The sequence below is a fragment of the Bipolaris maydis genome (assembly GCF_028858645.1).
Source record: "Bipolaris maydis strain C4 unplaced genomic scaffold PSV08scaffold_13, whole genome shotgun sequence".
NCBI lineage: Eukaryota > Fungi > Ascomycota > Dothideomycetes > Pleosporales > Pleosporaceae > Bipolaris > Bipolaris maydis.
In genome coordinates, this window is record NW_027093869.1 from 944,378 (window position 1) to 1,453,824 (window position 509,447).

A 509,447-nucleotide genomic window follows, 5' to 3' on the forward strand; every position below is an offset into this window, starting at 1 on the left:
TAGTTACCCAAGATGGCCGAGACGACCCCCCACAGCACCACGAACGAGGGAACAGGCAATCGCCTACCTAAAGACGCTGCACGAGGACCCGGCGGACTTCAACGAATACCTGACGGTTATTAAAAACCACCATAACCTCCGCACTTCGACCCACTCGCCGTAACACTAAGTCTTGGCATTTCTTAGAAGAGAACCGCGCAGGCCCTCAAGCCCGCGCAGACTACTTCTTTCTCTACTACTCTCATTTGTACTACTCGTTTCATATTTCTTTTTAGGGACATGTTGCCCTGGGCGTTATCAGGCAGGGACCGCGTAATATCTGTGTACTTAATTCGTGTTTAGCTTTGAAGTTTCCTCCATTATAGCCACAACGATGGCACAGAACAGACGGGCACTCCCCACCGACACCACTCAGAATCACCCAAATGGCGGGGCGAGGAGGAGAAGAACCCAACTATATAGTTTCGTAGAATAGGTGTAACTGGGCAGTATGTAAACACTGTAAGCCCCAGGCTTCGCCCGTCCCTATGCTCCCTGGGAGGCTTCGTTAGGACGTAAAACCAATACTACTACTACTACTACTACTACTACTACTACTTAGGTTCACCAAGTGATGGCAAAGGACCACAGAAGAGTGATCGTAAAACATGATAGTCTCTAATGAGCTAAATGCGGTTAGGGCAATTCATAGAAGTTTGTATGAGTTTATCTTACAGGTCGCCCAAACATTCCTTTTTTGGGCGGCCGCTATGATGGCATCTTTGCCAAAAAGAAAGACCCCAAAGCAGCTAAAAAGCAAAATGGGTATCCAGGTGCGTAGTCTGACCATGATGCCCGGATTGCAAAATAAGCGTGTAGTAAGTAGTCAGCACCGTCAGAGCTAGTAGCGACCATTTCCGGCGCCATTTACAAGCTGCCAGTATAATATTTTGCTATATTTCGTCCTCCCAGGCTTCAAGGCTTCAATCCTAAGAGTCTAGGGCTTGGTAGGGGTCATTCAAAGGACGCGCGGCTTGGGAGCTGCAGCACGGTGGCCCCACTTACCGACACGATGCTCAATGAGTGCGGAGTCACTGGATGATCGTTCGCCGCCATTAGACTAGCGAACGAAGGCTGCTTGCAAGAGTAAGATGAAACTGGAGAAATATCACTTGTCACGATGTTGCCGAGGTGCTGACAACCTGAAAGTGTTTGTGGTGGTTGGTGAGATGTGATTGTGGCCGTTAATGTATTGTGGTTTTGACCGTTCACAGGAAAGTAGAAATAGCCGTGATATGTCTGAGGACTACATATTTAGAGCCTCGAGTATGTTCGCAGTAATTGATTAAATCAGTAGAGGCACAGCCTTTTCAGAAGTCCTGTTAGCTGGTAAGATGTGACCAATGGGACAGGGTAAACTGGTATTGAGAGAGACGATATAAGTAGATGTAATCAGATAGTTGCATGTAAGTGCAAGTAGCCAAGGTAAGCTACAGCGAAGACATAGTATGGGTGGTTGCAGGAATCCAAGAGCAAAAACAAAAAGACATGCTGTCTACAAAGTGTGCTGTAGCCATCAGCCTTTACTGCGCACGGCGTGTAGGCGTCAATGATGGCGTAATTTTTGTATCTTATAGTATAGAAGTAGGCTAGAGTAGTAGGCTAAGAAGCTATTAACAGAACATTGTAATTAGATTATTCACGCGCGCCTGGAAGATTATGATTGTTTGGTCTCAAAGTTTTTGGTGTCCCTTATGAACAATAGTCGGATACTACTAGCGCGTTTTACCCCTGCCCATCCACCCGCCACTTCGCCGTAGCAAATACCGTTATAACAATGTTCAAAACAGATGCAACTTTCACGTTAAACGTAGAAATCTCGTACGCGTTTAATGCACCAAATCTTTTTATTGTGCGACTTATGCAGCGTGGGTTATCAGACAGAATAGGGGGGAGAGTTGATGTTCGTGGGCATGGCCCGTACTAACTTGGGGTTGCGTTGACAGTTGCGCTGACAGTTGCGCTGACAGTTGCGCTTGGGATATCCTTACTCTAGTGTAGTAGTAAGTAACTAGCACATGGGCAATATCCCGAACATCAAAACGATATTTTGCGCCTCGTAGTTGACCCCCTGAACTCCGCGCTCCCACCAACCTACCCTACAGGATTTTATGCAAAAAGCCCTGTATAGGTCAACGTGTCCCACCAGCATTTGTTTCGCTACCACTCTCTGAGGCCAACATCACGTCTGATTTAGACTGCGTTGCGTTCGACTCAGACAAGACCATGGGCACGTACAGATCCCAATGCGAATGCTCATCGCGCAGTATGCTGCATTCATCAGCGAACCTGTTTGCGCGCATACTCACTTGAATTCTTTTCGGTGTCATTTCTATATATGTAAGGTTGTCGTCATTCCGTGTCAGCACCACAGCCATGCGCTGCTGCACAGCCATGAGGCCTAGCTTGTTGGCTAAGAGTAAATTACTACGCACTGGAGCAAGGCACGCGGGGTAAAATGCCAAGAGCTTACGACTACCATGTTCTATTGCAAGAAGCGAACACCGATTTCGAATGAATATGAATATCGAAAATGATTATCACACCGCACTGGTGTTTGTATATCAAGAGCGCGAACTTTACAGGAAATAAGCAGTAGTTGGGACTAGGATTAGTTTAGAAAACGAAAGAGTGGAAATATTTGCCAGCTTCAACGGTCCACTTGTGTGTGCTTGAGTTAGAAGCTATTGTTCAGCTTGTGAGATGTTTATTTTGTATACTACTACCTTTTTAAGGTAGGCTTCGTAAACGTCCAGTACTATTTATAAGCATCCCGTGCGTTACAACAACTAACTCTAACACGCACTTAACAACGAACATTGCAGTCCAGCCATGCTCATTCATATGCTGTGGGATTGAGCTTTCTTACATCCCGAACGGTCCAATCAAAGATGAGGCTCAGCATACTCATTCTTACTGGGGTCGCGATATCCGTTGGAGTTCTAATTCAATATATATTTGAACGGAAGAAGCGAGCGGTATGACTTTCACTATGTTGCAGTCTTGAAGCTCTCCTGACAGCAGAGTAGGAAGATGAAGCTATTAGTCAACGCCATGGTTGCCAGCCGGCTCCTAGGCTTCAGAATCAGAGACCTTTCGGAGTCGATCGACTTTAGCAGATTTTCCGTGCAGACGTAGAGTCACGATTGATGGAACTCTTCCTCTTTCATTTCCGACAAACTGGCAATACGCTTGAACAGAAGTTTCTGGGTACCAGAGCGTACGGCACGATAGAGCCAGCAAATCTTGAGGCAATCTTTTCGACTAATTTCAAAGGTGCGCATAGTTATATATAGCATGTAGTCTTGCTAATGGTGTCTAGATTTCGGAATGGGGCCTCGTCGAGACATCACCTTCCCAATGTTCGGTGATGGCATCTTCACCCAAGAGGAGGCTGAGTGGAAACACTCTCGCGATATCCTCCGACCGCAATTGAAACATCAGCAATATGAGAGTCTCGAGGTATTCCGTCCTGCGGTAGACGATTTAATACACCTTCTTCAAGGAAGCAATGGAACGGTCGACTTGCAACCACTTTTCTTCCGCTTAACGCTCGACACGACTACTGCTTTCTTGTTTGGTGAATCGGTTCGTAGCTTAGTCAAGCCGGAAGCGATCGAAGAGAACACATTCGCGAATGCCTTCAACACTGCTCAACAGTGGGTGACGAAAAGATTTCGACTCCTGGATCTCTATTGGCTCGTTGACGGGAGAGAATTTCGACAGGCCTGTCACAACGTTCACAAGTTTGCCGATCAGATCATTGATCTTAATCTTTCCTCTGAGCGCACTGCAAATGAAGATTCAGAACGATATGTCTTTTTAGATACTGTAGCAAAGAAGACATCGGATCGACATGCACTCAGAGGCCAGATAGTCAACCTCCTAGCTGCTGGTAGAGATACAACAGCATGTCTTCTGTCCTGGACGTTGTGAGTCATGATTCAACGCATTCTATATAGTGTACTACTGATATTTGAGTTGCAACAGCTTTCTACTCATACGCCACCCAAAAGTTATGAAAAAGCTACGTGCAGAAATTGCTTCATTATGCACAACAGACACTCCGCTAAACCGAGATAATCTGAGAAGAATGCCATATCTTAATAATGTGCTCAAAGAGAGTAAGAGATATATTTGTTAAAGTGGGTTTCCTCACAATGCTAAATTACTCAGCTTTAAGGCTCTACCCATCCGTTCCCGTAAATACACGTACTGCAACGAGAACTACGGTCCTGCCAAAAGGCGGAGGGTCAGATAGGAAATCACCAGTCCTTATACCCAAAGGAAGCACTGTGGCATTTAGCGTATATTCTATGCATCGACGGCCGGATCTCTACGGAATGGATGCCGAGCTGTTCCGACCTGAGAGATGGGATGAAGAAATGCCAATGAACAACAACCCGACTAATGCAAGATGGGGTTATCTGCCATTCCACGGAGGTCCTCGAGCCTGTCTTGGGCGTGAGTTGTCTGAACTAGAAAGCGATATTGGAACTTAATAACGCTGACAGTTTATTTCAGTTGACTTCGCGCTCAGCGAAGCTGCATATGTGACTGTGCGCTTATTACAGGGTTTTGGATCTATCAAGCTCCCTGAGGGAGAGCAAGTTGGACTGGTAGGCTTGGAAGAACAAACAATGACACTCGTGATTTCTATCAAGAATGGATGCAAAGTTTGTATAGGCTAGTTTCACATCTACCATCAATGGGGTGTTGGTTTGCGTAATCAGCTTCAACATGGTGCACAAGGAAGGACCATACTGTGTTTCCAAACCATGCTTCACTCCTGCATCATCACTGCAGCTTCACTCCATCACTTAGCCTTGAGCATCTCCTGTGCATCAACCCATGGGCTCCTTTACCTGCGGTGTACAACTCTTACTTTTTTTATTGTTGAGACAGTGCTTCCGTTGGCTTGCCAACATAGAGCTGTAGTCTGCGACAGTTTGGATACCTTCTTTGCTATCGTAGTCCTGCTCAAATCCTTGTCGCCCAGGATGGCGCATGGTAATGGCGCTGTCTAAATACCGTCATGTGATGATACTGGCATGTGTGGAAAAATGTCGAGAGAACTTTTTTTAGCTAAAGCCACTCCCTGTATCACGTAAAACCCTGTGTGTCGGAAATGACCAATGACAGGGGAAGGATACCGCCTTTCTCGACATGGTTCTCATTGGTTTCATGGGCGGAGATGCCTGTCGAACGAGTATGCATTCACTTGTCGTACAGAAGAAGAAACATAAGAAATAATTAGAACTAGTTATCGTGGCCACAACGTTTATCTTTGTGCCACTGCCATAATCGGCAATGCCTTTCTCCTCGTCCTGCGATTACATGAAAACGAAGGCCAGAGGTACGACAAAGATATTAAATTGCTTTTTGCGGGTAAGCTTTATGAAAATGCTTTTCGTCTCGTCCAGCTGATCATGTGTAGCCTCCGGTGATCTAAGGAATTTGATCAAGACTATCCGTAGTTTACCGGATTCTTTCAGTCGCCAAATGGACGTCACAGTCAACGACTGGGAGTTTGATGTCGTGGCGCGCAACGCGGTGATACTTCTTTTGATTTTCGCTTCTTTCAACGACAAAACTTCGAGTCAACCTTCATTTGACTCTACAGTCGAGGCACTAATCCATGTGTGGTCCTCCCCTCTTATATCAACCGGGATCAAGGTAGCCTTGGCAGCGGACCTCTGATTAGCGGTATACAAGATCCGGTGGATCCGAATTACATCTGAAAACTGCTGCTTCTGCTGCTTCAATCTGACAGAAGGTATCAGAATTCGAGCTTTCTTAAGTTGAACACAATGAATCATATAAGTTCATTATCTATTGCTATATACCAGTGCTTCATGCAATCTGCTCAGCATTGCTAGGGTTTACTGACTACTTAGCGTCTTGTGGTTTGATATTCGGAGTGCTCAGTCGCGCAGGAGTTCTAGGATGTAGTACAGATCACCTGATTGGCCACCTGATTGCGGCACGGTTGGAAGGATTGCAGCGCAGCGTATCAGACCGCATCCTTCAAACTGCTCATTGGTTGGGAACAATGAGTCATAAGGGCTTACTGCCAATCACTATATACTGTGCCGTGCTACAGTCTGCTGAGCTCCTCGGTACCGCCAAGAAATAATGATGGCTGAGCACGCATCATGAGAGGCACGAAGAGGCAGAACGGCTGTACAGTGTGGTTTTGGTGAGCAGGGTAGAGGTAATTAGCCTGCGGAATCTATCTACAATAGTGATTCTGTCTAACTTGTCAGGAGTGCTGTGCGAACTAGGAATTTAACTATGTAGGAGCAGTGGAAATGCTAAGACCGGCGCTGACTCAGTGGGTGCTGAAATGTGAAATGGATAACCCTGACCTGGTGGCAACCGGGAGAAATTTGATTAAAATGCCCAAGATCTTGGGCAAGCACAATGTAGCTGAGGGGTTGCAGAGGTAGGCGCTGGCTAGATGGGAGAAGGTGGCCAGACACCAGCATCGAGATACGTCGGCAGGCTGACACTTATTTTCAGACAACCCGAACATAATAAAATAACCAAAATAGGGGTAACCGGCGAGAAGAGGGTGACACATTAAACAGCAATAGCGTAGAAAACTAGGCTTATGAATTTAAGGCTCATTAAAATGGACAACAAAGATAGAAACGAGCACCTCACAGCTGTACAGCCTGATTTAGAAGAACCTCTGTCGATCCAATAGCTTGCGTGTAATCTAAAATAGGATTGCAACGGGCAATGCATATACGGTCTCGTTGTATCTGCACTACCCCCAGTGGATTAACTACACAACAAGCCACATCAATCACCGCTCACCTCGACCTTGCAGCCCTCTGCTATCGTCAGAACCACGTTTGATCGCTGCTTCTCAACACCGACTAGCTCAAGACGCTCCCCTTGCGGAAGCCTTATGTCTGAAAATCTCTGGAGGAGGCGCACAATGGTGTAACTAGCTACTGTGAGCGCAAAGTCGGCTGGTAGCACACTCGTTAGCCCAAAATATACGCTTCAAGCTAAGCATGCTCACCTCCAGGGCATCTCCTCGGCCCTCCTTGGAAAGGAATGTAGCCCCACTTGGGATTTTTGAGGTTATGCTTCAAAGGCATATCTTCGTCCCATCTCTCGGGGCGGAACAGCTCCGCATCCATGCCGTACAGATCCGGTCGTCTATGCATAGAGTACACACTGAACGCAACTATGCTCCCTTCTGGAACGAGAACTGGGTCGGTTCTATTCGGTCCGCCTCCCGTGGGAAGTACAGTTGTCTTTAAAGCTGTTCGAACATTGACAGGAATAGGCGGGTAGAGTCGCAACGCTGTGCAGGCTGAGCTCTAGTGCTATGTAGTATTGGAATTGGAGAACATACTTTCTTTGAGCACGTTTGTTAAGTATGGCATCTTCCTAAGATCTTCCCGTGTAGGGTTTGAGCCTGCGACACACATCGCCGCGATTTCTGTGCGCAACTTATCCATAACTTGCTGGTGGCGAACGAGCAAGAAGCTGTGGAAGTCAGCGAAGCACTAGTAAAAGCGCAAGTCGTATTGATTTACAATGCCCAAGAGAGAAGACTGGCTGTTGTGTCTCTTCCCGCCGCTAAAATGCTGATTGCCTGGGCTCGAAGAGTGGTTCGGTTGGATGTGGTCTTTGTGATAGAGCACATGAAACTGTGTGTTTCCGGATATTCAACTTCGGCCGATACCTTCTGCACATGGCCATCGATGCTACGATCTACAAAAGCATGAATGTCCTGGCAGGCCTGGCGGAATTCCTTACTGTCTATCAGCCAGTAAAACCTAGCGAACCTTAGCCTCTTGATAATCCACCGTTGTGCTGTATCAAATGCATCCGAAAAGCGATACTCTTTGGACCCGCGTGCGCCCCTTAGGCTACTATCACACTTGCCAAAAAGGAAGCTTGTGGTGGTGTCGAATGTCATACGGAAGAATAAGGGCTGAAGGTCGACCGTGCCTCCGCACTCTCTGACTGCCTGGACCAACTCATCCACCGAGTCACGGAACATCTCAAGATCGCTGTAATACTTGTGGTGCAGTTGTGGGCGCAACAGGTCCCGGGAGTGTTTCCAGTCAGGACCCTCTTGGGTGAAAATGCCATCACCAAGCATTGGCAATGCAACGTCCCGGCGTGCGCCAATCCCAAAGTCTGTTGGCCATGTCATCTCTTGGCCACTGCCCTACCCTATTCAGCAGGGTAACGCCTACCTTTGGACTGAGTGGACAGAATGGCTTCTAGATTAGCCGGCTCCATTGTGCCAAACACCTTGGTTCCAAGGAACTTTTGTTCCAGCGTGCTTCCAATTTGCCGGAAGTGAAACAAGAACAGTTCCATCAATCGCAACTCTGCATCTGCCTGAACCATCTGCTTAAGGCGATCAAGACCGAAAGGCCAATGAACGTGCAGAGTTGGAGGCGGACGGCACCCGTGACGGATGCTAGTAGTCCTATCTCTCTTGTACAACTTAGCAACGCCGACACCGGATATGTCCCTACTTACAACTCGCTGCCCTTTATAAGCTATATACACGCTGATCGCTCTTGCCATCACCACAGGGACGACTAGAAATAGTACCGCCAACATTGTATGTATCTTCCAGGATGAAATCTGTATCAGGAAGGCAGTGGAGACTTGGTCGAAGCATAATATAAGATGTCTGATGTATCTTGGCATGACTGTCTGTCGTCAGTTTGCTGGTGTTTCATGCTACACTCTTAGGCACTTACGGCTTCCTATTTCCATAAGCAGGTGACCTTTGATTCCACACCAAGGCTCTGTTGCTTAGTCGCAATCTTGCCCAAATAGTACAAATGTCTATCAGTGATGCCATGGGTTGATTTTCTTTCTGACGAGCTGAGAATAATGAATTGATGATATCTATCTAGTGTAACCTCTTTTTTACAGTCGTGTACCAGGTGGATTTATATCCCGCTTACTGATGAGTATGTTCTGGAAGCTGTAAAAGCGCGTGGCGCAATAGTATGGCAGGCCGGCGAACTAGTCAGCTGATGCTTGGCTGTCGCACAGGCTTACCCCAAAATCTCGCAAAGGCGCTGAGATTGATCCTAGGATTGCGCTTATATTGTTTGATTAACCTGCGTTTAGATGGACAAGTCCACTGCCTAAGTCCATATACGAGCCCGGATAAAGATTTCTCTTTCTTCAAACCATTTCAACGGGGGGCTGTGGCAACCTACAGGGTCGTTTCTGTTGGATAATGGATTTATTTGCTAACTATCGCAGTGGGAGCGCGAGTATATATAGGTGAAATATTTGGTGGCTGGGCCCAGCCACCCAAAACCTTTTACCTTCACCTTTTACATTTAACAGTTTCGCCCGGCGTTGATGTTGACGCCAAAAGAACGTACCACTACAATGTACGCAAGCGCCGGTGCCCGTTATCACACCACCAGAGTAAGACCGCGCAGCGCAATCGGCAACACATGTACAAATATTAGTACCGTCTTTCATGACACTTTTGCACAAGGATTGTAGGCTTTCAATCCAACCTCTTATCTAGGCCTGCTATGTATTACATGCCCTCCAAGGTCTGACTCTGGCTACCATTGACACATTGATCCCCAAGCGTAAGGAACTCGCATTAGTGATCCATCAGGCTGCAGTTGCAGAACTCAATGGCGAATCAATGTCATGTCGGTGAGAAATAATGCATGGTTTCTAAAAAAAACAAAGCACATTCTGCGAGGTTGCGTAGCCACAGAACGGTCGGCTGATCATGTAGCCAATCGGTATGCATTTTGAGATACTTATAAACAAAATAGAACGACTAACTTCCCCAGTCCGCTTAATAAGGAAATACGAGAATCTTGGCCATCTCGTGGACGGTCTGCATGAAGACGGGATTTTTTCTTCGCCCGATTCGCAAGGTTCTGCTTGGTTAGCGATTCTCGAGGAAGGGAGCCAGGCGTAAGGGGCAAGTCGTGGTGTGAGGAAGTAGGGTTTGCGTAAGGGAGACTGCCCTGTGTAAGCGAATCTAATTGCACAGTGTCCCACATAATCTATGTTCAATATTTCGTGGTGTGGTGTGAGAGAGAGGGCCTGGCGTAAGGCGTCTAGTGTGAAGTCCAAGGTCTGGCTTGACGTAAACGGCCTGTTCTAAGGGAGAACAGAGGATGCATCTTCTCTGTTGAACTCTTGCTGTCCTCGGTTTTGATAGAGTAGATTGCATCAATCTTCCATTGCATTCATGTGCATAGACCTTGTTTACTAGATGAAATCAGGTAAGAAGGTCGAGAGATAGAAGCCTTATCTGCGCGTCCTGGTTTTTCGTCACACCTAACCATATAAAAAGGATCGCCCAGGAAACAACCTACATGTCAGGCCAGAATCAAAGAAAAGGAACAATGCAGACGGCTTCCTGGAAGGGACAAATGGGTTCTCGCATAGATTTCGCATAGTCAACTTCGCTCTTGTGCCCTGTATTGCGAGATTGCTTATCGAAGTGTTGATTACTAGCCCTATCCCTAGTAAGCTCCACTTCTTTTCCAAACAGACACATTTGAATCAACTTACAGTAATTAGTTAGCTTACGCGAGTAGTAGATTTGCAGACACAAGTCAGAGCTACGAAGAGAGCTCGTGTACTGATATATGATGCTTTGGCTTGAGTAGTGCTTCTGAATCCTATTCCACACCTTGTACGAAACCTAGCCGTGAGATTTTGGCGTTTGGTGTTGTCTAAACGATAACCTATTGCGACAAGGCAGGCGGAAAGATTCTATGGAGGGGGCTTTGAGCGAGTTAGCAAGCAGCACTTGGGTTCTCTCCGTAAAACTGCCTAGGGAAAGTCAACAACCAAGAGAAATACTACACACATCCAGATATTACTGTCCCGAAAACGCCGAGATCATTTCCGAAGGATTTGACATCGACGACGTGGGGCCTTGCCCTCTAACGAGTGTACCCCAATCCCCTACCACACCGATTACGCGAGTGACATCACAGAGCGCTGAATCTTCATACGGGAAAATCGAGCAAGACACTTTCACTACCGCGAGAATGGCAAAACAGCTCCGTAGGTCTGCTAGATTAGTCGTTCTGGGAAAGGGAACGGTCACGAGCGATGAGCAATTACGAGAGACGCGCGCTGATTGTGACGGAGAGGGGACAGCGTCAGTCGAAAAGGGCCAAGGAAAATTCAATTGCAAACGAAAAACCAAGGCAGCTGAAGCGGCAATGGCACTGGTCACACCAACGAAAGAGGTTTTGATAGAAACGGCGATTCCCTCAGACACAGACGAAGATTCGATTGACGCTTCGACGCTTATGGGCCGTATGCCTTGGTTGTTCCAGCTAGAGCCAGGACCAACCTGGGTAGCCCCTATGGCTAGAATGTACTAATCTCTTAAGATGGCGAATGACAAGAGCAATTTATGCTCAGACAAGACTTGGGCGCAAACACACTTTACAAGACAAACAAACCGAGCACCTTTATTTGAATTTGCTGCAAATTGCAGAAGCGTGCACAGGCCAGTCGAGTCCCTTTTCTTAAAAACTTTGGTGTTGATTTGTTTGGTCTTAACGTGCTTAAAAGTGGATGCAACTCAACCTAAACGTGCATTAGCTATAACTATGTTAATTGCGTGTAGCAATTTAAACTGGTTAGTTGTCGCAATAGAATTAGGTAAGTAGTTAATAGCTAGTTAACGCTGACTCCAGAAGAATTATGTGACGGTCATTACTGGCGCCTAGCCAATAATAGACGACTCCGCTTCTTGTGATACTGACGTGAACATGTCTTATCTCTCGAGCTGCCCAAACTGTTCGGTATCATTCCGGCTATTCTCTTGGTCCTCGCACAAGTTGACGATCCTTAGTTTCTGCTCCTCACCTCTTCTAGACCACTTCAAGTTAAGTGGCTTTACCCCAATTTGCATGAGCGTTTTCCGACGTTTCCCATGTTTATCGTGTCAGTACCTGCTCTAGAACTGAACCACAGTACTGTGGCATTCGAATAAGCGGCTTGTGAACGGAGCATAACTACCCCGATCTCTAGTCTTTCTATCCCAACTGAACTTGATGGTGAGGTTGACAATAATGATGCCCTTTCGATCCAGCATCCATATAGACGGAAATATCACAAAAAGATTGTACGTTCGCACAGGTATGCTGATGTACATAACAGTAAGGGTGACTCGTTATCTATCTGAATTACTTTCCTCCATTAGGAAGGCTGCAGCTCAGGACAGACTCTAGGGTATGAGTTCTATTACAAGAAAGACAGGAGAACAAATTATTCAGCCTAGCTGCGTATGTGTGTCGTTTAGAAGTCACCCCACCCCGCCCCCCGCAATTCGGGCAAGTCTTTCCATAACCGAGTCCATTTCGCGATGTCACGTACGCGCACTCTTCCGGTCTCGCATGGGCATACATCAACCTTTTCAAGGAGGGAAGTGCCATCGTCAACAAGATCGCTGTTGATAACAAATGTTCTTTTCTTTTCAATGTTCAATCTGAGCGCCCAGACACTCACTTATGAACCACGGCACCCAAACCTCTTTCACCCAGATCCCCACTGCACGTAGGCCTGCAAGGACTTGGTAGCATCCGTCCAGCGTTGCACAGTCCCCAAATGCTGTCTCGCCGCCTGCGATAGTGATACCTTCCGTGATCGTGCCGTCGATAGCGAAGAACAAACTGTACCGTCCGCCAACTGCCATAATCAGTGGTAACGGCATAGAAACTACGTCGCGTTTGGTGGGTCGTAGCAAGGTGCGCAGGCGGTTGAAATGCGTCGCTGCCCAAAGCGAAAGTTGTGCTAGTGCGGTTGATTCGCTGCCGTTTGGGGTTTTTGTTTCGATGGAAACCGCGATGGGGTCTTGTCTCAAGCTTTGTACGCTCGCGCTCGTGTGGTTGATACTATCAATCTCGTTGCGTGAATCCGCAAGCACCTGCTGGACAAGATGTGATGGGATCAAACTATCATCGCAGACCAACGCGTAATCGACTAGCTTAGATTCCGTGTTACTGAACCCGGTCTTTGGGACGAGGTGTGGATTTGGTCGGGCTGATGTAATGTTCTGTTGTTGAATACCCGGCAGGTGCATGCACACCTGGCGCAGCATCATGAAGTGCACGTCGCTATTCCAGCGCGGCTCGGCAGCATCCGAATCCTGCAACTTGTGAGTTTTATCTCTTATCTCTTCCATGATCTCCAGCTCCATCAAGATCTTCCCGTTTGACGGCAGCGCGCTAGGTGTTTGGCTCCACCACCAATCCTCTGCTTCCACACGTCCCTCAACATCAGACCTGATCTCATGCGGTATCACACCTTTTCCCCTTCTTATGTTTTCCACCTCGCGCACCAGCTGTTGTATTGTGTCTGGATAATTCTTCTCTTCCAAATGCATCCTCTTTACCCTGCGATCCAGCAAGCTGAGATCCACCATGCTCTTTACTGGGCTCTTGGACCTGCTCATCGCTCTCCTACTCGAGCTGGATGTGACTGTCGTCTCGGTAATGACGCTCTCAGTATCTACTGGCGTACGGAAAGACCGGGAGCTTTGTGATTGAGTATCGGCGGATATCCAGTGGTGTGCGGATGTGGTAGACGGTAGACTGGTGAGGCCAGGTTGCCTGAGCATCCGTAGCTCTGAGGGAAGATGTTTTGCAGTGCAATTGTTGCCTATGTCTTCCATGTTTTGCTCTCCCTCACTTCCTTCCGCGATATGGAACGCCGCAACGTTTACCTCCACCGACACAATCTCGTCTCTAATGGACTGTTGACGACTCTTCGATCTCGTTACCCGCGCATTGGGTTTTTTGTTGTCTCGTATCATTTTTGTCTGTATCCTAGCGGCCGAACACGATTTTGCTGTGTGGCAGGTAGCTCGCAGCGCATCATCGGCGCGGCCTTTCTCCGATCGGTTATGCGCCACGAAGACGGCCTCCAACCAGTCGTGGATGCTGCGCGAGTCTGAATAACGCGATGAGTCTGGTTGTTGTGAAGGAATATCAGAGTATGAAGATTTTGTGCCGCGCAAGGCGTGAGTATTCATTGCGGATGTATGTGTGATGATACACTGCACGCGGATAGAGAGTGTGGAGCTGTTAGTGGTTGACAAGGGTTGGGCTAATACGCTGGTTGTCGGGGCAGCGAGCGACTCGCTTGGGGTCTACCGTGCTCATGCACCCGAGCCACCCGAACACAAACAGGGTTCTAGAAAGACTTGTCTCGCTGCCGTCTCCGGGTGGCGCCTTTCGAAGGCCTTTGCCCGGTTTTCACCTCGTGGTTTCAGGAGTCTGTCTGTTGCCTTGCCTTAGTATCCATATACTTACTGGGCACGGTCCACAGCGTAAAGGCCGCCTAATCACCTGAGGGCGTCGTGAGGCATTGCGGCAACAAAGGACACTTTGAGCTAGACGCGCACAATGATCTAATCTGATTTGATTTGATTTCATCGAGTCCCACATAATTGCAGCCGCGAAGTGCAGCCATGCCCGGTAGGCTGGCCTGGCAAACAGCCGACACGGTGCGGACGTTGATCCGCGCCGGCCCACTTCATCCCAGAGGGACCATCTCTCCCCAGAGGCCTGTCGTTTTCCTCTCATCACTATCTAAACTATGGCGCCTACCTTATCTAGACCGCGATTCTACTAATAAGATGTTGTGTTTCTAGGCTCGTAGAGGCGCGCTGCCTCATCTGTCGCGTCCGTTGTACCTACAGTCTCCCCCCAGCGCTCGGCTATCGTCCACGCGCGTACGACCCCATCTCGCCTACTAAGGATCTGCGTCTGCTCTAAATACTGGATAACTTTTATGGCTAGCTGTCGCGTGCTTAGGATGGCCTGGAGGTTGTCTCCTCTGGACAGGTTGGTGAAGACACGGTTCCGGACATTCCTGCGCTTGCTGTAATTGAGAAGGATGTGCGCGACGGTCTGTCGACTTGCTCCGCAGTCGCAGCGCGGGCTGGTGACATCTAGTATTCTTCGGCCGAAGAGGGAGTCGTTGAATCCGATTTTCTCAGTCCGTAGCTGTACTAGCAGTGCGCTCTCTCGTTTAGTGAACCCCTCGTGGAGCCGGAGTACCTTTCTAGTGGGCGTCGGTGTATGTCTGTAGATTGCTCAACCCTTTGTGTCTGTACACCACTTTGCTATCCATTCCCTTTCTGCTTGTGTCTTGCACCAGCTTTTCACTGTCGACCTTATGGCATATGAGTTAGCAGGCGCATTTGCTGATAAGCTTCTACGGCCGTCTTCCCTGCATCGGGTGGCCTCCTTGGCCGCTTTGTCTATGGCCTTGTTTCCGGGCATGCCCAAGTGGGCTGGTATCCAATGGACAGTCGCTGTTTGTCCTCTATCCTGGAGCTGCTGAATCTGTTGCGCGATATCCGCGAGAATATAGGTGCCTGGTCGTCCTTCCGCCTTCGCGATGGACCAGATGGCAGCTTGATTGTCTGTATATATGGCGACGTCTCATCGCACACCGTTTCGGCTCGCCCGCTCTTGGACGATCTGCAGTGCTAAGCTGATGCTTTGTGGCTCTGCTGCGTATACCAGCGACGCTGTATCTGGTCCCATATGCACGGATCGTGTCTGTTGTGTGAGTGGACACAATGCTGCAGAGCCTATTTCGCCTTCTATACCGTAGACGCGCACAAAGCGTCACGTTTGTTTTCAGACATTGAAGATAGGGATATGGTGGGAATTCAATACAACATTGTGTCAACAGCCTGAAACGATTGGAGCATCGGTGAAAGCAGAAGAGTTCTCTGCGTTCGCCTTTTCTGTCCAACGAACCTCTCGGCATCCACGCTCCTAAGATCAAAACAGCTTCCAACGCTGAGAAAACTATCCTTGTTCTTTTTACCTCCCCTCTGGACCTCCAAATGTCCGATAGAGATGAAAGTTCGCGAATGGACAGGAGTGAACTGGAAAGGGAGCGCCTAACGGGCTCAGGGAGAAGATCGCCAACATGAGCAACATTGCGAGGATTTTATTCGGAGGCTGTCCACCTAGAGCAACAGTAGGAATAGATCTGTGCGTAAGAATCACGGCTTTATAAAAATCGTGAAAGCGACAATCCGAAGGTCCGAAGTGCAAGTTCGTCCCGTCTCGGGGAGCGTCCCGTAACCCAGGGATGGACATTACTGTACACCGTCAATGCAACAACTGGACAGCCTCGTGCACGTCCCGGGTCTAGTTTGCAGCTTCTGTGGCTTATCGTACCCCGCACTTGTTAGGGACAGATTCCTCCTATTAGAAGATCGTTGTACTTACCCCGCTCCCTCCCTCAATGCCAGGGTTCAACTAATCGGAAACCCCAGAATAATCATAGTTACAGATCTGGGATCGCACGTGACAAGTGGTATGGAGTAAAGCACTGTGCAGTCTGGTTTATTTTCTACGTACTGATTAAAGCTAGGCCGAGCGACCCAAATATCAAGCTAAGGCCTACGAAACGTGGCGATGAAACAGAAGCCCACTCAGACGTTCGATTGCTGATAGCATCGCATGTCGTTTCTACGATGATTCGGAAGAAAAGGTTGGCTGGATGGTTTACTTCGATGAATACCCTAGAGAAGCCTTGGTGGATGGAATGAAGGCCACAGTAAAGGCGCGCTCAAAGCCTAGAAGCGAAACATATCCTTGTATCGATTCGTACCTTGAAGGAGAAGAAGAGGGATCGGATAACCACGTAGCCTTATGAAACATATCCACAGTCGAGACCTGCAGCCTCTTCCACGTGCATATAGAAATGCCCCGCACTTGTCTGCAACGCTGGCAAACCATTCTTGCTTCTACTAGCAAACACACCCACGCCACCGTTCTGTTAATTCTTCTCTGATCATCTTACACCCAGCATGTGCTCTATCCAAATCACTACATATCTTAACTGTCGCCGAAACCCTCAACATCAAGTGAGAGGGGATTATCTCCGGTGTGATACAGCACGACAACGTCAAGATCAGACGCTGTGCATGCCCCCAACTTTACAACTCAGAGACTTGCCTCTCTCTCTTGACGCTCAGGATACGAATGTAGGTGGGAGATGCCCTACATGCGATGCAAGGACGCCGTCCAATTCATCGGACTGAGTTCGGTGAGTACCCCAACCAACCCTCTTACAACGCTCACGAGCAAGGTTGCATGCTTTACCATGAAGTTGTTCAAATTCACTATTTTGTTACTTTATTAGCTAGCTCACTTTCAGTTGCAGCATGACATACAATTTACCGTCCTTTTTAGAGACTTTGTATACTTCGTAGGGTATCTTAGCCTTGTCGATGGTCGGATTTGTGTTACAATGTAGATCAAGGACGATGTGCATCTTAGAGGAGTTGTTAGCGGCCATTAAATGAGAGTAGTAGTCATTTCCCAGCTCGTAGCTGATTTGAGAAAAGAAACTCTTATTAATCGCGCTTTCCTCGAGCTCGTATGTGACTTGGAAGCGGAGCACAACTCGCTTCGGTATGGTGCGCTCCTCCATCACGTCGGTACGGTCTTGCGAGTAGGCTGCACAGCACTTTGGCATGAGCCAGCCTGGCCCGTAGAGAGTCCAAGCAATAGGAGCTTCCGCTATAGTATTCCCTTGTGTATAATAGTAATGTAGTTGGAAAGCGGACGCGTTGTGTAAATGATGCTTGCGCGGTCAGGGGCGGTGTGGAGAGGCGTCAACGTGCGATCGTTTGAAGTACAAAGTATCGTCGTTAGTTGTTGCAGATCTATGACGAGTTAGCAAATATTCCCTAGTAAAAGCGCAGAAAAACTTGCTCTATAATGTTGGTTGCATGTGGTTGTAACGATGGTGCATGGGAAGATGCCAATGCCGGCATGTTCTTGGCATAGGGTACTGACCTTCGCCACGCCTAGTGCGATGTGTTAAGGTACCTGAACAAAATTAGGTATTTTGACTTCCAAATTTCACGAGGCGCTGTCATGTTCTTCAGCTTGAACTATTGTGTTCGGATTTAAGACTAGGCTTCTTGGTTGTCTCTTGCACTGCACCTATGTAATTACGTGGATGTTGACACCTTGCCACCAAAGTTACGACAGCTCTTCTTTGTAGCAGAAGCGAGCCCGAACTCTCACAGAGCTACCACAATACACAAACTGCCATTGCAACCTCTTGCTCATATCTAGCTAAGTCCTAGACTTATTAAGTTATCTCACTAGGCATACGATCTGCTGGAGCCACGTGATAGCATAGCCACGTGATAGCATAGCCACGTGACAGTTTACGAGTAGGAGTTACGGCGCAGCGTCTGAGGAAAAATGACTCCAGCTTTGGTGAGAGTAGTAGAACGAAAAAATCGATTTCTCACTAAAACAGTGTCTCACTACTCCACCACCCTGAAGTATGGCGAGCTGGGGCAAACTTATATAATAGAATCCAAGAAAAATAACTACCTCCGCGTATTTTTAAGAATGCGCATTGCATGCAAAGTATCCTCTAGACAAACAGGGGCACCTACTCTTTTTTAAGCGTTTTCACGCCAAGATCGCCCTTTTTGACAGAGAAATGCAAAAAAAATCTACCACAATATATCCGTTATATAGCAAATATCCACCTCCTACATCGCGCTGTCCAATATCTAATGGTGGTGGAAATGTAATGTGAGGTAGGAAAAAACCAGCTGTCACCAAAATCTTGCGCGGCTCCCACCAAAGCACGAATCATTTCTCCTCAAACGCTCTGCGGAGCCAGCTACTCGTAAGCTGGCACGTGCTTATGCTATCACGTGCTTGACTTATCACGTGGGTAAGGCGCAGCGTCTGACTAGTGAGATAAAGACTTTTAGATAGCATCGCCTTAAGTGTAGTCGGCCGCAGGGCTGCGAGTGGCGATCAACTCATGCGGAGTGTCAACATCTGTCGGTACTTTTAAGCGAATTCGTCCAGTTACGGCTATCGCTGCTGCTCGCCGACACGACTCTACACGTCCCTGAAACGCGCTTGAACTACGGAGTCAGCAGCCAGCTGTGCATAGCGTGGCTTTATCTCACTAGTCAGACGCTGCGCCGTATCCACGTGATAAGTCAAGCACGTGACAGCATAAGCACGTGCCAGCTTACGAGTAGGAGTACGGCCACCGCCCACGCAATCCAGCCAGGTGGTTCGTGCACGGCGTCTGATTAATGAGATAAGCGTAGCTACGTGATGGAGCGGCGTGGCGCGGCTCCCGCAAGCAAGCTTGAGGACAGGCGCTGCCACGTACTGTCAGCGCGCTTACTGAAGGAGCTGGCCAGTACCCTTGGACCTTGGAAGGACTAGTAACTCATCTCTTTGAATTATTGCCACGAAAATACGCTGACAGATAAGTAGTGGCAAACGAGGCCGCGCTCCCATGCAACCGACAAAACCGGAAAATCAAAACAACCGGGCTCATCCCACCAAAACCTACCATCCGCAACGCGAAATATCTCTACAACTACGTAACGTGCATCCCTTCGTACCGGAACAACCGGTGTGGCGGAACACTATTTCTTGGGCAGGTAAACAAGAGGCAGAAACGCTTTTAGATACATGCTCCAAATCTCTTATCGATTTTCCTTGCCTATATCCTACACACAGCTAACGTTCAGATAGAAAAATACACAGCGGTGTGGGTATATGTCGTCAATACGCCGGCGGCAACATTTCGTGTCTCAACTAGCACGTCAGCCTACGCAACTATTCTACTCTGAACTCTGTTGTCGGTGATCTTCGGCGATCATCTGAGTATCGAAGTTTCAGATCGTTGTCTCCAAATACTAGATAATGATCTGTGGTGGTGACCAGAAAGTTTCTCCGTCGCTAGAGCGATTGGCAAAATCCGCGATGAGAAGTTAGCGCAACGAGCCCAGCTTTGTCATCTGTAATCTATATTCACGTGACTCTTTTCTTAGCCAGTCATCTATTGTCAGCACAACATGAAGAACATCTACTATTGGGACATGTACACAGTAGAGGAAGCTGTGAAGTATACAACAGCAACCATGGACCCCGCCAGTCGGGCACTTGCCCATGAATTGCCTCCTAAGTTGCGCAAGAACATCTCTGCTCGAGCTAGACATGGTTGATTGATTGATTGATTTATTAGTCCTAATGTCCATCCCTAAGACCCGGGACGCACCCCGAGACGAGACGGTTTTGCACTTCGGACCTTCGGAACATCGAACGCGCAACTTAATAAAACTGTGATGAATGTACATAGATCTATACTATTACTGCTTCAGCAGGACAGCCTTCGAGCAAGATCTCTGCAAAATTGAACATGTCGCTGATCTTTTCCTCAAGACGGTTCGTCCCCTCTTTACTATTCGACCCCTGTCCAAACACGACGTTACATCTCCATTATATATTCGGATATCTACAAAAGAAGCACAGGTATTAGAAATAGTTGTCTCAGAGTTTAGCACTGCTAAATGGTCAAGATTGTGAATGCCGGCAGTTTCGCCGTGCGGAGAAGGAAACGAACAGAAGCCTCCCTAGGTAGCGAGATACATGTAACCATGTTGAAATGATGACATAATGCCGTAATATATTCGTGCTCTATTCCCAATTGATCAGTGTATCTAAAAATAGGTGTGGCGCTTGTTGTGGGTCTTCAAACGAGAACGAGTGCGGAGTCGCTCGCAGTACTCTCCATCACCGCGCCCATGGCCGACCTTCGATGCAGAACAAGGCCCAAAGCCAGCAATACCTGACACTGTGCGAAGAGAGTGCCCTCGTCAAGTTCATCTTACACATGTCAGATCTCGAACGGCCCGTGTGAATCAAACACACTCCCTCGCTCGCCTTCATCGCTACCCACGGCCGACCCGCGACGAACAGACCCTCCAAACCCCCAGGCAAAAACTGGACAAAGGCCTTCGAGAAACGCCGCCCAAAGACGGCAGCGAGACGCGCCACGGCGCTAGACTGGAACCGCCACGAGAATAACATCGCCGATAAGATGACACATGGGTTCGAGGTGATAGCGAAGGTACTGCGCGCTCCAGCTATCGTAGCAGAGAATGTCTATAACATGTAGGAGATCGGGATCATGCTATCTATGATTGGCTCAGTAAAGGTGCTCGTAGGTAAGGGTGATAATAAATATACATAGGCGCGCGTGTGAAGTGGACCACCCATCGCTGTAACTGGACTGCCTTTCCTACTCCTTGATGGGTTAGTTACAGTGAAACTATTTCCTTGCATGCCTAACTACTACTAACTACGTCGGCCGAATGGCGCCCAGCGCTCTGGATATTACTTAATTCACTTTGTCAATCTGTAGTAAAACAACTGTATTAATTTACGGTAGAGCTGCACGCTTAAAGAGATTGGCAAACTTGGCGGGGTGCGGCGCTCGCTTGTAAACTATTCAAAGTGAAACATAGGCACTGGAAGCACGAATAGACCCATTGTTACTCTTTTATTGCTGTCGAAAGTAGTGGTGTTGAAATGGGGGTCCCGCTTATGGTATATCTCCCGTAGTGCCTAAGTTTAATGACTTATACACGTCTTCAGTACTACCCATAATGCAGGTTTTGCCACGATATGATTCTTCATGGTAAAGCTTCAAAAACGACATCTCTTCCTCCTGGTCCGGTTTGGCTAGTGACAGGCCGTACTTATTCTTCGCATCATTCACGTGCATTAAACCCAATATGTTTGCCCGGATGTCTCTCCATCGCGTGAGGGAGAGGCTAACAGCACTAGCTATGAGCATGTGCCATACATGAACCGATTCGGAACGATCACAGGATACCCAGAACCCACATTCGTTTGGCATGACTTCACGAAGCTCTTCAATAGTCCACGGTACACGTGCACAATTGTCATTGCTACGCCTGTCAATAATCATAATTGCCACTAATCGTGCATCTTGGGTCGTTTCGTAAATAGCCCCAGGCTCACCCTCTGTTGCACAGTTAGCTGGAAATTCAGACTACGAGAGTGAGTCTGCACAGAGAGAACTTATCGCGACCTACCCAAAATCTCAGACACCGTAGAGACCAGATGTTCAACGCTCATGGTACTCTATGCTGACTTGCATGTGCTGCTCGAATGTTATTGAAGAAAGATTGGTGCTTCGCTAACGATCAAGAGAACCCCTCCCTATATACCTATCCATGTGTGCGCTTTGTACATTACTCAGCCTGACGTGCCCCACTCTCATTTATCTCCACGAGCCAATGAAAAACCTGCGGCTAGCGCAATGGTGGGCGTGGGCTTATGCCGCTAGGTAGCATCTTCTCCGCGGCGCAGTACCAGCTATTAATTCCCTTCAAGAATAGCGCGGCTTGACTGCTCATAAATCACCGCTAATACTTCGTATACTTGCGGCTTTTCTATGCAATGTATAGTCGCAGATTATTGAGGAGTTGCTTGGTCGGTTCCGGCACACCAGGATGCCTTTCACGAAGGGATGGACGCTAGAGCGTAAAGATACAATTATCTATTTTAAGTAATGCTTCAACATCCACTTCGTAAACTGCACACAGCCACAATAGTCACCTTTGGCAGCCTAGAGTAAATTACACGCTAGCTGGCTAGTCACATGAATCGTAAGTGCGGGTTCAGTTACGCACCAACCGCATTGGGAAGCTGCATGGGAGGCCGCGGCGCAACAACCACAGTTCCCCCGAAAGCTCCTCCTACAACCCACGCTGTTCAACATCTACCTATGGGTCCAGAATCAGAGCGACGTATTGCCAACGACTCTGCGTCCGGTATGCGGCATTGAGGCTCTTTCGTTGTTCTACGCCTAAAGTCAGCGACAATGCGATTGTCGATAACGACTCCGATGACGCCAACGACAACGGAATCACCATCAAGTATGACTATGCGGCAATGCATACAATGGAGACAGGCATGCCGGATAAGACAGAGTATAGCAAACGATAGCTAACTACCTCTAAAACTAATCCAACGTTCAGATTGATGCCTGATCGCTAATTAGCTCGGTACTTCTTCAGGGAGCGCCCTCTATGTATAGCGATTAAGTTATCACCAAAGTTACCAAAGCAGAGTTGCTCTTGAATGTTAGACCTTTGTTCATGTTTAGGATACGTACATATGCTCTGTAACCAGCACCGATACGTTCATCTGTTATGACCACATCCATGACAAACGTGCTCTCTAAGTTTCAAGCGTCGGATCGGTAAGCACTTTGTTTGTTTGTGCTGCTTCAGTCAATAGTCCCGACGCGTCTAACTACTTCTTGCTCATCTGGAACACTCTCATCAACCGTAATTTCTATGTACGCTTAAGCTTACTGGCCTTGTGTGGACTTATGTATCTAACTAACCAACTAAGTAGTTAACTATACCTCGATTTAGCTTATGTCAAAGCAATGACACGCTGACGCATAAGCAATTCACGAGCAAAGTCCCATTTGATGTAAGCGATCATGAATATCGTTTGATCTCAAGATGTCTCATTAGTAGTTTGAAGGAGAGCCCGCAGTATGTACAACGCATACGGGAATGTGCTATCAAAGTCTGTTCACATGGGAATAATGATTTACCACCATTTGACGAACAGGTGTATCGCGGCTGCCGCTTGCTCACACCACGTAATGATTGGGCGAAACACATCAACGGTCAGAGTGCCCAATTTTCCCAGATTGGCGCGATAAGCTAATTGGACAATGTGAATCAGGCAGACTGCATGGAAAGAAGCGGTGCATACAGCTAGGTTGTGAAGGCAGAGCGCACAGGCCATCGCTAAGGCAATACACACGTAGGTTGCAGCTTTGAGGCTGAACTAAGGTGGTGAGCTGGTCAAGTAGTGGGTTTTTGGATGGAACGGAGGACAAAGTTGGGCCGAGGAGAGGGCGCGCTCGTGGCTGGGTGGTCTTACTGTGCGCCCGCCCGAGTGATGGGTGAGTGTGTTGTAGCTTTACGCCCTGTGATAGACGGAGAACGGGTGAGTGGTAGAAACGGGTAGTGTGTACGTATATGTATGATGGCTGCTCTCGCTCTTGTTAAAGAAGAGGATAGGCAGCACTTGGTATATTCTTTTCGACGGCTTCTTGTGTTTCTCTCCTCTAGCCTTTGAGGATATCGTGCATAGTCTATACGTATAACTCGGATTACTTCTTCTCTATTCACACCAAGGCTCAAAGACGAGAGTCATGACGAGTAAGTCGGTACAGCCGCCCGAGGACGTGGTTAAGCCTGCGCTGCCTGTCTCAGAACCCGTGAGCGAGGCGGCATCCGAGCAGGTGGATGCAGTAGAAGCGGAAAAGTTCCAGCCGGGATGGCGCTTTATAGCTGCTTTTGGTAGTCTGTGTATCATAACGCTAATGGCTGCGTTGGATGCTACCTCCATCTCTGTTGCTCTTCCAGTAAGTTTTGTACAATCTAGAAAGATGCAGAGTATCGGATAACTGAAAATCTCTAGATTATGGCCAGGGCATTGGGCGGGTCTGCTATTGAGGCGTTCTGGAGCGGCACTTCATTCCTATTGACATCGACCGTCTTCCAGCCAGTAATCGGATCGTTTTCGCACATTTTCGGGAGAAAGGCATTGATCTACATCAGTCTTGCATTCTTTCTGGTTGGTTCCATTGTCCCCGCTGTGGCTGACAACTTCACCCTCATCCTGGTCGGGCGGTCTATCCAGGGTATCGGAGGCGGAGGTATCATTTGCCTCACAGAAATGGTGGTTGTAGATACTGTGCCTCTGCGGGAGCGAGGAAAGTGGCTTAGCTTCTTTGGTGCCATGTGGTCGATTGGCACCGTAGCTGGACCGCTTCTCGGTAAGCAATATGCAATGTAGATGCAAAAGGACAGTAGCTAACGACACTAGGCGGTGGCTTTTCACAGAACGTTAGTTGGCGATGGATCTTCTGGATCAACCTCCCATTCATTGGCATTGGCGCTGTAATGATCACCATCTTCCTCAAGCTCAACCAGAAGCATGGGGCTTTCCTAACCAAACTCCGCGAGGTGGACTGGATCGGCATGATACTCTTCCTCGCCTCGACCACTGGCTTCTCAATTCCCGTTACCTGGGGCGGGGTGCAGTATCCGTGGGATTCGTGGCGCACGCTTGTACCGCTTATTGTATGCGGTGCTGGCATGGTTGGCTTTGTCTTGTACATTGAATTTGTGGCTGCCAACCCGCTCATTCGCACATCTGTCTTCAAGAACCGGTCTGCTGCCATTCTCTATACTGCCACGGTAATCCACGGCATTATCTTGTGGGCTATCTTATACTACCTACCGCTGTACTTTGAAGCGGTCAAGGGATTTGGGCCGATTCTTACCGGGGTTGCTCTGTTTCCGTGGACGTTTACGGTGGCTCCAGCTTCGATTGCGACGGGTATTGCTATTGCCATCCTGGGCACGTACCGATGGGCCAACCGGGCAGGGTGGCTCCTTGCTACTGTGGGCATGGGTGTGCTAATAGTAATCAAAGTCGATACGTCGACTCCAGCGTGGATCTTTATCAGTCTCGTTGGTGGGATAGGAACAGGTATCCTGTAAGTGAGATTTTGTGATGAAGAAGAACAAGGGGCCCTAACGATTGCCTAGTTTCCCTGCCATGGCATTGGCCGTGCAAGCCAGCGCGACGGCAGCGGACCAGGCGTATGCTGCCAACATGTTTTCCTTTTTCCGCGCATTCGGCCAGACACTGGGAGTGGCTATTGGCGGAGTCGTGTTCCAGAACCAGATGAAGAAGAAGATGCTGACATTTTCACTGCTGGCCGAATTTGCGGATGAGTATTCTCAGGACGCGGCTGGGCTAGTCCGCATCACCAAGGAGATGCCCGGTGGAGAGATGAAGGACCAACTAAAGGAAAGCTACACGGACGCATTAAAGTACATCTGGATAGTGATGCTGGTGTTCAGTGCGGTGGCCATGATTGGCAGCTGGTTCATCGAGGCTTATGATATGAATGGGGCCATGGACCAAGAGAGGGCGTTTGTCGACAAAGACAAGGTCAAGGATATGGAAAAGAGCGGTAGCCCGTAATGCAGGGGTATAGAACTTGTTTTGGGAGAAGCATCGACAAAGCATCTAGACTTTGATGGGGAACATTTAGAATTAGACGGATATGATATGAAGCGAAGCAGACGCGAAGATTATGAAAAACAAGAGTTTAAATGGATCCAAAATGACAGCAGGGAATGGTTCACGGAGACGCACGGCGTAGAGTTCTGCTACATAAACATGTTCTCCAAAAATGCTCCTGAACGAAGCAGGTTTTATAAGTAAAATGAGACGTAAAGAGTTGTCTGTTCACATCTTAGGTTTCGAACGCACCAGGTAATGAAACCATACTAATTAGTTAATCCAATCATCCACAAAGAGTCGGAAAGCTCTAGCCGGCGTTGACCTAACCATTTTCCGTTTAGTGTCGCATTGCATGGCATATAGAGACAAGAATCTCAAAATACGATACTTAGAGCATCGTTCAATAAACCGGACGACGAAATATAGGGTAAGGTAGTTGCGTAAGCCGAGGTGCCAGTTGAGGCACAAAACATCGTTGCTAGTGTATTAAAGTTATGTAACTTATATAACTAGCCAGATAATCGCCTGTTTTTCTATGTAAGCATCACTTCTATGTGAGATATATAGAAACAAAAATAATAAGGGGTTTTAAGTATGTTTCTATACTAAAGTTTTCAGCCTCGTATTTACTCAACTTAAGGCATAGTGTAAGCCCAGAAGTAGCATGTATAGTCACGTGGTTACTCGCTAATTAATAACATTGTATTTAAACTTGCTCCTATCATGAGACACACAAGAATACACAATACTTTCTACATCCAAAACTGCTTACAAAATATGTATTCCACCTCCTATCACCACATCGGGCCTCGGGCGCTCTCTATGATTCCAGCATTGGATCGACTGGTGTCTGGCCTTCTGGCGCATCCCATTCTGCATAATCTGTGCTGTGCACTTCTATCCCTGTAGGTTTACGCTTCCGGCTATGCCTCCCCGTATCTGCTTGGCCTTCACCTGCAACTGCAACTGCCTTTGGTCGACCGCGCTTTCCTTTGCCTTGAGTAGGAGTTTTGCTTATGATGAGAGTTCAAGTAGTTACCTATATTAAGATAGCTATCTGTTCTACTAGTTACCGTATTTTCATAACATAGTGTCTTGGCAAAGCAAAGTATGCTCATAGCCTATTGTTGAGACATCGATTACAGGCTCTCGTCATGCATCTCGTACAACTATTTACAAACTTGAGGTGATGATGGCATATTCCACACGTTTCACGTTCACCATGCCTGCCATATGTTCGTTCCCATTTATGGTCACATTTGCCGGCGAACCGACTAGTATCCTCGTCTGCGTCTTCGTCGTTAGCAATTGCATACCCTCCGGCTACGGTTGCGAGTCGCATGCGCATATCTTCTAAGATGTCAATGTTAGGATCTAACTCAGGTATTTCACCCTCTTCAGGCATCGCGATTCGGTTGCGTGGGCCATTCCCAGCTTTTCCGTTGGTGAGGAGGCGCCTTTCATCCCACTGAGGGCAGGTGCAGGTCTTCCATAGCGTTGCGCATAGGTAACAAAACTGCGTGCCGCATCGACATCTATCCCACTGTCAGCGATGATTGGATTCATGATCTCTTTCGGTCTTACCGCATATGGTAGCAGCCTGTGGTTAGCTCAACCAATGTTCTACAGTTAGGACATCGCTGCCACTCCTCTTTGTTAGCTACTTCTATCAGTCGCTGTATTGATGGATCTCTTGGGCACACCCCATTGTGTCTTGGATTTTGACAAAGAGCGCAGGTTTCGTTCTGGCAAGCTTGGCATACTGCAGTATCAGCAGTGACATTATCAGGCTTGATAAATTTGGCACAATGTCGGTTACTGCAGTATACAGGATTCGGCGTCGCTAGCTCCATCTGTTTGTCCTCGTATTGTGCTAGCAGTGATGGTGGGCACAGTTGCTTGCAACGAGATATCGGCAAGATTTTGCCGCAGCACCGAGGCGGAAAAAGAGTGGTGTCTGCGAGACTAGTGTGAATTAAGTCATTCAGGCACGTCCTGCAGTAAGCATGAGTGGAGTCGTCTGTCTGACGCTTGCAGCAAAGCTCAAGTGCATCAAAGCGCGGATACGGCTCCATGCAGGCAGAACACAAGATGTGGGTTGCATGCTCGTCGTGATCTGATGAAACTTTTGCCCTTTCTTTGCCTTTTGCCTTGGATTTGGAAGGGCCAGCTTTGCCGTAGAGATTATGGTCCGACGCGGTAGCTAATTCGGTATTGTGTTCAGTGGGCTTGTAAGCATTGATTACTGCCAAAGTCTCCGTCAGCAGGTCCAAATTCTGCGTCGAATTTAGATTCTGGTGATCATCATTGGCCCTCAGTGGTCGCTTCATGTCGTCTCTCTTCGATGAAAGCGATCGCGTAACGTGTTCATCAGCAATACCGCTCAGTCTACACGCGAGATTGTGATCCTCTTCCGCCTGCCTCTCTTCTCGAAGAGATTCAGCAAACACAGCTCGATTGTCTTGATCTTGTCTGAGGAGGTTCATAGCGAAGGCCTGGTCTTGCAGGAGTAACAAGGCGCGTTCCAGTTCATCCTGTAATGTCTTCCAAGCCGTCCACTGATCCCCCTCATCCGACTCTTGCAGTGCCGACTCGACGTCGGCGAGCTGCAACTGAATCGCCAGTTGTGCTGTCTTCGGATGGATGCCTACTATTTCCATGGTTTTTCGTAAAGTTGTATGCTATGATAATTGACGACTGATGAACGTATTTTTTGTTGAGGCGAGACCATGATAGCACTATAGCCGACCTTATCCATGCCCCGCACTTAGTATGTGCACGGACTCAAATGTATGTACTGGATGTGGTCAGTGCATGCAACAGTTCAGCCGATGCAACACCATCAGCCCCACCAAAATTTCAACCCATTACTTTCAACGCGTAATATCTCAACCACCATGACAGCTCTCACCAAAGCGATTGCAGCGATCGATTCGCAAGATGCGGAAGGTCAACTTTCATACCGCGCAGCTGCAAAAAAGTTTGGTGTTGAGCTTACAACATTGACGCGCCGGCACCAAAACAAAACACAGTCACCAGCTGCAGCTGCAGCAAAACGTCAATTACTCACTCCACCACAAGAATCTGAGCTAGTAAAATATATAGAAAAACTCTCAGATCGTGGTCTACCACCTACGCGAGCAATAATAAAAAATTATGTGGCGGTTATTGCAGAATGGGAGCCCTCCAACAGCTGGGTTACTCGGTTTTTGAAGCGCCACAACGATGTAATATGCATCAGAAAAGCCACGGGTATCGACCGCGACCGTCATCGGGCTGACAATCCAGCTAACTACCAATCGTATTTCGATCTCATCTACGCTAAGCTCGATCAGTATTCAATTGAGCCGCATAATATCTACAATATGGATGAGAAGGGCTTCTTACTTGGGCGTATTATGCCATCGAAAAGAATCTTTTCAAAGGAGCTTTGGGAGCAAAAGAAGATCCGCAAGGCCCTCCAAGATGGGAGTAGGGATTGGATCACGATTATTGGGTGTATCTGCGCAGATGGGAGCTCGGTGGATCCTACGATAATCTATGAGGGCACAGATGGCCTTCGCAATGAGTGGCTGCGCGACCTTGAAGCTGGAAAACACCAGGTTTTTTGCTGTAACAGCCCATCGGGCTGGAGTAACAATGACCTCGCGCTGGCTTGGGTTGAACAGGTGTTCGATCGGCTCACAAAGGAGAAAGCAAAACGCGACTACAGGATGCTGCTCGTCGATGGGCATGGTAGTCACCTCACGCCGTCGTTCATCGATTACTGCGATACCCATCGAATACTCCTCGCAGTATATCCACCTCACGCCACCCACAGCCTCCAGCCACTCGACGTTGGCGTGTACTCACCTCTGGCGCTGGCGTACAGCTCCGAGCTCACCAATCTGCTCCACAGCGATCAAGGATTACTCAATATGCAGAAAAGTGATTTCCTCCGCATATTTTGGGCGGCATATACATCTACTTTCACAGCTGACAATATATTGAGTAGTTTTCGAGCCACTGGGATCCATCCGCGCGATCGCGACGTTGTAATAAAACGCTTCAAAACACCACCACCACGAGCCGATATAGATACAGAAATTGGAGAGGCAGGTGATGGAGATAGCTGGAGGCATCTGTCAAAATTATTTGACGCTGCTATGCCGGATACATCAAAAAATGCAGCCAAACAGCTCAAACAGGCGTTCCATTCATTGCAGATCCAAAACGAGCTTTTGCACCATGAAAACGAGGAACTGCGGGGTAGTATTACTACCAGAAAACAGCGCAAATCTGAACGAAAGCTTCTCAACCTGCAGCAGCACGAAGAGTATCACAGTACTGCGGTGGTATGGAGCCCTCGGTCGGTGAGGGAGGCCAGAGCCCGCGAGGCAGCAGAACAACAGCAACACCATGAAAAAAAACTCCAAAAAAACAGCAGAGGGAGGAGCGAGCTGCCGCAGCTGCTTACAAAAAACAGATGGCTCAAGCTGCGCGGGAGCATCGCGCAGCTGCTAGAATGGTGCAGCAGCAGGAGCGTGCCGCGAGGGCTGCACAACTAGCTGCTGCGCGAGCCCAAAAAGCAGAAGATCGCGCTGCTGCAACCGCACAAAAATCTCGCGATAAGCAGAAAATAGCTAAGCGAAAAGCTTCATCAACTCAGAATCAAAAAGTATCAAAGCGGCGTCGTGTTGTGGAGGCTGAAAGTGGTGGTGGTGATGCATCACCACCCGCCAAGCCTCCCACCAAAACCACCACGCGCGGCCGCAGTGTGCGGTTGCCCAGTAAATATTTATAGATATATATCAAATATACGATCATGGCACTACTCCACCAAAAAATCTCGCGATAATACCGTTTTGGTGGTGGTCAAAAGCTTCGTTTTTTGGTGGGCGCCCATTTTGGTGGGGTGTTGCATCGGCTGAACTGTTGCATGCACTGACCACATCCAGTATGGTACATCGCAGCTTGGCTAGCGAGATTTGTCCCCCACCAAAGCACCGAACTGCTTCACCTTCACACAGCTTGACATCAACAAGATTGTAAGTGAATTTTTGAATTTTATATAACAATTCAGGGTCTCATAAACTTCCTCCACGGGTTTGAGGCTTAATTTTGGTCCGTGTTGTGATTCAATTGCATGTTAAAGTTAGTGATATCTTAGAAGAAATCGCCAACTTCAACTCGATTTAACTTGTTCTTCTCACTTTAGCAATTCACAAAACTTAGAGGAGAATTGCTTCGGTGTATGCGAAATGTGTTTCCAGCTTTAATTTACACGTTGTGTTGAGATAAAATTGCATTGCGCAGCGCAAGAGGTCGCATTTTCGGTACTTCGGTGAGGGACAAATCTCGCTAGCCTCCTCATGATTGTATTAATAGGACAAAGACTGATAGAAAGTGCCAGAAGAAAAAGTCACATGATCGACTGGAAAGAAAGTCACGTGAACATTTATCACAAATGACAAAGCTAGGCTTGTTGCGCTGAACTCCCGTTGCGAATCTTGCCAATCGCTTCGGCGACGGAGAAACTTTCTGATCACCATCACAGAGCATCATCTAGTACTTCAAGACAAGGATCTAAAACTACGATACCCGGAGCATCGTTCAGTATCCCCGATGACTGAATTCAGGACAAAATAGTTGCGTAGGCTGAGATGCCAGTTGAGGCACGAAGTGTCGCCGCCAGCGTATTGACCTCCCACAGCCGGACTACTGTGTGTTTCTTTACCTAAGAATTAGTTATGTGTAGGATATATGCAAGTGAAGACAATAAGAGATCATTAATATATTTCCATAAGTTTTTCTCCCTCTTGTCTACTTGCTTAAGAAATAGTGTTCCACTACACCGGTTGTTTCGGTACGAAGGGATGCATGTTAATTAAGAAGAGCCTCTTTTATTATTATAGAGAGTGTGAGGGCGTTATAATATATAACTATATAAGAAGTTAAACAAGAAAGAAGTAGGTACGTTTTTTGGTGTAGTAAAACAAGTTATTTTGGTGGGGGAAATTCTAGCGAGGCCAGACTTATGAACTAGTACTGTAAGTAGTTACTTAAACTGTGAAGCAAGGTTTGGGAATCACTGTGCCATAGCCTTTGCTGATAGCGCGGGGTCGCTTGTTGTTACTCACGTTGTTATTGGAGCCAAGAGCCGCAGGCTTGAACTGAGGCCGAACTGACACCAAATCACCAGACTCCACACCCGATTCAGCCGATCATCATGTGGTATCTTGGTGTGCATGATCGGCCTCAAAGTGTGCATCACTGCGATCAAAGGCATGCATTCGCTGAGGTCTGGCTCGCTCGTTGCAGAACAGGAAAGCGGCGGACACGATACAGCAGGCTACGTACTTTAGGTTGCTGATTGTCCACCCATATAGCAAGATACTATTCTCCTCTTTCACCTTTGCCACTTCTTTGTGGCGCTGTACTGCTACGTCACGACCATATGCTGACACTCTTGGTCACTCTTACAGCAAGTAAGTGGGACAAAGGATGCGACTTAAAACGCAGCCCCGCAATCCTTCCACCCTCGCCGTAATCGCGTGCCAGGAGATCACTACCTCTTGGCATTACTGAGCAATTGAGTAAACTAGAGCACGGCAGCATACACAGCAATCGGCAGCGAGCCCTTATGGCTCATTTTTTTTAACCGAATAGCTAAGGCAATAGTAAATTCCACCCAGTAACTTACCTGCAAAGTACTCTGTTCACAGCACAGTGCCTCTTATCTATGTATAAGAGTGACATTACAGGGGAATCTCAGCCGTTCTGAACGAAGTATGTACGTAAAGAGTTTAGGTTATGTGTTGGGTTGCGATTTACGACGCTGAACAGCGCTCTGCCTGTGAATGGAGTCTATGCCAGCCTTCCCACCATCGCATCCAGTAAGGTGCTTTTTCAAATAAAATACGAAGGGAGTATTATGCTTGCAGGGTGGTGGGCTGTTACTGCACCTACATCTTGCTGTGGGTTCAAATGCTCGCTCAGAACACTGAGGAAAGCGTGGAAGATTCGTAGAAACCACAGGAAGATCTGAGAAGGAACTTCCGCTTAATTTAAAGCCTAGCATTGGAGCTGTTGCATGGTGGTGTGATTTTCTTTTGTGGCGCCTGGTACGCGCCGTAGAGTGGGGCACCGCCAAGATTGCTGATCGACGGGCGCGTTGTTCGCGTCGCTAGCATCGTCAATGGTGGGATAGCAGCGTACGGCACTTTGGACACCAACATTGGACATGAACATTAGATACGAACACGCAATCGGGGATCCATACTAAGTCAGGATTAATAGAGAAAGTTTCTTCCAAGATCATAACTCATACGGCATTCACCTATACTCCAGGGCTAGATGGATGCCCAAGCGCCTGCTGCTCGTCGACAGGTATTCTTAAAGTATCGTGAGCTTTTCACTGGTAAGAATGTACGAAAAAGAAAGGCTATACGCAAAATTCTCCTCAAAAACTTGCCTGAACTAGAAGCGTCTGCCGGTGACGCGCATATTAACAACATCATCTCAATCCTCAAGTCTCTTCTTGAGGATGGCGTTTTCCAATCTGAGGAGATAGCAAGCAAACACTTTCCAGACCTCATCATAGGACCACCCTCGGAAATAGCAGCCGGAAACATCTCAAAAAAACGTAAGGCGTCGCCTACAAGGTCAATCAATGTTAAACGAATGGTGCAAATCGAGGCTATCGACAAATCAAGTCCTGAGGTTACAGCCGGTATGTACTTTACTTAGCCATTTTCTTGTCCGATAGGTGAAATCTCACATGCTTCCATGCAGGAATTTCTACTACCAACAGCTCAGGAAACAGGCCCTCTTACGTAACTCCGCGACCATCTGCATTTCCCTACAACGTTCAACATTATATCCTATCGCTATCTCAGCAGATCCTTGAAGAAGCATGCTTCCGATTCGTGAAGAGGTGGCTTCCTTCCTTGCTTGAAAAGTGTGGCTGGGTTTGTGCAGCTGCGGTCGAGCTTACAAAGTGGGTGCGTGTCATCAAGAAGCATCTAGACATTCTGCCTAGCGGTTGCATGAATACCGAACAACAAAAGCGTTTCAAAGAAACCTTACCATGCATTAATCGATTACGCCACACCGCGGTTCATCGCCTGCATCTTACCTCCGTTCAGTTGCTAAAGCAAGTTCACTCCGCGCATATACTAGCTGAAGTTTTGCAAGACAGCGAGTGCAGAAATAAATTGCAAACCATACATTTCAGGATGGATATGTGTGTCAAGAATATGGACCATGATATGGAAGCAATGGAGCAAGAAGCAGAACGTAGAGCCCGTCAGCTGGAGCAAATGCTGCGGACAACTTTCGCACAACAGCAGAAGAAACTATCTTCAGCCGCAGGCCAAGGCCTGATTGATTCCATCACCACAGAATTTGGACTCCCCCGCCCGAATGCGGCAGCAGAGATCAAGGCCACATTCACATGGGACGAGCATACTGGAAATACTGGAGGCACAATACTCATTGATGAGGACGACATCGAGAGTGACGAGAACCGGTTGCAAACGGAATTGTAATAGTTATAAAATTATGAAGTATTGTCTAGATGTAGGATTTTCTGCTAGATATTCAAGAAATAGGGGTTTCTATGAATGATGAGGGATATGCATCATGTTGGAACTTTACGTGGTAAGATTTTAGTAGATTTTGCATTGATGCCCTACAGGAAACGAGGTACACAGTCGGTGTGTCAAGAGGTTGCTGCAAAGAACCTCCGACAAATGCAGACACTCGGTAATTATTATTGCTTTCCCGCATGAGTTCCATATCCGAAGACTACCGTGAGTGCCTTGATAGAACAACGGGTCAGTACACAGTTTTGTGGAGCATCCGCCAAAATCCCGCCGCCTCGGCATCCTGCCAAGGCAAACATGTTGCACCTGTGTCACAAGGCATACCTCCACCCACGATATCCTCTTCAGTCACGACTCGGCACTCCTATTTACACAATTCAAATCAGCAACGTGCCATTCCTACGACACACTCTTGCGCATAGTGGCCGTATACGCGAACTCGACCGGCGCTCCTGGTCACCCTGACACCCGCTTTAGGATGCGGCCTTGCTGTGGTGATCTTGCCGTAGCTGCTAAGCATACAATACACACCAATGTGGCAGCAACGGGTTGAAGAGGGACTCACCACTCTCTTCGACATGATGAAGTAGTCTGCAAAGTTCCTTGACATTGCTACTCAATGGTCTTGTTCGTGGTCGGAAACCATCTCACCTACCATTGTACCAAACAGTCGCGCATTCAAGCTGGGAACTTGCGCATCGTACGTAGGGCGGATCGCCGAACATCGAGGCTCAAGCCCGCAGTCCGTTCGATCATCGCACGCCCCTCAGGACGCAAGCGGTGACAACGCGCATCATCCTTGTCAGAGCTTCACATTTATATGTAAATTTCGTCGAAAACCTCGGTGAACACTAGCGAGAGACAACACATAGTAGAAAAAGCGTTGACGGGGTCGCTGAGAGAAGTTATTCTCGGAAGTAACTAGGCGTAAGTAGATGTACTTCGATGTCTTGCATCCCTGTAGCGTCACGTTCGCGTCCTGATCTGCTGGACTGCATAGGCACGTGTCAACGTCCTTATGGTGACGGGAAGCCGCTAGCGTCCAGCTCAAAGCATCACAACACGACGCAACACACCAAGTTGCCAACATGCCAAAGCGCGCACACTCTGAAAGCAGCACTGCCTCGACGGATGAGAGTGACTGCAACGCCGATTCCTACGTATTTCGCCCTACCAAGCACCGCGCGCACTCGGCCCTGTCCTGCAATTTGTCGCTATTCTCCGTCAACACCGACCTCGATGCCCAGGGGGGCACACTGCCCCTCACGCGCGAAAACCTCAGAGTGCATACTCTCAGCACATCCTCACAGTACTCGCAGCCATCAGAGCTCGCCTCGGATACCCACCTGTCCATGTCGGCGCGCTCTGGGTCGCCAACGCGGAGCGCCTGGGACACGCGTGTCACGCTTCAAGCTTACCGCATTGAGGTCGATACACAACGTGAATTGCCGGCCGATCTTAAGCATCACTTCGACACAGTACTGTCATGTAAGAGAGATGGACCTCGCTCGCCCAACGCTCGCCGCGTCGTGCAGCATCACCTTGCAGCCTCGAGCCATTATTACTCTTTGCCGGCGAAGATGACCCGAGCGCGATCCATCCTGTGCCTATGATCTTTAGCAAACTCGACCTCAACCTGTCCCGCGACTTCCTTCCCCCGCCACCTCCCGGTAAGACGCTGTCCCAGTTGTCGCAACCTCAGGCCGGTATCATCATCGGATATCTGTCCACTTCGCAGGCCTATGAGTCTACACTCCGGACAGCCTTTACGCCTGACGAAGAGGCTGCGCTTGCCGACTTTACACTCAACCCTGCTCTTGTCTTCCCTTTTCTTAGTTCCCAATGGAAACCCGCTACCGGCGAATCGCACATGATTACACACTATCAGAGCGCCCGCGATGGCGCTGCGATCGTTCGCTACCTCGACGAGTTCTACAGCATCGCCCACGGTCGACCTGCGACAGCGCTCGAATGCGCACACGTCTCTTTCACCTGCGATATCCAGGTACTCAACATCTGGTTACATTGGCGTGAGCTGGACGCTAGTGGTGGTGCGACATACTACATGAAGAGCATCTTCGACTGCACCTTGCGTAATGAGAATCACCTTCTCGCCGCGCGGGGGCTGCTGTGGAACCATATCGATTATGCGCTAGACAGCCGGCTGCGCTCGCTGAAAGACGCACTTCCTGCTTTCTATACTGAGTTTCCTAAGCGGAAGTTCAAGACCACCAAGGCCGTCGGCTCCTCCCGAGCTTCTGTTCAATCAGATTCTATCGCCCACGCCCCGATTTCCTTGCCGCCCACTCCCTCGTCGAATCACAGTGGACTCGATCCAGTCAAACGGCACAACAAGCGACCGCGGACGGGAGCGAATGCTGATGGGTGAAGTAGGCAAATGGAGTATTGTGTTTTTGTGTACTTTGCATCTTTGATATGCAGAGATCAGCGAGTCTCATTAGACGGACTGCGAGAAGCCTGCGCAGCCAAGGCGGCTATTCATTAATGAGGTAAGGCGATAGGACCGACAGTCCAGATCAAAGGGAATATCACTGTCGAATAAAACCTGTTTCAGACTATGACGTTTTTTTTTTGACGAAACATAAAGATGGAGCAAACTCTGGGAATTTCACATGACAAGCTGATCAGGTGGGGCCATCCCTTTCGATGTGGCATGGGAAGGTTTTTGCCTACAAGATCAAAAGCAGGCCTGGAAGTTCCGCTGCATTGAACCAGTCTGGATCGGCGAGGCAGAACGCGCCATCGTTGGGCACGGCTCGAGCTTGGGTGGGCGGATACGGCCATCGGTCGGGGACGGTTGAGCGAGGTCGATACATGTTCTTCCCTCCGCAATGATCGGGCATGGCTGTTGCAGACAAAAAGCTCCCAGTTGCCTATTGCTACAATGATATTGTTACGTGACGTATGTGGTTGGCACATGGCCCGTCATCCTGAGCCGGACCATTGCGCTAGAGGCTTCTTTGCCTTGCACAGCCACTTTGCAAGCTATAAAGCGCATGTCCTGAATCGCAGCTAACAGACAGAACATTCAGGAACGCACTCGGCAATGCGTTCGATCAGCGCCACTGGTCTTATGTCCACTATCAAGTACTGGCCATTTTTATCTTGTGGTCGAGCTTGGTTTGACAACAAGATGAAGCCGCATGGCAGCTTCACTGGAAAGATCTTAGTTTGTAGTAGCGCTAAAATGCTAGTGGTATCCATTTTCTTTGTTTTCGTGACATACGGAGCTGTTTTGTTGCTTGGTATACTCCTTGGTCCGGAGATGCTGCATGCGGTTCTTTCGTATGTCGGGAAAGCTCGCGTTCCAAAAAGGAGGCCCAGGTATCTTTTGCTACATCATTTGACCTCGGGCCTACTTGTGTAAGCTGAGGGAAAGATTCCACGCATGATGATTTCTCTAATCGTCTTGCCGTCTGAGGAACTGGACAACCATTCCCAGTATGAGGCATCAAGCTCGGATCAGCATTGGAGGAGTCAATAACTAGTATCATGGCCCAAAACTCCCTAGCGGCGCCCTGCGCATCAGTTCAAGGACAGGCAAGCTGGGGAAAAGAGCATTTGGTGCTTAGTTCTAGTGGGTGAAAATCCAGGCTCTTCTTCGGCTTGCAGTTTTCGCGGCGTACCATCTCAGCGATGTCTGAAGCATTCAACGGGATCTCACCCTTTGTTCGTCTTCATACAAACTCACCGACATCCATTGAAGCCATCCCCATCGATTTGAGTCTCTTCAAAGCCCTCAGCAAGTCAGCAGAAGAACTACTAGCCGAGAGTAGTACATGTGACTGCGACGTAAAGGATGTGGGAGTTTCGGTTCCTGAAGATGCCATCCAAAGCCGCCCCACAACTGGGCGGATATTCACCAATGCTTTCGCGGGCGTCTTCGCTGAAAGAAGATTTCTTATACGCGGATCTGGATGCCTGGAGGCAATGACGCGGGCAGTAATGACGGGCGATGATTGAGTTTGGATGCGGATATCTGGACTGGCGCCTTGCTGCAACAGCATGAACACGATCTGGTACGCATCATCATCTAGCTTCCTTTTGAGCAGGTCTTCATCGCTGACGTCTACCAAAAGGACGCGCACTAAAGCATTGCTGAGATTGTGTACATGCTTGCCGTCCAATTTTCGTTGAAGCTGCGCGTCTCTGTCGTTGAGATAGTGCTTCACCAAGCGTGGCAGTTTGGCTTCCGAAGCTATCTGTAACACCGTGCCTGCATTTTTTCCTAAAGGTTCGACAGACGCGTACAGCTATTGAGAAAGTAGCAGAGCCACAGATTCGTGTCGGGCGAAAATGACAACAGGGAGCGGAACCCTTAATCTGTTAATAAATTGGCTAGCTCCAGCTTCCAAAAGCATCTTGACTATCTCTAGATACCCATGAAAAGCGGCTGTTGCAAGAGGAGTCAAGTGCATGTCGTTGGCGGTCCATGGAATTGTAAGTCGAGTTTCTATATCTCCGCCCACCTGTAGAATCCGTTGAGTCATCGCCTTGAGGTTTCTTTTGGCTGCATAGTTTAGCAGGCTGCTTTTGTTGTACCGCACATTGTGACGAGATATGTAGTCTGCGATGACCGGATAGAACCTCCGACTTGATTGCGCAAAACAGATTTGATCTTTTTGGCAATCTAAGCGCTGTACCACCTCGAATAATATCTCGTTCGGCATAGTCCAAATTGCTGCGTTGTATCGGTAAAGCTTGAAGTAATCTTGAACAAAGTAATAAAGCCTTCTGCTAACCTTACTCAATACCCGAAGATCCAGGATGTTGAGAAAAGACGCAATTTCAACGAGGTTTTCACTCGGTAGTATGTAAAATCCTGTAGACAATATGTCATGGTTGAGTGCATGTTCACACATCATGGCGCGTGTTGTGTGTGAGAAAGTTGAATGACTTTGGTTTGTTTTGAGTCGCGATCACATTTCAGCCAAAGCTCTTCAACAGACGTAAGAGAATACCGCAGATCACGTGTTCGCGCATAAGTGGCTCCCTGCACGTCTCAGAGAACGTAGATATGGCTTTGTGAGCTTAGTCGCTTTGTTGCACACAACATGTCCAACCCAGTACGGCGTGATTAGAGCTAAAACTACAGATACTAAACGCGCTCGCATGTACGCAGATGCGATGACGGCCATCTACTTTGCAATTTTTCACGGCAAGAACCAGCCAGACGTGGGACGAGCACCTCGCGATAGTACACTCTCATGCACCTGCAGCTTCCAGCTTCTGTAAGCAGGCGATTCTTGATCTCATGCTAAACCTCTCTCGTTTAATGATGGCCTTATTACCTGGATAGTGCTAGCTCTTATCAGCAATGCCATGAGTCAATCTTCTCCCCAATACTCGGGCCAATCAAAGTGAGATATCTATGGAGTCTAACCCTCTTCCGAGCAAGCGTATACTGGGCAAATCGATGACCTGTGCGAGATGACAACTAAGCCGCGTGTGCAAAGCGGAAGCTGCAAATGCATGGGGGTATATCAGAATCATGACTGGCTAACTACTATGAGTGCATGTAGGCATGACAGGGCCACTGCCAATTCAAAGCTGTACAGTCGTTAGCGATTGCGGCTTCACCCCTAAACACAGTTACGCGACAGATTTGAACAGCCCCACCTTCCGCACACAGCTTAGTAGCGGCTGTCTGCTGCAAAACAGATGACGCGGTTGGTCAATTGTCGAACTACCAATGACAGATTTTATGGATGCTGCACGCAGGGGTGAAGCTACAATCGCTAGCGACTGTAACAAGACGAGGAAAGCCTGCCTGCAGTTTGTGCATGTCGCCCTTTCCAGGGCTATTAATCTCTATCTGGAAGATGACACATGGTAGCACTTAAACTCTGATGACAATCATATGTTGCGAGCGCTACATAGGATAGGGAACATGTCAGGTCCTTGGTCACCACTTCCTCTCAACATTCTCACTTGCGTTCAACAAGAGTCTTTAGAAGGGGCACCAGCGCCTCAATCCGAAATATGGCACTATGTGATGCTAACCTAATGTGGGTATTGCGACAGCCTATGTTCGCAAATAGTCCAATACAGATAAGCTCGCTGCCTGACAGATAAGGCTTAGCATCAGCGCTGATCCGCCAGCGTACGCGCACGCTGGGAGGATAATGCACTCGCATAAGCCATCTTCGAGAGTGGCTGTAACTTTTTTCTCCTATGCTCGCCTGCTACATATGGAAACGGCCAGTGGTATGAATGCAATGGCTGATAACAGCGATTGCGGTGCAGAAGTGGCCGAACCCGGGTCGTATGGCTGCTGCGGCCGTCCTGCGCTACAAGCGAGGTTGACCGCGATACGACTCGATCCTGACCGTAAGCATTTTAAAGGATCTGCCGGCTCAGCACACGACATGAACTGTGCCGCATTGGCGCGACTGCTTGCCAATAAGCAACTTATGCTCTCCAACCGACGGATCGTAAGCGAACTTCCCAATACGCCGTAGTGCAAACAAGGGTAGGCCAGTTTACTGCAGGCAGCTGCGTCGCGCATCCTACGGGAAAAAGTATGGTATGGTAAAGTGGTCCTTACCGATATGTGGTACATACAGCTAGTTACAGGTTTCTCGCAAACTCAACAACATCTATGCTTAGCTCATATGCCAGAGGTCTAGCAAAGGCTTGATTATCAGGGGAGGTCTCTTGTTAAACACCACGTGCACATATCTTATCAATAAGCAATTTCCGTGCACAGAGATTCATCCCGCATAGACCAAAGCCGGCAATTCTAGGCGCTTCTTGCACTTACTATGTATCACAGAAGTCAATTTACTGTAGCTCGGCGGCTGGATGGACCTTGCGTGGGAGTAGCGCCTTTTTCCTTTCCCACAGAACTATTAGATGACCCTAGGGGCAAGCATAGTCTCTGACTGACCATCTTTCACGGCTAACAATACGCTTTTTATTATAAGTCGAGAGCTGCTACGAGAATACAGTATCAGACCCTTCATGGCAGAACAGCAGCTAAGGGCGAGTTGCACTGCAACCAACGCAAGTTTAGATATTTCCACAGAATCAGGGCTTCACGCTTGGATCTATTCGAACTATTGTGAGAAGGGCTTTCGATACAATGGGACATCCAAAAGTTTGGCAGGGTTGCGAGCGCATTTGTTTGCCCTGAACACCGGGCTTTCGCGAACAAGCATCCGCCAGGCGATTCATCAGTGAGTACACCCCGCAACTGATCCTTGCTCGGTAGTGTTCTGTGTCAATTTGATTCAGCTCTAAATACGGGTCGACTTGGATGTTGTCTTGCAGTGAAGTTCTGAACCTTGATATCTAACGATATGCATGCTACACACTTATACATAAATTGACGCCAAACAGGCTTCTTTCACCAGAGCATCCGTACAGCCTGATGGGAGCAAAAACGAAGGGTATCCCAACGAACGACACAAGAAAAAAAGATACGGATATCCTGCCTTCGCAACTGAGTGCTAACACAACCAACACGGAACCACTGAAGCCACAATCGACTCCAGGCATACCGTGCATGTCGCAGCTCGGTCTTACCCAAGTTGCAATGGCGGGAGAACATGATTCCTTCATCCCAAGTAGCAAGAGTTACGGTTCTTCCAGTACCGTCGTGTCTGAGGACCTTGCAGCTGATACAGGTGGGTGCGTTCGCAAAGGTAGTCTAACATTCAAATATGGCATTTTGAACGATACAGACCTTCTCATATCAGACGACGGCGAACAAAATGAAACGGGAGATATTCAACTCCACGAAAGGGCTACCCAAATTCGGCATGCACCATTGTTGGGCGTGGATGTCATCTTGCAGAACGATCAACACCTTCTCCCACAATATGGGCTCATAGGTTTATATGGCAAAGCGAAGGATATCAGATCTAAGCTTTTCATGAATACTAATGTTCCGTTTTCTATGTTCCTTTGCGGAGTTCAAGGAAGCGGCAAGTCCCACACAACATCCTGCATCCTTGAAAATTCTCTAATACCTTCTAAACATCTTGGAAGGCTCCAAAACCCACTATCTGCGCTAGTATTTAGCTATGGTCACTTTAGTGGTGACAGCATTGGGTCCAGCATCAGCGAATCCGCATTCTTGGCTTCTAGCAGAGCCAAAATACCTGGTGCGGCCCATGTCAAAAAGGTGCATGTCTTGGTCTCACCGTCGAACTATGTGCGAATATCGAAGCTATACCTACAGCTTCCCAACGTTTCGGTCACGCCGTTTAAGATAAAACCTCGGAACCTCAACATCACTACAATCCTTACGTTGATGAATGTGAATGAGTCGGAAGAAACACCTCTTTACATGGCACAAGTCACGCAAATACTTCGGGAGATGTCGACAACAGGAGGACCATTCGACTACAAGGCGTTTAAGCTACATCTAAAGAAGCAGAAGTTCAACCCTGCACAAACCAACATGCTCCAGATGCGTCTCAGCTTACTCGAGTCATTCTTGGACATGACAGATACCTCACCCGAAATGTCGTTCCTGCCTGGTGAAATAACAATCATGGATATGTCTTGTCCCTTTGTTGATGCCAACACAGCGTGTGTCCTCTTTGAGATTGGGCTTCAGCAATATCTGCATTCTCAAGGTACCGGTAAGATGATCGTCTTAGACGAAGCACACAAGGTATGAATCATAAAACCGCTCCATTCCCGGTTTTGTCATTGATCCTGACTAGTACATGCTTAAAATACCGGGAGCGAAGTCGCTGAACGAGGCACTTCTCCAGACCATCCGCCTACAGCGGCACCACGGTGCTAGGGTTATCGTCTCAACACAAGAACCTACCCTTTTGACTGACCTGATCGCTCTTTGCTCCGTTACGGTAATTCATCGCTTCTCAAGTCCAGAGTGGTTCTCGGCTATCAGACGCCATGTTCCCATCACAGATGAGAACCGCGATGATCTCATGCGAAGAATTGAGAGCCTGAAGACGGGCCAGGCGATCGTATACTCACCTAACACAGTTCTCGGTTCTGATGACTATGGAAGTTTAATGATGGGTACAAGTGGGATGATCGATGTTCGAATCAGGAGGAGACTTACAAGCGATGGAGGACAATCTGTACTAGCAGTGTAGGAAAGTTACTTGCGGAACAGCCCATTTTATTTCTACTCGGTGAGGAGGGTACCGTGTCTGCTTCCATGATTTTCATTTCAAAAGCCTTTTTTTGCAATCGTGACAATCAATCTAGATTTAAAACCCTGCTTGTGCATGAAGCAATGTAGCTCATTGCTGCGTGGGTTAGTTCATAAGCCGTAGTTATCGGTTGCAATATATGAGGAGGTCTCTTGGAGTAAGTGCAGTCCCAGAGATGGGTGTATTGCATCAGGAATACTCGTATAATGCCGGTAGAAGTGGCCATATGCGAAAAATCAAGTGACACAGTTTCCCAGATGTACATATGAGCTGCCTAAGCCGAGTGTTTAGCCCTGAATATCTCGCCTAGAAACTAGAGAGCATTTCATAAGCTATGGCTCTTGGAAGACCTACGGATTTTACTTTAAGCAGGGGCTGAATGCTTAGCTGAAGGCGGTGGCACCGACAGGGAGATATATCACATTTTCAAGCACGCTGTAAGTAGACACTGCAGAAACTTCGGTTTGGTTTGCAAGAAACTATTCTCGAGATACGATAGTGTTTTCAATAGTTTCCTGGAATCCCTACGTCTCGAGGCGTCGAATGTGTTAATGCATGTAAAATCTCATGCTGCCCAGCAAGGGGAGAGACGTTATTTTCCTGACAAGTATCGGCTTTGACCATTCCCAGAGTTATAGTATATTGAGCCCTGCTTTCATTAGCTAAACAAGCGTCGTTAAATCGAAGTTGAAAAGCCGTATATATTCGGGTTGCTATAGTAGTATGATTCATTGCTCTAGGTATGTGGGGTGGGATAATGACGCCGCATCAGAGCACCATAGCTTATGGTCAGCTGTTGTTGTTCGCATCAGGTAATCACCTTAACCTGCGTCACAAATATCACTTTTTACACAGCTATTCTGATCGAATCTATTCTTCATTTTGGTTTGTACACATATGTACACCACAGCGCAGGCAGGAGTAGGCTAGGGTATGTACTACAAGCAGCTGTACGGGCGAGCATCAAAGGGCTACTATTATACACTCTAAACAGCGTACGTTTTACGTTTTCGCTAAGCTTCTCATTCTCTAGACAATAGTTAATATTACGCTTAAGCGTCCGGATTGTTAGAGGCGTGTTTAGCTCTAGTGGCAGTGGTGTTCCATCTGTAGTAGCGTTGCTACTACTATCACTACTATCACTGCCAGCATCTTGGCAATCAGTGTCCCAATCAGCAAAATCTCTCTGTATATTATTCTTAACGCGCTTAACATCTAATGAATATAATCCTGAGTCCCGCCATCATTTTTGTATCGTACGGGGCTTGAATGTATAGGCGCGGATTGACTCGATAGCAGCCAAGAACTTAATCTTATTGAAAGCTGTACAGCCTGTTCGGGTTGCATGATCAACAGCTTGCGCGTGCCAGTGCTTGTACGGCTGGAAACAGCCCACATCAAGTGGTTGGAGAAAGTGAGATGTATTTGGAGGCAGACGATAGGCAATAACCTTGTGATCCTCAAGGACTTCTAGAAACTCTTGGGTGCAGTGTGAATCAAATCCATCGAACAGAAGCAGCCGATATACCCCTTGAATATGCTTCTGGCTCTGTTGTACGAAGTGCTTTACCCACTCATAGCTTAATTGATCGTTTGTATAGCCACTATCGCTATACGCGATCAGATGGTTATCGGGCAAATCAGTGAAGTAGCGCTCAAGGAGCGCGTCGCCTTCAGTAATAACCATCGGTGGGATAGCGTGACCTGCAGCGTTGACGCACTCAGTTACAGTCAATGATGTACGATCATCAGGCGTTGGTAAATAGACACGGCGGCGAGGGTCGAAAGTAACAACCCACTGGTCTTTTCCGATTCCAATGCGAAAGCTAGTCTCGTCAAAGTTCCAGATATCTGATGGTGGGATGCCATGCGTCTGAATCAAGCTTGTGAAGGTGTCAAACCACTCTATAATAGAGTCTGAGTCATGCGCAAGTGCGCGATTAAGATTAAGAGATCTCTGTCGCCGTACGTGAAGCTCGGGTTGCCGTTTAAGCCATTGTTTTGCCCATCGCGAGCTTGCAGTTGGTGGAGGACCAGGACTATCATGAGCTTGTTGAAGAAGATAATTGGCACATGATACAATCATAGGCAATCGTACACAAACGCCAAGTTAATTAAGACGTGCGATATAATCGTACAGCGCTTGGTCTTGCGCCTTAGCAAGCTTGTAGGTACCAGAAGGACGTTGAGGATGTGTTAGGCGGCCCTTTGATCGGGCGAGTAATCGCTGGTATGGAACACCGTATTCACGCGCAAGCTGCTTAAAATTAGGCCTCGAGATATCTTTGATAGACTCTAAGATCTTTGTAATGCGATCATTAATTAAAGCTTGAGATTGAGCCATTGTGGGGGCTATAAGTGGAGATCAAAGTAATTGAGTTGCGAAAAATATCGTATTGAGCGTCCGCACTCGCCTGCGGCGAGTGTCAGCGCAGCTGACTTAGCTAAATAAGCTAAGCCTTGGCACGGATAGTTAGTTAGTTAACGTGTTCTATCAGTAAGCTGAAAAAAACACGACAACAGCGAGTATTGCAATTTTTGGAATTAACGCAGTATATCGCACGTAAAAGCTAGCCTGACACGCCCTACGACCCGTCAGCTCTTCAGAAGCAGCGCCCACTGCCACTGAAGCGTTATGGCGACGCCGTGGCCGCGAAGGGCGACATGGCCTACCCCGCTACGCGAGCATGCTACTTCTCTCGGCACCTTTCTTCACGACGTCCTGGAGGCTATCGAGCCCAACGGCAGCCAGACCGTGCCAGCAGACCTCGCCGGAGATGTGATTCGCGGCGCGTTAACGCTCGTCTTAAAGACGCAACATACGCCTGACCTGGACACAGTCCGCGACGCCCTCGCAGTCGCACAAACTGAAGCCAAGACCAACGCAGAGCAGACCGCGCAAGCCCTCGACCAGATCAAGGGCGAACTTAAGAACACCGTAGATATCGTGCAACTAGTAGCTGCCAACATGCAACAGAATGCTAGTACAGTAGAAGAGACGAGAGCGGCAGCCAAAGAGGCGACACAAGTGGGCAAGGCTACCCTGGAAATGGTAAGAGAGATCAAGAACAAAGCACCACAGCAGCAGCGAACGAACGGGCCAACATCGTACGCTGCGGCGGCAGCAAGAGGCCTTCCACTAGCAGGTACATACAATACACAGAGTCGTATAGCACCTACCGTGCAAACTCAACGTGAGGTCATCGTAAACATTAGAGATCCGCTCACTATGCAGGCCCTGCGGGCAATGAACCCACGTAATCTTAAAGCACACGTCGAGCGTGCAATTGAGCAGAGCGCCAATGAGAACATTGTAGACGTGAAGATCGTTTCCTCTAACCAGCTCAAGAGCGGCGACCTCAGCGTCAAGGCAGCCACCAGCACCGAGGTCGAAGCACTGCGGCAGTTCGAAGACTACTGGGCCGCGCGCATCGGCCACGGCGCCAGCATACAGATCCCGACGTACGGCGTGCTCGCCCACGGCATACGCACCAGCACAATGAACATGGACAGGTTCGAAGACAACAGAAGCCAGATCCTGCAGGACAACAGACCATTCATCCCGCAGGCTGAGATCCGCCACATAGGACGGTTAACTAGAGACGCTACCGCTAAGACCGCGTCGACTATCACGATTGAGTTTACTCGACCAGAAGACGCTAACAAGATCATCGACGAGGGCCTTGTCTGGCAGTGCGAACGATACGAGCGACAGTGCCGCGTGAAGCAGTGCTTCAAGTGCCAAAAATACGGCCACATAGGAACCCAGTGCAAGGCAGCAACAGCATGTGGCTTCTGTGCGCAGGAGCACGACATCCGAGACTGTCCAGCCAAGTCAGACCGGACCATAGCCAGGAAGTGCACACTGTGCCGCGGCGAGCACGAAGCGTGGAGCCGACAATGCCCTACTAGGAAGGACGAGATGGCCAAAGCGAAGATGGCCTATGACACGCGGCCGCAGTATCATTTCGTACCGGAGATGAGGGGAAGAAATGTACAGCCCGAAATACCTACTACTATCCTTAGAAGCAGGTCTAGCCAAAACACAGCGCCGACACAGCCTACGCAGCCCACAAGGAGCCGGTCGCAGGCCCAACGAGGACGTTTGTCATGGTATGCTCTCCTGCTAGTTGGTTAGCGGGTTAAAACTACATTTTGGGGATAGAACCAACCGGAATGGCTATAGCCAACGACAGCGTGAGGGGGTAGAGGGGAGAGGATAGGAGAAGAGAAGACACGAAATATATTGGGTGGGATTGTGTTTACTGTTTCTGTGTGAAAGTGAACCGTCAAAGGCGCGTACCCCTCGTAGAGCGGGCGCGGCGCTTGGCGAGTAATGAGAGTGAAAGGGTTAAGGGTTTGGTAAGGCGGTGCTGTATTAGCTAGAAATACAGTCAAATAAAAGTGTTTTTCAAAAGTACAAACTACCAGTTGCTACCCTCAGGTGCGATACAAGTCCTATACAACTATTATACTTGTAAAGCAACGGTAGTAGTTTACTGTGCATGACTACTATGCTGCGCGCAGTCGAACGCGGTATCTGACTTGGGGGACCGCGCGCTCCCAAGTCAGAATCTGTGCGCACAGAAGCGGACCAACACAGGAACTGCAATCGATACGACAGACCAGGAGAACGCGTTGCCGGCAGGGATGAGCAGTCAGCGACCACAGAAAACGATTATGCCGAGCCGCAGAGCATTAGAGGCGATCAGCGCCAACGTGCGGCTGACCCAAAGCAACACCCAGCACATGGAGATCGACTGCGAGACAGAAGCATGAATCAGTACAACACACTAAGCATACTACAGTACAACGTACGCAAATCGAGAGACATGGTAATGGCGACGCTGCTGCGAGACCCCCGGATACACGAGTACGACATTCTGGCCATCCAGGAACCATGGAGGAACCCGTACATGGCGACCACTCAAGGACGTTTTCCACCTCTGCTATCCGGCGGCAGCAGATGAAGAAGGCCCAGCGAGGGTCTGTTTCTTCGTCAACAAGAGAATTGACCACAACAGATGGCGCTTCAAGGAACACTCGAGAGACGTCTGTTCTCTCGTCATTGAGCCTAGCAGAGACCAACAAGAGCAGCAGAGTGTAGCGATTCACAACATCTACAACGCAGTATGAGGCGGAGGTCCTATAGGCTCTACGCTTGTAGACGTCCGCGCAGTCCTCGAGAAGCACAGCAGCAATGAGCAGATCCTGCTAGGCGATTTCAATCTACATCACCCTTTGTGGGGAGGCCAGAACGTTAGACACATTGACCCACAGGCAGAAGACTTGATAGCAATCATAGAAGACTTTGACCTTAGCAATATGCTAGCGGCCGGGAAGATCACATACGAAGAAGCGGCACGGCAGACCACCATCGGTCGATGCCTCGTCACTGTCGGCCTCGTCAACAGGATGATCAGAAGTGAGGTAGACCGCGACCTCGACCACGACTCTGACCACCTGCCGATAAGCACAGTGCTCGATATGGCGGTGCAATCTATACAAGAGACGACAAAGAGGAACTGGAAGTGCATGAACGAGAAGACGTACCTAGAAGACCTAAAAGCGACTCTGCCGCCACTACGCAGGCCAACGACTAAGCTAGCACTCGACAACTACGTCCGCGACGTGACTACTGCCATCAAGACAGCAGCAGAGAAGGCGACTCCGCAGGTATGCATCTCAGCTCGGGCAAGAGAAGGATGGACGGCGGAATGCAAGGCAGTACTAGCGAAGGCGAAGAGGCTTAAAAGGCGGCACAGCCAACACGGCACAGAAGAGACGTGGCAAGCGTATCGAGAAGCGAGAAACCACAAAGCTAGAGTGATTCGCAAAGCAATGACTCAAAGGCATAGAGACCGAGTGGAAGAAGCAGTGCAGTCACCAGAGAAGCTGTGGAAGCTCGCAACCTGGGCCAAGACAAGAGGCAGTGTGGCCCCTAGGGTCACGCCTGCCATACGACACCCAACGACAGAACACGAAGTCATAGAGCCGGCTAGTAAAGCAACTCTGTTCCGAGATGTCTTCTTCCCCGCCCTGCCAGCAGCAGACCTGACAGACATACAGGACGCCGAGTACAGCGGCCAGATCGAGTTCCCCGCAGTAACGGAAAAGGAAGTGAGAGACGCGATCCGTGCAGCAGCACCTTTCAAGGCCCCTGGGCCAGACAGTATAGCAAATCGAGCGCTACAGGTAGGAGAGAGGCTGATTACCGAGCACCTTACAAGAATAGTCAACTGCAGCCTGCGCCTAGGATACTGCCCTTCTCACTTTCGTGAGTCGACCACGGTCGTCCTGCGCAAGCCAGGCAAAGACAACTACACCGTACCCAAAGCATACCGGCCGATCGCGCTACTTAACACAGTCGGCAAAGTCATGGATGCTGTTATTGCCCGGCGAATTAGCCACCTAGTTGAAACACAGCACGTGCTGCCCGACACGCATATGGGCGGCAGAAGGATGCGCTCTACTGAACACGCACTGCACGCCGTTACAGGCAGGATCTACCAGGCATGGAACAAAGGTGATGGCCAAGTAGCTAGCCTTCTGCTGCTTGATGTCTCGGGCGCCTTCGACAACGTTTCACACCCACGACTGCTTCACAACCTGCAGAAGCGAAGAGTGGATAAGAAGACAGTTAAGTGGATTGCAAGCTTTCTCAGCAACAGACACACCAAGATCGCAGTAGATGGCTTCACATTACAAGAGTACGCAATCAACACGGGCCTTGCTTGCCACAGCCACAACAAGGTTGATAAGAGCTCTTGAACGCCATGATTAGATTCCGCACTTGGAATTATACGTACATATGAGTCCTAGAGTCTCAATGTGCTAAAATGTAGAGCTTTTGAGTTGACAGCGTTCAAAAAGCCGAGAATGGCCTCTATTTTGATCAACTGTAAAGTCAGTAGTAGGAGGGTAATCTTAGATATCCAATAGCAAGATTTGTTCTTGAGAAGGTACAAAACATCATTCTCATGAAATGTTCGGAGAAGCTAATGCTTTTAGGCTATGAATATGTTATTGATCCCGCTGCTCGGCTTAGAAGTGGGTTATCAATTCTCCATGTAGCTGCCGAAATGGACTACCATTGCACTCCGGACCCGTACAAGAGAGGAACCAGATATTACATCGACCACTACGTTTTTCTATGGGAAGTGACCGAGGAGGAGTTTGTTGGCCATTACCAGTGGAAAGACTTGGCCAAAATTGCGAACTGGTATAATGGGGTCATTATGCCAGCATTCAGTAGATTCAGTGGAAGAAGGAGACCTGAGTCCGCTCTTACCTGTGTATCGGCATTCGACATGCCAACGATGATGGAGGATCTTCCTGGTAAGTCTTCAAACTACGTAGGTATCTACACAGCTAACATACTTGGGAACAAGCAAGCACGCTTGGTTGCTTGCCTATTCAGGCAAGCCAAGCGCCTCTCTATAAACCTTCACAAATTAAGTACAAACCAAGCGGGTTCCTCTAAATTAGCAATCAAGCGTAACAAGCAAGCATGCAAGCACGCTTGCTTGTTCCCAAGTATGTATACAACACCTTAATTGAGTTTTTGATTACGAGAGACCGGGTGTTTGGTTTCCTTTCATCTTAACTTAGGCTCAAGCAAGCTTCCGGGATCGGGAATATCATGTAGCCCATAGATACAGTACACTCTCATGCACTTGCAGCTTCCGGTTTCTGTAAGCAAACGACCTTTAATCCCACGCTAAGCCTCTATCGCATAGTGGTAATCTTACCCAATTAGTACTAGTTTCTACCAGTAATGCCATGGGTCGATCAGCTTTCAGACACTCAGGCTAATCAATGTGTCGTATCTATAGAGTCTAAGACTTTTCCAGATAAGCGTATGCCAGGCGGATCTATGTCCCGCGTGGGATGACAACTGGACGGCATGCAAAAAGCGGAAGCTGCAAGTGCATGTGAGTGTAGCGAAGGTGAAGGAGGGGAAACATCGACTTCCTCCATATAATCCAGCATCTTGGAGAAGCTGCAGATATGCCCAACAGCGTTTTGCATTCGTATCTTGGGTTAGGACAGTGTCGCACGCGTAGGTGCGGTCAATTGATCTGTATTGTTTCTGGTATCTACCATTTCCATTTACTCGTGGCGTACTTACCTAGTACTAGAGCTCCGTTGCCATAGATTTTTCGATTTAGTTTTCCTCTTACGCAGTAGCACCCTACTCTACTATGCCCGCCAATATATCATTAATTCTTACCCTGTCATCTAGATGACCCTCCGCCGCTACAAGAGCCTCGTGTATACACCCTATGTTTCTCTTAGAGGACTTAAAAGCGCTTGCTACAGTAAAACTGCAGCAAAATTTACAGGATCTCTGGGCAAGCGAATCCTTTCCAGAATGCGTTCGAGAGGTATATGCAACTACTCTAGAGAACGATTGTGCAATGCGGTCTGCTGTAATTGAGGTTGCCACAGAGCACGTAAGCGAACTAGGCAGGAAGATCCTGTTCAAGGATCTCATTCGCGAGGGTGGCGATTTTCCTGTCGACTATTTTACAAATGTTGTTTTTCCACAGCGTCCTGCAGGCTCGACCCATTCCCAACCGAGCGGTCTCTTTGGTAGTACGCTCGGTGGTACAAACAGGACTCATCCTACGTGGAGGTAATATGGCAGTCTGAACGCAATGCTGTCTTGCCAAACCTTGCCTCGAGCTAAATATGCCTTGAACTAGGAAGGGTACTAGATCGTTAGCTTGACGACTGAATAGCATTGTGACGGGGAAGCGAGACTGCAACAATGCAGTAGCCGCTGTTGTGTGGAAATATATTGAACAACATGTGTATACGGCATGTCGGTACTTGGATAGAACATGTATTAACGATAGAACAAGTCCGCAACGCCTGCGTGACGTAATGTGGCCGAGCTGTGGCTGTGGTCGCGCATTATTGTGTTAGAAGGATGGCTCGCAGGCGTTGCAGCAACTGCGAGGTGCTGTCAGACCGCCAAGTGGGGGACACAAAGCCTACGTGGTCGGTAAATTACTGCGAATGAAAGCTGCACGTCGGCGCCGGGTTACTAACTAAATCATCTATCGCAAGAAAAGACTGCCATTATCATGTCTTGACAAGGGCCACTGCCGTTGTGCATGTTGGAGCTGGAGCTTAGGTTTCTGTTAGTTTCTATGAACATGCTTACCTATACTATAGCCTTGCTAAGTTGCTAGTACGCGAGAGATCGCGTCGCATCACGTCTCACCCTTCCTTTCTCGATGCCGAGATGGCGAGAGCAATCAAAATGCAGCTGTATGCAAGATGATGGGCTTTACTCACGACCAGCAAAGAAGTTGAATTGATGAGATAGAATGAAGCTACTGGATATTAGCTTAACCAGATCGTCAGTGAATATGGAACCCACCTCGCGAAGGTTGTCATCGTTTGTGCACATAATCTTGGATATACGTAGTAGCGAGTAACTTGACTCTTGAGTAAGCCGTTGAGAAACGTAGGAAGTTAGAGACGAGACAGGAGAATGCGGGGTTGCACAGCGGTTTGGCTGTATGTGGCTTAGCATTACCATCCCGTGATGTTCGTCTACCTCTTCCCCGCTTGCCTTCAGAAATCAAGTCATTGTCTCTCTGCTTCATTCAAATACCTTGCTCGACGGAACAATCTATCAATTCAGGACTCTGGACAGCCAACCCGCTTATATGGCAGATACCAGCAGCAACTACAACCCACGGGGTCACCGCAATGTAGGCCGCGGCCGTGGTAATGCAACAAACGAAAGCCCTGGCCGTGGTACTCGTCGAGGTCGGTGGCCTAAATCAAGTGCCCCCGGTCGTGGAAATTCCAATGATGCAAATTTCGGCCCAAGGAATGATGGTGGGAGAGGACGGGGAAGTGGATCTAGGTCAACGATCTCCGTTGGCGGATTGCCACACCGTCATAACCACACTACCAAGAGAGGGGGCGACAGGAACTGGACATCCAGGTCAGTAGTTGCAAAGTGGATGAGGTATCTGGCCCTAATCAGGAATTTTAAGCAGAAACTCTAGTCAGCCTGCTACCACGAACGGCTTCGACAGCTTCAACTCTAATCGACAGCCATCTTCAGGGCTATCAAGCGATCAAATGCAAGAGTTCCTTCAAACAGGCCTCTCAGCGATCACCACGTCCGCAGAATCAAGGCAAATCTTTATTGACAATCTTGCCACTGAGCACGGCCTCGCCCGAGTCCGACAAATTGTCGAAACAAACTTCTCCATGCCATATAGCGTTCTCAACCCTATGTTCGACCCTCACTGCATCCTATTTCTTCACATCATTTCAAACGAGGAGATTAGACATTCGCTGGTATTGGAAAAAGCAGTGGGAACCATATACAATGTCATCTATGGATATGATGGCAATCGGGGCATTGGTTTCTTTAGAAACGTTACAGATTGTTTAGCTCAGATGACATCTGAAGTGAATGGCAGGAGAAAGGTTGAAGATGCGCTGTTCCTGGCAACAGCGGCGCTACTCACTACTCTAACGCTCAATCAGGGGGCTGCGATCAAGACTGAATTCAAGAAGGTCGTCGAACAGCTCTGCATCTGTTACGACGCCAAGGAAATCAACTATGGCAGTTCAAGTCTTAACGTACGTTCAGCGCATGAGAATATTCTCAAGATTAAAGACATACTCCATATGGGGGATACCATCTCTGCCTCCAACGCAGCTAACAGTCATGCCACAACTACTTCTCGAAAGAAGCAGCCAGAATTGCCCCATCGTGAGCCTCATCTCGACCTTCCTGGCGAACTGTCCCAATGGGGTCCCCGCCATGACAATGACCACGCACTCATCTCAGATATCAAAATCTTACCCACGCTCTCTGAAATCCTCTGTAATCAGCGAGCAGATTTCCTCCCCCAGCGACATAACCCCGGTTCACCATCCATACATCACGAAACAGGTGTTCTTCAACTCCTTGACTCCCAATTTCGCCTTCTACGAGAGGATACTTCTGGTTTACTCCGTGATTCCATCCGATTGATTTTAGAGAATTGGACTACTTTTGTTCATAACTCTGATTGGCGGATCAAACGTAAAATTCTGCGCGATGGCAGTCCAACTCCTGTTCGGATCTACTCCGATGTTGAGATTCAGCGAATCAAGTCGAACACGATAAAGGGGGTGGAGATTGAGGTACAGTTCGAACAGGCCCGCAGGGCAAGGCATCCTAACTTGATGAGAAGAAAACAATGGTGGTATGAGTCCCGGGGATTGAGGGAAGGGGGGGCAATATTGGCCGTCATCGATGGGGAACCAGATGATATCACTGTCATTTTCTTGCAAGTATCGAAAAGGGAGATTTGCACCTCGGACCATGATGACGAATCTGGAATTCATGATCTAGCAAGCGACGCTAAAAGAGCGATGATCACACTGCGCCTAGCAGGTCCGAACTGCAAGGCCGACCTGTCCAGTCTTGTCTACCTCGCTAGCGATACTAGACGCTCATTTCCCTCACCCAGGCCATTAATGCTAGTCGAGTTTCCGGCTGTGCTGTATAATTCCTTTGAAGGAATTCTAAGATGCCTCCAATCGTTACACACTAACCCAACTAACATTCCATTTACTACCTGGCTGGCTCCTCGTGCGCATGACAAAGTATCCATTCGAGAATCAGCGACAGACTACAGTCACAGAGGAGCTTTTGTCCCCCCACCTGCATACCTTGGAAGCGCCATTCTCGACCTCTCCTGTATTTCCACAGCTACAGGCAATGACAGCAATAGCGCCACCACACCACTAACCATGTCAATCTCCCACGATCCACACATGTTATCTACAAGGCTCTCTGAAGTGACGACTTTAGATACTGGTCAAGCAACTGCGATGATTTCAGCATTGAGACATGAAATAGCACTTATCCAGGGTCCTCCAGGGACTGGGAAGTCATATGTAGGAATACAAATCGCAAGGGTCCTATTGAACAACAGAGATCTATTAGGTTTAGGACCGATCCTATGTGTGTAAGTCAATCCATTGTGCTTTTTTTTTTGACTATTTAGTCAACTACAATTTTCTCCACCCTTATTAGTATCTAATCACAGAAAGAAAACTTGCTGAAACTGCGTAGCTGCTACACCAATCATGCGCTCGATCAGTTTCTCCATGAACTTCTCGATTCCGGTGTGACCAACATCTTACGAGCTGGCTCCCGTAGTCCATCCCCCCGTCTAGAAGCCTTATCCCTCGAAAACTACAAGAGAAATGGACAAATCCCACGTATTCCAGGTTTGGGGAAAAGAATAAGTGACTGCAGGGCCAGTATGGAGAAGTTGAGTATGGAGATTCAGAGAGTATGCAGACAGATCCAAGAGAGCAATGTGAGGATGGTGAAGGGGTTTTTGAAGAAGAGATTTGCAGTGCAGGCGGTAGGCATATTTGGCGGCATATCGGAAGAGTTAGATGCTGGCCTTGATTCTGAGACAAGAGATGATGCTGCAATAGAAACTTGGGTTTCCGGTGATGCACCCGGTGACTTGAGCGGTAGTGACACTGAACGCTCTATTGACCAGCTGCTCCTTGCGGAGGTCTGGACGTTGAAGAACTCGGAGCGCGCTCGTCTATATCAATACTGGCACGACTCGGCTTTAGCTGAACTTTCGCAACACTTTCACGACTTAGTTCAACGACACATATCGGCGAAGCAACAATATACCTCTCTATTCAACCAATCATACATGCAGTCTCTCGACAGATTTCATATCATTGGAGTAACAACCACCGGTCTGGCAAATAATTCTGATCTTTTGCGTGGTCTTCGGGCTAAAGTCCTTATTTGTGAGGAGGCTGGAGAGGTACTAGAAGCACATGTTCTTACTGTGCTTTTACCGTCTATCCAGCACGCCATATTGATTGGGGATCATCTTCAACTGCGTCCACGAATTTTGAACCTCAAACTTTCGATGGAATATGACCGCGCAGGGCCCAAATATAACCTCGATGAATCGCTATTCGAGAGACTAGCCAACTCGCGATTTGAAGACCGGACTATGAATGGGGAAGAGAAGAGAGGGGAGGAAGACCAATTTCCGATCGCACAACTGGATCACCAGCGGCGAATGCATCCTATGATCTCCTCCCTCGTTCGCAAGACGCTTTATCCTAAACTCCGTGACCACCCTGACACAACCTCTTACCCTGAAGTTTCCGGTATGAGACGCAGGTTATTCTGGCTTGACCACCGCAATGTGGAAGATGCTGGTGATCCTGAGGACATTATGCAAAGTAAGACAAACATATGGGAGGCAAAAATGGTTACAGCGTTGGTGAGGCATCTATGCAGACAAGGAAAGTACAGGCCTGGTGAAATTGCGGTGTTGACACCTTATATGGGACAATTGAGGGTATTGAAAGACATGTTGGCTGAGATCGTAGAACTCATTATTGGAGAGAAAGATTCAGAGGAATTGTGTGCCTCAGATGCCGGGGCGGATACGAGAGATAGCGGTATGACGAAGGAGCGGTCGATGCAAAGGCGACAGTGGAAGCAGCAGCAGCACCAAATGGTTGGAAAAGGGAAATTGTTGGATGAGTTGAGAGTAGCCAGCGTGGACAATTTTCAGGTAAGAGATATCAATTCTGGCTAAATTGTTCTGGACAGCTAATAACTCTCACTGCTGGTTCACTAGGGCGAGGAGGCAACCGTCATTATAGTCTCCCTGGTACGAAGCAACGTATACCAGAATTGCGGATTTCTCAAGACGCCCAACCGAATCAACGTTCTCCTGAGGTAAATACGAGAGTTTCCTATTCTACACCTGTTTATCCAATAATAAGTCACTAACTTTGCCTCTCATTTGCAGTCGCGCGAAACACGGCATGTACATAATTGGCGATGCCAAAACCTCATCCCACGTCTCAATGTGGTCATCTGTCATTGAACTACTAGAGAAAGGTGGCAATATCGGTTCGAAACTCGAACTTCAGTGCTCTCGTCACCCCGATAACAAAATCTATGTCTCCTCCCCCGACGACTTCGCCATCCATGCCCCAGAGGGTGGATGTGCAGAGAAATGCGGACTAAGATTAAGCTGCGGGCATAGTTGCGCAGTGAAGTGCCACTCGACAACACTGCATGAAGCGGTTAAATGCATGGAGTTGTGCACGAGGGTAAGGGAGTGTAGACATCCGTGTTCGAAGAAGTGCAATACTCCGTGCGGTGAATGCTACGAAAAGATCCTAAACGTCCTGCTTCCATGCGGACATGTGGCCAAAGAGGTGGAATGCCGAAATATGGAAAATCTTGCTGGCGTAAAATGCGAACATCCTGTGGAGCGAGAGATGCCCGGATGTGGCCACCATCTCACGGTACCGTGTCACGAAAACACGACCGATTTCAAATGCTTGCATTCATGCGACAGCTTACTCTCTTGCGGGCACAATTGCCGAAAGCCATGTTGGAACTGTATGCAGACTAATGATCACGGTTCTTGCAATATTCCATGCGGACGATTATTTACAATTTGTTCGCACCGCTGCGATCATCCATGTCACGACGGCGTTCCCTGTTCTCCCTGCAATCTGCCCTGTGAGACACGTTGCAAACATAGCAGATGCCCCAAGAAGTGCAGCGATCCGTGTGCTCCTTGCGCGGAGCAATGTGGATGGAGCTGCGATCATCGACGCGATCGCTGCAGTATGCCGTGTGCGGTCCCATGTGATATCATTCCTTGCGATCGCCGCTGCGAAAAGAACTTGGTATCTTGTGGACATCAATGCCCTGGGGTTTGTGGCGAGGTCTGTCCGGATTCCAAGTTTTGCCGAATCTGCTGTGCGCCGGACATTCTTGAGCAATATGTCGATTTTGTTATGTTTAGAAGATACGGCGAAATTGAGATTGATAAGGATCCATTAATCTTCCTCTCTTGTGGACACTTTCATACAGTCTCCACCCTCGATGGCATTATGGAGTTGACTCAGCACTATGTCACCGACTCCCAAACTGGCAAGATTGTGAGCCCGAAATCATCGCAACGGGTAGTAAAATCTGGGAGCGCGCCTAAAGGATGCCCAGTCTGCCGCAAGCCACTTAGAGATATCGACCGCTACAATCAGATTATCAAGAAAGCATTTCTGGATGAAGCAACGAGAAGGTTTGTTGCACAAGCGAATTCAAGATGTGCGGAGCTGGCGGAGAAGATTCAAAATCGAGAGATGAAGATAGAGAGGGAAAGAAGCGAGTTCGTGCTGCAATGGTTGAAGGAACTTGGTGAGTTAAGAGGGTTGGATCAAGTTGAGCGTGCCCTGGAGGCATACCAAATAGAGGGAATCAGGCTCCAAAAGGACATCAAAAAATTCACGAAATCTGTGGAAAAGACAGAGCAGCCTTTCGGGAGGGTCAACGATTTGCTTTCCGCTGCACTCGTCAGACAGTGCGATATAACAACAGAAGCCCTCAAGTTTGATGAATCAGTCATCCAAACCGGATTCCAGTTTCGCGGGCAATGTTTGAGTCTTCGCCTCAGCTGGGCGATTCTTTGGGATTTTGACGCAATCTATAGTAATGACTCAGTCGACCCACGTATTCGTTCGGCATTGCGCAATAAGGTAGCATCCCAGATTAGAGGGTTCTTGGACAGATGTCTCTCGCTCGTAAATGCGAGTCAGAATGCCAAATTTCCACAACAAGAAGCAGAAGCGTGGATCTATCGCGCATTATTCTCTATGCTCTTACGCAGCAATTCCCGAGCGCAAGGCCAACCTGTTGACAAAGCTACCGAGGTGTCGACGCGCCAGGTGTCGGAGGAAAGCTTGGAGGAATTTGAAAGACTCTTTTCGCGGCATCCCGGCAGTTTGGCATATCTCAAGGACGATGCTGAAAAGGCCAGAAGGCTGGTGAATGGTGGGACGTTTTATACAATGGTAACGGCAGAAGAAAAGCGAGAGGTCTATATGGCTATGGCCAGGCAGTTTTCAGGGACAGGCCATTGGTATTACTGTCGGAATAATCACCCTGTAAGACGCTTTCAGTTTATACGCTCTGAAAAACCCGGATGTGAATTACTAACTACCATTTGAATCATAGTTCACGGTAGGGGAATGTGGAATGCCAATGGAAGAAGCTCGATGTCCACAATGCGAAGAGCCCATTGGAGGCCATGATCATACTCCTGTGCAAGGGGTTCAGAGAGCAGAGGACATAGAGATTGAGTTTTCTTAGTTAGGTTGGTTATAGATTGTAGAAAGTGTTTGCTGCGTTCACGAAAGTACATACTATACCCTCTCGTTTACCCCTTGCTGCCCTCCCCTTTAGCCCTTCCGCTTCTTACGCCCGCTACCTACCACCTGCCCAAATATCCAACCTGATCGAGAGGACAATAAAAATCAGTTCAGGCACGTAGTAATAGCCAGACTCAGCAGTGACCACCCCAACTACTCCGCCAACACCAACTATTTTTGACTTTTGAAGCTGCCCACTATCATCACAATCTGCTCAACATAGCTAAATCTAGAGCTGCTATCTATTCCCCTATTCGAGATTATCGTGCTTGTGCTTATTCATTGCAGAAAGCTTCTGCTACTGCGTACAGCATTCCACAATTACCACTACGCCATTGCCTTGCCGGGCGCATTCAACGCGCACTAGCTCACCACTATGAGCAGTGATTGTCGCTGAACAAGAAGAGAAGCCCGTCGATTGAGTCCTTTGTGAAGGCAGCTGCGCGCGCCCACCTAGTCATGCGCTTCCTCGGCAAATGGCAATCCATGTCCTCAAGCAGAACAGTGACACTGCCCCTTTATGCCAGCATTAGATAACTATCTTCTTACACCGCAACCCGCGCGTCTGCTCGGCTACTTGCAGGAATAATGATACAGACAGAGCCAAGACAGCCACACTAAAGGCTATCATGGATTTCTTTGGGCTATTCGAGCGTACCAAATCACGTTTGAATTTTGAGATATCGATATCTACAGTATAGATAAGATTAGCGTTACTGTAGGGGTCTATCATAACTCTTGAGTAGTTGCTTCAACTACTAAACGTAAAGGCTACGTGCAAGCACCAGAGATTCAAGGGTGGATTTCGATCATCAATTGCGTATCTGCTATTAGCGCCAAGCTATCGCCAGTAATCATCGTCAAGGACCAGAACCTCCAGTCAAGATAGTTTCCAACCGGGACTGGTACTGCACCATTTCGATCAATGGCTGAGCCTCAAATGGTAATAATGTTAAGTAGCTAAATCGCGTCTTTATACCGGAAACTACTACTACAATTAGTTGTCTTTAATGCAACCCTATCTTTCTCTTTCTTACAGTTGGAGACTTGTTCATCCACACTAGTTATAGTATAATACCATCCTTTCTTACAGCTAAGCTAGATTTAGATGATTCAGGACTAGAGTTACACGGCATCATCTACTAGGAAGCTTTAGCAGGCGCTTGAAGCAAGTAAAATTAGCAAAGGGTTGCTAGAATTGGCATAACAGGCAGAAGCTCTGACTATATTAGCATATATGCTCAATTTTCCCTTAGTTACCCTAAAACTAAAACGGCATCCTGTGTACGCTCCTTGATTGATTGAAATTGATTTGAATTTGCGAAAATTATCAGCTATCTATAAATCCTGCATACTTCCGCCGTCAGATAAAATGAGAAGACGTCCCTATAATATTAGATAGCGCGTGATTTCTTATAATTCTGCTATATCGTCCATTGGGAGACTCGTCTCTAACATCAAAAGCAAATCCAAATCTTTGCGAGGTGATATTGTTGATAGCCTTCACGAAAGGCTGACACACGCTACAGATCTCCTGGCTAACGAGGATCAATACCATGCGGGGGCTGGTTTGATACGGGTAGGGGAAAAAACAATGCTCTGTTATTCTGTCCCACGGAATTCCAAGCTGAGACAGATACCAATGGATATACCCCGCTATGGCCTGTAGTTCCGCGTGACACGCCCAACCTCGGGGATTAGATCCAAAATCGTGTCCTATGTGACTCGCGATACGCATAACTTCTGTAGTCCAATTTTTATTAGTTATAACCCCGGCCCCCAAAGTCGAGTGTGAAGCTCCGCTCATAGTGTACTGAGTCGGGTGCCCATCAAGCTTGATGCAAGCTATAGCTTTCGTCGATTTTGGTAGTAGGAATTCCTTGACATATGCAGTAAGTCTTAAGATGTTCCTATCTACCGGGCAGATCGACAATATTGCATTATCGAAGTGATGACATGATGCTCCTGAAAGGGTTGGATCCAGTAAACTTTTCAATGTTCTAATATGAGCTGGTAGGGTAATATCTTTCCAAATCATATGGCTCATCACGTTATCCCATCCCCTTGTAGGAATCTCGAATACCATCTCGGCCAGATGATTGCATTCAATTTCGGGTTGCGTAGGTATCGACCAGGCCTGAGCTTTGTTGAATACTAATGCATTGGCGCAGATTTTTGCAACTTCGATTTGTGTAGAAAAGTCTTTTAGTCGCTCCGGCTCCCCAGGCTCCAACAAATCGGCTATTTGCTGTCGGCAGTTCTTGGATACATATGGTCGTTGGATGTCCTCATTTTGAAGGCGTTCCCATCTTTATCGTTCGTTCCCTCCATTCATTTTGGATAAGTCAACAGCACTGTTTCCATCATTGTCCTCTAGCCAGCCAGCACCTTTGTCTAGGATATAGTTGACGCTTGCCAGGTGACCCCACAAAACAGCCTCCATAAGAGCCGTTCTTCCATGGCGGTTTTGGGCGTCGATGTCTGCGCCAAATTCTAGAAGCAATTCAACCATTTTGGGTATTCCTCTCGATGCAGCACAAATAAGGGCCGTGTTCCCGTTCTTGTCAACCCAATTAAGGAGGAGTTCTGGATTTTTTGTTTCCTGGAGGTATTTTTTTACATGGTGGTATTCTCCCTTCATGCATGAATCCAGGAGTCCGTATGGATATTCGGCTTCAACCGGGATTTGACTCCAGAAGCCAGAAGTGTCCTTCGCATTTTCAATTTGTCCGTCAAGCTTCAAGTTTTGCAAGCTTTTCGAGAGATCCTCGCACAAGATTTCATGCTTAGGGTTTCCTGTAGTCGGGGGGGCTGACATCGCCGAGTTGAATAGTAGGGTATCTTCAAAGCGGCTTTGGACTCGAAGTGTACTAATAAGGATATACTAAACGAGGTATTGTATTGTAATGAATAGTTAAGGTAGTTAGACTCGATATTAAAGAGTGCAAAAGGCAATCGACACCTGTCTCTTATCAGGGCGGGGTAAGTCGTGGCTTGACCAGAAACGTCACTGCGTTAACTAAGCGATGCTGTAGCCAGCCAGTCACAATCTAACGTGCTTCACCAGTCGAGAAGGGCGCCGAGGTCAACATGCAGGATGGAGAGTACAGCAACGCACTCCAGGCAGCTTCGTACAGAGGTTACGAGGCGATTGTGAAGCTGCTGCTCGATAAGGGCGCCGACGTCAACGCGCAGGGTGGATGCTTCGACAACGCACTCCACACGGCTTCACGGATGGGCAGAGAAGCGGTGGTGAAAATGCTAAGAGAAAGGGATGTAATTAAAGTCATTCTGACGAGCAAACGTCGAGCGAGGTTGGTCTGCAACAGGCAGCACATCTAAGGTGCTCCATCAGTGAGCTGCGCACCCCACCAAACTTGACGCGACGCTCTACACCACCACCACTATGCCGCGACAACAACGCTCTATACAGACTTCTCGTGAAGGCAGAATAAGCCTTGCTATCGCCTCCTATTATAATAATAAAAAACAATCTCTCCGCGCTCTTGCGAAAGATTACAATGTGCTAGAATTAACTCTTCGAACGCGTCTCTACGGCGTCCAGCCACGATAAGAGACAGTCTCTACTAAGCGAAAGCTATCGCCTATTGAAGAGCAGTATCTCGTATATTAGATTCTAGACCTTAATTAACAAGGCTTTCCGCCTTATATTATTAACGTATGACGTATGGCAGACACTCTTCTCACTACGCGTGGCTAAAATCCACCTCCAGCACCTATTAGTGAGAACTAGGTGTCGCGCTTTATCCAGAGCTAGCTAGAGCTTCGGACGAAGTAGAGTAGAAGGCTTAATAGCTAGCGCGCTAACTCTAAGGATCCTATCGTAATTATAGCGTAGTTTAAGCTAGTAGAAGAGACGTGTAACGGCGCAAGCAAGACTACTCGGATCAGTACCGGCGGCAGCGTCACTCAGAGGCATATGGGAGTGCGTGGGACATCAAACGAGCCTTGATTCGAATAGCCACCTATAGGCCTTGTACGAAAGGATATTAAAAGTCTACAGAGCTAGCTACAGGGAGTGTCTCAAATATAGACCTATCCTAGTCGGGTCCGAATCGGATCCGACTAAGAACGAATAGCTGATGAAGGGGCGGCCGATACCTCCTCCGATCCGGCTCTGGGATTGGCTCAATACTCGGCGGAGTTGTAACATCGTTACAGTTTCGAAGTAAGCATTCTGAGCCAAGGGCTAAGCTTTAAGTAACCAACGCTATATCCTAGGAGTTGCAGAGTGGATTGATCACTTTGAATCATGATACTGAATTCGCCAATGCCATCGAATGCATGGTGTCGTATTTCTACAATGCCAACTACAACGCCTCTCAATACGACATGTCTGAATCTCTCCTTCATGCACAAGTCGCTACCATTGCTGATAAGTACGACTGCGCATCGCTCTGCAAGCTTGCAAGAACTTCATTCGCAAATGCGGTGAACGCGATCGAGAAGGATGACTGGATTACCGTTGCTGCCTTTGTCTACCATCATACAATAATAGAATGGCTACCTCATCAGAATTTGCGAGATTTGGTCATCGCTACCGTTGCAGATCGTCCCAGTGTGTTAAAGTCGATTCTTGAAATAGAAAGTACATCAGGACTCTTCCGTTCAACTTTGGATCTAGCAACTAACCTTCTACTCAATGGACCGTATGCTTCTAAGACAGAAGGCGCTGCTAAGCACACTCTCCAATGTGGCAAATGTCAGTATGCTCATGTGGGATCGAACGAGTACACGTACGTGGCGTCTCGAAACAGGTTCGCTGATGGAAGGGCTTGCCCATATTGCGGAGATTGGGGTGGGGTGACTTCTAAACGAGGCACATACGCAGAATATTTGACTTACAAATCTTCCATTAGTTAGTTATAAACAGTTGCCAGAGATTAATACATATTAAGCAGAATATGATGCGTATACATAGACGTACCCCAGAACTAATGCAACAGGGATCTCCATTTACGGATAGCGATGCTAACTTAATGTAGGTATTGCGACAGCCCATGTTCGCAAATAGTCGAATACAGATAAGCTCGCTACTACCTGGCAGATAAGGCTTAGCGTCAGCGCTGATCTGTCAGCGCACACGCACGCTAGGAGGATAATCCACTTGCGTGAGCCATCTTGGAGAGTGGCTGTAACTTTCTTCTCCCACACTCGCCAGCTATGTATGTAAACGGCCAGTAGTATGTATGTACATATGGCCAATAGCAGCGATGGCAGTTCAGAAGCGGCCAAACCCGGGCCATAAGGCTGCTGCAACCATCCTGCGCTGCAAGCGAGGCTGACCGTGACATAACTCTATCGCAACCGTAAGCACTTTGAACGGTACGTCGGCTCGGCGCATGATGCGAACTGGGCCGTATTGGCGCGACTGCTTACCAGTAAGCAGCTTATGCTTTCTAACCGACGGATCCTAAGCGGACTCCCCAATACGTTGTACATATGCTTAATAACGCGATTGACAAGCACATCGGGCCGTGAGCGACTAAGCATCATCAGTTACCAGTCAAAGGATTGTTGTGCCACAACCCCTGGCCTGTCGCGCTACTGGTAAGCTGTTTTCGACATCCAGGTGCATGATGTCAGGGCTCAACACATGTCCATCTGCAGCTCGCCAGACGTCGTTTCGTGGCAGCGAATTGAAAGCTTCGACATGCAAAGGATGAGAGGTGGCAGATTGCAGTTCGTAGTGATTAGGTACAGCTTCACCCCGCACACTGATACAAACGCCATTGTTTTCAGCCCCCATCTTTCGTACGTAATTAAGCGCTCACTGTCATAGGTCAAACAACGATTTAACTTGTTGATCGTCAACAAAAGATAATCTGAAGCCCTGCTAGTGGATCACCCTCCACCGATTTGCGGCCTGCAAGGGTGAAAATGCATTCGCTAACGACTGTATCAGGTAGGATCTACCTTCCCCTCTTTGATTGGGAAGGACGAGCAAAACAAACTCCAAGCTCACTGTTGGGAATGGATAAACTCGGGGCTGCATCCCTTGCTACTATGCGCAAGGGATCGACTGCGGTGGCAATAGATCAGCGTCGCAACGTTCATTTTGGAGGGGTCGTACTGGACGTACATCATTCAGTTACAAACCTCTATCACTGAATACGAACGTATAAAAATCATGACAGCATCCATGATAGATAGTTCACAGCATACCTCTAAAGACCTTTGCAACCTGAGACAAACTTCTGCTTCACAATGCCTTCCTCAAACTCCAAGAGCGGCCCACGCACGGCTCTACTGCTTTGCGCATCTACGTCTAATAATGCCACTCAAAGCGCTAACCCTCCACAAAATGCATAAGACACTAATGAACTTCAAGTTGTACACAAAGCGCGTTGGAGATATCATTGAGCTTGCAAGATATGCGTACTCGAACCCGGATCTGCCAGATAGAAGCGACGACGGAACTATCGACGAATTGAGGAAACTCGTGGTTGAGTATATTGTGTGCGAGATTGACATAATTGGAAAATGCGATGAATTCGTCAAGTATATGGAAGAAGGCGGTGAATTTGTAGGAGATTTTTGGAGGATGGTAAAGGACTATGTGGCTTGATGTAGGTGTACAGTGATGTAATTTTTAGAAAATAGGGGCGTAGCCACAGCCCATGACTTGTGCAGGAATATGCTAAATATCCACGTGGTTTTGGTCGGTTTAAGTCGAAGTACCCCTCACATCCCTTGGCATCGTAACTCTCTCAGCATGTAGGGATGGACGTGATGTAATTGTATTACGAGCCGCGCAACGCGCTAACACACCCTGATCGCCCCCAATTGGGATGGGGCCTGTATTACGAGGAGAACTGAAATGTTGGCTTGATGATTGTGGTGTTCGTTGAGATGACGATTTGTGCGAGTTTGGTATTTGGTGTCTGGTGGACGCTGGCGAAGACGGACATACAGGGGGTATGGGGAGTTAGTTCGTATATAGTAACGGCGTGTGCGCTTGTTGTGGGGTTAGTTAGTTAACTAATTAACTAGTGTAGTTGGGCGTACATCCGAGTAGTACCATCTCTCTCTGGCTGAACAAACAACAATCTTGGATTTCAGTGGCTCAAGCAGGTGTTTGATTGCTAGACTCGAGGTGAAAGCTCAATCTTCTTACTGTCCATGGATGGGCATGAATTTTATCTTACTATGAGTCTTTTAGACTGTTACCTATAATCAGAACAAGATTTCATTATGTAGCAGTATTTATATTGAAAAGGATGTGGAGTTGCCATTCGAAGTTCTCTCGCGTGCATGAGATCGATGCCTCGCATCTCGAGCCTACACACTGGCCTCATCACCATAGTTGGCAGCCGCTTTCGCAATTCGATCAGCAAGTTTGTTGTGCCCCCTTGGGATGTGCCAGAACCTAATCTACGCGATCTTAGCCTTGCATGCAGTCAACATATATTCCTGCGTGATAACTAACAATTACATTCTTCGCCTCGAGCGTCATCACCACGTCGTCAAGAGCGATGAACAGATCTAAATTTGCTGGTTTAGTGCCTTTGGATGTGCGCCAGCCGTTCCTCTAAGAGCTCAGTCAGCAGTGTCTTTGGAAGCCCTTGCCAGACTAGTTCAAACATACCTTCCATGTTGGCAGCCATTCGGTCATCCTCTTAACAACATACTCGGAGTCGGTCGCGATAATCCAAGCTACAGCTTCATCCTCTGAATGCTGGGTGTTGGCCTTACTAAGAAACTCCACGCCCGACCTTGCTGCACAGAGTTCCGCTCGCTGATTCGACCGCAGTGGGAACTCGTCCACCACGTCTGTAATAGGTAGGAACAGTTGGCTTTTATCATCATTGCCGTATGCTACACCGATGCCTGCTTTTGCTTCAGGCCGTCCGTTGTTCGTACACGCCCCATCAGTGAAGATGATCCGAAAGTTGTGGCAGTAGCAATACAACAAGAAGTCGTTGCACCCAGGACATTCTCAGAGGAGTTCTGGTACGACCAAGTTGCGATCGTAGGACAGAGGATGAGCTTCCTATTGTAGATTATGTTCTTGGGGTGGTCCATCTTTGTAGGAATACTCAGAAGGAAACAAGGTCATGGTCCAGATGTTAAGTCATGGGTTAGAGCGGGGCTCTGCTGAGATTACTTAGGCGCCGGCGTTCGGCAGATCTCGAGCTGTTTGAGACGACCAGCATTAGGCACTCCGGCTAAGCCCTTGATACAGGCGGGGTAATTTAGTAGTCGAACATTGTGTTGGGAGATTGAAACTCTACGAGGTAGCAGTGATTTTGGAATCCCGTCATCATCGGTGCTGCAGTTTTATCCTCTTCAATCTACACTTCGCCAATTCGCGTTGCACATGCCAAGTCTCAGAGCCGGATCTCACCGAAATCAGACCTGATTGCCACTCTACAACTACTCTGCCGGCTGAGTTCTTGCATTTTCGATATCATCAAAGCTCTTGAGTTAAACTTCTTGCTATCACACCCGAATCAAAATGCAGACGAACCAGCCCTTTGGAAATTTACTGCTCAATCTTCCAGAGTGAGTGCCTTCTTGTTTCGATTATCAAAGCAGTTACGCGTCCCTTAACGTCTCAAGGTATTATGATTCTCCAACGCTATCCGATGGCACCATAACATGTGATGGAAAAGAATTTCGAATCCACAAGATCGTGCTTTCCGCTCAATCTAAGTTTTTCTCGAACGCTTTCGAAGGGAAATGGAAGGTACGTGTTATGACTACTGCAAAGCCGTTTCTGACGATGCGACCGTAGGAGTCAGTGGAGGGTACTATCCCTCTAAACGATGACGATGTCTCTGCTGTCGAGGCAATGCTTCGATTCCTGTACTCTTTTGACTATGATGCCAGTGGGAGCGTGGCTGATGTTGCTTCGCCGATGGTGTTCAACGTCAAAGTGTACAGCATAGCAGACAAGTATGATGTTCCAGCGTTGAAGTCGATCGCTAGAGAGAAATTCAAGGAATCGGTCAAAACCTGCTGGAACATGGACGACTTTCCGCACGCTATTGCGGAAGTATATAGCTCCACGCCGCCAAACGACCAAGGGCTTCGAGACTTGATAGTTGAAGTCGCATGCGAACGTATTACAGAGCTCTTGCAGAAGCAGGGATTTCGCGACGTTTTGGGAGAGGCTGTTGGCTTCGCTTCAGATTTAGTCAAGCTCCAGGCGAGCAAAAAGAGACCGAATGAAAAGCAGGACAGAACTAAGTACAGATGTCCAAATTGCTCTAAATATTGGGAGGCTGCATCTTCTGAATCTAGGTACTATTGCCTTTATTGTGGGGTTCATTACTCGAACTGGAGTTCATATGTTGTAGAGTAATCGACACGAAGGTTTCTTAAAGCAACGGGCTCCTGTATCTTCAATTTGAACTTTCTGTCACAAACACAGTGTTGTTCAATCATTGCTGGGGTGGTTTATCTTCCTTAGGAGTGAAGCAAACGTTGGCTCCATTCAGCTCTATCGGCAGACTATATGCATTACCCATCTTCCATCGATTGTTACTGGTTGCCACAATTCGATACCTATCAAGCATTATATACCAATGCGTGCCCATCCGGTATCCAGCGGCTAAGTTCGTGTTTAACGTCGCGAGATGGCTGGCGAAAGAAAGCTGGCATAGCCTTTGGAGCTGCGGTAGTAATCTTGATCGGTCGTTGGTGTCGTAAATTCAGCTCGTCGCGGGGAAATACTCGCGACAGTGGCCACGAAACGAAGCTCGACATGGTAGTGATGATTGGGTTGTGATGGATTTGTGTGTTTGATGAGATGCGATATGGCGAATATATGGGCACAGGAGCGCTTTGCGCAATGTGTTCTTATTACAACCATAGTTCGTTGTCTCATCGCAACCGTAGTTCGCTGTTCTGCTGCCTTCGTCGCAACCGCAGTTCGCTGGGCTGCTGCCTTCGTCGTAACCGCATTTTGGTTATCGTACCCAATGGAGATTTGTCTATTTGACATATACCCGTTGAGAGGCGTATTTTGGTAGTAATACCAACCCGTTTTTCAGGGTTCAACAGGGTCTCGCAGAGGTCCACCCGAATCCTTTTATTACGTACTTTGACTGTAAAGTCAATTTTTTTGATACCCGATTCTGGCAGGTTGGGGTGTGGCCTGCCATTCTTTTCTGAGATAATTGATCTGATACGCTATATAGCAAACAGAGGGAAAAAAGTCAAGCGATATACCAATGCGTATATGTACATGACTGTGCCCTAGAACTAACACAACAGGAACCTCCGTTGATGAATAGCGATGCTAACTTAATGTGGGTATTGCGATAGCTCATGTTCGTAAATGGTCGAATACAGATAAGCTCAATGCCTATTATTATTATTATTATTCAAGTTTAACGTCCTGTCTCAGCTGGTAGGCTGTATAAGACGTGCAGGCTAGGCCTGCAGGTAACTACTTAGTGCTATCAATTTGGTGTAGTTACAAGAGGGGGGTCATCTAAATGCAGGTGAGGCTAAGCTCAATGCCTAAGCAGTAGATAAAGCTTAGCGTCAGCGCTGATCCGTCGGCACACACTAGGCCAGTTCACTGAATAAACAAAAAACGGCAATTTTATGTATAGGCTTCTTGCACTTATTACTGATGGTAGAAAAAGTCAAAATGCTATAACTCGGTAGCTGTAACTCGGTAGCTGGATGGACCTTGCGCGAGAGTGGCGTTTTTCCTTTTTCCTTACGACAGTTATATGACCCCGCAGGCAAGCATAGTCTTTTCACAGATTATCTTTAACGGTCAAAAGAACACTTTTTACATACTACCAGTTGAGGGCTGCACTGCATCGCCTCCCGATTACACTGTAACCAACAAAAATCTCGAAATTTCCAGAAAAGCAGTGTGCTAGGTCTGGATCTACTGACAATATTCTCAAAAGATGGATACGCACTCCAGTACCACACCCGTTGGCGGGTTTGTAAGCTCAACACTTCTCGAGAAGATTGACAAACTCTTCGCCTGCAATGCCGGAGAATATGTGGATCTACCCCAATTAGTAGTGATAGGGGATCAATCCAGTGGCAAGAGTTCAGTGCTCGAAGGGCTCACAGGTTTGCCCTTCCCTCGAGATAGTGGGCTATGTACTCGCTTCGCAACACAAATCACGTTCCGCCGGTCAAGTGAAGAAAACATAGTAGTAGTACATATAACATCAAATGGAACCTACTACGATCGGGGTTCGAGAGCCGTCGTCTCGAGTCTGTTTAGACATCGCAATCGATCACAGAATTCCTGCAACATTGAAGCCACTACATGCACCAAGAAAATGTTCAAGTAGCAGACATTTACGAATGATACAAGAGTTAGGTTATAGCTTACGACGTGGCGGACAGGCTATCCCTCGTGATGAGATAGCCACAGCAGCGTACTTGGCAAGACCTGACACGAAAGGTGGTATCTGCTTCATCCTGCAACAGCCAGCCGACCACCATCCGTACAACCTAGGTGCGGACTCAGTCATAGAGTCATCACCTACACTTCGAGCCCTTCTCATAGAAATCTGGCCAATCGTCTCATGTGGCGCACCCAGCCCTACTGTCTTGGATAGATTACCGTTTGTCAGATCTTACGAGGAGCCTGATCTTGATGTCAGGCATTACATCCAAGAGCGAACCTTTGCGATGATTGAGGCGAAATGCCCGGATGTTGTTGTATGCATGTGGCGCTACAAGCGGGGAAACGGTATAGCGCAAGAGGACAGAACGGGGAATGTAGCTGCTGTAGAAGGTCTTGGGGTCGGTCAAGTGTTTGGACGCCCCACTCATGTAATGGCATCAGGCCATAGAATCGTGCGCGTTAACGCCTTCCATCCAAGTTTCGCTATGAATTATAACCCCGATCTAAGCTGCCTGAGGCAGTTACTTATCCTGGAAGTAGCGCAAGCGTGCGGTCTGTATCGTGGAGACTGGCTGAACAAGAGGTGGATGGATGAGTTGCGAGAGCGTTGCAAAAGCATCACCCGAGAAAGATCAAGAGCTCAAGAGATGTAAGCATATCACCACTGTATATTGTGCGCTACTGAGATACCGCTTAGGGACGTGCCTCAGCTCGCCATTGAGTACAAACGAAATTTGGAGTCGACCGCAGCTTTTGTTGAACCACAGATCGAAACCTCACACGACCATGACCCTGCGATTCGATATCGGTACCTTGTTGGAAAGAACATTACAGAATCATTGAACAATGCAAGTCTCTGCATAAGGGCCATACATTGTATGGGGGAAAGTATTGATCCTGATGACATAGACAAGACCAGTTCGGAAGCCATTGAAAATTCAAGTAGATACACTATAGGCTTCGTTCATCGGCTGGTTAAAGTTCTCCTAATTGGTTCAGAACCGGATCGAAACACCAGTATAGGTTGTATCGGTCTGTATGATGCATCCGTTATCGATGCTGGCCTTAGAGCGAGACGACAAAATTACGATGTTACAGCTGCGAAAATACACAAAATTTTAGGCGAGCTGTGTCGGCGAATGAACTCCTCTTTTACTGTAGGGGAAGTATACCCTAAACGAACTTTTCGTTTTACGTTATACGAATGGAGCAAGATTTTGCTTTCGACAGCTATTGATTTCGAAAAGCTACTGAGCGAACTTGCGCCTCTTTCCAAGAATGGATTTCAAAGCGATATGGATGGGATTACAAATTTTTTCGATACACTGTGTCTAGATACAACATAGTTAACTAGTTTTTTAGTTTATCTGGATGCGCAGCCCATCTATAGTGTATGGTAGAGCAAGGGTCGATCTTGGTTTTTGTTTTGCAATTGACTGTGGTTCATGAGATAGAGTTCTAGAACATGTTGTGATTTTGTGTGACACAACGGTTGAATCGTCATGATGGCCAATTGGTTCGATGCAGCTGTGCCTACCAAAATACTGGCAGCGTTGACGCTAACCCTTGTTTACTACTTAGACAGGAAGCTTATCTGCAGGTATTCGACTATTTGCAAATATGGGCTGTCGCAATACCCACATCAGGTTAGCGTCGTTGTTCATGAACGAAGGCTCCTAATTAATACGCTAGCTCTGGGCACGATTGTGTGTAGGTATCGATATATTCTGGTTGATATGTATCAATTTCTGGCAACTAGTCATGACTAGTAGAGGATGAGTGAGTCATAGTCTGCGAATAGAGCTGAGTGGAGCCAACGCTCGCTTCTCTCCCTAAGAAAGCCGAACCAACCTAACAATCTTCTGCAATATGCCTTCCTAAACCTGAACCATTTGGCAACTGTTCACCAGCCGCTGCCAGACTTTCTTACTCTCTTCCAGGTCGCCTCCCACTCCTATATCTCCTGTAAGTGTTTCCTTGTTCCCAATAATTATAACGCCACACTTTGCTCTAGTCATAACAACGTTCAGCCGGCGCATATCGGCAAGAAAACCAATGCTGTGTGATACATTACACCGCACAGTAACGAAGATCACAACATCTGCTTCTCGGCCTTGGAAACCGTCAATAGAAGATACTTCGGCCGTAGTGACAGCACCGCTAAGTGCTTCTTTCTGCCGAGTATATGGAGTCAAGATAGCCAATGATCGTTGCTGGAATTCTGCGGGCTGTGAATTAGCATCTGAGATGGGACTAGTAAGGAGTTGCACGACACGCTTGCAAACCTCGGTCTGGCCGGGGTTGGCTTTTGATCGCTGAGCCAAGTCTTCTGGGCTGCTAATCTCAATCCACACCAACCGATTGTCTTTCGGCCAAGGAAATTGTGACACTGGAAGTGGTCGACTGTCGTCCGCGACTGCAGTGTCCAATCTGCTATCATAAAACTCTGTAGAGCTAAAGTGGCAGATAGTACGATGCATACGGTACTGAATGCTGAGCATAACCTTCGCTACACCTTTACATTCTTGCATGCTGTAGTTACGTTCGAATAACGAGATGTCATAGCCCACAAGCAACGAGTTTTGTTGTACTGTAGCGCGTAATTGGACATGATCACCTACCAAGATCGCGCGCGAACATCCTTTAACAAGTGGTACAAGTGTCGCAGGCTCTGTCAGCTGGGAGGCTTCATCGACGAGAACAATATCGAACTGCTCGTCACGTAGCAAACCAAGACTTGCGCCGGTACATGTAGTGAAGATCAAGCGGGCCTCTTTGATTCGCTGCTGGGCTTTACGGCGTTTGGACGGATTGCCCGTAAGATCTTGGCCTAGCATTGCATCGCAGGTAAAGGACCGAAGGTCTGGTGATACTTTGGAGAGCTGGGGAGATATCAGAAGCGGAACCTTAGAGAAGTATTCATGATGATTTAGCTTACCTGAGTTGATACTCTCACAGCAGTCGTACCGATTTTCTCTGCACTATTGGTGTTTGTGAATCTTCTTAAAATGTTATCAACTGCGTTGTGCGTCGGCGCTGTAATAAGGAACCTGGACTTCGGCAATTGTCGGAGCAACTGACACAGAATGACGATGATGGTGTGAGTCTTGCCTGTTCCAGGAGGTCCCCATATGTACGTTAGTGAGTGTTTCATTGCCGCCGCGAGTGCGTCATTTTGGCTTGCGTTGAGACCTGGATCCCTGGCAACCGGTAGCTCGACCTTTGAAAGCTCAGTCTGATCTATGGCTGGTAATCCCAAGAGGGACGCATATATCTTGCAGCGAGATTCACGTTCAGTATAAAACATTGTCACAGCATCGAATGCGGCCTTGCTTGTAACGAACGAGCCACACAACGTGATATGCCATGCGCATTGTGTAAGATACGGAGGCGGATCATGCAAGCATCTGAGAATGACGGTGCATAGCTCTGTGCTCAATACTAGAGCATCCATCGAAAAGAGCTTCATGAGGGAATCGTTTTTTGGGCTGTTGGTTACGGTAAGACGAACATGGTCACCGGATTTCAGGGAGCCAGCCACGGACGAGTCTACACGTAATATGCTTTTGACGATGGTATGGCCATCCTTGTATTCATGGAAAGCCAGTTTGGTAGACTCCAGCTCGGGGTTTGAAGAAGTTGCGGCCTCGTCAATGTGGTCCAAAGCGATTCCAAAAAGCGAAGAAGTAAATTGACGGACAGCCATCGGACGGCCAACGAGTAGTCGAGATGTTTCTGGTTCAAAGACCTCCAGAAGCAGGTCCAATGCAGTTTCAGGTGAGCGAACAGTAAGTGCAATGAGCTCCACCAGTTTGGCGAAACTTTGCATTGGCAACTCCTTCAACTCGTGTAGTAAAAGCACCAAATGTTGGCGAACAAGGCTGCCGAACTCGTTGGACATCAAGATGAGTCTCTTTGCAATGTCAGGAGCCAAAGCAATCAGTTCATCTTCCATGTCTCGTTTGTGTCTGCCCCATGATTGTGACTGCAGGAGCGTCGAGGTTAGATAGGCTGCATCTTTCAAGTACCACAGTAAGGTTGAAACGATAGTCTTGCCATGGATAGCAAAAGTCGGATCTTCGGTCAGCAGTAGAGTTTGTGAAAACACATCGCGAAGGCGCTTTTTCTCGTCATAATCCTTGAGGAGATCCAAGATCACCTGCAGCTCTGCTATGGAACTCAGTTGACGAAGTGACGAGAGATTGTTCTCTCGGCAGACAGCTCGCACAAGCTCTGTGTATTCATCCCAGTTGAGCATAGCCAGTTTTGCCGTCGTATATTCTGGTTCGAGTTTCTCAAAAAGCGGGAGAATTTCTTGGGTATCAACGTAATGTAGCCACTGATCGAGAACGCGTATTGAATCAACATCGCGGTTGCTGATCACATACACCTCCTACTTCCTGTCAGCGTAATTTGCCAAGCAGCTACACAAAGATACTCACGCCACCCAGGACACCTTCGCTCTGAATTTTCCCAATATGGGTTTTCATATCTCGGCCAATCTTATCTAAAGCAATACTGGCTTTGCATTCGAAGTTGATCTGCTGCCGCATGGTATGTTCCCTCACCCTCCTCTTGTCTCCAACACTGGGCAACGCACGGTACAATGCATCATCACCTTTTGGGCTTCTCAGAAATATCCAGGTGTTTCGTCTTTTCTGGTGATAAAGTTGGAACACTTGTTCATCGCAATAAAGGCGATAGGTAGCCTTGGTGGGCACCGCGCGATAATTGGATGATTGCAGCCCTTGGGTGTGTGGAAAGGCGAATACTCGCACGCCATCATCTACCGCTACCTCGCTAGCACGGGCAACCTTTTCTGGTACATAGATGGCTACGCTAAGACGATCATTGATGCGCAGTACGATCAGTTTTTTGTGAAACACATCTAGTGAGCGACACACGACCGGAAGGAACCTCCCCATGCGATCAATTCCAGAGCGGAAAATTGGTTTCCAGTGCAAATTTGGATGTTCCAGCCCAAATAGACGGAATTCTTGTGGAGAAATAAGCTCGGACTGAAGGAGCCCATTGCGAACCAAGCTTGTCACTGTGTTTGATGGCGGCAATCGAGCGAGGAACCATATCTGTTGTTCGTCCGTCAGAGCACTGAAGTTGATGGCGTGACAGTACCCCATTATGTCCACATCATGTCGATCACACCATTGCACCAGAAGTTGCAGTAGCTCAAACTCCGAAATCGCCATCCTTTCGCGCGTCAGTAGTAAGTCTACAATGCTTGCGTTGTCCTGAATCTCCATCTCTAGTGTAGCTGTCTGTTGAATGTGCGTCATACATGCCTCATGAAGGCTATCTAATATGAAAGGCGCCACTGTTCGCTTAGGTTCGGGTGGATCCTCAAGCTCTTTGAAGGCCTCCAGATTTTCAGGTATTCTGATATGGTTGCCATCCACACACTGAGAAAACAGGCGATTGAGCTGTTGGCATTGTGGGCTCATGGCATTCCCGAGCCGAGCCCACTTAAGGTAAAGATTCTTAACTTTGCCTAGAGATCCATTGGTATAGCGAGCAAAATATTCGGCACGACTATCGCCAGTCACTTCCCCAAAAGTGATGAGCTCTTTGCCACCAGGGTATTGGGCAGGCTCAGCCATTGTACGAGGGATTATATCGCTATCCCATGAGACGAAAACTGTTGTGCATAAGCTTGGAATAGCAATAGTTGCAGATGGTGAGTATCGAACTTACACTTGTCTCCGTCCAAATCGCCTCCAGACATTAGATCGGCGCTTGGTCGTTTCCCTTGTGTTGTAAACACAATGCAATCCACCAGATGCGAAAACTCGGGAACATCAACAGCCCTGAATTTCTGAAGATCACCTGGATGCAGGCACGGGTTTCTCGTAACTAAGACTTCGGTGTTGATGATAGTGTGTGGCCTGCCGTCGCCATCCTTTGTGATGCGGATGAAACACTCGCCTTCTTTAAGTCGACCCGTGAAGCCATCTTTTGCGGTTAGATCACAAACACCAAAGAGTAAACGAGACTTTGGAATTGAGATTCGACATCTCTGTTCGTTGCGCTTATTGACCATTCGATCGTATTCTTGCTTTACTAAACTCTTCAGTGTGGTGCGCACTGAGTCTATACCATCCAATAGGAGCTGTTCTGCCACATCTGTGCGGCCGATGTATGATAGGAATTGGAAGGCAGCCTGAAGATTACCTTTTTGAGCGTCTTGGAGAAAGTTGAGATGCCGTGTCTGTTTGGCAAGGAGCGTTTCTTGCGAGATTCCAAGTGTATGTAAGAGAACAACGATCTCATCGTTAAGACTACCAAAAGCGTAAGGCTGTCCAGTTTTAGCTTACTATCTACGAAATTAACTTGGATACAAGACCTTGGAATAATCCACAATAGCGAGACTGTAGTCTGGCGAATCTTTAAATTTTTGCATTGATGCTCGGAATTGGACCTGGATCTGCCCACGCAACGTCGGATCCAATGTTAAGACGCCTTTATAACCACGATACCGGATCTGGTAAACTGAAGGAAGATACCTTCGATTCCGAAAAAGAATGTTCCGTTTTTGTGCCAGGTGGTTTGCCAGCTGAACAGAGATGAGGCCGCAACCATCGGTAAAGATGTACTGTTTGGTTGCAACATCATTAATGTCTTGACAACGATCGGGAGGCAGATCAAGTGCGACCTCGGCGCTAGAGAAGAGGAGTCCAATGCGCTTCGCTTTCTTGCCAACAGACTTTAATTTTGAGAAATCTCCCATTGCCTCGACTTTGATAGATATCTCCTCTTTCGATGCAGCGTACAAAAAACAAGATCTTGACTTGAGCTGGCTGTTAGAATGGCCGAAGAAGTTATAGGTAACGCCATTGATGGTAAGGCCTGAAACAAGCATTCTGGTGATCCAGTCCCCATTCTCCCGACCTGTGGCCGGTCTCGAAGCCTCACCTGCAATAAGAGCAGGCCATTGCAGCTTGAAATCTGCGAAAGAGAGGAGAATGAACCTGTCGAGAACGTCGTTCCTGATGACTTGGTTTGAGGGTGCAGCTGTAAAACAGAGGGTGATCTGTTGCTGGTAGATTGAGGAGATTATCGATACACATTTGATGAGCCCCGCCTTATTGGTCAGATGAGATACGGGAATATCTGGTACCGTATACTCCCATTTGACGTCTTCTGGAGACACACGGTGCTGCAGGGTTTTGACGAACGATCTGAATTCGCTCATCTTTGTGAATTTTTCAAGATTGGTTGATAGGAAAGAGGGAAATGGGGGGAATATACGGATCGCAGCGGATACGATTCTTGAGTTTTGCATCCCGTGTCAGACTGCGAAAAGGCCGATGACGTATCGCACCAAACCGTCACGAGCTATTGTAAACTTTGCTTCACAAATTCATTACCCCTCTTTCGAAGTTTCTTTCTCAGCTTCCTTTGCTTATAGTTTCACAGACTCAGCTGATAGTAAAATCCCTGAATCAGGTCCCCAGAGATTATTGCAATAGCAGGAAGAAATAATGCTCAGTCATATGTATAGGATGGCTTCTGATCATAAGCTTAAGATGCCATTTCATTGGGTCGTTAGAGAAGACTTGGAAGGGCAGATATCAAGAGACCATAAAGTACGAGTTGCACAAAGTCAACTGATCTTCAGGTCCTTCTTTCTGATCACGATAACTGATGGAGTTGATTGTGAGATGAGATTTGGGCCCCTCGAGAATTAGTGGTCGGGAGAGATGGATCCGTTTCTCCAATACTGTGATTAAACACATGTTTGAACCATCTAAAAATAAGCTTATCACTTGACTAACCAGTGAAATAGAGATTGAGATAGATGAACGCGAACTCCAAACATGTAACACTTTCGTCGCTGTGTGAAACGATCAAATCAGTTAGTCCCAGTCTTCTCTTTGCAATTTCCGAGCTAGGAACTTGCACCATAGTCTGTTCATGTGCTAGGACTTGTTTTTTGAACTATTGAAAAACTTAGGGCCTCCTGACCCCGTCAAGGACAAATCTTTTTCTTGGTTTTGAAAGCCAGTGCCAAGTCCCGGTTCTAATTGATTATATGCCCAGCCGTTGGTATCAAGCCAATGCTAGCTGTAGTGATAAGATAGGTTCGGAAATAGTAAGTGTAGCCCCAGTTGAGCTTATATTGATGATATTACGCGTCATTGAGGCTTTGATGTTACATACATAGATTGGGCGTTTCGCCGTGGCGAACAATGCGGGGTGAATCCCGGCAGGTAGTTATCTGGTGCAATGCAGCGAACGCCACGATCTATGCATGTTAATAAAGGTAAACACTCATTCTCATGTAAGGGCGGGCAGTATAACCAAACATCTCCTCACTTCAACATAACTCATCTATATCAATATGAAAAACATCTACATCATTGGAGCGCAATCTACAGGCAAGAGCACCCTAGTCAACGCTCTAGAGGGTTGCTTCGAAGAGAGCGGGAATGGGATTAACACCAAGCGTCCGCTAATCATACGCGAGGTGGCGCGGAAAGTTCTGAAGAAGTATAATTTTAAGCGCGAGGACATCGCGACACTACCAATACGCGCGCTTCAACTCCAGCAAAGAATTCTCGCTGCTCAGTATGATGCTGAAACTACGGCATGCCCTGCGGGTGCATCTACTTGGTACATATGCGATCGATCCGGACTGGACCCTATTGTGTATGCGAAATGCCTCGTTGGAGAGCATGCGGCAGCGGAAATGCTGGCCTCTGAGTCTTGGCGAGAGCTCGAAGACCGAATGAAAAAGAGCATTGTAATATTATGTGAAGCGGGCTGTCAATGGCTAAAGGATGATGGAGTACGGCTAATGCCAAAGGACGAAGTGGAGTGGATGCGCATCGACGCTGCATTTCGTGACCTGCTAAGAATACGCGGTATCGGTTTTTCTGTCATACCTAAGGACATTGCAAATCTCGAGGAGCGTGTAGGGTATGTAATTACAAGGAAATGCAGTGAATTCTCGAAAGTGGACGTAATGACGACCCGTCGCATGAGTACCTATGCAAGCCAGAGAGAGTAGCATTTGCGATTGGCAACAACAGATCTCTATACATGATTTCTTTGAATTATTTAGTTTTAATTCTGGCATTATATTTCTAATTGCTTCTTGTACGACCGAGAAAATGGGATACTTATCCGCATAAGTGGGTTAGCCCACCAAAACTGGTCATTACCAGTATTACAGAATTTTTCATAACTATCAAAATAGCCTGGTCGAATACGCTGGCTTTAGTTTAGCTATATCTGGATGTATCCGAATCACGATGTCGTCAATATAGTTGCAGCCGTATGACAAGTAAGCGGGTGGATCGCATTGCCCGAGCTCCAAAATTCCCAATTATCTGCTACATTTGTAGTGTTCTGATACTAAGACACAACCTCCGCACAAATCGATTTGGATAAGGTGGCTTATTTTGTGGTAACGTGGTTTACCATGGGAACTTTAATAGTAGAGCACTACTTTAACTCGGAAGGCAGTTCGTCAGGCTTTGTGGGAGATGAGTGAGTGAGTGCACCAGGAATCGAAAGAACACTGTAACATATCGAATGATGCGCCAGCTTGTGATCAATTTCTTACAAGCTAATTAGTTAAACAAGAAAGTCTTGATGTAACACGTGATGCGGGTGTCTCGGGTTAACTCCCTCGGTATCCCATATTGCCCTACAATATGTCGTGTCATATTTGCAATTAAAGATGCGCAAACGGTCTAGTTTCCCGGTTTAGATTTGCCCACATATGAGCTGCAAGAATGCTGGGGACCCTTTCTGATAGTTTGTGATGTCATCTGCCGTCATATTCTCAATGGCGAAAGTTCTCTGCTCGCTGATATCTCCAGCAGTAAGAGCTTGCACAACAGGCAAAACAGCCATACTGAGACTGCGAAGCAAAACTCCCTGAGAGTTGTCCAGTATTTCGACAAACGCAGCATACTCAGCATCAGTGGGGGTCATTATCCTGCACATTAGTCATTACTATCTCGAGGCTAATTATCACTTTACTCACATCGTATCGGTGATGCCAACATCAGTTCCACTGAAGCCTCGATCTAGCATGATACCCAGGACGCCTTTACCGAATTTTGTCTCCAGAAGATGTAAGCGTTTGCCAAGTCGTCGCAGGTATGATATCCGCCGGTACTTTGTTTCGTACTCACTCGTATTGCATTCAACACTTGGGTACGTTTCTTGTATCATCCTTGCTGTCAAGTCGGCGACAGATCTATTGACCGGGTTTCCGGGTCTACCCAGCGAACTTGAGAAATCAGAGGAAGTCAACAGCACCCCAAGAGTGGATATTCCAGGGCCGCTGCAGTCCTCAAATAGCTCAACAATGTGGTGTCTTTGAAGCAGTTTAAAGTAAGAAGTGGTATGATCTAGATTATCAATCAGACGAACTCTTTCCGCTCTCGAGACTGTCATTGTTGTTTCAAAGGGAAGACGGCTTTCCTGTGCCCTCCACAATTTGAGGATGTCTTGTAGTCCGCCTATCAAACAGGGACTTCCAATATTTATTAGGATCTTTTCGAACAATTCTATCTTGCCTTTGCACAACCGTTGGATCTCTTGCTGTATAACAGGCGTAAGGAAGACGTCTTGCGGGGTTATCGGCCTAAGAGATTGACGTGGTCGTTCTTCTTCACAGGCATATGTCCCAAATCTGTGGATGTTTGAATCAGCATTGGGTCTTTGGAGCTTCCTTCTCCGTCGAAGCTCAGCCTGGTGTACGTTGGTTCGTTTTTTTGTAGTTTTTCGAGAATCACATGTAGCACTGACGTTGTCGCGCCTCGACGTTTCCTCTCCATAGATTAATGAAGAATTTACAATCTGTGAGCTTTGACCGGGGGATCCATCGATTGGTATTTCTATATTGGGTTCGTCTGTCTGGGAAAATTGGCTTGGCTGAGTTGGTGCGTTCAGCCCACCATCTCCGAACTCTATCGAAACATTTATCTCCGCCGGTGGTTGCTGAAGATTTGACACTCCATGCTGTATTCTCCAAGAGCATGTCCAAGGAGCCTGGCCACTGCTATCCGCAAACAATGACGAATAGTTACCAGCATCGACATTGAACAGCAATCGCGCAAGGGAGCCCACATCGACCGATCCCGGAAGTTCATTCAGAGAAAGTAAAGAAGGATCTACAGTTTGGCTAGCAGTATTAAATAGACTAGATAGTATGCAATGTTAGCGCGCTGTAGTAAGGAGGGCTGGTCTAACTGACCCAAGATGAAGCATCGTCCTAGCCACGATACCAATATCTCTTCCAGAATCAAAGAAGACAGCCGCTATAATTGCATTAATCGCTTTCGCGTGAACACTTGGTGACTGTGCGCCGTCTTTGTCGGCGAATCTAATGTAGCCGCTGATGCCTGTCCGTCTTGCGATAGACGCACAGTGTTCATTGTTAGCCACACTTTTCTTAAAGTCATTGACGTTAGCTAAGTAGGGGTCAGCCTTATTTCGTGGCACATGTTCGCAGAGTTCTACCTCTTGTGGCCTCTGCTTCAAAGGCTAAGTAACTTAATATGAATTCGCTAAGTGCAGTGCCAAACTGCGCCAATTTTCGGTTTCCATCCCAATCTTCTTCTTGAACTCCGGCTGCTGTGAGCGCTCTACACAACGGCTCATATCCATATTGGAAATTGTAACTAATAATATTTTCAACAGCCTGTGCGCTTGAAATTGAAGCCATAGCTATCGGGTTTACAAGACAATCCTTTCGATAAACAACCGCAACAGAGGAAAGGGGGGAAGTGCATGTAGTGTATTGCGTAGCCGAGCGAAGCGGAGAGTTTGTGTTATCATACAGAAGTCTCCAATGCACATTCGTACGATCACATACGTCATATGGCATGCATCTGGCATCCTAGTGCAATTGCCAAGAAACGGTACAAGGAATCACAAAACTCAAAATGATATGAGTTTAAAGCACGTTGGAGTATGTTGGGGTATTTCTATATACAGTTAATGTCTATTGGCTAATGATACTGTCAATCAAGAAAGCGTGTGCATGGTTGGGAGAAGCAGCTAACCGGTTAGAGTAAGTGGGATTTTCATTGAATGTCTGATGACGTAGACAAGTTCCTTGTGCAAGGATTTGAGCAATTACGTACCATTCCTAATACAGTCATTACAACAAACAACTCTGCAAATTCCTATTTTCGACTAAAGTCAGCCTTTGTGTGAACAGAATTCGTCCGACCTTTCAGCCTCCATCTACGTCTTTCACAACGAAAATCAAGTGCAAAACAGTTATAGAGAAATTGACTGTTTCTTCCATCGAACACGTTTAAGGAAAGACCTCTCTTGCTGAACGGATTCGGTCAAAGCACATTGTAGTGCGCGGAGATGCGGAGACTTCGTGAGCTTCTGCACAACTTGATCTTCGACCTGAGCATCACTAGTTCACAACATACTCCGTATGAGCGAACCTGCCGCTAGGATAGCCTGGACGGTCGAGTGCGCATCTCCATTTGCTCGGCTTCTTCCGGTCCTAGAGATCCAGAATTCTCCGAAGCACAAGGTTTCTCACGCATATCGAAAGCGCCGGTTGGCCAGCGGCCTTCTCTAGCACATTGGAGCCTTCTCAGTGGGTTCGAAACGTACTATTTTGAAGAGAGATAGGGTTGAGAGGTGGTTCAAGCGTTTGCAAAGACATCGGAAGATTCTTCAAGGCACGTGCGTCGACAAGGCGTAGCATCGCATCCCAAGTCTGGATGAAGACAAGGATGAAGGCTTATACTGTGATGTTTTAGGGGTGTATCATCCATACGCAAAAACCAACGTATATGTGAGGAGGTGCGAATAATCATTGCGGATCCGCGCTTCTCTGGCGACAGATGAATGGTTAAGTGCGCAACGCGCCGAGGTTATGCCGGCCAACGAGGCTTACACACGTACTTGTAAATCCTCTAACGTGCGAGATCAGCGAGCTAGCCACCCCACCCCACCTCACCTGACTCTCTACACTACCACCACTATGCCGCAACAACAACGCTCTATGCAGACTTCTCGTGAAGGCAGAATAAGTCTTGCTATCGCTTTCTATCGTAATAATCTAAAACAGTCTCTCCGCGCCCTTGTAATGGCTTTTGATGTACCAAGATCTACACTTTAGACGCGCGTTGGTGGTACCTAGCGTGGCCAAGATCCACCTCCACAACCTACTGTATGTGGTCAGTGCATGCAACAGTTCACCCGATGCAACACCCCGCTTAAGATCAAAAATGAGGCTATAGAGCCACACAGAAGAGCTATTATCGCGAGAAAACTTAGTAAATTAGTATATATAATCTAAATAACTAATTATTGTATGTAATTAGATTTTATATATAGCTTAGTATTGTGGCTGCGTATAGAGTTTTAGTAGCAGGCTGCGCACACGGTAGGTCGCCACTTTAACTGCCTACATTACCACTACTACATTATATTTTAACTTATAACTTAGTAAAGCTTTTCTTCTAATATTAATCTATCTATCGCGAGATTTTAGAAGAAATACGTTTTACTCCTATATTATCCGCTTATTTTGCTTATTTTTTGCGATAATATCGTCCGTTGTAACGGGCTGAACGCCCTTTGGTTGAGATCCTCGATGGAATCTCGGTTGACTTGAGGTAACCGACAAGGCCACGCCTTATCGGCCCGATAGTTGCTCAGGCAACTACTTGTGGATAGATAGCCACGTAGCTTAGAAGCTTAGCTCTCTATCGAATACAACCTCTTGTATACCAAGCGATTGCTCCCCGGAGCGCAGCCCCTTACATCCGTTTTGCCGCTTTTAACACTTAAACTTATATTTTACGATATTCTAAAGAAGGAATCGTATAAAAATCTCGTAATAGATAGGTTACTACTAGAAGAAGAGTTTTACTAAGTTACAAGTTAGAATGTACTATAGTAGTAGTGATGCAGGTAGTCAAAGTAGTGGTGTATTAGCACTACCGGATACTGCCAAAATTACCCTACGTAACCACAATACTAAGCTATAACTATATAAAATCTACTTAGATATAATAATTATTTAGACTATGTAGACTAATCCACTAAGTTTTCTCGCGATAATAGCTCTTTTGTGGGCGTCTACAGCCTCATTTGTGGTGGGCTGCCACGGTTGGTGCGGGTGTTGCATCGGGTGAACTGTTGCATGCACTGACCACATACAGTATAGGCAAGAAATGGGTGTCGCGCTTTATCCAGAGCCAGCCAGAGCTTCAGATGAAGTGGAGTAGAAGGCTTAATAGCCAGCGCGCCCAGTACGAAGATCCTGCTATAATCGCAGCGTGGTTTAAGCTAGTAGAGGAGACGCGCCAGACGTACGGCGTGCTAGACCAGGATATCTAGTATAACTTTGACGAGACTGGGTTCGCGATGGGCGTCGCTAGCACGTCAAAAGTCGTGACTGGCTCTGATAGAGTTGGTCGGGCAGTCGTCGTACAGCCAGGTAATCGTGAGTGGGTTACAGCGATCGAATGCGTCAACGCGTCTGGCTGGTCTCTGCCACCGTTCGTGATACTGGCTGGTAAGGTCCACCAGAGTAGCTGGTACCGCAATCTCCCACCAGACTGGGCTATTGGCGTCTCAGAGAATGGCTGGACGACAGATGAGCTTGGTGTAGAGTGGGTAAAGCATTTCAACCAGCATACAGCGACTCGTACAGCTGGAGTCTACCGTCTTCTTATTCTAGACGGCCCTAGTAGCCACGCTACACCAGAGTTTGACCAGTTCTGTACAGAGAACAAGATAATTACTCTCTGTATGCCATCTCATACCTCTCACCTCCTCCAGCCACTAGATGCAAGCTGCTACTCTCCTCTTAAGCGCGCGTACGGACGCGAGGTTGAGGAGCTCGCCCGCCATAGGGTCTACCACGTCGACAAGATAGACTTCCTTACAGCCTATACACGAATCCGGCCGACAGTTTTCACGCAGCAGAACATCCAGGCAGGCTTTCGGGCGACAGGCCTTGTCCCTCCTTGTCCAGATCGTGCTCTATCGTCGCTCACAGTAGTCAGAACACAGTCTCCATCGCAGACAACCACAGATAATAACGCTACAGCGCAGGCAGCAACGCAGACAGAAACACCACATACAGTAGCAGAGCTTCAGCAGCAGGTGCACTATCTCCAAGGGCGACTGCGTCGGCAGCCAGAGAGTCCAACAAGCGTTGCGATACGCCAGCTCGCGAAAAGCGCTCAGCTTGCGATGCAATCAGCAACGATACTTGTAGAGGAGAACAAGAAGCTATGTGCAGAAGTCCAGCGTCAACGACAAAAGCAGAGTCAGCAGCGTCAGTGTATTGCTTCTGGTGGAGTGCTCCGGGTCCAACAGGCTTAGCAGATGGCTGCAGAGGCAGAAAGGGTGGTAATAGAGGCTGGCCAGAGCCAGGCTGGTGAGCGACGTCAGCGCGCGCCGCCGACGTGTACGAAGTGTCACGTTCAAGGGCACACTCGGACCTCATGCAAATCTATATAAAGAATAATATCTCTTAATTTTGTTTTATGATATTACGTTATTATAGAGCAATTGCGCAGAGCGTTGGGTCAAGTTGGGTGGGGTGGCCGGATGACTGATCCTTGACGTGAACTAAAGTAAGCTCAAGGGGGGATGGCGCAGTGGTGAAGCGCCTGGAAAGCCTCTGCTGTCTCACGTCAGCAGAGCTCGAAGGTTCGATTCCTTCTCTCCTCGAAACCATATTAGTATGGTCCACCCACATGAGAGAGTGACTCATTGAAAACTACCCATTCGACCTGAGAGGAAGACTCATTAAAAGTGAAAGACCTGAGAGAGCTACTCACTAAAACTACTAGGCTACGAGTCTCACCTCGATTTAGATGACCCCCTCCCCCACCTACTCAATTTGTATCTAGATTAAATCTAGCCTACTTAGATACTTGCAGGCTCAACCTGCACGTCTTATATAGCCTACCGGCTGAGAAAGGACGTTAATCTACAATAATAATAATAATAATAAAGTAAGCTTAACCCAGGAATTTATATAGTTAGTTAATAGTTACGTACATACTCCAATCGCTACCGTCATCGTGGCTCATTGTCGATTTTTTTAGGCAGAAACAAGCTTGAAGTAACTAACTATATCAAAGACACCGCAGAAAATCCGCTTCGGGTCACCAGGTGAAACAGAGTCAAACGCGATTGCGGCGGCAATCGGCACAGACATCCAGTTGGCAGCTCTTGCATCGAAGGATGAAGTTCCGATGTCTGGCATTGCACATCTCACAACGAAACCCCCGCCTGGGGGCGCCTTCAGTAATCATCGAGAACTTCTTCCGTCCATAATGATTACATTCATCATTGTCGCGAAGTTCTTCTTGTACTTCGTTAAGACGTTGTTGACGTAGATGTGGTGGAATGTATCCACCCGCTGCTCTGTCCACAACTTGTTCTGCACGGCGATATAAATTTTGCTCTTCCCAAAGAGTACATTGACAACCACGCCATTCTATACCGCATTGATAACAGAACTGTGCGCCGCAACGACACCTGGTATAGAGTCAGTTTTTGTACATGACACAAGAAGGGGTTTTGTTCACGTCATGTGATTACAGCCCCAATCTATCTCTACGAGAGCTCGACATGAGAAGCACCTTTGCCAGCGCTTTTTTTGTCCTAGGTCCAAGGTCGCTCGGAGGTCGAGATCTGCAGGGCAGTCGTCTTTGTGGTAATTGTTCTTGCATGTGCTGCAAGTCTTATGCTTACAGCGAGGACACGTCGCTTGTCCCGATATGATATGTGTAGGCGCAACGAACCTTCTACAATCGCTATTGGCGCAGTATGTTTTTTCTCTCGTGTCTTTTTCTTTTTCTGTGAGTTCAAATTCTTCTAGCTCTTCGGCCGTCACGCTGCTGACGATGAGAGATCGAGTGATTGGGGTACCACAGCACCTTGGTGGCATGTACACAAGATCATGCTCGACCGTCGCGCGCATAACAACTCGCTTGATACAGTCCAAACAGTATAGATGACCACATTTGAGTTTTTTGACCGAGGCCAAACGAAAGTCACCTCGGCAAGCACAACACTCAAATTGCTCGCGCGACAGGTGGCTGAGCGCCTTCGCCTGACATTGGGTAGAAGAAACCGAAGGATTAGCCTCGGAGGTAGTGTCCTCATGAAGTGAATCATCTGCTGTCAACATTGCTGCCAAACGGGACGTAATTTCGTCGTCTATGAAGTCCTGACGTAGCTTCTCTGTATAAGGTGGAGGCGCTTCATATTCAAGAGGATGATCTGTGCTGATTTGTCTGGCATAGATTCTGTCATCTTGCGCTTGGGCCTCCTGCTGGGCCATCTGAGTAATAAGTTCAGCATCTGTATAGACATCATTAGCAATGCTGTAGGCGAGTTTGGTATCTTCCAGGAGCTGCAAATGGTCTCTGATTTCCGATAAGTAACTAGCACAGGCGACGTTGTGGTCTGGAACCTTGTCGGCAGGGTATTTGCCTTTATTCGACGTCTCACTGTGGTATGTTATTTCTTCGAGTTGAAAGGTTAGAGCGGTAATGCAGTCATCGACTAGCTTGGACAGCTGGGTTCGTCGGTGGGACTGAAAGTACTCATTTCGGATATAAATCTGTGCCGATAGCTCAGTAAGAGCACAAGTTGCAGTTCTTAATATATGTAAGAGAAGTCGATATCCCTATCTGTACGTCACTATGCCTCTCTTAATCTCTGGGCAAGGACAGCGCTTAGTATCACTCACAGTTCGACACTCGGCACAGTCAGTTTCAAATTTAGCAGTAGAGCAACCAGTACTCAAGGAATTTACCCTGAAATCTTGCAGATTGATTGTGTCAAGCACACATATTGGCGAAACTGTCTGAAGTGATGCAGTGATGGTCTGCGATACTAATAGATGCTGAGTGCACTAACGCAATCTCAGAGATTCATTGGCTAAGCCAGCCGTGCGGCGAAAATGTGAACGAATATCAGTTAACGTTACCCCTCATTTGCCCCAGCCCGTACTGTAGGATCCCAGCACTTACTGGATGGAGGGACTTTAGTACTGTTCTATTGGCACGATCATGTCGGCGGCTCACAAGATAAGGTTCAAAAAGCCAAGAGAGACAGCCAAGAGGCCGCGCGGCCCCAAAAACTAGTAGGCCATACGACTAACGAATGAAGCGGAGATTTGTAGTATGATCAGACAGCGTAACAATCTGTGTTCAGATCTCACGAGAGGAAGTATCGTGGCGAAGTCTAAATGGGAGCCTCGAACCTTCATGGTACTTATCTTCTACTGTATCCTCGTTCATCATAATGATTTTCATGCAATTTTATAGAAGAGCTGCCTTGTTTTATATGTCACTAGTACGCAATTTGCTAATGTCGTTCGAGACTTCGTAATGTATTGCCAAGTGATGGGCGGCTACATGGCCATTCTAATCGGTAATTCCACCTAATGCGGGCCAGTAGAATGTCTAGGCCAAGTGTTATGCACTCCTACGTCATGAGCATGACGGCAAAAACTAGAGTATGATCGATGCGACCATCCGACTCATTCCACCTTTGCGGCGTATAGTCATGAACAATTACGGCTTCACCCTGACGCGTAGCTGCGTAACAAGTTTGAACAGTCCCACCTTCTGTATAACTATAGCTTAGTACAAGAAATCATCTACAGAAAAACCCAATGTAGTTGATCAATCCTAAGGTTTGCAAGCTTAATAAGCCCCCTTCGTTGGAAGGCAGGAGCGACTTCATTCATTCGGGGTTACGGAGGCGGTCCGGTGGGGTTACGGCGGGCACTGGAATTGAAAACACTTCATTGCATTAGTGCAAAATGCAGACCCTGAACAGGCCGGTGGTAGATTGAGGGCTATGCAATAGCGTATGCCATCATTTGTGCCCGCTTGATCAAGATTTACCTACTTTTGGGGTATTTGTTCACCGAAAGTGATAATTTAAGGAGTCCACTACCTTCTCAACTCACTCTCACATCTGTTTACATTCAGGCGTTTACCACAGCCTTCACGTCTGCCCCATGGAATTATCTCTCTTCATTGCTATAATCACTCTTGCTCTCGCTAGTCCGGCTTCAGCAGGTCCAGCCGCCTACGGAGTGTGTCAGGCGGGTTGTTCTGCAATAGTCATGGCATGTTACTCTGCAGCTGGTTTTACTTGGGGAGCTACCCTCGGTGCTTCCGCACCTGCTAGTATCATTGCCTGCAATACCGCCTTTGGTACTTGCCAGGCTGCCTGCGCCGCTGTGATTCTGACTCCAACGCCGTAGAAGGTACGACAAGACGCCAGCTATTTTTTGTGTATCTATTGCAGGAGCCCTCCCCATCGCCACTAACAATGAGTGCTAATTCCTCAATCTTTCAAAGGAGATATTCAACGTTCATGTACAGATCTTATACGACGAAATGACAAAAAAAAGATGAGTATGAAAAGCAAGATAAAAGAATCTCAATGTGCGTTCAAGAGGTCGCCTAGATCATATCAGGGATTAACAAATCCGACAGGCAATCTGAACATTTATCATCTTGATTAGATAGTTACGTCTTTTTTTTCAGATGCAATTATTGATTACACCACAGTATGAATATTTGGTGCACCTTATCCAAGTTGGCACTAGAGCAATTCGCTCATACTGTCTACTAACTAACAGTGAAAGACGACAAGACTGGAGTATTGCAAATCTGATTCATTGCAGACAGCCAGACTGATTTTCGAGTTTGAGTCTTTTGAGATGGGCGATCGGTTGTAGAGAACAATCTCAGCTAAATACTACTCGCTGCGTTTGTTCAGGCAGAGTTACAATAGGAAGCTATACCGAAGTAGGACTTCACAAATTTCAGTCGCCGTAGCGATCCGACTTGTACTAGCATTATAAGCGTTCCCAAAAGCTGGTCATAGTTTTAGCAAGCTGAACCAGTCGGTAGAAAGAGATTGCTCAGCACCACATGCAAAGTTTATAATAATAACCCTTTGCACGTGCCAAGACATTCGCCATTCTTGCACGCATAAGAATGCCAAAGCGGGCTTCAAAACACTACCCATGCTACTTCACCAGTCCACTTCTCACGCGATCTCCCACCAATCAAAACGTCATGGCTGTGATTTCTTCTAAAGTAATTATAGTGCACCATATTGCAACCCCGAACGCACTTGATACGCTTCTTCAAAGCTTCGATGGACTGCCAAACAACCCCGCGTCCCTCTACCTCTCTACAACTGCTCAGAATCTGATCGTTTACGCTGTCCCAACGCGTACAGTCAGCGCAATCAGCCTTCCATATCTCGTTGAGGCCTTACGCCAAAAGGAGAGAAGTGCGTCTGCCTTAAAAACCTTCTCGAGGCTGGTGCAATGACAAAGGTTTTTTCGATGCACGTAAGACAGCAAAGATTCTCTTCAGCAAATGCGCTTTCAGATTGTCTAATCCGGTTTGCTTTACTTGATACAGCGCTTAAATAAGTACTAAAAGTGGACTGTAGACTTGCACCGTACGTAATCACATTCACGAGGTGCAGATGATGGAGCTTGCACTGCGCCGAAGAGATATCGACCGCATGTGGCTTGCAGGGTTTGACCGGTGCATTTCCCGGGACTCAAATCTTGACATGAGCATGCTCGTGTTTGAAGGCTTGGGCAGAATCAATGAGTTCGACGAGCGGATTCTGCATTTGCCAGTTTTGTGGAAGAAATACCACGATCGGTTGCTTGCAAACCGCAATGGAGTTGGCGGACCGTTTTGGGTAGCAAGAATTCGTGATGCAACACAAAAGCGACTGGCAGTATCCTGTGGTGAAACTCATCGAGGATACAGCGTCGACAGCGCCAAGGGTACTTGGGACAGAGAAAGCATAGAAGAGCAGACTGATTCCTGGAACGACGATGTTATGATGGATGCCATCACCGGTGGCGAGTGGCTGGGCGGTGCAGAACACTGGGCAAAGTTCGACATGCTGTAAACTTAATTGTTCACACAACACCGTAATAAGAAGCTGTTAGCGTGTTATGCGGATTCATCAGGGTGAGAAAAGATTGATTAGGATCAAATGTTAACTTTTTATTTCACCCGTTTATCAAGAATTTTGCCATTGTTGTACTGTTGTGGAGTTACTCATGCCATCGATTGCTCTCATTCTTTGGACATCTTTTTTGGTAACTCTGCGTTTGCTATAGCATGGACAGCAATTACTTCGTGAACTTTGTCGCAGAAAACCCCTGCAGCGCTAACGCAAAGCGGGTATTGCGACATGTCATGTTCGCAAATAACCAAACACAGCTCAGCGCATCAACGGTGATTCAGTACTCCGTACTATGCAGCCTTGCTTCATATCTACAGCCTGCCTGCAACCTGGCGTTCAAAGTATGCTATCAGCTTTCCTATTGGCACACCGGCAGCAAACGCCCACCGATAACGTTCCATGAAAGCGACAATCTCTTCGTCCATCTGCTGCATCACCCTCTGCTTGTGGTTCTCCAGCTCTTGGCCCGCATGAGCGATATAATAACCCCACCTTACTAGAGATCCTCTATTGCCTTGATTATATCGTCGTTCGGATACGCCTCCTCGGCATCGTCATCGGAGTCCGTACAGTTGTCATCTAGATAGTGATGCTCGGAAGAGTCATCTGAATCTTCAAGATGCTCGATGCGTGTGTCAATGGATATGCGCGCGGCTTTGATGGTTAGCTGTGTGCATACCCCCAGAAGGGTGAAGACTGACCAGAAAGACTTTCCATAATCGTGGACATATCAAATGCTGATGGACGAGTAGAAGCGGACTCGGATTTCTTTTCTCTCTTAAACTTACGAAATTCTGGTGCGATGATATCATCAAACCAGTCCTTATTGTTTGCGAGCACTTCCCACTCGTAGTGACCAACAATTTCTTCTGTGGTAACTTCCCATAAACAAACGTAATGGTCGGTGTAGTATTCCATTCCCTTATTATAAGGATCCGGGATTTCATAATGCTTCATTTCAGCAGCGATGTCGAGGATTGGTAAACCGTTTTTAAGTCGAGTGGCGGGGTCAATGACAGTGAGTGTCTGATTTCCTCGTTTTATGCTTCTCCATTTTGCGAGATTCTCAATTGCGCTGGCTGATTTTGTAAAGGAGATGTATGGTGTTGGCCTCCAGATCCTATGATTGAGATGAATGGCGAGGGATGTTTTACGAGCTTGCTCTGTAGTAAGAGGTAACCTAGGTGATCTCGATAGCATATGGTTATCCTTATCGGGATGGCTCCCTGATTTGACATCCCAAATTCGGAGAAGCGGAAAGTCAAGCTTCTGGGTTTCACTGACTTGCCATGGGTGGCGTTCCTCCTCGGATTGAATGAAAGGGTTGACGATATTGGCTCTTAGAAGCCACGACACTTTTTGACGTGTCAAATTATCCAAATTATCATCGTGAGCTTGCGAATGGGAATTCATAGTGATGGAACCGTATTAGGTTACAGCATATCCTTTTGGTAAAGATGTTGGCGTGCATTTATTGAAGTGCGAGCACAAAATGACGATCAGATCGCGCGCCCCACACTGGCCTGCTTCCAGGAAGTCTTATCAATATTAGGCTCCAATGATGATTGCATGCTGCGAGCCTGGAATTAAAAACACGCCACTTATTTAATCGCCACTTTTTCCGCATAATCTACTGATGTTTTAAAGAAATATTTGGGAGGGACATCAGCGCTCCGATTGGAAACGTGTAGTGATGTGACTGGAGGGCTGGCGAGTCACAGTTACACGACAGAATCTCACATGCATACATATGTTGATGCATAGCTTGATCATCGCTGATAATACAGCATGTGTGTTGTTTAGACAATGTGCAAGCCCGCAAAGCATCATATAAGTTAGCTACTGCTCGAAAATGCAGTACTTATGTTGTGGATGATGCGATTATGTACTGCGACAGTCCAACCATCAGTAGTAATACAACTAAGCACCGTGCCGCAGTGGCTGGTGCGGATATCCAGACTTTGCATCAAACATCACGCCTCCAAACATGAGTCTTTTGTGCATCGCTATTCAGTATCAATGACGTGGACGTGCAGTCCTCTGTCATCTCTAAGCTCAATTAGTCAGTGATCTTGACGGTTCATTTATAGATAATAACGAAGGCTAGGAGTTACGAACCTTACGTCTCGCAAGTCTCCCTAAATGGAGCAGCGTGTTAGCTGTTATGACTCACAAGATTGCAGATGACAACTGCGCACGGCCGCTCAATTCGCATCGCATCGGCTAGTATATTTGCCCAGCTGCGAGCTGCGATATGGGTTCATCTTCTGCTCTGCGTCGACTTTGGTTGGCAAACCTTTCGAACTAATTAATTAGCAAGTCTTCTTGCGTAACTCGTCTAGCATATCTCGATTGCCACAATAAGAAAATGGATCTATAGGAGCAAAAGCCAATGCGTAAAGACCGTAGGATGTGGTTGCCTGAATAGTCAAAGTCTTCAAAGTTCAGCGTTGATGATTAAGTTTAATATAACCAGCACCTTTAGGCACGACTTCACCTACAAAAGCATCATATAATACTCATCAATTAGTTTACTTCTATGTTGCGCTACAAGCAATATAGACCCCTCTCATCTACTGTCAGATGCTTAAATACATCATTGGAAGTTTTGTATAGATCATATTGCACGTGCAAGCCTATTCCGTAGGTTTTTCAGGAGCCAAAATCCTACTGCTCTTGTTCCCAATCAATTTCCACCTCAGCCTTGCGATATGTCTCCATAGTGGCAACAGCATCTTCTATATTCGACACAGGGCCCTGCTTGATTGAGCGGCCTAGAACCCTTAGCGCTAGATTCTTGAGATTAGGGCCTTGGTGGGCACCGGGGTTGGCGTATTTGCGGTACCCACTATACTTTTGTGTATCGCGGACTGACATGTCGAACTTGAGACAGGTGGCTGAACGAGCAACGCCTTGAAGCTGCAAGACGCGAGCAGCCAAATCCAAAGTGAGGACCCTCAAATCTTTTTCAATATCGTGGCCGATCACAACCCTATCACGAAGAAGCTCACCAAGTTTAGCCTGAACTTCGGAAAAAGGACTAACGCCATTCTGCGGATTGATATCGGCCCAGCGAATTCCAGAAAACCTCTCGTCGGTGTCTATGATATGGACGGGCTCGGGGTAGTATACAAAACTGTCAAGTATAGTTTTGCCGTCATAGTTGACGACAGAAACACGGCCGAGGACCTAACCGATGTTGGAACGCATCATCTCGCAGTCAATAGCAATCTTTTTGGTGAGAAGGTTAAGGTGCGGCTCTGTTTTCTCAGTGGATTCAGACTTTGACATTGTATTTATCTTGTCCATTGATGAGTAGTGGAATTGGAAATAAATCGATCCTTCGATATGGACCGCAAGGCGCGATGAAAATTTACTAGAACTGTGTTGAGAAGTCTCAGTCTCTTATTTGGAGCGGCACGCAACAATGCTCAGGTTTGATCTTTGAGGGTAACGATAAGTTTAGACTGTTGATAGACCGTTGGTGCCAGCCGCACTAATTGCCAAGCTTTGGCCTTTTTGCATCTGAAAATATATGATGGTGGCCACGTGCATAAACCTCTTAGGTCAAATGGTCAAGGATCTGAGCAGTCAAGGTAGCGTTAGCTTATCTCGATCCCCGCAAACCGGTGAAACACGTTTGTCCAATCGTGGTCAAGATCCCGGAATGATGACATTTCCTGCTGCAAGCCACCTACCAAGGCGTAGAATAAGCAGCCGAGCTGCTCCGGGAGTGCGCCAACGCACAGCCTGATTAGATGCCATACAACATATACCTACATGTCATGCACACTATCACATCAACTAATCACTGTCATGTCATTGATTACACATGAGGTTGATCCGTTTGCAGATACAATTATTATCCTTAAAAATCCTTGCAAAAACTTCGCCCCGTGGGACGAGACGCTTGTATCCTCTCAAATTGAGTTTCCTGAGTCGGAAGAGAAACATCCCATACATACTCAGACGTTCGAGGATGATCAGACGGGCAAGAAGCTGTCAAAGAAAGAGAAGAAAGCCCGGATGCGCGGTAGAGCTTCCCACAATAGCACTGTCTCAAACGTTCCAGAGGGCAGTGGCGAGCACGCTGAGCTTTCCAGTGAAGCATCGTCTGAAGAGCAAGGTCTTGTTCACGATCGGGAATTAGCAACAAGAGTGGTGGGTGGGGTAGACAACCCAAGCGTCGAACTAGCCGAGCCCGCCTCAGGGCCGACCCAGTCGGAAGATGATGAGATTCACTATCTCGTCTCATCCCGCCACTTGATGCTAGCTTCACCATGGTTTAGGCGCACATTAACAAGGGAAGAGTTCGTTGAATCTTTGAAAAATCCATCAGACGGACGGTACCACATCCAAGCCAACGATTGGGACGAAGAAGCTCTCCTCATTCTTCTCAACATTTTCCACGTCCGAACACGCCAAGTTCCGGCTACTGTAAGCTTGGAGATGCTCGCAAAGATCGCAGTTCTTGTCGATTACTACGAGCTCGAAAATGCAGAGGCTATCGAGCGTGATACCCAGAACTGGATTGCTAGTGTGAGGCGTAATGTCGCGATTCCATCTTCTTATTGCCGCAACCTTATGTTGTGGATCTGCATCTCTCGAGTCTTCTGCATGAGCGAAGAATTCGAGAAAGCGACAGCTGTGGCGATCAAAGAGAGTAAGGGCTGGATTCAAGCCCTAGATTTGCCGATTCACCAGGGGATTACATGTATAGTCTTGACCCGCCTCGATCCAGGTTCCAATTGCTAACTCGGATCAGCTAGTATTGACCGCAGTCGATGCAATGCCCTTGAGCACGTTATCTCTGAGCTGCACCGTTTACTTGGGGTCTATCGAGACTTCAACTATTCCTGCCCCCATAATCCGTCTTACTCTTTTCAATGTGGAGCTTTTCTCTTTGGCGCGTTAATGAAATATATGGAAAGATGGGGTTGTCTCTCGCCCCGGCCAGAGAATCCTTTTATGGGAATCAGCCTCAATGAAATTTGCAATAGGAGTGGAATGGCAAAGAATACGAAATGGTGGGTCAAAAGCGACTGTTACGACTACTACAGAAGACACGAACACGATAGGGCTGAGGTTCACTTGTGCAGTCTAAATGCCAAGATTGATGAAGTGGTCCAGGCTACCATGGCTAAAGTGAGAGGATTAAAATTGCAAGACTTCAGGGATAACAGCGAAGTTTCGTTTCAAAACTAATCCAAATATTCAGCTTTAACGTTCGACATTATACGGCTTCGGACGGTCTTCATACATATAATTTGTTGTTCTTATTGTATCTAACCACTAGAGGGGCTTGGTGACAATATGGGTATAAAACATAACTATTAATCTCACCCAGGTATTCTGTTCTGGAGTGGGTTCCCAATTCCAAAACTAAACTCTGACAGTTATTCCATAGAAAACAAGCCTTTGTTCCATTTTTGTGGCCCGCGCTCTTGGTTCGCAGGGGGGTTATTCCCTAAGATTTGGAACAAACTCCTCTCCTTAGTCCTCAGTCATAGAAAGTAGCCGCAACTTGAGTATATGTTACAGGTAATTCGCGCGCATCTAACGCACTAACTTTCACGATGCTACAAGAGATGTAGCGTAAGTTATTAGATAAAGTCTAGCAGAGAGTTGGTGTTCGTGGGTGTGGCTTGTGCCCACTAAGAGTTGCGCCTAGGGCTTAACATAGTCTACTTGTAGTGTGGCACCACCCTCTACTCTACGTGCTTTGGGTCTAGCGTGAATCCACACAATATTGCATACTCCTGGCAGCAGGATGCGCAGTAAAGCCAACTCTACTGACAAGCACTATTCTTGTCTTGCATTAGTAGTTGCGTTTGGAGCGTAGAAATGGGGAAAAAAGGAAACATTGAAGCCTACTTCTGTCTGGTAGGATGAGGATACGAGGAGGCTAGAAAAGACAGTTAGGCAGAGGGGGGTTGACGCGTGACGCGTGCACGGCCGATTTTCTGAAATTTGAACAAGTTTCAGGTAGCGATACCGTACGTCATCGTTCAAGAATATGGCGCGTTGCGAGCGGGGTCTGAACCGCTCGTAAACCTTATTTATTGATAAGCTGGCAGTCACAAACTTGGGCAGCTATGGCTTATGAAAATTATGTTCGCGACCTCTCGTATTTGACATCTGGTGATCTATCGGATCTGACCCTGAACTTTAGCGACAAGAGCTGGCGGATTCACAAAGCTCTTGTGGTCTGTCACTCCAAATGGTTTCAAAAGGCTCTCACCGGCGGCTTGGTGGTAGGACATTGTGAACGAAGTATTTTCAAGGCCTAATCTGTGTAATAGGAGACAAGCAGTGAAGCAATTACTTTGCAAGACGATCCAGTATACACGAATGCAATTGACTGCATGGTGTCATACATCTACGAGGCAGGCTACAATGTCTCTAAATTCGACACTCTAGAACCTCTCCTTCATGCACAAGTTACTATAATCGCCGACAAATACGACTGTGCATCTCTTTGCAAGCTTGCAAAAACGTCATTTGCAAACACGGTCATGACTGTCAATCCCAGCGACTGGGCCGTAATTGCTGCCTTTGTCTACGACTATACGACAACTGTACCACCAGCTCATGTGGAGCTAAGGAACTCGGTCATCTCTGCCGTTGCGGGTCGCCATTGGATGTTAAAAGCAACCCTACGAGAGGAGAGGGTACTCGATGTCCTACGTTCAAACGCAGACCTGGCAACAGACCTTCTGCTAGGTGGGCGACATGGACCTAAGGTAGAAGGGGTCTCCGAGCATCATTTCGTTTGTGATCATTGCCATTACAGTCATACCGGATCGCGCGATTGCCCGAATATAACATCTGTCAGTAAAACGGGCAAGCCGGTGTGTCCTAAGTGTAGGAAGAAAACCGGGAACCCGATACATCACACACCAGTGGTCAATATATACCCGGCTTTCTCTTGCGTATCATGCGACGGATTTCACACGACAGATCCCAATGATGAGGATTTGACATGAACGGCAACCATTCGTAGAACATGCACTACAACACGAATACTTAACATTTTATTAGAGAACTTAACCCTCACTCTATAATACGAACGAAAGGAGTCCCTTTGTCTGAATTTACTGCGAATCTTGTCGACTCCACTAAAAACCGCTCTTGCTCTAGAGTTAATCTTTACTGGTTTCGGTGAGTTATCGTGTGTGGTCATCAGTCTGCTGGACAGCCTAACCAATATGATGCTACGTGAATCTGAGCCCCTTTACTCTATATTACATGCACGTGCGCACCTACACGCGTACGCGTGTCGCGTTTACTCTCCTTTACTCTAGAGTACTTCACCAAGGAATCAGATTTTGGAGAGATGAGAATGTCAATGTGAGGTATTCTGTGTTACGAATAAGCGAAACTGCTTACGCCGACAGGCACAGCAGCGCCATGACCGCACTGATCGTCCAGATCAAACTCCTCGCCAATCAGGACAGTTACTCATACTGATCGTTCACGATCAACTCAATTATCGTCTAAGCCTTTGTAGTGGAGAGAGTCAGTGCGCGCTACGTGTATTAGAACAAAAGCCACGTACTAGGCTGACATAGGATAATGCTGCCCTATTCGCACGCTTTGCGTAGCAAGAAGCAATCGAATTTATCAAGCACCTGTTCGTATTGAAAAAGGCTGATATTACTGCTAGTTCGGCTAGTAAAGTCGAGAAACAAGTTTTATAGTTTGCTCATTTAAACTACTAAATGTTCTCTCTAATAGTAGCGTTGGAACAACCACATGTTAGCTGGTTTCGCTGCGATGAGTATTAACTCTAACTAATAACTGTTTAGGATGTTATGGCTCGAATGTATCGTAATCTGCCGATGCGGACTAGTTTGCCATGCGCAATAGTTACTACCCTACTAATACTGACTAATTGTGGAAGTATACATCTAAGCGGCACTGTAGGAGAATCTCAGCCTTTTATAAGGAAGTTCGTGCGATAAGTATATACGTAACGATTTTGCGTTACGTGTTGGGTGGCAACAGACGACGCTAAACAGCTCTCTACGTGTAGACTAGGTTTATTTAGGCCTTCCCGTCATCGTATTTGGTAAAGAAGGTGCTTTTTTCAAGTATAATATAAAGGTAGCATTGTGCGTGCAAGTTAGTGGGCTGTTACTGCACCTACATCCGCGCCTCCACGTCATACATATATGCGCCAGGACTGTGGCGAAGGCCTCCCCCGCATGACAAGGCATATGCGATGCTCTTTAACCTGGCATGCAAGCAGCACTTCGACTCTATTGCAGGTTAGTATTTACAGCGAAATTCTCACAGTTCCATACACCTTGTTACATAGCCAGATAGCCAATGACTTTCGACCACTAGCGATAAAAACGGTCTCTAACGACAACCGAACCCACATTTGAGTTTAGAGTACAGGAGCTCTACCGTACCCTGTTTGACAATTGCAAAACAAGAATCATGGTCGACCCTTGCTCTGTCATACACTATAGATAGGCTACGCATCCAAATACACTGGAAAACTAGCTAGTTATGTCCTATCTAGACACAATGTATCGAAAAAATTTGTAATCCCATCCATATCGCTTTGAAATCCATTCTTGGAAAGAGGCGCAAGTTCGCTCAGTAGCTTTTCGAAATCAATAGCTGTCGAAAGCAAAATCTTGCTCCATTCGTATAACGTAAAACGAAAAGTTCGTTTAGGGTATACTTCCCCTACAGTAAAAGAGGAGTTCATTCGCCGACACAGCTCGCCTAAAATTTTGTGTATTTTCGCAGCTGTAACATCGTAATTTTGTCGTCTCGCTCTAAGGCCAGCATCGATAACGGATGCATCATACAGACCGATACAACCTATACTGGTGTTTCGATCCGGTTCTGAACCAATTAGGAGAACTTTAACCAGCCGATGAACGAAGCCTATAGTGTATCTACTTGAATTTTCAATGGCTTCCGAACTGGTCTTGTCTATGTCATCAGGATCAATACTTTCCCCCATACAATGTATGGCCCTTATGCAGAGACTTGCATTGTTCAATGATTCTGTAATGTTCTTTCCAACAAGGTACCGATATCGAATCGCAGGGTCATGGTCGTGTGAGGTTTCGATCTGTGGTTCAACAAAAGCTGCGGTCGACTCCAAATTTCGTTTGTACTCAATGGCGAGCTGAGGCACGTCCCTAAGCGGTATCTCAGTAGCGCACAATATACAGTGGTGATATGCTTACATCTCTTGAGCTCTTGATCTTTCTCGGGTGATGCTTTTGCAACGCTCTCGCAACTCATCCATCCACCTCTTGTTCAGCCAGTCTCCACGATACAGACCGCACGCTTGCGCTACTTCCAGGATAAGTAACTGCCTCAGGCAGCTTAGATCGGGGTTATAATTCATAGCGAAACTTGGATGGAAGGCGTTAACGCGCACGATTCTATGGCCTGATGCCATTACATGAGTGGGGCGTCCAAACACTTGACCGACCCCAAGACCTTCTACAGCAGCTACATTCCCCGTTCTGTCCTCTTGCGCTATACCGTTTCCCCGCTTGTAGCGCCACATGCATACAACAACATCCGGGCATTTCGCCTCAATCATCGCAAAGGTTCGCTCTTGGATGTAATGCCTGACATCAAGATCAGGCTCCTCGTAAGATCTGACAAACGGTAATCTATCCAAGACAGTAGGGCTGGGTGCGCCACATGAGACGATTGGCCAGATTTCTATGAGAAGGGCTCGAAGTGTAGGTGATGACTCTATGACTGAGTCCGCACCTAGGTTGTACGGATGGTGGTCGGCTGGCTGTTGCAGGATGAAGCAGATACCACCTTTCGTGTCAGGTCTTGCCAAGTACGCTGCTGTGGCTATCTCATCACGAGGGATAGCCTGTCCGCCACGTCGTAAGCTATAACCTAACTCTTGTATCATTCGTAAATGTCTGCTACTTGAACATTTTCTTGGTGCATGTAGTGGCTTCAATGTTGCAAGAATTCTGTGATCAATCGCGATGTCTAAACAGACCTGTGGCGACGGCTCTCGAGCTCCGGTCGTAGTAGGCCCCATTTGATGATATTATGTTTGCAAAAAATTGACGTTAGCTTTTTTCTACAAGTTCCAGCTCTTTCATTTAGAACTTCGTGTTGAGGCGCATTGACCAGGTGCGAGCAGGGATAAGGGCATACCCCACTTTTCCCCGCACAACTTCAGCAGAATTATGTGGTGGTCATACTACCTAGTGCGTAGCCAAGAATAGGCAACCCCGCTTCCTGCGATACAGTAATCACCTTCCATAATCACAATCAGGCTCACCTAAAGATCAGGTCAGCTTTTATAAGCGATATGATAGGCAATTACGGAGAGCAGTACATATGTAACGAATGTGTCACACACACAGTTTATTTACGTCCAGCGGCCGAGCCGAATGGGCTACTAATGCTAGTATAATTTTACACTTCCTATGCTAGTTATAGATATTAGGACAGTTAATTCCCACTGGGGATTAAACGTGCTGGGAATTAACAGATCAGCTGGGAATTAGCAGATCAGCTGGGAATTAACAAATATGCTAGGGATTCAATCGCAGTAACTAAGAGTTACTTGATAGGGTAAGTGCTATGAAAGCGTGTAGGCCGTGAGCCCTCACTTTATAATACGAACGAAGGGAGTCCCTTCGTTTGAATTTAACTACTGCAAATTGCGGAGGAGCGCACAGACCAGTCGAGTCCCTTCGTTTGCTCTTAACAAAGTCGAAGGTTGATGCAATTGATACCAGACGTGTATAGGGTATAAATGTATTGCATATTCAAATTTCAACCCTTTTGCAGTAGGATTGAGTCAGTAATAGCTAACCAACTATGACTTTGGTGTTGATGTTCTTAGCTCGCTTAGGGTTGCAGGGGTAGCTAACCCTAACTTACTCAGGTATTCCGTTCTGGAATGCTCCCCCATTCCAAAACTAAACTCTATTAGGTTTAGCGTTAGTGCTCAGCAGAATTCTAGGAGCGTTGAGAAGAACCAGAATCATGCTAGAAACTCGTGCAACTTGTGTCACTAATGCAAGAAAGTCATGCGCATCGAACAAGCTGCTTCTTGCCGTGCTCCGATATAGATGGCGCAAGTTATTCGATACAGCGTATGCTGGAGGGTTGGTGTTCGTAGCTGTGGCCCATGCTGACTTAGGGTTACGTCTAGGGTTGCGCTTAGGGTTGCGCTGCGGGCTTAACCCCAACTTAACCCCAAGTTAGGGTTACGTCTACTGCGTGCACTTCTTAGGAAAGCACTATAACTACAGATATCTACAACAAAACCCAGAATGATATATACAAGTCTAAGAAGTGTATAGAATAGAAATGTAGTTCAACTTGCTATCTATATCGAGATTAAGTGGGTAAGGGAAGGCGGCTTTCAAACGAAGGCAACTGTTGCCCTCTTCCAGTGAGCTCCCATTCCTGGCTGTTACTCTCTCGAGGTAACTATCGGGTTTAGAACATCCTCCTGTTCTAAAGCTAAACCCTGTCAGGAAATCTGACACTGCTCGGGCCACCCCCTGAGGTAATCTCACGCATTGATATCCTCAACGCAGATAAACGACCGCATAGTTTAACAGCGCATACATCATCCCAAACCACTTGTCGCTAAAGATTATACTGCCTGTGTGTCTGCCTTCACGCCGAGCTACAATGGCTGATCACGCAACCTTCCCTGCGCCATCCGTAAGAGATCTCCTTGAGCGGCTGAACCTCCATGTCAATGAGCCAGAGCCCACCATTATCTGTCGTACATGCCAATTTGCTCTAAATGGGATCAATTCTTTAGCGGACCATGTGGTAGAGAAACACAAACTCCCAAAGGCTTTGGCAAAAGAGGCGTCCCGACAGCTGAGACCATATACCATTCTGGGGCCGAAGGAGCTGAGGCTGCGACCGGATCATTCTCCCCCTCACCCTCATCTCTCCAAGCATCTCGGGGTCAAGCGCAAGCACTGCGAACTCAAAACAACAAGCACTGAAGTTCTAAGCCGCCACCTCTCGAAGGAACATGGCATAAAGCGGAAGACAACGACATGGCGTGGCGAGCATGTAGTTAATAGTCTTATGCTCCAAAGCTGGGACCGAAACGGAGCGTACGGATACTGGATCGTAACAGAAGAGGATCGCTCAGTGCCGATTAGCAGCTCTTTTGATAATAGCCTGCTACAGCAATCTGTGCCACGCATGCAGCGCCTCGAACAGCTACATCGTGACGAGCTCGTACGCAGCAGGGGTCAGTTAAAAGGATCAAGCATCGATACCAGCAGCCCTGACATGGCTCTCAACACAAACTGGATGCGGCGCACTCAGTGGGCCGAGACCTTTGTTGGCGCCGATCGGAAACTTCTTGTGCAGCTTGCCCAGATCCCGTGTGGTACCGGGGAGAACCTGGAAATTGAAATCCATGACGGAACGGCCATATCTAGCAGCAAAGAAGATGAACTCAAACTTCGCCATATAGTCACTACTCTGGATCGCGTCTTTGATCGCTGTGAAGACACTGTCCGCCACACTGACGTCTCCATTCGCTGTTTGCTCCGCAGCTCGTACCCGGACCGTACCTATAAAGCGCCTTTTGAGCTAGTCGGTCGCAAGGCAACCACTCAAGGATACAGAAGGCTCTTCAAGAAGGCTGTGTGCTTTTGCGTGCGCTTCTGGAGATTAGGTGAGCCTGTAAGACAAAATCTCCTACGGAGATCTTTGACAGATGCACAAGATCAGGCACTGAAGCAGCTGTGGCATGATGAGATATGGGTAAGGATGCCCGAAGTCCAAGGAAAAGAGTCGCAACTCTATCCACCCGAGTCAGAGCCCGCTACTCCAGGCGACCTTGGATGGTTGTCGGACGATGACTTTGACGAGATTGCATCAACCATCACAGATGACAGTGTTGAAGAGTTGGACGGGGATGATATTGAAAGAGCCGTTCAGGCTCCGCTAGAATGCGTGGATTCAAACCAGAAAGGCGAAGGGCGCCTGCTTCGTTCGAGGCGCACAAAGCAACCTGCAGTCGAAGACACAGCCTCCATCCCAGTTGATTCTGATAACGAAGGCAATCCTAGAGCTCAAGAAGATACGACAAAAGAAGAGTGGACTATCGTGCTAGAACATGTGATTTTCTGCTTTGTGAAGTTCCTGTCGACCGAGGAATATGAAGACGGGAAGCCATCCTCTACCTTGCTAATCTATGCTAGCGGCGTTCTAGGGATTAGCCACGATGGATCCACTTTTGAACGCGCGAAAAGCTATACATCAAAGTTGTCAGCCATGATATACTGTGTGAGAATGATCATTCTTAAAGCTACTCTTCCTCGAGTCGCTCATGTCCGCTTGGGGTGGACAGCCAGGCCACGACACGGGCAGACTGATCTCCTTAACGAGGTTCGCAAAAAGACTTTGTGCCTAGGATCGCCAGCACCAATGAACGAGCTCCTCAGCCTACGCGATTATGGGCGTGTCATTAGTCGTTCTGACGGTCCGTCGTTTCTTGTGACCTGGAGCGAGGATGGGCAAGTCGTTTCCTGGGACAACGCGCAGCTGTCTATGGCACAATCCCGGCAGATTAGCCACGATACCCTGCTAGCCGCGTCGCTTTTGTGCAAACAACTAATGTATGGCTGGAGTCCGCTATTCGATTTGAGTTGCATACACGATAATCTCGCTTGCACTACTGCCGGCTATTCATTCGTGACTGATACGGCAAACGGCCTTGCGGAGTCGTACCTTGACTTATCTCGCAGGGCTTCTCTTGACACTGTTAGCGGCTTGATGACAGACAACGACTGGAATCGCCAAGCCGTTGGTCAGTACTTGGACCAATACTCCGCAATGACTGAGTTGGTGATGTTATTGGTCTATCTCGTAGGGGGGCAAGCCTCACGAGTTACCGAGCTGTCGGCTCTTGAGCACTGCAATGGTCCTTCTACCTCTCGTGGTATATGTGTGTACTCGCGTAAGATGGCTCTCATCTTTAGGCACGGTAAATCCCGCCGGGCAACCAACCACGAATTTATCGTCGTTAGATTTCTTCCAGAAGAGGCGAGCAGACTTATGTACTATTACCTTGTGTTCATACGGCCCTTTGCGTGCATGCTCTATCGAGCTTGTCTAGGGATGGATATAAACAGCACCTTGCTCTTTTCTTCGCCAAGTTCCCCAAGCAGACCATTAAAGACCAACTCACTCACGAAAATACTCATGCGCCAAACTACGCTTACGCTAGGTCACCCACTAAGTGTCAAGATATATCGGCAGGTATCGATCGCTATTACAGAGAAACACGTTCGACAAATCTCGAAACCTTTTAATCAGCATGACGATCGGAGCACAGAAGCTGATATCAATGTGGTGTTTGCATGGCAAAGTGGGCATCGACCGTTACAAAGAGGCACAACATATGGCATAGATGGAGCATTTCCAGACTCGCTTCAACCTGCGCTACTGCGAGTTTGTGAATGGGCGTCAAACGAGTGGCATAAGTTCTTGCAGCTGCAACCTGCAACTGACAACACCCGTCCTGAGATAACAAAAGCTCAGAAGAGAGCATTGCCGTCATCTATTGACCAAGGGACTCCGAAACGGCCCCATACTACTTCTATCACTCAAGGTGAAATGGAATGTCCGCTCGTGGGGGACAGCCATGTTACACTTATGCATGAAAGTCGTAGAGTAGGCAACGGTCCATGGGCAACAGGTATTGAATCTGCCTTTTATAACAGTGCCCCCAAGAACCTCTGGCCAGGGTCCTTGCCCATCTTTGGGCGCCCAAGTCCATTTGAGCGTGACAGTGTCATTGAGGAGAGAAAATTGATCTCGGCACATGTCAATAGCGGCGAAATAGACTTTGACCACGAGTGGAATTCACGTCGCCAGCTACAGGCTCTGAGTGAAAAATTCCAGCGATGGAAGAATGTTGGTTGTCAGCTGTGCTATGTGAAGAGTGGGAAACCAGAACCAGATCACAAACTGGAATGTTGTGATCGATGGGATGATTCTGAAAAGGCTCGACGAATCTTCAACTGGCTCCAAGGCCTGAAGCTTCCACGGTTCACAGCTAGCTCTGGAGATTGCACTATGTGCTCCCAGACAGATTCTATATGTGGAGACATCAAAGCAATGATGAGAATGCATGAGACAGAGCACGAGGAAGTTCAACGTTTTTGGAGAAACCGTCTGAACACATCGCCATATGGGGATGGTGAATGTGAAAATAAGCCTTTGGTGAAAAGGACCATAGCAGCACTTTGCGCGTATGACGACCAGATCCTCGGAAAATTTATATCGCAGCGGCTTCGCGATAAGGAAAGAGTCGAAATTATGGCGGAAAACCATATGGCATATTGGTTTGAGCGAATTATTGATTTCGATGGTACAAAGATTTACAGACTTCTTTTTGTGTTTGAACTCCTTATACGTGCTTTTGAGTATAGAAAGTCGAATTCCTTAGTGGAAAAGAATTTCTATGTAGCTGAAGAATTCCCATCTCTATGCGAAAACGGCTGGGATGACGAGGAGGAGTTGCAGGGCTGGCGAAATGCACTAGATTGGTGGGTTAGAAAATGTGGGTTTTGTGCAGGACGTGGGCTCGATGGAACGCAGATCAAGCATAGCTTACGTGACTGCAAACGAGGTGGAGCGAGGCAGCGATCAATCCGCATGGGCGAGGCAATCTTTGCAGAGGGGTTTAAAGCGCAGGGTGGTTGTGCGGGATGTGGTGTCCCTCGAGAGTTCTGTGATCAGTGGACAAAATCGAGTGACGGCCACTGGCAGATGCGACCGTCACAAAAGTGTCAATATGGACGCTTAGTATACAACACTGTCGTTGGACTCTTCCAATGCAGCGACAACATATACGCGCTAGATCTGTATACCACGATCGAAGAAGAGGGCGACGAAGAGTATAGAGAGATGCACGACGAGGATGTGACAATGTGGCTTTGTAGGAAGCTAGTTGTGTCAGGAATCGAGTGTGCTGAGATCACACGGCAGTTATGGGTATGGACACGGATGGTACAAAAAGCGCAAATATCATTGAGAAACTAGCTACTGGCCGAACATAGAGCAGTTTTTGTAGCTAGAACCCTAACTAGTGCTTAATTTTTATGCATTAGTTAGAAGAAATCCAATGAATCAATATAGCCAGACTGTTGCTTTTGGCCTTGAGCACTTAGCCCCTATACCAAACTTTGTCGAATACACTTGTTGAGCCGACCCTCACAGTCTGGGTATATGACAGGCTGATTTAAGTTGTACTCTAGCCTCTTATCTTAGTGGGAGGTTTGGGAGGACAATGGCCTTCCCTCGCTCTACTGGCCTCTTGAAGGCCCCCTCTTGGCGGGATGTCACTAGTCACGTGATCGCTACCCCGCAGAGATACCTTCTGACGTTGACTTTAGTTAGCCTCCAACCCTCATCCCCACATCAATGAGAGAATCCTTCTTGCTACTCATAACATCATCCTACCTCTTAGACGTATTGTCTCAATACCCTAGAATATCGTTTTCCGATACCAGATTGTAAGGCGTCGGCTGTATGTAAGGTTTCAGTATGCCCGTTGTGTTGTAGCCTCTTTTCCCTTCAGGCCTTCCTAATCATGCCCAAGGCTCCAAATTCTCGCCGTGTTCATACCCAGAATTTGACTGAGCACCGTTAAGCTCGTGCTCACTGTATCCGACAGCAGGGGAACGAGATGACTTTTCGCTGTAAGCGTTGTGAGGGGAAGAATCTTCGTTGTTTCGTAGATACTGCAACTGGCTGTTGTGCCGTTTGTATTTCTGTGAAAGCTGAGTGTAGTTTGCTGGAGGAGCGGGACAAACTTTCAGCGTATATGCGCGAGAGACGCTTAGCTCTTCTGCGAGCTGAGGCTGAAGTTGCTCGTCGTCAATTAGAAGTGGCTAAAATTGAGGCTCTCAAGCATGTGGACGCTGAAAAAGATGATTCCACCTCATCTATTCAAGAGTGTGCAAAAGAGCAGGCTGAGGAGCGTCAAGCTCGTGCGAAAAAGGTAGAGTACGCTGGTCTAGAGATGGTCACCAAGTGTGACTATTGTAAAGAGAAGGGCCTTCGCTGTTTTCTTGATGAAGCGACTGGACAGTGCGCTAGTTGTATTACTATGGACGCGGAGTGTAGTATTTTTGTTTCCGAAGAAGAGTGGGAGAAAGTTGAGCAGAAGAAGCGCCGCAAGCGTCTAGAGATCGCTCATCTGAAGGCGCGGCTTGCGCAGAGCAATGTAGAACTTCTAGAGGCTGAGATACAAGAGCAATCCTATGCTCATCACGATCTTGTTGTGGCGAAGGAGTTGGATAGGGTAAAAGAGCAGGCTGAGAGGAGCTCCGCCTCTGGTACGGACCCTCCTGTCGAACCACCGCTATGTAGACCTTTAGCTGATTTGGGCTAGTTACAGACTAACGCTTTGTTATAAACAAGAGATGTCTTTCAATAAGGGGTGGAAGGGTGCAGAAAGCGAAAGAGCTAGACCCTACACAATATGCCAAACCGAACTATGGTCCCTTGTGAACAATGGTCGGATAGCGCGTTTTACCCCTGCCCACCTACCCACCAGCTCGCAGTAGCAAATACCGTCCGAACAATATTCAGAATAGATGCAACTTCCGTCTTAGATGCGGGAGACTCGCGCACGTTCAATGCACTATGTTTTATCATCGTACGATCCATGTAGCGTGAGTTATCAGATAGCATAGAGGAGGGAGTTGGTGTTCGTGGACATGGCCCGTGCTAACTTGGGGTTGCGCTGACAGTTGCGCTTGGGATATGCTTACCCTAAGTACGGTTCACTCACGGACACCGAACGGAACCTTCGTAAATTTAGTCTTGGTGCGCGCTGTTACATACGATCTCAGGAAAAGACGCACATAGAAGAATACCTCGATGGCATCCAAGGTGATCACGCCCAGCGACTGTCAGCAGTTTGGAGGATTAAACCTAAAACGCCGTGCCGCAATCCTTCCAACCACGCCGCAGTCACGTGACTGCTCAGTGATGAGCAAGCGCTCAGCATCGAGCAGGACCCACAGTGCTCAGTACCGAGCAAGGACAGCCAATCACGACAAAGAAGGAAAACCAATCAGCGATGCTCAGTATTGAGCAGTATAGTGCTCAATGATGAGCAAGCCACACTCCTTAGTATATAGTAATAGGCATCGAGCCCTTATGGTTCGATGTGTTCAACCTAAGTTACGAGTACAATACATTAGTTGTTGAGAACCCTCTTGTTCATACCTTTGTTGTCTCTTCCGCGAAAACCAACCTTCTAGAGCCCTTGACAAGTTACAGCTGTATCCCACTCTCGTTTAGGATCTTACTCTCAACACGCGCACGGACTAGTACCCCGCACTTCTACTTCCAAAGCGCTGGTTCGCGCTCTTATTTCCCACAACACGCTGCAGCGCAATGTTACTTCTTGATCTTCCAACGGAGCTTTTATTCGCAGTTCTAGAATACGTCAATGTGTGGGAATGGAAGCAGGTCAGGCAGACCTGCAGAAGCCTGAGCGAGCTTGCAACGCCTCTTCTTTTTGAGGAGATCAACTTTGAGCTCTGCGAGCACGGTTGCGAGTCCCTATATAACATTTCCCAGGACTCTGTGCTCCACCGTTTTGTCAAGACCATCGCGCTCCGCAGAATTCGTGGATACCGGAAGTTTGCGGACTTCGACGCCTGGGTGGAGGGCATACACCAGCCAGGCACTCCAGATCACATCCCATGGAAGGCCTGCCATACAACTTACTACGAAGATGAAGAACTACGTAGTCAGCTCATGCCATATGAAGAGTGGGCCAGATTGTCCAAGGAAGAGAAAAATGCGCTCTACGAAGCATACAATGCAGACCGCAAGCTGCAAAACAAAGACATTCGGTCTATCGCAAACGCAGAAGCAGGAAATGTATCCGTTACTCAATTTTCCAAGGCCCTCCAAACACTGCCGAATTTAAGTGCCCTTGAGGCACGAACCTAGATTTCTTGGCACTGACGCATGGGCTCTTCGATGGCGAGACCTTTATTTCCACCCCGACTATATTGTTGGGTTTACAGACAACGATGAAGACGAAGATATTGATGCCTTACAGTTGTCTGTCGTGCTCGAAAGACTTGCATACTTTAGAGGAGAAGGGCAGAGGCTACAGAAGATGAGCATGTATATTGGTGGCCCTGCCTTCGCAACACCAGCGCGCTTGAAACTTCTAAGGCTCAGCGGCCATCATGAGATTACACGTCTCTGTCGATCCATTCATGCGTCTTCGCCAGAAGCAGACGCAGACGCCAGTACTGGCCTCGTAGGATCCGACGAGAGTAAGCTGCTCCGTAGGCGGCTGCAAGTGATGGCGTGCGCGTTATCTGATCTGACTTGTCTTGTCTGCAGTGTGTCTGATAATGACGAAATGCCAGGCTGCATGGAGACCGCAGCGAAGCTCGTCTTTTTCTTTCTCACTGGTGCTACCAAACTCCAACGATTGAGCCTAGCATTCGGAAGACTTGTTGATGGCTATCTTCAACCAACGTACGGGAGCCGAGAGAGAGCAGGCGAAAGGCTCCATGGCGCTACTTTCACATCTTATTCGTCACTCGCGTCGGAATCAGATCTGCAACATCGAACTGGAGATAGCGACCGATCGGAATACATTGATGGGTTTTCTGCTTGTGCACAAGGATACGCTTCGCCGTCTCACACTCGTACGCACGTCTCTCGTACGACTGGGAGACTATCAAAACACGTGGGAGCCAACTCTTACAGAAATTGGGCAACGCCTTTGCCTAGAGTTCCTCAGTCTCTCGACCCTCTGTGACACTATACAAGACTGGGCGCCAGGTGTTTGTAGACGCATGCTGTTCGATATAAAGGATGACGTATGGCAAAGCAAAGAAAGCGAGTTTGAAGCATACCACAGCGCAGTAGTCGCGCGCGTACTTCGAGGGGAAGTAATCGATTCGCTCTAGACGCATACTGCGGAGGCATGATTACAAAGTTAGTTAATATAGTTCTATGGCGATCCTCGCGCCTAAAGAAGGTACTTCCACACAATATGCTAAACCGAACTATGGTCCCGTGTGAACAATGGTCGGATAGCGCGTTTTACCTCAGCCCATCTATCTACCACTTCACCGTAGTAAATACCGCTAGTCACATCAAGGAGGCGTTCTTCATGCATGCGCTGTACACTGTCTGTTGGGGATCCTCATGTCGTATAGCCTCCTGCGTACCCCGCAGCTGGACATAAGCTCCTACATATGAAGACGGGGCCCTTACGACAACGTTGTTCGAAGCACAACACCCTAGATACTGTGGAATTGCTGGAGAAGTAGGCGCTTCCATCCTTTTGGCATCTTTCAATAACCTTCCTCTGGCCTCGGACGCTAGATATTTCCCATTTAGTTTCCCAAAATTCAATCCAGTAACACTCTAGCCATGAACCCAGACCTAGAGGAGATGATGCGCAGCACCTTGCCACCTGAGGAAATCTCGGTGTCGGCGATCATCGCACAGTATCTGACAGAGAACAGTCAGATTTTCAAAGCACTGGCTAGTCTCCGATTGAAGGTATCTAGGGGCAAAAAATTATCAAATCCTTTACTTACGTGCCATTAGGGTTGGAATACCTCCGAGGGCGATCTGTTTTTCCAAGCTCGTCGTGCACAATCCGACAACGCCAATAGAACACAGAAGCGATTGCAAAGCTTCTTCAAAATGACATGTGAGATCGGACAAGAAATGGATGAGAATACATCAGTCATTACACTCGCAGCAGATGGGAATCAGTCCCCAAGAGTCCTGGATATCGGTATGGCCCCGGGTGGGTTCACCCAAACTGTGCTCCGTAAACATCGCGACGCCAGGATACGGGGCATCACATTGCCATCAGAGATGGGAGGTCTGCGAATTATGCTGCCAGGATGGAGGGACGATTTGAAGGTTCTTATAGAATTTGCCGATATCACGATGCTAGCAAACGAGATGGGACGGCCAGCAACATCCATACCGACTCAACACCCGGACATCGCAAAGTTCTCGTCAAAAAGACCGTTTCAGAACGAGACATTTGACCTTGTGTCCTGTGGCACGACAGGTGCAACGACTCGACGTGCGCATGCTGATGCCGAACATCATGAGTCGCATAAGAGGCTACGGTTAGCCACGAGCCAGTTAGTCCTCGCACTTCAGCGTCTACGCAATCAAGGGTCACTGGTCCTAGTCATGCACAAGCCAGAGTCATTCGATACCGCTGAGATCATCCACACCTTCACAAAGTGCTCAAGTGTGCGCCTTTTCAAGTCAAAAACGAAGCATGCAATCACTTCTTCCTTCTATATGGTGGCAATGGGGGTGGATACGCAGAGTGAAGAGATGCAATCAGCTGTTGTTAAATGGAAGAAACAATGGGAGGATGCAACGTTCCAGTCGGATGGAGCGCTCTCGACTTGTCCCCGCGCATCTGAAGATCAAGTTCGCGAGATGCTAGCAGACTTCGGACCACAGCTTATCGATCTTGCCACGCCACTTTGGAAGATCCAAGCTGATGCTCTCCGAGCTTCTCCGTTTCTCAAAGAGTCAAACAGCACGAGCGAAGCGAGGTCTGCAGCCGCCTCAACAATGCGCAATGGCACTCTTTAAGTCCGTCGTTCTTAGCCGGAAGTTGATGATGTGGGAGTGTAATGGAAAGGCACGAAGACTCGTGCTGCGTCTGTTAGGCGAACAGTGATGCTACGGCCGCAAAGGTTTCTTTTGCAACATCCGCCAACTGCTACATACCTTCTATCTTTGGTATCGCTGTTGTAAAAGCGTGATGTAATCTGAATGTGGTATGGAGGTCAAAGACCAGTCAGTCATCAGCTATCTTCGGCTGTCCGACATTTAGCATGCACGCCCCGCTTTCCCCCCGCTCCCGTGCTCACCTAATCCCCTGTCACAGGCCTGCTTTTCTTGTGAGAGCACTCACGACACGTTAAGAGAACCTTGGAACACATGCTAGTTATTGGCTTCGTGCAGCGCGATCATCCTCCGAGTCGCCTGTTAGAAACCCTAATAGGTTTAGGCAAAGGTCTTGTCCTGTTGGTGGACCGGCCCTGGTTCCGCGCTACGCCAGTCCTTAGGCGCCCGTTCTCCTCTTTGAGTGAGCCGTTCCTACTCCACTCACCGTTCGCGGTTATACGAGTAGTGGTTGCATATAGCGCTATATCCTGGCAAGCTCGGACTGCTGCATTGCAAGAGGTAGAATGAGGATGAGATATGAAACGCGGAGCCGTGAAGTCCTTCATTACTACATTGGTCACGACGAGTTGTAGACACCTGCTTGAATCCTGGACCGGAACTCCTGTTGTAGCCCATGCTTCTGTGAATGCTTCGGTGCTGATGTTTCGTGGAGTGGGAAGTATCAAAAGTTGGATTTTGCAGCCTTGTTCGAGCACACGCTAGAGATATATGCCCAACTGGACTCAACCCTAAATCCAGTTTGTGACGTTTTAGTTGGCTCGAATGCCTCTTAGTAGCTCGTGCCACTGAGGAGATCCCTATGCCTATTGACTCTTAGTACTAACGGTATCTTTCAGTATATGGTATAGTCCATCTAGAGTAAACGCCCCTTCGAACGATAATGTTATGGGTGTACTAGTGCTTGGCACGATCCACATAGCAATATAGCCCCGCTGGACGGGCACGAACAACCCACGCTTCAGCTGACTTCGTCGGCCTGCACGAGGCAGACCAATGACACACTGTATCGTGATGTGTCGTTGGCCCCCCAACAGGTGATTGGGTCGCACAGACACGGTCAACAGTCAGATGTCCGTTACCACGACTACCCCGCAGTTAACGTTATCTTCGCTAACCCATCGTCACCTTTGTTCAGACGATGTGTTCGCGCCCTCAAGAGTACGACCTTGTGTCTTGCTGGAACGGACACTGACATTGTCATTAGTGTTCTAAGCATCATCCTATCACCTGAAATGGCTGAAGTCGCTACGCCTCACAAGACTCCTGAATGGGCGATAAGAAAACGCAGAACGCAAGCACCAGCGATAGTTTTCAAGTGGAATGACTTGAAAGCCTTTACAGTTTGTCCCTTTCCTACTTGCCAAAGCGTGCACACTCATGGGTCTAACCGGGCGCCCGAAGGATATCCCAATAGCCGGCTTTCACATTGCGACAAGCTACAGCAAGAGTACCAACTAGTCTGGCCATTTGAAGCAAACAGTATTGCCGAAGAGCTTGAGTTGGGATTTGAATTGGATAGAGAGGCTGGTATGTGGAGAACAATTGGGGCCGATATCGAAGACCTTGAAACAGAAGAGGTCCTTGAGGAATCAGCGAAAGGACCTATTCAAGGTCATCCCAGTGAAGAGCATCTTCTGGAGCCACTGAATCGCTTGGCACTTGGCGAGGAAGCATACACGTGGTTTATATCCCACTGTGTCACTGGTGATATCGAACAAGCTGCACTTTGCTTAGAGAGCACGGATTCAGCCGAGATGTTTCTTCACAGAAAGGACTCTGACGGAAACACTGCGCTAGCTCTAGTCTGCATGGACGGTCACTATGATGTGGTCAAATTTCTAGTGGAACAAGGATCGCTGATTGACTCCAAGAACAAGAGTGGAGAGACCCCATTGATCATTTCACTGCGATACGGTCGGACTGAGGTCGCAACGTACCTCGCCTCGCATGGTGCCTCAATCTCGAGTTGTGACGGAGGTGGAGCTAGCGTACTCTCTCACGCCAAAGAACTTCTAGAGAAGCTAGAAGCTACCAGGATATACTGTCATACGCCATCCTTTCCAAACTGTAGCTTGCCTGCAAAACCAGAAGTTATCAAGGACACCGATGGAAACGTCCTGCTAAGATATCACGAAGATCCGAACACTTCTGTCGGTATAAAGTATCGGGAGCATCAGGAGAAAATCGATCGCGTACAGATCATAATTAATGCTTGCATCGTACACGAAGCTACACAGAAACGCATAAGGAAACATAAGCAGAACCGTGCGCGAAAATTCAATGCATCAGAGGTCTCCATTTCCCGATCTGTAGTCCAGACAATGGTGACTGTATTCCGTGATGCATACCAAATCCCAATGGCAGACAAGAGAAAATCTTTTGGATATCTTGAGCGTGGAAAAACATACAACCTTGTATTTGCAGTCAGCGGTTGGAGTGGAGGGGAGTTTGCAGATATCGATGGGTGTGTTGATCGAGAACTCTGGACGAAGAGAGTATTTGAATTCAGCAGAATCGTGGGCCACAACCTCAAACGACATGAATACGATCATCTTGGTCGGAAGGGTAGCTTTTATGCATGTCATGCTGAGAAGCAGCTAATGGCGTTCATTTTGTGGCACTATACTTCTTTGCAAGAAAAGCCAGCACGGCAAGCTCCCGAAGCAGAGTACGCAAGGTATGAGAGGATGACCAGACTGCACCAATGCATTCGTAACAGTACAAACTCTAGGGTCAAGTGCGCAGAGGATTGTCGGAGCTACTGTGGCCCGCCCGTGGAGGTTATTAGACCGGTCATACATGTTACGAATGCTGTCTGCCATGATTGTGCGAATTTTCAGATGCGGATTTTGGAATATACAGGTATCGATATAACTTTGGAAACGATGGGTTGAACTAGTACCTCTGATTCTGTCTATGCTGCTGTACATAAAGGTTGCGCCTTTTGCTTTTGATGACCGCTTTCTTGTTTTGCGATGAAGGGGCTAAGCCTCTCAGCGGATGCATGCCTTCAGCCATGGTGACGTGCACTATGGGACCCAAGTTACCCTCACAAATGACATGAATATATTTTGCATGCTTACGTTTCACTGTCGTACAGAAGTCAGGCGGTCCAGTCAGATACAAAAGACTTTTCTGGCTGGCCAAACCCCATTAGCGGGGTAAGCTGCCCGAGCCGTCTCACCAGGCTTCCATCTTTCACACACTAAATTCCATCATCAATTTAATGTACATAACATATCCAGAATGTCTTCATCATTCGGTTGTCGGCTCAAGACTAAGGATTATTGGCCGCATTTTCAGGATGCCGGAGCTCTCAACGCCTGGGTGATCGACTCAGATGGGGATGTCGAACGAGCTCGATCTCAAGGTGAGCGTTCCGGAATAATATTCCACTCCTTGAGCTTGCAACAATAACCTTAGCAGCGTTTCAGTTGCGGCGGGGAAAATACCCAAGCATCGAACTTCCGGAAATAATAGATGAGCAGCACGTGCAGGGCATGAGCAGCTTTCTCCAAGCCATTGGATATAGTAGTCACATCAATGCGGCTGATGCTGCCGGAGCACTGTAAATGTACCTACTAATTATTCGAGAGCGAGAGATTGCGTACCTAGAAGAGAGGACAAGGTTGGAATATGAGAAAGCAGGAATGCGGGTGAATATTGCTATATGGAATATGCATGTTCCTATAGATGGGAATCATTATTTTGAGCAGATTCTTGAGTCTGGATTACAGCCCATGGGGCGTGGAGGCGGCTTCAGAATTGTTGTGTTTCGTGGAAACGGACTCATAAAAAATAATGGGGCCTGCGGTTTTGACAATTGGCGTTGCAGTGGCAACCAAACAAAGGATGGCAACACTATTACTTTTCAGCCTATGTGAATTGATGATTCTTTTTATTCTTTTGGAATTCCATCATTAAGGAAAGTATAGAGGGTTCTCTTACCATCCTCGTTACCTAAATGATGTTGACTAGACCATACAATGTATTTAAGTCACTCTAGTGATTGATCCCCCTAACAAATAAACACAGTATAAGCCTCTATGGCAAATTCACCTCTGCTTATCCCCCATATTTATGCTAACCTGTCAAGGGCAATGACGGGACATGTACTATTAATACATTGATCTATTCATGATTCTTCTTTCACCAGCAACTTGAAATCTGTGATAATCCATGATGAAGAAATAGCGTGAGTCTTGGTGCCACACATGATTTAGATGAAAGCTCACATTATGACTGGTAATATCGGTAACGGGGGCCTAGATAAGTTTGTATTAGTTATTAGCAAACTTAGTATAAATCCATAGAACAAGAAAAAAAAGCCTGAAATTTACGTCTAGGAGGGACTGTGACTACGCATAAACCCTAGTTGTATTATAAAATGAGATCGTTATTACACCATTGGTATATAAAAAGTAGCCTATACTTAACTATGCCAATTATCAGGGCTGGCAAGTCTCAGCCTGCTGCGGATCGATCATGCATTTTTATCAATCAACTGTTGCCTATTACAATCGAAATATACCAAGAGGTACGATCAATCATCTCTTATCAATGATTATGCGTCTCAAATTATAGTTGGCGCATGCATCCTGCACAGCTAATTCGCATCTTCGCTTAGTTCAGGTATGGCTGTGGCGTGGTACGGACCTACGTGTCCTGCTCTTAACCAATCGAAGCCCCTCGCACAGCGGCGAATCTTAGCGATAGAGCTGTCAAAAATCAAGCCAGTCCAACTGGCCTGACCTATTGCAGTAGTCGTCAAGTTTGATCTTTGCCAACCCTACTTCACAGAACATCAAAAATGGATATTCAATGAGCAAAAGACCATTAACTTTTAGTAGCCACTATCTCACGTGCAAACAGTCTATTGTACTTGTTGATCTGTAAGCAAGCACAGTCTCAGTTTATGCCTATAGATGCGGAAAGCTCGTCACTTAGACTATCGGTTTCGTCTCATATCTGGCCACGTAGCATTGGTTCAACAGAACGAGAACAACAGCATATTCAGATACTCAAAACTCATCCTTCCGCTTCACCGAATCGATCAAAACAGTTTTCGCAGCAATGGACGTCTGCAAAGATCTCGATAACTTCGGCCGTATGTTGAAACAGCAGAAGTGCGTACTGCAGAACGCAAAACAAAAACAGGGACAATGCCCTCGAGACCGCAAGGGAAGAGAAGAGATGCTGTTAGAGTTCATGATGGCTTCGATGGCTACGTCAATGAAGCAAAGCAACCAAACACATATGGTACACTCGTCATTCGTTCGCGGAGCATACCCGCCTTGTACCGTCTCTGTCGACACTTTGAAGTCGTTATCAATTGGAAAACTTAGGCTCGAGACACATCATCGGGGTGCCTCTCTTCTCCTGCGCACTCTCACGGCGCCAAACCGTATGACAGGGATACTAGTGCTGGTAGAAGACCAAAACAGGGACGTCACCGTATTGCAGCTATACCGACAGAGAGATGAGCACAGCCGCGCAGCCTCAGATATTATTGGAGAAGGTTCGATTCTGATCATCAAGGAGCCATTCTTCAAAGTCATGGCATCTGGGGAATACGGTATACGCGTAGATCACGTTTCAGATGTCATGTTTCTTGACAAAGACGATCTAAAAGTACCCCAGACATGGCGACCACAACTATCTGAGATTGGAAAGTCAGCGGACGCTTTGAAGCTTGAGGGGAATACCCTTATGGGAAAAGGAAAGTACTGGAAAGCCATTCAAGTGTAAGCGAGATATGCCACAAAAGAGTGGCTGCGCTAATATACATTGACAGATACTCAAACAGTTTAGCGTCTTCACATAAGCTCAGCGAGATTGAAGTGATCAAGAGAAACAGGGCATTAGCATATCTCAAAACCCAGCAATACGACGCCGCACTTTCTGACACGGGCTTCCCAAACTTTGGCAAAGAGCCATCGGAGAAAACACTATTCCGTGCGGCAGAAGCGCTGTATCATCTCGCTCGATTCGAAGAATGCCGCAGAGTGCTCGAAACGCTTTGCAACAAGTTCCCGCATAATGAACAGGCGGTTGCTGTTCTCCGCCGTGCTCGTGGTCGGTGTACCGAGAGCAGCAGCGGGATTTTCGACTTCAAGCTACTTCAAGCGAAAGCAAAGAAGCATAGACCCCCACACATGGATTATGCTACGTACATGGGACCCGTGGAGGTACGAGAAACAAGGTCAAAGGGCCGCGGAGTATTTGCAACCAAGTCGATGAAAGTCGGGGATTTGATATTATGCGAAAAAGCATTTGCTCATGCTTACATTGATGAAGTATCTCGCAGCAATGCAAGCATCACATTACTGATGAACGTTGAGACAGAAACAGGATTCTTGGGCGGCCAAGCCGATCTCATTCGATTGGTCGTGCAGAAACTTTACAGCAGCCCTTCGACTACCTCTGAATTCACTAACCTATACCACGGCGATTACAAAGCAGTGGATGTATCTCTTGTGGGTGGAAAGCCAGTGGTCGACACGTAAGCGCACCCCTTAGGAACAGTGTAATCAGTGCACAGGCTGACAGTGTTTTTCCTAAGGTTTCTCGTCGAATGGACAATGGCTTTGAATGTTTTTGGCTGTCCTATATCAAGCTTGAACTGGCACAGAGACATCATAGCCAACAGAAATAAGGCAAAATCGGAATTCCATTCATGTGGCATCTGGACTAAAGCTTCATACGTCAATCATAGTTGTATCGGCAATGTTTCTAGGTCGTTCATTGGAGATATGATGATCATACGCGCAGCCAAGGATTTGGAAGCTGATACCGAATTGAAATTTCCCTGTGCAATTTCAGATGAAGCGACGAATATAGAGCAGAAGTTCAAAAATTGGGGATTCGTTTGCAGCTGCGCTCGCTGCGAAGATATCAAAAGCACCAAGGCTTCAGTGTTCGTCAATAGGCGAAACTTACAGGGGCAATTGAGGAATCTATGTGATTCGTTCTCAGACGTGTACGACATCCCAATAACAGAGATGGAACGATTGCTCAAGGCGCTCAGAGAGACCTACACGCTTCCAGCTGAATATGTACCCCGACTGTCGCTTTGGGAACCACAACTGCTACTTACCAGGATCTATATGGGCCGAGCTAATTTCACAAAGGGAATGGATTCTGTTGGTGATATTCTTAATTCATTGGGATTTATATTTGCTGGATTGGATGGCACTTTAATAGATTTCGAGCTTACGAGATGGGGTCAAATGGTGAACCATCTGGTAGAAGTCTTCCTACATGCACGCACGGGGTTTTCAAGGCTGGTATTGGAGAAGAAGTCAAATCAGGCGGAGTATTATGCAAAACTTGGATATCTATGTAGTACTGGTCGGAGAACATGCATCGTTTGATCAGACGTATCCTAGGTCATAGGACAGGTAATTAGCCGAGACTTCTAGGGCAAATGGACCATCATCGCTGCTATCTTGTGTTATTATTGTCATTTCATTACAGTTTATTTGCAGTTAGGGACTACACCTTCTTATATTCCGCCACCGCAGATCGTATGCAATGGCTAGGTTTAACTTTCTAAAATTGTAATTGGTTCAAAGTTGATGCATGCAATTGGTGCCCACCTGAGTTTTATTAATTATTGGATTCGCTGAGAGAAAAGAAACCGAGCCGGTTTCATCGCATGGTAGAATGGGAGTGAGCGGTTAGCCTGTCGCCATCGTTGGCGCACGACGCTGGCGGCACCGTGAGTACAGAAATGGATTAGCAACCTACAGATTATCGAACTGCCCACAACTCGAGACAGCGCCAAATCCTGCAGCTCCGTCGCAGCACAAACGCAAAGACCAATGGTCTCAACGATGAAGTTAAGATTGGGTCAGGTTGAAATTTGCGAGCGGCACAGTAGTCCGGCAATGTCTCGCACGCTGTGACCCTCCACATGTTACGTAGTCGGGAATAATTTGTTGGTGGCTGGTATGGCCTTGGAAATGCACACCTTGGGACACAGAACATGGATTCGAGCTGTTAGTCCACATCTTGATTGGTTGGAATGTGGCACGGTGGGAAGGATTGCGGCACAGCGGCTCAGGCTGAATGCTTCAAACTGCTTACGGGCCCGTGAGACGTTAGCAGTTTGTGGGCGTACTTGGAATCGTATTGCATGATGACACCAACCCCAGTCGTCTTGCACTTAGTGCTGACACTTACGATTCTCTTCCCTTCACTGCTCAATTATGACATACTCATGTTTGGATGCTGTATTGCGGTGAGGAATGGCGTTAAGTGGTGCCAAGTCATTCTGGTCATCGTGTATGTCACGTGACTGCGGCGTGGTTATTTGACGAACGCATACGACTCTACATGATCGTCGCAACAAGAACGCGCAACGCTAACGTAAAGCGTGTATTGGGACATCTCATGTTCGCAAATAATCGAAAATGGCTTAGCGCAACAACAATGACTCAATTTCCCCTAACAACTATGCATTGGCACACCTCGTGACACCTTATGACTGGTCTATAGCCCCGCAGCATGCATGATAGTACTTACCTAAAGTCACGAATCTAGTGACTCCTAATCCTCAGGCAAGGAGACCATGCGAAAAACATGATCAAAAGCTGGATTGGTGGTATCAGTGAGCCGAGAGATACCCTACAAAATATGGGAAAGGACAAAGCTCTTTCAATACATCGACCCATTGGATGATAACACAGCATTCGGACGCAGATGAGATCTGAATTGTGTTTCGCATTCCAGTTTATAGCAAGGACAGCTGAATGCTTCGCTGTATATTACACAACATACTTAATGGATCGCACACTCATTAAGCGCGCTAAGAATAAGTAGTTAACATACTTTCCTTGTTTCATCACTAAGGCTCATGGAACCTCGCCTACCAGCTAAAAGAGTTAGAACACGAAACATCCTACCGTTATCGACGATACCACTAGGGTCGTGCTGACTATAGCACATGGTGTCTTTCGAGTCAGACAACAGTAGCCCTTTGAGCCGTATGTAGGAAGTGTGAGAGATTGCACCTAGGGTTTTGCAACTCTCACTCAAAGAATTTATAGCTGGACGGAAAATCTTTTTGAACCAAAGGGCTGGCTTGCCAAGATGAACGTGTGAATTGTAGAACGAATAGTCAGGTAAGATACGAAAAAGACCATGCCCTTTTGTTACAGATAAACAGCAAACTCCCCGTTGCCAGAAAGATCCATAATTCAAGGGAACAAGTGTGACTCGCCACATAGGAGATCCAAAATGACAACGTTACTATGAGCAGACGCCTTGGCAGATTGGATCGGTTACGGTATCGGAACATCAGCTGCACAACCAATACCCATTCTCAGGCTCATCTTCTGTATAGAGAAAAGATCATTCAGAGTCACATGTCTACATATTTCTTTCCTTTCTTCTTATTCTTCTTCCCATATGAAACATTTGCTGACGAAGAATCCCATGAGTCAGACGTCGACTCACTCATAGGCCCAGCGAGATCCTCATCCTCGGGAGACTCAGATCCTCGTTCTGATTCTGCTTCGTGTTCTGTTGGCAAGGCCCGCTCAACATGGGCTTTGTCATGAGATATGCCAGCTTCTCCTGGTCCATCGTTGGTGACATCTCCATGAAGTTCTGTGCGAAGAAGGTTCAAAGACAGGTCTGACAAAGAATCTCTAGACCTATGTCGGAGGAGCAGTGTATTCGGTGTATCTATACAAGGCCAAAATTTAGTTTATACTTGCTCTAAATATAACATCTGCTGACAACATGGTTTGATGCTTACCTTGTAGCGTTTCTACCATGAATCTTTTACATGTCTCTAACCCCTGGACTAGTACGCCCAGTTGCGTTTCCAACTGGCTGCGCTCAGCTCGGCTCCCCTCGGACTCGCCTGCAATATCTGTCACCACATCAGAGGCAAGAGAGGTAACTCTGATCGGCGAAACGATATTGCTGAGTTTAGCGATGATATCTTTTTCTACAGCTTCAACAGCAATGTCGTCCACGAAGCGTTTAAGGGCGACCTAAGGGAACAACATATATGTTAACATACGGTTTTCTGAAGGGAATTCACCGAAATTTTGTGGTTAACGACATACTTTGTAGTAGGCCTGCATGCAGTCCAGCGCCTCGGAGCACGCATACTGATTCAAATCAGGGTTTCTATGCGCTACGAGTGCATCTAGCAACGGCCGATAGTCCATCTCTACGCATCGAGATTTTCCAGACGGGTAAAGTGAGCTAACGCCGAAGACGTCTTGGATGATGCGCGTGAGTTCTGCTGTGATTCTTTTCTCTCTGACTTGCTGCACCATCTCTGTGAAGTAGTGGTTGTAGGTGATGGGGTGCCCGCGCTGATGTGAAGCAAGCAGTTCTGTTGTCTTGCTTTTCACATCTTCCGAAATCCTCTCGAGTGCAGGTTCTACTAGGGTTTGAAATAATGCACCGCATGTAGAAATATCTGAAACATGGGAGGTGAGGTGTCTGAGAAAAGCCCGAACCGCACTTACAATTTGTACAATGTGAGCTTTCGCAAGCTCTTCCCAGGGTGATGACTGCTCGAAGAAGAGGTCTGATACTACCATGGGGTTGAAGGTGCCGGGGAGTTCGCGGCCGCGGGTACGGTTCATGAGGAACTCGATACGCTTAAGGAACTCTGACCGGCTAAGGATATTTTCCTTCGGTCTACTAGCTTGTAGAAGACTTGCGTCCGAAGAGTCGGTGATGACAAAGCGGTGTCCCTCGCGCGCCATTGTCTCTGAAAAAGACTGATTGAGGTTCTGTACCACAGCACGAATGCGTTTCTGATAGCCAACGTCAGTTTTCGCGTTACCGAAGAAGTCGTCGTTGTAGGTCCCGTCGACAGCGGCTTTGGTGAGGGCTTGGCATGCTTGGCTGAGGGTGATTAGATATTGGCGTTGTTCTTCGATACTAGCCCGAGGCTGGCCTAGCTTTTCGAGTCCAGTGCGACAAGCGGCAGACTTGAGTTCGATCTCATCCACAAGACTCGGGAGTTCCGCTGCGATCTGGACAAGAAGGAGTTTGCTCAGTCGCTCTCTCAATGGCACGATACCCAGGATAGATCCAGGCAGCGTGGGCCATATGCCGTTGGAAAAGAAATGACTTTCCTCCTCATCACGATTTGAACGTGTCCCGGATCCAGATTCCGAATCCATGTTCTTGAGAACGTGCCATCCAAGACGGAACTCCACATCAAGGTTTTTAGCGAGCGAGATGTACATGGCTTCACTGTCAGATCCTGGAACCAGAGTGTCAGGTTTGGTGATCACACCAAGCGTGCGAGTTCCGGTTCTGTCGGCAGCTCGGGCGAGCTTCAGCACAACCTGGTTGGCATAATCGTTCTTTGCAGATACAACCGCGAGGATGATGCTCCTGGGCTCTTTCATGTACGACTTGACGACATCTTGTACGAGTTCGATATCAGCTGCAGATTGCTGCTTTGTCTCTGAATGGATAAGGCCCGGCAAGTCTACAATCGTAAGATGCGGTCGGTCAGGACCCGACACTTCAACCCGTAAGAGATCTTTCGAAAAAGCTCGACCAAGACTTCCAATGGCCATGGCTGTTTTGGCATTCTCGATCAATGTTGGGAGTGCAGCGAAGCTGTCGAGCGTCTCGCGAAAACTGCTAAGAGATTCGCGCTCTACTTCACTACGCGAGCGATCTGGGACGATGGAGACGCTGACGCCGATCTTTGATGTCTTTCGTAAGACTAATTCGGTTGGGAAACGAGTACATAGGCTGCTCTTGACCGGAAAAGAGACACCGGAGATAGCTTCAAGGACAGAGCTTTTGCCGGAAGACTGATCGCCGCAAACGATGATCTGTGGCAGAGAGACATAATGGTCGATTCCCTGAGAGCGTAGACGATCTACAGAGTCGAGCAGGTCTAGTTGATCTTTTGAGCAGAGTTCACGAACGATACGGATGTCGAATGATTTGGTAACCATTGTGGATGTGAATGAAGATCTCGTACGATGCGCGCTTTATGTGTATGGTGGGTGAACTGAGGAAATGATTATTTCAAAGGTTTGGTCTCAGGGCCCAGCCCAACACAGAAAACTATTGAACCTCGAAGGTCGAAATGATAGGTGGAAACTAACAGTCATCAGATCTACCTTCTTAGCACAGAGTTAGAGCTAAACTCCCGCCTCTCATGTCTCAAAAAAAGCATAGGTTAGCCTTCGCCATCATGGGTAGGTCTGCTACCTCGTTGTATGCGGCATGCGAAGACATTGCCCCCTAGCCTATGGCCAACTCTCTGCATGGTTGATTGACGTGCATCAGTCTGGTAAGGGAGCTGCAAGCTGAACGTCGCACAAGCAAACTGTAGTCTGGTACTGGTGCACTGTGGACACCCGAACACAGCTAGGTGGGGACTGGGATCGGGTGCTAAGCAGTACACTTCGATCAACATCCGCATGTGCACAGTACCAATTGATAGTGCTGTCTTATTTGTGCTCTAATACTGCATGTTGCATTAATCCTAATCTTTTATTTGCTTTACGTACATCTTTTCTACGCCAGGTTGTGGAGCTCAACCATAAAGACGGCTGATGATAGATCAGATATGAGCCTATCCGCATTCCAGAGACTTTGATTGCGCTATATACGAGCCTTCCTTGTATGTAATTTACTTGAGAATGTGCGATAGGTGGAGCAAGCCACGTAGCTGGAAAGTGTCAGAGCAGCAGCGAATGGTAGGGGAAAGCCGAAGCGCTTACTATCTTTCTTTCTTTTTATGCAGCAGCTCCGGTATCCAGTTACTACAGTTCAGGGAATTGGAGGGATGAATTGTCCAAATGTTGCTGCCCTAGGCACTAGATATGAGTGGTTCGATCATGGCTTGATCGGTGAAGACTGTATGTAACTAGGTAGAAGTACTGCAGGAGTGAAGATGTGGAAATTGAGATGCAGCAAGGTATCAAGAGCAAGTAAAAAGCAAACTATAATCTCTTTGGTTTTTCTCAAAATTAAAATGTTGGCTAGGCTGCTGTTATAGAACAGTTTCATTGCCAGTGATCAATAGTCATCGGCTATCTGGCTATACTTGTGCTCAGTTGTACCGAACCACGAGAAGCTCGCTATGAAAACTGACTCGGAAGAAAATCGAAGTGCTCCTTGTATGCCTTGTCATGTGGGGAGAGCCTTTACACCAGTCTCGGCGCATATATGCATGACGTGGAGGCGCTGATGTAGTTGCATCACAATGCTGCCTTCCCATCACACTCAAAAAAGCGCCCTCATTACCTACTAAATACGAGGGTGGGAAGGCCCAAATAAACCCCGTCTACATGCAAAGAGCTGCTTAGTGTCGTGTATTTCCAACCCAACCTGTAGTTAACCCAAACTCATTATGTGCATACCTATCGCACGAGCGACTTCGTTTTAAATGGCTGAGATTCTCCTGCAGTGTCGCTTAGATGTAACTATGCTTCCGCGATTGGTCAGTATTAGTGGGGTAATGACCATTGTGCACTGCAAGCTAGCCCGCATCGGTAGATTACGATAGATGTGAACGATAACATTCCAAACAGTCATTAGCGTCACTCATCGCAGCGCAGCAAGCTGGCATGTAGTTCGTCTAACGTCACTATCAGCGAGATCTATTCGTCTCCAGCTGCTAATCTTTCCAATACAGGCTTCAGAAATCTGCCCCAGAAACCATCGAGGCCCTCGTCAAGGCCGTATTCTATGACGTTCCGCCACATCCTAAGCTGTTTAAAAGCACCTGACATACTACTAGTTGCGGCATTACCAAACTCTAGGATACGCACCGCTTCGCCTTGTCTAGAATCCATGTACGCGATATAGAAATACATCTCGTGTCCTACAATAGTAAAGCCTGGCTCTATAAGGTAGGTCGTGTCGGGCAGCCCCACACGTCGCCCTAGTTTCGCTTTCTTACGCAGATTCGCCGCCATCCATATACTAAGCTGATATTCGGCCTCAAGCTTGTCGCCGTCAGAGGGCTTGACCTCTACCCCAGAAAAGACAGCTGTAGTTTTGGTAAAGGCGTCAGTCGTATGGCTGATACACTGGTTTCTGTGCTGCAGAAGGCGTGCATATAGAGCTTCGAAAGGTGACGTGTCATGCGAGTAGGAGAGGGTATAATCAGCCTTTCGATCAAGGATGCGCTGCTTGCCAGATGCATCAGTAGCGCGCGATAGGAACTCAATATCAATGCTCTGAGACTGCCTACAATATCAAACACGTCAGCCTACTAGCACTTTTAAGCGGATTGGCTAAGGTCAAAATACACATTCTGCAAAGAGAGCTTGCCCTTTGCGTACAACCGGAGTGCCAGCTTCACCATCGGCCTAATTACGTTGTCGCACCATGCGTTTTCATCTCGGCCTCTTGTTTGGCAATGTAATGCTTTCTTATATATCTGTTTTACTTTCCTTAAGGTGTATTCTAACTCAGCACGGGCAGCAGAGTCAAGGCTAGGGTCAGAGAGATCGCGGGTGGCAGTGTTGCTAAATGCGATAGGCTTAAATCTTTGGAAACCGATATCTGTATCAGCTCTAACTAGTTCCTGAGATAAGTTAGCCAGATTTAGCAGTGACACAAGGCGGGTACGCACTTCCAGCCACCCCGGTATCCAGCCCTGATCCAGTCCGTTCTCGAGCCGCGCTACTACGGCCATGACCTGCGCAGGAGGTTCCGACTCCACCCCGTCCAGCGGTTCCGTCGTTATCGAAGGGGTTGCTACCCTCAGAGCAGCAATTGTCTCGCGCGATGGGCTATTACTGCGTCGTGGCGTCGAGGCGCCTACACGACTGCCGGGCGGGCTAAAAGTGGTTGAACTGCCCAAGATGAGCGGGCGGGCATTTGACCCAACAGCCGATACGCTCTGCTCCGGTCGCAAGTCGTCCGAGTCCCGTCGCTGACGTTTGCTAGGGCTGACGCCCCGATGTGTGGACATGGTGGTGAACTGGCGTACGCTTGTCGGCTCTGAAATGGCACGCTTGCGCTTCAGTAGCCCGCATTCTTCGTCTGCTGGGGGCGTCGGGGGTAGTTCTTCGAGCCAGGAGGAGATTTGCGTGCTCTTGTCGTTGATAGTAGAGAATGATGTCGGCGGCGACATGGCCATGGTAACGTGTGCAGCGATGAGAGTGGTGGGTTTCGTGAAAACAGTGTTGATTTGTTGTTGCTTGGCAGTTCTTGGCAAATAGGAGATCTTCCGCTGAGAGTGTTGCCGGGTCGGACGTAGCGTTCTTACGACTAGTTAATTCCGCCGCCACTGAAACACTACGAAGGAGCTCATTTTCAGTGATGCATCAGGCCCGTGCGCGAACTTCCAAGATTTGGTTACACACCTACAGAGAATATCGAAGTATCAACACTATCGCGATAGAAAAAATTGCTGAAATTCGTGAGGCTATTTACTTAGATATGAAACTGTATATTAATTAGTTTTTCAGTGTTACTACGACCCGTGGAAGTTGTTTTTTCTTTTATGCGCGATAATCCACCGCACCACCTCGCACCCAACACCGTCTAGCTATCTTTGACGTCAAATAGCGGGCCAATGAGCTGATTTGAATCAGTCAACTGCAGTTATGTGGGACACACCCACCTAGTTCATCTGAAAGTGCGAATCAGTACTGTACTATTGTCCCAAGCGCTAATGCGATTTGATACGTCATACCAAGTTGGTCCTTTCTTTAACTCACAGCAACACAAGAACCAAATGCTGGTCCGCCAGCTCCTTCATAAGCTAAGAATAGCTGCTCCACACTCGCCAGGGCTACGTAGGTGCTTCGGCCGGGTCATTTGTCATCATAAAACGGTAGAAAAGATCTTTTTATCTTGCAGAGAGGAAGATGACATAAGTGATAGCAAAAGCTTAGCCGGCTTCTAACACAGCAAGGCGCAGGTATCGTTATCAGGCTCAAGCTTTGCAGGCTGAATATAGCCCCTTATTTAGAAAGTGAGAGCGACTTGAACTACTTAGGATTCCGCGAGTGGTATGCCGAGAGTACAGCGGGTGGCGGGACCCACGATAACAGGTTTGAGATTGGGTCGGCAAGCTTGGTGTTCCGAACGCTGTCATCAACAGTACTTTAAACATAACTAGCGATCCTGTTAGGTAGAGAAGCGGCGGTAAACGAAATGCGCAGAATCGTCAGTAGTGTCACAAAGATTCCAGAAAGAATGAGCTATGGTGTCGCAAATCTGTGGAGCCCCCGATCATGGTTCAACCCCTCCTAGGTTGGAGGTTAGGGCATTGAACAGACTTGATGTATTCGATAATCATAATAGGTAACGATGAGTCATCTAGTTGCTCAGCAGCTCTATCGCCTCCATGGTCGTAATACTGTCCTAATGATAGGTTTGTAACCAGACTCGTAAACATATAGATATATGTTATTGTGTAGTAGCACGTGAATATATCAGTGTTAAATATCAGGATCTCCTTTTGGCATTCATAGGGATCTTCTTCATCCGCTCCAACATTGGCGACTGAAATTCAGTTTGATTTTTGATTGACTACTCGATTGTGGATTGGCCTTGACCTTTTGAGCTAGACCATGTACTATAACACAGTAAATGTAAAGCGTTTTATTTAAATTACTAATGGAAAGAATTCCTGAATATATCTGTTCGCGAAGGATCGATAGCATCATTTTTTGCTGGTGACAGGTGGTGATTCCGGCCAGACAGATCTGATGCTTCGCCGTCCAACGCGGTGGTGCGAGTAGACTTGGTTATGAATGTATTTAGATCGCATGTGAGTCATCAGGCGTCAGAGTAAGTAACGCCTTGGGTGTATCCTTCAAGCTCTCTATGTCTACAAGACTAGGCGGGGGACCCATGTTTTGACCTTGGTAGAAGGCTGCAAGCGCTAACAAGGTTGGCGCGACAGCATTGCTAAGTTTCCTCAAAAGTGGTCCCTGTTCTTTTTCTAACAGCGTAGCAAATTCAGCAAGATCGTGCATGTTGATATCAGAGAGCCTATTTTGGTCAGCCAGGTTTCTGGTGTTGTGAAACATAGCATACTCACATGCGATCTGTCAAAGAGACGCCAGGAAAGGACGGCCCAGAAGGTAGGAGGACTAATACACCGATTCCAAAGCGCTTTGTCAATATCTGCAATCGTTTTCCTAATTGTCGGAAACGTTTGACTTTGTCGTAAACCGCCGGGTACTCGTCAGACGTCTTTTCAACATCAGGGGCAATCTTGGAAGTCAAAAGCTTAATCTCAGCAGCTTCATGCCGCATCTGGGGATTGCCTCTTTGCCGTGTGTTTCCAAACCCAAAAGTCACTGCAGTTTCCACTTGCATGCTTTCGCGTGGCTGAGAAGACTGTTGTCCATCCTCAAGAAATTTTATCGCGTAATATCGTTTCAACAGGATGCACGTAGTCCTCTCATTTTCGAGTCGACATATCATGTTGAATGCCATCGAGGCAGTCGAAGAGAAATGGGACAATGAATCAGAGGAGCGCCGCGCTTCCCTAGCGCTTTGAAGTTGACTAGTAAAGTCGGCAAGCGTATCCCAGCTGCCGATTGCCAGATACAAAAACTTGAGTATATGATATGGGCCCTTGAGCGGAGCGGTCTGGGGATATTCCAGATGTCCTAGTAGTTTGGCGCGCTCTGGTTGTGAACATGGACCGATCTTCTGTCGCTCCGCATCTAGCAATGACTCTAGCGCTGCATCGACCCTACCTCTCTCTGTTTGGGCTCGTTTATTCTTCCTCTCCAACGATCTTGCATCCTGTGCTCCCAATGAGTCTCCAGGCTCTCGGCCGGGCAAAGCTCGTTTTGACGTTGCAGTGGTAGGTGCGCTGCTATCAACTTCCCCAGGCGGTATGGATTCTAAAACTCTTTCCTGCTCAACCGAGAGAATAGGTTGTACACGCATACCATGTATTCCAGCTGATAACGAGCAGGTGGTGTTTCCATGGTCATGATTTTGGTTAGAAGAATTCGCAGTGTCATGCTCTGAAAAAGGCTGTTGCTCTATAATGAACCACCGGGGCGACGATGGTTCAGTAACTAGGTCGTCATGTTCTTCCGAGACCGATAGTGGTGAAAACACAGTAAAGTCTTCGTATGTCTCAGGATTGGCTGAACGTTCTCTTATGTCCAAGTCGCTTACTACATTTCCCTCTGGTGTTTCGTGCGTTACTAGTCCTGGTGAAAAGATTGATGCGCTATTCTTAGCGACAAGAGACACATTTTGATCGCCGTTAGCGGCTGTCGATGCATTGAGGAAGCCATCAATTTGGCCCAAGATTCTTGAAACGGTGCTGCATGACTCGTTGACGCTTCTGTTCTGATCTTGACAGTCGCGCCAGACAGCACCGATCACGGCATTCAATGCGAAATTCAGCACTTCCGCGGAAAGCTCTTGCCCGTTCTGTCGAGCACTCCGGACGATACGGGACTCGATATCCAAAACTTTACATGCCGTCGCTACTTTCTTCTTGTCTTTCCACCAATATCTCCGACGATTGATGTCGGCTGTACGCATTATAGTGTGTTCACATGTTCTTTGGAAAGAGTGCTTACTTAGACGCGCTTTCTCAACTACAACAGCATATGAGGTTTCGGCCATATCAATAGCTATTTGCCCGATCCGAGCCATTCCCCTGTTTCCGTCACTCGCAATGCCGTCCTTTTCACTTCTATGAGCTGCGACAAAAGCACTCTCAAGGTGCTCATGGTGTGCGAAATTGTAGCCTAGCTTGCTTTGAATAGAGTCCATGATCATTCACAGTTGTCGAACGGTAGCCAAACTAAAGAAGTACGAGATCAAGTGGCTGGTAAGCTGCTCTTATATCAGTATTCCCTATGTCTTATAGCTTTCTATCCAAGCATACATGCTACACCATCTTTCGTACAATTGCCACAATGGCGCAGCAACGCCAGCCCAGTGCTAGACTTCCAAGTAGACAATATGCAAGCCATCGCATGATTATCTCTTGTAGCGAATAAATATCGGAAGGATTTTCGATGGTTGGCACATACCCAATAAGGTGGGGTTGCGGCACTACTGTTCGTAAGGGGCTGCATCGAGTTGCGTGCGTAGTCATGACTCATTGATGCTGTAATCGATTCCGTGCTCCATCAACACAGAGTTTTTCTAGTTCGTCGCTGAAACGATTGCTTTTAAGAGTTTTACCTGCTAGCTGCTAGCGTTGTTGATGCAGCAGGTGCAGATCGGGGGGTATCGCAGGAAAAGCAGCACAGCGAAGCGTATCGTGAGGCTGAAATGGACGACTCTAACTCGGGCAACCCAATCGTGTTCAAAGAATCTAGATCATACTTTCTGACCGATACATTCTTCGTGAAGCTCTCCAAAGCATTTACCCTATATAACACATAGTAAGTAGAATAGTAACTACCGCTGCTAACCTCGGCAATTGCGCCAAATGGCAAACGCAAAAACAGGAGTGAGTAGAGATGATTGCTTTTTCTCAACGTCGGAATGCTACTTGACAAATGAAGCTTTTCGCAGTGCAGCGCTCTGTACTTCCCAGATAGGCTGTCCCAACTCTAACAAGTCTGTGCCAAATTCTGACAAGACATGACCTACAATACCGTCGAATCTGGCCTGGTTATCCCTACACTCTGTATCACTTCCAAACGTTGCTATGTACCACTCCTCCTTCCAGGTTGTTATAGACGCTTGAAACAATGGGCTCTGCGTTTGGATTTGTTCAGCAACTACGTAGAATGAGGATCTGATTGCATGCTTTCTTTGCGGTTTGAACAGCTGCAATGACGAAAACTTTCTCAAAGTATACAGTAACAAGACTGTATCCCAAGCTTCGAGCTTATGTAGCAGAATCACAATTTTGCCGCTTTGCTTGACACGCTGAAGCGCCAGTACAAGTTGACTTGTTAGTAGCCGCCATGCCTCCCGTTTCTCGCGATACTCCGCTCTAGAATGCGTTCGCAGAACCTGGCCGTCGCAGAAGACAAGATCAAAAGCTTCGCCACAAAAAGGACGGTCGAACAGAAAGTTGTTAGCATCAGGATGTTCCGCCGGGATATTGGTAACGTCCATCTCGGCCGCCAGCATCGTGATATCGAGGAAGCGGACTCGTATCCTTGGGTCACTTTGCCAGTTAGGAAGTATCATCTCATGGCCACCCCGGGATACGGGAAGACTGATTCCGCATATCCTGGCATAGCAGTTTCTTTTGAAGACAGAGGCTGTGAAGCCGCCAGGCGCCATGCAAAGATCAAGGATGGCGGGGTTTGTGGTAAATGATGGCGTTGATGGCAGAGCTGAAGTCGCCTCGTGAAGCTCGTCGCCAATCTGGCACATCATGTTGTAGAATATGCGTCTTCCAGATTTATCTGCATTGTCTGCTCGATAACGCTGTACTTTAAAATGATCATCCCCTTGGGGATTCTCCCATCCCTGGGTGTGTGATCAGAACAGTACATAAACAACCCTTTAACGACACTTACCCTGCGCCGAAGATTTGTGAGCTCCCTGAATATGGCTGCATGCTTAATGCAGTAGTCTTTGATAGCTGAGTCGGGGCACGGGGTTGATGGCTCAATCGATAAGATTTTGTGACTCGAACCATTAGAAACCTCGCGTTGTAGCTGACTGCTAAACATCGCTTCTCTGAAGAGTGTTCAGTAACATTCGGCCCAAGAGTATGAAGATCGTAGACATCTTTGGCACTGGGAGTTTAAACATGACACGCGTTTGATCGCCGTTTTCTTTCCATACCTCACTTGCAGTTTGCATGATTATTTGGGAAGAAAACCAGCGCTTGGGTCTGATATGTGTTACTATGCTATTGGAGGTCCAGCAAGCCGCGGTTACACAACAGCATTTCGCATGCATCCATGGCGTGATCATCGTCGATGTAATACTCAGGTGATTTGTGAACATTGGTGACGCCAAGATGCAAACTGGAATACATCAAATTAGTGCGTAGATTTTCGGCTTATCTTGCAGTAGCGATGTGACAATAGATGCATGATACATACATATCTTGGTTATTTCTTTATACTGTCACGAAGGGCCAGCAAATGGACAGACTCAACGGTAACATGCTGTACGCCACATGCAAAATGTTCACATCATATGAATCATATCTTCAAATTACAACCGTTCCATGCCGAACAAAAGCTGCTGATCGTCGCCCAAGCTTCTCTTTGAGTGCAAGTCGCACCAGGACATATTTCACAAAAATAATAATTGTTTTATGTGAGGAAAGGTCATTTTTCAAATTCTTGTTGGAAGAAACGAACGGTGGCCTCACAAAGACTGTTATCTAAGATTCGTGCGTTTAGTGTAACAAACTCCATATCTAGTGTGCATAGAACTTTCTGTGATGTTAGCCATTTTCTCAACCTTCCGACCGATGGTCGACCATTCACACTTTGAAACATCAGCTGTGTATAAGGAGTTAAAACCCGTGAAAAGTTTTGCCGAATATCGGTTGTCATCGATAGCTGGATTCATTCAGTACATGCAATTGGGAGGTGATGGTGAGATCTCAATATACGCGGGAGCAGCGACCTCCGAATCAAGTCGGCGCTGAACAGAATACTACTCCAGACGGACTTGTACTAGTCCTTTGACTCTGGCGCATGGGTACTAGAAATAGTTGACGAAACGATCAAATGGATCTGGCACTTCAACCAAACAACAAGCGCGTAATCCAACTAAAAAACAATATAACATGATTCTATGAGACGTTGCCGTAATTGGTCTCGTAATCTACATACGTTCAAAAAGAAACAGGCTCCAAGCATGCGTTACTCGTATCTGTATTCAAAAGACGGCTTACCAGTGCTACCCGCTCCCCCAAGTCTTTGACAGCATTGGGTAGGACGCTGTATGAGATTCCATACTCCCTGAGCATAACAAAGAACGATTCATTCAATGCCTTCCACCCTGCAGTATCTTGATACGCCAACCTGACTTTGTCTGCGCTTAGCCACTCTGTGTTACCAGCCTCACAAACTATCACTGTTGCGTATTGCATTCTTAATCTCGAATTTTCCCACTCCTTCGTGCTCGCTAATGCTTTGAAGGCATCGGTTCCCGTGTATTGTTTCGCGTATACCAGCGTGTCTAGCGCTGATCGATCAGCCAAGAACCACCGGTCCTTCAGTTGTTCTTCAATTTGGTTCTGCCTTAGTAGAATGTGCGTCTGTAACTGAAGGCCTCGAACGCTATCATATAGGTCTCTTGCTTGAAATCCCTTCTCATGCATTATGACTCGAACGACTTCTTCGATGAAAAACGGCTGTTCGATACCGTGAGATGCTGGATCGCGGTCGGAGTAGAATGCCCTCAATGCGTTGAGAAGAGTCGTCTTCCCACTACACTGAGGTCCTATCAGGTAGAGGTTCGATTGTTTTGGAGTTCCGCTTCTATTATTGAGGGTTCCGAAACTTGTAGACATCATGATATCGGTGTTCTGGCAGGGTGGAATCATTAGCTCAGATTCACCATTTTATAACATTCAATCTGCGTAGGAAGCTATAGCATTGATAGTAACTTTACGTAATTGGCTTATTTAGAAGCGTATGACGTACTGCGCGTCTCGCAATATCACCCGACCTCCATTCTACCGGCCACTTGTTGGTCGCACGATCTTACCACTGTAGGTCTTGTTTATCTAGCCCGCATGTACCAGCTGACCTAGCCCAGTCGTATACTCCTCCACGGTCCCTGAAAGCCTTCTCATCCCAGTATACGCTTTGAAGTGCCTTTTCGACCCCAATGTCAAGGATTGATTCAGATGGCTGACGCCCGTCGCGGTCTAGAAATCTCAAGTACTCGTCGAGAATCAAATACGACTTGGCCATCATTTGGTTGGACTCTGGCACGAGTGATGTCTGGTTCGCATGTCGCCTGCAAAAGCTGTCGTATTCTTCATCAGTGATAGTGAACTTGCGGGCGTCTCGAAGTGTCTTCTCAGTGTCGTTTTCCCCTGCGACAATCAAGACTTGGAAACACTTCCAGCGAAAAGGCCGAAGCCGATCAATGTGCTTGTTCATATCTTCATTCCAATTGAGTCGGCATACCACAGAGTTGATCTTGAACTTGATGCCGTACTCCTTGCACCAGGAAGCAATCCGGTATAGCTGCGAGATCTGGTCGCCGGATCCACGGCCGATCTGAATGTTGGTAGACTCGTTGAACGAATCACATGAGACCGCCAATATGTCGATTTTGGAACCGCACTGCCGAAAGAAGCTTTCCTTGACAAGACTTCCATTTGTGACAATAGAAACCGACTCGAGTCGTAATTCGTCTTTGCAGAAGACCACCATCTCTGCCAGGAACTTTGGATAAAGGAACGGCTCCCCGCCAGCAAAGTTCAGTTTTCGCATGCCTGCTTCCTTGAGCAATGCAAGCCCTTTCTTTGCGTGATCAGAACTTTCCATGAAAGAGGAGGTGGCAGTGTGAAAGCAGAATCCACACGTTTTGTTGCAGCGCCTCGTAAAGTGATAGTTGACAGCTATAGGGCATACTGCGCGATGACTGTTGTAACGCAGATACATGGACATGATACCAAGTAGCAGAAGTCCAAAGTAGATTGAAACGGAGTCCATTGTCGGAGCGTGAACGAAGAACTAAAACGGAGGAAGTAAGTGGAATGCTGAAGATGTTCACTTGCTGCCAGAGAATGCAATGATGCCAATTGATGCTATTTAGCGATGACGTGGGTACAACCCCGCTTTTGGGAGGCATAAATGGAGGGCTGCGAACTCTCGTCGCTACACAGGGCTATCTCACCAGGCCGACATCCCTAGAAATTGCCATGGAGGCTACTGCAACAACTGTCGTATTCGTCATTGGTAAGTGTGTGAGATTCTGAGTACACGACTAAGGTTTACAGGAGCTCCTGGTTCTGGCAAAGGCACGCTGTGCCGAAGACTTTCTGACGAACATGGATTCTGTCACTTGTCTATTGGAGATACGTTGAGGAGACTTGTCTCGAACTCGATGACGGACCTAGTTACGGCATCTCAGGTACAAAGAGGCGAGCTCGTTTCCACAGAGGTGTTGGTCAGTATTCTCCAAGATAGCGTAAAGGACAGTGTATACAGCGACCGTCGCGTGATCCTGGTAGATGGTTTACCGAGGCAGTTAGATCAGGCTATGCCTGTGGAAGAGAAAGTTAGTGTGCCCAACTACTAATGCTCTCCCTCAGCATACTTACTTGGGAAGATTGGCTCACCAGCATTGGTCCTGTTCTTCAACTGTCGAGAAGAGGTCGCCAAAAATCGCTTTCTCACGCGAAAACTACTTGGAAGAGAAGCAGATAATGCAGTCGTCTTCCAGAAGAGATACGATGAGTTCACCGCGGAGAACTCCAAGGTTATAAAGATGTACCAGGAACGAAACCTTCTTATTGAGGTAAGGTTTATCGTGCAGTCCTTATTAATGCTAAGCGGCGGTCAGATTGACACCAACGGAGAGACGGATTTCTCGTACACAACCCTATCGAACCGTCTACATGATACTGATTTGGCACAATTTCTCAGAAAGACGACAGTGGGTGTATATCAAATCGATACTGGAAAGATACAATGTATGGAATAGGAGGCATATATGTTGGTCACGTGACGCCTACCAAGGGTTTCCTTTCCATGCAGCTAGAACCGGTTTTCTCAAAAATCAATACCACTAAGTTACCCAGCATTTCATCTACGCTTCAAGTTCTTCTTTTTGAATATTGCAGCCATAGATTCTAGCGTTTTCCATGTTTCGAAAAGCCATATCTCAAGCCTTTCTTCTGGAGGTGGAGCGCAAGTTTTGCCGGCTTGCAGTCCCAGATCTCATCCTTCATGTCGGGAACCCACCATTCCAGAGCATCCAGTCACACGGCCAGCGCATTTTCAAAGATACTTACTTCGACCGAGCTGGACTCCTCACAGCAGCAGGTGTGTGGGTCAGGCTACGCAACGGGCAATGGGAGGCCAAAGTGAGAAAGGGTGGCAGCTTCCAAAACTCAAGGTTCGAGGAGCTGACTGACCCTCGCGAAATCGGGATGCAAGTACGCACCATTACAGGACGAGTATGCAGCGAGCGCGAGTTTTACGGCCTCGATCGCATTGCGACCATGTGCACGACAAGAAGAACGTGGCTGGCGGACGAGAGGTTCTCGATCGTGCTAGACGCGATGGACTTTGGGCACGAGGTCGGCGAGGTCGAGCTGCAGTCCGAAGTGCATCTCACTCATACGGGCCAAGAGCTGGAGGACCACAAGCAAAGGGTAATGCAGCAGATGGACGAAGAGATTGTAGCTTTCATGGAACGATATCGGTGGGCGTTTGCTGCTGGTGTGCCAATAGGAAAGCTGACAGCATACTTTGAACGCCAGGCCGAAGGCAGGCTGTAGATATGAAGCAAGGCTGCATATTGAGTGACCGTTGATGCGCTAAGCTGTATTCGGTTATTTGCAAACATGACGTGTCGCAATACACGCTTTGCGTTAGCGTTGCAGGGTCTTTCTGTAGATGCAAAGAGACTGGCCGTAGCTCGTGTACATATGTACATGCAAGGATGAGATTTCAGATACTAGTTGGCTAAGTAGTGAGTTTCTTATTTTTCACTGTTCGAACTTTGCATGTTGCTATACATTGCAACAGCTGGTGCCAATCTTCTCACCGCGCTGTGCTCTAGTTTCTTTTGTATCCTGCTCAAACATGCACTCCGCTAGAGTTTACATCAACTAACAGCGTGTATCTGTTGTCGTATTTGTTGTGATTTCGTGTGTGAGGTTGTGGAATTCAACAGAGGTCATAATTTAACTCGACAAAGGACTCTCCGTCATTCATCTGCTTTGATTAAGGCATTGTGGACTCTGGGCTACTAAACCCAGGGGCTAGGTGTGTAACTTCTATATAGCTATCGCTTCAGTCCTCCCATCGCTTCTCTGAACGTTTCTAACCCTTTCTCCAGCATACTCTTCCTAGACTCCAGATGAAGACGCTGCTGCGTGATCTCAGGAGGCTCAGCGGCAACGAATTCCACCTCTTTCTCTGTCATCTGTGTCACAACCAGAGGGGAAAGGATGATATCAGGGAGGGGTGCAACCAGGTGGCGCTCAATGACAGCCTTGGTGATGGCGTTGACAAAGTACTTGATCTCGTCTTTGTAGAACGCACGCTCGGTATCGAGGGCTTCCTGGCTTGAGAAGACGTCCATGTCCAGCTCTATCGCTTTGTTCATGGCCTCTGTGAGCTTACCGGGGTCAACATGCTTACATAATTTGCCGTCGAGATTATAAATATTGACTTCTGAGGCTTCTGTGGCTTTCTTCATGATCTCCTGGTGCTTGCATTGACGCATCTTCTGTACAGTGGTGGTAAAGTAGTGGTTATAAGTAGCTGGGTGGCGAGCTTTGTCCACGAGAATCTTGTGCAGTTCTGCTTTCGCGTCAGAAAGGGCTTGAGCTAAAGCACCATCTACGTAGAGGGTAGTAAGCCTGTCCTTGAACTCAGATGGAGCGGCATCCTGGAGAACAGCATCGATGAACTCCTTGCAAGCACTCGCAATTGTGCTAACATGCTGAGAGGCGATCTGCTCCCATGGTTGGGACTGCTCCCAGAAAAGCTGTGATATCAGCATTGGCTGAAACGTTCCAGGAAGCTCATGGCCACGGGAACGCTCTAGGGTCTTCTTGACCCATTCGATGGCTTCTCCGCGTGTAAGTTTTTTGGGCTTAGGAAGGAGCATGAGCTCCGGACGTTCCTCGAGATCATCAAGCTCTTTCTGTGCTCTTACATCCTCTTCAATTTCTTGGTCTTCGTCACCGGGACCGACTCCAAATGTGTATTTGTGACCCCTTAAGCGCATATTGTTGGCGAAATTGATGTTGAGATGTTGAATCACGGCTCGAAAGCGGCGGATGTTCTCAGGCGCATCAACAGCTGCGTCCATATTGATTCGGCCAAAAAACGATGATTCGTAGTAGCCCTTGATAGCAGAATTCAGGATATCGCTGATGCGCATGCTGATCTTCATCAGAACCATACGCTGCTCATGACTAGTGTTGCGACTGTCGCCTAATTTTTCAATCTCTGCAATAGTACCTTGAAGCTTGCTGACCATTTCATCCTTCAAAGAAGGGAGCTCCTTGATCAAGTGATGGAGTAGCACCTTACTAAGACGCTCGCGCAAAGAGCCAATGCCAACGCACTCACGAGGCAGATCAGCATAACGACCCTTGCTAAAGAACAAGTCCTCGTCTGCATTGCGTTCCTCAAAGGAGAACTTCATCTGATTATCACCACGGTTCTTGAGCATGTGCCAACCCCGCTCTAGGTAAATATCCTTGTTCTGAGCCAACTCGATCCAGGTCAGCTCGTTGTCGGTGCCTTCACGGAGGAAGTCAGGCTTGGTGATGATGCCAAGGGTACGACGACCCTGCTCGTCGATCTTGCGGCAGTGGTCGAGGATGATTTGATTAGCGTAATCGTTCTTTGCGCTAACCACTGCCAGAATAATGGTACGAGGATTTCTCATGTACTCCTTAACCAGATTGAGGATCAGCTCTTTGTCGGTCTCGGTTTGTGCTTTGTTGGTAGCATGAATGAGACCTGGAAGATCGACAAGAGTTCTAGCCATTTTTTAGTAAACCTCTAGCATATCGCATGAATGACATACAATTGAGGCCTGGCTGGACCAGTGATCTCGACCGATAGCACATCACGAGAGAATGCCCTTGAATTGATACCACCTACTACTCCCAAACCCATTGCTTGTGTTGCCTCTTCGATCACATCTGGGAGCTGACTGAAATCGTTCATGACCTTACTGAACGACTTGAGCTTGGCTTGCTCCGACTTTGGGCGAAGCTTGTCTGGAGTGATCGTGATCGTGCTGGTCGACGACGCAGAACGACGCAGGATGATCTAAAGCTTGTTAGCATGATCCCTAGGGTAATTGCGATGTTACCCACTTCAGTTGCGAATCTGGTGCACAGGTTTTCCTTGCGAGGAAACGGAATCTCAGTGATAGCCTCAAGTACAGAGCTTTTACCGGATGACTGGTCGCCGCAGACTACAAGCTGGGGTAGTTCCACAATGCTACTGAGACCTGTACGTCGCAGCTTGTCTACGATATCCATAACTTTCCGCTGATCCGCAGACTGTAAAGCGTGCAGAGAGCTTGTAGTGACAGAATCCGGGTCGATAGGCACCGGCGTGATTGGCGTATCGACGCCTTCATATTCAGAATCGCTAGACATAGCGCTGGCCATATTAGTAGGCGAAATTCTTATGGAGTTTGGAGCAGATAATACTCGGATGTTGAAGTGACCTGAGAACGATAGTAGAACGAGTATCAGGGTTGACTAGATATGGATACAAAGGTTTTACGGTAGTGAAGGCTAAAGAAATAGACAAGCAGGCATTATGGGCGGAAGCAAACCTTGGCCTCTTGTAGTGGCCCGAGAATCTGGACGAAACCAATGAGACTCTCAGTTACTCTGCTTGACCCACCATCTGCCTCAAAAAGAAAAGAAAACGGATCAGTAACATCACATCCCAACGATTAGATAGAAGGCTTAAGAAACATGACCATCTTGCGGGATGGACCCCGCCATACCTGCTTCGCAGTTCTTGCATTCTTCTCGATCCATATATCTGCTAGTTTGCATAATGTACATGACCACATTTCATCATCTCGCATTTCTGTGATGAACTGAATCGTGGATCACGAGAAGATAGTTTATAGAATTAGATAATGCGAGCTAGATCACCTGATAAACTGAAGACAATGATCATCCATTCACCACCGCACATCGGGCCATGTGTCTTGACCTGCTGTGCGCCCTCTTGCACGTGACAGTCACACAGGGGACTTAAGGGAATTACGCTGAAGTAGAAAGCTGGGTAACTAAGTAACTAGTTACTCATGTGTGCTGACGCAATCTGACTAACCGTGACCGCTGTTTGATATATCTAGCATTTTCCAAATAGAACTAAGTAGGATTGAGTACATACGGGTGCCAAGCAGTGGATTTTGATCAAAACCTATACGTGTACATACAATACTGAATACTATGTAATGCCGTCTTATCTGTGCCCAACAACTGCATGTTGCATTAGTCCCAATCTTCTGTTCGCTTACGGGCATATTTTTCGCGCTATGTTAGGAATGCAGCTCAGTTATCGAGAAAACTAATGACAGACCAGATATGAGCCTACTTGTATTCTGCACAAGCATCGGCAGATTGTTCGATTTAGTCTAGGAATTGTGCACTTACTAGCTTCCCTACGAACTGTGAGCTGACTCTGGCATCTTTCTCCACTCTCTGCAGGTGCGAAGTTGCTGCCGAGCACTTGGCGATGCATACCACCCAAAGTCATGTAAACTTACCTTTTACTTGGTGAAGAGCCTGGCCATTATTATGTAAGTCAACCTCTCCAGGTGTGTGCATACAGGCATCTTCTGTTAACTTGATAGCTGCCTCACATAGGAACAGTAAAAGAAATAGAGATTGTTTCCCGCACCAGGAAAGTGGACGTATAGATGTTCTCATTTCAATATTGCGCTACCGAGGCGCTTCTCAGATGCCAAAATCAGCCTTGCATGTACGTAGTCACTTCACTTAATAATGCGTGAGGGGAGGAACAAGCCACCTAACTGGAGAGTGGTGGAGTAGCAGCAAGTGCGGGCTGTGAGTGGCCGCAGCTTGCGTTGGTGTCTAGGTCTGTGGCGCAAGGTTGAAAAACTCACCTTCTCCCTTTTTCTTTTTCTTTTTCTTTTTCTTTTTATGCAGCAGCTCTCGGTATCCAGTTACCATGGTCTTGTGGATTCGAGCGGCGAATTGTTCAAACGATGCGGTCTGCAGCTTTAGATAAGACTAGATGAATCGCGATATGAGTGGCGAGTACTGTATGTGATTGGGTAGAGGTGCACATGAGGGGATTAAAGACGTGACTATAAATTGAGATGCATCAAGGTTGGGAGAGGGGAGCAGCACACCGTGGTCGAGTAACTAGTTAGTGTATTTGATGTGCGTCGAGTCCGCATACTGTTGCCCATACTGGAAGCAGGCTGCAATCTCTCTTATCTGGCTATGTTCATGCCCTAGGTTTCCGCTCTGGCACTTCGTAGACCTAGTTCGTAGGGCTCCTAGAGATGACGGCTGGGTGTTTCGCATTCGAACTCTAACCCTAGCCCTACCGACGGTCCTGCGACGAACATGTAGCTGCGTGTGGGGGAAGCCGCAATCGCTAATGACTGTAAGAGCCACGCCACCATGTCGCATCTTGTACATATGTAGGGTGAACGATGCAGCCGCCAGCAGTAAACTTGGAAAACGTAAGTTGGTTGCCGGCAAGCAGTCGTGCTAATGCGGCACAGTTCATATCGTCCGCTGAGCCGACGTAGATACCCTTAGAAGTGCTTACGGTCGCGATCGAGTTACTATGTCGCGGTCAGCCTCGCCTATAGCGCAGGACGGTTGCAGCAGCCTTACGGCCCGGGTTTACCCTCTTCTGCACCGCAATCGCTGCTATTGGCCATTGCATACATACCGCTGGCCGTTCGCATAGCTAGCGAGTGTGGGAGAAGGAAGTTACAGCCACTCCAATATGGTCCACGTGTGAGTGGATTATCCTCCCTGCGTGCGTGTGCGCTGACGAATCAGCGCTGACGCTAGTAACTAGTACTTAGTATGCCTTGTCGACTGCGTAAGCACTGAGCTTATCTGTAGTTATTCGAATATTTGCGAACATGAGCTGTCGCAATACCCACATTAGGTTAGCATCGCTGTCTGTGAATGAATGAAGGTTCCTATTGTGTTAATTATATTCAAAGTATAGAAACGGCCGAAGACTTCGTCAAAACTTTGCGCGTGCCTGGCCCTGCTTTTTATGACTCGGGGTATAGTAAGAACTTTCACATCCAAGCTTATAGCAAATGGTGTCTTCACCACCAATAATAGAGATTTATATTTCAGTTCAACAAAAGACACTAGTAGCAGGTTTATTAAGGTTTATTTTACTCTGTGTAAGCGGCGATTTTAAACTACTCAACGCTATATGACAGGCTTTGAAGCTTCAATCACGACAGACAAATTCACTATTAGCAATAAGCATCTGTAATCGATCAGCAAAAACAGCTAGCAAGATGCATTGTCTTTTCAAATGCGCTGCCTTAGCCGTAATGCTAGCTCTGTATGGGATCCTAAGGCTAGCCGGTCTGTTGCCATCCCTTTTAAATATAGCTTAGAAGCTATTGGTATTAGTGCTAATGAAGACTTGTAATTATATATAGTTATAATCAGACTTACTAATATAATTAACAGAGAGCAGGAAAGTCGAGGTGTAGATCGCGCAGGTAGAGAATGACTGCGTGCATCTGTCCTTGTATACGGCTAGCGTCGAGGCACAACAAGAATTGAGCGACACAGACAATATCCTAGACCACTTGTATAGCATGGAGCTATCTAATTGAGGAGATTCATCAAAGTAGTGGCGTCAGATCGACGATAAGGGTTTCTTACCATTAAGTTCACGCTGTCGTTTCTTCAAGTCGATCCTCATGCATGTACTTCAATCCATTGAACAACTCTTGATAAAGACGACATGTGAATGTAGCCTAACATAAATTCGATCCAAGAAAGTGTGAAGCTTTCAAGTCTTTATGATAGTGCTGCGAGCGAGCTTAGTTCACCTTATCAAGACATAGCAGACTAACTTACTCGATGCCGAAAACAGGCAAGGACCAGCGCAGCTACATCACTCAGCTCGACTGAAGCTTGGGCTGGTGGGCAGTTTTTGTCTGTCACAAGATTCCAAGTTGTTAGAAGTCACGGGACTTAATAACCCGCGTTTGCATTCAGCTGCGGCTGTTGACTGGGCACTTCAACCAGCAAGAAGTGCCAGTGAAGGACCGCCATAGCCCACCGAAAGGACTGAATAAGGCTACTAACTTCAGGCACAGTAGTTGTTTGAGACTCCGCCAAACTGAGCAGTTTGAGCAAAGCAGATAAACTCTCCTATCACACACATGGGATCAAACCATAACTAATATAACAGTAGTAAGAATCAATACGAAAGGTAGACTACCACTGAATGATACGTATTAAGCATCGCTTCAGTCAGAGAACACGAGGACCCATTCTTCTCAGCTCGGGGAAACTGCGATAACAGCTGGGCCGATAAGCCGGAGTGGCTCAATGCAGACTATAGTCTTCAACTACCTCGTTGTTATTATTCCGACGTGCAAACACGCCACTTGGGTCATATAATCTACCTGTAATCGTTGCTAGAGCATGCTGGCGCTAAGGTTTATATGTTTGCCAGAGTCGCTGGACCCTAGTGCTAGGCGCAACAAGCAAGCGATAGACATATTGATTACCTGATTGGGCGTGGTACGAGCCAGAATGTGGTCTTTTTACGCCTGACGCGGTAATCAATCCGTCAATCGTTCGCTTATTGCAGACTGTGCAGGACAGGACCTTGTTACATGACACATTACCCGATACCTTAATGGCATTTTTGATTACGAGAGACTAGGTTTGTGGTTTCCTTTCATTTTGAATTAGGCTCAAGCAAGCTTCCGGGATCAGGAATAGCATGTAGCTCATACATACAGCAGTGTTTTCTTTGCATAACAAGTCTACATTGGCAGCTTCAACGCCTAAGCCCACATCTGCTTGAATTTACCATCAAACTCCCCCTTCAAACACAGAAATGCTTTTAGTACCTTTGGTAGGCGCATGTCTACATCATCCCATCCCTTCGTCTCATCATCCTCATCATCCCAAACTCCAATTGGAGCCCAGACGTTTGTTGAGGTTGAGTCATTGCCTTCCTGTCCTGCATTATCGTCGCTTCCGATTGTCGTGTTATCGTCCTTTGATTCTTCATGAACGTCACCACTGCCTTTCAGATCAGTTGCGTCTGCCTCGGATGGCGAGGAGGGTTTTATGAAGTTGGTCAAAGCTGTTATGATCGTTGCGAGGACGAGAGAGAAGTCTGGTTATTCGTTAGCAAACAATCATCGATGTTTTGGAGGAAACATACCGTTCAGGTGGAACCAGACATCGGACCTGCGGATCTTGTTTGCTTTCTCTAGGGCATTCAGATCGCCATGCTTGTAGAAGTCATACAAGTACGCGTTGAGTGGTACTGTAGATTCCGGATGGATCGGCAAGTATGGCACAACAGCTTCTTCCAGAAAGACACCAGAACGTACAGTACTACAGAGATCGGAGATACTATCAAATTCGTCGCCATGACTCGAAAGTGAGACGAAGTGGGAGCGAAGAACTGTGTGCTGATTCGCACCTGGGGTTATGTTGAATTGCTCGTCCGACTGACCAATTCGTATCCCACTCAGTGGCAACGTGTCATCCGGATCCTTTAGATGCTGATCAGCGAAAGTTTTGGCATAAGTGCGGAAGATTGCTAAGGTTTCGTTATTGTGAGCTCGGAGCGTCTTTTCCGCTTCCTTCGGCAACGGCGGTAGGAAGACGATTGAAGGCGACCGCTTCACGACCTCCTCGATAAACTCTCCATCGACGCGTTTGCATTGTTGCCGACCAAAGATGTGTGATAGTACAAGCATAATTGTTGAACAGGTTTGTTGGGGACTGGAATCGATGTCCTGGCAGAGATCATGGAAGTATCCCGAACTGAGGAGGACGTGAAAAGCCCAGGCGGAGTTCTCGGTGTAGTATAAGTGATTGACACACCCAGCAAAGTTGATCGGCGAACCATCAAGATCCAGCAAGGACTGGCGTCGAAGATATTCGATTGAGAAGCGAAGATGGTGTAGGACAGCCATTTTGGACTTGGGGGAGCCAAGGTAGAGTCGAGGCTGGGAAAGAATAGAGTTGATTGTACGAATTGCGAAGTCGGAGTTGCTTGAGCCATGAAGTAAAGTAGCTAGCCGCAATACGAGCGATGTTGTGATAGGAAAATGTCCGTTCAGATCTGGAAGTCTTGAGCTTATGAGACGGAACACTCTTTCAACAGGGATTCCAAGAAACAGGATATTCCCAAGTAGGTCAAACCCTCTTCGACCAGCTCGACCGGCACACTGGCGGAAGTTGAGCGCAGTAAGGAAAACAGAGTCTCCAGCGAAAACTACAGTTTTACAGGGCATATTGATGCCCAGCGCAAGAGTGCCTGTAGCAATTACAACTTGCAGGTAGCCCCTACGGAAAAGTATCTCCACCACTTGACGATATTTCCGATTCATACCTGCATGGTGGACGCCGATGCCTCGACTCAAAGCACTGATAAGCCATTCTGCGACACCTCGATCACGAAGTTGCTGCTTGTATATATTGAGCTCCGATTGCAACAGTTTATGCATGTTGGCGAAGTGGAAGCCATTGATCGGAGCACAAGGATTGAAACTATCCCACTTGGAATGCTCTGCAGACGCGGCTTCGCGTTCACTGTCCAATCTTGACACTCTCTCTTCGTCGTCCTTCTCTCTCCTGTTGTCGCCTCCGCGCTTAGCTTTCATTCTGGCTGTGCTCTTTCCATCCTTAGACTTGGTCTTGATCACTTCTTGGTCTTTCTTGAACCTTTCGAATGCCGCAAGTTTCTCTTTCCACGAGGTACTCGTGGCTTTCCAAGCTAATTCACTTATCTCCAGTTCTTTCATTACATCTTTCATAAGCTTTTCACACTGATTACGATCGTAATTGAAAACAATCGCCGGAAGGGCGTTCTTAGCATGCAGATCGACAAGCGCTGGGAGAATGATCGAAGAAAGGCTCTCTGTATTGACATTCCTGGCTTCAAAATTACCGCCAAAGATGTGTTTCGTGCTGAGAAGGTTGCGGGTGATGGGTTTGACCAGCGTTTTGCTTAGATCCTGCTGAACTTTCTCAAATGGCGAGCCCTCACAGTTCATCCATTCCAGCAGCTTAGCCTTCAGTTTTTTCTCCCATTCGAATATGTGGATCTTTTTAATCACATCCGGAAGTGCGTCGAGGCTGAGGTCCAGTGGAACAACATACTCCTTTGTTGCGTGCTTTTTCATCGTTTGCCAGAGCCAAAGACAGTCCCGAGCCTCCAGATGGAGATCCTTCGGTATTCCTCGAGATTTGTTATTCAAACTCGAGATAGGATGGACGAAATAAAAGGCTTCCATTCCGTCTAGGCCTGGCGTATGGATAGGAGAGCTTTCCGGTAGGCCTGTAAAGCAAAACTTCTTTGGAGGAGCGTAGATGAATTTACGTAAGTCGGAGTATCGGTGGTGGTGCTCAATTGTGACAAGTTTGTTCCCATTTGCTTTTTGAGTTGACCCAAGCCAGGTACTGAACTCCTCTGGATTTCCAACCGTTGCAGAGAGGGCTATGATAGGACAAGGTGACTGCAACAGCAACTGTTCCCAGATCACTCCATCTTCTGCCTGACCGATGCAATGGACTTCGTCGAATATTATCCGCTTGATACGGCAACTCCAAGAGTTTTCCTTTTCAGCATTCAAGGGAGCTAGCAACATAATCTGGAGGATGTGGGGCACGGTCACCAAGATCTGACATCCAGTAGCGTTGTTGATTCGATAGTCCCGTGTGTGAATTGCCCAAACCGATTTCCCCGGTCGTTTGAATGACTTGGAAAAACGTGCTTGAATTTCAGCGGCAATCTGATTAACAAGAGCTTTGGTCGGTGCAACGTAGACGATGACGCCATCGTCATCATTCGTGAGGACTTGCTTCATCGCATAGAAGGAGATGAACGTCTTGCCGGCACTAGTTGGTGCAACAACGAACAAAGAATGGTTCTCATCAATCGCGTCAAGAACCTTGCGCTGCCATGCATCGGGACGGAACGGAACACGTTCGTCTATAGCTGAGCCAATTTCCCTCTCAAGGTATGGTCCACAATGTTCCAACTGGAACATCTTTGCACCGCCTGGGATAGAGAATTTGTTACGGTCAATGGAGGCAGACACAGAAATTCTGGAGATCTTTGCCTCGTCGAATACGCAAGTGAATTCGAGTGGCCGACTGGTAGCCTCCGCCTCGTATTTGAGCGCAGGGAGTTTCAAGACCTTCAAGATCACCTCTAGGGAAGCCGAAATCTCTGGTGTCATTCCTGACCTCGTCTTCAGCAACTCCAGAAGTGTGTTCCAGATCAAAGCTGCAAAGTTTCCACCAGCTTCTACAGCTGTGCTGTTATAACGTTCCATCCAGATCCGAAGTAGGCAGTCTATTGTGTATAGCTCCACTTCTGGCTTAATCAAACTGTCATAACGTAATCTCATGGAGTAATCCCGGGCTGTGAGGTACCGAAGTTGCAGATTAGATTGACAACCGAGCTCCTTACACTTCACCTTCCAGTAAGCAGCGTCTATTTCTCCTTTGGATTGAGTCTTTGCTCTCTTGATAGCGGCTGCCGCCTCAAGAGCCATTGTCTTCCCACTCTTCTTCATCGGCTTGCTCGTTTTTTTGCCACCTTTAGAACTCCCTCCTTTCTCGAGCTGGTTCGAAAGACGGGATACATCCAGTACAAGAGCCTTTTGTGTTTTGGGTGGCTGTAGTCGCTGGTTCACAACGATAGTTTCAGGCTCCAAGACCTTCCCAGCTGCATTGGTAAGGCTGGCTGCATATGCATGCATTTCAGCCATATACAAATCATTCCGGCGGCGAGCAAAATAACCGAGCTTCTGTGTCGCTGTCTTCAATCCAAGAGCTTTTCTATGATTGTGCCAATGCGATAGTTCTTGGAAAACTTTGGCATTGTCATGTGTTGCCTCGTTTGAGCATCTTTCATCCAGCTTCAGGCTGACAGGAGCAAGGTGCTTATCGAAGATAGCATTCTTGAAAGGGAGAACAGTCTGGTCATTGCTAGGAACTGAGTAGCGATACCGGACCGAGTCTTTGGAAGCCTGATAATCGGTGATCATACTGATAGGTATTATCCCATCAAAACCATTCTTGGAGGCCTCAACGAATGTATCAAGCAGGCTGTTGTATTTCTTCTTGACAGCTTTGTTGGCTAGTAGCGTATGGCGAAAGCAGCCATCGCGGATTAGAGCAGCAAGCAAGAACCCATCGAGGAGATCTGCAAGATTGACTGGGAGATTCAGAACATCGAGCTGCTCAGACAGTTCTTTGTTGCAGAGTAGGGAAGCTGCAGTTTGTGCGAATGAACAAATGAGGGTCTGAGCAGTGTTGTTTGTGGTAGTTGACGGCCTCCGGTTTGCAAGCGGGAAGTACTGAAGTGCAGCAGTATGTAGGAGGAAGGCTGAGGCTTCGTCACCAGATATTGTGCCATGCTGCATCGCTGTACGAAGGACGAGAACAGTAACCACGTCTCTTTCCGACGGCTCAAAAATCCCTCCCAAATTTTCCAATGCAGGGCTCTTGATGGATGGTACATTATGAAAAGCTGCGGCGTAACAAAATCGGTCAAACCCCTTCTGATCCTGTTGTCGTGAGGACTCTAAAATCACAATCATTGCCTAGGACATAGTTAGAACAATACACGACGCGACAATAAAACTGGAAGACTTGCCTTACTGTCTGCGCATTGTAGCTCATTGATCAGGGCAACATTGTACCGATTACTCATGAACCAAAGAATCATAGCTCTAAGGTTAACTTTATGAAGGTGTCCAGCAGATGGAGAAGAAGCTGAGTTTTTCGTTTCACGCAGAAACATTCGATCTCCCTCGCATGCCTTGAGATCTTGGCCGCTATCTGAACGTAGTGCCGCCGAATTTGATTTTGCGGCGTCTGGCATGGCGCCATCGTGACACATGACGAAGTAAGTGCCACTTTCATTGAGGTACTTCACAAACTCATCATCTGTAAATGAATTAAACCGTTTAAACATGATTCTCTTGTCCGAACTCAAGTTGCGTGCCAGATGCCTGAAGATAACCGATCGCGCCAGCGCATACTTAGGCCAATCTGTTCGACCTGCATTTGGCGGGACACAAAGCTCTTCATTCTGGTCAAAGCAGACAACCCGGAACCGACATTTCCTTGAGAGCAAGTCTTGGAGGAACTTCTCTACGATGTATACCGCGTGGAGCAGTTGAAAGCCATCTGGTCAATGCATAAACGCTATGGTCAAATTTTAGTGGAGGCAACTCCTAGTACTTACTACCGAAGTTAAGCTTTGGATTGGAAAAGCATTGAAGTAGGAGCGAATCGAATTCAACAAGGAACATTTCGCTGCCCGCGTAGTCGCCAATAAGATCTACACGACGGGAGGAAATGGATTTGTACCAGGCCAAGACAGCGTCCTTTTCCGAATCACGTCCCATAGTAGCGCAGAAGAGGAGAGGTCGATAGAGGGTTTGGTTCATCTGTAAGTCTCAGAAGTTATGCTTATTGCTTGAGCGCAAGCACACCGCAACTGTTGTGTAACCCAGCGTATCAGAATGTCATGCAAGGCAAACGTCAGGACATGCACGTGGCGATACATCAACAATGGACCGCTTGGGAGGTTCGGCAGGGCCTATCGAACGCCAAAATCAAAGCTACTAGCGCAACATTGCCTCGGGATAATGCAGCCACAATACGTTGCACCTACTCCTTGAATGTTCACGAGCGCTCACTAGCTCCCCCATCAAACTAGGTCCTGAGCTAAGCCTACACTTATCAATGGCTTTCCGCTGGAATCCCACACTCCGAAGCACAAATGCGTGATGCTACACTATTCATGCCTGACACAGCCCTTGTCGTGTTCGCATCGATTCCAACCCACCTACTGACGGAACTTTTGGGAGTTAGCATGCGTGGAGAAGCTAGTATTATATGTTTAACTATTCTTATTTTGCACCGGCGTACCTCGTGAATCACTATCCTAACAAGGTTTAATTCAGAGAGTGAAAGATCTCACATCCGAATCGTATCGGTTCGCTGGACGAATGACAGTGGTATGCGAACGCAAAGCTGAACGCTTAACAATGTAGATTTATGGGAAGCATGCAGACGTACCTTTGGTATCGTGGTACAAGAGCCTTGTCACCCACTGCATTACTCTCTCTATGCACAAGTGCACAAGCTAAGCTCGTATCCACTCCGCAATCCGCCTTCTACAGCACCAATGAAGGATATACCAAGTCTTCTACAGTTACAACCTAGCCGGCATTATCCAAGCTTTCAGCAAAGCCATAACTCTCATTAGAACGAATCACTGGCGGTTGAATATCAGCCAGTTGATGTACATGGCTCTCAACACGCAACTTGCGCTGCATATCGGCCACGTGTTGACATAATTCACCTGGATATGTGCAGTAGGCAGAGCAAGCCTGCTAGCTGGAACATGTCAAAGTACATTGAAATGTGAGCTGTGATTGGTGATAGCTTGCGCTAGGACTCAGGTCAAGGGAAAGGCTAAGATGCATGCCGTACCTCCATTTGCTCTCATGCAGTAGGCTCTTCGTACCAAGTTACTACAGTTCTAGAGATTAGAGCAACGGGCTGATCATATGATGCAATCCTCAGCTCCAGACAAGAGTGGTTTGATCGTGACATGACCAGTGAAAACTGCATGTTGCTGAGTAGAGGTATTGCGGTGGAAATTGGGATGCAGCAAGGTTGGATGAATGGAGCGGCACACCATCAGATGGTGCACTTAATATACACAAGGTTCGCATATTGTTGCAGGCAACAAGGTATCAAGAGCAAGTAAAAGCTAATCCGTAGTCTTACTGGTTACTCTCGATGGAGCTCCGTACCTTGAACTGACAAGTGAGTTGGGCTGCTCCTGCAGAGCATTTTCATTGCCAGTGATATCGGCTATCTAGCTACGCTTGTGTTTGGGCGTCAGTATTGGCCATTGATTGTGGAAGAATAAAGCTACAGCCACCCTCTCAGATGACTCACTGGAGGAAATTATCCTCTTAGCGTATGCACTGACGCTAAGCCTTATCTGTCAGACAGTGAGCTTATCTGTATTCGACTATTTGCGAACATGGGCTGTCGCAATACCCACATTAGGTTAGCATCACATAATGCCACATTTCGGATCAAAGCGCTGCTGTCCCTCCCAAAGGCCCTTGTTAGAAGCGAGTAAGAATGTTGAGAGGAAGTGGCGACCAAAGACCTGACATGTTCCCTATCCTAACGCTCGCAGCATATGATCATCATCAGAGCTTACGTGCTACCATTTATCACCTTCCAGATAGAGACTAGCCCTAGAAAGGACGAACTGTAGGCAGGCTTTCCTCGTCTTGTTACAGCTTTGAATTGGCAGTGGCCCTATCATGCCTACATGCCCTCATAAGTAGTTAGCTAGTCATGATTGTGATAATATCGCAAGGTGCTCGTCCCACGTCTGGCTGGTTCTTGCTGTGAAAAATCGCTAAGTAGATGGCTATCATCGCATCTACGTGCATGTAAGCGCGTCTAGTATCTGTAATTTCAGCTCTAATTAGGCTGTACTGAACTGGACATATTGTGTGTAATATAGCGACTAAGCTTACAAAACCATATCTACGTTCTCTGAGACGTGCAGAAAGCCACTTATGCGCGAACGCGTGATCTGCGGTATTTTCTTACACTTTTTGAAGAGCTTCGGCGCGACTGGCGTAGATGGACTGAGAATGGATGCACTCATATTGAAAAGAGTTGAGTTTAGCTATGTGGCGACAATGTCTTTTGACGATTTGCTCGATGGAGAATTGATGGTGCCCTTTCATGTCGCGGAAGAGCGCATCTTCTGCGTATATATGCACAAATTTCCTGCTCTTACATATGATGGATGGTAATTCACATGGTTAAAACAATGAGTCTTTCGAAAACGTCAACGAAAGTTGTACCTGCCCCACCTCTCCAAGCTTACTTACTAATCTATTCCAGGGCAAGCTTTTCGAAAGACCTATCGAGACCGCGCTCCGTTGATGACAATGCAAGGGTAGAATGTTCGCATGATGCATCTCATCTTTTTGACCGTTTCAGGTTAGCGTGAGCATAATGCTTAACCCTAGTCTTGACTTTATCAACATTCAAAAGCGACCATGCTTGACAACAAAAGCTGGAAAGTTTTGTTTCACATATAACTTATCCAAGTTATTATTTCATGACAGTATCCATAGTCTGCATCATGCTCGATGTCGTATAGTAGTTATTGGAGTACTTATCATCAAGATTTTAAATGCGGGCAGTTTCGCCATGTCGAGAAGAAGACACTGAGAGGCTTCCCATGGCGGCGAGAGGCCGGGGATCGTATCAAGTTGGTGACATAGCACCGTAGTGTATGTCGCCGTATTACACACCGCGCGAAGTCAACTTGAACCCATAATATGTATTGCGAGATTGCTTATCGAAGTGTTGATTACTAGCCCTATCCCTAGTAAGCTGCACTTCTTTTCCAAACAGACACATTTGAATCAACTTACAGTAGTTAGCTTACGCGAGTAGTAGATTTGCACACACAAGTCAGAGCTACGAAGAGAGCCCGTGTACTGATATATGATGCTTTGGCTTGAGTAGTGCTTCTGAATCCTATCCCACACCTTGTACGAAACCTAGCCGTGAACCTTTGGCATTTGGTGTTGTCTAAACGATAACCTATTGCGACAAGGCAGGCGGAAAGATTCTATGGAGGGGGCTTTGAGCGAGTTAGCAAGCAGCACTTGGGTTCTCTCCATAAAACTGCCTAGGGAAAGTCAACAACAAAGAGAAATACTACACACATCCAGACATTACTGTCCCGAAAACGCCGAGATCATTTCCGAAGGGTTTAATATGGACGACGTGGGGCCTTGCCCTCTAACGAGTGTACTCCAATCCCCTACCACACCGATTACGCGAGTGGCATCACAGAGCGCTAAACCTTCATACGGGAAAATCGAGCAAGACACTTTCACTACCGCGAGAATGGCAAAACAGCTCCGTAGGTCGGCTAGATTAGTCGTTCTGGGAAAGGGAACGGTCACGAGCGATGAGCAATTACGAGAGGCGCGCGCTGATCGTGACGGAGAGGGGACAGCGTCAGTCGAAGAAGGCCAAGGAAAATTCAATTGCAAACGAAAAACCAAGGCAGCTGAAGCGGCAATGGCACTGGCTACACCAACGAAAGAGGTTTTGATAGAAACGGTGATTCCCTCAGACACAGACGAAGAAATCCTGGGGGACGTAATATTCTCTATGTTTGGAGCCGATGCGACGAGCGATAGGAGAACTTGTGTAGGGAGTATATACCACAGTCAGTCAAGTATACACGGGGCGCCAGTTGACAGAAACCGTATGCCTGACGATCCCTTGGGCCTCCGAGCCATGTGTTGGGAGCGAGGAGCTGACCCTGTGAAAAACTCATCTAATAGTAGCTTCGGTGAAGGGACTGCGTTCCGGTTCTTGGTCTTCCTGTTATTTGACATCTTCTTAGCCATTGTCAACGTTAATGCAAATGATTATTGATCTTTGTGACAAGTAACTCAAGCGAAGCATTTTCCATGTGAACGCTAGCATACTTCGGTGCAGGTATGGACTAGATAAGCTGCGTCCTATATAGGAGCCTACCCCGCAGGTGGATACCACTTGGCACCAGTCGCGTCAACCAAAGAAACACCTGGTAAATATGTCTTTGAAACTTAGTAATTGATGCTGTTTCCAGTTCGACTCATCCATCCTAGTTACGTCCATTTCGTAGTTATCCGATCTCAGACGTATCTGGTGAAAATCGTGGTAACACAAAGTGGGGTAAGCTTCATCTTCAAGTATCTCACCTTTCTCTTGTTCACCTCTTTTCACGCAAAATTCCCTTTGTCATGGCGAACCAATGTCCTATTTGCTCCAAGCAGTTCGTTTCGAAAATAGCGCTGAGGAATCACACAGGCACCAACGACGCAACCCTCCGCCGTGCTCACATATGCCGCAAATGTGAGCAGAAGTTCTGCAGCGAGAAAGCGATGGTGCAACATCACGACGCACCGTCTCATCGTGTCATGTTTAGCTGCGACGTGTGCAAGAGGCCTTTTGCAAGCAAGCAGGCTATGAAACAGCATAAGAAGTCCCCATTCCATGCGAGAACACTAACTCGGGAAAAACTTGCGGCTGGGTATGCTGCGAGTGCGTCGTTGAATCCAAAGAAGGTAGGTTCATTATCTCGTGATACGACAGGAAGCATCGTACGGACACTAACATGTGTCCGAGGCTTCATCTTACCAAACAGAACCCCGTACCCAAGCGGCGCCCTGCAATTCGATCAAGGAGGGCGCGTCCAGCGGCACTGACCATTGGGACGAGCACTCCAATAAAGAAGACGCTCGGACAGAAGACGATTTTCGGGCGGCTAGGGGCGAGGATCAGAACTGGGCGCTTTGCGATACAGATTGTGGGTGGTGTGGACATTGCGTTGATGCAGTCGACTACTGAGTCCTGGCCAGCATTAGCTCAATAGAGGTCTTCTGGCATAGACTCGATGCTGTTGTGCTCTATGCAGCGCAGTACTCGGTGAAGATAGACTCTGGAGGCATGCAGCGTGCTCACGGATTTGGCCCTTAAGGTCATGACGACTCCACGGCGCCTCGGCAGCAATGAGAGGTGTATAGGAACGTTCACTGGTTAATTGTGTAGTATCTGGAGCGGATGTTGATTCCTGGAATTAGAGTACTGACTATCATCACTGCTACTTTTCAGTTTGCATTGAGTGAAACTGTGCGCCAAGACGGCAGCCCACTTTAGACCTTCGGGTTGCTTGGCCAACCCCATCTTACTAATGTCTTGATCTTTCCGGTCTATAACACAGAGCATCTTGTCACTACCACGCCCATGGTCCAGATCCGCGCACCAGCACCGCCATCCTCCGCCCCCTCCCATCCACAACTGCAGATTCTCTTCCGCCATCCTGGCTATGACGATGGCAACAATATTCTCTTCAAGTTACATGCCTCTGACATGGACGACAATGGGCAGCCTGGCCTCTATGCTCAGCTTGCGCTCGATGCCTGCACCATAATTGCTGGGAACTGCGCCGGCAAGTGCTGGCTGTCATTGCTGCGAGACGGAAGCGCCTCCATCGACCCGGCCAGCACGCTGCGCGGACGTAGCTACTACTTCCACCTCGACGGCGCTGATGATGATCCGTATGCTATTGTCCCAAACTTCCGCCAGTGGAGCTACCCGCACGACCACCTTCCCATACACTGGCAGCAGATGGCGCCCAATGTAAGCATCGCGTCTTCCGGTATCACTTTCGTACCTTCGAACCTTACGGCCGCCCTACTGATGCGCGACGGTTCATGTCGCCTGAGTGGCTGTCGCGAGCAGCTTCAGGTCGCGCACGTCGTGCCTCAGGCCGAGCTAGACTGGTGGAGGACCAACGAAATGTCGCGGTACAACACGGGCTCGACATCTACACTCGACGATACGGCCAACGCGTTACTGCTGCGCGCCGATCTACATATCGCTTTTGACAAGCCCCGTATCGCCTTTGTTCCTAAGCCGACCGGTGACGGCGGCGACATGCGGCTCGTTGCGCACTTGCTAGAGTACTCGCCCGAGCTCGAGCATCTTTACCACAACCGCGAATTGCACCCTACGACGGTGGGCATTGATATGCTGTATGCGCGCTTTGCATGGACCGTCTTCTCGCTACTCGACGCATTTCTCGAGTGCAAAACCGATCGACGTCTCGCCTTGCGCTCTTCTGAGGTCTGCGTGGCAGATGCTCGTGGCTTTGTAACTGCCGCTAACTGTGAGCTCTTCTCTACTGCCGCGACGAAGAAACGCTCGCAGAGCCCCAAGAAGCGCAAGTCTGAGCGTGACACTGTGCTTGAGCATAATGAGCTTCAGGGCTCTATCGATTTGAGCCGCCGAAAACGCGAATCTGCTATCAAAGCTGAGACTTCATCGCCCGATGCCACCCCAATGAAGGGCTCCCAACCCTATCCGATATCTCTCATTCTTCGAAAGCCTGTTCAATCGCCCACAAAATTGCCCCTCTCGCCGCTCGATTCCTGGCCGTCTTCCCACCCTCCGATACCGTCGCTCGCACAAACCTGGCTCAGCGCCGAACGCCAGCGGTCAGACCCTCACAGCATGTGGAATAAGGAGCGTGACTGGGCGCGGGACGTTTGGGACGGCAGGACACTGACGGGTGACGACGTGCGGCGGTGGTTCGAGGTCTGCGGCGTTGAGATTAGAGATGAATGACTGTTACAAGAAGCTATGGGCTTATAGTCGGTAGATCTGCTGCGTACGTTTGACTGTATGCCTCTTGCCATCACCTGAGCTGCTGCTTACATGAACTGCCGGGCGTGGATAACAATAACGGGATATCTTAATGAGTTTCGCGAGAATGGCACACGCCCAAAAAGTCCGCTCAAGCAATATGCAGGTGACCACCGCAACACGACAGCGCATAGAACTCAGTAGTAATAATATAGTAGATGTCATCTGATCAGCCCCAATTTAACACTGCTCAAGAGCAAAGATAAATTGAGTTGAATTACTACGACAGAATGCTACAGCAAGGCCTAATCTACCCTTATGAGAAGTTGATTAAGTGTGTTGTTGTCGCGGCATTGTGGACTGGTGTGGCCAACTCACTTGTGGAACACGTCAAAACGAGGGCTCTGGCTAAGAGAACAAGCTAATAGCCCCTACTGCGTACCGAGAACCACTCCGCGATGAGAAAGAACTATAGGTACTCCAATCTCAAAGCAACAAAATCATTTGCCCGTCCTAGATATTAATACTACATCGCTTGGATCACTTACAAAGAGGGTCGTCTCCTACCACCCGCCACTCAACGTTGAAAGATTATTAGGTTGTTATTGTCTTCGCGCCATGTTTGCAAAATGTCTTGATTTGCGGTAGAGCTGTACTCCTCCATCACAGATTTGTTACTATGCCTATACGATCTGATACAATCCATGATATGGTAGTATCTAGCTTTTCAGCCGTACCAACCCGCTTGTAGGTCATCTTCAGCTCTATGGCAGCGATACGAGAATGTTTTATGCAATGTTGCTACCCTAGCAGATAGATACTTACCAAAGAGCGACCTTAGCGGGGTCAGCTTCGAACTAGTTTACACGTCTCAGTTTGCACGTCTCATGTAATGAAGTCTATCGTAGTCCAAGCCATGTTAAACATTGAGCTAAGGTGTGGCCGGATGCTTCCTAAGAATATATGGACAATGAGCATATGACGCTGTCGTCTAAAGCCCTCCCGCGCGCCCAAAATCGATGTTTCACATTTCAAGTCTACACCCTGGCCTCGTTCCTGGCTTCGTCGCTGAAGACTGCAGCCGCTTTCGCAAGACGATCGGCTATCTTGTTATGCTCCCTGGAATGTGCCAGAACCCAACCTACGTTGTTTTAGTTTCATATGCAGCTAACATGCACTTTGATACCAACCTTCACGTTCTCCGCCTCGTGCTTTGTTAGTATGCCATCAAGGGCGAGGAACAGATCCGAATTCGCTGGTTTAGAACCTTGAGTTGTGCGCCAATCGTTTCTCTATAAGTACAGTCAGGAATGGTTTGAGAAGCCTCCGTCAGAGAAGTCAAGACATACCTTCCATCTTGGTAGCCACTCGGTCATCCCTTTGATGACATACTCGGAATCAGTAGCGATAATCCAAGCTTTAGTATCGCTCTTAGGGTCCTTATCATGAGCTTCAGAGAAGAATTCCAAACCTGACTTTGCTGCATAGAGCTCTACTCGCTGGTTCGACCGCAATGGGAAGCTGCCCACTGTGTTCGTGATTGGCTTTGACATTTGGCTGCTATCATCATTGCCGTATGCTACACCAACTCCTGCTTTAGCCGCAGGCTTTCCGTTATTCGTACATGCACCATCGATGAATATGATGTGGTAATGGTAGCAAGGCTGAGCTGGTCGATGGCTGCGAGGAAGGTCCAGGAGTTGATTGTTGCATGCGCAGCAATGTAAGAGGAAGTCATTGCATTGAGGGCATTCTTGGACGAGTTCTGGTAAAGGTCGATCTATAAGTGCAGGACAGAGGTTGAGCCTTCTGCCAAGGATGAGATCTTCCTCCCTATCTATTGTAGTAGGCATTCTCAGTACGAAATAAAGTTAACTAGTCCAGATGTTGAGCTACTAGTAATCTCTTGGCATTCGTGTGACCGCCGCTTCACTGTTGGCGTTCACGTTCCTCAGTCTTATGTACTTCATCTCTCGTATTGATGCCCCGCTTTGGAGTTGAATGATAGCACTGGTGTTCCTCGCTATCACGCAAGCAACTATTGAACAGAGTATACCTCCTCAACTCTCTAGTAATTCTATTCCCTCCGAAAGCGATGATGAGGTCGATGGTGCTAACACCAATCTTCCTCTCTGAAAGGTAGGGTCTTATCCATGTAGGCTGCCATCGTGCCCCAATTATGGTAAACTCTGGGTCCTCCGAAGCAACTTTCTTCTTGGTCTGAAGGAGGAAGATGCATACAATACAGTAGCAACGACACCAGTTGTACGTCGTATGATCGAGAAAGAGTGGCGTTACACGACCAACCCTAATCTGCCACTCCAGGCGACCCCAGAATTCTGTTCGCGATAGGATTCAGACGAGCACGTATGGATATATGGGTTCAAGGATAACGCTGGAAGGGTGATAAGAGGTCGGGGCACGATGAAGTAAATGGAAATGCATAAGGTGTCACGACGCCAAAAAAACGCAGCAAGGAAAGACAGCATAGCTTCCTCCTCATTGCCGCACTGCTGTGACCGTTACTCCTGCAGATAGGGGGAAACTTCATTTCGAAAGAACCGGAACTCGTCATATCTAGGACAATAAGTCTTTCGTGTATGCATGTTCAGAAGAAAGGTCGAATTTCCAATGTCAACGCCATCATGGGCTTTAGAAGAAACACTTATACTTATACTTAAGCTACGAAAGTTGTAACATTTATGCTTTGCTCATAGATATCATCATGCTGTTAATAGTCCATATTCTCTGAGAAACCCATGCTAGAGTAGCCACGGATCGAACTCAACGCACTGCGGTGTGTAAATAGTCCAGCCATTCGACCACCGGGAATAGTAATCACAGCTGCCTGTCGCGCATGTCCAAAAACCTAACCCAGGTCTTCCCCGCGCAATGCCCTCTCGATCTTGTCGACTAGGGACACCGCAATAACAAGTCGGATTACTGTTACATACGCCACGCTCATCATCCCAAGTAACCCATCCTTCTTCGTTGTTGCTTTTGCATAGCATGCATATATAATATGGTCGACTGGCGTTTCCGTTCGGATTTGACGGCCGTGTGATATGACGATCCAAAGTTGCTGAGCCGCAGACGCGACAATGAGGCCGAAGAAGAGGAAATTGAGGTTGTAAGGGCCGCCTAGTAAGGAACAGCAGGATCTCAGACACTGAGACGTCTAGCCTTCAAGTTAGCGACACGATAAATCAGCGGTTGTGGATACTGGCCAGAATATGTGGGATGTCCTGGCCCCAAAGCCTCAACTTCCCAAGTCTCAGTCATTATTGCACCTTTATTCGTGTTTCCCTGTAAGTATGAAGCCAATATTAGGTGGGCAAATAGAATATTCTCGTACCTGCTCAGAGCAAAAGAGCAGATTATGTGCTGGCGGTAGTCATCGGTCATTTAATTACCCCGCTTGGTTATCGCTCGTGCTTGCCGAACACTGGCGCCTGATCTGGGTACTTGAGACCCACTCGAACCCATGACTTAACATGTGTGGCCCCAATAAGACCATTCATAAGAAAAAGCTCGCCTTTTCCAACGTAACCGTGAGCTATTATATAATAGAACTCTTTAAGAAAGCCTCAAGTGCAATGGCTTTTCGCTCACACAACACTAAACTCTTACTTAGCCGCGGAAGCGGCCTGCTGGCTAGATTGTGCTATTGTTTTGCATGATGTGTACAGATGATACGTATACAAACAACGTTATTTTGTCTCACTATATTTATAGGAACACAACAACTATAACCACAAAGAGTACTCTTGCTGAATGAGCCGAAACTTGGTTATTTGCCTTTGACCTAGACAAGTTACGCAGGAGCCTCCTGAAGTCATTCCCAGCGTCACTGAGAGATTCAAGCAAAGGTGAATTGGCTGGGCCAACTAAGTATCTATTGCACGTTCGGTAGCTCGTATCTCATCGTGTCTGTTAGCGCAATTGCCCTATCGAGCCCTACCTTGACACATAACACCCAACAGCCTTACTGTTCTGAGACTAAACCTGTGTTCTACTAGTATTTAAATTTAGAACGGATGAGGATAAGAACTTATTCCATCATAGTATTTACGTAGGTACAACCTAGGCAATTGTTAGATTGTGTAAATAAGGCGTTATCTTAGTTGAGTAGCTGTAATATGAGAAGATTCTTGGAGATGCTGCTATGCACAGCGCTATCGTAAAAGCATCGCTGATTTCACCAGGACGAAAGTAACCAATATTTAAGCAGTTTGACAATGATCTAAGTTTTACTGTAGCCCATCGAGTTACAATCTGTAGAAGAAATAGTATCTAGCATCCATGCGAAGGTAAAGTTAAGTGTCTTCATAACCGCATCCAAAAGAGACCCAATCCCTTGTGCGAGTAAGAAATTACTTCCGATCTATTACAACACATACTTTATCATCTTTGTCAAAGTAGTGCCCTTCGCTTTTCAAAAAGTCTCGATCTCCAAGCCTGAATCCTTGCAATAGAAGCAACCTCATATCAGCGCATTTTAGGAAAAAACCGTCCCATTCTTCTGCACTTCCATGAATACGGTTCGGGTTATTGAAGTACGTCACAACGAAAGCAACATAAAACTCGCGTAGTTTAGAGTGCATAGCACTGTTATCGCATGCATGTTCTACATCACTTGTTGTGACTGCTGTGTTGAAAGAAGTGGCTGTGTGCTGCGCATATATACGACCCATGGCGTAGTTCTTGAAGCCTATGCACAGGAGCTTACCGCCAAGAACCCAGCATTTAGCGTCAATGCTGGCCTTGCTAGCTATTTTCTGCTGCTTTAAGTGATTGGTACTGACGCGTCTACTTCTTGCTCATCTGGAACACCCTCTTCAAATGTAATCCCGATTCGCCTCCAGCTGCATGCGATGTTGCCTTCGGCCGACCGCGCTTTGCTTTACCTACGGCCTTTTTGGCAGCATCTTGTTTAGCACGTTCTGCACGTTCTGCACGGTCCGCCCGAATAGCTTCGAGTTCTTCCTGTCTCATTACCTGTCCTTCGCCATTCTTCCCAAGCTTTTTCAGGATATCTGATCTTGTGTTTCGGCGAGACTTAGACTCGTTATTGGCAGCTTTAAGAAGTCCAATGTAGTTCTGGTGAAGGGCTTGTCGGGCAATAAACCTTTCAGCGGCATTGGCAAGCTTCTGAACTAACTTGTGACGGCGCATTTCGTTTGGCTCGTTATTATCAGAATCTTGCTTGATGAGATTGACTAGCTGTGCTACAGCTTCTGATGACACGGCTGTCACTGGCGTTTGAATTACTCCATCTTGTGTACTTTTGACTTCATAGGGTAATTGGGTAGTCAGTGGAACTTCTGGCTTTACGATATCACGAAGAACCCTAGAAGGGTTGAATGGAAACAGACCAGTCTTAGCCCACCCAGCAAGTATGTTCTTCTTCGTCATCCCGTTTTTCTCGCACGACTGTATATGGTAGTGAAGTGCTCTTTGATGACATTCGTCAAGCCTCCATGGTAGCACCGCTCGACCGCACCTCGGTACGCTGTTTTCAATGGCCGGAAAACTGATACGCCACAGGGTTGTGTCTTGTGAGACGTGTGAGAGGGCAGTCTACATAGAGTGATGTTATTCTCGAAGTAGAGTTCAAAGATCTCAAGGGTTTCATGTGTTCCAAAGCCATCGCAGATGAGTATCCGTGGCTTTCCATTAGTACGAGCTTTAGTCTGAGGGTCAAAAACTTGCTTAATCCACTCTAGGCCGATAAAAGAGTCGTTGTAACCTATTTTGGAAAGAGCTTAAAACCACCCAGAGCTAGGGTATGTTGTCCAGTTACTCCTATGAGTAAATGCAGGCCAGATAATTATCGGATTGAGACACTCACCGCTTGCTGACACGCATTCGATAGCAGTTACCATCGTCCGCTTTTTGCCAGTTCCTCTATAGTTCTGTCGGTCATTCTTACCTACAAGAACTTTAACGGAACTAAGCATAGAGAGCATAGTGTCTGTCTCGTCCATATTATAGACGTTTTTTGGCAAGACGTCTGATCTACAGAGTTCCTCCTTAATCACATCAAACCAATGTACTACCTTGTCATATATATTGTTATCATAACGCTCCCACGCCATAGGCCTATATTCCTCGATTTGATGTGTGGATGGCGGCGACGAAAGGCTTGAGGCTAATTCTTCTTCGGTGCCTTGGAGGGTCGTTTCGTAGCACGTCAGCTGGGGATACAAAAGGTAAGTGCAGGTATATATACTTGACACGTATAGGAGTTCCAACTGCACTCATTTGTAATGTGAAAGCAACAAGAGCTTTCTCCTCAGGTGGGGTAAGATATTGTTGGCTTTGGGCCTTCTCCTTCGTCAAAGGTCGTCCGCGCTTCCGATAGTATCGAGTATGGTAGGGAATTTCTTCTTCGGCTCCTGCGGAGGAAGCCCCGTTTTCAGGCATATCTCTAGAGGCAGTTTGCAGCAGCACTTGGCTAATCGTCCCCATGTCTGCTATGGTGTTACGAATGCTGGTATTCGGGCCAGCACGATGCACAGCACAGCTTCTAGGCTGAACCAAGGAACCTGCCTGTGCTAAAAATAGAAGCCACGTGACCAATACAAATGCTTCGAGAAGCGGCAAATGACCGTCACACTGCTAGGTGAAACTGTTCCCCAACTATCACCGCATTCGTATACGCTACCATATCATCATCTAATCCTGACTTTAGATTGAGCCACAATGTCACCGCTCTAGACTGGACTGCGACCTTTTTACAAGCTAATTTACCGACGCAAACAATACTAGAAAGTACAGTAGCATCTAGGTTCGTGCGCGTGCCGGATTCGCGTTATTCTCAAGCGCGCCTCATACGCGCCTGGTTACTACCGACCCGCGAAAACCCGCACCACCTGAGAGATGCGCATTACATCAACTGCTGAAACAAAGACAACGATTGCTATGCTTCCGATGTTAGAGCAACATGACCTAAAGCTGCTCGCATATAGCGAAAGAGTAGGTCTAGCCGTCCAAACAATGGATCGTAACCCAAACATGACCAGAAGACGCGCTGCTTCAATCTTCAAAGTTAAACGAAGATCAATTCGTGATCGATCCGTTCACAGCCCTGCTGAGGCAACCACAGCTTCCGCCATCGTCGCCCCAAACAACCAAGAAAACAGCAACTTCCATGCCTTACCTACCGAACTAATCTGCGCAATCCTCGACAATCTCATATCCGCACGAGACGTCGTTGCTGTTGGACAAACAAACGAGACCTTGCGCCACGTTGCGATCGACCATCTTTGCCGGAATGCCTGTCGCTACAGTGCCATCAGCTGGGCTATATATGCAGGACGGAGAACGCTTCTTCAGTTACTGTTGCAAAGAGGCGCCGCTCTTGTATACAAAAAATATCATTTCGATTTGGCTTTACCGATTGCGGCAGCAAAAGGGGATGAGGTCATGATCAAGCTGCTGATTGATGCCACTATCAATATATATGGAACAGTCAGCGACTTTGATGTTGTAATGTCTGAAGGTGTGCTTCGTGGCAATGCGCATATCGTAAAGCTTGCGCTTGATATGTGTACAACCGTGGGATTCGACTACACAAAACTCTATTTTGGAGGACTTGTAGATGCTTCTTACAAAGGACGAGAACAAATAGTGAGAATGCTCCTCGACGAGGGCGTACCCGGCAATGAAACGCGCGGTAGAGTTGATAGAGCTCTTTATTTAGCTGCAGGCGCTGGTCATGAGCAGATTGCAAAGCTACTGCTTGAAGCTGGTGCTAATGTTAATGCAATAGGATGCGGTAACGACAGCGCGCTTCAAAGAGCCTCATCAGCAGGTCATGACACAGTGGTGAGGCTATTGCTGGAATCTGGCGCCAGTACGAGTAGACATCGAGGCTTGTTCTATGGCAGTGCACTCCAGCAGGCTTCGGAATATGGCCACGAGCGGGTGGTAGAGTTGTTGCTCAGAGCCGGTGCTCGTGTCAACACACCCGGTGGGCGTTCTGGGACTGCACTTCAAAGAGCTCGAAGAAATCGACACATGAAAGTGGTCAAGCTGCTTCGAGATGCTGGTGCGAGGGAAAATATGCTAGTGTAGGCTACCAACACAGTGTGCAGATTATTGATGGCCAATAGAGCCGTGAACGATGTTATTACGCTAGGCAGTGCTGTGTCGATTGATTGCCGTGCTAGGAAGTGCGTCACACCTTGACTCCATCGAGCTAGGCAGATACATAACAGTATAGAATAGGGCGTGTCAATAAATGACGTAACCAGAGCTACATAGAAGATCAGCTTCAGCCGCTACACAACGCGGCGTGTAGAAAGGTACTAGGAGTGTTCAAAACAGCTCCAACTATCCCAACAAGTATCGAAGCTAGCTTGCCGTCACCAGCTATACGGCTAAGCCAAACAAATCGAAAATACGCTTTGCGAGCTATACAATTAGCCCAAACCCATCCAACTACAATAGCTATTGCAAGGTTACAAAAAACAACCCTTTAATAATTAAAACAGCAAAACAAGACAAGACAGCTGCGCGCTATTACGAACTCTATCCTATTTACCTAAGAGATAGAAGAGATCATCCTATACAAGTTTAGACTATGGGATACTCGTAACTACAACATCTCTATATTAAAGAAATCTAAAGAAGAGGCGGCCGCCCACAAAGATTATATCCAAAAAAATAGAGGATAACTCTATAGTAATCTACTTAGACGCCTCTAAAACTAGAGACGGGGATGAGATTGGAGTAGGCCTAGCAGTCTATAACCCTAACCAAGAAGAAATCTACACAGAGACAAAGAATATAGGCGAGCACCAACTCGTCTATAATGGAGAGCTTGAGGGCATCACAACAGCTTTTGAATACGCTGCTAAAATAGCTTAAAAAACCAGAATATCTACGTTTACACTGACAACTAAGCTGCCATCTATAGGCTCCAGAGTCTATCAGATAAGCCTAGCCAGCAGTGGGTAATTCGGTGCCAAAGAGCAGCCAAAGCTATCCAGAACAGAAAAGCAAAGATCTTCTTAAAATGGGCTCCCAGCCATACAGATATAGAAGGAAACGAAAAAGCAGATTCCCTAGCAAAAGAAGCTTAGAAACAAACACCAAAAAATCACAAACAAGCCTAGCCTTCCTAGGCACCAAGATCAAGCTCCTCCAACGAGCTAGCCAAGCAGAAGAATGGAGAAAGTACAGGGAAACAGCAAGAGAGAAGAAGACTAGCTATGGAGCTATCTTTAATCTAAAGCTCAAAAACCAACTAGCAATCCCAAGAGGCACAAAAAGAGACATTTTAAGCTCTTTCTACTCTCTTAAAATAGGACACGGATACTTTAACGCCTACTTAAAGAGATTTAAGAAAAGAGAATGCGAACTCTGCAGATGCGGGCGACCGCAAACTGTAGAGCACTTACTTCTATACTGCGGCTTCTACAGCGTAGAAAGAAACCAGCTTAAAAAGACTCTAACCCAGAAAATACTCAGACTCCCACTCTTATTCCATAACACGAGTGGTATAGAAGCTATTCTAGCTTTTATTACGAGCACGAGGATACGAACAAGAAAGTGGCATCTAGGCAAAGAAGGCTAGAAGGAAAAATAAGAAAAACAAAGAAGAAGAATTTGATTTTATTGGCGCTATCTCCTTTCTCCTAAGAGAGCTCGCTGAAAGGTAGCCTAGCTGCCCTACATCTCTCCTTGTTACCAAACTGCTCTTTAGCACTGGGCGTCTAGAAAGCTAATCATAGAGTTAAACTGCGTGCGCAAACTTGGTGGGGTGGACAACTCGCTTATCCAGTACGTTACCTATTTGTTGAATAGGGTTTCCAGATTTCTCACGTCCGTGTCTTTGAGGCATTTGTGTAGTTGGCAGGAAACTTAACTTGAAGAGCTATCGTTTTACCTTGAGCGCTGGAGGTGGTATTCTCGTCGTAAGTCATCATGGCACGAGAGTGAATGTTCGACGCCGACTGCTGCCACGCATAGAGCAATCAATATTATATGTACCTATAATAATTCCAATTCAAATATGAAAACTTTTAACGTATATGAAATTACCTACAGAAAATTGCCTTAATATATATAAAATTAGATGTATAGCCGTAAGATGACGTCTATTTTTCCCCTGCCAGTATTGTTCCGTTTCAATTTGATACACCTTATTTAAATAAGTGTTACTCTCACCATCGCAAGCTTCCGATAGCTAAATCGCTCTCTTAGTCAAGTAAGCTTCAATCCAGAAACTTCTTAGTTTCGTAAAGGAACATCTTCGTGACTAACGTGTGTGGTGCCAGATTCGTTGCTTGCGGTCAGCTGGCCTACTGCAAGCACTCCATTAGATGAGGGACGTAAGCTGCTTACTGGAAAGCAGTCGCACTACTGCGACACAGTTTGTATTGCATGCTGAGCTGACATCCTTCAAAATGCTTACAGTCACGATCGAATCTTATCGCGGTCAGCCTCTCTTGTAGCGTGGGAAGGCCGTAGCAGTCTTGTGGCCCGGGTTCCGGTACACCAGTTGAAGAAATTGGAGTTTGCACCTATTGGGATACAAGGAAAAAACGGCTTATAGCCTAGTGCGGTAACACGTTCTGATAGATACTGGGTGCGCCATTGAGATCTATAGGTGCAAAGAGAGGCCTGTTTTGCTTAAATAGATTACTATGCGTCTGCCTTGATAGAAATAGCACTAACGCTATAATTCCAAACGCCAACTGCTGATAAAAGCCACAGTAATAACTCCCTATTGTAATCGGAATCAATAAATAGCTCGCTATGTCGCGTGCATAATTCAATTTCCGAATATTGATAATGCGAGTAAATTATAGAGATACTACGATGGCTCGCAAGACAACGTACATCACAAGCCAGAAGCGTGAACCAGATGTAAAATCTTGTTACAAATGCTCAAAACCATACAACAAAACCATGCTTTTTTTCCATGAATGGAAATGTGTGCCTAGGTATAACGGGTATACCGATCTAACGAGAAAGCCTCCACCCTGAAAACAACCCATAACACACAGCACTGTCTCGACAAAACTAATTAACTACCACCTTTTCATCGATTACCCTTGGCAAAAAAAGGTTCTCAAACAAGAGAAAACATCTTATCACATGCTGACTCTTCTATCGAAAAACTAAACAGTCGTTTTGGCAAATGGCGTAACCGTGATCCTCAACAGATTTAGCCAAGAGCAGAATTGGCCTTGATTCCCGAGGATTCTCTGATGTTCTTGATCTTTTTTTATTATGCCTTACGAAGTATTTCTTAATTGCTTTGCTAGCCAATGGCTGGTAGTGGTATAGCTTGTGAGTAAACTTGATGCTTCTACGTGATATACTAGTTAGTTAGTTGACGTTGGTTAGACACTTCGCCAACAGTTACTGGTGGTGTAGCTTGTACTGTACATACATCCCTTAGGTCGAACATCCCTATGCGCAGAACCACCAACATTGTTCAAGCACGTCGCACCTAACCTTCGGGAACTCTTGGATCCAAGTAACCAGACCTTTGTATGTTCCTCAACTAGATACAGCTCCATATATTGCAAGCCTTGAATAGCAAAATTACAGCAATCTTAGCTACACAAATGAGTCTTTCGTGTTGAGCATTAGAGCCATAACAATATAACTAATACCCTGATCTGCCTCTCATAGAAGTGTAGCCTAGCTACTCTGAGTTGCTATACAGTTTGCAGTGAACTAAGGAAGCTACAGCGATTTAACTAGTGAAGATATGCATCTTTCGTTTAGGTACACCCCGAGTTTTTCCGGCTCGGTGTATTAGCCCTTCGCGTCTAGCAAGAGGGTTGGAAACTCTAACGCAGCAGGATTGCAAACCTTTAGCGACCTGACTAACTACAATGTATAACTGCGTTATGCTAAAAGATCTGAAAAGGTGGTGTAGATTCTAGAAGCCTCTACTGGGCCCTGCTCAAGCGTACAGTTGCCAGCTATTCTTGGAAGCACATTGGTTGTTAATCCTATTGGATTCTGTTGGCTTCTTGCTCGAGGAGGTATCCCTCAGTCACTGCCACCACGAACATGGACCCAGCCAGCCAGACACTCGCACAACCTCTAACCAACTGTGCGTGACACATGTGCTGCTCTATCAGAGCATGACAATGTCCCTGTCTCAGCTCTGATTCACCGTAGGCTTGGACGACACTCGCGAACAGAGCAGGCTCAGAGTCAGCAGTAGTTACTTGAATTGAGAGAAGAAGGCGCTTTTAAAGCCCTTGCTACTGATTTCTAGCCTCGAGTAACCTGTGCGAGTAAAGTACCTTCGCTCGCTAACGTTCAGCATAAACCGTTAGCGGTCCACGAAAAAGTCTATCAAGCGTCCCAGGAAGAGCTGGCCACGAGCTTTTGAGAAGCACCACACCAGACTCTAGGCGAGAATGGCTGGATCAATAGGTTGGAATTACCACAGGAATAACGTACACAAGAAGATAGAAGAGTTATTAAATATGATTGGCCAGGTACCCCAGGGTCCACGCATGCTGCCAGAAAAAGTGTATAGTATGGACGAAACTAGAGTCATGTTGAAAATGCTTAACGGGGCTAAAGTATTAGTTAGCAAAAACGATCGGTAAGGTAGTAGAGGTGCGGATGTCAAGCGCACTGTGTTAACTAATATTGAGTACATTAGTGCTGACGGAAGGGCCCTTCTGACATTTGTTATATGGCCGGCTTCGAGTTATCGCAGCAACTGGACTACGAAAAAAAAACCCTAGATGGCATTACGCGTACTTAGAAAACGGGTATAAAGACTCTGAGATTAGCTCAGAGTGGTTCAAGCGCGTGTTCGAGCAGACGCATACAGAAGCTGGCAAGCGCCGCTAAAGTATTGTTCGCCGAACAGGCCCTCCTTGAAGATTGTAATCATTTCCTCCTTCGGATCAAACCGAGAGGCCAAAACCCGCTAGCCGATAAAGCCAGTAGTTGTAGAAAAGGCTAAGATAATGAGTTTTGAAGACTTTGAAGGGGCCAAAGCAAGGCGTGGTGCGAAGGAGCAAAGTCCTGGCAAGCAAGCCAAAGCGCGGGCGCGGGCGCAAACGCAAGAGCAACACGCTACTAGTAGAAGCATCGACGGTCCCGCCCTCGCCAAGAGCCAAAGTAATAGCGGAACGGATCGGTGCGCCTGAGCTAGCGCATGCGCCGGTATCTGCATGGAGAGCGCCTGTACGTAGCTAGAATGCGCTAGACCGCTTTCTCTAGCTCTATATGATGGAGTCTCATGGCGTTCGATAGGCTGGACAAAAGGGGAGACTCAAATCGAATTTAAACATATGTGTTGCTCACAAGCGTTGTATTCACGAGACTGGTTTTCCATTTGTCCTGCATCGTAATGGACAGATCTTAAGCGCTTTATGTAGTAGTGCTTGGACCCCTGCCAACAGCGCCAAGGGCCTTACCTCATACGCAGCTTTCTATGCAGTGCACGTCGCATGCATGAAGCCACACTTTACCCCGCCTGGGGTTTTAAACAGATTTCACCACCAAGCCAAAAAATACAACGAAAGCTAGCAGCCTCAACTCGCGATATCTGGACGCATCACAGGGTCCTGCTCGTTACTTTCTTTACATGCAAGTGCCCGCATGACCAGACTATTAATTCTAGCCTTTGAGTCCCGTTCTTATCACGCATACCTGTTGTACACCTACACGAACCTATGCGGCTCTTGCAATATAGCGAAAGCGGAATGCTCAGCACCCATAACTTCGACGATGGCGACATACCCCCTTACGCGATACTCTCACACACCTGGGGCGCAGATAGCGACGAAGTGACGTTTGCAGACCTCCAGACAGGCGGTAGCAAGACAAAGCTGGGCTATGAGAAGATCCTCTTCTGCGGAAGTCAGGCACGACATGACGGTCTACAGTACTTCTGGATTGACACATGCTGCATTGATAAGAACGACAAGGCTGAGCTTGCCTTCTCCATCCGATCGATGTTTCGCTGGTATCGCAACGCGGCCCGATGTTATGTCTACCTATCCGACGTTGCTGGAATCATGATCTATTCTGGTGAAGCAGCCGAGTCGTCATGCGACTACACAGCCTTCCGCCGCAGCAGATGGTTTACTCGTGGTTGGACACTGCAGGAACTCCTTGCGCCACCTATGGTGGATTTCTTCTCCAAAGATGGGCAAAAACTAGGTAGCAAGTCATCACTGTTGTCAGTGTTATGTGAAATTACGCGCATACCTGAAGCAGCACTACAGAGCACGCCTTTGTCCGATTTTAGTGTAAATGAACGGATTTCGTGGAATGAACATCGGATAACAACAATTCCAGCGGACCGCGCGTACTCCCTTATGGGAATTTTGGGAGTCAGCTTATCGCCGTTCGACGGTGAGAGTTTAGCTGAAGCGATGAAACGAGTTACAGATGAGGTCGACAAGCAAAATAAGTGTCTTCAAGATATACGCCGGACAGATCCTCAGGACGATAAGAAGCGCATCGAGGATACTAAGGGCGGTCTTCTCGCAGACTCCTACCGCTGGGTGCTTGACAACCCTACTTTCCAGCAATGGCAACAGCACCTGGATAGCCGACTATTGTGGGTGAAAGGTGACCCTGGTAAAGGAAAAACAATGTTACTGTGTGGCATCATCGATGAACTGCAAGATGTTATACCTTGGACTGCTCTTCTGCTGTACTTCTTCTGCCAAGCGACAGACTCGCGCATTAATAGTGCCACAGCTGTGCTACGAGGCTTGTTGTACATGCTCCTACACCGGCAACCGTCGCTTATGTCGCATGTCAGCAAGAAGTACGACCAAGCAGGCAAAGGCTTGTTCGAGGACACGAATGCCTGGGTCGTCCTGACAGAGATCTTCACCGACGTGTTGCAAGATGTAAGCCTAGGCACAACGTACCTAATTATTGACGCGCTGGACGAATGCGTGACAGACTTACCGAAATTGCTCAGCTTTATTGCGAAGCAGTCGTCGGTGTCCTCTCGCGTCAAGTGGATCGTGTCTAGTCGCAACTGGCCAGACATTGAGGCACAGCTCAAGCACGCAGGACACAAGATGAAACTAAGCCTTGAGCTTAACGCAAAGTCGGTCGCTGCGGCAGTTGATGTCTTTATCGAGCAGAAGGTAGAACAGTTAGCGAAAGAGAATAAGTACGAAGAAAAGCTTCAGCACATCGTGCTCCAGCACTTAAAGTTGAATGCGAACGATACCTTCCTCTGGGTTGCGTTGGTGTGCCAAGACCTCAAAGTAACGCCGAGGTGGAACGTGCACAAGAAGCTGGCCCAGTTCCCGCCTGGACTGGATGCTTTGTACAATCGGATGCTGCAGCAGATAGTAAGCGAGTCTAGCAGCGCGGATATGTGTCTGCGGGTGCTGGCAGTGACTGCTGTCCTGTATCGACCTGTCACAGTTGCTGAGCTAGTTGTACTTACTGAGCAGCTTGCAGAACTTGTTAATGACCTAGAGTCTGTGCGGGAGATCATTGGTCTCTGCGGATCGTTCCTCACGCTGCGTGACGACACAATTTACTTTGTGCATCAGTCAGCGAAAGACTTCCTCGTCACAAAAGCGTCAGACAAGGTCTTTCAAGATGGTATAGAACGTGTACATCAAGACATTTTTGTACAATCACTTTCTATTCTGCAGAAAACATTACACAGAGATATGTATAACCTCCAAGCACCTGGATATCCTGCGGGAGATGTCAAGCCGCCTATTCTTGATCCTCTAGCCGTGTCGCGCTATCCATGTGTGTACTGGGTTGATCACTTCTGCGACTCAAAACACAATTCATTCACACACGGTGTTGCTAATCAAGAAGACACCAGAACAATAGACGCATTCCTTAGGCACAGATATATTTACTGGCTAGAAGCGCTCAGCTTGTGCAGAAGCATGGACAAAGGGGTGGTTTTGATGACAAAGCTGTGGCATTTAGTCCAGGTATAGCCTACGTGGCTGCAAATAGTCTTTACAATGTACATAGTTACTAATGTGGCTAGGAACTCGGAGACACGGACGAATTGAATAAGATTGTGTACGATGCACGACGATTTATCATGTACCACAAAGAGGCAATCGAGAAATATCCTTTACAAGCGTACGCATCTGCTCTGCTATTCAGTCCAGCAGACAGTATAATAAGAAAACTATTCCAGCACGAAAAGCCAAGGAGAGTGGCTGTCAAGCCAGGTACAAGTAACGGCTGGAGTGCGTGCCTGCAGACGCTCGAGGGTCATGGGAATGATGTTACCTCAATAGCTTTCTCGCACGACTCGACCTGGCTAGCGTCAGCATCACGCGACAGCACTGTTAAGATCTGGGATGCGAGTAGCGGAACATGTCTGCAGACGCTCGAAGGCCATGGAAATTGTGTTAACTCGGTGGCCTTCTCACACGACTCAACTTGGCTAGCATCGGCGTCTTTAGACTGGACTGTGAAGATCTGGGACGCGAGTAGCGGAACGTGTGTACAGGCGCTTGAGGGCCATATCGATTGGGTTACCTCAGTAGCCTTCTCGCACGACTCGACCTGGCTAGCGTCAGCATCACGCGACAGCACTGTTAAGATCTGGGATACGAGCAGCGGGACGTGTGTGCAGACGCTTGAGGGCCATATCGATTGTGTTAACTCGGTGGCTTTCTCACACGACTCAACTTGGCTAGCATCGGCATCAGAGGACTCGACTGTCAAGATCTGGGATGCGAGTAGCGGGAAGTGTGTGCAAACGCTTGAGGGCCATAGCGAATGTGTTTTCTCAGTGGCCTTTTCGCGCGACTCGACCCGGCTAGCGTCAGCGTCAAATGACAGAACCGTCAAGATCTGGGACGCGAGCAACGGGATGTGTGTGCAGACGCTTGAGGGCCATATCGATTGTGTTAGCTCAGTAGTCTTCTCGTATGACTCAACTTGGCTAGCATCGGCGTCACACGACAGCACTGTTAAGATCTGGGACGCGAGCAGCGGAAAATGCCTGCAGACGCTTGAGGGTCATAGCGATTATGTTGCCTCAGTGGCCTTCTCGCACGATTCGACCTGGCTAGCGTCAGCGTCTTTTGACTGCACTGCCAAGATATGGGAACCGAGTAGCTGGAGATATGTGCAGGCGCTCGAGAGCCATGGCAATGGTGTTAACTCAGTGACATTCTCACATGACTCAACCTGGCTAGCATCAGCATCACGTGACAGTACTGTTAAGATCTGGGATGCGAGTAGCGGAACATGTCTGCAGACACTCGAGGGCCATAGCAGTGGCGTTATCTCAGTGACCTTCTCACACGACTCAACCTGGCTAGCATCGGCGTCAGAGGACTCGACCGTCAAGATCTGGGATGCGAGTAGCGGGAAGTGTGTGCAGACGCTTGAGGGCCATAGCGAATGTGTTTTCTCAGTGGCCTTTTCGCGCGACTCGACCCGGCTAGCGTCAGCGTCTTTTGACTGCACTGCCAAGATCTGGGACCTAAGTACAGGGATGTGTCTGCATACACTTAATGGCCATAGCGATTATGTTAGGTCAGTAGCCTTTTCGCACGATTCGACCCGGCTAGCGTCAGCGTCAAATGACAGAACCGTCAAGATCTGGGACGCGAGCAACGGGACGTGTGTGCAGACGCTCGAGGGCCATATCGATTGGGTTAGCTCAGTAACCTTCTCGCATGACTCAACCTGGCTAGCATCGGCGTCACACGACAGCACTATCAAGATCTGGGACGCGAGCAGCGGGACGTGTGTGCAGACACTCGAGGGCCATAGTAGTGGCCTTAGCTCAGTGGCCTTCTCGCACGACTCAACCTGGCTAGCCTCGACGTCTGGTGACAGCACTATCAGGATATGGGACGCCAGTAGCGGGAAGTGTCTACATACCCTTGATGTTGGCACATTTTTTCTACGCCTGTCTTTCGATTCTACGAGTACTTTACTCCATACAGAAAAAAGTACTATTTCTATCTCTATCTCTAGCTCACAGACTACAGACCGCATTGACACTACAATATTAAAATTGCAGTACCAGGGTGCTGGTATAAGTTCAGATTGCAAGTGGGTCATGTGCGCTGGTAGTAACATATTGTGGATACCGTCTGAATATCGACCGTCTGAAGATCGACCGTCAAGCTCGGCTGTGAGTGGGACCCGAGTAGGTATAGGAGTAGGATCAGGAAGGGTCTGGTTTTGTCAAGTGACTTAGACAGTTAATGGTAGATCAATAGAGGACCTCTTTAAATCCTCACACCTATGCATTTATTCAAAAGATTTAAGTTTAAACAATACTCGTTATACACAAGAAGGACCACGAGAAGTCCACGCTCAATCGACTAATGATAGGCAGCAAGCAACCGCGTGCTTAAGTGGTGGTTAGGCGAAGCTTCTTAAGTTCTGTATATTACGTACTAAAGGCCACCAATTACTCGAAAGCTGCTAGTATGGCGGCACGCGAAGTCCTCTCGGTAAAGCGAACGAGAGTTGCAGCAAGCTGGAACAACGTAGAGTAAACCTAGACAAAGGTTGCATAAGATGCAAGATGAAGACCGTATCTTTTAGCTTAGTTATATGGTGTCCTAGGAAAGCTGCGAATGATCATTTATCTCTGTCGTTTGCGTTAGTGTAGGGTATGTAGCTCCATGCGCACGTCTAATTTAGGATTCAGCGTACTTGAATGCCATTTTCTCCATGGCACTGCTCTTATGACTCTAACTTCCTGACTTATGCATTGTACGTTGGTGTTGAGATTTCCGGGGGTTTCTACTACTGACGTATTCCGAACGATTGCCCGCTGTGAGTCAGCGAGCCACCTTAATTGTATGGCAGCGCAGTAAGCGAAATTCCCGTCTGGTATACCGGGACCAAAGCAAATGTCCATACTCACTGCCATTTATCATGGGTAGAGCCAACCAGACGTTGGCGAAAGGCGTGCCGAAAGGCCTATGCCATTCGTACGTACCGCGCGATGGTGGGGTTCGAAAATTTCGATTTCGAGCTCTGCAATGCAAACAACGGTGACAATGTTTCGTGAAGATGGTAAGTGAGAAATAGAACAGGTCACCCAGCACATGCGTTGCATAGTCCGCTCCGTAATGTGGTAGATGCGCATACTACTGTTAGAACAAACATCCGTTGACATAAACATCAAACATGATGCCAGAATAGCAATAAATAGCACATAGAACAGGCTCAAATTGAAGCTTTTAGCATTTTGAATGGTAGGAACCTTGCCAATAGATTGTACAACTGCTCCGCGGTGGTTCGACAACTCGCTATATCAAACAGTGTCATATAGGGTTTGATTAACAGTCCTCAATTTATTCACCAGAACCTTGAATGAAAAAGGCATGTAAGCATCGCCCAACAACCCTTCAAAAAACAGGGCAAGGGAGATGGCCCATCTCTGAGGAGGAAATTCCACGTGGGACCTCGACCCAGAATGATGAAACAGAGCTACACGATCTTCAAAGTTCGCCTGATCAGCTAGTTTCTGAATGGGATCCTCAAGAAGCGATCGTACGACATCAGAAGAAGCCGGGCGCCTTTCGAGAAGATTTTCCCAATGGATCAATGCGCGGTTGAAATCGCCAAACTCAATCTCCAAGTCACTGTGGGGTTTGCAATGCTGGCTGATCGCATAAAGCTGCTTCGCAGGTGGTATAACCTCACGTAGTATGCCGGCGTAATCTGGTTCACCGTCCAGGAAGCGAGTAAGGTTAAGTTGTAGCTTTCGTTTCATTGCATCGGCCCCCGATAGGCTGTCTTTATCGATGTCGACGTTGTTGTTCTTACTAGATGCGTCTGATATTACGATATCGGCGGATTCGTCACTGGGCACATGGATATCCACTACAGACGTGGTCTCTGAACTCAGTTGAGGAGATCGAGTGTGCGACCGACCTTGTGGGATGTCTATCCTTCGGCGTTTAGATTGATTAACTGCTGATTGGGGAAAGTCTACTTCTGATCCAGTAACCACGAAGCTTGTGAAAGAGAAGGATTTGTCCGAATCGCTCGATTCGCCCGGGTTTTCTCTACTCCTAGATCGGCTACTGTCTGCTGTTGAACCTCCCCTAACCGTTGGAAGAGAATGATTTCTATGGCGCTTTGACAACGATGTGAGCTTAGGTGCATCTGAAAAGCCTTTTTCTTGAATAAGCTTAGACTGCTGTGAGCGTGATGGTGATGTAAGTTCTGATGATGGCTGTGCGGTATGTTTCACTGTCGCTAAAGGAACGCTTGTTTTCTCTCTGCAAGGTGCGTTTATCTTGGCTTGTATACGAGCAGCCATCCAGTGTCGGAGATTCAGTTGAATACTGAAAAGATCAGCATTTTCCTCGTAGACAGCTGTAAGCTATTGAGTTTTACCTGTCTTCGTCGTTGCTCTTATATCCGGATTTTGTCTGGACACCCCACCGAGGCCGTTGCCCTTGCAGATTGCTCTTTAGTCGTGTCTTAGCCCCGGAGTTCTCGCCCCATATCTCCTGCCCAAATTTCAGGTCTTTGAGTATATGTACAGCTTCTTTCTCGAGAAAAGCGTCGCCACACAACTCTTTATAACGCTTATCCTCCTTCTGCGCGAACTCATTGACCACTTTGTTCACTTGTTCTGCGAATTTGATAACAACTGAGTCCAAGAACTTAGGATGTAAAGTGCGATCGTTCTCCGCGACAAGCCACAGCTTTCGGATGTACTCTTTGGTATGCTCTGCTTGGATGCCTGGGAATCCAAGCAAATCGTATTTGTCTGGTTCAGTTGGCATGTTTTTTATAGGTTGTTTGGTATAAGACTTGATCCAGCTATGAAGGGTACTGTTCAATTCGATTGGCATCCCTCGCGAAGGGCCGTACGTAATCTTCTGGCTTTAGGTTCGGTCGGCGATCTGGTCGCTGCGCTGTTGCTACGTGACGTTTGTGGCGTTCGAGTGGCACTAGAAACTAAAGGGCATATTAGAAGACATGTTTACCAGATGCGAGCGCTCAGGAGGAGGTATCATACGCAACTACTATGGTTTATAAGCGCGTTCTAAGTGTGACACAGCCAAAGGCCCAAGCGGCGCGTCGTTGTTTACTAGTACTACTGGATGTGGTCAGTGCATGCAACAGTTCAGCCGATGCAACACCCCACCAAAATGGGCGCCCACCAAAAAACAAAGCTTTTGACCACCACCAAAACGTTATTATCGCGAGATTTTTTGGTGGAGTAGTGCCATGATCGTATGTTTGGTATATATCTATAAATATTTACTAGGCAACCGCACACTGCGGTCGCGCGTGGTGGTTTTGGTGGGAGACTTGGCGGGTGGTGATGCATCACCACCACCACTTTCAGCCTCCACAACACGACGCTGCTTTGATATTTTTTGATTCTGCGTTGATAAAGCTTTTCGCTTAGCTGTTTTCTGCCTATCGCGAGATTTTTGTACGGTTGCAGTAGCGCGATCTTCTGCTTTTTGGGCGCGCGCAGCAGCTAGTTGTGCAGCCCTCGCGGCACGCTCCTGCTGCTGCACCATTCTAGCAGCTGCGCGATGCTCCCGCGCAGCTTGAGTCATCTGTTTTTTGTAAGCAGCTGCGGTAGCTCGCTCCTCCATCTGCTGTTTTTTGGCGGGGGTTTTTTTTCATGGTGTTGCTGCTGTTCTGCTGCCTCGCGGGCTCTGGCCTCCCTCACTGACCGAGGGCTCCACACCACCGCAGTACTGTGATATTCTTCGTGCTACTGCAGATTAAGAAGCTTTCGTTCAGATTGGCGATGTTTTCTGGTAGTAATACTACCGCGCAGTTCCTCGTTTTCATGGTGCAAAAGCTCGTTTTGGATCTGCAATGAATGGAACGCCTGTTTGAGCTGTTTGGCTGTATTCTTTTGATGTATCCGGCACAGCAGCATCAAATGATTTTGGCAGATGCCTCCAGCTATCTCCATCACATGCCTCTCCAAATCCTGTATCTGTATCGGCTCGTGGTGGTGGTGTTTTGAAGCGTTTCATTACAACGTCGCGATCGCGCGGATGGATCCTAGTGACTTGAAAACTACTCAATATATTGTCAGTTGTAAAAGTAGATGTATATGCCGCCTAAGATATGCGTAGGAAATCACTTTTCCGCATATCAAGTAATCCTTGATCGCTGTGGAGTAGATTGGTGGGCTCGGAGCTGTACGCTAGTGCCAGAGGTGAGTACACGCCAACGTCGAGTGGCTGGAGGCTGTGGGTGGCGTGAGGTGGATATACTGCGAGGAATATTCGATGGGTATCGCAGTAATCGATGAACGATGACGTGAGGTGACTACCATGCCCATCGACGAGAAGCATCCTATAGTCGCGTTTTGCTTTCTCCTTTGTGAGTCGATCGAACACCTGTTCAACCCAAGCTAGCGCGAGGTCATTGTTACTCCAGCCCGATGGGCTGTTGCAGCAAATAACCTGGTGTTTTCCAGCCTCAAGGTCACGCAGCCATTCATTGCGAAGACCATCTATGCCCTCATAGATTATCGAAGGATCCACCAAGCTCCCATCTGCGCAGATACACCCAATAATCGTGATCCAATCTCTACTCCTATTTTAGAGGGTCTTACAGATCTTCTTTTGCTTCCAAAGCTCCTTTAAAAAGATTCTTTTCAATAGTATGATACGCCCAAGTAAGAAGTCCTTCTCATCCATATTGTAGATATTATGCTGTGCAATCAAATACCGATCGAGCCTAGCATAGATAAGATCGAAATACGATTGGTAGTTATCTAGACTGTCAACCCGATGACGGTCGCGGCCGATACTACTGGTGGCTTTTCTAATGCATATCACATCGTTGTGACGCTTTAAAAACCGAGTAACCTAGCTGTTAACGACCTACCTTTACTATGCCCGCAACTATGTTGCAAGGAAGGCCTCGCTATATGCTAACCTTTCCCCCCTAACATCGTCATCAAAGGCTAATACAAAGCAGATTGCGGATAGCGCACGGCTTTTTTGTAGGAAATCGCCGTTTGTCCACAACGTCTTGCTGATCACTCTCTAGGCACGCATTTGCATCCTGCGTTGATCAAAAAAGCACATCTTCATGGTCACTTGCTGTTGACATTCCATGTGATTAGGATCCTAGCTATCTTGTACCTCCCAAGCTCCCACGTGTAGACACAATCCCACGTAAGCACACCCTACTTCCATACCATCTCGGCCTACGCGTAGACAAGACCTTTACTCAAGTCGACCGCTCGTTTACCATATTGGTTTCGATAATGGACTGCTTGTGGACCAGCCAGCGGACTTTGACCACGTCTTGCGTCTGGCCGCCGTGGTACTGACACTTGGCTGCTTGGCGGGCCATATTCTCCAGACTAGGTGGCTCCAACCCGTGGAGGATGTTCCCTTCCGTCAGTGTGGTGGGCGGGCAGATCACACTCAACCCTGCCACCATGATCCACACCTTATCCTTGCGCTCGTAGCTGACTGGATCGTATATGTCCCTCCATCCGTCCATGGTGTCGTTCCGCTCCGAGCGGTTCATGATGTGGGCGACGCACGCCTCGCCCATTTCCTGGACGATCCTGCACCAGAGAAGCGCGCGGCAGACCTGCAGGCTGCTGGTGACAACATACTTTCTCTGGTATGCAAACGTTTCGCCCTTGGCTGCGCGCTGTGGATCGGGGTGGGGAATGGTAGTCTCTTGGCTGGCTATCTCCTTGATCGTCTTGAGGATGTAGTCCATCTTGGCCGAGCCTCGACAAGCCATCTTGGCTATGTCCCACAGGAACGAATTCTTGATTCTAGTCTTGCTCTCAAGTGCGTCGTGCAGACGCAAGTTGGTCGAGCCAAGAGAATCGTCCCAGCTGCATTCTCCACCAATAATGCGAGGCTCGTCGGGGTGCGAGGCTTGCCATTGTTCGATAGCGTTGAAAATGCTGGGGAAGCTGTTTAGGATTCGTGCATTGTGGTAGGCCATGGGATTCGCGGCGGAGAGGGCACGCTGCTGGGGCGGATCGCCATGCTTCCCCTTCTTCTTCCACTCCCGTAGGCTCTCTTTCCATAGTCCCTTCTCGGTCCAGTAGATCGTGTCCTCGGCGTCTTGGGAAATCTCGTCAAACTCGGGGATGTACTCAATCCATTTGTAGCCGACGTCAAGCCTCGAAGGGACCAAGTTGAGCGGTCGTCCCCGTGCATCTCTCGTCTGGTGATGCCGGCCATCTTGTTGCTGCGGTGTCTCGACATCTGGGTCGTCGGCCATGTTGGTGGAGGCGGAGGCGGAGGTGGAAACGTTCGGCTCGTGTGGTTCCATAGTAGAGGTGTATACTTGCAGTAGAGTGTAAGGTTTTTTTTTAACGCGGGCTGCCTAGGCTGCCACCGGGTGAAAGTGAGCGTGAAGCAGGCTCATTGTGAGGTGCGCATCGCGGATCGCGCGCCCACAACTACAGCAGAGCGAGTACGGTGATGGTTGATTATGAGTGTGAAGGGGCTGTGGTATAGGAAGACAAGGATCGTTAGAAAAAAAAGATATGGGGATTACCCAGGTATGACCTAACTCGTGTAGGCCATCACGGAATGTAGGAGAGACGGGAGCTGGTAGTCATGGCGATTGTACAGGGCGCGATGGATAGTATGGATTGGTATTGTTTGCTGTAGTTTGCTACGATTTTCACGCTCGTCTTTCCGCACTAGGCTGGAGACGGCTGTCCAAACAGTAGTTGTATTGTATATGTAGTGGGGAATAGCGAGGTGCTCTTTGTTAAAAGAAAAATAGCCTACCAGGTCAAAGAGCATGCGCGCTTTGTGCATATAGGAGCTGCTCGGCCCCATTGTTGGTCTACAACAATCTCGACGATTAGCTTAGTTGGCAGGATATGGTGTAGTTATTTACTAGGGCTTTGTAGATTGTCATTTTTTCTTTGTTTTTTCTTTTTCGCAATGTACGTAGGTGCAGGTGACGGCGACTTCAAAACGGCTTGCGGATACGGGAGGGCGACAGTTAGGTGCTAGATGCTGTGGGTGCTCTGGTCGGAGTGGAAGGCGTGGTAATCTGTTAATTTTTGGTAACTTATTAGTTAGCTAGATAGTCTAGATCCATAGTTGATACACGGGTATCACGTCGTCGAGAAAGTGGAGTACGTACCGCTCGTGATAGAAGAGTGGTGGCAAGTCGGAAGGTGAGATGGCAATGGGGATTACCCTACAATTGTGCGCCTGCGCAGGCCTGGGTTGTGCGTCTGCGTTGCTATACTGGTTGTATTAGAAAGGATCGCTTGACTTTTTTCTCTCTATTTGCTATGTAGCGTATCAGATCAGTTATCTCAGAAAAGAATGGCAGGCCACTCCCCACCCTGCCAGAATCGGGTATCAAAAAAATTGACTTTACAGTCAAAGTACGTAATAAAAGGATTCGGGTGGACCTCTGCGAGACCTGTTGAACCCTGAATATGGGTTCGTATTACTACTAAAGCCTCTCAACGGGTATATGCCAAATAGACAAATCTCCATTGGGTACGATAACCAAAATGCGGTTGCGACGAAGGCAGCAGAACAGCAAACTACGGTTGCGATGAGACAATGAACTATGGTTGTAATAAGAACAGATTGCTCAAAGCGCTCCTGTGCCTATATATTCACCATATCGTATCTCATCACCGGCACAAATCCATCTGAACTCGATCTCCCATCACCACAATGTCGATCTTCCTCTCGTGACTCCCGTCGTTTTCGATCCATTTGGTGCCAATCAAGCCAACCACGTCTCCCAAACCCATGATGGCTTTCTACAACCTTCCGTCCAACGATATCCACGAAGAGATACACAGGTGGATAAGCGAGAGGTTCTGCAGATTGGAAGCTGGCGCAGACTCTACCGGCAAGATCGAGCTGCGAGGGATCTGGCGGATCGGCGAGCACGCACTCGTGAGCAACGCAGACGCGCGCAGCATCAACTTGGCGGGTTTGGGTATCATGGCTGTCGACCTGGAAGGGCTGGAGGTGGACACTCTGCGGTGGCTGGACGACGACATGTATTAGCAAGGATACAAGGCCAAAAGAGAGTATCGTGGATACGAGCGGAGTGAGGGTACAATGGGAATCCCTTGGCGCAACGCTCTCGTAATCACCCAGATTCTCCGGCTGAGCCTTGCATACAACCTAGATCAGTGCCGTGTCTAAGGAGACAGGTATCGTTCCTGCGGGCAGACTGGCAGTGTTGTAGGCTGGCTCTCTACCTTCGTGGCGAGCGGTCATCTAATCCGATCGAAAATACATTTTCTTGCGCGTGGCTGTGGTAAGCATGTTGTCTTCCGACCTTACGATAAGTGACGCACCTTTTGTCTCTTGCGGGCGCGCGGTTTTGGGTGAGATGATGCATTTCCATTGGTTGCGGTATGAAGGATGACAAGGAACTGTGGGCGGGGTCTGCGGTAGCCTGATAAGAAAACAGTAGATTAGATGGGTCCATAGTAGCGGTGAGGTAGCCGGCAGTGTGTTCGACAGTTGTGCGGGAAGTAGTACAAGATGCAGGGCTTGCTTACTATAGACTAGTGTCCTAGGCAGGGACCGGGACGCCTCCCACCTGGAGAGGTGAATTTGCAACTTACTGCTCTTAGCTACAAATTGCTGTAAACATTATATGAACATTCTTGCAAATCACTTACACTACGTTCCTCGCCTAGTAAGCAAATATGAGAATTGTAGCACTCAACAGCCTCCCTCTCGGGGACCACGAATACCTTCACCCTTCACCTTCGTTGGTGTATGCAATGATTAGGCTAAGGAGCAAGAAGTAGCAACAGAGATACGATGCACCACAGCTTATTGGATTGCATGATTAACTATTGTACATGAGAGTCCCCCCCCCCTAATCGTCGGCCCAGATCATAGCTTCTGTTCAAGAGGTAACCGATAACTGTGTGCACCTGCACACCATCATCAAGAAGGAACTACAACTTCCTGTCACTCCCTGCAACTTTGTGTCATTTACCAGGGGTTAGGGTAGGGAGAGAAGGGCGGTGGTCTCGAATCCAGATTCCTCTTAGGGTAGTAGGATACCAAGGGTACCGAGCTCCCTAGCCAACCAGCAGATAGCGCTATCCTTAGAAGCACGTCATCTGCTAACTTTACTTGGATGTTCTTCTTATCCTTACAAACTGCGAACAAGGTCTGGAGAGCAGCCCATAAACCATCTCTCATGAAGTAAGGGACCTGGTAGTTTGTACACACTTCAACGATGATCTTTGCGTTATCGTGTGCGATGGAGGTGAGGAGGCGAAGTCGATAGGCTTGGGCGCGTGTTACCACCGGATTCGCGTCTGGATAGATGTTCATACGGACTTCAATGTTGCTAATCCACTTTGTTGGAACTACACCATATTGGCATGGATTGCTACCCAGAAACCATGGAACAAATTCTTCGTCCACTTTGAATCTCATTCGGCTATACCAGTTGGCGAGATAGTCGGGGTAAGCGGAGCCAAGTAACTGGCGCTCGTCGCAGCGCCACCGTTCGATTACACCGAGCCTGCTGCTGAGTGCTAGACAGCCGCCGAACGATCGCCGAACACTAGTGTCCCATAGGAGTGCATCTAGTCCTCCATTTATATGCCCCCAGTCTATAAGAAAGTCATCCGTGGGGGTGACGTATTCGTAAATCATGTCCCGAATCTCTTGCGGTAATCTTTGCATCATGTTCTCTGCCGTCACCCGGGCGCGTAAAACTATGTACCGTAGGCGACAGGTTCCTACCAGAGCTTGCATGCATTCCCACTTGGGTGATGTGGTTAGGTCGCGTGCAATGTTGGCTGCTGAGGATTGAGATCCAACGTGAGGTGGATGGGTATAGTCCGCCGGAGTTGTGTTTGCGAATGCATCGTCCCACATCATCTGCATCCGTGCGTGGAGGCCGAGGATCTTTTGTTTGAGGTAGCGGAAATACACATCTGGGTCTGAGGTAGCCGCGTCTTCCAACCAGGTTGACTGGCGTGTTGCCATGGAGTTGATAGGATAGTCGCGAGGGTACATGGCAACATCGATAGGGTCCTGAGGTTTGTGGCACCTTGCTCGAATCTCCTGTTCGAAGTCATCCTCGGTCTCTGAAAATAAGTCGCTGGAGACGATGACATCCTTTGGCGAGTTGTGGTCGGCCATGGTGGTCGGTGTAACTGGAACGCATTTGATCAGTGGGGGCTGAACTAGTTGGTGTGTTGCAGTGACTTACGTGAAGTTGCTTGTGTGGGTAGAAAGTGAAAAGGTAAATGGGGAGTCCCCGCAATAGTTGAAGGTGAAGCGTGCTGGTAATATGGATGGTGGAGAGATGGGTGGTAGAGAGGTGGAGCGAAGTTCCGTATGGGAGAGTGGGAGAAGTGAAACAGATTTTTCTGTTGAGCCAAGGATGAGCAGTGAATGTGAGTTTGCTTGATGCCAAGTCAACAAGCTGTAGCTATACCGCCGTCTTTAGCATTGTTGTTCGCAGAAAAGCGAGAGAACTACCTGTTATACTAGGCATGGTTAGAGGGAGAGTGTAGCATTCAGAGTGGGAATCACCCGCGGCAGTCCAGCACTGTGGAGCTATCTGCGAATTGGGAGAGAGAGGTGAGGGTAGGGATATATTGAGGTCCCAGATTAATAAGGTGAATCTACAACAGATTATACGTAGCGTATGGAACGGAATCAGTTCAAAATAGAGCAACATGGTCCTGAAAAGAACAACAAAAAGATTAACCATTCGAAGCTATAGGGCATTTGAGCCATGTCATTTCCACGCTATATCCATTTTGGCAGGTAAAAGTTATATAAGCGGCAACTTCTCAACATATGAGAACTGGAACTGCCCACAAGGGAGACGTAGTGTCAGACAGATTCTGCGCATCAAATGTCTAATTTTTATCACTTCCAGGAGTGTATTCGAAGTAAGAAGTCTTCACCATAAACATCATCTCATAATATCCCTGCAGACCTTCTGCATTCTCGTCCATATGACTATCGCTCGCTTGACTTTTTTTTCCCTCTGTTTGCTATATAGCGTATCAGATCAATTATCTCAGAAAAGAGTGGCAGGCCATACCCCACCCTGCCAGAATCGGGTATCAAAAAAATGACTTTACAGTCAAAGTACGTAATAAAAGGATTCGGGTGGACCTCTGCGAGACCCTGTTGAACCCTGAAAAATGGGTTCGTATTACTACTAAAGCCTCTCAACGGGTATATGCCAAATAGACAAATCTCCATTGGGTACGATAACCAAAATGCGGTTGCGACGAAGGCAGCAGAACAGCAAACTACGGTTGCGATGAGACAATGAACTATGGTTGCAATAAGAACACATTGCGCAAAGCGCTCTGCCCATCCATTCGCCATATCGTATCTCATCAACGGCACGAATCCATCCAAACTTCCATATGACTATATATGGAGGAAATCGAAGCTGGGCTCTACATAACATGACCATCTTGCAAACAGTTTACAGCTACAAGGGATGCTAGTGTTGCATCGTCCCCCCGATATATTCCCTTGAGAATTTGAATAAAGTTACACTGCCACAGCGACTTGTTTGAGTGAGTGCGAGAAAAAGGTTGATACAGGTGGTTATCGACACTTCTACGACCTACGCGCTACTGCTGCAACACTGCGCACTGAAAGTGGCAGGCTCTATACCCACTGCTGTCCTGGACCCAGTCATTTATCTGTGCAGAAATCGGGAATTCTGGGGGGTAGCTTGAGGAAATTAAATCATATCAAGATCTCGATTTACCTTTTCTACTTTGGTAGCCGTAGCTGCTACCGCAATCACTGCGTGCTTTTACCACCTATTACTGCAAAAGTTTCAATAGCAACATATCTATTACTGAGAGCCTTGTTCGCTGCAGCAACTCACAGTAAGATTCTTGAATTCTCTTCTTGTACACTGTGTACGATGGTAACGGCTATCTACAGGCTTCTCTCACTTTGTTATGTACTACGTACCCCACGCATCCATAGAAAGCGAAGTGCCCAGACAGCGCCCATCCACGCGCCAACTTCTACCTGTGCCTACTCACCTAGTTATCAGTGACGCTGAGCGCTGCATGCCAACCAAAAGTTCTGATTCTCGGCAAACCTCAATCCCAACGCCAACCTAAGACGGAAATAGACCAACTGTATGTTGCGAGCTGCTTGGCGAAGCGGCAAAGTGCCCATCAATCCAGTTCCTGGTCGACACTTCAACAGCACATTGAGTCTCTGTGACAGACAATCTAAACCCATCAATTGAACAGCTGCCTGTTTTGATTGTCGTGCCCATAGCTTTCGATACGGTCCCCCGCTGTTCACCACCATAGAAGAAGGCGACAATTGCAGTAAGGCTGCACAACCACCATTTGTCGCTCGTCATCACTGCGGCTTGCCGGGAAGTATTATCCGGTATAATCGCCTCATCTCGGACGATCCCAGCACGGGTTCATCTTCTTGCCGACAGACAGATGTCAAACACGAGGCCGTTGAAGCTGGCAATTTCACGATTAATTTATAGTCTGCCATGCAAAGCAGTAATAAATACCAAGATAAGGACATTGACAAATACAAAGCTTAGGAAGATAAAAATACCGCAGCTGTCATCCCGTTTGCAAACGTAGGCGAGCCAGACATCCGCTCCTAGATAGAGAAGATAGATGTGTTACGGCTCCCATTCAAACGGATGTATATGGCACCTTGGTACGTCACTGGTATTACTGGCTATCTCTGGATCCCCCCGTACACATGACTAACTTTGTACGATAGTTTTCCTTTACGCTTGCCTAGCGACTTCGGCCACATCAAGATGTCTTTACCAAACATGGGCGAGATTCTCATTATCATGAGTGAAGTAACGCATTTCAGGTCACATTGAGCTAGAAGCTCTGACGTCAGTCGACACGCAGGCCTCGCGTTCACTTCACACCCAGAATGAGCGTGAGGCCCGTACACACCCCAGGCGTACGTAACGCGCTAGTGCAATAACAACTCCCTGCAACAGCACAACACGGTCTTCTGCCATTCAAATCAACTCTAAATATCGCACGCCTGGTCACACATAACGTAGACCGCCCGCAACTCATCGCTGCTTTGAGTCACGAAGACGGAGCGACGACGGCAGGCGGCTGTACGCTGCACAAAGTAACTGCACCTCACTTTCTTAAAAGCTTTATCGCATCATCAATGGTCTTGGCTAACTTAACAAGGATGTCAAACCCTAAAGTAGCGTTCGATACTGTAGCACACGACGTCCCATTCCATCAAGGAACAGTTGATGTTCACCGATACGAAACAGATGCATATATAAGCAGCTTCTCATTAAGAATCATTCTTGGCGATGTTTACTATGAGAAATTGGAGGAAAACTACTCTACGTTCAAACATCAGCTCGACCCGAGGATGTTATCATTTAAGAAGCTGGTAATCGAGATGCAGAAGCCTAAATACAACTTAGGTTACGTCTCCAACCAGCCCAAGTTGTACGACGGATACCGAAAAACTCAAATTTCAGATGACGAGGGCCTCGAGGCAATGGTCAGATTCCAACTCTACGGCAAGAAATATCCAGCTGTTCGCATACTAGTCGATGTAGAGAAGACCGAGGAGCCTTCCAAGCAGGGTATCCGTATGCGCACACTAGAGGACAAAGGCATGGCTTTGCTAACGTTTTCTAGTCGTGCATAGGCAGGAAACTCACAAGCTATCAGCCCGGCCCGTTCCCATAAGTAGTGCAAGCGCAAGACAGGAAGGTAGCTCTGGGCACATATCCCGACCTAAACGAAATCAGTCTGGAAGCTTATCGTGTGATGTGATCGACCTGACCAAGGACGAACATGGACCTACCCCACCATGTAAGCGAAGCCGGTTGGGGGACCCAAGTCGTCAGACCAGCAGTGAGCCTGCTCTCATTTCATCCTTGCAACGAGGCCAGTCCGTGGGTCACCCCAGTGGTCAAATCAGCCTTCTTGACAAGAGTCAACCTAGCCGACCAAATGATACAGCACCTAATCCATCGCCATCCGAGTCTGCAAAACAGCAAAGTCTCTATCAAAGCGCCAAGGCGCAGGAAAGAGACAATGAACTCTCTAGTCAAGCTACTCCGCAGAAGCACAAGAAAGGGGGTGACGACACAGATTCTGAGACAGAGAAAAAGCGCCAGCAACGCGAGGAGAAAGAGGAGCGAGAACAGCAGTCGTATGAGCTGTGGGCACGGTATGTGACATCTTGAGGCAATATGTTCCTATACTTATACGACATGTAGTTCGCGAGATGCGATTATCAAAGCCAAGGGAAAGGCGATGGAACGCTGCACCCTAGATGAGTGGGAGACAGCAGGGGATTTCTTCGGCCTTGAAAAGGGAACACTACGAAAAGGAGAACCAATCAAGCTTCACAGCGGCTGGGATATCTCAGGCTCTTGGTTCCCCTATCAGCTTGTCGAGGTATATCAACTCTACATGATGGAACTCTCCGACCGCAATGGCTTCATCTATGGGAACATGATGGGTCTTGGTAAGACTCGGTCGTCCTTGGGCATCATTCTAGTTGGATATATCCACCTTCTCATGTGGCTTGATAGGATCGACAACCCTAGCCAACACATACGCTTCGACGCATCGGAACTTGGCGCCACCCTCGAATGTCCTTCACAGAGCAAATTCCCCTTCACTTGCTTCTGTAACCCAAACTCACACATCTACAAGAAGGAGCCGCGAATAGCCCCCACGCTAGTCAGTGGTTCAGGCAAGTCATCTGATGCGTGGAAAGATGAAGTTCTGGCAATGGGTCTTCTCAAGTCGAAGTGGTGCAATCCCAATCAGCCCTTTGCACTACGTGTGTGTGCCATGGACAAGAAAGCTATCTTTGGGCTCGATGAATTGTCGAAGAGCGAGTGGGTCGAAATGAGAGTTCGAATCGACGCCCAAAACGCACTTGATACCAGGAACAGCAGAGTGAGGCCTCAAGAGTATGTATACAACAAACAGAAGTATTCAGAGACTGTCTATTGGGATATTCAATCGCCAATTGAGAACCATCCTCGCGCCACTCTCGAGCGACCCTCTCCAACATCAGGTCGTTTTATTCTAATATGCGGAGAGCACTCCCTCAAGACCCGGATTCTGGACATGTGCCGTGTCTTTGTAGAGGTGCAGCGCGACACACATTACAAGAAAGGCATACGTCACGAAACAGAACGAATCCAGGCTGATGCATACTCAGTTATATGGGGCCGGACAATCTTCGATGAGTTTCACAATAGCAAGAGCGAAGATACTCAGTTCGCTCAGCTCTATAAGCGAATGCGCATCACTAACCGTGGCTATCAATGGAAATCGTGGGCAATATCAGGAACACCAATGGAGAATGGTTTGCGCGAAATGCTGATCTTCATCACTTTAGCTCTCAGGGGGGTTGAGAACGATCATGGAGTGTCCAACTGGAAGAAACAGATCAAGCAGAATGGCGATCTGGAGTTAGTGTCGAAGAACTATGTGTACGACCTAATCGAGAAGACTGTTACGGCAAATTCCAAGCAATACCTTAACGGCATACACATGAGCAACCGATGGCGGAAGATTTCGGAAAAGGCGGCCAAGACTAACGCCGAAGAAGCAATGAAAGTGGATGATTATAATCAACTCCTCGATGACGGCGCTCAGGTCATCTCCCATTTCATGCTGCGGCGAACACTTCAGACACGTGACCCATGGGGAAAAAGTATCACCATTCTCCCCGGGATGTTTGAGGTGAAAGTAAGGCCATGTAATAGTGGAAATTGGTCTAGGACTATAGAAGAGATGGTCAACCACTACCTTCCCGGAAAGAAGCCTAGCGATATCTTCTCTCGCTCGGACATGATAGCGATTGGTACATACCCCGGCCTAGCGGCATACAAGGCAGAGCTTGTAGCTGCAGACTATGAGAATAATTATCACTGCCTTCATAGCGAAGCGCTACAGTCTCAATTCTGCAACCTAGAGACTGCACCATTCAAAGACGAGCTCGACAATCTCATCAGAGGCAGCACAAAGCTACAGCAAATCACCGAAATCTGTCAGGAGGTCATGAACTCACAGCGCCCGAACCCCAAGTACAGCCGTAACGCTATAACCTCAAACGAACCACAAAATCTGCCTGCGAAAATTCTCATCATGACGTACAAACCAATAACGAGCTTGGTTACGTATTTTGCACTTAGTAGACAGTTCAAGCAAGATAACGTACTTCTGTTGCCTGGAAGCTTGGACAGAAATACCTTGAAGGAGCGACTAGACAAGTGGAAAGATCCTACCGGTCCGCGAATCATGGTCCTTTCAATGTCTTTCGCAGAGGCAATCACCTTGACTGAAGCGAACTATATTGTCATCATGGAGCCTCAAGACCGACAGGCAAAACAGGAACAAGCGTTGTTTCGCATATACCGCATCGGCCAGCTAGCAAAGGTTTGCTACGGGTTCATCTTGTTCAATCCAGAGTCTGAAATTGAGGTTGGCATACTTAATCGGCAGCGGTTTAAGACGATGTCACGAGACATGATTACGGAGGCTGAAAAACGAAAGATGGTGACGTCGGCACAGATTGACTGGGAAAATACGGTGGATGATGTGCCATATGAGATTGATGGATTGACTTGCTAGAGAAAACAGGAATGTATGATTATGCCGAATAAGAGGAAGACGGTCGTGCGGAGATGAACTACGTCGGGACTCAACCACCCCTGTATCATACCTCTCTTATGAAAGTATAAATCCAAATGTCGCGAAAACTATTCGTTTCTTGAAGTATAATTCAGAGTTAAATAGACAGATACCTATTGCTGAAGGTTGCGTAATAGATGAGGTGGGAGAGAGGCAACATTAGCGGCGGAGGAGATCTCTACTGGGATTGGCAGCTTACACGACAGACTTGGCCTCAGACAAGATGAACCAACGCCAGGAGTGCGACTAGGAGAACACCGCATTGTCGTTCCAGTACCTAATTAGAATGGATTGGCAAGAGTGATGAGATTAGTGAAACTAACGGCTAACCAGATATGGCGGATGTATATCGGATCGCCGCTACGACTCAATACCACTCTAGACGAAACATCGGTGTAAGGAGGCGATTGAATTCTAAGTCTTTGACATGGTGAGTGGCTTCTTAATTGTTATCGCTGAAGTTAGAAAGCAGAGCCAGTAGCGGATCTTTTGTGCAGTCAGCACCCACATCCCACATAATGTCACTGACTATTCCCATTGGCCCACTGGACAGTTGGTTTTCTTCAAAGCCAAATCCCTCGTAGTCACTCGTAGATTATTAGGACCCCAATGAGCGCCCTGTGACTGGGCATCATCGCCCCGATACCGCTTCTACGTATTAAGCGTAATGGAGTCGATCCAACAGGCGGCTCGACGGCTGGCTCATGAGCTGGACTATGTCTACGCTGCGTATATTGTTTTAGAAAAAGAATCGACATACGAGGAACTTTGAACTTTGCTACTTACGAAAGCTCTAATGTGTTGGTAGCAGCACCTCAATCATGACACTAATACTGTGAGCGAGATGGCAATACGGCTAGGGTATGTGGCTTGTGCTACCATTAAGAAACGCGCTAAAGGCAGAAGCAAACTCTTTGCAAATTTGTGTCTTCGGTTCTCCCAAGATGTGGTGGGAAAAGTAGTGGGCCCCGTACCAGCGTGTGATCTCATTTACAAAGAACTTGTTAACAGTGTCGATGTATGCAAGGCCGATGTCGAGCCGAACGCCGACCTCGAGAGACTCGAAGACGAGCATGCTATCGGGCCGCGCGCGTAGCGCCTCAAACACGAAAAGCGCAAACTCAACGACCGCGGATGCCCTTTTCACTCGGTTCAGTCGCGATAAAAACTTGGAACTCGCATTTAGGGAGCGACGGAATGCGTTCTTGGTGGAACCAATGTGCCGAAACATCAGCACTTTCTAGATACTTGCGGCTTTCGCTTTCTTTGTGGTTTCTTTCCCCAGCATTTGACTCTCTGGGATGCGGCTCCCAACGCTTGCGCCTCTCGGTAACAGGTAAGTTGACGTTGCTCTCCACGCTCCCGCACATCGACGTGTGTAGCGCAGCCACTCTTGGTTCTGTTATGTACTGTTTGCTCCTCGTTCTCAAGCAAGCACCGGGAATGACCATAACATGTCTTGGGCCGATAGGAGAACCTACCTGGGGATGACTTGGCTATATCGTCTAAGGCTCGGATGTCTCCTAACTTGTCTCTCTCCTGCCGCGCTTCGTGCTCATTCGGATAAACACGGAAGGACGTTGGATGAATGTGTTTTAGCAGGCGTACTTCACTGTAGATTTCGTCGAGGCTGGGGTTGATAGGCTCGTTGGTGGTCCAGTGCAGAAACAAAACACTGCGCTCATTGTTTTCATCTGTGCAGGAGCTGTAGAGCAGCTGTCCCAGAAGCTGTTGCTCTAGCCAGTCCCATGTATATCTCTCGACAGGAAACGCCTTCTCTGCTTGCACTTCAGTGGCTAGAAACGTGACCAGACCCTGATGTATATAGTGGCCTGCATTGCTCTCTGAGATGACAGTGTTGTTCAAGGTCATATTACGGGCTTTTGTTAGCCAGGGATCGTGACCCAGGATCCCGTGATCATCAAAGAAAACCTGAATGGCGAGACTAGCAGTTTCTCCCAGTGCGTTTTTCGTCCAGGAAAGTAACCCATATCAGCTTCTGATATGGCTCTGGTGCGTCGAGGGAAGACGGGGGCGCTCGTGTTTGCGAAGGTAATGGAAATTGGCCTGTTGCTTCGAGATTGCCACACCGAATCCCAGAAGATTCTACCTCTTTACGCCTCTTGTTTTGTTGAGTTGTCTTTATCGTACGATGTGTGGCACACCATTTCTTGCCTGCTTCAGGTTTCTTGTCACATACGGGATTGGCAGTGCATTCCCCGTTCCGGCCGCGGTCCTGTAGTCGCTTGCGACACTTGTTTTATGGATTCTCTTTCATTTTTCCTTTTAACTGTAGGGAGCGTATGATAGCATGTGAAGCGGGATGCGAGGCGGAACGCGAGGCGGGCCCTGAGGCGGGCTGAGGCGGGCTCTGAGGCGGGCTGAGGCGGGCTGAGGCGGGCTGAGGCGGGGAGGTGATGGAGCTAATACTATTATTGTACTAGTAGAGCGTTGTGAGCCAATCATAGCCGTTGAAATCTTTAGCGGCTCGCTAAACTTGCCTTAACCGAGATAGCTTTTGCAAGGCACTTTTGTTACTCCCGCGTACTACGAGGTGTTTCGCCGATAGGCACAAAATGTATCAGTCAGAATGAATTGAGCCGAATCCTTGAGTTACCCAAGGTTCAGATAGAACTAATTATATAGTCTATGCACGTGACTGTGGATTCATTGGCGCGAGGGTTGGCCTTCCTGAGCCTCCAGTTCAGAGCATCGTGACGGTTACGCCTACTTACTCTATTAACCTAACTGCAAAAGCCATGCAACTACTTACAACCTACCATATTTGCACCTGCGATAATCCTGTCTTGGACTTTCAAATTGCTGTAATCGTGCCAAGTCACTTTATATTGGCTTAACGAGTCCCAAGATTTCGCTCTTGAGCGGTATCTTGATGCTATCGACAATGTTGACTTTGATATTCATCGTGAAACAGTTGAGTAACAGGTGAAACCGCTCCTTAGGGTTACGCATATAGGTATACATGAAGTTGCGCCTAAGGTTGGCAAGCTTTCGACACGACGATGGCTTGCTGGGCCAATAGCGACGATAGCACCTCCCACGACAGCTCAAATTCGATAATCTCTGACTGGAGAGTGCTTTAATGATATTCCATGAGTTCATAAGGCTGTAGGACTTAGTTGCTGTATTTTTTATATCTATTTGGCTCAAATTGACCATTAGAATATGTTGTTACCATTGGAGCGATCATAATTGTTGAGGTGATAAGTACGTAGGCTCTTACAGAGCATGGGCAATCTTATTGAAGTTCTGCTACAGCAGTTGTCGGATCTGAGTAAACTTTTCTTTCTTACACGTCCATGCGATTTCATACAGCCTTTCGCTACACCACGCTCTAACCGCGCTTTTTGCAACGACTAACTCTTTTTATGATCGTTATAATAGCCCCTGTTTTCACCTTTCACTACATGAACGTCCTGCTGTCGCGAGGGGACCGTGGTTAGACTTAATTTATTAGCTTGTACATGTAAAGATTAGTGTATATATACGTACTGTACGCACTTGACCACTGGCTCTCCGATGCGCTCTCCATTCAAAGTTTTTAGTCCTTCCTGCTCTCGATATACACGGTCGAACACTGTTTCCCGGTCTTGAAGGAGATTTCCATACCTGCTGTAGAACTGAAGTCCGCTTGTTCGGAAACTTTCCACGGTCGACCATTCGTCACCCAGCTGTAGATAAAGAGAAGGTTGTTGACAAGAAGCAGTTGTGCAATTCTCCACCACGCCGGTGTCCACGATGATATACAGTGAACGATCCAAGTATACTCCTTGGTTTTCGTCCCAACAAAGACCGTTGAATGGAATAAGTACTGCATCCCTCAGAGAGAGGCAGACTGTAGATGCGAAAACGCCATAGAAACTATACTGGAGACGGCTGGTCAGGGCATCCTTCACATCCTTTACTGGTATTGTTAAGTGTTCCCATTTGAGTCGGTAATAGCGAGGATATCTATGCTTCCTGCAACGGTATTCTTGGTAGAGGCCGTGGGTGGGTAGCCTTATACTCGTGGCGGCCATCTCGGAAAGAAAGTAGATTGAGAAGAGTTAGTACTGGGCTGTGGTGTCCAGACTGCCATGTCTTGGGCGCATGTTCTACTCTTATATATAGCAGTGCAAACCAGAACAGGTTCTTAGCAGCATGCATACAGGTGGAAGGGCACGCTCCTGCACTACTAACTATGGGACGAAATCCTTTGAGCGACGTACGCCGAGACGAAGGGGCACAAGATCTACTTGGCATGCTCTATGATTGGATTATCTAGTAAGTACACAAGGTCTAAACGGCCATGCTTGTCGTTTGGGCCGCTTCATACCAAGGGCTCGCTGTCTCAATAGAATGGTCTACGACAGCCATCGGTGGGCTGAAGCGTGCCCCTTCTGAGCTTGGCACGCTTTCTGGGTTAGTAGCGTGGCACCCGGTGGGCAAAATAATCGATACTGTGGAGTACCTAGTAGTACTAGTTCAGCCGATGCAACACCATCAGCCCCATCAAAATATCCACCCATTCTTTTCAACACGTGGTATCTCCACCACCATGACAGCCCTCGCAAAAGTGATTGCGGCAATCGATTCTCAAAATGCAGAAGGTCAACTTTCGTACCGCGCAGCTGCAAAAAGGTTTGGTGCTGAGCTTACAACATTGACGCGCGGGCACCAAAACAAAACAGTCGCGAGCTGCAGCTGCCAAAAAAACGTCAGCTGCTCACTCCACCACAAAAATCCGAGCTTGTAAAATGTATAGGAAAAAACCATCAGAATGTGGCCTAACACCTTCCCGAGCGATATGTAGCATTCGTAAGGTGTAGGCTAATTGTGTAACTATAACTATTCCTTCCCCTGTGAATTACATGTATAAGTAAGCATTAAACTTGCTGCCCTGATTACTTGATTGAACTGCAATACGTAGTAATCGAGATGAAGTGAATGTAACTGCAGAGCTATGAGCACTGCGTATCGGACGCATCTATGCTTATATTCAAGGTTAACAAATCCGCCTAGATCGAAGATTGCAGCGTGCGATCGCGACTGTCTGCCATGCCAAATCGTGGAGCGTTCCAAAGCTATCGGACAACTACGCGAACCGAAAAGACCCAGTACATACTTATCAGTATTAGCGCCAAGACTGTAGTAGTCTAGCTCCGAGGATCTGCTTGCCCGCCTCCAATGTGTGCAACCAATTCCACCATCTGCAGTTTTGTACAGTCGTTCGCGACTGCGGTCTCGCCTCCGCGTCCCAAAAGTTAGATCATTACTGTACGATTGAAGATTGACCAATCATGTCGATTGTCCTGTGGCTGACATGTTGCGCTAAACTATTGACGGAAGATAAGGCTGTTCAAAACCGCTGCGCAGCTGCGTCGAAGGGCGAGGCTGCAACTGCGAACGGCTGTATTGCAAGCCTTCAGGTTTCATCGTTACTCTGCAGCTTGCTAACAAGGATCAAAACATTATGATAGCCTTGGCGGTGGCGACGGCAGTGATAACGGAGGTGAGCAGCGTGATACTTTCGAGACAGACCAGAGATTGAACCGTGCGGCCGGATTAGGCTGATTTGACGCTTTCATGTTTGCAGTTACGTACTTGCATTAGTGTCAGGTTCTTTTAAGCAAACGCGAAAACGCTCACCTCCCCGCCTCCCTCCCCCCGGCAAAACGCTTATCTCGATGATCCTGCTCACATTGTGTTGGCTCTGATTGTTTGCGTCACGCTAACACGTGTTCGACGAAGCGGCAGGTTGTGTTGGGTGTGATGACGACGAGGCAACGATCAAGGTCTACCGTACCTCCAACTTCCAAGGGCAAGCTCGCCTGTGTTCAGATTGCTTGCGCCAAGGCAAACATCTCACTCGACAAGGGCGGCAAGGCCAGCGACACTTTTGAGTTCAACCTACCAAGGCAGAACATCAGCCGGTATATGATGACCAAAATCTTGGCTGTGGTATATTCCAGCTGTTGGAGCATTGATGTGCCAGGCTGCGAGAGAGGTGCAGAACAGTGCATACGACATGATTTTTTGGCTAAGGAAGAGCTCATGGTCATGACGCCCTCACCACAATCTCCGCTTTGTCAACTGAATATGCGCAACACCACAACGGTGCCGGGTCGAAAAGCTCGACTACAATTGAAGTCGCAATCGCTTCCACGGAAGAGACACAGAGTTTTGCATCACCCGGATGCGCAACATGGACGTCCTTCTACATGGCCGCGGCTGCAAACGGCGTCCGCTACTTCCCACATCACCGATACTTGAGTTGCCTCAACGACATGCTCAGCTCCCGTTGCGACCCGCCCTGCCTCAACAGCAAATTAGCCAACCACCAGTTGTTTTGCCATGCCTGATCTATGATGTGGAGCCAACCAGAAAACAGACAAAGCCGTTGCGAAGAGTTGCCAAAAACGCAACCCTCCGACCCACGGGGTAAACATTGGTAGGTAATGTGAAAAGCACACCACTTCCTCTATTCAGCGGTTCCGTTCCTGCTGACCGTAAGGTGGCCTCTCACTAGTATGAACTATGATGGACGCATGCCATAGTGGATCTTATCCTCAAAGTGCTCTGCTTCCAAAGGATATCGGTCATAGGCCAGGCGAGAATCAAGTTCCCATTTGAACAGAGATGTAGGATATGATGTAAACGCACGACTTGTGTCGACTACATAAATTCTATACGCAACTGGAGTTTCAGACACGAAGCCTTCCGCATCGTAGAAGCTGGTTGGTCACTATTTCCCGACATCTTAACTAAACGTGGATGGCTAGAATATACATCGACTAGTTGTAGCAGTATTTATATAATAACAAGCAACCATGTCGTCTCGGCGAGCCTATGTGTGCGCTCGCCGTACGTTCCAAATCAGCATGTGCGGGGATGGTCAGTCAAATCGCGAGTCAGCCAAGTGTCTAACTATATAGAGCCTAAGTTTTGAGCCTCAGAGAGAGAATGCTTGGTGCACGGTCAAGAAGTTAACATCAAATTGACGAATGAAAATGCGTTAATATGAGACACAAGACAGCTCATGACTGCATTGGACCTGAGACTTGGTCGGTGTATAGTAGATATAGGCACGGTGGAACAGAAAGCTAGCCCAATGAAGTGTAAGCTTGCCAAAAAAGCGATACGAGCTAATTAGTTACTTTTGGGTTTCAGAGCTCCTCCAATGAGTCTTGTTCTTCATCCGTGTATCATCGCGGTCTTTTACGGGTTGTAGACTCAGTTTTGGCCTTAGTCTCAACAGGGCGAAAAGGATGACAACACATGATGACCTTACGGCTTACGATTCTATCCTTTATAAGATGACATGCTTCGCCCTATTCTATTCACGATGTTTATACTATGGAACAATCTCTTTTGTTCCGGCTCCCGCGTGAGCTACGCGATGAGATTTACAAGTACGCGCTGTATCATGCTGGGGGGCTCCTTTACACCATCGGCAAAAACGGTGTGGGGAGGCTTTGTAGAAAGGCAAGGAACAACTCGAGCCGCAAGAGCGTGCTCGCAAAACTTTACGACCGCTCACGTCGCATCGCAAAGGCGCAGGCACAGCGCCATGGTATCGACTACAATCAACTAAAGCATGTGTGCAGACAGCTTCGTGATGAATCGTCTGCGTTGAGTCCCCACGGTAACGTGGTATTTACGAAGGGCTCTTCGACAATGAATGCGTTCGAGCAGTGCCTAATCCTTTTCCAACAATTTCCAAAGGTCCGATCAGTTGCAATTAAGTGTTGTGAATCCTTTGCAAGTGAGTCATCCCAGGGCAAACTCTTTGAGACTATCCAAAAGTGTGCGGGTCACGCTCGTGTCTCCGTTAGGGTCCACATCCCTCACTGGTCTCTCGCAGATCCAGACTTTATCTTCCGCGGACTTTTCTATTTATACTCGCTTCGAAACGATGCTACACTCGTGTCTCGTCTTGCAAGAGTCTCCCCCGTGACGTATCTGTCCAATTCTGCCTCGGAGATACTAACAGTGGACCGGCCGATACCAAAGAATGTCCGATTCTATCCATGGAACGACACGTTCGATCAGCAATTATTCGAGCAAATTCGTCAGAAGCAACTCCTTTTTGAGCACCCCCAAACCCAGGCAGCTATCGGGAACATAGAAGGCCTTGCCCGCGCCTGGATCGAGAACGGGTTGTAGGGACTGTACCACCATCTCTCTGCACTAAAATGATGCTTGGTTGGAGCAGTCTGCATTAGTGTAGTTTTTTATGAAGAGTGCAATTGTCCTTATGGGTGGATTCATGTACTGAAAGCTTCCAACTAACATTAGTCAGTGCAGGCCACTGTGCTTCTGACAAGCGCCTAAACAAGGCACATATCAATGACAGATAGAGCCCCTCACTCAGAAAGTGATTAGTCGGATAAACCAATTCGTATATACCGGCAAAGATTGTGTTGCTTCGTCAACCACAAACTTAGCTTGCTTTCAAAACTGAATATTATACCGCCCTCTAACTAGCAGCAAAGAGAACGGAATGCTGACTTGATTCAAGAATGTGATCGAGAACGACTGGGAAAGACTAACTAAGTAGTTAACATTAGAGCGGTTTCATTTGCTTAGCACTACACGGAACTGTGTAGGCATAGCCCATTTCAGCTTTTTTTTCTTAAGTCTTGCATACTTTGTAGAGTCGAGGATAGAGTAAGTTTGTTGTACTTAGGTCTACTCTCGTATCATATCAAAGTCTTTCTCTTAACGTCCATCCCTGAGACCCGGGACGCACCCCGAGACGAGACGGTTTTGCACTTCGGGTTGGCGGGTGGGGTAAGGCGCTTACAGGCGAGTTGAGTGTGCCACAGTATGTGGGCATGTAACATGAAGCGAGGGTCGATGCCCCGCACCTAGTAGTACGTAACGTTATGCCAGTAATCCACCCACCGAAAGCACACCTGTCTTTGACCCCTGGTATTTCGAGGATTATGACTCAAGTTGCTTCGGCGACTCATATCTGGGCCGCTTGGTGCTATCCGAAAAAATTGATTTGTCGCCACGTCGCTGACGATCTTGGTACTGATCCATCCACGTTGAAGTGAGGTGAAACACGTCCTCAGTCCATCGCCCAGGCTAAGTATCAGAATCTCGACCTAAATCAGGGACAGAAGCTGATCTATGGCATAAGCCAACATCTTTGCAACTAACTACTTACTATCTTGGCACTATCTGGCTAGTAAAAGGACGCAATGGAAGCTATGAACCTGCACAGCCACAATAGTCAACTTCTTATCACACGCTACTCGTATTTTAAGTGCGGGGTCAATCTTGCACTAGACACATTTGAAGACTGCTTCGATCTTAAGTACCGACCAAATGTGGCAATCAGGCATGGGCAAGCGCGCGACAACCGCCACAATGGTGTGGTGACTTCATATACCTATAGGAACATGCAGAAACCCAGATCAGTTGGTTCGTCACCCTAGCAGACTTCTAGGCGTCAAGCGCTATGCTGTATAGCATGGGCTTGGATTTGGACATAATTGAAGGCTTGACTGTGCACGGCGCGTAGGCGTCAACGACGACGTAATTTTTGTATTTTAAAGTATAGAAATAGGCTAAAGAAGGCTAAGAAGCTATGGACAGAAGATTGTAGATTATTCACAGGCGCTTGGAAGATTATAATTCCTTAATCTCAAAGTACCTGGTGTTCGTCTCGCGACGGGGTGCGTCTCGTGACTTAGGGATGGACGTTAGACTATTTCTTGTCCCATGTAGGCCAGGCTGCTGGGGTCAATTCTGTTTGATATTCGGAGATGGAAGATAGATGCCAAATCAACCGTACAACCTGGAAGAGGAATGGCTATCTTACGAAAATAGAACTATCAAAGGCTCACCACCAGGCTTACTACCATGCCAGTTACATAACCGTGAATGTCTCGAAGGGACTTTGAGACGCCAGGTGAGTTCGATCTAACTTAATGTCAAGATTTCCTCTGCAGAACCATCTAGAAACTGTAGGAGACCTACCCAAGTGCGCAATAATACCGCAGCGGACGTTTATAAAGGTCCTAACTATATAGAGATTATCATTCACCGATTTGCATAGAATAACTAGCGGCAAACAGCATGACGTAGGTAGTGCAGTTTGATGATCAACCATGAAAAATCAATTTTGTATAACTATTGTATGTGAGATGGAAGACCATTACAAATGGGAGGGTTCTGAATGAAGTGAATGTAGAAATATCCTACGGTGCATGTATTCAAGGCCATCTCTCTGGACTTCATATTTGATTGGGAACGATTTCGTTTAACCCTAGTCTAGACATATCGACTGAAGGTGGAAGCCCTAACAAAAGATCGCTCGTCATCTTGGCTCTTCCCATAGAATTCACCATTCCATCACCATCATGTCCTGTGTTGAGGAACAGGCTCCTTATAGTCGACAATGCTCGTTTTACTTCTGAATTTTCCGTAGTAGTGTCACCTTCAAAGCCCAGCAGACTCCATTCAATGTTAGTAATGATTGGGTGCACAGATGTAGATAGTGACCTGTAGCACCTTTGGACATCATAGAGTTGATATGGACAGCCCCTTATAAATACGAACGTGCAGATAGTCGAACTGAGCGAGGACTAGGAAAAGACTATTAAGGTTGCTTGCTAATACATAAACAGCGCAATCTACAGCACCATTGTATTCGAGCGCGTAGATGCCGCCAACGCAGTATAGACAATTCGGAAACAAGCTTTCCCTCGCCTTCGTGTACATGCCCAAACTCTATCCTCTTCTCCTAAGTGATATCTGGCACACTAAATCCAGACTCTCTGCCCTAATTAAGCGCACTATGAACCTCGTTGAAGTCGTCGCGCCAAACTTGCCCATCTTGCGCATGGACCTTGAAATCCTTAGGAAGGTTCAGCAGCAGCAGGGTCTTGGGTAAGGTTACAGAGACTCAAAGAGTGGACGCAGCCAGAGGGTAATGTCTCGTGGATTTTGCTGGATTTAGTACAAGTCAAACTTAATTCCTAAAAAATGTCCTCAACTTGTTGCACTATGAAATGGTCGTTCTGTTTGATTGGAACCTTAGACGGAGCCAGTGGGACTTGTGAGCGAACAGTGCATTTTATCTATTCGTTAAATCAATAAAATCTATAGACAATGGTAAAGAAATTGTAGGGTCATAACTCGACACGTCCCTATCTCTTGGAACTATAGACCTCTATGCAACTATGTGCATCGTTAGGGGACTCTAAAAATAAAAACCAAACTCCTTCTGCTCAACTTTTTAGATCCAGGGTAGTAATCTTGCATATTTCCTTGAGGTCATTGATGAGCAGCAGCACGGGGCTCTTCTTCAATCGTTTCAATGAGCTTCATGCCCAGTTCGTAAAAAACCCCTTCTGGACACTAATCGCAGTATGGCGCTAAAGCTCCCATGAATGTCGATGAACGCTACGTAGGGTTATGGAACACTGACTCGCGTTAGTTTGATTCCCCTAGGGATCTCTGGCGGTATTATAGAAAGTGCTCTTGGGCGACTCGGCAATGCGTAGTTCGTCCAGTAGAAGATGATGATATAGCGACTGCCCTCCACGCAGTTTCCAGATGAGCTTCAAGAATTCCAATTGGACGTCTCGAACAAACGGTTCTGTTGAGTAAAATTTGTCAATGTCAGTCAGACAACAGGCTATTTTGACCAATTTTTCGATCTGCAGTTCTATCAGCTAATGATCGAGCTCACAGATAAGGTAAAACGGTGCAAGTGTAGGATGTGCATGAACGACTAGGGGCGAAGCTAGGTGGGGCGTGGACATTAGAGTTAGAAGTTGGCTAGCGCGGGTCTAGTAAGATCATGATATGACAAGGATCTCAGCACGAGAAGGAAGAGCTGGAGCGGGCGTGAACTCCAATGCTATGATAGGAACAAGCAAGCAAAAGAAAATGAATCTACTTACCAAGTCGACGCGATAGACGTCTATGAATTGTTGTGAGAACTGGTTAAATATGGCGAGGAGATCGCGGGCAATCGTGATCGGGTATTCGAATGTAAGCGGCGCGTCTTTGGAGACGCTACTTAGAACCTTGTGACGGAAACTGAGCTCCCAGATCTGTAACCTCAGCCATTGCTGAGTGATACAGATTTGCGCCTCGTAGCGCTCGAAAGATGCAGGAACAGCCTCTGAAAGGCACTTATGCAAATCTAATATGTATACATCGTTCACACTTATCGCTGTCTTGTGCCGCAAGTCGATAACAGTGTTATCAATGATTTGAAACATGTTGATCATGATGTTCAATCTAACTGAAATGAAAGGACCGAAGGTCATTCCAGCTGATTGGGGAAGGTTTATGGTGGGATGTAATGTGACACGTCGGTGTTTGCGTAGAGCGTAGGTTCTGGTAAGTTATCAGAAGATGAAGTAAAATGTAAAAAAGTTCCCAGAGCAGGTGGAAATACCGTTCAGCAATGAACAAAAGCCAGTAGAGGGCACGTGTTTCGGGTGCATCCAAGGAATCGTGTTTATAGGTCTCCTCATTGTGCATACCCAGAATTTGCGCGTATCGTATAGCTTCTTGGAGATACATCCAGGCTTTGTCCTCTTGCTCCAGTCCAAAGTAGCAGCCACTGTAAAACCACGAGGTAAGCACGCTCATGTGCGTGGGGGCCTTCTGGTGGTCGTAGCCTTGTCGCTCGCGGACTGATTCTTCCAAGAGTCTCTGACCGATATCGAAATTTGACATGTGAGCCATCTCTAGAGAGAGCACGTTGGTAGGTGGGTTGTAGTTGGCCTTAACTATGACGTATGCACACAGTGCAGCAATTATACAGTACGATTCAGTGAAGCTTTCCATGTAATAGACTGCTGCCAGCGCCCTTTCGCGGTGCAGGACGGGCTCTGAGAAGTAGACATGGCTGAAGAAGTATTCTATGCAGCTATTGATGAGAGCAAGGGGTAACAACAACCCTTGAGTGTGATCAAGTGTGGCAGGATTTGAGTATCCGCCACAGTTGAGAGCGGTTGAGTGACCGGCAGCGAGCTGATCGTCGGGCTGATTTTTGCGAAGTTCACGGAGGACTTTGCCGCGACTGCCCTTACTAGGGCCTTTCTGTTGCGGGATGGTATTGTATGTGCATGAAAGGCCAGCAGAATTACAATTTTTGCAATCCGTGATTCCTGGGACGCACTTAACTTTTCTGCGGCGGCAGCTGTACAGGTCGACAGTGTGAGTGTGGGAGCATCGATGTTGAGTGTACGGACGGTACGTACCTATCGCATGCTCGCTTAGCCAGAGCCTTCGTGTGGTTTTCAGCCATTGGCTTTACTTTATTCTGTCACAAGAAGAGATGTCAGTAGCTTGAAGGAAGTGAAGGTCTCTAAGTATCGAATATATACCCATTTTACAGGTCGATTGGATGAAGAAAAGAACCGGGATAAGGCAAAAAGGGGGAACGGCAACGTGAGCAAGGAGTCCAAACTGCACAGCTTGGCTAGGATCAACCATCCTTCCACCCGTCTCATCGCATCCTAGACCTCAAGCCGCACAAGCCGCACATGCCACCTGCTCCTGCACATCCTAAAACATCCTAGGTTCTTCATGCTAACCGAGACAACAAGTAGTCCGTCTTCGATGATGACTGGCCATTAATCAACATAGATATTTCCGGAGTGTAGGGGGAAGGAGACAAGCCAAAGTGGGCGGAGTAGGGCAAATATAGCAGGAACCAGGGCTATTCAAAGGATTTCCTGTAGCCGGTGCATTATTTTTCCATCAGAAAAGACAAGGAGTTGAGGTTGAAAAGGAAGCTGCTTGGGTGGAGCTATCTTACCTTTTTCAATGGATTTCATATGATAGATCTAGTCTTTGTTCATCTATTGCTAATTCTGACTGCATTATCCACTCTCTGACTGCTATTTCACAACACGACTCCCATGAGCTCTTTTGTGGTGTGTTGTCTTTTTGTTTCCACCTTGGCCTCATCGAAAGCCGCTAAAACCCACCAAGCATCACATGCTGATTTTTGACTCTATATGTTGTAACATAAACATGCACCAATACGCTAGAGACACCGATTAGATTGCACAGTTGTCCACTGTTTTTCATGTTCGTCACATGCTGAGTCTCTTACCACGATTTGAACCACTAAACCCAACCCAATTTACTCCCTGGCAGTCAGCTAGATCCACATAACAGTAGTGGTGTATCTTTTTCCAATGCATCGCCTAGTAGGGATGTGCCTGAGTCCCAATGCATGCTGGCGGTAGGACTGGGAGCACGGGCACGAGTGGCATCCTCGGGAAGGGAAACGTCTCCGCGGCAGAGCACAGACACCAACGGGTTAGCCCATACAAGTGGTAACTTGCTGCCTTCGACCTCACCTGCCCCCTTGGTATACCGGCAACGTCCCATATCCCCTGTTTAGGCCCCCAAGTTCGTCTGTCTACCTACTCCCACAAGCGCAGGCAACAATCGCCACATGGACTGTGCGGAACTCAACTGCGCATCTGGTCGTCACAGTGCGCTGCTAGTCTCTCAAAGCAGCCCTTGCATACCCTTGGTGTCATGCGATACAAGCTGTGTGATCCTTCAAGCCATGCTTGCGTCTTGTGTCTGTCCAAACTTTTAGCGAGGCGGGCACGCCAACTATATGCGAAGTAGGCATAGAAGAGGCAGAGATGCCAAGCCTTCCAGAACTTCTGACGTGGACTCGGTCCTATCGGCAGCTTTTCTTGGGCTTTACCTGACCCCTGAGCATTGCTGTAACTCGAGCGATGGAAGAGAACAGATTGGGATTGGGTATCAAGACGAGGGCGACAGTGATGGAATAGCCATGATGTATAGGCAGGTGACTTCATCTGGTCACACGACTAGAACCTTGTCACCTTATTTCAGCTGCCATACCCTTTCTGCCTTGTTTGCTTTGTTTGCCTTGTTTGCCTTGTTTGCCTTTTTTGCCTTTTTTGCCTTATCAGCTTTGCTGGCCATGACAAAGCTCATCTTAGCCTCATCCCAATGTAGTGACGTGTGAATGTTTAGATTGTCTAATCTTAAGGCCAGAAGGGCTTGGATGCACATGTGAGAGTCAGGAGGTACATGTACCTTGCATCGGCTCGGGCTCAATGATTGCACTTAAGTGGGTTTGTTATACAGCATTGGTAGTAATGTCTTATTCCTTTATTCTTGATCTATTAGTTCGAGTGAAGAACATCACGACCCCTTCGTACATAAATTCTCAGATATTTGTACACTCGCTCAGTTACCCTAGTCTCTTACACAAGCACGGATACCAAGAAGGTTTACTTTGTTAACTATATTACTTGTTAGCTTCTGTCTCATACTCCTAAACTACTACATGCTTCCCTAAGTTCATCCCCTGTTTCGAGTGTGAGTGCGAACATCTGTCTTGTCCTCCCGCTGTGATTCGATTTTAACATTAGTTAAGCTAAAGGTCCCATCATGGACACCATCAAACGGGTCCGCCCGACAAGCGACGACGAAGAACCATGGAAAGGCCTAGAGTTCAATCAACGATTTGGCTCCGACAGATTATATGACGAGCTCAAAAAAAAATACCCCCAATATACATGTCTACGGCAGAGACAGCATGCAGCTGTAATTGCGTTTCTGCAACAAGAACTCCAAGTCATGGCGAAAAAGGAAGCAGCTTTAGAAGCATCTGCTCCCAAACAAGGTGAAGAGAATTCTATATCCCTTCTTCAGGGTGTAGAAAAGTCACCGCAACCAGCTATGGGTGTCCACTACTCTGGGAGAAAATCTGCGAACGCGATGTTGCCCAAAGAGCCTGCTGCTGTGTCAAGCACGGAGCACGGGCTATACGTTACTTTCAATCTATCAAACCAGCCTATGGAGTTTCCCCATAAAAGAAGGAAGATGAATCCCACAGAGAAAGCTTCATACAAAAGAACTAGGGCGAAGGGGGCCTGTGATAGTTGCAAGCGTCAAAAAGTTAAGGTGGATATTCTCTATTTACCAGACACTGATACAAGTATATATAAGACTCACAAGGTACAGTGTACACACAACAGTGGTGCGGCAACTGAATCGCTGGATTCGGAAGCTCCCAACAGCACAAAGCAAAGGTTAGTTACCTTGACTGTTAAGAGAAAATTCTCATGTCAGATAGTTCACCGATTCCCGATGCGAAAGCATCCAAATCCGATGCAATAGTCTAGCATGAGCCCTAGATTTGACAGGCGCGATCCTCAAGGAACTATAAAAGAAGCATCGTACTTAGCGGCGAGACTTCGCTTAAGTAGTACTATCCCCAGGCTAGTTTGGATTTGTATATTGTCAAGTGCTAGCCGATGACTGCAGACACGCGAAGGACTTTCCCGATTTTTTGATCCTCTTGAAGGATCAAATTCGACCTAGCAATTAGTTCAGTCACGAAAAGTGGCCCATATTGTACGTTGTACATCGCACTAAGAAATGCGCAAAAAGTCCTAATGTGAAATACAAGAATTCGCAGATATGATGAATCGAGGAAAGTAAGAAACACGAGAGGAGATGCAGAACATTGGAAAGGTGGTGAGGAGCTTGAGGCGCAGAAATAACGGAGAAAGCAGTTCCCAACGAAGGGTCAATTCGATAGTACAGATGATGTAGCAATGAATGTTGCTTAAAGCAACAACTTGATAAGTTTTCGAATTGTTCCTCAGCTGTATTCTTATTCCTTGTTTCATCGAGGTAGACGTGAGCAGATCCACTAGCCAAGTCTTTCAGGTTAAGTTCGAGATCAGGCGGGCGTGATATAAAAATCTGCATATTATAGATATTTGGATCCAGATAAGAATTGCATTCATATACTTAGTTGGCTGCTCTCTTGAGGTTAGCCAGATAATACTTGTCATCTAGCGTTATCACGGCACGCTTGTTTAAATGCAAGGTGAACATGTAATCCCAGAACTCGATCTTGGAAAATACATCCTTTTTTTGGAATAATTGTACCAGAAGACTAGGGGAACGCTCTTTCGCAATGATGACAGCCGAGCTAAGTTTGTAGTTCGTTTTTAAACAAGCAGCACTAGTGACTTCTAGTAGAGGCGTGATCGAAATTCTATCAGAGAATCATTGAGAAGGAAGCTTATCAAATAATGCATTATACTGTATCTTGTGCAGTAACCCTGAAAGCAGTACAGTTCCAATGATTTACGCCGCTTTTATTTAATGCCTGCTGTGTTGTTTGCTGGTAGCCAGCCCGACCCACCTTCGGTCAAGATACAAGACTGAATCTGGCCACCAACGGCATAAGCAATGAACTTTCCATTTGCCACACTCATTTTTGAAATAAAAGTAAAAAGTTTCTCATGATCAACGATAGTAATGCCAAAAACGAAGAGGAATGAATGAATACCGTACTATCGAATTGTGCGTACGCGTTGTTCCTTCAATCGTTCTCTATAAAAGCACAAAAACACGGAGGTATGGCTATTTAACACCCTATCTCATGGATTGCGTTGTCGACTTGATATGAAATGCTGTTCAGATTCCCGACTAAAAGTTGATGGAGGGTATGTCCGGTACTCATCCAAATTTGCAAGGCTGTGATTTGTCTTGGAATTTGTTCCTGCGGCTTCTCGTTCGCTATCAAAATTACCCACAGCTACGCCTTGGGTCCCGAAAATTTTGGTCAATTTCATCAGTGATGGAAGTGTCGCAGATATGAGGTTGTAAGTCAGTAAGTTAATTGCCCAAATGAAGGTTGGAACAATATCAATGGCGGATTGACGCTCATTCATGTACTTGGAGTAGAATAGAATGTGCATGACTGAAAGAACAATGTTCCTATTGATACATCAGTCAGTGCATGCGAAACCTTCCTATATTTGTTGTAACATACGGAACTCTCACAAGAACCATCCAGATAAGAGTTTTAATATATTTCCAAGGATTCGAGGTTGAATAGAAGCCATATATCGGTAATGCCATTGCGATCAGTTCAAGAAACCAGTCCAATGCGGCAATAACTCTGAAGCCAGTTGTCTATCATGATAATTAGCGTTTGCCAGATACCGGCACTTCATGGAAACACTGACCGAGTCGACACAATATTCAGCACCAGCGTTTGGCAAAAGAGTAGCTCGTGAACAGCTAAGCAGTACGACAAAACTGCTAGCAATACACCATGCAGTAATAAGACCTATAGTGCTTCCTAAAACTCTGCCTGAAATGGACTCTGTTTGTGCAAAGATCCTCTTGACAAGCAAAAAGAAAGAAATTTTGGATAAGGCGATCGGGATGTTGAGGAAGACATAGCTCAAAAAGAAATACTGTGAGGAATATTAGATCAGATCAGAATTCCGGCAATATGATTAAAGGAACGGTTATACTTACCAATTGGGTGTTGGATATCTCGTTGTCATCAAGAACGCGGAAGGACCGTCCAAGACCATACACCAAAGATATGGCCCAGAAGATCCATACAACAAGAGCTACAACCTATATCCCTGTCAACCTTGCGCAATGTTAGAGATAGAAGTCTTCTGTACATACATGTGCGAGGAAATTGAAAGCATCATCAGCTTTGTATGGTTTTTCCCTTACGGAAATACGCACTATCACTGATAAAGCTACTATTGACAATGACACGAAGATGAACACCCAGGCCCACCCGCTTTTGTTGTCTACAGTTGAAGGCACAAGACTCTCTACCGATGACGTTCTTGAGTGAAAAATCATAGTCGTCGTGAGTGTATTTCTGAGATAAAGGAAGCCCAGAACGAATGATACATAAGACTTGACCAAATTCAACGAGGAAGATACACATTTATAATGCGCGGCCCATGCTGCCCCCCTGCCATGCCCCTGTAAGAAGCGAGAGAGAGGTTGATGTTTCGTAATGACACATATTCTTCAACAAGCACAATATAACAGTATTATGCATGGATTTTATCACTCTGCTATAACGTTATACGGCTAGCTGTGTCAACACGCAGATTAATTAATCAGTGAGCAGGGGACCACAGTATTCAGGTGCTGGCAATTTACTATTTAACGAGAACCATTTCTCGTTCACAGTATGGAACCAAATCCTTCCCAGCACGCGCGACAACCGGGATTTGATTGGCTTCTTTTCGTTCCAAGTATCCTCTAGGATACATGCCACATTGGCACACACACACACCACACACACACACACACACACACACACACTACAGTGCAATCCAGTATAATCATAAAAGACCCGCAATCTTGAGCATAAGTATTGAGGGATTGTGTCAGCTCCACTGAAAAAAGTGACTCCTCTCGCAGAGCCTTTTTTGCAGGGCTGGAATCATCGAGTCGCCTCACATGCCTTGGTCGCAAAATTGGCAGCTAGCTGTTTTTAGACATTTGAGTGTGCCGAAAAGGTGGGTTGTGCAAGCGCCTTGCCATTGGTTCCGTTGCATTCTTCTGCAGATCGGGAACCAATGCGGGATACGTCCGAAAGCCAATGTCAGCCACCAACAAATGAGCATGAATAAAGGCCTAGACCATGATCCCAGGCCATACACTAGCGTACAAAGGACCAGTAAAAATTACATCCGCAGTATCGTGCATGATGCAGCCTCCCGGGCCGGCTTTCCCTCTCCAAACGGGTCCGAGGAGCCCCGTCCCGTCACGGCGGTGGCGGAATGTGGCCGTCACTTTCGTCCGTATCTACCAGGATCCAAGCATCGGTTCGCAAGAATGTACCTGTGGGTGTCCTTGTTATTACACATCGCATGGGTTGGCACACTAATGCCCTGTTTGGGTGATAGTAGTGTTTTGTGGATTCCTTATAAACTATTCACTATCTCGCTCCAGATTCCCAAGCCCTAGAGTACCGTCGATCTAGCACTTTTCTCTACTACTTGTCTCTCCATCGCAACCATGGCTACGGAATCCGGCATGACACAGGACCAGCGCGACATGAGACTAATGGGCATCAAACAGACACTTAAGGTGAGTCATAGTGTCACCATCTTCGCTTGTCCACAAAATAACTATGGGAATAGCGAAACTTTACATTCGAGGCCCTAGTTGGTTTTGGGGTGCTCCTTGGCAATACTTGGATATACTCGCTTATGTATGTATTGCTCAAGACTATAACTTCACTATTGTCGTAATTAAGAAGTACTGTGGCGCTGATTTGCTTCTTTCCAGTGGAATGGCATTGTCTCTCCTGAATGGGGGCCCAGCTGGCGGTATTTGGATGCTCTGTGTTGTTCTTTGCGGAATGCTAGCCGTCACATTATGCATAGCAGAACAGGCGTCCGTGTATCCATCATCGGGCGGCCCCTACGTCTGGACTAGAATTTATTTATCCCAACCTTGGGATAAGCGTATAAGTTACATTGTTGGTATGTTGCTCCCAATACAAACTCTCGATGGACATTACTAACGAAGGCAATCAGGATGGCTGACTTCCCTCGGATGGCAAGCGGGAATGGCCGGTACTTCCTTCTTAACTGGTGAACAGATCCGAGGCCTGATAGCATTGACATCGCCGTCCTATAAACCAGTCCCAATGCATAGCACGCTTTTATCCATAGCGATTGTCACTTTTTCAGCCACATGGAACACATTGTTTGCGAAAAAGCTTCCACATATCGAGGGTTTTCTACTCTTCCTCTACATAATAGGATTTATTGCCTTTATGTCAGTACTTATTGTAATGGGCCCAGAATCCGACCCCGAAGAAGTCTTCTTTGAATTCAAGAATCCGAGTGGATGGGAAAATAAGATTCTCTCAGTCATAGCCGGCATAATTGGGCCTATATCAACAATGGGCAGTGGAGACGCAGCTACTCATCTAGCGGAGGAAGTAATCAATGCATCCAAGGCTCAACCAAATGCTATGATTATCTCCTACCTCATAAGTGGCTTGACAGCGCTGTCCATGACCATTGTTATGTATTTAAGGCAAGGCAACGATTATACAGCCCTTATTGACACTCCATATGGTCAACCGTGGATTCAGATGGTGGTAGACGCAACAGGCTCAAAAAAAATCGCAGCAGCCATGGTAGGACTTGTCTGTGTGCTGCTTCAGGCTGGTTGTATCAATCAAACTACGACTACTTCACGCCAGACATTCGCTTTCGCGCGTGATGGAGGGCTTCCATTTTCAGATCTGCTGTCTTCTGTAAGGCCTGCGCAATACTCTGAATATCTTTTGCTAATTGTTTTGTCAGGTCCGGAACGAAATCCCATTGTGTTCGGTCATCCTCACCTGGTTCTTCACAATACTCATGGGTTGCATTCCTCTCTTTTCGCCAATTGCTTTCAACGTAATCGTCTCTCTTTCTATGATAAGTCTCTATTCCGCTTACCTTACCATTCTCATTTGTTCTGGCTGGTTCATTTTGTCTGGAGGGCACCCGCCCTCTGGCAAATTCTCTCTTGGGCGTGCAAGAGGGCCTGTGTATGTGATCGCTATTGGTTACCTGCTGTTCGCGATTGTATGCTTGTGCTTTCCTAGCGGACCGAAACCATCGTTGCGTGAGATGAACTGGTCCTCCGCTATGTTTCTATCTACTATTTTGTTTTCTTTACTTTACTACTTTTTCAATGGGAGGCATCATTTCAATCCAGGTGGAAAACATAGGAGAGAAAGCATTGCGCTCATAATGAACCCGGGTCAAAAGAAAGAACTGGAATCACCTAATGTGTAGTCTTGCAATATATCGATCTTCCGTTGTACATACAACATACATAATGACTGTTTACATTTACATATTTGAATTGCCAGCTAGATGCAAAGACCTAAACACTACCTTGAATTCTGAACACAACCACATATCTGCCGTTGTGCTCAAACCGAAAAATATTAAGCTTCGCAACTACTGGTTTTCCATATTGTTCAGGTAAGTGGCCGTGCCGCCTCTGTGACTAGGTTGCGTGGGCCTTCCTTGGTGCGCATGCCGAAGGATGGCACACGTCAAAAGCAAGCATAAAGCCAGAAAGGCATAGTTGCCAGGAAGATTACTGGAAGAGGACATGGCTGGAAGTGAAGGCGTGACGCTTCTCACATGCCTAACGCGACATTTCGCTATACTACGCGCAGATGAGCAGATTGTGTCCCTCTCATGGAGCTTTTCGCTTGCAGTGACAACAGGCTTGCCTTGGTTGATGTCGTTAATTTCAATCCCTGCTGCGAGCTGACATGGCGTGGTTGGTCAACGTTTCAGTTTGCTGTCGCTCTCTCACGTTGCATGGAAACTATCCAAGCATGAACCACGGGGGCGGAAGTCAGCAAGCGGCGGAATGTGGGGTGAAGTCGACGGTTCTCACTTGGTTGGGGCCGTTCCGTAGCCGACGAGGGCCGGATGCACAGGCTCGTAGCGGTGGCGCTAAAATGACTAGGTAGGCGCCTTGGGTTCAAGTGTCGTAAACTGGCCTGAGCGTAGCGCGGTGAGCGAGCCGGTCCCGGGAAGTCGTAAGTTGGTCTGAGCAGAAGTGCGTGCAACGCGGCTCGGCGGCGGATTCAGGCCAGGATGCTCCTTGCCACCGCGTCCCAGAAAGGAAGCGACCCGAGGTGACCAAAAGCATTGACGCATTGCCAATAGTGGCCTGGCGACATGGCTGTGCATCGTATCACAGCCATTCTTCCTGTTGTCGCGCCGCGCTGTGCTGCGATCGCGTGATTTAACCTATTCAGCAACGTCACGCAACACCGTGCAGGCGTTTCGCGTCCAACATCAACTTGAAGAACAGCATATACAGTAGGAGCAAGTTATGGGAAAGGCTTAGGAGCCCACAGAGCTCAAGCCACATGACAAAGAGGCGTAGCGGCAAAGTCAGCCGTGCGTGCAGCTGATAGGCTACGTACGTAGTGGTACGCTAGTAGCAGTAGCGACACGCTTTGGCCAACATGCAACGTCAGAGCCATGCGGGGTCTGAGGCGTCTACGGGCATCGAGCAAGAACGCTCGAGCCGCCGAACAAGATGCCGCTTTCAACAGGGAACGAGACTCCTTACGAGGAAAAGCTCATACCCGGTGAAAAACAAACTTACAATGTAAGAGCCTCTGTCAGCCCCCGTAGTTACGATGATTGGTGACCATGAATAGCGTATGATAAACCTAAAGGTGGCCGAGATTCAAAAAGACCACCTCTTCACATGGAAGGAACTGGATAAGGATACGCAGGAAAGAGTGCAGAATGAAATCATCCGTAAGCTCGAGGAACAAAAGTTGCCCGAAGCCAAGCCGGGTGACGTGAAGGCGAGCATAGCAAAGAGGTTGAGGTCACGGAAATACGACGGCACGTAAAGTCGTGCGCTGCTGAATGCCTAGTGCTAACGTTGTCTCAGAAACAACAAGGAAAGAGCCGTGGAGCGCCGCCACCCTAGTGCCGAGCGAATCTCCACCTTATGACCCAGTTCGGGACGCTGCTGCACAGCATCAGATCTTGCTCCTGAATGCGCAGAAACGTGGACCCAACCTGGAGGGCTAACGGGTGAGGCCCCAGGTTATGCAGACGCTATCTCAAATAAAACCGTCATCTCCACGGACATGCCATGATTTTCTACTCCCGATTCTTATCACACTATACCTCAGTGTACTTAGCTCACTACATGCCCAATGATTACGGCTTAATCTATCAATGGCCATTGGCGACTGCATAAAAGGGTGGAGAGACAGCTTGAATGACATGATTCGGGGGTATTCACGGAAAGATGATGCGCAATACCGGCTGACGCCTGTGGCTGGTTCGCTTCGAGGCATTACGTACCCAATGTATCTGCCACGGCTGATCCCTAGAAGAAGACAGTCTAGCCGAATAAAAGGCTCTGAGTTTCATGTGACTGCAAAGGACGGTCCAAGCTCGCGACATCCACATAAAACGAAAGATAAGAATTCATTTGCCGCGAATAGGAAGCATCTGCAAAGGATTGATGCAAGCGCATACCGCTATCATTACGCACTTTAACCAATGCATTGTCTTCTCTCCATAGTACTCGGTAGGTGCATCTAGGCCCATGAAAGTGATTTGAATAAGCAATCTGTTAAGTTGGAGAAGTACAAGGGCATGTAGCGAGGGGCCTTCATATCAACAATGGTCGAGTATAGCCATACGCAAACAAGTTTACAAATGAAAGGATTGCAAGATGTGCACATCATGTACCTTGTTTCAATATGCACAGATGGCGTGTCATAGCCATTTGCAGGTGAGCAGCATTGTCTGCAACACACTGCATGTAATGACACTGCAGCACATGTGCCTAGTATGCGCGTGCTGTTGTCAGTAGTACACACAAGGCTGGTAATATTCCATGTCTAATAACGTCCACTCCAGCACCGGTTGTCTTCGCGTCATTGGCCATCAACTCGCCTCCAGATCATCCCCACTACCCAAATGCAAGGTTTTTCGTTTGTTACTTCACATACGCCGCTGGCTTGCTGAGATCTTAGATCCACTCTCTTTCAAAACGTCATTGGGTCGAGAGTCTCACAGGAAGCTCAAGTCCCTCCTACCGTCGTAAATAAACATATGAAGACCGCCTGTTCCGCCGGCGTTTCCATCACTTCCATGGTCCGCAACCCAGCCGCACTCTTTCCAGGGCAGCTTTGCGATATTGCATAGATATCTCAAGAAAAATAAATCCAAGGAAACATGGCTTCCACCACCATCATGAGTCCTGACACGTCCACGTCTCCTTTCGATGCAACATTAATATCCATGAGTTACATACAAGCTCCTGTAGTTGGCTTTTATTACCTAGGAGCATGCACATTTGGTCTCTGCGTCTTACAAAAGACACGAGTGGTGTCGCAGAAGAGACGGATAAGCATAGTGGTTTTCATGGTCACAATACTGCTGGCGTACATTACAGAGGTCCTCTACTACCTCAGCCGGTCGATAGCCAATTCCGAATACACAGCTCCACAATTCTTCGCCATACGGTGCTTGGGATCGGTGCTTGTCTGGGGCAATCTGTCTTGCATGTTGTGGGCAAGCAAATCGCTGCGCTGGCATGCGTACTTTGGAGCATTTGTTGTACAGTTTGCATTCGAGGCGACGACTTGCTTCATCACGATTTCTACGGTACCAGAACTATTCTCAGAAAAGTCCCCGCCTCTAATTATTAGCTGCGTGAGGGTTTTGGTCTCACTGCTCCTACTACTCGATGCGTTTGTCGTTTTCGTCACCAAACGGACCAAGGTTAGCACAGATGAGGAGCGCCAATTACTTCTGAACAAGTCAACAGATAGTTCCCACATGGACTACGGCGCCATTCCATCCGCAGGTAATTCTAGCGACGATGATCACGCTCTGCTAGACGAAGACGACAAAGACTTGAAAGCGCAACAAGCGAAACGGCTCGAAGAAGAGGGTGGCTGGTTCGGCTACTTGAAAGGCTTCGCCGTCTTCCTACCATATCTGTTTCCAAAAGACAATTGGAAAGTCATGGCTTATCTCGGCATCCGAGTGGTGCACATGTTGCTGGAGCGTACCCTCAACTTGCTTACACCTCGGCAACTCGGTATCATCACTACCGAACTACAGAAAGCATACGACAGAAAGAGTGGTGTCATCCCATGGAAAGACATTGGCCTCTGGGTGCTGTATTCTTGGATCAACAGTTATGCCGGATTTAGAGTCATCGACCACATGGCAGATATCGTCATCTCCAACTCTGCTTATCGCCGCGTCACCTTGCTAGCTTACAAACACGTACTGGGTCTCTCCATGAACTTTCATACCTCAAAAGACTCGGGTGAGGTTTTGAAGGCTGTTGAGCAGGCGTCTTCACTCAACATACTGATTCAAACGGTGCTGTTTGACGTTGTACCAATCCTGTTGGACCTCTTCGTCGCGATGTACTATGTTACCCATCTGTTTGACGCTTATATGGTCTTTATAGTTTTGTTCATGGGCGAAGCATACATTGCGATTGGATTCTACTTCACTACACTGTCGCAACCCAAGAGACGAGATTACGTGGAGAAGCAACGAAGCGAAAGCTCCACGGTCAACGAGACGATCCACAACTGGCAAACAGTCGCTTATTTCAACCGCTTCGCGTATGAGTATGATCGTTATGCTGAAAATCTTACCAACACCATTTCGGCACAATATCAATATTACTTTAGATTCATGGGTGGAAATGCTGCGCAAAATCTTTTTACTACCCTTGGTCTCTCTGGTGCCTGTGTCTTCGGCATGACTCAGATCGTCAGTGGACGGAAGCCAGTTGGTAACTTGGTCACACTGATCATGTACTGGCATACGATAATTTCGCCACTTTACGTTTTATCTCATAGCTTCCGGCAAATTACCAGCTCTCTGATCGATGCCGAACGTCTGCTCCAGCTCCTGAACACCAACCCCACAGTAGCAGACCGGGGAGGAGCCAAGGACATTCTTGTCGAGAAAGGAGAAGTGGAATTCAAGGATGTCCACTTCCACTACGACGAGCGCAAGCCTATCATCAAGAAAGTAAACCTCAAGGCTTCGGGTGGCCAGACCATCGCTTTTGTGGGTGAAACGGGTGGCGGAAAATCAACTATGCTCAAACTTCTCTTCCGCTTCTACGATGTGACGAGTGGTTCGATAATGATTGATGACCAAGACCTGCGCTCAGTGACACAACATAGTCTACGAGATGCCATGGGCGTCGTACCTCAAGATCCTGTTTTGTTTAATCAAAGCATACGACAAAACATCCGCTACCCTAAACTCGATGCCACCGACGCCGAAGTCGAAGATGCATGCCGCGCTGCTGCCATTCACGATGACATCGTCAGCTTCCCAGATGGTTACAACTCCAAAGTGGGTGAGCGCGGGGTACGGTTGTCGGGCGGTCAACTCCAACGCATAGCCATTGCCCGCGTGCTCCTCAAGAACCCTAAAATCGTATTGCTGGACGAAGCAACATCAGCAATTGACTCTTCTACCGAAGCACTCATTCAGGAAGCTTTACGAAAACTAACGCAAGGTCGAACAACGTTTGTAATCGCCCACAGATTGAGCACGATTGTACACGCAGATCAAATCTTGGTGGTGAATAAGGGCGAGATTGTTGAAAGAGGCACACACCAAGAGCTACTACAGAATGAAGGAGGCGAGTATACAAAACTGTGGAATATGCAGACAGCGGGGCATTTGCCAAAGTAGGGAGGGACGAATGATACTAAAGGAAATGAGAGTGAGAATGGGGGCGTGGCCGTTAGTGGAAATGGAATTGAGGGAAAATACAAGGCAACAAGTTCAGCCATGGAGAATGGTGAGGTGGAAGGAGACAGTATCGCACGGCACAAACAAGGATGATGGAGACTGAATAGTGCACGTGTGAGCTTTGGTCACCAGGAATCTGGTCCCATCTTCACAATTTCAAAGATAATACGCAACCATTAGAAAAAATAGATAAAGCTAGCATAAGAAAGCGAAAAACTGCACCAGGTCAGTCTTCTAATGGCTGAAGAAAATGAGAGCCGGCAGAAGTATTATCACCCCCCTTAGTACGATTAGATAGGGTTAAAATGCGAAGACATAGTTACAGGTTACGCGTGGCTAACATGTACTCGAATTGCAATGATAAGAGATGGTTTTGCTATGGATGCGACAATTTTCTTTACTACCTTAAGCATCACCCACTAACTTTGTAGCAAAGCAAGAACTATCCCTGATTAACTGGCGGCTCTTCAAAGAAGTATATTGCAAAGAACTAAATGTAGAGCGACGAAAAAGAAACAACAAATGGAATAATACTTGGATAACTGCACAAAAAATACTAGAATTTGATGCCAAATCGTAGATGGCGAATAGATTGGGAAAAGAGGTGATGATGCTGTACTACCAGCCAGAACTGTTGTAGTTGCAAGATGCAAAGGCGAAATTGTCGTGGTGACCGGTGAGATTGGTTTCCTTGAAGCTACCAGTTCTGGGTTGGTTTGTTTTGTTTTGAAGGCCCTCGAGATCACCCGTAGTCATAGTCCGGTAAAGGATGGGCGGGTTAGCTGCGTTCTGTTGCCGCTTGGCTACTGCAATGGTAGTAACATTCTTCTGCCGCCTCTCCCGCAAAAGGTTCTGCCGAAGGCTTCCGGTGAGCTCAGAATTTAACATGTTGCGTCTCGTCGTCTTGGGCGACATAGGTCGATGGAAGTGATAGGTGGGCATGATAACGGGTTTGGAACGAGAGGCCTGGGTCGGCTTCATCGTGAGGCCACTGTTCTCTTGGGGCGAGCTGTCGGTAGATGGAGTAATGGGCAGCCGTACGCAGGAGCGGTAGATAGCAGGCGAGGAGCGTGATGCAGCGTTCTGGAGAGCTGATGTGGGGCCATACTGGTGCAGGGCGGAGGTGAGGAGCGATTTGCGCGAGGTGAAGTTGGGCTCGGAGTTGACGCGCTGGAATAAAGGGCCGCTCTCTTCTTCTCCTTCAAATTCTTCCCAAATTTCAGGGTCGGAGTCCCCTTCGATAGCGCTCTCGTCTATCTCGTTCTTGTCGGTTTCAATGGTACCCTCTCTCTCCAAAGTGTTTCTCTGGAAGTGATAGGGGCTGCCATTTTTGAATAGAATCCTATTGGTATTGGATGCACATGCCATGGGGTGTTGCAGGCACTTTTCTTGTTCTGCAATGATGTCGCAGTTCTTGCTGTCATCAGTCTTACAGACGGAGCTCAGTCGCCCGCTGAGGGGGAGGGTGGAGTTTGACTTGGTGACTGATGTAAGATTATGGCTAGGCTCAAAACCGTGAATAACGACTCCGGGCTCATGGGAGTTACCGATCGTGGTAGTCGTAGACAGCATCTCGAGCTGTAGTGGATTTGCCGTGAGTTGCACGTTTATGGTGATAGCAATCCTGCAAGTCTTTCTTCTTCTTTCAAAAAAAGAATGGACAAAGAGAGAGTTAGATCATATGATACAATGATCAAGAGGTGTGAAAAGACAATATGAATCCTTTCTCATGAGCAGACATAAGAGTTTAGTCGTTACTGATTTGACTTTGGAAGCAAGGTTGCATGGCAGACATAGTCTTGAGGAACGCACCGGAGATATAAATCCGATGGCACATATGAATCGAATGTATGCACGCATTCTGTTCCAACGCAAGGTGATAGCCACTCGGGTCAGGATGAAGTGCCTGTTTTTGACACCCCTATCTTCCCAGCCCCTGACCTCATACTCATGCAACCACGGCATAATGAAAGCAAACAAGGATCCGACAGACAGTCAGTTGCACCATCTCCCACCTCTTTCTTCCAGGACTGACTTTCTTTAGGAAAGTCGTTCGCGCCATATGGTATGTTGTCGGCTAGATCCCACATATGGCGTATAATGGAGTGGGGTAGATGCAGTAGCTCGAAACATGCAAAGTAATCGAGGGGGTCATCAGGCGGGACGCGGGATGAGATACGGACACAGATGTCTTTGGTCTGCCGCCCTGGCACGGGCCGTGCAGGTCATCAGTTACGACCTTCGCTTTCGATCGCTCCATGGCGCTTCCTATTTAGTTATGTGGCGTTTTGAGTAGCCCCCGTGCGCTGGCTGTTCATGCAAAACGTATTAGCCGCCACGTCGCTCACTCGCGTTACTTTTTCAGCAGGTGCAAGTCACTGTTCAGCGCAATGTCCGTCGTAAAAATATGGCCTGAAGTAGCAAGATCTAGACAGCTGCTACCCTGCAAAGGGTACTGACATGACGTGGGAATGATAGTATACAGATGTATGGGAAAGTGATTCTACTGTAGCTGCAAGTTTTGGGGGTCATTGTGCATCGTCCCAGCCGTTCGGCGTTGTATGACTCGCGCGCATAAGTGGCTGCGAACCGCCAGAGCGTGTGGAGGAACAAGAGGGTTCCAAGTGGGTTGCCGGCTAACTGAGCAATGGCGCGGTCTATGGCACGTGTGTGGAAGCGATTGAGCGAGCGCAGGAACCTCCCAAGCCGAAGCTAAGGACTACTTGGTACATTCACTACGAAACATCATCGCTTATAAAGGAGGCTTATTTGACTATCCAGAGAAAGCCTGGCTTCGTACCAGTAACGATTCTTTTCTCCTTCGATTGTTTCCAATTGTGGCGACGATCCGAAATCAGAAACCCTATATCGTTTTGCGGGCTGGCTTGAATCCAGTCCTTCACCTTCACCATGAAAATCAGCTTCATGATCAATTCGGACCCAGAGCCACCTAGCGGTATGGGAAGCTCTATTCCAAAAGTTAATGAAGCCGCGCAGACTTCCCCGATGCCCTTACCCTACTTTGGCGCATATGGGCCTCCGCCGCCTCGACACTCGCAGTTTACCAATCACTCGCCATGTTCAACGCTTCACAGACAGGCTTTTCAAGCTCCTCAAACTCCGCTACCCGATCAAAGCGTAGCCAATAAACCACTCAAATGGACACAAAAGGATGATGATTTGATTATCAGGTTGCGGAGCGAGAGGAAAAAATGGAGTGAAATTGTAAAAGAATTACCTGGAAGAAGCAGTATTGGCTGCCGACTACGGTACCAAAACTACCTCGAGAAACCACATGTTTATGGCGAGGAGGTAAGAGACAAGTTGGCAAGATTCTACATTAGGTATGTTACACTAGACCATCGCGTTTCTAGACTGCTTCAAGTTCCGTCATTCATTTACTTTGATCCTATGTCTTTGGCTTTCAACGTACCCTAGCACCGCATGCTAGTTTTGTATGGGAAGCATCTCTAAACATGTACTCGAGAACGATACTAACTGTTGTGCTAGTCATAGTCTTGAAATGTGGAAAGAGATTGCTGCAATAATGGGCATACCCGCGAAGGCTGCCGAGGCGTTGCACTGGGAGCTTGGAGAGAAGGGTATAGAAGAGCATGCGAAAAGGCCAGTCCCGTTCGCCTCCACACAGTCGGTCATGCCGTCGCAACAGCAGGTGCATCCAAGACCGTCTCAACGTCAAGTACCCACGAAAGCGTAGAGAGCACCAAAAGAAAAGCGGACGAAATTTAATAGTACCTTATCCTCATCAGAATAGCATCGGCAGACTGTACTACCGGGATGTGAGATGATACGCGCGATTGAGCTGGGTACTATCTTGCGGGGTACGAGTTAGCAGCGGTTCTGTTGGTGACAATGTGCTTCGCGCCTGCATGTACATTATAAAAGCGGAGACCTTCGCCATAGCCTGCTTCCACAAGCTTATAACATGTCCATTTGCCCTCTGAGCGGCTGCAATATCTGCTACCTTTGTTCTGACTGCCTCAACTGCCGCACCACCGAGACTGCTTGTTTTCCTTATCTCACTAGTCAGACACTCTGGCGATGGGCGACGCGCTAACAGGTAGCGCCACGCTAAACTCCTAAGCCAATCAAAGGGGGAGAAAGGCTTCTACCGCCAGAGGGTCTGAGGAAGTTTGGTTCCTCGTTTGGTGGTTCTCAGACGAAGTTTGTTAGCAACCAACTATAGCACCTTTAACCCAGTACTTGTCACCCACAACAACGTGTTCTATTACTAACAATTATTAGATTTAAATCTATAAGCTCTTGCGCATCTTTTCCACCTAGTATCGACATACCTAGCTATCACGAACGCGTCCTCGCAGCCCGCAGCGTCCTCGCCCGTAGCGTCCTCGCAGCCCCCAGCGTCAACCCATCAAGTCTGCTATCTAACTCTTCTACTAAACTAGATATATTAAGTACTATAAGAGGCTAGTGATTGGATTAGGAGTTTATAAGAGTTTTCTAGCACGTAGTGTTAGGGTAAAAGAGATTGAAGGCACTTGTGGCGTAGTTATCGCAAAAAGTAGCAGTGCCCCTACTTTTCGCGAGGACACTTTGCATGCAACGCAGCGAGATGGGTAGATAAGATATATACGACGTAAATAAGAAAGATATGCTCTTCTATGTGAATCTGCACTAAGTCTATAACTAATAGTGGTGTTGAGATCTTAATAGAAACGCAAGGCAACTTTGGGTTTTGGCGTTCGAGTACCACCAAACGAGGAACCATTTTTCCTCAGACGCTCTGCTGTTGGACGCGTACCCTTTTATGTAATCAATCTCTAATTGGTGGAGGAGTTTAAGCGAAACGCTAGTCCAACAGGGGTGCGTCTGATTAATGAGATAATGTTTTCCCACGTACCTGCCTTGGTGAGTCATACGCTGTACCAAGTACACAGCCTATCCGGCGCACTCGGCTGACGGCGGTGTGTCAGGGGCGGGTCCCACTGTTCACGAAGACCACCCGCTCTGGACGGTCTGCAGCAACCCTTCAATGTTGGTGTTACCTTGGCCGGCCACCCTTGGAACAGCCTTGACGCTATTTGCGGTTTGCTGCGGGAGAGTCATCGTAGACGTGCGACGCATCAGCACTGCCAGTACGTAGTGAACGTGCTCCGCCCTGATTGGACTGCCAAAGCCAGCCTAGCGCGGGGCACACACTTCTCCACGGGTGGCTTGCGTTCGCAATATGGAGATGCGGATGACCAGCACTGCGAGTGCTCAGCACGGTACAGCAAGGCCAGGAAAATGCGTGCAGTTGCAATAGTAGGCTAGTGTAGTAGCCTTGCCTTGTTTTATAGTGCCTGACATTCGTGAATTGCGGTCGGTAGTCGCGGGTCAGCAGACCCCACCATCGTCGGAAAACTTTGGTGTGGCACCTTGGTCAAGTGCCCCGCCATCATCAACTCTCGTTCTCCCAAGTGCACCGACTTTTATCATCTCAGGTCTCCATCACTGCGACATAAGCTTAAGTGCCAACTACGATTGCGCATTGAGTAAGATCCTCTTAATCTGCTGCGAGCTGGTCTGAACGGTGCTAATTTGGCTTAGGTCCGTGCAAAACGCGCCACCGAAGAGTCCTCCGACAGGGTTTTTGCAGGCACAGCTCGTACGCCTTGCTACAATCTATACCACTGCTGGGCTGTCCTTTTGTTTCGATATTCCCTTTCACCTTTTACGCTTCCTCTTTTACGAGTTTTTTTTGCACTTGTTTCGCCCCCTACAACATTCCAAATCATCCCGAAAACGCCAAATACACCCAACAGCTTGTGAGTGTATATATGTATTGTGGGGGTCCATTGGCTACAATACTTCGAAACTGAAAGGTAAACCTCTGGAAATAGATATTGGGCCGAGGTGGGCTTCTATTTGTTTATGGATCTTGTATTGACAATGTCTTAGCTGCCTGGAAATCTACGTACTCGCCTTGAGCAACTCCGTCACCCAATCGATCCGGGTGTTTACAACAGCATCAATGCATCCGCAACAACTAGCGTAAAAACAATACACATTCAATCCAACTCAAGGAGCCATTGCAATAGTTTAAGAGGCATGGAGGAAATTTCATTGACCAAGGATGACGTGTGGCAAGCTGATGGCAATTACACGATCAAAGTGGTGAAGGGTATTGTGTATCTGAAGCCTATGACAGGCCCCGAACCCATGCAAGGTTACAGAAAGAACCAGTCGTTTTATGTGCGCCTAGGCGATCGGTTAAGGTCCCTAGAAGACTATACTATTAGCAAACCGAAGACCTAACACACAGCTTTGAACCTGTCATTTCTGAGTACATAAGTCTGCTTACCGCTGCCATGGCTCGACAGCGATTTGTTTGCAATTGTGTTTACGTTAATATACCTTTTTTCTCCAATTTTACAGTGCACCCATTATTGTATTAGACTCTATTGCTTAACGGCTGTTACTAATATTGCGGAAATAATCTTTTTTCCGGAGCGTCTGCCGAGGAAATTGTGCATTTTATGCGGGCAGAAAGAGGGGAGGGTGAGCTTCCACTCAGCTGATATACATGCGACTTTTCCAGTTGAAAATTAAGACATCCTGGCCACTTGTCATCCTGCCGTTGCTCCCAGGTTTTGCTGCGCTTGATGCTGTCTGTGAGGTCCTCGAATGGCAGTCGATCTATCCAATCTGGAAGGATTTTGTAATACCAAGTCACTTCGTCTTCCTCTAGTTCATGTTTCGTGGATTTTATAAAGTCGATAGCCGAATATCCCGACCAAAGGTACTCCACAACACAATCACCCGTCTTACCGCAAGTGGACTGACCACAATACTGGAACATCAAAGATAAACCGCTCGACGCTTCAGTTTGAGCGTTCCATATTAGTTTACAGAACTTGAAACTTGATATTGTGGGAGCAGTAACTTTGGTAATATCGATCTTTTGTCCAGAGCTTGTAGGCATGCATGGCTTTTGGCTAGGTCCGGAAGCTGGTGTGTTCTCTGTCGGTATAATCTCAATCTCGTTGGCATGGGTTGTGTTTGGTCGTTCAGGTCGCAGACAGATTCGTTTCTTCGCTGGACTTTCCCCGTCTTCTGTATGCTTTCCCAAGACATTGCTAACGGGATTGCTGCACACATCGGCTGGTCCCTCACGGGCTGGCTGATCTTCTCTGAGTCTGCTGATGGGAGCATGTCCTTGCTCGGAGCGACCTTTTGTGTCTGGGTCCCACCCTATAACGACCCTAAGTAGGACTGAGTAGTTAGAGGCATGTTTTATGATTCCATCGATTTTTGGAAATCGATGGAACCTCCAAGCCAGCCCTTTATCTTCAAATGCTTCACCCAGTAGAATGGCATCCTTCTCTACGCCCGATAGAGATTCTTTCTTTATAAGATGATCCCACCAGTCATCAAAACTGCCCTTTACAGTCGTTTCCTGCAGGTCGTTCCACGTTATTTCGAAATCGCCTGGATTCTGGTTCCTTTTAGGATCTCTAACTCTGATAGGACGGCTATCAAGAGAAACTATTCGGGCCAAGAGATTTTTCTGTGCGCGATTCTTCTTCGTCTGTTCAGTTACGCTTGTATCTTTAGGTCCTAAGAAATCCATAAACGCCTGTCGATCTCCAAATGCGGAAGCCATAGTGATTGCGCGAGCAGGGAGTGATTGCGCGAGCAGGGAGTATTTGTGCGAGCAGGGAGTGATTGCGCGAGCAGGGAGTATTTGCGCGAGCAGGGAGTATTTGTGCGAGCAGGGAGTGATTGCGCGAGCAGGGAGTATTTGCGCGAGCAGAGAGTATTTGCGCGAGCAGGGAGTATTTGCGCGAGCAGGGAGTATTTGTGCGAGCAGGGAGTGATTGCGCGAGCAGGGAGTATTTGCGCGAGCAGAGAGTATTTGCGCGAGCAGGGAGTATTTGTGCGAGCAGGGAGTATTTGTGCGAGCAGGGAGTGATTGCGCGAGCAGGGAGTATTTGTGCGAGCAGGGAGTATTTGCGCGAGCAGGGAGTATTTGTGCGAGCAGGGAGTATTTGCGCGAGCAGGGAGTATTTGTGCGAGCAGGGAGTGATTGCGCGAGCAGGGAGTGATTGCGCGAGCAGGGAGTATTTGTGCGAGCAGGGAGTATTTGCGCGAGCAGGGAGTATTTGCGCGAGCAGGGAGTGATTGCGCGAGCAGGGGAGTTTGTGGCGTATTCCAAGTAACCCGATTGAACAGATGCCCTTGCTCTCTGTGCGTTAAATATTGGAGGCCTGTTCAGTACACAGATCCGCGGAGGCTGTCCTGTCATCTGACGTCCCGCTCATGCCGCTAAGCAGTCATGCACATCCATGCATCTAGCGTTCGCTAACATATCATAAGCGAGAGTCTACTTCAACGTCTCATGTTGTTCCAGACCACTTACGTGCACATCTCTACTGAGGCTGCGCGGCACGGAACCAACACAAGCGGACCGGGGTAGCACATGCGCCCCCACGCTCGTCATCTATGGACTATCGCTCCCAGCCACTACTAAGTCAAGGGTTTGGACGATTCTGCTAAGTAGAGTGCTCAACTCCGTGATTTGGCCAAAACGGGTCATTTCCGTGCCTTCCTTTGAACCGCCGTCACACCAAGGACATAATTCTTATGCGACGACCGTGTGCTCCAAGCAGATCAGATAATTGCTGTGGCTAACATAAGCAAGCATCTCTATAGATAGACCTGCTTGTACAAAACTAACTATCCCGATAGGTCCGTTTTTTCATGCTGTTTATATGTTTATTACCACCCTGAGGCGTCTGTTTGCCTTCCTGCCTTTCCGTCATCTACTGGTTGCCTTCCTGCACGAAATTTGGCCCTAAATGACCCAATCTTTGTCACCTTCTGTCATGACTACTACGCCGAAGCAATCCAAGCGCAGTTGCTACACAGTGTTTATAAAGCTGTTAAAGCTCGTGTCACGGGAGCCCAGAACTACGGCAGATTGTGAGCCCAAATCTGCCAGCTCCAGTGCCTCGACTTTCACCAACCACGAAAAACCTCCAACACCTATACAGTACAACCAAGATCCTACGAATATCAGTACGAGCGATATTACAAAAGAAGGTCTACAGCAAGAAATACCCAAAGCGGATGGTTGCTGGGGACCACCAATCAATATACCACTCTCCGGAGAGGTAATACATATCCAAACGACCGATTCACGCGCACAAAACAAAGCGATAGGAACGAATCGGTTTCCGTTCTATTTGGAAGGCTCTACCTCTTGTCCATGCATGGATTGCATGGCATATGAGATTAAGTGTCTGCAAATAAAAAATGCTACAGCTGAATATTGGGATGAAAAGGTGAAGTCATGCTTGCGAGCCAAGACGCCTTATTGATAACTCTTAGATGTTGTTGTTCTTTATGGAACAAACTTCTTGTCTTAATTTCATTTCAGTATTAATTAAACAAAGTGGGAGAAAATACATATTACTGCGTGCGTGCCATTACGATAATCCTTCCATCCCGCTACTACATTGGTGTAAAGAGCGAAATTAATCCTCAAACTATTATTGTTTTGTTTTTTCTCTTCTGAATGATGTAACTGTTGCTTTTTCCCTCTTAACCGTTCACTTCTTTCCGGAAATTCACCCCTCATCAGAGAAACACACGCTCACTGCCAAATAGGCGCACATAATGTTCTACCGAGATGTTTATCGAAAGTAAATGGCCACATTTTATATCTACATACATACTGCCCTATGCAAGTCCCACATAGACTATTACAACCACCACCAAAAAACGCGTTAGAAAAATCAATATCTTGACGACGTAGTTTAGCAGAACCAAGCGTAGAATTTGTGGTAGCCTGACACAGGCGCGCTCATTATGTTATCTCAAGGGCTTCTAGGCGGCTAGTAAAGAATGGATTATACAATTTTGAGCCAAAAGATCTAAGAACACAGCTATGGGAGCTAGCACGTAAGATTGCCCGCGGTGATACAAGGCCACAAAAGCATTGCTGCTGCTTCTCCGAGGTCTGCTTACGAGCCCAAGTGTGCTGCTCATATCTGTCAGTCCAGGAGGAAACGGTTCGTCGTAAGTTAGTCGTCTGGCTTTAGACCGAATCCTTGTGACCTCTGCCTGTCGATTCCGTGAAAACTGGCGAAACCGAGTGGAGTAACCATTTACTGATGCAAGGATTCGTGGCAATAAGCAGACGTATCAGTTTGTTGACGGCCCAGGGTCCAGCGTGTTAAAAAGTGGTAAAGGTCGTATAGGAGCGAACTTGGTGGGTGGACTTGGTGGATGGCTGGGCACAGCCATCCAATACTTCAGCTATATACGCCCGCGCCTGCACATTCTTAGTTAGCCAGTGAGTCCATTATCCAACACAACGATAGCTACTGTGTCTCCTTCGAAAATTGTGTTGTTCCTTGGACGTCTCTTCATCATGATTGTTGCAAGACGCTTTTAAGCCTTGATCAGCCGCAAAAGATGACTTCGGTAATGGTGATGGTGATCGGGAAATGAGCCAATATAGACTAGCCCGCTGTAGTGCAGATAGTATGTACATACCTCGTTTCTTTCGTTTCGATAACGGTCTCTATCGCTCTTGCACTCGCCTAACTGAAATTCCAACCTCTTTATCTCCATTTTCATCTCACGATTTCTTTCGTCCCTCTTAGCACGGAAACGCTTTGATGCGTCGGCATTGCGCTTCCTCTTTTTCTGAGCCTCCGTGGAAGCTATCTTTGTATCCGCTGGAATGTTATATTCATTCCCATTCTTGTTCCTCAACCGCACGACCGATGATTCACCGCCTTGGGATGAGGACACACACTCAGTCTTCTTTATCTCTATACGGGCGCGAATAGGGCATTGCATAGTCTGTGCTAACATATCTCCTCCCTTTTTATCAGATGGTGTTTGCGCGATCCCCCGATTGTGAACGGATAGTGGGGGATTGGTACTTGTGTGCCGAAATTCGTTCTTGCATTCAGCAAGAAATGGTGGTGGAATCGGCTGGTTACTCGCTCGTTGAGAGTAAGGTAATTCTGAGGTTATAGAGCCGCCCCCAAGAGGGGTCTGTTCGTCTTGATTTGGGACTAAATTGGCAATCATTTCGCTGAAGGATGGCAGGGAAACAGGAGATTGCGCTTCAGTGTAGGTGACAGGGACTTTAAGCGTTTTATAGTTCCAAGGGAGTTGGCCAGATCTGTGGAGGCAGGCTGGAGTGGTGCGGTCACCATGCTGATTGTCTGTTCTAAAAGCCATACAACAAGATTCCCAATTAATACAGGCTTAAGGAAGGTGGAGAAATTTTGTGTATGAAAGTATGGCGCTAGCGTTGGGGAATATCAAGCGACGATACGATGTAGTGCAAGGTAACTTTGAAAGAACTGGTGAACAGTCCGGGGTCAAGATCTGTTACGGCTGTGACAGCCAACGGTAGCGCTAGCACTGGAACTTAAATAAGAAATTTTAATGCAATAGTCGTGGGATGACCAGTCTGGTAGCCAGGAAAGCATCCCTCGACAGTTTTGATGACGCGCCTTGGACTTGCCGAGAAACGCTAGCGAGCTGATTACGCACGTCTTGCGCCACCCATGTCCTGTGTATCATACCGTGCCGAATGCACGCTTTAGTCATGAGAACCACCCTAGTATTGCAAGATCAGAGTGAATATGGGTATCTTAATAACACAGGGTTCCCCTGTGGCGCATGTCAAAGATGAGCTGGAGCCTAGAACTTCTGAACACATGCATAAAGGCCAATGCGATGAGACCACATGGAGAAAACTACGCGGATCGGTAAAGGGGGGAGGTGAGCACACCAAATGAGATATTGGAGCCACCTAGTGCCCAAGGCCATCTGTTTTCCATAATTTCGGCTCCGCAGTGTCATTTGTGTTCCATCATCTTCTCAACAAGGAATAATTTTTCTTTGGATTTTACAAGGGGTAGACATGGGACTGCAGATGCCTTCTACGACTATCGCCTGCAAGCTTTGAAAAGATCTCATTCGCCTCGATCATTATCTCTTCTTCACCCAATCGCATTCTCTCGTCTTCCTTCCACCCTAATCGCCCAAAATTTTCCAGTCCTAGGCTCCGCTGTAAGGTCTTCCTATCGAATTCCAATTGCCCTAGAGCCAAGCCTTTCCTTGGTTTTTTTTTCGTCTACGCATTTGCCATAAACTATTGAATGTAGTAACATACTGGCTCACACATACCCAAGGCCACTATGCTGATCTCATTACTACCCCCTTCGGCTACAGTCTTTACGCCCCATTCCAACGTCAACGTTGTTTTGGCCTCCAAAGCCGAGCAATGGTTAACACAAACGTTGAAGAGAGTCAACCAGCCGTTGGACAGTGTACAAAATCACACACGCTGCCTGAAAAAGATACTATCGGGCCCAAATGCCATCTGGTCGCTTTGCTCCATCATGGTACCAAAGGCCCCCGACTCGGAACTGCGCAAGGACTCGAACCTGCTCATTGAGCCTCTGTTCAACTGCCAAATCATTCACATTGAGGCCTATGTCGTACACGTCGACATGGTTTCACAACATGAGGTTGTATTCAAGCTTACACAGAAGACCATTGATGCGCTTATTGCGTATCGCAAGGACATCTACTCGGTTGATGTCTCCGCCAGCACCTGGGAGTGGGCTGAGAAGGAGCTTCAGGATGAATTTGTCCAGGCCGTAAACTGCTACGTATTCCGCACTGATGTCAAGGCTCTGGAAGGTTTGGAGGAGGAAGGAGGGGGAGAACTACTCGAGGGACGAGGTGAGGACGTCAAGAGAGCCATCATCAACATGCTTTTCAGTATAAGTAACCAGGCCTCGGGATTACCTTGGTCTGAGGACTCTCGTATGGTTGATCCAGGCTCCTATTACTAACTAGCAAGAGTGTCGACCAGCAATTGTGAAGGATGGAACAAAACTTTGATTCAACTGGGTTCACATGGCTCTCAGGTACCCTCCAAACAACAACAAAAATGTGTTTTTTGCGGCCAGAAGTTTTCTGCCTTGGATAAATATAGGGAGCATATTTGGAAACATGCAACCAACAACAACGACAACAATAACGACAACAACAACAACAACAACACACAACAACAACAACAACAACAACAACAACAACAACAACAACAACAACAACAACAACAACAACAACAACAACAACAACAACAACAGTAGCAGTGGCAGCAGTTGTGAAAGCGATAGCCTGAGCGATTCCGATAGCGATACCTCGTGCCATAACAAACCCTCTTCATCCAAAAGCTCTAGTACCTTCCACACAACAGCCCATCGCAGAAATCAGTGCGAAGAATTAATCGGGCCCAAAGGAGACACACCTTGCCACAAGACATTCCAAAGATCAGAACATCTCCGCCGTCATATCAAAACTGCCCATCGCGATGGCCCCTTCCACGAATGCAAGATTCGTTCTTGCTCCAAAATGTTCAAAAGGAAAGACAAATTAATCCCACATTATCTCACACATTTGAAACCTAAGAAAAAAATTAATAAAAGAGCGAACATGGTGGTGAAATTCGGGCAACTGGAGAAGCTTCTTGGTTCCAAGGAACCAGTTCTGCTAAAATCACTCCAGACGAAGCTAGAGCAAACCCGAGCAAAGCGCGAGATCGATTTCGTTTGCTCTACGGAACCCGAATGTATACAGATGTGACTGATCTCGGTTTTTTCCTTTTAGCCTTTTGATGTTTCTGGTATTGTAAAGGCAAGCGCTTATTTTACTTCGGCATACTTGGTATTGTTCTTTTACGCTTCTCCTCGTGTTTTTATATGTACGTAGAATTTTTTATTGTACAAACCGTTTTACACAAAAACAGGAACAAAAGCAACAATGGGAATTTTTGAAATAACATACCTTAGAGATACCCAAGGGGTTCTGCGGTCTATGTCGCCCCTGTGACCGGCTGCAGATTGCGCTAATTTCGCCACTGTTACCTCCCACCCGCGATGATCAACACATGAGACGGAGCAGTGATCCTATCACTCGAGTCATAGAGACCTCTGAATCGAATTATTATGATCAAGATTGCCAACAATGACGCTTCTCCTACATGCCCGTGGCTAATGTCAGCGATTGTCATCGCTCATTACGTGACACTAAAGCCCTAAGGATACAGCGAAAGACTACAGTTGCTAGCGATTGCTGCTTCACCCTTACGCGCAGCTGCGCAGCATGCTTGAGTAGCCCTACCTTCCGTACATAGCTTAGCGCTAGCAATCAGCTGATGATTGGTCAATCTTCAGGCTCACGATGACGAAACTGTTATAATGTCGCCTGCAGAGGTGAAACTGCAATCGCTAATCACTGTAGAAAAAATCCATCAAATTTCTTCGTACAAGAAAACATGTGTCTATAAGTCACAGTGATACCTAGGATGTTAAGCTAAGCATGACGGGTTCTGCCATCGTCATCACTTTGATCAGTCAATAATGAACGCTCAGTCATGCTAAACCAATTGGTTCTGAGAACCACACCCTTCTGAGCCTTGCATAAACGCTGGAGGTACCATTGCAAAAGCACGTTTCAGGGGTATGGCGTAAGGCGTTAGCTGAGGCGCACTCGTTGCTGTTTCGAGTGAAGTTCAGCTGTGTGTACCCGGACTGGAGTTTCCTCATGCGGAAACTACCAGAATACTGTCGATATATGTAATCGAGCATTGCCTCTTTATGGTTAAGTCAATTAACCAACCCCCGTGTGACGCCACTTGAACAGATACATACAGGCAGATGCATAAAGCCGAGCTCCTGGGGTCAAGTGGGGCAGGCCATGCGCTTCTGTCAGGAACACACGTGAACCGTGCCACAAAAGTGACATAGACCGTCTTCTTCCCTGATCTAGTACAAAGATGTTCACTGGTAGCTGCGGACTGGGAAGTGTGATTTCAACAGTTAGACTGCATTCGCTATGTATGTAACAGACAAAACGGCAAGCGAAGGAAAGTTGCCACTTTGAATGGCACGCATTGTATCTCCATCTATGAGTGAAGGGAACGAAGACATGGCCATCCAAGGCATGAATATTAGCGCTGCTGCCTGCTGCAGATATTGTGCATTATCATTATTGGCAAGGCGGCCTTGTACAACCGCTAGTGGAAGCGCACGACATGTGGAGTGTATCCGCCTCGCGGACTCGTCAGCCCTGTCCGTGCGACTGTCCAGGCTCGGATGACAATTTTTCGTCATCTTTGGTAACCTTTTGTTTCAAGAAGATAGTCCAGATCGTTGGACAATATGATTGGATATGTGGAGAGAATCGTGACCAGCCTAAAATAGAGTACTAGGCTTATATGACACATCGATGCTTTCGTAAAGCCTAACTTAGGGACTCAATTTGCTGCAATATCTCAATGGATCCTTTCTAACTAGACGATTTCACTGCTTACTTCGTGAACGCTAGGTCTTGTTGAACACTTGCTATCTCGCTAGCGCGTTTCTTCATTGTGCTATTGTTCATTGATTGGCGTTTGCAACAACAGTGGGGCTTTTATAGCGTATCTTGAGTAGACCAATTAAATAGCTAACCTCTCTACCTGTGCGTTGATGCCTGTAAGCCGGTTCTATGCACGGATCTGTGGAGGCTGTTTTGTCATCTGGCATACCCACTAACGCCGCTAGTTGTCATGTAGGTCCAGTATATCCGGCGCTTGCTAACAGGCCGTAAGCGAGAAGCCTACCTTGACGTCTTATCTTGTCCCAAACCACTTCTGTGCACGTCTCTACTGAGGCTGCGCGGCACGTAACCGACACCAAGCAGACCGGGGTAGCTGTGACTAAGAAGGCCATGGCCGGTATGCCAGTCTTGCCACCCATAGTATGTGGCCTTGGCACGAACTTGGCATATTGAAAGACTGCGCCACAAGACCGATGATTGAGCAGAGTGTTTGAAGCAACAAGATCCGTACAGATTCAAGGATCGAGACCCTGATGAAACGATTGCCACAAGCCACGCTGGAAGCTCTTCTCAACCGCTTGTTGAGGGCATCAAACCATGCAGGAATATTTCTCGCGATTTTCATTCTGGGCGGTCGCCAGACGTCAATCCATGGAAGTCCTTAGTGCGTAGATGGATGGCTAGTGGCAAGGGTACTCGCACACCACTTGGCAAATTCAGGCCGACCCACAACCTGAGTCATTGGACTATGCCGCAAAATAGCGTGACAACCATGTTATGTTGGACTATCTACTGATCGCCAGAAGCCAAGGCTCTGTGCGCAGCAAAGGTGGCATGCTCGTATTGTACGGTCTAGGCCTAGCAAGGATCATCCTACTAGGCGCCTCGCCACAATCTGCAACCACCCATACCATGCCTATGCAGCTGTAGCTCAGGTGGTCCTCATTACGTCTATAAGAAGAGCGCTTTCATGATAAGAAACATTGTCATCGCCGGCGGCTGAAGACCGAGTGTCTGTAGAGCCGACCGCCCAAATTGTCGCGCTACCCTTAGAAGATCAACCTGAAAACACACAGTGCTGCTTTACCGCACGCGCCTCGCTTCTGTACTCCTTCACGCCTTCGAACTGCAAACCCAACATATCCAAGTCCTCGAAAACACAATCGCCTTCATCACCGATATCAGATCTCTCGGCACAGCCTTATCCAAAAGCTCCTTTGACAACCGCATTGCAACCTACAACTTCATCCTCGACCAGTGGCTCGACCCCATAACCATATACCTCACAGCAGAACTCGCCTAGGTCATCGCCGGCGGCTGAAGACCGAGAGTCTGCAAAGCCAACTATAGTCGCTATCGGTAAGAAGAGAGTCAATCAGACTATGGAAGCAGCGCATGATTGAGTTTCGACACTCTTCTGTCCATCTCTTCTAAATTGTCCTCTTCTTGTCTGCGTCTCCACAGCGCTTGTTTAACAAGCACGCGCGAAATACATTGGGTTCCGCAACGGCCATTTTTTGAGATCCACCCTGGCGGTATTGAGGTGCTTGTGTTGTACCAAGCGCTCGGCTGGAGAGAGGGACGCGAGATACGCGGTCCATGCGGCTTACGTGCTATGGAAATTTGCGGCGGTGCTGAAGGCAAGGTAAATAGCTACGAGGCTGAGCCATTGGTCGAGGATGAAGTTGTAGGTTGCAATGCGGTTGTCAAAGGAGCTTTTGGATAAGGCTGTGCCGAGAGATCTGATATCGGTGATGAAGGCGATTGTGTTTTCGAGGACTTGGATATGTTGGGTTTGCAGTTCGAAGGCGTGAAGGAGTACAGAAGCGAGGCGCGTGCGGTAAAGCAGCACTGTGTGTTTTCAGGTTGATCTTCTAAGGGTAGCGCGACAATTTGGGCGGTCGGCTCTACAGACACTCGGTCTTCAGCCGCCAGCGATGACAATGCTTCTCATCGTGAAAGCGCTCTCCGTAGCTATAGACTGTGGCATAACAGAAGACAAAGACGCTCTTCTTGTAGACGTAATGAGGACCACCTGAGATACAGCTGCATAGGCATGGTATGGGTGGTTGCAGATTGTGGCGATGCGATGCGATGAACACGGTGTCTGGGCTTGGGGATGTTGCATTAAATCGTCCAGCTCCAGGCCTGCGAGACACTGCATGTGGCAATCCCACCTGCTCAACAACATCACTGGCATGACTTGAAAGAATGCAAATACATACAAGCAGATGCATGTAGCCGAGCTCCTGGGGTCAAGTGGGACAGACCATGCGCTTCTGTCAGGAACACACGTGAACCGTGCCACAAAAGTCACATAGGCCATGTTCGTCCCTGGTCTAGTGCAAAGATGTTCACTAGTAGCTGCCGACTGAGAAGTGTGATTCCCACAGTCGAACTGTGTACATATGACAGACAAAACAGCAAGCGAAGGAAAGTTGCCATTATACATGGCACTCATTGTACCTCCGTCTATGAGCGAAGAGAACAAAGATATGGCCATCCAGAGCGTGAAAGTTAGCGCTGCTGCCTGCTGCAGACATTGTGCATTATTGGCAAGGCGGTCTTGTACCATCACTAGTGGAAGCGCACGACATGTGGAGTGTATCCGCCTCGCGGGCTTATCAGCCCTGTCCGTGCCACTGTTCAGAGTATACCGTTGTACGACGAGGCTTGCATGACAATAAACCGGCATCCCTTGTCTAATGCTCTGGCGAGGAGGCCCTGTGGATCATCGGACAGCATGATTGTATATGTGAAGCCATTGTGAGAAGACTAATTAGATAGAGTACTACATTGATGTCATACATCCAAGCTTTGCCGAAACTCAACCTAAGCTAATTCTACCGCAATGATTTCCCTGGGTCCTTTCTAATTTCTTCGGTTGCTTACGTCGGGAACATTACATTACATCCAAGACATGTAATTTCGCTACCCTGTTCCTACCGTCAACTAGCATCGGGACCCAGTCTTCTCTTCTGGGTCGATAGTAGCGTTGTCAGCCTTACACCTTTTGTCGGTGGTGCGTAGCCCATATTGCCACCGTGCATCTATGCCTGCCATCTGTCCGTGCGAAGAAAGCCTTGCGGAAGAGGAGGCGTGCGCCCTGAGCCGCGTATGCAGCATCCTGGTGCCACACCGTATCCGCCCCTATCACAGTCGGACCGTCAATGCCACACTCGTAGCGTTATACTGAATCCTTTGTTGCGAAATAAAGTGGAACGTGTACAGTGGTTCGTGATTGCGGCCTCACCTCCGTAAGCGGCATCTCAAACGTCTAGTCATCACAAGATTGAGAATTGACCAATCATGTGAAGTGGTCTATTGCTGACGTCTTGCGCTAAGCCATTTATAGAATGTGGGGCTGCTCGAAAATGCTGCACAGCTGCGTCAAACGGCAATCACTGATGACTGTATAGAGCAAGCGAACAAAGGCCGAATAGCTCATCACGAACAAATTGGATTGATATGTGTAGTGACAGAATAAAGGGGCTGGACACAAAGACTGGACATAGAAACGCATTAAATAATCTTAGGTGAGCAACATGCTTATGAGGACATGTTCATGTTTTGATTTTTTAGGTGCATTCTTGCGTTTTGTGTAGGTACAAGACATGGTTGGATTCTTGCTCATGCTTCTGGTTAAATCTGTGAGTACCTAATTATTGGTGGGTTGTGTTTGCAGATCGTCTTGCTGTTTTCACGACACGGCGATTTCTTGGCGCGTTTGCAGCTTTGGTGACCTGTCATCGTCATCATCCTGTGAGTAACCTGTCGAGGCTTATCTTCCATGACCTACTGGTGGGTTTGTAATCGTAATTAGCTGCTTTTGTGACAAGTCGAGATTCTAGGAATAGTTTAGTTTTGCATTTGTCAACATAGGTAGATGGATTTGATTAGATGGACGCAGCTTTCTTGAGTTCATAGGTAGCTGATCGAAGAGGAAATAACGGCCAAGGGTCATTGACAATGTCCCAGTATAATTCGGTTGAGGAGTATTGACGGCTAGAGCTATATGTCGGATTTAACGCTAGTGACTTTGTTGATCCATAGCAAAAGAGACAAAAACCACTTTCGTTTGAGGCTGCCATGTACGTAAGGAAGACTAATCAATCGTGATATTCTGCTGCCTTGGGAGGCTGGTGGCTAGCTTGTGGTAGCATCTGCTACCTAGCGAGGCTGTGTTCAAACCAACGCCATGTAGCCAGGTTCATATTAGTCGACGGTCTTCTATCCAAACTGGACAAAAGCCGCTTTTGCACAGCCCACTCCATGTGTATATGATGGCTTGAGGCGCGCCCTTTGCTTCCTTTCAATCCTGACCCTCCACCATTATCAAAAGGTTTGAAAATCACAGGAATAAACTTCAAATCACGTTTTCTAAATTTCTCATCAAAATTCATCCTTTTCGTAGACAATGGATACTAGCAAACTTGCTCCTCCAACTTCAAGCCGGGCCGACACAATCACCTCACAAAAATCAGATCCCTTCCGAACACCAATATCACCAAGTAATGCGTCCACCAGTGGAGTATCGACAGCCGTATCAGAGTATGATGTGGCAGTCCAGCAAGAGCTGCAGGCAGAAGCCGCGTCTGATACAGACAACCCCTTCGCCTTTCGACCATCACAGCTGAGCAAGCTTCTCAATCCCAAGTCGCTTGCAGTATATCATGCTCTCGGCGGCCTGCAAGGAATCGCAGCCGGCTTGCAATCAGATATCCACACTGGGCTCAGTGCCGACGAATCCACAGTGCCACGACAAATTTCTTTTGACGAAGCAACGAACCCGCATGCAACCCCCAAGGAGAAGACATCGGACCGAGTGCCCAGAGACGGACAGCCATTTGAGGATCGAATTCGTATCCACGGACGAAATGCCCTATCATCAAAGAAAGTCACTCCCCTATGGAAGTTAGTATGCAACGCATACAACGACACTGTCCTTATAATTCTTACCATCGCGGCTGCAATCTCGCTGGCGCTTGGTCTCTATGAAACATTTGGAGCAGAACATCCCCCTGGCGCCCCGGCATCTGTAGACTGGGTAGAGGGTACTGCTGTTGTGGTGGCCATAGTCATTGTGGTTCTCGTTACAGCATTGAATGATTGGCAAAAAGAACAGGCCTTTGCAAGGCTCAATGCAAAGAAGGAACAGCGCGATGTCAAGGTTACACGGTCTGGGAAAATCGTCATGATCAGCATCTATGATATCCTAGCCGGAGACATCATCCACTTGGAGCCGGGCGACATTATCCCTGTCGATGGTGTCTTTGTCGATGGCTCAGACGTCAAGTGCGATGAATCCTCCGCTACAGGAGAGTCGGATGCCATGCGCAAAACACCCGGCGCGGTTGTCACAAAAGCCATGGAGTCTGGTCAATCGGTCAAGGATCTCGACCCATTCATTATCTCTGGCGCCAAGGTGCTCGAAGGCGTAGGTACCTTCATGGCTACCTCTGTCGGAGAGCACAGTAGCTTTGGCAGAATCATGATGTCAGTCCGCGTCGAGATCGAGACGACTCCTCTTCAGGAAAAGTTGGGCGGCCTCGCCATGGCCATTGCCAAACTCGGAACTACTGCCGCTGGGATTCTCTTCTTCGTTCTGCTGTTCCGCTTCGTAGGTGGATTGGATGGCGATACCCGAGATGCTGCGGCCAAGGGCTCCGCTTTCATGGACATTCTCATCGTTGCGGTAACAATCATCGTCGTAGCCGTTCCCGAAGGACTTCCTCTTGCTGTCACCCTGGCCCTGGCCTTCGCCACAACCAAGATGTTGAAGGAGAATAACCTTGTGAGAATTCTACGAGCCTGCGAGACCATGGGTAATGCCACTGCCATCTGCTCGGACAAGACTGGTACTTTGGTAAGTATTTTCTATCCATGCACACTGAGTCAGATTCTAACATTTCATGTAGACAACAAACAGGATGACTGTCGTCGCTGGTACCTTCGGAAACACTAGGTTCGTCCATGCCGATACCGTCTCGGAGAAGGACGAACCCATTTTGGCATGGGCATCAAAGGTTACACCAGTTGCAAAGGACCTTATCACACAGTCTGTCGCTATCAACTCAACGGCCTTTGAAGGACAAGAAGACGGAAAGCCATGCTTCGTTGGATCCAAGACAGAGACTGCCCTGCTTCAGTTCGCCAAGGACCACTTCGGCCTCGTTTCCCTAGCAGAGACTCGCGACAACCAACAAGTTATGCACATGTTCCCCTTTGATTCAGCAAAGAAGTGCATGGGTGCTGTCCTCAAGCTCCAGAATGGAAGCTGCCGCCTTGTTGTCAAGGGAGCGTCTGAAATTCTTCTCGGCTTCTCTTCTTCTTCCGCCAACTTTGCTACCCTCGAGACTCAACCCCTGACAGACGGTGAACGCCAGAACCTCACTGATACCATCAACGAGTATGCTAGCAGATCGCTCAGGACTATTGGACTTGTATACCGCGACTTCGAACAATGGCCCCCAGCCAGCGCTGAGATGACTGAAGGTGGCAGTGTTTCTTTCGCTTCTCTGCTGCGCGATTTCATCTTCTTTGGCGTTGTCGGTATCCAGGATCCCATTCGCCCTGGTGTTCCTGATGCTGTCCGCAAGGCGCAAAAGGCAGGCGTTACGGTTCGCATGGTTACCGGTGACAACATGCAGACGGCTAAAGCTATCGCAACAGAATGTCTCATCTACACTGAGGGCGGTTTGGTCATGGAAGGCCCTGATTTCCGCCGTCTTAGCGAAGAACAACTGGATGAGATCTTACCCCGACTCCAGGTGCTGGCTCGTTCTTCGCCAGAAGACAAGCGCATCCTCGTTCAACGTCTCAAGACTCTTGGCGAGATCGTCGCCGTTACTGGAGATGGTACAAATGACGCTCCCGCGCTCAAAGCCGCCAACATTGGTTTCTCGATGAACTCTGGTACAGAGGTTGCCAAGGAGGCATCCTCGATCATTCTTATGGATGATAACTTTACTTCTATCATCACAGCTCTCATGTGGGGTCGTGCTGTCAACGATGCGGTCCAAAAGTTCCTTCAGGTAAGTCGCACTACACTGGGTTCTCTCTAGTTCACAATACTGACGAAAACAGTTCCAAATCACCGTCAACATCACTGCTGTCGTACTCGCATTTGTCACAGCCATCTACGATGATGAAATGAAGCCTGTTCTCAGAGCCGTACAGCTCCTCTGGGTCAACCTCATCATGGATACCTTCGCAGCCCTTGCCCTCGCCACCGACCCGCCTACCGAAAAGATTCTCGACCGTCCACCCCAAGGCAGAGGTCCTCTCATCACAGCCACCATGTGGAAGCAAATAACGGGTCAAAATATCTACAAGATCACTGTCATCTTGGCGCTATACTTTGCCGGTGGCGACATCCTCGGCTATGATCTTTCCGACCCCAACATGCAGCTCGAGCTCGACACGATCATCTTCAACTGCTTCGTCTGGATGCAAATCTTCAACATCTTCAATAACCGTCGTCTCGACAACAAGCTCAATGTGCTCGAGGGTATCCTCCGGAACTGGTTCTTCATCGGCATCGTCATCATGATCATCGGCCTCCAAATCCTCATCATCTTCGTCGGCGGCCGCGCCTTCCAGATCAAGCCTGGAGGTATCGATGGAACTCAGTGGGCTATAAGCATCGTTGTCGGCTTCGTCTGTATCCCCTGGGCCGTCCTTATCCGCTTCTTCCCCGATGAGTGGTTCGCTGTCATTGCGAGGATCGTTGGCAAGCCTGTTGTCATTGTGTACCGCTTTTGCTGCACTGCAGCTAGCAAGGTTAAGAGTTTGTTCACCTTCTGTCGCAAGAAGGAGGTCAAGGAGGAGAGAGATGTCGAGGAAGCGGTTGCCCCGGCTATTGTAGTCGATGATGACGCGAGTACTGCTGCTGCTGAGGCTACAACTCTCTGAACCAATCTTCCCTTCTAAGTCTTTTTTTTCCTGTTTCTTTTACAAGAAGTATTATATCATCGACTAAGTAACGGCGTTACGGTTTTTCTTAGTGTAAATATATGGGATGTCCATGAAATGGTATGTATGTTATGGGCAATTAGAAGACGTGTACCTGGCATTGTTGCTTCTTGTGGTTCCTGTCATGACTTGAGATGGATTTTATGGCTGACGGGCTTACTAAATACGAAATTGTAGTGGCTTTGGAACTCAATGGCCGATGACTTGCTCTGTGCAGTGAAGGCGTCCTCCTCCTACTTTTAGTATTTAGTCGCGCCTTCTTGTGCTAGATCAAAAAGGAAAAATATCACAAGTTCTTCGGAATCTAGTTAGTTAGTTCAGATGCTGTTTTTCGTGCAGAAAAAGTTCCTAGTAACAATCTCCCAAACGCTGCCGCCGCTCTTCTCAATACTACACACTATATACTGTGGTGTATTATCACGTGACTAGTTTGTTGGATATATTGCGATTTTCTTTCATACGTAGATAGGCACCTTCTTCAATCAATCCTTCACAGCGGTTAACTATCAGCTTGCTCAATCTACTCGATTGCGGGTCGCCCCTCTGATCTTCTGAGCTCGATCACGTATCGTGTCACAATACTCACCCTCCCCTTCGCAAATATATCCTCCAAAGTGAATGTAGCAAAATAAAGTAACAGGTCTCAAAGATATCCTTTCTCATACCCCATACACGGCACGACTTACACACAACCTTATTAGGCACTACCTTTTCTTTCTCCTAAACTTGCTGTTAAAGCAGATAATAATTTTTTTTGCAAAGCATTAGAAAGCGATACAAGCAGCAGGTGCTGAAGACGCTGGGTGCGTTGCTTGGTGGGAGTCCATTGCTTGTTGTGTTAGCGAATGTGTGATGTGAGTTGGGGGCAACACGACAAGCATTCAGTGACCCTTGATGACCTAGCAGTATAGAGAGCTGGACTAAAATTGTGTAGGCAGCAGCATCAGGTTGGGTGTAGATAATAGAAAGGAGAAGGCCCTTAACAGTCTTACAGTATGATGTGTGTATGTATTTCATCTCGCTGGCATAAGTGTCGTCGCTAGAACTATGCGGTCGGAAGCCTGACAAGCGCTGCATTCTGCGTGATCTGCTTATTGTTTGTAACTAATGACTTGTGGTCACTTGCATGCTTCGTGCACAAAATCCGTTTTCAATTTCTCTTGAAGTGCTTGTTCGCATGCTGCAGTCGATTGAACTATTCGAGAACAACATCGCACATGCCACTTCTGATGCTTATCATGCTAGCGTCGGGAGGCGCTGGTCGGATTCTTGGTGTATGAGCGTCGTCCCGATACCGGATTGTGGTCAGTCTGAGTAGTATCAACTAGCTGCTCTCATTACAGGTTCTTTCACTTTCATGCTTTCTAGACGGCATCGGCTCATAGAACTGATGAGATGACATTTGTATCCGTCAACAAGTCTACAGTACGCATAGCCACCGTTTTACATCGCAGCGTGCATTGTGTCAATACTACGCCACACTAATCCTAGCTAAAGCTAATCTCGTTTACCGTTATAATTATCAAACTGCCCAAAGCGGCAACAACTGCAAAGTACATTGATTACTAAGGCTCGTTTGGGACGCATTTGGGCCGAATAGATAAGTAGATATCTGTGGATTGCTCAGGTCCCGCGTAGCTCTGACGTTTGCTTGGTGGTCAAAGCGTATCGCTAGCCTATCAGTGGCATGCACGCGGCTGAAGTTGCCGCTCTGTTGGCATGTGTCTGAGCTCTGCGGCCCACTTAGCCTATTCCACAGCTTGCTCCTCCTACTGGGCGTTGCGCGGTGTTGCTCTACATGTTAAATCACGTGAACGCGGCGCGACGTGACAGCCGTTGAAAAAGTATGTGATACGATGCACAGCCATGTAACTAGGCCGTTATATTGACAATGCGTCAATGCTCTTGGGCACCTCGGATCACTTCTGCTTCCATTCTGGCACGTGGTGACAAGAAGCATCCTGGCCTGAATCCGCCGCCGAGCCGCGTTGCACGCACTCCTGCTCAGACCCATTTACGATATCCCGGGACCGACTCGCTCACCGCGCTACGCTCAGGCCAGTTTACGACACTTGAACCCAAGGCGCCTACCTAGTCATTTTAGCGCCATCGCTACGAGCCTGTGCATTCGGCCCCCATCGGCTACGGAACGGCCCCAACCAAGTGAAGCAGCACACTAAGCACGGTCGAGCTCATTCCACGTACAGCCACTTGCTGGCTCTGGCCCCTGTGGTATACGCTTGGACAGTTTCCGTGCAACGTGAGAACGACAGGAGACTGAAACGTTGGTCAACCACGCCATGTCAGCTGGCAGCAGGGGTTGAAATTAACGGCATCAATCCTTGCCGGCGACTACGCTGCAATACGGTCATGGGTTGTACAAGACCACTACTGCCAAGGGAAACCATGCTCTTACCAAAGTGTTACATCTGGTCGCGGAATGTCTTCTTCTAATAGTCATAGAGACGCCTTGGACACCTCCTTCAAAAACCTGATAAGGTAATAGTTGTGAGGCTCCATTACCAATTTGTAGGAAAAGAATGATACAGAAGACTGTATGCCACAAAAGGTTCTACTGATGTCACAAAATCCCTCAGCTCCTGGTCTTTGCATATGCATCAAGATCCCTCATACAATCCATCCTCATATCCCTGCTTGTCTAAACATCAGAGGATCTCAACATCCTTGTGTTTCTATGTACTAATGTACATTGGGATTAAGGTGAGACTAACCTTGTCAAGGCAAACAAGGCAAATGAGGTAAACGAGGCGGAAATGATGTTCGGCCTGGCTGAGTATCGTTTGACCAATAGGATCAGATCCACGTCATAACTCTTGGAAAGCCAAGCGCCCCTGTCTCAACAGAGCAGAGCGTTCCTATCTCGCATGCACTGAGCGCTTGCTAAAAGCGTTGAGCAGAGCCACCGGACATGACGAAAGTCATGGGTAAATGACGTTGGTACAGTCTTTCTTAAAGCACAGACAGACTCTTCAGCTAATCTAACCATAAGATAAAGTGTATTGACAAGGGTGAAGAGCATGTTACAGAGTGGTCCTTGATATGTTGCATTAGCAACGGTGAGTCTATTGGATGGCGTAAAGAGTACTGTTCACTTGATTTCAGACTGCAAATGCATGACACCGCACCTGAATCATGGTCGTACTTGGCCCTTCAAGTCACAAACACTACGAGGGGTTTGCTTTGAAACTTGGCAGATATAGGTGGTATTCTTCAAAATGTATACGCTGCAAATAAAAACCCCCAGTTAATCACTCATCGCTCCCCCATCGCATGGTTCATCTACTTCATTTCATTGCCTAACTATAACTTGTTTCCTAATTGATGCGAACGACCATTCTGCCTACACGCTTGACACATTACAATCTTGATATAATCAATACTAATCCTACTTTGGTGTCTTGGTTGCAACGGGCTTCAAAGAGATCATGATGCTTACATCTTGTAAAAATAATAAAGATGAAACAATCGTACTCCTTGAGTACGATCGGCAACGATGGACTAAGAAAAAATGGTCTTCATTCATCATCAAGAAGAATAATTCGACTATCTGGATGGAAAAAGAAGCCTTGGGTCTGAAACCAGCAAACAAGCAAATGAGGAAGGAATTAAAGAACCAGAGTTGCTCACTTCTGGCCGAAGACGTGACGCGTTTATCAGATAAAACATTACGTTACCTGCAAGAGGAACTAGGTGTATCGCTGACTGAGTTACGAAATGCTTTGCTCAGGTTTGCGGTAGATTCGGATTCCCTCAAGAGTGAGCTTGTGAGTTTGCTACATAAGCATGGGCCCTATGTTTGGGGCAAAGAAGATCGAAATCACTTGCTGAAGCCCAACTCGAGTACACGATACGAGAAAGATTTATTTTATGACGATGAGAACGATAGAGAGATGTAAGTCTAACTTTTTTGTTTGCGTAAGATGTAAGCGTTCTCTAAGCTTTCTGTAGTATGAAAATACACCTCCATAGATGGGTCATTATGAAGATTTGCAATATTATAAAATACTTGGAGTGTAAGGAAAAGCAATATAAACATAAACAGACTACTGGTAGTGACAGCAAGGGTCTCGTAAGTCGCTTCCGTGTCTACATTGCCATCTACTTACTGTCCTGGACATGTACTCTTTTACTAATGTCAAGGCTAACAAACTGAAGAAGCGGAGGGCTAGAACCGTTTCAGCCAATCCTAACAATAGCGGGGTACAATTGAAAGCTGCAAAACGGCGGAAATTATCGAACGTTCTACAGCAATCGACCCCGGGGACCTCTGCCGTTGTCAACACCAGAGGATTTACCGCAGTCAACTCCCCGCTACCTGCTGAAGTGACACCCAAACACCAACCACAGGAAGCCGCGTGGAGTTTTGCCCAGGGACCCCAGCGATGCATCCCTGGAAGCGTTTTTTGTCACAACAATGGCTACAGGAGTCCACGTGAACCCTGTCCGCCTGTTTCAATGCCATCCCGGCTTGCCATTGACTCTCCCAGCTTCCTTTTACCAGTACCATTTGAATCTACTCCCGTAAGCAATAGTTTGCCGCCATTGGCTTCGGTTTTTTTCAAGAATAGGGGATGGGGACATTCAGAGAACTATCTTATAGTTAACCCTGCTCATTCCTCCCACGCTACACAGTCACAGCCACCATCACAAGGTGTAAAGCAACACGCACTCCAAATCTGTCGACCGCATCATCATCAGCATATACTGCCTCCACCACATCCGCATATTCAACACCAGCAACCTGCACATCAACCGCCTGTTCTACCCAATGCTTCAACACGCTACTACGAACGTTCTCGTGAACCCCGTCCTTATAGTAGGGACTACCCTGTAGTTCAGCATGCTCAGCTGCCCCACGCTCGAAAGCCACAGTCTCAGAGTCCTCAGCAACAGCCCGTTCAAACGCAGCACGATCCAAACGCCCTGCTTCCATCCGATCTGCGCATTCAATGCCCGCAGCCTTTAACTGGACTGCCTAGCTTACCCAATGTTTCAGTTAGCCCCTTTGGATATTCTCTTGCACCTCAACCAGCTCCAGCCATTTCCCGACAACCGGTTCCCCTCAAACGTCTCCTCCTCCTGCAATGCGATGTCACTGCTCGTCTATTACTGTTTTTTTTTCCTCGAGATTCGATGCGTCAGGACGAAACAGCGCTCTTCGAAGACCTACGCGAGCTCTGGTTGCAAGGCGAGTCGCTTTTCCGTAGAAAGCTCGCCACCCAATACGACCTTATTTCCGAAATCCTGAATGCCTGGCTTCAGCAACGAGAAGCTATCATTAAATTGCGCCACTCAACGGCTGCCAACCTGGGCGTCTCAAAGCAAGTAAATGTTGAGCGCCTATTGGCGCTCAACAACCTCCGGGCAATGCTAATCAAGTGGGATGACATGAGTCCCATTGATGGGAAAAGTTCTGAAGACCTGCTCTGCGTAGCCTTCAGCGTCATAATCAATTGCACGGATAACGGAGACCTGTTCAAGGATAAGCTTAAAGAGCTAAGGTCTAGTGTAGTTAATCTCTTACGCGGCGAAGACAGCAGGGGTATTTTGTAAAGGTAGGACACAAGAGCTGTGTGATTGAGCAGCTACAATCGTGGAGAGCGCCTGAGGCTCAGATATGGTGATAGTAGGAGGAACGCATACGTAGCATTCTTCGCGCTATACATAGAGAGGCCATAGACGTAAAACCGTTCAACAAACTCTTTCATGGTTTGCTTACTTCAATACATATTGAGTGCCGTACCTGAACTTGTGGGTTGTCATTGTCACTGTGGTGCTCATCTAATAAGCTTTGAGCGCCATATGGCTCGTCTTTTGTAACTTACCTTTACCTACCGAGCTCAACAACTCACTATTTAGTCAGTCGGCGATACGCCAATACATGGGGTTGGTTTGAGTTAAACTACTAGTGGAAACCGAACTGTTGTTGGTACACGATGAACAACAAAGTTCTAGTTTATTAGTTATGCCTTCTCTGCTATACTCTATCCCTCAGCACACCAACTGCGTATACTAGTGAAAGTGAAGGTGAAGGTGTTTGTAGTCACTATGGTAGGACTTGTGGGTGATGCATTTCCTACACCCGTTCAGTATACGACGGCACAACGGTTTACGCAGTAAAATCGAAAGAGAAGTCTACTGATTTGGTCTAGCTATTGCACCGTCAGGGGCGATTCATCATCTTGCGGATGGAATTTCTAAAAAGGGATCTAGTAGTTAGCAGTCTCAGGGCTGATTACGTGAGACGGAGTATGGAAAGTTATCTAATTAGAATCAGAATTGAGACATCTCACGTCCTAGAAAAAAATATGAAACCCTCCATGTGAGTTTAGCTCTGTTTTGAGCCATTGTCTGATTATAGGATAAGAAGAGAACAGGATATGGTTTTACAAGCCCGGGAAAATATGGAAGATGCTTACAACTACTACGGTGAAGGCTAGCATGGCTCGATCTCGTTGCTCAAAAGGATTATATTGCTACGGCATCATAGAAGATTCAATATTATTGCATGGGGACTACACTCGTCAGTCTTGGAAAGTATGTAATATAAGTGAGCGTTATGTTTATATGGACTCCTCCTGCAAGAAACGAGGTGGGGAGTAACAGAATAATAACTTCATTTGAGATGCAATTGAAGTTGTAATGCTAATTCACAAGCAAGCTGTCATTTCGGTGTCGATGTGAATCTGAAGCGTCAAACATAATCCATTGATTTATTGACACAAACGCTATCCTAAATACGAAGCCTCTGCTATAGGACCGCAGCATCAGACGGTCACGCTAATGGGCAGGGTTTTTGAAGTGCCCTTACTGAGGCGGCAACTCTTTTGCTAGCGCTGGGACAAATTGTTCAGAGTACGCTGAGTCGACAAACTCGTCAAACTTGGTCACCTTCCTACCGTCTTCTGTAAAGGTCAGGATCAACGCATACTCGTTCGTGTAGGGCCCAATCTTCGTTTCCGCTCGGCTAGTTGCATGTATAATACATTTTCGCGCTGCAGCATCATGTACTTCCTCTTTCACAGTGACCTAAAGCTGTTAGTCGTGACGAAACCGAGGCGGCAATGCTCGCTGACGGTAAAATTTGAGTACAGATGCATGATCTCGCTGAAATATGCCTGATATTCGGCGTTGCTCCTCGGGACCCGGTTCATAGAGGCAGGTAACACGCGATGTTTGCAATCAGGTGATCGATATGCCATGATGTCGTCGATGTCCCAGGTGTTGTAGGCTGCTATGACTGCCCGAGCTGTATCTTGCTGAGCTGCCAAACTATTTGTGTCAGGAGAGCAGTTCAATTATGTGCAAGGTTGATTGGATGCAGCTTTGGCATGATGCAGTTTGTACTCGTAGTAAAGGCGTACGTACTTTGGGAGGGGGTTGCTATTGGCATCTGTGAGACATTGTTTCAAGTCCAAGCCAATCCAGACATCACTCGACTCCGATTTAGGACTGGCCAGCGGATGAGAAGCGGCAAGTAATGATAGTGTTGTAGCAAAAATATTGATGAACTTCATAATGGCTGCTGTGAGAGGCTATGCGAATGGTACAAAGGGTGCATCCAAGCTGGGCAGCAGACATCGAGTTATATAGGAACATATACACTACAACAGTTAGGCCGAAAGCAGTTATCAGGGCTCATGTCACTACTCCATCTTCCAATGTAATATTTCACGTTTGGTATGTACTCCACTGTGTCTCATCGTCTTTTCGTCGCACAAGAACGCCAGGCTAGTGTCTCACCCACGGCAAAGCTATGAAGAAGCTGATAACATCATCATCCTTTGCCGGGTAATGATGATTTTAGCCAATATCTGGCGAGCATGGACTACTTAGCTGTAACGTTGTCCGTGGCCATGAAAATCTACATTGCCAGTTGCGCTGGCTGCGATTGGGGGTCAGCAGTCTTGTCTATGTTAACGTCATGAGACTGCGGGAATACGAGCGAAAGAACGGAGTCACAGAGCGCCATGGTAGACACCGGAGTGTCACGAAGCGTATCGCAGACACCCGCGTGACCCGTGACTGATACTAGGAGTTTTCTAGCTGCTGTCCGATGCGCGAAGGCATCGTACTGGCGACGGCGTATGAATAAGACTAAAAGTGCCAGCGAACTGTATAAAACCGTCGCACGGCATAAACTTACCCCAAGCCAGCAGGCCTACTGTCTGATTGTGAATGGCGAGACGATAACAAGTACTAAGGACAAGGCTGAGGCCCTCCGGAGAGAGCTGCTTGACAGATTCAGCGCGACGGATGACCTCCCAAGTTCATCGACAGCATGCTAGGGGGATTTTACTCCCCAAAATCCCTGGACCAGTCCTCCAGCCACCACACTTTTCGGGCGGCTGCAGGACGGATCCCACTAGTGGCAGCGACAAGAAGTCCGCCAACAAGGTATTCAACAAGTGGTGGGAAACCGTTAGCAACTCATATATCAGAATCACGTCCTAAAAAGCACAAACGAGTCACGTACGGGTACGTGCTATACCGCGGAAAATAGCAACTGCACACTGGGAGAGGATCGCTCCACAAGCTGTCGTATGTATTCGACGTCGAAGCATTCGGAGCCTTCAAGGGCCTTGAGCACCCTGCCCGTATTGCAGGGCCAAACAACACGTTTTATATGTGCATGAACAACACCGCCGTTACATGGTGCCTAAGAGGTACGGCGTCGCCCGGCTCCCAATAGGTCTTTCTCTCCTGTCAGGAAATCATTGACAAATGAGACGTAAGAATACGCTGGTCCCCCAGTCATTTGAATATAGAAAGCAACGAGACAGCGGACCGCCTCGCAGCCGCCGAAGCAAGAAACCTCTCTCGACAACAAGGCAAAGCGAACTCTCTAACGGTATCGAGAATTGGCTCCATCAGGAAGCAACAGGTTGACAACGAGCACCCGCGCTGGTTGAACAACACGAACAGAAACTTGTCACAGGATTACAGCCAGTGGCACTTCTTGTACAGCCCTACTCGCTCCCCAAAAGAACTCCTGCTATCACAACCATCCCTCGCCAAATTGCTCGCTACCCGTACGGGATACGGCGACTTTGCCTGATATCACAAGAAGTTAAATCACGAAGATGCCGCCTTGACCTGCAGATGTGGGAGATGTAAACCCCCCTGAACATCTCATCCTCTGTCGGCGATCGAAAGCGGTCTCCAGCATGTAGCCACAACAAGCTGGCCTTCTCCGGGAGAATAGAACGGAGGTTGTCGCACATGTTTTTGAAGCTTCCTAATTTACGCCCAATGCCTCTATAGAATTCTAGCCATGATTCTTCTTAATTAGATCGATGTCAAACTGCCTTTCGACAGGGTTTTTATAATTCCATGAAGCGTCCAAAGAAGTAACGTGCAGGCGTTGGTAGACGCAGGGCCCCTGATCTATTTAAAACAGTGAACTCGAGCTTTAGGAGAATTCAACAAAAAGGTCGTAGTTATAACCCAGCCTCTTCGCGTTACTATACTCAATTAACTCGGTAGATAACATTCAAGCTTTTACTATCGTCCTTCTTCCATCATCTTATTAACAGTTTTAGAGCTTCAAGCGACGTTTTTACAGTAGATTTATCTAAATATGTCGCTACGAATTCTTTCATACGCTCGCTCGAAGAAAGAGGCCTCACTAGGGACTGCCACATACATCCTGTCAACCCATATCACCTCAGAACGGTTGTTGGGACACTCTCTCGTGTCAAAAATAGATCTCACGTAGATACAGCCTACATGAACCTGTAACTCTTGCTGCCCAGTGTTTATCAAAGGCTGTAGATCCAGATGAATCTGCTTGACCACTTCCACATACACCGGATCTATGCCGCCAATAGACAAAGTCTTGAGACAAGAGAGCATTGACGTACGCATGAGAATGAGATCACTGAGCTGACTTGGTGATGCGGTCATCTCTGCCTCAGACAACCCAAACACGAGTGTCTCGACGTTTGGGGGAACTCGCATGGATAGGCACCACTCTTCCCACCTGACGTTGCTGTCCATGACCATAACATCTCCAACTGCAACACAGTGCCACATCTCTGGCGCAGTGACGAGAACCTTGAGCGCCGTCATGTGTGAGAGAGACTGTATAAGTGCGCGCCTTTGATCGACCTTGTCTTCATAGTAGTGAACGTCCACGTCAAGTATAAGCGTGTGCAACGTGGTCTCATGGGGTCTAAGTAGCTCAACAAAATCAGCAGGCGAGGGGCTCCAAGGCCGAAGCCCACATCTCCTGGTTGTGTACAAGAAACTTCTCAAACCACTACAGCATTGCAGCAGCGACTGCAAGTCTGATACTCGTAGACAACAATTCTCCAATTCAATCCGCTCTAGGACCAGTGTTCTGGACACAAGAGCCAACTGCGAAAGTTCTTGTATCATGGGCTGGTGCCGGGTGAGCTGTGGAGGCCTCGAGGTAGCGTGGGACGCCTTCAGGACTCGCAGTCTGCTTGAAGCTAGTAGTGGTTGGAAGAAATCAAGAGGCCATTGCAGCTCGCCGTCTACTGCACACGCCACCAGCGTCCGTAACTCTGGAAAGCCGTGCTTCGGCTGCCAGCTCACGGCATACATATCGCCTGGCACACCATCAAGAGTAATTTCTCTCACGTTCGGAAGCAAAGCAACTAGGAGTACGACGAGGGGGTCTTCGCTGCCTGCATGCAGCTGGTCGCAAAATGTGCGGTTGCATAAGTGCACGCCGTTGGGATTCGGCAGAACAGTAGCAGTACCGCATCTAGTCTCATTCACAATTTGGCTGTTACAGGTACTGCAGTCAAGCTCTGCATCTTCTTGTATCACCTCGACATCTCTAGCGGCCTGGACGAGCAGAATATAATCCGCTGCGGTGAGCTTTGCGCCCTGAGCACTGATGTGCTCATGCCGCTTATTGCGGGTCTCATTTCGGGTCTCGTTCGACTCAAGACCTCTATCCTGTAACGTATTGAGCGCAGTCCAAGATCTGAGACTTAGCTTTCGAGTATGTCTGCGTAGCTCAGGGCGATGGATGATTCGTTTAAGGAAAGGCAAGAATGAGCGGCGAAATTGAGACACATTGCTATACTCTCGAAAAAGCTCAGGCTCGGTAGCCAACCGCAGACGCTTGCATGTGAGAGATAAATTAAGAAGTTCTTGCTGCTTCAAGGACGACGCCATTAACTGGAGCAGTTCTGTACTTAGCGTAAGGAGCGACATAAAGGACTATGTGTGAAGCGCAAATCGCGTAGCGGGCACTTAGCAATTACTAAAGGCGCACGCTTTACTGTCCCTACTATCCCCTTACGAAGGCGTTCAGAGTAAGCCAATGAAGTAGGCTATCGGCGGGGAAGAGCGCACTACCAACCTCCTTTCACGGTGATGTACAGGCAAGCTGTCAGTAAGCGGGTAGTCCAGGATACGTAGTTCATGCATTTCTCTTTCCATGTGGCTGGCTGTCCTAGTAGATATACCTTCTCCGCGGACTCCTAGTAATCAGATTCGTGATGGTGAGACACATGGAAGTCAATCGTATGGGTAGGGCGGAGCTGAGCTGGCAGCACAATCCTGTGTACAGCTCTTTGACGCCATCCAGTGTTGAGGATTAGATACCAGCCAAGCCCTGTACGAATGAGATAAGTATGTGAGTGGTTTTTGAGGGTCTTTAATCGCTGCTCTCCTTCAGAAGTGCAGCGTACCATCTCGCACCGCATCGCCCATAATACCAGCCTGTACGACCATGTTCACAATCCTGGGGCGGCAACGCTCGCACTCTTAATAGTCGCTGCTTTGGCACAGGGGCCTGCACAAACAGCGACCGGCAGCCCCATGAGCGCCAGATCCTCAGCCACATCAGCGGCCACAACTTCGATCACCGTTTCTCCAATCTCTACTGTCGACACACAAACCAGCGCCACTGAAGTACGGTACCATACGGTCAAAGCCGGCGCAGGCGGCTTCCACTTCGAACCCGCAGAGCTAGCCAATGTGTCTGTTGGAGACGTCGTCACATTCGAGTTCTACCCGCCAGATCACTCTGTCGCTCGAGCGGAGTTTGGAAGCGCATGCGTGCCCTACGAATACACGGGAAGAGATAGGACGGGGTTCTGGTCAGAGACGCAATGGGTCGAGACACCCAGCAATGTAAGCAGCCGCCTGGACATCTTCAGGCAGTGCGAAGCTGTTGACTGACGAAGGAAGATTACGTACTGGAACCTGACAGTCAACAGCACAGAGCCAATCTTTTATTACTGCGCCGCCCCAGATTCGTGCAAAGGGAAGCAGATGGTCGGCGTCATTTAATCCAAACGCTACACAAACGCTCGATGACCAGATACTAGCCGCAGCCAGGGCCGACTACCAACTAGCACCGGGTGACCGCGTGCCCAATGAAGCGTCTTCAGCCTTTGTCTCTCCACTGACGGTTAGCTCACAGGCAGACCTCGTGTCGGCTAATAAGCCGCCCCCAAAGCTCTCTACGGCTGGCATTGCTGGCATCACTGTCGGTGCGATCCTGCTTCTTGTGCTGTGTACGGGTGTTTTGTTTTTTCTCGCCCGCAAGGCTTGCACGGGGCGCCAAACAGCTCCTTGGCTACATAGCCAGACCGGCCACAACAGCAAGCAGCAAGTCGAAAAACCTCCTGTTCAGCTTCCAGTAAGCAAACGTCAGTATGTTACACTTATTTTTCTCAATCTAGAATATCAATCTCATCTAACTAGCCTAGATTCATATCAAGCTCGGCAATCTAAGTGGGGCAGCAATAGCTATGTTGATGGAGATGACTAGAACGATGATCAACCGTAAGTGAATGTGTTCATGCTTATAATTGACAGTCTTGTGTATCAATCTTCCCTTCCAGGTTCGACATGTCGGTTGGTTCAATCTACTGTCAATGTAATTTTGGCCTAAGTGAGCTTATGGTGTTTTGTGTCAGCAGCACGCTTAGCTCTCTATCGAATACAATCTTGTTACCTTGGCCTGTCCGATTATGCTCCCGAGCTTCCTTCGTTAAAATGCTGTAGGCTGACAGCTGGAAAAAATTACTGAATGCGAGAGGTATGCGACACTTCACTACCAGAGGGTAGCTCACCTCGTTACTTGATGATACTGCCTGATGTTAGCTGTGGAATTGTTCCTTGAGTGATGCTTCGCGTCCCTTGGTCTGTTAATTCGTCGCGGTAACGATAGCACCTATTGAGCGATATGATGCGCGCTGGAAGCAGTTTGGCAAAGAGATCTATAAAGTCATATGGCGTAGCACGGCGTCGAGCTTAAGTTGGGTAGCTGTTCTTGATGGACGCGTCCGTAGACCAAGGGTTGCACGCGACCGTGCTAATGATGACATATAGTAAGCCAACGTCTGCGGCGGGTCAATCACCCTTCACCCCCTCCCCCCTATTACTAACAGGCTAACTCTACTTTCTTACTTACTACAATATAGCGTCCGTATAGGGTGTCAAATAAACCGTTATAACCTCTAGTATCTTTCTACGTCCTCTATTTCTTGCTAGCGATCCTACAGCGCATGTAAATGGGGGGGCAAAGTAGAGCTTTTTTCTATGTGCGTCAGTGGAGTTCTTTTCGCACAGACGTTTTCACGCATCGATAGTGGTAGCACGTGCGTTGACCGAACGGGCAAATATATTTTCGTACTTCTAAACACGCCCCTTAACTGTCCCTGTACAAGTTTATACCCTACACAGTTTTATTATATACGTGAAAAAATGCCCCCTACACGATCAGCACGAACTCCTATACAGCCTGTTTTTACAGAGGCTCTTAGCCAGGTATACTCCCAGATATACTGTACAGGTTGTCGGCAGTATTATCCAATCCAAAACTTCACTATCAATCGTCTCGGTGCTCCTTACCAGCCCTGTAAGACTTGTAAAACAGTACGTACAGGTTCATCTCTAAGTGTGCGTATTATTTACTTCTTTATAGACTACCCGTCCTGCCCCGCGCCGTCGTTTACGTCCTCCCTCTTCTTCTCAGATTGAAGCTCCTACACCGCAAAGAGCGCGAACAGCTTCTCCACATCGTAGTACAGAGGAGACGCTTCTCCAGAATAACTCTACCGAAGGTGTACCCCAAGTACCACCCACAAGCACTCCTGAACCAGACGAGTTTGACGGTGACGTGTTTAATACACTTCCTAACGAAGCCTCTCAAATCCTAGAGGGTGCCGCCCCTCCTATACATACATCCAGAATATTACGATATTGGTCCATTACGGGGGTCTTGTCAGTACTGCGAGGCCATGCACTGGGCAGCCGAACGGACGTCCACATCGTCTATCTCTGCACTAAGTTTTACGTTTTGTTGTGGTGATGGACGGGTACGGCTTCCAGCATTTCAGCCATTACCTACGTACCTCTATAGTCTTCACAGTCCGTCTGCAGAGGCTGTTCGCTTCCGTACTAATATTCGGTCGTATGATTCGGCCTTCGCTTTTACTTCTATTGACTGTACACCTACAACGCGCGGTGTGGGAATGTCAGGTGTACAAGTGCTTCAGATACACGGCGCTCTTCACCATCGAAACGGTCCTATAGAGGAGACTGGAGAAGATAGTTTACCTTCGTACGCGCAGCTATACTTCCATGACCCTCAGTACGCTGCTTCTATACGTGCTCAACGGAACCCCCATCTTGACGAAAGGATTCTACAACAACTTACGTCTATGCTATGTGAGGTTAACAATCCGTACATTAACATTTACCGTACGGCAAAGGAGCGGCTATGTGAGGCTGCCAGTAATGACACTCGTGTTCTTCTAACAAGTAATTTACGCTTCACGTTAGAAACAGGTACGGATCGGCGACTGGAAAATATCCCAACAAGTGATGAAGTCGCAGCGGTTATTCCAGATACGGCCGCATCCGAAACATGCCGTCCAATCGTCCTTGAGGCGCGTAATTCTTCTGCACTATTTCGTATCACCGCTACCCATCCGACGTATATGCCTTTACATTATATTCTCATGTTTCCGTGCGGTGACAGCGGATGGCACCCAGGACTAACACTATCAGAGAATTCCTCTCGTGCTAGCCTAAAGCTTACTTAACAGATGTACTTTTGGTATTATCTCCATCTACGTCTAGCTCTTGCGTATGCCCCCCCCTACGGGTGGTGCTATAACCGTGGTTGGAAGGTTGTCGTGGATACAACAGACGTTTTCGCCCGTACGGAGATTTGCAAAGGAGAGACAGGAAGTGTCGCGTTGTTCGGATCCCGTCATGAGGAATGGGAGACATAACTTATCAGCTCAATAGAGTTTATCTTTACAGTCTAGTTATGTCGTATAGGGAACGTACCTGCTGTAGTAGATGGGGTATACATCAAAGGCGAGCTACTCAACTGTTTCGTTTGCGTTGTTGGCGCATACCTGCGTTGCAGCACCATCTCCTTATCTACTTTCGCCCGGTATAGATTGCGAACAAGGCAGGGTTTAGCGGTCTACGATTTGCCGATTGCTCTTGCGGCTGAGTCAGGGCTGCTCTTTGCTATCAACGCGAAAGCCCGGGCGGGAGGGTTTCCTTTGCCGCTGCATCTCGCCTGCTTTGTTGCAAAGGGGCACATTCTGTTAAGTAGATCTATCCTGTAGCAATAACTAATGCATAACGTTCGAAATCTCGTTCGCAAGAACGGTGTTCCCGCCTTCGCGTATCCTGCACACGATGCATCCACGTTATGGTCATGCAACCTAAAAATTATACACCGCAATACGGAATTCACTATATCTCTTGAACATCCCATGGACGTTGATGGCGAGCAGCGACTTGTTACTCTTCGCTATGAAGGCGACAATCTTGTGCACGGCGGAATGTCGCTCGAGTATCGCGACATTAAGGTTCCAGCTGAACCTGTCTTCGGGAAACTACGGCAAGGAAACCCTAAGCCTCAACTATTGTCGCTGACGCTCAAATAATCGTGTTCAGTGTGGTACCCAAAAGGGCATTCGATGCTCAACATTGGCTTTGAGAGACTCTTGATGCTGGCACAGGCGACAAATATATGCATCTACTTCGACACTTGTTGGCTAGGTGAGAATACCGCAGAATTTCAAGAGATTGTCCGAAGCTCTCAGGCGTTCGTTGGGGTTCCGCTTATCCCACAATTTACCAGTCTTTACCAAAAGGCAGACTGGCAAATTCTCAACTTTATCCTGGCTGCTGAGCGCAGGACCTATATTCCTAGCGAAGACTCGGTGTCTGAGGCTATACTCTCCATTGAGCGTGTAAGCGCTGAGGCACCTCCCTCCGAAGATGCGATACACGATAATCCCCCTCCGTACGCGCATGATAACAATATGTTGGGTAAACGCTCGAGACGTACGTATTCTAGTCATATGCTGCATTGAGATGTGACTAATGTGCATTACCTAGCTGATTCTAGCTTGACGCTTGATGCTCAGGATTTGAAGCGCGCCCGAGGACATTCATGCTCATCCTCGGAAACAGAACTCGCTACTCCTGCGCCATCGCTTCGGGCTGAGTCAACAGCTTCGTCTACTGCCACCGTTCCAGCTGACCTTTTCCAAGAAGCTGTCACTTCTGCCGTCGAGAAGGTGCTCTCACCCATGTTGGAGAAGAAACTTGTACAATTGGTTAGGGAGGAGCTCCCACGGGTGGTAGCAGAGCTTTTTCGGGAAACGCCTACTGGCCAATCTCCCTCGCAATGCTTGTCACCAGCATCACCTTGCAATCGAATCCCAAACGTGCTCACACACCACGATGCGACTTCCACCCATCATCCTACTCTTAACACAATGATCAATGAAGCTGTCCAGAAAGCCTTGAAAGAAACCTGGCATGAACCTCTCGATCGACATCACCAATCTATTACTATTAGTTTAGATGAGCATAGCGAGGATTTAAGGATTGGCTTGGAAGCTAGTCACGAGGACCATATGTTCGATTGCAACGACAAACGTTACGAAATGGAAGCAGAGTTCAACCAGCATCTATTGGATGCCCTTGACGCTTTTGTAGATATTGTCGATAAGGTGGTAGAGAATTGTTTGAACAAGTTTGGCGATACTATTAGCAACCAAGTGTTTTTTAGACGCGGGGATGCCCTTGTTGCGTCAAAACAAAGCCAGAGGGCGACATCTCTGCCTGTTTCGACGTATGACAACAAGAGAATTGCGGAGGGGGCATAAATTGGAGGAGCACGAAACAGAAAAGGCGCTGCATCACTGGTTGACCAACTATTCGCTATTCTTAAGGTTTGGATGCACGTAGCAATTTGTATAGCACATTGCCCTATGATCAGAATTAGAGCGACGCAGTTGTTTTGAACACTAATGTCCATCCCTGAGACCCGGGACGCACCCCGAGGCGAGACGGTTTTGCACTTCGGACCTCCGGAAAACTGAACGCGCAGGCCAATAAATTTGTAGTTTTTGTACATGAATCTACTGTACTACCCCTTTATCTGGACAGCCTCCGAACAAGATTCATGCAAAATTGAACATGCCGCTGATCTTTATCTCAACGCGGTTGGACCCCTCCTTACTCCTCAACCCCTGTCCAAACGCGATTTTACGTTTCTATGATATATTCGGATATCTACAAAGAAAGTATAGGAGTAAAGTTTTATTGTCCTAGATTTTAGCACTACCTGATAGCCAAAATTGTGGATGCCGGCAGTTTCGCCGTGCGGAGAAGGAGATGCACAGAAGCCTCCCTGGGTAGCGAGATGCGTTTTATTGAGTTGAAATGATAACATAATGCTGTAATGAATTCAGGCGCTATTCCCAATTGCTCTTGGTCTCTAAAAATAGATGTGGCGCGTGTTGTGGGTCTTCAATGCCTCCCTCACGACCCCTCCAAGTGACGAGGGATCATCTGCACTGTAGACTTTTACTAACCACCATGGATAAGGCAAGTCGAGTGTTAGCCCAAGGCGTCCCTCCTGGCGTGCGTAGATCATACCGTACCCTGGCAGACCACGGCGGAGTCCCTTGTAGTACCCTCCATCATCGTGCCCAAGGCCGTCCTTCGATGCAGGACAAGGCACAGAGCCAGCAGTACCTGACACCGTGGGAAGAGAGCGCACTCGTCAAATTCATCTTACACATGTCAGATCTCGGGCGGCCCGTACGAATCAAGCACATTCCCTCGCTCGCCTTTGTCGCTACCCGCGGTCGGTCCGTGACGAATAGACCCTCCAAGCCCCCAGGTAAAAACTGGGCAAAAGCCTTTGAGAAGCGCCATCCAGAGACGGCAGCGAGACGCGTCACAGCGCTAGACTGGAACCGCCATGAGAATAACATCGCCAACAAGATGACACATTGGTTCAAGGTGATAGGGAAGGTACTGCGTGATCCAGCTATCGTGGCTGAGAATGTCTATAACATGGACGAAACTGGGGTCATGCTATCCATGCTTGGCTCGGTAAAGGTGCTCGTAGGTAAGGATGATAAACGAAGCCATAGAGGCGCGCGCGTGAAGCGAACGATGGTGACTGCTATCGAGTGCATCAGCGCTGACGGTAGGTACCTGAACCCGATGATTATTTGGCCAGCCACCACCCACCGTAGTAATTGGACTACCTTTCCGACTCCTGGATGGCATTATGCGTGCAATGAGTCTGGATACAGCGACTCCAATATCAGCTTGCAGTTGCTCAAGCGCGTGTTTGATCCTGAGACCAAGGAACGTGCTGATGGGAGACCGCGTGTACTAATCCTTGACGGCTTCGGGACGCATGAGACGCTTGAGATCTTAGAGTACTGTTTTGCAAACAGCATCATCTTGTGTCGTCTGCCCTCTCACACGTCTCACAAGCTTCAGCCTTGCGACGTTGCTGTATTTGGCCCACTGAAGACAGCCTACCGTGAACAGGTCGAACGATTAGAGCGAGGCGGCGTCAACACTATTGGCAAGGAGCATTTTACCTATCTATACAAGCCGGCCAGAGAGCGAGCATTCACGGCTAAGAACATCAAGGCTGGCTTTGCTGCAAGTGGTTTGTTCCCGCTCAATCCAGATAGAGTACTCAGGACTGTGCCGAAACCTCCAGTCGAAGTAGCTCCTGCGGTGACTAACGAAGCACCTTACCAAGAAGATGCAGTGCTGCAAACACCTATAACACCAGTGTCAGCGGACGGTCTTATGTTGCTGCAAAATCTCATCTTGAAGGACGCACATGCTCTTGACGAAAACAGCCAGCAGAACTTGCAGCGACACTTACTAAAACTCGCGAAAGCTACCCAGCTGTCTTTGACTAAAAGTACTCTCCAGCAAAACCATATCCAACTCCTGATGGCAGTCAATAACGAAGCTAAGCCTCGACGGTCAACTAGAGCCGATATACTAGAGAAGGGGTCCGGGCAGGTGTTTAGCTATGAGCATCTTCAAGATAAACGGCTGAGGCGAGCGGAAGAGGCGGCAGCCAAAGAAGCTAAGGCTAAAGCTAAAGGGAAGCGCGGTCGGAAGAGCAAGAATGCTGCACAGGAGACAGCAAAAGCCACGGCACCCACAAGTGCGGTGAGGCGTGACCTGAAGCGAAAAAGTACTGAGTCGGAAGCAGAGGCTGGCCCATCGGTGCCAAAAGGCAAGGTTGCAAGAGTAAGCCATGTTCAGGCAGCAGACACCGCAAGAGCACCATGGATGGCACCAGTTGCGAGAATGTATTAGCTAGCTGGTTCCTTTACTCTATCTTACATGTACATGCGTTTCTATACGCGTATGTGAGCAATAACACTAAGACAATTGCAAGTAAGCACATCCCCAAGTAATTAGTATGGTTACCTAAACATTGTCAGCATTACATGTCCTAACTTAGTACCTTCACGCAATTGATGCTGTGTAGCTACAATCTGTAGCGCTTCTGCTACTTTAACATTGCTTACTCTTGCGACTAAGCTAAGCTGATTATACGAAAGGGCCGCTATGTAAAAGGCAATTTGTCTCCTATTGCAGCGCCACAGAAGTACTAATGTGATTTGTATTTCATCGATCTTACTAGAAGATATTACTACTAGTCTATTTAAGCTTCGCACTGTATCATACCACACGTTACTTGAGGTCAGGTGGACGAAGCAACAATGGATCTAATTTTCGCTCTTAATGCGGCACAAACTGGGAACGCCCAACCTTTGACAAGCGACTCAAGCGGAGGTTATTGTAAGGGTTTCGCATTGAACCTGGCAAGCATTCCCCGAAAAAAAATTCTTCGAGCCGCCCGATACACCGCACGTGCAATGACGACTGTACCAGAAGGCAAGATGATTGATGAAGAGTCTTTCATTGTCTACCAGAATGGGAATATTGAATATGATTTAGTAGACCTAGACGAAGAAATATTGCCTGGCGAGTCTGAACCAATGACGACGGCGAAGACCGTAGCTCACGTTTCATGGTATCTTCTACATAAATGGCAAACAGCTATGTGCTTTACACATAGAAAGGATATGGATGTCGTTGTATTTTCTGGAAGGGACCTCGACGCAATGCTGGATATTGTTATAAAAGGGGATCAGGCCGAGGTTTTATCAGCCATCAATGGAATTGGCAAAGCGAAAATTGGGGAGCTGGATCGTCGGTTTTAAATTACGATTACACTAACTACCTAGTTAATTAGCTAGTTGGGAAAGTGCTGCATGCGTAGGCTGTTTGCATAGACTTATAACGCTGTATTTAAACCTGCTCTTAGTAACACAAGCTGAATAACTACACAAGAGGAATAACTAGTTATACTTCATACACACTCAACTGCGTACACGAGTGATGCTTCAGCACACCCACTTCGTAAGCTGCACAGCCACAATAGCCACCTTCTTGGCAGCCTAAAGTAAATTACACGCTACTCGTACTGTAAGTGCGGGGCCGGTTCTGCACCAACCGCATTGGGAAGCTGCTGCGATCCCAGGTACCAACCGGTGTGGCAATCAGGCATGAACAAGCGCGCGACAGCCGCCACGAAGCTGGTAGTGACTTCCTGTGCCTATAGTGATATTCAGAGGTCTAGATGAGTCAGTTTATCACCTTAATAGGGTCTTAGGGGTGAAGCACCATGCTGGATAGCATGGGCTTGGATCTAGGCACAATCGAAGGCTTGATTGCGCACGGCGTGCGGGCGTCAACAACAGCGTATTTTTTGTATCTCAAGGTACAGAAGCAGGCTGAAGTAGGCCAAGGAACTATTGACAGAAGACTGTAGATTATTGACACGTTCGCGGAAAACTACAATCGTTTGATATCAAAGTACCTCTTGTCCGTCTCGCGACAGGGTGCGTCCCGGGTCGCAGGGATTGACGTTAATTGATTAGTGGCTCGTGACAAGCATGCTCCGCTCTCAAAGCCTTTTTCGTATGAGAACCGACTAGTTATTGCTGCATATTTCAATCGGTCCCGGAAGGGCTTCTCGTGCAAGAAGAAGCGCGATTTGATTGGCTCATGAAGCTCTGCGCTGATTGGCATGCCAAGATGTCCGGAACCTCCGTTTTCGGATAGCGCCTAGTCACGTGAAGAACACCAAAATCTCCACCAAAAAATGAGATCAAAAATCGAGCTAAACCAGCCAGACCAACTAGAGGTAAGAGTAAAAAAATTAGCTCTTTACAAGAGGCGCCGGAGGTAAAGAGTGAGTGCTTGCGGCACGCCTTACATATAGTCTAACATCATATAGTTACTTAACGTGACGGATACTCTAGTAAGCGAGTCGGTCAGGCAAGCGAGTCGTTATCTCATTAATCAGACGCACCCCTGTTGGACTAGCGTAGCGCTAAATTTTAGCGTTTCGCTTAAACTCCTCCACCAATCAGAGATTGATTACATAAAGGCGTACGCGTCCAACAGAGGAGCGTCTGAGGAAAAATGGTTCCTCGTTTGGTGGTACTCGAACGCCAAAACCCAAAGTTGCCTTACGTTTCCATCAAGATCTTAACACCACTATCAGTTGTAGACTTAGTGCAGATTCACATAGAAGAGCATATCTTTCTCATTCACGTCGTATATATCTTATCTACCTATCTCGCTGCGTTGCATGCAAAGTGTCCTCGCGAAAAGTAGGGGCACTACTACTTTTTGCGATAACTACGCCATAAGTGCCTTCAATCTCTTTTACCCCAACACTACGTGCTAGAAAACTCTTATAAACTCCTAATCCAATCACTAGCCTCTTATAGTACTTAATATATCTAGTTTAGTAGAAGAGTTAGATAGCAGACTTGATGGGTTGACGCTGGGGGCTGCGAGGACGCTGCGGGCTGCGAGGACGCGTTCGTGATAGCTAGGTATGTCGATACCAGGTGGAAAAGATGCGCAAGAGCTTATAGATTTAAATCTGATAATTGTTAGTAATAGAACACGTTGTTGTGGGTGACAAGTACTGGGTTAAAGGTGCTACAGTTAGTTGCTAACAAACTTCGTCTGAGAACTACCAAACGAGGAACCAAACTTCCTCAGACCCTCTGGCGGTAGAAGCCTTTCTCCCCCTTTGATTGGCTTAGGAGTTTAGCGTGGCGCTACCTGTTAGCGCGTCGCCCATCGCCAGAGTGTCTGACTAGTGAGATAAGCGAGTCGGTTACCCCACCGACCTTACGCACCTTTGCAGGCATATATTTCAATAACGCAATAGTATAACAACTGCGAATTAACAGAGTAGATTAATTAATACCAAAATCATCTTTCTTGCATGTACACGCATTATAGCCAGCCTCTCTGCACATGCTACAGCGTGCTAGAGCCTGGCGGCTCACACCTAATCGCTCCCTTCCTTGGCTCTTCATGAGCAATCTGCTGATCAGCCTCGTGCTGAGCGAGTAGATCCTCTCCAGCTCCCTTTGTTAGTATTCCTTGCTTCTGTATCCGCTTTCTTTTGCGCTGCCTACGGTTTGTTGCTGCCTCATTAGCTCTCTCAAGGCTGGCGATCCGATCACGCATTAGCTCAGCTGAGAGCACCATTGCTTCTGCTCCCTTCTCAGGCTGATTAATCGCCGCGATAATTGAAGTTGGCGATGAGTCTTGCACTGTTTGCGCCTGTTTCTGTAGCATCTGCAAGAGCTGGTGCGTCTGTAGGCCGCGACATAGCTGCTGAGTTTACAGGCTCATGAGGACTGCCTGTTGGCAGTCCCGCTCCGTACATAGTCAAGGTTAAGGGAGCGGCAGTGAGCGTCATGCCACCGTACATTATCGTGACCGAAGGCTCTTAGACTGTCCGTAGAAAAGAGAGCCCCCGATTTGGGAAAGCAATACTGCTCGACGACAGGCGCCGCAGGCGCATTATGAGACTGGGCTTCACCACGACCCCACGGAGCGCTGAAAAGGAGCAAAACAATCGGTATAGCCATTATAAGTTAGTTCGTAAGCTTGTGTGTCGAACCCAGGACAGCAAAAGTTTCATATAGCTAGCACTGTGCCCGTAACCATCGCCATGCACGTCAGCTATTTGCTGATGCATGGATAACACCTATATATACTTTTCGCTCACGCTCTTGCATGTCGCTTATCAGTCGTACAAACCTCTTTTATTTGAGAAGCAGAATGTGCGTAACTTACAAGAGAGGCGGGATGGTCGATGGTCCGTGTTATTCACTGAGTACTCTCCTACCTGCCACCGGGCTTCAACAAGGTTATGACGCACTAGACTCGGCACGCTCCCCGCGTTTGCTGCTCATATGGCATGAACAGCATATGCTTGCTGAGCGAAGACGCATGAGAAGCAGTCTGTGATCTGACACGGTGACGTATTTCAAAGTAGTTGGTAACTTTACGCGCAACGTCACATGAGCCTTCACGAATGTATAGAGATATATACTCAATAGTCGCCATGCCGTTTTAGGTAGTAAGGGTGAACGCGAATTGTTCAAGTCTAGCGCTGCTTGCGTGCTAACTGAGCCTTTGACACTCACTCTCATTAATCACAGGTGGCGCATGAACCTGGCAACTACCGTTCCTACTGTGCGATTCACAAACTCTACCTTGTTTAGGAAATATTATCCACTAACTATGCATTGCGCTCGTCCGCGAAGGCTCGGTACATAAATCGGCTGCTGTAAACCGAAGATATGGATCATGCAGAGAGTAGCAGATGCAAGTGCCCAGTGGGGGCTGTTTTAGCGCTCGTAAATTTCTACCTTAGGCAGTGGCGACTGAGGCACAAGCCTAAATCCAAAGGCGAGCAGTTGACACTAGTTATCAGTGTTTCTGGAGACATCCATCAATCTCTTCGTCTGCGCTTCGAAGAGCGGGCTGGCCTGAGTGAAGGTCCGATGGGCTGTTTGCATGCTTGTGAACTCATCTCTGCTCGTGCTGCCTTATCAGTATTACTATATCCGCTATCGCCTTCTCCGCTTCTAACGGCACAGTTGTTCTCGAAAACATGGTTGTGATTCCGATGTTTAGGCGAATAAGAAGCAAGCGTGATAACGGCAGAGGCATCTAGACTGGAGCTCGAATTGTTGCAGGTCCTGCAAAAATGCGGCGCAGCATTCTGATGATATTGACGGTAATCAGGATTATGAAGGTGATACTGGGGTTTGCTGGTAATAGCTTTGTAACTAGTATGTGGAGACGCTAAAAATGATGACCAGGCTCGACTTCGGGTGACTTTATCCTTGGTTTATCTGAGAAATACTAGACTGTTTAGCAATCTCAACGGAAGCTACACTCTATACAGTATAGCTCGTACTTTCTACTCCAGCCTAATATGTCGCCACTTTACGAACTTACAAAATTCTAGCCTATCACTACAGTATCCGCGGAGTTGATCGGGACAGCCTCGGTGTGTTGACGTATTTGATCTACCGCGAACCACTGACGTTTGATGCACGACCCACATCTCATTTCACTGGCACAAGATGTGAGTGGCGAGACTGGCGCGCGGCTCCCGGAATTGCCGAGGCGGCGTTCCCCGGCCCTCGAGGCGATGGCGTAAGCTACCACGCTTGTCCCCAGCGGGCAGAGTTGCCAAGATAACATGCAGACAATCGTTCCGCGCCCTTGCAGATTAATTTTCCAGTCTGCTGAGTGTTCTTGGGTCCGGGCACGATGGACAGCACCTGCACGGACTCTACACGGCCTAAACATCTTTCCCCCTATTACCGACTTCAGCACTAACCCCATCCAGTTCATACTTGTCACGAAATCGTGCGAGGCTGCTGTGCCGCAAAGACGCAGAACATGACTCCGGATGATTCAAGGAAGGTGTTGGCATCCACTGCGAACGAAAAGCAAGACCGATAGGCTCACTGCGATTGCGAGCAGGGGCCGTCATTGGAAACACCATACTCAATCGGCACTGATGGACCTGCTTACTCTGTTATGGCCGGCGTTCGGTTGGCGTAAGCAGGTCGTTCGGTAGATTTGCTCACTTCTGTGTGCGGCAAACGTCCATGACGCAATCTCCCTGATTCATGTGATCCACGTGATCGTTCATGCATGCGAGCGTGTGCAGACATGTGGGTTCACACAGCAAGGGCAACCACCCTGTCAGCATACGATATCTCGCCCCATATTTGTTCAAACTTATGAGAAAATCCTCACGCGGGCTCTCCGTATAGGCTTCCATTACGGTAGTTCTTTTAGAAGTTGTAGCGATACAGTTCCGGAGGTAGCGGTCCGGTGAGCCTGTGCGGAACCTTGGCCCTGCCGTTCCCCAGTGCACACAAACCTCGTTTTTCCTGTATCCGGTAGTGAGTGAATTGCTACACTTGGTGGAAAGTCTGACACTCTTACGGTGGCATGCTTCCTGGCCGCCACAAATTCATAGGCATGTTCTCGCGACCTGCTGATGCGTAGCCATTGCTGAAACCACCGTTACATGATGCTGACCCTATCTTGAAGGCTAGAACAACTCAGCTTTCTCACAAAGAGCCCAATTCCGCGCTTTCTTCTGTATGTAATCATCAAAGATTGTTGATTTGGATGACTGTTATGCACATTACGTCCTTTGTTCTTCCCAGACTATTCCTATTGTTGTATGGAGATCCACTGTCGACCGTATAGTCATCCCCACATCGTGCCCCAACACGTCCCGTCGTAGGGGATGGTGCTCAATACGGTGTAACGGCACGGTTGGCACAATAAGGGCGATAGCACAAATATCCAGCTCCCATGCTGTTCAGTCATCATCTTCGCTGTTGTTAGATACCACCATGGCTCAATTCGACCACCAATCCTTCCTGCTAGACACTCCGATTTATGGTCAAGACGGATTTCCCGATAGCACTGCCAACCACATCAATTCGCCGATACCACCTTTGGTCAATGGTAATGGCATAGCACATTCAACAGGGTAAGCAGCCTATCTCTGATCTATTTGAAAGCTATGAAGTTAGAGAGTGGCTGACTTGTGTTCAGCAACTTGCCGAGGAATGACGCGCCAACGTCAAGCACTGATGAAACACCTGCTTCACTGACGAGATTGTTGAAGCAACTGGTGGAGCTGTATATCGAGGCAAGAAAGGAAACCAACGAAGCGAATGCCATATTGCGCGAGGTGAAAACAATATCACAGCAACTTCGAGAGGAACTGAGGAGGAGGGAAGAAGAATCGAGGAGGAGGGAAGAAGAGTGGAGGAAGAGGGATGAAATGTGGAGGGGAAGACACGAAAAGTGTGCGAAAGTGATGGAAGAAGTGTGGAAGTGGACAAAGACGCAGGAGAATACAAAGAAGCGCACTTTGGAACCGCCACAGAGAGGCAGGCATCACCCATTCGAGTCAGATATCAGATCTCGCGACGTGACTTATTCATCTCAAAATCTTGGTCAGTTTGGTCCTACAACAGAGCAGCCGTGGTATGTCTACTTCCCTTAGATCGGACTTTGCATCGCTGAATTTCGATAAGGCCTTACGACAATTACATGGGAGACCCTCACCCCATGGGAGCCTTCAGATAGGACGTAAAATCTGAACACACAGACACACAGACACATTGAAGAGCCTTACTAGGGCGTCGCATACCTTATCAATATTTACAGAATCTACAGCCAACTGTACGGCACTACAATATTAAGTGTGACTCTTTTGCTACAGGTCATCATCGTAGTGGTAGTGTACGCACAATGTTTTTGTATGTCAACCTTAGTGGTGGAGCAGGTAACGCACATGAAGCAAGGAGGTTAGTCCAACCATCAGATTACTACTCAGGCGATATGTACACAAGTATATTTGAGCTCCATAACAGTTCTTAAATCATCCGATTCTTCGCCTTCTCCAGTTGTTCACACAACTGCACAATCTCCCTACGCTCCTGCCAGACTCTGTATTCGTACATATGCGAAATGAGCGATCGAATTGTATCCTCAGACACGCCATATGTTTCACTCCAACCCGAAGTAGATGCATGCGGATGGTACTGAATTTTTGGAACGATCGAAGGTTTTTGCTGTACAGCAGGTTGCTGACCTTGGTATACTCGGCTGACGAGACCTTTGAATCTAGGGTTGACGCGCGCAATAGGGCCCTGTAAAGACTTCTCAACGTTTGGGTCTTCGACGCTGATCAAGAGTCTGTCAATGTCTTGTTCAATCCTAGCCACGCGCTCCAACGGTGTGAGTGATGTGCTGAATGGATCTGGCTCTCTTCTTTGATTGGAGATGTTCTCCATATCGGTCGAGTCTTCTTGTGCATTAGCTCCTGGAGCATCGACGGAAGATGGCGGTTCTTCTTCAGTCTCTTCCCTTGCCGTGCTGTCTGATGGAGAAGCGTATGAAGTCATTCTCTTCATCTTTAGCTTTCTACGCGAAATTTAGAAGGCGCTCGGGCTACACTTGACCAGCTTACAATAAACACATACTCTCTATATCTTCGCTGCGCTTCCCTATTGCACACTTTACGTGCCTCTCTAGCTTGAGATGGGTTTTTGTACTTCCTGTTCGCCATGAATAGATAATTAAAAAAAAAACTTATTCTAAGGAATCGTAGCCGCTTGTGATGGATGCTACACTTTTGCGTGGCAAGCCAAGTAACAGATTGAAATTAAAACTATCCCAAGTCTACGGATAAGCAGTTGGTATTAAGGCCGTACTAAAAACAGCAATGTAAAGATGTTCAAGTATAGTGGGTCTTAGGCATTGGCGTAGTGGCTCTTAGCATGGTCACAAATCTTGATTGAAGGAAACATGCTGAGCCATAAGCATAATCAGTTTGAACCTCGGCCACAGCATTATGCCAGTCACAATGTGTGGGCCTTCAAATAGAGTGGACCTCAACGTCCCGAAGAGTTGGAAAAAGCTAGTAGGGTAAGCACAGACACTAGCGATAAGTAGTCCTTGCAGGCCCTAGTCGTCACACGAACCAAAGACAGGGCATGCTGGACACGGATGCATCCATTGTCGGATTGACAATGCACCGCGTTTTGGGAAGGCTGGTGTCACCCCTGCTAAGTGCTCGTTCACCAGAACAGCCATGATAAACCCTTGTACCCTTGATCATTTTGAACATGGCTGCTGTTTGCACGACTCTAGAAGCCACTTACTTAGTGTCCTCCACGTGATTTCGTAGGTATCGTGGCGACAGGCTTAGTGCTGTAGTTGACAAATAGCCACTGTCTCTGTTCACTACCTAGTTGAGTGCGTTAACCTAAGTCGATGGTTTGCCGACAGTAAAGCTTAGTGAAGGGCTACCCATAGAGATGGCATAGAATCGCATGTATCTATAGTGCGGAAATACAGGAATGGTATTCATGTGGTCAGCCTGCTTCTACAGAGCTGAGCGTTGTAGGACTCTTAAACCATTTAACTAGTCGTCCAACAGTAGGATGATCCCGCTCCGGCTCACCTATGCTACTGACGCATTCATGGAGATATATGTTAAGGGATGAACAGTAAGCTCCAAAGCTCAGCATATGGCGCTCGAAGTAGTACTTCGCCAACCTTAGCGTATAATGATGGGCAGAAGGTGGCGCCCCACTCGACGTCATCATTCGCAACCAAAACCTTAGCATGTGCTTGGAAGGTTCTGCGCTAGAGCCGTTCATCTGTGGCCGCTGCGCGATCGTATTTCAGGTCCAATTCATGAAATCTTGTGAAAAATTAGAACTACGCGATAGCTCTGGTATAAGGCTCATATGCTTCGTGTGGTACGCTCTGTCTATACAATCGTGTCCCACGGCGTGGCAACCAGAGTAACACAAATTCTTTGATTTTTCTTAATTATACCGCTGAAGGATTCAACATACCTAACCAACCCCAATCGCGGTCCCGATCACGATTCCGATATCAATCTCCTCCTCCTACTCGAACAATGGCGTCTGCCGGTATCGAACCAGATGCTGGCAATCGTGGTATACCAATCGCTGATTTTGAGCTCACTAGACTGATGCCCGCAGAAAATGAAAGCCGCTCACACAAAAGCACAGCAGATAAAGAGAGCAACGATCCACAGAGCGGACTACTCCACATGCACAATGTTTTATGAAATTTTCTTATGCATAACGCTGTTTCCGTTTGTTGTGGCATCCTCTCCTCCTAGTCGGCGGACGTTGTAGGAGGAGCTAGTTAGTAGCGTTCACAAATACCAACTTACCCTGTGCACGCAGCTTCGTAATGGAGTTAGGCTCGTTTACGCGTTGTGGGATGACAGCCTTGCCTAATCTGCTCTAGTGACTCTTCTATAAGCTGCTTACCGGGCGGACGATACATACGTACTTGCGTACGCGACCGAGCCACGTGGGCACTTGGATCACGCTGCGCGACAAGCCCGAGCGACATTCCAAGCTGCTTACGGAGTCGCTCATTCCCTAGTCAATGCCATCAAATTTCGCTCGTAACCATGGCTAGTGTGCCATATCGGGTTCATGCACGCGTCTGAGAACTGTGCCGCATGATACAGCAGAGGAAGAACTCACAATGAGGATGCCCTATTTGAGGACGCAGCAGCCAGTTTCCTGTCTGGCAATGACAACATCTATACAATCAAGATGGGTTCGATACCAGTGAACTTGAACCAAGTTCGGTATTCTCCACTCGATGGCAGGCCTTATTTTTAGCATCTTGAATACCCAGAATTCGTCCAATTCGTGGTGAATGGTGAATGGGTATCAATTCACATACTATTGATAAAGCCGTACGTTCCTTGCCACACATTCTATCTCACTAAGATTTGGCTAATACTGGACAGAGAAATGATGGATGAAAACATAAAGGGGATCGTGTAAGAAGCAAAAAAGCTACTATTCCAAGAGCAAAGCGCGACCGACACACTTAGTCCCTCACAGCGTCCAACTTTGCCGTCCCTTCAGGCTTCTCATGTGAACATGCCGTCGGAGATCCGGTTTCACAAGACTGTCAAGGAGTGCAAGACAATGCAGACACAATTCCTTCACGCATCAAACTCAGGCGCATCAGTATCCACAAGCAAGAAGTCCTACTCTCAGGCCACTACGGATAGCCACCATTCAAGATCTGATTATTACAGCATGACAAGTTACATCTTGTAGTTGAACGGTTAGATTATGGGTAATGGATCTATCTGGGCGGGTTCGATAGCGAAAGGCGGTTCATAGTGCTGATGCGGAGTTATTTTATTCAGTAAGAGGAGGGTCAATTCATGTTTTTGACACGCGAACCTTTGCTCTAGACCCAAACAACTTGTGTTTAATGTGAATTGTTCTGGGGGGTGGGGGCATGCAGTTGTGGCAGGCAATAGCGTTAACTTTTGATATCACCGTCTTCTCCATGTGCACCCCACTTGCATTCTTTTTTCTGTGTCGGGACTTCTCCTGCGGCCGTAACTATACATGCTATAGTCATTCGGGACCAGATTCCGTAGGTGCTAATGACTGCGGTTGCACAAGCCCTCCTACAGAGCTGGGCTTGTTGGTGTCCCTCGTGCCTGGCCTTGACCATGGCTTGTGAGCATGCTAACGTTGACGTGATCGTTCTGTTGCCTGCAATCTTGCGCGAAGAGGCCCATCTGCTACCACTCGCGCGGCTAAACACTGGTGACGCCCAGCATGACGCAATGCACACAAATTATCTAATTAGTTACGTTACGGCAGTACTGTAAGGATTCAGTTGCACGCAAAGTATAGCAGGGGTTGCATTACTCCTGGAACAGTCACTGCTTGAATGCAAGGGTGTCTGACGCATCCTACTAACCTTCAGGCAATCGCTTCGGCATATGGGAGGGGAAGGGGAGGGCCCAGAACCACCTCGCCGAGTCCGCTAATACAAGGGCTACTAATCCCAATTCACGCTAGTAAGGTGGGGTGCCTTCATCCCCGTCACGTGGCACGGACTTGGTCGCACCTTCTTGCAGGAAGCGGCCAGAAGGTGATTGCAACACGGGTGAGCAAGCAAGGATGGGTTTGAAGTGGGAGGCAGTAGTTATTTGCTTTGTGGAATGTAGCGACTTGCCTTAGTTAATACTTGGGCTACTATATAACGACAAAGTTTGTAAGAAGGCTTCTGCTTACTACAACAAGAAGACTGCGATGCATTACCAACTTTGTTACCGTAGTCCACTTCAACGTGCTTTCTAGATGTAGCAAATTATTTGCACAAGAGACACAGCGCATACTCGGGAGCCCAACTTATGATGCTAGGCCGCGCGCAGAATGCATTTTCGGTCACTCAAACTTCTACTCGCTATCGGGAATCCCCTGCTATTCCCTAGCCCATCTTAATAGAGCGGAGCTGCTCGATGGTGTAATGCAGCGAAGGATTGGCCAGTGGGAAAAAACTAGGATTGCTCCGCAGAAAGCACTTTCTTCGACATCTCTACATCGGCGTAGCTGGGTGGTAGGCAGGCGATGCCTTGTACGAAAGGATATCAAAAGTCTACAGAGCTAGCTACAGGGAGTGTCTCCATATATACCTGTCCTAGCCGCGTCCGAACCGGATCCGACTCACTAACGAATAGCTGACGAAGGCGGCGGCGGCGGATATTTCCTCCGATCCGGCTCTGTGATGGGTTTAGTACATGTCGGAGTTGTAACATCGTTACAACTGCTACTTATAACGTCCACTACATTTCCTTCTCCCTTCTAGCCTTGATAAGGTAGGCATAGCCTACCTCATCATACGTAGTATTATATACTAGGGGCGAAATTGACGACGACGTTGTGCGTTTCAACAACGCCCTCTCGCCATACGCATTAGCCACAGCGACCTCGTCGACCACTAGGTCAAGAGAGGATCTAAGGTCATAGACGACAGACTATCATAGCACTTGTTATGGGCGAAGAGGCCTTCGAACGAGTGTACATCAACCTATGGTACAAAGGAAGAAAGACAAGAACAGTAAAGTCATTGTACGACATCTTCTACTTTATACCTTCGCCCTAAGATCTTTCGTGCGAAGAAGTTCCCGTGACTAAGTATCTTGAGAGAAGGCACATGATACAGTCACGTGTTCTAGTCACGGCGTAGCCCTTTACAACACTAAGTTTCAAGCTGGATATACAGAACACAAGCTTTAATTTACTGCCAAAATAGTTAAGTACCATCCTAATCAAGTACGAAGTTAAAAAAATTACGGCAGTACAGTACTAGGCAAAAAGTTTCACCTCGCTAACCGAAATCGACCCACCACCAAATGTTGACACCAGTGCTTCTACGACTTATATCTCCACCAAAGCTACATATTCTTTGAATTTGAAAAATGCAATCGATTTATCTATACTATTTAGGTTGCCAGCCTCGCGCTTGGCGCGTTGCGCGGAGGCGTCGCGGCATTGACTCAATGAGTGCCTTGATTTGACTACTTGGTATCCTCCGTCAGCACTCTTTTAGTGCCTTACAAAAACCATCTAACTGTTCCTGAGATTTGCTGTAGTTAATTGCTATATTGTGGATAGAAGCGACTCATGTTTCGTTTAAGGATCCACCAGATGTGCTCAATAGGATTGAGATTTGGTGAGTAAGCTGGCCAGCTAAGGGGTGGATATCGAAAACACCATTCCTGTATGCCACCCGATCCCTTCTGAACTAAGCACTCATCTAAGAACTTGACCGTGCGCCGATGCCAAGGAAAACCACGGTACCGACATGCGAATCTATAGCGCCGACGAGCTTGCTTAGGGGTTAACTTGGGTCGTTTTTTCAGCGGTGCTTAGTTAATTTTCGACGTTTGAGGACTGTATATAATGTTCGGCGGCTGGGAGCCTTCGAAGGGATGCTATCTGGGTGCACAAAGACGGCGACTTTAGCAAGGTCTTCGTATAGTATTTTTGGATTAGCTCGTGCCGCACGATATATCAGCTTCTGCTGGTGACGTGAAAGTATCTGTGGGCGGCCGGAGCGAGGTTTATCCTGTACCGATCCAGTCTGGTGGAGCTTGTTGTATAGCTAACGGATGGTGGATGGATCGCGGTTAAAGCGCGCTGCTACATCTTTGTAGCTTGCGCCCTCGTGTAGCATCCCAACAGCAACATTACGTTCGTCTACTGTCATATTTCGGCCACGGCGCACATTTTGACATAGCTTACGGCCGAATTGGCGTGGTGTAGCGTTGGTGGTTGGCATTCAAAAAAGTAGATTAATTAGATTGGTGTTGGTGGGATGGTGGAGCTAACCGAGGTGAAACTTACTACGTATTAGAGTACTAGTACCCATGTGTCAGATTGTGATGGTTTATCAAAGATGGGTAAAACAATTGGTTGGTGAGTGATTGTATTGATTGATGATGTTATTGTCTGCTCTGATCCGTGCTGATCCAAGGGGATTGAACACGGTGATCCATGTGCGCTGTCTGATCTGACTAATCCACAGAATCCGGGTGCCCGATCCACACCCGGATTCTGTCCACCACCCAATATATGCCCATATTCTGACACCATGACTGTATTACCGGCACCCCTGTTAGCAATTACTTTTAACAACTACCTACCCATGACTAGAGTATGATAACTATCAATAACAGGACAGCAGGGAGTATTACAATTCTGAGAATTAACGCAGTATATCGCACGTAAAAGTTAGCTCAACACGTCTTACGACTTAATAGTACTTTAAAAGCAGCGCCAATGCCAGTAAAGCGTTAACTGCAGCGATACAATGGCGGCGAAAGGCGACATAGCTTACCCCGCTACCTTAGTATACTATCTATGGTTTCCTGTTATGTATTTGCTTATGAGCTTATATCTTGCTTACCAAAAAGACGCTTATCCTTGTACAACACCTGCATACTTGCCCGTCATCCCATAACTTTATTCTAGCTTATGCTTATGTATATGTATTTATTACTGTTCTTGGAAAACTATAGTTATAATAGATGGGTTTCATCCTATACGCTGTTAGAAAACTATGATAATTGTTTAAATTATAGAGCATTTTCACCGAACAGTATATCGATTGTAACCGCAAGTTAACTTAATAAAGATAGGTTTACTATATTTGGAAGCACTATATTCATTCTTTAGAAATGGATACAAGTCGAATTGAGGCCGTGAAAAAAGATCGACTCGAGGATGTTATGGAGCTACTTAATAATGGAGCAGATGTAAATTCTACAGACAGCCGCAAGCGTACCCCTCTCTATTATGCTGCAAGAGGAGGGTCTCTAGAACTAGTAAAAGAAATTCTTGGGAGAGGAGCTGAGGTAAACAAGAAATGTAGGTACGATATGACGGCACTACATGCGGCTTGCCAATTCAAATCCTCTCCACCCAACGACAATATCGCCGTTGTCAAGTTGCTACTTGCCAAGAAAGCAGATATCGATGCACGAGACGATGAATGGCGCACCCCCTTATACTTCGCCTCAGAAGGAGGGCACTTGCAGCTAGTAGAAGCACTGCTCGAGGAAGGTGCAGAAGTAAACAAGCAGTGTAAGAAAGGTATGACGGTACTACATGCGGCTTGCCGATTCAAATCCTCTCCACCCAACGACAATATCGCCGTTGTCAAGTTGCTACTTGCCAAGAAAGCAGATATCGATGCACGAGACGATGAATGGCGCACCCCCTTATACTTCGCCTCAGAAGGAGGGCACTTGCAGCTAGTAGAAGCACTGCTCGAGGAAGGTGCAGAAGTAAACAAGCAGTGTAAGAAAGGTATGACGGTACTACATGCGGCTTGCCGATTCAAATCCTCTCCACCCAACGACAATATCGCCGTTGTCAAGTTGCTACTTGCCAAGAAAGCAGATATCGATGCACGAGACGATGAATGGCGCACCCCCTTATACTTCGCCTCAGAAGGAGGGCACTTGCAGCTAGTAGAAGCACTGCTCGAGGAAGGTGCAGAAGTAAACAAGCAGTGTAAGAAAGGTATGACGGTACTACATGCGGCTTGCCGATTCAAATCCTCTCCACCCAACGACAATATCGCCGTTGTCAAGTTGCTACTTGCCAAGAAAGCAGATATCGATGCACGAGACTATCAAATGCGCACCCCCTTATACTTCGCCTCAGAAGGAGGGCACTTGCAGCTAGTAGAAGCACTGCTCGAGGAAGGTGCAGATGTTAACCGTAGGTGTGGTCTACATGGCACAGCACTTCAAGCAGCTGTAAAAAAAGAGAACCGTCAAATGGTAGAATTGCTCCTCAACAACTCAAAGACCTTTGTTAACAGTTTTTCTTCTGAAATTGGCACGGCGCTTAACACCGCTGCATGTACTGGTAATTTGAACATAGTGAAGCTCCTACACGAGAAGGGCGCTAACATTAATCCTCCTGTAATGGATGCAATTTGCCCACTCATACAGGCAACCAGCCGAGGTTATACAGAAGTCGTCGAGTTCTTTCTGGAAAATAGGGCTATTGTCAACGCGTATGATAGTGACACTACAGCACTTGGCTCCGCATTGTTTCAAGGTCTTATGGGCATAGCCAAACTTCTTATCGAGTATGGAGCGGACGTTAATGCTGTACACCAGGGTGAGACGGAGTTACAAACATGTACACTGATTGGTCATGATAAATCTGTGGAATTCTTACTTAACCATGGAGCCGACATTAATGCTGGATATAAGAACAATATGTCACCCCTTGAGATAGCGGCAAAGGCGGGTTACACGAAAATCGTACGGCATCTGCTAAAGAGTACTACCGAAATTAAAAATCTTAAACCAGCCATGAAAAGTGCTGAAAAGTGCGGAAACAATGAAATTGCTCAACTATTGAGGGATTTTATTCGTGGAAAGAGTGGTGCCCTTTCCTGATCACTGGCAAAAACAGGGGTAACGTCAATCTCTGTGACCTAGGACGCACCCTACCCCCCCTTCTCCCCTCTAGTGCGCACCCGTCCGTGCCTCTAACTAGTTACTTGGCTTAACACCCTGCTCTCACATCTCTTACGTAGATACCTAATACGCGATAGAGTATAGTCGTGCTATAAATAAGCTACTTATAATAAATTTCCATTATCTCAATATCTACCTATACTAACGTAGTTGGTAACATGTTTGGTAATTACCTGATTTAAGTAATTACTTCTTTAGACTATAAAACTAGATGTATGTTGTGGTGTAGCATCACATGATTATCTCGCGGACATATGTTGTAATTAACTGATATTTCTTCGTATGTAGTCAGATAACCTTTGGCTACCTTTTTTCAGTTCATTCTTTGGCAGCGATTAGATTTCAGATTTGTTCTACCAGCTCATTTGAGGGTCGCCCCTCTGATCTTTTGAGCTCGATCACGTATCGTGTCACATTACAGGCACATTGCGCATCGAAGAACATAGTGAAGCAAGAGTGAAGCTTTCATTATGGTCTTCATATATGTAGCAACTCGACAGATACAATTCAGATGAAATTCTTTTGGCAAATCAATGGCTTGTTGCCTGGCTACACAATTCACCTCTTTAAATCTGGTAAACCGGGGAACTGACGTTAATTATCTTCGCCTCCCTTCCATTTCATTTTACATACCTTTAAGAATGTAACTCTATGTCCACGGCTAGTGTACACCCTTAAATCACTCTACTGAATACCTTTGGATTCATTCTTTCCCAACAGGTTATGCAATATTCAAGAGACAGTAGACGTATATTCTCTATTAGACCACCATAAGCAATATGCGAGAGTAACTATTTTCGAAGGTTTGAGTATCCATTCAATAGAAAAGCAGGTAGTGAAGCGAGCCAGGTGTCTGCTGTCGGCAGACCTCCTCGACCTCCGTAGATATACTATGCATAGTTGATTCTATGATACTAATTTTTGATCACATTTGGGCTACTGAAGCCTGTCTATTGCGTGGAAACGATATTTAGATATGATTGATTTAATTTTACTTGCATAGGGTGATACTCCACTCTGTCAAGCCAACATATCCTGACCGCAACCTGTTATTCACTTCTCGCAAGGCAATGTATACGATTGTTACCGTACCCATCGAAGCATTCAGCATAAGCAGATAATTCATGACTCGATAGCACCACGGGGGTTCTTGGAATTGACTCGGCATGGAGCTCGGAGCAGTAGTTATGCGTTCGATTCGGGTCAGCCTCGCTCTGTTGACAGAAGTGGTAGTAGTGATGAACCTCGAAAGCTAGGTTTCCAGCATTGCTACTTAATTCTGAGATCTTTCGCAGTAGGTGTTCTAGTAGACGTTTGCTTTCGGCACATTTCGGTCTCCTACAAATCTGTCCACTCCACCCTGTTTCAAACTGTCGATAACGTCGATAATATCAATTTTTTTTCGTAATCTTAGAAGAATGACTAGTTGGTTAAAGCCTGCAGTCTTATTTGATCTGCCTACGTTGCGAGTCTGGCCAATTTCCCTCTTTTCGACAGCACGCTTAACGCCTGCCTCTCGAATGTTTTAAGCTTCCAAGGCAGAAGAGTTCGAAAGAATCGCATGATTGCTCTCCTTCATTGAAGATCAACCAGAGGCGGGTAGGTGGCGTTAACGTTTTGTCTCGGGACGTGATCCTACGCCGTACTGATTGTGCTTAAATTCCAGTAAGCACTGCTTGCTGCTGTCTGGATATTTCGTGTGCAATAACTTCCTGAATCATTGATGCTTCATTATCGCCTGCTCAAAACCGTTACATAGGCGATCCGGGTAAGAAGTGAGATAGGTCTTGTTACAAGTGTGGAACAGCTTCTAGAAAACACTGTGATAGCAAGCTCAGAACAGGTTTGGATTTTGCATAGTGCTATCGAAAAAGTGATAAGGAAACATGTAGAAGTCAACAAAAGCTAGGTAGTATAAAACATGTAACTCTCAAATAATGTACCAATAATCCACTCTGTTGTAGGTGCGCCTAAGCCGGCTTCTCTAGCATCTTGAATGATGAAAACTATGCTTCTATTGACGGGGGTTGAGGGGAAACCGGCGGAGACGGAATGGCCCTCTTCAATAAAGCTATATTCTTGCCTATATCATCGTGTAGGAATTGGAGCTTCTGAAAAATCTTTTCGACTCCGATACCGCGATGTGTTTCCCCAGACCCTTCCTCAAGTTTGGTTTTTAGCTGGAATACTCGACCAGCGAGTTTAGAATTCATTTCCTTCATACTCTCCCACTCTTTGGCAGGGACGGTTATGAATTCATCGGAGGCTTTTCTCTTGAGTCCGGATTTTGCAGAACGTTGCTGCACTCCAGTTTTTAGTCTCTTAGAAGCCTGTTCAATGGCTTCGTCCTCACTCGTTTCGATCGGATCGGACCCGATTTCGGTATCAGATACATATTCCCTTTTCTTAGATTTGTTAGAAAGCTCTGAGTGCAGAACAATGCTTGATACCTAACTATAAGATTTTAGGAAATTGTACATACCTGCGGTGGAGTGTGACGAGGCAAGCGTCTAGACGCTTTGCTTGAGCCAGATTGCGGAATTTCAGCCGAAGAATACATGTTGAAGAGGTGAAGAGAAAGAGTTATGATGGTTGGAAACCGTTGCTAGGACAAACTGGCTTTATATACACCCCCCTTTACCCCTGGATAGGATGCAGGCAGCAACATCTCCAACTGATACTTGGCGCTTCTTCCTTGACTCCAATGCCACCCCCTTGATTTCCTCCACCCTCCCTGGCTACTGTCATAGGTGTCCGGATCAAACCTGACTAATTCATGCAACGGGGCTGAGATTGGTGTGGCTATGGGGGCTGGCCTATTCTCCACCAATACGACACTGTTTCTTGACATCTTTCACGGGATGAAGACCTAAGACCGGGACGGAGGATTTACCCAAATATGGATTGATGTCTCCTTTCTTGCGGAAGAGACGGTCCTAGGAGCCGCATAGCCGATAATCATGCCTCGGAGTCCCTGCCAGGCAACCATACGAAGCAGTCCCTATTTTATGCACGATCGCAGGTTGTTCAGCTTGGTCACGCGCATGAAAATCCAAAACAACAAGTAGTCAGATAGGGGCACTCTTTAATCAGAAATAATTGGAGCTCTGATACATGCTCTCTTAACCGCTGTCGCATTTTGTAGACCAAAAAGTACAGCTTGCTGCACACCTGAGTCGCTAGCAGAACAATTTTGGGAGCATCAATAGATACCCGACCTGAAACCCCTCATGGTAAAGCCACTTCGACAAGAGGTTAGTAACTACCCGCAGCGTCCAGTAGGTTCACTGCTAAGGTATACTGAGAGAAAGATGGAAAGTATTGCGATGGGAAAGTTCCACAAGAGGAGCGAAATAGGAGATTGAGATCAACCGGGTGTCTTTTGAAGTCAGTATTTGGAAGCCAATAGGCTTTGACGAGTTACCTTACACGTTCTTATCATTTACAACTGACTGAGTTTACAAAACAGTGTCGCACCCCACTAACTTCGCGCACCTCTATGCACACATACAGCTCTGCCACAAATTAATAAAATCCATATTAGTTGTATACATATTAAGGTAGTAGATCCTTTCCAACTCCTTTTGTTAGTATTTCTTGCTTCTGTATCCGCTTTCTTTTACGCTGCCTACGCTTCGTTGCTGCCTCGTTAGCCCTCTCAAGACTGGCGATCCGATCGTGTATCAGCTCAGCTAAGTATCATTACCTCTGCCCCTTCGTAAGCTGGTGAATCGCCATAACAATCGAAGCTGGTGATGAGCCTTGATCCTGCTGAACGCGATCACGTATTAAGAACAGTCACAATAGCACAATAAGCAAAATTCATCTTGCAAACCAGCTAAGGAGCACATATTTAGTCATAACTACCTCATATAGTCTCATGCACATGCAGCTTTCGCTGTGCGCACATGACCCCAGTTGTCGCCACACACGGTACTTGGAGCCGCCTCGCAAACGCCTCTCCAAAAGAGGTTAAACAGTATGTGTAGTTATATACCATGCATTAATTGTTCTGAGCGTGTCGGAAACAAAATTAGTCCATGGCATCACTGACAGGAACGAGTATCATTTCAACAAGATCACCACAAAGCGATAGGGGGTTCAGCGTCGGATCAAAGGTCACCTGCTTACAAGATTGATTTAGCGCGGGTAGTATTAGTACTTAGCAAAACAGGTTGTAAGCCTTTTCATCATTCCAATTAATGGCTCCTGTGACGACAGCGATACAGCCATTAGCGATTGCGGCTTCATCCTTCCACACGGCGGCGCAGCGGTTTTGGACAGCCCCACCTTCCGTTCATAGCTTAGCATAAGAAGTCAGCCACAGACCAATCGATGTGATTGGTTAGTTCTCAATCTTATGATGACTGGGCTTTTGAGATGTCGCCTGCGGAGGTGAAGGCGCAATCGCTAATAACTGTACCAAATGACAATATGTATACAGAACCGGCAGGGTCTATCAATAGCACCAGATTATTCCGTCATGCTCCCAGAGTGGTGATAACGAACTCTATGTTACTAGTTGGCACGTGTTTAACCATGTTTGGTCATGCTGTGGTCGACTATCCGCTTACTGGACATCAGCGACAAAAATCTGATTTGAGGTTGGTAAGTCCTGTTAATATTAAATTGTTCAGAAGGACATTCACGAGTCCCTATGCATATGGAAACCGATTACAACACGGGAGAGTGTTTCATGGTCGGGGTTGAGGGCTTTTTTTACGCTTGTCGCGAAGTGTTGTTTGCTTGGACTGGACGGATTAAATTAGGTCTGAAATATCATAAGACGGAGTATTGGCAGTGAATCTATCTCCAACATTGCTTGCAACTAGCTATGAATTCACGGTTAGGCGAAAAACGGATTGGGAAACATGAGTTCATAGTGTGAAGGAGAGACAACAGCTCAGATGTCTAAATATGGGTAAGAATCTTGAGTAGTTAACAATACAAAACTGGGTAGAAGATAAAAATGTTAACATGCTGACGACTTTAACGTTTGGTTTTGTCCTCCTTGTGTGTGTAAGCGCTATTGCTGGTGGGTGTCAACGTTGACAACAGGCATAGTTATACCCTTCTTGGAAGGTCGAGATAATTGATCATCCAGTTGATCAGCAATTCGCTTCGCGTGTGCTATAACATGGCTTTGTCTGATCTTCTGAAAGAATACGATGCTGCTCGCATTTCCGTATCCCTTTCGCATTGCATCTCAAATCTCGCCGAATCACTACAAGAGACGTATACAGTGGGTTAAGCAGTTTTTCCAAGATGCGAATCCTCTTGCACCATTGTCGATGTCAGAATGGAGACATGTCTTCGCAAACTCTTGTAGGACACAGCGACTGCATCAACTCTGTGGTCTTTTCACATGACTTAAACTTGCTAGCGTCTGCATCGTGTGATGAAACTGTTAAGTTATGGAAAGCATCTAGCGGCGAGTGTCGACACACCTTTTTCGGTCACCAAGACTGTGTCAATGATGTTCTCTTTTTACCTGGCTCGAAAAAGCTGGTGTCTGCATCATGCGACAACACAATAAAGATCTGGGATATGCAGAGTTTAGAGTGCGTGCAAACTTTGGATAGCCACAAGGACTGCGTTACCTCTGTGGCGTTTTCACCTAACTTGGATCAACTGGCATCAGCATCTTGCGACAGAACAGTCAGACTTTGGGACATGAAGAGCGGCCAGTGCGTACGCATCTTGCATGGCCACAACGACGATGTCACCTCTGTCTCTTTCTTAACGGGCTTAAATCAACTAGTGTCTACATCCTGCGATGGTATGATGAAGATTTGGGATTTGGGATTTGGAGAGCACAGAATGCATACAATCCTTGAAGGGCAAACAGGATTAGCTAATTCCGCGGCATAGGCAGCCAGCTTAACACTCTCAGAATTATGTATTGTGGCAGCATCAAGATACTTACAAAACCCAATAATGGAATGTAGAAAGAGTTAATTACAGAGCTTCCTTACTCCAACGTAATTCCCGTCAATTTAATATGTTATTTAACTAACTAAATCATGAGAGAAGCCAAATTACTCTAAGTATAATTCGAGCGATAAAGTACAAATGTGGTCTGATCAAAGATCCGAAGCTATCCATGTCGGTCAACTAACGCTACATATTTCAGGAAAATGGACTACTAATTAGTTAACAATCTTCATGCATACAACTTCCGCTGTAAGTAGCACGAAGGTCTGGGTGCACTTTTGTATTCTAATTAGTGATAACTTTCAGCCTTACCTTTTCCCATCGATGATAGATCACATTGCAATCATAGCTCCTTATGGTATTTTTTCAAATAAAGAGTACTTAATTACTAATCTTCAAAGATATTGGAACCAGAGAAAGCAAATAACTAGGATACTTTAAAAGTAACGGGCAACAAAAACAGGAAATACGGATTTATTCTCCTACGGATAGGAAATACTGCAAGCGTTGTGAGGGGTATAGATTGAATGATCATCATTAAGCCGTGATTACACCAAATGCAAAATCGCGACCTGAAAGACGCAGGACATTTTAGTTAATACTGCAACCGCTCATAGACAATGGAACTTAGCTATTCACATGCGGGGTAATATGCTTTCTAAGCCTTAGTTCTACGCTAGACCGGGAAGCATCATAGTACAAGCTTCTGGTTTTCAGGTTCTCTCATTGCTAGAAACACATCATATTCCGTCGTGAAGTGCTAGGTCTATGATTGCATCGCTATAAAGTACTTGGGTTAATTACCAAAAATAACACTATAGGTATTCAGTACCTTCTTTTAAGAGTACAGAAAATGGCCAAATCCATGTTTTGTCCCATTAAAGGTGATTGTAGTAAGCAGATAGATAGATATTGCGCCGAAATAATTCAAGACCCAGCTCAATGAAATCGTCATTCGCGTCTGCGTGAAAATGATGATATGATAGCACATGTTTCATAATCTCATTCCTTGGGACAGGTGGCGTAATGATTCCTTCAAGCTTCTACAAGCTTTCTAGCCTACGAGGCCTCTCCCTTTTCCGACCAAGCTTACTCCCAGCTTATTCTACAGCCAACGCACCCCTACAACTGTTCATGTTATGCAAAGATCACTGCATTCTTGACGGTGGTTGTATCTCAGATGATACACATGATGGCTACAACGGAAAAACAGGCTGATTCAGAGTTGTGGTGACGCAGAAAACATTGCTAAATGCAGATTTTAGGTAATCCTATCAGTCGCCGATCAGCAAGCCGTTGTCTAGTCAGTGGACAAAGTACTGAAATCATTTTGATAACAGGTGGTGTAATCGAGTTGATACAAGTGATCCTTGTACGATTTGTCAATATCGCAAAGAATAGTGTTTGACATTGTGTACCAGCCGTTCATAAGAGGTCTGACTACTGTCCGGGGAAAGGCAAAGCAATACGCTACTTCCTGAGCTTCAGACGGCTCGTTTTTGAACATGTCAAATCTTTTACATTCCACATCGGCGTCTAAGTTAAGCGTTTCCAGAGACTCTGGGCCGTTTGTAACGGCCTTCGTAAAGCCAGTACTAGAATTCTGGCTAAAGCATCATCCACCAGCCAGCCAGTAAGAGCCCTTTATCTATTTTCGATATGATCTAAGAGGTCATAGAAATATCAAAAATCTTGCAGAGCAACTGTGCGCTGAGTTGGAGGATACATACCCGACAATAAGTAGTACAAGATACTCTCCAGCGGAACACATTCTACAGGAGGATCATCGACGTCCGCACCAGCACGACCAGAGTTCTGACACACTAGGCTTAAGCCGCGCAAATCAATCACCCGAACTATCACCCGCTCTCGCCGGGTTCCAAAATCAGCATACTAGATCCCATTTTGAACGGGCGTCTTCACCAAATATGTCCGACATAACAGGCGAAGAGCACGAACTTCCTGGCTCAGACGAGACATTAATAGACTATGTAACTCCCGTGGATCTGGTCATGCCGAGTGCTGGAGTAGACTGGGATGGCTCCTCTACGACTGCCTGCTCTGCTTACTCGGAAACCGCGGAAGGACCTGCACAAGAGAGTCAACTAGAGGCCCCCCATTGGGTGAAGCAACCAAGTCTACGTTGACAACAATATTTATAGGCAGGTGCAGTGAATAGAAACACGACCTTCACCTTTGACATTCAACAAATACAACTCCTCGTTTATATTACTTGGGTTATCCAATCCCTGATGCTGATAAATGTGGTTGTGGTAGCTTCAAAGTACACTAAAGAGATCTCAAAATACAATGCAGTAGCTCCGTCGGATGCTCTGTGCTTGACTGAAGTACTTGCAAGCATCATATAGATATCCGTAAGATAGATATTGTATAACATTGGCCAGTCTCTATGATCTTCTGAGCATTGGAACACATAGATTTGAGGCTGCATTAGCTAGTATGTATGTAGGTAGATTCAAAGTGATTGTCTGCCTACATATATTATAACGGTGCCACATTTTGCTCATAGCGCAGCTAGTAATTATGAGCTACTATCGTCCCTACTATGTGCTGCTCGAGACGTTACAAGGGGACAGAGATAAGTATGTACTGCAAGGTTAAAGAATTTCTGCTCGTTACATAGCGTGAGTAGCGCCATCATGTACAAAACTCATGAGTGCTGATCAAGGAGCAATGCTTTCTAATTGATCAGATTTCCATTTCACATGCGTACCCGTCTTACGTTACTGTCACGAATAATGAGATCAAAACAAATTAATCCATAAAACAACGGAGTGGCAGTGCATTGCAGGAGAGAGTGGGATAAAAAATACTCAAAAGACAAGTATGATGCAGGACTATAACATCACTCCTCTATGATCTCTTTCTGTGTAGCGTGGCTTAGATATTTAGCCCTAATGTTAGGAAGGAACAAGATGTGGAACGCTTAACACCCGATTTCCTGCATTTACAAAGAAAAATCTGCCGTCCCTTCTAGACCTTGATACGTAGACTACCGATCTATCTCTCGATCTCAGTCCGCTACCTATAATAAGATTACCACGGCACTAGAGAGTAGCTAGCATGAACCTGCTGAGCCCCATTAAGAGAATGTCTGACTATTTTCTGACTATCGAGAGCGACGTATATAACGGCTCCAGGTACCTTGATGGTGAGAACGTTGGGCAAGAGTTGTGTATGGTCGCTAGCGATTGCGGCTTCATCCTTACACGAAGCTGCGCCGCCGTTTCGAACAGCCCCGCTTTCCATAGAGAGCTTGGACTTTTGGAATGCGACTTGCGGAGGTCAAGCCGCAATCGCTGATAACTGTATGATACGGGTGTGTACCGATTCCTGTGTCAAGCCAAGCAGGAGAAGAAGCGTTCTAGATACTGCTGGTTCATCTTCTAGTACATATTTTACAAGTTCTTGATCGTCGTAGAGTTGCTATAAACTAGTTTTCGTCCAGACAGCACTAGAAAGCTGATGGCAAAGCAGGAGACAGGAGTCGGAGATCTGGAATAAACATATCTATTACGGGTGATCCAATCTAGACATACTCTCACAGTTTCTTGCTAGTTAGACTGATAAGAAGGGGTTCAATCATCAGCATGTAATCTGCATAGAAAGCACGCAGTAACTTATGGACAGAATTTTCTCCTAGAAAGTCACGCAGATAGTTTCATGTTATCTTGTAGTAGTTTTAACTCTTTCTAAGTTTCGAGTAGATTTCACCTCTTAACTAGCTCGAGTGGAAGGGTTTTGTGAAAACGAGCGTATATCCTTTTGCGGCAGGGATTGCGTGCGGAAAGACGCCTCTAGAAGGGAGCAGTACGAGCAAAAGTCCTGGGCTAAGACCTTCAATGATTATATTTTAGGCCGCGGATCAGGATCATAGCTAAATTATTTAGTTAGTTACTTTGGGTTGCTTATTCATCTTTAAGTAGTAAGTCCATACAAAAAGTGACCGACAGACTCAGCTCAAAGGGGTGAAGCCATGCAGTTGATGATGTTCTGACAATAGCCAACCGTACCTTGACCATCGCTTTCTGGAATGCCTTGTTTGAGCGATGCAAGAAATAAACAAAAGTTGTCATCGGCATAAAGCTTAGCCCATGGCGTTGGTGGACAATATTTCTTGAGTGAGTCTCAATGAGGAAAACTTTGTCCGGGTTGATGTTTCCTCGTATTCCACAATGCGAGTAGTGTATTTAAAGCTGACTGTAATGGCTGCTGTAGTATTTTCTCACGTAGCAGCAGGGCGGGACCCAAGTCAGATGAAGCTTATTGGTGATACGCCCGCCTAATTTCCCCTAGCGCTCATATAGACATCTGCTGAAGTAACACGATCCTGTTCCCATGTTAATAACAAACCTGCCCTCTCACGAACGAAATCCCGTCCGCACCTGGTTGATACTAATGATGCAATCCAAAAAACCATTCAGAACGGTCGTATTCGTTGACATACCCGATCCCGACAACATTCTCATGATACTCCACGCTCTCGCGCTGTCTAAAGAACGAGTAGCTATTGTGCTCTCGCCTCGGATCCTGGATTTAAGCGCTAAGCGGTATGATCAAAAGTTCTCAGAAATAAGAAAGGTCTTGGGTTTCAAAGTCATGTTTGAACCAATCGCGCAGGGCAAAGAGCCCAACGTCTGCAGAAAGTGGAAAGAATTCTTCCAAGCTGATGGCACTCTTTCGGATCGAGAGGTTCTGAAAGATACGCTCCTATATATGCGTGTTTCGAAAGTGAGAATCAAAGAGTGCATAGAGGAACAATATCCAGAGGGCAAGGATTACGAAATTTTTTGGGATCCAGGCTCTCTATCCAAAATCAAGAAGCCGGATATGCGCCACGCAATTCATACTGCCGACTACGCTTTCAACTTCAATGAAAATGAACAGCAAGAATACCAAAACATCGCCAACCTCCATAAGGCATCCGATCGGCGTAATCGCCTCCGTGATCTGTGTCAGCAATATATATTCCGACAAACAAAAGGGATACACCTCAATTCGTCGAAAATTGGGCCAACTGACATGAAAGATCTCTTCGAAGCCAATCTTGAGGTCGAAGACGCAATACTTCTAATTGGTGGTCCACTCACTGAGGCTCTGCAATATATACATCGCACAAATAGTCAACCAAAAACTGTTTATGCTATGCTGGGTACTCTTACCAACGATCGTAACATACTAGGCAGACCTCAATTCAACATCGGAAAAGACGCAAAGTCTGCGAACGCTTTCTTGAACGAGATTCTCAAGAAAAAAATTGAGATGCTCATTGTACCAACTGAATGTTGCAAAGGAAAGGACGAGCAGAACCCCTGCCCGTACGTACTTCAGCATAATGAATACCAAGACCTGTTAAAGAGAAGTCCCTTGCTATCCAAAATGGTCGCGTCATGGGTCAAGGAAACGGGGCAAGAGACTGGATATCACGCTTTCGACTGGATCGCCGCAGCTGTGATGGGTCGTCGAAAAATATTCCAGTGGGTTCCGGTGAAGCATAAAAAGCATAAAAAGCATCTGCCGGGAGAGATCATTATAGACATCGAATTTTCCAAGGCCGATCAGCCATCGACCATTTGGATGGCCACAGAAAATTACACGTACATGAAAAGAAAGAAAAAGGATCTATTTAGAGAGATGGAAAGAACCCTCCCAAGGGACGCAGTTCCGTCCATTTGAAAGCAAGGAAAGCGTTGAAACGCAAGGTTAGATGCCCTGAAGCTAATATATGAAGGCGTTGAAATTAAATTTTGAAACTTATGGTTTGCTATACCTTGGTGCCAAACAATTCATGTATATACATATATATATATATATATATTCTCTTGAACTACTGTAGTTAGCCAGTGAATCGAGTATCCAATACAAAGTCCATTTGGACCTCTCTTATTATCTTCGGATACAATTGAATGAACATATTAAGTTGGGTTATATCAGTGACGATGTGAATTGCTGTAACGGGCTGAACGCCCTTTGGATGACTCCTCGATGGAATCTCGGTTCAAGCCGTACGTGCACCGTCCGCACTACGTTCAGATAACGGACCCTATAAGCCCTGAAACATACCCAGACGATGGATCCTATAAGCCCTGAATTACACTTAGATAATGGACTCTCTTAGTCCTGAACCCTATATGGACTACCTATAACATACAAAAGTAGCTGTATAGCTTAGGAGCTTAGTTCTTTATCGAAAGCAACCTCTTGTATACCTCGCGATTGCCCCCGGAGCGCAGTCCCTTACAATTGCTTTTGGTAGGGCAGCAGAACAGGTAGAAGATTCTGAATATTAATATCTGAGAATTTAACTAAATGAGTCAAGCGACTCAATAAGAATATAACTAATCTCACTCACAAGCTCGTGCGGAGCTATTTTCATTAGCAGAAGGAATAGCTCTTGCATGTTTGGAAGCATGGATGTGTAAAGAAGAACCAAACAGTCCCTGAATACTACGAAGGCCAGGTAACTCTGCAATACAATTATGCTGACACTGTTGGCTTCTAGCTATGTGAGATGAGCCAGCATTAGTAAGCTGGCTATTGTTCATTGCATGAATCGCATCCTCTTCAACACTAGGCTTTGCCTCTGTGTCTAGAGCGGAATTAAATCAGGCCAATGTACATTGAGTAGTGATTTAGCTTGCGTACTGCTACCTCTGTATCTCTGCTATACCTTCCATTTAATCAACATGATGTCACCACGTATACTACATGTCCGAAAGCCTGTATCAGTGCAAATCAAAGCAGCTCCAAATGATTACTCGCTGGCAGAGGGGTTTATCGGCAAACCTGGATCAATTTATAGACAATCTACTGCATGGCCTTGTTTTATGAACTTAATACGCATCTGGTTCTCGATGTTTGGAAATAATCTTCAGTGGCAGAACGGCACATGATCCCGCCATTCCTTTCTCATTCCCGTGCTGGAGAGTCCCAAGATACGAAGCATGGCAAATCCAAATCCGAAACTCATCCATCCATCAACCTAGAAGCCATGGTCGGCATGAAAGATGTCTCGCAGTTTGCTGACATAGACTGGGAGCGTAGCTTGTAAAGCTGACTGGAAGAATTGGTCCACTATGGCTTGACTATATTGCCATTCGAAGAACTGTATTCTTTACCGACGAAGGTTTTCCTCACAGCACGGTCTATGCAGGAGCTGCCAAAATATCTGACCTAGCCGACTGAGGTTCCACTTGGACTTGAAAGATGGAGATAGCATTCTACAGGAAAGCCGGAACTTATGCTTGGGACACGCAGATGAATTCTCAGCACAATTTCGTCGTATGTTAAAGATTAGCTGTATCAGTCTCCGAAAGCAAGCTCGGAGCAACGAAGAGAAAAGAAGAAAGGAGATGCTGTGGGTATATGTCTCAAGGCAGACTGGGCTGCCCCGCGTTACATGACTTCCTCACAGCATCACTGACCTTATCAAAAGTATTCTGGAGATGCTGCACAAACGCCTGAACCTGAACGGACATGATGGTTTCGAAGAGGATACCTTGCGGACTGGAGGAGGCGCGGTGAACATAGGACAATCATTTAACCTCGATGTGCTGTTGGAGGCATGGAGAAGAGAGGGGTATTACGAACACTTGCTACGAAGATATGTCTGGTACAAAATGATTAAGCAGACCACATCTCGGCAGCGCGAAGTCAATCTCTTCGTCAATCAGCTGCTTGATAAGCCTTGGGAAAAGCGGCGCTGGAACCAAATAGCCAACAGAACCGATGAGCTTGATCTTCGCATCTATTACCTACGATAGGCCAACGGGAAGAGGGCCCGGTGGTGCTGGCGGCGGACTGCCGAAGAGCCCGAGATCAAGAAGAAGTACAAGCAATCGTCCAAGTCCTCACCGCCGCAATTGTTGACGCGATAGAGACTGCGGGAATACGAGTGAAAGAACGGGGTCACAGAGCGCCATGGTGGACACCGGAGTGTCACGAAGCGTACCGCAGACACCCGGTCTACTTACTCGTTTTTGACTTAGCATCAGCCATACGCATCATCTAACCCATATCATTCACTCTCTAACTAGTTAGTCAATTTCAAGTGTGGTTGCTGCTAGCGTAATTGAAGCCGCATTCTTCAGTCATAGTACTGTTCTTGGCACCTGTATGGCGCAAAAAGTAGAGCATTTTATTATGCTATCATCTAAGCCTATGCTATACAATACTGCACTTGGCCATTAGTTCCTGTCAAGCTCATAGATCGAACTGTTTAGATTCCCAACTATTACTGTATGTAACTATGTAACTACTTAGTTAATTGGTAGTGATAGACTTCTGTAAAAAGATGCGATATGCTGTTCAAAGCTACTACTATTCAAGATAAAGCTATCCACTGGGGCGGTGCAGATACCTTAGTAAGAAACCAGCTTATAACAAGGGGTTCTGATTCTCCATAATAATCATCAGCGATAGATTCGCGGTAGTAGGAGATGCATAATTGATGGACGAGGCGCACTCTTCGGTCTCCGATGTTTGAACGTAGGCCTTACGTTTTGTAGTTGAAACACCCACTCTTATGGTTCAATTTTGACTTTGCACTATGCGCGTACACATCATTCATGCTGATTTTTCCTGCCTCAATGGCCAGAGATGTTCGGCAGGCCCAGTCTGGACTTGCCTGGTTCGATTGCGACCTATACCTAGGCTGATTAGGATGCTGAATATTCAGACATAGCCTGCGAAACTTTCTCGGAACTGGCTTAGGTTTGGTCGATACTTTCGTCAACATAACACCCCGTTGCTTTGGAGAGTCTGGTAAGTCTCTCTTGGGAACGGCAGGGGCAGCTCGTGGTCGCTCGTATCCCATATCTACACAGCCCATACTAAGGGCACTGTCAGCTAGTGAAGCATACTCTTCGATCATGCGTTCGATGATTGCAAACTCTTTTTCAAAGGAAGGCATGCTTCTAGGTGTTCGGTAACGTTCTGTGTCTGCCCTGTGACTGAATATACTGCTCTCATTTTTCTCTCATCATCATGTCAGCCACATTGAAGTGATCTCCCTGCCGCAATAGATTTTAGACCTGATGCAGAACCTGGGCTTGTTCCAGACGGTTGAAACAAATCCGATTTCATATTTGGTTCGCGCGTGGACATAAGTATTGTTGATAAAAGAAATTCAAACACTCGTCTAGGTACCGTTCTTAGGGCTCTGGAACTTCGCCCTGTTTATATTATTGTATTTTGTATCTGAGATTCTAATAAATGTAGTTTCCAAAATTATCGGAACATGTAAGACTGCCGTAAGATCTCATGTAGGATCACATGACAAACTTTTCTGCTTTCGCTTATAGGAAATAGTGATGAAAGTTGTCATCGCCAGCTGTAGCCAACTAGACAAAGGCCTGAGGCTTACCGTTGGCGAGCTTCTGATTTGGGAGGTTCAATATGCGTTTAGCCAAAGAAATCCTTCGTCTGTCAACATTGCCAGGATCGCAGCCGACAGCTCCAATTCGGACGACAAAACCAGAAAATATCAGCAGAAATACATAGTTACGATCGTTGGTAATTGCGACTTCGACCTTACAGGTAGCTGCGCAACACACTTAAGCAGCCCCACATTTCGTAAATAGCTTAGCACAAAACGTCAGCTACAGAATAATTGATATTATTGATTAATCTGCGATCCTCTAGACTTTTCGAACACGGTATACAGGGGCGAGGCTGCATTGAATTCAAATCCCTCTTTTTTGTCGTCATTCATCACTGTCTTCAATCTTGCTAGAAGCCGAACGTAAATATTGGTCGCTAAGAGATAAGCAACACAATAGGTTGTTTACTACCCAGAGTGGCTGCAGCTCTCACTCATGCACCTAAAACTCTATTTCCGGTCATCCTGATGAACAGGTCAGCATACATGAAGCATCGCTACTAATTATGTAATCCGCTGACTGCGTGCAAGATGAAGCTATTATAAGCAAGAAGCCCACACACATATCATATAGGCCTCGCTTTTCTGTGCCAGCCCTTGGTTTCCACCGCTTATCCTCCGGCATGCATTATCGAGTGGTTGCTACAATATTGCTGCTGGCAGCCAAGTCGGCCAACGCGCACTCATTTGTTGAACAACTCACAAACATCGCGTCTGATGGCTCTTATGTTTCCTGTTTTGGCTATCCACGAGCGTTTGTAGACAAATCTGCTGACGCCAAATTTGATCAAGAGGCCAACAAATGGCTCCTGCCGCCGGCAGGCGGCCCGCCCTTCATCAACGAAACGCATCTGCTTTGCCATCCGTCTCAACAGGTCCCCAACCAAGCAGGCAGTTTCTCTCGTCTGCAAACCAGGCCAGGAAGTATGATCGCTTTACGTTACGCTGAGAATGGCCATGTAACCATGCCTGGAGGCGGACTCAATCTTGTGGGGAAGCCGAAGAAAGGAGGCACAGTGTTCGTGTTTGGTACAAAGCAGCCACGGCCTGGTGAAACTCTTCAAAATGTAATGCATTGGACACGTGATGGCAAGGGTGGTGACCAATCTGGCCGACTACTGACTGCCCAAAACTTTGATGATGACAGGTGCTACCAGCTTAGTGACGATAGTATAGTATTGGGTAAAGCTCGCCGTTTGCAGACACCCAACCCAATCCCTGGACAGCCAGGCTCAGATCACGAACTTTTCTGCGAGACGAATGTAAGACTGCCAGGCGATATCACTGTCGGCCAGCCTTACACCCTGTATTGGGTGTGGCAATGGCCAACAGCACCTCAGCAGGAACGTGAGCCACTACATGGGAAGGACGAGTACTACACATCGTGTATTGACGTGGATGTTGTCGTTGACTTACCTCTGGACCAATGTGGGGCTGGTCTCAAGGACCAGGACCCTATGACCGCTGCTGTTCCAAATTTTAAATCTCGCACTGCGTTGACAATTGATCCGCTAGCATTGTCTTCACAAGCAGACTTTGGGCCACCCACAATGACTAGAGACGAATCTTTTAATATCCAGCAGACTGCCACAGCCGTGCACCATAGGCGATTGCCTAATTAGTCTGCATACATGTTGCGAGTAATTGACAAAACGATCCCACCCCTGATGCTGGTAAAGAGTGGTCCAAAGCTTACTCGGGACTGCAATCACCGTAGGGCTCAGGGTTACCTATAAAATTTCGTAGACTGAAACTCTAAATCGCTCTCTATCTTCTATGATTACTGGTGATTGTTTTGTTTTTTCACTGTTTGCGCATTGCGCTGTTGTGTATAGCAAGTACTGTGCATGTTTTTAACGGGCTGAATGTCATTTGATTAGCTCCTCGATTGAATCTTGGTCTAACTACCCACAAAATATGGGTGTTGCCTCGAGTACCTGGATGCTATCGGCCCGATCGTTACTTGGGCAACTAACTAGCATTGTAACTTAGAGGAATTTGGTCTTTACCATCATGTTGCCGTCAATCCTCTTCATGACCTTTATAGCGCTTCCCGGCCTGTTACTCGAGCATAACGACTTGTCCAGCTTAATGTGCCTAGTTCAGTGTTTAGCTTTTATAGCATTCATTCTAAGTAGCATTAACCACCATCTATTTTTGGTTATCTTGTGCTATCTCCGGTAGTCCAAGTCATTTCAATTAGTAGTAGTAGTAGTAGTAGTAGTAGTAGTATTGGTTTTACGTCCTAACGAAGCCTCCCAGGGGGCATAGGGACGGGCGAAGCCTGGGGCTTACAGTGGTAGCGCACTGCCCAGTTACACCTATTCTAGGAAACTATATAGTTGGGTTCTTCTCCTCCTCGCCCCGCCGTTTGGGTGATTCTGAGTGGTATCGGGTGGGGGGTGCCCATCTGTTCTGCGCCATTGTTATGGCTGTAACGGAGAAAACTTGAAAACTAAGCACGAATCAAGTATAAAAAGAAAGATTACGCGGCTCCTGCCTAATAACGCCTAGGGCCGTAAGCCCTTGTAAGGGAAGTAAAAATAAAAACAAAAACGAGTGGAGTGAGTCAGAGTAGTGAAGAGTGTCTCCTTAAGAAGTAGTCTGCGCGGGCTTAAGGGCCTGCGCGGTTCTCTTCTAAGAATTGCCAAGACTTAAAGTGGGTCTAAGTGGGGAGGTTATGGCAGTCTCTAATAACCGTAAGGTACTCATTGAAGTCCGCCGGGTCTTCGTGCAACGTCTTTAAATAGGCGATTGCCCGTTCCCTCGTGCGTGGTGCTGTAGGGGGTCGTCTTGGCCATCTTGGGTAACTAGGGGCGTGTCGTCGGCACAGAATAATATGTTCTGGGGTCTTTGAGCGCCCACAGGTGCAGTGGAGCTCTGCAGCGTTATGCTGGTATTTCTGGTGGTACCAAGCAAAGTCACCATGTGAGGTTCTCGTGGCCAGTAGAGTAGCGAGTACTGGTCGGGGTAGGCGGAGCTCCTCTGGAGTGCGTCTAGTGTCGTAGGGGAGTTTCCATTGCGAGTACCAGGCCGAGAGCTTCGTACATGCTTTGCCCCACCAAGTTTGGTGGGCTTGGGCAACGGCTCCCTTCTCCTTTGAACGAATTCCCGAGATAGTGGGCTCCTTAGCGAGCCCGTATGGAGCGGTAGGGTTCTTAGCCTCGTCATCCGCCAGGCGGTCCGCTGTCTCGTTGCCTTCAATTTCTATGTGTCCTGGGGCCCATTTCACGCAGGCATTTAGCCTGGTCATGATATCCTGGGCTGCCAGAAAGGCCCATTGCGAGGAGTCTGCCGCGTTGCCTCGCAGGCACCAGATGACCGAGGTGCTATCAATGCATAAGTAGACGTTGTCCCCTGGCCCCGCTAATTCAGCGGCATGTTCGAGTGCTCTTGCAGCCCCGACTGCCTCTCCGTCGAAGACATGCGATAGGTCATTAAGGGAGCTTCTGCCTGAGGCGATGATCTTTTGCGCACGGTAGATTGCGTACCCGTACGTCACCCTCTTGCATCCCTCTACCTTTTGTTCAGACCCGTCCGAGAAGATGGTGATATCCTCGTCGCCTAGTGCGGCCCACCATTCTTTAAACTTTTGGGCAGCCGCTTCCTTTGGTTGGCCATCCGTTGGATCGCGCCTGCAGTCCTTTGAGAAGTGGGGAGCGGTAAGGGCCATCCGGGGCGCCTGGGGTAGGAGTTGTCCTATCCTTTGCACTTTAGTCCGGGGCTGCTGGGCGCCTCCAGCTCCCCGCCCACGGCCTATCTTGGGGATTTCGAGTCGTGGGACCAGTTGGTGTCCCACATCGACGGTTTGTAGGCGCATAGCGAGGCGCCATTTAACTTCTTCTAGGGCTCCCTCTGCTGAGGGGAGGCCGGCCTCTCTAAAGAAAACTGCCTTAGGCGTTGTCCGGAAGGCAGGTAGCACCGCGCATGCTGTCAGAGTGATCGTGGATTGGATCAGCTCAATGTGGTGTCCGACGCGGGTGCTCACGAGTTGGCTGCGGCTGCTTCGTGCAATCCGGGGGTTCTTCTTTCGTCCCTCGTACCATGCTTCTGCCCCATAAAGGAGGGATGGGAGGACGCAGGTGATGACCGCCTTTCGCAGGGCGTCAGGCGGGGGTCCGTATTTGATCTTGGCCAGTCCTCGGAGGTGTGTTGCCAGTTTGCGTGTGGCGGCCACTCTCTGGGCGACGTGTCTCCTAAAGGTGAGTTTCCTATCAAACCAGACGCCTAGCCAGCGTAGCGCATTTTGCCCCCCGTCCGTCGCTGGTTGTATAGGTTCGATGGTCAGCTCGTCCGTGACGCGGATAGGGGGTGATTCCCCATGTTGCTGCCTAGTGAGGTGAATAGCCTCGAGTTTCTCAGGTGCGAAGGCAACTTTGTTGTCGGAGCCCCATCTGTGTATTTCCCGGATGTCGTCAGCGACCTGACGGGCACTCTCATCCAGGGTGTGGGCGACTCTGTATATGCACACGTCGTCTGCGTAGCCGAAGCGTAGGTTTTTGTCTTGATTCAGGAGCTCTGCCAGGTACAGTGTGTACAATATTGGGTAGGTGGGGGTGATATCCTCGCCTAAGCGTACTTGCACCCTCCTATTTGACAGAAAGGTTTCAATAATGCGCACGCATAGGGGATGCCATCCCTGTTTGGCCATGCGGTGTAGGAGACGGTTTTTCAGAAGCGCGTCAAAGGCCCCTTGAACGTCGAGCGTGACCATAGTTACACTTTGTCCCTTACTCATGGCTAGCTCGACGTCGTGCGTGAACGAGGCTACTAGGTCCATTGTGGATCGTTTTGGCAGCGCCCCGCCGTGCTGGGGGCTGAGCAGGTTGTGTGCCATGGCGGCGGTAGCGATGCCTTTGCCTAGGCAGGAGAGTAGTGCGATTGGTCTCATAGAACGGACTGAGGTGTGGTCCTTCTTTCCCGCTTTGGGGATCATGGCAACCTCCGCGGTTCGCCAGCATTCTGGAAAGCAAGCGAGTTCCAGGCATTTTTGGTAGATGGCCGCGATGTGTCGTCCTATCGCGGGCCAGCAGGCTTTTAGAAGCCGCACGGTGATACGGTCAGTCCCTGGGGATGTGCTAGTAACCCCGATGGTGTACCGTTCGGCTTCTTCGATTGAGACCCCTGTCTCCCACGGGATGGGGGTGTGGTGGAAGTCACCAGGGCCTGGTGGTTGGGGGAGGTCGTCGCTGGAATTGTAGCGGTCCAGCAGTTCGCTCCTCAGGGCTTCGGCCTTGTCCCCATTATTCAATACCGTGCGGCCTCATTTCAATTAGTGAGCGGTAATTGGGGCCATTTTTTCAAGCATGATGGCATTGTCACATATGTTGTGGTACGATACGTGATGGAGCTCAAAAGATCAAGGGGAGACCCGCAATCGAGTAGATAGAAAAGCTGATAGTTGATCGCTGTGAAGCATTGATTGGAGAAGGTGTCTAGTTATCCACGTACGAAAGAAGATCGCAATATATACTACAAGCTAGTCACGTGATACTACATCACAATGTACTCTAGCCAACCACATGTCGTACGCTCTCATGCACTTGCCGCTTCCGCTTTGCCTACATATTCCAATTGTCATCCCAAGGACAAGCTCGGTACAAGCTTGCACAAAGAGAGTTAAACCATGTAAATAAGATGAGTTAATTGGCCCGAGAGTTTGCAAGAAGACACATCGCTAACAGCAATTAATAGTATTTAGGCAAAGTCACTACTTAGCGACAAAGGCTTACGTAGCGTGGGATAAGAGGTGGCCTGATTACAGAAACCGGAAGCTGCAACTGCATAAGAGTATATCGCTTGTACTAATGTGTTAGGTATGACTAAAAATGCGACGTGTCGTTTTTGCAAGAAATATCTACGGCCGCTGTAGAGAAATACTCATGTACCATGAATTCAGTAGACGAAACTGGCGATTCAACATGCAAGTGGCTGACAGTAAGCAAGCTTATTCTGCTTCTCCTGTGTGGGCCAATCGCTCGGCCTCAGACATACACCTTCCTTCCAGAGCTGACATGTGATTTCGTGCTGCTTATGGAGTCGCAAGTCTGTAGACTTGAAGATATCTATCAGCATAAGTAGTATGAAATCTATATAAACATTGTTGTTTTGGAGAGCTGATATGTGGTTTTTTGGTATACGAAAGTCAACACTCCTAACATCTCCCATACTGGTTCGGCAAATAAAGCTATTAATTGACCTCAATATGAACAGGAAGTCTATTAAGATGAAGCAGAGGGCGGAGGCCGCCGTTAGGGTGCCATCAGATGCTAAATTTTATAACACTCGAAATCCTCACAACCGTGCTATCCGGAAGGCTCGAGTGACGGAAGAAAGAAAGACCCGAGTGAGGCAAAGTGGAAAGAGTGCAGTGACGCAAAATAGAAAGACCCGAGTGACGCAAAGTGGAAAGAATGCAGTAACGGATAGAAACAACGAGCATAACATGTGTTTACGAAAGCGGCCTCGGCGACTATGATTTTCGTGGTCGACCTGCTGCTGGAAGATACATAACTAAGAGGAGAGCTATAACGTGTTCCACGGGCGAGCGCCGCACACGGGCGAGCGCCGCACCCCACCAAACTTACACACCTCTACAAGCGCGTAACTCCATCATAAATTAATTATTCTATTATATATTTAGATAGTAGATTAAGTACTATCTAAAGTATCTTTCTTGCATATACGTGAATTATGACCAGTCTCCCTACACCTACTACAGCGCGCAAGAGCCTAGCGGCTGACACCTGATCGCTCTCCTCTTTGACGCTCTTCATGAGCAATCTGCTAATCAGCCTCACGCTGAGCGAGTAGATCCTCACCAGCTCCCTTTGTAAGGACTCCTCGCTTCTATATCCGCTTTTTCTTACGTTTTCTATGTTAAATATGTAAAGCGTTGAAGGTGAAGGAAAGACTTATAGAGTGGCTAGTACCCAGCCACCTAATATTTTCACCTATATATATACTCGCGCTCCAACTACCTTAGTTAGCCAATGAATCCATTATCCAACATTCTACGCTCTGATACTGCTATATTAGCTCTCTTAAGGCTAGCAATTCGATCGCGCATTAGCTTAGCCGAGAGCATCATTACCTCAGCTCCCTTCTTAAGCTGGTTAATCGCCGCGATAATTGAAGCTGGTGATGAGCCTTGATGCCGCTGAACGCGATTACGTATTAACGTGGATTGGGCTTCAAGCTCACGTACGTTGCTTGGAGTACGAGCCTCCCAGAGAGCCTCTGCGAGAGGAGCTGGAGGAGTAGGCGTACGTAGCTGCACGTCAAGCTTTGATAGAACTGTATCTGGCTGGAGAGGAACAATGCCTGCGCCTCGAAAAGCTAAGCAGATATTGGCTAGCGTAAAGGATCGATCAAACGCTACCTTAAACGCTGGTAGAAACTCAAGCTTGGTGATGTGGTTAATATGGTATCAGATTAGACTCTCCACCTCGCGGCTGTACGCGCGCTTCAATGGCGAGAAGCAGCCAATGTCAAGAGGCTGGAGTAGGTGAGATGAATAAGGCGGCATACAGAGAGTGTAGATATTATTTTTCTTGCAGAACTCTTGGAACTCAAGAGACTGGTGGCTCTTATGACCATCAAGGATAAGTAGACGACGTGTACCAACAACGCAAGTCTTTGTATGAGCATCGAAGTGCTTTATCCATGCAACGCCTAGCTCGTTATTCGTCCAGCCGTTGTCACTAACTGCGATCACCTAGTCGCGCAGGACTTCTGCCTCCTCGTACCAGGCAGATAGGTGGTGCTTGCCAGTAAAGATAAGAAACGGTGGGATAGCCCAGCCAGCCGCGTTAATCCCAGCGATAAATGTTACCCACTCACGACCACCTAGCTGAATAGCTTTTGGCCGTATTCTTCTCTCTGACGCTATAATAATAAGCTAAGTTGTAATCTTGCCTATTATAAAGCCAGCTTCGTCGAAGTTATAGACGTCCTCATTACAGATGCCGTACTTAGCTTTTGTCTACTCTATAAGCTCAAACCAGCTCTTAATTAGGACTAGATCTTCACATAGAGCTCTCTGCCTATCGTACGCTCGGTTGAAACGCGTTATAAGACTATTTGTACGCTTAACAAAGGTAGACGGCTAGTTGACTCCAACGCGTCCTCCACTGCGCGCAGCCAGCAGCTTATCAGCCATATCGCGCACGGCTGCGTACGTAGGCGCGAATCCACGCTAATCTAGATTAAGTATATAGCTAATAATCACCTCCTCTTCTAGCTGTGTTAGCTTCTTTAAGTTGGGCTGGCAATCGCGTCGCGCAGGGACACCAGCGCGTCGGCGGCGGATCGTTCGTTTAGACACGCTGTAGATAGCAGCAGCACTCCAATTACTTAGAATCTGCTTAGAATTAATTAAGGATATAGCAAGCTGAATATCTGATTCATTTGAAGCTAGTAGAGTAGCGCTGCGTTGGGCCATTGTACGATAAGATGGGAGAGGTGTGTAAGTTTGGTGGGGTGCGGCGCTCGCCCGTGTGCGGCGCTCGCCCGTGTGCGGCGCTCGCCCGTGGAACACGTTATACACAACCACTCTACGCAATATATTCTAAATGCCTTTAAACGAAACAGATATTCAGCTTGCTATCTCTTCTCTTAATACTCATCAAATTCAGAGCAACCGACGTGCAGCAGCAATATTTAACGTGACACGATCAACGCTACAGAACAGGCGCAATGGGAAGCCTGCCCGACGCGATTGCCAGCCCAACTCAAAGAAGCTTACCAAGCTAGAAGAGGAGGTGATAGTCGATCATATACTTGATCTAGATTCACGTGGATTCTCGCCTACCTACGTAGCTGTGCGCGATATGGCTGATAGACTATTAGCTGCGCGCGGCGCTGGCCAGGTTGGGCAGAAGTGGCCAGCCAACTTTGTCAAGCGTACAGACAGACTTATGACGCGTTTTAATCGGGCATACGATAGGCAGAGAGCTCTATGTAAAGATTCAGTCTTAATTAAGAGCTGGTTTGAGCTTGTAGAGCAGACAAAGGCTAAGTACGGCATCTGTGACGAGGACGTCTACAACTTTGACGAAGCTGGCTTCTCAATGGGCAAGATTACCACGCAGCTCGTTGTTACAGCGTCAGAAAGAAGAGCCCGACCAAAAGCTGTCCAGCCAGGTGGTCGTAAGTGGGTGACGTTCATCGCTGGGATCAACGCAGCTGGCTGGTCTATCCCACCATTTCTGATCTTTACTGGCAAGCACCACCTATCTGCCTGGTACGAGGAGGCAGAGATCCCGCGCGACTGGGTGATTGCAGTCAGCGATAATGGCTGGACGAATAACGAGCTAGGCGTTGCATGGATAAAGCACTTCGACGCCCACACAAAGACTCGCGTTGTTAGTACACGTCGTCTACTTATCCTTGACGGCCATGAGAGCCACCACTCTCTTGAATTCCAAGAGTTCTGCAAAGAGAACAATATCTACACTCTCTGTATGCCGCCTCATTCATCTCACCTACTCCAGCCTCTTGACATTGGCTGCTTCTCGCCATTGAAGCGCGCGTACAGCCGCGAGGTGGAGAGTCTAATCCGACACCATATTAACCACATTACCAAGCTTGAGTTTCTACCAGCGTTTAAGGTAGCGTTTGATCGATCCTTTACGCTAGCCAATATCTGCTTAGCTTTTCGAGGCGCAGGCATTGTTCCTCTCCAGCCAGATACAGTTCTATCAAAGCTTGACGTGCAGCTACGTACGCCTACTCCTCCAGCTCCTCTCGCAGAGGCTCTCTGGGAGGCTCGTACTCCAAGCAACGTACGTGAGCTTGAAGCCCAATCCACGTTAATACGTAATCGCGTTCAGCGGCATCAAGGCTCATCACCAGCTTCAATTATCGCGGCGATTAACCAGCTTAAGAAGGGAGCTGAGGTAATGATACTCTCAGCTGAGCTAATGCGCGATCGGATAGCCAGCCTCGAGAAAGCCAATACAGCGGTATCAGAGCGTAGAAAACGTAAGAAAAAGCGGATACAGAAGCGTGGAATCCTTACAAAGGGAGCTGGCGAGGATCTACTCGCTCAGCGCGAGGCTGATCAGCAGATTGCTTATGAAGAGCGTCAAGGAGGGGAGCGATCAGGTGTTAGCCGCCAGGCTCTAGCGCGGTGTAGTAGGTGTAGAGAGACTGGCCATAATTCGCGTACATGCAAAAGAGATACTCTAGATACTACTTAGTCCACCCTATTACTCTCTATATAATATAATGTTGCGTTGTTGAGATATACGTTCATAGAGGTGCGCAAACTTGGTGGGGTGGCCAACTCGCTTGCCTGGCCAACTCGCTTATCCAGCACGTTATGCCAACTTATCTTTATTCTTAACTAACTAGTTATATAATTACACTAATTACTTAACGTGCATCCCCTCGTGACGAAACAACCGGTGTAGCGGAACATTATTCCTTACACAAGTAAATAAGACGCGGAAACGTTTATAGACACATGTTCAAAATCTCTAGTTGTTTGTATTTGCATGCACCCTACACACAGCTAATAATCAAATAGAAAAATACACAGCGGTGTGGCAGTATATCATCGATACGCTGGAGGCAACATTTTGTGCCTCAATTGGCACCTCAGCTTACGCAGCTATTTTACTCTGAATTTTGTTGTCGGTGATCTTGGACGATGCTCTAAGTATTTCAATTTTAGATTATTATCTTAAAATGCCAGATAGTGATATGTGGTGGACATCAGAAAGTTTCTCCGTCGCCAGAACGATTGGGAAAATTCGCGATGAGAGTTTAGCGCAGCTTTGTCATCTGTAATACTATGTTGACGTGACCATTGTCTTACTCAATCATGTGACATGTTTTTTTGGTACTTTCTATCACTCTTTGGTCTTTTTTCTATTATTAGCACAACGCGAGGAACGCCCACAACCAGGACACTCGCTCAGTAGAGCAAGTTGTGAAGCTGTGATGTATATTGTAGCAAACATGGACCCCGCCAGCCAGGCACTGGCCTTAGAGTTGCCTCCCAACGTGCACAAGAGCATCTCTGCTCGAGCTAGATATTGTAACATTCCTCGTACTACTGTTCATTATCGGCATCGAGGTCGACCCTCGAAGAAGGCCACAGCTGAGAGCCAGCAATACCTGAGGAGAAAGCGCTTGTTGACTTCTTGTTACGAATGAGTGCCAGTGGATGCCCTATCCGTATCAAGTACATACCTTCCCTCGCCTTCTGCATCGCCCGCCGACGAGTATCGAATCGGCCCGCTGGGCCGCCGAATAAGAACTGGCCTCAAGCCTTCCGCCGCCGTCATCCAGAGATCAAGTCGAGGAACAACAAAGCAATGGCTTGAGAGCGCCACGATAACAACATATATGACAAGGTTGTCCACTGGTTCGAGATGATCGAGAAGGAACTCTGTAGACCAGATATCCTGCCAGAGAATGTCTACAACATGGATGAGACTGGAGTCATGCTGAACATGCTCGGCACTGTCAAAGTCCTTGTAGGTAAGGATGACCGTCGAGACTATAGAGGTGCGGGCGTTAAGCGGACGATGGTGACCGCTATCGAATGCGTGTCAGCAAGCGGTGAGTCGCTGAATCCAATGATCATCTACCCACAGGAGCAACTGGACGACTTATCCTACCCCTGGATGGTTTTATGCCCTATCCGAATCTGGTTACAACGACTCGTTTATCAGCCTTGAGTGGATGAAGCAAGTGTTCGATCCCCAGACTAAAGCTCGAGCTAATCAGAAACCGCGCCTACTAATCTGCGATGGCTTCGGTACGCATGAAACTCTGGAAGTTCTTGACTTCTGTTTCGAAAACAACATTACTTTGTGTAGACTGCCCTCTCATACGTCTCACAAGCTACAGCCATGTGATGTGTCGGTGTTTGGCCCATTGAAGGCAGCATATCGAGATCAGATCGAGCGACTCTATCGTGGAGGTCTGAACAATATCAACAAAGAGCACTTCACTACTATATATAGCCCAGCGAGGGAGAAGGCGATAACGAAAAAGAACATACTTGCAGGCTGGGCCAAGGCTAGACTGTTTCCGTTCAATCCAGCAAGGGTCCTTCGTGATCTTACAAAGCCAAACGCTCCCCCAACTGCTGGAAACCCTTCTGAAGATAGAGATGTGCGAGACGAGATAGCCCAGACACTAGTAACGCCCGTTTCGACAGAGGCCCTGACAGGTTTGCTGAATCAGATCAAGCATAGTTCTTGTGATGGTAACGAGCGAAGCAAAGCTCGTCACGAGAGACTCGTTCAAAAGCTTGCCAATGCCGCCCAGCGATTGTTTGCCCGACAAGCCCTAGACCAGAATTACATCGGAATCCTCAGAGATGCGAACAATGAAGCCAAGACTCGCCGTAAGACAAAGTCTGAAATTCTTCAGAAAGTCGAAAAGGATGGAAACGGGAGGGTGGTGATGTATGAAGATCTTGAAATGATTCGGGCAGATCGTGCGAGGAAGAAAGCGGCTAAAGAGGCCAAAGAAGCCCAAGGCAAAGGAAAGCGCGGTCGACCAAAGGCAGCTGCAGAGGCAGATCAAGGCAAAGGAAATATGGAGAAGCGTGTCCGGAATGGAAAAACTACAGTGCTGGAAGCGCACAGCCTAGATGATGTACAAAAGATTCCGTCGGCAATTCAAATGCCAATCGATCCAATGCTAGAATCCTGGAGAGCGCTCGAGGCCCAAATGTGGTGATAGGTTATAGCTGAACAGGTCTTAAGCATAAAGCCGTCTAACTCATATGTTCGTTCCTGCTTGTCATCCAATCAGTTACAGTCTTTCCTGTCACCTAGAGATGGAAGTCATTCATCTTTAAGGACATGGAACTGATAGTTCAATTGACAATTGAGTTAGATTCGACTATCTATTCCCCAGATAATCAGCCACGTTCTCAGCAAAGTTTTCGCTTGTAGCGTTGTGGAGCTGGAATAGCCACAACGCTGCCATGGATGTTTTCATCTCAAGGGCCTCGACCTCGAGTCGTCTATCGACTGCTGAGCTTGCTCTAGTCTATCCTTGATTTCCATTATGTAAGGGGCCCGCCCTAAAAGAATGTCCAAAGTTATCACTGGGATGATTTTGCCTAGCTTTTCACCCTTATTCCATCTTGCGATAACGGTTTTCACCTTCGCTAAGGCTTGATTTCTGTACCAAGACCCAAGGCTTGTCTCTGATGTCTCTGGTTTTGGAGGCTGTTGTCTCCAGCTGTGTGGTCCATAACCTTGGTTGAGGCACATCCAAGTGTACTCGTAGAAAATCTTGGGATTGAAATAGTATCTCGAGCCTTTGTACGTTCCTCTGAGAGACTGCCCGTTTTCCCTAGATGTTTGCAAGCAATCGAGAACCCGAGCACTGATGAGTGCACATTTTAGCCATCCCTTCTCATTCCTAGCTTGTTTGTTCGGCCACGCTTCCCACATTTGCATCCTGTCCGTATACTCTTCATCGTCTTCATCTGGATGCTTTTTTCGTCCCTCTGGGTCACGATCGTCCTTGGTTAGCGTCAGATGACTCGATTTTGATGGCCAGTCCCAAACATAGTGACCCTTGATTAAGGCAAGCATAGCTTTTGTCGTGTCATGTGCTTCGCTATAGTCCAGTAGCGTGTCATCGAGCCTCATGTACGGCTCAGGTGGGACCGTCAGCTACATGAGCTGCATGGTGGTATGTTCGTCCATTATAGTGTAGGCAAGTTCAGACTAGGCCGGGTGTTGATGTTGGCAACTCATGCGAGGGGGTTATGATTTAAAAGGGCAAACAGGAGAGAGCGGGCTTTTGAAGACGCTGCGTCGTTGACCGTTGTGGCTGAGCGTATTTGGGGGCGGCGTTTCAAGATGTCGTATGTTCAAGGCCTAATCAGTAAGCTGTACTCCGTATAAGCATGTTCTTTAGCGCTGCTGCCTAAATCCTTGGCGTCAATGTAAATTTCTGACTAACTAATTCTGCATACAGTTTTGCGCTAACCAAACACAGCAAGCGCACAATGCGAAAGTACCAGCTAGCATAGCGGCGCTGCAAGGTTTCGCGTCCCACAGCAGCCACAAGACCAGTGCGGCTACTAACTAGACGTCGCTGCGAGGTTCTGGGACTTTCAGGAAGGCTACAACTTACTATTACGGCCAATCAAGGTGTCATGTCAAGACTGTACTAACGAGTCTATCTCATGCCACAGAAGAAGGCCGTTTGCAAAGATGTTTGTAAGGATAGCAAAACACGAGTAATTTTCTATCTGCAGATGTATTTCAAACTTGGAGAGGACTATATTATAAGATTGCATATCTAGAAGACAGTTTTCTGCTGTGTGTGTAGACACATTTTGGGACAAGTTTGAAGTACCTGTTATTTGTTCCGTTACAGGGGTTGTTCCGCTTCTGTTGGATGTACGTTATTGTATTGTATTGTATTGCATAGGTTTATCGTCCTTGAGAAGCCCCCTAGGGGGCTCCAGCCTCCCGAAGGGCATGAAGACGGGCGAGGCACAGGGCTTATTTTCATGCCTATGGACGCCAATTCTAAGTAATTACATTTTTTGTGATTTCGTGTTGCCCTCTCTCCGCAGGTTGAGAGAGGAGTTCTCATTATCACGTGCGTAGGCACGTGACAACAATGTTTTGTCGTTTATTTTCCTCTTCTACCTTCAAGTATAAGCCTTTCTCCCTAACTCCTGTTTCTCTTAAGTAAAAACCTCGTAGGGGAAAAGCTTAAGAGATTTGAACAGGGAGAGAAGACTGCCTTTCCCCCTTGTCAATAGCCGAGAAAAATAGTAAGTGGGTCCGCACAGATGTGCGTTGATGGCTGTTGGATTCGAACCAACCGTCTGAAAAAGTCAGACTTGCCATTGGATGTACGTTAGTTAACTAGCTATGTTAACTACAATTAGAACAGGAATACCTGCATCATAAATTATCTCATCAGAACGATTCAGGAGTCGCACCACACGTCTACCAGCGCATTCGCGATTGTGTTTTATGAGAAAGCCTCTGTTGATTGTAATGGCTCCGCAGATGCTTCTTTTTCATTCCTCGCAGCTGTTACTTCAAAAAGGTAAGACTCGTAGCTCAACAGTGAACAATCCTTTAGATACAGTATCTCGCGTGAAGAGTGGTAACTTATTTTCCATTCATGCTCACCAGGCAACGAAAATGACAGCTTCAAAAGTTTCGCGCGATAGCATTTTATTTATGGTCTTTGTACCAGCTGTAGAGATCCTCCATTTCCTGCAGCTCAACTGGGCCAAATCTTTTGTTACATTCGATACATTTCTCACCGCCATGTCTCCACAAACACCAAGTTTCAGAGGGCTTCCCAGGGTAAGATCTTTTCTGAAGACGAGTTACACCATGTTTTTTCTGATAAAAACACACAACAAATCCGCGAAGCAGAAGACAGTCTCCCTCCTTGATACGCTGCTTGGTTTTGCTGGCTGAGTTTCCATCACCTTTATTCCAGCTGTTCAGGTCGAACACATCTATTGCAACCCTGATAGGGGGCAACGCTATGCTTGACCCGTCTATAATATGCAGATTATCATGATCCATTGCAACGACTACCCCCAGTGTGTTGACTCGCTCCAATGTCCCTTGTCGCAGCCAACAGAGAAAAATAGGCGTAAGGGCGTCAGACACTACGTAATCGTAGGGTTCAGAACTCGCCTTTGTAGTCGGTGCTGCTAGTCATAGATTGTCTCTTGCTGTATCAGATGGTTCTCGCAAAGTTTGCTGACCATCTGCATGTCCAGAAACATGAGCTTCTCTAGGTGCAGGAGGCGGATAAACAAACGCAAATTTAGGCTCTTCATTTCCAGTATGCTCCGGTTTTAGGGGTAGAGATGTTCTTGAGTCTTTTATCATTTGCTTTTTTCGAGTATAGTGCGTAGCTTCTAGTGTTTGTTCTGCTTTGTTTGGGAGCTCAATCCTTCGTTTTCCTATAGCGTAGTCATTCTGGTCGAATCGACTCACGTTCGTTCCAGCCACGCAGTCTGGAGGGCTAGCGAACATTATCTGTGTCGTCGAGTTTGATGACGGATCTTTGTTATCATTGATAGCTATTTCATCACCAGACGAGCCAGCCTGCAAGTTGTTGAATCCGATTGTCGGGGTGTGTGGAACGAACGGACTGGGGCCGGATACTTTCCGGAGAGCTTCTACCAGCACTTCCTTCTCTTTTTGTAAATTTGAAAGATCTGCTTCTAGTCTTTCGTTTCGATCGCCCGTATCTGATAATTGTTCTCGTAAAGTATCATTTATTCTCTCCATCTCTTCTCGTTTGCCACGCTCAAATGCAATCTGCTCGATCGCATCCTGATTACTTTTCTCAGATGATATCTTGAGCTTTTCATGGGCATCCTGTTCTTCGCAGAACGCAGACTCACAAGCTTTCGTATACAAATCCGCCTGTTTGATCTATTTTTGCTGTTAGCTATAACAAACATTTAGCAGTCACGATAGACTTACTTCTTTTTCTTGACATATGACCTTTGAGTTTAGGCTATGATTTTGCGTTTTGAGCTTTTCGCAATTATCTCTTGTGTCTTGAAGATCCTCCTCCAGAGTGTCTATGTAGTATTTGGTCGTCTTGAGTTCTGCTTCGAGTCTACTGATCTCTTCGTCCTTCTGAGAACTGTGTACTGTTAACGGAGGTCTGCATAAATGATACAAGTGTTTTACCAGCATTCAAACGTATGCCCGTCACGGCCATCTCGAGTAATACCAGCCATGCTGAAATTGTAGCGTGTAGCGTTAATGAGCTGATTGTGGCGGTGAACGATTGCCTGCGATGAGTGGAAACTGAAAAGATAGCTGCCCTCCTTTTTCTCCTCGATCGCGGTTTTTCCTGCAGAATTAAACTAATTACTCCCATCTAACTTATCCTTCCTATGCGTGAAACTAATTATACAAAATAATGTCTTGGCGGCAGCTGTTAGCCTAGTGTCCTGCACCGCGAAGATGTAAGACAATTATTCTCGTCATTTCATAACCATAAACAATTTCTGCAAAGCTGATATGTGATAGATGCAGGCTTAGCTATGCTCCGTCATCATTACTCTACATAAAGTGATCGCGTCTAGGCGATGATGATGCACATTAAAAAACAATTACTGTCGCTACTCAGGTACTTCTTATCATCGATTCCAAGGCGAATACTACAGTAACGAGATGTCAATTCTGTCGTTTGAAGATTGTACGCAGAATGTAATAGATTTTGAGACGGCAAAAATCAGAGCAAGTATCACGTTAGCAGACAGCGGTACATTTATGCACAGCCAACAATCAGAGACATTGAAACGTGGCGGCCCCGTCCGTCATTTGGAGAATATTCAAAGACATCACATTCTGGCTAGGGAGATGCCATTCTACACACGAAATGGGCATGACTTCTCCTATCACCCCCTGCAACAAGCAACGTGGTGTTTAGTTCTAGATCCAAGCACAAAGACACCATATTTCGAGTCGCTTGCAGAGTGTCAGAAGAGGATGATATCGGGAAAAATACTGTATGAAGACAGAGATCTGGGACAGGGTATTCACCCACGAGCAGATAGAGAATGGATATCCACACTGCTATGGAGGGAAGAGTGGTCAAAAGATGTTTATGAACTGAAAAATGTACTCCGTCGCAAGGTGAACGGAAAAATGCAGATCACGGTCCTCTTGTCACCTACCGACAAGGCGCGCGAGTTATTACGCAAAATCAGAAAGAAGCATGAATACATGTGGGATGGTCTCGTGCGGGCACCTCTTAATGCATTTCCACCGAAATGGAAGAATGAACTTCTACGTAGCATAGATAAGAGAAAATAGTTTACGCATGTAACTAAACAGCTAGTCAGATAAGCTGGATTAACTAACTACTCCTTACTGCCCCATTTCTTCGAGACATGTCTCCCGCAATTCAAAGAGTTGTCTTCTGAGTGGTTTCCCCCTATTGTTTAACACTAATCAAACTTATCATGATTAAACGTGAGGCGGATTATAGAAATTCACTGCTGGAAGTTTTGCTGTCGCTTGGGCTTAGCTCGACGCGCTCCAAAAGCCCTGCAATCTCCAGGTCGCTCTCGCACATATCCGAATAGCTGTCGCTGGACTCTGAATCTGTCTCAGTGTCATCGTCGCTTGATCTGTAGTCATCATTGGCCCTATTTTCCTCTCCGTCTTCGTCCACAACGCTTATATTACACTTGCTCTCAGTTTCACTGTCATCTTCGCTTTCGGTTTCACTGTCAGTTTCACTCTCGATTTCGATACCAGCGTAAGTATCGTCCTCGATTTCAATACCACTGTCAGTATCACCATCCTGATAGCTCGTGTTTTTACTGCATTTACGCCTAGGGTTGCGTCTTCTGATCGCTTGCATACTCGCGGTATCAACTGTGTGGGGCATATAATTTATCGATGGGTAGAGCAAAAAATCTTATGTGAATTATGAGTATCAGTCAGCAAGAGTCTTGATTGAAGATGTCGTAGTCGATGAGCAAATTATAGGGGTCCTAAGTAGTCCTTTGTATGTTCTAGTGAAATTCTCAATAGGCTTATGAATGCATGTGAGATCAAATCGTTGATCGACTGCGTGATGCATATGTTATGTAATATCTGACAAGATAACGCCCTTATCACATTCACGAACCTAGGAAATTCAAGTCGCTATCGATGTGCAGTCAGGTGGCAATTCTGAGCCAATATGCAGCATTTGTGATGAACACACATGACTTAACGCATTGGTGGCCTCCATTATCCACATAGCGTATCTACCATGATGCTTACGGGACGTCTTGTTCTGGTGACACATTGTATGCTTACTGGCCATAGACTAGCGCGTGTTCTGATGATTGAAGAGTCCTATGAACGCTTGTCTGCAGTGGCCATGATAGCGCCAGCAGTGAACAGCCCTTCTGACCACCCCCGAACACATACCATATCTGGCATCAAACTATTACAAACTTTGCAATGAAGGCAGACAGCAGTTCATCCAGCGCTCAACATGCCGTCTACAGCCATGAGTTTTCATCTGGAATTAGTTTCGTGGAACAAAACGACTGTGGTCGTCGCCTTACTCGTCCCGACAAGGAAGGATCTCGCGAAAATCGATTAGAACTACTGCCTAGCGTAGCGGAGGCCTCTCATAGTTACAGAAGGGCGCTGATAGTGCCTCACGTGACTATCACCAGGCTGTGCACAAAAAAACCTAGATATTTGAGCTCCTTGTCACCGATTCAAGAGAATACCACAAGCGTAAAGAGAGTATTGAATGACAAGGTTCACCATTTACCTCTGGATATGGCGGTTGGAGAAGACACGAGACACGTTCAGGAAGCTGCGCGTCCTGTCGACGCCTTGAACCAATGCGATGCCACAACATTGGAAAGAGATCCTAATGTCACTGGCATAGAGTAGACCGATGGCAAAGATAAATTCTGCAACTTGCGAGCGCTCCATTACCCACCAATGTACGAACTTCTCACGCCTGTGAGAATTCCTATGTCAGGCGACGATTTGGACGAGATGCATTGCGCGTTCTGAATTTTGACTCACACGGCTATTGTAGCAGCAATCGATTTATGCACCTAGCGGGATCTAGTTAGCAGGCTTGTGTCTTGCGCAGGAAGAGGACAGACTGGATGTAATTACACACAAAAGGCATGTAGTTAACTAGCATGTCTGCACTATCAAGAGGCACTGCCCCTTAGCATGTGATTCCCCTTACCACATGTGAAAAAGAGCTCCTTCGACTTTTTAGATATAATTAATAATGCCATCTTGTGGCTGGTTTCATAGTTAGTTAGCTTTACTCACGCGAGCTCCATTGATTCATGTACTAGCACGACTAATAATTTAGTAGTTAAGTAACTAGTTAAGTAGTTAGTTAGTTAGTTAACTTAATTAGATGTTTAACGTTAACTTAGTCAAGTCATCTATGAAAACGATTACGAAGTCTATTAAACAACTAGTTAAACAACTAACTAGAAATCAACATTTACATCATTTGCTGATTCTATTCATGCAATTAACTGATTAATGAATGAATGAATAAGAATAAGACAGACCAATCCTCTTAACTAGTCAAATTCTCTTTATCTACAGTGGCATCAGCTCCGACGGTGACTAGTTTACTCAGATTCGACATTAGCATATCTACAAGCTGACCTGACCTAGTTTCATGATCATCTAGTATATTTTGTATCTTCTCCTCGCAAGTTTTCATATGTGGATTTGGCCTAATTTCATTTTCCAGCATCTTCTGCATGTTCTCCTTAAGTATTTGCACATTGTTATTCATAGTGGCTTGATGAAATTCTCCTATATCTCTTAGATTTGGCGCGAAATCCTCCGGGTACTTGGGAACTCCAACATTCTCTTCACCGGGCTGGAGATTTGTATCGGAAACGAACATATTATCTTTTGGAGACACAATTGCAGTTGAACCTTGCCATCGCTCAGGCTGTTCCGGATTTATGTCAGTAGCGTAAGTCTTTTCGACTTCCACTTTCTCCATGATCTTCTTCTTCTTCTTTTTCTTCTTCTTCATCTTCTCCTCCTTCTCCCTCTCCTTATCCTTCTCCCTCTCCCTCTCCTTCTCCTTCTCCTTCTCCTTCTCCTTCTCCTTCTTCACGTCCTTCTTCACGTCCTTCACCCCATCTTTCACACCCTTCGTCAACATCTCTCCATTTAAAATGGCAGACTTGGCTAGTGCTGGTTTCATTTTATTAAGGTTAGCGGGTGATGCTGGTGTCAAACGAGCAAGTACTAAGGCGCAAACTGCAATTATATATGTATCGATGCGTAGAATGTGCACATCGTCTGACATACTGCATTGTCAAGAATGCACTATTTCTGGCTCCCAATGACCTCGATGCTCATCCGGTAATTGGGCAAACACCTACGCTGATAATGGCCGTGATACAAGGGCTGTGGGCACACTGCGCTCACTAATAAGCCACTACCCCTTCGTCAGCTTTCTCACCTGCTGACCGTAGATATTTAATCGTCATTTCCATTCTAGCAGTCCACTGCCGAGACTAATACTCAATATGCGGCTGACACAAGTTGCCTCGCTTGGAATTGCGTGCAGAATATTTGCTAGCACGCTTGCACATGTGAAACTAGTTAGCCCCGTGCCTTACGGCATTTCCACGCTCAATAATGCTCCACTAGATGGCACAGGTAGTGATTTCCCATGCAAGCTTCGACCGGGCGTGTACGATGTGACGCAGATGAACAGTTGGACGGCTGGTGAAGCGCAAAAAATCCGCTTTGTGGGCTCTGCAGTTCATGGGGGTGGATCCTGCCAATTCTCGTTGTCTGAAGATCTGCAGCCCACCAAGGACAGCCAGTGGAAGGTAATACATAGCGTGGTTGGGGGGTGTCCAGCTACCGCAGAGGGGAATTTGTTAGGAGGTCCTGCGAGCCCCATCCCGGACACATTTGAGGTCGTGCTCCCAAAAGAGCTGCCCAGTGGTACCTATACTTTTGCTTGGACCTGGTTCAACAAGAAAGGCAACCGCGAAATTTACATGAACTGTGCTCCAATTAGCGTCCGCGGCGGAGGAACCGACCCTGGATTTCTGGCGTCCCTTCCCGACATGTTTGTCGCTAACTTACCAAGCTCAGCGTGTTCAACCATTGAGAACTTTGACTTCGCGTTCCCAGATCCTGGAAGCGCTGTACAGACCGGGAGTCAGGCACGACCTACCACGGGGCTTCTCGGTTCCGGGTGTGCTTCCATGACTGCGTTCGGTGGCGAGCTGCAGACGCCTCGCCCAGCAGATGCATTATCTAACAACTCGCCCAGCCAGGCAAGCGCGCTCACAGTTTTGCACGAACAGCCGACGTATTCAGCTTCTGAGACCGCATCTCTGAACTGGTTCAGCCGTGCACCAGTTAAAGCTCTCGCTGCTGGAGGGATGCCAGCTTCCGAAGCCAAGGCTTTCGTTGCTCAAGCTACCCAGGCGTTGGCTTCCCAAGGGTCAACGCCACCCACAGATGTACCAGAAAGCCTACCAGCTGCATCTCAGACCTGCATTCCATGTAGTCCAGCGAACGAGGTCGTGTGTATAGGCAGCTACCATTACGGCCTTTGCGATCACGGCTGCGCGCGTTCCCAGTTACTAGCACCAGGAACGGTCTGTGCAGATGGGCAGATCTTGAAGCGTATGTTGTGAGAGGTAGTTATTGCTCAGTAATCCCTATGCAACATGCATCTCATTCATGTCTGTCTTTGTTTTCTTTCTGCGATGCATATGTATGAACGCAGGCGGTGTATCGAGAGGATTGAATGTAGCGGAACGATCATGAGACGATACGGAGGAAAACGAGCGAAAATATATGAGATACGCATTGAGGTACTATATTCCTACAATAGAATGGTTTTTCATTACATGTTCTAGTTACTTCCGAAAACGAATGAAACGAGATGGACATACAGTTTGACTACTCCGCAATGTTTTATGCTTAGCCCGATAGAAATAGGTCATAACTAGCTACAAAATTTGTTGCCAAGTGATCTAGGACGACCAATGTTTTTGCCTAAAGTTTTGGTGGACTAGGGTTGTTTTGCACCGACCTGTACACAGGGCTCTGCACTGGTGCTCCGCCGAGCTCGACGGGAACTTCGTTTACTTGCTTACCGGTCTGGCCGTGTAATATAACAGGTGTTTGGTGACCCACACGAGCCTTACGGATGAGGAAGAAGAGGAGACCTGCACACAAAGTGAGAAAGACAACCACACCAACTGTGATGCCAGCGATGGCAGCCGTAGAGAGCTTCGGGGAAGGTTTGTTGACAGATACGAGTTCTGCCTGTGAGCTAGCCGTCGGTGAAGAGACAAAAGTTGAAGAGGCTTCGTTGGGCACGGGATCGCCAGGTGCTAGTTGGTAGTCGGCCCTAGCTGCGGCCAGTTGCTGGTCATGGAGCGTCTGAGTGGCGTTTGGATTGATGACGCCAATCATTTGCTTCCCTTTGCACGAATCTGGGGCGGCGCAGTAATAAAAGATCGGTTCCGTGCTGTTGATTGTCAAATTCCAGTGGGTAATCTGCTTTGTCAGTCGACAACGTCACATCATTTGAATCGTGTGCGACTGCTCACATCGTTGTGTGTTTTGACCCATTGCGTCCCTGACCAGAATCCGATTCGATCTTTTCCAGTATATTCGTAGGGTACACAAGCGCTTCCAAACTCGGCCCGAGCCACAGAATGGTCTGGTGGGTAGAACTCGAATGTGACGACGTCTCCGACAGATACATTGGTCAGCTCTGCAGGTTCGAAGTGGAAGCCGCCTGCGCCGGCTTTGACTGTATGGTACCGCACTTCAGTGGCGCTCGTTTGTGTGTTAACAGTAGAGGTCGGAGAAACGATGATCGAAGTTGTGGCCGTTGATGTGGTCGAAGATGTTGCGCTCGTGCTGCTATCAGTCGTCATTTGTACAGGTCCTTGTGCCAAAGCAGTGACTACCATAAGGGTGAGTGTTGTCGTCCGACCAGTTCTTGTTAACATCATTGTGCGGGCTGTAATTTTTCGTGGTGCGATCAGAGTCGATAGTACACTGGAATTTTGGAGGAAAACGGAGACTAACAATGGCTACACACTTCACATGGACACTTAGGCACCGGAATGTTCTGAAAATGCCAAGCAACTATCAGAGATCATTTACATGCTCATTTGAGTTCATGTGATGCTTAGCTAGGATTTGATCACCGGCAATAGACGAAATCGAGGCGCATTAGATAGCATCGCCGTGTCAGTTCAGCCAGCTCCTTTACCATGACGTAAAACGAAGGTAAAGACATGACCCTGCCAAAGGATCTAGCATGTATCCTCCTAAAAGAACACATATGTACGCGTTTGGGAGGCAGGCAAGGTCTGCATCCTGTACGGTCTGCTTACTGTTTGTAATGGCTTATGGTCACTTGCATCGTGCTGACAGTTTGCATGTGGAATAGTTTTGGACAATCTCTGTAGTGCATGCTCTTCTTTCTGACTGCCTACTTTGGTTATTATCTCTGAGAATATACTCGAAGATCACAAATTCTCACCGAAAGCGTCTGACTTGGAAAGCAGTTCTCTAGGATAATGGCACTGCCAAATATAGTTATGTAGACTCGGCAGCCGTATAACCGATAGCCCAGCCTGGCCAATAAATTACGCATTTTCCGTACAGTTTCGCGTCACCTACTACGAATTAGTGCCAGGGCTGATCTTGTGAATCCCGGTGCCCTCGCCTGCCACTACGATGTTCACGACGTTGTTATTCAGTTAGGGGTCGTGCAAAAAGAGTCCCACGCCAAATCCAGTCCGCTGTTCATTGAAAATGTTATGTAATGATTCCTCGCTACTAACTTAGATCTCGTGGATGGACAGAGAAGGTGGGGGCCGTGTGAAATGACATCAGTGCAATGGAGAAGGGAAAGTATCCATTTTTGAGACCACGCACACAGAAACAGACTAGAGCAACAGGACCAGGGTAGGAACGATCTGAGTACTGTGAAGAGCTTCTATGTTTGAGAAAGCCGCCGCGATTTCAGAAAAATATCTCTTGATTGATGCATATTGATTTTTCTGCTTACTCACGGTCCTTACGATGATGTCGTGAACTCTGCAAAAAATCATTTGTAAAGTCTATACCTCAAAGAAAAGTTCCGGTACGGGAGGACAACGAGATACTTCGAGCAAGTGTTACTCTCCCTAACTACTCCTAGTAGTTACATATATTGATATTAAACCGAGTACCAGAGTGTCTTACTAGCACCGCTAAGTAAAAGCTTTTTGTAGCTTACAACAATCTACTCTCTTATTACTATATGCAAGATGTATGTACACACAAAGTGAAATTGGCTCAAAGTCGACATACCTTGCTGATCCTCTCTTGGGGGTGCTTTTCCTGACACGAGGGATGAACATTATATCATTTTCCCCTGATTTCCGCCATTTAGGTGTGTGTATACGTCTGCATCCTTCTTGCACGGCACACATGAAGGTTTTAATCGGCATTCCGTAACTAGTCTTTTGAATTATTCAATTACAGTATTGCGGTTGCTGTAACCCCTGAAACATATCGGCGGCAACACCGTTGTTCCTTGCCTCGTTCTAGATTGTAGGTCTCACTATTCCGCTTGGCTACTGCGCCCTGAAGGTTGAACAGTATCTTGTCGCCGACCGTAATATTGGTCATTGCGAGGGATAGGGCGCTAACGCAAGTGAAGCGCACCTTTATCTGTCCCTGTGCATGGCGGAGTCTCAGGCTAGGCTCGGCAGGAATGATAGCCATTTCACCATGAAAATTGCTCTGATATATCCTGATTGCACATCCGGACGAATTTCTGCAATTGCTATGTGATCCATCTGTTGTAGGCTATGCAGACATACACTAGTGCAGGACGAGCACTGTTAAGTCTGGGTATGTACGGACGTCTTGATCATATGAAATATACTGCGTATATCATTTAAAATGCCTATGATGATGACGTCGAAAAGTACTCATGGGATTTTTGGTGTATAGGCGTCATCACAATACCGGATTGTGGCTAGTTTAGGCAGTGTTAACTAGCTGCGCTCTATGGAGACTGTTTTCCTTTCACCATTTTCAGATGGCGAAGGGTCGATGGTGCTAGCTCATGGAGCTGATGACATGCCGAGCCTATCCGTCAAAACGTCTACAATACGTATAGCCACCGGTCCGCGGGTACGAAATCTTCTTCTTCGATCCGTTCAAAAGAGACCCCTTCGTTCCCGTCGTATAAACCAGTGCTACCATAGGGCCCTTTGCTGCTGAAGACCGTAGCGGGAGACCAACTGTCTTTGGAGAGCTTCTGCAGCCTAGAAAAATCGCCAAGCACCTTGTGAAGCCCGGGCTCAAATATATAGCCAGCGAAGAAGAATTCTATATAGAGACTATCCTGCCTTTTATAGCAGGAACAATGCTTTATCAAGAGACGAGCTCGATCAAGCAGCACTCGAAGAGCTTCCATGGTGTTCAACGTCCAGCGGCTGTTTGCATGCTCGCAAATGTGGACTGCACGCACTTGGAGAATACCAGAAATCTCGCAAAACCCGCTAGTGAAGAAATCGGCACAGATTGACGGCAGCGACACGGATAGAGTTTGCGATCGAGAGAGTTTTCGAAACACCGCACAGTAGTGCTGGCCGCTGCTATTGGGAGAGCCAGGATGTGAATGCCAAAATCCATCCTGCGATCGAAGGCTGTGCTCTATGATACGAAGCGTTGCGGGAGCTGCCTCGGCCATTGCCACCACGCTGTCTATGGTGGCAGAGGAATTACAGGTCAGATGAAACTCTTTGAGCCTTGTAGCAGTGCTGGCGATCCCGGCGACATCGCTGTCTGTGACAGGCATAAAGGTCGTGTTGCCGAAGATCTTCAGGCGATGCAGGTAACCAAAGTCTACTGAAAACAGGAGATTGAGGTCAATCCAGTTTGTTGGATCGGCCAGTTGTTGGGTCGTGGGCTCGACACATTGCAACTCCAGGGATTCCAGTCGCACTCTGCGACCTGTTGGCAACACTTGCCACGAATCATGGATCAAGTAGCGGATAGTCGTCCATGGACACGACAACGAAGTCAGGTTGTCGCATTCTTTTAGTGTTTCGTAGACGAGTGAGACCGTCTCAGCGGTATAGAAGCCATGGACACATACACGCCTGATTGCCGACCCAAATCTAGGAAACTCTCTGCAAATGCGACAGGTCAAACCATCGCTACATAGTCAGCGCATTCGGCTCTCAGGCAGCATGTGCGCACTTACCTCCACACTTCCCCAGTTCTTGAGGAAAACCTCGCGTAGCGCATAGTCCAAGGCCCAGTCATGCCACGTTTGGCACACTAACCGTAGTACAGAACTCACGTCCCACCTTAGCTGATCCAACAGAAGAAGTCCTCTCACATAGCGCTAGCAGTGCGATAGAGACAGGAGCATAGGTGCACCTGATATCCCATAGGTGAATCTAGGGCTGTCTCATATGTTGGCCTCTGTGACCTCCTCTAGGATTTGGCCAAGAATCTCAAATGGCAATCTTTGGATACTTACTCATCATCTGCGGCTGCTTGGATTGCTGCATGAAGGTAATATGAACAGGTAGATGGAAATATCAATTCAGGGTCGACAAGACACGACCTGTATGCCGTGACCCGCTGCAAGAGGATGCTGAGTGTTCCAATGCAGGTGTCTCAGCCGGAGCGATATTTCCTTACATTAGCTGAAATTTGCTGCCTACTGCCGCATCCTGGTTCTAGCAATCACCAACGACCTCTGCTTGCTCATGGTTTGTATACATCGAAGCGATGGCATGACCCGACGGGCCATGTAGAAAAAGTAATGAGGGCGGTGAATGGCTGATAGTGTGAGCATTTGCAGAATGCTGAGATCGAGGTCGAGGCTAGTCGTAGACAAGATGCCAAGAGAAAGCACGTAGGGCCAGATTCTTTCGTGAGCCCAATGACATAAAGTGCCGGGCTGCGTGATGACACTAACACAGAGTGGTTTGTCTCGAGCCGCCTTCTTCCTCGCCAAACATGTACTCAAAGGCCCTCGTCCATATATATTGGGCTGTGGGCATTAGCGGGCACATGTAGGTATCTTCATTTGCTTGTGTGCCGTCTATGGCAAGGCAGAAGTTGTGATGCCGCTACCCCATATGCTAACGGCTGACCAGGTCACTTTGGTATCCTGGACCGCTCGGAGGCGCCAAAAAGGCCAACGCGATGTCTACGTACGTGAATCGCGAGCTCAACTTCCCTCTAGGATGCTGTGACAAGGACGGCCAGGCTACCTTGCCAAACCCAGGCGTCTGTCGGGGCCACCTTGACCTGTTCGACAAGCAGGAGCCGCAAGTGGTGCGACAAGCCGGCCAGGATGCTTACTTCCAGCTTTCCGACCATACGTACACAGCGGGCGCGCCGGGCTCCACACCCTACGGAGGCAGCTGCCAGGTAGGCTTCTCTCTAGATCGCACCAATATCTTCACAGCCTTCGAGCAGAATGAACCGCTTCTAAACAATTTGCAGTGCTGCGTCGCTTGTCACGAACATATCTCACTTTACAGCTTGCCGATGAAACATTTTCTCTGCAGGTAGTAATGCGATGACGTTTACTTTGCAGCCCATGCTTAGAACTAATCTCATTAATGTTTACTACATATATGTATTACTATAAATGATCAGTTGACCTTTAGAGAAACGGCTTATCAATGTAACTATATATGTATTGACAACCATAAGCATTGAAATGTATAATAACATACATAGTAAGCATGGCAACATTACTGTACATCGATACTTAGTTTGATCTTTTGCACCTCTTCCAAATATATATGCTGTAGAGTTTATCTCCCACACATCACCCAATTTCGAGTGAGTAAAAACGCCAGGAGCCTAATCCAGACGTGCCTCTTCTAGAGACGCGTATTTTATAATTATTATGGATTTAGAGGAATCTATCGCCGATATTCGGGATGCAATCAAGCAATGCACTGACTCTGATTTGGGATGGATCATTCGTAATCTTGGACCAAAAGATCTCCTTGCGGTATATCTTATTACGGATAATGTTGACGTTCAACGCAACCTTTTAACCCAGGGTCCTGTCAAGTCTGTATCGAATATGTTAGACATACTGTCTTATCATGAGAAAGCAGAGGTCCTCAAATACATGTGCAACGAACGACGATTGGGGGTGGTGGGGACATGGTGCAAGGAAAAAAAGAGTAAAGAACTACAAAGATTAGATAAGTGGCAACTTCAAGAAGATAATGCGTGGCGATGGGGACTTGCAGACACGCGCGTGTGGACACACGGCATGGATAAAAGACTTCCGGGTCATTATCCCGTAAATATGAACCGATGCGCGATGTGTAAGCAAATCTACTCAAATTGGGATAGTATTAGTATTCTGGATTGTAGGAAGCATAGTTATTGTGAAAGCTGCGACAAAGATCAGAGCCATTGCCAAAGCTGTGACATCCAGTAACATAGGCATTGCATGTGTGTTAGTAGCTATATTACCTAGTTAATGAGTTAGTTCTGTAATCAACTGAATTAAGTTACACTATTAATGCTTCGTTAGGACAGCCTTCAAACAAAATGTCTGCAATATTGAACGTCTCGCTAGTCTTTTCCGCAAGGCGGCTTGTCCCCTCCTTATTGTTTGACCCCTATCCAAACGCGACTTTGCATCCTTATAACATATTTGGATGTCTGCATAAGCAGTGCAACCGCGAAATATGGTTGCCCTAGGGTTTGGTATTGCTCAGTCATCGAGACTGCGAATGCCGGGAGTTTCACCATGCAGAGCAGGAAACACGAGGCAAACCCCGGTGTGAAAAGGGCAAAAGTTAGTAATTTACCTAAGTACTTAAAGAACTAATTATTGAATTATGAACTATGTCAAAGATAGATGCAACCGCAATCAGAGATACAGAAAGCTGGCACGTATCTAAAGACCTAGTTTCCATGATAATGTGATATGGTGATTATTGCGTTAGTTGTTCGATAAAGTGTGCTAACTAATTGAAAATTTGGTGTTTATAAATTTGGCTCGCGCCAGCTGAGGGTTGCGCTTATTTACGTAGAGCCGTTCGTCCCCAAGTGACTTACTGGTAACCCCAAGTGCACTTGCTTGAGAGGACTGCGCGCCCGCATTACACAACGCAGAGCGCCAGAACCAGCTGCCCACTTGTGCGCATCTTGATGTGATGCGCAAAGCTGTTGCTAGATAATTAGTTATAACACGTCATCCATCTTTGAGACGATTTTGACTTTTTTGATTTGCACGCCGCACTGCACTTCGATAGTGAATATTAATAATCATGTACAAGGATCGCACAGAACATTGTAAGGGGCTGCGCTCTGGGGAGCAATCGCGAGGTGTACAAGAGGTTGCAGTCGATAGAGAGCTAAGCTTCGAAGCTACCTTGCTATCTACTTATGTAATTAGTAAATGTAGCCTCTAAGTCCCTACTCACCACATCCTTGTATGCCAACTATATGTAATAGATACTGGATTGTCATACTAAGCCTATTACCGATCCAACAGTGCACATAACAACCTACGGAAAAGCCGGTTCCTTCTATCCTTTTCTCAGAGAACAGCAGAAATGCGCAAAACGTGGCAAGAACTACTACCACCAAGATTGGAATTCTGGAAGCAAGACTATAATAGTGTACTAGAGCAATCAGAAGATTGCATCGTCTTCGAGTCCCAGGCCATCCTCTATCACCTGGCGCACAGGCTCGAAAACCCCATCTCAATGCTGGCTACGCAGCAGCGCTGCCAACTGTAGCATCTCTTCTATTGAGCCTTTTTCTGCGAGTACTGTTTCTTGGAGTCTTAGTACTCTTTCTTGGACTCTCAGTAGGCATGATTCGAGGGCATCAGTAAAGGCACTGCGAGTGTCTCCAGACGGCTCAGGTATCATCATGGGCCCATTTGTACGCGCAGCATTTGCAAAATGTCCAGAATTTCCGTTACTGTTAGAAATTGCAGAGTAGATTGAACGAGAGACACTTGTCTGGCACATATCTTCAAAGTTGTAGCAGCCATAGGGCTCGCGATATGTTGGCGTCCAAGCCGGCTGATAGCCTGAGAACCCCGGCCAATAGGTAGCTACTGGCGGCCCACTTGGAGGTTGTGCATGGCTCTGTGGCTGGTGGTTGTATGTTTTATGACGGTCGTACACCTGACTAGAGAACGGGTCCTGGTAGAATCTGGCTGAGGTGCGCTCAAAATATGTAGAGCTTGTAAAAGTCGTGCTGGAGTCGAGGGAAAAGGACAATGGTGTGCGGCTTTGTGGCGCTGACACAAACCGCTGCGGTGTGCAGCTTTGTGGCGCAAAAGTGCAATCCAAGCTTAAGATGGGTTTACTGGGCTTTGTAGGCGACGTTCTGGCTCTCTTTCTGCTGGGAGAGCTCATTGGCTCTAGCATGCGCTTTCTTGGGTTTTCTTTGATGTCCATTTGTAAACTGACAGATGTGTTTTCTGCTTCCTGAGATGCATGCGGGCTGCAGACCAGGGATCATATGTAGGGAATCTTACCCACTGTGCTCGCAGAAAACAGTCATCACTCAAGATGAGAGAGCGTGTGTCTCTCTGCTTACGAATATGGAAAAAGAGTAAGACATAAGCTATGATGCATTTCGCGTGTAGAACATTTGTCTTGTACACAAAATGCCTCCACATCGTGTACAATCTTATTTATGCTGCTCAGGTTTACTCAAACAGTGCCCGGACAGCGTCCGATTAAAGGTCGTCGATTGCCATTCGTGCTCACCGTCCCTAAATGGTACTAGGGAATTACTTCGTGCGGTTCAAGCATGAGAACCAATCTGATGTTGTGTTTCAGCAGCTCCGGCTATGGTAACCATGGTTGGGCAATGATATGTAACTATACGATAAAGTCACGTCTATTAACAATTTTTTCTTACCTTGAATGCTGTGGATCCTATTGTTACATACACAACCCAGAATGTTGATAAGAAAGGCCTTTAGCTTAACTAATTAGTTGATTGTCATTCAAAACTACGAACTTTGAATCTTCTGGCGGTTTGTTCCAGCCTTCTTGGATCGCTTGCCTCCTTTCCGTTGTGTGGTCACAGGGATATGATACGTTTTCCTCGCCAGGGACGCAATCTCATGCTCCGCTCTCAAATATCTTCTCGACACATCTCTTTCATGTGTTTCTCGGGCCTGCATTGACCCTGTCTCTCTTCTGCTGCGGAGTACTAAATCCCTCGGCGATACCCAGATTTCTTTTTCATTTGCGGCTTCGCTAGACAATTGCAACAGCACAGCGTGGCTGCGTGGAGTAGAGAAACATATTGCTCGCATGCTCTCCGCTGTAAGTGGTGCTGTAGCTGTCGTTGAAAGGTCACCATTTGTAGCGCTGAAGTTTTCACTCATGCCGAGATGTGCAGGGGAAGTACACAAAGTTTGGTGTTGATTGTATTCCGTCCTAGCGACTGAGAGACATAACTCATCAGCTGGGTAGCGTTAACTTGTGCAATTCGTATGTACGGTAAGGGGGACATACCTGCTGTAGTGGAAGTGGAATACAAAAAAGGTGAGCTACTCAAATGTTCCGTTCGTGTTTCAGGCGCGTACTTGCGTTGTAGCACTGGCTCCCAATCCACTGTCGCCCCATATAGATCGGGATATAAGGTATCGGAGCCCATGAGGGTACTGTCGAAATATTGTTCAAACTCGATGGCTTGAACATAGTCATCGACGTATGCCTCAGCGTTAGCCGTGAGGCAACTGTCGTCTTGAAGTGGCCATATTATGTCTATATCAGCAGTGGCTTCCATTGGCGTTTTGCAATGAAGTTTTCTCAAAAGCGATGGCTCTTTCATTGCGTTTGCTTCCCACCTGAAGAGACTTTGAGGTTATACGTAGCGACTAGTTATTGCTAGTCAGCGAACCTGATGTTCGTTGGTTACAAATCCCATCAGATGCTCCGTGCCACATAGTAGCGAGAAATGTGATTGCTTGGACGCGAAGCAACACACACCAGCGTGAGCACACCTTAACGATCTCTGGGGTGCCTGCTTATTGCGTGCCTTGTTTGTACTTGCAAGACACCTAGTTTCGTACACCGGAATTATGCTGACGCGAGCGACTTGATATGGATCATGTACATATAGTTATCGGTTGTCATATTCTACACTACCACCAATGTAGGGGAAAAGTATCCCAGTGATGGTAGCTTGAGAGTTCATTGACAAAGAAAGTAAGTAGAGTGCTTGGAATTCAAGACCAAACCTTTGTGTTTGCTTTGTATGTACAGCCGTTAGCGATTGCGGCTTCACTTCTGCATGTAGCATTCCATCGAACCAGTCATCGTTAAATCAGCGACTGACCAATGACATCAGCCGCTCTACAGCAGACATCTAGCGCTAAGCCATATTTGGAGGGTAAGACTGTTCTAAATCTTTGCATGTAGGGGTAAAGCCGCGATCGCTAACGGCTGTACATACCGTTATGTTTGAAATTGATACATAGAGAATGCATGCTGTACTGATCAAACTATGATGATGTGCAACGACTGCAAGCATATCAACACTCGGGCGACTACGATAGTCTCAAGGCCATAGTGTGAGCACGATAAGTAAGCATGCTGACAAGGCCATATGAGATAGATAGAAGAATTCCCTAGGTCACTGACAGTTCGCATATTGAGGACAACGTTGCCAAGCTATTGACACGGCACTTCCTGCGCCATGTCATTTAGGGTTTGTATTCGCAACTGGCGCATCCTTCTTAGAATAGCCCTTGTTTTACTGGCCTTCTTACTTTGCCTTTTCTGCGTACTAGCAGGCATCCGCCCGAACTGGTTTAGTGAACTTTACCTCGTCCGCGTAAGCTCACTTTTGGACGCAGCTGCATAGTGTAATATCGTTAACCGTGTACCAGATAACTGCATTCCACGATGCGCTTGAGAATCTCGTTCACACGATTCCTGTTTTCGATGAAGTGTTAGATGCAGGACTAGACAAAATTCTCGAGAAGACAGATGTGCCTCGTGCGATTTCAATCTACGCCGCAAGCTACTGCAGCTTGAGCTCTGAAGTAGAAGGAGAAGCTACGAGCGACTGCTTTGTACACAAGTCGACATTCTTTGACGTAGCCGCCGGCTTACGTGTATACATCGCCATTTTGTATCTGCTAGGGGCTACTTCGTCTGTGGCTAGCCTGGTTTTTCTATCGCGGCTGTTGTGGAAAGACAACCCACGCTACAGAAACTGGGCTGCTCTATTTACATTGGTCGCGATGGGAGCGGCGCTATTTGCTTCTTTGATCACTAGTATGCTTGCGTGCGCCGTGTACATGATCTTTTCTGGCAATCTTCCTAAGTCTCTCCTCTCCGTAACAGTCAGCCCTAGCTTCCTTGTCTCTACATGGGTGGCCGTCGCATGCTTGACGCTGGTGTTGTCCACGATACTGCCTCGAACCTTGTCTCAAATTGATTGATTCAGCAATTATTAACCCCAGTTTTGGTAGCTTTGCATCATCTTGACCATATGGCTAGCCTCGTACCCATTCCTCTTCTTTCTTGCTATAGCGTTTGGAATTATTAGTCATTTAGCCAGTTAGCCAACTACTTAATGTCTCTCCCGCATATAGAAATATGGAAAGATATTCCCGTAGCTCATACACAGCATAGAAATCCACTAACTAGTTCATTGATTTACTAGCCATATTTGATGAGCCAAAAGCGTAATTGCATGTCCAAAAAAGCAAAGCACAGGCAAAGACAGACTCAAAAAACTCCAAAGTTGATTTCGTTGTTTTCCTAATGCCCTAGTTACCCGTCCTCTTTGGTGCCGCAGCGGCCTACCTGCCTAAGAGTTATTGCCTCACTCATTTCTCCATCCATCACCACGACTAACACCAAGCACTTCATTTCACTCAGCAGTGACATTGCCTCCACATAGAAGACAAGTAAGCTTCTCATGATTCCCTTCCGATACACTGCCAAGCAAGCTGCCAAGCAAGTATACCGGCGGGTTGTTTCCTGCTTGGTGTTGCGCCCACTTTACAGCACAATCACGGTGAAAAACGTGATTGCAACGAAGTTTCATGCAATACTCCTATGGTTTCATCTCTTCTTGACAATGTATGCAAAGTCCCTTTATCGACAGGCTGGCGGCGGTCTCTACTTGGAAAATATCTTCCTTTGCTATCTTTTGAACTCCAAGGTTGTAAGTTCTGTGATTCCTGATGAGACCTCTCGGTTTGCTGGCTCGAATGTCAAGCAGCCTCTCAACATGATGGAGGCTCTTTCTGAGTCTCTACTCCTGTAAAAATGCTGGTAGCATTGAAAAAATGCCTCACAAAGCAAACGATAGCCGAATATTGGCTTCCATTCCGTAACCAGCTTCCTTGAAAGAACTTCGGAGGTCAGTACACGCTTGATCGCTGACGTCAATGTCCGATTTGTTGTGGATGTTCAACCGATTTGCCAGATGCAGTTTGGGATTGGCTCCGAGTGGTACCAGTAATGCGGACGCTTATCAAAGCGTGGGTAGATTTGGGATGATGGTACGAGGGTGGAAAGTGCTTGACAAAGGAAAGACACGGCGATGAGGGCGCAGTTGTAATTATATCGCTTCGATACTGGATGTGGTCAGTGTATGTACGTAGCTGCCAAGGCTCTTGGCGCATCCTGTTCAGCAAAACATAGGTACCTACGTATGGCCGAGCTCAGGAGACACATCTTCCCTATTACTCATTCCAAAGATCTGTCTCCCTACTTGCGGCGCTGCGTGCCCTAAGAGCCTAATGGATCTGCTCGTTATATTTGCCGCTAACCACTTCTTATAACTAAGGAAATTTAGTCACTGCAGTTTGCGTACAAGGGACGCAAAGATGACTCTTTCAGTCCCTGCGCAATACTTTATATATTGATAATAAGGGCCTTGGCGTGACTAGTGGCTTGTGGATGTCACGTAGCCCGTGACGGTGGCTTCAACAGTGGCCAGGGCCAATCGCCTTGTGCCATCTCCGTCTTATCAATCCAACGTTCCTTTGAGTATCTTAATGTGTAATTGAGAGGCGAGAAACATGAAAGAAGACGTACGCGGACAGCTGAGAGGAGCCTTAGACTAAAGGAGTAACAGTGAATGATTTATGAGGGCTCTCGAAGTGCGATAGGTTGACGCAACCACTGCTGGTCTGCTAAAGGTGGTTCAGGGTCAATATTGTATTGTGATTTTTCATAATTAACTAACTACGAGATTTGTTGCAATATTCTTGGTCACTCCTCAGTGCACTCTCCACTATGTCTATAGCAGGCGCAGGTATAACACAGGTCGTGGTAGCTGCTTTCAACCTTGTAATTGCTTTCAAGATAACGACTCAGTGTAATAAATTAACAGTTTGAAGAACAGAGATGATAACAAGATGCGATGTGAGTATCATTCGGTCCTCTGAGTTCATAGTTCCTTCGTTTCAACTTAGGACAAACACGCTGATAGGTATTTTACCTATGGCTGCATATTCCATCTTCTTTATCTTCCCCTTCACGAACACACTGTAAACACAGTCCATTGACCCAGTCTTGAGCCTCTTTAGCTCTCTCTGAAATTAGACTCAAGGTCCTCAGCAGGGGACAATAGCTACCTCCTTCACAAGCGTGTTTTACACTTTCCCTAGCGCTCGTGAATCGCAGCGAGATTTGGGAAACAGAGGAAGCCGCAAAGTAGCCAACAGTAGGCCATAGCTCTACGGCACGCAAGACATCAAAATACTGAGCCACTCTCGTCTGCCCTGTACAGTAAACCGCTAAAAGCTGAGTGTTTTGACATGGATGGCACCGCTTTGCCTCGCCCGGAAGGTTCCGCCCACATTCGGTACAAAGAAGCTTCCAGGTGTTATAGCATCTAGAATCGTCACGTATTATACGTTCCATGCATTGCAAGACGGCTTCGAGCTCGTTCAAAACTCGTTGTATCCTCTTCTTTATGGAGTCTAACCGGTTCTTGTTAGTGCATGTCCATGTTAAGCACCCTTTCACACTCACTAGTCACACTTATAGGCAAGATTGATAACAGTGCTTCTTCCTTCCATTTTACAGGGAACATCAAGTTCAGCTGTAAGACGGCTGCTCTGGAAATATCTCTGAATTCCCTGCGGTCGCCAAACATGTAGGCAGCTAGTACCTGGAAACCGAACGCAGTAGCATCGCTGCTAATTCCACTCACATTGCGGAACCACGTGATTACCCAAGGCCCCAAAGACCTAGTCAAGTCATACTTGTCGCAGTGGAGTGCAACCTGTGCCAGTCTTTCAGAGGTCATTTCGTGGTCTGTGCTATTGCCTTGAAAATGGAGGACCCGGAGGATCAGTTCCATTACATCCGGTTCGTCGTCCCCTAGTTCAATCACGGGTAGTTCTTCTGATATTAGCCTTTGTCCCTCGCGGAATGAGGTGCTGAGCATCTTTGTAAAGACTGGAGAAGCAAGACGGAGCACGTTCGTGGAAACTCGGAGATCCCTCTTAGCCTCACTACACAGGCCTGAAAGCCTCAAAATGATCTGACCGACAGGATCCATTATGGTCTCTTGGTGGTTAGAAGTTCCGGTAGCAACTGTTGAGTCTTCTTCCTATAGGAGTCAACACCTTTCGACAGTAATCGTGGTAGGGCATACCTTGTTCATGGTTGTTTCTGCAGCTTGCATTGTCGTAAGTGGCATTAAGAAGAAGGCTGCTTCTACGTTTTTAAGAGCACGTGATTATAATTGTGGTGCAGAAAAAAGCGCCTTTTGTTCGAAGTAGGAGCTAGAGCGTTGAAAGATATTGAAACGATGCTTTTGCGTGTAACACTGTGGCTGGGGGACGTTGGCTGTATTAGGCATAATGAATGCTTTCTAGAAAGCTGTGTACGGTACGTTGCGACGCTTACCACATGACTAGTCATAGATATCATCACGGTGAAAGCTGGGGCGTAATCATATCTCGCACATTCTGCGAGTGATGTATGGGGAGTTTGTAGCCTTGAGTCATGTGCTCTAGCTACCTATCAGCATTATACTAATTAATCCTAGGTTGAAAGAACAAGGCAAGGCCCCATTCACGCTCCTTGGAGATCATCACGGTCAAAGCCATTGTGTATCCTGATACCGGTCAGGTGTTTGAAGCTTCTCACGATCAGGTAGTAAGGAGAGTCGTGACTAAGGGTTAGCAACGCAGGTCATTTGTCACGAACCATCGCAGCTTTAGCATCGAATATGACTTGTTTTGATGTCATTCAAGCTAGCTAAGAGTCTTACACCAAAGAAAACGTGTAGGTCGCAGTCTTCTGTTGAACACCGATGGGTCCAATCTTCCCGAAAAATCCGATTCTTTCAATATCTCTCTCTGTTCAAATCTCTTTCATATAACTACTTTCTTGGCTATTTGATTCGGCTACAGTTTTCTTCTCTATCACTCCCTCAGAGCATTGACTGACCCAATCAGCCAGTTTTTGCGCGGCCGCTTCTAGCATGATTTCGTTGGTGGCGTCGTCTGTCTTGTTGCTTGTAGTGTCATGCCTGGGAACAATGAACGGAAAATGAAAGGCGACGTCCGGGCGTTTCAGCGCATCGTGCTCGGATTCAATTTCGTGATCATCTCTTGCAGGTACCCGGAAACTAATACAGATATGGGAATTATGAAACTCACTAGAGGCTTCGGCGGAAGTGAAAAGGCCGTGCAATGGGTATTCTATGATTTTATGTCCATGATCAGGATACTCTCGAACCCAGAGCCCTTGAAAGAACAAATCTGAGACAGACGGATCTTTTTTTTCTGACTCTATAGGATTATAATTATACGATGTGATATAATTGGTGGGCTCATAAGGCCCATGGAAATTCCATATAAATCTAGCGATGTTCAGCTGATTGCAACAGGAAGGGATATGGAAGCAGCTCTGCATACATTTCACAACGATTTTCTTCCTCAACAGGTTCTTCCAAATGCCTGATCAGCGCTTCTCTTACATTTCGAGAACCGAAATGTGTACTGTAGGATGAAGGGACCCGGGCCAAGCAATTGGAATTTCTTTGGATAAGATTAATAACCTGACGACATTCCTCTATACTTTTTTTGCCGCGGCTAAGAAGGACAGCCAGCGGACGATTTTGAGTTAGCGACAACTATCGAACCGCGTTACCTCGACATACCTTTTATCACCACTGACGCAAATAAGAGAAAAAACCTGCCATGGTTGCGGAGTTTCTTTGCGTTGGCTGATTTCAGCTGTTTTCTTGAGTAAACGGTCAAGCAGATGAAGAAAGTCCTTCCATGACACGCTTCCTTTGATGATAAGGAGATTCCTGTTCTGTGGTATGTCCATGTCTTGCTTCTGAGCGCCTTTAGTATTACATGAACGGACTCTTCATGGCTCAATGGTACTAACTACTCTAATACCTGTTTACTTTGCCCTGCAAATTGCTCAACTATATAGCTTCGCACTGCTTACGGTGGGTATAACATGCTCATCAGTCATCATTTTCCTCGAGACGAAAGCTTGACAAAAATCTACGCCTACCTTGAAAGCTGATTCTGAGATCTTTTGAGTTGTAGCCATATATTTGGGGAGTGCTGTTGCGTCATACGTGTTCCACAGATCAGCCTTTGCGTGCATGGGAGTGCAAAATCAAGATTTGACGCCACATATTTTTGGTTGATACTTTTTCGTCAAGTAATAGAATCTCAAATCTTGCAAACATTCTTGATTTTTCTCTTAATTGACCGCGGTGACTGATAGATATCACGTACGTATACTGTCTATTGTGGTCCAGCATTCTCTAATTACATTCTTTACTCTGCTTTTCCCAGGCAATTAGAATCCACCCAGACTATTAGTAGGTCATAACGTTCTATAGCTGCATATAGCTGTTTCCCATTGTTTGCAATCATATCGCTTTGTTTTCCCTTGTAGAAGAACCTTGAGTACTTGTCCTCCTTATCTTGGCTCGCAGCAAATCGTTCTGTTGCCTCTTTTGTGCGTGGGACACGAAGGAATAATTTACTGTCATACAATGACATATAACAGACGCATTTGAGCGGTCTCTTACGAGGATTGACAGCCTGGGGCTTGTGCGTCGCTACACTGGCGGAGAGGCTCTGTCTGAGGTTGCTAGTTGAGTGTCTCGATACGGCCATGTGAGATTGCGGTCCGCCATGATTTGATTTTTTCCACTCCTCTATTAGTTGCAAATAGGGTTCTGCTATCTCAAGGTGATGGTGTATTTTTAGGTCAGATTTGTTGAGCAACCGAGCACTGTCTGTCTGAGAGATCGAAGATGTCTCATCGATGTATACACTAGTAGGGCTCGGCGTAGAATGTGACGCATTTGCAGTATGAGTTTCGTAATTTGGGTCTCCCACAGAGTACAGTTCATGCTCGCAAAAATGGAATCGCCGCTTTACAGGTCTTTGTTTATTCCTCTCTTCGTCAAAGGCGCCGAACTCAAGATGTGATGCCGAGCGCTTGGTAGTCGACGTATGAGTCGAACTGGCTGACGAAGGCTCACCACTAACCAGCGAAGCCGCTAAAGACTCTACCGGATCTTTGGGTGTCTGCGCATGGGTTTTTCGCACATAACTTGGATTCAGAATGGGTGGACTCGATGTACATGTTGGAAAGTCGTGAGTGTGGTCGACCCCCGACGAGTAACCACTGATCAGATTGAAGTCCAAGGGTGTGGGGCGCGCTGCAGTACAGAAAGAGTCTATAGTCGTGGCTGGTGAGCCTGAGGAAGGCGTCCTTACTGGTTCGGCAGACCTTCTTTCGAACAAGAATACTCGGACGATGTGCATGGCCATGAACGATGGTGTCAAGAAAGCGGTGGAAAGACGGCTATCGTTGATTCGATCGTAGGACAAATCCCTCGTAGCCATCGGCTCTTTGAAAAGAGATTGGCCGTGTCTTTTTTTCTTGTCTACTTCAATCTCTGGCAACTTACCTGCTGGCACTGGAGTCGATGTGACACTCTCGTTCGTCACCAAGTTATGCAAGGGCCCCTTGTCGGCACTGCAGCAAAGGTTGAGTTCTTCCTCCACAAGATTTCTTATATTTGATCTGGTGATGGAACCTTTGGTGGTAGAATACTTAGTACAGATCGCGTCTAGAAAGACGCGCTGGTAACAATGTCTGATTGACGACTGTCTTTCTTCGTAGCTTGTCTTAGGAAGGTTGTGTTCACCAGAGATTCTATCAAGTTCCCTCCCAATAATATCGCAGATCCGTTTCCTTAATGTATCCTCGTTATCTCTTCTCATACCAAGCACCAAATCATTCAACGGTTGGCGCACACCGACTTGTAGCAAGCGCACATCTTTCGCAAAAGTCTCCAACGTCAGAATTGGGCCTTGCTGGTATATTGCGGATTCGACTCGATGTCGCAGTCGAGGTTCTTTGAGTAGAGGAAATAGTTGCCCCTTTTTAAATTTTTCTGCCACTTCTTTATGGTCCTTCTTGGAGAAGGCAGGTGCTAGAGATTGCAGTATCTGAACGGACTCGAAGTCTACACATTGCAATATCCTAGATTTAAATTTCAGTGTGATCTCGCTCCATTGGTCGACAATAGCCCAAATGTAGTTTTCGGCTTCCTGTTCCCAGTTGGCACTAGCCAAGAATAGAGCGGTTGAGTACGTACCTCGTGACAGAAAGACTTGCGCACGTCACTTAGGTACGTGAATGTTCGCTTGTTCCACAGAATGGGAAGCCGACTCAATTCGCGAAAAGCCTCTCTTATGCCTTGTATCTGGCTAACGTTACGTGCTTCCTTATAGATGTTCTCTTTAATTTGTGACTTTCCTGACGGGCGTGTCGCACTCCGTCCCCGTCTTGGAGGCTCAAAAAAACTGAGTACGACTTTCTGTCTCCAGTCAAAGGCCAAACTTTGACTAAATGAGCTGTCTGGATCACCTGTGCATCAGCAATAATTCAGTCTGTTGCCTTGGTTCGTTTTCTTGGTGGCCATACCATACTCGAAAAAGTCGACGACCCACCATCGCTCTTCGGTGTCGAGACGACGGAACATCTCCTTCAATTTTGCAGCGCCAGACGAGCGAGCTGCCAGTAACCGTGCCACACTTTCTATGGTTATGTGGATGTCAGCATCTCTGAACCAAAGCCTAGGGAGATTGTGGCCGTCGAGTTGTTCCCACTCGATGATCTCCCCAGTTTCCCATTGAGACTTCTGGATTTCAGCTTTGAGACGGCTTCCAGGGAGCCATGGCATACATGCTCCCCGCTTGAATTGGCTCTGTATTTCCTTCCGCTCATTGTCATATAGATAACGGTGGTGGGGATCAATCTCCTTGATTTGAGACAAGAAGATAATACCTGACCCAAGATATTTAGACTGTAGCATTGTTTTCTGCTAATAATATTGAGGGTATTGCTGGCTTTTTGAACATCGACACCATATGGATGTGGCTTTCCTGTCGGAAAGCGCTCACACGCTGACATGTTGACCTCGTCAGCAGCTCCAAATTTGGTACAACTACATAGGAATACCATGCAGCTGGCGATGTCCTGTAAAATCGCCTTCTGAGGTGTATTTCCAACCATATTTTCATAATGTCTGCTTTGTTTGGAGCCAAGTTTCCGTATCAACCAAGAAATAACAGTCAAACCACAAATACAATTGCTCCCTTTGAGAAAATTAGCCGAACGATTGGTAACGTCGACATGTTGATCGAATTCAACCCGAATACTACCTACAAATTGGAAAAGGCTATCGAACCCATTGTTGCAGAGAGACTTACAAAGCTTGGAAAGGTGAACGAAATTTTCACCTTTGAAATATACGACCACCCAAGCATCATCAGCGATTTCTCAGATGCAGCCAGCTTAAAAGACGTTTTAAATCTGAAGAAATATTGCAAGTTCACTCTTAAGCATTGCAAGATACTTATGACTGATGTAGGCACGCTATGCTATCTGATTATACGCCGCTGATAATTGCAGGTAATCGCCGGCATCTCGGCTCTTCATGAGGTTGGCTTGCAGAGAAATAAATTCTCTTTGGAAGATGTTCTTCTGGTGTGGCAAAGAGACATATTCTACTTCCAGATTGGTATGGTCAAGAGAAACTTTGTTTGGCGAGAGGGCTAACAACCAAAGCTGGTATCGAAAACTGCACATGTATCGACGGCGAGCCTACGAATGATCTAGAACTGAAATCTTTTCGTGACATTATTCTTTATGTCAAGAACGTACTAGAGAATGAAGAAAGGTTCTGGGTTGAAAACCTAGAAAGGAGTCTAGACGGACGCGAGGCACTCGACAGTGCTGCGTTAAAAGAAGCAAAAAAATGTGTTAGCGAAAAAATACTCTTGAGTGAACGTAAACTGCTTGAAAGATACATGCGGGCTGTTCGGGTCTTAGTCCCTCTAGTTGGCGAACTGAAACCTGACAAGCATGTTCAACTACTTAGTCAACTTAGCCCGTTTCTTCATTAGATGACGTCATATAATTCTAACAGTGATTCATCATTCCAGAGATGGAAAATGCGAGGAACAGTGTGCCAGGCTAATGGAAAGATCAGGAATTTGGTTCCCCTGACGTTAGTTACATAGAATCTATGAAGCTTATTTAATTAAATAGTTACATGTGCCAAATTCATAGGGATTACTACTCACTGGCGCCTTCAAGTCTACTATTGCCTCCAAAGCCTTGTTTTAGGAACCTCCCAAGTTTTTGATCGGGTTTAGGTTGCGATACGCTCTCATGCACTCGCAGCTTCCGCTTTGCGCACAGACGCCAATTGTCATCCAATGTATGTAGGACACGAACCCGCTTAGCGTACCCTTATTCAAAAAGACTTAAGCTACATCAACATAATGCATTGATTGGGATGAGAGTTTCGAAGCGGATGCATCGCTGACAAAAACCAGTTAATACTACTTGGGCAAGACTACCATTGAGCGACAGAGGCTTAGCGTGGGATAAGAGCTTGCCCGCTCACAGAAAGCAACTGCATGAGTGTAGTTACATACGTAATTACACATGATGCTCGGTGTAAGCATCGAGATACTTAACTAGTTAGGTATCGTATTGCTCCTTGGTACATACATATAAAGGACTAGTTCGAGATTGTTCTCGGCAATCAACACCATGACAGAGTGTCCAGAATACTTCATAATGCATATTATAATCCGTCAGCAGCTTGGCCTCAGGCTGATGACCATAGATTACATAGATTGAGTATCCTGATGGCAGCCCCAGTGCCATAAGCCGCCATATCCTCTCTTCCAGAATTCACTTTGAAGCGTGCAAAATCATTTTGATCAAGGCCATGATCTTCCATCGCCTACCATTGGGTAATTTGCGCGCGATTTTGCCGCTTGTGTGGCCTGAGCCATCCCGTGGCTTACTCACACGTATGCTGTTTTGGTGTCTTTGTTTTGTAGCATTTGTCGCCTTCATGCTCTCCTGTGTGGTATCTGCCTCAGCTGCACGTCTCTCTATCCGATTTTGGTCTGCTATTTGCGCAGTACTGGCTACAACAGCTGTGCAAAAGCTCAGCTTGTTGCAACTTGTATTGATTCTCTTACAAAGGAAGCACTCTATCTGTGCAAACGTTGTAGAATTTCTCCTAGGGTGAATTTGTCCCAACACCGTGGACTAGAGCCATGTTAACAGAGCTAGCGATTGGGCACATAGTGTTCTGGCACTAGTGGCGGCTTGGACCGGTCAGAGCAAGATCGTGCCTGCATCTCTTGTGGGCGCTATCGCCGTGAATCATCTCGTTCTTATTGGAGTGTGCTTCGTCAACGGTGTTCAAAACAACAACGAAACCAGATACCCATTTATGATGGCAGCAATACATGCTCGGTTATTACCCGCCGTTTTGGCTACATTAGTTTGCGCTGGCTCTGCTAACGCGTGGCCAGGAGGTAAGAACTCACTATACATGTCACTCGAATTGGGCACTTATGTTTACTCACAGTATCTGACGAACGTATATTGAGAGTGTATTGCGTCACGTCGGCAATACTTCTGCTCGTCTTTGCAGTTCATATCATTCACGTTTGTACATTGAATTCTTGGATTGTGCAGGCCGCGGATCCTCTGCTCAGGCTTAGTGACTGCAATAATCGTGACCACTATGCATCAAGAGTTAGCGAAAAGACCGATGCCGCAGGAGTGTCTCAGCTTCGGCATGAAAGGCAAAAGTGGCTGTATGATTGCGGGGCAGATCCAGAAATGCCTGGGTCAAATCATGGTCAACACCAATTTTGGGATACCGTTCTGGTGATCGCACTACTGTTGGTATCATGTGGTGCAAGCTTTGGCTCTTGTGTTCAGTTGCTCAGCTCACTGGCGCCTGATGGAATAGCTAGTTTTCAATCATCGTTGCACGTGGGCTACGTTTTTTTTCCAATCTCGACTTGTGCTGCTGGGGTAGTTGCAGTGCAGCTGCATGGCAATCAGCGTAGGTCTGGTTGGTGTTCCGACTCGATCTTGTATAGTGCCGTCATTTCAGTCTTTCGGCTAATTTGTTTCGTCTTGCCCACTTTCGTTCTCACCAGGTGGGCTACTGCTTCTCTGGAGAGCATTGAGTTTCTGTACGGATACCAAGTCGGGCTACTGGCCATCGCCGTACTTGTCCCCGTGTACGCTATGCAGAACGATGCAGACAACTGGTACGTTACCAGTGACCTAGCTATGTTCCAGCTAATTTGTTTCCAGGCCTACAGGAATAGTTCTGCTTTCGTTTTACGTAATCTATATGCTCTATGTCTGGTAGATTCTAGGGCCGATGACGTGAACAAATGATATGTTTAGAAAGCCAAGTTTTGCAGTAGGGTTGAATTCGTTTGTTTTAATGCAAAGAAGACTGAGCATGCATGTAGGCAACAGCCTACGGTTATGGAGTTTTCACCCCCCACAAATACCCTTCACGCTGCATTTATTAACCAAAGTATCTGGCTGTTTACAGCCTCGCTGTTTCTACTCAGCTAAATAGCTGCAATCTCTGGTCGCAACCTTGACAGGAGCAATGAATTTGGGTACCAGCTCTTTCTAGCTTGGCGCTCTCTCAAAGTCCCTGGCATACGTAATCACCCACAACACTTGACTTGATAAATTCTTGTGCTTTTACTACACGGTGCTCTCCCCCGTAGATACCAAAATATGATCTCTTGATATTTCTCACAAGTCGTATCATGATCATATAAATGGAAAACATTCTAGTTAACTAACTTAGTTAACTGGATGATTGATTAGTTAGAGAAATAAATTTTGATTTATGCAAGGGTTTCATTAACTACTTTAGCAAGTGGCTTCAATTATGTACAGTGATTAGCGATTGGGGCTTCACCCCTACAAGCAGCTTTTTAAGAGTTTCGTCGTCATAACACTGAAGATTGGCCAATCACGTTGATTGATTTGCAGCTGACTGCTCGCACTATGGCATGTACGGAAGGTGGGGCTGTTCAAAATCATTACGCAGCTGCGTGGAAGGGTGAAGCCGCAATCGCTGATCACTGTAACCAAGGCCATCGATGAATTCAAACTCACTAGATATGCTTTGATCACTAAGTGCTCGCAAACCAGAATGTCCATTCGTCATGTGAAGATATTTGTCTCTTCGATCGCAATGAAAGACGCACTATGCCATGAAGTGATTCAGTGATACAGTCGTCAGCGATTGCGGCTTCACCTCCGAAAGCAGCATTTCACAGAATCAGTCATTGTTAGATCGACGACTGATTAATGACATTGACTATTCTTCAGCAGACATCTAGCACTAAGCCACATTTAGAGAGTGAGACTGTTCAAAACCGTTGCGCAGCTGCGTGTAGGGGTGAAACCGCAATCGCTAATGGCTGTACGTAACAACTGCATTACACTTATCTCTAGTCTTTCTCCAGTTCTTCCATGACAATCATAAAAGAAGAGTTCTTTTGCTGAATTTGAACTGTTGCAGTTGACACAATCACAAAGACATCACACTCAAGGGAGCGCATCATATGATCACGAGCTTCCTGGTAACGTTATCATTTTGAAAGCTAAATGTAGATCACAAAATTCAGCGTAAGAATATTTGTTGTTGAGCTTATGGCGTAAGCGTTCACGCACGTCTTATAAATCTTCCCTTTTTGCTTAAATTTAGTTTTAGAAGTGCAGAACAATCTCGCCATACTTGCTACTATTTGAGGTTGTTTTTTAGCTGCAACTATGCCTCCGGACAGGACTAAGAACAGATGTCCTCCAAAGAACGCACTTCTTAGGGTAAAGGGGCTTGCTCAAAACAGAAATTCTCCACAAGGTTCGCAGATTTCCCACTCTATCTGTGGGATGACTGGGAGCTACCCAACTGGAGAAAACATCTCGCTGAAAAATTTGTACTCGTATATCAAAGACAGAACAAGCGAAAACCATCTGAAGTGCGAGGGTAATCATTATGTGCTTCCACAAGATTGTGTAGCGAGATATTGCTCGCTATGCTGGAAACAACGAGATACGCTAGTGGATAACCAGCATCAGTTTAAAGTTGCGAAGGACGCAAATAGTATCCTTGAAAAGCTCCAATTTGAGGTCAAGCCTACTAGTGGGGTGCCAGGTAAAGCTATGAGAACACTGAAAGCAAAACTCAACGCAGAACACTGTCGCGGGATTTTGAATCGAGCCCTGATGCCCCGAGACAGCATTTTGCTACTTCCGACGTTCAATGTAGATGGAAATAAGGGAAAATATGCGGAAATTCGAGTTGGGCAAACTACACGTCAAATATGCGATGCTGTGGTTTCCTATTATGATGAAAAGTTCAGACACGTACCTACTAATAATGGCCAGCAGCGAGTTTCTGTGCACGGTATTATACCCATTGAAGACTTATGCTCCAATGACACTGAAACATCGTACTATGGGCTATTATGTACAGTTCAACTGAGGTAGATGCAAACGACGGAGTTGTACCTCATGAACCTGCAAGGCTAAGTAGTTAGTCAAGACTTCATCAAGAACTACAACTTTCATTAATAAGACAATATTGAAGCATCTAATTAGTCAAGACTTTATAGTTAATCATAGAATTGCTACTTGGTTTCATGGAAAACAGAATTATATTTTTGTGTATGTTAAGGTCCCAGTCCATTATCTACCGTTAAGACATAATTAGAACAGGCCTAGTTAATTACTTGAGCAATAATATCCCCCTGAGGGGAGAGAAGGTTCTCCAAACTTGTAAATCTCATAATTAACGTTAACATTACTCTATGTTTTCCCTTCTGCAGCTGATATCATCCATTATCACATGGAGAATAACCTTTGCGTTTGGTTCCCCGTGATAAATGCTAAAACTCCCACCGCTCTTCGCTCGCTCAAATTCGGGCTTTTTCTCAAAATTATCGCTTGAAGTAATATTCTGGTAAGTAAGTCTGAAAGAATCGGACGGCGACTTGTGTTGTGGGCGCCTTGAGTTTACGACGCCGATTGGTTATCTCTTTGACTATGTCGTCAGCATCCTTAGCGGGCATTTCGTCAGTGACAACAATGATGTCAATAGGTTTTGTGCTGCAATTTCTCTCATGTTTTTCGAGATAATTTATCAAGATCTCCTTCAGTTGCGGGCCAGTTTCGGGTTGCAGGCCGGTGTGTGTCATGCTGGCAGGTCGAACGGTCTTAAAGATATCTTTGATCTTATTCTCGTCCTTGATATTTTCATGAAGCTCGCATGGTAGCTTGAGGAAAGAGGTGCAAAACCCATTCTCGTTGTGTGGCATAAAGTCTGGTAGAAGAGTTAGAAGAGTTTGAAGAGCCGATTGTGTCTCGAGCATAGAGCTGGGGTCGATCACAAAAATCGTATCAAGTTCGCTGAGGTAGGCGAGAAGGTGATCATCTGAGACCGGATGTTGTTGAGCTGAGCCTAAGGAATTATTCTTAGAACCTGTTCCGGAAGCGGGCTTTTCCAATATAGATGACATAAGCTTTTGCTTCCAAGAAGGCATTTTCGTTAATAACTAGTTGAAAGGAGTGGATACATTTAAACTTATAGATGAGGGTAAATACTGTTCGTGATATAAATACCTTGTCAGCCTCGTAGTGTCTCGCTGGTAGCCTTTTTGGGTGCCAAGTCGTGGCGCAGCCAAGCTCGCATTATTAGGTCCACAGTCCTTGCCTGTTTGTAGACGCAAGCCTCCTGGGCGTAACATTCATCCCTGCGTGCTGGGCCGACCGATGAGTTACGAACTGGTCGGTCCGTTCTGGTGCACAGGAACTTCTGTTACAATAGAATGTATGTTATGTAACACCCATTCTCGTTGCAGGCTAAGTTATGGAACATGAAATTCTTCATTAAAATAGTACAACTTACTACTTTCAGCCACTTCTCTACGCTACCGCGTACCTAAATTTACTGGCATTATACGAGACCCTCCCTAATACTGTGGTTGGATTTGAATATTGTGGTGTAACACGTGACTGGACTGTTGCTATATATTTGGATGTTTGTTCGGAGTAGATAGACACCTTCACTCAATTTCATACTAGCGATTACTTTTCAATTCTCTAATTGTGGGTCGGCCGCTTGATCTACTTGAGCTCGATCATGTACGTGCCACAATATCGAACTATTTCTGACAACTACTGTATCGATAACCATGTATTTCTAAACCTATCTCTCATGTGATTTGCACAGTTGGACGCTGGTTTGCTGCCTTAATATCGTGTGCGGCGTAGTTGGGCAGCTATTTGGCTTGCACCAAGAGCCATCATTGTCTCTTCAGGCGAGGAATTCTTTGTAGAAAATACCCAGAGAGTTAACATTGGCCTGTATCACGTCGGAATAAAGCATGAGACGCATTTGCGCTGGGAGGAATTCGTCGCTGTGGAGATGCTCGTTGATCTAAACTATTGCAGAATGTTTGAAATACAAAATCTAGTTATGTACCGTCATTTGTATTTACTTATCTTGAAGTTGCCCAGTAATATTGACGAATCGCAAAAGAGGCGAGGCTTGGCTTGCTGCAACAAAAACAATATGCATTCGCAGGTGCTTATAGTCTACCTCAAGAGGAGCAGTCTGAATTTCATACTACGTCGTAGACTAGCCAAGAGCACAGCACACAGCGGTGGCGATAACCAAGCCAATTGTCATGCTAAAGTAGGGTATTTTTTGAGAAACAGGCTGACTGCTTTCAGCCGCTGGATTGGGTGTATGGGTTGGCAGCAACCCACTAATACCTGTCAACAGGGCTGTCGGAGCAGCAGTAGCTGCTTCACTGTAAACTGATTGGAGACTGTCGACAACAGAGCTGGCCTGCAACTCTACAGATTTGATAAGAGATTCCAACTCAGGCGGTAATTCCAATCTCTTTGGTGCATTTCCCGAGTGAGTAGTGAGCTGCGCGTTGGACAGCGCGATGAGTAGAGAGCAGAGGACGATTGTATGCTTCATAGCGATACGAGAGAGTGAAGGAATTTGGGATAGTTAGAAGGGTTTGCCACTGCTTGTGTGTAGCAAGATTAGTAGATACAAAGCTTCTATAAGTCTTTGTCCCTAATTGAAAACCAGTAGACTGGATAATAGGTTTGCCCAGGATCGTGAGATGAATAATCATCTGACATAGCTTTTGGCTGCGCTGTAAGTGTGAAGACTAACTAACTATATCATCAAATTGATTTCATCAGCAGTATCCTCCTGTAGCAACAACCAAGACTTAGAGATAACTTACATACGTTCAATTCCATCCCCATTTTCCGCACCTGGTTTTCCAAAAAATGCATCTTTCAAGTTGAGCCTATAGATCTTGGGGTTTCGGATCTATGTGTGTAACTTTAGAATTGTTTATTCATATTACGTTTCTAGCCACATCAATGCTAGTTCCTGGAATATTTCGTGGAATGACTCATACGTCCTCCAATTGAACAGGAAGCAGCTCTTCAACGTCCAATAACATTTAGCGGATGTTATGCTCTCACGTCAATATTATGTATATTTAATTCACGAGTTAGTTAACTAACTAAAGTTAGTCATTAAACTTTTTAGCCAATTGGTTAGTCACCTTTTTGGGCAGCGTTACGACAACAACACCTACTATCTTTGTAATACCGGATATTCCTCCAGCTTCATATGGGAAGAAAAATTATGGGTGCTGCGTGACGGTCATATGTAGAAGAAAAGTTTCAGACAATCAGTTATCAAATTAGTAGTTTCTTCAGAAAAGCACTAGTTACCTAACTAGAATATTAATAAACAACAACGCAAGCATCATGTACACCCGATTGGGCTAGAAATGGCGAAAGCGCATATATGATCCTAAGGCTGGGAGTTGACCACAAGTGGACCTGCCAGTGTAGCCGCTGTCAGATCCGCAATGCTAGTCAGTCCTTCCTGCGCTGTCAGGACTGCAAAGGCGGTGCCTGATAAGCTATCTGGTACCATAGTATCACCAACCCCCTCGTTCAACAAGTCCAGTGGAGTGAATATAGGCTGGGCGACCTGATTTACCCAAGCTACGAATGCTCGCCTCCCTACTTGATCAAGGGCATACCCAGCAGCGGCACCCCACTCTACACTGACTTTGGCACCGGGCTGGACATGAGCAAATGTATGATTGTTAATCGTGAGCTTCGGCAATATAGGTAGCGGCAGCTGTACGCTGCAAGAGCCTGGCTGGGAATACTGCAGCGCGATGTTGTAGGCCCAGGCTGGAGTCGCCGGCGTATCGAAAGACTGTGCACTCGCATTGTGGTGTGTGTGGTCACTGAGGAGCGCTATATGCTTCGCTTCTACACTCGCAATACTCGATAGCAAAATGGCGACTGGTCGCTCCGCTGCCTCAGCCATAGACATGAATACGCCGAGGTTGATGGATTTTAGTGTAACCATGAGGAAGCTGAGCTCAGTTATGTTTTTGGGCAAGTCGTATTGGCAGGATGGCACGTCTATGTTTCCAGACTGGAGAAGCAGCATTCGTAGCGTCTTCAACTGCGTCTGTTCTTGCTGTTTGGGGTGTACACGTCAGCAGGGATCCTGTAGCGAAAGGAATAGGCAAAGTGACTTACCACAGCAATGTCTGCCACTAGACTGGCCAGGCCCTCTCGTTCCTGTCTCGCGGTCAGTGAACTCAGTTCCGCTATCCTACTCTCATTGAACGTCCAAACACCCAGATTCTTCAGGAAAAGCGCCAGTTTAAGCGCGTCAATAGATAGTGGAGGCAAGCTGATTGTGCCATTCTGCTGGCTGGCGCCCACTCCTAACAGTGATCCTGTAGGTCTGTAGAGTCCGGCAGAAGCAGAGGCCTGTGTACTCGCTAGAAAAGTAGGTAGGCTTCCGAGACCTGTCGGAGTGGGTGTGTTGCCGCCGGGCGAGAGCTCTACGAGGCTGCTCACTTCAGGGGGATTACTCGTAGCGACTGTGGCAATAGGAGCACCAGATCCTCCGATGCTAGCGGAAGAGGCAGCACCGCTGACGAGTTGACTACCATCACTTGCACTAAGACTTGTGACGGATTGATCGTTGCTAATTATGCCATTTCCACTTGGGCTCACAGTAGGCTGTCGGGAGCTCACAAGCGAGCCATCACTGCTGTCTACAGCCGAATTTGAAACTGTGGTGGTGGCGGAAGTGCTGGTCTCTAGTATGGAGCCCATAGCCTGCGTTCCATCACTCGCCGTGGTGACAGTAGAGCCAGAGACGCTCACGCTTAGGGTGAGAGCAGAACTAATGGATCCGGAAGCGCTACCTGTGCCAGTGCCCGTCTCGTCCGGAAGAGGCGATGCGTCTGTGAGACGTGATATGGTCACCGAGTTTGCAGATCCACCAGGAATGCCTGTAGGTGATTCCATTGCGCACATGGTCAAGGTCAGGGGAGCAGTAGTGAGTGTCATGCTGCCGTACATCATCGTGACAGAGGGCTGCAGACTGTTTGTAGAAAAAGGAGCCCCTGACTTGGGAAAGCAATACTGCTCCATGATGGACGCTGCAGATGCATCACCAGACTGGGCTTCACTACGACCCCACAGAGCGCTAAAAGCAAGCAGGGCAGCCGATTTGATCATGGTAAGGTGCATTATGAGCTTGCGTGCTTCGCCAGGAATGACAACACGCTCATATAGCTGGCCCTGTGCCTGCAATCATCTCTGCATGCATCAGCTATTTGATGATAGATGACAGCCATGCGTAATTCTCGCCCAGGCCCATGTCGCTTACAGATGATGGAGGCAACCTGCAGCCTGGAAGCAGGATGCGCATAGCTTACCAGAGAAGCGCGTCGATCGACCGTGCCGCACAGCGCGTCATCCATTAGTATATGCCACCTGGAACTTATACTGGTGATGACACCCCAAACCAGGCATTGTCCCCTTGGATGTTGTTGATGCGGCGTGAGCATCGTATCCGTGCGGAGTAAAGAGACATGAGCAGCCGACGAGACGACGCATCTGAACACCTCAAACCTTTTTCGCGCAAAGTCGTAGAGGTCTTTAGGAAGCTGTAAGAATAGATGATCAGCAGTCGGCATAAATCGCTTGCACGAACCATGGTTTTTGCATAAAGATGACACCTGTTTTGCCTTGTAGGCATTCCTTCTGCGCATGTCGCGTACTTTATCCTTTTCGGGATGTAATATTTGCTTCTCGCTGGGCTAGTTTGCAAAGATTTGGCTATGAATCGGCTGCTAAAAGCCGAAGAGATGTATGTTATGCAAAGAATGGCACGGCTGGTCTGAAAGCGCATTGCTAGTGGGAAGCGCCTGTGGAGAAATGTTCAGTCGCGAATGTTAAGGGACAACCCCAAATCTAGCAGATGACAAAGACGGGTAGATGACACTAACGTGCGGGATCAGTAAGCTGGGCAGATCAGTAAGCTGGGCACCCCACCAAACTTCACGCGAGGTTCTGCGCAATTGAGCCACAACAACGCAATAGATATAGATAAAAATAAGAGATATAGTTTATTATACAGCTCTACATGAAGTGCGAGTGTGTCCTTGAATATGGCACTTCGTACACGTCGGCGGCGCGCGCTAACGTCGCTCACCACCATGGCTCTGGCTAGCCTCTATTACCACCTTTTCTGCCTCTGCAATAAGCTGCTGAGCCTGCTGTACCTGGAGTACCCCACTAGAAGCAATATATTGACGCTGTTGATCTTGCTTTTGTCGCTGACGCTGGACTTCTGCACGTAGCTTCTTATTCTCCTCTGCAAGTATTGTTGCTGATTGCATTGCAAGCTGAGCGCTTTTCGCGAGCTGGCGTATTGCAATACTCGTTGGACTCTCTGGCTGCCGGCGTAGTCGCTCTTGGAGATAGCGTACCTGCTGCTGAAGCTCTACTACTGTATGTGGTGTCTCTGTCTGCGTTGCTGCCTGCGCTGTGGCGTTATTATCTGTAGTTGTCTGTGGTGGAGATGGTGTTCTAGCTACTGTGAGCGACGATAGAACGCGATCTGGATAAGGAGGGACAAGGCCTGTCGCTAGAAAGCCTGCCTGGATATTCTGCTGCGTGAAAACTGTCTGCCGGATCCGTGTGTAGGCCGCAAGGAAGTCTATCTTGTCAACGTGGTAGACCCCATGGCGGGCGAGCTCCTCAACCTCGCGTCCGTACGCGCGCTTAAGAGGAGAGTAGCAGCTCACGTCTAGTGGCTAGAGGAGGTGAGAGGTGTGGGGTGGCATACAGAGAGTGATAATCTTGTTCTCTGTACAGTACTGGTCGAACTCTGGCGTTGCGTGGCTACTATGGCCGTTAAGAATAAGAAGCTGATAGACTCTAGCTGTACGAGCCGCTGTACGCTGGTTAAAGTGCTTTACCCACTCTACACCAAGCTGATCAGTCGTCCATCCATTGTCTGAGACGGCGATAGTCCAGTCTAGTGGGAGGTTGCGATACCAGCTACTCTGGTGGACCTTGCCAGACAGTATCATGAACGGTGGTAGAGACCAGCCAGACGCGTTAACGCACTCGATCGCTGTAACCCACTCACGATTGCCTGGCTGTACGACGACTGCCCTACCAACTCTATCAGAGCTAGCCACGACTTTTGACGTGCTAGCGACGCCCATCGCGAACCCAGTCTCGTCAAAGTTGTAGATATCCTGGTCTAGCACGCCGTACGTCTAGCGCGTCTCCTCTACTAGCTTAAACCACGCTATGATTATAGCAGGATCTTCGTACTGGGCGCGCTAGCTATTAAGCCTTCTACTCCACTTTGTCTGAAGCTCTGGCTGGCTCTAGATAAAGCGCGACACCCATTTCTTGCCTACGGGTGTAGAAGGTGGATCTTGGCCACGCGCGGCGAGTAACGCGTCTGCCATCCGTCGTACGTCAATAATATAGGGTGGAAAACCACGTTGATCAAGGTCTAGGATCCACTATACGAGAGACTGCTCTTCAATAAGCGATAGCTTACGGTTAACAGACCGTAGCTCTAGTCGTGGTTAAGTACTATGAACGCGAGTATATAGTGTTGATTGCGGCACATCATACGCTTTTGCAAGAGCGCGGATAGATTGTTTTAGATTGTTACGGTAAGACGCGATAGCAAGACTTATTCTACATTCACGAGAAGTCTGTATAGAACGTTGTTGTCGCGGCATTGTGCTGGTTGTGGAGAGCGTTGGGTGAAGTTTGGTGGGGTGCCCAGCTTACTGATCCCGCACGTTACAAGGGTCTCAGAAGACGTCCTTCCTCACGTCTAGAACAAGGGGTCGGCCTAAGTGATGGTCAAATGGGCTGTTTGCGCGCTTCGGTGATTCCTATCCGCCTCAGCATTATGACTCTCTCCGCTTCTGTTGCTTTGCGGTTAGCGACTCACGGAAGCACCTAGCCTGGTATTGGGGTTTGTGCAGGAACTGCAAGCATGCGGCGCAGCATCCTGATGACAGTGATGGTTATCAGTTATGAAGGTAATACGAAGCATGCACGGGGCTGAAAGGGACAACCTCGGCGTATTAGCGCGTCTACTCTGCCATTTGGTCCAGGACAGGCAAGTGTGAAGACATCGCCACATGCCAGGCCCATATTTCATCTTATTTTCATGGCATGTCAGTGGCGGGACTAGCGCGCGGCCCCGGAACTGCCGAGGCGATGTGCCCCCGGACCTCGAGGTGCAGTAGAGGCTGCCCGCTTGTCCCTGAGGGGTAGAGTTGCCAAGACCCCATGCAAAATTTACTCCGCCCGTTTGCAGGATATTTTTCTGTTAGGGAATTTCCTCGGTACCGACACGATGGTTGCGCGACACCTAGCACACGGACTGCACACAACCGAGCCAGATCGGCTCGAGTGCAGTATCAACGCTCGATCGTGCGAAACTGTGCCGCAAAGATGCAGAAAACGATGCGACGGCGACCCCGGATGGTGCAAAGGAGCTTTCGTCATAGTCTACAACTGCCTTGAACGAAAAGCCGAAAAGCCGAGAAGCCGAAATGCCTAATCGATAGACTCGCTCTAATTACGAGCAGGGTCTGACATAAGGAGTGCTGTGCGGAGTACTCAGTCAACAGTGATGAGCCCATCGCTATACCGGACTAATGTGGCCGACGTTGACTTCGCGCAAGCAGGGCGTTTGGCAGATTACTACTACCCAGCTCCTGTGCGCGGCAAACGCCCATGACACAATCTCCCTGATCGACGCTGTCCACGTGACCGTCTATGCATGCGGGCATGTGCAGGGACGTGGGTCTACACAACAAGGTACTGTGAGTGGACATGTCACGTAGTGTTTATCTGAACCCAAGGATTAATCCCACGCAGGCTGCCCACGTAGGCACGACCTGCATTAGGTGGTAGAAATCCCGGAAGCAGCGGTCCGGAGAGCCTGTGCGGGGCTTTGGCTCTGCTCCTCCTGAGTATACGTGAAAACCTCGTTGCTTGTAGTGGGCAAACTGCAGCGCCTGCTAAAAAACGGATACTCCTGTGGTGGTATGTTTTCCGAGTCAACAAAAAACCCCAGACTGTTTGCCGATGCGTATCCACCCCCACTGCCACCAGTAAAGCCATGCTCTCATTACCGCCGAGCACATTGTGAACGTGAAGCTGACGCTCCGTTCATAGATGCAATAGCTCAGCATTCTTGTAAGGAGCCTGCTCCAGCGCCTTTCTCCATGTGTCATCCTTAAAGGTTAGTGATATAGATGACTGTAATGCACATTGCATGTCCCCTCTCTTCTAGACCCTCCCCTTTGTTGTATGGAGATCCACTATTGAGCGTGCCGTCGTACCCACATTGCGCCCTAATATTCCCGGTGCAGAGAAAGGCGCCCGATATGGTGCGACGGCACAGCCGACGCGACAAGGGTGACAGCACAAATATCCAGCTTCCATGCTGTTCAGTCATCGTCTTCGCTGTTGTCAGATACCACCATGGAGCAATACCAGTCTGACCCCTATGCCGCCATCTTGGGTCCTTATTCTGACAACGCATTTATGGATAGCAATACCGGTATTGATCCACAGGTCTCCCCTATGGGCGCCAACCATAATGGCACAGCACATCCATCAGGGTAAGCAGCGCATCTGTCGTCAATTTAAAATACAGATTCAGGGATAGTAGCTAACTCTTTTTCAGCAATCCGCCGAGGAATGACGCGCCAAATGCGAGCACAGACGAATCATTTATGATGTTGCTGAAGCAACTCGTACAACTGATTATTGAATCCAGAAAGGAGATCAAGGAAGTAAACGAAAAGCTGCAGACAATTCAGCAAGATTTAAGAAGAAGAGAAGAGTTAGAGCGGTCAAAGAGGTCACAGGAGAATGCAAGAAAGCACGGAATGGAACCACCACCAAGAAACAGACCCCTCTATCGCGGCCCATATCACCCAGATAGGTCTCGTATGCTTTTTCCACCTCAGAATTCTGCACCCTATCCCCCTTTTACTCAATCAGAACAGGAATGGTACGTTCACGTCGCTTAGACTGGCATTTAGTCCACTGAATTCCGATCAGGGAGAACGACTTTTACTAGAAGCATCATATGTATATCTTATACATGGTTACAAAAGTCACAGTCATTGGCATGAAAATCCAATGTCGCGCATGGCTCTGTCGCTACTGGTCACTGTGATAGTGATAACACACAGAAAAGGTTTCTATACGTCAGCCTCAGCGAGCGGGCAGGTGATGCACATAGGGCATAAAACATAATGATTATTAAACCGCTGGTTAGGCAACATCTATAAAGGCAAATTCGATTTATTACAGAGTTCAGATTACCTGTCCCATGGCTCTCTCCACTTGTGCACTGAGATGCTTGATTTCTGCTTGAATTATGTGCTGGGCACGGTACCTATACACCTGCGCACTGAGTGAGCTAATCACATCCGCCCGCATATTATGCGCTTTGATAAAGTCTCTGGCCGACTGATGCGGATTATAATGGATGCTTGGCTCAATAGATGCACCTTGTTCCGTAGCAGTTTGCCGTGGTTGGTGCACCCGGTCGACGAGACCTTTGAGCTTAAGTTCGACGTGCGCAATCGGATCTTTTAAAGATTGCCGAACGGATGCGTCTTCGACACTGACTAGGAGCTCCTCAATAGCGTGGTCGATACCAGCCACGCGCTCCAACGGAGTAGGTGTTAGACTGATTGAATCTGGTTCTCTGCTCTCGTCTTGAACATCCTCGGCCACGGCTTCTTCTACGCTTGCCTCTAGAGGTCCGACTGCATTCGACACTTCTTCTTCCACATTTTCCCTCATCGTGCTGCCTGAAGGCGAAGCATGGGGAGCCAGTCTCTGCATCCTTAGCTTCCTGCGTTAAAGTCAGAAGGCTCTTGAGCCATACTTAGTAGCGTTACACTAAGAACATACTCTCTATATTTTTGCTGTGCTATTCTATTGCACTTTCTACGTGCTTCTTTAGCTTGGGATACGGTTTTGTACTTCCGGTTCGCCATCAGTAGGATGTTGAGTAGCCCATCGTAGTGCGACGTTGACGCATGTGATAAATGCCACAACCTCGCAGAGTAGACTAGATGTGAGGTGAAAATCCGAGGCTATCATCATTCTAAACGTAAGCATTCTGTATCAGTATTGCACTGCGAATCGCACTCTAGGAATGCTCAAGTGAAGTGGGTCCCTAGAATCACCGCGGTGGGTCATGATATGGTCAGAAATATGATGCACGAGAACATGCTGAGCCGTAAGCATAATCAGGTTGAGCCGCGACCACGGTGTGGATCCTAAGTATAGTGGGTCTTGATGCTTGGTATGCCCATAGTGGATCTTAACGTCCCGCTGGTTTGGACGACGCTAGTAAGTAGGATAAGCACAGACACTGGCAACAGTCTCCGCAGGTTCCGTTCGTCACAAAGAGCCAGCGACAGTGCATGCCGGATACAAGCGCTTCACTGCCGGACTCATAATTCACCGAACGTTCGTACGGCCGTGTCTTCCCTGTTCGGCACTGCTTCACAAGAGCAGCCCCAAGAAAATTGTTTACCCTGCATTGATGATTTTTCGGCTGCAGTCTGTGCCTTGTCGTTTCGATGACGTATACATGACTTCCGTGCATGGTTTGGCCGCATTCTTCCGAATAGTTCAGTGTATCTAATTACTCAAATTAATGAACTACCAACGGTAGAGCCTTTGGTATAAGATTGTTACAGAAGGTGCATAGGATCCCATGCATCTACAGCGTGGACAGTATATATCCTGAAAGTGACCAAATGTTGCATAGCACCGCACAGAGGCCACAAAGAGCTCTGATGCGAAATATTTTTGGCCATGTGCTAGGGTACTACAGAGAGGCGACATCAAGCGACTGTTCGACAGGGCGCTGTCAACCCTGCGGTTCGTGAATCTCTGCTATGCTGATGCTTGAAGCTCACATCGTGTCTTTCATGTCCATCTCCACGCACGTGTCAGCATGCTATGTGAGCGGAAGCGGTCCACTGGGAAATGGCGACTAGATAGTTTACTACCCCGAAAACTGTCAGCTTTGTAGAAGCACGCTGACCGACCCAAAATCATCCGACCTTGTAAACTTTTGACACTGTGCAGTAGCCTTATTATAAGGCTCGTCTTCTTCGTGTGTTACCCTTCGCCTAAGCACTTTTACCACGCTGTGTCGCGCGTTGCATTGGGTCACATCATTCAAATATTCCATTCATACCACTACAAGATCCAACCATGTCTACCCAATTTCAAAGCCGATCACGATCCCGATTCCGATATGAGTCGCCTCCCCCAACTCGTACGATGACCCATCGGCTCGAACAGCTTGGACAACACGTTTTGTGGGCTTTGGAGGATATGCTTGAGGAGATATCAACTATGCACCGAATTCTTCTCTGTTATCTCGTGATTGTCGGCATGGTTATTGAGTGGTTGAGACAAGACCATGCAGACACCCTTCTCTCTATTTTGTTAGGAATGGTCCAGCTTGCCGTAGTAATCGACTCCATTTTGATCGTTACGCATCATCTCATGCGTCTAGCGGTATCAAATCGGACGCTGGCAATCATTGTATCACAAATGCCTTTCGTTACCGGCCCGCTTGCTGAGTTTGAGCTTACCAGGCTGATGCTCACGGGGAACTCGGCTACAACAGCCAACACATTCCTGGTTGGATGTGTTTATGCCAAGCCTTTGGCAGCAGGCGCGCTTTGTCTCGCCCTTCACAACCTACACACCGGAGGACCCGGGATGCAGCCATACTCCAATCGTCTGATGGATGTGTCCAAGGTTTTCCTACGGAGTGGGGCTTTGATAGTGCTTTCCACTCATGGAATTAAGCTTGACTCGCTACCAGGGCTAATGGCTGCGGCAGGGGACAGCCCGTGGCTATCTCGGGGAGTTCCTGTCCTCCTTCTCCTATCCATCGGTTTCACTTGCTACTTTTGGTACTGGCACGCTGAAAAATATCGAGACATAGTGAGCAAGAGGTACAACACTCACAGTGACAGTGAGTGGTTAGTACTGCTAGTCTGCTTGGTGGCGCTGAAGCTATTCGCCGCTCATCTGGTGCACAGAGTATGGAAACAGATGGAAAGTGCGGCATGGACGGCAGAACAAGACACTGGCTCTGTAGTACAGTTCGCCATTCTCCCTCTCGCGGTGACTGTCGTGGACCACCTTGCGGATATCAGCGTTTCCTACCGTGGGGACATGTATTGGCCTTGGGCAAGTCTTTGTCAGTCGTCACTGCAGACGCTTTTTTTCATCAGGCCATTGTTCATGCTTGCCGGCCACGATATAGACCCTCAGAGTGGTCGAATCGGTATTGCGCTGTGCTTTCTCGGCATTGCGTTGTGGCTGTCGGTACCATCTCACTCACGTAAGTCCTCGTTACAAGACAACAGTAAAGCAACTCACAACCGTAGGGTTTCTCAAAGGATGCGTTCCCCTTCTTATGTACTCTGCGCTATTGGCTGCGTGTCTCAGTCACCCTGACTATTTTAAATCATATATATTGTAGTATTGGGTGGTGTGAGCAGTGACGGAAGGTAGAGCTGGATTCAAGGCAAAGCAGCCTATCACCCTTATGTTAAGCCTTATCATAATCAATCCACTTTGTATATCTTACGACGCAAAATTGTTCAACGTCGCTATCGCGTGTTTTTCACCAATGGCCCAGTTGTACCGGCATGCAACCCCACCCCTAGACGCTTTGCTTGCATATGTAAGGCTTTGCTATTTTCATGGCAGAGAGGGCGGATATTTTGTAACTAAGCACCCCTGTTAACATTGGATATTGCCTGCATGCTTTGCGTGCCCCCATCCTTCTGCGTACCCGCCGACTTCATGCATTCCCAAGCAGGCCCTCCATGCATCAGCGCGTAGCCCTCCTCGAAAGGACTTGTGTATTCTGGCATCATTGGGCTCCGCGGGTGGCTTAACCACTCATTTGAATACAGTTGTGCAACAAAGCTCTCATGGCTTTGCATTGGTACCAGGTAGTCGCTTTCATCTGCGAGCGGTAATTTGTCCTGGCACTGATGTCCAGGCACCACTAGATTTGACTCATCGTGCGTTGTACGTCGCCCCGTAGGAACAGGTTGTGTGCCACGAGACCGGGCCTGCGTTTTGCACTTCTTTTCACGTTCACCTACAACAGCGTGAGCATTGCATCGTTTCTATTGGTACCGCAACTTACGTCTTTTTTGTTGAGAGACACGATTTTGTATTTTACGGCGCTGGGCACGTGCCTCTGCGGATAGCTTAGGTCTCATGGCAAAATATGAATTTCAAGACGGCTAGGACACATTTGCTCAAAAGATGTCGCCCTTAGTTCCATGGCAGTTTTTCTACCACTACCTTTTAGCGTGACTGTGATTAGAATTTTCTTTGTATGATGGTCAGCATGTAGTATATACCATGGCACAAAGTTGAGGCGTTCATAGATACTCAGGTCGTGCTTTTGCATCTGGCAATCGCCTTCTCATTTACATCCAGTTGTCAACAAGCTTGTGGATAAGTTAACGCGAGACAACAGGTCATACAGTTGCCCCATTCTGTAAGCAAATCAAGAGTAGCGGCGTTTCCACAGCGGTTTCCGAGGGACGTGAAAACTGGGGCCGATGTAAGCTGCTCATGGCCCTCAAATCTCGGAATGCTATAGTTCCCTGCGAGTATGCCTTTGAGCATATAGCGTCATAAATTACATTATTGGCACACAAGCGGTAATATCCTGAGCGATTGAGATACCTATGGCATTAAACGCCCCAGTGGCACATGCTCACATGTAGTAGAGCTTCGTAGCGCTTGGTTTATGTAGCCGAGTCCAATACGTCTGACAAAGTGGCTCGTGCTCAAGCCCTGGCTGGAACCGTTGTGAATGCTTCGAGTTTGAATTTGTAATTACATGCGAGAACAAAACATGGAAACTATTGTTTCTAGTATCTTTTTGAGCGCTAGCTCTTAATCACATTCACATCTTTTCTACAGGGCAAATATCTTGCTGCTTCTTTACAGCTTGTATATCGGTGTGGCAGAAACATGATTACACTACCTAGTTAACTACGCCTGGGCTTCAGCCATCACGTCGTCAACACCTTCGAACCTAGCCGGGAGCAGAATCTCAAATGGGATGGGGCTCCTTCCACTCCTACCATCATACTCTTTCAGGTCGATAAGCTGGCCTGGCACTTGTGCTAGGTAAAACGCCCACAGCAGCTTTGTTACGGCGAGCCATATCTCACGCTGGGCAACGAGTATCCCGGGACAGATGCGCCGACCAACGCCAAAGGTCTAGTGGTCGCGCAGACGCGGATCATCTAGTCTTGCAGAATGGACAGAAGAAAAATTTTCGTCGAGGTAACAGTCAGGCTGGCCGATGTCGTTAGCTGCACAATTAGGATCTCATAATGGTAGGGATGGCCTACATGGAAGTTCAGAGGGTCAGACCATCTTGCTGGATCGTGATGCATGGTCCATGTGTTCAGTATTAGATTCACCCGGTCGGAATAAGCTTATCATTACAAACATGACCTTGCTCGCCGCCTGCGGAATGCCCAGCCAAAACGGATTGTGGCAGCGCTCCACCTCTTTGACAATGGCCCGACAATAGGGTAAACTGGCCTCGTCTCCCAGATTAGGAAGGCGGTCACGGCCGACGACGCGGTCGAGTTCTTCATGAGCCCAGCGCTGTACGTGCAGGTAAGAGGGAATCGGTGCACTAAACCACTGTATGATTGACCCAGTCGTATTTATGCCATCCAACATGAACGCAGAGGCTAGCATGGTCATATCCAGATCATCCAACTGATCTTTTTCCTTCCTAGTGATCATGGTCTTGACTAAGCAATCCCCAGCATGCACATCGTTCTCTATATCGCGTTGAACGCGCTCGAGTTGGCGACAGTAGGTATCCATGAGTGCGCCGTGCAGTTCATTCCCACGTCGCTTCGTTTCCTACGGCAGGCTTCTCTGTAGCCGTGCAGGCAGGAAGTCAACTAGATTATACATCGGGCTAGTCATGTTCATGAACTCGCGTGAGAGGTCTAGGACTTGTGAATGCGCATCAAAAATCCCAAGAGAGCCACATGTGATTGCACTTATGCAGTTAATAGAGCAGCGACTGACGTGAGTTTGGGGATTTATACGCTTGCCATCTGCACTGTCCTTGTACAGCGCCCGGATTGTGCTAGTTGTTTGTAAGTCGAGGACGCGAATTTGCCGGTTGATGTCTTGCTGATCAAGAGAGATTGTCGCTATCTTGCGATGCTTACGCCTGAGAATTGAATTTAGCATCAGACGGCGGTTGTGAATTTGCGCAGTGCATATGGGCATATGGGGCCTACTATATGTTTCCATACGAAGTGGACGTGATGCCCCTGCCCTAAAGAATTTTCTGGCTCTTGATGAACGTTTCTTTGCGATCCGAGCAGATATATGCCTTGCTGAGAAAGAGAGATTTGGCAGTGTCGGGATCCGACACCACCAAAAAGCGCTGGTTGCCGATCGTAAAAGAGTAAAGCGACCCGTATTCTTGGGCCCATCTGTGAAGTGTCCATTCAGGATATGTTCTTAGTAAGGTGAAACAGCCTACACTGTCGTTAGATGTTTCGACACGGCCAGTGGGATAAAAAAAGCGCGTGTCTAGTAAAGGACAGCCCTGCGGGCCTTCTGGCAAGCCGTTGGCGGCGTTGCGCGAACAACGATACCAGGTGCCGAACAAGATGCTGGTTGCCGTCGCTAGATAAACAACCCACATAGTATTTCCGTGCATGCAAGAATACCCACGCAAGAGCGCAGCGGCCAAATGACACAATAATTCATACAATGAGCTACTTAACATACACTTCCGAATAGAAAGTTTCCTTCTGCATGACGCTGTCTTTTCGTCTTGGCATCCTGTCGTCCCGGTCGCTGGGAGCAGCTAAAGTCCATCTGCAGCGCTGGCGTTGCCGCGGCTGTTCAGCGCTTTGGCTGCACCGCAGTGTCTTCGGCATGGCAATACAGATGAGCTGCTAGAATTACGGCGCGGGCATGAATGCCGACTCACCCTGTCCAAGCAGGTTCATAATAGGCTTAGGCTCGCTTGAGCGTTGTGGGACGACAGACCTGCCTCACCCGCCCTGTTTATTAGCGCCTGTAAGCTGCTTATGGGGCAGACGGAAAGCAGGTCTTACGATACATGGCTGTGCCGCAATCGACGCTTTGACCGCCTAGCACGACAAGGTCGAGCGACCTTCCAAGTTGCTTACGGAGCCGTTCACCCCCCTAGTGAATGTCGCAAACTGCCGGTCGTCGCCATGGTCAACGTGCCACATCGGGCTCATCAACGAATCCAAGAACTGTGCCACAGGACCCAGCAGAGCCAGAACTCGTTATGGAGATGCCTTATTTGACCATCCGACAGCCTGCTACCTGTTTGACGAGAACAACTGACATACTATCAAGATGAACGGGGTACCAGTAAACTTTGAATACGTTCGACACTCTCGACTCGATGGTAGGGCGTATTTCCAGGACCCGAAATACCCGCAACTGATCCAATTCGTGGAGAACGGCAAATGGGTGTCAATTCATGTGTTATGTATAAAGCCGTACGTTTCTTCGAATAAGTTCAGCCTTCCCAAGATTGAGCTGATTCTTGATAGGGAGATTATGGATGAGAACATGAAGAAGATTGTGGAAGATGCGAAGAGGTCACTTCCTGAAAAACAAAACTCGACCGAGACGCCCAGTCCCTCTCAGCGTCCAACTTTGCTACCCCTCGAATCTTATCATGCGAACATAGTCCCAAAGGCCCCGCACCACAACACTGTCGAGGGGTACAGAGAACCGCAAAGACAACTCCTTCCCGCACTCAAGTCGGGCGCATCGGTATCCACATGGAGGTATTCCTACTCTGAAGCACATGGGGCGGAGACACAGCGCGGGCAGGCCGCTCCTGGCAGTCACCATCGGAGACCTGATTACTACAGCATGCCAAGCCACATCGAGCGGCCACAGGCTGCGCCCATTGTTAACAAGGGAGATTTCAGTCATCAGTCCACAGTTTTGCTGTCTAGATGTTCGCACCGCACTAGCAATACGTCTATCTAAGCAAATGGTGTAAAGAATGTTTTTAGTATAGAGATAGAAGTGCATGGTGCCCGGTGCTTGGGACGGACAAGGCAAAAAATTATAAGCGAAGGTTGACATCTTGTGGGCAAAGGTAGCAAAGAAATAATCCAAGCAGGCTCTAGCGCTCATGCGCCGAGATCGCACTCGTGTCCCGTGGCGAAGGTTACCCGTGCAGAATGTAGATATATCATACCCACCGTTGCCCGTCCTAGCTGTGCATGCTGATGCCCGGTTGTTCAGGTGGGCAGGTCCAAACAATGACAACGTCCAGCAGCGTCTCCATGCAGATCCTTGCAGTTTGCGCTACAACGGTTCAGGGGCCAAACTTTGCACGCGCTAGCGTGGCGGCTGCGGCTGCGGCTGCTCATTTGCAGCATCCATCCTGTCAGCAGCAAACGATGTGATGATCTTTAATTCGATGCTAAACCCATCTCGCTCATTAGTGGCAGTTGCTACCATTGGTGTTACTAGTTTCTGACAGCCGCGCCGGTGTTCTTCCAGACGCTCAGACCAATCAGTGAATGGTATCAAGACTTTCGCGACACTTCTGCAGCCACATGCACAAGCGGAAAGCTGCAACCGTGAAGGAAAGTGCTTACGCCCCACAAGGGGCGTGCATAAGCTCTCCCCATACATGACTCGCTAGCATCTCTTCTTACCCTGGACATAATCCACAAGTATGCCTGGCGCCATCTGTTCCCCATGCCTTGGCGCTCGGATCCCACGGCCTTGCGCGACCATAGAGGCGGAAATCCTTACTTGCGCGGCTAAATGATGGCTGTTAGATAATGGATTCATTGGCTAACTAAGGTAGTTGGAGCGCGAGTATATATAGGTGAAAATATTAGGTGGCTGGGTACCAGCCACCCCACAAGTCTTTCCTTCACCTTTAACGTTTCACACATTTAACAATGGCGACCTCCAACATGCTCCGTAGTGAAGCGCACACAACTTCGGCACATGGGTGAGCCCACATTGGCTAACGTCCAATTAGGCTAGCGAGGTGGGCACGTCCATCCCTGTTGTGCGGCGCGGAGGAAGTGGCAACAGCGTGAGACAGTTACATTTTATCACAAAAGGGCTAGCAACATGAGTGTTCAGGTGCATCTAAGTTTGAGGCACAGGATAATGTATTCTTATAGAATATAGCGATGCAGCTAGATCAACAGTTCAAGTCAGACATCGGCGGGTCTACGATAGAGTAACCGTAGAGGCCCCATGCTGCCGATTTAGAGGTGCCAGCATTCTTCCCCCCCGGTCTACTTGTGCTTTCCAGCGCTGCGGTCGTAGTATGCACGGCCTTCAACAAAAAAAGACGTCAGCGATGAACTTGTACTGCCCTTGCAAATAGCCGGCGATCCATTCAGTTTAGTGCAGCAATCCTCTATGACGTGCTTCGCAGAGACAGCAATGCATTTGCAAGAGAAATATCACGCGCATTCTAGAGCCCTGCCCATTGCGCCAAGCCATGGAAGGAATGGAATTTTGGCCACCGGAATGTATGCCTACAATAGTTGATGGAAGTTAGTCGTCGGACTTCCCTTGCTGTTCCCTAGCGTGTCGTGACCGAGCGATGCCACTTCCTCGGGCAGTGTGGGGATTGGTTGGTAGCAGGCCGTTGCAGCATGTGCTATGCTTTCATGAAGAATGATTTCTTTTGCATCCCTACTTCGTCACAGCTCGGTGTGAGGCAAGCAAAGCAGTGCCATAGTCCCTGTACGGAGCTTGTCCACCAATTGATGCAGACACAACAACTGCAAGCCCAGCACGGCTCCGTCTCTATCGACTTCGGCGAATTGAAGCATGTGCTGTAAACTGCCTCGCTGACTAGGTCGTACAAGTCGGCACTGATGTGTACGTTCCAGTTGAGAAATGCCAAAAATCGCCTCTCGATCAAATTCACCTCCACGATTGAGAAGCCGGCGAAACCCCATTCAGGAACAGCACTGCAATCCGCCCAGCAAGTATTATTCACACTGTCGTCGTTGTAAACCTTGTGCGCCAATATCAAGGCAGCTAGGAAAACCCGATGAGGAGTAGACGGTCGCATTGTGACGCCAGTGGGAGGCAAACGTTCCTGGAACCGTGAGAGATACACGATACACATGATGAGTTCTGGAGCTGTGGTGTAAGATCGCGCAACGACGTACAATATGAAATCGTCAATAGAAGGAAGACGCGTTTCTTCCACGCCGGACACAAGAGTACATGTGTGTAGTGCAACCTTGGTTCTTTCAGCAATATAATCAACAAGAATGGGCAGTTGGCCAGGCTCGGTAAGGCGATGGGACATGCTGGGCTGGTAGCTGAGGAGGGATGCGTGCATACGCTGGTGAGAGGACCGGTGGCTATGAATTCATACACTCTTTGGTATTCGCACGGCCACAAACGGGATTGGGCTACGACTACAACACCCACTAGGGTGTCCTTTGAATATAGTTGAAACAGTAGCTTCACGGATTGTAGGTTGGTACTCTCAAGCAACGGTCTGTAAGCGTAAGTTCATTCAAGGAATGACCGTGCCCTGTCCAAAAGAGACTTTCGGCTATCATCCGTAAGCCGATGGGGGCGCTACCTTTCTGACATACCTCATGTGCAATTTTGTCCTTTGCTTTGTGCCATGTGGATCTTTCGTGTCTGCCGCGTACTTACCCGTCTTCGTCATCTCGTAAAGTTCTTTCCCAGCGCGACGTCTCATGCTAGGCAGGCTAGGCGTAAGTCAGATCGGCGACATAGCGTCTGCAAGGTCACATGGAACGCCTTGTTGCAGTTGCTTTCTACTGCATCTGCGGCCGTCAGCAGCGGACTTATCAAGCTTCAACAACATTCCCATACCCCCATCAGCACCGAGTCGTTTTGGATCCGGGTGTCATCTGCAAGCAAGTATTCAGCAAACTGATGGCCCTGAAGAACTCCAAATGCTATTCTGGCATTACTTCTTCGACATGGCTACGATGAGGGAACGTGATATATGATCAGAGGCCTGCGCAGGATCAAAGAACATAGAAAATCAGGAGAAAAGCCACTAAAGTGGTCTTCAGATAGTGAAATACGACTGAGATAAAGACTGTATTACCTAGGCGATACACGGCCCTTCAGCTAACTTTGTCTCTTTTCATTTTTTTTAATAGAAACCCACCGCTGCGGTTGCGTCCATCCATTCATGCATTTATTTATTTATTTATTTATTCATTCATTGATTCATTCATTTATTGTTGAGAGCTTATAAATTCCAAGAGATCAGCTTGGTTCTTACCATAGCATGCAATTCATATCGCCATGCTCTATGACGCCTAATCTCATCACACTCAAAACAACGCTGTCTGTCTGTCTAGTGGAGATGGTTCTTGTACTTAATCAGTTCCTGTGCATAAGCTATAAACCAACCCCACTGCGCCATAACACCCTCATTGAAGCTTGTCATGTACCTCTCGCAAAGTGTTGCAAACTAATATCACCATGAAATTTAGTACGTTCTCCGACATGGGCAGGTGTTCCATAATCGGGCGGTAACCCGTCATTCTTTGGAAGCGATTCTGCATGGAGCTCGAAGTGATAGGCAGGCGTTCGATCCAGTTCAGCCTCGCCACGTTGGCTGAAGTAGTGGTAGTGATAAACCTTAAAAGCTAGGGTGCTTGTATTTCCATCTGACTCCGAGACCTTCTGCAGTAGGCGTTTGAGTAGGCGTTTGCTTTCAGCACATTTCGGTCTCTTGCAAATCTGCGAACTCCAACCTAGTTCCTTTGAGGCGTTACCGGATCGATGCTTTTCACAGAGCAAGCAGCGGTCTTTCTCCTGACTGTAGTTCATATTGTTCGCGAAGATGATAGGACTATTGAGAGAACTCTGTAAGGCCAGCGCAAAGCTGACAAGACTCGTGTTCTTGTGAGGTTAGAGATACGTCACAAAGCACCTGCTGCAAACAGCAGAGCATGAAATGTTCACACTTACAGTACCGTGACTGAAGAATGCGGCTTCAATTCTGCCAGCAGCGAAGACACTTGCACCTGGATAGAAGTTGAATGATATGGTTCAGATGATGCTAGTTGCTGACGCTTAGCAGGAAGCGAATAAGCAGACCTTGCTGGCAGATTGTTGAGATAATGTGTGTAAACGGGAAAATTTCAAAAAGAAGTATGAAAAGCCAACAACAGGACGCCTCGTTGTAAAGGCCGCTTACAATGCTCACCCGATGCACAAAAAACGAGCTGTCAATCTGAACCTGGGTGAAATATTATCTCTAAATGTACGCTTAGCAGCTGCACCTAGAATGCTGAGATTTCCTGGTCTGTGTAAAACCGTGAGCCATGCCACGTTCCTTGATTCCGCGGTGTTTTCGATGTCTGCTTTGTGACCCTCTCATTTCTGCAGACACGACAAGGCCCCTAATCAAGACGGTGGCTCGGCTTCGCCACGTAAAAGTGTTCCGTATTCATTGAACCGTTTACCCAAGGAATACGATACAGCTTAAGCCAAATTTGTTGTAAAGTCCGGGGAGGTAACTGCATTATGTCGTGTGTAGTTGGGTACATGATCCTATGCCATACTGGTTGGGGGCAACCCTGGCAGTTATGAGAATCTGGACATCTGTCGTGTGTTGTCTTCGTAGCTTGCTGAAATCTTCTAGTATTGACTGCTCTACGGCTCCTGTGAGTGAGAGACGAAGACTATCGACAGAATGCAGGCCGCAAAGCATGGCTGGATGAGTTGCGAAACTTGAACAGCAGTAACAACGAATAATAAACAGAGCATTGTGCCATAAAAACAAGATTTTGTATAAGTCTTACTTGTAGCCAGAGTCTCCTATAGATAGACCGGATATGGTTAGGGTTTTATTTACTGACATCAACTATCTCCCGACATCATTGAATGTTCGCTCGATGCGACTCTATAGCCAAAACAAACTCCCTCTAAGTAGCTATCCTGTGCCTCTTGATGTTCTTTAAGGTATAACTTCTCGAGTTCTACGTTCTTCCTGTCACCCTTTAGGTACAACTTCTTACATTCATCCCGAACCTGTTCGAGTTTTTTGTTCTTCTTTCTCAGTTCAATAAGCTCTTTGATGAGCTCCGTGATTTCCTTTTGATCCTTGATTTTCTCCTTTCTTAGTTCGTCGTTCTCCTTTTCGAGTTCTTCGCTCTTTTTTTGGTAATCAAAACACGCCTGCCTTTTCTTATTGAGTTTTCGCTTGAGAGTTAGGTTTTCTTGCTCCCGATTTCTTCCAACCCTTCGAGATCCTTCCAATTCACTTTTTAAATAAAAAAACAGCCCGGATTGGGGTTTCGCTTCCTTATGGGGCGTACATCCATCGAACCTCTGTGGTCTCGTCAGTGAGTTACGATATGATCTTGGCGAAAGACTAACAGTATCCTGTAAAAGCATGTTTTCCTGCTGTGATCCAAGAAACATTGATCGTTCCTTCAACCTTTTGTCCCTACTATTAGCGGTTTGGATGATATTACAGTCTTCGACCGAGTAAACGTCGGAAGAATGCTTTCGGTGCTGTGTGTAATTGATCTTGTGAAATATTAGTTATAGGAAAAAAGATGCAACTTTACAAGCACCTTCATATGGTGGCCACTGACCTCTTCTTGGCTGTCTGGGATCACTATGACTTTGTTTGTGTCCGGTCCTCGTTGATCGCCTAAATCCCACTTGGGAGGTGGTCAGCACTGGTTTGTGTCCAGATATCTTCCATACTTGTCGAGAACTGAGACAGCGTCCGGATCGGCGCGTCACCCCTGATGATTTTGGCAGCTCTGATAAGGGTAGTCGAGAATTCATATTGGAAAAGTGATGTATCAAGGTGTGATGGTTGAAGAGAGGCTGGCAGGACATACGGGCCCTTTTTATACCCTCCTCTGCCCCTAGACACAACGCAGGCACCAGTGTCGCCAACTGACTCCTGCCGCCTCTATCTTGGCTGCAATGCCACCCCCTTGATTTCATCTTCCCTGCCCTGTTGCTGCCGTGGGCGGCCGGATCAGGCCTGGCCAACAGCAGAGCAAGAAATCACACATCCATGTAATGGGGCTGAGGATGGCGTGACTATGGGGGCTGGCTGATGTTCCACCACTACGAGGTATCCCTTTCCTGCACTCTGCTCTGTCCCCGGACAGTTGGGAGGAGTGGCATGGACCGATACTGCCTCTGATTCCTGGCGCTCCTTCTATCTCTTCATATGATGTATTTATGACGACGACCTAACAATTAAGAGGCATTAGAAACGTCTTGCCTACCTTGCTGTACGGGATGTCAGGCCATATCATTAGGGCATGACTGACAGGGTGCGGCGTATTTCAAAAAAAGAAACTTTTGATCAGAACTACAGGCATGGCTTCGGATGCTGACAGACGGCACGGCCGGGCAAGCAAGGCCAGTGCTATTGCCACTGCCAAGTCCACCACCGCCGTCGACAGCTTGGTCTTGTTCATAGTGGCTGTTTCAAGGAACAGCACTCTCTAACCCAATGAGTTCGTTTTGTAGTAGGGTGAGTTGAAGAAGGCTGGAGTCTGGGATAACAACGAGATCGACACGTTACTGCGTCTCGCTCTGTCTCTGGACTTTGATGGGTGATTGTGCTACGCTTGTATCCGTGGATTTCATTCTACGCTTTGATCCATAGCCTCAACAGAACCATTGACAATGCCACTAGAACGTGACGACCTCAATTACAAGTTCTTGTTCATGCATAGCTTTGTTCGCACGCGTGAAGACGATATTTTGATGTAGAAGATTTTCTAACTATTCTATGTGCTCTAGCATGCTCTAAGTAGCCTCAATGGCTCTCTTCTTCTCTTGTGGGTTCAAACGCTTGGATGTGCCAAAAGTCGCCATCTAGCGCAGCCCACCCGCCAAATCTTCGCCTACCAAATGTATCATGTGGCTGTGCTTGAATTATGCTGATTGGACAATTGGAATGCTTCCAATAGGTGTCTTTAATGTGGTTTTCTAAAGATTCAGCAGGCACAACTACGTTTTGCCCCATACGAACTTCATCTTGGGTGATTGAAATATTTTTGCAGCCATCATACCGAAAAATGTAATCCATAAGTGGGACCGTCTCGACATAGCTTTCACCTGAGTGCTGAAGCTTGCTCGAACGTATGGACTCGGCATGTTGCACGAATGGAGTGTTCTGACCAAAGGGGCTGCAGAGATTATCTGTGGTGGGCATAAATCGCCCGGTAACAACAACACCAAACGTTGATTCAAAAATGAGGACGTCCAGCAAATCTGTAAACTCATCCACCGCTGGTCTATCGACAATTAGAGATTGACGCGTTTTTGGCATCATCCGGAGGGTTGCACCCCATATGTCACGGACGGGCCAGTATGTCATCTCAACATAATTTCCCGCTGGGATGAGCGCGATTTCAAAGAGCGTGATTGAGTCAAGCCTGTGTGACACACTATAATTTCCGAAGTGCTGGTCTATAGTATCACCATTGAGCTTTATTGTCAACTCCTGTACATCACGAACAACGACTTTGACAGACAAAACAGCGCAGCTGAATGTCCCATAGCGAAAAGATGAGGATCCACAAGTCTCAGTGGCGAAAGCTTCCAAAACAGTCGTGTTCTTCGAGCTAGCGACAACTGTCGGGATCAGCCCTACCCTCATCGTCGATTGAACGAGCGCGTCCATAGTGACGTTCGGCTGGACCCAAGCTATGGCTTCTTTTAGTGAGATCTGTATCAACCCGTCCACTTCCGAGGGCTGGCTGGAGCCACCATTGTGTTCCTGGGCAAGACATTGGCTGCCATGATCCCGAGTACTTATTATTTTACGGGCTGCTCGAAGGACGTTTCCCCATGACCTTCGATGGTGCTTCGCTGAATGTACTAGCATCTGCGATGACTGGGCTTGTGCGAACAATAGATTTGCGTATGCTTGCAGAAAGTACGCGACGAGTGCGGGATAAAGCTTGCAGCCAGTAAGCGATAACCGCATCACCATTTACAGTAAGCTTTACCAAAGCTTGGCATGAGCCCCGAATCTCTCGTTCATGATGACCATAAGTAGAAACGGCAATGTGATTACCCAAATGACGCCTACCTTTTTGCATGGCAGCAATTGAATTGGACGCCAGCCCCACTGAATCCCTGTACCGTTGATTCCCTCGCATTCCCCGTCCACCAGCGATTCATTGTTTTTTGATGACACCTTCGTCAGGGGGTACACCTGGCATGAGGAACCCAGAGTATGCTGGAGCATGTATGCACTTAGCACAGGATTACAAAGTCCGACACATGATATCCCACGCCAAGTGCTCGCTCAGTTTCAGCAGATATTCTAGCCTCGATGTAAGCACTCCATTCCCTATTCAGAAAGTTCGACAGAGGTGCCCAGGCTGCCGACACTCATTGGTCAACTGAATTCTTCTGTTATTTGCGTCCTTCGAGATGCTCCTATCCAGGCAAGAACTATATGGCCAAAAGTTTACCGGTAACTACTCGTCGACAAGAGGATTTTTTCAAAAGTGATGGGAAGAAGAGACTTGTATCACCTGGATATCTTCTCCATCTCCGCCGATTCGGAGAAGAATCTTGGACAATTTGTCGGCGTTTGATGCTGCAAAGTTGATGAATTTACACTTGTGCGTCTTGACTGTGAAAGAGAAAGAAAAATATCTTAAGTCGCTCTGGGATTTGGTGTGGGATGTGCCTACTGTCGAAGAGCTTTCACAAGAGGGAATGAAACTAACATTATTCGGAGACGGCGCTTGTGCACTCAAACAGCAATTGCACGCGACAGAACACTATCTGAATTCTTACGGGAACAGAAGGCTCACAATCTACATGTTGGGCACATTTCCTGTATTCACGCCGACAGCGAGGCTCGACTCACTAATCGAATTCAGCACTACAAGACATACCAGCCTCGTACGATCTTACGGTGACAAATATCGACTGGGCCACATTCGCGCTCTTTTGGACACTGATGCGAAGGGAGACTTTGTCATGAGTTCCAGTGTGCCAATGAAACTGTCCAATAATCTTATCAAGGGGTCATGGTATAAGGTTGACGATGTCCCGGATCGTACAGTTGGTTTATGGGTGTATGTGCCCTCTTTCTGCGACCGTCTTTCGAAGGAAGTGAGACTGACACCGATGGATTGGTTGCGGATGATGAGAGCAAGTCCGCTGCTCATCTCACTACCCCGTGTCTCTCCCAAACCAACATCGATAACGACATGTAACAAACGAAAGCTTTGCAGTGACGCGCACAACACTTTACTCAGATCACTAGGTCTTATTTCGACGCTGAGTCAGCTGTTTTCCTTCTGCACGGGACGTTGTCGATTGAGGAAATGGTCACTCACAGCTGCGGGTATACAATCTCTGGAAGCAACTCCCCAGGAGCAGTTTTCAGGCGACGACAGTTCTGAGCGCCGGCTGACTGCATACTTGAGAACACCTCCTTTTGGTGTTCAATCAGGTTCGCGCGTAAGGATGGAGCTCACGCAAGTGCCGAACATACGCTTTTTACTCGACGTAGCCAATCACAGTACCTTGGGCTTGACTATCACGATTGCCTAGGCCATACACAGCATCTGGAAGGCACTCGCATGACTGAAGAAACTAGATCACATATGACTAGATCTCACATCATCACAGTTCCCTTGTACGGAAACTAGGTGGGTGGAGCACATCAGTCCAGACACAACAGTCCAGACACAACAACAGCATAGAGCGATTGGCTGCACCTTGATTCACGTTTATGCCCTTTCGAGGCTTAGGGTAACGAGCAATATTTAATAATCACGCCACGTCCAATAGGTCCCGTTTTCACATTCTGCCTGTGTGATTTTAGAGTGATGCACACCTTGTCAGCCCAGTATTCATTCGTTTGAGGGGACGCTAGAACAACACCACATGCGTCCTCTATTGATCGATCCCTCTACAATAGGTTTGCTTAATCTTTGAACAATTGAGGGCTTGGGCGCACATGCCTGGTGTATTAGCACCTAACAAGTCCACACACAGGGATTGCTGGTACTTCACAGCTTGTTTGTGCCATATTCCGTACACGTGTGACACTCCAAGCACTGTTCAGTCATCCTCAGCCTACATCCTCTTGAGTTCTCTTTAACTGAGTGGTAATGATCTGCAACCAGAACGCTATTCTAATCTTCACTCAGATGCCGTGGCCATATCGAAAATTCAAAAGCGCTGACAACATCCACTAACATGAGACCGCATAGCTGATTATGAATTCAGAGAGGCTATCAAGTAGCCCTATTCCAAAGTATTTCCTATTTGTTTGAAAGAGCTACTTTCTTCACGTTTTGTTGCTTGGGTTGAGGGGTAGGGTTATCTTGTCACCTTGAATTCAATTGTAGTACTTGCACAGCTGCTGACTATTTCTTGGCTCATTCAATATGTGCTGACGTATAATGCTCTTAACGATTTCTCTGAGAGTATCATGATGATTTCCAATCCAATCATAAAACCGCGAACCGGCTCCCATGTATTCGCTTCGATGTGTTCCAGTTATATCTGTCGACTAGTTAGTACATATAACAAAACCGGTCTACATCAGCAACCATTCTATGCCGAGGAAACTTTGGACATCCGGCGAGGCAAACCCTACATCAAGCTTAAATTGAATCCGCGAGGGGAATAAGACCTGCAAACAGGCAAATAATCGACGTCATTCCCGACTATGACTCTGTGCAAGCCCCCGCAGCCTATACACAGGAAAGGATGCCACGAAAACACCAATGTCTCAGAAATGCAGCAGATGGTCAATCACCATTCGGGATTTTTGTCGCAGAAAACCAAAAAACCAATACTATATTCTTCTTCACCGAGAGTCCTTGCTATTGTAGGATCCACTGGCTTTCTTGGACCGTACATCGTTGCGTCCTTGCTGCGGGAGCATCCCGAGTGCAAGATTGTTTGCTTCAATCGCAGAAACTGTGGTGAGCGGCGCACCATATCAGCGTTGCAGAACATCATGGGCGACATATCCTCCGTGCGACGACGTTTGGAGTTCCTTGTCACTGGCATCATGAGCCACGCCAGAGAGCCGCGCCAGGATCCCATCGCCAAGTCAATGCCGCAGATAAACGAGCTAGTTTTCAACGCCTGGGATACCAACTGGAGCAAATCCATTGGTTCTTTTGAGTACCTATTAGAAGGGCTGCGCAGAGTCGTGGATCTTCTTGCTTCTGCCGGCGGCTTTACTAGGATCACTTTTATTTCTTCAATCTGTGCTGTAGGAGACTGGCCACTTCGACATCCTGACCGCCCCATCATTCCAGAAGAAGTAGTATGGGATTGTGACAGCGCAATGCCAACTGGGTATGGCCAGTCAAAATGCGTTGCAGAGCAGCTGCTTGCCAAAGCGCATGAAATTGCAAACGTTCGCGTCAACATACTGCGCGCGGGCCAGATTGGCGGACCGGTGAGCTCAAAGGATTGTGCATGGCCGCGTCAAGGCTGGCTATATTCTATCATACAATCTTCCATAAAGATTGGCGTCTTCCCGAAGCACGTGCAGCCCTTGGATTGGATCCCAGTGGACGTGCTTGCACACGGCATAGCGAACTGTCTCAAGCGCCCATGCCCATCAGACGGCTTGCAAGTCTTCAACATGATACATCCCCATCCAAATAGCTGGGATCTGCTGCATGAAGTTTTGCGCACAAGGTTTGGAATTCCGGTTCAGTCAGTTGATATGCCCGACTGGTTACGAAGAATGAACCAGGGTAACTTGAGAATACACAACTTCTTGAGTACACAGGGGAACGGCAGAGAGACCAGCATGATATACGAGAACGCCCGAGCGAAAGAGATCTTGCCTCCCATCAGTTCAATTGATGCGGATCTATTAGTCACATGGCTGCGAGGATGGGGACTTTGGTCGCGAGCGAAGATATAGGAGATGGATATTGAGAATAAATCGCTTGCTACAGACCGAGACTGACCATGTCAATTTTAGTTCTCGGCATAACTACGTAAGAGTTTTCGTGTAAACTGCAGGAGCAGTGTAGAGTGTTATTCACAGATATATATCGTGGCACGATACGTGGTCGAGCTGAAAAGATCAACGGCAGACCCGCAATCGAAAAGATAGAAGTAAGCTGATAGGTAGTCGCTGTGAACGATTGATTGGAGAAGGTGTCTGTGTACGTACGAAAGAAGATCGCAATGACTATATACTACAAGCTAGTGACGTGATACTACACCAAAATATACCTACAAAAGGATTTTACTTTACAACACACGTGTTGGAACAAACTACAACAGCCTCTTTCACATGCTTTCTCAAAAACTTGATGCACAAAAATTCTCCATGGTACCAAGGAGCTTGGAACTACACAACTGAATATTGTTTTTTTACTTAGATTTGAAGCGTAGGTTTGCCTCTCGCTCCTATGTGCATGCTTTTCGGTTTTTTTATATTTGCGAAGCAAGAACCGAACGCTTTGCCGTGCTGAGCTCCAGTATCGACTCCTGTGCGCGCTGCTGTGATAATTGTTTTGCGCCTATTTGCTTGGCTCTCAGTGTACTAATCGCATGCTCATAATAAGAGAACACCTGTTTGAGTTAAGCCAGCAGCCACCCAACCAAGTTTGCACTACTGACCTTTCGTGGGCACCTCATGTACAGGATTTTCACTGGGTATCTGTCGACTTTCGAGTCCTTCCAGATCACCTCGCCCACCCATCCATCGACATCCTCATAGATCCTGTTTATTCTAGGCTGACTTTTCTCCCAAGTGCTCATTCGCATCCTTTCCAAAACTCTTTTTAGTCCTATCGCAACTTTGGGCAAGCGTCCTCTGCGTTTCGGTGCATCTCTCAGATATTAGCAATAGCCAGCATTCAAAGCAGACATCTTACTGTGTAGCATTGTCTCTGGAAAAGGTTCTTGGTATACAGTGATCACCCTAAGTGTACGTTGGAGATTTTTATAGGTGCAGGAACAGCGCAGCGCAAAATGTTTATCTTGCAGACCAGCGAAGACTCGATTGTAGCTCATATGGCCGTCCCGTATGCCTAATTATGCAAAGCACTTTGTCTGTGGCGCGCGGATAATGCTCATGGCGGCTGCTTAAGCAGCAGTGTTATTGTGTGAGCCTTTCCTCAGTATTTAATAGGAAAGCACATTATGGGTCTAGAGAACCTTAAGACGGATTACCGACAGTCAATTCATCTTCAACATTAATCTCAACTATGACCTTGAGATTCGACTATAAAACGCTCTGAAAATATGAGTCCACAGTCTTAATCACGTAGAAACAGCCAATATATACCTAGATTTGTATGGAACTATTAATTAATGTGTTGTAAGGTACTGATGAAACCGTGTCAAAGATACCTGTGTCAACATGCTGACGACGTTGACGTTTTGGCTCTATCTTCCGTGTAGATATGTTTGAGGACTCTTATCAGGGGTATTTAGCCTTTTCGGAAGGTATATGTCCTTTGTTCGAAGGCTGACATGATGAATCGACCATTGGGTCAGCAATTTGCTTCTTGTCTGCCATGACATAATTTTGTTCAATCACCGAAAAGCATATAATGCCGTTTCTCTTTCCATACACTCGGCATTACTTCTCGCTCCGTATCGAATACTCAAATGGGTTCATTCGGTGATTTTTGCGCCATTATAGCAGCGTATACGAGATGAGATCCCTCTTGCGCCCTTTCCAGTGTCAAAATCACGATACGTCTTCGCAAACTCTTGCAGGACACAGCGACCGCATCAATTCCGTGGCATTTTCGTATGATTCGAAGTTCCTAGGGTCTGCATCGTGTGAGAAAACTGTTAAAGTATGGAAAGCATCTAGTGGCAAATGCTGGCACACATTGAAAGGTCACCGAAACTGCGTTAACGATGTGCTTTTTTTTTACCTGGTTCCAATAAGCTAGTGTCCACATCGTGCGACAACATGATAAAGATCTGGGACACACAGAACTTGGAAAGCGTGTAAACCTTCGAGGGTCACAAAAGACTGCGTTACCTCTGTGGCGTTTTCATCTAGCTTGGATCAGCTAGCGTGAGCATCTTGCGACAAAATTGTTAGACTTTGGGACATGAAGACCGGTCAGTGCGTAACTACATATATTACATGGCCATGTTGACGATGTTACCTTTGTGACTTTCCTAGAGGACTCAAATCAACTAGTGTCTGCATCTTGCAATAGTGGGATGAAGATATGGAATTTGGACCGCACAGAGTGCATACAAACTTGGAAAGGCAAACAGGATTAGCCAACCCCGTGGTGTGGGCAGCTGGCTTAAGACTGTCAGCTTCATACGTGGTAGCAGAATCCAAGTATGACCTGGTGATGTATGGCGAGAAGAGCTACGTAGCTTAGTCCTTTCACCGTCACTCCCTGTTGACATAATATACTAATGTCCATCTCTTAGTGACGCAAAGCATGACGTGACATAAGCAACCAATCAGTTTTCTTGAATGAAAGACCGTTTTCCAATTCTCGTGATTTGATTGATTGCTTGAGCACGCCTGGGTTTGCGCCACATAGGGATGGATGTTACAAAAAAGCCAGTTTTCTCCAAGTAACTATTGGGCGATAACATATAGGTGTAATCTCATTGAAGACTTCAAACTATCAAAGTGGGTGATACAACGGTACGCATGTCAGAAAAATGAAGTTAGCATCTCGGTACAGAACTTTCGCCGTGATTGGCACCAAGATCTGCGTACGCCTTGATACTTTTGCAACAGCTAGAAGCACTATCCCTCCCTTTAAAACTTTAGCTACTTGATCAACTTTAGTTAAGTTTCATGGAAACCTTACGGGTACATAAAATTCATTTCCTTTTTCATTAGTCATCGCACCAACGCTATGGAGTGAATTAATGACGAGCTTCGTTGTGCTATTCACATGTAAGCGGCTTATGGAACAAGGCAAACCTATGTTATTTTATTGAAAGCTAATTGCTAACTAGTTAATGAGCTTTGGGTTTTACGTTGAGCAGACATGAACTTATAGCACGCCAGTTCCCGCAAGTATTTTTGAGCAATTAATCGGTGTGCTAAGAAGCTTTTATATCTGCTAGAAGATACCCGAAATGCTTTTCTCATCGCTCATATGGAGTAGTTTATATTTTGCTTCATTTGGTGGCTCCGCTCATGCTTTGGCCGCAGCCAAGTACCATGAGCCCAGCCATACTTCGGCAAACTCTCTCAACGCTCTTGCTGGCTTTATGCCTCAAAGTTCCCTTGTAGCTCCAACTGGTCAGCTCAAGCACGTTGTACTGGGCCTCGGGACTCAAAATTACACATGTGCCAATGGCGGAGAGCTTGACGCACCCAGCACCACAGGCGCAACAGGTATCTAGAGTTCGCACTATGACGAGGATACTGCTGACATACTGAAAGCCGTTCTTTACGACATTGGTAGCAAGCTCAGTACCAACCTGCTAGCTGCAAAATGGAAGCTTCCAGCGATATCTGCTCTTACCCTTCTCTTAAGCATCCATCCACAAGCGTTAGACAGCTATTTAAAACTGGAAGGCTTTGACAGAGTGGTTGGGCACCACTTCTTTGGAATTGCAAATGGCACGAGCCTACCAATCTTTGCCTTTGACCAGCTGTCTGAGCCGCCTTATCCCATTGCCCACGTTGAAAAAGTTGAGGAAACAGATGCTCCTAGATCAGCCTACCCCGGGCTGCAGCAGGAAGGGGCGGTTCCTTGGCTGCATCTCACCGACGCCGGCTCTTCTGTGGGAGGTGTTGATGCCGTATATCGCCTCGAGACAGCTGGTGGAAAGGGACCAGTGGATTGCCAAGGTCTACAAGGCAGTTTTGAAGTCAATTACGCTGCCCAGTGTGAGTCAAGTCCAAAAACGTTGGCCCGGCTGTAAATAATGGAATTGACTAACGATAATTCAAGACTGGGTGTTCGGACCCAGCGAGACCTCCCGCAATTAGCCGTTAAAAATCGTCTACGCGCAAGCTTACAACACCCGGGAAAATACCTGGTTGTGCACAGCGAAGCTAGGGTGCATGATATCAAATCAATAGAGACTCCAGATGGCATAGTCATGTTGTCAAGTATCTGTGCTTCAGTTTGCTTTTCCTTATAGTATCGTCGCATCATATGCAAGGCTTTTGTGTTCATCGACAGAAATAGAACGCGAGTAGCCAAATGAATAGACTCTACAGACACAAGAGGCTTACAATCTACTCAGTTTTCTCTCAGGAGACGTTTTAGTGACTGCTGACACAGCAGAACTGCTTGCGATGATGGCAACATAGAGTGCTGGTGATTCATTCACAGAAACAAAGATCCCACTAGCCTAACTAACTACATCATTAGAGTCGTTGAGGACGAAACGTTCAATGGCGTGATTATGCTGCCCCGATATATTTTGTAATAAAGGATATGCCATCCTCTAAGCTGATGTTGGGGGTGATTACGATTTTGATTTACTGTGCTTGACTGCATCTAACGTTAGCTCTTACAGCTAAGGGTGACCAGCATCAGGCCAATGACCTTGATTTTTTTGATAAAAGGTTGGCAGTGATGCCAAAACAAAGCGCCCCAATGTTTGTGAAGTGGCCGTGCTCTCAGCAGGTATACATCCCCTATACGGGCGATTACGACTCATCCCTGCGTATGTGTGCACAAGTGGCATTTGTGTCTCTCAATATGCATAGGTACGTTGGCCTGATGCAAAAAACAGAGCGCTGATGCGACAGATAGACCAAACTTACCTTGGCCTCTCATTCGCCTGGCAGTGTTCTGCTCAGAAGAAGCCTACAGCACTGCAGTTGTGTCTAGCGCACCGCAGTTCAATGCACTCCAGAGAACATTGGTTAGCCAGCGAACAGTGGAGTCGCATGGAAAAGTCGTTGTGGTTGCTCTTCCCGGCACCCAGGGCATCAAAGACTGGATAGTAAATTTCAATAGCGGCCGTCATGATTCAAGAGATATAGTCGGTCTGCCTGTAAGTCGATTGCGCACTGATACAACTCGACAGGAGCAGAATCTATGCCATGGCGGTTTTTTGAATGCTTCTAGATCGCTCATTGATCCACTAGCAACCTGTCTGAACAACTACGAAGACAGGTCGACGCTTTTATTCACAGGCCATTCCGCGGGAGCCGCCACAGCGAGCCTCCTATATGCCCATGTCTTATCTGAAGTGACGTCTCGGCTGGTGACTGTCACGAAGGATTTTACAAACATACACTGCATATTATTCGGATGCCCCCCGATATCGACCGACCCGCTGCAGCATCATCGGCGGGAAGACGCCCGTTCTTCCCGCTCCCTGTTCCTGTCGTTTCTCAATGACGGAGACCCTATCATCAAGGCAGACATAGAATATATTGCGGGAAAATTGAAAAAATCCAAATCTGCTCAATCAGATACTATCGACTGTGGCGGGGAAGACGGAAAGCGCAATGAAAGGTTGTCTGGCCCGGCTCTTGATAAGAAACGGCCTAAAAGATTATTTGTACACTCGGGCCGTATAATACTTTCAAGAGTGGACGTTAATCATCCCTCAGTAGCACTTTTTAGGGAAGTCGCTAATGACGAGCTCGACCAGAAAGCGGTGTTGTCCTGGCGAGTACACGGTATCAGCGTCTATAAAGCAAGGATAGAGTCTTACAACGTCACCAACGACGAGACTGAGACCCGTGCTGTTCATCAGCATAACAGTAACAATCATATTGACGATTCTACTACAAAAATGCGTGAGGGAAATTTGATAGCATGGCTACTTATGGTGATTCTCTAGATGTAAATTACTGTTGCTTAGCTGTATCGAGAACAAGAAACAAAGCTCTCTCTTGCGACGGAATGCAGCAAGCGCCGAGAAGTGTCTAGATCAAGTGCTCTTGATTGGGACATGCATCATGTCAGAATGTGGGCATATATTGGGTGGTGGACAGGGTTAGGGTGTGGATCGGGCACCCGGATTCTGTGGATTACTAGTCAGATCAGACAGCGCGCGTGGATCACCGTGTTCGATCCCTTTGATCAGCACGGATTAGAGCAGACAACCTTATCATCAATCAACACTATCACTCACCAACCAATTGATTTACCCATCTTTGATAAACCATCACAATCTGACACATCAGTTCTAGAACAGCGGCCTCGATGACATACATCCAACCAATTGATATACAAGGTAAATGCAGGGTGTTTCGAAAATGTACCCGCCTGAAGAACATTAAACTCAGGTATTGAACTGTAGTGTTTTTTAACTACTGAGTGGTCTTGATTCCTCTATACTGAAATGGGTCGTGATGGAAGCTTGCACATTGTTAGAATTCTGAAAGCCGCCGGGTTTTGGGGTCTAGAATCACTAGAAATAGATGAGATAACTATGGTGACGAGATACTAGGCGTATGATTGACTGTATATAACACGATAGTACTTGGAAGACAAAAAGCGCTATACGTATTTAGTGGCTTCTCTTGAGAGCAGAGAAAATGATTGGATATATGTTTTATATCATTAGAGGTATTTGTATGAAGGAGAATTAGGTATATTAAAATGTACTATGCGAGAGCGATTCGAAACGCAGCTCTATGAAACCTATTTTAGTCTCTGGGTGATTTACGCCACACATTCAACGGTTTCTTTTCTTTGCAAACGCTGGGTAATAATGTTTTTAAGCGCCTGTAGACCTTTACAGGCCGCGAGGCCTTCTGTATGTCTAATCCAGCTTGCTGCATAGCTGATACACTGCTACTACTTTTCATATCCTACAGAAGTTGCTGAATTATTGGTAGTAGCTGTATCTTATATAATACCACGATGGAAATATAGAATGGGAAATAATGGCTTAGTTGGAGTTGTGATTAGTTCTGCTACTGAATGTAGAAGCTAGGAAATGCTACTTGTAGTCTATTAGCAAGTTTGCTATAAGTTAGTAGTAGAGAAAGCACTAGTATAATTTTGATAATGGGTGGTGTAATCGGGTAATACGAGTAAGCTTTATACATCTTTTGATGATTATAAAGAAAGATGGTCTAGACATCGTATACTGGCCGCTATTAAGAAGTTCGGCTGCTTAGGAAAGGCATAGCCATACGCAGCTACCTGAGCTTTAAGCCACTTCTCTTTGAAAATGTTAAACCTGTTGAATCCTATATTGGCCTGTAATGAAAGAGTGTTTTAGGAATCGGAGACGTTTGTAAATGCCTTGAAGTCGATTTTAGAATTCTGGCTGAATTATTATGCACTAGCCAGCCTGTAAGAGCCTTTTATCCATTGTTGATATAATTAATCTAACAGGCCACATAAGTCTTAGGAATCTTGGAGAGCAACTATACGCAGAGTTGGAGAATGCTTACCCGACACTGAGGAGCACAGAGCGCGCTCTGCAGAGGGATCATCCACATCCGAACCAGCACGACCCGAGCTCTGATACACCTGTCTCAAGCTGCGCAAACAAGTCACCCATACCATCACCAGCTCTCGTAGAGCTTCGAAACCACCTTATTGCAGCGCATCCTGAACGCGCTTCATCACCAGATATCTTCGACATGACGAGCGAAGATTCGAAAACGCCTAACTCAGAGACATACGAACCACAGGACTATAAAACTTCAGTGAACATAATCTCTGGGACTGTGAATTGGGGGGGCTCCTCTACGACTGCTTGCTCCGTTGACTCAGAACCCCCCGAAGGCCCCCCCGAAGAACCCCTACGAGACTGTCAGCCAGTGGTACCCGGTTGGTTCAAGTACGCACATATGCCTTGACAACGGTCGCTACGAAAATTGCAGTAGGCTAAAAAAGTGTGGAGTTCTCGTAAAATCTAGTTCGATTGCGTATCATAGTTAGACGGCCTTTCGGATGCAGGAAGGGTCATCGCGGTAATTGACATATCCACCAAGATCGCCTCGCTGTGCTATTATGGCCTCGATGTTTTTCTACAAGGGACGCGACGGGCACGTAGAATACTCAGAGTATTACACCTTGTTAATTTCCCGACCTGCTACAATGCCCAACATATAGTGGAATATCTAAATTGCATTCTCGATGCTTGGCCTAAGTACTTACTGGAATGATTTGAGTATATAACCCATTAATCTGTTCTTGAGGATGTTAGATGCAGCGCACGGTTAGGTATCAGAGGCTTAGCTTGATGGGCAATCTCCAAAATCATTGTTGAATGTACAAAGGCGTGCAATACTATGAGCAGCCTTACGTATGCTCATCTGCAATATCATACCAGAAAAGTCCTACATTCTATCGGTCTGTTACGTTGTGTCGTTGTTCAACTCTCATTCTCGTCATGGAGGAAATGCAAGTTGTAAGTCCATGCTCGACGGCAAGCATCACGGCAAATGAAGAAAACTGGACGCGTTGAATATTTTGCTATAAATACTCGAGCAACACTAGGTGTACATCATGCTACAATCTTTGCAAAAAAATCTTCATATATCCGTCCTGCTTCGCACACTCGCGTGGAAAGTTTCCTGTTCTGCGTATGTCGTGAAGGAGCTCCTTGAATGAGTTGAAGCATACCACCGGGACATCCGGGTTTCGACGGTGATCCAAAAGTGTATAGAGGTTCACGAAGCGGGATTTGAGAACCTGGAATTGGTCAGAACATCAGGTGCAATGGTACCACCCTACATAAGATGTATCATGGGGAGATTTTCAAAGAATAGTCCGAGGACGTACTCTCTTGCATTGCGTTTTTGATTTTGGCTCATTGCTAAGCCCGAGTTCTTGGCACAGGCGTTGCCAGCGAACTAATCCGGTTGTCTTATCGCTATGGAAGTCGATCTCAGCGTTCAAGGCCTTCACAAGATACTCGCGCTTTTTCTTTTTGCCCCATCCCTCCTGGTTAGCCAAACGATCAAACTCCTCCTTGAAGGGCTTTGTGCGTTTGGGAACAAAGGGAGGAAATTCGTCCCAGAAAACGCATGTCTTTGAGGCTGTTTGGCGATGAAGCTCGATGCCGCCGTCCGGTAGCGCACGCCCAGACATAATTGCAGATTTTGCTCTGTAATCCACCTCGATAGTCAGGTTCTTATAACTAAATACTGTTGGGAGTTGAAAGAATTCTTCGGTTTGACTTGCTTAGCGTGAACTCTGTATGTGGTACTGGAGGATAGCAACGCATCAACACATAGCGCAAGGACATCTTGCAACAACGCTTCCGTGAAGCCTTCACAAGCATGGGAATAGCTTTTTGATACGATTATGCTGACAGATGTTCATCGGGCACGCTGAATTTCGTTCAATCCTTGGCGTTGCCTCTGTGTTCACGTTAGTACATCAGCAACTTATTGTGCACTGAGTACGGATTTTGCTTACTCATCACCCTCTGCGCGTTTACTGTACTTTTTTTTAGTGATCAGCATAATATCGCAAGGTATTCTGTATAGTGGAAGGTCTGTGCCAGTACAAATGAAGGCAGCGTTAAGTAGGGGGTCAAAAAAATCTGGATAAATCAAAGGCTGGTCACTACAAGCTCTTTGAATATACAGCTGCTGCACGTCTGATTTTCTGTATCTTAGTATATTCTCTTCTAGTAAAAGGACACACAATTCAGCTTTTCTTCCCTCGTTGCAGGGCTGGCACTTTCTCAAATACAAAGCGGGGCATGTCTGAATCCGAGCCTCCCATATCTGTCAAAACCGAAGCCGAGGTCTTCATAAGCGATGGCTCGAAGTTTGCTGGCATAGACTGGGAGCGTAGCTTGAGAGGCCGACTTGAGGAAGTGGTCCACTACGGCTTGACTATTCTGCCGTACGAGGAGATATTTTGCTTAGCGACGAAGGAGGCTTCCTCAAAACCATGGCCCGCGCCAGAATTGCAAAGATATCTAATTGGTCAACTGAGGCATCACGTTGACTCGGGATGCGCAGGCCGGATTCTGCAAAGGAGGCGAGACCTCCACTTTGGATACGCAGAAGCATTTTTGACCCAATTTTGTCTCGCACTGGAGAATTGTTGCACCAACATCCGACAGCAAAGCCAGAGAGACGAAGACGACAAAAGAGAAGAGATTTTATGGGTATATGCGCCAAGGCAGACTGAGCAGCCCTGCATCACTAGGCGACTTCCTAGCAGTATCACCGACCCCATAAATACTATCCTTAAGACTCTGTTAAAACTAGATACCTTTGGAGAAGATACCTTACAGATTAGAGGAGGTGAGGCGAACGCAGGACAGACGCTTAACCTTGATGCATTGACAGAAGCATGGAGAAGAGAAGGGTACCATGAGCACTTACTGCGAAGGTATGCCTGCTACAGGATGATCAAGCAAGCCCCGTCTCGCCAGCGTGAGGTCAATCTCTTCGTTAGTCAGCTGTTTGACAAGCCGTGGGAAAAGCGGTCCTGGGATCGAGTAGCCAACAGAATCGATGAGCCTGACCTTCGCATCCACTACTTGAGATAGCTCAACGGGGAAGAGGCCCCAGTAGTATTAGCGACAGACAACAAAAGAGGCGTCCTGCGTCAGACCATGCGCATCCAGAACTCCGTAAATAAGCGTTTCGGCATATCTCGAGCATGAAATAGACTTCTATCAGAGCCGTAGCAGTCTAGACCAGACCTGAAGGACGATGGCCTGTTGAAATCGTTGCAAAGATTCAAGCCTCGATTTCTTCTCTGAGATGCTACGTAGTATGCGCATCAGGCTGTGTTCTTGTACCATCACTCCTACTGGCTCGATTCGTGCTCATGATCATACGCATCTACTAAACGCGTCCTGCATATTCTTGCTGGTAGTCTGAGCGGCACAAGACCCAAAAAGTCGTGACTTCCATGATGCTACCTAGGTAAGGAAAGCGCATGTGTAGATCTGGATGAACAATTTTGGTGGGTGACGTTTCATTTGAGTTCTGACTCGGTACAGCCCTGCGAGTCTAAGTTAGCGTTGTGGGCAAGACCCCGTCACTTGTACCAGCATTGCATCCGCGGGTTTCGCGGACTCCAGCTTGCATTCGCGCCTGTGATGGAAGCGAACTACTCGCAAGAGCAGTGCCTTGTCTTTGCGATGCTCAAATCTGGTAACGGGGGCTGGGGGCTGGGGGCCGAACGCAACATAGTGTGGGTCAGCATGGTATGATCAGGAATGACCGTAAGCATTTTGAAGGATCATACGGCACAGTACGAGGCCACGCCACAGTGACCACGCCGCAATCATTAAGCGCTTCGTGGTAAGCAGCTTACACTTCAGTGCGCGCGGAGAGGTTTGCCGGACCATCTAGGGATAACGAGCAGTCTGTCACGGCTGCAGTGTGATACTGGGCCGTAGTAATGTGCCGTGTTAATCCGCGCAGATCATTTGCATAACATCACATCTCGGAGGAAGTCGAAAACAGGTCACAGTGGATGAACGTAGCTGCTAGCGGAAGCCCCTAGACTGTATACTTGAGAACTTAGCCACATGCATATCGCGTCTTCGATCCGGCAACTATACGTTACATCAGCAGTGCGGACAATACAGTTCTTGCTATCGTGTGCTGATGGTGATAACAGGATGCAAAGGCATGCGATCAGCTTTTCAACTGTGGGGCTAGGAAGGAGCTACGTACGTATGTAGCGTCAACCCGTCCTTGCATTTTGCATGGCGATCTGAAAGAACGCAAAACCTCCAGTGCCGGACCAGGCGGCCATGTCGCTTGCTGCAAACATGATGCCGAGCGCCTAACACGCGTTCCGGAGAAATTATCGCACAGTGACGAATTCCTGCATAGAAGCCGGGTCAGAGTTCTTGGCATAAATGGCGTGGTGCAGCGCGGCGTGCTGGCCGACGCTAGTAAAGTGTTGGAAGCTTGCATCCGCTCGCTTGCGGCGTAGCAAATTGCCAAACAGTCGGTCCATATCAGCATGCCTACCAAGCCAAAAGACTGTGTGATTTATTCCAAAGATCCGTTGGGAAGGTTCAGCGACCAATCTGGCTTTGTGAAGAGCAGTTTGCCACATGTTCTAATCTCTCTCCAGACTGAATCGAACAAAATTTTCGAGCTCTTGCTAGCATAATGGTACATGTGGTTCATCTCCTGCAACTGTGTCCAGGACACTAATTGTAGATCCAAGTCGTCCTGTATTCGTAAAGGGGATTTTCCGTGTCTGGTGTTTTCGCTGCTGGGGCTATCTCACGCGGGTCTATTCCGTCTCGTGGTGGTGAGGACGTTTATGAATTTTATTATTGCTTCAAGAAGCGTAACTGCAAAGGGTGCTTGCTAAAGTCAGCGGGCAACGAGTTTGAGCTCAAGATGAACATCCAGACATGTGTCGCTGGGTGTGCGCGCTGTGCTACGTGGCAGTTGTTCTTACAACTCAAATCAAACGCCGAGCCGATTTACCCGATAGAGAACGATATATTCTACGTCGTCCTTACTTACGAGCAAGTCACATGTTCTCAAGGAACAATATGGCAGTGAATCTCACGTCCCGGCTTTACCACTATCCTTGCTTGTGGCTAGCAAAATGATGTGTACAGTGTGAGCTCAAAAAGATATGGCTTGCTTCGTGAGGTCGCCATACTGGGGCTGCTGAGCCTTAGTTGCAGTCAGCGCAACTAGTAATGGAGACCTGCATGGCTACGGATGGTATCATACTTCTAGCAGTGCACAGTCGCCGGGCATCAACTAGAATTATTAGTATTTTCTAGTAGAAGATGACGGGATCATCAGCTTCTTCATAACTAAATACGTCGTGGGTAAGACACTGCAAGATAGTGAACGCGAAGTAGAATAGACCCTGATGACCGTTCTTGCTTGATGCAGTTCATATATCCCCATATATATAACAGGCCGTCTCATGCGCGACCTGAACACAACTTTTACCCTCAGCCTAGCCTCACGCACCCACCATGAAGCTTGTCAATCTAGTTACTACAACATTATCATTCCTTGCCGCTTCTCATCCGCTGGAAAGCCCCAAAACGGAGTCAAGCGATGTTTGGATTGGCCTGGACTTGAAGCAGTGTCTTACCGATGCCCACATGGACCCTCACCCAAAGTATGTCCTTACCACGAGCACAGATGGCAGGATGCCAAAGAGGTGTCCGATGGAATCTTCATAAGACTGAACTATTTTCCTGACAACCATAGTTTGGTAGCTCAGCAAGATACAGCTCGGGCCGTCATAGCGGCGTACAACGCCTGGGACATCGACGACATCATGGCCTATCGGTCACCTGATTGCAAACACCGCGTATTACCCACCTCTATGCACAGAGCCGCCAGGAGCAACGCCGAATACCGGGCCTACCTTAGCGAAGTCATGCACCTGTACTCGAATTTTACTGTCAGAACGCACGGACTCCTCAAATGTTTCTTCACTAACAGCTTCAGGTCACTATCAAGGAAGAAATACATGATGCTGGAGCGCGGAAATGTATCATACACGCATTTAGCAGAGCGGAAACGAAGATTGGGCCCTACGCAAATGAGTATGCATTGATTCTGACCTTTACAGAAGACGGTAGGAAGGTGACCAAGTTTGACGAGTTTGTCGACTCAGCGTACTCTGAGCAGTTTGTCTCAGCGCTAGCAAAGAACGAGACGTCTCAGTAATGGCACTGTGACATTCTTTTCAGTCAGTATGGCCGTCCAGTGGGATTGCCGGGAGTGGTCATCTGATTGCATGGTCCTATGCTGGAGGCCACGTGTACAGGATAGTGTTTATTTTAGGAAATTATGGATCCTGTTTGTAGCTTCACATTCATATCAATTTTGGAATGGGCACTTGCGCGTTGATATTCTAGCTGGAGCGTGACCCAAAAGAATGCCTTGCTATTGTCTTCTCTGCATGGTCTTCTGCAGGAGAGATCCATATAGGCATGAATGTCATTTTCGTTTCATGTGCAGCACGTCTGATTTGTGTTCACCATTTTCGTCATGTCATACGGAATCAGTATCGTTTAGGCTAATTTGTGGTTACAGGCCTTAGAGTATGTTTGAGAACCCTGAGTCCGTTGTTGCATGGAACGATGGTAATGTGCTGCGGACTTTAATTACAGCAGGGACGTACACAATTCACGCCACCCCTTCTGCCACAGCTCAGCTCGTACGATGTACATTTATTCTTCATTCAATATAACGCTAGTTTATGATGCAGAGACGTATACGGATGCTTCTGAACTATATATGTATGTACATACTAACTGAAGACATGGAAATGATCGTGAACTCCGGGCCATACAGAGTCCATGTTATGAGCTCATAGTATCTTCTATACTTCGTGGCAGCCCACTTGTCAAGTGCTTGATGGTTGAGCAGTCGCAGAACAAACTCCTCGGCACTGGTACCGATGTTGGCAATTCCTTCCGCAACATTTGTTACAGCTTGGAAATAACGAATGAATCCATACCAATTTCATTCAATTTGCTTTTCTCTTCAATATCGCGTTGGTCGACATCTAGGATTTTTGAAAGAAATTCGCGGATTTTGGCTGTAACGTAAGCTCTGAGCTCGGATCCTGTCAATCATTGTAGATTAAACAATGGTCCCTTCGATGGCCCTGTAGCTAATACGCGGCGTAGTACAACTTCGCGAATGAGATCAATTGGCACTGGTTCGTCAGCGTCGGGTATTTGTAGCCGAGTGACTACTGCGTGGTCAGTGTTGACGCCGGAGAGGCGTTGCCACACTTCGAAGGCTTCTGCCGATGTGATGTCTCCCATGCCTGCAGCCTGTAGCTCGGAATTCACAATGGTGGTGTTTGATGCTAGACCCAGCCCACGCCAGACTGTTCACAGGATGGAAATACTGTTGCAGCCTTGGGACAGCCGATATTCAGCTAGCCCATCAAGAAACGCGTTCGATGCAGCGTACGCAAAATGACTTAGCGTCCCAATAATTCCACTGATAGATGACAAAACAAGCCAGAAATCAAGGGTGCCAGGTGGGAAAACTTCGTGCAGAGCGAGAGCGCCTGCAATCTTGGGCGCCATCACGCTTGCGTAGCTCTCGGCATTGGTATCCTTGATATATCCAAACCCCGGTACAGCCGCAGCATGGATAACACCCAGCACGGGAAGAGGGGAGAGACGCTTAATAGCGTCTGTGAGCTTGTGAGATGCGCTGCGAGAACTCATGTTCAGCTGCAGGGTGTGTATTTCCACTCCCCTCATCTTCAGTTGCTGGATACGTTCCAGCACCACAGCCAATGGTCTTGATGCGGTCGACCATTTATGTCGAGGTGGAAGCATGCGGCGCAATACAACAATGATACTGCGCGCCCCTTTCTCGACTAGGAACTCGAGTATCTCCAGCCCAAGATCCCCCCAGCCCACCGGTGACAACATAAGTCCCGCCGGGTTGAGGTAAAAGACTAGTAGGGCGATGGGCGGACTTGGTGTCCACAGGGAGCGATTCCATCTGTGCTACGCGTGGCGTGTTGTCTTGTGTTCGAACGACAGTTTGTTCTTGCACACGTTGGACAGCAAAGAGAGGGAATGCTGTCCCTTCATGATCGATTAAGCCGCCCCAGATATCAGAGTGTTCGGAAGTCGCTACGCGCGAGAACCGGTACAAGGAGTGATAGGGAACCCGACCGAGGCGTTGGGTCTTGTGCAAATCACTCAATAGCACGAACACCTTTGTTGTGCTTCCAACGTGCACGAGTGTAGATAATATGTTTGCTGCATCGTACACAGCGGCGTGCGCTATTCTAGTAGCATCTTGGGTCCCCATCACCCTTTCCGGGACGTAGAGGACGACAGCATTACTTCTCACTAGGATGTCAGTTATTCTTAGATCTGTCAATCTCCTCACAGACGATATGTGGAGAAGTTTGTGCGTCTTAGGCTCTAGATCCTGGATGTAACTGGTCAAATGTAAGCCGTCGGTAACAATCAGAATTACATTATCCAAGAGCCGCGGCGTTTCGTGGACAGCTGGACGACGCCACACCAACTGATGCAGAAGCGTATCTATGTCAGGACCGGTATGGCTCTCTGACTCGATGTCGTTACATTGCATGCCCTCGAGTCTACATAGCCGCGTGCCATTAACATTCATATATCGACATCGACACTCTGGGGGTTCTTTCACCGATTTTTACTCAATCAACAAGTATCCAATGTTTGGCGGGTTGTCTTTCGAAACAAAGACCGCCTTGTCAATGCCACTGATGATGCGCATCACAGTGGACTTTGAAAGAATGCATGAGCTAATGGACGCGTCTACGTCAATCATGGGTGCCCAGCTCTGAGCATGCTAAGGCAGCGTGTCGATATCACTCTGCATGTCAACATGGACGAGCATCTCTTTGTGATTGCCAAGATGCTCGAGGACGGATCACGGAAACGCCATAGAGGACACACCTATACTGCTGAGGTAATCTTTTGTAAAGTGGTTCGGAAAGTGAGTTACCATTCGCTTTCGGATATCAGCAATAGATTGTGGGTGTTGGTTGGGTGCCAAATCACACGGGACAACCTTCGTAGTATAGTGCTCGATCTATGCGTGCTTCCGCCCACTTTTACCGGATTCTTGTTCGGACGCCTGCATACGGGATGATATCCAAGCTGCACCACCCCGTAGGACAACCTGTAGCTCACGTGTCTCTTCTGTGATAAATATGGGTACACGCAGCTTCAGGTCACTGACGCAGCGTCAGGTCACTGATGCAGCGTGTACTTGCTGCGTCTCGAAGACTGTTGCAATAAACAGCTGCAGGCACTAACTCTATAGCACCAAGCCTATGGGTAAGAGGATAAGGTTTTGTTGATTCGTTCAGAGTTGTAGTCCAGACACATGTGTCGCTGCAAGCAACTGGACACAGGGCCTGGGGCCGAAAGATGGAATCTTCCGATACGGTTTGTGGATCCACAGTGTGTTGGGAAGTCTGTTCCACCATGGGCCGTCGCCGAGCTGGGCACTGAAATCAACATGTGCACCCAAGGTGTACAGCCGTGAGATAGCCTGTGCAATGCTGCGATCAGATGGCTCGTCGAAAGACATGACACCAAAAGTAGCATGCTCGCCTAGACACCGTGCTTCCAAAATTTCTTTGATCGACTGCGAAACGATGGGATGGGTTGATGCTTCAAGGAAGACGCGGAAGCCATGCTCCACGGCGGCATCTACCGCATTGGTTAGGTACACAGGAGCCACCTTGTTGTGGGTCCAGTAGCTCACGTCTCGCAGTACCTCTGTCTTAGGATCAGAGTCCGAAGTTGAATATTGTGGCACGATACGTGATCGAGCTCAAAAGATCAGAGGGGGACCCGCAATCGAGTAGATAGAACCAAGCTGAAAAGTAATCACTGTGAAAGGATTGATTGAAGAAGGTGCCTATCTACATACGAAAGAATATCGCAATATATACTACGGGCTAGCCACGTGATACTACACCACAATATATAGGTAAGATACTGGGTCTGGGTTGTAGAACGTGCTACAAGCTTCCCTGTAGATCATGAGCGAGCCGCTTGAGCAAGGGTGAGTGAAATGCGATATCTGTCTCAACTCTCCAAGTCTTGATACCTTGATCTTTCAATTGACGCAGATATTCTTCAAATTCTCCCTTTATGCCGCTCACTACGCACGTCGAGGGAGATGACTTGATAGTAGCGACGATATTTTTCCCTTCCACCAAGCTGCGCAGCGACTTCTTCAAATGGTAGATCTGCTAACACCATAGCGCCGCAGCCTTGAAACCGCATATATAGATTGGCTCATCGCAAAACAATGATCGCGCCCTTTCACTAGTCAGACAGCCCGCAACTACCGCACCTAAGATTTCACCGACTGAATGCCCAATGACAGCTTGAGGAGCGACACCTTCTGCTTGGAGGACGAAGGCCAGTCCGATCTGTACCGCGTACGTAAGCATTTGAATCTTGTCCAGACCCCCAAGTTCGCCCTGTTGCAAGGCCTCAATGGTGGAGAAGACTGCTTCTCTCAGGAACATTACTTCCATTTCGGAAAGTTTGTTGCGAAAGACGAGGTTGAGAAGCAACTGCTGACCCATATTGGGCCACTGAGCTCCGTGACCTGAGAATACCCATACGACTCCTTTTAGAGCTGCGCTCCTAATGACACGGTTGCTGATGGTTCTTGCATTCGGATTACCAGTTGCGTAGCTGCGCAGACTTCGAATAGCACACTCATGGCTCGAGACTTCAACGGATAGTCTATGATCATAGGCTATCCGGCGCTAAGTCAGTGTCCATGCTACTGTGATCATGTTCTCGGACGCGCCTTGAGCGGACAGCCAATGTGCCAGTGAAGCCGCATAGATAGGCAAACGATCTCTCTGTCTCGCTGACAGGGTCACCGTAACAGGCTTCTTATTACGAGATTCGGATTTGTGCATCGGCTTTGGTGGCGCCTGCTCGATGATGGCGTGGCAGACAGACCCCCCGTAGCTGTGCGAGCACACTGCCGCTCGCCACACGCCATTTTCAGGCCATATCTTTCCTTCGCGTAGGACTTTCAGACCGCTAGAATCCCAGTCGATGTTAGTATTGAAATTTTCCAAGAGCCTCTGGGGTGGGATAATTCCTCTTTGCACACTAAGAACGGTTTTAACAATGTTGATAGCGCCAGCTGCCGTTTCAAGGTGACCAACGTTGGGTTTGATGGAGCCAAGATAGCAGGGGTTCTCTGGAGACCTCACTGGTCCATACACCCCGGCCATTGCTTTGATCTCTACAGGGTCTCCGAGCGGTGTGGATGTAGCATGAGCCTCGATGTAGTCTACTGTACATGGATCGATATTACCAGCGCGACAGAGGGCCTGTCTAGCCACGTCTACTTGCGCTGCACCATTCGGTGCCATGATACCCCTCGTCTTGCCATCTTAGGCAGAAGCAGAGCTCTTCAGCATAGCCAGGATGTGATCATTGTCTTCCTGTGCAGCGCTTAGCCGTTTGAGGATGATGATGCCCCACTCCTCACCACGCGCGTATCCACTGGCGGCGGCGTTAAAGGATCGACACACACTATCCGCCTTTAGCGCGCCAGCTTTCTGTAGCATACACGTGATCTCAGGAGTACAAATGACGTTAACGCCGCTACAGATTGCCAAAGTGCTCTCTCCCGAGACAATAGCCCCGCGGGCGAGATGGAGAGCGACAAGCGAACTCGCACAGGCTGCATCTACTGCTCTGCTTGGACCTCTTAAGTCAGGATGGTACGAAATCCTATTGGAGATGCCATGGTGTGCCGTACCAATCCCACTCCATGCCTCTATGGCCTGTAGATCTTCCATGAGCATACGGGAATAATCATTTGGGTCTTATGTATACGGCAGTATCACTTCCAGCGAGCCTGTCAGGCCGAATGCCCGCGTTTTGTAAGCCTTCGTACGTAAGCTCGAGACTAGGCCTTTGATGAGGATCCATGTGTTCTGCCTCTCGAGGTGAAATGCCGAAGAAAGCCGCGTCAAAGCCTTCAAGGTCATCGAGGAAGTATCCCTTCCGCGTGACGCTGTCAAAGATGTTTCCTTCGAGCATACTCCGCTGTCGCCAAGGTTCCCATCGACGTGGTGGAATCTCACTAGACGCATGTTTCTTTTGCAATAGAAAGTCCCAAAGCGAGTCTAAACTGTCGATTCTCCCGGCCGTCCGGCATGATAGACCAACGATGGCGGCATCGTTTAAGAAGGTAAGGAGGTATATTGTGGAAGTTAGTGGCTATGGAGCTGTACCACGAGAGATCAGACATACCATGTCTCAGAGTTTTAGGAATGCTGGAACAGGTAATTCGAACGTAATTCCCAACTGAGTAAAAGAGAATTCTGGCAAGCTTGTATCACATATGAGAAACCTGCCCCTAGCAAATGAGAACTGAATTCCCTGAAGCCCCGATCAGCCAGAACTCTATCAGAAACATGCACAATAGCTTTGCATAGGCTATGTCTTATTCTTAACGTCATATAGTCATCCAAACATGTAGGCACTACTCGGACTACGTTCGCCTCTACATGAGAAAAAATCAGTATTCTGCTTACAAAGCAAAACAATTTCTTTATCCATATAATCTTAAGAGTTTGGTGAGCTCTTTCATTTTGGCAACGTCTCGAAACTTGGAATGATGATCGTTAATTTCTCACACATTTGTGAGAGCACATCCCATGTCAGCGGTTTGCGATGCTACTCCTTGTTCACAAAAGACTTGTTTCTTAATAATTGTTATATCATGATTTCCCTATAAAACCTAAGCTCTGTTTGCAAAGAACAGTAAAGTGAAAGATTTTTCAGTCGTCACGTCCTTTTTTTCACCGCTATCTTACCTCTACCATTTCGAAATGGCATCGAAAGTTTCTCTAAAGGATTTCAGTATGAGAATGGCCGAATTCGATGAAACGTCCGATAATATGCGCGACGGAATGAACAAATACCCAAAGTCATTCAGCAAGTTCGTGAGGTCACTTAGTGAAAACGAAAGAATAGGATTTCTGGGTAAACTTCCAAGGCCATTGTTGCTGGATTCATTCGATAAATTGGAACCCAAAGACTTGGGAGCGTACTTGTTGAGCCTCAATCAGGTGGACGCAGCCGCACAGTTGGTCACACTACCCGAAGAAAAGCGGGAGTTGATGCTTGCATTATTACGGAAAACCCCAGAGTGCGATATTCCACGGATCGTAAAATATCTAGAAGGACTATCTCATGTGAAGAAGAATGCAACAGACTCTAAAGGGCGTCAGATGCCGGTAGACATGGGGGGTTTGAGGCTGGAAAATAATACAACTACAACTGATTTTGTACCTGCACCCAAAAGCCACCGCCCACTGGACGTAAAAAGTCTGCAGAGTCAATTCGAGGGAAATAAAGTAATAGAAAAAGCGAAGAGAGGCGACGTCAAGACTCCTCCCAATGAAAAAAGCGAGGAGTACATTGCGGAGAGCAGCGACGGCGAGGACAGTGAGGACAGCGAGGACAGTGAGGACAGCGAGGACAGTGAGGACGGCGAGGACAGTGAGGACAGCGACGACAGCGATTACAGCGGTGACAGCGATGACAGCGATGACAACGACTAGAATAGGAATAGGGAAATGAAAGGTTACCGACAATTATCAAGAAGCGAAACAAATTTTTAGGATGATCGCAATATGATGATGCTTAGCTTCTGTTATATGAAGTTCCTTTGTTGCGTATGGATGGATTTTTCTTGATTAAAATATAACTTAACGTCCCTTCCTGTAATGATGATGAACAACCTTGTGGGTCGAGAACAACCGATGAGATCAAGCGCTATGTCGGAAAGTCTAAGTTATCATCCTTGCAGTCTGACCGCTGTTCTCGGCCCCCAGGATCGATAGACGATGCTTTGTGGTAACTAACTAACTAGTTAATTAGTTGACTAAAGTCCCTCTCTGTATAGAATGCAAAACCCGGTGGGCCGGAACTAGTTAACTAACTAGTTAACCAATGAGAGTGTGAGCTCAGCAGTCATCCCCGCGGGATGCTGGATTTCATTGACTTATTCCGGCTCACCAGGTTTTCAGGCACACAGGGAAGGATGTTATAAACCTTCTCTGTGGCTGGAGTGATTGATGAAATCCTCAATACGAATTTAGCACAACAAGCCCAACTTTGTCACCTGAAATGTATTCAGGTGACCATTCACTTCTTCAATCAAGTGACATCTTCATCCGGTACTTTCTATCAGTCTTTGGTCTTTGTTCTTTGTTCTATCCTCAGCAAAACGCGGGGAACTCGATGACAGCACACTGCTGCCGACATTCCTTGCCCAAGATCCCGCAAGGATGCAAGCGGCCATGAATATGATTGCTGATGGGACTATCAATCTCACGCACTTCTTCCATGAACATCCATATCAAACGGTGATCGACCCAGCAACTGGCAAACAGAATCCACAGCTCGTTTCTTTCCTAGATGATCTCATACAGGCCTACGGAGGTAGCTTTCCCAACCTTTCTCGGTTTGCGGAGGGCCAATCCAGAAACTTGCAGCAACCAGAGGAGAAATTAGTAGGAGATTTTGAAATCCTTGGTGCCGTGCTTTCTGCATGTCGCAGCGATAGAGCGGATGTACAGATCAGAGAATCAGCAAATGATGCGGAGATTATTGCAAAGGTTTGGGGCGCTTTTGCGCAACGATTGAAGAATGTCTCATCTATGCAGCATACCGAAGCCGTGGTCAGGACCTTTCTGGGAGGTTTGGACATACTCGAAAAACTACCTGCATCGAAGACAAGAGCGGCAAGCGCTTCAGACCTTGCGTGCTTAGTCCACGTTCTTGACACCAAAGAGCATGTTAAAGCTTTTAATCGCGCGATTGAAATTGGGATTTCCACACACGACGCCGAGTTGATCTACAAAGCAGTGCTATCGCTCCAACATCTCAATCGAGACTGCATTCGGCGCTGCGCATTATACTTGATGAAAAAGGCTCGTAGAGGGAAATCGCTGGAAATCTTTCATGCTGTGCCAGACGCTATTGGCAAGGCGATAGGTTATCCTGCGATAGTTGTGAAAGAGTGGTACGACCATGGCGGGGTTTATACAGACCCGATCACCTGGGCAGAGCGGGAAATTGGACCACCTCAGAAATCAGAATAGGTGATATCCTCTTTTGAGTATTAATCTGAGCATCTCTGGTCGGTAGAAAAAGATGGATGGAATGTACCGCTTTTATTTTTTCGGACAGGGTGACTCATACACAGATAGCTGCGCAACAATTTTAACTGCTCCACCTTTCGTGCATGGGTTAGCCCTAGATGTTCGCTGCAGAACAGGCGATGCGATTGTTTGTGTTCTTCATACTAATTGAATAGGTTCAGCACGATATCCAGATGCAGTTTGCCATAAAGAAGCTAGCGTTCTGACTAGTACTGTAACTAATCTACCTGTAACTAGTTGTGCTAGTCTAAATGCAGCGCCAAGCATAGTGCCCTTCTCGAACCATCTATAGACAAAGATCTATTTTTAGTACAGGGACGTGAAGGTGCAATGCCGCCAGAAGTTGCTCATCGCGTCTTCTGTTGCCATCACGATCGTACAGATGGACCCGGCTAGTAAGGCAATTGCAGAACTTCTCCCGAATGACAGCAGAACATGGGCTGCCCGAGCCGATTCCAGTGGTATTGCCCTTACCACGCTATACAATCGATACAAAGGGCGGCCCTCAAAGGAAGAGGTGGCCCAACGCCAGCTGTACCTCAGCGTAGAAGAGGAGAAAGTCCTGGTCGCGTTCCTGTTGCTGATGTCTAGTTTCGGACAACCAGTCCGCATCAAATACATAGCAATGCTAGCCTTCAGTATAGCCCGACGCCGATCCCCTGCGAGTAGACCCAGCAAGCCGCCCGGTAAGAACTGGGCTCAAGCCTTCGGGAAACGCCATCCTGAACTGAAAGCGAAACGAGTCAGGTCGATAGATTGGAGACGTCACGAGATACATATATACGACAAGGTCACGGAGTGGTTTGAAGTAATAGGCAAGGTGCTACAGGATCCTGCTATCCGGCCAGAGAATGTATACAACATGGATGAGACAGGGGTCATGCTAAGCATACTGGGCTCTGTCAAGGTTCTTGTAGGTAAGGATGATCAACGAGGATATAGGGGCGCTGGTGTTAAGCGGACAATGGTTACCGCCATAGAGTGCATCAGTGCTGATGGTAGGTCATTGCACCCTCTCATCATCTGGCCAGCTGCGACCCACCGAAGTAACTGGACCACCCATCCGACCCCTGGCTGGCACTACGGATTCTCCGAGAACGGGTATAATGACTCTAAGATTAGCTTAGAGTGGCTTACGCGTGTATTCGATCCCCAGACCAAAGAAATCGCCAACGGCAAACCACGAGTACTAATATCTGATGGTTTTGGCAGCCACGAAACGCATGAGATCCTGGAGTTTTGCTTCGCCAATGACATCACCCTCTGCCGACTGCCCTCCCACACTTCTCACAAGCTCCAGCCATGTGATGTTTCTGTTTTTGCACCCTTAAAGACAGCCTACCGCGACCAAGTCGAACGGTTGAATCGAGGTGGTATAGACACCATCGGCAAAGAGCACTTCACGTACCTTTACAAACCAGCCAGAGATAGAGCCATAACGAAAAGGAACATTCTAGCCGGATGGGCGGCTGTTGGCTTGTTCCCTTTCAACCCGCAGAGGGTGCTTCGTGATATGCCGAAGCCGCCCGCGGAGCATAACGATACTAGCGAAGATATAGCACCAACGTCCTATCCAGCGGCCGAGGCTCTGCACACACCTGTAACGCCTGTGACAGTAGAGGGTTTGACGTGGTTGACCGAACTAATCAAACAGGATACCTGTGCCGCTGCATCTGACGAGGCTAGCAGACAGCGCCTGCAGAGGCGTGTGCAGAAGCTCGCAAGCGCGGCCAAAATATCCTTTGCTAGACAAAGCCTGCTTCAGGACCATAACCGACTTTTGTATGCCATCAACAACGAAGCGAAGGTGCGACGATCCACACGGTCGTTGGTTATAGGCAAGGCGAAGGTGATGAAGTGGGAGGATCTGGATAAAGCGCGTGCGGCACGCGCAGCGAGAGATAAGGCTGCCGCGGAGAAAGGCAAGGGCAAACGTGGTCGCAAGCGCAAGGTGTCGGCGCGAGAAGCAGATAGCAACACCGAGGGAGAAATCGAGAACGAGGCCGATGCGCAAGAGGCGGGCTCTTCGGTGCCTACATTGACGGTCAGAAAGAAGGCGAAGAGGAGCCGTGTCCAGCAGTTGCGGCAGGAGCCAGAGCCGGGATCGGAGCCCTGGAAGGCACCAGTGGCGCCCATGTATTAGGGAGGCAATACAGTGTTATTCGTGTGATCTTCGTAACCTGCTCGAAAGTTATCTTGCTATGACACGGTTTGCAGTGGGATGACGATATTCTGATGACTAGGGCGGTCAGCACGCTGATGATCGTTGGCGAATGACAAGCGCAACTGGTCAAGTAAGCTAACTAACTGTAATCAGTTAGTAAATCACGATGGATGATTATGTCAGGGATGAGAAATCATCTTTGACCTTCCAGAAGTGGTGTTAGCGTTGAACCGAGGTACCACCTAGGATGGCAAACTTTCAAAATCTTACGCGCCACAGCAACTATAGAGCTAAATACGACTCTATCGCTTGAGAGTTGCACTATTGAGGTTATTCAGGATACCTGTTCTTGGTTTTAGAGCTACGGCAACCTTGCAGTGTTGCTTGATCGGGGCGCGCTGTTTGAGCGTTAGACGAGGCATTCCCTGCACGAAGCGTATTAGCGACCACACCACTGTAATTTATTGCTAAAAACTATATGCAAATGCTTGTATGAAGTTCAGCTATGTTATCTACGAAGCCTATAGATATATCTTGTGTGTGCAAATAGTAATATCCTTTCGAAGTCGAGGTACCTCGCTTATTTTCCCGTGCAGGGGTTTTTCCTGGTCTAAGGGATGGATGTTAGCAAAGTTGTTATCGAGAGTAAAAAATCTGCCCTTTTATCCAAAAGCTGTGATATTCTGCACAGGCTATGAAGGCTGCACCAAAAATACTTGCTACACCAGCACGCTTTGCGCATCCATGATTGCAGGTCGACATACTACATCCTACACTAACTATCAGACATGACTGCCATAGTTCAACCTGTGCTCGTATCATAGGCATACCTTGAAGGATTTTTTGCCGAACCATTTCTTCAATATTACAGTAATTCTAGCTGCTATAAGTTATGTATCAGTGATGATGGTTGAGAGACTTGCTCACCAGATCTAGTGTGTGCGGCATCGGGGTAGTTTGATCGGCTAGTGCCTAAATATTGCGGGATGGTGGCGTAGCTAGTAAACTAACCAGTTGCTTCCGGGCAACGCACTTGGTGGGGCCAACGAAGCATGCGCAAGTCGCCGTCAATGCCTCTAGACCCCAGCCATTGCGCACGATATGTAGCCCCAGCCACAGACATAGACACATCCGAGCACGCTATTGCAGCCGCCTCATGCCAAGAGTAGCTAAAGCTCAGTGTCTTGGAGAGATTATCCCAGTGATGATGTCCTCCGTGGGAGAAAACTGCTGGAATGCACATCCTTTACCATAAGTTAACCTTCAAAGCCTGCGGTCTCTATTTTTAGGCACTGGGCTTCCTATCCGCCGCCCCAAATGCCCTGCCAACATACATCTTAGTAAGTAAACAGGGGGTGGCCAGGGAGTGGGCACTATTCGAAAAAGCTGACAGCATCTGATACTGCGCAGCGCTAGCGCATCTGTATGTAGGTGCGCGAACTGAAGCCGATTTTGGTCAGCACCGTATGTAAGCACATTATGGTCGTGGTTCGACTGACAAGCTAGGGTGTTTTTAGCTGCTAAGATGCTTGACAGCTTTTGCTGCTGAACACGGTGAATATCATTAGTCGTGTAAGCATAGCAATGTATTCAGGTAGTCAAGCACATCAGTCATAGATAATCTGGAAATCATCATCGCACATAGTCATCTTCTTCCCTACATCAGCTGATTGTCGCGATACTTACTCAAGAGTATGTTGCTGACTTCTAAATGCTGATCGCATCTGTGACAATGATGGTACTGTATAGCGCTGGCTACACTAATTATTTAAATATATATTAGCTTGCACTTTACGACTGGAGCGAAGCATAATTTATATCCCAAAGATCAGAAAAATATCACAATGCACAGCCAGCGAAGTTCGGAATACCCCAAGCCCAGGGCGTCCTCTTCGGGATATACACTGGTGCAGTTTGATGATAACAATTTCTTCATACTCGACAAGGAAGAACTCCAGGTTTTAGGGATAAAACCAGTATCTGGCCTCCCGAGCTTCAGTCCTGAGAATCATTCGATCGCTATTGAAAACTCAAAGCTGACAAATATTAAAGATCGTCAGTGTCAAATTTATGGCAGCAGAAGATGCGAAGTATATATCTTCCGGTTGAATGAGGAGAAGGACAAGAGATGGCTTTCAAAAACGAATTTCAAGAACAAACTAGGCAAGAACCTAGAGAACAGAGACCGAACTATTGATTTTATGGAGGAAGCATCTACTGTGACATATGCAGAATACATGAAGGACAGAGAAGGAAGCTATGATAGCAATGGGGACACGGAAATGGCTGATTATAGTAACGTTGTAGAAAGTGTAGAGGTGCCGAGTTTTCCTAACACAGGACATACATTTCAGAGTTCAATACCAACTTCTGGTCAGATTACATCCGGGAAAGAGAATACATCTAGGAATAGTAGTCCGTCTACAGCGCGCTGTGATTCGCCAGGAGTAAGCGGAGAAACTCCAGAACCACGAGACGGCGCCACCGTCATTTACGGCATTAATTGTAAGTTTGGAGCGAATTGTTTCAAAAAACGCGGTCTAGTCTACAAAAACGATGTATACGATTTTGAAGACATATATGATTGCCCTTCGAATCTAATGATTCCTGGGCAAAATGGAGGAATGGCCCCTAAGGTGGACGATGAGTTCGTTTCGCAACTGAAAATATCTCAGAGGAAGAACTTGAAAATCGTAGGATGTGCGGCCAAATGGCATGGAAGACCGAATAACAAAAAGATTGTCATAGTTGTGCTCGAAATTCAAAAAACGGATCCCCTTTGGAAGGAACTCAAACAGAAACGACGTGAATCAGGATACAGATACGAAGGCCCTCTTGTATGCAAACTCTCTACATACCGAAAGGTCTTCAAAGAAGGAGATATACCAACCCTACAAGATTGCTTAAATATGACACAATTTGCAGTAGATGCAACCGAAACGGAACTCTCTCTAGAGCAGAAAAAGCAGAATGAGCAACCGACATGGGCCAAACTGTCTGATCAATTCGAGAAGATTCAGGACATAATGGAAAAATTGCTGGAAAACACCCCAAGAAATAGTCTCACAAAAAACAAGCCGCTTCTGCTCTCAAAGTTATAGTGTTACATTTTTAAAGTTTTTTTAGGCATGGTTTTGAATCATTGGTTCGGCTTTCTTGCGATATGTTATGTTTTTTGCTTAAAATAGAAGTATTTTAATTTCGCATAGTCATCTCATAATCCGTTAGGTGATCTTACGTCCGTCCCGCTACTAACTATCCTTCCATGACGGACATCCCTGTGTGCCGCACATACATTATGCATGTTTTAACTAGGTCTCTAATTGCCTTGTTCATACGCCATCCCGCTAGCTTGATAGTAATTTCAGGAATGCCTCCGCTTATCAACTGAATGTTAATGGCTTCTCTAATCTGGCATTTCTCGTTACGTGGCATGCTACTCCAGCTAAGTTTCGGGCGCTCATCGCGCGTATTCCATAGACGACGTTTTTAGGGATGTACTCATCGCTTCACCAACATCCCTCTTTGCATGTAATTAACCGACCTTGAAACGTTTCCAACTACTCAGTCTCTGAATGGCCTGCCACCTTGGGCGCTTCCGCTACTGTCGCTCGGTCGAGTAGTTGGCTCATCTTGCCGAGCCAACGCATACGCTGGTCCCCTATAATCTTTGATTCCTGTCACTTGCTATCGCATCACAGATACAGCACGGTGAAACGAGTCAATGCATAGTCCCTAAATATGGCTTCAGTAAAAACACAGACATGATAGGTGCAGAAAGAAATGCATGATGGCCGTGGTTGAAGAGCGAGTGTGTTAGGCAGTGCACGAGTACCGTAGCGCCGGCCAATTAGTCAGTGTCATATGCTTGCAACACGTTTACGGCTTGGTGGATTAGCTAAAGGCTAATAATACATGATCGCCCACTAATATTGAAAACTGACTAAATAGTACAAGTGCTACCCTTACCTCAGGATACGCTGCAGTAGTGCGTAAACGTAGGCTCTTGGATTAAATTGTGTGGAAGTTCGCGTAACAGCGTACTGGCTGCAGCAACGCGCCGGCTTGTTTTGCTCATAAGCCCAACTGATCAGTAGCACTTTCTGACTACCCTATTCGTGTAACTATTCAATTAAGAGCAGAAGAGCAGATTTTGAATTTCATTATTTGCTAAGGTTCAGATCATAGCTGCACATAACGCAGATTTGGCCCGCAACTCTCGCTACTTGTGTATGCTTACACCGTAGTTGTCTCTAACTTTTCTCCGCATTGTAGTGATTTTGTTGCACCTTGGGAAACGCGCAATGGTCATCCAAGAACTTTTTTCTAGTGGTTGAGAGGTATTCGATTCTTCTTGTAATTTCACTGAAGCTATAATGTGTTCTTCATGGCACGGTGCTGGTTCCGGCGAGGGCGCGCCAGACCGTCTAGACCGACTTGCGTCGCTAGATCGACTTGCGTCGCTAGACCGACTTGCGTCGCTAGATCGACTTGCGTCGCTAGACCGACTTGCGTCGCTAGATCGACTTGCGTCGCTAGACCGACTTGCGTCGCTAGATCGACTTGCGTCGCTAGACCGACTTGCGTCGCTAGACTGACTTGCGTCGCTAGATCGTCTAGCCAAACGAGGAACTGAGTTAAGTCGACATAGCAACATGGTTACACACATATCTACAGCCAGAGTTGTCCAAGAGGATCGTCGAAGAGGATCTATAGATGGTGTGTGAGTAGTCGTCAGGAGATGTCTATGGGAATCTCCAATGAAAATCTGAGTATGTTGTGACACGGGGCTACCCTACTGGTTTAAGAGATGTCATTAACCGCTGTCTCTACATAAAACTATAAATAGTTTTGTCGTTGCTCAAAACTTAAATATAGATCTTCTCTGGTTGGGCGCCGTCAGCTGCTTATATTAGATTTCACTTTTTCTAGGTGGCACAGCGGGGAACACCGGGAACGACTGGGCCGCATGATAAAGAACTTTTTGATGTTTTTAAATTCTCTTCAACGCGCGGTATCAAGTAAACGCTGAAGACTATACAAGTGTGGAACATCCCATATCTCTTCAAAGCAGCCACTCTGATGCCTGGATGTGTCTATGACTGTCAACGCAGGCACGTCGATACAGGCACTGTTCTCGACTGCAGCTTTCGGAATGGCGCTCTTCTAGCCGCGGGAACTGTGTTTATGATACAAGGAATACTTTGGGCATCTCGCCTGATCGGCACCTACGCCAGAGAAGGTTCTCTGCCATGGGCCGGCTATAACCTTCAGGTCTGTTTATTGCCTAACATGCAGACACACAAGAGCTACCCTTGTACAGATCTACGGGGGTTACTTCCTAATAGTTATCATCCTCCTTCTCTATTGCTCATCATGTCGCGTTTGGCATACATTCGGCATCGACTATGCTTCTATATTCTCACATGGTCCAGACCACTGCCTTAACTGGAGACAAGCCGCCGAGGTTAGATCTGTATTTCTTAGAGAAAGTCCGAGCTAACAGTAAGCAGCTACCTTGCTGGAACTACTTCGTCCTTGGACTCACTTTGACCATAAACTTTTACTTCGTGAGAAGCGACAATTTCTTTCAATACTATCTAGCTGCACTTATTAGCATTTCTGTCTTGCTTTTTCTCACTCCATTCAGAATATGTTATCATACGAGTCGTATGGGCCTAATCAGATCTCTTGTGAGTAGTTCAAATACAAAGTGATGCCGAGTTGCACGATGTTAATTCATCCGAAGCGGTGTGTGCGCCTTGCCGGAATATATCGCGTTGAGTGGTGGGACGTCTACGTTGCAAATATGCTCTGTTCACTCACGTATAGCACTGGCGTGAGATCCACTCCAAGGATCCCTATAGCTGCATCTAATGTCTAACTACAGAACTTGTCATCGTTTTTCTGCCTTTACGCACTGAAGGGGACCGATCCTGGAAAATGCGACTCGTCTCATTCACGCATGCTGGGCTTCATGACCACACTTCCTAGTGGCATATGAATGTACAAGAAGCCCGGCCTCTCACCTCTCGGCGTTTTTCCGATCTGGAATCTTCGGAAGCATGGACAAAATGCCGCAATTGTGCTCTGCAGTGACGACATATCAGTGCAACACACAGCCAGCCAAATGCACATGGTCCATGCATGGGTCTTGTAGTGCCTCAGTATGTCTTTTCTACTTCTGCTTGCTGCAGTGCCGCTGGGACACAGCGTCAAAGCGTGCAGCAGATGCGGCTCCTAGTACTAAGGAGACAAGTGGGTATTGATAGACTAGTGGTCAACTTTCGAAATGAATGGCGACCTATACAATTGATTGATGAAGGTACACATTGATGACTATATTCACCATTCCCCACAAACTCAATCTTAAGCCGTATACAACCGTTTTCCAAAACATAAGGAACATTATAGCAGACAAGACAAAGACTTACAGGCAAATCGTAGTGGTGCTATGCAATTTACAAGGATTTTTTTACCATAAGAAAACTAAACGAGCAATCAATTACTAAACAACTTGGCTTTGGTTTCATTCGCCCTCACGCTTTCGAGTCTCGCCTGGAGACGCTTTACAAGCTGCGTTTCCTTCGGACCCAGGATGACACTTAACTCAAGGAGGCTCATCTTAGTATTTCTTCCCACACTTCCATCTCTTTTTAAGTGTGTCCAGTAATGCTCCCGAAGATTATCGCGCCTAGAGAAAGACCTGGGACACACTTTGCAGCAATGAAAATTCTCAGTAACATGTACAGTCGTGATGTGGCGTCGAAGGTGTCCCGAACGTCGAAATCTCTTTGCGCATAGACTTGGAGGCTCTTTCTTGTCCATGAGCGGACACTCATAGTACCTTGGCTCCACAGCTGTGTGAAAGGATTTTTTGATCGGACCCCACTTTCCAAGGTCCGTAAGATGAGAGTTTGCTTCATATCGCCGCCTTGTACCATCTGGAAACTCATTTGATAGTTTGAAAACGTCGAGACACGAGTATTCAGACTCTGAACAGCTATTCTTCTCACTGATGTCGATGCTGATTGCCATATTCTGTTGAGAGGGCGTAAATTCTCCAGCCTCAGTCACACAAGAGAGAACTGGTTCGTGATACGATATGCAACTTGGAGTAATTGGAGAGCAAAGCTGTAGCATGAAGTATCGTATGAGTTGCAGGAACGTCTCGTCGTAAGCTGTATGACTGTGGCAAGCCCGTGATAGCCTTCGCAAAGTACACGGAAGAAGATCGAAATCATTGGGTGTACAGAGATTTTCTCGGTGTTGTGTCAAAATCTCAGCTTTGCAGAGTGATTGAGCATGTTCAACGGCCGGCGAGTTGACGGAGAGATGCGTAAGCATATCAATAGACGATGGCGAGGGAAGGTCTTCAATATGGCTGGTAGATGAGCATGCGGACAGCGCGCTATCATCATTGTATCCCTCATGCATGCAAACATCGGGAATATCGTTAGAAATATCCGATAGTATTGTGGACACTGGCGGAAAGGCAGAGTGCTCCAGATATTCAGTTGAACCATGACCAGTTTCCAAGGAAGCAGTCCCGTAGGAGCTTCTTTCGTTATGACGTGTAGTTCCAGAGCTGGCACTACTATGTTCATGAGATGCGGAGGTTATACACAGAACACGTTGATGTTCCATTATGGCGCAGTAAGGCTAATGTTTTTAGTATTGAATGTGACTACTGGTTCAGTAAACGTACCATGTGCCAGATAAATCACGAGGCAACAATACTATGGTATGCAACCAAAGGCCTTTTGCGTTATGATATTAGCCTAGTATTGTGCTGGCAAAAGGACAAGTGTATATAGTGCGATAGCACAACGAACACATGTCATATGTGAAAATGCTGACATGAGGTGTTGCAGACGCACTCGAACTGGTTTTCAATCCAAGTCTTACGTTACCTCTTAAGACTGGATTTTGCCTCTAGGCGCAGCATAAGTAATCCGTATTGACACGAATGAGCCGACTGTATTTCACTTTCCACACACACACACAAAGTTTGACAAGCACGGTCTAATTCAGAGCTCCCTATTACAGAGATTTGACAACCTAGTGGTACATTGGACGTGTAATCCGATTGGTGCTAACTATTTAGTCTGTTATCCCGGAAAACGTAACTTACAAGCTTGAGTCATTGATGAAATCTGTCATTTTAACTCGTGGTCTGCTCTTAAATAGTGAGAAAGCTTATTTGGTCAATTAAGAAGATTCCAAACGATACCTAGCCCACTGCAACTAGACTGTACTATGTGCTTTTGCTGTTGAAGTCGCTCTTCGTCCTTGGCTCGTGCAGCAGCCCGAGCTAATGATGATGACGCAGCTAATCCAGCTACTGAAGCCATCATTAATGGACCATTCAAGGCTTTATCTTATCTACTAACGTAAGTTAGTTAACTACATTCCTTCATAACGGAACAACCGCCGTAACGGACAAAATTGCAGATACTCTGACCTGGTTTGTGCGTGATCGCCACACGGTCTGGTATTTAAACAGCTTTACGCTTGATCCCAAAGCACCTCTGTAATGTATAGAATGCTAGTTAACTATATAATATACCCAGCCTCGCCTAAGCACAAGCATCTAACTAACATCAACAGTTACCTATTCTAAACTTACTGTCAGCAGTTGAGTGTGTAGGAATTATTACGTGTTGTGATGTGTATCCTAACAGGGGCAATTTTAGATACAGCGTTAAGTATCACGGCTTTTCGATGAGAAAGCTAACTTTGAACATCTAACTAGTATTGAGATACCATATATCTGAGCACCGCATGCAATGATTTTAGCCTAGCACAACCTTCACGCCATCGTAGACTGTTACACCTACAGGAAATTAGGCTTCAACAAGCTTCTCTAACTGGTAGGATGACTTACTTCTACGCCAGGCATCCTTTGACCGAGGTGTAGTGATATACCGTATAGTGACGTTCTTGTCCTCTTCGGATCCATGTTTGACGGTCCAAGTACCATCAGAGTTCTCTTGGTAGCCAGAAGAGCGACTAAGAACAAGGAGATCTCGCAGATTACTGTCATGCAATTTGTAGGCATTCCTGACATTGTTAAATTAGTAAACTGGTTAAGGATTATCTGATTCATATGTACATAACACGTACTTGGGCCGGACGAGGAATGATGTAACGTCCATCTCTTCATGGCCGGACTCCCTGTGTACTGGGGCCGGCCAATCATCCGGTCTGGTTGAACGGTCCCCGCGCCTAAGGAGTTCCGTCACAGAGGTGTGGATTTTATTCTTCATAATGAGTTTGTGGCTTGCGAGCAAATCAAAGTAGTGAACGTTACAAAGTGGGCAGCGGTGTATTCATTAAAACTATAGAAACCGCGTTTATATTAGTGAGTCAACTATCGAGCTTGCTGAAGTTATGACAAGTTATATGGCGCTTGAAGCTTATCAGGTAAGCATCATAGTAATAGTTAATGGCAACCCACAAGGCCAAGTACAACGGTCAGCAGGGACTAAAGTAAGCAGAGGGACAGCAAATATGTGAAACAACTTTACCCTATGACCTCTCTATAGTACGAATAATGCTATGTATGTATTCCACCACCCACCACATCCAGGCCTCAGACGCTCTCCATGATTCCAGCATTGGATCGACTGGTGTCTGAATTTCTGGCGTATCCCGTTCTGCAATTCCTGGGCTGTGCGCTTCTGGCACTGCTGTGCTAATAATAGAACAAAGACCAGAGGCCAAATACTGATAGAACGTGCTAGAAGAACATGTCACATGATTGACTCAGGCAGAAGTCACGTGAATATATTTCAGATAACAAGGCTGGCTCTCGGTCGATCGGAAAAGTCGGAAACAAAATGGCCTAACACCAGCGGTATGAAGCCCACTTAGAAACGCTGCTCCTGCTGCAGCACGACTGATATTATTTTAGTTATTGTACGCTTAGATATAGTATTTATAGAGTAAGCGCAATCACTAGCTCTAACTTTCTCTTAAAAAAATATTGTGGTGCTGCTGATATCCTGTTGTGAAGGTTGGTCGTTTTGGTGGACTAGCCCGCTTGGTCTGGGTTTCCCGACTTTACTCGCCCCACGGAGCCTAGTTCTACCGAACTAGGCCCTACCCAGCTCAACGTCAACCACCAGCTCAACGTCAACTTTGCCAACCTATGCGATTTGTATCGTAAATTAGCCGCGAAAACACGCAAAACATCATATATTTAGTGTAGCTACTGAGTGGGAGGCATCTCCCAGTGTATAAAACACATTACTGGTGCCTGTTGACTTGGTGTTGAGGCCTCTGCAGAGGCAGGTGTTGGCTGCTGGGTGGCATCTCGGAGGCGCCGTCTCGTCTCCCTCACAGCCTTACGTACAGCCTTTTACTCAGCGATTTTAGCTTTTTAAGACACGGCCTCTCGCGCACCTCTAGCTGTAACTACACCTCCTTTCTGAATCGTTAATCGTGAGTTGTCCTAGCGCTGAGTCCTCTCGCGGGCAGCAGCTGTAGTCTTGGCAAGCTCACGAGTCGCGAGATCGTAGTTCAAACCTAGTATAACAGACGCTCTAGCAAGTCGCGCAGCCCGATTACTTAGTATATGCTCAGCATAGTTACAGAGCTCTTACGTTTTACGAGCGTACGCAATAAAGGAGCGAGGAGTTGTAGGCGTAGGCGTCTCAGAGGCTTAAAAGAGATAGCTCATCTCCTCAGGCGTTGACACCCTCTGTAGGCGCGCGAGCTTATACAATACTCTCTCAGGATCCCATGGCCAGATACCTGCTAATTCAAAAGCTTTTCGAATAGTACTAGATTTGAATGTATATCTTCTAACGCCATCAATTGCGTGTAGAAACTCAAGCTTGTTGAAATCGGTGCAGCCCTCGCGAGCAGCTCTCTCAACGACGCCTCTGTAGTGCTTCTTGTATGCTTAAAAAACACCAACGTCAAGAGGCTGTAGGTCGTGAGAGGTATAGGATGGGAGCGAGAAAAGTACTATATTGTTGTCGTCACAAAAATCGATCAGCTCCTTTGTGCCATAGGATCCAAATCCATCAAAAATTAACAGCCTCCAGGTGCCTGTTTGACGGCGACGACTACAGGCGTCAAAGTGTCGAATCCACTCAAGAGAGAGCTCATCGTTGTTGTACGCTGTCTCTGAGACACCTACTATATAGTCGTTAGGCAGCTTTGTGTTAGTGTACCATTTTGAGAGGTGCGCTTTGCCCTTAAGAATAATAAATGGTGCCAGAACTGAGCCGTCAGCAGCGACAGTCTCAACGACTGTAACAATCTCGCGATTTGTATCAGACGGTGACTGTATAGCGTCGTCGTCGCCAGCCATTGTTATAACGTATTGCTGACCTCCAACGCCCATACGGATGCCCGTCTCGTCCATATTGTATAGATCTCCAGGCTGTATAGCGTACTCATCAATTGCGCGCTTTAGAGCAGCAAAGTGCCTCTCGTAGACCTCTACTGTATTAGCTGCTAGGCGTTTTATTTCCTACTTTTTCTGTTTCTTGCGGCGGCAGTCTGGGTTGCGCGCCAGCCATCGTGAGATCCAGTTTTTGCCTATGGGTGGTGCCTTGCCATCTGAGTGCTCGAGATCAAGGATCCGCTGCGCGGCAGAAATCAGCTGCGGCATGAGAGGAGGCATGTATAACGCGTCGCATCGAGTAATATAGGCCTTTAGGGCATCCTCCTGTTGCTGATTGAGCCTTCGATTTGGTGCAGCGCGATCCATTTTTGATGCGCGGCCTGAGACGCGCTTTTGGAGCCTGCTGTAGGGCACATGATTGTAGTCTGCTGCTGCGCGTACATTTGCGTGGATACCACTATCTAACTCAGCAATAGCAATTTCAATACGCTCTTCAATCTCCGCGTAAGTCCCAAAACGCTGCGACATCTTGTTGTGGAGAAAAATTGAGTCAAAGTGGTGGGGGGTGGCAAAGTTGACGTTGAGCTGGTGGTTGACGTTGAGCTGGGTAGGGCCTAGTTCGGTAGAACTAGGCTCCGTGGGGCGAGTACTCTCCATAAGCGTCAGCTGGTTAGACGAAACGTCTGACTGCTGTGTGATAACCCTGAAATGCTAGCACTCCTGATTATGCTTACAGCCAGTAAGCAAGAGGATGCGACTCAAAACGCTGCCCCGCAATCCTTCCAACCATGCCATAGTCACGTGACACAATCGGCGATCAATATGTCTTGGCGCCACTGAGAAGTCGTTCACAGGGGACCATAGCTCTGTTTGGCATAACGAGTAGGATTGCTGACGGGCGGACGCTACACGTGGTGTGGCGTTGTTGGTGCTTACGATAAACCATCGATATTCTCCATAGTTGCTCTCAGATTCCGTGACTTACGAGACGCTGCTAGCAAAAGATATGGTTGCAAACTCTAGAACTAACGTCTAATATGTACTTAACGAACTTGAGGATGCAGTTTCACCATTAGAAGTACGATGACAACTGGCTTACTATATCGGTACTGAGACGAATGACACCTGTGCCTAGGATGGCTGCAGAAGCTATACTATGTTCGCTAGTTGATGCTCAGACCTGTAATCAATACGCCATCATCAGTCGAAAAGGTGCCATGCAGTGATGAAACATGTACGTTACAACATCTCTCTAAACCTTTCAAGGTGTTACTATTGTCATTTTACTACTCTGTACAACTACGTAAATAATCATCTATTCAAAAAAGATAGTAAGCGAAAACTACCACTAGTGTCCCCCATGAAAATATTATTCAAATGTTATACTTGAGACTTCACCCGCATCACAACAAGAAGTTGAAATTGCCGCTGGAGGCTGTTGACCAAGACTTTCCAGAAGAAGGACAATTTTCGTGACTATATTTACGAGTAAACAAGACTTTTTGTGTGTCAATAGTACGGATCTCCAACACTTGAGCAGGCCAGTTATCACCGGGATGTGCCCGACAGAGGTGACGCAAAAGCAAAGAAAAAACACAGTTTCGACCCAAATTCGACAAGAGGATGGAATCTAAAATCAACATTGAAGATTACCTAAAACAAAGAGAAAGGCTTGTTCAAAAAGATAATAAGAGTGTCTGGGACAGGGATGCAAGGCCAAAGCCTGGTTTAGAATCTGAGCAAGATAAGGTAGAACAAAGAGCCGCCACCATTATATGCGCAATTCGCGAGTATGAACGCAAAGTTACCTTTGGAAACCTGGGATCAGAGGCGCTGCCAGATGATAAGAATCTGGATATGGGCGGCCAATATCTTACTAATAAAGAACGCATAGACACTCAAAGCAAGCTGTTTGAGATATCCAAGATGGTACCGAAGGGAGCTCTTCTGCATCTGGATTTTAATGCCGAACTACACCCTGAAATACTTCTTTTCCAAGCCCGAGAAGTGGAGAACATGTACGTCCGTAGCACTCAACGTATCGAGGACGAAAGCCAATTGGACACAACCGAGTTAATCTTTAACGTCCTAGATTCGACCACCGTCAAACATAAAGTAAACATATTCTCCGAGGATTATCCCCTAAACACAACCCATAGCGATATGAAAGATAAAGAATTCCAGAAGAAAATCTGGATGCGCTGGGGTAATTTTCTAAAGAAATTTGAAAAAAGATTTCCGGAAAAGTATAAGGATCAAGCGCCCGAGACTTCCCGCAAGGGAGGACCGCATCGTTTTGGATCTTCATCACTAAAAACTCTATATCCGGCTGAGAAATGGTTGATGTCAAAGATGCTGCGTAGTCAAGAGGAATTTTACCGCCCCGACCAAACCGTCAATGGGTATGTACATATAACTATCTTTAATCAAGTTTTGGTCTAACGGATAATAATAAAGGACATGGGCTTCATTCAATCAAGCCATAAGGGTACCTAAAGCGCTGGTGAAGAGTGCTTACAAATCATACATAAGCAATGCCATCGACCAGATGATCGACGAAAAGGTTATGTATGCCGAATTACGACTGATGCTGCTAGACAAATTTATCTCTGATGATAGCGGGAAGCCAGAAGATTGCCTTGATTTTGCTGCCCAAATGAAGCTCATCAAGAAAGCGATAGACTGGAAAAAGAAAGATCTGGAGAAAAAAAAGGAGGAAGAGAAATTTCCGTTTGGACTCAAAATTATATACTGTGCACCGCGATCAATAGGCATTGACGCAATGGAAAGGAAGCTACAGGAGTGCATGTTACTCAAGAAAGATTTTCCATATCTAATCTGCGGTAATTGAAGTCACAGTCTCGAATTTACATTCCTAGTGTCTAAAGTATCTTTAGGATTCGATCTAGTCGGCGCTGAAGACCGGCCCAACTCCATCGCATTTTACAAGGACCAACTTATTGCTTTTCAGGAAAAGTGCGAGAAGGAGAATGTGGAGATACCCTTCATGTTCCACGCTGGTGAGACACTGCTGGACACTGGCGGTTCCGACGATCCCAAAAATTCGAATCTCTACGACGCTGTGCTTCTCAAATCGAAGCGCGTTGGTCACGCCTTCGCCCTAATGAAGCACCCATACCTGGTAAAAAAGTTTCGGAAAAACAAAACCAACCCTGGCATCTGCATCGAGTTGTGCCCCATTTCAAACGAGCTCTTGCACCTCTGCAGAAACGTAAAGGAACACCCGTACCCAGAATTGCTAGCTGCAGGCATACCCTGTACCGTGAATACTGACAACCCAAATTTATTCAGGTATCTTCCATTTTTGTCCTAAGTGTCGAAAAGCCTAGTGATAATTGCTGACTTTACTTACTGCAGCAATTCTATGTCACACGAATTCTACCAAGTTATGGTTGGCGCGCCAAGTATGTCTCTATATGGCTGGAAACAGCTCGCTCGCTGGAGCATCGACTACAGTTGCTTGAATCCCGATGAACAAGCTAAGGCCCACAAGTATCTCGACAAGGCTTGGGCTGAGTTCTGCGGGACCGTTGTAGACAAGTACGAGTACCTTATGGATAAGGACAAGATCGATCCTGTAGAGGCTGAGAAAGCGTATCCACCGCGAAATCGGAAGCACTATGAGGTTATCAAGATTTCCAACTCCCTCGAGATGGGTACCAGCCTACTAGCACTACCTGATGAGCTCTTGTTGGAAATTGTTCGAAATATCGCACAAGTTCGAAATCTCACCGTCACAAACAAAAGGTTGTCTCGAATTTATGCAGATGTCTTGGTGCAGACGAGCGATTCCCTCCTGAAGGCCTGTAGTGCAGTCCGATGCGTGATGGCATGGACCGATCCGGGTGACTTGGTCGACAAGTTGTGCACGCGTGTCTGTGCCAAAGTCATCCAGGCCATCGGCAACAAGAAATTTTTCCTCGCGAAGGGTACTCTCGAAGTCATACAGCAGCTGCCATCCAACACCCGCATTCCAGACGACCACTTCTTTGACGTTGCCATAGCAGCCCACGACTTCATTATTCAGGCCATCGGCAACAAGGAATTACACCTCGCAGACTTGGCTCTTGAAGTCATACAGAAGCTGCCATCCAACACCCGCATTCCAGACGACCACTTCTTTGACGTTGCCATAGCAGCCCACGACTTCATTATTCAGGCCATCGGCAACAAGGAATTACACCTCGCAGACTTGGCTCTTGAAGTCATACAGAAGCTGCCATCCAACACCCGCATTCCAGACGACCACTTCCTTCGCGTTGCCATAGCAGCCCGCGACCTCATTATTCAGGCCATTGGCAACGAGAAATTACACCTCGCAAAGTCTGCTCTTAAAGTCATACAGAAGCTGCCATACAACACCCGCATTCCAGACTTCTTTGACGTTGCCAAAGCAGCCCGCAACCTCATTATTCAGGCCATCGGCAACGAGAAATTAGACCTCGCAAAGTCTGCTCTTGAATTCATACAGAAGCTGCCATACAACACCCGCATTCCAGACGACTACTTCCTTCGCGTTGCCACAGTAGCCCGCGACTTCATTATTCAGGCCATCGGCAACGAAGAATTAGACCTCGCAAAGTCTGCTCTTAAAGTCATACAGAAGCTGCCATCCAACACCCGCATTCCAGACGACTACTTCCTTCGCGTTGCCACAGTAGCCCGCGACTTCATTATTCAGGCCATCGGCAACAAGGAATTAGACCTCGCAAAGTCTGCTCTTAAAGTCATACAGAAGCTGCCATCCAACACCCGCATTCCAGACGATTTTTTCACTCCCTTGCCAACGGATTGAACTGCAGCGTTCTACAGGTTCCGCTCCAGTCATCAAAAATTACAGTTGGATATGCTCGAATTATCATGAGATGAAGCCCTCAGCGCAATAGTGAGTTGGCACGGACCATGCCTACGAACACCGACTCTATCCACAATCCTATCCTCAATCCTATCCTCAATCTCTACCAATTATGCCAAACCGAATTTTGGTCGGAACGGAACTCTGGTGGGATAGCTCGTTTTACCCCCTACCTACCCGCCACTTCGCCGTAGCAAGTACCGTCAGAACGATATTCAAAACAGATTACTACAACTTCCACTTTAGATGTACGAAACTTGTGCGCGTTCAGTGCACTATGTAAGCTCAGAAGTAATATGTATAGTCATGTGGTTAGCCACTGACTAATGCCACTGTACTTAGACTTGCTCTCAGCATCATATACAACACAACAGAAGATACTTCTTGCATTTACAACTACTTACACACTAACTTACGTTTTATTATCATGCAACCTATGTAGAGTAAGCTGTTAGATGGAATAGAGTAAACTAATTACGTTAAATTAATCACAAGGGTCTAGAAAATTATGATTGTTCGATCTCGAGTTTGGAAGTACAAATGTGTGGATTATAGGTGTCGAAGTTTTAAATAGTCAGGTATGATATAAAATACCTGGTGTTAGAAACTTAAGTGATTTGTTTTGGCGAATGAGTGATAGAACAGATCGAGTGCGATTGGAGTTCTAGTAGATGATGCTGCATGCCCACCACATACCGGCTGTACTTGTGCATATGGAAGAAGGAGCGTCGCCGGGTTGTAGTGGGTTACTAACTATCCGTTTTCAAAACGATGTGCAGGGGAATAGCGAGAGAAGGTCGATGATTAATAGGCTGTATAAGAAGGCGCTTTGCTCTCTACACATTAACTATCCGAAACAAAATTATTGTTTCTTAGGATAGCGTGTGTTTCGTCCCTGCAAGTTAATCTATCCCCATATAACTAGGAACTATCGAGCCCCTTCACTCTGTCTCACATGCACGTGTGCGCTTATATATAATGCCGGGCCTCAAGCGGCTTTCTGCTTCTTCAGCATGTAGTCGCCGCCCTTCACCGCTTTGTATACACCATAAAGACCCGATAAGAACGCATTACTTTTCACAAGTCTCTTTAACAAGCCCTTGAATCCCGTGCCAAAGTCTTGCTTCCGCCCCCGATCCTTGACCTTGTCCCATATCGAGGGTAGAGACGTGGCGTGGTATTTCCGACGGAGCTCGTCATACCCGTGCTTGTCGTAGACCTGCCACCACTCATCTTCACTGTAAAATACGCGCGAGTAGAGCCATTTCAAACCGCCTAGCTCCCGCATCTTCGCTTCAATCTCACGGTTCGCACGGACGAATTCTGCTTCGTTAGATGGATACGGGCCCCACAGCCCGACACTGATACCCTCACCCTCATACCCGTCTACTTGCTTGCCGCCAACCAGCCCACTAAACGGGTTCGCATGCCCCATTGAGCCTCTGCAATCTCGGCGCAGCGGACAAAGCCAAATAGGATATAAGCCAAACGCCTCGTCGGCATACTCAAGAAACGGCGCAGCATTATCAGCTGGAAATGCAATGTCATGAATGATGTAGCGATCTGTATGTCCCGACGCATGCAAGGCATGATACATGATGCGTGTGTGCATAAAGTAATCGAACAGGAAGCGCGTCAGCCACGTAAACGGCACCATGAAGTACCTGTAGGCGTACATGCCCATCCAGAAGGCGCCGCGGTCGTACCGGAAGAGGTAGTGTTGGATGGGCACCAGTTCTTTAGTAACGATGCCGCGGGACGTGGCGGTTCGCGCGTGGATCCAGAACCACTCGTCCCACGGCCTTGAGAAGCGTTGGACGGGAAGATGGGAAGACGTAGAGGTAGGCATATCGACGAGTCGACCTGTGACAACGACGCCCGTGCCTTTTGAAAACATGATGCCGTCGACGTAGTCGTTTCGCAAGTCGCTCGCGTGATACTTCATCGTTTCTGTTGCATTTTCAAACGAGAACGCGGGATGGTATGCTACTTCGACCATCTGTTTCAGTGGAATCAATTGCATCTCCACCATTGTCAGTACGCCTAGGGTCCCGAAACTGCCTCGGAGTCCTTCAAACAAGTCGGCGTTCTGGCAGGCAGATGCGATCACGAGCGTGCCGTCTGCAAGCACAACTTCAGCGCTTAGCACGGTCCGGTCGAAGAAGCCGTACTTGAAGCTGCTACTTTCACCGGCGGTTCCGACGAAGCCTCCGCCGACGGTGATGCCTGGGAATTCCATGACGACAGGTGGAAGTAAGCCGGCTATCATGGTTTCCTGGACGAGGACGTCCATGGGGACGTTGGGTTCGACCAAGGCGGTTTTGGTGTCATGGTTGATGGAGATGATGTGATTGAGGGTGCTGACATCGACAATGGCATTGCGGTCGAAATCTGCGTGCCGTGTGCTGTTTGTGCTGCCGTGATAGATACGGAAACCTGCTTTCGTGGCGTAAAAGAATTGGACGCGAGAGCGCACTGCTTCTACGATGTCTCTGTGACGCTCCATTTTCCGCGCGGTTTGGCGCAGAGCGAGAGATGGCAATATTTGTTTTTGGCTACGGCTAATGCCGCTGCACTAACTATGCGTGGCTGTGAGGTGAGGTTAATAAAACCACATCACTAGTTACTGTATGTATATGCATACACGCCGTGTTACATACGGCCGCTGAAAGCGCTTCTATGCAAGAACCAGTAAGCAGTTTAGAGGATCGCAGGTAAAGCGCTGCGCAGCAATCATTTTACAGACTAACAGATCTTTATAGCATCAAGACCCACAGATCAGCAGATCAGATCCGTGCCTTTCGCTTGCGGCATCGGATGACGCTGCCGGATGACAGGGATGAGCCAACCTAGGGGCCTCACGAGGATGGCAGGGCAAGACGGAGAGACGAGCTCTATGGCCTGAGCAGAGGGTGAATTCATCTCTCAACAGTCATGTGGCCGTGGCACGGTCGGGAAGATATATAGTGGCACAGCGTCTAGCGTCGCATCTTTCCAACTGCTGGGTAGTTACTGTTTATGAGCGTCATCAGTTTGAGTGAGCAATTTACAGTTTTCAAGGACTGTACCTAACGTCATTGCGCTAGCAATACTCATGGCCAACAGGAATACATGCCCGTGTATTGTACAGTTGCTACTGTAATTAGCGATTCAGGCTTCACCCCTGCGCACAGCTGCGCAATGTTTTTGAACAGTCTCACCCTCCGTATATGGCTTAGCGCTCGATGTCTGCTACAGAATAGTTAACTAATTAATGAATATTTTCATCACATTCTCTAGCCGTCCGCTCCGCTCGTATAGCGCCGCAACTTGCAGTGCTAACTAGTGTAACTACGTCGGAGCGAATCTTGCTAACCTGAGTTCGATCCCGCCAAATGGCCTCTAATATTTCTATAGCGTCCTCTGACCGGCCACTGTGCTCGTACAGTGCTGCAAGTTGTAGCGCTCGTCCAACGACGTCGAGGTGAATATTGTGGTGCAGTATCACGTGACTGGCTCGTAGTATATATTGCGATACTCTTTCGTACGTAGATAGACACCTTCTTCAATCAATCCCTTCACAGCGATTACTTTTCAGCTTGCATCTATCTACTCGATTGCGGGTCGCCCCCTCTGATCTTTTGAGCTCGATCACGTATCGTGCCACAATATAGCCATCCTTGGTTCGATACCGCCAGATGGCAGTTTGTACTCAGCGTAAATTAAATGCTTGCTTGGTGCGACACTCATGACAAACCATCAAATTGGATGCACTAAGCGCGCGTTTGGTACAATTTCAGTTCCAACTGCGCAAATCACATCGATTCGTGCGCTGCTGCTTGAAGTCTGACACAGAGGGCGAGTTTAGGAGGTTCGCCCTAGAATGAGAAAACCTCTTGGCATTGTGATCCTCGAATTGTAATGGTCCATGCTATTCACTACTACAGCAGCATTACTACTTCAAACTTTGATCATGACCTTGTTCGGAAATCTGCGAATCAGTCATAGATATCAGTCAATCACCCCCAAATATTTACTTACCTCTCTACCACCTCACCCCCTCCAACTCCTCCGCATCCCCCCTGCCGTCCCCCTGTGCCACGAGCCTTTCCTTCACCCCCCTCACCACCCCCTCATGCACCCCCGACCTGGCTCTAATGCTACACTTAAATGGGCTAGGATGACTTAGCAACCCTGGACAAAACGTCGTCTCTACCTCACCCTCTTTCTCTATACTAAACACCACCAAGGTACTCGCAATTGTAGCCTTCAATGCCCTCTCTGCCATGTGCTTCCCTGGGCAGATCCGTCTCCCATAGCCAAAAACATGACGCCTTGGATCCGGTTCCGCCTCGGGACCCAAAAAACGTTCTGGACGGAAGATGAAAGGGTCACGGTAGGTCGAGGGATCGTGCATAAATGCCCAGATATTAGCGAGGACGATGGAGCCCTGTGGGATATGGTAGCCAGAGTAGGTGTCGGATGAGGTGTTTGTATGTGGGAGGCCCATGGGAGCGACTTGATGCGAGCGGAATGTTTCTTTTACGACAGCTTCGATGTATGGGAGCTGAGGGAGATCTTCGGCTGTGGGGAGGCGAGGGGGGACGCCGAGGACGGCGTCAAGTTCAGATTGGGCCGCCACTTGGATGTTGGGGAAGAGTGACATGGTATCGCGATTTGGTTCTTATGAAGATGTTGAAAAGCGTATACAGAATGCTTGTGCAGCTTATAATTCAAAAAATCCCCAGAAAATTACTGATCTTGCGCTTGATTTTGTAGTGCCATATCATCGGCTCAGACGACGACTTCAAGGCGGCAACTCAAAATCAGAACGCCCACCAACAAATATGAGACTTACGCCAGCGGCAGAGGCTGCTTTACGCTTATATATTACCCGCTGCGATCAGCTAGGCATGCCAGCACTTGTCCCACAGCTTAAAAATGCCGTTCAGTATCTTCTTGATCTCGAAGAACCTACTGGCTATGCACCTAAAGTTGGTCAACACTTTATTACTCGATGGCTACAGCGTAATCCTGACTGTCGACGAGTTAAACAAAAACCTCGCGAGATTACACGTACTGCTGCTGCTGCTGAAGAGGCATATAAAGCACACTTTGATGCCGTGAAGGAGATCAAGTACCGTCATGGGATTCTCCCCGCCGACACCTACAATATGGACGAGACTGGCTTCCGGATAGGCTGCGGTGGGTCGCAATGGATTATTACTATGGACTAGCAGCGGCAGCAGGTCTCAGCTTCGGATACAAACCGCGACTATATTACCTCTATTGAGTGTATTTCTGGCGACGGAGAGGTACTACCGCCGCTATTAATCCTTAAGGGTAGTACCCACTTAGAGAAATGGTACACTAAAACCGATATACCTGACGAGTACGCCTTTAGGCTGTCGTCTACTGGCTACTCTAATGATACGCTCTCACTCGAGTGGCTTAAACACTTCGACTACTACTCATCACGACGTCAGCGCGGGGTCTACCGACTACTTATCTTCGACGGATTTGGCTCTCACTGTACAGTAGAGTTTTTTCGTTACGCCGACGACCATAAGATTATCTTATTTACGCTGCCTCCGCATACGTCTCACGACCTACAACCGCTTGACGTTGTGTGTTTTCAACCCTTTAAACACTATCACAAGAGCGCTGTTGAGGCGGCAACCCGTACTGGCTGTACTGACTTTAATAAAGTTGAGTTTCTCTACGCAATTAAAGGTATCCGCGCTGCTACTTTTAAGCAACGGACAATCCTCCACGCGTGGGAGAAGGCTGGGATCTTCCCATACAACCCAGAAATAGTACTCAAAAAGCTCCAATTGCCCCGCCCATCAACCCCTCCACCCCGCTCTAGGCACCCCGTTGACCTACTCAACGACGACGACGCGCTCCCGCCGACGCCTACCTCAACCCGAACCTTTAAACGCGAGCTTCAGGCTCTTCAACACGATACAATTAATGGTGTTGACGTGAGTCAGGATAGGATTTGCTGGGTATTGCGCGGTGCCGCGGTGATCGCGGACGACCGCGCCTTAGCAGAACGTAGTCTCGCGGAGGTGACTGCGGTCGCAAGAGCGCGTCAAGAGCGTCAAAATGCTACTCGTCGGCAAGTACAACAAGGTGGAGTTTTAACTGCAGCAGGCGCTCGCGCTGCTATTGATCAGCGGGTTAAAAACGAAGCTGCAAAGGTTGGCAAGGCAGCGGAGCGTAAGGCTCGTCAAGAACTTATCCAGCGCGCGGCTGCAGCACAACGTTCCTAAGCACCATAAAACTCGGCTCTATAGACAATCTAGGCGCTATCTACAACTTCATCTGAATAGATCTAATTTTTTGGACGTGGTTGCGGTGATAATTTACTAACAAGGTCGGGATTATAGCAAGAATTTGCGTTGAGCCAGACTTTTGCGTTGAGCTGGCTAGCGCCAACCTGTGGTTGGCGCGTTGCGCGAGTATAATGCAAAAAAGGAAAGCGTATATTGTCTACAGAACATTCCGTAGATAAAAATAATGACCGTATTAAAATAGATCCATGCTTACTCTGACGTTGATTACTATGTTCATGTCTCACTTGTAACTACTTCGATACTGTCTTTAGCAATTGCAGCTTCACCCCTATCCTCAATCCCTACACAATATGCCAAACGGAATTATGGTCCAAAGTGAACTATGGTCGGATAGCGCGTTTTACCCCTGCTCATCCACTCACCAGTTCGCAGTAGAATACCGTCCGAATTATATTCAAAATAAATGCAACTTTCAATTTATATATAGGAAGCTTGTACGCGTTCAATGCACTATATTTTATTATCATGCGACCTATGTAGCGTGAGCTATGAGATAAAATAAGGGAGAGAGTTAGTGTTCGTGGGTATGGCCCGTGCTAACTTGGGGTTGCGCTGCCAGTTGGGTTTAGGAATAACTATGCTTGTTACGATCCATGAACCCATCTAAAAAGGACTTACAAAGTAATCACAGCGATTACATCCTAGCAGCTGTCAGCAGTTTGAAAAATTTAACCTAAAACGCTGTGCCGCAATCCTTCCTACCGTGCCACAATCACGTGACTGCTCAATAATAAGCAGGCGCTCAGTAATGAGCAGAACCCACAGTGCTCGGTGGTGAGCACTTTCGACCAATCAGTAGATAGCACAGTAGCCAATCACAAGTACTCAGTATTGAGCAAAACAGTGCTCAACATTGAGCAAGCCACACTCCTTAGTATATAGCAATAGGCATCGAACCTTTATAGCTCGATGTGTTCAATCTAAGTTACGAGTACAAGTACAATATAGTTATAAGTTACTTGAGAAATCTTTGTTCATAAAACACTGTTGCTTCGTCCGCAAAAACCAACCTCTAGAATTCTTGACGCCTGAAGTCTTGTATCACTTCTACCCAAGGGCCTTGCTCTTAACAATGCTTACCCTAAGTCAACCCTGAGTACGGTTGACTCACGGACACCGAACGGAACCTTTGTAAATTTAGTCTTGGTGCGCGCACAGACCAACACCCCGCACTTTTACTTACCAAGTGCTAGTTCACGCTCTTACCATATACAACACACAGCAGCGCAATGTCACTTCTTGATCTTCCAACGGAGCTATTAATCTCAGTTTTAGAATACGCCGATGTGTGGGAATGGAAGCAGGTCAGGCAGACCTGCAGAAGCCTAAGCGGGCTTGCAACGCCTCTACTTTTTGAGGAGATTAACTTTGAGCTCTGCGAGCACGGCTGCGAGTCCCTGTATAATATTTCCCAGAACTCTGTGCTCAACTGTTTTGTCAAGACCATCGCGCTCCGCAGAATTCGTGGATACCGGAAGTTTGCGGACTTCGACGCCTGGGTGAAGGGCATACACCAGCCAGGCACTCCAGATTACATTCCATGGAAGACCTGTTATACTACTTACTACGAAGATGAAGAACTACGTAGTCAGCTCATGCCATACGAAGAGTGGGCCAGATTGTCCAAAGAAGAGAAAAATGCGCTCTACGAAGCATACAATGCAGACCGCGAGCTGCAAAACAAAGACGCTCAGTCTATCGCAAACGCAGAAGCAGGAAATGTATCAGTTACTCAATTTTCCAAGGCCCTCAAGACACTGCCGAATTTAAGGGCCTTTGAGCACGAGCCTAGGTTTCTTGATACCGACACATGGGCTCTTCGATGGCGAGACCTTTATTTCCATCCCGACTATATTGCTGGGTTTACGAATAACGATGAAGACGGAGACATTGATGCCCTACAATTGTCGATCGTGCTCGAAAGGCTCGCATACTTTAGAGGAAAAGGCCAGAGGCTACAGAAGATGAGCATGTATATTGGCGGCCCAGCCTTCGCAACACCAGCGCGCTTGAAACTTCTAAGGCTCAGCGGCAGTCATAAGATAACACGTCTCTGTCGATCCATTCATGCGACTTCGCCAGAAGCAGACGCAGACGCCCGTACTGGCCTTGTAGAATCTGACGAGATCAAGCTGCTCTATAGGCGGCTGCAAGCGATGGCGTGCGCGTTCTCTGATCTGACTTGTCTCGATTGCAGTGTGTCTGATAATGACGAAATGACAGGCTGCATGGAGACCGCAGCGAAGCTCGTCCTTTGCTCTCTCATTAGTGCTACCAAACTCCAAAAATTAAGCCTAGCATTCGGAAGACTTGTTGATGGCTATCTTCGTCCAACGTATGGGAGCCAAGAGAGAACAGGCGCGAGGCTCCATGATGCTACTTTCACATCTTAGTCTTCACTCGCGTTGGAATCAGATCTGCAGCGTTGAACTCGAGATAGCGACCGATCGGAAGACATTGATGGGTTTTCTACTTGCGCACAAGGATACGCTTCGCTGTCTCACACTTGTACCCACGTCTCTTGTACGACTGGGAGACTATCGGAATACGTGGGAGCCGACTCTTACAGAAATTGGGCAATGCCTTTGCCTAGAGTTCCTCAGTCTCTCGACTCTCTGCGACACTATACATGACTGGGCGCCAGGTGTTTGTAGGCGCATGATGTTCGATGTGAAGGATAATGTATGGCAAAGCAAAGAAAGCGAGCTTGAAGCATATCACAGCGCAGTAGTCGCACGCGTACTTCGAGGGGAAGTGATTGATTCGCTCCAGCCGCATATATAGTCACCCCCGTGCCTGAAGAAGGTACATCTTATTGCGTAAAGTATAACTCAAGACGCTCTTTGTATAGTATGTTGTGGAGCTAGTAATGTCCAGCTTGCGTGCTTTCGGCCATATAGCAAGTGCCTAAATATCGCACGTAAAGGAGACATGCGCGCATTGGAGCCCAGTCGCAGGCGGCACGTAGACAATAGTGTAAAAATCGTCGAGGTAGCAGAGGATTGTAGCACCATTGCGGGCGTTTGTAGGCGCCCTAATTACGTTCTGGAATGCCCCCCCCTCCCCCCCCCCCCCAAAACAAAACTAAACTCTGTTAGGCTTAGCGTTAGGGTTCAGCAGAATTCCAGGAGCGTTGAATAAGAGTCTTGCTTACTGGCTGTAAGCGTAATCAGGAGTACTAGGATTTCAGGGTCATCACACAGCAGTTGAACATTTCGTCTGACCAGCTTACGCTTATAGAGAGTAGTGATGAACTTTGTTGTTATCAGCGGTGGCTAACTAGTATGTGCTTGCTTGGTATCTCGACTTGTAACTAGTCTTACTTGATTATGTTCAGATCAGATCACGTGACTCACATGGAGAGATTGCGGCGCAGCGTCTTAGGTTGCAATCTTCCGAGCTGCTTATTGGTCCCTGCACGTAAGTGTTGCCCAAGATGGTAACACCATCCCGCGAAAGAGGCAAGAGTGTTACAGGGGTGGCTAAAGCTGATACCTTGTATCTAATTGGTCGGCATGTAGGTGGTAAGGGGGTGGCTGAGGCTAATAGTAAGTGTGCCAGATGGAGTATATAGGGCGGGAGGACTCTCCTTCCCACGGCTGTGTTGTAGCACGAGGGTGCAGACTATTCTGCGAATATTTTGGTGTCTATTCCCGGACGGAGTTGTTGAGTAGTTACGAGACTGGAGTCATGCTGAGCATGCTTCGCACTGTCAAAGTCCTTGTAGGTAAGGATGGCCGTCGAGACTATAGAGGTGCGGGCGTTAAGCGGACGATGGTGACCGCCATCGAATGCGTGTCAGCAAGTGGTGAGTCGCTGAACCCAATGATCATCTGGCCAGCCTCTACCCACAGGAGCAACTGGACGACTTATCGTACCCCTGGATGGTTTTATGCCCTATCTGAGTCAGGTTACAACGACTCCTTTATTAGCCTTGAGTGGATAAAGCAAGTGTTCGATCCCCAGACTAAAGCTCGAGCGAATGAGAAACCGCGCCTACTAATCTGCGATGGCTTCGGTACGCATGAAACTCTGGAAGTTCTTGAGTTCTGTTTCCAAAACAACATTACTTTGTGCAGACTACCCTCTCATACTTCTCACAAGCTACAGCCATGTGATGTGTCGGTGTTTGGCCCATTGAAGACAGCATATCGAGATCAAGTCGAGCGACTCTACCGTGGAGGTCTAACAAACATCAACAAAGAGCACTTTACTACCATATATAGCCCGGCGAGAGAAAGGGCGATGACTAAGAGGAACATACTTGCAGGCTGGGCCAAGGCTGGACTGTTTCCGTTCAATCCAGCAAGGGTCCTTCGTGATCTTACAAAGCCAGACGCTCCCCCAACTGCTGGAAACCCTTCTGAAGATAGAGATGTGCGAGACGAGATAGCCCAGACACTAGTAACGCCCGTTTCGACAGAGGCCCTGACAGGTTTGCTGAATCAGATCAAGCATAGTCCTTGTGATGGTAACGAGCGAAGTAAAGCTCGTCACAAGAGACTCGTTCAAAAGCTTGCCAATGCCGCCCAGCGATCGTTTGCCCGGCAAGCACTGGACCAGAATTACATCGGAATCCTCAGAGATGCGAACATTGAAGCCAAGACTCGCCGTAAGACAAAGTCTGAAATTCTTCAGAAAGTCGAAAAGGATGGAAACGGGAGGGTGGTGATGTATGAAGATCTTGAAATGATTCGGGCAGATCGTGCGAGGAAGAAAGCGGCTAAAGAGGCCAAAGAAGCCCAAGGCAAAGGAAAGCGCGGTCGACCAAAGGCAGCTGCAGAGGCAGGTCAAGGCCAAGCAGATACAAAGAGGCGTGGCCGGAAGCGTAAAACTATAGTGCCGGAAGCGCACAGTACAGGTAATGGAGAACGGGATGCGCCCGAAATCCAAACACCAGTCGATCCAACGCTCGAATCAAGGAGAGCGCCCGAGGCCCGGATGTGGTGATAGGTCGTGGAATACATAGATAGCATTGTTCGTACTATAGACAGGTCAGGGGCGTAAAGTTATTTTCCCCTATTTGCTGTTGCTTTGCTTACTTTGGTATCTGCTGACCGTCGTACTTAACCTTATGGGTTGTCATTATCACTGTGATGCTTACCTGATAAGCTTTTGGCACCATATGACTTTTCCTTTGCAACTTACCTTTATTCTCCGAGATCAATAACTCACTAATCAAATTAGTTAACTAGTTAGTCAGTGATACGTCAACATATTGGGTTGGTCTGAAGAAACAATAAGTGGAAACTGAACTGTTTCCGGTATATTACGTGCCCACCGTATCTGGATCTCTCCTCCCCGCACAAAGCTTCTCAGCCTCGCTCATCTGTAGAGCAAACATTGGGATATCCACGCTATGTTCGGTTATTGTTGCCCCTACTAAGTATCGTACACTATCTATTTCAGCTTCTTTACCGCACTCCATGTCTCCTTAACAGTTTGACCATCTTATCGTTGCCGCTTATTTTACTTTGAAGTAATCCGTCAAGTTTCAACTTAACGCCTTGAATAAGTAAGTATTTGACTGTATCTAGGTGCCCATTCGTTACCGCTAGAGACAACGGTGTTTCTCCGTTGTTGGCGGCTACATTCGTAGAACAACCAGCCTCAACCAATCTCTTAACATTCTGCAGTTCTCCATATTCCGCAGCATACGATAATGGTGTGCGACCATTGCTTTCGACTACACTTTCGATATCTCCGTCTGTTGCAAGTACCATGTCAATGATATTTACGTCTGAACATATAGAAACACGAGTTAATGCAGTGAAACCATAAAGCACAGTGCCCTTTTTAGCTCCAGATCTTATCCATGCAGAGACAGCATGTACACCGTTCTTCTCTGGAATAGCCTTTGCTAATTTCGTACCGCCGCACTGATATAGTTGACGTGTGAGTGTCTGGCAGAGGTATATTGCATGTTTGGCATAGCGCATTGTGATCGTTAAGCTGAAGACATCCTGCTATTTCGCACAGCAATTCGGCAGGAAGTTTGAGGAGAAGCGTGTTTTGCGTGGGCGGGGTCTCGCGTGACGATGACTGCTGAGGGGTTCGACCGAGCTGGCGGTCTCGACGTCGTCTTTGTAGAACTTTGCTTTGATTTTTGATTGTCGCCTTCTTATCCTCGTGAGGCCTGTGTCGCATCGCGCGCAAAATCAAAGAACTTGCTTCAATGAAAGGTGGAAGAAGAAGAAGAAGAAGAAGACGTGAGTAGCCGGCTTGAGAGTCGTTGGTACGAAAGGCGGATGCAGAGGGCAGTTTAGGCGTATTTATGTTCCCTTGCTGCGCCTGCTACCTAAAGCCTTGGCATCCGCATCCGCATAACATAAGCAGCCAAGCCCAAACCACTGTAATATAGTAACAGTCATGCGAGCAACAACGCTAACTGAAAGCAGCAGGCGCGCAATGCGAAAGTACCAGCTGGGATAGCGACTCTGCACTGTTCCGCACGCCATGGCAACCGCACTACTCTTGCGGCCGCCAGACATCGCTGCAAGGTTTCTAAGGCTTGCAGAAAGACTACGACTTACTATTTTGGGCGATAAAGCGTTGTGTTGAGGCTGCACTAGCGCGTTTGTCTTGCGCCGCAGGAAAAAGTCTTCTGTAAAGAAGTCTATAAAGGTAAGAAGACTTTGGTATTTTTCTGTTTAGAGGAGTATTTTATCCTTATAGATAGCTGAGATACAAGGACTAGTAACCCGACGAAATTGTTTTACAGTATGCATATGAACATTCCAAGACAAAGTCAAAGTACCTGTTGTTTGTTCCGCTACAGGGGTTGTTCCGTTTCGGTTGGACGCACGTTAGTTAGTCATCTCTTCACTATACATCCGACTTCTAGCTTCTGCATATGCATATGTCGTTCCTTGTGTGCCTGGTATGCGTGATCTGTTGATGACAGCTAACTGCTTGGGCATATGTTTGCGTTCAAAACGCTTACGCCCACAGATGGTAAGCAGTTTAGAAAATTCCTCCAATCGATTGTACCGCAATCACGTCACTAATTAACAATTAGCAAACTGGCCAGTTACGGAGTTCGCAGTATTGAGCAAGCCACACTCCTCTATATAATTACAGCATAGGTGTTAAGCCATTGTAGCTCGATATGCGAAGACTCCAAGTACGAATATAAGAGTTATCTGTCGATAGTACCCTATCTCTCATCTGCAGCAATCAAGTCCAAAGACCTCAACATCAAGAGCTTCACACTATCCAATAGTACGTGCACGACATTTTTAGGACGCTCACGCTAGAACTAAAATGCGGAAATGGAGGTCCTAATTCGCGCTAGACTATAATGGGCGAGAATCAGCATCTGATCCGCGTCGCATACGCGCGTTTTTAATTCAGGATGCGCAATCACCTGATTATGATGAATCGGGGGTTAGATTCACGTAGCATCATATACTAGGAGTTATACATCATTCTACTCATCTATCACCCTTCGCCGTGTAGCCCTTTTACCAAACTTCACACCATGCTGAAACCATTGATCTAGCTCATCTTGATCATCTCTCTCCTTTCTCTTTAGCGTCTCTCTCGTGCCAGTCCACTTCTCCACAACGATGCCATCGGGTACAGTACTAGAACGCGTTTCTAGCTGTGGCTGGCAGCGATTACTAGGCATTGATGTTGTTGGACGGCTGCCAATAAACACTCCAAACCCAAGGCAGCTATGCCATGCACGGCTGATAGCGCGATACTCTGCTCGTATTGGTGCAATATGCCCTGGTGCTTCCTCTATCCCCCGAGCGTATAGCTGACCTGCTAGCATAGAGCTGTGCGCAGTATGGTGGTCCGCGACAGTTTGGATCTCCTCTTTGCCATCGTAGTCTCTTTTGAATCCCAATCGTCCAAGATGGCGCCGAGTAATAGCTATAGCTGAATGCCGCCATAAAATAATGCCGGCACGTGTGGAGAGATGTCGCGAGAACTCTTTAGCCAGTACGTTACTAAGGCACTTGCTTGGCCAAGGCACGTCCTGCCGATGCCCAGACTTGTCCATTATCGAGCGAGACCAAAGAAGGGAAGAGGTTATGCTTGTAGGTACCAAGTCTGGCGTAAGGCGTTTTAGTTGCTTAATAAAGGGCGCTACAAGCCAAAGGTAATAGACAAGGAGCTCGCTAACCTCAGGCGGTAGGGAGCGGTGGATGATCTTGGTAGATCCTGTGATGCTATAGCCTTTATGGTAGGAAGTCACAAATGTAACTAGGCCATTCTCGAGAAAGATGTTTCGCCGAATTCCGTGTTGCGAGTTTCTCCACTCAAGTGTAAGAAGTTCCGTCCCTCTAGCAGGCTGTCCGCCTGTCATATGAACAAGTAGCAGAAGCCGTTGGAGGAAGGTTTGTATTGAATCAAGATAGCTCTTCATTTATTTCTTTTTCCACATAGTGGATTGCTGGCTATTCAAGAGCTGCTTTCTAAGCCAACCATGGTCCCTAATACGGCGGAGGAGCCAGCGATTGTGACTAGCTAGTTGATGCTCGTTACGCTTTTCTACAAGAAAACTCCAGTCTGGGGTATTGATAGTTGGGTTATCTTTTAGCTCTCGTAAGCGCAATGGTGGAACGGCGTCTGCTCTGCTTTCTCTAAACGTAATCACCCCTCTTCACCGTCTATCACAAGAAAGTTCAAGTGCTCCATTGAGTATGTAGCAGAGGAGAGCCCAACAAATGTACTGGCCTGGCTATAGCGAGCTCACAAAGCATAACAATTCAGCTTCATGGAAGTATCTTGCCATGAACTCTATTACGAATAAACAATCTATAAGCAGCAGCGCAATAACGTAAGCCTGCAGACACCGTTGATGAGATGTAATATAACCAACTACATATATAACGAGCATCCCTTCGCACTAGAAGAACTGGTGTAGCGGAACACTTTGCTCTTATGCCTGTCGAGACGAGAGTTTATCTGATGAATCTATATTGCTCCCCCCCTCTTCATTCTCCACCTCCACTAGGTATTCCTCTTCGCTTACGGTTGCTCGTGGATCGCTTGCTGATTAGAGCTATTATCTTGGGTTACTTCCTATTGTTTTGGCCAATATATATCTAGATCAGTCTCGAAAACATTCTGTAGCGGTGGTGTTATGTTTTGCCTTCGCATCCGATCCCAGTTGGTTGTCTTTCCCTCTGTACAATGGGGGCAACAAAATCTAGGTATGGGTGGAAGAAGATACGAGAGTGGCGCGGATCTATCTTGGTGAGGTACTAGATCTTGGAAGATTGTGCAGCGGGCATACCGCCAAATCGTGCTATCACCATACGCTGTAGTTTGGATAGAATATGGTGGGAAGTTTGAAGGTGGGCATCTAAGCGTGTGAGAGGTACTACGGTACAACTACGGGTGCAGATGATTACTTTCTCCCTTGGGATGAATGTGATATAGTCAATCGTAATTGGGTCGTATGGCTATAAGGTATAGAGTGTGAACTTAGTGACTGACTAATGGCTTTGATCTAGGCGATTGGCACTACGTACAAGGTGGTTAGCAATAGACGCTGGTGTTGTTTGCGCCCGTCGCCCCGTCCACAAACTGCTCCCCGAACCAGCGAATAGCGATGGAGTCGAAGAAAGAGGTGGCTGCAGAGGTTGCCCGGCAAGCTTCCCATATCGTCACGCTGTTGAGCAGGCCACTGCCGCCGCGTGGTGTACGGTAACTCGTGAGGCAGACGGTTTCACTTGTCTCCTTGCTTGTTGCACACACAAAAATGTGAACGTTAGTATATAGATAATTATATATAACTACCGTATAACGCGTGCGTCTCTGCCATATCGAGAACCTGCAGCTGCCAGCATGCATGGTTGGTGGAGGAGCGTGTATGAAGCGGAACGGCAGGTGAACGCAGGGTTTCGAGTCGCTGCCGCCATCTGTCGCTCATCGGTAGGCTTCGCCCAATGCGCTGCACACCGAGCTGTCTAGTTATTAACGTCTCATTGAGTTGTCTTGAGCTAATGCGCTCCACCTGTCCGGGTCCTAGGATCATGTCCAGGCTTTGCGTCGATCGTGGCACGGCTGCTTGGACTAAGACCCGCCCCCGTAGCGCTTCGCTTAGAGTACTAACGCCAACCTAATCGACGTAGGCTTTTAGCGCGGTTCTCCGTACCATGTAATATTCTTCTAAGAGAGTTTTGGCAGGTAGAAGCAGAGATATAAGAACAGTATCCAAACGAATCCTTAGAGTTCGTCTTAAAGATCAGATATGAGCTTTAGTACTAGCCTAAAGAATACCAGATGTAAGGGGCTCCGCTCTGTAGAGCAATCGCTTTAGTATATAAGAGATTCTATTCGATAGAAAGCTAAGCTTCTAGACTACGTAGCTATGTGTATACAATACCAGCTGCCTGAGCAACGATCGGGCTGACAAGGTCCGGCGCCTAAGCGTCGTTCAGACGGTGTGCGCAGAATCCGAGTGCTGCTCAGGGCACCTAGAATCCGTGAGACGACGCGAGGTCCCATCAAGAAGTAAGGCCAAAGGGCATCAGCCCGTTACACCCGACGGGGCCCGAGGGCTACCTTTGAGCCTCATATCTAAGCCACGTAACATCTCCTTCTATTTCCTGCAAAGATTATCTATTCTTAAAGGGATTCACAGTACGCTGCTAGATACTTACTAATACTTGTAACTAATAACGTGCGGGATCAGTAAGCTGGGCAGATTTATCTCACTAGTCAGACACTCTGGCGATGGGCGACGCGCTAACAGGTAGCGCCACGCTAAACTCCTAAGCCAATCAAAGGGGGAGAAAGGCTTCTACCGCCAGAGGGTCTGAGGAAGTTTGGTTCCTCGTTTGGTGGTTCTCAGACGAAGTTTATTAGCAACCAACTGTAGCACCTTTAACCTAGTACTTGTCACCCACAATAACGTGTTCTATTACTAACAATTATCAGATTTAAATCTATAAGCTCTTGCGCATCTTTTCCACCTGGTATCGACATACCTAGCTATCACGAACGCGTCCTCGCAGCCCGTAGCGTCCTCGCCCGCAGCGTCCTCGCAGCCCCCAGCGTCCTCGCCCGCAGCGTCCTCGCAGCCCCCAGCGTCAACCCATCAAGTCTGCTATCTAACTCTTCTACTAAACTAGATATATTAAGTACTATAAGAGGCTAGTGATTAGATTAGGAGTTTATAAGAGTTTTCTAGCACGTAGTGTTGGGGTAAAAGAGATTGAAGGCACTTATAGCGTAGTTATCGCAAAAAGTAGCAGTGCCCCTACTTTTCGCGAGGACACTTTGCATGCAACGCAGCGAGATAGGTAGATAAGATATATACGACGTAAATAAGAAAGATATGCTCTTCTATGTGAATCTGCACTAAGTCTATAACTGATAGTAGTGTTAAGATCTTAATAGAAACGCAAGGCAACTTTGGGTTTTGGCGTTCGAGTACCACCAAACGAGGAACCATTTTTCCTCAGACGCTCTGCTGTTGGACGCGTACCCTTTTATGTAATCAATCTCTAATTGGTGGAGGAGTTTAAGCGAAACGCTAGTCCAACAGGGGTGCGTCTGATTAATGAGATAACACCCAACCTGAGATAACGTTCTTCGTAATTAAGCCACAATATTGTAACAAAATTAACTAGATAAAATTAAGAGATAGTTATAGTTTATTATATAACTTTACATGAAGTGCGAGTATGCCCTTGAGTATAGCACTTCGTGCACGTCGGCGACGCGCGCTGACGTCGCTCACCACCCTGGCTCTGGCTAGCTTCTATGACCATCCTTTCCGTCTCTGCAGCAAGCTGCTGACCCTGCTGTACTTGGAGCACTCCACCAGGAGCGATATATTGGCGCGGCTGGCTCTAATTTTGTCGTCGACGCTGATTTTCTTCACCTAGTTTCTTATTCTCCTCTGCAAGTATTATTGCTAATTGCATTGCAGACTGAGCGCTCTTAGCAAGCTGACGTATCGCAACGCTCGTTGGCCTCTCTGGCTGGTGGCGCAGTCGCTCTTGGAGATAGCATATCTGCTTCTGAAGCTGTTCTACTGTATGTGGTGTCTCTGTCTGCGCTGCTGCCTAGGCTGTAGCGTTATAATCTGTAGCTTTCTGTGGTGGAGACGGCGTCCGGACGATAGTTAACGACGATAGAACACGATCTGGACAAGGAGGAACAAGGCCTGCCGCCCGGAAGCCTGCCTGGATATTCTGCTGCGTGAAAACTGCCGGCAGGATCCGCATACATATATATGGTGGAGCTACACGCTTGTAAAGGTGTGCGAAGTTGGTGGGGTGCGGCGCTCGCTTGTAAATCACGTTAATGTTCTTTTGCGAGTCTCTTGAGTGATACTGAGGCTCAACACTCAACGGGCCCCACGGCTCAACGAGCTACCCACCAAAATAACACCACCACTTCAACAAGCGCAGCCTTAAGTCTCAAATTTGATAGGCTCTTCGCCCACAGCAAGAAAAAGAGCTCTTACGCTATTCGAACGCCTTAATAAGCAAGGCCCACCACCTAAACGAGCTATAATACGAAGTTTTGGCTCACAAACCGCGAGGGGAGAGCCAGAGATCACCAAAGCACAAGTGATGTACACAAGTGCTCTCTCTGGGCTTATCAACGCCCTTAGTCGATTGAGAGGTGCATGAGCTTAGCCATGAAGATGGACGATTGTCCTTCTCCTAGGAGAGAAAGAAGGACGATCAAAGCTTCTCAAAGTAAGAGAGGTTTCTTCACTGCAGCACGATTGAACAAAGAAGAGGTCCAAGCTATCGTTATGGAGACTTCTCAAAAAAGTGCTTCAAGAGCGCACTTCTGTTTATCGTATCAACAACACAAAAGCCAAAGAGTGAAGAACTATTGTAGCTTGACTCTATTAGATATAATCTTTATCTGTTGTTTTTGTAAAGACTACTTGTACTACTATAGAAGAACCGTATAGTTTCTAGAAAGAGGAATACATTGTACAATTATCTCCTAAGAGCTCTAAAGAATCAAGCGATAGTGTTACGAAAGAGAGAGCAGGGGTGGTTTATCGTTGCAGCTTCTATACTGAAGACGAGAAGCTTAGGGATACAAGCTATAATACTGTAGTTTTACCATACAGAACTTGCACTAGGTGGAGATAGAGTTAGATAATAAAACTTTATAGACTTAACTATGTACGACTGTGTCAGGCGGGTATAACATAGTTCAATAATGTTCGTAGAGAAGGATTTTAGTTCAAATTGCATCGATTATTGAGTTTATTAAGAGTAAAGAAATGCACTCGAATGGTTTGTGCGCCCCTCCGCCATTTGCAGTAAATTCAATAAAATGGATTCTATTTCTTCGTATTATAGAGTGAGGGTGGATGGCCAGGAGGAAAATGAGTATCTGGCCATAATTCCGTATTGCATAGGCTTCTCGCGTAAGTTACTGCAAGTTGATTCAAATGTACCCATTTGGGAAAGAAATGCAGCTTACTCGAGATAGGGCTAGTGATCAACACTTCAATAACTAAGCAATCTTGCAAGACATGTAATAGGATCGGGTTGACTTCGCGAGGTGTGTGATACAACAACATACATCACGGTGCTATTTCGCCAACTTGACACGATCACGGGCCTCTCGCCGCTATGGGAAGCCTCTCAGTATCTTCTTCTCCACATGGCGAAACTGCCGGCATTTACAATCTTGATGATTAAGTACTCCAATAACTACTGTACGATATCGAACATGATGCAGACTACGGATGCTGTCGCGAAATAACAACTTAGGTATATGTGAGACAAAAGTTTCCAACTTTTGTTATCGAGCATGGTCGCTTTTGAATATTGATAAAGTTGAGACTGGGGTTGAGCATCATGCTTACGCTAATCCAAAATGTTCAAAAAGATGAGATGCATCATGCGAACATTCTACCCTTGCATTGTTATCAATAGAACGCGGTCTCGATGAGTCTTCCGCAAAGTTTGACCTAGAACAGATTCGTAGGGTCGTTTGAGGAGGCGGGGCAGCTACATATAACTTCGTTGATGTTTTCGAAAGACTCATTGTTTTAACCATGTGAATTACCATTGTAAGAGTAGTTAGCATAATTTATGCATATATATGCGGAATATGGGCTCTTCTACAACATGAAAGGACACCATCAATCCTCTATCGAGCAAATCATCAAGAGACATTATCGCCACATAGCTAAACTCAACTGCTTTCAACATGAGTACATCCATTCTCAGTCCACCTATGCCAGTCGCGCCACTTGAGAAGACTGTGACTAGACCGAGCGTTCCATTACCAAAAAGTCTTATAGAGAAAAACATCCTGAAGGAGCGCATCTCGTTCGACCCAGCTATGCATCTTAGCTACAAAACCGTTCCTAAAGCCATAACAATGAAGGACATAGGATATGAAGGTTATGGGATCTCTCCATTAGCCGTATCAGAGCCGTTCCCGCTCTTCACGGAGGATGCTATCAACCAAATGCGCGCAGAGGCTTTCACGCCGGAAGTTCTGAATAACTGCCTAGTCTCATCTAGTTTCGCGAAACATATGATTCGGGCGTATGCACCGAAGTACGCGACATTTGCCTGGGAAGCATGGCACAATAAGAAAGTACAAGCAATCATTTCTGACATTGCTGGTGTAGAGCTGGTACCCACTCTCCCCTGCGATGTCGGCCACATCAATGTGTCATTTGGCTCGGATGACAAGTCACAGCTAGGCGCTGACGAGACACCTGCATTCGGATGGCATTTTGACAGTACTCCGTTCGTCTGCGTCACCATGCTTTCCGACTGTACCCAGATGATTGGAGGGGAAACTGCCATCAAGACAGCTTCGGGTGAGATAATCAAAGTGCGAGGGCCAACAATGGTGACTTTCTCGTCCTCGTTTATGTTTGTCGAATAATCGGCATTGACTTTTGTCTAACAGGGAACTGCTGTGATCATGCAAGGCCGATACATTGAGCATCAGGCATTGAAAGCATTCGGTGGCAAAGAACGCTTGGCTATGGTGACATCGTGGCGACCGAAGTCGCCGTTCATCTCAGACCAGACGGTGCTAACTGGTGTTCGCGGCATTACAGAGCAGAATCCTCTTTACTACTGGTTCTGCGACTATCGATTCGATAACATGGAGGCCAGATTTCGAGAAGAGCGACGCAAGATCCTTGGGCGTCAGCGTGAAGGACTAGAGTTTGATATTGATGCCACTCGAGAATTCCTTGAGGAGCAGCAGAGAACCATCAAGCTACTTCTTGGCGAAGTTGTACATATTTGATGAGTAGAGAGGAGTAATGCTGCTGTAGTAGTGAATAGCATGGACCATTACAATTTGAGGATCACAATGCCAAGAGGTTTTCTCATTCTAGGGCGAACCTCCTGAACTCGCCCTCTGTGTCAGACTTCAAGCAGCAGCGCACGAATCGATGTGATTTGCGCAGTTGGAACTGAAATTGTATCAAACGCGCGCCAAATGCATGCAACTCAATGGTTAGTCAAACGATTGTCGCACCAACCAAGCATTTAATTTACACTGAGTACAAACTGCATGCGCTGTTAACTCGAAAGTTTTGAGAACCGGGCACTCAGTGGGGTCGAATGTATTGAGAACAGTCTATGGCTGGTGGCTAGTTTCAGCCACCCGAATTGTGCAGCTGCATAATTAGTTATGATCTTGTCCGTTACGGCGGTTGTTCTGTTACAAAGGGATGTACATTACTACTAAGTAACAAAAGCCTAGTGTAGGATCAGAAGTCACCTGCTTACAGAAACCAGAAGCTGAAACTGCATAAGAGTGTAAAACGTGCTAGTTATCCGACCATTGTCACCAACTGTTACTACAACCCTGATGACGCTTACGCTGGAAGCGTCAGCAGTGTAGAACTTCAAAGCCGGCTTGAATGCGCAGATTATCAAAATCTATCTAGTCCTTGGTCGACAATACCCTTGTGCATAATCAATATTACAAGCGATGTGTTTTGAATGAACGGGTCGTGAGGTAATGGGGTAACAAAGTTCATTTATTGGTATAGGGGGTGTAAGAGAGCTTGATGGAGGCGCTGTTATTGTTTTTCTCTCGAAAAGGTGTTTTTTGCGTATCAGCACGGATACAACACCAATGGCGTAATTTTTATAAGGAGGGGTGTCTATGTCTATAAAAGAAGGTAAGAAAGACAACCTATCTATAAATGTACATAGTAAAAAACAACGAGTGAACAGAAATATGGTTTTCCGGAGATAAAGTAGCCCGCTTATCTGGCGGCACCGGGGGGTTTGCGTAATGCAGGGAGGGACACTAGTCCTTATCTTAGCCTCCCTTCATAATTAAAGGAACGACTGACCTAATAAGTTAGTAGGAGATGTTGCATCATCACTCAGCCAAATTTCTTCTCCATCAATGTCCCTTCTGTCACTGTTGCAGCAAGTATTCTTTTAAAAAAACATCTTAGCCTCTAAAGTGCTGAGGTTTACAATTTGTAAGAGTTATTGGTGGTGCCTGGACGCTGAGACCATCAGCCATACCCTATAACTCTGCGCTAGAAGACGAGTCTATCAGAGTATACTCCGACGCTCAGATCTTCCTCACAAATACAATGTTGGTTCTCTGCCATGTTGAACAAAGAAGATTAAAGTATAAATGGTTTGGCTTCACGATTTGAACATGTGAAAGTTTGATGCGCGACATCAAGACTGACAATAGTGTAGGACTGCTTGTAGGCGTAATAAAACATAGTAAATCCAGGCATAGGCTAAAAATGATTACGCTGACTTACATAGAATTCTCTTACAATGTCTAACATGCTACACTGCAAAGGTATATAACTTACGAGATCTCCAAAAGATTTTCGGTCAACTAAACAGGACCTTGCAATGACTCGCCCAACAAAACAAAAAAGAAATCTATCTCAAAAATCTGGAAATGCCAAAAGACATACTCGAAAGAACAATCAAGACTGTAACTCTTCTTGGCTCTATAGTTTATTCCACAACTTGAGAACTTATTCCAACCCTAACTCACGAAAACCTAGGAATGATAAGGTTCTTCGCCAGGTTCCAGGCCAAATAATTGATGAGGAAGCAGTAGAGAGGAGCCTTTGCGCAGAAAGATCATACAGGTTATTAGAAAGCTATCAAAAGTGTCGAGGCAGTTGTGCAGACTACGAACATTATGTACACAAAGACGACACTATCGGGGACGTCGCATCTTGTTGGAAATGCAAAGCTACCACCCAAGGCAAGAATCCAATACCAAAGGAACAAGGCAAATTTAGGAAAAACCCAGAAGTGATCCTCCGCAACCTAAGCTTTCCATGTTTCCCTGAAGTTATCAAGTCTAGGGAGCGTCATGTTTTACCTGTATTGGAGCGAGGAAAAATACTCCTTGTGAAAAGATACAACAACGCTGAAAAATTAGTCCCTGGCGTAGAGGAATATGCTGAAATCCCTATAACAGAAAGTGGGTCAGTCGAAGAAATTATGTATTCTGTTCTTCAGTACTATAGGTTTAGAAGTCACTTTCTGCCACATTTATGCTTTAATAATCTGTGGGTCTGTGGTATAGAAAAGATTGACGAAACACACTACCGATGCAAACTAAATTTGTGAGGGTTGGAAAATATCTATATAGTTACTTATAAGAATGCTGGTGCCAATTGCAGTTGGATCGCAGCTATGTTGATATCTCATAAGCCGCCTCGAACCTTTACAATACGAAGAAATTGAGCCCATGATTGGTCCCGAAGGCATCCCAGAGCGGGGATGTTATGTTTCGCCTTCGCATGCTGTCGCATAAAATTCCAGTTAACGTCCGTCCCTCCGTGCCGGGACGCACGGTGTGACGGGACACCTTTTCTTCCGGATGCTCGGGTTGCGTGTAACGTACTCAAAAATAGACAAATACAATTCGTATCTATTTTAGTTACAGCTCTTGCTTTTCCAGTGTATCACCCTCGGACGCCAAAAAGCGTGTTGTTGGCTATGCTGTCGCTCGTTCTGTCAGTGCCGTTTATCGACTCTCCTCTAATACACCCTTGTTCCTCCTTTCTGCCAGCAACAACATCAAATGCATTATTGAATAGCTCCTTATCATTCCTCGTTCAAATGTTTTAGTAGTTAACCTCAAATCTCATCTTCGTGACTTCGTTGTCTCGTATTTGGGACATATTGTACATCTCTAAAGATTTTGAGAGAAATTGACGGATATTCAAGATTAACGACTGAAGAGAATTTTCCGTCAAGGAAATAATGAGTTTCTAAATGAGTACATATTTTGAAGCGATAGGATTTGTTTCTCAAGTACTACGGAGCAGTTGCTAATTTTAAAGGTGCTTCTAACGTAATTAACAGTGGACTTTATAGAAAAAAAGCTCAGTTTATCGTGAGAAAGAGTCTTCATGAGAAGTTATCAATAGTGCTTCCTTCATATATGGAATGGCTATGTACACCTCTCTCGGCTTCTTGAATCAATAGGTTCGCGTTTCCCACTCGCTTCTTGGATTTGAAAGTTAAAAGTCAAAAGAGCGAAGAAGCTGTGGAATCACGTTGCACATTTTGTAAAGTGAGATCTCTAGCTTCCATCAGCATGTCTCCAACAACATTCTGAACACATAGAAGCTTACATTCTTTCCAGTACACATTCTAGCGTCCCCGCCAAACTAGCACATGTGTCAGAAAGAAATCGACCCATGGCTCAAAACGGTAAAACTTACCTGGAACGTATACTGCTCCATGTTGGCTGCATCAGCGCTGGATCACCGCTCAGGCATGAAGTCATCCGCATTATAGCCAAAGATACTCCATCTAGTTCTAGCTATGAAAAAAAATTAGAACCGCCATTGCTCTAACCATTTTTTCATGTCAGTTTGATCTACTGCTCTCCCTTCCCGCAGGGTCTGGCTGACGGCCTCTGTGTTCTTGGTCGCTAGTCTTGGTAATCCTGCTGCCATATCAAGACGTAGACTGTTGTAGAAATCGCACAGCTTCAACCCCGGTATGTGTTCGGCATTCTCTTTGGTCAATGGAATTCGTCCCAGCTCCTGAACCCAATCATCGTACTCAATCACGTCAATTTCCACGTCATGACTTTTGAAATATTCCAAAATAACAGGATACAACTGTCTCCAGCTTGTTCGATGGGGGTTGGCTAGATGATAAATGCGCGTGGATTGTGAAGTTGGTGCCATGGCAATATCGACTACAGTCGCACCCGCTACATCCATCGCTACCCAGTCCACCTGCTCCATGGTTCCAAGAGTCTTTGGTAGCTTTTTCATGAACTTGCTTGTGTGAACTAACGATGGTAGCCATTCATGTCGGTTCCAGGCTGCTCCACCGGCCTGCGCGCTAGGTCCTGCTAGCTGACTCGCGCGAATGATGGCAGTTTGTATGCCAAGGCGATGTGAGGCGACTGCAAGTATCTCAGCTGCAACTTGCTTTGACTCGCCATAGCCTTGTGGTAGCACAATCGAGCGGTCAAAAAGGGTAGTGGTAGATTCTGGTACAGGAGAACCGTCTTGTACAATGCTGCCCCACCTGCCAACGCTGGCAATCGACGAAACGAAAGTGATCGAAGGTTTGTAAACACATTTAGAGACAATGTCTACAAGATGCCGGGTTCCAGCAATGTGTGTTGCCTCGTAAGATGGGAGTCCAAGGTTGAAGTTTACAGACCATGCTGAATGGATGACCATCGTAACGGTGGAGACAAGCCGTTTATACGCTACCTCTGCAAGGCCAAAACGGACGGCGCTGAAATCAGCTTGGAAGAATTCGACCCTGGATAAGTCCGGGACCGGATAATGGTACTTCTTGAAGCCGTTTTCTTGTCGATTTCCCGCATCAAGCGCACGATTCAAGCAATACACTCGTTCGACATCCGGGCGCTGGAGAAGGCTTTGCAGCACGTGACTGCCGAGACTACCTGTCGAGCCAGTGAGAAGTACTGTTTGTTTCGATAGGCGCTCTCGTGCAGCAGTTCCCCGCTCCTTTTGGATTAGATCTGCTGTATACTTTCTAACCAAAGTGCCTAACTCTTCTTCACGGCTGCTTGGGTGCTTCATTTTTATACCCAAATCACTCTCGCTTAGGGACAGGGCAAGGACGAACTTTTCAACAGTGGGATTCTCGTAAACCGTCGCAGCAGTGATGTCCGTGCGCTGTAGCGTCGTTCGTAGTGCTTCCGCCAAAGTTAAAACGCTTAGGGAATCGACTTCCAGGGTGCAGATGTCGACCTCGTCCGGCGTTTCCTCACCAAAAGAAGGTAGCGAGTTCATGAAGATAGCACGGACACTACCTCTGAGGTCTACAGCACTGCTAAGTTCCCTACTGGACTCACTAGCACACGTTCCATCGTCGTACAACGCTGTGATCTTGTCCTGGAATACGACCTCTGTCTGCAGCCGCATGATCGAGCCCTTAGGCGTGCGCTCAAACGATTTTCCCTCTTCCATGACAGCGATCTTGCTCTTGTATATACGTGCATGGTCAGGCGCCTCCTTATTGGCTTGTTTCACCGTGGGCCATATGTCTTCTACCAGCATAGTCGGGTCTCTTCTTCCAACCCCGACCCATTCCGGCTCGATAAGCAGTCCAGTTTGAAACTTCCCTTTACCAACGACTATAGCACCTTTCACCCTCGGGTGGGATTCTATGAACTTCTCCATCAACACAGGATTGACTTTTTCGCCGTTGCTAAGCACAAGAGTGTCGTCTCGTCTGCCGCTGTACCTCCATAGAAAAGGCTTGGAAGGATGCTTCTGGAAGAGATCCTTGGTTTGCCATTTTTCTTCTTCTGGAAAGATATGGAAAACAGCTTGGTAGTCGGTGTTCCTTCGCGTGAGAACAAGCTCGCACAGATCATTTTCTGTCGACTCCATGACAGCACCAGCAGCATTGCTCCAGTGAAAATATCCCCACTCATCTGACGAAGTTGTGGCGAGGCTAGGTATGAGTAAGGCTTCGGTACTGCCTATGATCGTTTGAAGCTTTGTTACTCGACAAAGCTTTTCCCCGCTTGCATTAGCCAACGGCGCACCTCCGAAGAAGACTGCATCCAGTTTGCCAATTGCTTGAATACCCACTTCGGTACTAGAAATATCTTCAAGGATGGAGGGAGGAAAGAAACCGGTAGCTGGGTTGATTGCGTTGATTGTGTTGATGACTAGGCTAGCGTTCCACAGCTTTCCAGAAGGAAGGGTGGCAATTGAGCTCCTGCACATTAGCGATCGAAGCCCTACCACAATACCCATGGCGTGAAAGAAGGGGACAACAGCGAGCATTGGCCTTTTGTCTCTAAGAAATTGCCCCGTGACTTGTAGGCGGCCTTCTTCCCGATCTAGAGTCGATTGCTTGAATACCGAATTCAGGCTGTCTACGGTCATACGAACAGCCTTAGGCAGACCTGCTTTGTTATCAGATACCTACAGAATGCAATTTACAGAGCAGTATTACTAACCAGTTGAACCAGAAGTATGAAGGATCAGGCTATCAGCATACCCATCACGGCGGTGTTTTCCATCATATGGGAGTGTCGGATGACTTAGATCGAGTAGGTCTAGCAAAGATGGCACACCAAAGACCCGCATGCTGGGGATAACTTCTTGTATTTCTTTTAGACACTGGTGTTTCTCTTGCGTGCTCAGGAAAAGCGTGCATTTTGTCTCCTGAAGGATGGCTTTCTGGCCTGCAGGAGAATTTCGCGGCGAGATAAACAACGGAACGTACCCAACCTTAAGTACTGCGGACAGTATGACAAGATACTGTAAGTCATTAACACTGCTGGCATTAGCAAGGAACAAGGAAATAAGGGGCAGAAACTCAGCCTACGTAGCCAATGGTCGCACCTATGTGGTCTGGAGCTCCTATCGTGTTCTCTAGCGACCACGCTAAACTGTCCACTGCGTGCGCCAGTTGTGCGTACGTGATGTCGCGCCAGCCTTCATCGACACTGATGCTTGATTTTGGTACCCGTGCCCAAAGAGCATTCGGCTCTGCTTTTGCTGCCTCGTCGATATGATCCGGTACCGCTAGCTTTGGTTGAGAGGTAGACATTGTTGTACAATGCTCGATATCTTGATGATTGGTTCTGATTAACGCGACTTGGTTTCGAGGAGTCAAGAGCATGTAGCGTGACGCTATAAAGCTGTTGTATGTTTCTATATATCATTCTGAGCGCTTTTTCACTGTTTTCACTAAAGGGTGGCTTTAGACTGTACACATCCGCTAGTGATTAGGCTCTAGCGGCTTATCTGACTAAGATAGTAACTTGTGATACTTTGAACATTCTATTGAATAATGTCGTAGGTATAGCAATCAGTCTGCCAGTCATCCCGGCAGCTACCACTGCTCTGATCTTACAACAATGAGATGGAAGGCACGTGGGGGCGCTAGTAGTGCCTTGTTGAGCAAATACTAGCCTGTTGCAGCCAAGATATTCTCGAACAACATTATCACGTAGGCCAACAAGTTACAGCCGCATATGATACATGTAGCTGAATTTAAGTCCTGTTGCACAAATACATAGCAAAATACAAGGCTAGCTGGTGTCGCTCTTCACAAAATGCGCTCATTGGGAAGAGCCGCCCAGTAGAATCCTTTGCAGCAGAATGCATTTAGAAAGTGAGCTAGTCCACATATCTTGGACGTTGATTGCTCATCTCGTTGCGCCGAGCTGAGAAAATCCTACAGTAGCTGCGTCAATACAAGATTATGGAGAGATTTTCTCATTAGCGATTACTGCTTCATTCTGGGAGGGGGCGTTCTAAGATTCCCGTCACCAGAAGATCAAGAATTTAGCAATGACACATCAGTGGTTCCATAGCTGACCTCTTGTGCTTAGCTACAAGAAAGGGCTGCTCAAATTTGTTGTGCAACTGCGCGTATACATAGCTGAAGTCGCAGTCGCTGACGACAATGTGAATCAGTATGCAAGCATTAACAGCAAAACAATGAAGATTCTCACTACATCATGAATGGTTAGTATGCAAGTAATATGTAGCTGAATTTCAATAACACATTGTGCTACAACATCAAAAGTATGACTGTTGACGTTGCAAGGTGTACTCAATATCTAAAGTAAGCGATTTAAACGAAGAACACCAATCAATACACCTGCTTCGTACGAAGATTCGTTGAAAACGAACTTTAGCAGAAACCATGAATGCAAGTATAATCGTCATTTAGGAAAATATTATAGAGTCTAGTCTTTACTTCTCTTTTCATTGATTCTCATTGCGACGTCGTGCGTATCTGCCAGATGTTGATTTTGGTGTGAGATTTACTTAGGTGAATATTGCCAGTGCTGCGCGACCAAGATTCATGATTGCGTTTCTTCCAGGCCAAAGATAATAAGAATAGCACGAAAAACAGTAAACTCCAACCTTCTGTCGCAGCCAAAGCTATAAGGACATGGTGTAAGTAGCTGTCGCCAGCTTCGACATCACTATCCTCTTACGGCTTCGATTCACGACACGCCAATGCCCATATCACTGGTGCTTGAAACCCACCCCAAAAGATTTTCCATGATACTGGATTTTATCACACGAATCTGCTTCCGTTCGATATACCGCATAATTCTCTACGCCGTCCTAGTCATCTCTGGGTCTCTTGTCTTTGACCTCATTCATGTGCTAGCCCACAGATCACAACGATCAAGATTCCCCGTATTGCGATTCCTGGCCCAGGCTCATTCTTTCCACCATAAGTACTTCGGCCGCGACCTGAAATTCAACGACGGCTTTCGTGTGCAGAATCTGGTTTGGCATGTCCCGCTCGAGTTGTTATGTCATTTGGCGGGGAGTGCGCTGAGCTGGTTATTAGTAAAGCTCATCTCTTCGGATACTGTAACCCTGTCAGAACTCGATCTGGCCTTTGTTTGGGCTTTGCAAATAGGCCAGGCCTGTCTCATCGTATGCCGCTGGGGTCATGATTCGAATCATGTTCCATACAAGCAATTGCCGATGGACCCTTACTTCTTCTTCGTCGGCCCACAGTACCACGCGATGCATCACATTGCACCTGATAGCAACTTTGGATCTATGATTCGACTAGTCGATTGGATTTTCGGTACTGTGGGTACCCTACGTGGACGACGTGTAGCTATGACCGGTTCCCGGGGCGCACTCGGACAAGCGCTTACGCAGCAGCTTTCCCTGGCACAAGTCAAGCGGATCAAACCATTGCGTTTCGGTATCGAGTGGAGACTGGACGAATTTTCCGAACTTGACCCGGTCTTGGCTGAGACTGATATACTGATTCTTGCGCACGGAACAAAGGAGAACAGTTACGCTTTGCAGTCTAACTGTACTTCGGTTCGAACTATCATAGACCGATTTCAAGCCTGCTATACAAGCTCAGGAGTACGACCGCTGCCAGAAGTGTGGTACATCGGCAGTGAAGCCGAGCTTCACGGTAGTTGGTCAAAAACTGACGAAGCCTATACAAAGTCGAAGCGCGCTTTTGTTCCCTTCGCTCGTTCCTACTACAACAAGAAGAAGTTTCTGTATCGCCACATCGTTCCATCGGCGTTTGCGTCACCCATGGGGTCAGGGCTCGTGTCAGCAGATTGGTGTTCAAGAGTCGTTTTGTGGTGGATCTCCCGAGGGGCACGATATGTGCCAGTGACATATACGGGGCTCGCGTATGTCAATTATTTCTCGTTTGTATTTGGGTGTTCGACTTTTGTATGTGACTACGAACTCACGATGAGGATTGTGGTGTTGCTAGCGTTGCTTTGTTCGATTTGCGGAGCCTTTTTGTTCTGTTAAAACAACCAATGAGGTCAAAATACCACTGCAACCCATTCTTCAATAAGGAGAAAACTTGGGGAGGTAAAAAAGCGTTCGGTATTTCCAACAAACCACTTAAACCGAATCACCTCAGGCCTTCAAAACACCTAAATCCTTCTGTGAGTATTTGAGTGCTTCACACAGCGAGTTATCATCAGCTTTCAGTCGATGCTATGGTCTACATTTATGAACAATCAAATAGTTAATGTTGATCCCAATGCAACCAATAGAGCCAACACAAAATTCTCAACGACCATAGTCGCCTGCGCACCCGTGTTTTGAGAGCATGTGTCTACAATTCTTATCAGTTCGAAGCAACTAGATCAGAATTCACAGAGTGCTATCCACCTTTTATAATTGTCTTTCTTTGAAAATACTTTGTTTTTGTAAGGTGGGCACATGTTGCACTTGTAACTTGGGTCAGAGTGCTGAGTCTTCACGTGCCGCTTTATGTCGCCCTTGAATATAAACGTCTGCCCACAACGGTCTTCTGGGCAGCGATGTCGCTGGTCTATACTTTGATGCGACCTGTTATGGCCAGCATGCATGTTGAGTGAGTAGTGTTTGTGGCAAGAGAGTACTTACTCCTCTCCTAAACCCAGTGCTTCTCGCTTGCTTTCTGAACGATCCCTGGTTTTTTGGGGATAGTTTTGCACAATAGGACCCCTTCCCCACGACGAGACCGATCTGGATCAGGTCTTTTAATAAACCGGGCATTTGCAAAGGTTTGTGGCGGTGGAGATGGTTCTGCATGTGTTTCGCAAGGTGACAAAGGTGGTGAACATTCAACATAGTCACCATCTTGATAACATTTTTCAGATCTGCAGACATCAAACATCTGGCTAGCAGGCTTTGGGTAAATCGGATTTGCAGGTGATTGAAAGGCTCGTTCTATGGCGCTTTGTGTAGGCGCCTTCAGTTTCCTAGCGCTGGATAACTTTTTAGACTTCGTTGGGAGGAGCTAAGACGGCGCGCGATATCTGAAGTCCTGCATCTACCCTTTGCTTACGCTAAAGTATACACACGCTGCAAGTCTTGTATTTCAACTACTCGATTGCGCGTCGCCCTCTTGACCTTTGGAGCTTGATCACGTGTTTGGCCACAACATTCCACATGTCTGGTTGCATCTTCGCCATAGCGTACCAGAAAAAAGATTTGTGAGAGCGAGTGTTCTCCTCTGACTTGCTCACGGTTTCTTCGATAACTGAAGCTAGTACCACTTGAGAGTGATGAGGGAATGTAGACGTGCGAACTAACTAGCTCCACTGCCAATAATCCCTACGGTAAGAGGCACCTTGCAGCGACATAGAGAACAGTGAGCTTAACATCTTGTCTGTTATATGTGCTGACCTAGCATCTGCCGCAGTCGTATCAATGTAATGATAGCGTAATCAGCTTACTCATGGTGTGCTCAACGAGAACCCTCCATGGCTAGGCCAGAAACGCCGTCTGCCCCGGTAACGAGGATGCTCACTGTAATCCTAGCCATTCTGAGCTTGTCTACTAGAAAAATGAGAGATAGGCTTCCGCAACGAGTAGTAAGTACTGCTTTGCAACCTGAGAAGCTCTGGTGTAATGAGCAAGGCAAGAAGCTCTAGAAGACAAAATTTCTGTACTCACGCTTTTATCTATAGCCGGCTACCAGGCAGATTTGATACATTCTGGAGCATTATACGCAGGCGCCTGGGATTATTGCAACTTTATCGAAAAATGCTGCTGAACTTCCGTGGCGCTTTGAAGCTTTCTCCAGCAGCCATTCTTCTTGGGACGTCTTTCAACATACTAGAAGCAGGCAAGCAAACATCTCAATAACAAGCAGCCGATGTAACCTCTGACCTGCTGTAGTGTCCATTGGCTTGCTAATCTTTCCACCATCAGCGCACGGGGCTGCCTTTGCTAATCTACAGAGCCAGGCGATGTCTCTGTACATCATGAGGTATTACACTTGCTCTGTCGTACCAAAACTTGCTTATGATACATAGCACTGTCGTCTCCCAAATCACTCTCACCTGTGGGGGGTCGAGTATGCCGAGCGCCTTAGGCTCGATGCTGGCGGAGGCACTCCCATTTTTGAGGAGCATTGCCACTTCCATCCAGCAGGAGTTGAGCCCGGAGCATCCTGGCGTGCTTCCGACAACAATGGTCGCATATGCATTGACGAGCCTCCTGCTGGGGGGCGTGTTCTTTGCACTTGCAGCATTGCGCTGTGGTAGACTCACGGGATACTTTCCTCGAACAGTCAAGACTGGTGTAGTTGGTGAGAGCGCTCTGGGGTACTTCAGTAGATGAACTGACAGTGACAGGCGCTGTGGGTGTCTCCCTATTTGTTCTAGGGCTTGAGATTCCTTTTTCTTCCAAATCGGCCCACCTGAGCTACAAGACTCTCTTCGAAAAGAGTCATTTGCCTTTGCTGGCTGCTTCTCTAGGGCCAGCCGTTCTACTTTCTTCATCAGGTCGCCTTTCCTGCCTTGAACGAATACCGAAGAAGCCGACGAAGCATCCGCTCTATATACCGCTATTTTGTTTTGCTGTGGCGGGTGTGTTTTGGCTCGTCGTAGCGACATGCAAAGACGCTTCCATGAAAAAGCTTGTCTCAGCTGGCTGGCTCTTCAGTGTAGAGCATAGATCCACTCAGGCTACCGCCGCAGCCGAGTGGGACTACTGGGCCCTATTCAACTTCAACAAGGTCGAATGGTACGCCTTGTCGGCTGGAATCCGTGATATCATACTACTCGTTTTGATTGGCGCCCTGAGCTTACCAATTTTTGCCTCAGAAGCGCTTCTGGAACGGGGCAAGTCGGACAACAGCATGAATCACGAGTTTGTTGGCCATGGTATCTCGAATACGATAGCTGGGGCGATTGGCACTCTGCCTAATCTCTTCGTGGGTATACCAGCTCCTCCCAAGAAAGATCATCACTTATGTTATCTAGGTGCTTTCGAACTCTCGATTCTTCTATCGTGCCACAGGCCGCCGCCCAGAAGCCGCGTTGATTGCGCTTCTCACGCTTGCATTCTTCTTTTTTTCATTCCGCGTCCTGCCTTATGTACCGACCATACAGGCCTCGGCTCTTGTGCTCTTCGTTGGCATCGAGCTGATGCTGGAAGCGTTGTGGGATTCCACAGCGTCACTTACTAGCTGCGAGTGGACCGTCGTCGCGAGCACTACAATCGCTTGTACTTGGCTTGGATTCGCACCGGGAGTGGGGGTAGGATTTGCAGTTGTTGTAACCCTGCAATTTTGCTACCACATCCTCGATTCGGTAACGTGCCATGCGTCTTGAGAAGAGCGGGCGCTGACCTAATACACAGCGACCCCACGTGACACAACTGTGCACACACGTACCGTTGAGTGCGGTGCCATATATTCCATCATTTTTCTCTCAGATGTCTTTTCCTGGCGATCTGTCGAAAGAAATGGGCTATACGGTTACAGAGCTGCAGTCTTCGTCGTCTACAGCTCGGCTAATGCTGCCAGTCGTGGTAAGCCTCAAGGGACGCATCAGCTCTTCTGCTATTCCTTCATTAGACCAGATCTTCGGACGATATTGTCAATCTTCGCATATCATACTCAACTTGGAAGCGGTGGATTCAGCTGAGACCAGCGTCGCAGAGTATATACAAACCCAAGCTAAGAAAACACAGGACACTCTCTTCTTCAGCATCGTGGTTTCTCATACCCAGCTAACACTGAAGAGTGATTTGGAGCGGGGCAAAGTGGATTGTAGCTATAGCGTAGCCACTCCGCCAGTGGTTAGTGCTCCTGCATCTGTTAGTCAGAAGCAGCTCCGAGTATACGACACGCTGGAAGACGCGATTTGTGGTCTACGATACGAGCACCGGTCAAGCTCTTCCTTCTTGCCCGCTAACAGTCTCACTGCATTGTGCAAGACGATCTTGCATCAGCACAACAGGAATAACAAGCAATTCACACTTCCCGAGCTGCATTCGGCAGGAACAGTGGTGAGAGTCCTCGCATGTGGTGAGACAATTGCTTGCTCTGAGTACCCGTTTCTACCGGCATTCGTGATACTCGATGGTCGCGTGGCCTTGCGAGAGCATGCTACTTCACTTGGCGGTGGAAAAAGAATGTGTATTCGAAAGGCCGTGCCTTCAGCAGCGAGAGCTATCTTTCGGCGCAAGACAACAGAGAAAGATAGAGATAATATCTCTGTAATAGAAGGGTCTGTACATGGTGCTGGGCCTCGCGTGATTGCACCGCTACTTCCGTTCTGCGCCCGTGTGGACAGTGAGACTTGTTTGATCTTAGATATCGATGCCCGCAACACGCACTGGGCTGAGATAATCAAACGGTGGAGACAAATAGGCGCTATCAACGACAAAAAGTAAATCAGTGGATTCTATCTTGGTGAATTAGAGCATGGAAATGGCCTCATAGCTGAAGGGGAGCTGCTCGCACTTGGCATTCACATACAGATTAGGCCGCCTGATTTCGTCTTCGAACAAGAGCCCAACTTTCTGTAGACATTTGTATGCGACAGTGATGTAAGTATGACGTCATTATCTTGGAAGATTGGAAAGAGAACATTGTATCTACGACGTTTGACGGTTCACTCCCTGTATTACTATTCTTGTATCGTTTGGTTACATGTTATTTCTCTATTACTTCTTGATGTGTCCCCACTGTTACAATGTATGCGTTTGGTCATACACTGACTGCTCAGTGCGTTAAATTGTAATTCGGTTAATCTCCGATTTTCTTCTTTCCTGAATTATTTTCGTTCAACGGAGTCGATACTCGTGCTCTTTATTTTTTTTGAATGGTATATCTAGCTATAAAAGTTTCAGATTAATAGCGTAGTTAGATCATTTCTTCTTAGTAACCACCTATTGTCCTCTGTACATCATAGTCCCTCTTCTGGTCCTTGTATACGTCCTAAATTCCAATCGCGTGAGGCCTATTTGAAAAGTTGGTATCCAGTAACCTTCCATACGAACCTTCTGGAATCGCGCTGCTATGCCTTTTTATGACTTATTTTACATCTTGAAGTGGTTTCTTGAGACTTGATAGGATAACGTTTTCTTCAAGCCTTCGCTCACTGACTATTGTTGTACTGGGGCTGCCACATGACTCTGGAGCTTATTGGTTAGCTGGTTGTTTGAGTCTTGCGTAATAGGAACGCGTCTTTAGATTAGATGTATTTCGAGTTTACCTACTGGATGGCTATATGTTGTGCTGCAGTCCCAAAGTTGGCTGTGTTCGAGTTTGAGGTTATATATGTATGTCTGGCAGGAATCGGAGTTACGTTAAGCCAGTGTTCGAAGATATACCATAGTCTGAATTACACGTAAAGTGTAGATACTAAGGAAAAAATCAGGCCTTTTTCATATTGACGAAGCTTCTATCTTGACTTATTGCCCTATAAGCTGTGACGGGTCCCATGTACCGCACTAATCTCGCTATACAATCAGCCTATGAAGCGTCCCTGTAACATCATTGTTAGGCTTATTCTGTATGGTTCCATCTGGAAGCAATCAAAACGAAGTTTGTACACTGCTGCATAACCATGATGATTTTGATATTGCATGACGTAGTTTATACTTATTTCGCGTCAGTCCCAGCTGCTGACTTTCAAGGACTTTTTTTGAGTCTGGATGCTGGCTTTTCAGCAGAGCTCGGTGAATATCATGATGGTTTAGATTAACTTCTACCAAACTCGGTAGCGGCGTGCGGCGTGCGGCCTGCTACATCAGCCCGTGATGGTTTCCATATTGGAGCGATTTTGAGATTGCTATCAAGTCGACCTAGTAAAGAGTTTCCAGATATTGGCTGCGTATCAGAGGCCGCAGTTCGCTTATTTGTTACCGCTTGCGCACAACGGCTGCTAGATTCACTACCAAGGCGAACAAAAGGTTGTTGATGCTGAATGGGTGCATGAGATGAAAGAAGAGCATATTCGTTGTACTGCGGTCGGTGTGGTTGTAACGTTTGCCGCTGGAGACTTTCTGATTGTGGTTGTGGAGCATGCTGAACTACATGGGGAGTCCTTCTTCAGATGCATGTTGATAGGTGCAATGGAAGCCACTAGCGGCAAGACATGATTTGCAGGAGCAGATATCTCAAGATGGAATGCAAGAGAATGCCCACAGTTGCGAGACTGATTTTGTTTCAGCTTGCAATTATTGATGTAGTTCGTCATCCTTATAATGATTCATCGGTGGATGTGTACTTTTAGACTGCAAAAGGATCAGCACCCGCTTACTTCTCACGCAAACGCATAAAGACTCACATCTTTTTGTGCTCAGGGATATCGTAGAACAGATGCGCTTTGTATCCGGTATCTGGATTAGGCTCTAGCAAGTGGTCCCGGTTTGATCTCCCCCAAATCAAAGGTCCGAAGTGTTTCAACAAACTGTCACATTTACCGCAAAATTAAGTAAAACACCTCGAATGTCCGTTTGAGACGCGTCCAGTTTCTGTAGCAGGACCTGTAGCAATTCTTGTGATAGGCGGTTTAACTCTTCAGACAGAGAAAATTGATATTGGCCGTTATATATGGGGACGGCAAATCTACTATCCGATTTCAGACCCAGGCACTGTACCACAGCATAGATATAAGTTTTCCTCCTATGCGTGAAAAAGAACCATTCATCTCGAACCCATGGTCGCGTACCGTACTGCAGGTGCTGCGATCGAATGGGCTGTAGTGTTTGTTGCTGAGGATTCTGTGCTTGTGGCTGTGGAGCAAGGGTATGTATGCACTGTAACCTATGAGTTATGTTCTTTTTTGTTTCAAACTTCATCGGATAGAGTCTCTACCTTGCGTTTATAACGTCTGCAATCTGGACAAGCCCCCCTTCTTACTTTCAAACAAATAGGTAATACGTCTGGAGTCATCTTTCTCCGTTCACCATTCTGATGTCGCACGTGGGAGATACTCTTTGGCAAAAAAGTAGTTTCTACCGTTACAGCATGATTTTCGAGGCTTATCGTACTAATCCAGTTATTTTCGGTATAGCATATACTCGTGTCTCCTTGTGGTAGCAATCCTGATCTCGCAGAATGGGACGCAGAGTCATGTTTCTGTGGTTGGAAAGAAGGTGACTCTGGAGTTTCTGTTTTCTTCATCTCTAAACCCTAATGTAGAAAATCAATGATAGCCTGATGTTTTCTGTGTCCAAAAATTTGACAAACCTGGATATATTTAAGAGTATCGGGAAAGGCGTCAGAACCAACAGTGAACTCTATATCTGCCAATGGTGTCCTGTTAACGTATATCTGTTCAGCTCAATTCATAATGTTCATTGAAAGTATTCTGGCTAAACTGTGTTGAGTAGAATTGGGATAAGCATCCAGAAATACATGTGATAGCGTAAGGTTTCGATAAGGATTGGGTGAGTAATAGCCAGCGACTGAGGATCGTGTCACCATGTAAGATGTCCAAAAGGAAACCTGTGAATGTGAAATATCCCCCAGAAGTTCAGGTACATGGGGGCTTGCGTGTGAGACGTTTAGTGGTGAATTACTCCAGAACAAACGAAACCAACTTCTAATATCGTCAGCATTACGTATGCAGAATCGCTGCAAATCACTTGGTTTGTGCATCTTAATTTGGATGAAGCTAAAGCGAGCTTTCGGAAGGCAAAAAGGGCGAGCAAGGCAAAAGGGTGATGATGGCCTGGTCGAGGCCGTGTCATGTCAAAAGATCCTACTACGATTAGCCTGCAATAGCCGAGATTGCGATCGGCCAAGTGAATGTCAAGTTTCGATCAAGATGCCAATGTTATTTCAATTTGCCGTGGTGAGACTGCATGCGCGGCTGGTGTTGCCGCCGGACCTCTCTGTTGGCATATGGCCTGAGCTCTGCGGACATTACGTGACGTTCCTGAACAGGTTAGAACACGCGCACAGGGCTGGGCCTGGCACGAGCCTCGTGCTCAGACCAATTTACGACACCCAGTTTTAGCGCCATCACCTCGAGCCAGTGCATCCGGCCGCCGACGGCTACGGGACGGCTGGCCCCAACCAAGGGAAGCGCACCCCACGTTCAGCTGCTTGTTGGTCGACCCTGGCAGTTCACTCTTACACGGGTCCTGCACTGAAACCTTGGTGAACCATGCCCTGGCAGCTGGCAGCATGAGTTGGATTTAGCGACATAACCGAGGCAAGACTGTTCTCACTGCAACCGAGTCTCTTCGTGTGAGTAACATTGCAATTCTCTCATACCGCACTCGCTTTGAGAAAGGCGGTCGTGGGTCGTGCTGCGCCTAGGGGAACCATGCTCTCAACAATATGTTCCATCTGGGCGCGGAATGTCCTATTCTAGCAATGCTCCGCGCAACTACTCGTGTCTGGCTTTACGCGTACATCCACTTGTGCCAGATACACTTGTAGCCCCTTAATAAGCAAAAAGTTTCACTAAGGATCTATAACAATATGACATGGAAGCGAAAGTGATAAAACGAGTTCTTTTTAGGTCTGCAGCCTCATATCAAGGCTCTTAACCCAATCAAAACGCTGTATTTTTGCTAGTATCTCGGCTTAATTCCCAACTTGGTGTACAATCTTGACCGGAATTGGTGGCAAATCGTTTCGTACCCAGCGCACGGTCATTTGACGAGACGCTTACCGCATGTGACAGTGCTGCACAGTGCTTAGGCAGCTTATCCTAGCTAGCGTAGTCTGTCCGCGCACTGTTGCTGCCTGCTTGGCGCGTGGCTTCGGAAGCTTCCCACCATCTGATGTTATCACACCACCCACACTGCGCATGCTCGTCTCTTCAGCACACGTCGTTCCATAATTATAATGACCATCAAACCCAACGAGGTCGCACTGAAGGAAGTCTGGCCATCTTCGGATACATTAGTCTGCTGCGGAACGGTACAATATGGAAACCCAGCACACAGTCTTTGTGCTTACCAGAATTCTAGATCTATTTCCCACCTTTCGGTGGTCACGATACATATGATCGGCATCATGACCAGACTGACCCAACAAGCTGGTCAACGGCAGATACTCTGTCAACAACTCTCGAAGCCGAACGCCCTACACTACAAAAGATAATGGACGCCGGCGGCGAGATCGATCACCAGGTCATACCAGAGAGAAATGTGGACAATTGTATCAGAAAGAAGAGGGTAGTGGTTCGAGTGTTCACCAAGACATGCAAGCTCCCTGAAATAATACAGGCTTTCACAACGCTTGATGGAATTTACCTACAACAGCCGGTTGACATTAGTGACAACTGCCCATACTACGATTTTCAACTTCTGCACTTTGGGCCTCCCGATGTTGTCAAATCAGAGCATACTGAGCGAGATGGACAGGAATACTATAGATTTATCCACCTGCCAAAAGAGGTTGTTCTACAGCTACAGCTATGAGCAATAATTTTCACCTCGGTTAGCTCCATCACCCCACCAACACCAATCTAATCTACTTTTTTGAATGCCAACCACCAACGCTACACCACGCCAATTCGTCAGCTATAGATACAATAAGCTCCACCAGACTGGATCGGTACAGGATAAACCTCGCTCCGGCCGCCCACAGATACTTTCACATCACCAGCAGAAGCTGATATATCGTGCGGCACGAGCTAATCCAAAAATACTATACGAAGACCTTGCTAAAGTCACCGTCTTTATGCACCCAGATGGCACCCCTTCGAAGGCTCCCAGCCGCTGAACCTTATACTCAGTCCTCAAACGTCGAAAGTTAACTAAGCACCGCTGCAAAAGACGACCCAAGCTGACCCCTAAGCAAGCTCGTCGGCGCTACAGATTCGCATGTCGGTACCGTAGTTTTCCTTAGCATCAGCGCACGGTCAAGTTCTCAGATGAGTGCTCAGTTCAGAAGGGATTGGGTGGCACACAGGAGTGGTGTTTTCGATATCTAGAAGAGAAATAGAAGCGGAGGATGCTAACAGAGGCTCGTGCCAGCCAGGGCCCGCAGCAGATGGTGTGGGGGGCTATATGGGTGGATGGACGCGGCCAAGGGCGACGCAGTCCTCTGGTGATCATGGAAAGGGATCTAGATGCTCCCCGCGGTAGGTACAGCGTCCAAAGTTATATCTAAACCCTTGAGCAAGGTCTTCTACCCCACTAGCGGCCCTCACAGCTTTTCATGCATAATAACGCGCGTATACACACCGCGGGTAGTGTGCGCGAGTTCCTCACCACCAACCAGATTACACCACTTAGCTAGCCAGCTTATTCACCAGACCTCAACCCTATCAGGCACCTCTAATAGACTCTTAAACGAAACATGAGCCGCTTCTATCCACAGTACTTCAATTACAGCAAATCTCAGGAATAGTTGGATGGTTTTTGTAGGGCACTAAAAGAGTGCTGGCGGAGGATACCAAGTAGCCAGATCAAGGCACTCATTGAGTCAATGCCGCGACGCCTCCGCGCAACGCGCCAAGCGCGAGGCTGGCAAACCAAATACTAGTATAGAGGAATTAATTGCATCTTTCAAATTCAAAAAATATGTAGCTTTGGTGGAGATATAAGTCGTAGAAGCACTGGCGTCAACCTTTGGTGATGGGCTGATTTCAATTGGCGAGGTGAAACTTTTTGCCTAGTACTGTAGAAAGGGCATAGCATGTTAATGTGTATTGAGTTCTCCAATGTTCCTGCGATTATTGTCTATACATGAGTGTCCTATCTCCAGTCCTTACATTCAAAGGTACGAAAGTCTAGAGGAATACCTGTAGCGGATACAGATATTACATCATAGGGACGTAGGAACGTTCACGTTGTCTTAGTGCGACACAGTTTATGGTGGAATGACGATATTTTGTTGATTCGGATCATCCACTCGCGAAGGCTATAGTCACAAGCGGATATTACCGGATGACCAACGTAAGTTACGACGTGTGAATATGTCCGTGTCGAGGAATCGCCCTTGGCTTCCCAAGATGGGACTAGCATCAACCAGAAGTTCTTACTAGGATGGCAAAATTGCATGATTTTACTCGTACCACAGTAACCACAGGGCAAGCACGATTTCATCGCTCGACAGTAAGGCTCATGGGGTGGAAAAAGACGTCCCTGGCCCTATCAGGCGCCACAAAAGTCTTGTTATGCTGCTGAATCGAAGGCGCACTATTCTAATGTCAGATAAAGCAGAGGTAGTAGTGACGATGCTGCTGTAATTTATTGTCCAGAACCAAGTGTAAGTGCTTGGAGAAAGCCCTAGTATACCGTCTACGAAGGCAAACGAGATGCTCTACATATGCAAAAAGCTCTACGCGCCCGAAGTCAAGGTACCTCGCTTGTTTTCCCGTGCAGGGGTTTTTTCTGGCCTAAAGAATTGATGTTAACTAGTGAATGATACCTCGGACGGGTTCAAATCTGTACTTTCAAATGGAGGCAGGACCGAATGCCAAAATCGCAACCGGTTTTTGGAATATCGCCCCGGCCCATGTGGTTGGTTTGTTGGAATGTAAGGAACTAGTTCTCCGATTACTCTAACTACATGAACCTGCTACCCCCATCAAGCTATATCCTACTCTGTTCCTTAAGCTAACCCGTTCTCTGTGGATATAACATTGCAAAGAGTTACGATGTCTACCTCCTTGGCTCAATAGGGCCGTTTCCATTATAAGCACGCGATGATTTGCACTGATCTGTCTATTTGTAGCGTACTCTTTTGCGGTCAGGCATAAATGTATCGTCTATAGAGCCTGAACGTTTCCTCTTTTTATGTCTGGCACTTGCTCCATCGACTACAATTCCCGCATGTCTTGATACATAGACCTCATTTTGCTGTGGTGTCTTTCCAGAGTTTTCATGTGTCACAATTTGTCGTTGTAGCCGGTAGATATTATCTTCCAATTCAACGGACCTTTCCATATCGTATACCTTATGCTGGAGAAGTTCTATTTGGGCCGCTTGTAATCTCTCCCAAAGACATATACACTGCATCTTTGGTTCTTTGATAGACTCGTTTCTCCACCCATACCCTAAATCCTCAAGATATGCTTGTCGTGCGTCATCTTGCTGTCGCATTGGAATTTCCTTTAAAGCGATAAATTCACTCTGATGTTGAGCAACATCTTTGTTCCCACTTGCAGATCTCCCATCATCTGGATGTTCATTCCAGCTCGAGGCGTATGCCATAGATACGTCAGAGCTCGAAGGGGAAGAAATATTAGTCATCCTTTGCACAAGCATCATTCGAAAAGCGGCGTATCATAGGTGGCTACCTGCTTTTTGAGGTTTCTTGCTTCGGGTAAGCATAACCTTATCATCTTATGAAACTGGTGGTCTAACCAACGGCATAGCGCTCACGTCATACGTAGCTCTGTATTTGTACAGGAGTGATGACTATGCAACCATGAAACCAAAAGTATTGCAAACTGTAGATAGAGCAAGTCTATATAGATCAATGCGATGTGTCAATAGCGTAAATCAACATGGAGATGCCAGCTGCAACGTATCCACGGTGAAAAGAAATTTAAACTCGCTTTGATCAAGCGTGGTATCCATGGGCATCGTCAGCAGTAATATCCATGTGGAATTCCAGAATTGAGGTATTCCGTGGGCTTGGAATTCCATTCTCGCGGAATTCCTGGCCCGTGGAATGACATGAAGTTATGTAAGCTGCTGACGCCAATTTATCACCAACTCTATACTTGTTTCTTATATGACATAAGTGATTCATGATGGCTCTTGTCAGCACCATTGAGCCTTAAGAAAGGGGTCCACGAGGCTCATAACGCTTCCTTAGTTGAGTGCTCGCTGCAGCTTCAGGACAGGTACACTCTGATGCAGTTGCAGCTTCCGGTTTGCGCACGCTGCTTGGTTGTCATCCCACGCAGGACACGGATCTGCCTGATGTAAGCTTGTCCAAACAGAGTCAAGCCATGTAAATATGATGTGTTGATTGGTCTGAGAGTTTGAAAGAGGACGCATCGCTGACAGAAACTAACTTAACTTGTGCTGTCCCGACATAAAGGAAACACCTAATGTTACGTTCGCTAAGTGATGTGGAAGAATTCCATTATGCTAACTGTTGTCTCTGACCAAGCTGACCCCATAGCCAGTTACATACGTATATAAGCCTAGAGATGCGAATTATATCCACCAACGTACTGGAAAATGCAACAACTTGGGGGTTTGCCACATGCTCAACCATCTTCACAATTGCTATTGTGTACTGAAGCCCGCGTAATAGCATCTTCGGGGTTGGACGCGAGCAGAAACTCCTGGATCCTTGCTAGGCTGAGTTTGTTGTCTGGTATAAGGTCCCCGAACCGCTTGGCCAACATATGTACGTTAGCCTGTTTCCCTTCGTAAATCTTAACAAACATCTTCATCGCCGAGGCCTTTGTCGACAACTTAAACTCAATCTTACGATCGATACGGCCTGGACGGGTGAGGGTCTCATCAAGCAGTTCGGGCCGATTGGATGTTACTATCAGGATATATCCTTCCGCGGTAGCAAATCCATCCAAGCTACTTAACAAACCACAGAGTGAGAACTTTACATCATTCTGTTCAAGGCCATTCTGGACGAAGCTCACTTCTTTGCTTTTCCTGCGTGCAACACTGATTCGATCTAGTTCCTCAACCAGAACAATAGATTTTTGTGGGAGAGTCATAAAGATGTTTTGCAGCTCTGTGTCATCCATTTCGCTGTCTTGAAGTGATAGTATGTATACATCAAGTTGGAAATATGCAGCTATAGCTTTGACGAAACTTGTTTTTCCGGTTCCAGGTGGTCCGTGAAGAAGATAGCCCCGGCGCCATGGAATACCATTCTTCTGACACATTTGAGCAAAGCTTGGTTGCAGGAAGTCCCCTATGTCCTTCACAACACTTTGTTTTGTAGAATCATCTAGTGTGATGGATTCCATACCTCGATGAAGTCTGTGGACTGGGTTGCGCCATGTTTTGAATGACCTAAAATGCTTGTTGTGCAGACTGTATATAGCGGTGAATTGCGCCTTTGTATTGTTTTGCGTAGTTCTTGCCATGATTATGAATTCCTGTATTGACTGCGTGGACAGCCCAAACGCCCTGAGTACAATGAACCCTCCAGTTCCTTGGCGCGCATTAGGCGCAGGTTCGTGACCAGAATGCCGGTCCACAACAAACAAGATATATTTCCAGAGGAACCAAGATCGACCGTACGGGATCTCAAAGCTTAAGGATTGCCGCGAAGTTCCTGTTTCGGAGTCTGGGACAAGACTCAGCCCGTTTGTGGTCGTGTTACTCATGCCCAGTCTTGCGCTTTTGTCTGTCTTGCTGAGTATCTGAGTCTTGGCCTTTACGCGGATTGCTGAAACGATTTCGATGACAGGAAAGTATAGTTCATGGCTTTCGTCAATGACCACAGAGGCAAAGAGCCACTCCAGGATTTTCTCTAAGAGTCCGAGATTTGCTGAGATCCAAATGATGGCAGGTAGTAAAGTGACGACATCCGTGAAACGGTTCATGTAGGAAGTAGATGCTAAAACACCAGCGCGAAGTCCGAAAATCGTGCTAAGCTTAGTGGTATCCATGTTCAGATGATTTGGAATGGAGTACTCTTTGAAGAGAGCCGGCAGCTCTAAGTACAGAGTCCTAAAACCTACGATGCGCGCACACATGGGCAGACAAAAGACACAATCGCCAAGAAAATAAGATATGGATGCTAGTAACAGCAGGATTTCCGGTGAAGTATGGGTAGCCTCGTCGGTGTTGCCTTGTACACATCGGGGCCCTGTGGGCTGGCGCCTTCACGTTGTGTTTGCCTTTTGGAACCGGTACTTCTTGGGGTAACTAACCATATGTTTTGGCAACTTGTGGGATTGCATTGTTGACTCGATACCAACCTCCTCACTTGAGGCAAGGCTTGGTCTTTCCAATTCAGTTGCCCAAACTCCAATCTATGCATGCAAACCACAGTCGTGTTGTCCTGTTCCTAGCTTAGTGGATGCTCAATCAGCCAATGGCCTTGACACTGCAGATCCCGCACCACATGCAGTCTCCAAGCAAAGAGGCTGCGGACCGCAGGCAGTGGCCAGGAGGGCTGTTTCACTTCAACGCGATTGCAAGCAGCGGTTTGATCCTATCTTTTGTGAGGTGATGAAGCAAGCTGCAGCCTCCTTGCTCGAACGGCGCGGGCATCAAGCAGGTCCAATGGCCTAGTTGCGGCATGCAGATGCACGGCCATGCTTCTGCAGTGGCAAACTCACCATTTCGTTGGCTAAGACTGGCCAGATACAAACTTACGGTGCTTCGTATGCATGAACAAGCGGCTGGCCTGGTCCTGCACTCGCACAGCGATCCTGCCTCTGCGCCGCGATGATGGCTGGGATGGCACTAGCTCGCGTGTATGCATCAGCATAGCGAACCACCTGGCTCGCATGGGCTGTGCACGGAAGCGTGAGTCATTCATGCCTGACCTGAGCGGGCAGTCCAATCATCTCTGTATGGGTATGGGCACTGCCCCTGATGTTTGGCGAGGATTGGCTGAGATGTAATCAAACACTCAGTTGAAACCACTGTATGAAAGCCTCAGCATTCATTCCCAGGATCGCTACAGGCAGAAATGCTGGCGTCTTAGAACAGGCTGTGCGCCATCAAGCCCTCCTCACCGCCCTGAGGACGATCCATCCCTATGTCTCTTTGCATGACGCATTGACCTACGTGACAAATTTGTGCCAGGCTAGAACGAGTTGGTTGATGCAAGGCAGACAGGGCAGACACTCCAAGAACATCGCCGGCACATCTACACTATATATGCTACACGGCATGCTGCGGCCCTTATCTTGTCCCGTTCACCGCCAAAGAAGCTCAGATACAATCGAGGACAACAGCTCTGCAATTAGCCAAAGTTCCGTGGAAAGCGTAAGCTTGGCCACCGTCCCATCTACCCGGCGATGCTGATGAAACCGCGACTAGATTTACTCGAATCCTCCCTGAAATCCTTCTGTGCGATATCTTCTCGCACCCGTTGTCTTAGTTGGCCATCACGACCGTAATGGAAACAGCCTGGGCAGCCCCTTCATGGGACAAGGGCATCATTTAAGCGGACGTTGGGGGATGGTTTTGGTCCTCGTTCGACTGCGAAGACATACGATTCGAAATCGTGTCAGACCCAGAAAGAGCTGAAGAGAAGCTTGATGAACTGATATCTATATCTGTTCTTGGTGTTGTACGTGCTGTTTCTGGGTGTGTTGGGGGGGGGGGGGGGGGGAGGGTCGTTCTATGGCAAGGAAAGATGCAGCTGGTGTTATTCATGTTCATTCTGGCCGTGCGGGTGCATTTGTCTAGATTAAAAACCTTTAGTCGACCACCAACCCCATGTCCACTCACCTCTACCAGGCCAGATCTTGGGTCTTTGGTGGTTGGGGACAGATAAGGATGAGCTCGACAGACAATTCGCTCCCAGGCCTAGAGCTCAAAAGCCACGAAATGAAGTCGGTCTGGAGTGTGCACGACGCGGTAAATCGCTCAGGTCTGAAACCAAAATTGCCTTCCAAACACAGTACCGTAACATTTTTTGACGATAGAAATTGTTAGTCTCTGTCCAGTAAGGTAAGAAAACTGATTATTAGCTTAGAAAAGTCTTCCAAGTTTGCCAAATATCCTTTTTTTCAGTATTAAACGTTATATTTACGACTGGGTCATGACCAACAATCGCACTCGTATTCACAGTTTGCATAGAAAAGGAAGATCGAACACAAACAAACATAGTCAAACTGCGGTTACTACCGTCGGCCTTGACGTAAAGAAGCGGAAAGCCGGTCTTGACGATGGCGAGCTGGACGAAACGCCTGTCTAGCGGCCATGTCTCACAGTTTCTAAAAACAAAGAGAATTCGCCACCAGTGTCGCCACATACCCATGACTTTCCTCCTACACCAGAAAACTTCACCAACAGAGGCTTTACTGCGATTAACTCCACACCGTCTACTGGAGAGACGCCTGGAGGCTGATCATGAGAAGCCACTTGTGAGGAACTGCGGTGCCGCATCCCTGGAAGCAATCATCGTTACATCAATAACTACCAAAGTCTATATGAGTCCACTCCGCCTCATCCAGCCCTGCACCAGCCCACCACCGACGCTCGACGTTCCGTAATGCCAGCGCCATCTATATCTGTTCCCGCAAACCATGTCTTCCCGCCAGTGACTTCAATTGGGTCTACCGATGGGGCAAGTGGGCATCTGAGGAAGGACTCTGTGGTTCAGCATGCTCAACATGTCCACATTGCTCCACAGCCACAATCACAGAGTCCTCAGCAACAAATGCTACAGCTCACCCAAATGCAGCACAACCGGCCTACCTTGCTCCTATCACATCCACCTATTTAACATCAACCTGCGCCAAATGCTTCAACCCACCATTTTGGGCGTTCTCTTGCACCTCACCCTCATAATAGATCCAGCACTCCTCTTGTGCAGGCCGCACCTAACAAACCGACCTCGGCACCTAATGTAAAGCTGACTTCTGTGACCGCTATACAGGGTGCAGCCGCCTATGGTATACAATTGGTCCCGATTCAGGAAGCACCAGCTAGTCGACCAGCGCCTCGAGTTGTTGCCCAACCCGCTCCATCTCAGCATGCCCCTCATCAAATTGTGCTGAAAAGTCAGCATTCAGAACCCGCTTCATCTACTCCAGCCATTTCCCGCCAATTAATACCCAATTTTAATCTCTCCTCCTGCTCTGCATGGCGTTCAAGGTCATGATCAACACCTAGGGAAGCGAGTACCTGTTCAAAGACGGGCTTGCGCGGCTTGAGCTTAGAGTTTTTGAGTGTCTACGAAGCGAAGATAGCAAGATTGTCGTACAAAGGCGGGACGCGAGAGCTTTGTGAAGCAAGCGGTAACCATCACGCTTCCACGGAGAAGGAGGCCAACATGAACAACACATTCGTTTCCTGGTTTTCTCGTCTACTATTTCTTTTTCTTTTGTATCTATATTCTCAACGTACGTAATAGTGTACTATAGCAAAGCGTGGGCGGGTGGCTTCTGTGCCAGAATGGGGCTGCTTGGCAATTTGCAACAAAGGGCATAGCAGCGCTCTTTCGCAACTACAACAAAGATAAGAAGATGCTGGCACTCCAAACGCTTTTTGACGCAAGTTAGCCCCCTTTATGCAATACATTTTAGTTTACACTCGGCTTATGTTTGCTACCTAGAGCCATCAGTCTGGATGCGCTAGAAGGGAGCTGAAACTTCTTCCGAGGCGGCTTCTATCTGTAGATGCTGGAAATTTGAGGGGCATGATGACGAAGATGAAAAACATCTGAGCCGAGCGGCGAGCGCACTTCAATCACGCAGGGCCATACGGCGGCGTCTGGTTCCAGCGCCAGAGAGTTAAAACGAGAGATCCCAGAGTGCAAATCATAAACTCGAAGAAGGCCTCCGCAAATGCATGATCGTGAACTGCTTCTGCAAAAGCGAGAATTCCCGCCCTGATAGGCTGAGCACGGGGAGGCCTTGGGCCAACTGCGTCAGGATTGGGCATAGAGACAGGAGCGAGGGGAAACGTGAGGGTTTGAGAATCCTGTTCTTTTGGAATTCCACAAGAGTAGAATTCCATTCTTGAGGAATTTCTCTTTTATGGCATTCCATTCTTGAGGAATTCCTCTAATAGGGAATTCCCAACTAGTGGAATGCCACAAGGCTGAAATGGTAAGCTGCTGACGTCCTTGTCACCATGGCTCTCGTTAGCACCTCTAAGCCTGCCCGCTGAAAGAAGGACGCTTCCCAGGTGCTCACAGCCTCCATAAGTTCCAACAGAACAAGTCACAGTCTTGGAAATGATACAATATCGCCTTGGTAGAGCGCCCGCCCACGGCTACTGCGGCCATCCGAGCAGTAAGTGTTTGCACGGCAAGAGTCAGGGCAACTTCATTGTAGACAATCCCAGTTGGTAGGATAGAGGCGGTAAAACATTAGGCATGCAAGTAGGCAGGGCTGAAGATTGGAGAGGCTCGCAGCCATCCAAATCGTCCTTCTTATCATTTCTTGAAGTTCAAATTGATATTTCATTTACTAATTAATTAGTTAACCGTTGCCTAAAAGCCTGGCACTGAGTATACGCAACCTAATACAGGCGTTCAGTAATGTATCAGCTCCCACAAACACAAATCCCTGGTTGCAGCTTCACACTCATCGCTGTCTAGCGATGCCCGTCAGGATAGCAAGAGGCACTGACGAGTCTCCACTTTGAAAATCGTGTAACGCATCCTCACTTCGTCAACAGATGGATACCTCTATATAATTCTGCACTCTGTGAGGGTAAAGTTTCTAAGTTTCAACCTTTCCTAGACCGCAGACTCTGCCCGCGTATTATGGGCGGAATCTGATTCACTCATCCATGTTTCCGTCCAAGGGTAGCTCAACCCATGCGCTTGTGACATGCACTCACATTTAATTGTATGCCCAGACTGAAACAAAGCGCAGCACACTATCAACGCCACAGAAATAGTCCTAAGGCAGCGACTCATTTGCCAGAGCAAAAGCAGACACTCCAGGACCAGAAGAAACTCGATGCAATGGAGCAGGCGACACCAAACCAGAGAACAGAAAACAAGGAAAGTCCCAGAGATCCCTCAACATTGTAAGGGCGCAAGACCGACTCAAACACACCCTTCAGCATGATATAGGTGATCATCGCTACTACTGCTGTCGTAATGGCAAGCATAGTTTGCAACTAATTATACATGTTAGTAAGCGAATGGAGGAGGGTAAAGAGACCGTACAAAGGCAATAATGGTTGTGCACAAACTGTACAATCTGCCCTTCACGGCAAGTATCCCCGCTATGCATTCCAATAAATTCAACGCTAACATGGCTATGAAGACGTAATGTGTCGACTCTATCGTTTTTCTGTATATATCCATGCCCTTAGTAAATCGGTCCCCTAGGTTCGCTTGCACGCTTGTGTTTTCCAGCTGCCAGACAGCTACAGGGTCGAAAGAGAATGGCAATTTCCAATCGCTGCAGTACGTGACTACCTCCTTCCTAGTTGTTTCGGTGTCAATGTCACCCTCGCAGTAACCGAAGAGGCCAACCGCGTAAAAGTCTTTTATATTCTGGGACTTTTCTACGGTTTGATGGGCGTCAGGAACCTGGATGCCAACGATACTGTCGGGGAGATAATCCAGCAAACTTTGGGAACTAAGGATCATCCTGCTCGTATCTACTTTGAAGAAGTAGAGATCTCGCTGGAGTGAAGTGCTGTGACCACCAGCAGAAACTTGCGCCAACGCAATAACGAGAAAGCAGATCAAAGACGCAAATGTGAGCAGCAAAGGCGGGGCAATGCACACGGTGCGACTAGTCTTACCCATTGTACACACAGAATACAGTCCACGATACTTCCACAGCCAGCGTTGGGCTGCAGTAGTTGGGGTAGAAACTTGATGCATCAAGGCACGAATATGGCTACTGATAACACGCAGCATGAAATGCTGCTTACTCGTGCCCTGGAAGATGTATTGTTCTAGCCGTCAGAAGAATGATGCAAATAATCGTCTAACCTTCATACATGAGCATCAGCGTAATGGATGAGCACTAGCTCTCATATTGTTGGGTAATCGTAAGCCAGGGAGGATCACTAGAGATGGCCATAAAATGTCATCCGAAATTTTTTGGTTTGGTTTTTGAACGTGCAGAGAGATGTGTCTATGTATAGACGATCTAACCAAGCGCCCCGCAATGAAGATTGTGTCATTCGAGGTAGAATGATGACAGTAACTAGTGTTAGGATACTGATTTACGAATTTAGAGCAAGGCTCTACTAGCCGAAATATACAAAATGGTTACTCTCACCTCTTTTGTGAACACGCCTAATTAGCATTCATCCAGCAGGCGATGACCTAACTCCCTATGTCACAGCATGCACCCACGGCGAGACGAACTTGAGGTACTTTGAGATCAAGCGGTTGCCGTATTCTGATGGGGTATGATTAATCTAAATTCTCCTATTTTTAGTTTTTTATCCTACTTCAAACCGCTTCTGTGTTCTAAGATACGTTGTTGACACCTGCACGCCGTACACAGTAGATCTTTTTATTGTGCTAAAATCCAAGTACATGCCATACTGCACTACGCGTGACCCTGTAGGCCGTAATGAATTGACTGAGCACGGCGTGCAGGCGTCAACGATGGCGTAATATTTGTATTTCGAAGTATGTAAGCAGGCTAAAGTAGACTAAGAAGCTACAAATGAAATATTGTATATTAATTACACGCCCTTGGAAGATGATAATTGCTCAATTTAAAGTACCCGGTGTCCGTCTCGCGACGGGGTATGTCTCGTGACTTAGGGATGGACGTTGTTACCTGTTGTTAGTTAATGATGCGTAGTTAATCAGTGTTATCCCTTGTTTTTGCGCACGCACATACCCCTGTTTTGCAAAAAGAGGTCTACATGCAGGCTTACCACGTTAGGTTAAATAGGCTTTATAAGGACTGACTGAAGCTTGCATGAGCTTTGAGTATTGGACACCCCAAACGCTTGAAATCCACGATGGTAGAGAGCATCCATCCTCGCACGCTTCCATCCTCGCACACCTTTACTTTTCTTCACTCTTCGCACCAATACCATACATGCTGACCGATATGGTCATCCTTGTTATTGGTTTTTCCATAGTGTCTAGGGCGACACTTGATGGGGGGATCAAGCCCGCGGCTTCATCTGCCAACGTTGGTGCAGTTATCACCATCACCTGTACCCCGGTTCAGGAGCAAGCTAAACCTTCATGTCTGGTTGTAAAATATCCCAAGAATCAGGTCTTTCTCATTGGCTTTCTTCGCTGGCTTCTGCATCGTCACCGTTGCGAGCAGTCTCCTACACCTCCTACGAGTCACGAAGATTCGGAGAAAGGTTTGGAAATGATCACCCAACATCTGCAACCTGAACCAGTATCGCCACTTTCCTAAGACGCCAGGGCAATCACAAATATGAAGCGGCATCATACGAGGCAGTAATCGATCTCTATGATTCTTCTCTACTATTACTATCGGAATGGGAAAATCGTATATCAGACCCTAGCCAATAGACGGAATCGTCCCTTGCTTCCATTTCAAACATCATTCAAGCTCGAATATGCTTGAACCAGCATACCGCTACATACTTCTACCTACGACCTAGCCTTTCACTGGTGACTCATCCAGGAAGTGCCAATTCACGACAAAGGATCAAACTTATCTATCGCTGCTCTTTGGTTGCTGAAGCTAGCGGTTGCCTCTGGCTTGCCAGTTCCATACTAAGCTTTGCCTCTCCTCTTGGTGGTCATCTTAAAGACCTCATGCGCGAGATCTCGTCCCAAGACACTGTGTACACAAGACTCCGATCAACCAGTCGCTCCGCATTGCCAGTTTCCATCACCACCTCAAATCATTATCTGGTATTTCGAGACAAGAACATGAGACTATGATACCTAGAGCATCACCTAATACCCCTGACGACAAAATTCAGTGCAAAATGGCTCCATAGGCTTGGGCGCCAGCTGAGGCGCGAAATGTTGCTGCGAGCGGATTGACGTCCCACAGCCGCGCTACTGTGTATTCTTCTATGTAGGTATTAACTATGTATACGACGTATGCAAGTGAAAACAACAAGAATCTATGGATATTTTTCCATAAGTATTCCTATCTCTTATCTGCTTGCTTAAGAAATAGTGTTCCGCCAAACCGGTTGTTCAGGTACGAAGGGATGCACGTCAGTCATCACGAAGTAACTTTCCATAGTGAGGCTATGTACCCTGCATGCATTTGGCGTCGTGCATCTCCCTAATCGTTTTCTTGCGGATTTTTACATTCCTCAAGGAAATTTGAGCAGTAAAGTTCAGGCCTAAACAGGACGACACGAACTTGGTGGCCTGCACTACCCACTTCCGGTAGCTTGCAACGGTCGAAGAACTCCATATCGGGGTATGATCGCTCCGTAATGCTCCAAATTGTTCCTTCTTAGAGAGATAGCAAAGCCAAATACAACCAGTCCTGCAAAGATCCATAAGAGGCTCTCATAGCCCATTCTGTTATAATTTAATAACTTCCAGATTGTTGCAGCGGTGGACCTACTTGATAGAGTATTCAGAGCTTGTACTGACGGCATACACACCAGATGAGACTACTTCACAAATTCAGGTCAGGCACGAGTGTTTTTGAACAGTATCTACAGCCTGAGATGGCAAAGAGTCTGCTGCCAGTGCATTTTGTATAAAGTAAGTAGTTATATCAATTCTAGACGGTGTCAGAAATCTCGCGATATACACTTTCGTAGGTACATGAAGTGTATTGGCATAAGCTGCGTGTGATCACCATAAGCTGGATGTAAGCATTTGTTGAATCGCAGCATGGAATGCTTAGTTCTCTACTGTGCTCTCCAGACCTACCAACGGTTGGGGGCTTATGACAGGAACCGTGGTCTTTTGGAGACGTCCATGCACTAATGCAGTAATGATTAGGGTAAAGTGGCTCTGGGAGTGGTTGCAGCGTCCTCAACAGCTGCATCAGGCTCGCAGCTTCATATTTTCTAGATCAAGGGTGCTAATAACCAAATGGAGTCGTGTAATGTGAAGCCTAGAACATCTTGCTTGAATTGTTCTATGATCCACAAATCCTATGAGGTCACATATAAAATGATGAGCGTATCTGTTGAAGGCTGCGTAAGTGCCTTGTCTTTTGTTTTTTCGTCTACACAGCCCCTTCATCAACAATGTGGAACCAGATTTATCTAATGCTCTGCGCAAGCGCACCTGTTTGCGAAGCGTCCACGCAACACCCTTATCCAGAGCCTTACCCGTTCACCATCTCCAAAGCCTCCAATCAGAATACACGTGCACTTGCACTTGCAGAAAAGCGAGCGGGATGGGAGTATGGTCCTTCGGTCGCTGGGGACACGGCGTTTTATCCGTCAGGCTCTATCGGCGGTCCCGTTGCGAAGAAGGTGACCGATCGCTTCAGCACATTTCTAGACGCAGTGCATGCTAATGTCATCAACGATTCCAGAATCGCCGCGGCGTCGATCTCGAGGGTACGTAGTCCAAATAAACCCAACAGTTGGTCCTCATAAGTAACTCGAGCTAGGAGGGGGGATTAAAGAGCATACACGATTATGCGAAGTTGTATAAAGAACAATGGAAGCAATCGGCGCCCGAAGGACCCTATCCAGGGATCTTGACGAACTACACAGACGATCTCCTCTTCTCCATGACCCAGCTGTCTGAGAACCCATACCGAATTTCTCGTATTCCAAAAAACGCGCAACTTCCTTTCGCTGTTTCCAACGCAAGAGCGATTGCCGGCCAAACATTGGCCTCTCTACAAGAGGCTGGCCGTCTGTTTCTTACCGACTTTCTCGATCAAGCAAGCCTGCGGAAGACCACTGGAAGATACGGCGCTGCTTGCCAAGCTTATTTCTTCATTCACCCAGCGTCTGGTGACTTCTTGCCGCTCGCCATAAAACCCAACGTCGAAGGTTCGGATCTCGTCTACACACCGCAGGACCTACCTAGCGACTGGTTACTGGCGAAGATGATGTTCAATTCCAACAGCTTCTGGTATGCACAGTGGTATCATCTAGCAGCTACTCATGTAGTGGGCGAGATTGTGTACCTAAGTGCTATTCGAACACTGAGCGAAGAACATCCCATCATGGCCATTCTCCATCGACGTGAGCTATCTCTTGGAGCAGAGTTTTGGATGATGCTAACGTGATTTGCACAGTACTCAAAGACGCTTGGGCGTTCCGGGTCGTAGCTGTTCAGCGCCTGATCTATCCTGGTGGTCCCATCGACGAGCTGTTTCCCTGGAACGGTAGGGAAGCAAGCAACTACACTGATACGCTTTACCAGTCGGGCGAAGCCAGCGCTTTCCAGTCCAACTATTTCGAGCTCAATCTGCAAAGACGCGGCTTGATTGACTCAGCGTTCGGGCCTAGGATCGAGACATTTCCTTTTCACCGGGATGCCTCTGTAATTCACAGCGCAATTCGCCGTTTTATGGCCGCTGTTGTACAGTCGTACTACCCAGATCCTAGCGATATTACCGGCGATCATGAGCTGCAATCATGGGTCAGGGAAGCCAGACCTGCCCAAATCGTCGACTTTCCCTCGTCTATCGAGGACCAGGGCACTCTAGTCGACATTCTAACGCACGTTGCGCACTTGGTGTCTGTTGTACATGGTACGCTGAACCTAAACGCTCTCGCTACCTCTTCAGGTTCCCTTCCTTTGCACCCTTTCGCATTCTACACGCCCTTGCCGATGACCAAAGGGGTTCGCGACATCATGCCCTTCCTGCCACAAGTAGAAGCTTCTGTTGGTCAGGTCGCACTAGCGGCAGACTTCAGCCGCCCTGGTTTTGTCAACAGTGACCAGACGATCGCGCACATGTTTGACAACACAACAATGCTGGCTAGAATGCCTGAGCCTGTACAAAAGGCGGAAGCAGATTTCCGGTCTGCGATGGATCGCTACAGTGCAGCAGTGAGAAATAAGGTTTTTGATCAGGATGGGCTGTGTGGAGGCATGCCTTATTGCTGGTCGACATTAGATCCAAACAGTGCAACTTATTGGTTGACCGTCTGAATGTATAGATGAATCAAGGCTTCACAGCCATGAGATACGTATATAGGTAATAATAACATGTGCCGTTTGTAGATTAAGATATCATTTTTCATGGCTCGCCTATATGCACAATCCTTACGTGAAGAAGTGGTGCATTCGGTCACCCATGATGGGAGCAGGGTTCGTCCGTTTCGAACAAGATGCTCATGCCTGCAGTGTTGCTGAAATCATTCTTACGGCGGATTGCAAAGGGTTGGAAATAATTAGCTAATAAGAGCGAATCCGGATTTCTGCAGCAAGAGGACGGATATGACTGGTTCAAGTCGTGCTAGAGACAGTGACTTCCCTGCCCGGGTATGTCACGTGATGGGGAGCAGAGTGCTTAATTCGGAGTAGTCAAGTCTCTCTTGCTCTTGACTATCCATTGGATGAGCGGCGTGAGCTCTTGCGTCTAGAAATCTCGTTATGTGGAGTATCATCATGTCGGAGCCATCTTGACGTGTACTAGTCATCAGCCCATGTGCACGGTCACTCTGCGAGATGGATTGAGGCTTCTCGGTTTCAGGCTCACTACAAGCTATAGTCTTTGAACGCGGCTACGATGCCAATAACATTAGATCAGACTACTTACGCTCGCACTCGATTTTCCTGATGACGCTCCCCTGCGAGCCCCACGTCTTACCAGTGTGAACTGGCAAATGTCATTGTTTCAATTCCACGCTAAGCCCCGCCTCCTCCTGCACCGGAGCCTGCTACGTGCCTGCCCTAACAGTCAGCGTGTTCTGCGTCACGGTCGGCTCTGATCTCGCGCACCTCGCCGCGCACCTTGCCTCGCTTACTTACTAGTAGATGCTTACCGAATATCATAATACACAAACAAGCCAAAGTGCTGGTGCGAACTTTGTCGGCAACGCATGGCAGCCTGGACTACCTTGGCTCAAATCTTACGAGCAAATCCACCGTAACGACTTTGCCTTGTGCGTCTGGGTCAATGTTAGCCTACCTCCAGGTCCGCTACGTATTGGAACGAACGCACTGGGGTTGTCGCGAACTTCTCTTACGTATAGTGTCCCCTGAGGCCCGGCATGCCTACTAGCGCCGCCAGCGTATCTTTCCCTCCTTTTCCAAAACGTGAAGCTTTTATATTTCGTGTCTTTGTTCAAGAAACGCGTATAACTAGGTGAATACGGTTTGGAACGCACAGCTGTCGCAATCGCAGCCGCATTTTGCCCAGCTCTGAACTGACCCACAATGCATACGTACACACTAGCTCTACTAGACGGCTGACTCACTCGTCTTCCCTATCCGACGCGTTTCTCACAAGCCTCGTCAGACGACCAGCATGCCAGCAACACATCCTCGGCGGAAGCTTGATCACCCCAACTTCTGATTCTTGTTGAATGAGAGAACGGCGGGTGTATATAGGGCTGTTCGACGAGCAAAACGTACTCGCTGGATAGTCCCTGTGGCACAAGGCGCACCACTGTTGTTTGCGTGCAGAGTCTGGTGGGACAAGGTAGGTACGTATCGCTACGCGTGCGCACTGCGAGATTTAGCCGTTCAACCATGCCCACGGATTGATCTGTACTTGGGCATCCAGGATGCGGTCCGCGAGCTTCAACGCGACTAGTCCATCCGTGGGAAGGTAAGCACAGATCTCGGATAAGAGCTCTTGCGGTAATAGAAGTATTGGCGACATGCAGGCAAAAGAAAGGGTCCATATTGCAGGCAGACCAACATGGCATAGTAACTAACTATATGAACCAAGACGGTGAAGAGAAAGAAATAATAGCCATGGCAGCCGTTCCGCGTTTCTTGTCAGCAATAGCAATGCCTTAAGTGTGTCTTGGAAATACGTCGAGTTATCAATGCTACAGGTAATGACTCCACGTAAGATTCTTCAACAAGGCTGATGTCTCTATTATGTAATCTCTGGCTGAAGCTGAGGCTGTGAACCCCCCAGAGTTGCTGGAAAGCTTCTATCTTGGTCTATACCGTGCGTCTGAGCTTTTTCCAGAAATAGCAGGATGCAATCATACTCTGTGCTTCACTCTGAGGACCTGAGACACAGCTAAGCTAGCTTTTTAGATGCAGCTTTACTCATCAGGTGATTTCTTCAATGTGGCTACACAGCACTCAGCGTTGTCCCGACGGTCCAATCTCTGTGTGAGGTCAATGGTCATATATTACAAGCAAGTGCAAAAGTTATGCGCCTCGGAGGGGGTGTTGGAGAGCGTATAGTTTCACGGCATCCCTGAACAATGCCGCTTAGCTGGCTGCAAAGGCGAATCGTCTCGTCGTCTCTTTTTGCTTGTCGTACGTGGAGTGGCGTGCATGTCTTTAAGCGCACTCCATTCGAGCATCTGTAGGTCAATCAGGGTTCTAAAGGTCATAGGTGAAGCACTGATATGATGGATACGGTCCTTGTGCAATCTCAAGCGGATGTCTAGTTCGTCGTCGAACGAAGGAACACGCAAACATACGGGTTTACCGAAGTTCCCATGCCTATCAAGCCATCGTGATATCTTTTCTTTTGCATCATACACTTGCATTTGGATCTGGAACGTTGCCTCTAGGCAATCGAGTTTCTGCATTAACTGGCAAAATGCGGGGCTGAGCCCCGGGATGCGACACCGAATCGTCCCATAACACGTGTAGGAGCCGCGCTCATAAATGGGCATGCGTCCCGGCTGTAACTCAAAGTAAAATGTGAGAGCGAGAGCAGCATCGGCCAAGTCACGCACAGCCGGGTCCGCCGTAAAGTAGGAGCTCGCCGCCTCAGCAAGACTCCCTATAGCGGAAAAGTCATCTAGATTAGGTAGCTCACCTTCTACGGGTAGGTTGAATCGATGGAGCCATTTTTTTGTGCTAGCAATCCCTCCAGGCAATGATGCGGCCATGATTTGCCGCATGAGGGCGAATCGCTTATCCCCGTTGAAATTTTCGCTCCAGTAGTGCTCGGCCGTCTGCTGCAAAGAACTGTTTCCGAAAAGTAAACTAGGATAGAAGCCTGTTTTGGCAACCTTCCGCGTAGTCGAAATGCCTGTCCCAACGGATACGAAGTGGTCTGCACGTCTCAACTCAGGAGCGATTTTGTGCAGCTCTTGTACGGCAAGCATGCAGGGATTGTTGTCGCTCAGCCCGCCATCCATGAATGTACCAAGACCAGGTATCTTATTTGGCGTGAAATACCTATAGCTATCAGGTATCAGTTCATCGGGCTATAATTTGAGACACTTACCATGGGGCGGCTGACGTACATCGTGCACTATTTTTGTAAGCGTTGAATTTATGTTGCGATAGAGCAACTTACGCGTCCTTAATGCGTATCTCACTTGTCGCATCATCTGAGCGTAAAAGCCGGTATGTTGATATATTTGCATATTCCTGATCATTGTATCTTGAAGTCGATCCGTTATAGCTCGTTACTAGACATGTGTCGAGTGTGTCGGCATCGACGACAGGAAGACCGACTCGCGCTCCAATCGAAGACACGTACTGGAGATCCAACATGGTGGCTTCGCCAAAGAGCTCCGCCAGGGCACCCTCAATGTCGCTGGAAGGAAAACGGCCATGGCGCCACGAAGTGACAAGGGCATAGAGTGCAGTGAAGATACCTAATCCAAAATAACTTCGTCCGCGAAATATGCGCGCTGCCAACTGGCTGAATAAATGGAAAGATTCATCAACTCGCATACCCAGGCCGTAGAGCGCCAGAACGACCAGGCCACCTATACAACAATGAGCCAGACGTGGACCAGAGGACAGAAGAACTACAAAATTCCTGCAGCAACATACCTGAACTTGTTCCATATGCGAGGTCAAAGTGTTCCTGAATCGGGATATCGAGACCGATAGCGTTTTCAAGCGCGCAGAGAAATTGTATAGGAATTGCGGCTCGGATGCCACCTCCATCGATAGAGAGCACGCGAAGACCAGCAGTGGCTGGTTTCACGCGCACAGTGACTTCAGATATCTGAGAGCAAAAGGGACAGCAGTTCAACGTGTAGAGATAGGGATCCGTTGCAGGGGAGTTCCCCATATCTATGAAGCATTTCTCGCAGACCACATGGCCACACGTGAGCTTATGCTGCGGATCTGCTTGCATGCAAGCTAAGCAGACCTTGTAAAGCTTCCTCGTCGCAAGCCATGGCTGAAAATCTGCTAGTAGTCTCGTGCGAGGATTGGGGCATAGCATCTTACTTCTTTCTACGAAGTGCTGCTCCGTAAGTGCAACCAATTGACTGCGAAGCAGCAGCACTAGATTGCCACCGTGTCTCGAAGGCTTCAAGACTTTGTTTCCATATGCATCTATATAGGACTTGTAGTGAGTTGTGAACACTTGGAGCGGGTTGAAGACTTGTGCAAGTTAGCAGGTCGAAACTCTGTGTCACTAGAAAACACTGACAGGGCACGTCGTATGCATAGTTATCCACCACAAAACAGCCTGCAGCAAATGGAATTGCAAACTCTATTATTTCTTCCATGTTGTCTACCGAGTCAAAAAGGACGCTCAGATATGTATGCAAATGCGTAGACACGGGGCGGTGCGATCGCGACGCAGCGATCATGTCGAACGGGACTTGTTCGTTGCTGACGAAATGATCGCAAGCCTGACGAAAGAGAATATCAAAATGCACTGCGTTTAGGAGGGTGCGGCTACGAACACGCTCGTTTCTACTTGCATCCACTTCGCGTTTGATGCGGTCGGTAAGCGTCTGGGTGCTAGTATGCTTGACATACACAGAGAGGTGAGAAAATGAGTCAAATTTGTTTTGTTTCGAACGCGTACGTAAGAGTTCTACCAAATGACTTTTTACAGCGGCCTCGCTTCGTTTTTCTGTAGATGATGCTACAAAGAGTAATCGAGGATGTGCTGTGGTACTGGACTCTCGATCACGTGTCTGTTCGAGCCACGGTAACATACGCTCCACCTGGTGGCGCACGTCGCGAGTCCCTGTAGAGAAGAAACAAACCACGTCCGTAAAAGGGCGAATCAGTCTACTATGTAGGCTATCAAAAGCCTCAGTTAAACTACCCGCTTCCCACTGCAATCCACGTACCGTTTGGCGGTGACAAGGAGCGGCTGCGGGCTCTGCTAAGGCCGTGCTCCGTCTCGAGATATCTTCGTGTGCAATCAGGATTGGATGGTCACTAAAAGCGGTAGCCGAATCTAGTTGCAGAGTCACTCCATGAGATGCTTCGCTGCTCACACAGGTTCTACTATAGGGAAAAGCATCAGTCAATAAGGTTCCCTTTGCAGCACTGCCAAGCATGACGACCAGACTCGGGCTCTTGCTAGCAGGTTTGTCGAGGCCTGTGATTATATCGTTCAAAGTACTGGCACAATGCAACAGAAATTTCTCTTCTCCATGTAGAGACAGCCAGGATTCATGCTTGCAGCTCTTCATGGTTGCTGGACCACGATGGCTGACCGGAAGAAATTTCTGAAGAGAGATTCCAAGCAGGCCCAGTGACGATCAATTCATCTTAGGTGCCAATTTGTTATATAACGCTAGTAAGAAAATTGCGAAACCGCGTAAGGGCGATGAGTGCGGCAGTGATACGATAGCATGCTTACTCTATTTACGATGACGCGTAAGCAGATGATCCATGACAAAGCGATATGCAGTCCCGGATCTTTGTGCTTATGAGAGACGCAAAGCGTCGGTTCATGGAATATAGTGGAAAACTGAGTAACTGTCAGGACGTTCACAGCTACTTGCTTACAGGTAGCACTTGCTGACCCTCTGCTTGAGGTTGATGAAAGCACATCAGATACCCACTCCAAATGGACCCAAGGGGAGTTGAACGCTTTAATTCTTCCACTTTGTCTCGCTAGATACAATGAAGGGTAGTCTTTCTCTATTTAGAGTTTCCGCATTCTGGCATGCTACATAGACTTTTGACCAGCGCAGGCCGTTATTTTGCCTATTGAATAGGTTCCTAGAACATAACAGGCTCCACGGGTGTTGGGTCTCAATCGGTTCGGGAGATCCGTGGCCAAGTAACTGAAGGCATGGCTAACAACAGTTAAGGTCATTTTGATCAAATTGTTTTCAAGCAATAGAGTCAACACGTGGAATCAAGGCTATATATTGTAAGAATCGGGAACTTCGGCAATTACCAGAGTATAGATTGGTGGAATTTAGTCTCATGAATACCTCCAAAGCGGTTGATAGAAACCCAAATGGCCATGAGGAGCGGCTTTCTGCGGATGAGAAGGTTGGGAAGGCCTTCTCTCGCCCCGCGTCTCATGCCGCAGCCACCTGCTCTCACGATCCCAAACAATACTCCAACCAGCGGGATCGTATACCACAGCTTATTCTTGCTATGGCGGCTCTGCGCCTAGAAAACAACAAGATTGAGGAGATGATAAAAAGAGAATACGAGGTTCTTGATCCAATAAGGATAGCTGGAGGGTCCGAACATGCGGATGGTCTGTATAGCGAGTACGTAGTTGTGGATGAGTGACTGCGCACGCAGGGGTTGCTTCCTACGGCGAGCCATAGTGCTAAATAGCTTGGTTTCTTTGGAACTAGCAGCACCCAATATCACAGCCTGAACTTCCCAATGATACCAAAATCAAGCCAATTGCGTTTGATGAGATGAAAATTCACGTTTCAAAGTCGGTGTAACTTCGTGTTCACCCCGGCCATTGGCATCCGTCATGACTCTTTCAGTGACGTCTGAGTAGACGTTGGCGTTGACCTGCATAGTTAAGGGGTTACTGGTCAAGGCTACATATTGCCTATCACTTTGATTAATATAGTCTCCAAGTATTTAGTGAAGTTATTGAAAAGGAACATGTGAAAAAAAGTATTGGGCGCAAGAAAAGACACAACTAGTTAAATAGTCCATGGAACTCGCCACGACCTAAGATAGCTAGCCTAACCCGGGTGAATTCTTGTCTTATCATGCTATCATTTTCCATAACCTGTTGCAATCATCCTCTAGCTGTTAGGAAAATGGACCACATGCAATCCTCCGATGTTCCACTGCATGCGCTCAGGTGCTTGAAACCTTGTAAGCCACAAGAGAGACAATGCCGATCGTTGGCAGATACCAGCGATTGGCGGTATGCCCTCCCGAGGCACTGCCCATACAGTCGGGCGGCGGTGTGAGTTTGACCGTGATGGCAACACAAGGCACGACGAGCAACTTCTGATAGTACTGCACCCTAACGTTTGTGTGCTAAAAATAGCCCTTTGTCTGTAACTACATGGTTTGAGAAGAGTACCATGCTTGGCGCTGCATTTAAACTAGTTAGCACAACTACAAGTAGATTAGTTACAGTATTAGTTCAGCCATACACGAAAGGTAGGGCAGCTCGGAACTGTTGCGCAGCTATCTAGGGGTGAAGCCGCAACCGCTAACAAATGTACACTGGAGCCCTTCCGCTTTCGCAAATCATAGGAAAATTTAGCAAGTCGCATTTTGGCAAAAAAGACCTGGATTTTTGACTATATGAAGATGATATTTGCTTCAAACTCGCGCCAAAAGCCACACTACTTAGAACTTTAGTTCCTCGCTTTGCGATACTTCATGACGCCGCTGGCGTGTCGGTCGCCATGGCCACAGTGGCTGGTCTTTGAGCGAGGCAAGGGTGAACCGTGTCCATTGTCGTAGATAACTGGGGGCCAGATGGAGCTGCCTACTAGCTTCCCTACGTAATTATATACCCCCTGTGACCATGAGTGAAACGCAAGGAGTTATCAAAGGCGAGTTATCATACTTACTTACAAAGGATCCACTTAGAACAAGGGCCAAGCTACACCTCCGGATGCACCCAGCATGATACAGCTTGGAGCGGCGCGCCTTACTGCAAGCCACCAATATGAGTGAATATGCACCAAATTGCGATCGCCACGAAACTATACATAGTGCATATGGTGAGGTTCGTGTTGTGAAAAAGGCGCAGGAATTCTTTCTTGCATTACTTGCTGTTTAGAGTCATCAGAACAATAATCATAACTACCAACAAGATGTGATTTGTGACAGGAGGAACTTAGAGCGAGTTGACTGAGACTCTTGCAACGGATGGGGGGCAGAGTGCCCTCCGCTGGCTAGGAGTCTGGTTCGACCGGCGGATGACCTTTAAGAAGCATGTCGCCCAAAGGATCGCAGCCACACGCAAACTGGCCGCTCACCTAAGGGGACTCGCAAAGATCAACGATGGGTCGCCCCCCGACGCGCTCCGAAAAGCGGTCACCACATGCGTGCTCCCATCCCTACTCTACGGGACAGAAGCCTGGTACGAGGGCCGGAAGAAGAACCCAAGGATCGCCAGACGCAGCCAGGACAAGCTGGTCAGCACACGAGTCGGCAACCACATCGACCTTATACACACCATAATCACTCTGGCAGCACGCGCGGTACTCCCAGCGTTTAGGACAACGCCCAAAACAATTCTCCTACGAGAGGCCGGCATCCCCGCCGCAGAGGGGGCGCTGGAAGAGACAAAATGGAGATTTGCCCACCGTCTTCAGACGGTCGACGAAGGACACCCACTGGTCCATCGCATGCAAATCCCCAGGATAGGCCGCGGCAGAGGAGCTGGGGGCAACCAGCAACCTCGCACCAAACTCCAAAGGGTAGGACAGCTACTACCCAGTGCACCACGAACGGTCCTTACAGTCCCACATTTCACAAAGGACTGCAGGACTGACCCAACAAACGGCCACCCGAAAGAAGAGGCAGTGGCAAAGTTCAAAGAATGGTGGGCCTCCCTCGAGGATAACGACGTCACAATTTTCTCAGACGGCTCTGAGCAGAAGGTCAACAGCCAAAAGAGGGTAACCTACGGGTACGCGATCTACCGCGCCCAATCACTGGTGGCCTCAGGCCGAGGATCATTGAACCCAATGTCTCACGTTTTCGACGCGGAGGCAGTCGGGGCCGCAAGGGCGCTCGAACACACCACCGAGCTGGCGGGACCTCAAGACCGCTTCTATCCATGCATAGACAGCACTTCAGTAATCTGGTGCCTAAGAGGAAGCGCGTCCGCAACCTCACAATGGGCCTTCCTGGCAGCGCATGCCGTCATGGCACAGCTGGAGGTCAGCATACGATGGGCCCCCGGACACACCGGCATTGACGGCAACGAGACTGCGGACGGACTCGCCGACGCGGAAGCTAAGGACCCATCGCCACCGTATGGACTGGCCGGTAGTCCAACAATATCAGGAATACGGTCTCTGAGGAAGAGGGCGGTAGCCGCAGCTCACCAAAGATGGTGGGGACAAAACAGCGCGAAGCTGTCAGATTGGTATACGTAGACAGTGGGAACTGTCCTACCTACCCGAACGCACCCCCAAAGAACTCAGCCTCCCTAGACCGAACCTTGCAAAACTGCTAGCCCTCCGGACCCAACACGGCGACTTCGCGTGGTATCACCAGAAGTTTAACCACGAGAACGCGGAGCTAAGATGCACCTACGGGCGTTTTAAAACCCCAGAGCACATAGTCCTCTGCCGGAGAATCACCTCCAGCTGGGCCGAATGGTCCCTACGACCAGACGCTGTGCCCCGAACAAGAGCCTCGCTCCTCCTCAGCATCCCTGTCAGGGCCAGCGGCTGTCCCAGCGGCTTTCGCCCCACATTTTGCATCATCGGCTGTCAGCCACTGGTCCAAGCTTGTTTGGCCTGGATAGCTCGTGCGCCCTTCTGAGTCCTCCAGACGCACGGCTGCTATCAAGCGCCACTCATGCGTGAGCATTACAAAACATTCAAACGTATCGATTATGATATACTGGGCTTCGGAATGAGAAGGCCTACTCGGGATAAGAAAAACGGTGGTTCCATGGGTCATTCTTGGGCATATGACGATGAAAGTGCCTGGAGCGGATCTAGACGATCAATGAAGGTCGCTGTGGGCTACGAGTCATACAAGTATAACGGATGGGACGGGTAGTAAGAAGACCGTATTCAAGCGTCAAAACGTGCAGCATGATACCGACTCATCGCTGTTTCCGGGTGCCTCATCCTCTCTTCATTTCTCACCCTTGTTGGTTTATTTGTGCGCTATTACAGGTTGAGGCCGTTCCGTAGCCGACAGCTGGATGCACAGGGGCGCTAGTACTAGGCGTCGAGAATTGGCCTGAGCGCAGAGCTGCGAGTCCGTCGGCCCGTAAATTGGGCTGGCTAGTATGGCTCGTAAATTGGTCTGAGCGCGTGGGATTCGACTAGTAAGCGTCTAAGAGCATGGACGCGTTGCGAATAACGGTCTAGGTGACATGGCTGTGCCATGCACAGAGTTCGGGTCACAAGCCAACAGAGAGATCCAGCGGCAAATCCAACAGCTGATAGGCTAGCGATATAGGCTTGGACTAATAGGCAATGAAAGAGCCCGGGGTCTGCGCGATCCATGGATGTCTCGTCATTCGGCCCAAGCGCGTCCCAAATGAGCTTCAGGAATTAATGAGCTCTGTATTCATTGCCGTTTCGGGCAGTCTCATAACATCATGGCAGCAAGATGGCAAGTGTGATTTACTATGTATCCAAGAGTATACATCCATCCTATATTGGAAGCACGCAGACTCTACAGATCGCGTGTCCTGATTTATTGGTATGGCGAATAACCCCCTTAACATTAGGGCCGCGCTATAGACTATCAGTCAAACGTCCACCAAGTCGCTCGTACCATACATCTTGGAGCTATGCGAGGCTGATGCTGCTATTGCAAAGGCTATCTTACCTCTTGGTCGAAAATTTTGCGAAGAGATTGGGCGACTCGAAACTCCAGCTAAGGAGTTAGCAACACCAGAAAATACTGACCTTGCAAGTCCTTAGGCTCAGCCTCCAACCATCTTAAGAGACAATAATTAGCAGGATGTGTCACATGGAATGCTGCAGCAGTTCAAGTCTCGGCTTGGCCGAGCAGAAAATGCAATTGTGAGGCTTGCACAGTACTGGATTTAGAGGAACCTGGTAGGAACCAATGTACTTGAATGTCGCAGATGAACACGTTGTGTTGGATGACTTACGTAAAGCTGTAGTTTCAAGTACTCCTGTACTTTAAGCACTGGTAAAAAGTATCAAGAAAAGAAGGTCTGCTGCCAACTCGCGACGCTAGTGAACGCGCGTATAGTAGCTACTTCAAGCGTTGATATCGCTACTGCTGTCGTCTTTGCACATTATCAGGTTGGACAATATAAACAAGTCGAAAGCTCTCCAAGGCTTTGCCCCCTCGGCGGCCATTGGAGCAGGCGCTGTGGCGTTGAATGGGCAAGGGTGTTGTGCAGGCCTTTCACCGCTGGCTCGACGCCTGAATTGGTTGCCTACTGCTCCCTGGTTAGCTCCAATCTCCCGATTATGCCGCCACATGATGGAAAAAAATATTAGATAAATTGAAGTATTTTCTATTCAATCTTTTGTGCAAATCTATTGATTCCGAATTCCATAAACGAGGACTATTCATTACCTATCTAGATACAGTATAAGCAAAATTCTCAATATGGAGGCCCGAGAGATTATAGCGTCTGCTAACCAGCAGAACACTGAGTTGCAGAACCAAAACTATCGACTTCTCGGCAAGGTTCAAGAAGCTCAGGCTCAACTTTCTGAAGCGCATACGCTAAACAACATGTTCCAACATACATTCCAAGCCCAAGCTTTTGAGATCTACACGGCTACTGAGATGATCAACAACCTCCACCATCATATCAACTTTCTATTAAGTTATATAGCTCACATCGAACACCAATCAGAGCAGGCAATGCTTGCATGCAGGCAGGCGACCGAGTATTATGAACGAGAAATTGCTGCCGGAAGCTGGTCGGGTCACCAGTGGAGCCAAGAAGCGGCAAAACTCAGTTCCAGCGCAAGGAATCTCCATCACAGTGCCTTCGCCAACTTCGAGGCTAGTAATACAAGTGACGAGCAGAAAAAGGATGTTATACAGAAGTTTATGGAAATTGAGCATACCATTTCGTTAAAAGAAATCCAAAAAAACAGCCTCAAGCAGGCCCTTGAGGATAACAGAGCTCGTCTAAAGAAGGTTTGCATCACATCCTCTGAGATGATCGAGACTCGGGACGATTTGAATCGCAAACTTGCCGAGACAAACGTTGTGCTTCGCTTGAAGGCGGGAAAGAGCGCACACGCTCTTCGCAAGGCGAAGGACGAAAGGAAAAGCTTGCAAAAGAAGATCAAGAATGCGGAGGAGGAACTACAAAAGTGTCGAGAAACAGAGGAGCAACTGAACAAGGCTATCGAGAGGGAAGCGAAACTTGAGCATGAATGCCAGCTGTCACTTGCTAAAGCAGAAGATCTCCGAATTTCGAATGACTTCTACAAGCGTGAGGATGCAGATCAGACGCAAACTATTTCTAGTTTAAGAAGAATGGTAGCAAACTTGCAGAATACGGAGCGGAACAAAGGATTCACCAAAACTATCGCCGATCACAAGGCTGAGATTGTGCAGCTCATTGCGGATCGGACCCGACTTGAAGACAAAATTCAAAAGCAAGAAATTATCGTCACGAAGTCTTTAGCCAAGATGAAGGAACAGGTTGAGATTACGAAGGAAGCAAAGAAGGAGGTAGCTACTTACAAAGGACATGCTCTAGCAACAACCCATTCGCTGCTATCCAGCCTATCCCGCACGAATTTGGAAGTTGCCAAAGAAATCGTTGTTCAGGTTTTCAAACTGTTAAAAGATCTGGATTCAAAGAAGAAGGCAACACAAGCGATTCACACCATCAATGGTTATCTTGAAAGACAATCCAAAGCAGTCGAAGATTACACCACAAACGTAATTTCAAGCAGTGCTGAGGTATGCGAACTGATAAAAGATCTCCAGAATCAGACTCCGAAGGAAGCAAACCCAGATAAAATGAAGGATTTCATTGATTATGTAGGAGGATTGCAGCATAGTCTCGAGGCTAAGGCTGCGGAGAAGACGAATCAGCTTGATGTCTAGCACAAACATTCACTAGCTAGTGCAAACAGGTAAAACCAGAGGTGCAGGTCCTGTGACTCGCTCTGAACTCACGGAATAACATTGTTGTCAAGCGTCGTTATTGACGATTTCAACTACAGTTTTAGAAGAGTTAGCAAAAATTGAGATCATTTCAGCAAGCTATAGAATTCGGCCTTGTCCTCCCAGTGTTCTCTGATTATTGGAATTATCAGTCCACTCCAGTTGACAATCCTCTGCAGTACTAAGCTAAATTCTTCAATATCTTTCCCCAAATTCGCGAGCGAGCGCTGTTATATTGAACATGTCTTGAAGGCAATACGCTACTCCTGGCTTTCTGCAAATCGTTTCGTGTAATGTGCGTCCCTCCGTGACAAACATCCCTCTGCACCGGAACTGATAAATTAGCTTGCAAGATGTCTGCGAGTCTAATTGGCTGCCACAATGGATTTCTTTACCCTTGGAATACCACGCTGGTGATATTCCTAAGGCCCTTTCTATGCCTGCGTAGCGTTAGCGTGAGGTAAGCGTAAGCAAATGATGATCAGCATGGCATACCACGCTACTGGAATTCCAACACTGCGGCATTCCGAGCAACGACCATGGCAGTGTTTCTGTGGCTAGTCTTCGTGCACAAGTAAGAGTTCTCAGATTGTACCGTCTCCTGGCAGACTACAGTGGAGTCCCTCGCAGTACCCTCCACCATCGCGCCCATGGCTGACCTTCGATGCAGAACAAGGCACGGTACCAGACACCGTGGGGGGCGAACTCATCAAGTTCATCATACGTAGTGGCCTACGCGAACTACAAACAAGGTTAGGCCCGTAAGCCTTGTATCTAAATCACGTAAAAGTCATCCGTGTTATCGGTGTCCCCCAGCCAGAACTCGTAAGGGGCCAAAGGGCATTCATTGTTCATGTAGTCACTTGCTAAATGCGGTGTCCGGAAAGATCATGGCGTGGCTTCCTAGGCGTGTGTTTTTTATCAAATCAATGGCTCATAAGCATATGTAAGTGATTCCTCTCTACAACACTGGTGCCATTATCGAATATGAATATGTAGCTGCCTACTCCTGAATTTCAGCAGTGCCGCGATTCGGAACATTAGGAATGCCACGCAATTCGAACAGGGTGAAGATCGAGATGGAGAGTGTACTGCCGGCGTGTGCGAAAACCACATGTTCTTGTTCTATTGCTTTTACTAACTATTCAACAGCTATACTCACTCACAATCCTACCAGAAAGGCATTTGAAGACACGCAACGAGTCCCAGATGCTGTCTAAAACTCTGCCAAAGAAGAAAAGGGGCTTCGAAAATGCTATTGCCTAGGTCGTCAACAAATGAGTAAACTAAAATGGGATACAAAAAAAGAAAAGGGCAAGTGCCGGATGAACGAATAAGATGGAATGAAGCATGCGATATGAGACGCAAAAACAGGCCAAAGTCCGAATTACACAATGAAGCTATTGCTTGTACGAAAATACCATCGGCCACAGTGCAGCGATTGCAACAAAGGTTGGAAGAGTTGCAAAAGGCGCAGTAGCTAGGCACGGACCAAAAACTTGATTTTATCTGCGATTTTTGTTGATAGCGCAGTTGCTATCGAAGATCTAGCATCTATCTCTGAAGCCTGGGAAGTATCCCAAAACGAGACGGTTCCTAAGACGAGACAGTTCTGCACTTTGCGCTTTCAGAAAATCGAATGTGCGAGTTAACAAAGCTGCAGTAGAGACGAATAGACCTATTTACAGCTATCACTCCTTGAGAACAGTCCCTAAATATTATTCCCTTAAAACTAGCTTATTGACTTAGACATGTTATCGATCTTTTCTGACAGCTGTCAGTCGCTCTGCCACTTCTTAACTTTTATCCGAATGTGGCTCTACATCTCTGTTCAATACTCAAATGTGTATACCGCAATCCAAAGAGACGTCTCTTACGATCTGCGAAGAGAAGCCATAGCATGCTCAAATTGATTACACCCAGGAGGTAGCAGACCTTAATCTATCGTGGCTAAAACCCACGCATTCCAGTTGAGCTAAAATAGATTGGCGCCGACATCTTGAATGTAATCGTTCTCTATATACAAGAGCAGCGCATGGAACTAGTGCGATTGGCGTGGATATTGTATATCAAAGTCTTGCAACAGGAGTTAACATAGACGAGTAAGCAGAAGTACAGGGGCTCATACCAGTTGCAGCAGGAAAGCTATGTGCAGGCATCAGTGTTGAGGAAGACATCGTAGCGTGAAAAAAGAAGAGCCTGGGATCAGCTTGTGCATAATTCCACTGAGCTGCTTGAAAGTGGCTACCTTTTTACGAGCTACGCTCTGCAAAGCAGCGCAACTACTCCGATACAGGAGTGCCCTGCTAGAGATATACTCTTTTTATATATCTGTCCAGGTTGATAGGCTTTGACATACATGCATTAGGCCTCTAGTGTATCCGAGGCAGTCTGAGGAAAAGTTGGTAGCGAATCGTAGCGTTGCTGGTGATATAGGACTTTGTAGTCGACGAGGAAGCTAGAGGCTCAAGGACTCTCTTCTAAGATGCGGTTGTGGCGGAATGCATGACGTTGGGTTTTCTCTGAAGATTGAAAAGCATGTATTCTTTTACCACACGATGGTGAACCTTTCTAATCTCACAAACTCTGGGTGCTTGCTACACTCTTATGCACTTGTAGCTTCCGGTTTCTGTAAGCAGGCGACTTCCAATCCCATGCTAAATCTCTCTCATCTAATGGTGACCTTACCTGAATAGTGCTAGCTCTTGTCAACAAATGCCATGGGTCAATCTTCTCCTCGATACTCTGGCTAATTAAACGGAGATATCTATGGAGTCTAAGTCTCTTCTAAGCAAGCATGTACTAAGAGAATTAATAACCTATGCGAGATATAGTTGAGCCGAGTGTGTAAAACAGAAGCTGCAACTGCATGAGAGTGTACTAAGTTTTCCAATATATAACTATCTAGATTGTCCTGCTAAGTGTGGCACGATGGCGATATGGTGGGAAGTTCTAATTGCTTCATACGTTTCTATTGGGGACAATGTTAGTGGCGTTGACGCGACATACTAGTGATGGCGCTTACTTTGCAGCTTATGCTGTGTAACCAGCTTATTACGGTTTGGTACATATACGGCTATACTACTCAACTACATACTGAGCCTTTTAAAATGTACTAGCCTTTTTCTAGTACGTAAAATTTGAACTCCTCACAAACAGTTCATATCAGTTATTTGCAGTGAGTTATAGGACATTATACATTTTCCAAGTTGTACATGCGATCTAGGAATGCTACATAAGAACTCAAAGCTGAATATCCCAGGGCCGGCCTGAAACGGAGTAGTAGGAGTGAATCAACCTAAGGACCACAACATGCGAGCTTGTTCTACTCTCAGCTCTGCTGTGGCTGAGGGCGATATAAAGGAAATACAGCAGACAATCAATAGAGAGCGCATTGCTTCTGAGACTGTCATAGAAGGAAAATCAGTTGTGCATGTAGCATGTCTCCGGGGCCATAAAAAAGCTGTGGTTTTACTTCTCTCTAAAGGGGGGATGGCGCAGTGGTGAAGCGCCTGGAAAGCCTCTGCTGTCTCACGTCAGCAGAGCTCGAAGGTTCGATTCCTTCTCTCCTCGAAACCATATTAGTATGGTCCACCCACATGAGAGAGTGACTCATTGAAAACTACCCATTCGACCTGAGAGGAAGACTCATTAAAAGTGAAAGACCTGAGAGAGCTACTCACTAAAAACTACTAGGCTACGAGTCTCACCTCGATTTAGATGACCCCCTCCCCCACCTACTCAATTTGTATCTAGATTAAATCTAGCCTACTTAGATACTTGCAGGCTCAACCTGCACGTCTTATATAGCCTACCGGCTGAGAAAGGACGTTAATCTACAATAATAATAATAATAATACTTCTCTCTAAAGGGTTTAGGGCCGACCTTAAAGATCTCAACAACCGTACCGCGCTTCACGAAGCCGCTTCTCGTGGTCATATTAAAACCATCAGACGTCTTTTGGAGAAAGGAGCAGCAATCAATGCAAAAGATGACCTCGGTTGGACTCCACTTCATGAAGCAGCTGCTTGTGGCAAGAACAAGGCAGTGAGCCTGCTTGTTGAGAAAGGAGCCGACATGATTATGAGGAATTATCATGGCTGCACTGCGTTTCATGAGGCAGCTGCTAGCGGCAGTGTCGGCTCAGTCCGTTATCTTTGCAACAAAGGAATGTACATTGATGAAACCGATGGAAGATGTCGTACTGCGCTGCACGATGCAGCTGCTCGCGGCCACGTGAAAACTATCGCTTATCTCTTGAACAATGGCGCAGACGTTCATGCAAACGATAATCTTGGTCGGACTCCACTTCACATAGCCGCTGCTCACGGTAAAAAAAAGGCCATTGTCCTGCTTGTTAACAAAGGAGCCCACGTAAATGCACAAAACAGCTTAGGCGATACCCCTCTTCACGAAGCCGCCAGAGAAGGGCAATTCGTATTTGGCGTGCTGTCGAAGAAAGGCGCATGTATGAACGCGAAAAACGTTTTGGGTTTAACTCCGCTTCACGTAGCAGCAGCTCGTGGCGACGTGGATATCGTCAACTCTCTCGTTGATGAGGGCGCGGGTATTCACGCAAAGGATGACAAAGGCCATACGGCTCTTCAGGATGCAATTTTCCGTGGCGATGCGAGAACTGCGAATTGTCTCCTAAGCAAAAGAGAAAGTGTTTGTGTGAGAGACAGCCAAGGGTGTACATCATTTGACAGAACAGTCTCTTCCGAAGCTAAAAACACAATATGTCGTCCTAACTGCCAAAGATCCAAGCTAGAATACTTTAACGAGCTGATAAAGCGTTTTTTAAAACTTCCCCCGGAGTTACAACTCATAATTGTAGAGCAATTTGGGCCGGAGGCAAGATTGCACGATTTTCTGGAATATGACAAGATCCTAGAGTATAAGGAGGCGTGCTCGGAACTAGTCGACACAGAAATGGTGGAAGTGGAGATGGCATGGATACACTGGTTGAAAGTGCAAGCGGCGGGTGTAGCGCTTTGTTTCTTCTCTGGGACGAAGAAACAAGTAGAATTCTTAATCAAGCATGTCAAAGGTGCGTTATATGGCAGCAGCGCTTTCATGACTAAGAATTTAACATTGCGCTAGTGTTGCAGAGACTCGCAATTTCTGTCGGTATTGTGTTCCATAATGGAGCAATGCGTGGGTACCTTGTGAAGGAGACTGGCAGAATACCAGTATGCCATAAGAGCAACCCTCTATTTTCTTCCGAATGCCGTATTGGCGTTGCTAAATCTAATAGGGACGTACGACGCTCGTACCTGGTGGTACAGGCATATGGTGCTTTGGGTCCCAAGAACCGATTTGCTGCGGTCGGCGCGCTGACCAAGGAAACTTTGAAAAGAGTTTTTGGGCCCGCTTTCCAGTTGGTGCGTTTGAACAAGTGCAACATGGTGGATAAGTTCGCGACTATTAGGCTTGCACATGGAGGTTGGGTTTCAGAGTTTTGTCGTTGTACCGGAAACATTGGCAGTGAGTCTGTTTGTTTGCCTTGCCTTGAGTATCATCCTTCTGTTCAAAACTTTGTCTTGGTCACTCAACCCGCTGAGCGTCCTTGGAATTGTGTTACACAATTGATCAAAGGAAACACAGATGCTGTGGATAGTGTGACTCATGTTCGTGCTGATCGGATGCCAATATGTAAATGCGAGACTTGAGGCTACAATAAATAATAAATTTAGTAGTTAACCTTTCTTATGAAGCATTTTCTCATCTTAACTCTCGCAACCGCATCACAGAACTCATGCGGTATCACATTGAATGCACTGCAGCTCTTGAACTAGTTATGTTTCTGGTAAAGCGTCTTCGGATCAGGGAGAGCGTAGTGTTGTGCTGACCAGGTTCATGAACCCTCTGCTAGAACCCTTGTTTGTCCGCGATATCGTATCCTAGTTAAGCCTTTGGACAATCACACGGGAAGCTGAGATACATATAAAATACTAAGATAGGAAGCTCTAAATGTCAACTCAGAGTAGTTGTGGGTTATGTGTTTGGCCTTATTATGCTTACTCTGTTGATTACACCGTCCCAGTGTTCTACCTATCCATCAACCCTGGTCATAGAATCACTCGGCTGTGGAGGATTGCGGCGCATTCTTCCAATTAGCATCCCTCAAATGGATCTGTTTCTCACGAAAATAAGTAATCCCTGAACATGGCACTAGATACAACCCCTTGCCATCAACGGCCAATATGCCCCGAGCCCCATCTCGCGATGTCATTGCACTTGCCTGTGCTTTGTTGCTGCCATTTAAATCCCTATCATCGCATGATTATTGGTACGTCTTGCTATTTTTACTATCTTTTCACAGTTATGAGATTTTTATCCAAAAGCAAAATCTGCTTCCTAATAGTTGCGCTCGCTCTGTGGCCTGCTGCATTGTTTCTGCATAATACCACGCAGGGTGATTAGATCTATCCTTCCTATCGTAACCTGGATTAGGCGCATTAACCGGAGTCTAGATCACCCCGTCGAGATACGCATTCGTAAAGCTCAAGAGGAATTTGAGCTTCTCGTCAGCCGGCAGTCTAAAACACTCGAATCTGCTAAGATTGAGTATCAGAGAAGATACTCACGAGATCCACCCCCTGGGTTTGACGAATGGTTCTTCTATGCAAAATCAAAGCACTCAGTCTTGATTGATGATTTCGACATGATAAACGAGGGTCTAAGTCAGCTTTGGAAAGTTGATCCCAATCATCTTCACAAGAACATTGATTATGCGTCGAAATCGGAGCATCTTGCCCTACGAATATGCGGATTCCGGAACGGACAGTACTACATGCAAGAAAACCACTGGCTTGCCAAAGATCTCGGAAACCTTCTAAACGAAGTGTCTCAGGATATCCCTGATGTTGAATTTCTCATAAATTTGTTGGATGAACCCCGAATCATTCCGAAACCACCGATGCTTGATACTAGTGGTATATCGGAGCCTCAATTTATTGAAGCGAGTCACTCATCGATATGGAATCACACAGTTAGCCTTTGCGCACATATTTCGCCTAACCAGAACGCCTGTAGTACCTATGACTCCAGGCTGTCATTGGTTGGGGACTGGTCTAAAGAGAAGGATGTCTGCTTACACCCTGAATTCGCCCTAACACATGGTTTCTTCTTATCCCCGATGACGGCAATTCTTACTAATACGCACCTTCCTATCTTATCTCAAGCAGCTCCTAGTTCTTTTGGCGATATCGTGTACCCCAGTCCCTGGTATACCGATAAGATGGATCAAGGAGAGTATGATGATGAGAAAGATCCTCTATGGGACCAGAAAGCCAGGAAGCTCTATTGGGCAGGGAGTACCACTGGTAGCTACAGCTGGAATGGTACCTGGCGATATTCTCATCGACAACGCTTTGTCGAATTGGTACAAAACCTGAACAAGACTCACCACGTGTATCTCCAGGAACTCAAACCTAGACACTGGGTGAGCTACCGAGCTATTGAAGAACATGGTAGCTTATTTGATGTCAAATTTACTGACATCATTCAGTGCGACATCTGGGATTGCGAAGCACAGAATCAGTTCTTTATAGTTAGCAAAAGAGAAGCCCGGACCCGGCAGTTGAGTGCTCAGTTCGCGTTTGATACTGATGGTAACTCTTTCAGCGGGCGGTTTTACACTCTGTTGCAATCACGAAGCGTTGTCCTCAAGCAAACTGTTTTTCGTGAGTGGCACGACGAGCGTGTGGTGCCGTGGGTACATTTTGTTCCTGTCAGCTTGTCTATGAACGAACTGCCAGAGATAATGCGATACATGACGGCCCACGAACAAGGAAAGAAAAGGGCACAGGAGATCGCAGAGGCAGGCCGTGAATGGCATGGAAAAGCTTTAAGAAAGGAAGACTTTACGATCTATCTCTACCGTCTCATGTTAGAGCTAGCGAGGGTCATGGGGCCTACACGTCAGGTTCGAAGCTAAGATATTAACATTACTGTTAGGCTCATCTGTACGTGCGTAGATCATAGATGAGTATAGGACGAGTGAATCATATATAGCACTGAAGAAATTGCAGCGTTGATATTACGATAGGAATCCGAATATGTACAGCTTTTCGACACCGATCTAGCAATGCTTGTTTAGTTAACGAAAGTAAGGTTCAACATACTATAACTCTCGGAATGGTCAAAGCCAATACTCACCAGGAAAGTAGTACCTCTCCCTTCACTGAGCAACAGCAAGTCCCACGTGCATAAGCCCAGCCAGTGCCACCAGACATAGCGAGTCTAACAAACGGGTCACAACACTACCAAATTTCTGGAATAGTCGCTTACAGATCAAAGCAGAGATCCTGTATTGTCTACAGCATGCTTTGGTATACGATATATCCTCTTGTTTGCGCCATTCATTTCAGCTAAGCATCGAGACCCTGCTTAAACTGAGATCCGCGAGACCATGAACTAAACCCCCACAAATTACGGCACCATTAAACTACTATTAATGTGAAGGACAAAGTAGTTCGCTGGAACTGGCCAATCAATTCTTCGTGAATCTGTAACCCTACGCATTGAACCAATCGGGTTACGGTTCCTTTAAAAACTACAGTCTAATAGCGCGTTTTACAGGCCCCTGCAGGCTCATCTTGCTACCTCGCAGCCTTTCCCAATCTAGCGTCTGCCCAACCTCCTTTCCCTTTCTTACATACACACGCGCCCTAAACACGTACGCACTTGCTTTCCCAAACTCCCTCTTCTACCCATATTTCTCAACTAGCGCTGTACTATTGAGCAGGCAAATATCAATTCAGTAGTCATCTCAATAACAGAACGCAATACCAACCCGGCAAGAAGGCAGAACCTTTCTTAATCCTCAAGCCTATTCCTCGAGTTAATTTGAGAGCATATGACGCGTTGCTGTAGATTGACTTACAGCAGCTCTTCATGCTTGAGGACACGGAGAAGGGTTTACTCCAAGCCTTAGAGGATAAGCCCCCTGCAGACCAAGAGCGCAGGCTACAAAGATAGAACAAAATTTCTCTATGGAATGAATGTCAAATCAGGTAGAAATGCCTTCAAAAGCGGTGGCCAAAGACCTCTCAAAACAAATGTGTTTGTACTGCCACATGGCTAAAGAAAGTGACCGATTGTCTTCACGGGTGTGTATCTCAAGCATACCGAATGATATATCTCCTTATCCCTCTAACTCCTTCAAGTCATCCCGTGCTGCCCGAAGTATCTCCTTCATCTCTAAGTACAGCTTTGAATTTGAATCCCTCCATCTCCCACCATCAGGAAATACTTTCCTCCTTAATCTATTGACGTAAGGAGCGAGCGGTTTGTAGCAAGTTGTGAATTTAGCCTTAACAGTCTTCAGAAAATCCCTCTCGTCAGAAATTAGGCCTTTTTGAGCTCCGCTAGTTTTCCACTGCTCTCGTAATTCCAACATTCAAACTCAGTTGGCCCAATGTCTTTGCCAGGCCCATCACAGTGAACACACACCCAGAAAAGGACCCAGGAGAATGACTCAAGGTCGTGCATGAACGAGTGTTGTTAGTCGTCTAAAAGCACTCTAATTGCTATGAACGCTCGCGTGCCGGTCTTCCCACGCGCCCCGGAAGACATCTCCCGCTGTTCGTCGATCGCAAGGTCGAGATCGACCAAGAACGCCGGCCAGGACGGGTTCTCGGCATCCTCGTTCACCATAAGGCTGTTTGGTGATATGCCACCTCGTGTGCGTAATGACTCATATCCGTCAATGCATTGCTCGAATGCAGCAAGCAGACTGGCTGGGGAGCTTGCTTTGTAGATGGCCTTCCCGTAGTCGCGGACGATCACACGGCGGTGGATCCTATTCAAAATCACAGGTTTTGTGGGAGAGCTAGAGCAAGGGCGCTTGCTGGGTGGCAACGGGGCGTTCGTGGAGCTCGAAGATCGCTTCCTTCCGGCTACGTTGCTGCCCCCGTTTCTCCAACGTCCAGTGTTATTTGGCGGCGGCATCTGCCTCTTTGGCATGTAGTTCATTGCCTTCGTTATGTCCAGCCCATTCCGTACATTTGCGCAGATGACGTCGTCTCGACCGTGTACATGGACCGTCTCGTGGTGGAAGTACCTCGCGACGTTTTTCACACCCTACTCTGTCGCATCGCGTAGCAGCTGACCCTCCTCTTCGCGCTCTGGATACTGCCATGAATCTTTGACCACAAGCGGCGTGCCAGGGGCTTCTTCTTGGTGAACTTTCTAGCAAGTCGTTGCTCGACCATCAACGCAGGGCACCCTTTTTATGACCTCGTCAATGACGAGGCGCTCTTTCCCATTCTCACGTTCAATCTCAATGTACCGCTGGTCTCCGATTGTGATGATGGTCGGATCGAACCCCAGCTGCGCCTCGTTCATCCACAGAAACCCAAACACTGCAGACAGAAACTGCAGTCCATCCTCGTTGATGTCGAACTGCTCAGAGGCGATGCCCCCAAGTCGGTCGAAATCCCACAGCCGCATAAAGGGTCCGCAGAGTGTGAAGCCAAGAACGAAGCGGCGAGCACCTCCCTGGCGTACCGGCCCAGGTCAAGCCACGCCTTGGACGCTCCGTTGGCTAACGGGTTGCTCTTCAGCTCTCCAGGTATGAGGATCTGCGATCAGCGGTACTTCGAGTCCACGCCAGCGTTCGGGTCGTCCACAAAGCCAACGTCCAGCTTACGATCGGCCGAAGAGCCTTGCAAAGGTCGATGGGGCTGTGCCAGCGGCCGTGAACTCCGGGATGTTGACAAGTGCTTATCCGCAATGTCCAGAAGCTGATCTACAAGCAGTGCAAACCAGCTCAAGACATCCTTTTCCTTCGCCCTTTCAGGCCAGCCCTGCCAGCCGCTCTCCACACAGTAGAGCGGGCTGTCTCCTTCCTTGCACTTGTCCAATACAACCTGTGCCGCTGTTCCCAGTTCTCGCACATCTCCGAAGGCATCGAAGAAGTCGGGTACGCCAACGTACATGTTTCCTAACTCCTCCTTCAGCACATCGTCGACGTGTTTGCGGTGCTCGGCCGAGTTTGCGAAACTGCCCGCATTAATCCACAGCGGTGTTTGTTGAAAGGACAAGAAAGGGCGGGGCGGTGGTGTGGATTCGGTGATGGCTTCGTATACCCTATCCCAAACAATCTCATTAGGCTGGTTGTTGATGATTGCATCGAGCAGAGGTCGTATCCGTCCGTTGTCGAAACTATCAGAGCTGACCCGTGCATTGAGCCTCAAGAGGCCATAGAAGAGGTTCTTGCCTCCATTTTGGAACTGCAGAATTCGAGCGGCTGTGAGGCCTCGCAAAGCAGAGAGAAGACGGACTAACAAATCCTGGGTTTCTAATGCGTATTAGGAATGCGGTAAAAATGTTCAGCCCGTACTACCTTCATGGCCCAGCTGGCCAAGCGCTTGCGAGGAGTTGGAGACGCCAATGTCTTTGCATATAGATTTGAAAGTATTGCGAAAGCCGTCTACAGAGTAATCCTTTACTACCTAATGGGTTAGACTGCACAATCTGCGACCGCGATTGAGTAGACATCCTCGAAGAGTCATATCAACCGCCGATATCTTGCCAAAGCGTTGTGGTCGCAAACGCGATCCTCAGACTTGTATGTGATTCGGAAAGGGTAAGAGAAACCAAGAGTGACGAGATAAGACGCGCGATGTAAGTGATGGTTGGACAAACACGCGACGACGCGCCGGCGCGACGGCACTTCGGATTAGATACCGATGATGACGGCCAACCCACGCGAACACCAAAATAGTTCTACAACTCGAGGCTGTACGGAGTACTCCGTACAGCTTCACAAAATAGTCATTATCGCGGTTTTCTCTAGTGTTCATATCTATAGGTTTTCATTAATATATTGCTATTGATATCGCGTAGAAAGCTCGACGTCGCAACTACGCCGTGACCTGTTTTTGCCAGCACTGACCACCTAGTTGCTAGGAGCGGTAGTAAATACAAACATAAGGCGACACTATTCGGGGAAACGTAAATTGGATTGTCTCGTTTTCGGAATTTGTAGTGCAGAACGACGTAGTTGCATATTTTACACCTTCCCATATCGTTCCATGTAGTGCAAGACCCCAAATTCTTCTAACATAAACCCTCGAGCTTTCGAGTGATCATGACTTCAACCTCACCCTGACCCGGGCTTCTATTCTTATTCGTTTTAGGCTGTCCCATAATGAGCACACTACCGATCGAAACGTCGTCCGCAGTCGTGTTTCTAAGATCCATGTCAAAGTTGCGAATCACACGAGCGAACGTGAGATACAATTCCGCATGCGCCAATCTACACAAGATACATCAGCTGTCTACATCAAGCACAAAGAGGCTAGTATTAGCACAGCGTAACATACCCAATGCCCAGACACTGACGCGAGCCTTTAGTGAAACTGGTTAACCATTTGTTGAGAGGGATTCCCTGTTCTGCCGCTTCAACCCAGCGCTCTGGCGCAAATTTGAGGGGGTTTGGGAATATCTCTGGGTTATTGTGCACAAAGTATGTGGACTGGCTCACAGGCGTCTTGGATATATCAGTATGTACGTGCTGAACGGGGCCTTGGGGACTTGACTTACACCTGGAGGGATCGAGTACTTGCTGTACTGCAGTGTTTCATCGACGAAAACACGGGGGAGGCGGGCGAGTGGGCCGTATGAAAGTCGGATTGACTCTTTCACCACACCCGTCTAAAGCAAATGTCAGTGGGCCCATTGATTTTCGGAGAAGCCTAGAAGAAGGAATACTGACGAGGTAAGGTAAAGGCTTAAGGTTCGCAGCCGCTAACTCCATCTCAGGAATATGAGCGACTTGTGACAGTTCAGCGCGTAGTTTTCCAATCATCGACTTGTCAGAAAGGAGATAGAACATGCCGACAGAGAGGGCGCGCGATGAGGTTTCAGTTCCGGCGAAGATGATCACCTGACCTTCGTCCAATAGGCGTTGCATCGTACGCTCAGACTTCGGAATCGACTCATTACTTAATGCTTGCATGATGACAGATTTCTGCTTCTCCTCATCCTTGGTTTCACACGTCTCGATGATCTTCTTCTTAATTTCTTTTTGCAATTCCAGCAAAGTAGCAAGGGGTGGAAAGATGAAACGGATGACAGAAAGAGGCAACATCTTTAGGTATCTGGTGGCCCATGGTATGAAGCGAGTCCAGTGAAAGATCTCTGATGCGCCCCGTAAAGCTTCTCTGATGGGGAATACTAGGTCAGGTACACTGATGTAGTCGTGATGGTAGCCGAAAAAGCGCTGTGTGATGATGTCGGCTGTCATGGCGGAAAAAGCTTTGTCAAGAGAGATTCTCTTTTCCTCGCGAAGAGCGCTATCGAGCCGACCTAGGAGCGCAGAAATTCGCTCGTGGAGAAGAGGCTCCATAGCTGTGATAGACCTTTTCGAGAAGTACAGATTCATGTAGCTGCGTCGGGAGCGATGCAATGAATGGGGTATAGTTGCGGCTACAGAAGCGGGGACACCAAATCCTGCAACGGTGGAGGGATCTTTTTCAATTTTGTGACTTCCTCCAACATAGATGTTATCATAATATGAAGGGTCATCGATGTGGACTTCATTCGGGTTGATGCGTACGATAGGGCCTGGCCAAGTCCGTCAGTGTTGGTAGTTTCATAAAGAACCTTCGAGATGTATATCCAAGTACCGTATTTCCTATGCATTTTTTGAATCTCCCAAATGTAATTTCCTCTCCTTACAGCATCATGCCAAAAATCAGGGAGAGGCGTCGTAGCAGCCATCCATGGACCGGGAATTTTGCGAAGAGGATGAAAAAACATATTATATACGCAGCGCATACTAATGTAGGCAACCAAAAAGAAGGCAAAAGCGCAAGCCAGTTGGCTACTGATTCTCATTTCTCCAGTTAAGAAGGAAGCGAGACTAGGGTTATACTTCGGCATTTTCGTATCGACAAGAGCGTCTTTATAGATCAGCAAGTCCATATGGAATACACTGTGGTTGGAAGACATCTTCGGAATACTCATTTTGAGGTACCGTATGTCCAGGTAAAATAAAAAAAGCGATTCAGCCTTACAACGAGGCATTCCTCAACTTGTTATTTATGGCTCACTTCGAACAGCCTGTTTGGTCGTGGTAGTTGACGTGCATAATTTTGGGTATGCTACCTGCAACTTCTGAATGACCATTTACCATCTTAGCCTGCTCAGTTTCTAAGTAAATAGTGCCAATACACTGATAACTGATAAAACAAAGTGACTGTGCCTCAGTTAGAAGGATTGCGGTGCAGCGTCTTCAGCCAAATTTTCCAGACTGCTTACTGGCCTGTAGATGTAAGCACCTTGAATGTAAGTGTTTTCAACGATCGAGAAACCTACGATTTTTCGTCCTGCATACAGATGAATATCACGCAGTTATCATCCTGGTTACTTAGAGTGGCAGTACTTGCTGCGGTGATTACCCTGGTCTAGGCAGCACTAGCAGTTAGAGTCAGGGTCAACTTGGGGTCGTGAACACCAACTCCCATTAAACCGCATCTGATAAATCATGAAATATATGATGCATCATAATAGAATGTATTTACACAGTTATCCAACTGGAAAGATCACAGCTAAGCGTTTCGAATCGCATACTACACACACCGTAAGCATTCTTAGATTCTAACGGAAACCCGGCAAAATCTCAGCTTGCGGCGCCTCGAGTGTACTAGACAGTTTTTATAATTGCATTAATTAGTGGTGTTTTGCAGACCAGAAGCGAGCGGGTACACAAAACTGAGGGAGAAGCATTGGTAAAATGATGTGCAGGTAAATAGAGGTCATTTCATGCCTTAAGAGACGAACCGGCAGCTTGAAAAACGGGTCATGGTACAGTATAGAAACAGAGATTGATTTTTTTCAGGAATAACTATCAGAACTTTCCACCCTCATGCAGTTCTCGGTTTCTGTCAGCATGCGACCTTCGATCCCACACTAAGCCTTGATCACTTAGTGGTAGTTTTGCCTAAATGGTGCTAGTCTCTATCAGCAGCGCAATGGGTTTATTGTCTTACAGACACCTAGCCCAATCAATACGCGATGTTTATTCAGTTTAGCCTCTTTTAGGTAGGCGTACACCAGGCAGATCCGTGTCCCATGAGAGTGTACACTAACAGAGCCATGTGCTGCCAAAACGCCAGCCTTGGGTAATCTCATATATAGGTAACTAGTCTTCCGCAGTGTTGTTGGAATACTCATTAGCTTAGTCGATAAATCTATTCACCATATTATGACTCAAGGGAACCAGAACGCTTTTTCGAACGATGGCCAAAGCCCAAAACCACACTTCCATGACAAAAATAACGATGAGTTCGTTGCTAACGAGCGCTGGTACTACCCGGATGACATTGCGAATGACTTGAAGGATGTCGACCTTCCGTCCAGGACCAAAGAGGAGGTTTTCGCAACGGCTTGGGAATACGCTCGCTGTGTGATCCCTGAACATACCAACTGGTCGCGGTATGTTGCCTTCATGCGCACTATTGTCATAGGCATCGTTGCAGAATTTCGCGGTGGCCTTACGGATGTGGTCAAAAACGACGATAGGATTTTGGGTTATAGCCTCACTGAAGTGCTTAACACATTATGTGGCGGAGCAGTAGGCTAGTACGTCTCTAATTTTGAGGGCTCTCGACCTTTATAATATCCCTTGCTAACTTGTTCTCTTTATCAGTGCCGAGATGTGCCGCGAATACCGCTGTTTCATATTGATGTCTTCGCAAAAGTCAAGCCAACAGACGAACACCACGCTGTTTCGCCGTTACAGTAAAGCTCTGTCTAAGAGTCCTTGGCAATTCTTCCGCATGCGGGATACTGATGCACTCGCCCGCTTCACCATTGGTGCTGCTCTAGTTTGCAACGACATTGATGACATCTGGTTTACAGAATGCCAATTTGACATCATGGCCGAAATGGGTAACACGATGTACGACGGGGTAGCTTATCCTAAGCACCGCTCCGAGGGAGAGGTCAACAGTACATTTGCATACGTCCCTGAAAACAGGCGCGTGCTAGCCTTTCACAGATGCCGCGAAGCACTCTGGGCTTTGGACGTAGCGTGGGCGAGAAGGCCCGAGATGAGGTGCGTAATCAACTTCATCCGCTTCTTTGGTGGCCCAATTCATGTGATGATGCGACGATACCGCTTCGTGGAGGAAGGCCTTACCCTAGGCAAACCCGACACAAAGAACGTTATTGCGCAGACACGGAGGAACATCAAGCTATGGAACAGGCTTGATGAACAAGAAGGCATGAAGGAGCAGAGACCTGAGCACTATCGCCTCGTGCTTGAGCGAGAAGAGTCACTGTTATTCAGTGGCCTAAAGGCAATGCTGGAAAACGCTGACCAGACCTTGTGTTCTGAATGTGAATATCCTGAAAGATATGGTGCACCAAAAGATCATACCTTTGGCGGGGTTTCTCTTTGTGCTAGGTGTCAGCAGGAATGGGTGGAGTATACAGAAAGTGTGCTCAAGCGCATGGCCGAAGCTTTTCCAGAGACTGCCGAGATCATCTGCGGAAACGAGATGCGAGCGACATCTTTAGTCGCACCGTGAGTCATTCAAGGCTCGGGGCCCAAACAAGGGAAAAATGCGTGGATTGACAGCGGCTGTATTAGCATCTTGATTCTGGATACAACACTACATCAGATTGCGGAGGCGTCTGGATAGAAGCATAGAGTACTTGAAGTCAGTGAGACTTATATGTCTTTATACACATAACTATAAATATCGAGGCACAATGTTCCTATAGTAACATCAATCCATGTGGTGTCGAATGGGTCGAGTTCGCCACCGTGCTAAGTCGTGACGCTCTGGACCATGGCGGTGTTTTACGGCGGGATGTACTTGGTGGTAGAGTGTGGCAGGCTAAGCTTGCAATGACTGCGTACCGGAGGGGTGATTAACTCTACGCGCCTGGAAACGACAGAACGAAGCTGTAGAGCTGGTGCAGGAGTGAAGCATGGGTTGGAGACGCAGTACGGAGTCACGTGGGAGTACTCTAGTACTAGCGCGTTTTAGGTGCCTCGCAACCTTTCCCAATCCAGCGTCTGCCCAACCTCCTTTCTCCTTTACATACACGGACGCCCTCTACACGCGTAAGCACAGCCCGTTTGCTTTCCAAAACTCTCCTTCTACCCACATTTTTCGGTTATCAGTATGCCTATGAGTGCGGAGTAGACAAACACCATTTCAGTACGTGTCTCACCTATCGTGTTTGATGGCCACTTTTCCTTGGCATTGTGAATATCACGTACAAACCGCAATCTCTCAACAACAGAACATAATGCTAACTGAGCAAAACGGCAGAATCATTTTTGACCTTCAATATTATGCCCCAGCCCGATTTGGGAGTGTACGACCATTACCACAGCTTGTAACGTAGTTGCGACATCAATCGGATCCGTGGAATCAAGCCTCGGGGCCAGGCATAGGCAAACCGCCTAAAGTTTATTACAAATAAAAAGCAGACGACTATACGACATATTATCAGTCTGGGTTCGCAGGGTTTTGCGTCCTAGCTCTTTGGGGTAGCAGATATGGCAGATGAACTATCAGCACGTGGTAGGAGGGTTACGGGAAGGAGGTTGCCTGTGTTGCATTCAAACGAGCCGACAACAGCTTCGGATCAAATTAAGCTCATGGAAAACGAGTTAAGGAAGAATGGAGTAAGTTTGTACACCGTCTGTAAGTTTGCATACGACATTTCAAAGTCGGTTGCGAAAGAAGAATATGGGGTGTTTCTTCAAGTACTAGGGGTTCCCCCCGTCAACACGTCGAGAGTCATTAGTCACTGTGATCTGCGCCCTGAGACCCCACCACAGACACTCCAGCCAGAAACGCCTTCTAGTACGTACAAGTTTGGACCACAGTCAGAGCGAGCAGGCGTAGGGTCGACAACTTCTGAGCAGGACCTATGCTCAATGGTTCTTGAAGCCGTAAAGATAGTGAAACATCAGAAGCTTCTTCAGGCTGCCCGTGATATTACCGCTGGGAATTCACCAAAGGTTATGAAGAGAAGAGGTCGCCAAAGGGGGCATAATCAACCCACTCGTACACCAACGAAGCCTCGTAGTGGGGGTAGTTATGGACATTGTGGAAATTGTGGAGAAACTGGTCATAACATTCGGACATGTCAATACACAGTAAGCGTTGGATAATACACTTTTGATTCTAGCGCAAATAGTGGGTAGTTTTGATAGTTTTATGGATGGGGTTCGTAATGCCAGAAAAAAGTGGTCGTCTCGGTTATCAAACTACAACTAGTGGAATGGTCAATCATACTGTCATCTTGGAACCCACCTAACTACATGAACAGCATAATCCAAGCAGCGCGACCTGTCAAGCCCTTCTACGGAAGCTCCGCAAGTAGCTCGAAACGTGTCTGCTACTATCGACCTCCTTATCCCTCTAACTCCTTCAAGTCATACCGTGCTGCCCGAAGTATCGCACTTCGGATTGATGACCTTTTGCAAAAATCTCCGCTCTGCAGGAGTAACTGTATACAATAGCGTCAAAGAAGTCCAATACTTGCGAGATGGTTCATGGGGTTCTTTCAAGAGGGCATCCGGGACGGTCTACAGAGCCACGCGCTTTTCGATAAGGCGTTTCGCCGACAAAGAACAAGTTTATGCGATCAGAGGGATATAAGCTGCACCTTCCCAAGACCGAATAAACGTTGCCCGAGAAATCGAATTCTTGCGGCAGTTTTGGTATCCGAACATTCTCGAACTCGAAGAGGAAGAGCATGATTTCCCGTAACTATCCTAGTGGCTGTGCGCGCCGCAGCCACGCCATGAACATCAAAAATCACCTTTAAACTCCTTTCATTGCTATGGAATGTAATTGGTTGTTCTATTTCACTCTTGTGACAGTAATATTACTCCAAATTCCAAGTTGACACAGATAGTATATACTCCCCATTTTCTTACTTAGTCAATTCGTAAGAATATTCGCATCAATTCACCGGTGTCAAATAATACTAAGCGCTTATTTTCTTAAGCACATCTCTAGTTGTTCGCTTAAAGGTGAAAGTCCAGAAATCGTCGTCGCGATCCATCCATATCGTTACAGGGTCCTTAAATAGTACCTGTTCGAGTTGAAGCTTGCGACTAGTTTCATCGTCACGAGCGTCCTTCCATTCAGACGCCAAATGCTAATATATGTTGTTCCTCTTGGTTCTGTCTTCTCTGTGCTTTGCTTAGTAGCTTTACGATATTCTTGTGTTTTAGCTAACGATAGAGCACTCCATCCATCGTGGTCCTTAACGCTGATATGAATCTTTTTGGCGCTGAGTAGTATCTCTACTCCTTACCTGTAACCCTCTCTAACCTCATATATCAGTAGAGTTCGTCCATGGGCATCTGCGTGGTTAACACGAGCGCCAGCCGCGATAAGAAGCTTCATGGTTCTGCTATGGGAGCCACTTACTAGAGAGAGCACAATCCTGTAACAACTGTCTCTTGCGCTAGGATCTACTCCAGCAGCAAGATATAACTCTACAATGTTCTCTTGTCCATCCTTTGCTACCAGACATAACAAAGAGTTTCCGTAGTCACGGAAATGCTGATCTCTCCTCGCAATCTTAAGTAATCTTTCCACTATTTCCACGTGTCCATTCAATGTGGTGTCTTCTAGGGCTTCCTCGATGACTTCTCTAAGTTAGCAGTCTTAACATCTACTTCTTTTAAGAGATTGACTAATTTCACACGCCCCATTCTCGATGCCCAACCCAGCGGCGATGTTATTTCACGATTATTTAAATAAACCTCGATATTTTCAGCCTTAAGGAGTTGAGTCATGACAACGTCTCCACGTTCGACAGCGAAGGATACTGACGTACGTCCATCCCAACTCGAATAATTCACATCCACTTCATCTTCTAGTAGTGCTAGTTTTACAGCTTCAACGTCGCTAACTTGCGCAGCCTAGAGTAACCCCAATGAGGCTATTTTCAGGGCCAATACAGTGCGCGAAAAAGAGGGCGCAAATCCGTATTATGAAAATATAGCGAAGCTAGAGATTCGGTTGACAGATAGTCTCCTATTAATAGAACAAGCTCATTTGGAAGCTCAGATAGCGAGTTCCGTGCGTGGTCGGGTGAATCCGCCTATCTATTTATTAACATTGGTGAGGAATTAGGACACATGATAGGGGATAGATCTTGGCATATTGTACAATGAAAATGTACAATCAGAGTTAAAGGGTACCGTGCCTAAGCATGCCGTATTTTCTCTTTCAGATAAGATATAACCTCGCGGCTGATCCAACAAGTTAGTTTGTGACCCACGACTCCCAGTGGTAGCATGTGCTCACAATGTGGGATTGCACCTTCCATATACGCCTCGCGCAACCGGCTCCACTGAGGCTACGACATGATCGTAGGGTGGTGCTTGCTCTGACGTGGGCGCGACAGATTGGCCAAACTGGTGTGGGTAATAAGATCGTCCAACTGAATTAAATCTACATAGCACAACAACTATACACATGTTTAGTGACAGAGTTGTCGGAGGGGGTCTGCAAAAGAATTATGAGTGGCCGCTAGGCGTTGTTGGAATCTAGAATGAAAAGCTCGATGTGCTGTGACGCGGGCCGATTTCATCAGTTTAACAGAGGTCATTAGCTACAATGTATATACAAGACTGTAGCTTACTCGTCACTAGAAAACTGTATACAGATTATCACCTCTGACCGAACGTTGTCAGCTGCTTATTATGGATCTTATATCCTGTGTGTAACGCGCCTTATGTGCGCGACGAGTTATACTTTTTCGAGGTCGAGGACCCTAGCTTACTTTGCGGTACGGGGTCTTTCCGGGCCTTAGGGATGAATATCAGTAATCAGTATACCTTCAAACTACTTAAAATCGGTGAATGCATGTGTTACGCGAACGCATATAGATACGCACGTGCATGTAGGAGAGAGTAGAGGGGCTAGCAGTAGCGAGATGAACTTATAGGGGTAAAACGTACTATTAGACCAATCTTTTTAGATATTGTAATTGAATTTAGACTGGCAGTTGATTATGTGAATAAATAGAAATTTGAATGTAAAATATTTCCGTTAATAACATATTTATGAGACTAGATACTAACCTACGAATAAAGCCAGTGCTATCAAACTTTGATTTTGTGAAGTAAAGTCGTCTAACCACTACATAGCAGCGCTCCTGATACTGACTCAATTACCCCGCAAAAACGTAGATTCCTCAAAAACACCGATAGCCATAAAACTCGAGCTGTTGGCATGAACGTTGGGAATCTTCTGTTTTGACCCCAACAGTCTTTGAAGTCACCAACATTTCCTCTGAAAACAACACAATGGTATGACTTGAGCACACCTTTAATCCCTCTTACACTCTTGACTGTTTCGCATTGGGCTTCCGCACATATCTCTTCGAAATCCTCGATAGTTAGCCATTAGCTCTTATATAAGCTTATTATGGTGTTCTCTTCTTCTCTTTTATATTTATTGTCTTCAATCACAGTTTCTCAATCTTTTTAAGCTCCTCCATCACTGTATTAGCGACTTGGAGAAAACTCTTAGCCGCAACCTCTAGAAAGTACTTTGCCCTGTTACGTGGTTTTTGTGATAAATATCTGCTTTGTTAATACGTCTTGAAAAACTCAAAAGGGCCAGACTACTCGGGCCCAACGGCTGCTGTAGCAGAATTTCAATGAAATTGCCCGTGCTCCGCACGGGCCTATCACCTCAACGATAATGATCACCTCAATGATAACGATATATTTCAATCCTAAATTCAAGCCAAATATATATAAAAATACAATCTTTTTAATTTTAGGATTCGAAGATATATTATCAAAGCACTCTCTAGTCAGATACTATCGAAATTGGACTATTACAGTAGCTGCTATCGTCGCTGTCGTCGCTATTGCTTGTATTAATTTCACCATCTACTATAGTTTGTAAGCCGTTTTAATAGTAGTATCCACATCAATACACGACTCTGTAGAAGTAGATTCTGCGCAATCTTCTTGAGTATACTGAGTAAAGCGTTCTAGGTCCTGTGACAGCGTGGTGGATGGCAAAGCTGTAGTGAGATGGTGGCTCGTGAGTTTCGTATATGGATCGACAAGTTGACGAACATTATACGCCACCCATATAGCTGGCGTATGATCTATCGTTATGGTGCCCTCACGATACTTAGAGCTGCTATCTTGAAGTATCCATTCCCACTTTATTAAGGCCTTGGTGTCGTAGTTATTGTCGTCAGCGTTTATATGTTGCCAGCGCGCGACATCGCGCTGCGTCGTAATACCGCCCGCTATACGCTTAGCATATTTACGGCCAAAGTTTCGTATAGTTGGGAAGATACGTCTCCATTTATTGAAAATAATTGTAGCTTCGCGAAGTCGTTTCGTAGCTATCTCCACCTCAAGACGAGCAAGGTCATTGACCTGGCGCTGCTGCACCATCTGCCGCGCGTCTTCGGCGTATATTACACCACCTTTGCTCTCTGTAATCCGCTTCTTACGACTTCTTCGCTCCTCTTTAGCAAGGATAGCAGCCTCAGTTTTGTGCAGCTCACGCTTGAAGCCTTCGGCGTTGCGGGCAAGAGCTGAGACGCCACGAAGGTGACGGATCACATCAGCCGCGACCTGACGAGGGAGGTGTTGCTGGATTACGGCGCGAACAAATGGCTCTTGTAGCTCAATCTGTCGCACTGTTTTTGGTGTATGCCAAGTAGCATCACCAGGCTTAGGATTCTCAGGTTCCGGTGTTGCACTTTGTCGTTGAGGCCGCCGCACTAGCTGTGCCGTCTCGAGGTCGATTTTAACACGGTGGAAGCGTCGTACAGGCGCTCGAGATGGCGATGAGATGAGCGGAGGCGGCGACGATATATCAAGAGGTGTACCGGCGCGCTGTACAAGCGGTAGTGGTGGTGTAGCTGAGCGGTCACTATTGCTAGAGTAGCAACCTTCTTGGGTGCGAAGATGCGCTAACACAATGTCAGGATTGTACGGCATTATGCCTGTACGGCGCCAACCTGAGCAGATTGTAGATTTTGTAAACGTCAAGCACCGGATCTCCTCTATTGTAGCCATAAAGTCGGCCTTGTTGATATCACGCGAGCCTGTACGAGAGGCGTACTCAAGCGTCTTGCCGTGATACCACTTGAGCGGTTGAAAGCAACCTACATCTAGAGGCTGGAGGAGGTGGGTTGTATGAGGTGGGAGGGCAAAGAGCTGTATCTTGTTGTCTTCAGCGAGCTGACAAAACTGCTTTGTATAGTGAGATTTGTGCCCATCTATTAGTAATAGGCGCCAAGCTCCATGGGTACTACGGCTTGTCACCTTGTTGAAGTGTTGGATCCAGGCGTACGCAAGTTTGTCGTTACTATATCCACTATCGGACACGCCTACAAGATATCCATCAGGTAGATCCACGATCCAATGCTCCATCACAGTAGCAGCTTTAACGATAATAAGAGGTGGAATAACCTCGCCAGTGGCCCGGATACACTCAACAAGAGTAACAAGCTCGCGATTGTTGGCGTTGTGGATAAAGACCGTACGTCCGTTTTTAGTGTATAAGTACTGCTCTTTTGCAACACCAATACAGCAGCCTGTCTCATCCATATTGTATATATCTTCAGGCAAGATACCGCGCTCGTCGATAAGGTCTTTGAGCCTAGTATACCAGTCAAGGAGTGCTGCTGGCTCCTAGGCAAGCTTACGCTGTACCTCAATCGACTTTGCCTTTACACGTCTATATTTCGGGTGCCTTGCGAGCCATCGTCGTGCCCAAAGCTTGCCAACCTTAGGCGCAACTTCATTTAGTCCTGTATACGCATCTTCAAGGAGTGAGTTTGCCTGCTGCTCAACTAGTCCACGATGAATACCAAAGCCAATATTGTCGATAGCATCAAGATACCGCTCAAGAGCGAGATCTTGAGACTCATTAAGCCGGTATAAAGCAGGTGGCTTAGCGCGATCACAGCGATTCGGAAGTCCAAGATAGGCACGTCGCAGGCGCTGATATGGCAAGTTGTGGGTAGTTGCATAGCTTTTAATGTTGGGTTGATGGAGTAGGCGTAACGCTTCGGCGTGCTTTTGCAACGCCACCACCTCTTCTTTATATACAGACTTTCTCTTATGAACCTTAAGCATAGTAAGAACAATATGCGCAATCAAGTTTGTTTAATTATAAGTTGTTGGGGTAGATGTATGTACTAAAAGCTACGTGTTATCATTGAGGTGATCATTATCGTTGAGGTGATACGTACTAGGCCCGTGCGGAGCACGGGCAATTTCATGGAAATTCTGCTACAGCAGCCGTTGGGCCCGAGTAGATAACTAATTACTGTCTTTCACTAGCGATCGCAACTTCACCCCTAATAGACAGTGTTCCAAGAAGCTAGTCATCAGAAGACCGCAGATTAACCAATCACACCAGTCATTCAACAGCTAACATTCTGCGCTAAGCTACGTACAAAATGTAAGACTGGTAAAGTTTGCTGCGCAGCTGCGCGTAAGAGTGAAGCCGCAATCGCAAATGAAATAGCACGCTTACTGCTAATAATTTTGAGCTAGATAGTTTCTTGCTAATAAGGGTATCCAATGATCTGAACTGTGATGCTATGTATCATATAGCGATCGATGATACAATTGGTCGTACGGCGGGGGGCTGTAGATAGACGAATCCGTCGAATGCTGCTGTAAAACCAAGTAAGTAAATAACTACTCGGGCCCAACGGCCGCGTTGGGCCCGAGTAATTAGCTATAACTAATATTTCTAACTATTATAGTTAATAAATCTATTGTGGTGTAGTATCACGTGACTAGTTCGTAGTATATATTGCGATAATCTTTCGTACGTAGATAAGTAGGCACCTTCTTCAATCAATTCCTTCACAGCGATTACTTTTCAGCTTGATTCTATCTACCTGATTGCGGGTCGCCCCTCTGATCTTTTGAGCTCGATCACATATCGTGCCACACTATATAACTATAAAGATTTTAATTAATTTTACGGTTTAAAATTAGAAGATGCTACAGATGTTAGGACTGGAAGCAATGAGGATATAAGGATGGATGGATTTCATTATTACTCTCGTTGTGGTCAACTCAAATTGTACTTTCTTACTGACTAGTATCTTTACTTAACAAGATTGTTACCTGTTAGTCTATAGCAATATAGATTAAGTTGTCTAACCTTTTGTTACCTTTCTATCCAAGCACACCACTCCACTGTCTCGCCAGACAATCTTCACGGAACACTAGCGTAAAGCTCACCAGCCTTAGTGTGGGACCCGGCAAGAGAAGTATAACTAACTAGACCCAAACCCCGTGTAGTTAACACTAAGTCAGCATGAGCCGCAGCTACGAACACCAACCCTCGAGCATAAGCTACTAACTAGCTAGATAGCTTGCGCCATCTATATGGCAGCACAACAAGAAGCAGCTTGTTCGATGCGCATGACTTTCTTGCATCACTTATTCTACAATCTGCACGAGTTTCTAACTACATACTTAAGAAGTTAACTAAATAACTAAGTAACGTAGTTAATTAAGTAGCATAATTCTAGCACTTATTCAACGCTCCTAGAATTCTGCTAAGCCCTAACGCTAAGCCTAACAGAGTTTAGTTTTGGAATGGGGGGGCATTCCCGAACGGAATATCTGAGTAGGTGTTATGGGCTGAGCCTTCCAGGGTACTGTTAGGAGCCAAAGATTATTGTATTGCTTAGGTCTATGTAAAGTATCGGAGGCTTAGTGTCTACTTATAGTACCCGTCCTTCGACTAGACTACAATAGGGTAGGTATATAACCTACCCCATAACACTAGTTATTATTATTATTA

At 47.3% G+C, this 509,447-nt stretch overlaps 163 protein-coding genes across 163 annotated transcripts; 85 read left to right on the plus strand and 78 right to left on the minus strand.

The window, feature by feature from the left end:
- Positions 1 to 3,188: 3,188 nt before the first annotated feature.
- On the plus strand, positions 3,189 to 4,730 carry PSV08DRAFT_186513 (cytochrome P450; the record flags this gene model as incomplete). Its single annotated transcript, XM_014221456.2, has 5 exons — positions 3,189 to 3,315; positions 3,362 to 3,971; positions 4,030 to 4,163; positions 4,216 to 4,503; positions 4,564 to 4,730. The coding sequence occupies 5 exons, from the start codon at positions 3,189 to 3,191 to the stop codon at positions 4,728 to 4,730; spliced, it is 1,326 nt and encodes a 441-aa protein (XP_014076931.2).
- A 2,116-nt stretch (positions 4,731 to 6,846) lies between these two features.
- Positions 6,847 to 8,604, minus strand: PSV08DRAFT_373689 (cytochrome P450; the record flags this gene model as incomplete). The annotated part of the gene is made up of 5 exons (XM_066093251.1): positions 6,847 to 7,019; positions 7,073 to 7,360; positions 7,412 to 7,545; positions 7,596 to 8,205; positions 8,265 to 8,604. 5 exons carry the CDS (start codon positions 8,602 to 8,604, stop codon positions 6,847 to 6,849), a joined length of 1,545 nt encoding a protein of 514 aa, XP_065948408.1.
- A 1,891-nt stretch (positions 8,605 to 10,495) lies between these two features.
- PSV08DRAFT_365102 (uncharacterized protein) lies at positions 10,496 to 11,417 on the plus strand (the record flags this gene model as incomplete). The annotated part of the gene is made up of 2 exons (XM_066093080.1): positions 10,496 to 10,544; positions 10,617 to 11,417. The coding sequence occupies exon 2, from the start codon at positions 10,797 to 10,799 to the stop codon at positions 11,415 to 11,417; it is 621 nt and encodes a 206-aa protein (XP_065948409.1). The 5' UTR covers positions 10,496 to 10,544; positions 10,617 to 10,796.
- A 786-nt stretch (positions 11,418 to 12,203) lies between these two features.
- PSV08DRAFT_13161 (methyltransferase type 11) lies at positions 12,204 to 14,096 on the minus strand. Its single transcript, XM_066091820.1, has one exon. It carries the CDS (start codon positions 14,072 to 14,074, stop codon positions 12,518 to 12,520), a length of 1,557 nt encoding a protein of 518 aa, XP_065948410.1. The 5' UTR covers positions 14,075 to 14,096; the 3' UTR covers positions 12,204 to 12,517.
- Positions 14,097 to 14,625: 529 nt separating this feature from the next.
- PSV08DRAFT_411859 (uncharacterized protein) lies at positions 14,626 to 15,596 on the minus strand (the record flags this gene model as incomplete). The annotated part of the gene is made up of 4 exons (XM_066093911.1): positions 14,626 to 14,756; positions 14,798 to 15,129; positions 15,166 to 15,472; positions 15,503 to 15,596. 4 exons carry the CDS (start codon positions 15,594 to 15,596, stop codon positions 14,716 to 14,718), a joined length of 774 nt encoding a protein of 257 aa, XP_065948411.1. The 3' UTR covers positions 14,626 to 14,715.
- Positions 15,597 to 16,925: 1,329 nt separating this feature from the next.
- On the minus strand, positions 16,926 to 17,637 carry PSV08DRAFT_13171 (uncharacterized protein). Its single transcript, XM_014221462.2, has 2 exons — positions 17,246 to 17,637; positions 16,926 to 17,194 (listed from the first exon to the last, which is right to left on the minus strand). Exons 1-2 carry the CDS (start codon positions 17,548 to 17,550, stop codon positions 17,044 to 17,046), a joined length of 456 nt encoding a protein of 151 aa, XP_014076937.2. The 5' UTR covers positions 17,551 to 17,637; the 3' UTR covers positions 16,926 to 17,043.
- A 6,483-nt stretch (positions 17,638 to 24,120) lies between these two features.
- PSV08DRAFT_208433 (major facilitator superfamily domain-containing protein) lies at positions 24,121 to 26,099 on the plus strand (the record flags this gene model as incomplete). The annotated part of the gene is made up of 4 exons (XM_066092070.1): positions 24,121 to 24,333; positions 24,390 to 24,747; positions 24,798 to 25,473; positions 25,526 to 26,099. The coding sequence occupies 4 exons, from the start codon at positions 24,121 to 24,123 to the stop codon at positions 25,965 to 25,967; spliced, it is 1,689 nt and encodes a 562-aa protein (XP_065948412.1). The 3' UTR covers positions 25,968 to 26,099.
- Positions 26,100 to 27,010: 911 nt separating this feature from the next.
- PSV08DRAFT_326504 (uncharacterized protein) lies at positions 27,011 to 28,700 on the minus strand. Its single transcript, XM_014221466.2, has 2 exons — positions 27,594 to 28,700; positions 27,011 to 27,544 (listed from the first exon to the last, which is right to left on the minus strand). Exons 1-2 carry the CDS (start codon positions 28,667 to 28,669, stop codon positions 27,124 to 27,126), a joined length of 1,497 nt encoding a protein of 498 aa, XP_014076941.2. The 5' UTR covers positions 28,670 to 28,700; the 3' UTR covers positions 27,011 to 27,123.
- A 4,498-nt stretch (positions 28,701 to 33,198) lies between these two features.
- PSV08DRAFT_208440 (uncharacterized protein) lies at positions 33,199 to 34,776 on the plus strand. The gene is made up of 2 exons (XM_066092071.1): positions 33,199 to 33,720; positions 33,783 to 34,776. The coding sequence occupies exons 1-2, from the start codon at positions 33,345 to 33,347 to the stop codon at positions 34,535 to 34,537; spliced, it is 1,131 nt and encodes a 376-aa protein (XP_065948413.1). The 5' UTR covers positions 33,199 to 33,344; the 3' UTR covers positions 34,538 to 34,776.
- An 876-nt stretch (positions 34,777 to 35,652) lies between these two features.
- On the plus strand, positions 35,653 to 36,983 carry PSV08DRAFT_380001 (uncharacterized protein; the record flags this gene model as incomplete). The annotated part of the gene is made up of 2 exons (XM_066093380.1): positions 35,653 to 36,082; positions 36,130 to 36,983. Exons 1-2 carry the CDS (start codon positions 35,683 to 35,685, stop codon positions 36,981 to 36,983), a joined length of 1,254 nt encoding a protein of 417 aa, XP_065948414.1. The 5' UTR covers positions 35,653 to 35,682.
- A 594-nt stretch (positions 36,984 to 37,577) lies between these two features.
- PSV08DRAFT_229169 (uncharacterized protein) lies at positions 37,578 to 39,477 on the minus strand (the record flags this gene model as incomplete). Its single annotated transcript, XM_066092234.1, has 4 exons — positions 37,578 to 38,099; positions 38,154 to 38,255; positions 38,307 to 38,868; positions 38,893 to 39,477. The coding sequence occupies 4 exons, from the start codon at positions 39,475 to 39,477 to the stop codon at positions 37,798 to 37,800; spliced, it is 1,551 nt and encodes a 516-aa protein (XP_065948415.1). The 3' UTR covers positions 37,578 to 37,797.
- Positions 39,478 to 41,454: 1,977 nt separating this feature from the next.
- On the plus strand, positions 41,455 to 43,770 carry PSV08DRAFT_229170 (uncharacterized protein). Its single transcript, XM_066092235.1, has 3 exons — positions 41,455 to 41,793; positions 41,957 to 43,238; positions 43,291 to 43,770. The coding sequence occupies exons 1-3, from the start codon at positions 41,579 to 41,581 to the stop codon at positions 43,690 to 43,692; spliced, it is 1,899 nt and encodes a 632-aa protein (XP_065948416.1). The 5' UTR covers positions 41,455 to 41,578; the 3' UTR covers positions 43,693 to 43,770.
- A 6,889-nt stretch (positions 43,771 to 50,659) lies between these two features.
- On the plus strand, positions 50,660 to 51,446 carry PSV08DRAFT_365112 (uncharacterized protein). The gene is made up of 3 exons (XM_014221475.1): positions 50,660 to 50,714; positions 50,764 to 51,090; positions 51,144 to 51,446. The coding sequence occupies exons 2-3, from the start codon at positions 50,835 to 50,837 to the stop codon at positions 51,233 to 51,235; spliced, it is 348 nt and encodes a 115-aa protein (XP_014076950.1). The 5' UTR covers positions 50,660 to 50,714; positions 50,764 to 50,834; the 3' UTR covers positions 51,236 to 51,446.
- A 573-nt stretch (positions 51,447 to 52,019) lies between these two features.
- On the plus strand, positions 52,020 to 52,394 carry PSV08DRAFT_187197 (uncharacterized protein; the record flags this gene model as incomplete). Its single annotated transcript, XM_066091964.1, has 1 exon — positions 52,020 to 52,394. A coding segment is annotated over one exon (375 nt), but the record flags the coding sequence as incomplete, so codon positions are not given.
- Positions 52,395 to 53,357: 963 nt separating this feature from the next.
- On the plus strand, positions 53,358 to 59,989 carry PSV08DRAFT_208451 (uncharacterized protein). The gene is made up of 6 exons (XM_066092072.1): positions 53,358 to 53,719; positions 53,784 to 55,748; positions 55,856 to 57,347; positions 57,414 to 57,514; positions 57,588 to 59,739; positions 59,810 to 59,989. The coding sequence occupies exons 1-6, from the start codon at positions 53,436 to 53,438 to the stop codon at positions 59,942 to 59,944; spliced, it is 6,129 nt and encodes a 2,042-aa protein (XP_065948418.1). The 5' UTR covers positions 53,358 to 53,435; the 3' UTR covers positions 59,945 to 59,989.
- A 1,315-nt stretch (positions 59,990 to 61,304) lies between these two features.
- Positions 61,305 to 62,337, minus strand: PSV08DRAFT_326626 (uncharacterized protein). Its single transcript, XM_066092714.1, has one exon. The coding sequence runs from the start codon at positions 62,087 to 62,089 to the stop codon at positions 61,367 to 61,369; it is 723 nt and encodes a 240-aa protein (XP_065948419.1). The 5' UTR covers positions 62,090 to 62,337; the 3' UTR covers positions 61,305 to 61,366.
- On the minus strand, positions 62,214 to 62,688 carry PSV08DRAFT_326630 (ankyrin repeat-containing domain protein). Its single transcript, XM_066092715.1, has 2 exons — positions 62,423 to 62,688; positions 62,214 to 62,371 (listed from the first exon to the last, which is right to left on the minus strand). Exons 1-2 carry the CDS (start codon positions 62,642 to 62,644, stop codon positions 62,315 to 62,317), a joined length of 279 nt encoding a protein of 92 aa, XP_065948420.1. The 5' UTR covers positions 62,645 to 62,688; the 3' UTR covers positions 62,214 to 62,314.
- Positions 62,637 to 62,854, minus strand: PSV08DRAFT_326634 (uncharacterized protein; the record flags this gene model as incomplete). Its single annotated transcript, XM_066092716.1, has 1 exon — positions 62,637 to 62,854. A coding segment is annotated over exon 1 (156 nt), but the record flags the coding sequence as incomplete, so codon positions are not given.
- A 215-nt stretch (positions 62,855 to 63,069) lies between these two features.
- PSV08DRAFT_186350 (uncharacterized protein) lies at positions 63,070 to 63,345 on the plus strand (the record flags this gene model as incomplete). The annotated part of the gene is made up of 1 exon (XM_066091915.1): positions 63,070 to 63,345. A coding segment is annotated over one exon (276 nt), but the record flags the coding sequence as incomplete, so codon positions are not given.
- Positions 63,346 to 64,272: 927 nt separating this feature from the next.
- On the plus strand, positions 64,273 to 64,801 carry PSV08DRAFT_326639 (uncharacterized protein). The gene is made up of 3 exons (XM_066092717.1): positions 64,273 to 64,599; positions 64,657 to 64,699; positions 64,765 to 64,801. The coding sequence occupies exons 1-3, from the start codon at positions 64,309 to 64,311 to the stop codon at positions 64,788 to 64,790; spliced, it is 360 nt and encodes a 119-aa protein (XP_065948423.1). The 5' UTR covers positions 64,273 to 64,308; the 3' UTR covers positions 64,791 to 64,801.
- Positions 64,802 to 66,014: 1,213 nt separating this feature from the next.
- Positions 66,015 to 66,683, plus strand: PSV08DRAFT_326653 (uncharacterized protein). Its single transcript, XM_066092718.1, has one exon. The coding sequence runs from the start codon at positions 66,155 to 66,157 to the stop codon at positions 66,590 to 66,592; it is 438 nt and encodes a 145-aa protein (XP_065948424.1). The 5' UTR covers positions 66,015 to 66,154; the 3' UTR covers positions 66,593 to 66,683.
- A 517-nt stretch (positions 66,684 to 67,200) lies between these two features.
- Positions 67,201 to 68,180, minus strand: PSV08DRAFT_411869 (ribonuclease H-like protein; the record flags this gene model as incomplete). Its single annotated transcript, XM_066093912.1, has 4 exons — positions 67,201 to 67,398; positions 67,454 to 67,555; positions 67,613 to 67,962; positions 68,132 to 68,180. 4 exons carry the CDS (start codon positions 68,178 to 68,180, stop codon positions 67,306 to 67,308), a joined length of 594 nt encoding a protein of 197 aa, XP_065948425.1. The 3' UTR covers positions 67,201 to 67,305.
- Positions 68,181 to 68,312: 132 nt separating this feature from the next.
- Positions 68,313 to 69,504, plus strand: PSV08DRAFT_326673 (BTB/POZ protein). The gene is made up of 3 exons (XM_014221485.1): positions 68,313 to 68,529; positions 68,587 to 68,713; positions 68,762 to 69,504. The coding sequence occupies exons 1-3, from the start codon at positions 68,483 to 68,485 to the stop codon at positions 69,329 to 69,331; spliced, it is 744 nt and encodes a 247-aa protein (XP_014076960.1). The 5' UTR covers positions 68,313 to 68,482; the 3' UTR covers positions 69,332 to 69,504.
- A 1,394-nt stretch (positions 69,505 to 70,898) lies between these two features.
- PSV08DRAFT_208462 (uncharacterized protein) lies at positions 70,899 to 72,805 on the plus strand (the record flags this gene model as incomplete). Its single annotated transcript, XM_066092073.1, has 3 exons — positions 70,899 to 71,070; positions 71,204 to 72,005; positions 72,054 to 72,805. The coding sequence occupies 3 exons, from the start codon at positions 70,899 to 70,901 to the stop codon at positions 72,700 to 72,702; spliced, it is 1,623 nt and encodes a 540-aa protein (XP_065948426.1). The 3' UTR covers positions 72,703 to 72,805.
- Positions 72,806 to 73,064: 259 nt separating this feature from the next.
- Positions 73,065 to 78,610, minus strand: PSV08DRAFT_404545 (RdRP-domain-containing protein). The gene is made up of 5 exons (XM_066093692.1): positions 77,715 to 78,610; positions 77,066 to 77,666; positions 75,799 to 77,009; positions 74,295 to 75,749; positions 73,065 to 74,238 (listed from the first exon to the last, which is right to left on the minus strand). Exons 1-5 carry the CDS (start codon positions 78,561 to 78,563, stop codon positions 73,234 to 73,236), a joined length of 5,121 nt encoding a protein of 1,706 aa, XP_065948427.1. The 5' UTR covers positions 78,564 to 78,610; the 3' UTR covers positions 73,065 to 73,233.
- Positions 78,611 to 79,659: 1,049 nt separating this feature from the next.
- On the plus strand, positions 79,660 to 80,867 carry PSV08DRAFT_229196 (AAA domain-containing protein; the record flags this gene model as incomplete). Its single annotated transcript, XM_066092236.1, has 3 exons — positions 79,660 to 80,290; positions 80,641 to 80,657; positions 80,836 to 80,867. Exons 1-3 carry the CDS (start codon positions 79,713 to 79,715, stop codon positions 80,865 to 80,867), a joined length of 627 nt encoding a protein of 208 aa, XP_065948428.1. The 5' UTR covers positions 79,660 to 79,712.
- Positions 80,868 to 80,907: 40 nt separating this feature from the next.
- On the minus strand, positions 80,908 to 83,131 carry PSV08DRAFT_411875 (uncharacterized protein). Its single transcript, XM_014221489.1, has 4 exons — positions 82,850 to 83,131; positions 82,584 to 82,800; positions 81,366 to 82,529; positions 80,908 to 81,317 (listed from the first exon to the last, which is right to left on the minus strand). Exons 1-4 carry the CDS (start codon positions 83,052 to 83,054, stop codon positions 81,083 to 81,085), a joined length of 1,821 nt encoding a protein of 606 aa, XP_014076964.1. The 5' UTR covers positions 83,055 to 83,131; the 3' UTR covers positions 80,908 to 81,082.
- Positions 83,132 to 87,352: 4,221 nt separating this feature from the next.
- On the minus strand, positions 87,353 to 89,606 carry PSV08DRAFT_411876 (uncharacterized protein; the record flags this gene model as incomplete). The annotated part of the gene is made up of 3 exons (XM_066093913.1): positions 87,353 to 87,865; positions 87,916 to 88,745; positions 89,559 to 89,606. The coding sequence occupies 3 exons, from the start codon at positions 89,604 to 89,606 to the stop codon at positions 87,508 to 87,510; spliced, it is 1,236 nt and encodes a 411-aa protein (XP_065948429.1). The 3' UTR covers positions 87,353 to 87,507.
- A 725-nt stretch (positions 89,607 to 90,331) lies between these two features.
- Positions 90,332 to 90,789, plus strand: PSV08DRAFT_13293 (uncharacterized protein). The gene is made up of 2 exons (XM_066091821.1): positions 90,332 to 90,617; positions 90,712 to 90,789. Exon 1 carries the CDS (start codon positions 90,366 to 90,368, stop codon positions 90,612 to 90,614), a length of 249 nt encoding a protein of 82 aa, XP_065948430.1. The 5' UTR covers positions 90,332 to 90,365; the 3' UTR covers positions 90,615 to 90,617; positions 90,712 to 90,789.
- A 601-nt stretch (positions 90,790 to 91,390) lies between these two features.
- Positions 91,391 to 92,495, plus strand: PSV08DRAFT_208481 (uncharacterized protein). The gene is made up of 2 exons (XM_066092074.1): positions 91,391 to 91,689; positions 91,823 to 92,495. Exons 1-2 carry the CDS (start codon positions 91,438 to 91,440, stop codon positions 92,297 to 92,299), a joined length of 729 nt encoding a protein of 242 aa, XP_065948431.1. The 5' UTR covers positions 91,391 to 91,437; the 3' UTR covers positions 92,300 to 92,495.
- On the minus strand, positions 92,456 to 93,809 carry PSV08DRAFT_365122 (uncharacterized protein). Its single transcript, XM_066093081.1, has 2 exons — positions 93,061 to 93,809; positions 92,456 to 93,013 (listed from the first exon to the last, which is right to left on the minus strand). Exons 1-2 carry the CDS (start codon positions 93,770 to 93,772, stop codon positions 92,856 to 92,858), a joined length of 870 nt encoding a protein of 289 aa, XP_065948432.1. The 5' UTR covers positions 93,773 to 93,809; the 3' UTR covers positions 92,456 to 92,855.
- A 1,217-nt stretch (positions 93,810 to 95,026) lies between these two features.
- On the minus strand, positions 95,027 to 95,788 carry PSV08DRAFT_365123 (uncharacterized protein; the record flags this gene model as incomplete). Its single annotated transcript, XM_066093082.1, has 2 exons — positions 95,554 to 95,788; positions 95,027 to 95,460 (listed from the first exon to the last, which is right to left on the minus strand). Exons 1-2 carry the CDS (start codon positions 95,666 to 95,668, stop codon positions 95,027 to 95,029), a joined length of 549 nt encoding a protein of 182 aa, XP_065948433.1. The 5' UTR covers positions 95,669 to 95,788.
- A 383-nt stretch (positions 95,789 to 96,171) lies between these two features.
- Positions 96,172 to 97,782, plus strand: PSV08DRAFT_365124 (uncharacterized protein). The gene is made up of 2 exons (XM_066093083.1): positions 96,172 to 97,073; positions 97,125 to 97,782. The coding sequence occupies exons 1-2, from the start codon at positions 96,176 to 96,178 to the stop codon at positions 97,562 to 97,564; spliced, it is 1,338 nt and encodes a 445-aa protein (XP_065948434.1). The 5' UTR covers positions 96,172 to 96,175; the 3' UTR covers positions 97,565 to 97,782.
- Positions 97,783 to 98,454: 672 nt separating this feature from the next.
- Positions 98,455 to 99,469, plus strand: PSV08DRAFT_229216 (uncharacterized protein; the record flags this gene model as incomplete). Its single annotated transcript, XM_066092237.1, has 2 exons — positions 98,455 to 98,613; positions 98,662 to 99,469. 2 exons carry the CDS (start codon positions 98,455 to 98,457, stop codon positions 99,343 to 99,345), a joined length of 843 nt encoding a protein of 280 aa, XP_065948435.1. The 3' UTR covers positions 99,346 to 99,469.
- Positions 99,470 to 100,785: 1,316 nt separating this feature from the next.
- PSV08DRAFT_411883 (uncharacterized protein) lies at positions 100,786 to 102,401 on the minus strand (the record flags this gene model as incomplete). The annotated part of the gene is made up of 3 exons (XM_066093914.1): positions 100,786 to 101,523; positions 101,572 to 102,311; positions 102,360 to 102,401. 3 exons carry the CDS (start codon positions 102,399 to 102,401, stop codon positions 100,875 to 100,877), a joined length of 1,431 nt encoding a protein of 476 aa, XP_065948436.1. The 3' UTR covers positions 100,786 to 100,874.
- Positions 102,402 to 104,213: 1,812 nt separating this feature from the next.
- On the plus strand, positions 104,214 to 108,527 carry PSV08DRAFT_229224 (uncharacterized protein). The gene has a single exon (XM_066092238.1). The coding sequence runs from the start codon at positions 104,432 to 104,434 to the stop codon at positions 108,407 to 108,409; it is 3,978 nt and encodes a 1,325-aa protein (XP_065948437.1). The 5' UTR covers positions 104,214 to 104,431; the 3' UTR covers positions 108,410 to 108,527.
- Positions 108,528 to 110,776: 2,249 nt separating this feature from the next.
- On the plus strand, positions 110,777 to 112,320 carry PSV08DRAFT_380056 (F-box domain protein; the record flags this gene model as incomplete). Its single annotated transcript, XM_066093381.1, has 3 exons — positions 110,777 to 111,317; positions 111,379 to 111,860; positions 111,898 to 112,320. 3 exons carry the CDS (start codon positions 110,777 to 110,779, stop codon positions 112,318 to 112,320), a joined length of 1,446 nt encoding a protein of 481 aa, XP_065948438.1.
- Positions 112,321 to 112,666: 346 nt separating this feature from the next.
- On the plus strand, positions 112,667 to 114,238 carry PSV08DRAFT_326789 (uncharacterized protein). Its single transcript, XM_066092719.1, has 2 exons — positions 112,667 to 112,921; positions 112,970 to 114,238. Exons 1-2 carry the CDS (start codon positions 112,790 to 112,792, stop codon positions 113,990 to 113,992), a joined length of 1,155 nt encoding a protein of 384 aa, XP_065948439.1. The 5' UTR covers positions 112,667 to 112,789; the 3' UTR covers positions 113,993 to 114,238.
- A 1,085-nt stretch (positions 114,239 to 115,323) lies between these two features.
- PSV08DRAFT_187140 (uncharacterized protein) lies at positions 115,324 to 117,663 on the plus strand (the record flags this gene model as incomplete). The annotated part of the gene is made up of 3 exons (XM_066091959.1): positions 115,324 to 116,768; positions 117,337 to 117,461; positions 117,515 to 117,663. The coding sequence occupies 3 exons, from the start codon at positions 115,324 to 115,326 to the stop codon at positions 117,661 to 117,663; spliced, it is 1,719 nt and encodes a 572-aa protein (XP_065948440.1).
- Positions 117,664 to 118,829: 1,166 nt separating this feature from the next.
- On the plus strand, positions 118,830 to 121,706 carry PSV08DRAFT_404558 (uncharacterized protein). The gene is made up of 3 exons (XM_066093693.1): positions 118,830 to 119,835; positions 119,886 to 120,593; positions 120,654 to 121,706. The coding sequence occupies exons 1-3, from the start codon at positions 119,165 to 119,167 to the stop codon at positions 121,462 to 121,464; spliced, it is 2,190 nt and encodes a 729-aa protein (XP_065948441.1). The 5' UTR covers positions 118,830 to 119,164; the 3' UTR covers positions 121,465 to 121,706.
- A 1,208-nt stretch (positions 121,707 to 122,914) lies between these two features.
- PSV08DRAFT_380065 (uncharacterized protein) lies at positions 122,915 to 123,319 on the minus strand (the record flags this gene model as incomplete). The annotated part of the gene is made up of 1 exon (XM_066093382.1): positions 122,915 to 123,319. One exon carries the CDS (start codon positions 123,317 to 123,319, stop codon positions 122,915 to 122,917), a length of 405 nt encoding a protein of 134 aa, XP_065948442.1.
- A 479-nt stretch (positions 123,320 to 123,798) lies between these two features.
- On the minus strand, positions 123,799 to 126,042 carry PSV08DRAFT_380069 (P-loop containing nucleoside triphosphate hydrolase protein; the record flags this gene model as incomplete). Its single annotated transcript, XM_066093383.1, has 2 exons — positions 123,799 to 124,095; positions 124,171 to 126,042. The coding sequence occupies 2 exons, from the start codon at positions 126,040 to 126,042 to the stop codon at positions 123,799 to 123,801; spliced, it is 2,169 nt and encodes a 722-aa protein (XP_065948443.1).
- A 1,558-nt stretch (positions 126,043 to 127,600) lies between these two features.
- Positions 127,601 to 129,206, minus strand: PSV08DRAFT_404560 (uncharacterized protein). Its single transcript, XM_066093694.1, has 3 exons — positions 128,679 to 129,206; positions 128,353 to 128,630; positions 127,601 to 128,290 (listed from the first exon to the last, which is right to left on the minus strand). Exons 1-3 carry the CDS (start codon positions 129,186 to 129,188, stop codon positions 127,699 to 127,701), a joined length of 1,380 nt encoding a protein of 459 aa, XP_065948444.1. The 5' UTR covers positions 129,189 to 129,206; the 3' UTR covers positions 127,601 to 127,698.
- Positions 129,207 to 130,550: 1,344 nt separating this feature from the next.
- Positions 130,551 to 132,875, minus strand: PSV08DRAFT_229241 (uncharacterized protein). The gene is made up of 3 exons (XM_066092239.1): positions 132,616 to 132,875; positions 131,103 to 132,567; positions 130,551 to 131,053 (listed from the first exon to the last, which is right to left on the minus strand). The coding sequence occupies exons 1-3, from the start codon at positions 132,815 to 132,817 to the stop codon at positions 130,819 to 130,821; spliced, it is 1,902 nt and encodes a 633-aa protein (XP_065948445.1). The 5' UTR covers positions 132,818 to 132,875; the 3' UTR covers positions 130,551 to 130,818.
- A 500-nt stretch (positions 132,876 to 133,375) lies between these two features.
- PSV08DRAFT_326919 (uncharacterized protein) lies at positions 133,376 to 134,708 on the minus strand. Its single transcript, XM_014221507.2, has 2 exons — positions 134,527 to 134,708; positions 133,376 to 134,476 (listed from the first exon to the last, which is right to left on the minus strand). Exons 1-2 carry the CDS (start codon positions 134,680 to 134,682, stop codon positions 133,538 to 133,540), a joined length of 1,095 nt encoding a protein of 364 aa, XP_014076982.1. The 5' UTR covers positions 134,683 to 134,708; the 3' UTR covers positions 133,376 to 133,537.
- Positions 134,709 to 135,742: 1,034 nt separating this feature from the next.
- On the minus strand, positions 135,743 to 136,533 carry PSV08DRAFT_326933 (AAA domain-containing protein). The gene has a single exon (XM_066092720.1). The coding sequence runs from the start codon at positions 136,518 to 136,520 to the stop codon at positions 135,807 to 135,809; it is 714 nt and encodes a 237-aa protein (XP_065948446.1). The 5' UTR covers positions 136,521 to 136,533; the 3' UTR covers positions 135,743 to 135,806.
- Positions 136,534 to 136,551: 18 nt separating this feature from the next.
- Positions 136,552 to 137,750, minus strand: PSV08DRAFT_229250 (uncharacterized protein). Its single transcript, XM_066092240.1, has one exon. It carries the CDS (start codon positions 137,641 to 137,643, stop codon positions 136,681 to 136,683), a length of 963 nt encoding a protein of 320 aa, XP_065948447.1. The 5' UTR covers positions 137,644 to 137,750; the 3' UTR covers positions 136,552 to 136,680.
- Positions 137,751 to 137,823: 73 nt separating this feature from the next.
- Positions 137,824 to 138,735, plus strand: PSV08DRAFT_326945 (adenylate kinase-domain-containing protein). Its single transcript, XM_066092721.1, has 4 exons — positions 137,824 to 137,889; positions 137,931 to 138,211; positions 138,263 to 138,451; positions 138,497 to 138,735. Exons 1-4 carry the CDS (start codon positions 137,853 to 137,855, stop codon positions 138,635 to 138,637), a joined length of 648 nt encoding a protein of 215 aa, XP_065948448.1. The 5' UTR covers positions 137,824 to 137,852; the 3' UTR covers positions 138,638 to 138,735.
- Positions 138,736 to 139,512, plus strand: PSV08DRAFT_326963 (CYTH-like domain-containing protein). The gene has a single exon (XM_066092722.1). It carries the CDS (start codon positions 138,798 to 138,800, stop codon positions 139,434 to 139,436), a length of 639 nt encoding a protein of 212 aa, XP_065948449.1. The 5' UTR covers positions 138,736 to 138,797; the 3' UTR covers positions 139,437 to 139,512.
- Positions 139,513 to 139,841: 329 nt separating this feature from the next.
- On the minus strand, positions 139,842 to 142,383 carry PSV08DRAFT_326971 (P-loop containing nucleoside triphosphate hydrolase protein). The gene is made up of 4 exons (XM_066092723.1): positions 142,344 to 142,383; positions 142,002 to 142,293; positions 141,707 to 141,954; positions 139,842 to 141,659 (listed from the first exon to the last, which is right to left on the minus strand). Exons 2-4 carry the CDS (start codon positions 142,287 to 142,289, stop codon positions 139,946 to 139,948), a joined length of 2,250 nt encoding a protein of 749 aa, XP_065948450.1. The 5' UTR covers positions 142,290 to 142,293; positions 142,344 to 142,383; the 3' UTR covers positions 139,842 to 139,945.
- Positions 142,384 to 142,724: 341 nt separating this feature from the next.
- PSV08DRAFT_404566 (uncharacterized protein) lies at positions 142,725 to 144,171 on the minus strand. The gene is made up of 6 exons (XM_066093695.1): positions 143,783 to 144,171; positions 143,423 to 143,494; positions 143,310 to 143,357; positions 143,047 to 143,076; positions 142,984 to 143,004; positions 142,725 to 142,931 (listed from the first exon to the last, which is right to left on the minus strand). Exons 1-6 carry the CDS (start codon positions 143,847 to 143,849, stop codon positions 142,780 to 142,782), a joined length of 390 nt encoding a protein of 129 aa, XP_065948451.1. The 5' UTR covers positions 143,850 to 144,171; the 3' UTR covers positions 142,725 to 142,779.
- Positions 144,172 to 146,620: 2,449 nt separating this feature from the next.
- Positions 146,621 to 152,296, minus strand: PSV08DRAFT_380081 (uncharacterized protein; the record flags this gene model as incomplete). The annotated part of the gene is made up of 4 exons (XM_066093384.1): positions 146,621 to 147,033; positions 147,082 to 151,486; positions 151,540 to 152,075; positions 152,134 to 152,296. 4 exons carry the CDS (start codon positions 152,294 to 152,296, stop codon positions 146,696 to 146,698), a joined length of 5,442 nt encoding a protein of 1,813 aa, XP_065948452.1. The 3' UTR covers positions 146,621 to 146,695.
- Positions 152,297 to 155,174: 2,878 nt separating this feature from the next.
- On the plus strand, positions 155,175 to 156,398 carry PSV08DRAFT_229265 (uncharacterized protein; the record flags this gene model as incomplete). The annotated part of the gene is made up of 2 exons (XM_014221515.2): positions 155,175 to 155,331; positions 155,400 to 156,398. Exon 2 carries the CDS (start codon positions 155,580 to 155,582, stop codon positions 156,396 to 156,398), a length of 819 nt encoding a protein of 272 aa, XP_014076990.2. The 5' UTR covers positions 155,175 to 155,331; positions 155,400 to 155,579.
- Positions 156,399 to 156,729: 331 nt separating this feature from the next.
- Positions 156,730 to 157,608, plus strand: PSV08DRAFT_327021 (uncharacterized protein). The gene is made up of 2 exons (XM_066092724.1): positions 156,730 to 157,072; positions 157,134 to 157,608. The coding sequence occupies exons 1-2, from the start codon at positions 156,749 to 156,751 to the stop codon at positions 157,353 to 157,355; spliced, it is 546 nt and encodes a 181-aa protein (XP_065948453.1). The 5' UTR covers positions 156,730 to 156,748; the 3' UTR covers positions 157,356 to 157,608.
- Positions 157,609 to 157,742: 134 nt separating this feature from the next.
- Positions 157,743 to 159,453, plus strand: PSV08DRAFT_327028 (uncharacterized protein). Its single transcript, XM_066092725.1, has one exon. The coding sequence runs from the start codon at positions 157,752 to 157,754 to the stop codon at positions 159,132 to 159,134; it is 1,383 nt and encodes a 460-aa protein (XP_065948454.1). The 5' UTR covers positions 157,743 to 157,751; the 3' UTR covers positions 159,135 to 159,453.
- Positions 159,136 to 159,490, minus strand: PSV08DRAFT_327041 (uncharacterized protein). The gene has a single exon (XM_066092726.1). The coding sequence runs from the start codon at positions 159,375 to 159,377 to the stop codon at positions 159,156 to 159,158; it is 222 nt and encodes a 73-aa protein (XP_065948455.1). The 5' UTR covers positions 159,378 to 159,490; the 3' UTR covers positions 159,136 to 159,155.
- A 478-nt stretch (positions 159,491 to 159,968) lies between these two features.
- PSV08DRAFT_229270 (ribonuclease H-like domain-containing protein) lies at positions 159,969 to 161,005 on the minus strand (the record flags this gene model as incomplete). The annotated part of the gene is made up of 3 exons (XM_014221518.1): positions 159,969 to 160,293; positions 160,339 to 160,444; positions 160,502 to 161,005. 3 exons carry the CDS (start codon positions 161,003 to 161,005, stop codon positions 160,190 to 160,192), a joined length of 714 nt encoding a protein of 237 aa, XP_014076993.1. The 3' UTR covers positions 159,969 to 160,189.
- Positions 161,006 to 161,796: 791 nt separating this feature from the next.
- PSV08DRAFT_327062 (uncharacterized protein) lies at positions 161,797 to 162,509 on the minus strand. The gene is made up of 2 exons (XM_066092727.1): positions 162,380 to 162,509; positions 161,797 to 162,330 (listed from the first exon to the last, which is right to left on the minus strand). Exons 1-2 carry the CDS (start codon positions 162,432 to 162,434, stop codon positions 161,915 to 161,917), a joined length of 471 nt encoding a protein of 156 aa, XP_065948456.1. The 5' UTR covers positions 162,435 to 162,509; the 3' UTR covers positions 161,797 to 161,914.
- A 1,016-nt stretch (positions 162,510 to 163,525) lies between these two features.
- On the minus strand, positions 163,526 to 163,930 carry PSV08DRAFT_187187 (uncharacterized protein; the record flags this gene model as incomplete). The annotated part of the gene is made up of 1 exon (XM_066091961.1): positions 163,526 to 163,930. A coding segment is annotated over one exon (405 nt), but the record flags the coding sequence as incomplete, so codon positions are not given.
- Positions 163,931 to 166,673: 2,743 nt separating this feature from the next.
- On the plus strand, positions 166,674 to 167,412 carry PSV08DRAFT_327084 (ankyrin repeat-containing domain protein). Its single transcript, XM_066092728.1, has one exon. It carries the CDS (start codon positions 166,701 to 166,703, stop codon positions 167,229 to 167,231), a length of 531 nt encoding a protein of 176 aa, XP_065948458.1. The 5' UTR covers positions 166,674 to 166,700; the 3' UTR covers positions 167,232 to 167,412.
- A 5,244-nt stretch (positions 167,413 to 172,656) lies between these two features.
- Positions 172,657 to 177,395, plus strand: PSV08DRAFT_229280 (WD40-repeat-containing domain protein). Its single transcript, XM_066092241.1, has 3 exons — positions 172,657 to 175,072; positions 175,138 to 175,979; positions 176,352 to 177,395. Exons 1-3 carry the CDS (start codon positions 172,823 to 172,825, stop codon positions 177,319 to 177,321), a joined length of 4,062 nt encoding a protein of 1,353 aa, XP_065948459.1. The 5' UTR covers positions 172,657 to 172,822; the 3' UTR covers positions 177,322 to 177,395.
- A 937-nt stretch (positions 177,396 to 178,332) lies between these two features.
- PSV08DRAFT_13507 (uncharacterized protein) lies at positions 178,333 to 180,090 on the minus strand. Its single transcript, XM_066091822.1, has 2 exons — positions 179,484 to 180,090; positions 178,333 to 179,431 (listed from the first exon to the last, which is right to left on the minus strand). Exons 1-2 carry the CDS (start codon positions 179,945 to 179,947, stop codon positions 178,393 to 178,395), a joined length of 1,503 nt encoding a protein of 500 aa, XP_065948460.1. The 5' UTR covers positions 179,948 to 180,090; the 3' UTR covers positions 178,333 to 178,392.
- A 2,091-nt stretch (positions 180,091 to 182,181) lies between these two features.
- On the minus strand, positions 182,182 to 183,705 carry PSV08DRAFT_229285 (uncharacterized protein). The gene is made up of 2 exons (XM_066092242.1): positions 182,951 to 183,705; positions 182,182 to 182,845 (listed from the first exon to the last, which is right to left on the minus strand). Exons 1-2 carry the CDS (start codon positions 183,381 to 183,383, stop codon positions 182,310 to 182,312), a joined length of 969 nt encoding a protein of 322 aa, XP_065948461.1. The 5' UTR covers positions 183,384 to 183,705; the 3' UTR covers positions 182,182 to 182,309.
- A 1,522-nt stretch (positions 183,706 to 185,227) lies between these two features.
- On the minus strand, positions 185,228 to 187,222 carry PSV08DRAFT_404575 (uncharacterized protein; the record flags this gene model as incomplete). The annotated part of the gene is made up of 5 exons (XM_066093696.1): positions 185,228 to 185,323; positions 185,404 to 185,504; positions 185,677 to 185,695; positions 185,734 to 185,815; positions 186,060 to 187,222. 5 exons carry the CDS (start codon positions 187,220 to 187,222, stop codon positions 185,228 to 185,230), a joined length of 1,461 nt encoding a protein of 486 aa, XP_065948462.1.
- Positions 187,223 to 190,492: 3,270 nt separating this feature from the next.
- On the plus strand, positions 190,493 to 193,701 carry PSV08DRAFT_373739 (uncharacterized protein; the record flags this gene model as incomplete). The annotated part of the gene is made up of 4 exons (XM_066093252.1): positions 190,493 to 190,688; positions 190,738 to 190,914; positions 191,158 to 191,275; positions 191,325 to 193,701. 4 exons carry the CDS (start codon positions 190,493 to 190,495, stop codon positions 193,699 to 193,701), a joined length of 2,868 nt encoding a protein of 955 aa, XP_065948463.1.
- A 644-nt stretch (positions 193,702 to 194,345) lies between these two features.
- PSV08DRAFT_250780 (uncharacterized protein) lies at positions 194,346 to 195,633 on the minus strand (the record flags this gene model as incomplete). Its single annotated transcript, XM_066092418.1, has 4 exons — positions 194,346 to 194,486; positions 194,548 to 194,554; positions 194,673 to 194,929; positions 195,010 to 195,633. 4 exons carry the CDS (start codon positions 195,631 to 195,633, stop codon positions 194,346 to 194,348), a joined length of 1,029 nt encoding a protein of 342 aa, XP_065948464.1.
- Positions 195,634 to 201,117: 5,484 nt separating this feature from the next.
- On the plus strand, positions 201,118 to 201,927 carry PSV08DRAFT_187201 (uncharacterized protein; the record flags this gene model as incomplete). Its single annotated transcript, XM_066091965.1, has 1 exon — positions 201,118 to 201,927. The coding sequence occupies one exon, from the start codon at positions 201,118 to 201,120 to the stop codon at positions 201,925 to 201,927; it is 810 nt and encodes a 269-aa protein (XP_065948465.1).
- Positions 201,928 to 205,223: 3,296 nt separating this feature from the next.
- PSV08DRAFT_380101 (uncharacterized protein) lies at positions 205,224 to 207,043 on the minus strand (the record flags this gene model as incomplete). The annotated part of the gene is made up of 4 exons (XM_066093385.1): positions 205,224 to 205,436; positions 205,683 to 206,124; positions 206,186 to 206,923; positions 206,997 to 207,043. The coding sequence occupies 4 exons, from the start codon at positions 207,041 to 207,043 to the stop codon at positions 205,224 to 205,226; spliced, it is 1,440 nt and encodes a 479-aa protein (XP_065948466.1).
- Positions 207,044 to 207,900: 857 nt separating this feature from the next.
- On the minus strand, positions 207,901 to 208,803 carry PSV08DRAFT_373743 (uncharacterized protein; the record flags this gene model as incomplete). Its single annotated transcript, XM_066093253.1, has 4 exons — positions 207,901 to 208,142; positions 208,173 to 208,224; positions 208,281 to 208,595; positions 208,630 to 208,803. 4 exons carry the CDS (start codon positions 208,801 to 208,803, stop codon positions 207,901 to 207,903), a joined length of 783 nt encoding a protein of 260 aa, XP_065948467.1.
- Positions 208,804 to 209,184: 381 nt separating this feature from the next.
- PSV08DRAFT_373744 (uncharacterized protein) lies at positions 209,185 to 209,916 on the plus strand (the record flags this gene model as incomplete). Its single annotated transcript, XM_066093254.1, has 1 exon — positions 209,185 to 209,916. One exon carries the CDS (start codon positions 209,185 to 209,187, stop codon positions 209,914 to 209,916), a length of 732 nt encoding a protein of 243 aa, XP_065948468.1.
- A 1,277-nt stretch (positions 209,917 to 211,193) lies between these two features.
- PSV08DRAFT_380104 (uncharacterized protein) lies at positions 211,194 to 212,427 on the minus strand (the record flags this gene model as incomplete). Its single annotated transcript, XM_066093386.1, has 5 exons — positions 211,194 to 211,533; positions 211,589 to 211,731; positions 211,785 to 212,018; positions 212,083 to 212,187; positions 212,242 to 212,427. The coding sequence occupies 5 exons, from the start codon at positions 212,425 to 212,427 to the stop codon at positions 211,194 to 211,196; spliced, it is 1,008 nt and encodes a 335-aa protein (XP_065948469.1).
- A 1,120-nt stretch (positions 212,428 to 213,547) lies between these two features.
- Positions 213,548 to 215,425, plus strand: PSV08DRAFT_365151 (amino acid/polyamine transporter I). Its single transcript, XM_066093084.1, has 5 exons — positions 213,548 to 213,672; positions 213,726 to 213,796; positions 213,874 to 214,070; positions 214,125 to 214,855; positions 214,905 to 215,425. The coding sequence occupies exons 1-5, from the start codon at positions 213,601 to 213,603 to the stop codon at positions 215,382 to 215,384; spliced, it is 1,551 nt and encodes a 516-aa protein (XP_065948470.1). The 5' UTR covers positions 213,548 to 213,600; the 3' UTR covers positions 215,385 to 215,425.
- A 2,920-nt stretch (positions 215,426 to 218,345) lies between these two features.
- PSV08DRAFT_229289 (uncharacterized protein) lies at positions 218,346 to 220,832 on the plus strand (the record flags this gene model as incomplete). The annotated part of the gene is made up of 1 exon (XM_066092243.1): positions 218,346 to 220,832. The coding sequence occupies one exon, from the start codon at positions 218,346 to 218,348 to the stop codon at positions 220,830 to 220,832; it is 2,487 nt and encodes an 828-aa protein (XP_065948471.1).
- A 678-nt stretch (positions 220,833 to 221,510) lies between these two features.
- PSV08DRAFT_365154 (uncharacterized protein) lies at positions 221,511 to 222,464 on the minus strand (the record flags this gene model as incomplete). Its single annotated transcript, XM_066093085.1, has 1 exon — positions 221,511 to 222,464. One exon carries the CDS (start codon positions 222,462 to 222,464, stop codon positions 221,511 to 221,513), a length of 954 nt encoding a protein of 317 aa, XP_065948472.1.
- Positions 222,465 to 223,723: 1,259 nt separating this feature from the next.
- PSV08DRAFT_404580 (uncharacterized protein) lies at positions 223,724 to 224,610 on the plus strand (the record flags this gene model as incomplete). The annotated part of the gene is made up of 2 exons (XM_066093697.1): positions 223,724 to 224,236; positions 224,403 to 224,610. Exons 1-2 carry the CDS (start codon positions 223,803 to 223,805, stop codon positions 224,608 to 224,610), a joined length of 642 nt encoding a protein of 213 aa, XP_065948473.1. The 5' UTR covers positions 223,724 to 223,802.
- A 1,148-nt stretch (positions 224,611 to 225,758) lies between these two features.
- PSV08DRAFT_373750 (uncharacterized protein) lies at positions 225,759 to 227,171 on the plus strand (the record flags this gene model as incomplete). Its single annotated transcript, XM_066093255.1, has 5 exons — positions 225,759 to 225,796; positions 225,848 to 225,987; positions 226,018 to 226,141; positions 226,244 to 226,408; positions 226,955 to 227,171. The coding sequence occupies 5 exons, from the start codon at positions 225,759 to 225,761 to the stop codon at positions 227,169 to 227,171; spliced, it is 684 nt and encodes a 227-aa protein (XP_065948474.1).
- Positions 227,172 to 227,287: 116 nt separating this feature from the next.
- Positions 227,288 to 229,356, minus strand: PSV08DRAFT_404582 (uncharacterized protein; the record flags this gene model as incomplete). The annotated part of the gene is made up of 2 exons (XM_066093698.1): positions 227,288 to 229,101; positions 229,276 to 229,356. The coding sequence occupies 2 exons, from the start codon at positions 229,354 to 229,356 to the stop codon at positions 227,335 to 227,337; spliced, it is 1,848 nt and encodes a 615-aa protein (XP_065948475.1). The 3' UTR covers positions 227,288 to 227,334.
- A 1,966-nt stretch (positions 229,357 to 231,322) lies between these two features.
- On the minus strand, positions 231,323 to 231,962 carry PSV08DRAFT_186915 (uncharacterized protein; the record flags this gene model as incomplete). Its single annotated transcript, XM_066091946.1, has 2 exons — positions 231,323 to 231,382; positions 231,417 to 231,962. The coding sequence occupies 2 exons, from the start codon at positions 231,960 to 231,962 to the stop codon at positions 231,323 to 231,325; spliced, it is 606 nt and encodes a 201-aa protein (XP_065948476.1).
- A 1,121-nt stretch (positions 231,963 to 233,083) lies between these two features.
- Positions 233,084 to 233,746, plus strand: PSV08DRAFT_186531 (uncharacterized protein; the record flags this gene model as incomplete). Its single annotated transcript, XM_066091923.1, has 1 exon — positions 233,084 to 233,746. The coding sequence occupies one exon, from the start codon at positions 233,084 to 233,086 to the stop codon at positions 233,744 to 233,746; it is 663 nt and encodes a 220-aa protein (XP_065948477.1).
- Positions 233,747 to 237,882: 4,136 nt separating this feature from the next.
- Positions 237,883 to 239,135, minus strand: PSV08DRAFT_365158 (uncharacterized protein; the record flags this gene model as incomplete). Its single annotated transcript, XM_066093086.1, has 2 exons — positions 238,934 to 239,135; positions 237,883 to 238,127 (listed from the first exon to the last, which is right to left on the minus strand). Exons 1-2 carry the CDS (start codon positions 239,019 to 239,021, stop codon positions 237,883 to 237,885), a joined length of 333 nt encoding a protein of 110 aa, XP_065948478.1. The 5' UTR covers positions 239,022 to 239,135.
- Positions 239,136 to 240,693: 1,558 nt separating this feature from the next.
- Positions 240,694 to 244,190, plus strand: PSV08DRAFT_229297 (uncharacterized protein; the record flags this gene model as incomplete). The annotated part of the gene is made up of 3 exons (XM_066092244.1): positions 240,694 to 242,142; positions 242,195 to 243,310; positions 243,363 to 244,190. 3 exons carry the CDS (start codon positions 240,694 to 240,696, stop codon positions 244,188 to 244,190), a joined length of 3,393 nt encoding a protein of 1,130 aa, XP_065948479.1.
- A 3,509-nt stretch (positions 244,191 to 247,699) lies between these two features.
- PSV08DRAFT_229300 (uncharacterized protein) lies at positions 247,700 to 249,824 on the plus strand (the record flags this gene model as incomplete). Its single annotated transcript, XM_066092245.1, has 4 exons — positions 247,700 to 248,163; positions 248,220 to 248,340; positions 248,427 to 249,167; positions 249,231 to 249,824. 4 exons carry the CDS (start codon positions 247,700 to 247,702, stop codon positions 249,822 to 249,824), a joined length of 1,920 nt encoding a protein of 639 aa, XP_065948480.1.
- Positions 249,825 to 251,078: 1,254 nt separating this feature from the next.
- Positions 251,079 to 251,788, minus strand: PSV08DRAFT_355228 (uncharacterized protein; the record flags this gene model as incomplete). The annotated part of the gene is made up of 3 exons (XM_066092898.1): positions 251,079 to 251,300; positions 251,348 to 251,543; positions 251,640 to 251,788. 3 exons carry the CDS (start codon positions 251,786 to 251,788, stop codon positions 251,079 to 251,081), a joined length of 567 nt encoding a protein of 188 aa, XP_065948481.1.
- Positions 251,789 to 253,841: 2,053 nt separating this feature from the next.
- Positions 253,842 to 255,461, minus strand: PSV08DRAFT_186706 (uncharacterized protein; the record flags this gene model as incomplete). The annotated part of the gene is made up of 1 exon (XM_066091933.1): positions 253,842 to 255,461. The coding sequence occupies one exon, from the start codon at positions 255,459 to 255,461 to the stop codon at positions 253,842 to 253,844; it is 1,620 nt and encodes a 539-aa protein (XP_065948482.1).
- Positions 255,462 to 256,070: 609 nt separating this feature from the next.
- On the plus strand, positions 256,071 to 256,991 carry PSV08DRAFT_373758 (uncharacterized protein; the record flags this gene model as incomplete). Its single annotated transcript, XM_066093256.1, has 3 exons — positions 256,071 to 256,385; positions 256,465 to 256,910; positions 256,967 to 256,991. The coding sequence occupies 3 exons, from the start codon at positions 256,071 to 256,073 to the stop codon at positions 256,989 to 256,991; spliced, it is 786 nt and encodes a 261-aa protein (XP_065948483.1).
- Positions 256,992 to 258,502: 1,511 nt separating this feature from the next.
- On the plus strand, positions 258,503 to 259,309 carry PSV08DRAFT_186557 (uncharacterized protein; the record flags this gene model as incomplete). Its single annotated transcript, XM_066091925.1, has 1 exon — positions 258,503 to 259,309. The coding sequence occupies one exon, from the start codon at positions 258,503 to 258,505 to the stop codon at positions 259,307 to 259,309; it is 807 nt and encodes a 268-aa protein (XP_065948484.1).
- Positions 259,310 to 259,858: 549 nt separating this feature from the next.
- PSV08DRAFT_186778 (uncharacterized protein) lies at positions 259,859 to 261,406 on the plus strand (the record flags this gene model as incomplete). Its single annotated transcript, XM_066091937.1, has 3 exons — positions 259,859 to 260,154; positions 260,230 to 260,576; positions 260,631 to 261,406. 3 exons carry the CDS (start codon positions 259,859 to 259,861, stop codon positions 261,404 to 261,406), a joined length of 1,419 nt encoding a protein of 472 aa, XP_065948485.1.
- Positions 261,407 to 263,159: 1,753 nt separating this feature from the next.
- PSV08DRAFT_156763 (uncharacterized protein) lies at positions 263,160 to 263,888 on the plus strand (the record flags this gene model as incomplete). The annotated part of the gene is made up of 1 exon (XM_066091833.1): positions 263,160 to 263,888. A coding segment is annotated over one exon (729 nt), but the record flags the coding sequence as incomplete, so codon positions are not given.
- Positions 263,889 to 267,183: 3,295 nt separating this feature from the next.
- On the minus strand, positions 267,184 to 267,384 carry PSV08DRAFT_355235 (uncharacterized protein; the record flags this gene model as incomplete). Its single annotated transcript, XM_066092899.1, has 1 exon — positions 267,184 to 267,384. The coding sequence occupies one exon, from the start codon at positions 267,382 to 267,384 to the stop codon at positions 267,184 to 267,186; it is 201 nt and encodes a 66-aa protein (XP_065948487.1).
- A 2,501-nt stretch (positions 267,385 to 269,885) lies between these two features.
- Positions 269,886 to 271,406, plus strand: PSV08DRAFT_229302 (uncharacterized protein). Its single transcript, XM_066092246.1, has 3 exons — positions 269,886 to 270,489; positions 270,555 to 270,992; positions 271,043 to 271,406. Exons 1-3 carry the CDS (start codon positions 270,350 to 270,352, stop codon positions 271,092 to 271,094), a joined length of 630 nt encoding a protein of 209 aa, XP_065948488.1. The 5' UTR covers positions 269,886 to 270,349; the 3' UTR covers positions 271,095 to 271,406.
- On the minus strand, positions 271,385 to 272,079 carry PSV08DRAFT_373762 (uncharacterized protein; the record flags this gene model as incomplete). The annotated part of the gene is made up of 2 exons (XM_066093257.1): positions 271,385 to 271,934; positions 271,994 to 272,079. 2 exons carry the CDS (start codon positions 272,077 to 272,079, stop codon positions 271,385 to 271,387), a joined length of 636 nt encoding a protein of 211 aa, XP_065948489.1.
- A 5,003-nt stretch (positions 272,080 to 277,082) lies between these two features.
- Positions 277,083 to 277,709, minus strand: PSV08DRAFT_327179 (uncharacterized protein). Its single transcript, XM_066092729.1, has 2 exons — positions 277,611 to 277,709; positions 277,083 to 277,487 (listed from the first exon to the last, which is right to left on the minus strand). Exons 1-2 carry the CDS (start codon positions 277,662 to 277,664, stop codon positions 277,242 to 277,244), a joined length of 300 nt encoding a protein of 99 aa, XP_065948490.1. The 5' UTR covers positions 277,665 to 277,709; the 3' UTR covers positions 277,083 to 277,241.
- Positions 277,710 to 278,562: 853 nt separating this feature from the next.
- On the plus strand, positions 278,563 to 279,609 carry PSV08DRAFT_158705 (ankyrin repeat-containing domain protein; the record flags this gene model as incomplete). The annotated part of the gene is made up of 1 exon (XM_014221556.2): positions 278,563 to 279,609. A coding segment is annotated over one exon (1,047 nt), but the record flags the coding sequence as incomplete, so codon positions are not given.
- Positions 279,610 to 288,245: 8,636 nt separating this feature from the next.
- On the plus strand, positions 288,246 to 288,464 carry PSV08DRAFT_355240 (uncharacterized protein; the record flags this gene model as incomplete). Its single annotated transcript, XM_066092900.1, has 1 exon — positions 288,246 to 288,464. One exon carries the CDS (start codon positions 288,246 to 288,248, stop codon positions 288,462 to 288,464), a length of 219 nt encoding a protein of 72 aa, XP_065948491.1.
- Positions 288,465 to 290,739: 2,275 nt separating this feature from the next.
- Positions 290,740 to 294,101, plus strand: PSV08DRAFT_373763 (uncharacterized protein; the record flags this gene model as incomplete). The annotated part of the gene is made up of 2 exons (XM_066093258.1): positions 290,740 to 291,935; positions 293,774 to 294,101. 2 exons carry the CDS (start codon positions 290,740 to 290,742, stop codon positions 294,099 to 294,101), a joined length of 1,524 nt encoding a protein of 507 aa, XP_065948492.1.
- Positions 294,102 to 294,832: 731 nt separating this feature from the next.
- On the minus strand, positions 294,833 to 295,249 carry PSV08DRAFT_250809 (uncharacterized protein; the record flags this gene model as incomplete). The annotated part of the gene is made up of 1 exon (XM_066092419.1): positions 294,833 to 295,249. One exon carries the CDS (start codon positions 295,247 to 295,249, stop codon positions 294,833 to 294,835), a length of 417 nt encoding a protein of 138 aa, XP_065948493.1.
- Positions 295,250 to 296,340: 1,091 nt separating this feature from the next.
- Positions 296,341 to 297,339, plus strand: PSV08DRAFT_355243 (uncharacterized protein; the record flags this gene model as incomplete). Its single annotated transcript, XM_066092901.1, has 1 exon — positions 296,341 to 297,339. One exon carries the CDS (start codon positions 296,341 to 296,343, stop codon positions 297,337 to 297,339), a length of 999 nt encoding a protein of 332 aa, XP_065948494.1.
- Positions 297,340 to 308,536: 11,197 nt separating this feature from the next.
- On the minus strand, positions 308,537 to 309,567 carry PSV08DRAFT_208575 (uncharacterized protein). Its single transcript, XM_066092075.1, has one exon. It carries the CDS (start codon positions 309,343 to 309,345, stop codon positions 308,680 to 308,682), a length of 666 nt encoding a protein of 221 aa, XP_065948495.1. The 5' UTR covers positions 309,346 to 309,567; the 3' UTR covers positions 308,537 to 308,679.
- A 1,830-nt stretch (positions 309,568 to 311,397) lies between these two features.
- PSV08DRAFT_355247 (uncharacterized protein) lies at positions 311,398 to 312,440 on the minus strand (the record flags this gene model as incomplete). The annotated part of the gene is made up of 3 exons (XM_066092902.1): positions 311,398 to 312,126; positions 312,178 to 312,343; positions 312,391 to 312,440. 3 exons carry the CDS (start codon positions 312,438 to 312,440, stop codon positions 311,398 to 311,400), a joined length of 945 nt encoding a protein of 314 aa, XP_065948496.1.
- Positions 312,441 to 312,879: 439 nt separating this feature from the next.
- On the plus strand, positions 312,880 to 313,524 carry PSV08DRAFT_186959 (uncharacterized protein; the record flags this gene model as incomplete). Its single annotated transcript, XM_066091949.1, has 1 exon — positions 312,880 to 313,524. One exon carries the CDS (start codon positions 312,880 to 312,882, stop codon positions 313,522 to 313,524), a length of 645 nt encoding a protein of 214 aa, XP_065948497.1.
- Positions 313,525 to 315,772: 2,248 nt separating this feature from the next.
- PSV08DRAFT_355249 (uncharacterized protein) lies at positions 315,773 to 316,420 on the minus strand (the record flags this gene model as incomplete). Its single annotated transcript, XM_066092903.1, has 1 exon — positions 315,773 to 316,420. One exon carries the CDS (start codon positions 316,418 to 316,420, stop codon positions 315,773 to 315,775), a length of 648 nt encoding a protein of 215 aa, XP_065948498.1.
- A 328-nt stretch (positions 316,421 to 316,748) lies between these two features.
- On the plus strand, positions 316,749 to 317,879 carry PSV08DRAFT_373769 (uncharacterized protein; the record flags this gene model as incomplete). The annotated part of the gene is made up of 1 exon (XM_066093259.1): positions 316,749 to 317,879. One exon carries the CDS (start codon positions 316,749 to 316,751, stop codon positions 317,877 to 317,879), a length of 1,131 nt encoding a protein of 376 aa, XP_065948499.1.
- Positions 317,880 to 318,243: 364 nt separating this feature from the next.
- Positions 318,244 to 319,214, minus strand: PSV08DRAFT_186856 (uncharacterized protein; the record flags this gene model as incomplete). Its single annotated transcript, XM_066091943.1, has 2 exons — positions 318,244 to 318,750; positions 318,804 to 319,214. The coding sequence occupies 2 exons, from the start codon at positions 319,212 to 319,214 to the stop codon at positions 318,244 to 318,246; spliced, it is 918 nt and encodes a 305-aa protein (XP_065948500.1).
- Positions 319,215 to 321,367: 2,153 nt separating this feature from the next.
- Positions 321,368 to 322,518, minus strand: PSV08DRAFT_373771 (uncharacterized protein; the record flags this gene model as incomplete). Its single annotated transcript, XM_066093260.1, has 2 exons — positions 321,368 to 322,427; positions 322,475 to 322,518. 2 exons carry the CDS (start codon positions 322,516 to 322,518, stop codon positions 321,368 to 321,370), a joined length of 1,104 nt encoding a protein of 367 aa, XP_065948501.1.
- Positions 322,519 to 323,241: 723 nt separating this feature from the next.
- PSV08DRAFT_355253 (uncharacterized protein) lies at positions 323,242 to 323,802 on the plus strand (the record flags this gene model as incomplete). Its single annotated transcript, XM_066092904.1, has 2 exons — positions 323,242 to 323,297; positions 323,382 to 323,802. 2 exons carry the CDS (start codon positions 323,242 to 323,244, stop codon positions 323,800 to 323,802), a joined length of 477 nt encoding a protein of 158 aa, XP_065948502.1.
- Positions 323,803 to 324,145: 343 nt separating this feature from the next.
- PSV08DRAFT_250820 (uncharacterized protein) lies at positions 324,146 to 325,171 on the plus strand (the record flags this gene model as incomplete). The annotated part of the gene is made up of 4 exons (XM_066092420.1): positions 324,146 to 324,578; positions 324,637 to 324,712; positions 324,961 to 325,057; positions 325,121 to 325,171. 4 exons carry the CDS (start codon positions 324,146 to 324,148, stop codon positions 325,169 to 325,171), a joined length of 657 nt encoding a protein of 218 aa, XP_065948503.1.
- Positions 325,172 to 325,970: 799 nt separating this feature from the next.
- Positions 325,971 to 328,026, minus strand: PSV08DRAFT_373772 (uncharacterized protein; the record flags this gene model as incomplete). The annotated part of the gene is made up of 2 exons (XM_066093261.1): positions 325,971 to 326,685; positions 327,824 to 328,026. 2 exons carry the CDS (start codon positions 328,024 to 328,026, stop codon positions 325,971 to 325,973), a joined length of 918 nt encoding a protein of 305 aa, XP_065948504.1.
- Positions 328,027 to 328,938: 912 nt separating this feature from the next.
- PSV08DRAFT_373774 (uncharacterized protein) lies at positions 328,939 to 329,689 on the plus strand (the record flags this gene model as incomplete). Its single annotated transcript, XM_066093262.1, has 2 exons — positions 328,939 to 329,076; positions 329,132 to 329,689. The coding sequence occupies 2 exons, from the start codon at positions 328,939 to 328,941 to the stop codon at positions 329,687 to 329,689; spliced, it is 696 nt and encodes a 231-aa protein (XP_065948505.1).
- A 2,011-nt stretch (positions 329,690 to 331,700) lies between these two features.
- Positions 331,701 to 332,772, minus strand: PSV08DRAFT_373775 (uncharacterized protein; the record flags this gene model as incomplete). Its single annotated transcript, XM_066093263.1, has 2 exons — positions 331,701 to 332,188; positions 332,241 to 332,772. The coding sequence occupies 2 exons, from the start codon at positions 332,770 to 332,772 to the stop codon at positions 331,701 to 331,703; spliced, it is 1,020 nt and encodes a 339-aa protein (XP_065948506.1).
- An 809-nt stretch (positions 332,773 to 333,581) lies between these two features.
- On the minus strand, positions 333,582 to 334,556 carry PSV08DRAFT_250824 (uncharacterized protein; the record flags this gene model as incomplete). The annotated part of the gene is made up of 2 exons (XM_066092421.1): positions 333,582 to 334,083; positions 334,384 to 334,556. 2 exons carry the CDS (start codon positions 334,554 to 334,556, stop codon positions 333,582 to 333,584), a joined length of 675 nt encoding a protein of 224 aa, XP_065948507.1.
- Positions 334,557 to 335,023: 467 nt separating this feature from the next.
- PSV08DRAFT_250825 (uncharacterized protein) lies at positions 335,024 to 337,584 on the minus strand (the record flags this gene model as incomplete). Its single annotated transcript, XM_066092422.1, has 3 exons — positions 335,024 to 336,817; positions 336,865 to 337,136; positions 337,194 to 337,584. 3 exons carry the CDS (start codon positions 337,582 to 337,584, stop codon positions 335,024 to 335,026), a joined length of 2,457 nt encoding a protein of 818 aa, XP_065948508.1.
- Positions 337,585 to 337,793: 209 nt separating this feature from the next.
- Positions 337,794 to 338,751, plus strand: PSV08DRAFT_373777 (uncharacterized protein; the record flags this gene model as incomplete). Its single annotated transcript, XM_066093264.1, has 4 exons — positions 337,794 to 338,138; positions 338,184 to 338,292; positions 338,340 to 338,504; positions 338,717 to 338,751. 4 exons carry the CDS (start codon positions 337,794 to 337,796, stop codon positions 338,749 to 338,751), a joined length of 654 nt encoding a protein of 217 aa, XP_065948509.1.
- Positions 338,752 to 339,600: 849 nt separating this feature from the next.
- On the plus strand, positions 339,601 to 340,997 carry PSV08DRAFT_373778 (uncharacterized protein; the record flags this gene model as incomplete). The annotated part of the gene is made up of 3 exons (XM_066093265.1): positions 339,601 to 339,818; positions 339,861 to 340,114; positions 340,168 to 340,997. The coding sequence occupies 3 exons, from the start codon at positions 339,601 to 339,603 to the stop codon at positions 340,995 to 340,997; spliced, it is 1,302 nt and encodes a 433-aa protein (XP_065948510.1).
- Positions 340,998 to 342,401: 1,404 nt separating this feature from the next.
- On the plus strand, positions 342,402 to 343,121 carry PSV08DRAFT_373779 (uncharacterized protein; the record flags this gene model as incomplete). The annotated part of the gene is made up of 1 exon (XM_066093266.1): positions 342,402 to 343,121. The coding sequence occupies one exon, from the start codon at positions 342,402 to 342,404 to the stop codon at positions 343,119 to 343,121; it is 720 nt and encodes a 239-aa protein (XP_065948511.1).
- Positions 343,122 to 343,570: 449 nt separating this feature from the next.
- PSV08DRAFT_186921 (uncharacterized protein) lies at positions 343,571 to 344,173 on the minus strand (the record flags this gene model as incomplete). Its single annotated transcript, XM_066091947.1, has 1 exon — positions 343,571 to 344,173. The coding sequence occupies one exon, from the start codon at positions 344,171 to 344,173 to the stop codon at positions 343,571 to 343,573; it is 603 nt and encodes a 200-aa protein (XP_065948512.1).
- A 1,097-nt stretch (positions 344,174 to 345,270) lies between these two features.
- Positions 345,271 to 345,621, minus strand: PSV08DRAFT_373781 (uncharacterized protein; the record flags this gene model as incomplete). The annotated part of the gene is made up of 1 exon (XM_066093267.1): positions 345,271 to 345,621. The coding sequence occupies one exon, from the start codon at positions 345,619 to 345,621 to the stop codon at positions 345,271 to 345,273; it is 351 nt and encodes a 116-aa protein (XP_065948513.1).
- Positions 345,622 to 346,353: 732 nt separating this feature from the next.
- Positions 346,354 to 348,239, minus strand: PSV08DRAFT_411915 (uncharacterized protein; the record flags this gene model as incomplete). The annotated part of the gene is made up of 2 exons (XM_066093915.1): positions 346,354 to 347,169; positions 347,232 to 348,239. The coding sequence occupies 2 exons, from the start codon at positions 348,237 to 348,239 to the stop codon at positions 346,483 to 346,485; spliced, it is 1,695 nt and encodes a 564-aa protein (XP_065948514.1). The 3' UTR covers positions 346,354 to 346,482.
- A 4,260-nt stretch (positions 348,240 to 352,499) lies between these two features.
- On the plus strand, positions 352,500 to 353,372 carry PSV08DRAFT_365162 (uncharacterized protein). The gene is made up of 3 exons (XM_066093087.1): positions 352,500 to 352,666; positions 352,732 to 353,061; positions 353,112 to 353,372. Exons 1-3 carry the CDS (start codon positions 352,527 to 352,529, stop codon positions 353,128 to 353,130), a joined length of 489 nt encoding a protein of 162 aa, XP_065948515.1. The 5' UTR covers positions 352,500 to 352,526; the 3' UTR covers positions 353,131 to 353,372.
- PSV08DRAFT_186806 (uncharacterized protein) lies at positions 353,370 to 354,061 on the minus strand (the record flags this gene model as incomplete). Its single annotated transcript, XM_066091940.1, has 2 exons — positions 353,370 to 353,916; positions 353,976 to 354,061. 2 exons carry the CDS (start codon positions 354,059 to 354,061, stop codon positions 353,370 to 353,372), a joined length of 633 nt encoding a protein of 210 aa, XP_065948516.1.
- Positions 354,062 to 355,295: 1,234 nt separating this feature from the next.
- PSV08DRAFT_186348 (uncharacterized protein) lies at positions 355,296 to 356,558 on the plus strand (the record flags this gene model as incomplete). The annotated part of the gene is made up of 1 exon (XM_066091914.1): positions 355,296 to 356,558. The coding sequence occupies one exon, from the start codon at positions 355,296 to 355,298 to the stop codon at positions 356,556 to 356,558; it is 1,263 nt and encodes a 420-aa protein (XP_065948517.1).
- A 275-nt stretch (positions 356,559 to 356,833) lies between these two features.
- PSV08DRAFT_250833 (uncharacterized protein) lies at positions 356,834 to 357,337 on the minus strand (the record flags this gene model as incomplete). Its single annotated transcript, XM_066092423.1, has 2 exons — positions 356,834 to 357,213; positions 357,262 to 357,337. 2 exons carry the CDS (start codon positions 357,335 to 357,337, stop codon positions 356,834 to 356,836), a joined length of 456 nt encoding a protein of 151 aa, XP_065948518.1.
- Positions 357,338 to 358,124: 787 nt separating this feature from the next.
- PSV08DRAFT_373785 (cytochrome P450) lies at positions 358,125 to 359,820 on the minus strand (the record flags this gene model as incomplete). Its single annotated transcript, XM_066093268.1, has 7 exons — positions 358,125 to 358,355; positions 358,490 to 358,518; positions 358,562 to 359,018; positions 359,061 to 359,337; positions 359,423 to 359,440; positions 359,474 to 359,651; positions 359,718 to 359,820. 7 exons carry the CDS (start codon positions 359,818 to 359,820, stop codon positions 358,125 to 358,127), a joined length of 1,293 nt encoding a protein of 430 aa, XP_065948519.1.
- Positions 359,821 to 360,354: 534 nt separating this feature from the next.
- PSV08DRAFT_13576 (uncharacterized protein) lies at positions 360,355 to 361,293 on the plus strand. Its single transcript, XM_066091823.1, has 2 exons — positions 360,355 to 360,655; positions 360,710 to 361,293. Exons 1-2 carry the CDS (start codon positions 360,510 to 360,512, stop codon positions 361,155 to 361,157), a joined length of 594 nt encoding a protein of 197 aa, XP_065948520.1. The 5' UTR covers positions 360,355 to 360,509; the 3' UTR covers positions 361,158 to 361,293.
- A 1,550-nt stretch (positions 361,294 to 362,843) lies between these two features.
- On the minus strand, positions 362,844 to 363,471 carry PSV08DRAFT_373786 (uncharacterized protein; the record flags this gene model as incomplete). Its single annotated transcript, XM_066093269.1, has 2 exons — positions 362,844 to 362,955; positions 363,017 to 363,471. 2 exons carry the CDS (start codon positions 363,469 to 363,471, stop codon positions 362,844 to 362,846), a joined length of 567 nt encoding a protein of 188 aa, XP_065948521.1.
- Positions 363,472 to 366,023: 2,552 nt separating this feature from the next.
- Positions 366,024 to 366,962, minus strand: PSV08DRAFT_186818 (uncharacterized protein; the record flags this gene model as incomplete). The annotated part of the gene is made up of 3 exons (XM_066091941.1): positions 366,024 to 366,695; positions 366,764 to 366,832; positions 366,879 to 366,962. The coding sequence occupies 3 exons, from the start codon at positions 366,960 to 366,962 to the stop codon at positions 366,024 to 366,026; spliced, it is 825 nt and encodes a 274-aa protein (XP_065948522.1).
- A 994-nt stretch (positions 366,963 to 367,956) lies between these two features.
- PSV08DRAFT_373788 (uncharacterized protein) lies at positions 367,957 to 369,329 on the minus strand (the record flags this gene model as incomplete). Its single annotated transcript, XM_066093270.1, has 3 exons — positions 367,957 to 368,044; positions 368,213 to 369,009; positions 369,291 to 369,329. The coding sequence occupies 3 exons, from the start codon at positions 369,327 to 369,329 to the stop codon at positions 367,957 to 367,959; spliced, it is 924 nt and encodes a 307-aa protein (XP_065948523.1).
- A 9-nt stretch (positions 369,330 to 369,338) lies between these two features.
- PSV08DRAFT_373789 (uncharacterized protein) lies at positions 369,339 to 370,721 on the plus strand (the record flags this gene model as incomplete). Its single annotated transcript, XM_066093271.1, has 2 exons — positions 369,339 to 369,382; positions 369,725 to 370,721. 2 exons carry the CDS (start codon positions 369,339 to 369,341, stop codon positions 370,719 to 370,721), a joined length of 1,041 nt encoding a protein of 346 aa, XP_065948524.1.
- Positions 370,722 to 371,847: 1,126 nt separating this feature from the next.
- PSV08DRAFT_355269 (uncharacterized protein) lies at positions 371,848 to 373,068 on the plus strand (the record flags this gene model as incomplete). The annotated part of the gene is made up of 1 exon (XM_066092905.1): positions 371,848 to 373,068. The coding sequence occupies one exon, from the start codon at positions 371,848 to 371,850 to the stop codon at positions 373,066 to 373,068; it is 1,221 nt and encodes a 406-aa protein (XP_065948525.1).
- A 3,164-nt stretch (positions 373,069 to 376,232) lies between these two features.
- On the plus strand, positions 376,233 to 377,027 carry PSV08DRAFT_187210 (uncharacterized protein; the record flags this gene model as incomplete). Its single annotated transcript, XM_066091966.1, has 2 exons — positions 376,233 to 376,494; positions 376,543 to 377,027. The coding sequence occupies 2 exons, from the start codon at positions 376,233 to 376,235 to the stop codon at positions 377,025 to 377,027; spliced, it is 747 nt and encodes a 248-aa protein (XP_065948526.1).
- Positions 377,028 to 377,815: 788 nt separating this feature from the next.
- Positions 377,816 to 378,911, plus strand: PSV08DRAFT_250841 (Alpha/Beta hydrolase protein; the record flags this gene model as incomplete). The annotated part of the gene is made up of 3 exons (XM_066092424.1): positions 377,816 to 377,823; positions 377,870 to 378,113; positions 378,147 to 378,911. 3 exons carry the CDS (start codon positions 377,816 to 377,818, stop codon positions 378,909 to 378,911), a joined length of 1,017 nt encoding a protein of 338 aa, XP_065948527.1.
- Positions 378,912 to 380,286: 1,375 nt separating this feature from the next.
- PSV08DRAFT_250842 (uncharacterized protein) lies at positions 380,287 to 380,889 on the plus strand (the record flags this gene model as incomplete). Its single annotated transcript, XM_066092425.1, has 2 exons — positions 380,287 to 380,314; positions 380,420 to 380,889. The coding sequence occupies 2 exons, from the start codon at positions 380,287 to 380,289 to the stop codon at positions 380,887 to 380,889; spliced, it is 498 nt and encodes a 165-aa protein (XP_065948528.1).
- A 655-nt stretch (positions 380,890 to 381,544) lies between these two features.
- On the minus strand, positions 381,545 to 382,126 carry PSV08DRAFT_355272 (uncharacterized protein; the record flags this gene model as incomplete). The annotated part of the gene is made up of 2 exons (XM_066092906.1): positions 381,545 to 381,727; positions 381,818 to 382,126. The coding sequence occupies 2 exons, from the start codon at positions 382,124 to 382,126 to the stop codon at positions 381,545 to 381,547; spliced, it is 492 nt and encodes a 163-aa protein (XP_065948529.1).
- Positions 382,127 to 382,745: 619 nt separating this feature from the next.
- On the plus strand, positions 382,746 to 383,546 carry PSV08DRAFT_373792 (uncharacterized protein; the record flags this gene model as incomplete). The annotated part of the gene is made up of 1 exon (XM_066093272.1): positions 382,746 to 383,546. One exon carries the CDS (start codon positions 382,746 to 382,748, stop codon positions 383,544 to 383,546), a length of 801 nt encoding a protein of 266 aa, XP_065948530.1.
- A 2,424-nt stretch (positions 383,547 to 385,970) lies between these two features.
- On the plus strand, positions 385,971 to 386,676 carry PSV08DRAFT_250845 (uncharacterized protein; the record flags this gene model as incomplete). The annotated part of the gene is made up of 3 exons (XM_066092426.1): positions 385,971 to 386,119; positions 386,212 to 386,407; positions 386,455 to 386,676. The coding sequence occupies 3 exons, from the start codon at positions 385,971 to 385,973 to the stop codon at positions 386,674 to 386,676; spliced, it is 567 nt and encodes a 188-aa protein (XP_065948531.1).
- A 911-nt stretch (positions 386,677 to 387,587) lies between these two features.
- Positions 387,588 to 389,085, minus strand: PSV08DRAFT_186397 (KR domain-containing protein; the record flags this gene model as incomplete). The annotated part of the gene is made up of 3 exons (XM_014221607.1): positions 387,588 to 387,850; positions 387,872 to 388,354; positions 388,398 to 389,085. The coding sequence occupies 3 exons, from the start codon at positions 389,083 to 389,085 to the stop codon at positions 387,588 to 387,590; spliced, it is 1,434 nt and encodes a 477-aa protein (XP_014077082.1).
- A 756-nt stretch (positions 389,086 to 389,841) lies between these two features.
- Positions 389,842 to 391,891, minus strand: PSV08DRAFT_373794 (thiolase-like protein; the record flags this gene model as incomplete). The annotated part of the gene is made up of 4 exons (XM_066093273.1): positions 389,842 to 390,191; positions 390,595 to 390,736; positions 390,839 to 391,244; positions 391,308 to 391,891. 4 exons carry the CDS (start codon positions 391,889 to 391,891, stop codon positions 389,842 to 389,844), a joined length of 1,482 nt encoding a protein of 493 aa, XP_065948532.1.
- Positions 391,892 to 391,912: 21 nt separating this feature from the next.
- PSV08DRAFT_355277 (thiolase-like protein) lies at positions 391,913 to 392,567 on the minus strand (the record flags this gene model as incomplete). The annotated part of the gene is made up of 2 exons (XM_066092907.1): positions 391,913 to 392,308; positions 392,361 to 392,567. 2 exons carry the CDS (start codon positions 392,565 to 392,567, stop codon positions 391,913 to 391,915), a joined length of 603 nt encoding a protein of 200 aa, XP_065948533.1.
- A 794-nt stretch (positions 392,568 to 393,361) lies between these two features.
- Positions 393,362 to 394,096, plus strand: PSV08DRAFT_373795 (uncharacterized protein; the record flags this gene model as incomplete). The annotated part of the gene is made up of 1 exon (XM_066093274.1): positions 393,362 to 394,096. The coding sequence occupies one exon, from the start codon at positions 393,362 to 393,364 to the stop codon at positions 394,094 to 394,096; it is 735 nt and encodes a 244-aa protein (XP_065948534.1).
- A 675-nt stretch (positions 394,097 to 394,771) lies between these two features.
- Positions 394,772 to 395,641, plus strand: PSV08DRAFT_186538 (uncharacterized protein; the record flags this gene model as incomplete). Its single annotated transcript, XM_066091924.1, has 1 exon — positions 394,772 to 395,641. A coding segment is annotated over one exon (870 nt), but the record flags the coding sequence as incomplete, so codon positions are not given.
- Positions 395,642 to 399,709: 4,068 nt separating this feature from the next.
- PSV08DRAFT_355281 (uncharacterized protein) lies at positions 399,710 to 400,966 on the plus strand (the record flags this gene model as incomplete). Its single annotated transcript, XM_066092908.1, has 1 exon — positions 399,710 to 400,966. The coding sequence occupies one exon, from the start codon at positions 399,710 to 399,712 to the stop codon at positions 400,964 to 400,966; it is 1,257 nt and encodes a 418-aa protein (XP_065948536.1).
- Positions 400,967 to 404,366: 3,400 nt separating this feature from the next.
- PSV08DRAFT_186703 (uncharacterized protein) lies at positions 404,367 to 405,903 on the minus strand (the record flags this gene model as incomplete). The annotated part of the gene is made up of 3 exons (XM_066091932.1): positions 404,367 to 405,527; positions 405,774 to 405,800; positions 405,868 to 405,903. Coding segments are annotated over 3 exons (1,224 nt in total), but the record flags the coding sequence as incomplete, so codon positions are not given.
- Positions 405,904 to 410,847: 4,944 nt separating this feature from the next.
- Positions 410,848 to 413,055, plus strand: PSV08DRAFT_373798 (uncharacterized protein; the record flags this gene model as incomplete). The annotated part of the gene is made up of 5 exons (XM_066093275.1): positions 410,848 to 411,626; positions 411,682 to 412,067; positions 412,122 to 412,536; positions 412,603 to 412,901; positions 412,931 to 413,055. The coding sequence occupies 5 exons, from the start codon at positions 410,848 to 410,850 to the stop codon at positions 413,053 to 413,055; spliced, it is 2,004 nt and encodes a 667-aa protein (XP_065948538.1).
- A 2,033-nt stretch (positions 413,056 to 415,088) lies between these two features.
- PSV08DRAFT_404595 (uncharacterized protein) lies at positions 415,089 to 416,606 on the minus strand (the record flags this gene model as incomplete). Its single annotated transcript, XM_066093699.1, has 1 exon — positions 415,089 to 416,606. One exon carries the CDS (start codon positions 416,604 to 416,606, stop codon positions 415,089 to 415,091), a length of 1,518 nt encoding a protein of 505 aa, XP_065948539.1.
- A 2,137-nt stretch (positions 416,607 to 418,743) lies between these two features.
- Positions 418,744 to 420,430, plus strand: PSV08DRAFT_411920 (uncharacterized protein; the record flags this gene model as incomplete). The annotated part of the gene is made up of 2 exons (XM_066093916.1): positions 418,744 to 419,284; positions 419,891 to 420,430. 2 exons carry the CDS (start codon positions 418,744 to 418,746, stop codon positions 420,352 to 420,354), a joined length of 1,005 nt encoding a protein of 334 aa, XP_065948540.1. The 3' UTR covers positions 420,355 to 420,430.
- A 1,216-nt stretch (positions 420,431 to 421,646) lies between these two features.
- Positions 421,647 to 423,222, plus strand: PSV08DRAFT_229320 (F-box domain protein; the record flags this gene model as incomplete). Its single annotated transcript, XM_066092247.1, has 2 exons — positions 421,647 to 422,773; positions 422,832 to 423,222. Exons 1-2 carry the CDS (start codon positions 421,668 to 421,670, stop codon positions 423,220 to 423,222), a joined length of 1,497 nt encoding a protein of 498 aa, XP_065948541.1. The 5' UTR covers positions 421,647 to 421,667.
- Positions 423,223 to 425,802: 2,580 nt separating this feature from the next.
- Positions 425,803 to 426,540, minus strand: PSV08DRAFT_327244 (ankyrin repeat-containing domain protein). Its single transcript, XM_066092730.1, has one exon. It carries the CDS (start codon positions 426,375 to 426,377, stop codon positions 425,853 to 425,855), a length of 525 nt encoding a protein of 174 aa, XP_065948542.1. The 5' UTR covers positions 426,378 to 426,540; the 3' UTR covers positions 425,803 to 425,852.
- Positions 426,541 to 434,592: 8,052 nt separating this feature from the next.
- PSV08DRAFT_355291 (uncharacterized protein) lies at positions 434,593 to 435,657 on the plus strand (the record flags this gene model as incomplete). The annotated part of the gene is made up of 2 exons (XM_066092909.1): positions 434,593 to 435,249; positions 435,310 to 435,657. 2 exons carry the CDS (start codon positions 434,593 to 434,595, stop codon positions 435,655 to 435,657), a joined length of 1,005 nt encoding a protein of 334 aa, XP_065948543.1.
- A 1,592-nt stretch (positions 435,658 to 437,249) lies between these two features.
- PSV08DRAFT_373803 (uncharacterized protein) lies at positions 437,250 to 437,984 on the plus strand (the record flags this gene model as incomplete). The annotated part of the gene is made up of 1 exon (XM_066093276.1): positions 437,250 to 437,984. The coding sequence occupies one exon, from the start codon at positions 437,250 to 437,252 to the stop codon at positions 437,982 to 437,984; it is 735 nt and encodes a 244-aa protein (XP_065948544.1).
- A 1,217-nt stretch (positions 437,985 to 439,201) lies between these two features.
- On the minus strand, positions 439,202 to 442,427 carry PSV08DRAFT_355292 (uncharacterized protein; the record flags this gene model as incomplete). Its single annotated transcript, XM_066092910.1, has 3 exons — positions 439,202 to 441,777; positions 441,832 to 442,135; positions 442,203 to 442,427. The coding sequence occupies 3 exons, from the start codon at positions 442,425 to 442,427 to the stop codon at positions 439,202 to 439,204; spliced, it is 3,105 nt and encodes a 1,034-aa protein (XP_065948545.1).
- A 1,469-nt stretch (positions 442,428 to 443,896) lies between these two features.
- Positions 443,897 to 445,141, plus strand: PSV08DRAFT_373805 (uncharacterized protein; the record flags this gene model as incomplete). The annotated part of the gene is made up of 1 exon (XM_066093277.1): positions 443,897 to 445,141. One exon carries the CDS (start codon positions 443,897 to 443,899, stop codon positions 445,139 to 445,141), a length of 1,245 nt encoding a protein of 414 aa, XP_065948546.1.
- Positions 445,142 to 446,872: 1,731 nt separating this feature from the next.
- Positions 446,873 to 449,512, plus strand: PSV08DRAFT_373806 (uncharacterized protein; the record flags this gene model as incomplete). Its single annotated transcript, XM_066093278.1, has 6 exons — positions 446,873 to 446,954; positions 447,008 to 447,098; positions 447,145 to 447,419; positions 447,466 to 448,046; positions 448,096 to 448,425; positions 448,475 to 449,512. The coding sequence occupies 6 exons, from the start codon at positions 446,873 to 446,875 to the stop codon at positions 449,510 to 449,512; spliced, it is 2,397 nt and encodes a 798-aa protein (XP_065948547.1).
- Positions 449,513 to 454,530: 5,018 nt separating this feature from the next.
- PSV08DRAFT_327255 (uncharacterized protein) lies at positions 454,531 to 455,200 on the plus strand. The gene has a single exon (XM_066092731.1). The coding sequence runs from the start codon at positions 454,572 to 454,574 to the stop codon at positions 454,809 to 454,811; it is 240 nt and encodes a 79-aa protein (XP_065948548.1). The 5' UTR covers positions 454,531 to 454,571; the 3' UTR covers positions 454,812 to 455,200.
- A 3,059-nt stretch (positions 455,201 to 458,259) lies between these two features.
- PSV08DRAFT_411922 (P-loop containing nucleoside triphosphate hydrolase protein) lies at positions 458,260 to 458,988 on the minus strand (the record flags this gene model as incomplete). Its single annotated transcript, XM_066093917.1, has 1 exon — positions 458,260 to 458,988. The coding sequence occupies one exon, from the start codon at positions 458,986 to 458,988 to the stop codon at positions 458,260 to 458,262; it is 729 nt and encodes a 242-aa protein (XP_065948549.1).
- Positions 458,989 to 464,575: 5,587 nt separating this feature from the next.
- On the minus strand, positions 464,576 to 465,425 carry PSV08DRAFT_355296 (actin cortical patch SUR7/pH-response regulator pali; the record flags this gene model as incomplete). The annotated part of the gene is made up of 2 exons (XM_066092911.1): positions 464,576 to 464,785; positions 464,835 to 465,425. The coding sequence occupies 2 exons, from the start codon at positions 465,423 to 465,425 to the stop codon at positions 464,576 to 464,578; spliced, it is 801 nt and encodes a 266-aa protein (XP_065948550.1).
- Positions 465,426 to 468,820: 3,395 nt separating this feature from the next.
- On the plus strand, positions 468,821 to 470,672 carry PSV08DRAFT_373809 (lipoxygenase; the record flags this gene model as incomplete). The annotated part of the gene is made up of 3 exons (XM_066093279.1): positions 468,821 to 469,117; positions 469,171 to 469,756; positions 469,810 to 470,672. The coding sequence occupies 3 exons, from the start codon at positions 468,821 to 468,823 to the stop codon at positions 470,670 to 470,672; spliced, it is 1,746 nt and encodes a 581-aa protein (XP_065948551.1).
- A 2,222-nt stretch (positions 470,673 to 472,894) lies between these two features.
- On the minus strand, positions 472,895 to 476,062 carry PSV08DRAFT_186365 (uncharacterized protein; the record flags this gene model as incomplete). Its single annotated transcript, XM_066091916.1, has 5 exons — positions 472,895 to 473,843; positions 473,893 to 473,919; positions 473,965 to 474,382; positions 474,450 to 475,010; positions 475,060 to 476,062. 5 exons carry the CDS (start codon positions 476,060 to 476,062, stop codon positions 472,895 to 472,897), a joined length of 2,958 nt encoding a protein of 985 aa, XP_065948552.1.
- A 5,956-nt stretch (positions 476,063 to 482,018) lies between these two features.
- Positions 482,019 to 483,594, plus strand: PSV08DRAFT_229325 (uncharacterized protein). Its single transcript, XM_066092248.1, has 2 exons — positions 482,019 to 482,648; positions 483,012 to 483,594. The coding sequence occupies exons 1-2, from the start codon at positions 482,106 to 482,108 to the stop codon at positions 483,570 to 483,572; spliced, it is 1,104 nt and encodes a 367-aa protein (XP_065948553.1). The 5' UTR covers positions 482,019 to 482,105; the 3' UTR covers positions 483,573 to 483,594.
- A 3,894-nt stretch (positions 483,595 to 487,488) lies between these two features.
- PSV08DRAFT_187004 (ankyrin repeat-containing domain protein) lies at positions 487,489 to 488,736 on the plus strand (the record flags this gene model as incomplete). The annotated part of the gene is made up of 1 exon (XM_066091953.1): positions 487,489 to 488,736. A coding segment is annotated over one exon (1,248 nt), but the record flags the coding sequence as incomplete, so codon positions are not given.
- Positions 488,737 to 489,801: 1,065 nt separating this feature from the next.
- PSV08DRAFT_373812 (glycosyltransferase) lies at positions 489,802 to 491,575 on the plus strand (the record flags this gene model as incomplete). The annotated part of the gene is made up of 2 exons (XM_066093280.1): positions 489,802 to 489,925; positions 490,110 to 491,575. 2 exons carry the CDS (start codon positions 489,802 to 489,804, stop codon positions 491,573 to 491,575), a joined length of 1,590 nt encoding a protein of 529 aa, XP_065948555.1.
- Positions 491,576 to 492,763: 1,188 nt separating this feature from the next.
- Positions 492,764 to 495,846, minus strand: PSV08DRAFT_411924 (uncharacterized protein; the record flags this gene model as incomplete). Its single annotated transcript, XM_066093918.1, has 6 exons — positions 492,764 to 493,018; positions 493,162 to 493,722; positions 493,858 to 494,139; positions 494,250 to 494,941; positions 494,987 to 495,073; positions 495,708 to 495,846. The coding sequence occupies 6 exons, from the start codon at positions 495,844 to 495,846 to the stop codon at positions 492,785 to 492,787; spliced, it is 1,995 nt and encodes a 664-aa protein (XP_065948556.1). The 3' UTR covers positions 492,764 to 492,784.
- Positions 495,847 to 498,853: 3,007 nt separating this feature from the next.
- On the plus strand, positions 498,854 to 500,180 carry PSV08DRAFT_187087 (uncharacterized protein; the record flags this gene model as incomplete). The annotated part of the gene is made up of 2 exons (XM_066091957.1): positions 498,854 to 499,230; positions 499,298 to 500,180. 2 exons carry the CDS (start codon positions 498,854 to 498,856, stop codon positions 500,178 to 500,180), a joined length of 1,260 nt encoding a protein of 419 aa, XP_065948557.1.
- An 846-nt stretch (positions 500,181 to 501,026) lies between these two features.
- Positions 501,027 to 501,850, plus strand: PSV08DRAFT_327276 (uncharacterized protein). The gene has a single exon (XM_066092732.1). The coding sequence runs from the start codon at positions 501,164 to 501,166 to the stop codon at positions 501,782 to 501,784; it is 621 nt and encodes a 206-aa protein (XP_065948558.1). The 5' UTR covers positions 501,027 to 501,163; the 3' UTR covers positions 501,785 to 501,850.
- Positions 501,851 to 502,934: 1,084 nt separating this feature from the next.
- Positions 502,935 to 503,524, minus strand: PSV08DRAFT_186627 (ankyrin repeat-containing domain protein; the record flags this gene model as incomplete). Its single annotated transcript, XM_066091928.1, has 2 exons — positions 502,935 to 503,207; positions 503,300 to 503,524. Coding segments are annotated over 2 exons (498 nt in total), but the record flags the coding sequence as incomplete, so codon positions are not given.
- Between the last annotated feature and the right edge of the window lie 5,923 nt (positions 503,525 to 509,447).

Excerpts from the sequence above, each read along its gene's own strand:
- PSV08DRAFT_13161 (XM_066091820.1), bottom strand. The coding sequence starts at position 14,074 with ATGAATACTCACGCCTTGCGCGGCACAAAATCTTCATACTCTGATATT.
- PSV08DRAFT_13171 (XM_014221462.2), bottom strand. The coding sequence starts at position 17,550 with ATGCCAAAGTGCTGTGCAGCCTACTCGCAAGACCGTACCGACGTGATG. Across the intron at positions 17,195-17,245 it reads TCTAAAAAGGACGGTAAATT|TGAATTTGAACAACTTCATG; the intron begins GTATGTCATGCT and ends GTAACAAAATAG.
- PSV08DRAFT_326504 (XM_014221466.2), bottom strand. The coding sequence starts at position 28,669 with ATGGAAATAGTAGGCATCCATCCGAAGACAGCACAACTGGCGATTCAG. Across the intron at positions 27,545-27,593 it reads ACAGGCTGCTACCATATGCG|ATGTCGATGCGGCACGCAGT; the intron begins GTAAGACCGAAA and ends ACAGTGGGATAG.
- PSV08DRAFT_208440 (XM_066092071.1), top strand. The coding sequence starts at position 33,345 with ATGGATGCCCAAGCGCCTGCTGCTCGTCGACAGGTATTCTTAAAGTAT. Across the intron at positions 33,721-33,782 it reads AAGTCCTGAGGTTACAGCCG|GAATTTCTACTACCAACAGC; the intron begins GTATGTACTTTA and ends GCTTCCATGCAG.
- PSV08DRAFT_229170 (XM_066092235.1), top strand. The coding sequence starts at position 41,579 with ATGGCAGAACAGCAGCTAAGGGCGAGTTGCACTGCAACCAACGCAAGT. Across the intron at positions 41,794-41,956 it reads ATCCGCCAGGCGATTCATCA|GCTTCTTTCACCAGAGCATC; the intron begins GTGAGTACACCC and ends GACGCCAAACAG. Across the intron at positions 43,239-43,290 it reads TCTTAGACGAAGCACACAAG|TACATGCTTAAAATACCGGG; the intron begins GTATGAATCATA and ends GATCCTGACTAG.
- PSV08DRAFT_365112 (XM_014221475.1), top strand. The coding sequence starts at position 50,835 with ATGGACTACCATTGCACTCCGGACCCGTACAAGAGAGGAACCAGATAT. Across the intron at positions 51,091-51,143 it reads GATGATGGAGGATCTTCCTG|CAAGCACGCTTGGTTGCTTG; the intron begins GTAAGTCTTCAA and ends CTTGGGAACAAG.
- PSV08DRAFT_208451 (XM_066092072.1), top strand. The coding sequence starts at position 53,436 with ATGGCAGATACCAGCAGCAACTACAACCCACGGGGTCACCGCAATGTA. Across the intron at positions 57,515-57,587 it reads CGAATCAACGTTCTCCTGAG|TCGCGCGAAACACGGCATGT; the intron begins GTAAATACGAGA and ends TCTCATTTGCAG. Across the intron at positions 59,740-59,809 it reads ACTGTCGGAATAATCACCCT|TTCACGGTAGGGGAATGTGG; the intron begins GTAAGACGCTTT and ends TTTGAATCATAG.
- PSV08DRAFT_326626 (XM_066092714.1), bottom strand. The coding sequence starts at position 62,089 with ATGGTATTCGAGATTCCTACAAGGGGATGGGATAACGTGATGAGCCAT.
- PSV08DRAFT_326630 (XM_066092715.1), bottom strand. The coding sequence starts at position 62,644 with ATGAAGGGAGAATACCACCATGTAAAAAAATACCTCCAGGAAACAAAA. Across the intron at positions 62,372-62,422 it reads AGGCTGTTTTGTGGGGTCAC|AATGATGGAAACAGTGCTGT; the intron begins CTGGCAAGCGTC and ends TGGCTAGAGGAC.
- PSV08DRAFT_326639 (XM_066092717.1), top strand. The coding sequence starts at position 64,309 with ATGGTGTCGTATTTCTACAATGCCAACTACAACGCCTCTCAATACGAC. Across the intron at positions 64,600-64,656 it reads CCAGTGTGTTAAAGTCGATT|CTTCTACTCAATGGACCGTA; the intron begins CTTGAAATAGAA and ends CTAGCAACTAAC. Across the intron at positions 64,700-64,764 it reads TTCTAAGACAGAAGGCGCTG|GTGGCGTCTCGAAACAGGTT; the intron begins CTAAGCACACTC and ends GAGTACACGTAC.
- PSV08DRAFT_326653 (XM_066092718.1), top strand. The coding sequence starts at position 66,155 with ATGACAGCATCCATGATAGATAGTTCACAGCATACCTCTAAAGACCTT.
- PSV08DRAFT_326673 (XM_014221485.1), top strand. The coding sequence starts at position 68,483 with ATGCAGACGAACCAGCCCTTTGGAAATTTACTGCTCAATCTTCCAGA. Across the intron at positions 68,530-68,586 it reads TTACTGCTCAATCTTCCAGA|GTATTATGATTCTCCAACGC; the intron begins GTGAGTGCCTTC and ends TAACGTCTCAAG. Across the intron at positions 68,714-68,761 it reads CTTTCGAAGGGAAATGGAAG|GAGTCAGTGGAGGGTACTAT; the intron begins GTACGTGTTATG and ends ATGCGACCGTAG.
- PSV08DRAFT_404545 (XM_066093692.1), bottom strand. The coding sequence starts at position 78,563 with ATGAGCGAATTCAGATCGTTCGTCAAAACCCTGCAGCACCGTGTGTCT. Across the intron at positions 77,010-77,065 it reads CGATTTGGACGGAGACAAGT|TTTTCGTCTCATGGGATAGC; the intron begins GTAAGTTCGATA and ends TATGCACAACAG. Across the intron at positions 74,239-74,294 it reads CTGTGAGAGTATCAACTCAG|CTCTCCAAAGTATCACCAGA; the intron begins GTAAGCTAAATC and ends ATATCTCCCCAG.
- PSV08DRAFT_411875 (XM_014221489.1), bottom strand. The coding sequence starts at position 83,054 with ATGGCTTCAATTTCAAGCGCACAGGCTGTTGAAAATATTATTAGTTAC. Across the intron at positions 82,801-82,849 it reads TGAAGCAGAGGCCACAAGAG|CTAACGTCAATGACTTTAAG; the intron begins GTAGAACTCTGC and ends ACCCCTACTTAG. Across the intron at positions 81,318-81,365 it reads GTTGGCATCACCGATACGAT|GATAATGACCCCCACTGATG; the intron begins GTGAGTAAAGTG and ends ACTAATGTGCAG.
- PSV08DRAFT_13293 (XM_066091821.1), top strand. The coding sequence starts at position 90,366 with ATGGAATTATCTCTCTTCATTGCTATAATCACTCTTGCTCTCGCTAGT.
- PSV08DRAFT_208481 (XM_066092074.1), top strand. The coding sequence starts at position 91,438 with ATGGCTGTGATTTCTTCTAAAGTAATTATAGTGCACCATATTGCAACC. Across the intron at positions 91,690-91,822 it reads TAAAAACCTTCTCGAGGCTG|ACTTGCACCGTACGTAATCA; the intron begins GTGCAATGACAA and ends AGTGGACTGTAG.
- PSV08DRAFT_365122 (XM_066093081.1), bottom strand. The coding sequence starts at position 93,772 with ATGAATTCCCATTCGCAAGCTCACGATGATAATTTGGATAATTTGACA. Across the intron at positions 93,014-93,060 it reads GATTATGGAAAGTCTTTCTG|CCGCGCGCATATCCATTGAC; the intron begins GTCAGTCTTCAC and ends TAACCATCAAAG.
- PSV08DRAFT_365124 (XM_066093083.1), top strand. The coding sequence starts at position 96,176 with ATGTCATTGATTACACATGAGGTTGATCCGTTTGCAGATACAATTATT. Across the intron at positions 97,074-97,124 it reads GATTCACCAGGGGATTACAT|CTAGTATTGACCGCAGTCGA; the intron begins GTATAGTCTTGA and ends AACTCGGATCAG.
- PSV08DRAFT_229224 (XM_066092238.1), top strand. The coding sequence starts at position 104,432 with ATGCTCCAAAGCTGGGACCGAAACGGAGCGTACGGATACTGGATCGTA.
- PSV08DRAFT_326789 (XM_066092719.1), top strand. The coding sequence starts at position 112,790 with ATGAACCCAGACCTAGAGGAGATGATGCGCAGCACCTTGCCACCTGAG. Across the intron at positions 112,922-112,969 it reads TGGCTAGTCTCCGATTGAAG|GGTTGGAATACCTCCGAGGG; the intron begins GTATCTAGGGGC and ends ACGTGCCATTAG.
- PSV08DRAFT_404558 (XM_066093693.1), top strand. The coding sequence starts at position 119,165 with ATGGACGTCTGCAAAGATCTCGATAACTTCGGCCGTATGTTGAAACAG. Across the intron at positions 119,836-119,885 it reads TACTGGAAAGCCATTCAAGT|ATACTCAAACAGTTTAGCGT; the intron begins GTAAGCGAGATA and ends ATACATTGACAG. Across the intron at positions 120,594-120,653 it reads GGAAAGCCAGTGGTCGACAC|GTTTCTCGTCGAATGGACAA; the intron begins GTAAGCGCACCC and ends GTTTTTCCTAAG.
- PSV08DRAFT_404560 (XM_066093694.1), bottom strand. The coding sequence starts at position 129,188 with ATGGCCATGTCGCCGCCGACATCATTCTCTACTATCAACGACAAGAGC. Across the intron at positions 128,631-128,678 it reads GGATACCGGGGTGGCTGGAA|GAACTAGTTAGAGCTGATAC; the intron begins GTGCGTACCCGC and ends AACTTATCTCAG. Across the intron at positions 128,291-128,352 it reads AAGCTCTCTTTGCAGAATGT|GCAGTCTCAGAGCATTGATA; the intron begins GTATTTTGACCT and ends TTGATATTGTAG.
- PSV08DRAFT_229241 (XM_066092239.1), bottom strand. The coding sequence starts at position 132,817 with ATGATCATGGACTCTATTCAAAGCAAGCTAGGCTACAATTTCGCACAC. Across the intron at positions 132,568-132,615 it reads AGTTGAGAAAGCGCGTCTAA|CCGACATCAATCGTCGGAGA; the intron begins GTAAGCACTCTT and ends TAATGCGTACAG. Across the intron at positions 131,054-131,102 it reads GTCTCTTTGACAGATCGCAT|GCTCTCTGATATCAACATGC; the intron begins GTGAGTATGCTA and ends TGACCAAAATAG.
- PSV08DRAFT_326919 (XM_014221507.2), bottom strand. The coding sequence starts at position 134,682 with ATGTTTAGCAGTCAGCTACAACGCGAGGTTTCTAATGGTTCGAGTCAC. Across the intron at positions 134,477-134,526 it reads TCACAAATCTTCGGCGCAGG|GGATGGGAGAATCCCCAAGG; the intron begins GTAAGTGTCGTT and ends TCACACACCCAG.
- PSV08DRAFT_326933 (XM_066092720.1), bottom strand. The coding sequence starts at position 136,520 with ATGATTCCACCCTGCCAGAACACCGATATCATGATGTCTACAAGTTTC.
- PSV08DRAFT_229250 (XM_066092240.1), bottom strand. The coding sequence starts at position 137,643 with ATGGACTCCGTTTCAATCTACTTTGGACTTCTGCTACTTGGTATCATG.
- PSV08DRAFT_326945 (XM_066092721.1), top strand. The coding sequence starts at position 137,853 with ATGGAGGCTACTGCAACAACTGTCGTATTCGTCATTG. Across the intron at positions 137,890-137,930 it reads AACTGTCGTATTCGTCATTG|GAGCTCCTGGTTCTGGCAAA; the intron begins GTAAGTGTGTGA and ends TAAGGTTTACAG. Across the intron at positions 138,212-138,262 it reads CTATGCCTGTGGAAGAGAAA|ATTGGCTCACCAGCATTGGT; the intron begins GTTAGTGTGCCC and ends TTACTTGGGAAG.
- PSV08DRAFT_326963 (XM_066092722.1), top strand. The coding sequence starts at position 138,798 with ATGTTTCGAAAAGCCATATCTCAAGCCTTTCTTCTGGAGGTGGAGCGC.
- PSV08DRAFT_326971 (XM_066092723.1), bottom strand. The coding sequence starts at position 142,289 with ATGTCTAGCGATTCTGAATATGAAGGCGTCGATACGCCAATCACGCCG. Across the intron at positions 141,955-142,001 it reads GCACCAGATTCGCAACTGAA|ATCATCCTGCGTCGTTCTGC; the intron begins GTGGGTAACATC and ends AACAAGCTTTAG. Across the intron at positions 141,660-141,706 it reads GGTCCAGCCAGGCCTCAATT|AACTCTTGTCGATCTTCCAG; the intron begins GTATGTCATTCA and ends AAAAATGGCTAG.
- PSV08DRAFT_404566 (XM_066093695.1), bottom strand. The coding sequence starts at position 143,849 with ATGGTAACTGGATACCGAGAGCTGCTGCATAAAAAGAAAAAGAAAAAG. Across the intron at positions 143,495-143,782 it reads GAAAAAGAAAAAGGGAGAAG|AAGATGCCTGTATGCACACA; the intron begins GTGAGTTTTTCA and ends TCAAGTTAACAG. Across the intron at positions 143,077-143,309 it reads CACAGTTCGTAGGGAAGCTA|GTTTTGATCAAAATCCACTG; the intron begins GTAAGTGCACAA and ends GTACACGTATAG.
- PSV08DRAFT_327021 (XM_066092724.1), top strand. The coding sequence starts at position 156,749 with ATGGCGAACCAATGTCCTATTTGCTCCAAGCAGTTCGTTTCGAAAATA. Across the intron at positions 157,073-157,133 it reads CGTCGTTGAATCCAAAGAAG|GCTTCATCTTACCAAACAGA; the intron begins GTAGGTTCATTA and ends CATGTGTCCGAG.
- PSV08DRAFT_327028 (XM_066092725.1), top strand. The coding sequence starts at position 157,752 with ATGGTCCAGATCCGCGCACCAGCACCGCCATCCTCCGCCCCCTCCCAT.
- PSV08DRAFT_327041 (XM_066092726.1), bottom strand. The coding sequence starts at position 159,377 with ATGACATCTACTATATTATTACTACTGAGTTCTATGCGCTGTCGTGTT.
- PSV08DRAFT_327062 (XM_066092727.1), bottom strand. The coding sequence starts at position 162,434 with ATGACTGAGACTTGGGAAGTTGAGGCTTTGGGGCCAGGACATCCCACA. Across the intron at positions 162,331-162,379 it reads AGGACATCCCACATATTCTG|ACGTCTCAGTGTCTGAGATC; the intron begins GCCAGTATCCAC and ends CTTGAAGGCTAG.
- PSV08DRAFT_327084 (XM_066092728.1), top strand. The coding sequence starts at position 166,701 with ATGTGTACAACCGTGGGATTCGACTACACAAAACTCTATTTTGGAGGA.
- PSV08DRAFT_229280 (XM_066092241.1), top strand. The coding sequence starts at position 172,823 with ATGCGGCTCTTGCAATATAGCGAAAGCGGAATGCTCAGCACCCATAAC. Across the intron at positions 175,073-175,137 it reads TGACAAAGCTGTGGCATTTA|GAACTCGGAGACACGGACGA; the intron begins GTCCAGGTATAG and ends TAATGTGGCTAG. Across the intron at positions 175,980-176,351 it reads TGGGACGCGAGCAACGGGAT|CGGAACATGTCTGCAGACAC; the intron begins GTGTGTGCAGAC and ends GGATGCGAGTAG.
- PSV08DRAFT_13507 (XM_066091822.1), bottom strand. The coding sequence starts at position 179,947 with ATGCCAATCGAATTGAACAGTACCCTTCATAGCTGGATCAAGTCTTAT. Across the intron at positions 179,432-179,483 it reads AAGAGCAACGACGAAGACAG|TATTCAACTGAATCTCCGAC; the intron begins GTAAAACTCAAT and ends TGATCTTTTCAG.
- PSV08DRAFT_229285 (XM_066092242.1), bottom strand. The coding sequence starts at position 183,383 with ATGGAACCACACGAGCCGAACGTTTCCACCTCCGCCTCCGCCTCCACC. Across the intron at positions 182,846-182,950 it reads CGACGAGCCTCGCATTATTG|CCAAGATGGCTTGTCGAGGC; the intron begins GTGGAGAATGCA and ends TGTGGGACATAG.
- PSV08DRAFT_365151 (XM_066093084.1), top strand. The coding sequence starts at position 213,601 with ATGGCTACGGAATCCGGCATGACACAGGACCAGCGCGACATGAGACTA. Across the intron at positions 213,673-213,725 it reads GCATCAAACAGACACTTAAG|CGAAACTTTACATTCGAGGC; the intron begins GTGAGTCATAGT and ends CTATGGGAATAG. Across the intron at positions 214,856-214,904 it reads TTTCAGATCTGCTGTCTTCT|GTCCGGAACGAAATCCCATT; the intron begins GTAAGGCCTGCG and ends TTGTTTTGTCAG.
- PSV08DRAFT_229302 (XM_066092246.1), top strand. The coding sequence starts at position 270,350 with ATGGCTCAATTCGACCACCAATCCTTCCTGCTAGACACTCCGATTTAT. Across the intron at positions 270,490-270,554 it reads GGCATAGCACATTCAACAGG|CAACTTGCCGAGGAATGACG; the intron begins GTAAGCAGCCTA and ends ACTTGTGTTCAG. Across the intron at positions 270,993-271,042 it reads CCTACAACAGAGCAGCCGTG|GCCTTACGACAATTACATGG; the intron begins GTATGTCTACTT and ends AATTTCGATAAG.
- PSV08DRAFT_327179 (XM_066092729.1), bottom strand. The coding sequence starts at position 277,664 with ATGCCAACCACCAACGCTACACCACGCCAATTCGGCCGTAAGCTATGT. Across the intron at positions 277,488-277,610 it reads GCCGTAAGCTATGTCAAAAT|CTATACAACAAGCTCCACCA; the intron begins GTGCGCCGTGGC and ends ACCATCCGTTAG.
- PSV08DRAFT_208575 (XM_066092075.1), bottom strand. The coding sequence starts at position 309,345 with ATGAGGCTCGATGACACGCTACTGGACTATAGCGAAGCACATGACACG.
- PSV08DRAFT_365162 (XM_066093087.1), top strand. The coding sequence starts at position 352,527 with ATGGAGCAATACCAGTCTGACCCCTATGCCGCCATCTTGGGTCCTTAT. Across the intron at positions 352,667-352,731 it reads GGCACAGCACATCCATCAGG|CAATCCGCCGAGGAATGACG; the intron begins GTAAGCAGCGCA and ends ACTCTTTTTCAG.
- PSV08DRAFT_13576 (XM_066091823.1), top strand. The coding sequence starts at position 360,510 with ATGAACGGGGTACCAGTAAACTTTGAATACGTTCGACACTCTCGACTC. Across the intron at positions 360,656-360,709 it reads CATGTGTTATGTATAAAGCC|GGAGATTATGGATGAGAACA; the intron begins GTACGTTTCTTC and ends GATTCTTGATAG.
- PSV08DRAFT_327244 (XM_066092730.1), bottom strand. The coding sequence starts at position 426,377 with ATGCGCTATGCCAAACATGCAATATACCTCTGCCAGACACTCACACGT.
- PSV08DRAFT_327255 (XM_066092731.1), top strand. The coding sequence starts at position 454,572 with ATGCCAACCACCAACGCTACACCACGCCAATTCGTCAGCTATAGATAC.
- PSV08DRAFT_229325 (XM_066092248.1), top strand. The coding sequence starts at position 482,106 with ATGGAGGCCCGAGAGATTATAGCGTCTGCTAACCAGCAGAACACTGAG. Across the intron at positions 482,649-483,011 it reads ACAGAGCTCGTCTAAAGAAG|AATACGGAGCGGAACAAAGG; the intron begins GTTTGCATCACA and ends GCAAACTTGCAG.
- PSV08DRAFT_327276 (XM_066092732.1), top strand. The coding sequence starts at position 501,164 with ATGGCAGATGAACTATCAGCACGTGGTAGGAGGGTTACGGGAAGGAGG.